Source organism: Podarcis vaucheri (genome assembly GCF_965113315.1).
Source record: "Podarcis vaucheri genome assembly, chromosome: 14".
Classification (NCBI taxonomy): domain Eukaryota; kingdom Metazoa; phylum Chordata; class Lepidosauria; order Squamata; family Lacertidae; genus Podarcis; species Podarcis vaucheri.
The window spans coordinates 31,378,918-31,830,445 of record NC_138752.1 but is presented as its reverse complement, the minus strand read 5'-3'; the positions used below and the strand labels follow the sequence as shown (position 1 = coordinate 31,830,445).

Genomic DNA, 451,528 nt, shown 5'->3' with positions numbered 1-451,528 from the left:
TATGGAAACTGATCTTGGGGACAAGTTGCATATTTTTGTAGAAGATGAGCAATTTTACATCAGAATTCTCTAATAACTCTTCAGGGGTTGCTATTCAGACCAGATTTGTGAGTAAGGCCTAGAATTCGACCCTGCTAGTCACCACTATTCGTTCCTCATCTGAAACTCAGGTGAAACTTTGTTCCAGCACTGGGGGACTGCTCTACGTCTTCCACCATTAAGACAAATGTGAAGAATTCGTTTAGCTTCTCTGCAGCCTTCCTTTCTTCTTTTAGCACACCTTCGACCCCCCCTTGTTGTTCAAAATCTACATGCCTCCTTTGCTGGTCTCCTGCTGCTAATGTATTTAAATAATTTTTTGTTGGTGGTCCTTGTGCTTTTGGCAACGTGCTCAATTTCTTTGTTTCTGTATCTCTTATTGTCTGTTTGCATTTCTTCTGCTGAAGTTTGTGTTCCTTTTGGTTCTTATTTGGACAAGACTTCCATTTACTGAAGGAAGTCTTTTCTTACCTCATCTAATAGCTTCTTTGACTTCGGTTGTTAATCACGTTGGTGTTCTCTTGGCCTTCAGGGTAACTTCCCTGGGCTGCGGTGTGCATTCTAGCCATGTTTCTAATATCTTGGTTTCATAACCCCCCAATAATTTTGGAGAGGCTTAACCCTTTTGACTTTATCTTGAAAGTTCCTTTTTACCAGTCCCCTCATTTTTTGCAAGTTTCCTCCTTTGAAGTAAAATGTGACCATGTTGTATTTTCTTGGCCATTGCCTATTTACATATACAGTGGTACCTCGGGTTAAGTACTTAATTAGTTCCAGAGGTCTGTTCTTAATCTGAAACTGTTCTTAACCTGAAGCACCACTTTAGCTAATGGGGCCTCCTGCTGCCGCCGCGCCGCCAGAGCACGATTTCTGTTCTCATCCTGAAGCAAAGTTCTTAACCTGAAGCACTATTTCTGGGTTAGCGGAGTCTGTAACCTGAAGTGTCTGTAACCTGAAGCGTATATAACCTGAGGTACCACTGTATGCTGAACTGGATAGTACTGTGTTCACTGTTCCCAGTGAGTTCAACAACACTTACACCTTGCACCTGGGCGCCACTGAAAAGCAAGTCCAGGGTTGCTGCCTTTCTGGTTCCATGAGCTGCTGTTTTGAAAGATTGCCTCCTTCCCTACAGACCTTCAGGTGTTATTAAGATCAGCAGAGGGAGTCCTCTTGGTCGTTCCACTGCACTCAGAAGCTTGTGCGTCATGGCCCAGCTGAAGACATCATCTGTGGCTGTCTAAAGTTTAGGAATCTCCTCCCTACAAAAGTAAGTGATGCAGCTTTTGGTGAAAGCTTTACCCTGGCCTTTGACATCTGAGATGTATGTGTTTTTAAGGCCCACCTAATTTATGTGATTCTAGGGCGTTTTAAATGGTTTTTAACATTGTGTTTTAGTTGTTGAAATCCTGGGACCTTAGTGTGAAGGGCAAATATGCTGGTGGTGATTCTAAGGCACACTCATTTAGGGTTTTTAGAAATGTTCCCTCTTAGTTGTGACTGGAACACAAATATGGCCACTGTATTTGTGGGTTAATGAAGTTGCCCAGTGTTGGTTGCCCATGGAAAGAGTCCCTTCTAATGGATAATTTCCCTCTTCCTTGGAGTGACACCCTCCTTTCTCGAGATCCACCTTTTCTGTGGTGGCGGTAGAGCTGTTACTCTAAAAGTGGAGTGCTACTGTTGTGTCCCTGAAGGCCTTGCCTACCTCCAACCTCTCATCTTCTCTGGGTCAGCCACCTTGGCCTCAAGGTGTCATAAACTGGTAGGACAATGGGGAGGAGGAAGAGGATCCCGGCGAGGGGTGCAGCTGCGACTGGGACCCACTGGGGCAAACCACGGATGGGAAAGGAGAGGTTGGGGTTGTGGAAAGTACACATGGAGTGGCAGAGGGTGGCGCGGGAATGGGGGTCAGTATGCAGGGACCAGAAGAGCAGGGCTCCTCATCAGAGCCAGAGGCCCGTCTCCCATTACCAAGGTGGGCTTTGAGGTGTATAGAGCAGTGGGAGGTGTGCTCAAGGAGGCTGAGGCAGGAAGGACCCACTGCCCAGGTGGGGCTCATTAGCTCGGGAAGGAGGTGTGTGAGTCCTTGACTGGAGCAGGTGAGGCTCACCTGCCTCATCCAGCCCAGATGCTGCAATCCACATGCAAGGTATAAAGGGGGAGCCAGAGCTGAGCTGCTTAGTCTGCTTAACTGCCTATGTTGACGGACCTCGGCTTGGATGGTCTAGGACTTCTATGGGACTGTGCCTTGGGTTTGACTCTAGACTGTGTTTCCCGATTGCTAGACTTTGGACTTGGCTTACTTAGATCGTTGGGACTTAGACCGTTCCTGACCGTTGGGACTTCGTTTACGTGGATTGACCGTCGGACCGTGTTTCCCGACGGTTGAATTGTAGACTTGACATACTGTATATGCCAGCGGGACTTGCTGCCAGGGGACACAAGGGGGCAGACGTGTCCTATGATGGCCAGGCACTCACTGCATCCAGTGCCTACCCATGACTTCTGTCCAGTAGGGCAGACAGTTGTACAAGTAACATTCTGTGGAGTGCACTCAGCACTCCACCCGGCTTTCTAATTGCATACCTCTTGTTGTTTTGAGTTTGCGAACTTGGGTGTGGGTTGCTATTTATTGGGTTTCAATTAAATTCACTTTAGCAAGACACTTCCATTTGCTTAATAAGGCACAGAAATCTTTATTGAGCTGTCCATTAACTTTTTAAAGTAGACTTTGTCATTTCTTTTTCACCGTTACAAAAAAACAACATATGTTTGCAAAACTTAACATTAATCACAATTGCTGCTGCTTCTGCCGTTGCTTCCAGAAGCCTTGATAAAAGCCACCTGCCTCTAAAGAGAGAGCTGGGTTGTGGTTTTTGTTTAGCTGGCAAGAGTTCTGTGCTAAGCAGCAAGTTACTGTAGGCATCAGTGTGGGGTTTCGGACAACAATAAATAAGAAACCATCTGCCTGTGAGTAAATACCAAAATATACATTCAAGAGTTTATCTGGCAGGTAGGGACGTGAGTTGGGTCCGCTGCTGATGAGAGAGGGGGGTGGTGGGCAGCGGGGGTGGTGGGCAGCGGGCATGGTCTGCGCTGAAGTAGATCTATCTACAGCAAAGCGCCAGGGACATTCTCCTTCCTCCCATACCAGCTCCTTCCTTGCGACCTTCACGTCTTCTGTGCTCCAGAATGCTCCTCCTCCCTGGGAGGAAAACACCCCCCACTCCCTCCTTAGCGTAAGAGCACAGCTCATGTGCTAAGGCGCTTGCTTCCCTGACTTGACTAGGATTTACCCTTGTAAGGACCTACATTAAAAACAACAACCCTAGAAAACTATGAGAACTTTTTAATTTAGCAGAGAAAGAAGTGCAAAATCCCTTCACTTGGTTCAAGCCATACCCATCTCTAGCTCACTTCAGTCACTTCCCACACACACAGGCTGCATTCTTTAAATAAGTCAACAGATCAATATCTTCTTTCCTCCAGTTGTGGCAACAGAGGCCTGCTCTGGTCAAAATTTGCAGCTTTTTGCATTGCATTCACAGGGAATGCAGGGAGCCCAATGGCTCACTCACGATAAAAGCTTCCAATGTGCGCTCAAGTCTAGTGGATGATGACTGGAAAACCTCCCTGCTGAATCTACTTATCAAGGACCCATTACAGAAAGTCTTTAGCCCTGCAGCAATTTATCTCCTGGCCAATGCAATGCAATGCCCTTTTCCCACCCACTGACCATCTCCTACCTCCTAGCGATCTTTCTTTGTTCCTTCACAGAATGAAGCAAGTGCATTTTCCACTTTGTACCTGATGAGTAAAGCAGCTTGGAATATTTTAGAAAAGAGTTTGTTAAAAAATAGCACCCTTTATAAATAATGAAATATTATAAAAAGATGTGCCTATAACCACATTTTTATCATTTTTAGGATGATGGTTACAGCCAAAAGAATTAGCAATTAAAAAAAAAATCCAGAAGAAAAAAATCTCTATTTACAACTCCTACCAATGATGTTGGCAATGGAATAAGCAAGTCAGCATTTAGAAACGGCACTTGTGGAAACCCAGTCAAAGACTAGGTGTAGGCCTTGATATCAGAGTTCTTTTTAGACTTAGCAATGTCTAGGAGTAATTATGGCTAGTGCATTGCAGAGAGTTCCTGCCCCCCTGCCCTGGATGTGGGGAACAGAAAGATCTCTCAAACTTCCTTTGGCACAAATCCCAAACACACGGGCGCTTTGCTTGCACACCACAAACATTTTAGCAAGAAGGCTTTTAACACACTTTTTTTTAAATAACTCCTATCTACATGTGTTGAGCACAGTACCAAATGCTATAAAAATATAGCAAACATACAAAAATATACATTATTTTTCTCCTTGTAAAAATCCCGTATAAATTACTTGCAATATACATAACATTAAACTGGCCTATGGAATATGATGACAGGAGCAGTGCTATTTTGGGAGAGGGCAGCAAAATGTTTTGAACAAAGGAAGCCAGGATTGACTCCCAAGAGCAGAGTTAAGGTTCTAGAGAAACTACAATCCAGCTGTAGCTTCCAATGGAAGGATGTAACTCATTCACGTCAAATGAATGGTGGTGGGGGGGGGGTGGACTTGATTTTTAAAACGCACTTGTTTTCTGGGACACTCTAAAAGCCACTCTGAATCAAAGCTCATTTCCTTGTGTAAAACAAGGAAACTGATTGAGGCTAGGATAATACCAGCACATGTACAGTGGCAGCCAGTTCTATGGGTTAACAGCACATTGCTTTAAAGCTGGGATGGGGGAGGCGGGTAGCAAAAACTGCAGCATCTATTGGCCCATGCCGTGATGCGGACTGCTGAGGTTTGGCCAGGGACACACCTGTGGGAGCTTACAGACCAGCTGGCAGTTGAGCAGCCATGCTAAAATACTTTTGCACAAAATTTGCACAGAGGTGATGCGATGTCACCTGCTTACTGGGCATTCATCCTGATACTTTTAACACAGAGCTTATGCAACACTGCCAGCTTGTGCTTGTTCTCCTGCATTTCCCACGGCAACTTTCCATTGCTTTTTTTTCTTCCTTGATTTTTGCATGGTAGAAAAGCAACGTGCTCCACTGCATTGGGAAGTCCAGGATAACAATCAAATTTTGCGTAAATAAAAACCGTCTGCCTAAAGGGAAAACCACCTGAAAGCGTAGCTTTGGCTGTGATGTTGACATGTGTCCTAGCCTCAAATCAATTTTTAAATTGAATCTTTGCTTCTGAGCTGCTTGGGAGCAACGCTTCTCTAAGCTTGGAGAAGCTTCTGGAAAGGAAAAGAGTACAAATATACAAACATTAGCTGTTTGTACTCTTCACAATATGTGGCGCTGCCGAAAATGTGGGCTGTCCACTGGCCCTTGGAGCCTTGGGAGAGTCACCCACAATTAGGGTAGCCAGGGGCACTCCCCTGTGCTCATATTCCAGTGGCCTGTTTCAAATTATGATCTACAAACAAACAAAATACTGCTTCCATGATATATTATCCTGCTCTTATTTTAAAAGTTGCATGTGTCACCATTAGCTAAGGAAAGCATTGATTAAAGTGCTGGGCAGTAAATAGAAATAGTAAACCATATATATATATAATATATATATATATATATAATAGACACACAAACACCAAATATAAACACACTCAGGCACCTCAACATATACAATGATGGATGCAACACACCAAGCTATTCAATTGGGGTTTTTTTTTGGGGGGGCGAAGGGAGACACTGTTGGAATAAGTACCCAGTGAAACCAGCTCACAGGGACAGGTCTCTGCAAACAGCATCACCCCCAGCCCCCCTTTTCAATAAACACTGTTGGCCCATCCAAATGTCTGTTTCTGTTGACAGCATTTTGGCTGAAGAACAGGGGTCCTTTCTCTTAAAGACTCTCAGGCTGACGGAAACTTTTGGGTTTCCATGCTGAAATTCTGGAGGAGGGCGTGGCTGTCTCAGGAGAGAACTTCCTGAGGGAAAATTGGTTGACTCGCTCCTGCGTAGTTTCTTCCTCCAAAGTGCACCTTCTTCGTGAAATGCCTAGAAGGGGAACCTGACCCCTTCCAGGTGCTGCTGTCTCCACTTCCCAGCCCAGGCTCAGCCTGCTGAACCCTGGAGAACTCTGGGCTTCTTTGCCTGGATGGTGCAGCTTTTGCCTTCAGCAAATCTCAATGAAGAACCATTTAAAAGTAGACCAGGTTGTATTTCTGTTTTTGATATTCTGGCTTTGCTTCCTTACGAGTTTATTTTCTTCTTCCTTTTTTTCCTGCTCTTGCCTGGATTCTGGTTTCTTTTCTGCCTTTCACTCCAAGGATGCTAATGCAAATATTGCACAGCTGGGCTCACCTTTTCTAGCTCCTGCTTGCCCTTTGAAAGATGGCATGAACTTGTCTGGCCTCTGAAAAAACCTTAATACTGATGCACTGCTAAGGCCACGGGAAAGCAGTAGGTGGGAACTCTGGTGGCTCTAGGCGACAGCCACCTTCTTGTCTGTTGGCAACAAACTCACAAAAAGGCTGTTGCTCTTGCTCACTGTCCACGTAAATGAGAGGCAAAGTTTTTGGCAACCAAGTTTGAGACTGCAAAAGCCTCTTCCCTTCTGCTTACGTAGGGGGGCCACCTGACTGCTGCAACCCTGTGGAATCTGGCTGCTATTTGCCACTGGGATGGACCCTGTTGTTTGCCCGCAACGGCTTCTTCTTTTTGACTACTGGCACGGCCGATGCGTGTGTCTTCTGCGGAGACAGCAGGGCGCCCTGGCTGATGCCCTGCGGGGGGGCTTGGATAACCTTGATGGGTGATGTGGAGCTGCTGCGGGGCCGAGAAGGCAGGAAGCGGCTGCTGTTATTAGGGGCGAAGTTAGAGGAAAGCACCCCAGGATCTGCACGGATTGGGTGGTGCCGGCTTGCTTGCTGTCCACCCCTCTTCCTGGCCTGTCCGCTCCGTGTGCCCTCTAGCTGGCATTCGATGTGGTACACATCAGCGGTCACCTCATTCACCTGGTCAAACCGGATGAGCAGTGTTTCGAAGAGGGAGAGGAGGCGCTGGATGTCGGCATCCACTTCGGAGCTGTCCCGGGCGCTGGGGGCCAGGCTGAGTCCATCTATTTGGCTGGAGGAGGTGGAGGCGCGGGAGCTGTCGGAGGTGGCGGTGGGCGTGGGGCCTTGCAAGGAGTGGGAGTCCTGGCTGGAGGAGCGGGAGGGCAGCGGCTCCATGCCTTCGAAACGCACCTTGTGGCGGAACTGCAAAGGACAGAAAGGGGTCGTTTCAATGGCTGGGACTGTTTTGCAGAGCAAAAGGCTGGCAGAGAAGCCAAAGCCATGAGTTTTGCTCCCGGCTGTCTCATTGCTGGTGTCTCAGAAACCCTCCCTTGCCTGACACCATCCCTTTCGGGACACAGGATAGCAGCAGGACCCCCAAAAGTCCCTGGCTTTGATGCACAACCAAGTTTAAAGCTGCACGTCTTCTGCAGTTCCGGAGAACGTGGTATTTGGGTGTAGAACCTCAGCTCCACCATCATCACAGCTTCCTTTTCACAAACAGCACCTTGGCTGCCCTGGAAGACTTGACAGTATATGCACAAGATGGGTGGGCAAAATAAGTTCCCTGTGTTTGGGGATGGGACGGCCGTCCTCCCCATGACTAGCAAAACAGAATAAATTATGCAGAATAGGAAACTGTGCATAATTTATGCAGGTTGCAGAATGTGTCTTTTCTGCCTTTGGCCAGACTTTTTAAAGTAGTAGTATCATCACAACAGACCTTGCGTAAGGGAGAGGGCTAGTCTGGAAGAGTTCTTCCCAAGAGTTTGGAGAGCAACTGCATAGCGCACATACCCCCACCCTCAAGCACAACCTTTTGGGGGAAGCGGGGTTTACCTCCTTGGCTTTGGTGAACCCCATCCACATTTTGAGCCTCCGGACAAAGAGCTCCACCATCTCATAGTCCTGGGACTCGAAGGCTGGCCGGTACATCTCGAAGCGGGTCTCGCGGTAGTGGTGCATAAGCACTGCGGCAAAGAGCCTCAGGACCACCCACAGCTCCAGCATGACGTAGCTGGCATAGAAGAGGTGGGAGAGCCCCACGGATTCGGGGAGGAAGAGGGGCAGGCTGCTGCTGCTGCGGAAGGCGGTGAAAAGGAGCTGGAGAGTGCTGGGGAAGGCCTCAGAGTGGGAGAAGAGCTGGGCAAAAAGGAGACACAGCAGAAATCTGAATATTAGCTCTATGTGGGTTGCCATTGTGGGCAACCATGTCCCATTTCACATGCTGCTGTTGCTTGTGTGTGTGGGGAGGCTTAGTAGGGCCTCTACCTAGAGCACCTTGTGGCTCTCCAGATGTGCTCTTGGATTTCAACTCCCATCAACCCTAGCAGGTGGTATGGTCAAGGCTTGGGGACGATGGGAGTTGCAGTCCAAAGGCATCTGGGGGCATGGGGGCAGAAGCCTCTAAGCTGGCTTTTGGAGAGAACCTGGCCAAACTAGTCAACCCGCCCTTCTCTCTGCCTGCATCTGGGAGTCCAGGCTTACCAGGAAGCCAAGCTGTGCATAAGCCAGAGTCAGGATTGTGAAGGCCAGCCCTGCAGCAAAAAGCTCCTTCGTAGACCTCTGCAAAGTCTTGCCAAAAGTGGACCATTGGCGGATGAAGCGCAGCTGTTGGGAAGCCTGTAGGGAAGGAAAATGAGAACAGAAGCCTGTTTAAAGCACTTGGCACCCCATGAACTGGCCCCTTTGCAGTCAGTCTGAAGGGCCATTTTGGGGGGTGGTGGGGGTGTCTGCTGACACCTGCTCTGACTGTTAAATCTCCAAAGGAATTCTTTTCTGTTGTTTTTAAAGGTTTCTTTTTAAAATCACACTGTAAGCTGGTCTGGAAATGTTTTGCCTTGAAGGCTGGAAATAAATAAATCCATGCTCCTCTCCAAAAGGGACCACAACTCCTTCTCCTGACAGGACAGCAAAACTCCTATACATGATTTGTTTCTTCCAACTCTTGCTAGAGAAGAAATGGGCTTAACACGTCCAAAGCGGTGGGGCCAATCTTGCTGCACTTAAGGGCTGAGGCTCTTCTCCCTCTGCTGGCCACAGTGTTTAAGCAGAAGTTGGTTCTGTCTTCTGCTGAGTCGCTCAATCCCATGAAGGCTCTTTCTCATCCCCTCACAAGCCCCAAAGCAGTTCTACATGGCAAATCTTTAGGAAAAAGGAAAAGTCAGCCAGCCCTCCTGAAGTATGAAAGAAGAGGTGAGACTGCTGAACTACAACTCCCATCACTGGCCATGCTGGCTGCTGGGACTTGAAGTCCAACAACATCCTGGAGGGCCACAGGTTCCCCACCTCTGCAATTTGCTGAGATGTCTTTGATTCACCAGTATGTCTGTCTAATTTGGCTGCATCTCTCCTCACTTTTAGGCCGCCTTCCCCAGACTGCTGCCTATCAGATGTTGGGGGGTTCCCAATGCTCCCACCAGCCAGCCAGAAGGGCCAATGGTGAGTGCCGGTGGGAGCTGTAGTCCAGAAACATCTGTTTGGGAAGGCTGCCTTGCCTCGCTATTGTCCCTGGCTTCTTTTCCTGAAATGCATCAAAAGGGAGGTCTGCATTATGCATGCCAGCAATCAAACTGTACCTTGACTGTCAGCACGAAGAGGAGGCAGGCTGCCAGGCAGCGGAAGGCGGTGTGAAGAGAAGCCACCTGGTAGAAGCTGGTGAAGCCCTGCTTGTCTCTCAGGTACTTGGCCCACTGCCGGTTGGCCAGGGTGACCTGGCTCAAGTGGACGACCACGGTGCCAGTGGTCAGGAGGATGAGCAGCCACTGCCAGTAGTTGCCCACGCTGACAAAATAGGCCCGGCCTGCCTTCTGGATGGAGAGAGACTCTGAGACCACAAAGTAGACGACCAGAATCATGAAGAAGACCTGGATCGGGGGGGGGGGGGGAGAGAGTCTGTTAGTGCCACAGAGATGGCGGCTTCTGGGGCAGCAGCCAATAATGGCCTACTCAAGAGGAGACTCATTGAACCGAACAGGACCAAGTGTGCCATGCTTATTATTGTCAATGGTTCCACTCTGTGTAGGACTTCCATTGGAAACAGCCCCAGGCTTGTATGCGTTTCTGCTTGTTACAGGATGTGAGCTCTCCAGTGTGGAATTTAACACAAATTTTAAACTTTATTGGACAGGAAGTAGAACTATGTACACTCCTTCCCTGCACTGATTCCCTTATTGGAGTTTATAAAAAGAGTACAATCTCCATTCTTAACAACTCTGTGTGCCCTAAGGCAGCCTTCTTCAACTTGATGTTCTCCATATATTTTAGGACTGCAGCCCCCACCCCAATCCTTAGCTAGCACAGCCATGTTTTGGACTACAGCTCCCATCAGCCCCGTATCATATGTTTGGGGCTTATGGGAACCATAGTCCAAAACATCCAGAGGGCACCATGTTGGGAAAGGAGGACAATACCTCAACAGGTGACACCTGTCCTCATCCCTTCCCATACTCAAATTCTTCATGTGGTTGGCACTACATAAAACAGTGTAAACAGGAGAAGCAACAGCATCTATGTGCTCCCCAGTTGGAAGAAAGATCCTCTGGGAAGAGGCGAGAGAAACCTTTCTTTGGGACTGACCATCATGAGGAGCTGCAGCGTGACTCCCTGGCTAAGCGGAAGGGGCGGGAGAGCAGCCACAGCCACGGCCGGCAGTGCATGCTTCACTACGGGGAACTCCAGCCTGAGTGTGATGACCGCATGGAGGCCCAAGCCAGGGTTGTACTGGGCCAGCTCCACAAAGACTGCTCGGCTCCTGCAGGAGGTAGAAAAGTGGGTCAGCAGCAGCAGAATAACATAGGAAGCTGCCTTATACAGAGTTGGTCCATCTAACTCAGTACTGTCGACACTGACAGGCAGCAGTACTCCAAGGTTCCAGCCTGGGAGTCTCTCCCACCCTTATCTACAGATGTTGGGGGCCAAACCTTGGAGCTTCTGCAGTCCAGCAAGATATAGCAGCATCCTGTGTTAAGAGAAGGACTGAACAGGTTGGTTCAGGTCTACTTGTTGGATGAGCGAGTCTGCCTAGCTCCTCAGATCGGTCTTATCCGAGGCACCAATTCCCCCAACATGCTTACACGTTGCTGATCCAGTTGTTCCGGTGGAGGATCTCCAAGCGAGCCCTGCTTTCTTCCAGAGTCGTTCCCAGATCCTGGACATAACCACCACTGTCATAGAAGGAGAGGTAGCCCCAGTACCAGGCCCTGAAAGAGAAGCAGGGCCAGGCCTATAGGTCAAGCCGAGGCCTGGATGGAATTTGTCTGGTCCCTTGTCTTCCGTGCATTGGCAGGGCCTGGTGCTCTGCTCTGCTCAGCCCATCTCCAGAGTTAAAATGTCTGAAATTTAACTGGAGGACTAGAATGGGCCCTGTCTGCTCTTCCCACAGTGCCCCACACACTTCTGTCCTTTGTTGTGAGCTTGTGTTCATACACCCAAATGCATTGAAGAAGAAGAGTTTGGATTTGATATCCCGCCTTTCACTCCCCTTCAGGAGTCTCAAAGCGGCTAACATTCTCCTTTCCCTTCCTCCCCCACAACAAACACTCTGTGAGGTGAGTGGGGCTGAGAGACTTCACAGAAGTGTGACTGGCCCAAGGTCACCCAGCAGCTGCATGTGGAGGAGTGGAGACACGAACCCAGTTTCCCAGATTACGTGACTACCGACCGCTCTTAACCACTACACCACACTGGCTCTCACACTAGGAGCGAGGGGAAGGGATGAGAACTGAAAAAGAGGGGACAATGCCCTCAGGTTTCACTATTCTGGTCTCAAGTTTATCAAGAAGTATCTAGTGTAATTAAATCACCTATTCGGGCTTCTCCACAACTGTCATTATTGAACACATGGACAAACAACGCAAAAGCTTGTTGCCCTAAAGAGCTTTTGACATGAATGTTAGCTGCAGCCAGGATTTCAATAGCTCAGCAATGGAAAATCTACATTTGCCTTTGTTGTATAGGAACTTACGGACTTCAGTTATTGTGGGGAAAATTACACACATGCTGTGTGTTTCCAGGGGGATGAAGGATCCAGAACACTCTTAGGTCATCTGGTGCGGTTTTATTTCCAATGCTTTGGACTTAGATGCTCAACATTCACCATCCCTGCCAGCTTGGGAAATCTGGATTTCTTGAGTTATATAGGTGTGGCACTATTTCTTTCTCTTATTATTAATTGCTTGTTTGCTTTGTATAAGGCATGATGGTATACCCTGCTATCGTACTTTTGGGTTGCTAGTAATGGTAATAAAGGGATTTTAAAAAATAAAAAATTGAAGAAGATACAGGGAGCTGGCAGGAAATGCCCTTCCTTTGATTTTTGCAAGGGATGTACCGGAGGAATCTAGTGCTTCTTACCCTGGCAAATCAGGTGGCGAGTAAGTCCATGATTGTGTGAGGTTGCCGGCAACACTCTTCCAGCCTACTGCGTAACTGGCCGTGTCAAAGCTGTCTGAGCCAAGGATGCATTTCCCCCCAGTTGCAGATGGATCGGTCCTACTAAGGATATGGCGGACGGAACTGGGACACTCCGCTGGGAAAAAAGCAGTCAGAAAAGGGTTCTCCATTGGTCACACTGCTGTGATGACATTGCTGCATTATTATTTTGATGACCTTGCTTAGTTCTGAGGTTTTAACTTAGGGTTCCAGTGTATATTGTTTTAAATGGCAATAAATTTTATGTAACATGCCCTGGGACCGTTTGGTGAAGGGAAGGCTGGAAGTACTGATTTGTTTGTTTAGTTTTTGGAAGGAAAGGTGGAATATAAAAGCAATTAATACATCTACAAACAAGTCCCATGCAGAAACGGACTAGGAAAGATATCTGCTTAAAAGGCTTGTTGTGTGTGCCTGAATCTATATATAAAATAAATGTGTATGTGTGTGAATTTATTATATATTTCTACTTCCATCTCTCAAACATTCCCAAAATTACAGCCTCTGGCTTTTGAGAAGAGCATCTAAAATGGCAGCATCCATCCTGTGTTACAATTTCCATGGCTGTAAGATGCTGGAACTTATGGGAGCTGGGGTGTAGCAATATCTGGTGGGTGTCAGGTTATTGAAGGCTGTTCTAGATGCTTCAAGCCTGCGCATGACAACAGAGGCTCACACACCACCACCATTGTTGTGAGTCCTGCAGAGACAGGAAACTGCTTCTTACAGAAATAATCTAGCTGCCAAACTCTACAGTAGCTGCAGATTCTGAACAATCTTCAAAGGCAGCCTCGTGTGCAGTACATTACAGTTGCCTAACCTAGAGGCTACTGGAACAGAGTTCAATGAAGCCATGACCTTCCCATCCAAATCAGGTCACAGCTAGGCCACCAGCCACAGCTGGTAGAAGAAGCTACAGAGGCCACTTGTGCCTCTGGTGATCCAGTAATGGACCCAGGAGTGCTCCCAAGTGGCACACATGAACCTCCAGGGGAGTTTGACCCCATCCAGGACCATCTTAATGAGGATCTCCCACCTACCTTCTTGGAGGCGGATCTGCCGCAGCCGTGGGGACCCCAGAGTGACACTGTAACTTCCCCGGCCTGACTGGTTGTTGTAGAGATAGGGCAACAGCCCTTGGGACATCCAGACCCAGAACTCGTCAGATCTGTGCAGGCACGGTAGGAAGAGAAAAAAGGAAGGAGGCGGTTGAGTGGAGACTTTGCAATTCTGCAGCCATTTTGGCATTAACCAACCAAAACTGAATGGTTCAGACTTCAGTAGTCACCAGTTTCTATGGCAAAGAGGAAAGAGGAATTTCTTGGGCCCGGCAAGGAGTTTCTGTCCCTACAATACGACATCACTTATGCAGGGAAGCTGTCTTACACTGAGTCAGATCCCTGGTCCATCAAATTATGTATTGTCTACCCCCCTCTTCCCCAACCTTATGAACACCAGACATTTTTTCCCCATCAGCCCCGGGCAGTACGGCTGTTTGGGACTGCAATTCCCAGCAGCAAAGCTGAGCTGAGTGCTGAAGAGGAACGTTTCCAAACATGGGGCTGGAGACCTGGGCAGCAGCTGAGCTATGCTGAAATACCTCTTGATGCTCAGGAACTGCTCACTGCCCAGCTGCTGCTTGATGGAGCTCTGCAAGAGGAACGCCCGGCTGTTGTGCGAAGCATCGCCATAGTTGGTCAGGAGGGTCGCCAGGAGGAACAGCATGTAGATGAAGAAGTTCTAGCAGGGATGACAGACGGAGGATCTGATTTGCTCTCTTGCTGGGAACCGCCTGTGGCTGCCTCAGCAGAAGAGCCACCCACAGGTTGCACAAACCAGCAGAATCTCACCCCCTGCCCGCCCTTGGAGTGGGACCACCATGCATAGGGATGCTCCTTAGATTGGGAGCTGTTGGATGAGCCCTCCTTGGAACATAGAAAGCTGTCTTATGCTGAGTTGGACCATTGGTCCATGTAGCTTAAGCACCGTTGACACACTGAGTGGCAGCAGAGGCTGTCCAGGACTGCATCCAGGGAGTCTCTCCAGTCCTACCAGGAGATGGCATAGGGGATTCAACTTGGGACCATCTGCCTGCAGAGCAACTGCTCTACCACTGAGCTCCAGCCTGTCTTCCGTGCTCCTCTCCCTATGGAAAGCTGCCTTATCTCAAGTCAGACCATGGGTCCATTTAAGCTCTTAAGGATTTTAGGCAAGGAGTCTTGTCCAGTCCTCCCTGGAAAAGCCATTGGGGATTGAATCTGCGACATTCTAAAGCAGTTGCTCTGCCACTGAGCTTGCAAAGTGCCCAGTGTTGTCTGGAAGGCACACAGGGCCTGCCCTCCTCCTCATCCCTTGCAAGTCTCCCTCCTAAAATGCATCAGACGCCACAAACTGGCAGCAGCTCCCCCTCTTCACCTTGAGCAGGCCGTGCAGAAGCTTCACTTTCTTGGCCTCTTCCTTGGCTTGAAAGAGAGCGAATCCCTGAGGGGGCCGGACCCGGCCAATCTTCTCCGACACGTGCTCCACGAACGGGTATTCCACCAGAGTGTCGTCCTCCTCGGGGTGCAGGCGCTTGGCCACCAGTGAGAAGTAGAGGGCCTCCAGCAGAACCTGAGCAGGGCAGAGGGAGAACGTTCAGGGAGGTGGCTTCTTGGACCGCTTGACCAGTGCACAAGTCATCAGTGGGTCCGAGACACATCCATGAATTGTAATTCTCATGTCCACTGCCGAGAAACTTTGGCGGTTGATTTTATTTCTATTTATATGCTCCTCAATCGGAAATGGGACATGGGTTGGAATGGCAACCTGGAATTGTCCGGAAGCAACCTCTCCCCTCTCCCGCTGAGCCTCCATCAGAGCCTACCTTGGATGGTTCCCACAGCAAGAAGGAGGAGAGGAAGCTAAAAATCCCTGAGATGAGCCACATGAGGGCCACGCTGGAGGTGAAACCCACTCCAATCCACACGGAGACTCCAAAGCAGATGAGCAGGCAGGCCAGGCTGATGGCATGGGCCAGGTAGGAGCACCAGAAGGGAAGCAGGCGCTTCCGGAGAGCATGATCTGTGACTGCAGAAGACACACACACACACACAAGACAGAAGTGGTGAGCAGGGGCTGGTTTGCTTTATTCAGTCTGCTTCTGTGGGGCAGGGAGAGCAGCTGCATGCTACACATGCAAGGCAGGGCCTGCACAATTCTTAAAAGTTTAGAACCCTTTATATAAATAGAGGGGGAAAGATGGCATTTGGAAGAGTGTACCCAATTACTTGTTATTTTTCTCAAGATCTGCACAACCTGTCCTGGTGCTGCAACAGAAGCTGGTAAGAAGCACCACAGGGGCTGGGCAGATGCCCTCATGAAAGGCTGCACATCCATAGAGTTACAGGAGTTAGTAATCTGGTTTCATTCCATAGAATGGAGTGTGCATGAGGGGAGGATGTAAGAACGTAAGAAGAGCCTGCTGGAGCAAGCCAAGAGCCTAGCTTCCTGTTTTCACAGTGGGCTACCGTAAGCCCATTATGGGACACCCACAAGGAGGATCCAAGCACAAGAGCACTCTCTCCTGCTGTAGTTTCCAGGAACCGGTATTCAGAAGCATTCCTGCCTCTGACCGTAGGGGCAGAACATACCCATCATGGCTAGTAGCCACGGATAGTCCAATCATCCTCCATGAATTTGTCTCCTCCTCTTTCAGAGCCATCCAAGTGGGTGGCCATAACTGCCTCTTGCGGGTGCGAGTTCCATAGTTTAACTACGCACTGTTCTGACTCTTCCAACGCAATAGAGGAGGTCTTCAGCTGAGGCAGAGTGGGCGTGTGATAAGCTGAAGGTGACGGAATTCATATCAGTGGTTCCCATAGTGGGTGGTACCACCCCCTGGGGGGAGATGGGATTACCTGGGGGCAGCACAGGGGCATTGAAGGTGTAAATGGCTACCATACTTTGAAAAGCTGACATCACTGGATCAAGTTCATTAACTCTGTGGAATTAATTAAACAGTTTTAACGTGATTTTGAATAACTCTGCAATTAATTGTTACTGTTTTGAATTTTATTGTGTTATTATCTTCCTTAGAGGGCTGTGAAAATTGCCATAATGAATAATGCTTTTCATAGGGTAGGGGACGCAGGGATGAATTTATGGAACTAAGGAGGCAGTGGCTGGAAAAAGCTTGGAAACCACTGGTTTAGAAGAAATCCTATCACAAGGGGATGGGAGGTGGCTCAGTCTCTGGGAGGAAGATGCTGGCCTAGGCATGACTGGAAAGTGAAGGTGACATGATGGGTCTAGAGGTCTGTGCATTCCCCACCCACTTCCACAATCCCACTTCCAAGCTGGTCACCAACTGCCATATCCCACCCTACCCGTTCGTGTTGATTTGGCTGAGCGGTTCAGTTCTCTGCCAGGGGCTGCTGCTGCTGCTGCTACATTCTGCCCTTTCTCGGTCAGCCGCTGCATCATGATAGTCTCTGTCTTCTCCCCAAGCATGCTGGATCTGCCAGAAAAAACCACAAGGGCGTTAAGCACTGCATCTCCTTTGGGATGGGGGTCAGTAAGCAACTGGCCTCATGCACAAGCACCAGCACCACTACCTCCTCTGTCATGGGAGACTTACAGCCCTGAGATGAGGTCAGTTTCAACCCTGGGGTATGGTCCCATTTCCTGAGGGTGGGAAAGGCTGCCAGCTCCATCGGTGAGAATCTGCCGGATCAGATCTTCATCTGCGACCAAGAAACACGTGTCACATCAAGATATGTTAGCAACATGAAGTGTGCTTGTAGCAGCTACTGTGTGGGGCATAAGTGTTACTTTGCAAATACATGCAGAACAGATTTGCTAAAGGCTGGTTCTCCCATACAGCAATCTCTGAGAGTCCTCCTTGGCCCTATGCTGCGTGCGGTGGACATGAATGCCCTACAAAGGGGGGGAGTGAACCCTCTGCCTCTCACACATTCTTACTCTGTCTTTCTTCAACTGCACAAGTATATCCTTCCTTTGTTCCTTCCACTCCCCCATATAAACAGTACTCAGGTTAACAGGGCTGGACCTACTATTGGGCGGAGTGTCACCTCCCTAAGACAACAGGTACCAGAGGGTAGCACCACCTCCCAACCCCCAATTCTGCTTAAATCCCCTAATCTATCCTGCTCTGCACTTCCTCAGGTAGCAGGCTACCCTCGGGAAGCCTGTAGATCAATATCCTAATGCCAGGGTTGAAATCAGATGCAATGGCCCCTCTAGATTCTCTGCTAGTCCTTCATCTCAGGCAGCAAATCTCTTGTTCCTGACTATTCAGGGCACCTGGCAAACCTCAGAAGGGAAGCTGCAGCCCTCTCAATGTTAAGACTCCAGCTCCCAGCAGCCCACACAGTCAGGGAAGATGAGAGTTGTAGTCCAGCAACACCTGGAGGGCCACAGGTTCCCCACCTCTGTGTTAGGTAAAGGTAAAGGTACCCCTGCCCGTACAGGCCAGTCTTGACAGACTCTAGGGTTGTGCGCTCATCTCACTCTAGAGGCCGGGAGCCAGCGCTGTCCGCAGACACTTCCGGGTCACGTGGCCAGCGTGACAAAGCTGCTCTGGCGAGCCAGCGCAGCACACATGGAAACGCCGTTTACCTTCCCGCTAGTAAGCGGTCCCTATTTATCTACTTGCACCCGGGGGTGCTTTCGAACTGCTAGGTTGGCAGGCGCTGGGACCGAGCAGCGGGAGCGCACCCCGCCGCAGGGATTCGAACCGCAGACCATGCAATTGGCAGGTCCTAGGCGCTGAGGTTTTACCCACAGCGCCACCAGCGACCTCTGTGTTAAAGAGAAGTAAATGTTTGCGGCAAAGAATCCTTTATGAAGCCATTCAGAATTGGACTGTTTTCCTGTCCACCCGCCTCATACCTGAAGCTGAGAAGTATCTGGCCTGAGCTTGCGGGAAGCCAAGCGACAAACTGTCCTCCTCAGCTGCCAAGGGAGCCTCCAGGCCAAGATGGCGACTGGTCCTGCCCCTCTTCAGCTTCTGGATTGTGTTGCCCATGATGGAAGGGTCGCTGAGCAGGTCAGGCCAGTTGAGCAGGGCCTCGTTGGAGTGCCACCGTATTAGGCTGAGGCAGAAACAAGAGCAGAGAGGAAGGATGAGCACGGGAACAAGGAACACCCTTAGGCAGAGCTCTTTAATAAATACAATCCTCCTCTTCAAGCTGACCTCACAGCCCAGACTGAAGCCAAATACATACATCTCAGAGAGACAGTGTGGTGTAGTGGTCAGAGTGCTGGACCTAGGACCTGCGAGACCCGGTTTCAAATCCCTGTTATGCCATGAAACTCACTGGGAGACCTTGGGCCCGCCACAGTCTCTCAGCCTAACCTCCCCTCACAGAGTTGTTGTGAGGATAAAATGGGAAGAGAACCACGTGCAGCACCTTGTAGGAAAGGGGGGATATAAATGCAACAAATAAATAAATCCCATTTACCTTTTCGAATCGTCCAGGAACAAATCTGTTTTGGTCTGCTCTGAAAAGGCCTGTAGGGAAGGAAAGAGTGTTCACTGCTCAGCCAGCCTTGGTTCTTTGGGATCAATGCAGCCCCTTAGGGAGGACCACTGTGAAGACTATTCATTGGACACTAGGCCACAGGCAGCTGACATGAGCCCCTCACTCAGATCTTGCTGGACTCCAACCCCATCCATCCATCAGCTCTAGTCAGCAAGGTCAATGGGTCAGGGATGATGGAAGTCCAGGACCTCAAGGACCTTATCTCTCCGCCTAACCCACCTCACGAGGTTGTTGTGAAGATGAAATGGAGAGGGGGGAGAACCAGGTACACCACTTTAATGCTCCTTGGAGCAAATGTGGAATATTAATGTAGTAATATTAATAATAAGGATGGGAGTTGAGAGACCAGCAACATCACGAGGGCCAGGGGCTCTCCACTGCTGAATGAGGTAAAAGGACACAGATCTGAGGGGGGGGGGGGAGGCAGGGCTGGAAGTGGGGCAGGGCCTAGGACGCCTTTAGAAACCACCCCACACTTCTGCCCTGCCACTTGCCACTCTCACCTCTGTCCGAAGCCCAGGGAAGGTGAGGAAGGCGCTCTCCATAAGAGACGAGTCCAGGTAGTTGTCGATCTCTAAGGACTGCTGGTCTGAATGGGCCAGGGACTGGCTGACAGACACCTAGGAGAGAAGAGGGCGCTTGAGGCAAGGAAGGACATTTTCCTTTCAGCTGGAAGGGCAAAGGGATGTCAGATTTCCCCCAACTTTTGAGGAGTCACTATGATCTTATTTTCAATGGAAAAAGCCAGCCAGCTGCTAACAGCTCTTACTTTCTCTCCCTTTCCCTATTTAAAAAATAGCTGTCAGGGATGGTGTGTGTGTGAGGGTGCCACTTCTCTAAGTCAGAAATTCACAAGAACCACTGACTTGCTAAACATCTTTGTTATTCAGAGGGGCCTGCTCAGTCACATTTAAGCTTCCAGAAATTGATCTCTGTGTGAAACTCCAGAGGACTGTTGCCAGTCTGAGCAGAAGAACGCAGCCATTTGGGTCAATGGCTACCGAACTTGGTGGTATAAGATGGCTTCATATGTGCCACCCAGCCAATCTTGAAGAGGAACCTCAAAAATTCTGATAAAGAACTGTGCATTCAGTGAATGATGCAAAACACAGATGTACACAAGCAAAATATTATAATACATGGATAAACATGACTATCTTCTGTAAAAATAGGGATTGCCATGTCCACGTTTGCATTCTATCCCATTAAGGAAATAACCAGTGAAATGTATTAAATGAAACATTCTGGTAACCATAGAACATAGGAAGCTGCCTTATACCAAGTCAGGTGATCCTTGGCTCAACTAGTTCCATGCTGTCTGCACTAACCAGCAGCTGTTCTGCAGTGGTTCAGGCAGGGAGTTTTTCCTGGCCCTCACCTGGAGATTGGTCCTGGGACCTTCTGCATGCAGAGCAGATGCCCTAACATTGAGCTATAGCCATTTCCCAACATCTAAAATCATATTTATTGCGACGGCCTGTGGCCAATTGAAGGCCTTGCCCAGAAACAGGCTACTGCCCCCTTCCCCAACGCACTGTTACCTTGCTCCGTGCCATACGGAAGAGGAAGAGGAGGGCCAGGTACAGGGGGTAGACAACCAAACTGGACACCAGACCAACCACAGCTGTCTCACCGTTGACCGGGATCAAGGTGGAGATGGCCACGTTGCTAGGAAAAGACAGGAGAGAGTAAGCAGGGAGGGCGCTAGCACAATTTCTAGTGCAAGACAATGCTGAGATGGACACCCCCCCCCCATATTTATGAGTGTAAGGTGTTTTAAATTGTTTTTAATATTGTTTCTAATGCTGTAACCAGCCCTGGTACCTTAGGGTGATGGGCAGGAAATAAACAAATAAATAAATAACAAAGGCAGCTACCTTTTGTGGCATGTTCTTAAGGCCACAGGACATGAGGGAAACACTGGCCATGCTATCCCACAGCCTCCCCACTGATCTTCTATCTTTGGAAGGAAGTGGCCCTCCTGGGCTAGAGAGGATCAGAAATTCCCAACGCACCTGAAGTTGACATCTCCCACAATGCCGTACCACACGGCATTGGCACACAGGAAGAGGAAGACAAGGAGGCAGCAGCAGGATGCCCTCTGGACGCGGGTGAAGCGGCTGCGAGGGGGACGGTCCCACAGGGACAGCCAGACATGCTTCTCAAAGAAACCCCTCTGCAGCTCCTCAATGAAAATCCGCAAGAAGCTCCTCAGGTCAGCCTCGCCTGCGGAGCCAGAAGCAGGGGAAGGGTCAGTCAAAATGCCCATCTTAACATTATTGTCCCTGCAGAGAACAAATCTCGCCTCAACCCACACCCCCAAGTGACTGTCCTCATTTCAGTCTTCAAAACTGGGGTTCAAGCAGAGCCCCATTTCAGCATGCCACATTTATTTATTATTTAAAAAATTAAACAAAGTAATAATACAAATAAAAATGCACACACACCCCTGGACCATTATTTACCATAATTACCCAACTTTCCAAAAATTGTAACACTTCTTGAGATTGTTTGACCCCTTTTTGTTTTAACAATACAAATTCCACAAATATTTTCCACATTTCCTCAAAGTCATTTATCTTCCATATTCCCCTTCTTACTTTGATAGCACACGTAAATTTATCATTAATCACTATCTCCCTCACTTCTTTATACCATTCTTCTATATGAAATCCACCTTGCTTTTTCCATTTCCTAGCTACGAGCACTCTCGCCACTGTCAGAAAGTTTGTGATTATTGCCACATTTATTTAACAAAAGGTATAAATTGCTAAATCGTCAACAACAAAAACCCTAATGGGAGCTATAATTGAAAATGGCCATGCCAGCTGGGGCAGATGGGAGTTGCAGTCCAAAAAATCTGGAGGGCAACAGCTTTGGGAAGGCTGTTGTAGGCGGATTTTGCGTCTTCAATGAGCTCTCTTCCCACTCACTGGCAGCAAAGACTTCCTTCTCCACCAGGCCATCATTCTCCTCGCTTTCGACAGAGAGCCAGTCGTTCACCAGGAAGTGGTAGCTCTTGCAGGTCTGCAAGTCTCTGACAATGACGTGCTGCAGGTACCATGATGGATTTAGCCCTAAGCAGCATGGAAAGGAGAAGGAAACACAGCTTTAAGACATCTTTTTATCTAATTTGATTCCAAGATACATCCACTAACATTCTCCATGAATTTAAACTGATTGGGGGGGCAGGCGGGGGGGGGAGGAATCCTGAGTACAGGGGTGGTGCAAGACATTTTGTGGCCTGAGGTGAAATACAAGATGGCACCCCACTTGTTGTACATACAAAAGTCAAATGAAAAGGTAGCTAAATTTGACTTCAACACTGGCAATGGGATTCATACCTAGTTTAGGAAATGCGTAACAGGCTGTTTGGCCCACATACATCTGTCCTCCAACAGAGAAGGATGATAATTGGGAGATTCACAAAGAATAGCCACTTCTCCTTAAGGCTGCTCACTTCTCCTTCTTAAGCCATATGCTGCCTGAGGCAGTTGCCTCATTCTGACTAATGATCAAACCAGCTCTGCCTGAAAATGGTCTGTGTAGTTTTTTAAGTGACCGTTTTACATTCATTATGTTTCTCATTCAGCTTTAACAATCCAGGCTCTGCTAAACTGTAATTATGATATTCTCTGCAAAATGCTAGCAATGAGTTTTGTTCTTTGTCTTGGCAGATGGGAGAAACGCAGCTTCAAAGCGGGGGGGGGGGGGGGGGCTCCAGAGGGGAAACTGCCGAGTTGCAATTCATCAAGAATTGCAGCTCTGTTCATTTGGGTTGCAGAGGCTGGATGGATCCCCATTTGTTTTCTAGGCGCACACTTTGCACACACAACTGAGCTGGTATGGGGTGGGACTGAGTGTTATCTCTACCCACCGACGCCACCTAATAACCGCTAATAACCCTGGGAGAGCCAGTGTGGTGTAGTGGTTAGAGGGCCGAGCTCATCCATCCATCCTTGGGCCAGTCCCTGTAGTCTCTCAGCCTAGCCTACCTCACAGGGCTGTTGTGTGGATTACATGAGGAGGGGGAGAGCCAGGCAACAACAAACACAAACAAACAGGCTTTGGGTCTCAAGGCCTCAGCTGCAGTCTGCTCTCACATACAGTGGTACCCCGCAAGACAAATGCCTTGCAAGACGGAAAACTCGCTAGACGAAAGAGTTTTCCGTTTTGGAGGTGCTTCGCAAAACGAATTTCCTATGGGCTTGCTTCGCAAGACGACAATGTCTTGCGAGTTCCTGCTGGTTTTCCCCCCTTCCCCCCCTTTTTCTAAGCCGCTAAGCCGCTTATCAGATCAGCAGATAAGCCGCTAAAAGCCGCTAAAAGCCGCTAATCCGCTAATCCTTCAATGGGCTTGCTTCGCAAGACGAAAAAACCGCTAGACGAAGAGAATCACAGAACGGATTCTTTTCGTCTTGCGAGGCACCACTGTACGCACCTTTATTGTCATGCCAGATGCGAATCTTCCACACACTCCCAAGGCTCCGTTCTGTGGCGATCTGGAAGATATTGAGGCTGTTGCGGTGGAAGGCGTTTTCCCCATCCAGGTGCCGGTGCCCAGATTTGCTCTCCATCCCATACAGAGTGATTCCCACATGAGCCGTTGTCCCTGGAAGGAAGGAGTGCAAATTCTTAAAGGAGGAAAGTAGCCTGGTTTATGTCTCATGTGGGGCAGGGGAGGGGAAGGTGAAATGGGACTCTTCAAGCATCCTTCATCCCCCAGCCTCCAGCCTGGGACAAATGGTCCCCCACCCTCTTTGCACCTCAGCTTTGCATCTGGAGAAAGGGCACCCCAGGGAGGAAAGGCGTCCAGATCATTTTAATTCGCAGTTCCTGATCCAATAACTGAAGTGAAGATTTGTGCTACTCTGAATTCCGTGGTGCGATTTTATTTCAGGATTTTTTAAAAAAAAAATATGTCAGGGAAATTTAACTGTGACCCACCTTACATTGCAAATTACATAAAAAATTCATTGTTTGGGGGGAAAGGGCAAACAAAAGAAACCCCAATTCTCTAACACACATCCACACAGTTGTTTAACATACAGCCTGAGGAAGTGTCCCGGTGATCTCAAAAGGTCACCCGTGACTTTGTGGCACTTTGGTTGGTTTTAAATTATTAACTATTATTCATTAAATTTGCTAGCAACTTGTTACACATAAAGGCCTAAAAAAAAAGCAACATTAGGAAGAACTTTATGGTGGCAAGATTCATTGGACGGTGGAGCAGGCTCCTTTGAAAGCTGGTGGACTCTCCTTCATTGGAGGTTTTTCAGCAGAGGTTGGGGTCAGGGATTATTGAGCTGTGATTCCTGCACTGCAAAGCGTTGGACTAGATGACCCCTGGGGGTACCTTCCAACCTTACACAATTCTATTATGACTTGTAACGTATTTAAAAAGTTAGTGTAAAATATGCATAAGTAATAATTTAAAGACTTCCATACAAAAACACATGCAGGTAATAAAAAAAAGACGCCCCTAAAGGGAGATTGCTGTCCAGCAGGGTTCAGATTATTCTCCATCCCCTCTCTTCGCAGCAAGGGGAAGTGCACCAGGCTTCACAAAGGCAAGTTTGGGAAGGGTTAGTCTGCATTCTGGTCAGCACAGGAACATGCTTCTCTGGTGTGCTATTCCACCACACCCAGGGATCACATTACAGCATCCTTGAGAGCAGCAGCTGAGGGGCTGGACAGATCCGTCCTCCATTTCCTCTCCAAACAGGAGTGGCTCTAATACTCATTCACTTGCCAGGGTTTTACTGGGAGGGGATGTTTGTCCTGGATATTCTCTCCACAGAGCGGCTAAAAAGGCTTAATCCAGGCTCCTCTTTGCTCTGTCAACGGCTGCCAAGGGCGCAACAGTTCCACCTAGCCCACCGTAGTGACCCTCTTGATCTGTGGTGCGCGGTTTAAGCAGGGTGGCCTTCATCAACCTGGTGCCTTTTCCAAAAACTTTTTTTTTTTTAGAGGAGAAGAACTAAGCTCTAGTCAGAACAGAGCTACTGAAATTAAGCCCATGGATTCCAATGAGTCTCCACTGAGTAGAATTCAGCTGGCTGCAGTCCTGAAAAGCTAAACCTAAACCTAAGCGAGCTTACTTCCTCCTCCCTCCCAAACCATTCCCCTTTTATGCCATGTCTGTTTGGATTGTAAACTTCCAGGTAGGGATGCTCTTTTCCCCCCTTAGTGGTTTACAAGCCACTCCTGGAGCCTTTTTTGGTTTGAAGAGCAGGAGAAAAAGGCATTATTTTGTAAAGGTCTATTTTTATTTTAAAAACTCATACCCAATACAAAGTACAGTGGTGCCTCGCAAGACGAAATTAATTCGTTCCGCAAGTTTTTTCTTCTTGCGAGTTTTTCGTCTTGCGAAGCACGGTTTCCCATAGGAATGCATTGAAAATCAATTAATGCGTTCCTAGGGAAACCGCCTTCAGACCAGGTCCGGGGACAGTCTGTCCCCAGACCTTTTCTGAAGGCTGGCGGGGGAAGAAGGAGTTCCCCGCAGGGCTCTCCAAGCTGCGGATAGCAGCCTGCTGCCCCGCACGAGGGGCGCTCTTTAGCAGAGCGCCCCTCGCGCGGGGCAGACATCTGCAGCTTGGGGAGCCCTGCAGGACTTCTCCGCAGGGCTCTGCAAGCTGCGCGGGGAAGTCCTGCAGGGCTCCCCAAGCTGCGAATGTCTGCCCCGCGCGAGGGGCGCTCTGCTAAAGAGCGCCCCTCGTGCGGGGCAGCAGGCTGCTATCCGCAGCTTGGAGAGCCCTGCGGGGAAGTCCTGCAGGGCTCCCCAAGCTGCAGGTGTCTGCCCCGCGCGAAGGGCGCTCTGTTCTGAATGTTGGCGGTGGGGAGGAAAAACCCTCCTCCCACCGCAAGCCCCGGGAAGGCTGCGCGCCTTCTCCTCCGTTCCCGGACCTCCCACCACAAGCCTTCAGGACAGGTCTGGGAACAGAGGAGAAGGTGCGCTGCGTTTCCCCGCTGTCCCAGGAGATTTCCCTATGGGCTTTCGTCTTGCGAAGCAAGCCCATAGGGAAATTCGTCTTGCGAAGCCTCTAAAAATCGGAAAACCCTTTCGTCTTGCGGGTTTTTCGTTTAGCGAGGCATTCGTCTTGCGGGGTACCACTGTATATTTTTATAATACACTAGAATAAAAGAAATGGTTTCAAAATCTAATCTAAAAAGGAACAGGAGAAAAGAGAAGGAAAAAGGAAAAAAGAAAGAAAAGAAGATGGGGAAAGATAAAAAGTCTTCTGGTTCTGTCTGTCATGAACATCCAACTATTTTGTTTTCTGTAAGTCAATATTGTTTTCAGTCTTCAAATCCAGCTATTACAAGTTCATTTCCCTTTTCATGCAAAGAGCCCACAATAAGTTTCCAATCCTTAATAAATGTCAATACTGATTCTTCTCTAATTAAACACATTAGCTTTGCCACCTCAACTAAGTCCATTAATTTTATGAACCATTCCTCCATAGTAGGTAGGGCTGTATCTTTAAATAATTAAGTGCTAACATGGCTGTGGGAGAAGACACAAACATTTCTTTGAGAGTGCCCAGAGCATCACAGCTACTCACCTGACCCCTTGCCCCAGCCCGTTTTCACCAGGACCTCATACTTGTACAGCCCATTCTTCCCACAAAAAGGGATCACCCCCGCGCGGTTGATGTCGATCAAGTCCAGTTTGTGCACAATCACAGCCGCCACCGAGTATGTCACAAAACAGATGGCGCAAGTCAGCAGCACAATGTAGTTCAAACCTGGGCCCGGAGGCTGAGCAAAATATAAAGCATATATATATATGTGTATGTATATGTGCTTTCCTTCCCTGTATAAATTTATAGGTTACTTTGAGGCGCAAGGCAGCTCACCCATACAATGACAGATTAAAAATACAATCACTATATAAAGTTATTTATTCCATGTAATGTATATACTGCTTGATTGTAAGAAAAAAAGGGGGGTGGGGAATCAAAACAACAGAAGTACCAATATAAGGATCAATATAAAAAGGTAAAGGGACCCCTGACCATTTGGTCCAGTCGTGGCCGACTCTGGGGTTGCGGTGCTCATCTCGCTTTATTGGCCAAGGGAGCCGGTGTACAGCTTCTGAGTCATGTGGCCAGCATGACTAAGCCACTTCTGGAGAACCAGAGCAGTGCACGGAAACGCCGTTTACCTTCCTGCTGGAAGCTGTTTACCTATTTATCTACTTGCACTTTGACGTGCTTTCGAAGTGCTAGGTTGGCAGTGTTGTGATTTTAGCTCCCACAAGCAGGGACCGAGCAACAGGAGCTCACCCTGTCGTGGGGATTCAAACCTCCGACCTTCTGATCGGCAAGTCCTAGGCTCTGTGGTTTAACCCACAGCGCCACCCGCGTCCCTAAGGATCAATATAGAAAAAGTTAAAAGCAGTTTGAAAGAGTTAATAACCCTTAGACTTGACTCACAGGCCGAATGAACTGCACAGAATGAAGGGGGACAAAAAGGCTTGCACCGAAAGCTGTCAGATGCTGGGTTAAGCACACAGCCTTGTCAGGGGTGGCCCCCTCCAAGGGAGCCATGCCTTCAGTCTTCCAGTGCCCCTCCTGCTCGTTGAAATATTGGCACAAGGAACTGTACAGGCCCAGGGTCACTTCCACAGCAGTCCAGGCAAAGTGGTTGGTGATGTTTAAGTAATATTCCCTCGCAGGGTTGCTGGTGCTAAGGGAGAGAAACAAACAAACAGTAAGAAAGGACTGGTTGTAGAGGCACACTTGACCTGCGGTTGTGGGCAGACTTTGGTTCGTGGTTCAGCCACACATCTTCAGTCCAGGCAGATGAATCAGAATAGTTGCATCTCTGCATTCAAGGCATGAATTTAAGTGAGGAGAGGCAACCATCCACCTCCTGCTATATCCACTAGCGTCAGCCACTAGGCTAGCTTCTTCCATACCCCACCCACAGCAAGTTCCTTCCCTGCCTGGGAGCTCATTGTGGGCTCTTCTGCGTAGCTGCAGAGGTGTCACTTACTCAGGGGAGACAAAGAAGGTGTAGCGCCGGTGGTCGCCCTGAGGCATTCTAGTCATATCCTCCAGGTGGATCTCCTTGGAGGCTGTGCAGTTGTGCTGGTGGGTCTCAGGTGAGTGGAAGAGACAGACAGCAATGAACGGCTCCTGCTCACTGGACACATAACGGTCTTGTTGTTGGGAGGAAGAAAGGAAAGACAGGGTCAGAAAACAACTAGATGGGGGAGCCACAAGCAGCAGAGATTGCGCAATAGAGCTCTTATTCATATAGGATTGAGATAGATTAGATAGATAGATAGATAGATAGATAGATAGATAGATAGATAGATAGATGATAGATAGATAGATAGATAGATATAGATGTAATTTAACTTGAGCAGTTAATGTGCGTAACAAGCAGCCATTGTGCACATTCATAAGGCCTTCTGAGGAATGTGCACATTATCTGTCCATGGAAAGGGAGCTGAGCACATTTCCTGGTCAGTATAGACAATCTCCTTCGGGAACATGCATGAATTCTGTAAATTCTCCAGCCAATATGCATAACCTCCCAACAGGCTATAAGGAATGTGCATATCCAGACAGTACTCTGGGCAATATGAACTTTCTCTGGTCAGTATCCATGGTCTCCCAGAAGCAGAAGGCCTGAGGAATATGTAAAATAACTGTCTACTATGCTGCACATTAACCCCTCAACTTACATAACCATATCCATATATATCTACAGTATATACACACACACTTCCAGACAGGTATTAAGGGATGGGTTCTCCCCAGGCATGCAAGTTTTTAGCACAATCTACTTTGCTTGCTTGCTTGCTTATTTATTTATTTCCGCTTGCCCTCAGAGCCCAGGGCAAGGTACATCAAACATGGAACAAAGTCCAATAAACAGTTCTAAAATGCACTGGCCTAATCTCACTGGAGGAAGGACAGGAGAAATGCATACACAACAGACATTGTTAAAATTCTGGGTCCATGTAGCAACTTTGCGGAAGCCAGAAAAACCCACACTTACCATTTACAACACTGAAGGTGACCTGGAAATACAACCCTGCTTCTGCATTGTCATCCTCCACCATGACTGCTGCAGTCCCCGAACTCCTTTCCTCAATCATGACCGTCGTCATGGTGATGTTCTTCTCTCCGGGGTCCAAGACCGTCACGGCAATAGCCTTCTCGGGACCCAGGCTCCCCACCGGTATCTCTGTCCCGTTGTTGTCCTGGAACTCCATGGACGCCACCTCGGAGGAGACGCTGTAGTTGGTGACGAAGCCGAAGGGGAAAGGGTTGTAGTCCACCCGGATCATGACTTGGACAATGTCTGTCAGGTCGGAGAACGTGGCGTTGAAAGCCAAGGGGATGGAGAACTGGCAGCTGGGGTGCTCCTTGTAGCAGAGGAGGCCCAGTGGGCCAGCCCGCTTGCCCTTGGCCGTGATGTTGCTTCCCGCCAGTTCCAGGGGCTCCTCGTTGAGGACTCGAGACTTCATCAGGATGCGCATCAGGTCAGTGGAGAGGGCGTACGCCTGGGAGGCCACCTGGACGGGGCTCTGGTTATTGCACGTTTCCCGAGGCTCAGTCTCCTGGGAGACGGTGTTGACAAGGTGGATCAAGTCCCCTGCAAAGGAGCCAGAAAAGGTTAGTGTGGTCCTTACTGAGGATGGAAGTTCAATTACCATATTTTTTGCTCTGTAAGACTCACTTTTTCCCTCCTAAAAAGTAAGGGGAAATGTGTGTGAGTCTTATGGAGTGAATGCAGGCTGTGCAGCTATCCCAGAAGCCAGAACAGCAAGAGGGATTGCTGCTTTCACTGTGCAGTGATCCCTCTTGCTGTTCTGGCTTCTGAGATTCAGAATATTTTTTTTTCTTGTTTCCCTCATCCAAAAACTAGGTGCGTCTTGTGGTCTGATGCGTCTTATAGGGCGAAAAATACAGTAATTAAATCAGGGGTGGGGAACCTCAGACCTGGGTCGCCAAATGTGGCCCTCCAAGCCTCTCTGCCTGTTCCCTGGAACTTTCTCCAGGCTACACCTGTCATTGGCCCCGCTCCACACTTTCTGCAGGTGCTTTTGACTAGCTGGAATGTTTTGCTGAACACTGATAATGCCTCTTGCTTGCATGGATGGAAGATGGAAAGGTAGCGCCCTCTGTTTGTGTGTGTGTGTTTTGCCTGAAACCTTTGACGGGGGTGAGGGAAGACTCACACCCCTTACATGAAATGGTACCCTTTCATGGACTTTGTTAAGAAAGTCAAACATGGTTTTCACCTTCCTTCGACCATTGGAACATTATGGAGAGACATGTTTGTTTGATTGCCCTTCTTGGAACATCTAAAACCACAACCATCAACTGCTGTTTTTCTTTATTTATGTACAACTACTAAGCTCTGTTTTCCTTGTATGTCTTGTTACTTGAAATTAAAAATCAATTTAAAAAAGAATCCTCTGATTCTTGCTAGAATTTAAGTCCCGCGTAGAAAAATAAGAGTCTGATCCACAGCTCCACTCACTTTTCTCCCTAGCCCCATCCAACACTGGCATGTGGCCCCCAGAAGAATTCCCATGAGGGAATGTGGCCTCCAAGCTGAAAAAGATCCCTCACCCTTGAATTAAACACTGTGTTGATCATCCAGCCACAAATTTAACCTCCTGCCCTCCAGTTATGTTTGAGGGCTGAGGATGACCATAAGCAAAGATGCTGGAACTCAACCCTGATGGAGGGGAAAGAAATGCAGAGAAGCCAAGAGTGCTCAGCAGAAATCTAGATGGACCCTTTTTTTTTTTACACCTGAACCTTGAATACTGACCCCACTGGGTTTCCCTTAGGATCTCATGAACTGCATACAGTGGTGCCTTGCAAGACGAAAATAATCCGTTCCGCGAGTCTCTTCGTCTAGCGGTTTTTTCGTCTTGCGAAGCAACCCTATTAGCGGCTTAGCGCTATTAGCGGTTTAGCGGCTATTAAAGGCTTAGCGGCTAAAAGGCTATTAGTGGCTTAGCGGCTTAGAAAAAGGGGGGAAAGCGAAAAAAATCGCAAGACTTGCAAGCCCATAGGGAAATTCGTCTTGCGAAGTGCATCGAAAAACGGAAAACCCTTTCGTCTAGCGGGTTTTTCATCTTGCGAGGCATTCGTCTTGCGGGGCACCACTGTAATGACACGGAATATCGCATTCCACCACTCTCAAATTCACCAAGAAAGTAATTATGAATAAAGGCGGCTATATTCCTAACAAATGAATGTGAGGGTTTTTGTTTGCTGAAGCAAAGTCTAAAGTGTTTCTTACTCCCTTACCTCTCACTTAAAGGGAAACTATGTGCTGTTCCCTCGGGTTCTCAAGAATGGCTTTCAAAATTGAAGATTTTGCTATGCATCAAACTCCATATTGTCTACACTGACTGGCAGCAGCTGTGCAGGGTTTCAGAAAGGGAGGTTTCCCCCCAGTTCTACCTGGAGATTGAATCTGGGACCTTCTGTATGCAAAGCAGATGCTTTGCCACTGAGCTAGCCCTTCCCAGGTACTAAAGCTCCCATCTTTTACAGCTGTGCTGGTTGAGGTTGGTGGGAGTTATAGTCCAAAACATATGGAGGATGCGGGATTGGGGAAGGCTGCTTCAAAAACGAACTTTCCTGCGCACTCACCCATGATGTTGAGGATGTTGTCTGCGATGGTTGTTGGGGTCATGGTCCCTTGCATGGTCTCTCCCTGCAGAATGGCCATCATGTCTCTCAGCTTCTTCAAGGTCTTTGTCAGGCAAGCTTGGCAAATAAACTCCTTGTTGGCTACCTGTGAATCCAAGATGCAAGTTAATTGACCTTATATGTCGACCCATAAAGTTGCCAGTCCTCATGTGAGCATAACAACTGACTTCTGCAAATGGCAAACTGCTACTTGATACACAACAGTTTTCAGGCATGCACTGCTATCTTTGACACCAAACACTAGCAAATGTACTCACAGGGGCTGAGAAACCCCAGCCCATGGGAGAACCATGGACACCACTGAGCGCCTTGGAGGAGAGGTGGGATATAAATCTAACAAATAAACTTGGTGTCCTTCAGATGTTTTGGACCACAACTCCCATCAGTCCCAGTATCCTATGGCCATGCTAGCCCTTCAGCCCCAGCCCCCTCCCACTTGCTCCCCATGCCTAAGAGGCAGAGTCTTAATAGCACAAGGATGGAAGAATGAAGAAACCCCGATGGAAGAACTGTGGCAAGAAAAACTGACGGATTATGCGGAATTGGCAAAACTGACACATAGACTATGTGACAAGGATAACTCTGATTTTAAAGATGAATGGGAACCTTTTATGAAATATTTGAAGAAGCAACAAAATGAATTGGACTCTTTGGCAGGTTTTGAATAAACATTCACAAACTCTTTATTGTAATATATAGACAGATAATTTGAGGATTTTACAATTTTATAACATGCAGACAGAAATATGTGTTGAGAAACCAGAGAAAGGAGCTGAGGGAAGTCTGGGGGTGTTCTATTGGGGGGGGGGTGGAGGGGGGAAAACAATGTGGATGATGTATTTTTGTTAAATTACTGTGTTGAAATCTTTAATAAATTTTTTTTTTTTAAGAGGCAGAGCAATGCGATACCACCTACCGTACACTGAGCCAGGGCAGCTGCGATTTGCTGGATGTCATCCACAGTGGTCACATTAAGAGAAATCAGAGTTTCTGTAATGTTCCTCCGTGTCCAGGCCCGGAGACGGTCATCATGTTTGGTTTCTGGTTTCAAACGCATGGAGCACTCATACTTATATCGGGGGTGAAAAGAAAAGTATGTGAACTAGATTCTTAAGACAGTTCTTATGAGAGCCTATGTAGTGTACTGGTTAGGGTAAGATTAGGACCTGGGAGAGACCAGGGTTCCCACTCAGCCATGAATGAAAGCTCACTGATTGACACTGGGCCAGTCACTGCCTCTCAGACTAACCTACCTCACAGGGTTGTTATGGGGATTAAATGAGGAGAGGGAGAATCATGGATGCTACCCTGAGCTCCTTGGAGAAAATGATGGTATAGAAATGAAGTAAATGAATGAATAAACAAGCCATGGGCTCTCTCTTTCAGTGATAAGCAAGGAGGGAAACCTTTCCATTTCCATGGGTTAAGTAGCCATCGGGAGGGGGAAACATGTGGAGTAAGGCATGTTAGTTTCTGTTTGCCACTGAGCAGCTGCTTAGAGTCACAAGGCTCTGTTTACATTCCAGAGAAAGTCCAGGCTATTGGAAGTCTCACAGGAGACTAGAGACGGATGTGACGTTACTGGTTTCCTGTTTCCTTTGTTCCTTTGTTCAGTTGCTCTCTGCTTTCATAGAGAGAGGGTGTCCTTTCTGTCTGCGTAGCTTAGAAATAAAACTCTTTACAATGTAGCCATAAATCTTATCACTTCCGCATGCTGCTGGAAATTCTGCTTAATGGGAACGTGCCTTGGAGCCTCATCAAAGGCTCAGGTCGTTAATTATTCATCGGAGGCGATTCTGAAGGCTCGGCCGGAGGAAAATGAGGCTTTATCAGCTTGGCCGAGCGGAGATGCCGACAAGGCAATCTCACAGATAAACTGGTCCCAAGCTGTTAAGGGCTTCCTGTACTAATAGTAACATCTTGAACTTGACCCAGTAGCAAACTGTCAACCAGCGTGCGTCTCTGAGCACAGGTGTCATATGCTGACAGGTTCTCACTGCTGTCAGAATCATGTTGAATCTACTAATAATGCCTACCTACCTACCTACCTACCTACCTACCTAACAAATGTCTTGCACTATCATTCCACCCAGCCACCAAAAAAGGTGTTGCTTCATACCTCATTTAAGATGGTGATGAGAGCCAAGGAATATTCAATGACCTGTTGGGGATCGCTCTGTTTTACCAGGCCCTGCAGCACCACCTCAGTCTGGTTGGAAAGCCACTGGGGAAGGCTGTGAAATCCTTCCGGAGGGCTAGGCAGCGTGATGGCCATGGAGCTGGGAAGGAAAACAACCTCTCAGTGTCATGCAAAAATTCCCCGTGCATAGAAAAATAGAAGGGCAAGAGGGGCTTTGTGTCTTATATGCTAGCTTTTTATCTGCAGTATTATATATTAAATGTGGAACAGTGGTTCCCACCCCCCAAAGGGGAACACTGGGAACTTTGTGTGAAGATTCCTTGTGGTTTAGGGAGATGGAGTACTTCATATGGTCCTTAGCATTCTTCAATCCCTAGTTGTTTTCTTGAGGTGCACAAAAGTTAAAGGGCAGGACACACACTCCCACTCAGGCTCCTCACATGTTTTCCTCTCTACATTAAAGCCTTGTTGTGATAGATCAGCTCAGCTTCCCCAGAATTTTTCTAAGAAAGGAGCAGGGGCGTGTGATGCCAGCATGAGAAGCAGGCATCTCGTTTAAGATGAATGTTGCATTGCTCTGTTTCCAATTTGTCCCCAGCAGAAGCCCATTCATCACCACGAAGCTGTTTGTTACTGATGAGAAAAGGGTGCTGAATCCTTTCTTGAGACAAACAAATTGGACAGCGCTTACAGACACAGCCTCTCCCCTTGATTTATAAACCAACAAACTTGCATTTCAGAGAGTATCGATCTCCCACCTGCCACCCATATTATCTCAAAAGAGCTGTAAACCTGGACAAACCCTTGTCATCAGCCTTTCCCCAACAGATGCCAGGAGTTATTGTCAACTCCAAAGCATCTGAAGGGAACTGCAAAGGAAATGTTTTGTTACACAAAAATGTAACTCTTGCTCCTAAGTTAGCTAGGGGACCATGAGGCTAACTTGTTAAGCCTGGCCAGAGGTCAGTCCGGAAGGTGGCACCCTGGCTGGGAATTAAGTGTCTGTAGCTGGAAAACCTAGAAGTTTAGTGCCAACCTAGCAGTTCGAAAGCACGTCAAAGTGCAAGTAGATAAATAGGTACTGCTCTGGCGGGAAGGTAAACGGTGTTTCCGTGCGCTGCTCTGGTTCGCCAGAAGCGGCTTAGTCATGCTGGCCACATGACCCGGAAGCTGTATGCCGGCTCCCTCAGCCAATAAAGTGAGATGAGTGCCGCAACCCCAGAGTCAGTCACGACTGGACCTAATGGTCAGGGGTCCCTTTACCTTTAGCTGGGAATTAAGACCCTAGTACTTCCCTGAGGTTTTATGGGTTGGTAGATTAGAGAACCAGGAGGAAAGATGACCAGATCAAAGCGTGATCCCAGGATACAAAGGAAACACACCTCTTGCTATAATAATAGATAACTGGCTTTAGCTTGAGGGTTTTTAACTAGAGAAAGCAGATTATGTCTGACTCTTTAGCTGAGGTGCTATGAACAGATGATAAATTGGGTAAGGCTGATGCCAACTCACCCTAACTTGGAAGTCTCCAGGCTCTTGGAAACCCCTCTACAGACCTACGGGAAATTCTTTCCCAGGGATGTGGTGAGTACTCAAATAAAAACTGCTGAACATTTTGTACTAACCCATGCAAGTTTGGACTGATCCTTGAAATAGGTTAAGACTATTTCCGAGCAAACAGGACTGGGTGGGGGCATCCCTTATTATGCAAGGGGGGGGACTGGGGGCAGCAGGCTCACCTGTTGATGGACCAGTCATCCAGCCTGCCCATCTGGCTGCAGACAAAGAAATGACAAGCATTTGGAGGGGACTGAGGAAACAGTAGGGTTTGTGGGTATTTATAAGTGCTCATATGGGTTTTTGAAGTCAGCAGAGCAGTATTAGTTCGTCTTCTGTAAAAAGAACACTGTTTTGGAAAGGAAAGGCCCTTCTATGTGGAGATTTTTGTCTTAGCCATCACCTGTATTGGATTTGACATTGCTTTAACTGTTTTTAATGTGTTCAACAGTTTTAAATTTGTTTCCATTGCATTGTGGAATTGCTTCAAGATGCGCCAGTGGAAGTGAGCCGCAAATTAAACAACAGAAACAATCATCACCTGTTGAAAGCCACAACGGTTGCTCCCAGCTGGTCCTGCACCAGCACCGAGACAGACACCAGGGAGCCTCCCTCCTGGAATCCAGGGGGCAAGAAGGCAGAATGTTCGGAATGGCTGCCTTTATATACCCAGAATTCCTCACAGTGGCCGGTTCGGCAGCGGGCAGCAAGCAGTGTGTAAACCAAGGGGGTGTCTTCGTCCTCCGTATCTCTCCAGCCTGCCAACCAAATGCACAAAGTAGACCAGGGGTGACTACAGAAGGTAGATCAGGATTTACTGGATAATTTGCAATGGGTTGCTTGCAGTATTAGAGTAGACCCATTGAAAATAGTGGCCACAACTAACGTAAGGCCACTAATTCCAATGGGTCTGCTCAGAGGAGAACTTAGCTGATACAACCCAACAGATTTATTTATTTATAATAAATATTCATAAACTGTCCACTCATATGCAACACCAACATGGTGTACAGCAGGTACAATATAAAAGTTTAAGATACCATAAAGACATAATGCAGAATAGTCATAAAAAATGGCAGGCTCATCTTAAGAAAATATGAACAACTGAATAAGACTGTTGGCATAAAATGTATTCAAGAGACACTTGAAAGTGAGCAGCAAGGATGCCTGCCAAATTTCTGTGATGTAGGTGACACTGAGAATGACCAACTCCTAGCTGACACATTTTGGGCTTCTGAAACATGAACTAATGGCGCTACTGTTGGTGACCAGCATGGCTTCCAGTTGTTCAACAGAATGACTTTTCCCACCTGAATTAAGCTGATGAAATGAAGAACCCTTACAGGGTTGTTGGATAGGAAAATGGGGAGGAGGAGTATGTAGCCTACCTTGAGCTCCCTGGAGGAAAGCTGGGATATAAAAGTCATAAATAATCCTTGGATAAAGGGCGGCATATAAATTTAATAAACAAACAAAAGAATAATAAAAATGGCTCAGGACACATTCAGAGGCACCTGTTCCATAGGCCCCATAGCCAAAAACTAGCTTTAAGACAAGTCTCCAATAAGTTCAATCATCTATCTAAGGTGTGGGCAACCTTTAGCCCTGCAGATGCTGCTGAGATACAATTCTTATCTCCCCTAGCCATTGGCTACCCTTGCTGGGGTTGATGGGAACTGTAGTTTAGCAACATCTGAAGGGCCAAAAGTTCCCCACACCTAGTCTATCTAATACACTACACCGTCCCTCCTATTTCTTTTAGGGATCTATCAAACCAAGCATAATTTGCTCTCAGGTACATATTTTGAAGCTGTGTTGGACATCATCTTGCACTCTGGTCTCACCTGTGCATTCAAAATGAATCTTGGCAGTCAATGCTTGGATAGGTCCCATTGGAGACAACCAGCAGGACCCCCCAAATGGTGGCTGGTTTGGAAACAGGTCGATGGAGGCAAAGCCTTCCTCCCCTGTGGCCAGATCTGTAATGTGCAGAGTGAAGGTATAGCCCTCGCCGTCCTTCAGAGCCCCCGGCCTCAGGACCAGGTTCATTCCTCTGCTGCCGGTGGAGGTGGTCGTTCTGTCCAAGGCCAGAGTCTTATTTTTGAAGCTGTGTGCCGACCATCTCTACACAGAAAAAAGAGGCGCAGAAAAAGACCAAGGAAAGCTTCAACTTTTGTCATGTAGAAATTTTAAAAGGAATTTCTAACGTTTTCAGACTGTGTGTGTGTGTAGAGAAAAGTTACTTTCAACGTCCGGCCAAAGTTTTGGATGATCACTCAGCTCCATTCCCAGACATTTGGGCCAAGGAGAACAGGCAGGAGCCCAAACTGTCTGCTGGGAATACTTCCACCGTGGGATCCAGCTTGAGTCTCCTGCATTACATCACCTTCCAACTATTTTTTTAGAGGCAACAGAAGAACACGGGTGGGGGAGAGACTGAAAAGTCCTAGGACCTCTGCAGGGCCCCATCACTTGGTTTAAAGCAGGCTTCCCTAACCTGGTACCCTCCAGATGCTGTGGACTACAACTCCCATCAGCCCCAGTCAGCAAAGCCAATGGTCAAGGATGACGGGAGTTGCAGTTCAACAGCAACTTGAGGCCTGAGAATCATGTTCTCTACTTGACAAGGAAGTAGGATCTCTTGGGAGCTTTTGTTTATAGACCACACTTCCATAAAAACACAGCAAAGTGGTATACAGAATACAAAATTGAAGTAAGATAAATTAAAACCTCAGTAAATACTGGCTGGTAAAAAGAAATTCACATGGCAAAGGCCTGTGTGAATAATACAGTTTATAGGAAGTGTCTGAAAGAAGGCAGGGATGATTCCTGATAAACATCAATCAGCAGTGAGTTCCACAGGGCAGGGCCCACCGCACTAAAGGCTCGATCCCTAGTGAAGGCTGTCTAAATCTCAGGGATTTCCCAGAGTGCTCCATCAGGTGTGGCATTAGGAATTCAGTGAGAACTTCCATCTCATGCTCAGACTGTATATAAGTGTAAATAAAATCTGATTATCACAGAAACTCCATAAAGTCTCCAGTGGCCATCAATCCAAGGAATCCAAACCCATGAAAAGTGTTTGGACCCTGGAAAACCTCTCACCGCCTAGAGATTGGGTTGTGCTTAACAATACAGGCCACATTCACAACAGAACATTTAAAGTGCCGTGATACCACTTTAAACAGCCATGGCTTCCCTCCAAAGATTTTGGGAGCTGTATGGTGGGAAAGTGGTTGGAGAAAAAAAATTTCTCCCTCTCTCATAACACTAGAAGTTGTGGGCATCCAATGAATGCTGGAAGGCACAGGATGGGTAAAAAAAAGGAATCCTTCATGCATTGCATAGTTAAAGTATGGAACTATCTCCCCCACCAACTAGGATGGCTTTAAAAGAGGACTAGGAAAATTCATGGTAGAGAGGGCTATTGATGGCCAGGATGACTATGCTCTGTCTCCATGGTCAGAGGTGGCAATGCTTTTGAATACCAGTTGCTAGAACACACATGATGGGAGAGTGCTCCTGTGCTCTAGACCTGCTTTGCGGGTTTCCCATCTGGTCAGGATGCGGGACTAGATAAGCCAATGGTATGATCTAGCAGGGCTCTTCTTATGTTCCTAGTTATAGTGGGCACATCCAGGCACCCAATTAGCTGGCAATTGACTATGCAAGGCTGACCCCAGAAACATCCAACGGCCACCTTACCCCCTGTTTGGAATTATTTTGGCAGTTCAAGCAGGTCCCCTCCAGGTACACATAGGAGCTGCGGCTCACTTCGTAGACAGACTGGGCCTTGCAAGAGACACACTCCAGGGAGACGATGGGGACCGTCCCCTTCTTCAGTAGCACCTGGGAGAGAAAGCACAGTGAGCCCACAGAAGCAGAGGTGTCAGTAGAATCCCCCAGAGGATAACTGGAGCAAGCAGAGTCTGTGTTAAGAAGAAAGAGCAGAATTCTGAACTATGAGAATCTGAATTCTGCACCATGAGGCCCTGAATCCCACAACCAATATATTTCTTTTCTTTTCTTTTTAGGTTAACTTGTTTGTAACATCTGATTTTATTGGTAATTTTAAGGTATATTTTATGTAAACTGCTTAGAGATTTTAATCATTGAGCAGTATATAATTTCTATTAAATAAACATAAATTCTGCAAAATTAATGGATTTACATAATTTCCCCATCATTTTGTGTGATTTGTTCTGTTACTTAAAATAATCATTTTGCACGATGTAGGCTGTAATCTATAGGATGACCAGGGGCAGGGGGAAAGAGGGGCAGTCCATGTGACGTACAGGCCTAGAAGGTATTGTCTCTTACAGGACTAGGATGATTCCACGTTCATCAAAAACAACTTTCCCTAGCCTGACACCCTACAGTATTTTGGACTACAGTTCTCATCAGCCCCAGCATCATAAAACGGCTATGCTGGTTGGGGCTAATGGGAGCTGTATTCCAAAACATCTGCTGGGTACCAGTTCAGGGAAGGCTGGCATGAACAGGCCCTTTTTCACACAGCTGGAATCTACAGACAAAGAGTGATGATTTCCCAACCGCACAAGAGGGCCCTTGCATTTTGAGGTTAACATCCCCTCCATTAGTTAATACTACACAACTTGGCTCCAGGGGATTTTTTCATCAAATTTATCCCAGGCTTCACTAAATTAAAGGCAGCCAAATTTATCTTTGCTTCTGCTTCCTGCCTACATCAGATATGTTGTGTTTAACTTTCTCTTAGATGCCTTAGTCTCAGAATCCTAAGTCTATAACCTGCTACCTACAACACTTGGGAGGGACTTGTTCAGCCCATATCTCCATCTTAGAATCAACTCTGCAAGCTGACCTCATGGCTGCCTCTTCAGACTACTTTGGGAGTCCTGTTGGTTTTTATGGTTTTTCTTCATTCCACCCACCCCTAGCTCCTGCTTTGTGTAACCACTTGATGATGAAGAGTTCTGGAGAACTCAAAAGCTTTCCACACTTGTGTAACACTTTGGTTGGTCCCACTGAAGCTATTGCCCAACTGTGGATGGTTGGAGAAAGGGGAATACTGTTCACCAAGGTTTTCCTCAATTAGGCAATTGAAAACAGGACTGCTGACTGATTAAGCAAACAACACACAATGAGTCAAAAGGGCAAGTATGAAAAAGGCTTGGAAATGAGAACTGAATGGCAAATGCTTGGAATTCCCAGCTGGGTTCCACAGGGAAATGCTTTGCTAAACCCTGGCACCCCAGGATGGCCTCCACTTCCACAAAACACTTGTCTCTCCAACAGCGTAGGGAACGGTCTCATAATGAGCCAGATCATTGGTCCAGCTACCTCAATACTGTCTGCACTAACTGGCAGCATCTCTCCAGGGAATAATATAACATGTGGTTAAACTATGGAACTCACTCCCACGGGAGGCAGTGGTGGCCACCAACCTGAATGGCTTCAAAAGAAGACTGGGCAAATTCATGGAGGAGAGGGCTATTGGTGCCAAGTAGCCATGATTGCTATGCTCTGCCATGTTCATGGGAAACAATCTTACTCGGCTATGAATGATGGCCAAAGAAGAAAGCTCTGCCTTCATGGTTGGAGGCAGCAATGCTTCTGAATACCAGTTGCTGGAAACCACAGGAGGGGAGAGTTGTTCTTGTGCTCAGGTGCTGCCTGCAGGTTTCCCTTTAGGGCATCTGGGTGGCCTCTGTGAGAGCAGGATGCTGGACTATGGTGGGCCTTTGATGAGCCAGTGTGGTGTAGTGGTTAAGAGCGGTAGACTCGTAATCTGGTGAACCGGGTTTGCTTCCCCGCTCCTCCACATGCAGCTGCTGGGTGACCTTGGGCCAGTCACACTTCTCTGAAGTCTCTCAGCCCCACTCACATCACAGAGTGTTTGTTGTGGGGGAGGAAGGGAAAGGAGAATGTTAGCCGCTTTGAGACTCCTTCAGGTAGTGATAAAGTGGGATATCAAATCCAAATCCAAAAACTCTCAATCCAGAAAGCCCTTCTTAGATTATTACAAATTCTTTCCCAACCCTACCTGGAGATGCTGGGGGTTATACCTGGGGCCTTCTGCAATACAAAGCAGATGCTCTATCACTGAGCTATGGCAACTGTGAGATATTCCTGCTATTGCGCCATTATCTCCATGCAACTCTAAATAACTCCAGAAGCCAAGGCTGTCTCTTGAGGCTTCTGGCGATAATAGGCATTTTTGACAGTAGCGATAGAGCTGCGGTTTAATGTGGCAGGCTGTTAAAAGAGCACCAAAGCCCTCTCTCCGCAGAGCAAGATTGAAGGGCCCCATCTGTTCCTCCCGTCCCTGCGACAGTCAAATCATTGTTTTGCATTCATGTATGCAAGCGAGATTGTACGGAATGTCCTTGAAAGACTATCAATTTGACTTTGGTTCTTTCTGCCCCCCCCCGCACCTTCCTCTTTCCTTCCAGTCTTCAGTTTCCAAAAGAACAACACACACACATACACAAAAGGAAAGAAGGAGAAGAGCAAGAGGGAGATCAAGGCAGTAAGAATTTCCACTTGCAGACAAACGGCATCTCGGGTTGCCAAGCCTCTCCTGGAGCTGGTGATAGAAACCATAAGGTTTTTTGGCCTGCAGATTCCTTTTGCTGCTCAGTTTTGTTTTGCAGCCTACCGATAGGTGCAGTTATTTAAAAAAGAAGGGGGAAAGTGTGCGTATGTTGCCCTCCCTCTCTCCCTCTGCTTTTCCCAAGGCACCATGGGAAGAAAAGCAAAAAAGAAAAGCCTCGGCTATCAGCAAAAGGGTTCTTTTTCTCTCCTAATGTTCATATTTGTAGATGGGCAACTCTGGGCATTCCACGCCTGCCTCTGCAACCCCACTCAACACACTGGGCTATCCTAACCTATCTGGCAGCTGTCTTCCTGCAGGAGCCATGTAGCTCAGTAGGAGAGCATCTGGTTTGCATGCAGAAGGTCCCAGGTTCAATCCGCAATGGCATCTCCAGGTAAAAAAGACTGAGGTATCAGGGTTGGGGACGAGCTCCCTCTCCCCTTGAGGCTTGGAGAGACCTTTGCAGAGACAACAGTGATAGGCCAGATGGGCCAATGATTTCACATATGGCAGGTCTGTGTAGGAAGAGGATGATCCTAATGTCAATCCCTGGTAGGGCTAAGAAACACACCCTGCCTGAAAACCTGGAGAGCTGCTGCCAGTCAGTGTAAACAATACTGACTCAGTATAAGGTGGCTTCCTATGTTCCTGTTTAAGTCAGCCATTTATTCAGAACCATGAGAACTGGAATCTTACATTTTAGTGGAAGGAATATAGATGGAATATAAAAGGAATATTGACACAGCACTTGCTTTGCATACAAAAAGCTCCAAGTTCAGTTCCTAATGGTATCTCCAGGAAGGGCTAGGAGAGACTCTCTGCCTGAAACCTTGGAGAGTCACTGTAGAGGCAACGCTCCGCTTTGCGAGGGCAAACCTCGCACCAGACGTGCAACAGTATGTCAAGGAGTGTTATGCCTGCTTTCCCAGACCTTTTGCCTTCTTGGCTAGAATACAGGGTTTCCCCCCTGACCTTTTGTCCTTTCACAATTGGTTTGCTAGACATATCGCTTGGCTGGAGCATGGCGGGGAACACAGACGTAATCAAGTATCGGGGGAACATTCGAGGGAAACACCTGCTGACACGTGTACTTGCTAATGCTGGAAATGTGCGTAGATAGAAATACGTTAAGTTCAGGGTGGTTTCACTACTGTTTCCAATTACTGACTTCTGCTAATAAAAAGAGCCTCAGCAGAGCTAGCCGGCAGCTTGCTTCTGCACAGCTCACCTGCATTACTAACTCCTGTCTCATGCCATCACTTCAAGTCACTGTCTGCCAGTGTAGCCAGTACTGAGCTAGAGGCACCAAAGGTAGGACTCCACATATAGCAACTTGTGGGGGGGGGACCTTTAGGACCTGCTGCTTATCAATGAAAGCAGCACTTTCAATTTCCTTTGCAATCTTTAACATGTTTCCCTTGCTGCCCTTCTCCTGTGGCCGATGGGGGAGCTGAAGCCACAGGAGACTGACTTCACCACAGTCACACTGTGAATCTGTGGTAGAGCCAGAATGCAAACCAAGGACTCCCAAATCAGAGTTCATCCTATCCCACTTGTGCACTTTTGGGAGGAGGGGCATTTTCAGTCCAAGGGCCACATTCCTTCGTGAGCAACTTTCCAGGGGCCACATACTAGTGGTGGTACAGCGAACAGCAGTGAAATATCTATGGGAGCAGAAATCCTGGGACTTCTCAGCTCAAACTTCAGAACCTCAGAACCTCAGCCTCAGCCATGAACATGCAACCCTAGTGTGGCATAATGGTTAGAGTGTCAGACTCAGACCTTGCAGGCGAGAGTTCAAATTCCCTCTCAGTCATGAAGCTCAATGGGTGACATTGGGCCAGTCACTGTCTCTCGCGCTAATCTACCCCACAGAGTTCTTGTAAGGATAAAATGGAGAGGAGGCAGAACCATGTAAACCACCGTGAGCTCCTTGGAGGAAACATGGGATAGAAATGTAAGAACAAAAACAATAACATTACTACAGTAACAATGGTAGTGTATAGCTTACGGGCATTGCAAGCATTACAGAGAATATGTGTGAGTTTTGTTCTGGATAGCACTGCCATGATGGCTGGGGCTGATGGAAGTTGTAGTTCAAAATATCTGGAGTTGCAGAGAAAGATTTATGGAGACAGAACAAATTCTCAGATTCATCGGGGAGGCAGGTGTGTGTGGCTCTAATTCCAGGGACCTAAATGCAGTCTCAACAGAGCACCACGATCATCAGTATGGACTAGGGCCCTCCGTGGCTGTTCACACAATTAAGTACCAGTGGAGGGGCATTCTCAAGGAGAGTATGAGTCTGCCTTTCCCTATTGCCCTGAAGAAACCCACAACGGCAGTACAGGAAGGTACTGTTTGAGGATGAAGAACAGAGAGGACTCCATGACACTAACCGTTTGATTTGTAGCTTCAGGACTCATCCCCGTTTTCCAGACGGCAAGGTCGAATGTGTACTCCACATCTGCTTCCAATATGGATCGGGAAACGGTAACGACTCCCCCTGTGGCAGTGAAGTTGAGTGCACACCCCGCAGATGAGCTCTGTTGCACACAAGGAAACAGGGAGGAGGAGGGCAGAGGAGACATTCAAAACCTGCCTTAAAACAGAAGGTCAGTCCTGTCCTGAGGGTCTGAGACCAGAACCTGGGTATATGTCAAACTTCTTCCTGTTCTAGTACCCTCATCTTGTTAAAACAGGCTGCGCCAACCATGGCAGGGCTGGCTGGAGCTGATGGGAGCTGTACTCCAAAATCTTAAGGGCACCAGGTTGGCATGCCAAAGGAAAGAGGGGAAGTGAGTAAGAATAAATGCAACTTCCACACCTACAAATGGCCTCCGATGGCCAAACTTTTGGGTTGCTTTTCTTGTAGGGCATACTTCAGGGCAAAATATGTGTGCCGCCAAAATACAATTTTGGAACAGTCATGAAAGATAGCAAAATAAAGATGGTGTGAACCAGGGCAGGTGAGTGTCCCTGCACTGTCCTGGGGCTCTGTTCCTAAAATTGGGGAAGGGAAGTCAAACATTTAAACCGAGGGTGTTTAATGGGAAAACACCACTGCAGTCTAAAGAAAAAAACTTCTTCTTTGTGGGGTGGGAATCCAATGCACAGGATAGGAAATACCTGGCTTGTCAGCAGAACAGGTGGATCTCACGATTGTAGCTGATCCCAAGCTGAACCTGAGACAGCAGTGTGATGTGACTGCCAAAAAGGCTAATCTGATTTGGGAGTTGGTTAATCAAATTATGGTTTCCAGTGCATAGGAATCAATCACCTAGGGATGAGGTGGGGGCTCTCCTTGATCTAGCTGGATTTTCTGCATTGAGCAGGGGGGTTTAGATGATCTAATAAACCCCCACCCACTTGCATCTCTAGAATTCAGTTTTACACCACATACATGCCATACATTTAAATTAAATTTTGTCCACACCTCCCTTCCCCCCCAAAGAACACTGGGAACTTTAGTTTACCCCTCAAAGAGCTACACCCCCAGCAACCTGAACCATCTACAACTCCTAATATTCTTTGGGGGGAGGGAATGTGCCTTAAATATATTGTGTCAATGCAGCCAGTCTTGAGCTCAGCAAGCCTTAAGCCAAATCCAGTTGCTGTGCCCCCCCTCCCAGTTGCCAATCCAAAAAGCAAAACACAACAAGGCAGAAAGAAGGGGAGAATGGGGACATGGGGTCTCAGCTCACAATGCCCCTCCCCCTTCTCAAAGTACAGATCTCCTGCAGCACTAGTTCCAGACCAGGCTTCTAAGTCTTTAAAAGGTAAAGTTACCAAGACCATTAGGGTTCTGGCGTTGCAGCGCTCATCTCGCTCTATAGGCCGAGGAGACGGAGTTTGTCTGCAGACAGCTTCCAGGTCATGTGGCCAGCATGACTCTGGAGAACCAGAGCAGCGTATGGAAATGCTGTTTACCTTCCCGCCAGAGCGGTACCTATTTATCTACTTGCACTTTGACGTGCTTTTGAACTGCTAGGTTGGCAGGAGCAGGGACCGAGCAACGGGAGCTCACCCCGTCGTGGGGATTTGAACCACTGACCTTCTGATTGGCAAGCCCTAGACTCTGTGGTTTAGACCACAGCGCTACCCGCGTCTAAGTATTTAGAATGATGGAAATTACCCAAAAGTGCGCCCCCACTCAGCTGCTCCTTCACTCAAAGCCCAGGGCTTGCTTACCTTGGAGGAAGACATACAAGACCACTGATAATGTAACGGCGTCTGTTCCCAGTCTTCTAGGTTAGGGTCATACGATTTCTCCCCATCCAAGATCAGGTCCCGGGTGCTGGACCACACACGGTACGATCCTCCATCAATGATGGGCACCAGCTTGTTAGGCGTGACAGTCACGTTTGCGAAAATGCTCTTGGACAGTGGTGTGTCTCCGAAAGAGACCAGGAACTTAAAGCAGTAGGTGCCCAGGTCGAGCGCCAGCTTGGGGATGACCAACTGCGGCCGGCTCACGTCTACGTTGGACAGGAGGACTTTGTCAGAGGCGCCCAGTTGCAGGCAGCTGGGGGCTTTGTAAATCTCCCACACGTACTTGGTCTGGTACCTAGTGCAGCCCCGCAAGTCAAGCTGGGCTTCCAAGTAATTCTTCTGCGACCGCTTCATGACCACTTGCCCAGGTAACGCCAACTCAGCTTCTGGCTCTTCGCATTCCAGCACCTGGACTGTGATGGTGAGCTGGGCAATGGAGAAGCTGATGAGGTTGGAGGCGTTCACTTCCACCAAGTAATCCCCATGCCTTAGGAAGGTATGGCTGGCGGATGGCACCCTTGTCCTTTGAGCTGGAGAACCATCTCCAAAGTGCCACCAAAAGGCAACTTGCCTTGCGCTGGGCAGCACAGACACCTCAAACGTTGTCGTCCGGTTAGCAAAGGAGCTGACAGGCAGGAGGGAAAGTTGTGTTATGATGTCTTGGACTTCTATCACAATGGTTATGTTCAAGCTGCCCAGACGGTTCCAAGCGGTGAGATGGAGCTCCAGCCGACCTGCAGCTTCCGGGGTATAAGAGATGCTTCGGCCTTCCACGCGGACCTGGGAGCGCCTGTGGTCTCCCTCCAAGGAGAGCTGCCACAAATATGACACCCGCGAGCCACTGTCAACCTCAGCTGTGAAGCGCCTCTCTACTCCAACAGGCATGCCTTGCTCACAGCAGTCTGCGACCTTCAAGCCATGGATGGCCTCCAGCACCACAATGAGGACTTCCGTGTAGTCCACACTGATGTGGTTCTCTGCAGTCACCCTTACTAAGTAATCTCCAACCTGGGTGAATGTATAGGTGAAGCTGGAAGAGTTGAGTGCCATGGAGTGGTTCCCGCTGACACTCATCTTATAGCTCACAGAGGAACCAGAAGCCATCCCAATGACAAAGTTGACCTCTTCCCCAGGCTCCAGCACCTCCTTGCCCACAGTGAGTTTTAGGCCCTGAATTGGGTCTTCCACGGTCACGCTGTGGCAGGCCACATCCCAGCTGACATCGTTGGAAGCATTTAAGCAGACGGAGAAGACTCCAGGTGAGGGGAATGTCAAGGCCACTCTTTGCCCACATATGGTGGTGTTCAGTAGCTTCCAGGTCCAAGCTACGTCCGAACCCCTTTCCAGCTCCCCAGAGAAGTTTACCTCTGAGCCTGACTCAACATAGCCAGTATAATTCAGCCTCACAGTCCTGATCCTCACCCCTATGATGGGCTCCTGAATGTACACCACAAGCGTTGCGTTGGCAGAGCCAAATTTGTTCTCTGCCACAACGGTAACAACTTTGGCACCAGGACTTGGGAAGGAATGTGTGATAGCAGAGGAGGCAGTTTGGAGAAAGAGACCATCTTCCAGGTACCAAACATACATCAATCCAGTCCCAGCAGTGACACTCGTACTTATGTTCACAGAAATGTTGACCGCAGCAGGGTTGGGGGAAGCGATGGGCTTCAAGACACCAACCTGCTCAATGAACTCCACTGTCTTGTTCACTGTTGAGCTCCCCAGCATATTTGTGGCTTTCAGGTGGATGACGTAGACCCCTGCTTCCAGGACAACCAGGGAGAAGGTCTTCCCTGCAGAAGTCTGCACAGGGTGGTTTTCCTTCAGGAGAGTCCAGTTGTAGGAGATGTTGGTGCCATCCCTCACTGCCGCCTGCATCTGGAGCGTCTTGTTGGTGGGGAAGTAGGTGTCATCCATGAGGTCGCCACCGGCAATGTGAAGCCCTTCGATCTGCTCCAAGACATAGATGAAGATGCTGTCCTGCAGGCACCCAATTTCATTCTCTGCAGTCACGATCACATTGAATGTCCCAATTGAACGGAAAGTGTAGGAGATGGTGGAGTAGCCGGGGATGGGGGTGCACCTGTCACACAAGATCCAGGAGTACCGGGTAGCAGTGCCAGCCAGGAGGGTGGCTGTGAAGCTCACAGAACCATTTAGAGGCACCACCGTCCTGCTGGCATTGATGGTCAGGCCTTGGAGGCGCCTCTTCACTGTCACATTAAGCCTTGCTTCACGGAAGCTCACATTGTTCCAGCCCGTCAGGGTGATGGCATAGGTGCCGCTCTTGTTGTAGGAGTGGGTGATGAATTTCCCCAGCTGGCTCATGCCATCCCCAAAGTACCACAGATAGCTCACGTTGGTCCCGCTAGCGTTGGCAGAGAACAGGTAGACTTGGTTCAGTTCCAAAACCTTTGAGCCGTTGGACTCAATCCTGATGACCCCAACCGGCTCTTGGACTTCCACAAACACTGAGTCGTTATTGAAAGATACGTTGTTGCAGACTGTCACTGTGACCAAGTAGACGCCGGGGGCTTTGTAGGTGTAACTAACTTCCGTCCCACCAAACCGAGTGGATTCGTTTGTCCCAAAGTCCCAGAGGTAGCGATAGGGGTAAGGGGGTAAAGCTGTGACTTGGAACTTGCTTTCGTTGCCCAGTCTCACGAACTGTGGCCTTATGAACAGCGAGACGTTGGTGACCTCTGGCTCCACACAGACCTCGGTGTAATAATGAGCTTTGTTGACCTTGCTTGAGAGGACCAAAGAAAGGTGAAAGGTGCCACTGCGGGTGAAGTTGTGCCTCACTGTTGGGTCCCCATTCACAGTGACGTTGGATGACCCATCTCCAAACGTCCAGTCAAAAAGGTAGTCCTCTGGGTTACCAGAAACATAGGCAGTGAGTTGTACGTCGGGATGCTCTGGGATACAAGCAGAAGGCTCGATCTTCAGAACCATCAGCACAAATATCCGGACAGGAACTGCTTGGGAAACGGAGTTGACTGGATTCGTTGCTGTGACGTTTACCGTGCAATTCATCTCCTTTAAATAGATGTGCATCACGGATGCCACGGAACTGTTCACCACGGTCCCGTCACCCATGTCGAATATCCACAGGATACTGTCCCCTGTTTCCACAGAAGCGGTGATCTCTACTGGCGTGCGGAGCTCCATTGCTTCCTCCAGAACCACCTGCAACCCGCTAATCTCTTCAAAGACACGGTAACTCTGGAATGTTTCTACAGCACTAATGGTGTTGTTGGCTCTCAGGCTGACGTTGTACATCCCCTTGTTGCTGTAGGTGTGGACTATCGCCGGCAGGCTTTGAACAGACGCCACAGAGCCATCCCCAAAATCCCAGGTGTAAGAGACCCCATAGCTAGAGGGCAGGGGGACAGCTTTGAAAGTGACAGGGCGACCAGCAACCAAGACATCTGCATCAACTTCCAGGGTCACTTCCATCAGGTAAGTATAGATGTGGACAGGAATCGTGTAGGTCAGGTTCTCAAATTCATTGGATACTAAAACACTCAGGATATATTCACCTGCATTTGTGACCAGGCCGGGGAGAAGGGGGCAGGGGGAGAGAGGTGGAGAGGGAGAGGGAGAGGGAGAGAAATGAGTAAGAACTTCCCACTCCTGTGGTTTCTCTCTTTGAACAATATGTGCATATTTGGTAGATGAAAGATAAGCAACTGTGAATTGCTTACTTTTCAGGATGTTTTGGTTTGCATCTTAATAATTTTTTTTAATTTAAAAAATCTGTACTGTTTTTACTGCTCTGTTGCATGATGCTCTGGGCACCTTTAGTTGGAAAGGCAGGGCAACAGCAACAATATTTCATTTCGTTTCATGGAGAAGGGGAAATCTGTCAATTTCGGTTTCTCTCAGTTTCCCATTTTTCCAATCTTATGTTATCCAGATCCGTTTGGAAACATTTCCACCTCATGAAAATCCATCAGCATTTCAGTGCTAATTTCTCCCACTATACAAATCTTTCTATAAAATCTTGCCTAATATGCACATTTTTATATAACCATTTCCCCTAATACAACCAACTTTTGTATGCTGTTTCCAGTAATTGTACTTCAAAATTCAGAGAGGTGAATTTCTGAGGATGGCCGAGTTTCAGTTCTAATATTATTTCAGAAAGGATAAATTAGGTAAGGTTGGTTGCCATGAAGGGAGAACTGAATTGATTTTCTTCCCCATCCCCCCATCTTTCATGTCAGAGGACAGGACCGAATGAGGAACACCCAGCACTACAGAGACTGTCTTTCAGAGTGGAATGAGAGAACAAATCAAGCAAAAGTACCTCATCTGCACCAATTGCTCTTAGAAACACAGAATCCGGAGCACATTGGTTTCACTTGCCACACAGAGCGTATGCAGATTTGAATGTTATCAGATAATTTCATTCTGCGTATTCATTTATTTATACCATTTTGTGCTTGATGTTCAAAACATCATGCATAGAAAACCTTATAAGAAGAACAAACAAGAAAAACTTAAAATAGCAGCAGGAGAAATCCTCAGAACATAAATAAGTTCCCAAGCGGTCCCCAGAAGAGGCAGGTCTTGCAACTCCCTTCTAGAGGCCTGAGATGTGCTCTAACATCCCTGGAAAGGCAATTATCACAAAAAAGCTCCTTAGCTGGTCAGTCAAATGACAAACACACTGGTTTTGTGTGACAATCCCTGTTGGTTTGGCGGGTTCTTCCTCATGCAGGAACCTTTCTTATAAAACCCCCACAGTGCCTGCTAATTAATGGCAAACTATATGACAGTCACGATAACTTGGGATCAGACACCACATTCATGATATATAATTCCTGAAATATAAAATGTTGCAATTGGCGCTGTATGGTGTCCTACATCTCCCACGCCATGAGAGAATTTGGGGGAGGACTCCTACCGAAAGAGGACAACTTGCCTTCCAAAGACCATCCATCAATGGGACTTTCATACAAGGCCATTATTCACCACACTTAATAGCAACCAGTTGGCTAACTACTTCTTGCTGAGGTCAACCTGACCTCCCACAGGGATGGAACACAGAGGAGAGTACCAGAAGTAGTTCAAAAATGCCAAGGGAGAACATTGGGGAGAGGCAATCTCAAAGGAACTTGCTTTGTAGAGCCACTGAGTGCTGTCTGCGCACACAAGAAGCAGCAACCGGAAAAGCGGAAGGGGCCACAAAATGAACTCTGGGAGTTGGGATAGCTCAGTCGGTAAAGCACGAGACTTCTAATCTCTGGGTCATGGGCTTGAGCCCCACGCTGGGCAAAAAGATTCCTGCATTGCAGGGAGTTGGTCCAGATGACCCGCGTGGTCCCTTCCAACTCTATGATTTTATGAATTCCCAGCTGCTTGTTGGGCCCATTTGTGTGCTAATAGTAGTCAGATACTTAGCTGTGATTCCTGCATTGCAGGAGGTCCATTGAAGGGACTTTGGGTCCCTCCAAAGTCTACAGTTCTATGGCTATGATTTGCATCTACACAGAAAGTAGAAACTGTCCTAAGGACACATCCCATTTGCTCAACTGGCCATGGGGTTGCAAACGAAAAACAAAACAGAGCCCTTTTCTCACCTGATTCTTGGTAGGTATGTGATACATTATGCCCAATTATGACCTGATGGATGTTGGGGTCTGGCACAAGGAAAGACTCATTATAGGGAGGCCTGAACTGGAAAGCAACACGGTCGTCGTCTCCAAAGTCCCACCTGCAGAGCAGAAAAGGCAGTAAGGCATGCAGTTGCAGGCAGGTAACAGATCTCCATGTGGAGATGGCAGTCCCGAATCGGTGGCACATGCCCTTCTGGCTTGCACTCTTTATAAAGACTTGAGGAAAAAGATTATCACCCCTCTTTTATTGTCCATTCTAGGTCACCCACCACTGCCACAGTATCCTTTTTCTTGACAGATCAAGATGAGCAGATGACAGCAAAGGTTGCAAGGTTTTTAGCTGGGGCAATCAGAATAAGATCTACCATTTGACTATTGATTCAAAACCCCAAAATGTATTTTATATAATTGGCTTTTTATTTCTGGGTTTTGTATATTGCATTGTTGTTTTATTCATTCAATTCAATTCAATTCAATTCAGTTGCAGGCAGGTAACGGAAAAGCTGGAAGGCCAACACAGCTGCCCAGTTCATGGAAAACCTGCTTCCCACCCCTGATGCATGGAGTGGAAACACTCCCCTGCACAGCCCTTCTTTTTCATTCTGTTTTGTTCCAATCATACACCGGGAGAACTCACAGGAATGTGGCGTCCACAGCAGAGTCCACTGTAACCGTGGCTGCCAGTTCCACAGTGCTGTTCTGAGGGACGAGGGGTGGGATCTCAGAGACCACCAGATCCTTCATCCTGTTCATCTTCTCCACAGTGATGTTGTAGTCCACAGTGACGTTGCTGACGTGGTTGGAGGCGGTGAGCTATAAGGGAAGGGGAAAGAAAGGAAAGGGGCATTTGCACCATGACATCCTTCAGCATTTGTTTCCCCCTCCTCTCCATCATCCGCTCCGGGAGAGAGAAACATCCTGGAAATCCTCACATGCTTTTACCCCTTCATTCCTCTCCTTGTTACCCAACACTAAGAACATAAATGCAAAAGAACATAAAATCATAGAATCATAGAGTTGGAATAGACCACAAGGGCCATCGAGTCCAACCCCCTGCCAAGCAGGAAACACCATCAGAGCACTCCTGACATATGGTTGTCAAGCTTCTGCTTAAAGACCTCCAAAGAAGGAGACTCCACCACACTCCTTGGCAGCAAATTCCACTGTCGAACAGCTCTTACTGTCAGGAAGTTCTTCCTAATGTTTAGGTGGAATCTTCTTTCTTGTAGTTTGGATCCATTGCTTGTGGTTTGGATCCATCATAAGAAGAACCTGCTGGATCAGGTCCAAAGGGGGCCATCTAGCCCAGCCTCCCTGTTCTCACAGTGGCCAACCAGATGCCCCAATGGGAAGCCCATAAGCAGGACCTGAGGAGAAGAAGACCACTCTCCACTCCTGTGGTTTCCAGCAACTGGCATTCAAAAGCACTGTTGCCTTCAACAGTGAAGGCAGAGCAAAGCCATCATGGCTAGTAGCCATTGATAGCAGCTGCCTGTGACTTACCGACAGCTTGTACACAGCCGGTGTCTGGTAAATAACATGGAAGACATCATTGTAGAATGTGAAAGAGCGCTTATCGTCCACGGTCCACCGGAAGGTAACGTCTGATCCGGCATCCATCATGGGGACGTAACTCTGCAATGGATGGGAACAGGCAGGCACATGTTTCAGAGAAAAGTTTACATGTGACTTTCCACTTCAAATCATGACCATTCTAAGAGCAGGGCCCCTGGCAAGGGGGCTCCATCATTCTCAAACCGCTTTTGTCAAAAAGCAGAGGAGAAGTAAACAGTATGACGAACTCAGAAAGGGACGGATCTGACAATGATTAGCGGGGAAATGGTGCAACAGCCTTCCCCAGCCTGGTGGGCTCCAGATGTTTTGGACTGTAATGGCCACAGATGTTCTGGCAGGGGCTGATGGGAGTTGTAGTACAAAATAGCAGTGTTGGCCAGGGATAATACGAGTTGTAGCACAAAACACGCAGGAAGGCTGAGTCAGAACACATAAGCATTTTAGTGCATCAATTCCTGAACATACACATTTTTGCAAACCACTTCCCTTCATATAATGCATTTTAAGTTATTTTCACTAATATATGCATTTTTTTACACCCACACCCACTTCTGTACACATATCTTGGCTGAAGCACTGCATTGCAAAATTCAGAAAAGTGCAAATTTCAAAGGATCAGTGCATTTCGGTTTGTGCATAGTTCCAGAAGGTGCAGATAAGGCAGGGTGGTGCTTAAAGGAGAACCAAAGCAAATGTATCTCCTTACCCTACTTACCACACGGTTATTCAGCAAGACTCTGGTCTCTGGGTCTGGGGTTGCGCGGAGGCCTCGGATGGCATCCTCTGCTTTCACAGTGATGGTGATGTTCTGGGAGCTGACGGCATTCTCTGCCCACAGCACTCGGGTGCTAGCATTTCCCCCGATGTTCTCCAGCACGACGACTGAGAACCAGGTATCATTGCTGTCCCTGGTGCACTCAGGCACAAGTGGGATGACAGAAGGTGGGCAGCTCCTTCCAAAGGGAAAGCTCTGGCTCCCCGCGAACCATCCAGCAGTTGCGTTCACCCCAGAAGAGATTTTCACCACCAGCCAAGTGTGATTGGTTTCCACATAGATTCGGCCACCTTGCTCTGGAGGGTAAATGACGTGGAGGCCCGACACCGGAGAGACAGCCACGAAATCACAGGATAGGTTGGCGCTGAAGACTCCATTCTCTACAGTGGCCCTCACGGCATACAGGCCAGGGCGGTCCACACCCAAATTCCCTTCCCTGATAATGGCTACTGTCTTTTCAGCAACAGAAAGGACCCTAAAATAGCAGGTGGAGTCGTTATGCCAGCCACCGGCCTCAGGGTGCATGAGAGAGCCTGGCTCCCAGTCTGAAGAGTTCAGGGTGAAGTAACTCATCTGGTAAGATGGCACCAGGCTTGGGTGGCAAAGGATGAAGGCCCCAGGCCCTGCGTCATGCTGGATGCTCACGGTGTCATTTGGCCTGATGAAAGTGTCTTTGCTCCTGAAGTGCAACTGTGAAAGAGAGGTCACGGTCACTTCGATACTCCAAACCCAGTCCATTCTGTATAGGTCACTGCAGGCCCCACCACCACCCCTGTACTGCAACTGTGAGTTAAGTGTTGGGTGCACGGGTTGGTTATGCTGGTCACACCCAACTGGGTACAGCAGGCTCAAAAGAACTCATTTATCTAAGATATTGTGCCCAAGTTTGCTTATTTCTTTCTTGCTCCCAATCCATTTTCCTTTTGTGATCCTAAGTCTGAGGTCTGGGCAGAGGCGGAGCTAGATGCTCTAGCATCTGGAGTGGTGCACATGCTGTGTACCCTGGGTTGGGGCTAGCCTCCCGTGGGGGTGTGGCGATGTCACCCCCCTCAGGGATGGCACCCAGGGCGGACCGCACCCACCAAACACCCCTTCCTCCACCAGTGGGTCTGGGACTATCGTTTTCCCCCCTTTTTTGTGATTTGTAAACCGCTCTGGCAGCCCTTCTTGGTTACTGCACAGCATATTATTTAATTCCATCTGTTACATCTTCTCGACCAGATTGGTCAATAATGCCGCTATCTGCCCATACAAGCCTTCTGCTAACCAACAACGCAGCCCAGGCTGCAACACATCAGAAGCAGACAACGGGGCAAAGCAAAACTAGTCAAGGTAGCACTAACTACTGAGCCCAAACAGACCCTCAGAGGAAAGGAGGGGGGCAGCGGCCAGGATTAGAAAAAGAGTCTAGCCAGAAGCAATTGAAACTCAGTACAGTGGTACCTTGGGTTAAGTACTTAATTTGTTCCGGAGGTCCGTTCTTAACCTGAAACTGTTCTTAACCTGAAGCACCACTTTAGCTGATGGGGCCTCTCGCTGCCGCCGCGCGATTTCTGTTCTCATCCTGAAGCAAAGTTCTTAACTCGAGGTACTATTTCTGGGTTAGAGGAGTCTGTAACCTGAAGTGTATGTAACCCAAGGTACCACTGTATATCGATTTCAGAAAATATTACTGAGTGATTTAATATGGCACAATGGTAGAAATATCCCGGATGCACTTTGGGTTCAAAACACTCACAAGGTACCGTGTGGAAGGGCCAGGTGGCAAGGTAAAAAGCGACTCTTTGAGTTCGCTCCTCCCTGACAGGTTTTCACAAGTGCGAGGAGAGGGGCTGGGCGAGCTGGTGGCAGAGTTGTTGGCACAAGTCTCTGGATCACAGCAGTTTTGTAGCGGAAGGCATGTATTGGTCAAAGGGCACCACAGGAGCCCAAGCGCACACTCCATTTCTGCCCATGTCCCATTCTCTTCCAAATTGGGTAACAGCTCCATGGTGTTCAGGACTTCCTTGCAGACTATGGGCAGGAAGGAGAAAACAGATAAACATTGCCTGAGCCTTGTCTGGGCTCCAGAGATATAGTAATAATTTTATTTATTTAATCAAGAACATAATACTCCATAACATGTAAGATATAAGAAACAGATGTAAAATATAGTTGAATGGAAGTTAAAATGAAACACATGAAACCAAAAATCAAGGTACAAATTTGAGTTGTTGCATTCATAATATCTGGGAAGAATAATATTGGGGGAGCAAAACAAATACTTTTATGTTATGTTTTGCTTGTAAATATGTTGTCTGGGGTGGGTGGGTTGTCTTATGACATTCTTGTGTGACGCTGAAGGGTTACTAAGAGTTCCAAACAGTGGTGTAACAAAAGCTGGACAAAACAACAATGCTGGAACATTTGTGATACGAAAAGTTACATGGTTTTAGCAGGAAGCTATGGGCATGCAATGATTGGAAAATAAGCAGCATCTCTGCCCCCAAACCTTTGCAGGTGCAAAGAGTATTGAAAGCTGGATTGTATATAACCATCCTGATACGTGAGCACAAATAATCTTGAATAATGCACAATAAAAAGGGTGTCTGCCAGCCCCAAGAAAGTCCTGGTGTTCTGCTACTCTGGAGGGTAGGACCTGAAACAGTGGATTCAAATTACAAGGAAGGCGATTCGGACTAAACATTAGAAAGAGCTGTTTGACAGTGGAACAGACTCCTTGGAAAGGTGGTGGACACTCCTTCATTGAAGGTTTTTAAAGAGAGGTCTGATTGCCATCAGTCAAAGAGTTTTTAGCTGAGATTCTTGCATTGCAGGGGACTTGGGGTACCTTCCAAGTCTACAATATTATGATTCCATAACGTTCCAATGCAATGCAGAAACTGGGGCAGGAGACCAACTTCCTTCTTTTTGCACAAATATTTCAGATTCACTTTAGCAAGAATTCCCAGCAAGCCACATAATGGCAGCTCACCTCCTGTGAGTGCTGGGCGGTGCACTCGAAACCGGACTTGGACATCCCTCTTCAGCTCCTGAGTCACAAGCTCCAAGGCTACCAAATAAGCCTCCTGCTGGAACTCCAACCTAGGAAACACCACCGTCTGGAAAACACAACACTCAAAAGGTTCACAGAGCTGCAGGGTGCCTTAGCAGGGGAGATCTGGGCTGGAAGGGAACCACTAGCATTCCTCACCTCCACCGTTCCTGACGGGGCTGACAGCTCCTCAGTTTCCGTAGAGTTGCTCGTGGCCACAGAAGTATCAAAGGTGGGAGTGCCCAGGTAAAAGTGCTCAGCATTTAAAAGGATCTCTGTTTAAAAGAAACAGGTAGGGAAGAAAGTTAGCCTCTATTCCTTTTTCTTATGGAGTGACATTAAGAGGAGCCTGTTGGATCAGCCCATCTAGTCGTGTTCTCACAGTGGCTGAACAGTTGCCTGTGGGAAACCTGCAAGCAGGACCCAAGACTAAGGACATAACATATATCAAGTTATGTTATATATTTGTTGCTATATTTTAAAAATCCCATTTTTATTTTTTTCAACTATCACAGCTATTGGGAAACAGAAGAATCAATTGGACGGAAGATGCACCTACTTTGGACACCATCTAGTTATTTGGATACTTTCAATGGGAAAATGTACCTGGATGCATCTTCCAAAGTTATTATTAAATTCCTCCCCACAAGCCTTTGACGGACAAGCAGTCTTCTGATTCTGTAAAAAGCAAGCTTGCCCCAGGCAGCCGATGGGCAGAGCCTACTCAATGCCTGGATATAATTTTCATGGACTGGGGGAAGAACTTCTGGCTCCTTTTCCTTCCCTCCCAGCCAGGAAAAAAAAAAATAGAGTAAGTCACACAGAGCAGAAAGACTGCAAAGGATGAGAGAAATGACGCACAATGTGTTGTCCGGGTTGCAGAATTCTTGGTGCAGAATTTTAATGTTAAGTACAGAGCTGCCTCCAAGAGAGACCCTTCATGAAGCCACCCACCTTGCGGCTTGTGCTCGCAGACATAGCTGTGCTTGGCTGTGCAGAGGTCTGTGTTGCACTGGCCGGCCGGGCCCATCCGGACACAGTGGTCAGCATTGGACGGGTGAGGCTCTCCAGGGAGCCAGTTCTGACAGCTCTGCAGATTGAAGCCTTCCTCTCGCTGCAGAGGGCTGGGGCTTGCGTTGAACCCGATCCAGACATCCAAGCTCCTTTTTGGGGAAGAGAAAGTCCAGAATAGTATCAGGGAATCACAAGGCATTAAGCACACCACCAGTGCATGCATGGAGGAGTTTGCAATCCGAATTCCAACACTGGAGGAAGCAAGAGCAGGGGTGCCAAAGGTAAGAAAGAGAATCTGCCTTATACAGAGTCTATCTAGCTCATTAATGTGTACACTAACTGGCAGCACTCTCCAGGGTTTCAGGTGGGGGTAATTTCCAGCCCTACCCGGAGATGCCATTGGGTACTGAACCTCAGACGCCCTGCATGCAAATCAGATGCTCTACCACCTAAAAATAAAGCAAGCTTCTAGTCTTCATCATTCTGAATCAAGGGCTGATTTAAAGAGGAATATAGGAAGCTGCCTTACAGTGAGTCAGACCCTTGATCCATTTAGCTCATTATTATCTACACTGATTGGCAGAGGCTCTCCAGGGTTTCAGGCAGGGAGGGGTCTTTTCCCAGCCCTACCTGGTGATGCTGGGGATTGAACCTGGGACCTTCTACATGCAAAGCAGATATTCTATCACTAAGCTATGGAGCTTCCCTAAAGAAGAACGGGAGGAAATGCTTAGGCTTCTGAGCAAGGTCAGTCAGTAGATTAAGCTGGAAGGGTTGTGCCAAAAGCTCCATGGAAACTGTGATTTACCACCCTTCCTAATAAATCTAACCAACATCTAATTTCTTGGTGCTGAAATGGGCTGTTGTTCTGAGCACTGGTAACTCTTGCATTGGACTAGCATAACAAATTGTACACAGGACTGTCAACAACAGACTCTCAGTAATTCCCATTAGTTCAAAATGGAACTGTGGGGCTACCGAAACTGGAACTGGCTAGGAGGATCACTTTTTCCAGTTTTCAAACAGCTGCAGTGGCTGCCCATCTGTTTTCAGGCACAATTCATAGTGCAGGCGGTCATGTTTAAGGCCTTACACTGCTATATCAGTTGCTGGACATGGCAGGAGAGGCGACTGCTCTTGTGCACAGGTCCTTCTTACAAGTGCATCTGGTTGACCACCATGAGAACAGCATGCTGGACTAGATGGGTCACTGGTCTGATTCAGCAGATTATTCTTATGCTTAGGAGCTGGGGACCTAAAGGACCATTTTCAACCTAATTGAACATCACCTAGGGCCCTCCTCCACGTTCCCCTTAAGTAGGGAGAGGGTGGTAACTGGAGAGAAGGCTTTCTCAGTTGTGACACCTCATACAGCAGCCTTCCCCAACCTGGTGCCCTCCAGATGTTTGGCACAACTCTCACCCAGCCTGAGCCTGCATGGCCATTTTGCCCTAGACAGCTTCAACTTTTACAGTGCTCTCTCTTCCAGTTAACGGAGGTTAAAAGATAGCAGGGTCCAAAAACACAGGAACAACCTCGGCTAGAAGGGGTGGAGGCACTGAAGTGGATGTCTGCATGATTTAGCAGCCGCAGAAGCAAAGAGCGTGGCTGGAAGAAGATGTCACATTTTCGAAGCCTGACATTTCATGAGCACTCTGGACACATCTGGTTGGAATAACAACCCTTCTCACCATTGGGGACATTTCTCTCCCACTTGAATCTGCTCTGAAATTGCAGTCTCTGTTGTAGGGAGGCTGCTGAGAAATGTGCATTGTCCAGATGTACCGAAATCAGCCTCTGAGTACAGCAGCCTGCTGCTCCTTGGGAAAGCTTGGGGCTTGTAGGAGCAGCACTCCTCTTTGGGTGCCTCTGATGATCCACTGCTATGTGGCTCAGTTTCCATCGGACTGTGGGAAATGGAGCGAACCAGGACCCTGGAGCCACCAACTTTTGGCTCTGCCTCTCTAAATCACTCTGTTCCAGCTGGTCATTGCAATATCTTTGTAACTAAGATCTAAGTAACTGAGCTTCCTTCTTTCCTCCTCCCTTCCAACTGCCTTTTCTTTTGTGTTGTGCCTTTTAAATTGTAGCTCCAAGATAAGGCATTGCCCTATCACTCATGCTGCTGAGCCACTCTGGACAGCACCAGTTATTAGATAATCAGAGTAAAAGTATGCTTTTAGCTTGTTTATGTATTTGTGTTACTGTACTTTTATTCTTGTTATGAATCACTTTGGGTGCTTTTTGTTGTTGTTGGAAGCAGTACATTTTCAATAAACCAGTACATTAATTCAACTGTGACCAAGCCTCTTCCCATCTCCACCCCTGCTGAAGTAGTGGGTGTCTTCCATAAGACAAGACGGCATGGCTTAGCTTGCAAGAAGATAATAAGTGGTTCTCCTACCACTGAGGCTCTTTGCTGGTCATAGTAATAAATGAGGTCATGTCAAAAAAGAGCTTTTGCAGCGAAAAAACGGTGACAAAAATAACTTGGCCTTCCAAGCCAGTAGGGCGTGCTTTTTCTTCTTTTTAAGCTACAAAAATATGTCTAAAGAACAAGAAACTGACTGTGTTTTGCTCCTGAGCAATTGGCTTCACTTAGAGACTAGGAAACATCCAAGCCGCTGCCATCGCTGAAGGCCCAGGGAGATTTTCCTGTCCTAATTCCAGCTATGATCTAACTCTTAACTCATTCCCGCCCCCCTCAGAAAAAACGACGAGATGGACTGCACCTCCAGTCTGCTGACCACTGGCTCAAGTGGGGGCTCTTTGGGCAAGTGTGTCAGTGGGCAGAAGGGATGGGCAAATCTATTCGCTTTGGCTGCTCTCCATTTCTCATTTCTCCGGTCTTAAATTTGGTTCTCCACATTTTCACGTCAGTTAGCTGATTATTATTTTTGAAAAGTCCTCATGACAAAATGCATCAGCATTTGGATGTGAATTTTTCCTAACACAAAAACCTTTGTATGCAACTTTCCCCTACTATGCATGTTTTTCCAAAGCATTTTCCCCTAGCAGAATGCATTTTTGCAGGAAAGTTTTATTAATTTCTGCATTTCCATGCACACTTTCCCTCCCCGCCCCCCGTAGATACATTTTTATACACGTCACTTGGCTGGAAAACAGCATTGCAAAATGTGGAGAAGTGTAGATTTTGTTCACCTACTCTTTCGTAAAGTGTGGATTAGGTAGATTCGCCTTTAAATGCAAAGCGAATCAAATTTCGCCCTCACCCCAAATGGGCACCTTCTCCACCAAGCATTTCCTTCCTTAAGCACTCAACACCTTGAGGAGAGGTGGGGGTGGGCTGAAGAAGAGGAACAGCAAGAAAAAGAGGAGAGAGACATCAGGCGTTGCCTTGTTCTTATGTCTTCTGGGTCAGTACTTGTCATTGTGCTCCACCTTGGATTTTGATATGAGTGGGTGGCATAAAAATATTTTTTATAAACATTTTTTTTTAAGCATCAACGGAGGGAGGGAGAGAGATAGATGGAGAGAGGGTTCTCTGGCTGCCACACAGGCTAATGGGAAACAGATTCCTTCGGCAGTTGCTTTCCCACAAGAAACTGAGTATGTGAAGGACCTTCCAAGAAAATGCTCAGTAGCTCCACCAATTCATCTTCTATCACTGAACTAGGAGCAGGGGGGCGGAGGGGGTGGTTGGACGGACGGGAGGAGGAAACTTCATCAGCTTGGAATCCTTTGCGCCCTGTTTATCTAATAGAACAGATCAAATAAATACAGCAATACCAGGACGTAGATGACACTGGGACGCGGGGCGGGGGTGAGAGGGAAAGCAAGGCGCACGGCAGCTGGGAAGGAGCTCACCCCACTGCGCCCCATCCCCCCCCCCGGGAGGTTTCATTCCGCCTTCAGCCCATCCAGCAAAATAAAATAAAATACATAGCAACACCCCAGCCTGCACATGAATCGAAGAAGCAGCATCCAGCTACGTTCTACTCAGAGAAGTCCCACACAAATCAGCGTTCAATCCCACCAATTTCAACGGATCTGCTCAGAGCAGGACTAGCACTGGACATAACCCAAAGGCCGAGAGGGCAACTGGCCAGTGACTCTTAGTGACTCTACAACCAAAGGTTGGACGTATCAATAATTTCAGACTCCAACCCTGAAAAAAGCCCAAATCTGGGATCCAGAAGAAGGGCCAGTTGGGAAAATGGACTCGGGGGCCAGGGCCTCCTTGAGCTGAGGAAAAAAGATTCATCAGGGTAGTGGCCTTTCCCCAACCTGGTGCCCTCCAGCTGTTTTGGACTGCAACTCCCATCAGCCCTAGCCAGCATGGCTCTTGAAGCAAACCAGATGGGGTGCTGGCTGGGGGATGAAGAGAGTTGTAGTCCAAAGCAGCTGGAGGGCACCAGGCTGGGGAAGGCTGTGTTAAGGACTTTGAAGGGAATAAAACACAGATGTTCTCAGTCTTGTCTGTGAGGTATTTGAGCAGATGCCGGCTAGAGCCCAGTGCCGGAGGAAACTGGCTGTTTTTCCTCCAGACGGATGAATCGTGAACTACGTAATGAGAAGCAGTCAACAAAAGAAAGGACAGCTCCTCCAGGTGTCCTGTTTACTGAGCGTTAGTGCTGATTTCCTTGCACAAAGCTTGCACAAAGCTTAGATTATATCTGGCCTTTACTGAACCCTTATTTCAGGGGGTTAAACTAGATGGAGATTCAGGTCCCTTCCAACTCTATGATTTGTTTGCAGGGTGTTTCAATTTCTTACAATATGTTATATGTTCACAAATTATTTGTTCACCTCACACTTTTCAATGCACTGGCCTGTCCCCCTCTTCCTTTTTTTTTTTAAGTGGCTCTGTGGCGCTAAATTCATTAGAATTACATAAACCTAACTTTCCTGGTATGCGCTTGAATCCTTCCTGCAAAACACTTTGACAGTCTTGAGACGCCCAAAGAAGGAAAGAAATAAAGAGGAATAAAGTAGAACGTCCTGTATCTTGGCAGTGTCTAGGAAGGCTCAACAGGAGCTGCCGATTCCACCCACTATGAGGTGGAGGCAGGATAGGTGCCAAATTGCAAAGGATTTGATTGAGCAGAGCCAACGCAAATTGCACAGTCTTGAGGAAACTTATGGTACAGCAATGTAGCCTTTAAAGTGACAGAGGGCTGGAGGTTGATGAAATCACGGAAAGGCAGGCCTGATACAGAGGCAATGTTTCTGACCTAAGATTGTGTCATGGGATCGTGTACTCTCTTCCCCTCCTCTAGGAGCAATTCGTTCAGTCTGCTTTTTTCAACAGACTGGCCCAACTTGATGGATCTGGGGCTTGCTCGATGACTGAAACTCCCAACACGCGATCAGATTTTGCATCCCTTCAGATTTTGCAGTGCGGTTTTCAGAGCACAAAAAGTATGGAACTCTCCTCCACACACACATTCTTACAGTTAAATGCATATAAAACACACATTTCCAAGAACAGAGAAAAGCATTGGAAAACACATATTTTTAAGGAAAGGGTTCAATAATACACGCGGTATCACATGTATCTATGTGTACAATTCAAATGTGAACTTTACATGCATTCTTTTCAAACATCGAGACAAAACCGGATTGATCTATGACTGAGTGCCAGCAAAAATGAAATGAGATGGGTGTAAGTTGATGCGTCCACCTCTACATTCCTCCCATAGTTTGCTTTAACCTTAGTAGGGTGGTACGCCTGTATCAGCCCTAACTGTGGTTAACCCTAGCACAGATGGCTCCCATTAACAGAGTCTGAACTCGGGATTCAAAGTGGATCTGCTACTTAAGACCAAATGCCCATCTAGTCCAGCACCCCATTCTCAGAGTGGCCAGTCGGATGCCCCAAGGGAAAGCCCCTAAGCAGGACCTGAGTGCAACATGACTCTCTGCACTTTTGATTCCTGGCAGTTGGCATTCAGTGGCATTTACTGCCTCTTGACACTAGAGATAGAACATACTTCTGGCAATGACAAGATAATGTGTTAGCCACCAATGCAGCACATAATGCCACACGGAAAGCCATGATTAATACAAGGTGAAGGGATTTGCGGTGGAGAGAGAGCATGGTGTAATTCCATTGATTATTAAATCTGACATGGCATCTTGAATCTTAATGTGTTCTTTCCCCTGTCACCACCACCCTGCACACAGATCTGCCAGACAGATTCAGCAGTGTCAGGACTCAAGCCTGCAATGCGTCCGTAATACTTTGGGAGTCTGGCAATCAGTCTGAAAAGGGGAAGATGAAATAGTGCAATAAATTAATCATTTAAGAGGCTAGGAACAGGAGGAGATGCTCTTTATCAGTGGAAACAAAATTTAATGGGTTTTGGATGATTGACTGAAGAACACTCCTGCCGCAGATCTAATTTGGTCCCTTGCTAAGAGCAGAATCTCATGTGCACAATCCTGCGCTTCCGGGTAGGTGTTTATCATGGGTGGATACTCCTCATGCAGCTATGTTTGTGTCTATGTAATCTGTTAAGAGGGACGCGGGTGGCGCTGTGGGTAAAAACCTCAGCGCCTAGGGCTTGCCGATCGAAAGGTCGGCAGTTCGAATCCCCGCGGCGGGGTGCGCTCCCGCTGCTCGGTCCCAGCGCCTGCCAACCTAGCAGTTCGAAAGCACCCCCGGGTGCAAGTAGATAAATAGGTACCGCTTACCAGCGGGAAGGTAAACGGCGTTCCGTGTGCTGCGCTGGCTCGCCAGATGCAGCTTTGTCACGCTGGCCACGTGACCTGGAAGTGTCTCCGGACAGCGCTGGCCCCCGGCCTATAGATGTGAGATGGGCGCACAAACCCCAGAGTCTGTCAAGACTGGCCCGTTCAGGCAGGGGTACCTTTACCTTTACCTTTAATCTGTTAAGGGTGTTGGAAGTTGTTAGGCGCCCTCTATTGCCCTCCCAGAGCTACAGTTCTCAGAGTTCCTGAGTTTAACAGAGGGCTTGACTCTGTATAGCAACTGTAGCCAGAGTAGTTGGAGGGGAAGCCATGACTGTTTAAAGTGGTATCATAGTACCTTAAATGTAGGATGTGAATGTGGCCCTTAACAAAGCGGCCACCAAGACCATATAACACCGGTCTTGAAAGACCTACACTGGCTCCCAGTATGTTTCCGAGCACAAGTGTTGGTGCTGACCTTTAAAGCCCTAAACCTGAAGGAGTGTCTCCACCCCCATCGTTCTGCCCGGACACTGAGGTCCAGCGCTGAGGGCCTTCTGGTGGTTCCCTCGTTGCGAGAAGCCAAGTTTCAGGGAACCAGGCAGAGGGCCTTCTCGGTAGTGGCACCCGCCCTGTGGAACGCCCTCCCACCAGATGTCAAAGAGAAAAACAACTACCAGACGTTTAGAAGACATCTGAAGGCAGCCCTGTTTAGGGAAGCTTTTAATGTTTAACAGGTTATTGTATTTTAGTTTTCTGTTGGAAGCCCAGCCAGATGGGCGGGGTATAAATTATTTATTTATTTATTTATTTATTTATTTATTTATTTATACCTCAACAATTATCACCTTATTGCAGGTAATTAAAGAACCATCTATCTTTTAATCACTTACCTGGTGACGCGGGACACTAAGAAACTCTGGATCTGGGGGCTGCTGACGAAGGCCAGAGTACCGTTGCCATATTCCCAGCAATGCTGCTGAGCCTCTGGCCATTCTGCTTTCTCCGCCACCAGCCAATAGCAGTGGCTGTTGCCAGGGAAGACCACGCTATCCAAGGGGCACACTGGCTGGACCGCTGTGGAGGAAGCATCAACATGTCATTGTTCAGGCTGCTTCCTGGAAGCTCAAGGGTCAGACTCTTGTCTTTCCTGGCCAAGCTATGGCAACAAAGTCATGGAAGAACCCCAGGGCAGCAAAGGCCAAAAGGAAGAGCATTACCTTGCAAAGCTTATTTTAGCAAAAGTCACCTAAATAACGTGGATGAGTATAGGGAGAAAAGAAATCATAGTAGCTCTCTACTGAGCAAAACTGGACAAAAACAATGTATAATTTGAGGAGAAAGTAATAGAGAGGTTTTGCCTTTGTTGCTCCAGGTCTTGTAGAGAGCAGGGAGACATTCAATGAAACACACAGAAGAGAAACCCCCTCAAAAGTGGACAGTCAATCAGGGCATGTGATATCTCAGGAAATAACAGGCCACTCTGCCTGGTTCCTAGGCCTGGCCTGGTTGATAGGCAACACCTCCACCCCCACCCTGCTCGTTGAATTTAACACTAACAGAAATAATTAACTAGGGGTTAATTACTTGATTCAATAAAATGTTGTTCTAAATTAAATGCACATAAAAATACCTGTAAGTTGCAGTCCTTAATCTTTTCTAATAAATTCATTTAACTATACTATAAAATGGTATGTACATCTGCAGATAAATATTCACATGAATCAAACACACACTTTCCTATTTCTGTTCAATAAAATCATTGGTCTTTATTGCATTTCCTCAAGAAACTTTATTTATGTCAAGATTGAAATTCCTGACATAATCACTCTCAAATCACAAGTTCTGTGCATCTCTTGTGTCTACCACATTTCACTGAAGTCTTATGGGAAACTAGAATTGGCAAAAACTGCCAGCTTAAATATAACGGTTTGCTGGGCTGCTCTGTAATATACAACAAATGTCTCCATAATATCCTGTCACCCCAAATATAAATTGACTTGGAATTTATCCAATCCACTTCTATATAATAAGCTTCTTTAGCACCGCAGGTGATCTAGTAGCTAGAATATGATTGGAAAGGGTGTAATTTCATGATATAGTCCATATTCTACAGGAGACAAATGTTATTGGGTTGTTGGGGGGGTTATTTTATTATTATTATGTATTTTGTGGTTGTATATTCTGATTTTATCCTAAGAACTGCAAGTACAGGACGGTATACAAATTTAATAAATAAGTTAAGTAAGTAAGTATTGTAGCTTGTATTTAACTCTAAGGCCACATTCACAGCCTACATTTAAAGTGGTATACCACTTTAAACCGTCATGGCTTCCCCCAAAAACTCTTTGGAGCTGTAGTTTGTTAAGGGTGCCAAGAGTTGTTAAGAGGCCCTATTTATTAATTACATTTATATCCCACCTTTCCTTCCAAGGAGCTCAAGGTGGTGTACATAGTTCCCCCTCACCCCATTTTATCCCCACAACAACCCGAGGTAGATGAGGTTGAGAGACAGTGACTGGTTCAAGGCATCCAGTGAACGACTGAGGGGGGATTTGAACCCCAGTCCAACATTCTAACCACTGCACAACACTGTTTCTCTGTTCCCTGCTCAGAGCTACAATTCCCAGAATGGTTTAACAATCAATCCCTCTTCACAGGGAACTCTGAAAATTGTAGCTCTGTGAAGGGAATCTGGACCTCCTTACAACCCTCAGCTCCCTTAATGAATGGCAGCTCCCAGAATTCTTTGGGAGAAGAAGCCATGACGGTTTAAAATGGCATCATAGCACTTTAAAAGTGAATGCAGCCTAAGTTCTACTACTGAAATTCATACACGTCAATTAGTTATGTCCATTAATTTCAGTGACCTGCTATACGTATGGCTTACGCAGATATATATACCCTGTATATTTGCATTTTTGTAACCTGTCCTGGGATCTTGTGATGAAGGGTGCGTAAGAAATTGAGAACAACAACAACAACAACGTGAAGTTGCCAGCTCTGTCTCTCCTCAACGGACAATATTCAACTCACTTTGTCTGGGCTCTTTCTCCTGCGCTGTGATGCTATACACAGCTGACAGGTCAGTTCCCCCTCGATTCCTTATCTGCAACCTCAAACTTTCATTTGTCTTCACCACATGAGGACACTGAAGCTCTATCTCCTCTGGGGCTGCCACCACCGTGACGTTGGTTTGTGCGGATGTCAACCGGCCACCGACAAAGATGGCAACCGTGACGCTGTACTGCCCAGGCGACGTGTACTGGTGAAGGGCAGTTGTCTTGGTGGTGTTCAGAAGGCCTGTGTGGTCCCCAAAGTCCCACCGAAAGGTGTCAATGGGAATTGGGGCCCAGACGCTGAAAGCTACCCCTTGGTAAGGGGCAAAAGGAGCGTCAGGCCCCACCAAGGAAATGGGCAGCTGTGCCGGGAAGACACTCGGAACGAGGGCAGGGCCGCCACACACAGGCCCGGTGGGAGGCACGTCACAAAATGGCAAGCAGTCCGAGGAAGAGTTTGGTTCGAGAGCGATGCCACACAGGCAGTGCGCCTCATGGCTGAAGCCCGCATAGTCCTGCCCTCCAGCAAAGCAAAAAGCACCGCATGTCTCTTCCGTCAGGTTCTGAGGGAGGGTGGAGGTGAATCGGACAATGGAATCGGCCACACCTGTGTTGTTGTCTGTCAGGCAGGCAATGTAGTCAGCTCCTGCAAAAATGGAGGAGGAGTGGAGAGAGAGGACAAAACAAATGAGGTCTCACATAAATACAGAATTCCAAATTATAGTTCTCAAGTCATTAGGCCAGAGGCAGGGAACCTCCAGCCTGGCTGCTCAATGCGGCCCTTCAGGATTCTCTATCAGGCCCTCAGAACTCTTGCATGCGACATGCCTTAAGATGCACCCCTCACCAGCCTCAATCTGTAGCCTCCTCAGCTGGTTTTGCCTGTTCTCTGAACTGTCAACGATGAGCTGCCCTGTCTCTGTGGCACCCGCTATCTTGCACATGGCTTGGATATATTTTTTAACATTTACTTTCTGAGCAAGCAGTTTATGGGTTGTAGCTAATGTCAGTCCTAGCCTAGGTAGACCCATTGAAAATAATGGGTGTGAATTAGGTCTACTAATTTCAGTGGGTTGACTCTGAATAAAAAGTTAGTTGAATACAACCCCATGGATTTTCTAAGTAAAACAAATACATAATCCTCACTTCCCTATATGGTAAATATTCCCACTTTTGCTGGTTCAAAAACAAAAAAAAAAACTGGAAGAGGCCTGATTAGCTGATTTTCTTATCTCAATGCAGCACAATGGAACTTCATAAAATGGGACTAAAAGGCATCTATTTTTGTAACGTCCTTCGGAGACAGGCCAGACTTGCATACCAGACTGGTACATTCCCTTTCTTGAACCAACATGCTTACGTCTCCTGTTATAAAAAGAAAACCTTGAATTGGTCTGACTTTATCAATCCACCATTATTTATTTATTTCCCAGCTTTCATCCTAAATTCCCAGTGTGGGTTATAGTATTAAAAACAACTTTCAACTATAATGCCCACCCTCCCATCCATAGCAAACAGAGGAGAGGCGCCTTTCCCCCCATTGATGGGGTGGCTGATATAAGTCACGCTTGCACGACATTGTGGGCCCTGTCTCTTTCTTTCCTTTCCCCAACCCCCGAAGCCATTTTGTCTTCTGCCACACCCTACAGCAGCCATTTTGTGTCTGGCAGCGCTCACTCAACATTCTGAATGTGTCCATCGGCCCAAATAAATGTCGGCATCTCCTGTCCTAGCCTCACCGCAAGTAACGTCGCTGAACGACACGTTGAAGAGCGGGACATTTGCCACCTCAGGAGGCTGAGCGCATCTCGTTTCCGACCGACGCGCAACCTTCACTCTTCTCTCTTCCACCCAGCGGGGGAGCCAGGCGAGGCGGCAGTCGCAAAGGAACGGGTTCAGGCTTAAGTTTCTGAAAGCAGGCAGAGGAGTGAGATGAAAGGCACATTCTCCTGAGAAGCAAAAGCCAGCCTTTTTAAAAAAATATTTTCCTACCAATAACCGCTGTTACTTATAAAGCAGAATGCAGGATTCCCGCCTCCTCCCCGCCCCCCCAATTTATAAGTGCCTTGCAATTTCACATTGGATGGGTTGCTGCAGGATTTCTCTGGCCTAAGGAAGAGAACACAATGTCTCCATTAGGTTTCCAAAGGATTATGACAAAGTCTGTCAAAAGCTATGGCACGTTAATGGCAAGCCCTCAGAAATGTCAGAGCTCAAGAAACAATGGGAAATTTCTTTGCTGCTGTGAACCTACTTTCTGCAGCGCTACACACCAAAGATTAGTGGGAAGGAAATGTGGGGGTGTAATTTAGAGATTAACTTTCATGGGTCCCTGCAGCTGCTGCCAACAAAGGTGGCACTAGAACAGCGTTGCCATATTTCAAAAAAACCAGGAAACCACCAAAAGTTGTTGACGTATGGCAGCCCTACACTAGAAGTGCTGTAGTGGTGTCAGACCCGGGAGATCAGGGTTCAAATCCCCTTTCAGTCATGAAGCTCACTAGGTGACCTTGGGCCAATCACTGCCTCTCAGCCTGACCTATCTCACAGGGCTGTTGTGGGGATTAAATTGTGAGGGAGAGAACTATGAGTTTCACCTTGACTTCCTTGAGGGGCGGGCATGAAATATGGACTATAAATGCAATAAACCCCCTGCACTATTACATCAGAAAAAGGAGAAAAAGAAACAATACTCTCTTGAAAAGATATGGAAGTTTAGAAGGCTCAGACTTACATTTCACTTAAATTAAATAAATTATCAAATATTCCATCTTGTAATGAAGAAATCTTGTTGTTGCTTATATCTCTGCAGTCAGGGAGAGACAAAGAACAATATTATCTTGAGTATTATCTTGAGAACAAAAAGGCTTCGTTTTCTTGCCCAGACCCCCACATCCTGCCCCATATCAGCTGGAATGAAACAAGAGAGAAAGGAACCAGAGTCCTTGCTAATTTAGCAACAGCCTAAATAGATTTAAACTACATGTTACGTCATATTTTAGAGATGCATGTTTAGCACTACCCTTCTTAATTTCCAGGGGGGGAAAGGATTAGGAATGTGATGCATGGAGAGAAGGGACTTTAATAACACTTTCCCGCACTCCCTGAAATGTCATTTTCCTGCCACAGATCACTCCACCATCTGGCAAGTTCCCTTTTTCCAGGTGGCTTGTGGCAGGAAAATGGCACAGGGAGGAAATGGTTAAAGCCTCTGGAGGTTTTTTGGTGGGCAAGGGGAGAAAGGAAAGTGGCAGGAGAGAGAAAATGGTGAGAACTAATTAGGCCTTTTAAAAAGCAAGTTTAATGTCGTATGTTGTTTGGACCTTAAATCCCACTTTTTCATATAAGCCCTTAGAGCTGGTCTCCATCTGAGCTGACACTGGCTTTCAGACCAAGGTACCCTGAGTATGAAACTGCAGCTAATTGTCATTGGCTACGTTGGCTTTCTCCTTAAACCACCTCTCCTTTCCTGCACCAGGAGCCAACAGGCCCCAAGATGCGCCAAAAATGTCCGTCCACCCAATCGACCACTTAGGGCTGACAGCCCATCCGACACTGTTCTCCTTTTTCCCTTTTCAAGAAGGATAATATTGTTCAATGAATAGAGGGCAAAGGCTTTGGCTCGCTAGGGTAACGATGTTCTGAGGAAACCAGGGAACCAGAGCGGCTCAAATCACAGCCCATTTTGCTTTTTAAAAACCTCATTCTGCGGTAGGGATGCAGGGCTGTGTGAGAGAGAAATTCATTTGCGCTTCCCAAATCAACATGCGAAACAGAACACAGATATCCTTCAAAGTTTGCTCTTCTTTGAATTTTGTGATGCGGTTATCTAACCGAAAACTGAGTTTTTAACAATGTATTTTTCCCCCTTTTGCCTCTGGTCCTGCTCATCACTGGCATCCGGCCCCTAAGACAGCTGCCCACGAGGAAATGTGGCCCTCAGGCTCTGCTCCATGCTAAAATAAGTCAATATTCTGCATTAATGAAATGCAAATTCTTCACTAAGAAAAGAATGAAATCTGTGCTTTGTACAGATCATGCAAAGGTGCCCAGCTCCTTCTCCAGCAGAATAGCCACTGAACAACATGAACCTCGTTCCCTGATCTTAGCTCAAAGTGTCCCTACACTTTTGACCTCAAAGTCACAGCATTTAGAGATTTCTTTTAAAATTTAAAGCAGGGATTCCGCACACAATGAATGCAGCACTCGCTCACTCCTAGGGATGGGCAAATCTGTCAGTTCTTGTTCCATCAGTTTCTCATTTCTCCAGTCTTAAATTCATGTCTTCACATTTCCAGATCAGTTGGTGATTTTTTTTTTCAACCCTCGTGAAAATTATCATCTTTCTGTGAATTTCTTCCTAATACACATATTTTTGCATGCAGCCTGATGTCACATTTTTGCAAAATGATTTCCCCTACTATAATTCCTTTTCGCAACTTATTTTCAATAACGTGTGGCTTTTTCTGCACACATTTTTGTGCACATCACTTGGCTGACATTGCAACGTTTGGAGAAGTCAAATTTTGAAGGGCGGCTGTGTTTCGGTTCACTTATTGTGTTGGAATGTGCCAATTAAACATGTTCGCCTTTAAATGTGAACTTAATCCCTGCTCAGTCCCACCTTTCCTACGTGCAGGGTGTCAACGGTGGGATCACAGAATACACACAGGCCTGGGTGACAGGAGGCTTGCCAAATACCAAAAAAGGGAAGGCAAATTTAAATGCTGCAAGATTTTAAAGGATGTAACAAGACACTCACAATTTTGTCAGGGAAGTCAGCTGTGCAAATGCCTCGACGTTTAAAACACTGATCTTGTTACTGGAAAGATTCCTAGAGAGAGAGAGAGAGAATGAGAATAGAGCTTGTTATCGTTCACATTTTATTTTGTCTTTGTTCCATCATCCTGGCTTCAAAAGTGCTTGTCTGTCTCCCCACTTCATTCCAGACTGAGACAAAAAGCTGTTTTTTGGCATGTGAAAACAGAGGGATCCGCTTAGCCAAAGACAACACCTTTCAGCTATAAGCCACTCACAATTCCTAAAGCTGGATTATCCATTGTAGGAAAATGAGGCCATATATGAACAAAAATAGCCCAAAATATTTCAACAGTAAAATACATTCAGGTGGAATTGGCAAAGGACCAATTGTTGCTGTTTTAAAAAATGTATTGCATTAAGAATGTAGTACATTTTATTTAAAAAATTGTAAACCTTAGTAAGTTTATTTTCATTATTCTTCATGTGCTAAAAACATTTATCACTAAAAGATATTAGATAGAAGCATTCATGCGCATAAAATCAAACGAACTCACCAATGATATTCATATAAATAGCCACTTATAAAACGTCAATAAATATTAAATATTTTATACTTCATAAGTCTGCTTATAAATTTTTCATTATTAAATTAAATATTAAATGTGATAACATGAATCTCCTCCATCTGCAGTTATTCCAACTCCTTTCTTAAATATATATTGCCCTACTAATCTCCACCCTTCCAATTCTCCTCTATAACCCCCTGATTCTTTAGTGTAATTTTGAATTTAAGAATTGACATTTGTTCCCAGATTTTCACCATTCGCTCATTTTAACCTGGCTTACTGTTTTCCTTCCCGTGTTTTAGCATGCATAATCATTGCGAAGGTTGAGATAAAAATAAAAATCAAGCTCAGATATTGTATGTGTATTCTTGGGTTGTTCAAACCATTTTGCAAATCAAAATCCATTTTAAAATCCATGTAACGTTATACCCAGGTGAATACAGTGGTACCTCGGGTTACATATGCTTCAGGTTACAAATGCTTTAGGTTACAGACTCCGCTAACCCAGAAATAGTACCTCGGGTTAAGAACTTTGCTTCAGGATGAGGACAGAAATTGTGCTCCGGCGGCGCAGCGTCAGCGGGAGGCCCCATTAGCTAAAGTGGTGCTTCAGGTTAAGAACAGTTTCAGGTTAAGAACGGACCTATGGAACGAATTAAGTACTTAACCCAAGGTACCACTGTAATGAATCTGGAGCAAGCACTTTTAAGATTTAACACAGATGTTACAGTTGACATGAAGGGGAACCTCTGGTCACACTCTTTTTCTAACCTTTTCTGTCACATCCAAATGGGAACTTTCATACCTGGAGGTGATGCAAAGTCCCATTCTGGATGCAAAAATGAGACTTTGCGCTTCCTGTTCCTCTCTTCCCTCCTCTGTAAAATCTGAGATATGTGTCATGTTCCAAAACGAGAAAAAACGCATATATATATAGAGAGAGAGAGCACTCCCCCCCCCTTGAGTAGTTCCCCTTGTGGATCTCTTGCCTTAGCTATCAATGGGAGAACTGAGGCATGTTCTGGCAACTTCTCAGCTGGTTTACTGCAATATATTGATTGTGAGGCTGCAACTGAGACCCAGGTGCAATTACATTGCATCAATTCTAAAACCGAAGTATTAGGCACTCGTTTGCTTTGGAACTCAATTCAAGGTGCTGGTGTGCTCAGCTTTAAAATTATGCGGTAGGATAGAAACTGCCTGTTTGGATCACACCATTTCCTCTTCATTCCATTTCCTCCAATGAAGCACACTGGCTCTTATGGGTGCTTAGAACAGGGATGAGCTCTTCCCAACTCCACTGACCTCTTAACTTTTCTCACACCACCAGTATCTGTCAATATTCTGCTTGTGTGACACATTCCTCACCCACCCAGACCAGACAGAATCTCAGGAACATTCTGTGACATCTGACCTACTCTGCCAGTGACTGTGGGAGAATTCGCTAGCAACAGGCTAGGAAGGGTTTGGAGGGCCTTTTCAAAAATCCCAGCTTTCATTTCAGACTTAATTTAAACCCAATCAAGTGGCTAAAACAAAACAGGATTTGTTTGAAAAGGGATTTTTTCAGCTGGCCAAACCACAGTTCCCAAACGCAATTCCCCCTCCTCCCCAAGCTAGAAGACGACGATAAAAAAATAAAACTGAAAGTATTATTATTATTATTATTATTCTCCTCCTCTGAAGTCAAGTTATAACTTTGGGATAAATGAAGTCTTTCAAAAGAGACTTTTTAGCTAAGATGCAGGCAGGATAGGTATGAAATATTCAATGGATTTGACGTCTTCTTTGAAAGGTTTGGGAAAGGGGTGTATTTCCTTTCCTTTGTTCCCTCTTCATTTTCTTTCATTTTTTTGCCTTTAGCTTAACAGCACATTAAAAAGAGAACTGCCAACACATACATTTTACAAAACTCTTTAATTTAATGCATGCAAATTAAAGCTCACAAAGATGCTTGCAGCCCCCCAACCTCCCCCCCGCCCTCATTTTCTGATGGCAGAGTGCTCAGCAGCAACCGTGCAAAATCCTTGGCGTCCGTAAAGGAGCTCTTCTCATTTGACACTGAGGATCATTTCTGCCTACTCCCACTCACAAGGCTGGAGACCAAGAACACCAGATTTGCTCTGAACGATCAATACCACAGCAGCTCCGCTCAAGACTGGCTGGCCCCTCTCCACTTGGTACGGACGTAGTTGTTTTTATAGCTCAAACACCATTTTCCTTGGCTCTTCGCTGCGTACATCTAGTCCCAAACTGCTTAGGAGGGTTTTCCACCTTCTGTCCCAAATACCCAAACGATGTGCAGTGAAAATTCAGATTCTGCAAAGGCTTCTTTTGCAAAACGTCATTCTGCCCGGCCATTTGTTTGTCAAAGAGTGCTCGGTTTTTAAAAATAAGAGGCGCTGAAGCTCAGAACCAATTGACAGCCCTTTTGTCTTGGTACAGATTTTTAAAGCATTCATTTAAATATAAAGGTGAGGTACCAATTTAACTTTTTACTAATCGAAGGCAGCAAACAACTAAAAGGAACAGTCAGAAAACAGTTGAAGAGCCATGCAGGAACAAAGGGATTCTGCACATGTTCAAAGGCACTCTCTTCTCTGTTATTATTTGACACAGGCTCCAGCCCAACTCCAGAAAGAAGCTCTGGAGCAAAGACCTCATAAATCCTCGCTTAAACTGCAGGTGTTGCCTCTCTGGATAAGGAACACAATTGCTTACCTATTCTTCAAACACACTCAATATTAAGTTAAATTAAAACGGAGGAGGGGAAATTGAAATTAGGCAACCTACTTCTATTTGAGAAATGCTGGAACTCTGGCCTGTTACAGGGTTGTTGAAAGCAACTATTGAGACAAAACGGACTTCCTGAACCTAGCACCCTCCATATGTCTTTGAACTACAGCTCCCATCAGTCCCAACCAGCGCAGCAGTTTTTATAGCTGGGGCTGATGGCAGCTGTAGTCCAAGACATCTGGAGGACACCAAGATGGGGAAGGCTGAGGACTCAGCTATCTTGGCAAAGAAAAATCGCTTTATATACATTGTTTATGCATTCTAACACTGTGACACCAGATGGTGCTGTGGAGTTCCGTTTTTGCTAACCCGATTTCTCATACAAAGTTTGAACGTGTTTAACTGAAACACTTCTTTGATGTGTCTAAATCCAGCCTGAGTTCATCCTTGTCAATGACCACACACCTGGCTGCATCAGGTCAGTAAGAGGTTTAGGGTGGGATATTTAGAAAATTGGCTGTTTCCCCTTACTCCTTTTCCTCTTAAGCCACAAATTACTAACTTAGATTTGTGGGGGCAAGCAGGCTGATAAGAATTTGTGTGGGCTGCTTGTGACCTGGTTTGCAGAGCAGACCTTCACACTGGTAAGCATCCTGTGGGGTCTCTCACCTGGGGCAGCACCATGTCTGCTCAAAAGGTCTCCCATATTTGGTTTTAAAAGCAAAACAAAACCTCCCTGCATGTGGAAGAGCAGCTCAGGGGAAAAGCTAGTCTCCCTGAGATGCTAGCTTTCAATGGGGAAGGAGGGCTTTCTTTTTAATGTGTGTGTGTGGGGGGAGCAACTGGTCCTGCCATTCTGCCCCCCCCCCCCCCGCATTTCAAAAGTGCTTTTTCTGACAGGCCCTCGTTTAAGCTGCGGCAGAATTGTTTTCCTTGTGACGGATGCCTTCTCATTCCTTTCTGCGCTGCTTCTCTGCTACCTCCCAGCCTCAAAGAGCTGTTATCATGAAGCTGTCACATTAGAATATACTGGAGGCCAAATGCCGCCCCCGCCCCCAGCCGCTCAGCAGCCCCCTAGAGTCATGTGAGTGCAATACTGGAGATTTGCCATTTCAGTTGCTACTCTTAACTAAACAGCAAAATTGTTCTCCGGTTTCAAATACCACCACATCACCACGAGCCCCCTGAGTGATGGGCAAAATCTGTCCATTTCAGTTTCTCATTTTTCCAGTCTTAAATTTGCTTCCGTTCCATTTCTGCACAAGATTGCTTTAAAAAAAAAAAAAGAACAGCGCACGGAAATGCCTTTTACTTTCCCGCTGGAGCGGTACCTATTTATCTACTTGCACTTTGACGTGTTTTTGAACTGCTAGCTTGGCAGGAGCAGGGACCAAGAAACGGGAGCTCACCCCATCGCGGGGATTCAAACCGCCGACCTTCTGACCAGCAAGCCCTAGGCTCTGTGGTTTAACCCACAGCACCACCCGCGGCCCTTATTGTAGCTATGGCCATTGGCTAATGCAAATAAAGTTTTATTTTATCTTATCTTATCTTATCTTATCTTATCTTATCTTATCTACAATTCTTTGATTTTATACCATTCTCTGACTGATAATGCCTTCAATGGAACGTGGAGAGGATAGGCTTTGCCACTGTATCGCTCCCCTCTGGATGGAGCAGAGGGATCCCAGTGCAGATGTAAACTCCAGGCATGACAACAGCAAAGTAGCAAGCCCCTGCGCCTGCTGCGCACTGAAGGTGCAATGCATGGCCTTGCCTTTGATGTAATCTGCATCATGCATGCACCTCCTCTGGGGTGGCACAAGGGGCTGCTGTTGAGACCCGTCCAAAGAACACATCATGTGAAACAGGCAACTGTTCCTTTGCCAAGTGTGATGTCATGTTCCCATTATGTCATCCGTAGGCCCGCTCTGCCTTTGTTTCTCCGGGAAAAGAAATAAAAAATGAGGGGGAAGGGGGAAAGAAGAAGAAAAAGAGACTGGCTTCAGATTCCTCCTCTCCTGGACCTCTGGCAAACGGCATCCAGCCAGAGCCGTAATGGGAAAAGCATCAAGGAAAGGCATCTGCCCAGATTCAGGCAGGAGGAAATAGGCAGCGATTCGCTGCAGCAGATGGTGCAAGTTTAGAAGAAGCACAATTTCAAACCAGGACAGGAGTAGAGAAACTGCAAACGGGGTACCAGTAGCGCAGTAGTCTGGGGTCATGGGGGGACAAAGACTCATTACTATTTCTGCAGCAGGGCCCTGCAGAGTCCCTGTCTCTAGTGTCCTAGAGCCTCCCAGTTAACATGAAAGGGAACTTTTTCAATCCATTACCCTGAGGATGTGGACAGGCTGCTTGGACGCGTGAAACCAACCACCTGTCTCCTTGATCCTTGCCCATCCTGGCTAATAAAAGCAAGCCGGGAAGGGCTGGGCAATAGGCTCTGCAGGGTGCTGAATGCTTCCCTCTGTGAGGGAGCATTCTCAGACCCACTGAAAGACTCAGTCATTAAAACGCTTCTTTAAAAAACATCTTCAGACCTGGCCAGTATAGCCAACTATCGTCCAGTCTTAAATCTTCCATTCTTGGACAAGGTGATTGAGCGGGTGGTTGCCGAACAACTCCAGGCACGCACAATTCAAAGTGTTGGTGCTGACCTTTAAAGCCCTAAATGGCCTCGGCCCAGTATACCTGATTGAGTGTCTCCACCCCCATCGTTCTGCCCGGACACTGAGGTCCAGTGCCAAGGACCTTCTGGCGGTTCCCTCACTGTGAGAAGCAAAGCTACAGGGAACCAGGCAGAGGGCCTTCTCGGTAGTGGCACCCACCCTTGGAACACCCTCCCATCAGATGTCAAAGAGAACAACAACTACCAGACTTTTAGAAGACATCTGAAGGCAGCCCTGTTTAGGGAAGTTTTTAATGTGTGACATTTTAATGTATTTTTAATCTTTGTTGGAAGCTGCCCAGAGTGGCTGGGGAAACCCAGCCAGATGGGAGGGGTACAAATAATAATTTAAGCCACTCTTATTTCAAGTCACTCTGAAATAAGATATCAGAGCACTCCAAATAATTTGCCCATGTACATGAGAAGTCAACACATGCAAAGTCAACACATGGGAGATCTGAATTGATCATTGCAATGCATCCCTGATTATACACTAATATTATAATTATACAATACTAATAATCTTTGAATAATCTCCAAATGCTGTGAGGAAGCATGGCTGGGACAATCATGAAGGGACCCCACACTTTTGAATTTGCCAGGACACTACAGTGGAAAATACTGATCTAGGGGTCATCTATCTTTTAGTGTGGCAGCAGCTTTGGAACTCCCTGCCTATGGACATCAGGCAAGGTGCCTTCACTGTACTCTTTTCAGTGCCTGCTAAAAACATTTTTGTTTAGGCCCATGTAGAATGTTTTAATATGTTTCTAATTTATTGCTGATTTTAAAAAAAAATGTTTTCAATAGTTGTTTTAACTGCTTTTACTGATAGATTTATTGTTGTATTCTCTTTGTAAACAGTTTTGCAAGGTTCCTTTTTTAAAAAACAAGCAAACAAATGTCTAATGTTATTTCAGGACCATCAGAAACCTCTGGATTTTCTCTCCGGAGACTAGAAGACTCCAAATTTGCAGCACACCTATGATGTGCTGTGTGGTTGTTGCATTCTCAGTTGTGGCAAACAAAGCCATTTGAAAAGGTATTGGTGACAGGAAGGATATAGGAAGCTCACTTACAATGAGTCAGGTCCTTGGTCCATCTTGCTCTGTAATGTTGACACTGGCTGGCAGTAGGTCTCCAGGGTTTTGGACAGGGAGCCTTTTCCTAGCCCTACCTGGAGATACCAGGGACTGAACCAGAGACATTCGGCATGCAAAACAGATGCTCTGCTACTGAGCACCTATAATAGTGGCTTGCTTGAGGCTATCGAGTGTCTTGGTGAAAATTAAACCCTGCAGCTTCCTGCCTCTCGAGCCACAAATCTAAACCCAGAGTGCCAATTTGCATGTGCTCCTTCTGCAGCAGTCTGAAAACATTGTGGAAGTCATCTTCCAAAGCCCACCATTGGAAAGGAAATCAGGGTGGGGGAAGCTTCTTTGACCATTTGGAATAAAGAAGGGAACAAAATCACCACAGGGAGACTCCCCTCTAGTCTCCATCCTGTGGTCCAGATTCTGCCTAACTCTTCCGCCTCTCAGCCAGGTTTATTATATTTAGTCATGATGCAAAGGAGGTTAATTTTAGAAGGATGATGGATTTTGGAAGCTGGAAGGGATCCCCTAGAGAAAACTATACACTGAAAGTTCGCTGTTTGCTTTCTCAGTATCAGCTGAACGTAGCGGACAAATGCTCCCATCAGCAACTTTCAGGCCTCAGAAAAGTTTCAGGTCAGCATCTAAGTACATGCTGGAAAATGGCCTTCCTTGGCCAAAACAGAAGGAGAAGAACCAACAGGATAAACTGCAGATCAGCCTCCTTGAAATCAAATGGGAGTTGTAGTTCAGCAACATCTGGCAGGTCAAAGGTTCCCCAGACATTGGAACATAAGAAGCTGTCTTAATATTGCCAGACCATTGGTCCATCTAGCTCAGTAGTGTCTACACTGACTGGTAGCTGCTCTCTAGAGTTTCAGACAGGGGTCCCTCCTAGCCTTACCTGGAAATGCCACTAAGGACTGAGCCTCAGACCTTCTGCACACAAAGTAGGTGCTTTACCAATGAGCTATGATCCTTCCCCTGCCCAGAGGAAATCTCCTTCTGTAGAGACCGGAAGGAAGAGTGTTTTAAGGTAATTTCCTCCTACATCTTTTTAATTAAAAGCCTTGGTGCAGTGTGGGGCTGGGACCCAGAAGCTAAGCCTTACAAAACAAGAACTGCTTTTAAAAAATGTATTGATCTCCCTCTTTAGCAGTTGCTGTTGTTTAGTCGTTTAGTCGTGTCCGACTCTTTGTGACCCCATGGACCAGAGCACGCCAGGCACTCCTGTCTTCCACTGCCTCCCGCAGTTTGGTCAAACTCATGCTGGTAGCTTCGAGAACACTGTCCCACCATCTTGTCCTCTGTCGTCCCCTTCTCCTTGTGCCCTCAATCTTTCCCAACATCAGGGTCTTTTCCTGGGAGTCTTCTCTTCTCATGAGGTGGCCAAAGTATTGGAGCCTCAGCTTCACTATCTGTCATTTCATTGAGTACTCAGGGCTAATTTCCTTTAGAATGGAGAGGTTTGATCTTCTTGCAGTCCATGGGACTCTCAAGAGTCTCCTCCAGCACCATAATTCAAAAGCATCAACTCTTCGGCGATCAGCCTTCTTTCTGGTCCAGCTCTCACTTCCATACATCACTACTGGGAAAACCATAGCTTTAACTATACGGACCTTTGTCAGCAAGGTGATGTCTCTGCTTTTTAAGATGCTGTTAGCAGTCATAGAACTGCTGAAATCATAGAGTTGGAAGCGACTCTGAGGATCATCGAGTTCAACCTCATATCCAGCTGTCCCATATGGGGATCAAACCTGTAACTGTGGTGCTATCAGGACCACACTCTAATCAACTGAGCTATCCAGATGCTGACCCCACCAGGACTGCTTTTCAACAGATCAATTTCAAAGAATGCTCTTCAGAAGCAAAACTGTGCGGCTTTATCAGGACTCCAGAGCAGACCAAAGCGGGAACGAAGTGCATAAGGCTCTACTTTGTGGCTCAGAATGCAATGGCAGGTCACTCACCTAAAGTTAAGAGACCTGTGTGAGACAATGAATACAGTGGTGCCTCGCAAGACGAAAAGAATCCGTTCTGTGATTCTCTTCGTCTAGCGGTTTTTTCGTCTTGCGAAGCAAGCCCATTGAAGGATTAGCGGATTAGCGCTATTAGCGGCTTATCTGCTGATCGGATCAGCTGATAAGCGGCTTAGAAAAAGGGGGGGGGGAGGAAAAAAACCCAACAGGAACTCACAAGACATTGTCGTCTTGTGAAGCAAGCCCATAGGAAATTCGTTTTGTGAAGCACCTCCAAAACGGAAAACTCTTTCGTCTAGCGAGTTTTCCGTCTTGCGAGGCATTCGTCTTGCGGGGCACCACTGTACTTTGCTCAGGATGAGCCACCTGGGAAGCGGAAGCTACGAGATCACTCTCTTCCTCTGGGGTGTCTGACTGCCTCCTCCACCACCAACCTGCACTGCCCAGCTGCAGCAAATAACAAAGGATGGTGGAGAAGGGAGCATCATTCATTTTGTCAGTTAGTCAGAAGGGAATAAATGGTGCATCTTCACAAATCCCACATGTGGCGATGTTCTAAAGGCCAGAACAATCCATCTGCCCTTTGGTCCAAAGAACTGGGAATCTGACCAGGGAAAAGGAATTAGTAAGTGACAGAATAGAAATTGGACGCCTCTTCTGTGCAAAAGAAAACCACCTGTCCTGGTACCTAAGCTACTCGCCTTAATACGTGGCAGAGTCTGGACCACTGTAATGCAGGAATCACAGCTAAAGAATCCCTATCAGATGGCCACCCAACCTCTCTTGGAATGCCTCCAAAGAAGCAGAGTCCAGCATCTTCCAAGGTAATCAATTCCAATGTTGAACAGCTCTTACCTTCAGAAAGCTATTCCTAATGTTTTGGTCAGAATATCCTTTCTTGTCATTTGAATCCATTGGTTTGGGTCGTATCCTCTGGAACAGCTGAAAACAAGCTTGAATATGGCCTAAGGCTGTGTACACAACATATATTTAAAGCGCCTATTTTATTGTTTTTATTATTGCTTGTGAGCCTGGCCTTGGCTGGGGAGGGCGGGGTATAAATAAAAATAATAATAATAATTATTATTATTATTATTATTATTATTACCCACCCAGAACCCTAGGAGCTACAATTCTCAGTAAACTACAGTTCCCAGGATTCCGGGTGGGCGGGCGCTTTAAGTATATGTTGTGTAGTGTACACAAGCTCTAGACAAAACCTTCCTCTGGTTGTCTTAACTCATTTTTGCAATGTCTACCTCCTCCTGATCCTGGCCAGCTGTTCTCCAGCACCTTCAAGAGAGGCGAATCTGTCCTTTTAATCTTTCCCCCTTAAAGGAATTATGTATCTCACTGCGTAAAAGTCTAACCGCATTACCAATCGTTAACAGCCGGCGAGCGGCTGGGAAGGGGGGGTGTCCTTCCCAGAGGCCGCCCCAATGCGCCTGCCTCTGTTACCCCAAGGGTGCAGGGAGATAAGAGACAAGGGAGAGGGTTGCAGATATCGAAAGAGCTTTTGCAGGCCATTTGCAGAGCAGGCCCTGGGCACGTGAGGTGGGCGTCCCCTCCCCTGTTTCCCCCTTCTCCCCCCTGGTTTGTTTGTGATCCTGTAAACCCAAGGCCGTCCAGTGCACGTGGTTGCGTCGTTCCCCACGCCATCCCAGCAGGGCTGCTGTGCTCGAGCGGATTGGCTCCCCCGCTCTCCAAAGGAAACATCTGCACATTCCAGACACATTTTGTAACGGGAGTGAAACCCATCCTTGAAGTGAAATTTTACAGCCGCCATAGCGCACAGTAACGAGGGCTGGCAGGAGGGAACGGAAAAGTCATGTTTAAAATATTATTCCAAGGGAGGCGGCTGCCAGGGCCTCAAATTAATCATTAGAATATGTCTTTGGATATGGGGGGGGGAGGAGAGAGGAGGTGGTGGGGAGAAGAAGAGGCGTTATGTAACGTTTCTGTCCCCCTCCAGATTACAGAATGGCCTCCTTTCGCCGACCCACCCACCGCCTCCAAGTGCAGAATTGCAAAGGAGGCCTTGTTGACAGGGCTGAGAGCCTCTCCTGCGAGACGGTGGGCACAGCAGAAAGGGAAAGAAAGAGGAGGCAGGCAGGCCGGCCCTCTGCGGTTAACCCGGGCATCATTTCACGCTTCAGAGAAGTGGGCTTCTGAGGGCCGAATGAGATGGAACCATGACACCATAGTTATGCTATGGCACTCACACAACAGCTGTGCTTCCAAGGAACTGGCAGTACAGTGGTACCTCGGGTTACATACGCTTCAGGTTACATACGCTTCAGGTTACAGACTTGCTAACCCAGAAATAGTACCTCGGGTTAAGAACTTTGCTTCAGGATGAGAACAGAAAGCGTGCTCCGGCGGCACAGCAGCAGCAGTGGGAGGCCCCATTAGCTGAAGTGGTGCTTCAGGTTAGGAACAGTTTCAGGTTAAGAACGGACCTCCGGAACGAATTAAGTACTTAACCCGAGGTACCACTGTACTGTCTCTGAATGGTTAGCAGTTCTGACAGCTAGGGATGATGGGAGCTGTAATAACAACAACAACAACAACTGATATATTTATACCCCAACGTCTTGAGATAGGCTGGACAAAGGCCTGGGAGAACAGGGTCCCCACTCAGCCACAAAGCTCAGTGGGTGACCTTGCGCCAGTTGCCATCTAACTGCCTAGCCTACCCCACAGGGCTGTTGTGAGGATTAAATGGGGAGGGCAGAGTATGCTGCCTTGAGCTCCGTGAAGGAAACCATATGAATAATTCTTAAACATTAAATAATTATGTACTGCGACACACTTATGTATTTAAACCAGTGGTCCCCCCCCTCAAGAAAATTGGGATTCATTGTTGCAGATTTGAATTTTATTGCCTTATTACCTTGCTTAGTGAGTGCTACAAACCGTTGTTTTGAATAATGCTTTTCATAGGGTAGGGGGCACAAAGTGCACATTGGAAAGGATGGCTGCATATCCCCCCCCCCCAGAAATGCAAATTACGTAGATTTGCAAACTCACTGGAATTATTCTCTCTCCCCCCCCCCCGCCGCCTAATGTGATTTCCTCTCTACCCCCACCTTCCAGAAAAAGAAAAATTCTACACTCAGTCAGTTCATTTTCTTTGTGAAGAAAAGCTGGTGGCTATGATCTTCAGAAGCTCTGCATATTTGCAGGTGTCGTTCAGAAGCCATTTGGCATAATTTATCCTGCTTCTCCTTATTACAAGGGGCCAGGTCAAGGTATTGAACCCCTTCCTCCAAGGGCTCTCACTGGCTCACTGTGTCTTTGCCCACAAAAGGATCTCTGTAGCCGTGTGTGCTAGAACCTGGCTTTGCCGTTTCAAACAAGGGCCAAGATTATTGTTCTATTGTTGCTCCACGCCCTCTTTGAAATGTGAATAATTAAGTAGTATATAAATATCATAAATGAATAAATAGGAGTGGGGAGCCTGTCAACATGCAACACTCCTGCTCAAAGATTGGCACTGGTTAAACTATTTCCATTCCTTTATAAGCAGTTTGTTATCTTGATTTCTTATTCTTCCAGTAAGTTGAATATTTACAGATAAATTGTAAACAGATAAAAACATTAGCAGGATTGTTGTAAGAGCCTGCAGTTTTATAAGAGTATATATTTACAGTAGATAATTAAATGAACAAGTCAAATGAATTTGGATATGCAGAAGACATTAAAAAATAAACTTAAGGAACAGCAGAAAGAGGGAGAAGGAAGTCAAATTTTGAAATGTCAAATTGATTGTAAAATTAATGAAATGTATACACTTGAAAAGTATAAACAAAAACTTAAAAAACAAAAACAAAGATCTGCACTGGTTGCCAATTTGATACTGAGCCAAGTCCAAGTTTGAGCCCTTAACAACTTGGGACCAGTTGCGGCATCACCTTACTCCAAATATACCCTCGCAGTCGCTTCAACCTGCTAAACTGTTACAGGTACCAGATAATACTAGCTCTGCATTTGTAAGAACTTGATTTTTCTGTGTGGCAGCTTCTACCCTTTGGAACTCCCTGTCTATTGACATCAGGCAGGCAACTTCACTGTACCCCTTTCAGAGCCTGAAGTTGATGGACTATGCAGAATTAGATAAACTAACAGGAAGGATTCGAAACCTGTGGGATCAGAGATTCTTAGAGGACTGGAGTAAAGATATGAACTATTTGAAAGGTAAATGTGATGAACAGATTACGCTAGTAGGACTGCAAGAAGTTCTGTGAGGTGGAGTATTCAAAATATTACAAGAAAGACTATGAACAGAATTATTAGTTAAGGACATTTAAATGCAATATAAAAATTAAAAAATACAAATATAAAAATTAAGAAATGCAGAATAAGTGATAAAGAATGGAAAATCATCAGAGGTGTTAACAGAAGTCTAAAACATTGTATAAGATGAGAAGATATGTTGTATGACTGTTGGAATTGATATATTAAAAAATCAATAAAAATGTATATATATATTTTTGAAAGAGTTTTGTTTAGGCAAGCCTGCCTAGATATGTAGAATGTTGACATGGGTTTTCACAGAATTGTAGAGCCGGGAGAGACCTCCAAGGGCCATCTAGTCCAACCCTCTTCAATGCAGGAATCTGTCCCCCCCCCCTTTTAATCCGGTTTATAGCTTATTGTTGATTTTAAAGAATTTTTGGAATGTTGTAAATTCTTGTTTCACGTTATGTTAAAGAGATAAACTCTGTTTATAACTATATATATATATATATATATATATATATATATATATATATACACACACACACACACACACACACCTCAATGGGGTTGATCTGGAGAGAGTGGCGTATTCTGCCGAAATAAACATCTGCTGCAGATCCCTTCAAGTTCCCTTTTTTTCGTGAGCTCAATCAGACTCCAGTGTGAGCCTCCCTAGTCTGCGAGGCAGAGCCGAGAGCCGCCTGCCTCTGGTATTAATAATCTGTGCGGTTAGGTGGCTCCTTCTGAGCAACAGAATGTCCTCGAGAAAAAAGCAGGCAGAACATTTCAGCCTCAAGAATAGGACAATATGCACTGGGGACCCTGAACGATGCATATGGCGGATGGGGTGGGGCGGGGGAAGACAAAGGCTTTGGGGTGAGTGACATTTTCAGCAAGATCACATGGTAAAAAGTCCTTCCCTTTCAGGTGGAAAATGCAGGGGAACCACTGATCTTCTGCTGCTCTCATGTGCTGAAGAAAATAAAGATTCTCTCTATATGTCGAAAGCCAGGGCTAGCACACATCTTAGGGGGCACATTTCCAGTGTCTGTTCCAGAAGAAAAGCCCCCCGCCCCAGCACAGCTCCTAACCCTAGAAGGGGAGGAAGGTATGCAAACGGGCAATTCAACAAGGACATTTGAAAAGTTCAAAAATCCAAGCCGTGCAAAAAGTTGCATTCTGTTAAAGGTAAAGGGACCCCTGACCATTAGGTCCAGTCGCGGACGACTCTGGGGTTGCGGCACTCATCTTGCAGCTTCCGGGTCATGTGGCCAGCATGACTAAGCCGCTTCTGGCGAACCAGGGCAGCGGACGGAAACGCCGTTTACCTTCCCACCTATTTATCTACTTGCACTTTGATGTGCTTTCAAACTGCTAGGTTGGCAGGAGCAGGGACTGAGCAACGGGAGCTCTCCCCGTCGCGGGGATTCGAACCGCAGACCTTCTGATTGGCAAGTCCTAGGCTCAGTGGTTTAACCCACAGAGCCACCCGCATCCCTCCACCCGCGTTAGGTGATGTTAAAAATTCAAAAAAGGGACTGGGAATAGTAAATTAAGTAGTCCAGGCTCCCCTAGAACACCGGACCCTGATCAAACCCACCTATTTCTCCTCCACTTCTGCATTAATATGGTCAAATACCCTCTTTAGAGGATTTCCTCCTGCTATAGGGAGGCTTCAAATGCCGTGAAATGCATTGATCGATGGAATTGCTGGACCTCTCAGGAGTGAACATGGACCACTGGTACCAAACCGTATGGGAAATAGCCCTACAAGAAAAGCTAACCAACAAACTGAAATTGACGTGGGGACAAACAAAAGAGGATGCCTTCACCCCAGTGTGGCTTCGCTTTTTTAAAGGTGGAAGAGGGCTGTACTCTCATGAGCAACCTTCTCCGCCCGTGGTGCCTTCCATATGCCTTGGACTACAACTCCCATCAGCCCCAGTCAGCACAACTATGTTTTAGATTAGAACATAACTCCCATCAGCCCCAGACAGCACTGCCATGCTGGCTGGGGGCTGATGGGAGTTGTAGTTTAAAACCTTTGGAGGGCACCAGGTTGAGGAAGGTTGCTCATGCGTAAGCAAGACAATGAAGACCAGAAGGCAATAATAATAATAATAATAATAATAATAATAATAATAATAATAATACTTTGACTACAGAGTTTAAGTAGGAGTTGAGCAATTTCTGCTTCTCTCTTTCGGCTCTCAGCCTGTTGCTCTGGACATCTTCAGATCTAGGCAGAAAAGAGCCAAGATTTCTGAACTTGATCTGCCTGGGAAAACTCCCCGTCCACAAACCCCGCCGACTCTGAGCTGCTGATAAGCACACGCTGACGAATGTTCACACAACTACCCAGGGACTGGGCGGGCTGCGGAACGCAGGTGTTTCCAAAAATCTTTGACAGGCCCTATGAAAACAGGATCTGTCTGTTGATCTACGCACAGAAAAGAGCCACAGCAACACCAGCTTCCACTTCACCTGCCAGGTGCTCTCCCCATTCCCCTACCTTTGGCCCGCCACCTGCCTCAATGGAGACCTAAGTCCGTCCTCTCCAGGGAAAACAAAACAAAACGGACAGCAGGAGACTCGTCTGGGCAGGCTACTGCTTGGCTTCTGTGCTGCTTTCAGGGAAGGTTGCGGGGCTGTCTCTTCCTACTTAACGCTGAATAAAAGGGCTTATGCTGAGCTCCCAGAGGTGGACAGGGCTGGGATGCAAGCCAAGAGCAGCCACCTGTGGAGGGAAGCATCGCGGAAGCGCCAAGAAGCACTAAATACTTTTCTTCTCTTCCTGAAGCTTAAGAACACAGGAAGTTGCAGGACACCGGGTTGGAATGCCCTTGCTCAGTGTTGTCAACACTGGCTGGCAGCCTCTCTCTGGTGTTTCAGGCAGGGATCCTTCCCCATCCCTACATGGAGATGTCTTCAGGGATTGAACCTGGGGCTTTCTGAGTGCAAAGCAGGGGCTGTGATCCAGAGCTACGGCCAGCCCCACAAGAGGTCAGGAACAGAGTTGGAGTATACTAGGCAGGCACCAAGGGATCAGCATACGATCGTCAGGCTATTGGTCCATCTAGCTCAGCATCGTCTACACCAGTAGTTCCCAAAGTAGGCAGTACTGCCCCTTGCAGTGGGTGGGATTACTTGCTGGTCGCTAAGAGGCAAGGGGGCAGGAAGTGCCAATGACTATCAGACTTTGAGAAGCTGGGATGGCTGGCTCAAATTCATCCGTACTGTTGAATTAATAAAACAAACGGGATTTGGAATAAATATGCAAAACTGTTACTGTTTGGAATTTTATTGTGTTGTTCTCTTCCTTAGTGGGTTGTACAAACCACACTCTTCTGAATAATGCTTTTTATAGGGTGGGGGGATGAGTTTATGGAACCAAGGGAGCGGGGACCCCAAAAAGTTTGGGGACCACTGATCTACACCGACTGAAAGCTGCTGTCAGGAGCTGGAGTCAAGCGTAGGTCAGCAATCAAAGAAAAGCATGGTGTCAGTGAAGTTGACTTTTTATTCAAGGAACCCAAACAGCGCAGGCCTAGTGACCCCAGCAACATTTCCCAATAGGTTTTGCTCCAACAAGGCAGCTGAGAGGACTGGAGGTCCCCCGTCATCCCACCACTTCCTAGGGCTCCTTCTCTCCAGGGTCTTTCCCAAGCAGTCACAAACTAAATCTTCATTCCTCTACGTGTTCTGGGAGACCAAAGGGGAAGGGAGCTAATCGGGGAGAGGGGGAGACACACTGGCTTCTTCAGCAGCCTGCCTCATCACTGTCTCTTGGACCCCCTCCTCTCCTACATCCGAGTCTGAACTGCCCTCTGTCACAGCCTCTTCCTGCTCCCTAAACCCTGTTGCATCATCAGCTTCCGACACCACCTCCTCCCAGTCTGCTTTGTCTTCTCCCCTTTGGCCACTCGTCGTCATCCCACCACTAATCCCCTGGCTCTGGCCCTTCTTCCGCTGAGGGGGGTTACCAAAGAACGACACAGGCAGGACCTGAGATGTATCATGCAAGAGTAGGTGCTGTTATGTACTGAAGTTCTCACCCTGGCCACCAGTGGTATTGTGTGTATATAGTTTTCCCTCAGGTCCACGTAAGTTAATTTAGGCAGGAAACCCTGTTTGCAGTTCAGTTTAGTTCCAGCTTATTATAAAGAACCACTTGGAGAAATCTCTGTGTCGACTGCTATGTCCACCCACAACTTAATAGATGCCACCACACTGAAGGCCTGTTTCCTGAATCTAGGCGAGGCAGACACCTCCAGCCTTTGTCAAAAGAAAGCGGCTCATTCTGTGGTCTTGCTTCGGCCTGCGGACTCCACCACAAGGCCATAGCTGTCAACCTTCCCTTTTTTTTGCAGGAAATTCCCTTATTCCAGTGCCGTTTCCTGCTGCTTCCCGCTGCTATCCCAGATTGTTAGATATCCCATAGACTGTCTCCGGGACAGGTGAGGCTGCTGATCCCTTAATTTCAAATCCGAAAGTTGACAGCTGTGCTGCTGATCTCTTATTTTCAAATCTGAAAGTTGACAGCTATGCACAAGGCCCAAACAGGACATGATGACAGGTTGTTCGTGGGCGGCAGAGGTGTGGAGGGGATCATTCGTCCAAACTTTCTCAAGGGTAGGGGATGAAATTTCCCAACATTTCAGGGAGAACCTGACTGTGAAAAATCATCACGTGAGAAATTTTTGCCGCGTTCTAGGAATCATGTTTTAATTCCAAATCAATCAATAAATCAGAAGAAGTCTTGAGATTCAAGGACTGGAACTTCCAGTCCTTCTGGTACGAGGAAAAAGCATCTCAGACTAAACGACTCAGGGGAGTGGATCTTAACAGCACTGCAAATCTTCGCAGTGATTTAACACCTTCATAAACTGCAGGGAGATGTCAAGGTTCTGGTAGGAGAAAGCCCCCGCCTTTGCTGCTGACACAGATTTACTGCTGCATGTCTCTTAAAAAAGAAACAGTTGGGTTCTACAGACTTTTTCCATCTCTTTTCCCCACCCCAAACTTCTTTTAAAGCACTCTCCGCAACAGCCTTCCTTCCACTACTGCCAGAGATCTCTGAATCGGTAGCCATGCTAAATTGGGTAATCCTAACCACAACTTTCTGCAAGGATCATTCACAACCTGCATCAATTCCTGCGTGGATAATTTGCAATCAGAAAGTTTGCAACCAACATCGATTCCTGCAAAGATAATTCACAACAAGCAAATTTACGACTAGTACTGATAATTTGCAACCTGTGTCAGTTCCTAGAACTATAATCCACAACCAACACTGATCACCCCACTTTTAGAATTTTGGTATCATTTTAATGGCTCTTCTATTGTATATAATATTTTTAGATCTTATTGTTTTGCAAATCCCTCCCAGCCAATGCTTCTCTCAATTCCTGCAGCCCCTGTTAACTCTGCTGGCCCAGCTCTCCCCTGTCTCATGCAAGGGGCAGAGAATCATAAGAGCAGGCGCCGGGAAAAATCACGATGTGAGGAAAACCGTGAAGCCAGCCAATGCCTTGACATAGCTCCATCTTTATCTCAGACATCATGATATATCAGTATGTTGCAGTGTTTAACTGGTGATATATTGAGATGCTGAAAACCAGATACAGTCAAACCTCAGTTGTCGAACGTAATCCATTCCAGAAGACTGTTCGACTTCCGAAACATTTGACAACCGAAAACTGAAAGGGGAAGCCTCAATACAATAGGGAAACACAAAACGGAAGCCGCATAGCATGTTCGGCTTCCAAAAATCGTTTGAAAACCGAAACAGTTACTCAGGTTTTTGGCATTTGGGAGCCGAAATGTTCCAAAATGGAAGCATTCAGGAACCAAGGTTTGACTGTATTGCCCAGCCCTAGAGATCAGAGCGAGAGAATCCAAGAAGAAGCCACAGGGGGCTCATCTAGTCTAGCCCCATCCTCACAGTGGCCAGCTAGATGCTCACAAGCTGGCCCTTAACACAACTGCAGCAATTCTCCCCAATAGCAATTCCCATCAACTGGTATTCAGGGGCTCAAAGGAAAAAAGTCAGAGCATTGCACCCAAGAGCTTTTTTTGCGGGGGTGGGGTGGGGGTTGGCTTTCAGGATTCAAGACTGACAACCCAAGGTCCAGCCAGAATAGTGCCACTGCCTTAAAGGACCTTACACGGAAAGCCAAATGGCCCAAGCAACTGCCTGCTGATGCAAAGGAGCAGCTCTTGGTGGGGTAGCCTCTAACAAGCACCCCCCCAAAAAAAATGTATCATGCAGGAGGCCCATCTCATCAGGGCACCTGGCAGACGAATTCACCACCTCCGATACTTTCCAACTGATTTTCAATGTTCTCTCGATTCTCCTGAACACCAGCAGTTACTGCTGGATGCGGTTTCCGGTTACTGCTGGAGACAAACCCAGCTGGGCACAGCTTTCGGCAAGGAAAGGGATGGGAGATTTCTTTTCCCCCCAGGCTGCATAACCACAGGGGACCTTGCCAAGAGTCCCTCCTAAGCTCAGCCGCTGCTGGGAACAGGGAGGCTATTCATCCCTACCTGGGGTTTTAAGAGCACGGCCAGCAAGCCGCAGAATTGCCGCGACTTTGCCAAAGCAGCGAGCCCAAGACGCAAGAGTCTGGGAGGCCTGTCTGCCCCAGTTTGCTTCCAGAGCAGGGGTAACCAAGGATCTGTGTCGACACTCCCATCGGCTGCACACTCACTGTGTTCCCAGTGCTGGGTTTTTACATCAGCGCTCACACGATTAGTTTAGAGAACATGCATTTTGGATAACTTCAGAAGAAAAGGCTGCTGAATCAGGCCACTCAAAGGCCTATCTAGTCCAGCATCCTGTCCTCACAGTGGCCAATCGGATGGCTGTGTGAAACTCACAAGCAAGGTTTAAGCACAAAAGCCCTCTCTCCCCTCCTGTGGTTTCCAGAAACTGGTACAGTGGTACCTCGGATTAAGAACTGAATTTGTTTTGGAGGTCTGTTCTTAACCTGAAACTGTTCTTAACCTGAAGCACCACTTTAGCTAATGGGGCCTCCTGCTGCTGCCGCGCCGCTGCTGCACGATTTCTGTTCTCATCCTGAAGCGAAGTTCTTAACCCGAGGTACTATTTCTGTATTCAAAAGCACTCCAACTGCAGAGGCAGGGCAGAGCCATCTTGACTAATAGCCATTAACAGTTCTCCACCCCTCCATGATTTCGTCCAGTCCCCTTTTAAAGCCATGTAAGTTGATAACCATCCTGTGCCTCCTGTGGAAGTGAGTTCCACAGCTGAACTATGCACTGTGTGAATTACGACTTTCTCCTATCTGTCCAGAATCTTCCAACATTCAGCTTCACTGGATGTCCATGAGTTTTAGTGTAATAACAGAGGCAGTGCATAATATTATGGACTTCTATCATGCTGCCTCTTACCCGCCTTTTATTCCGTTGGATGTGGTGTTTTTCAAACCAGCTTCACACCTATTAAGAGTCTGTAAGCCATTCCTAATCCATCTCTCGCCAAGGTGTGAACACCTTTGCCTGGGCTACAGACATCTGGCCTACATATGTTCAAGCATCCCTTTGCCACCATAAGGTCTAGACACTCGGGGGTAGTTTTGAAATAAGTAAATAAAACCTGGACCCTCCACCCACCAATTCCTTTTTCTGTGTTTGCGTGGAATTACAAACGCCTTTCTAGAAACTTCCCACCCATTTCTACAAACTTAAAAAAAGAACTGCTGCTATTAATTGTATTTATTACCTGCCTTTCTTCCAAGAATCCCATAGATTCATAGAGTTGGAAAGAACCCTCAAGGGTCATCTAGTCCAATGCAGGAATCTTAACTAAAGCAACCAAGGCAGATGGGCATCCAACCTTCGCTTTAAAACCTTCAATGAGCCCACAACCTCCTGAGAGAGACCGTTCCACTATGGAACAGCTCTTACTGTCACAAAGTTCTTCCTGAAGTTTAGTCAGAAACTGTGAGTTCGAATCCTATCCTCCAGAGCAGCAGAAAAACAAGCTTGCTCCCTCTTCTATGTGACAGCCCTTGAGATATTTAAAGATGGCCCCGTTTTATACTCCAACAGCCCTGTGAGGTAGGACTAGATTGAATTTGAATGTCTGAGTGGGGATCTGAACACAGTTCTCCACAGCTCAATGTACGAACCACCACACCCTCATGGTGTGCGTTTTGAAACAAGCGACTGGTGAAGGGAAGAGTGGAAAGTGAGGGGACGGTTGGCAGCGCATGCCTGCCCACGTATTACAAGGCTGTGTTGGGCCCTGTCGCTATGGAGCTTAACAAATGGCCACCGCTCATTTAGATATTAACCAATGCTCTCCACTCCCCGCCAGCTCGCCGGGTGATCTGGGAAACAGACCCACTGTGCCAAAATCTGATATTGCTTCCTCGATGCAAGAAGCCCGAGCGCAGCAAGGCGGGGTGACCCATCCCAGATCGAAGGCAGCCGCCCTGCCGCTCCACGAGGGCTAATGATTAACCTGCAAACTCCAGGCCAGCGTGTCTCAACTCACCTTCCTCCTTTCAGGAAACCTTTTCCTTTCCACATTCTCCTATGCTCTCTGTGGCTCACGTGGCCTGGACAATGCAGCCTAGCAGTTCCCAAAGTTTGGGGGGGGCACCCTCCCCTTTGGTTCCATGAACTCATCCCCGGTGCCCCCCTACCCTTTAAAAAGCATTATTCAGAAGAGCGGTTTGCACGACCCACTAATAACGCAACCAAATTCAAAACGGTAACATTTAATTGCACAAAATAAAAAAAATCCTTCCAGTAGCACCTTAAAGACCAACTAAGTTAGTTCTTGGTATGAGCTTTCGTGTGCATGCACACTTCTTCAGATACACTGAAACAGAAGTTGCCAGATCCTTCTATATAGTGAGAAGGTGGGGAGGGGTATTACTCAGAAGGGTGGTGGGAATGGGAGATTGGCAGATAGCTAAGATGAGCCTGTTGACGACTCTTAACGACTGCAATAGGTCTTACAGGAAAAGGCAAGGGGTGAGGTGGTGAAAAACGGCTTAGTCATGTATAATGAGATAAGAATCCAATGTCTTTGTTCAAACCAGGTCTCTCCATGGTTTTAAGTTTGCTGCGTTAATACCCCTCCCCACCTTCTCACTATATAGAAGGATCTGGCAACTTCTGTTTCAGTGTATCTGAAGAAGTGTGCATGCACACGAAAGCTCATACCATGAACTAACTTAGTTGGTCTTTAAGGTGCTACTGGAAGGAAATTTAATTGCAGAGTTATTCCAAATCCAATTAAAACATTTTAGTTTATTCAAGTCAAGAAAACTGATGAACTCGATCCAATGATATCAGCTTTTCAGTGTCTGATTTCACCTCCAGCTTCTCCCCCCTCCCAGCATGCTATTTTCCTCTCCATCTTTAGGCACATTTTCTCCTAATATATGCATTTTTGCAAACATTGGTCACTTGGTGCAATATTCAGAGAATAGAAAATTTTGAAGGCTGAGCTGCGTTTCAGTTCTCATATTATCTATTTCAAAAAATTTATATACTGCTTGACTGAAAAACAAAACAAAACTTCAAAGTGGTTTACAAAGAGATATAATGATGAAATCAGTAAAAAAAATTATAACCCTAATTTAAAACACATAAAAGTTAAAATACTTAAACAGATTAAAAATACCTCAGCTTTTTAAGCATCTGGGAAGGCTTGTCTAAGCAAGGATGCTTTTAGCAGGCACTGAAAACAGTACAGTGAAGGCACCTGCCTGATGTCAATAGGCAGGGAGTTCCAAAGTGTAGCTGCTGCCATATTAAATGATGGAGTTCTTACAAATGTGAAACATGTATTTTGTGTGGCAGTAGTGCCAATTCTGCTGATCATAGCAGTCATTGGGTACATGGGGGCAGGGGGGAGACAATTTGGCAGGTAAATTTGTCCCAACTTGTTAAGGGCTTTAGATATCAATAGTAACACCTTGATCCTTGACTGGTAGCAAGTCAGCAACTAGTGCAGATTTCGGAGCACAGGTGTGGTGTGCTGACAAGGCCTCACTCTTGTCAGCAATTATGCTGCAGCATTTGGCACTAGCTTCCCTCAAGTGTGAGGGAAGCCCTACATAGAATGCATTGCAGTAATCCAGTCTTGCAGTAGCCAACACATGAACTACTGCGGCAAGGCTTTCCTGGTCCAGAAATAGCTGCTGTTGTCAATCTAGTTGAAGTTGGTGAAAGGCACCTCTAGCCACTGAGGCTACCTGAGACTCTGGTGACAGAGCTGGATCCAGAAGCCACCCCCCAAAAAAACCCGTGACTGTTCAGAAAGTGCGAATTTGAGAAATTCAGCTTTAAATGTGAACCGGATCAATTTTGTTCCCCATCCACGTTCCGGAACCCAAACAACTCCTCTCTGACCCTTAGACCCTTAACTGCTCCAGAATCTGGACACCAGTCATGATTCGATGGACCCCAACGATTCAGGAGAGAAAACACTGCAAATATATGAATGAAAAAGAAGGCGATTCTCTTTCCATCTGTCACTGGAGCTCCATGCAGCTTTATTTTGTCCTCAGAGCTCCGCAGCAAATTGCAGGAAATGCTTATTCCAACTCCCCCCCCCTGCTTATGTAACCTTACCACTTTAAACACAAACACACACAGAGAGACGGAGTAGCAATGAGCCATCTTCTTAAAGAAACTCCCAGCAGAGGAACAGAAAAGCATCGAGATCTTTCCAAACCGAAACCAGTTGTCCCAGAGGACTGTTGCAGCACATTACATGCAACAATTTCGCTCCAACCAGCTTCCAGGCTGGATGACTGGGTACTGCCTGGGGCAGAAACGACTTTTGGGGGTGAAATACCAACCTGGTTACAGCAGGTTCTGGAAATAACCGAGGAGTCTCTGCCATGGGGTGTGGGCTTTGTGGTTGGTGGGTGAGAAGTGGGAATCCTAGGAACAATATCAGACGTCATAGCCATTTACGAAGATGCTTTATACTGAATCAGGCCCTTGTGGTCCATCTACCCTAGCTTTGTCCGCACCGACTGGCAGCTGCTCTCCAGCATTTCAGGCAGAGGATATTCCAAGCCCTACCTGGAGATGCTAAGACCATCTGCTTGCACAGCTGATGCTCGGCCACTGAGCTATGGCCCTTCCTAGTCCAGCATGGTGACAAGCTACACCATAGCTTCTCATGGGCCAAGGCTCAATATATGCAAAAGAAGAAGAAGAAGAAGAAGAAGAAGAAGAAGAAGAAGAAGAAGAAGAAGAAAGGTCTAGTGCATTGGTTTCCTAAGTGGACTGTACCACCCCCTTGGGGAGGCAGTAGGATTCCCTGGAAGCATGCTAGAGGGCAGGAGGTGAAAATGGCTATCAGACTTTGAAAAGCTACTACCATTGAATCAAGTTCCTGGTTTGTTTGTTTTTAAAAAATTAACGAAACTAAATAGTTTTACAGCGGTACCTCGGGTTACATACACTTCAGGTTACATACGCTTCAGGTTACAGACTCCGCTAACCCAGAAATAGTACCTCGGGTTAAGAACTTTGCTTCAGGATGAGAACAGAAATCATGCTCCAGCAGCAGGAGGCCCCATTAGATAAAGTGGTGCTTCAGGTTAAGAACAGTTTCAGGTTAAGAACAGTCCTCCGGAACGAATTAACTACTTAACCCGAGGTACCACTGTAGTCGGGTTTTGAATAAATGTGCCATGAATTGTAACTGCTTTGAATTTTATTGTGTTGTTCCCTTCCTAAGTGAGTTGTGCAAATTGCTATTCTGAAGAATTCTTTTTATAGAGCGGCAAAGTGGGGACTGGGGGTGAATTTATGGAACCCAGGTGGGGCAGTAGCCTGAAAAAAGAGTTTGGGAACCATTGCTCTAGGACATGACTGAGTTCTGGAAGAAAGGAATTTCATCCATGGGACCCTCTACCAAAACTCTGCAAAGCAGAATTCGGCAGTTTTGCCAATTTATTCGGTTCAAATAGGTGAGAATCAGCCTTCAGGCGCCAGATGCCCACAGGAAAGCCTCTCTCCCAAAAATCTTTCACGCTCAAGAGCTATAGGAGACTAATGTGCCCAGCATCCGCATGATCGGACCCCCTTTCTTATTATTCCCCAGCATTTGGTGCTGGTGGACCCAGTTCTTGGCTCTGACAGCTCCTTCTGCTCAGAAAGAAGAGAGAAACATTCCCATGCGAAAGCCATTAAGCCTTTACACAGAAGCAGCACATGAGGCAGAACCCGTGACTGTTCCTCTTCCGAGCGCCGGTGCCAGAGTTTTTTCTCCCGTCAGAAAACAGCCGCAAGGGCAAGAGAGCAGGGCCCCACCTGCTTCCTTGTCAGGGTAGGGCGTGTTGAATTTTTCAGCTTTCAGATTCCCAAAATGAGGGGTACTAAAATGCTGCAACATGACTTGGGAATTCAAATATTATTTTGGTTAAACGGATATAATTTAGTATTGCTGGAAAGTAAAATGCGTGTAAAATTGCACAGAAATCATTAACAATTATTGCCAAGTACTTGCAGTTGTATTCTGTTGCTGTTGTTGTTTAGCATTACCTGACATTTTCAGGACGTAATATTAAAACTCTTTGGTTTTCCGAAAGCAGTTAATTTGCTTCTTCATCCAACGTAGACTTACCAAGCTAAATGCTGTCGAATCACAAAAATAATAGAAGATTTGAATTCCTCACACCCAAAAACCTATTTTTAAGATCCCTCAATGAAGAAACTAGCAAAAACTCCAGAACTGTAGACAGGGTGACAAATCTGCTATTGACGGTGATGAATCTGAGCATTTATATGGTGCTTTAGAAACCTTAACGCCCACAAAAAATACCGTATTTTTTTCTATATAAGACTCACTTTTTCCTTCCTAAAAGTAAGGGGAAATGTGTGTGTGTCTTATGGAGCGCATGCAGGCTGCACAGCTATCCCAGAAGCCAGAACAGCAAGAGGGATTGCTGCTTTCACTGCGTAGCGATCCCTCTTGCTGTTCTGGCTTCTGAGATTCAGAATATTTTTTTTCTTGTTTTCCTCCTCCCAAAACTAGGTGTGTCTTGTGGTCTGGTGCGTCTTATAGAGCGAAAAATACGGTATGTTGCAGAACAAATTCATGTTCATGAGAGAATTGAAAGCCTGCCACAGGAATATAAACTAAATGAACAACCAGCAGCTCCCAGGACTTTAGCCACTCACAAAGAAGACTGCCCAATGCACCTCTGAATGAATCACTGCTCAGAACATCCCTTCTTCCAGCCAGTCTCCCCAAGTAATTCTGCCTCATCTCCTGATACAACAGAATGACAATCTTTAAAACTATATCAGATTACTCCCATGGGATAAGATGGGGGCAGAGAACCATTTTCCAGTTCAAGGGCCACAAAAGTTTATGTGCAACCCCCTGGGAGCTGCACACCAGTGGTACACCACTCTCTATCCTGCTTTGGAAAAAATCTTCTGCCCCACATCACCAGTTATGAATGGTGGGTGTCCCAAAATCAGCATACCCAAAACCATTCATGGGTAAGCATATTCAAGAAAGTCAAGAGGTCCCTAAGGAACTGAAGGGTTGGTAGGTCCAAAATCCTTCCAGCTCTGCCCAGAAAACTACAGGAAGTCATTCTATGGATGCAATAAATGCTCACATCCAACAGGTGCCCTTTTTATAGACTGATTACTTCGGAAGATGATACAGATTACTTCCTTAACTTATAGGAATTCCCCCTGACAACCCAAATCAGGCACCACCCTGTTGTCTTTTTTCTGCAGACAGCAACCTTCTGTGAGACTCTGTTTTCTCCAGATGTTATTTTTGGTACTTGAAAAAAAAACTATGCCGAGGGGCCAGGGTGTGCGCAGAGAAAGGATTTAAAGCTATAAATTATTTCAAAGGCTCAAGACTTGGAGGCATCATTGAGATTTTACCCAAAGAAGAAATAAGCAGCCTAATACTTTTCTGGATTGGTTTCTAACACAAATGAGAAATGTTGGCATCAGCATCAAAACCTTCTTAAAACCCCTTGAGAAATGTAGGATCATGGATCTGGTTTTGGTCAGGGGCATTAGTGACTGCTGTCCTCTGGATAAAGCATGCAGAAAGTCTGCTGATTAACCTGGCTTGCAGATAGCTATATGCCCAGCTGACTGGCTAACAAAAGTGATTTCCAGATGACCAGGCAGGAAGTTCTTAGAAAAAGAATAGTTCTCTACAACATTATTCGTTATTCATCATCATCATCATCATCATCAAGGGCTGCAGTGTTTAATTTGCTTGACTACAAAGCTGTCCCAAGTAACCAAATGCATGCACACATTATCTAAAACCCAAGAAAATTTGCTTTTTCGCTTCAGAACATCTAGTTCCACATAAGTGCAAACTGAACTGATTAATCAAAGCTTATATACATAAAATTAGTCAAGACTCCTTTTTTTCAGATGGCATCTGCCTAGCAGTTTATAAAAGGTGCACAACTGAATACAGCAGGTTTGTGTAAACTACTAAGATTTTTAAAAATAAAATAAAAATTCCAAACCTGCTCATTACCAGAATATATTTTTTACCACTCCTTGAAACACATTTTCTCTCTATCTGCTAGGCATACATAGCGCTTGAAATCTGCAGAGTCCTTTTAAGATCTGCATTTGGGTCCTTCCCAGCAGCCCTGTGGTGAGGTTAATAACATCACCATTTTACAGATGGGGAACTGAGAAATAAGAGACTTGTCATGCGAGACCACCAAAGTGGCGTTCTAAATATTTATGGGGCTGTAAACTCCAGTTCTCCACCATGCATGATTTGGGAAAGCAGGGATAGTCTTGCTTTAAAAACTCCAAAGGAGGCTCAGCAGAGCAAAACTTCAAGCAGGAATGATCAGCGATCCAGCAAAGTCACTTTGCAAGTTCTGAAACAAAAGTGTGCCACAAAGAAAGCAATGGTGATCAAAAAGTCTCTCTCGGCAAAATATCATGCCTTTAACAGAAGTTTCGATACCTGATCCACAAGACACTTCTTCAGAATCCTACTTCTGATTTACTAAATGCCCTTTGGATCAAAGAAGTCATACCTTTATAGCAGGGCACCAAGCAAACTTCAATCTGCTCATTTTCAATCAAATGAACTGCTCAGCTCCCTGAGATGCTACAAATTATACCTGTATGCAATTTATACACATTTTATCATACGAAAGGCATGGTACCCTGACCCTAAGAATGTCTTCCTTTAATACCGATGCTTCCTGTCCCTTTTTTTTAAAAAAACCCCATCATAATTCATTTTGAGGCACTACTGATCAGTTGGGCCGGCAGATTTGTCCTAGAGTGGTGGTAGCCCGATAAAGGGTCTTCTTTGTGGTGGCCCCTGAGTTGTGTATGGCACCTTCATTATACAGCTTCTGGAAGATGCTGAAGATGCACCGCTTTACCCTGGCCCTTTGATACTTGAGGTGGAAGTACCCACCTTGTTTTTGTGATTGTAAATTGTTTTAAACTTTTTAATATAGTGTTTTAATGCTGTAACATGTCCTGGGACCTCAGGGTGAAGGGCAGGTAATTAATTGTATACCTCTAAACAGTTTACAAGAAATATTAAAATTACCAATAAAAATATTGAAAACAAGTACCTATAAAGATTAAATTAACAGTACTGTAATAAAATAAAATAAATCATGTCAACATCTATGTACCTGGATAGGCTTGCCTATACAAAAATGTTTTAAGCAAGTGCTGTCAAAAGTACACTGAAGATGCCTGTCTGATGTCAAGAAGTAGGCAGTTCCAAAGTGTCGGTTCTGTCACACTAAAATATCAATTTCTTACAATTGCAGAACGAGAATTATGTGGCTCCTACAAGAGTGTCAGGTCAAAGCGGTCAAGTGGGCATATATGGGGTAAGGTGTTCCTGTTTTATATGCTAGCAGTACACAACACCTCACCAACTGGGAAAATAGTAATAAGGGACGTGCTTCTATGAGGGGAGCCAATACAGAAAAGCACCTGTCCACCACCAAAGAGAAAAGAAAAGGCAAATCTGGAGACTTATTGTGAAAGGTAGCAAAAGGAACCCACCTATACGACCATTTATCACAACTACAAATCCCATTTCATTGGTGAATCAGATGGGACCTGATAGTTCATTCCTCCCTGATAATCTCTAGACATTCTGAAAAATGCGAAGACCCCTCAAGCTTTCCAGAGTTCTGGGATTATAGTATTTGCAGCTATTGACACACTTTTCTATCAAAAGCCCTATCTATACATTTAAAGCAGTAACATGCCACTTTAAGCAGTCATAGCTTCCTGAGAGCTCGTTCAGGGAGCTGAGAGTTGTTAGGAGACCACCATTCCTCTCAGAGAGCTACAATTCCCAGAGCTTCCTGGGATTGATAGGTAAACCCCTCAGCACCCTTAAGAAACTACAGTTCCCAGGATTCTTTGGGGGAAAGTGATGACTGTTTAAAGTGCTATGATACTGCTTTAAATGTGAAGTGAAGTTGAGGCCAAGCTCTTATCCTTTCATATACCAGAGTTTTTCAAATAATTTGTTAAGATCACAAAGGCATGCGGTCTCAATGCATCTCTGTTATCTTATAAATATCACATCCCCACCCTTCCAAAAAAACTTTAGCAAAAGGACATTCCCCAACACATATGTGTAACATAAGCATCCACTCTACAGGTCCAGCACTAAAAAAAAAATAAATAATCATTTTATTAGTTCCATACATGCTATGGAGTCTGTCTGGTGTTAACATTCCATCTATACAATGACATCGTATCTTCCTCCAATTCAAAGATAAAGTACATGAACAAAGAGAAACATATCTGTGGGTGATATCGAATCTTACTCGTACCCAGAGCAGAGGGTCCCCAAACAGTTTTGGCCGGGGGGCACATTTGGACATCTGAGAAACTGTCATGAGACCCACAGAATACGCATATCACAGAAGAACTGGTGATGCTTAGAACCCTCCTGGAAATTAATAAACAACACACACACACACACACCCTCTGCAAAACCCAAATAAAACATGAATGGAAAAGCAAGCAACACACCCCTGCAAAAAAAAAAACCAACAGAAAACAATTCCTCTATTATTCTCACTCTGATTTTTTTTGCCCCGTTATATTTCCTTGGAGCATCTGTGCAAAGTAAACGCTAAATTTACAAACACTGATAAAATGGAGAGAGATTGTTCCCCAATACTTTCATGAACTAGACGTCTTGATTTGGGGGGATTTCAAAAAGAGCCCATGTTACACTAGGGAGGGGACACTCCACAAAGACATCTGGACATCCAAATCAAAGTGCAAAGGACCCACAACAGTGACCACGGTTAAATTAAAAAAAACCAAGCCAAGAGTCAACACAACGAGGTCCCTTCTGACAACACTAAAGGTACATCTAGTTTAGCATCCATCGTGGTCGCCAACCTGATGCTTGTGGGAAGCCCACAAGCAAAAAAATGAACACAGATATGGCCTTCGGCTACAATTTATTCCAGCCACTGGTATTCCAATTGGTTATCATGCTGTCATGGGGGCTGCCAGGAGCTCTGGTTGGACGGCACCTCTCAGGATCACAAAACAGCTTCATCAGAACACCTGAGCTTTCGCTTCTATGCTTGACCTCATTATCCGTTTCCCCTTGGTGGATCTCAACTTCCCCTTCCATGAGCCACAAATGATCTATCTCAGGTTATCCTCTCTCCGTTTTCTAAACCAAATCATATGGACACTTGGCCACACCATTTCCACAGCGATTCATGGTGGTGGTAGCATATCAACCGATTTATTGGTTCTGATTGCTAGGTGGCAGGTCTCCTTCACTCGAGACTTTTAAGCAGAGGTGGCCATCTGTCCCAGATTCTTTAGCTGTAATTCCTGCATGGCAAAAAGCTGTAGTAGATGACCTTTGGGTCATTTCCAAAGGCTTCTACAGTATATGCTCCCTGACAGTTCAAGAAGCACCATTCTTCTGAAAGTCAGTTTCTGAGGAACACAAGCATGGAGAGTTGTTGCTTGAGGACTCCCAACGGACATCTGGTTGTCCATGCTCAGAAACAGGATGGTGGACTCAATGGGGCCTTTGAGGTCTGATCCACCAGGGATTTTCTTATGGACAGAGCAAGCCTGACAACTGAATTCACCACAAAGGCAGTTGTATGTACAGTGGTACCTCAGGTTAAGTACTTAATTCGTTCTGGAGGTCCGTACTTAACCTGAAACTGTTCTTAACCTGAAGCACCACTTTAGCTAATGGGGCCTCCTGCTGCTGCCACGCCGCCGGAGCCCGATTTCTGTTCTCATTCTGAAGCAAAGTTCTTAACCTGAAACACTATTTCTGGGTTAGCGGAGTCTGTAACCTGAAGCATATGTAACCTGAAGAGTATGTAACCTGAGGTACCACTGTATATTCATTTGCACCAGGACTCAATTAAACCATGTCCCAAACCACTTTTTCCCTGCCAGACCTTATTTGTCTTGCTCTAAGCTTCGCAGCCACTGCATTGTGGGCCCTTTCAGACAACCCACTGAATGTGTACCCAACTACAGATGCCATCCAAGTCAGAATGGGAAAAAAGACATCAGAAGCTTCCGACAACTAAGGGTCCTTTCATCCACTGGTTGCAAGGTGAGTCGCTCAGCTTCGGTACCCAAATTCCTCCAAAGTATATTGCTGTCAGTCTCTGCACTGGGCTTGGTGGTATTTTATTGGACTGACCCTGGGGAAAGGCTGTAGCTCAGTGACAAAGCATCTACTTTGCATACAGAACGTCCCAGTTCCAATGCCCGACATCTGCAGGTAGGGCTGGGAATGTCCTCTTCTCTGAAACTGTGCAGAGCCACTGCCGGTCAGTGTAGGCAATACTGAGCCAGATGGACTGTTGGCCTGACTCAGTATTAAGTGGCTTCCAAAGTTGCCATGTAAGGCAATTTGCAAGCTACATATTTCAACAGATCTCTTCAACGTGCACCTCTCTTCACTAGGTGCCTAACTTCTCCTATATCAACTTCACATTTGTTTTATTTTACAAATGTATAGTGATATATGTGTGTATTAAATTCATAAATGTGCAACATATAAATAGCAGATTCAGTAACAATAGCTAATATACTACCTACACAAAATCAGGAAAAAAATTATACAATAACAACAAAGCCAACAGCTTTACAATAAATAAAAATAAAAGGTTCAATCTTACAATCTGTAAAGTTGTTGTCCTGGTAATTCACAAATCATCTTTCAATCGTCTATTGTCTTAGTTTCTAAATTAATGTTTTGTGTAATAAGTTTTGTTTTGTTTTTACCAACAGAACAATATCTCTTTAACTTTTCTGAAATTATTGGAACTTTTGAAGTTTTCCAGGTCCTAGCAATACAAATTTCTACAGCTAAGTATTTTTTCATCAGTTCTAGAACTATTAACCAATTTAAAATATCCCAAAATAATATCTTTTGGATGAAGAGGGATATTATATCCTATTTCTTGAATTACATTTCAAACTTTCCCCCAAAAGGGCTATATGTACATGAATACGCACCCAAAGCTATATACAGTTGTATCCTCCTCAGAACAGAACATGAACAATTTAGGATTATTATTTTAAAGAGATCTACTCGGAGAAAATATTAGTTGCATGCAACCAAAAAAGCTGCCAAAGCTGATTTTACTTTGCCAACATGATTTACTATTGCTAAATGGATATTTCTCATTTATATGGAGTAAGGAATCATTGAGAAGTTATTTTAAAGCAGTTTTCTTTTCAAATGGATGATAATATGAAGACCAACTATCAAAAAGAGTTTTCCCTATAAATGCAATATTGTTCTTTTACCTACCTAATAGTCAAAATAAATACAAATCTCAAAATTAAGGAAAACTGACGGAAGTGAAAGAAAATGGGAGGCGGGTGAGAATTTGCTAACTAAAAAACATTTCAACTCCAAGAAAGGAGTTGAAATTCCAAGAAAAGAGTTGAAATTAATTCAAGTTATTAAAGCAACATTTCCCCTTTCTGCCAAAACAGATATTTTAAATCCAGCTTTGACTATCTAGAATATCTTCAGATTCCCATACTTTCTGGCAATCTTTCTGCATGCCTGATTGAGAGATCTATGCAGCCCGGCACTTCCTCCATCACAAACTGTGGTCCAGCTCCTGAATCTATGCACAGCAGAAACTTGTGATTAATGCTTGACATCCCATGAAAAGGTGGTCAATCTTGCCTCTGTCTTTTCTACTTGAGTACATATGGACATAAGAAGATCCCCGCTGGATCAGGCCAATGGCCCATCTAGAGCAGCATCCTGTTCTCAGAGCAGGAAACCAACAGGATTTGAGCACAAGAGCAAATCTCCCCTCCTGTGGTTTCCAGCAACTGGTATTCAGAAGCACCATGGAGTATATTTAAATTCTCATATAGCACAGCCGCAAAATCTCACTCTCATCTTGAGATTGACACTGTTAGGCTCAATTAAGCCAACTGGGAATTAAGCTAAAACGTCTACTCAGTTCAGCATCTGCACCCTGTTGAAAACACTTGTGGGTGAGATGAGCAGAAATTTCAACAAATACCAACTTAAAAATTACATTGGAATTATATATATATATGGTTTCCCCAGCCACACTAGGCGGCTTCCAACAGAATATTAAAAACACGATAAAACATCAAACATTTAAAACTTCCCTAAACAGGGTTGCCTTCAGATGTCTTCTAAAAGTCTGATAGTTGTTTATTTCCTTGACATCTGGGCAAGCACCACTACCAAGAAGGCCCTTTCGAAGGCACATTTGAATTCTGGGAACTGTAGTTTATCCCTCACAGAGACACAATTCCCAGCAACCTTTAACAAACCACAGTTTCGAGAAATGATAGTGTGTACACAGGAACTGGGGACCTTCTGCATGCCAGGCATGTGTTCTACCACTGAGCTTCAGCCCTTCCGATGCAGATTTAGTTCTGTAAAAGCCACTTGTTAATTAAATGAATTTAATCTAAAAACGAAACATCCAGAATGCAAAGTTATCAGTACAGTGGTGCCTCGCAAGACGAAAAGAATCCGTTCTGTGATTCTCTTCGTCTAGCGGTTTTTTCGTCTTGCGAAGCAAGCCCATTGACGGATTAGCGGATTAGCGGCTTTTAGCGGCTTATCGGATCAGATGATAAGCGGCTTAGTGGCTTAGGAAAAGGGGGGGGAACCCGCAGGAACTCGCAAGACATTTTTGTCTTGCGAAGCAAGCCCATAGGAGATTCGTTTTGCGAAGCACCTCCAAAACGGAAAACTCTTTCGTCTAGCGAGTTTTCTGTCTTGCGAGGCATTCGTCTTGCGGGGCACCACTGTACTTTGTTTAAAATGGTGAGTTTGTTTCGAACCAACAAGATTCTTCACATTCACCAAGAAGACAGCACAGAACAACATCGTATCTGAGCAACGAAATCATTATGCAAAGAAGGGGGTTTAAGCACAAAGCAAACTCAAATAATTAATAAGTTTTGCTTCACCGCACGGCAAGATCTGCGGCTTTCCCAACAGAGAAAGGCCAGACCCCCTTGGGGTTTTCCAAGTGAAAGAAAAATCGGCCTCCTCCTTTACAAATTGCAACTTTTCTTTTCTTGAAATAGTAAGTGACCCTTTTCCGTTACAGAGAACTTCTCATCAGGCAAGCAGACAGGCAACGTTAGCTCTTATCAGAGATGCAAGCTGCAACTTCAATGCACACCTGAGATTTAGCACAATGATTTTCAGAATGTTTGAGAGACCTAACACGTAAGACGATAACACTGTTTTCATTTCATTTCCATGGAGCGGTCTACCTACGTGGGGAATCTGCCTGGCTAACTCCTTTGAGTCCCAGACGCCAATGCTACAAAGGACAATGTTTTGGCTGTTTGTTATTTCTTATTCCTTGGTGTCAAGGATGCCACAGTTATCTGTTCTGGACATCCTCCTTCCATTGAATCAGGAGAGATCAGTGGTACACTATGCTCCTCAAGCAACAAAGCAACCAGAGATGGGAGATGGTTAGCTTAGCAAAACAAAACAAGGACACAAGAGAGAGTTTATAAAATGATGCACGTTGTGGACAGAGAAGAACAGAGAAGTTTGTATTCCAAGTACTAGAATGTAAGACCCTCCAATGTTGCCTTCCCCAACCCCGTGCCCTCCAGATGTCTTAGTTCTGGAGGGCACCAATTTGGAAAAGGCTGATTCAATGAAACCTGAATCAGAGCAGGTGAAAGGAAGGACATCTCTACCACCAATATTGTCACAGACCTAAAACATGTGATGGACATCAGCTTAAAGGCAGAGTAGAGATCCATCAATGAACACAAAATAAATGTCTTTCTTTGCACTTTGATATTGATTTTGCTTGATTTATGTATTGTTGGTTTTCATTGTCTTAAAAAAAATGTAGGTCTTGTGGTGGTGTAGTAGTTATGAGTGTGGTGTAGTGGTTATGAGTGGTAGTCACGTAATCTGGGGAACCGGGTTCGTGTCTCCGCTCCTCCACATGCAGCTGCTGGGTGACCTTGGGCTAGTCACACTTCTTTGAAGTCTCTCAGCCCCACTCACCTCACAGAGTGTTTGTTGTGGGGGGGGGGGAGGGAAAAGAGAATGTTAGCCGCTTTGAGACTCCTTAAAGGGAGTGAAAGGCGGGATATCAAATCCAAACTCTTCTTGTTGTAAATGCCTTATGGAAGCTGCTTTGAGGTCACCCGTGATGGAAAGCAGCATGCAAGACCTTTAAATGAATGTAAATAATGTAACAACAATTAGGTGGAAGCCCAATGCTCAGAGAAAGTATACCTCTGAGTGCTGCTTGGATGAGGCAGTGAAGAGTCCCTTTTCCCTTCAGGCTGGGCTCAGGACTTCCTCGCAGGGGAGGTCTGGTCAGCCGTTGTGGGAGAGCAGCTGCTGGACCAGGCAGGCAGACCCTCGGACAGATTCAACAGGACTCCTCTTAGGTTCTTCAGCAGGGGTCGGGAACCTACGGCCCTCCAGATGTTGCTGGGCGGCTGGGAGTTGGCGTCCAACAAGATCTGGAGGGCTACAGGTTCCCCTTCCTTGTTCTTATGAGATGGAAACTCTTGGAGACCGAGATCAGGGTGGGTGTGGAGTGAGACTGCCATCCCCTTGGGATGCAGGATGCCATCCTTAGGGCACAAATTCTTTACAGAAGGAGGCACTAGGTTTGCCAGATGGCTTTGCAACTTCAGAAACTATCCTATCGGGACTGGGCTCAGGAGGAAGGGTGCAAGGGAGATTGTCCTCCCGACAGAACATGGCTAAGAGATTCATGGATGTCCCTTGAATTGTGTGCTGCATCTTTGGCTGGGGCACTGCATCTCCCCAACCAAAACCCACACATTCTTGTGCATCCTGTTGGTGTATCAGATTAATGGCAGAACCAACACAAAGGTTGCTCTAAGACTTCATGTTCTTCAAACCGTGGGTCTCTTAATTGTTTTTGTACTGCGACTCTTATCATCCCCAGTCAGTTTAGCAGATTGTTAGGGACGATGGGTGTTGAAATCCCAAAAGAATCTGGGAACCTAAAGCTGGAAAACACCCATCTAAGATGTATGAGAAACTCCAAGATAGGCATCCTCTGAACATGGAGGTTCCATTATGCCAAAAGCCACTGAAAAGGGGACACACGCACACACCCCTCTCTTCCACCACCTTCCTAACCTGTTCTACATGTCCTCTGGCCCCATAAGGCGCTTACAAGAGCCCCATCAAACACCATAGGGTTCGCTTCTGAGTCATAAAATCACATAACTGTAGCGTTGGAAGGGATAAAAGGGTCGTCTAGTCCAACGCCTTGCCAGGCACGACACACCCAAGCTCAGGGGCTGGAAGCTTAGCAACCCACCCCTCCCCGAGAAACATCTGGTGGCCGCGAGTTCCAAAGACGCTCCTGCCCAGTCTTTCTTCCTTCCGCCTGTCCTGAGAGACGTCAACCTCGACGGCTGCCTCTCTCAGAACAATGAGTTCTCTCTCACTTTTTTTTTGGGGGGGGGTAGGGGAGGGAACCCTCTCCTCCGACAGAGAAACAGACAAGACCAGCCCCCTCCCGCCCCGCCAGTACTCACAGCGCGACGGTGGCAGCCGGGAAGGCCGGGCCGGGCAGGCGCTGGAGCCCTCGGGCGGCGCAATCCACGGCGCAGGCGGCGGCCGAGAAGCTCCTGCAGGCGCAGTCGGGGCCGCAGGGCTGGCAGCCGCGGGCGCTGGCCGGCGCCAGCCCGCCGCCCAGCAGGCAGCAGAAGAGGCACCAGCGGGGCCAGCCCGCCGCGGCTCCGTCGGTGGCGGCGTCGAGGCTGCTCCGATGGCTGCGTCGCGGCCGGCTCCCCGCTCTCCGTGGCCGGAGGCAGCGCCGAGGAGGCATCGCTTCAGCGCGGGCATGGCATGGCCGCTCCGGCCGGGCCGCCCCCTCGCCTAGCAGCAGCAGCGGCGGCGGCCCATGGCCGGGCCTCCTCGCTGCCTCTTCCGCCGCCCGTGCGCTCCGCCGCTCCGCGCCCCTCCGCCGCGCTCCTCCAGCCGCCGCCTCCTCCTTGCCCGCGGCGCCGCAGCCAGCCAGCCGAGCGGGCCTCGCCTCGTCGTCGTCCAGCACTCCCGCCGTGGCCGTGCAGCGGCAGCCTCCGCCTCCTGGTTCCCCTCCGCCTCCGCCTCCTTCCCAGCCCCGTCGGGGCGCCTCGCCAGCATTCCACAAGCCCCGCTCCAGGAAGGAAATCCAGGCCTGCCCCGGCCAAGGCGGCTCCAGGGCCAGGCGGCGGAGGAGGGAGGCAACTCTGCCAGGCCCCTTCTCGGGGCAGCTCCGGACTCCCCGGCCAGTCCGACGGCAGCGGCCAGAAGAAGCCCATGCGGCCGCGCTTCTCCCGGGGTGCCCGCGAGAAAGGGCCCCGGCTCAGTGGAAGAGCATCGTCTGCCCTGCAGGATCAGTCCCCGGAATCTCGCTGCCCGGAGAGCCGCTGCCTGTCAGTGTAGGCAATACTGAGCTAGATGGAGAGATGAGTGCAGCTTACTGGCAGAGCATCTGCCTTGCGCGCAGAAGGTCCTGGGTTCAATGGCATATCCAGGGGCTTAAAAGACTCCCTGCCTGAAACCTTGGAGAACCACTGCCAGTCCGTGTAAGCAATACTGAGCTAGATGGACCAAAGAACTGTCTCCAGATAAATCAGCTTCCTCTGATTCTAAAGCAGGCATGTCCAAAGTCCGTTTTGGGGGACCTAATCTGGCCCACCGGTAGTTTTAATCCGGCCCCTGTGGCAGTTTATTTCCTGGGGTAAAATCCCCCCAAAAGCTCTACCAATTCAAATCTTTAAAAAAGCTCAACAACTTTGGTCGCCGGCCCTCACACATGTTCACTTCAGTAAATCTGGCCCTCTTTGAAAAATGCTTAGGCACCCAAAGGAGCGCAGCAGAATTAGAGCCCCTCTTTCAATCCTCGGCACCTCCAGGTAGGGCAGGAAAGCCTCCATCTGCAGAGGCACTGCCAGACAGTGTAGGAAATATTGAGCTAAATGGACTAAATGTCTGGCTCAGTGTAATGCAGGGCTGGCTGTGATTTGTGGGAGATCATCAACTTTGTGCAGAAAGTCCCAGGTTCAATCTCTCATGACATTTCCAGGTAACATTCTCTGCCTGGATAGTTGCTGCCCATCAGTGTAGACAATATGGAGCTAAGTAGACCAATTATCTGAGTCAATATAAAAAGGTTTCCCATTTTCCAGCCTCTGGTTCTGTTGCCTCAGTGGTAGGGCATCTGCTTTGCATGCATAAATGTCCCAGGTTCATCTGCAGGTAGGGCTAGAAATGCCCCCTGCCTGAAAACCCTGGAGAGCAGCTGCCAGTCAGCGCAGACAATAATGAGCTATAGTGAGTGGCCCATTGATCTGACTCATTGTAAGCTTCCTATGTTCTTTATGTTCAGATAAGACAACAGCCTTCCCCTCCTGTTCCTGCACTCAGTATCCGGTGCTCAGAAATAGACTGCTGCGGAATGTGGAGGTTCAGCGTCCTGTGACCAGCAAGCACGCCCAGGGGGATTTCAAGCTGTTGGTCTTTTCGAGTGGGATTGCATTTTTCATTTCATTTCATTTATTTTGTATAGTAGGCAGTTTATATACCACAAAGATCACGCATCCTGTAACAATCCCATCCAATGCAAGTTTCATAATAAAAATATATGACTATAAAATAAACCTATACCAAATAAAGTAACATTCAATAATCCATTCAGAATATAACTTTGCACCATAAAATTAACCCTCAAAATATCAATAAATAATAATTAAACAAAAATTCACTCCCAGCAGTCACAATAAATCATTACTAGACTATAATCAATTTTAAAAAACACACCCTCAAAATAACAGCAAAACATAAAATACCACAGTACATAAAAGACTGTAAAAAGATCAAACTGAGTAGCAACGGCACATAGCTTATTAAATTACAAAATGCACATATGGGTGAATTTGGGTTGTGCAATTAGCTACCCAGCTAAGTTCAAGGTGCTGTTACTGGCCGCATACCTAAAGCATCCTCTCATCCCTTGTATCCCCAAGCAATCACTGTGCTGGGCAGGTGAGGGCCTTGTTAACGGAAAAATCTGAGGGCTCCCTTGGACAAAAAGTAAAGACACCAACCAGGATAACTTGGAGCAAAACAGCAGCCTGTAGGCTTGGCCTTTATTGAACTGTTGCAACAGGGTATTCCCTTCCCTTGCAAGAGAGAGGAAAGACCCAGAACAATGGGCTGCAAGACCTTATAAAAACTTTTGAAATTCCCCTCCTCTAGGTCAAGCCCACCCCCAGAAACATCATGCATACATTACAGAAAGGAGGGGTTGACATCATGCATACATTACAGAAAGGAGGGGTTGAGGGAGGAGTTGTGGTGGTAACCTGAGTGTCCAGTCACCTGGCTTTCCCCCTGCCCATGAGTCACTTCCAGGAGACAAAGGAGAGTTTGCAGTTTCCTGCCCCCAGAGGGGAGATCTGATCATTGTCCTTTGTTTCAGTCTGTTCTGAATCCACTACCATATGCAAGTTCTTTGTCATTTTGATTGTCTTCTGTCTGGGGTTATCAAGGCTGACATAGCAACTGGGCAGGGCTCCTGTGGATGTGCTGGTATGCTGAAGAGATTATGGCTGACCAGAAACCAAGCCACCCTCCTTTGATAGTAAAATAAAAATGGAACAGTGCAAATCCGATGTATGGTTGATTTTCTATGAATTCATAAGATAAATGTGGCGTATGTAGTGTGTGAGTGTGAGTGTGTGTGAAGTTTGTACAAACAGAATGATTGGGGTGGGGGGGTTCCTGCTACAGCCTCCAGGTGCCATCTCATCAGGAGGTCGGTTCTGCACAATATGGTAACCAGGCCTCTAGTGTCCTGGCACTGACCCTTTGGCATTCCCTCCCGTTAAATATTAGACAGGCACCATCTCTGGTGCCAGCTGAAGACCTTCATCTTCCAACAAACCTTTTAACTGGATATATTTATCCCAGTCTGTATTGGAACCAAGTTTTAACTTTTTCTATATGGAATTGTTTTTAAATGTTTGCATTGTTTTTTTAAAAATATATTTTTAAATTACATATTTTTAAATATTTTTAAAAATATTTCAAAAATATATTTTTAAAAAGTGCTTTTTATCTGGAACTGTTCTAAATTGTTTTTACACTTTCCTAGTCTGACCAAACTGCAGGAGGCAGTGGAAGGCAGGAGTGCCTGGCGTGCTCTGGTCCATGGGGTCACGAAGAGTTGGACATGACTAAACAACAAAAGTCTTAATGGATGTAGCTGTTTTATTGGTTTTATAATTGTATGTTATTGTTGTTACCCATCCTGGGTCCTTACGGTAAAGGGCAGATAAGAAATAAAATAAAGAAAGGATGGCACATGGAGACTGGATATTAGCATGTGCAAGTGAAACCCTGCAGCAAAATGTTGCAGTGTGGGCAGCTTTATCTTCCAGGTTTCAGCCGCTTTACTTCATTCCTATTCCACAGTTTTCTGACTCCACCAGAACCAGATTCTCCATCCTGAATCTTCCAAAATTCAGCTTTGCTGGATGTCTCCAGGTTCTAGTGTTATGTGAGAAGGAGAAGAATGCTTCTCTACTTTCTCCATGCCAAGCTTAATTTTATATGCTTCTAGCATGCTTTCTCCTACTTGCCTTTTCTCTAAACTGAAAAGCTTCAAATGTGCCTTCAGGCCTTGCCCTGGAACCACTCTTGTCCAGATTCGCCACAAAAAACAAATTAGCAAAAGGAAGGCAGTTCCAGACCATACAGGAGAAACAGGAGAACATAATTCACATCCAAGATGCACCTTTCTTTTAAAAAGCAAGCTTAAAATCTTTGCATTTATTTTGGAGAGAATGCAACATCAGGGCCACACACCAATTTCCTGCTGGAAAATTGTACCTTCCCTGGCTGGTCTAAATGGTACCTTTGCAGGCCAATAATAGCCGGGGTGGGGGCAGGGGCAGAGAGGGAGAGAGACTTTTGGAAGGAAACACATGGAGGGGGTCCCCAAAACCAGACTGGGAGCATGTTGTGGCTTGAGGGCCCTGATAATAATATATAAATATAAATATAAATAATTTATTTATACCCCGCCCATCTGGCTGGGTTTCCCCAGCCACTCTGGGCAGCTCCCAACAGAATATTATAAAACATGATCAAACATTAAAAACTTCCCTAAACAGGGCTGCCTTCAGATGTCTTCTAAAAGTCAGATAGTTGTTTATTTCCTTGACATCTGGTGGGAGGGCATTCCACAGGGCAAGCACCACTACTGAGAAGGCCCTCTGCCTGGTTCCCTGTAACCTCACTACTTGCAGTGAGAGAACCGCCAGAAGGCCCTCAGAGCTGGACCTCAGTGTCCAGGCTGAACGATGCCCTACCACTGAGGCAACAGAACCATAGGCTGGAACATGGGAAAGTGTTTTTACACTGACTCAGATAATTGGTCCACTTAGCTCAATATTGTCTACATTAATGGGCAGCAACTGTATTTCTTTATATACCTGAGACCAGACTAGTGAAACCCAAGGACATGAATTTTTTTGTTTCACCACGTGGTGGCAGATGACCATCAACGTTGAACGAAGTAAAATCAACCGTCTGCCTAGAGAGAAAGCTGCCTCAGGCATAGCAGGGGATGCAAATCGGCTACTGCCAATCCAGATAGTTTGGACTATAACTCCCATCAACCCCAGGGAGCAGGGGCACGTGGAGCCAGGGGTTGATGGTAGCATGGCTGTGGTTGGCCAGAGCTGATGGGAGTCGAAAACATGGGAGGCACCAGGTTGACGAAGACTGACATGAGTCAGCCAACAGTGGATTCATGGAGAAATAACATGCCGCCTTTGGACATCTTGGGAAAAACCCCAAGACAACAGACTCATTCTCAGCAACATGGGCGCCTTTATTTCTTTTGTTAATCAGGAAGGTGGTGGGACACAAGTCCTTGCCAGATATACACATTCATGGGACTCATTAAAGGTTCATCAAAATTTGTAATAGCAGCATCCAGAGGTGAAGGATGCTCCATTTAAGGTGAGTCCCCAATATGTCTTAAACAAGAGAAACAAAAATATCATATAGAAATCCTTCTCCTCACCTTTACCTGAGATTCGATGCTGCCTTGACTTACTACATATGGCTATGCTGTTCAGGTGTGTTTATGCTGTATATGTTATTTTGGAACATTATCCGTTTCTTATAATTAACGTTTTTCAAAAAACAAAATATATGTCTGCTTTCGCCACATAGTAAAACATGAAAGAATTGCAGTGGCAAAACTATCCCCTGCTGGCTCTTTCCTTCATACGGTATTGGTAATTTCCAACCTGGCTGGCTGCCATTTTGCACCCAATTCCAGGTTTGTTCCAGGGAATTGCTATGCAGGGGCAAGCAGGGAGACAGCCACTATACACAAAAATTGGGGGAGACTATTCAGAGTATTTTCTTCCAAGGGGTCTCTTTTTCTGCAAATGGCCAAGAGGGGGAAAGAGTCCCAAAGTTGGCTTGAGAGGTCCCATAATGTTGCCTCCTGTTCATGAAGGTCACTGGATAGAACTCGGTCATTTCCAAGAGCAATTTCCTCAAGCCACTCTGTAATATTGTTTACACCCAATGGCTCTGTCAAACCCTGTCTTTACTCCAGCTGTTGTGTAAAACAGATCTGTACTCCATTGGTGGCTGCTATTGTGATTGCTATTATGGTTAACGTACAGAAGCCGAGTTGTCTCCAACTTAAATTGTTGCATGCACGGAACAACTTCCACAAGCGCAAGCAAACTACCCCCCACCATGTGCCTTCCACACCACCCCCAAATCTGCTCAGAGGACTGGGGAGAAACACAGAGCACATTTGGGGGATGAGACGGGAGATCCATTGGCACTTGTAGAATTCATTCTGCAGGGGCAATGATTTTACTGGATGCAACCTATTGAGGTTTATTGGAAAATCTCTTATGTTGCTTTCAAAACAAGAGGGTGCAGACAAAAGGCTGGTATTGGGCAACGGCGTGAGTTCCCATTGCTCTGTCCCAGCTCCTGCCAACCTAGCAGTTCGAAAGCATGCCAGTGCAAGTAGATAAATAGGTACAGCTGTGGCAAGAAGGTAAACGGTGTTTTCGTGCGCTCTGGTTTCTGTCATGGTATTCCGTTGTGCCAGAAGCAGTTTAGTCCTGCTGGCCACATGATCCGGAAAGCTGTCTGTGGCCAAACGCTGGCTTCCTTGGCCTGAAAGCGAGATGAACGCCACAACCCCATAGTCACCTTTGACTGGACTTAACCGTCCAGGGGTCCCTTTACCTTTAACCTTTGGTATTGGGCACTCTGCGAAGCTCTGTGCATTCTGCTCATATGGCAGAGATATCAAAAGGCTCATTGACACCCCCTCCACCTATATGAGGAAATTGACAAGACTTGATAGGGACCAAAAGATCATGGTTAGGGCAGCAAATGTGTCATTGAACTCAATGCCTCTTGCTTGTCTGATGGAAGCAGAGAAGGTGTGAGTGCAGAAATTAGCCCACTGTGCAAAGGCATAATTCACCTTCATTGCTCCATCCATTGGCAAGTGGCCCCAAGTAGCTTGTTCAGAAGAGAATAATAATAATAATAATAATAATAATAATAATAATAATAATAATAAATTTACTATTTATACCCTGCCCATCTGGGCTCTTGGCCTGACACAAGTTCCTCATTCATGCATTACAAAAAGAACACGTGGCACAAACAGGACAGGCACCTAGATTTTCAGTTGATTATCTATACATTAGGTGCGCAATCATAATTATCTTGCATAATACATTATGTTTGCACACAACGGCAAGAAATTTGCATGGTTATTTTTAGTATTCAGGATGATTTCCAGAGGCAGGTACTTACATTATTCAACAACATTTTACTCTAGTGGTATGGCTGCTCGTCTGGTTTAAAGTGAGGCGAGACGATTTCATATATTGTAATAAGGTTGTGATGTGCTGATGTGCAGACTTCTTGTTTAAAGAACAAGAAAATAAGAAGAGCCTAACTGCTGGATCAGATCATAGGTCTCTCTAAAGCAGCATCCTGTTCTTACATTAGCCAACCAGTTAGGAACTCCAGCAACCTAGAAATGCAATAATTTCATTTCATTTTTTCATTTCACTTCTAATTTGTATACCGCCTTTCTATATTACTATGCACAAGGCAGTTTACAGCAACAAACTATACAACAAAGAACACACACCTTATAAAAATCTGATCCAATACAGAAAGTCATAATGAAACATAACTTTAAAATCAAACAACTTATATCAAATAAAGTAATATTAAAAATCTATTAGAATATAATAGCACACAATAAAATTCAGTCAGAACATCAGCAAATAATAATTAAACATAAATTCACTCTTAAGAACTACAATAAATAAATACTTAACTATTATCAATAAAAACAACTGCAAGTCACTATGTGTGTGATACCACAATACAAACAAATCCATGTAAAAGGATCAAACCAAGAAACAAAGACGCACAACTTATAAAATTATTCTTTTAAAATTCAGGACCAATACTGAAGGTAGGGCATCGCCATCATAGCTAGTAGCCATTGATAGCCTTGTCCTCCATTAAATTGCCTAACACCATTTTAAGCGGTTCAAGGCCATCACAATGGGCTTCTCCACACTTCCCTTTCCTCCACTCTTTCCAGGCAGGGCCTGCACTTTAAAGCTCTGCGTCTGAGTGCCCCCACCCTTTTTTTTTTTTTGTTCCAGAGCTTTCCCCTCAAAAACTTGCTCCATCTAAACAAACGCCAATCTGTGGGAAATCTGAATGTATGTTTCCTCTAACTGAGCGGGTTTTCTCAGGGAAAGCTCCAGGCCAAAAAGACACACAAAATGACGCCCAAATCTGTGCCTGGAGGTAGTGGGGCAAAAGGTAAGCTTGAATAAGCCCTCTATTATGAGAGAAAAATTTCATATATATATATATATATCTCAACCAACACCTGTGGAAGAGTTTTCCTTTTGTCTGTCCTGAAACTTCCATCATTTAGCTTCATGGAATGACCCCACTGGGCTCTAGCATTGTGAGAGGCGCCTAGCCACTTTCTCGACACCACACACAGTTTCACATGTCTCTGTCACTGCCCCCCATTTTATTTTTATTGTCTACATACAACCATTTCATATTTGTCAACCAGCCCTCTATGAAATCATTTATTTACAAGCAAGTGGAATGTTGAAGCTGGGTTCAGAGATGTTTTACATTATTACTGCCCCATTGTCATCTCCGCCACCAGCAATATTTTTGGAAATATCATGACAGAGAAGAAACAACTTCTTCCCACATCACAGAGTTAAACTACGGAACTCACTTCCACAGGAGGCAGTGATGGCCACTCACTTGGATAGCTTTAAGAGAGGATTGGAAAAAATAAACAGGAGAAGGCTATCAATGGCTACTAGCTACAACGGCTATGCTCTGCCTCCACGAATGCTTCTAAATACCAGTTTCTGGAGGACACAGGATGGGAGATGGCTCTTGTCCTGCCTACAGGGGCATCTACCTGGCCATGGCCACTACGAGAACAGGATGCTTGGCCTGGCCCAGCAGGTTCTTCTTGTGTTCTTCTTGATAATTACTGTTATAATATTAGATTTACCACCCACCCTTCACCATAAGGTCTCAGGGAAAGTTACGACGATATTAAAACATGATTAAAATTAAAATGCATGTTGAGGGCAAGCTTGATGACCCAAAGTTCATTATTTCGTTCAGGACAAGAATAATAACCCCGTCTTAATTGCACTGCTTCTGTTGATGACTTCCCTGTCCACCTTGCCATGGGTCAGGGGGAAGGAATCCTCTGGAGTGACCACCAGCAATTGCAAGTTGGCTTTGCAAGTGCTCTATTTTTACTAATCACACTGCTGCTGAAAACTACTTCTCTCTACATAACATTCCCCTGTCTTGCTCTCTACCTGAGGCAGCCCACATTATTGAAAAGCGATCAGCGATGGGAGACTTGCTTAAGCAACCCAGCAGGTGTCTGCTTTGCTACCCAACAAGTCCCTATGCCTCCATTAAGTCTTTCTGAATGTTTTCCAAAACCAGTTCAAATTGTCCCCTGTGACACCAGACTAATAATAAGTTTGTTACTAATTGACCTCAGCCCTTTTTATATCTGCATATGTGCCAGCAGTCATTAATGAATGAGCCCGAGCATGTTTACAGAGAGGCTCTTAACCTAGCATAGCAGTCATGATCATCTCAGATGATTGGGATTTTTTTTTTAAAGACAATGTAAATTAGATACTAAATCATGAAGCCGGCACCTTGGGGATTAATTGGCATCTGTTGTGGCCAGGGGAAGCAGCTTCCACTGCCTCCCTACTGTGGCCAGCTTAGTGTTACGTGAATGAGCTTGAGGGCACCCACCTCCTGGTTTAAACTAACCACAGTTTCTTGTTACACAGAGAAGGGCCAGTGAGGGATGCTGCCTGGGAAGATTCCCAAAGGCCAGAGTTTTCTCACTCATTTTAAGAGAGACATTTTCACATAAGCAATTTCTGTGAAAAGGACAAAACATATCTTACTATACACACACACATGCACACACACACAAACAAACTTATGTGGGCATGCCAGTATACTCACAGGGAGTGTCAGCTTGCATAAGGAGAGACCTATCCTTCCTAGTGGCGTCCAACATGATTTGTTCACTACCTGGCTTCATCCTTTATTACCGCATGGTGTACAAACATAGGAGCCTGGCTGCTGAATCCAGCATCCTGTTCTGCATCCTGTTCTGTATGCAGTGGCCAGCCAGATGCCCCAATGGGAAGCCCACAAGCAGGACCAGGAACTGAGTGCAACAGCTTTCTGCCCACCTGTGATGCCCAGGAACTGGCAGGCAGAGGCACAATGTCTCTGAGGGTGGAGGTAGAGCCAAGTCATGTTTTTTTAATGCTTCTATTCATAAGGCCTGCTGCCTGGGGGAATCGGGAGGAGTAAAAATGTGTCTAGTTGGAAGATGCAAACGTGATGTAAATGGGTTTAATTGTAATAAGGGTCTTGCTGGATCAGTTCTAAGGGGGCTCATGTATTTCAGTACCCTGCTGCCACAGTGGCCAAACAGTTACCTCAATGGAACAAAATGATAAAAATCAAACGTATAAAAGTAAATAAGGTTGCAGTTCCAGACTTAGTAAGGAAAACAGTTCACCTAGGCTAGTAAACAAAGTGCCAGAAATGAGAGCAGATGTAGTGGCTGTGCTCTGCCTCCAGTGTTGGAGGTGGATATGCTTCTGAATAACAGAAGCTGGACAACACAGGGGGGTAGAGAGAAGGCTCTTTTGCTCCAGTCCTGATCCAGTGACCCATTTAACATGAGGCAACAGTGTGATGCAGCAGCAAAAAAAGCTAATGTTACTCTAGGCTGTATCAAGAGAAGTCCAGTGTCCAGATCAAGGGAAGTGATAGTACTGCTCTATTCTGCCTTGCTCAGACACCACCTGGAGTCGTGTGTCCAGTTCTGGGCACCATAGCTAAAGGAGGATATTGACAAGCTAAAATGTGCGCAGAGGAGCGTAACCAAAATGATAAGAATGTCTGGAAACCAAACCTTATGAGGGAGTTGGGGATGTTTAGTCTGGAGAAGAGAATACAGCTTTCCATCTATGTGAGCAGTCTGACAAGAAAGATGAGCTGCCTCTTTCCTAATTTTCACCTTCCCGGGAATTCCCAGCTGAGAACCTTTCCCCTCAGACATCACCTGATTACCATCTTGAGTAATATATGTGGAGTTAGAAAGGTGTGAAAATCACAATCTCCTGCCTACAGTGTGGAGGGGCATGAATATAAATAGTTCTTTTGTACTGGGGGGGGGGACACACACAACCGCTTTCCTGGAAACCACAAGATTAAAAATGGCATGTCCCGGTTTCATATCTTTGCATTCCTCGAGGTGATTAATAAAATGGTACCTTAGACTGTACAGCTCAAGTGTAGCTCAAAAGCGTTTGTTTATTCCACCTTCTCCACTGCCTCTCTCTTATTTTGCCTTGATAATTCTTGTGAATAAGTATTGCACAATTGGATTGCTGCACAGTACTAGGTTCCTGGATCCCCTCCCTCCATGTATTTATTTATTTGCTGCATTTATATCCTACCTTCTTCTCCAAGGAGCTCAGGGTGGTGTCCATGGTGGTCCTCTCCTCATTTCATTCCAGCAAGAGCCCTGTGCAGTAGGTAGGTTAGTCTGAGAGACTACATCACACTGGCTGTCAAAAGGGTTGACCGACCTTGTAAATTTATTCATTCTTATTTACTTCTAACTTTTACACCCTACCATTCCTGCAAGGAGCTGAAGGTGATGTTATACATAGTTCTCCTCCTCCCCCATTTTATCCTCACAACAAGTTGCTGGAAGCCACAGCAGATGGAGAATTGGCTTTGTGTTCCTGTCCTGCCTGCAGGCTTTACACAGGCCATAGGAGCCAACTCCAGGGGGGCTTTGGTGCTTGGGCAGCCACAATAATATAATTGTGGGAGCTGGGCACCCACAAAGTCAACGAGAGAAGGCGGCAGTGGCGCTGCCACTGAGGAGGGGTGGGCAGGCAAGGACATAGAGACAGAGTCTCTCCCCTCCCCACAAAAAAGAGTGCCTTGCTGGCTATGGAGCAGCCGCCGCCGGCCACCACAATGTGGGTGTGTGATATCACACACACATACACACCTGCATGTAGTAAAAAGGTAAAGGACCCCTGGATGGTTAAGTCTAGTCAAAGGCAACTATGGGGTTACAGCGCTCATGTTGCTTTAGGCCGAGGGAGCCAGCGTTTGTCTACAGACAGCTTTCCAAGTCATGTGGCCAGCATGACTAAACCGCTTCTGGCGCAACAGGACACCATGAACACCATCTACCTTCCTGCTGGAGTGGTACCTATTTATCTACTTGCACTGCCGTGCTTTCAAACTGCTAGGTTGGCAAGTGCTGGGACAGAGCAATAGGAGCTCACCCCATCACGGGGATTCGAATCGCCGACCTTCTGATTGGCAAGCCCAAGAGGCTCAGTGGTTTAGACCACAGCGCCACCTGCGTCCCATGCAGGTGTACGCAGGTGTCCATGTGCAGGTGTGTGCATGTGACATCGCATGTCTGCGTGGTGGTGGCGGCGAGCACCCACAATCCTGAGGGCGAGATGGCACCTCTGCCACAGACCTTTGGCTGTCCACTGTGGGAGCAGGATGCTGGACTAGACGGGCCACTGGCCTGATCCAGCAGGCTCTTCCTATATTCTTAAAACCAAGACACAAATATATTAAATAAAGAACTCCCCCCCCCCAGCTCACCTTCACCCAGGTGTATCTCCTGGGGCAGCAGAAAAGCCTGGCCGTGGCCTGGCTCTCCCCCCCCCCCGACTTCACGGCGTGAGTGAACTCGGGCGCCCCTAGCGGCAGAGACGCGCCGGGAGCGGCAGGCGGGGCCGGACGCGCGGATCGACGGACCGAGCGGCAGCGGCTGCGAGGGAGCGAGCGAGGCAGGCGGGGATGTTGCTGCCGCTGCTGCCGCTGGAGAGGTTGCTGAGCGCGCGGGAGCTGCCCGGCGGGAGCCGGCGGTGAGGCGGGCGCCCTGCCTGAGCCAGCAGCATGTCCCGAAAGAAGAGCCCCAAGACCAAGGGCGGCGGCGCCGGCACCGCCTCGGCGCCCTCCTCCGCCCTGCCCGGCCAGGGATCCCGGGGCGCGGCGCCGACGGCAGCCCCCAAGGGCGCTGCTGGAGCCGGAGCCCGGAGCGCCCCAGCCGCCGCCGCCGGCTCCTCCACAGCCAACGGGGCGGCGCTGCCCAGCCGACCCTCGCTGAGCTCCAGCGGCGAGTTCTACGACGTCGCCTTCAAGGTGAGCTCCGGAGCCCGGCGCCGTCGGGGAGGGTGGACCAGACCCGGGGCGGCGGGTGGAGAGGGCGAGCGAGGCGCCCCAGGCCGTCCCGCGGGTGCGTAAAGGCGCTTGGAGACTTGAGCCAAGAGGGCTCCCAGAGCCATGGAGGGTGGCGGCGTCTTTTTTGGGGTGGGGTGGGGTGGGGTGGTTCAGGACATCAGAAAGCCAGGCTGTATCTCGCCACCTCATTCAAATTAGATTTATTTTGGCGCGCGGGGGGGAATTCTGAGAAAGTAAAAACTTACACACACCTGTTGCCAATGACCCGTTTGCCAATTAAGCCCCTTTCCATATGCACCTTTTGCTTTGGGGTGTGGGGTGGCTTGTGGCGCTGCGTTCTGCAAAGCTGGCCCCCTCCTGCAGAAGGGGGGTTCAAACCAAGCTTGTTTTGAGTCTCAGATAAGCCCCAGGAGAAGAGTCCGGCTGGTTGGAGTGGGAGGTGTTTAGTCACCCGTCAGCTGCATATTTATGGGACTCCTATGGAGAACACCTGTTGCTTTGCCTCCGGGATGTGGGTGTTTGCTGGTAGACTGCCTCTCTATTTGGAGGTTCCTGGTAGGGAAGATGGCAGCTGTTAGACATTACCAGGATTTCATCTGATTCTCTATCTGCCTGTCTTTTTCTTTTTTTTTTTTAAAGCTGCCTAAAGCTGCAGCCCTAGCCCCACTTGCCCAAAGAATTCAGTAGGATAGGCATGGTTAGGATTGTGCATGGTCGTCATAATGTCTTGTGACAAAGAAGAAGAGAAGAAGAGTTTGGATTTGATGTCCCACTTTATCACTACCCGAAGGAGTCCCAAAGCGGCTAACAATCTCCTTTCCCTTCCTCCCCCACAACAAACACTCTGTGAGGTGAGTGGGGCTGAGAGACTTCAAAGAAGTGTGACTGGCCCAAGGTCACCCAGCAGCTGCATGTGGAGGAGTGGAGACGCGAACCCGGTTCACCAGATTACGAGACCACCGCTCTTAACCACTATACCACACTGCCTCTCCATCACCCTTTTTTGCTTCCCAATCTTCCTGTGATCCTGAGGTCTAGCTGCTTAACAGGAGAGGGCTGCTCTCCAGAGCACAGAGAGGTTATATAGGAAAGCTGCCAGATAGAAAGCCTCTTCCCCTATTCCAGGTGTGCAGGAATGGAAATTGCTCTGCACATGCTCAGAATGACTGTTGTCTCAGGTGTGAGTCCTGGAGTCAGGGTTTCAGGGGCTAAGCCCTAGATCAGGGGAGGGGGGCTGTGGCCCTACAGAGGTTTCTGGGCTCCCGCTCCCTGGAGAGAATTGGGGGAAATGTTGTGGGCATAGCAATACTCAGCTGTGAGGGGTGTTCTCTGCCAATTAGTCCTTCTCTTTCCTTTCCTTTTTCAGTTTAGAAAGTTGTTAAAAAGCAACAATAGTGAAAGTGAATGGGTGTGTGCTGAGTGTTCCTCCTTAGCCCTTTTCACAGCAGGCCTGCCTATACTGCTGAGATGCCGTTGAGATATTCAGTCAGGCATGATTGACAGAAATGTTCTGGGTTGCAGCACACCTTCAGCTGTGGGTTGACTCCCTGTTTTCTGAAATATTTGAAGAGCTCTGGTGGGGCACTCAGGTATCCCATTTACTGCACTTTTGCATGCCAGTAAGCAGAGCACATGGGACGCGGGTGGCGCTGTGGGTTAAACCACAGAGCCTAGGACTTGCCGATCAGAAGGTTGGTGGTTCGAATCCCCACGATGGGGTGAGCTCCCGTTGCTTGGTCCCTGATCCTGCCAACCTAGCAGTTCAAAAGCATGTCAAAGTGCAAGTAGATAAATAGGTACCGCTTCAACGGGAAGGTAAACTGTGTTTCCATGTGCCGCTCTGGTTTGCCAGAAGCGGCTTAGTCATGCTGGCCACATGACCCAGAAGCTGTAAGCTGGCTCCCTCGGCCAATAAAGCAAGATGAGTGCTGCAACCCCAGAGTCGGCCACGACTGGACCTAATGGTCAGGGGTTCCTTTACCTTTACCTTTAAGCAGAGCACATAAAACTCAATAAAATGCGTTTACAATTAAATGTAGAGTAAAAATAATTTGAAATATTAGAAAGCAAACAAATATTTGAAAACATGCCTGTTTGGCACATTTACTACATGCTTGACAGCTGTTTGCATGTTTACTATACGTTTCACAAATGTAGTAAATGTGCAAACATGTAGCAAATGTGCAAAACAGGCATTCAGATGTAGTAAATGTGCCGGCATCTGCATGGTTTGCCTGTTTGCACATTTACTACACATTTGCACATACGTAAATGTCTGTGGAAGGTTGCACAAAAGATGGAATTAGCCTTTGAAATGAATACCACCATACTTTTTCTGCAATGTGTAATAGCCCACCTGCAAGCAAAAGTGATTGCCAAGTTAAATCATGGAGCGAGTGAGGCTGGTGATCAGTTTCCTAGGACTGCAGTTTAGAGAATCTTCTTGTGCCTGTGAGAAGGATTTCATAACTTACTTTCTGTGCCTTAGAGAAGAGTCTTGGAACCATAGAATTGTTGAGTTGGAAGGGATCCCAAGGGTCATCTAGTCCAACCACCATAGCTCAGTGGTAGAGCACCTCCACATGCAGTAGGTCCTAGGTTCAGTCCCGGCATGTCCAGGTAATGTGAGGAATCACTGCCTTCTGAAGTTCTGGAGAGATGCTGCCAGTCTGTGCAGAAAATACTGAGCCAGATTGACCAATGGTCAGACTTGGTATAAAACTGCTTCTTATGTAACAGAAACTACAGAGTTCAGAAAATTAGGATCAGACAAATTAATGGAGGATAAGGGTATCAATGGCTACTAGCCACAATGGCTAGGCTCTCCCTCCAGTGTTGGAGACCATATGCCTCTGAAAGCCAGTTGCTGGAAACACGATTGAGGAGAAGGCTGTTGTGCTTGGGTCCTGCTTGCAGGTTTCCCACTGGTTGGCCACTGGGAGAACAGGATGCTGGACTAGATAGGCTCCTTTGGCCTGACCCAGCAGGACTCAGTTTTTACATTTCTTAAATAACATGAGAGTGACCCACAAGCTATACAGATTTACCTGGGAGTAGGGCTCATTGAGTTCTCACCTTGACTCAGTACACCTTGGCTCAGTGGTAGAGCATCTGCTTCACATGCAGAAGGTCCCGGGTTCAATCCCTGACATCTCCAAGTAGGACTGGGAATGTCCATGAAACCCTGGAGAGCCTCTGCCAGTCAGTAGACAGTACCGAGCTAGACGGACCAGTCGTCTGACTCAGTATAAGCATCCTACATCCTTACAAAGTTCTAGGTAGCCAGAGACAGTCCTGGATGTGAACCCTGGAAGATCTGCTTCCTACCGTGCTGGATTTCCTCCACCAGGTCTGGGAGTAAGGGACTCTGACTGACTCCAGCTACAAAAGCTGCTGAACAGACTCTTATTGGTGTTGGTGTTGTGTTATTATTAATATTAATTTTTGCATCTTTAATTTTAAATCTTAATTATGATTTAATTATGTGGGCGTTGTTTCTATTTGCTTGTGTGCTTTTTGATGTTATATTGTTTACTATTATGTAAACTAATTATGTTTCTAATTATGTATTCTTTTCCTAATTATGTATTTTTTTCATGCCGTAAGCTGCCTTGGGCATGATTTTAACATATGGAAAGGTGGCATACCAATAAAATTATGTATGTATGTAGAAGCCCCTGCTTGAAATAATGCCTTGAGTTCAGGATGTGGGCTGCTGTGCAGTGCTGCTCTAAACTAGCCTTCCCTGAACTGGCACCCTCCAACAGTGGTACTACAACTCTCCACAATCTCCCTGTTGGCTGAGACTGGTGGTAGGTAGAGCACCAAACAACTGAGGTGCTAGGTTGGGGGTGGCTGCTATAAATGTTGTCTCACAGGCCACTGAAATAACTGGGGCCAGAGCAATGAATTCTATCAAAGTCCGTCAGGTCACAATTCTGATTCCAGCCCAGAGCCGCCGTGTGCCCGGCAGAAAACTTGCAGCCTGTCTGGCACGTAGATAGGTTTAAACTGCCAGGAGAGAGAGTTGATTATGAGGCACTGATAGATGAGTTCTCTCTATAAGGAGCTGGAATTGTGTTAAGAGGGCCAGCGCTAACTAGGCAAGCCAGAGGTTGAGGGTGGGGAGGGCAGATATCAATGCAGTAATAGTCGTAGTATAGAATGTGGTTTGAGGATTGTATTGGACCCCTGGATTTGAGGTTCCCCAACCCTGCCGCACTGTTATCCATTCACAGTCTGGTGCGCTAGAAGCAGAGCCTAGGTGATCTTGCGCCCCTGGTAGAACCATCGAGATTGCACCCCCTAGCCACAGACAAATTAGCTCTTCTTTCTGCCTCTCCTCCAACCCCCCCATTCAATTCACCCTCTATTTAAAACTATTTCTTATGAGGCAATAATCAATATTTATATTTATGGACTTTTTTTAGCCGATTTTGCGTCCCCAGTCACCTGTGCCCCTGGCGGGGGCCCACCTCACCACCCCCTAGCTACAGCCCTGGCTAGAAGCAGAGAGCCCAGAAGGTAGAGCTTTGTGGCTCCAGGTCACTAGTAGTAAAAGGGGCTTATCCAGCTCTAATCCCCACCCCTCCGTGCCTGTTCTTTTCTCTTTAGGTGATGCTGGTTGGCGACTCCGGGGTTGGCAAGACCTGCCTGCTGGTGCGGTTCAAGGATGGTGCTTTCCTGGCTGGCAGCTTCATCTCTACAGTGGGCATTGATTTCCGGGTAAGGAGATTTTTGGGCGGCTTTGTTCCTTTGCTTTCAGCTGCACAGGCCTGACTTCATAACATTTTGGGGGTCGGAGAGTCAAGAATCCACATGAACAGGGAGCCTAAGCCACCTGGATGTCCATTTGCTGCTCCAGCCTTATAGGAACTGTGTTCACATGCAAAGGCTTTTGTTTTATTTCAGCACAACTGGGGGACAGGAGGCTGTCTTGGTGGCTGGCACCCTGTAGACCCAATCTGTCTATCCCTTGCCTTTTACCAAGAGCCGCCAGCCCTCGGTGATTGCATGAGATGGTCACGGACCAATGTCAGGGAGCTCTCCTGCCACTCTTTGGGTGGTTTGGCCATGTTGATAGTCACCGTGGTGCTGTAAGGATGGCAAACGACACCTGCCTAGTTTGCAAAAGAAACTCTTTCCGTTCAATGCTGGTGCCCTGAAGGGTTGTGTGTTTGGAGGACATCTGAGGGCACTCAATTGTTGCCAGATCAGAGAGCGTGTTGTTCCTTTGCTCTGTAAATGACCTCCCATTTTCCTGGGTTTTACAATTAGGGGAAGCAAATGTTCTCATTGTACATTTTGCAATGAGTTTGTGAATGTCGGTACTGCAGGTGGGGCTGGGTTTTGGAGCAGAAGTCCAGGGCCACGTAACCAAGGGGGAACTCAAAGGACCAAGCAAACCAGAACAGCATCAGCACCTTGAGCCATTGATGGCCTGCCAAGGCCCACTGGGACTGATGCTGGTTGCTGCAATATCTTCTGTTTAATCTTTCTTACTTTTGTAGTTTGGCGCAAGCCTGCCATGAACATGGTTATGGATGCTCACTTTATTGTTTTTTACTTTAAAAATGCATTATTAGTAAATGCATTCTCTGGGCAGCTAGCAATAAATAAGTCTTTATTTAGTGCTATTTGTTGTTCTCCTTGCCGTTCTTTTCTCCATCACTTATTGCCAGGGAAGCAAGACCTGTTTTATTCCTGTAGTCCTGAAGGTGCTTTGGCTTAAGTGGATTTTTGAAACTGCTCATGTTCAGAGTATTTCCTTGTTATCGGAATTGCCTTTTTCACTGCAGTGTCAGGGGTATGGAAGCTGTTGTAAAGCACGGAATGGTGGTGTCGGTTGTGAAGCTGAGAGGAAAGTGAATCATGGGCTTCACAGCTGAAGTAATAATACTTGTGGCTTGTAATACCTTAAAAGCCCAGGGTCTGAAAGTACCTGCCGGCAATGCTAGTTAGTGTTCTCAGTTGCAAATGTCATAACTGAAGTTGTGATATGGTTAGGAAGATGCTGAAACCCTTCTCTCTTGGAAGAAAACCATTTGTTCAAACATGGGTTTGCTTCAAGCAGGTCCATCTGGGTGGATGACTCTGAATTGAACATTTGCCTTTTTAAAACAAAAACAAAAAAACCCCTCTTATTCTATCTATAGTGATGAGACTATCTATTATGTGGGCGTTCTGAGGTGGTGTAGTGTAGTATCATAAAATAAATAACAAAAAATATACAAATGCAGTTTGTGTACCAGTACCGCTTTACATACCGTTCTCAACCATCTCAGACCCATGAGGCCTTGGTGATGGTGTTTCCCTCTCGCATCCCTGTATATAAATACTGTACTATATAGTAAATGGAATGGAATGGAATGGAACTGGCTGGTTAAGTCTGCCTGTTGTGATTCTTTGCCTGGCCTCCCTTTAAGTCGTCCACATAGGAATAGGAACATAAGAAGAGCTGGCTGGATCAGGCCCATCTAGTCCAGCATCCTGTCCTCACAGTGGCCAAACAGATGCCCCAAAGGGAAGCCTACAAGGCAGACCAGAGCACAAGAGCCCTCTCCCCTCCTGTGGTTTCCAGTACTCATTTGTCTCTCAGGACAGACAGATGCGAATGATTTTTTTGACTCTTAACTTGCAGCAGCTCTCCAGGTTTTCAGTTGAGGGTGGGGTGGGGGGTTGAATATTTGCAACCTGACCTAAAGATGCCAGGAATTGAACCTGGCACCTTCTGCATGAAAAGCAAGTGCTTCTACCACGTTTTAGACTTTTCTTTTTTTATTTTTTTAACTGCGCTCTTTTCCTATTGCCTTTTGTGTTTTTAAATGGTTTGTGTTTTAGCTAGAGAAGCAACATGCACATTTTATAAATAGCTAAGTGGCTGGAACACACACAGTGTGCATGGCCCTACCTACCATCAATGGTGTGACCTTGTCAGTTTCTTACGAACTGCATCACGGAGCGTTCTGGAGTCGCGGAGCTACAGAACACGAGCTTTTTCCCTTTTAGTAGCGTCTGCTTTTTATTCTTGCTCTCTTTCCCGTTTCCCCCTGCAGTATCTCTTCAGATCTCTCCTTCCTGTTTAAGAGGATTTTGGTGTGATGAGAGTCTCTTTCAAGTTGCAAGGAAGCTGGCCAGCCAGCACCAGATTTTCTCTCTCTCCCTGCCCCCCCCGCAATGGTTGCCCATGGAAGGCTTTGCTATGAAATCTCCCCTGCGGTGATTAGGACCTGCAAATGCAGCTAGATCTGGAAATATGTGTGGAGCGTATTGGTTTCATTTATGAATCACCCTCCGTGGGGCAGCCCAAAGTGATTTACAATCTAATAAAAACATAAAACAGCTTACCTGTGTGAGACCACCTTCCCGCATATATGCCTGCTCAACTGCTTCGATCTGCAGAACTGGCACTGTTTCAATTGCCATATAGCACTCACTTTGCATTTGTAAGAAATCTTTTAGCACGGCAGCACCTACCCTCTGGGACTCCTTGCCACTTGACATCAGACAGGCACCTTCACTGTTCTCAAGCCTACTTAGGCAGTGCAGAATGTTGGTGTTTGTTTTAATCTGATTTTGGTTTATTGCTGATTTTATCTTTTGAATGCCTTAAAGGGTTGTCTTCAGGGATAATTTTATTGTTTTGTTCTCTTTGTAAACTGCTTTGAGTTTTTACAATCAAAGGATGCATAGATTTTATGAGATAAAATAAATAAATAAATACAGAACTGTTAAATATATTAAAACAACTGGAAAACATTTTTTTTTAAACATGGCCATATAAGGATATATGTGCTGGCTTCCTGTGCTTTTCTAAAAAAGAATTCCCAGTGAAATGGCAGTTTTTTATAGTAGCTGACCCCTTGACAGAGTGGGACTCAGTTGATTTTGTTGAGCTCCCCAAAGCCCTGTTTTCCTTTCACTGGAGAGGTCTTGCAGCCAGTTTCCTTGTTCCCCACAGGAGATTTTGGCTGATTTGTGGAGGGTGGGACAGCTATGTTCCTGGGCATCCTCCAGTGATAAATTTCCAGTACCTGAAGTGTATGTGATCTTTGTGATAAATGCCTTTCGTATTTCTAGACTCTTTGGGTGTGTTGACACAAGCATTGTCCCCAGTTATTTATTTAGTTGTGCACATATAGAGATTTGTCAAAGACTTTGTCAACTTCAAGTGAAGTTTAGATGGATTTTCTCTCCCTCCCCTGTGTATATGTGCCACATATTTTGACTCATTTTATGTTAGTAGTTGTATGATTTTGGTGTTTTATTTTCTGTGGGCTTGTGGCAGGCGAATAAAATTGGATGGATGACTTGCCAAAGTTCTCAAACCATAAACAAGTCTTGTGGCACCTTAAATCCATTGCAATACAAACTTTTGTGAAGTACAATCCACTTTATCAGATGTGTGAAATATTCTGAGTTACAGGAATCTCTTTGTATGTTTTTTTGGGAGGAGGTGGGGGTTTAAAGCATTACGATCAGAGGGACATGAAATGCAGAAAAGTGCGGACACTTGCAATTATGTAATTAACTGTGGCCATTCACAGAACAAGTTTGTAAGTCTTTAAGGTGAAAGAAGAATGTCAGGGAACTGACATCAGAGGAAAGGGAGGTGGTAGGGCTCCCAGAGGCTGGGAGAGAGTCAGCAGCTAAAGCAGGGACCAGCAGGGGGAGCGAGGGGTCTCTGGAGGAGGATCTCAGTAATGCTGCGAGAGACGCAGCAGCCAAGGCAGGAACTAGCAGGGGAGAGAAAGGGGTGAGAGACACGTCCAGCGAAAACAGCGGGGAGGTGTCAGAAGCAACCGTAGGGAGACCCATACTTCGCCGGAAGCTGCCACGTCGTGAGTCCAGGAGACGCGTTTCCGTTAAGGAGCTTCTTTGCTGGAAACGCTTCCGCAGGCAGCCACTGTCAGACTCTACTAGTGACTAGAGCAGACATGTCTGAGGAGCTCTGTCACACACAGAGGTTTGTGGAGCCGCACAAACTCTGAGGGGGCACAATTTTAAGCACAAGCAGCTAATCATCCCCTCACAGCAGTCTGACAGTCTTTGTACGCTGCCTGTGCAGGAGAAAGCATCATGAGCAACCCAGCCGGAACCGGAGAGGCAGGGGTTGGAGCTGGTCCAAGCTTGGAAGAAAGGTATCAAGCTTTGGAGGTCCAACTTGCGCTGCAGACGGCGAGGCTCGAGGAGAGAAGGGCTCAGGATGCAGACAAAAAGTTCCCCAGAAAGGTACCAGGATTGGTGCAGAAGTTTGGGGGGGACCCCAAGGATTACCATGCCTTTAGGACAGAGATGCAATATGCCCTTAATGTGCAGTTTGATGAGTTCCCTGATGAGGAATCGCGAGTTGCTTTCGTAATTGGGCATCTTGAGAAGGGGGCGCGAGACTGGGTTCGACCCCTGATGGCAACGCACAATGATATCCTAAAGGACACTATGAAGTTCTTTCGTGCAATGGATATCATGTTTTCCAGCGATATTGAGGAAGGGGTGGTGCGCAGACAGCTAATGGCTTGCAAGCAGGGAAGCCGATCTGTCCGTGAGTACTGGACTGAATTTACCATGCTGATTCACAGATTGGGGTGGGATTTATCGGCGGCACCCATTCAGATGCTATTTGAAGAAGGTCTTTCTTCGGCTGTGAAAGACGAGCTGTCCCGGAGCCCCAGGGCGGTGTCTATGGATCAGCTGACCAAATCTGCGCTGACCATTGGAGCGCGCCAGGAGGCAAGAGCCTTGGAGAGGCGGGAAGGGAGAGGGGAACGTTGGAAGGAGTTCCGCATTCCAGACATTCCTGAGCCAGCTTTCCCGCCGGCAGAGCCGATGGAAGTCGGAACAGCGCGCGCGCGCGCAGTTTCAAAGCCCAGTGAGGGGGCTAAGAAGGAGGGAAAAGGAGCCCGGAAATGCTATCTCTGCCAACAGCCAGGCCACTTTGCCAGAGTCTGCCCCCAGAGGAAGGAATGGCAAGGGATGGTGGGAGCTGTTGAGGGGGGAGAGCAGGGAGAAACGGAGCAGGTAAAAGCCAACGCCTGGTTGCCACCGTCAGGGCACTGCAGCCAGGCCAAAGAGCAGTGAAAGTGCCCGTGCCAGAAGCTCCTCGACCTGCTCTAGTGATTGAAGTGTCGCTAGAGCTGCAAAATGGACACCCCCTAAAAATAAAGGCGCTGTTGGACTCAGGCAGCTCCTGCAATTTTATGAGCAAGGAGTTTGCTGCTGAACACCAGATACAGACGATCCCTTTAAGCAACCCCCTGCAGGTGACTACGATCGATGGCAGGGAGTTGTTGGGAGGAGGAGTCAGCTTGCAGACCGTCCCAATGATAATGAGGGTGGCAAGGCACACAGAACTGATAGCGTTTAATGTGGCCACCTTGGGAGGCGCTCCCATTATTTTGGGAATGAGCTGGCTAGCCCTACATGATCCGCTGGTGGGCTGGCATCAAAGAGTGGTTTCCTTCGGTTCAGCACATTGCTTAGAACACTGCAGGGGGGAAAAGGGTTCAGCAGGGGCCCAAGCCACCCTGGCAGGGACTGAAGTAATGGAGAAGGGGAAGGTGCCACCACAGTATGCTGATCTCAGCGACGTGTTCAGCGAGAAGGAAGCTGACCAACTACCCCCGCATAGGCCCTTTGATTGCCAGATCAATTTACTCCCTGGAGCACAGCTTCCTGTAGGCAAGTTGTATGCCATGTCAGACAGGGAAATGCAGGAGTTGCGAGAGTTCATTGACAAGAACCTGAAGAGAGGCTTCATCAGAGAGTCCAAGGCAGCGGGGGGTAGCCCAGTGTTTTTTGTGGATAAAAAGCACACGGACAAGCCGAGACTTGTATGTGATTTCAGGCGGTTAAATGCAGTGACAGAGCTGGCGGCTTTTCCTATGCCCAGGATTGATGATATTTTGACCAGGGTGCGGAAGGGAAAGATTTTTACAAAGCTGGACCTAAGGGGGGCGTACAACCTGATACGTATAAGGAAAGGGGATGAATGGAAAACCACCATGTTCACCCCTTTGGGGGCATTTGAATACCTCGTGATGCCTTTTGGATTACAAACAGGCTCCGCGTGTTTTCAATCATTCATGAACCACGTACTGGGGCCTTTGCTCTACAAGAATTGCGTGGCCTTCCTAGATGATGTGTTGGTGTATTCGGAGAATGAGGAGCAACATGTGAGAGACGTCAGAGAAGTGTTGAGCAGGCTGCAAGCCAACAGGCTGTGGGTGAAACTGGAGAAGTGTCAGTTTCATACCAAGGAGGTGGAATTCCTGGGGTACCGCTTGTCAGACAAGGGGTTGGCCATGGACCCCGGCAAGGTTCAAGCAGTGCTGGAATGGAAAACACCCAAAACCAAGAAGGATGTGCAGAGGTTCCTAGGGTTTGGAAACTTTTATCGTAAGTTCATCCGAAACTTCGCCCACCTGACGGCGCCCATCACGGACTGTCTCAGCAGTAGAAAGAAGTTTGTTTGGACGGCGGAGGCGGAGCGAGCGTTTGAGGAACTGAAAAGGGCCTTCGCCTCTGATGAACAACTTCTGCATGTGGATTTACAAAAAAAGCTGAGGGTCGAAACAGATGCATCTGACAGAGCCATAGGGGCGGTGCTTCTTCTGCAGCCGGGGAAGGAGGAGTCAGAGTGGCGACCGTGTGCATTCTTTTCGCGAAAGCTGAACAAATCCGAGAGGAACTACACGGTGTACGACCGGGAACTTCTTGCGATTCATGAGGCTTTCCGGAGATGGAGGCACCTGCTAATTGGTGCACAACATAAGGTGCAAGTGTGCACGGACCATAAGAATCTAGAGTATTGGAGAACTGCGCGAGTGCTCAACCAACGGCAGTTGAGATGGGCCCAGGAGTTCTCCAAATTTAACTTTGAGATTTGTTACGTGCCAGGCCCAGAGAACGTTAGGGCGGACGCTCTCTCACGCAAACCTGAATATTTGGAGGGGGAGGGAGCACCCGAAGAGACCCATGTCATTCCAGAGGACCGCTGGGTGTGTGGGGCGGCATTGGTGGGGCAAAGGGAACTGGTAGAGGGAACGGTGCAGGATGAATACGCCCAGGACAAACTCAGGGGTCTCAGGAGGGAGGGAGACAAACCCGGGGGTTTTGAGGAGAGAAACGGGGCGTTGTACTACAAGGGAGCGTTATATATACCTGAAGGGGAATTGAGGGAAAAGGTACTCAAGCAACTGCACGATAGCCCCACAGCAGGGCATTTTGGGCAACACAAAACCATGTGGCTGGTTACCAGGGAATTCTGGTGGCCCAAGGTCAGGGAAGATGTGCGGGAGTATGTGAGAGGGTGTGATCAATGCCAACGAGCCAAGGGGGAGAGGCGGGCACCGGCAGGTTTATTAGAACCACTACCCACGCCGGAAAGACCATGGGAGGCAGTGGCAATAGATTTCATGACTGATCTGCCAAGGTCCAGAGGGAAAACAGCCATCATGGTTGTGGTAGACCTGTTAACCAAGATGGCCCACTTTATAGCCTGCTCACATGCGGTCACAGCGGAAGAAACCGCTAAATTGTTTGTGGAAAATGTGTTTAGGCTGCATGGCGCCCCCTTGAGGGTGGTTTCTGACCGAGGGAAACAATTTACTTCCAGGTTCTGGAGGAAGCTCATGAGCTTATTGCATGTAGAGGTGAATTTCTCAACTGCCCGTCATCCAGAAACCAACGGGCAGGCGGAAAGAGCTAATGGTGTCCTCCAGCAATATTTGAGGTGTTATGTGAATGACAGAGAGAATGATTGGGTGGAGAAGCTGGCGTTGGCAGAATTTGCCTACAACAATGCAGAGAACGTGTCCACGGGGATGAGCCCCTTTTTGGCTAATCACGGGTGTCATCCCCGAGCCTTCCCAGGGGGGGAAGGGGAGATCTGGAGCGTTCCAGCTGCAGAACAGTTCGTTGAAGAAATGGAAGCGATCCATCGCCAGCTCCAACTTAACTTAAACAGGGCTAAGGAGGAATATAAGAGGCAGGCAGACAAAACCAGAAGGGAAGGGGAAAGCATTAGGGTGGGGGACCAGGTGTGGCTGTCCACTCAAGGGTTACCATTCAAAGGGGGTTGTAAGAAGTTAAGACCCAAAAGGCTGGGCCCATTTGAAGTCACGCAGCAGGTCAACCCAGTGGCTTTCAGACTCCGGTTACCGAACCACATGAAGCTGAACCCAGTGTTCCACAGGTCGTTGCTGTCACCGTATAAAGGGGACAGAGAAGGGAGGGTCAATAGGGGACCAGCTATGGAGGAAAAAGAACACAGCTACCATGTAGTGGAGATTCTCGATTCCAGGTGGAAGGGAGATCAAGTAGAGTATTTGGTAGTGTGGGAAGGGGAGCCGGAGTCGGAAAACACCTGGGTCATGGCAGAGGATGTAGATGACGAGGTTTTGATAGAAACTTTTCATCAGAGATTCCCTCGTAAACCTCAGCCAGTGGCGAGGTTCCGGAGGGAATACTTCGCCACCACCGACGAAGAAGAAGAGTTGGAGGGGTTCTCTGATTCCGAGGCGGAGGAGGATTCAGCGAGCCGGAACGAAGACCGATGGAGGGAAATGTTCGAGACGTCTGAAGATGAAGAGGATTCTTTTCGGGGTTTTAGCTCCTCACCGCCCAGAGGAGAGAGTAGGGGCGGGGGGGAAGGGGGCCCTGGAGGGGAGGTGGATGTCAGGGAACTGACATCAGAGGAAAGGGAGGTGGTAGGGCTCCCAGAGGCTGGGAGAGAGTCAGCAGCTAAAGCAGGGACCAGCAGGGGGAGCGAGGGGTCTCTGGAGGAGGATCTCAGTAATGCTGCGAGAGACGCAGCAGCCAAGGCAGGAACTAGCAGGGGAGAGAAAGGGGTGAGAGACACGTCCAGCGAAAACAGCGGGGAGGTGTCAGAAGCAACCGTAGGGAGACCCATACTTCGCCGGAAGCTGCCACGTCGTGAGTCCAGGAGACGCGTTTCCGTTAAGGAGCTTCTTTGCTGGAAACGCTTCCGCAGGCAGCCACTGTCAGACTCTACTAGTGACTAGAGCAGACATGTCTGAGGAGCTCTGTCACACACAGAGGTTTGTGGAGCCGCACAAACTCTGAGGGGGCACAATTTTAAGCACAAGCAGCTAATCATCCCCTCACAAAGAGGCTTTCTTGTTTTTCCTGCAACGAACTTAACACAGTTTCCCCTCTGGATGTCTTTCAACCATGTTTCCTAAAAGCTGGAAAAAGTAAACTGACTATGATGATAAATTAGAAACAAGGGGGGAAAAAACAATGGTATAGCTTCTTCTTCTTCTTCTTCTTCTTCCTCCTCCTCCTCTTCTTCCTCTTCTTCCTCTTCTTCTTCTTTGGCGATCATTTGTAGCCGAGTAAGATTGTCTTCCATAAACACTGTATTAACAATGAGTCCATAAGTGACTGTGAGGCCAATTATGGATCCACATGTCCTTCCACAGTGGGGACATTGGTTTCTGGGCGGGAGCTGATCACGGTGTGGATTTGCCAAGCATGCCTTCCTCCTAGCACGTTTCTCCCTTGCGTCCTGAGTTTGAGTCTTCAAAGCCCATGACACCTTTGGTAAAGGCTGTTCTCCAACTGGAGCACTCGCAGGCCAGTGCTTCCCAGTTGTCAGTGTTTATACTACATTTTTAAAGATTTGTCTTGAGACAGTCTATAAACCTCTTTTGTTGACCACCAGCATTGCGCTTTCCATTTTTAAGTTCAGGATAGAGTAGTTGCTTTGGAAGACGATCATCAGGTATCCACACAACATGACCAGTCCAACGAAGTCCCACTCGCTGGATCATCACTTTGTCGTGATGAGTGGGCTTGCATGTTCTTATGACCCTTGTGAGTGAAGCTTTCAGGAATCTCATACTCCCAGCAGGGTCACCCAAGGCGGTAAGGTCAAAGGGAAGGAGCCAGACAAAGAATGATCCAAGAAGTCCTCAACGGCAGAACAGGCGGATGATAACAAGTGGTATGTTACAACGGCTGTGAAGACAGATGAAGGCTGCAGCAGATAGGAATCTACTGGTTTGTCGTGACTACTTCATGCCTTTGGAACAGAGCCCTGCTGCGAAGACTGTGCGTTGATCAGCATGCACTGATCTACACACATAAAACAAATTCATGCACAGGCGTCTTCCAAAAACCCAACCCAAAACCCAAAAGTCCCATGGTGATCGGCAATGGTATAGCAACACCTGGATAGCTCAGTTGGTTAGAGCATGGTGCTGATAATGCCAAGTTGCAGGTTCAATCCCTGTTTGGTACAGCTGCATATACCTGCATTGCAGGAGGTTGGACTAGTATCAGCAGAGGGCTGGTCCACTGTCCCTCAGACTTTGTGGGGGGCCAGACTATATTCCTTTGCCCCACAAATAGCCCAGAGATGCATTTTAAATAAAAGGACACATTTTACTCATGTAAAAACATGCCGATTCCTGGACGTTCCGCGGGCCTGATTTAGAAGGTGATTGGGCTGGATCCCTAGGACTAGATGATCCCTATGGTCTCTTCCAACTCTACGATTCTGTGATCTCAATCTCTGTCCTTGAGTCATCTTACTTCCTTGTTACAGAATGATTGTGTGGGACACAATGGGAATCATCAGGCCCTCTGGACCTTTCTGTGTGGACCTCAATAACTCTCCCCAAGCTGGACCCCTCTCTCCAGGCCCAGACCCTTCACTGGTCCTGCAATCTTGCCCAGAAGGGAGCCTGCAAAATGTTCCCCGCCTCTGGTGTAGCAGATATTTAGCTCGGTGGGATTGTTGCTTTTAAGCCCTCGTTTCATTAAAGGCAGTTGCCAATGTTGTGTACCATGCAATTATCTGGGACAGATTTCTTCGCTGTTGCAACAAGCCAATCCCAAACAAAAATTTGTCTTCATATTCTATGAATTATTGATTGGGATACCGTTTGGCGGCCTACTTCTGCCAGTGGCAGGCAATAGGATAGCTTGCAATTCTTTCCTCATCATTTCCAGGATTGTCTGAAGCAGAGGGGGTGGGGCTGGTGGCAGTGAGAGACAGGGGAAGGGCCCCTGTGTTTGCACCCTGCAATGTGTTGAGTGGTGATTTGGGTGCAGGCACTAAACAGTATCCAGAAGCTCTTCCCGAGACTGAAAACGCTGGAGAGCTGCTGCCAGTCAGTGGGTTAACTGTCTGACTTGGTCTCAGGCTTTGCTTTGCTGGGGCTGATGGGAGTGGTAGTCCATGCCTCTGGAGGGCACGAGCTTGGGGAAGGCTACTCTGCCATTCTGCTTGTCCTTTCTGCAGCAGCCCAGTGCCTGATGCTCATTTCTGGGATATGCACATTCGCTTACGAACCGGAGAGTTTCGCTTGTTTATGTTGGACAGCTGCAATTGCCCATTGTTCCCATCCCGATATGAGTTGCAGAACAGGTGAGGCTTGCTCCAGTGGCACAAGGGGGACCTTCTGTCTGCCTGTGTTTTGTGCCTTTAATTTGTTTTTCCACCATCGCAAAAGTGGTGCCTCTATCAGGGAAGATTGAGCTTCTCTGGCTCTGCCTAGGCCTTAATTAACGCATCAATAGGCTGACTGACAAGGTTTGAACTGTGTTTGATTCCTTGCATAATGGAAAGTGAAATAAATTAACACTTTCTCCATAAATGGGAGATAGCAGAGTGACAAAAGTATCAGCACCACCCTCATCTTTGACTTTTTGAAGGCTTTGAAGAGGCACCAAGCTGAGATTGTGAATTGATGCTCCTCCTGCCATAAGAATCAAGCTTCCAGATTAACAGAGTACCATTGGGGGGGGATGGGTTTTTTTTTGGGGGGTGCCCTTTTAATCTGGAGATGAGCTCCAAATGACTTACACTGATGTAAGTGAGCTAGTAGAAACTTATCGTGGCTATTAATTTTCCTAGACTTGTGTTGATTTCTGTTACATCAGACTTTTCTGTACCACTCACCATGTTATTTTGGGCTTGCCAATCAAAAGGTTGGCGGTTCAAATCTGCACAATGGGGTGAGCTCCCATTACTCTGTCCCAGTTCCTGCCAACCTAGCAGTTTGAAAGCACGCCAGTGCAAACAGATAAATAGGTACCCCTGTGGCGGGAAGGTAAATGGCGTTTCCGTGCACTCTGGTTTCCGTCATGGTGTTCCATTGCACCAGAAGCGGTTTAGTCCTGCTGGCCAAATGACCCAGAAAGCTGTCTGCAGACAAATGCCGGCTCCCTCGGCCTGAAAGTGAGACGAGCGCCACAACCCCATAATCACCTTTGACTAGACTTAACTGTCCAGGGGTCCTTTACCATTTTTTACCTTTTAGGGTTGTGCAAAGCTCCCATCATCCCTGACCATGGTCCATACTGTGTGGGATGTGATGGGAATTGTAGTCCATAACATCTGATTGGTGAAGGCTGAGGTGGACATGACATTGTTGGCGATATTGTGCTGTGCTTACAAATGCGTGGAGGAGAGGCTTACCGATGACTACTAGCCATAATGGCTATGCTTTCTCTCGGCAGTTGGAGGCAGCAATGCTTCTGAATACCATTTGCTAGAAACCACAGGAAGGGAGAGTTGCTCTTGTGCCCGGGTCCTGCTCACAGACTTTCAACTGGGGCTTCTGGCTGGACACTGTGAGAACAGGATGCTGGACTGGATGGGCCACAGGCCTGATCCAGCAGTTGCTTTTTATGCTCTTGCATTGCTATGCATGGAGGATGTAGAGTCCGTTAACAAATCTCAACTAGAGAAGTTATCACATTTTTTAAAAAGGAAGTATTTCCCCCTCCATCTTTCCAAAGTCAGTATTTGTGACATAATATGGGCGGTGCTTGACTGAGCTCTCTTGTGTTTTTCAATCTCTTGCCTAGTATGTTGAGGGATTGGGATGGGAATATATTTATTTTATTTTCACCCTGTCTTTCTAATGGACTGGAGAATGGCTTGCTTTTTGTGGGGTGGGATCCCAGGCAGTTTCCTTTCCAGGCACTTGGCCAGATCTAGGCCTGCTTGGGTTGAGGTGCAAGGCATCCTCTTCTTCTGCCCATGCCTCAGGAACTATAAGACATTTCTTTGGTGTAAAGTTTTCTCAATGCAAAAACGGTCCAGCCATTATAAACAGTCTGATGATGAAGGGGTAAGGTGAGGGTGGGGTCAGGGGAGAGAATCAGAAGGATGAAATTAGCAAATATTCGGCAAGCGGGATTGCATAAGATTGCCACCCAGGCGTTCTGTAACCCTCCCCGCACGAATCTGAATTATTCAGCGCGGAGAGTGCCATGGAGGAATCAAATTGTGTTCTTGCCTGATTTAATAGGAGAGATACCGAAACACCAAAATGCACACTTGGAATGACTAATTTGCAAAGACACAGACAAGTGTCTGGATAACGAAGAAACATCCCTAGAATGAATTATTAGATTTGAAGCCTGTAGCTAACTCTTTCTTGTCTCACTGCTGGAACGAGGAGAAGAGATGTGTTTGAAGTAATGGGTTCAGAATTTGCAGGATTTAGAATCTGTGTGCAAGTGTACTTGCATAGCAAGCAAAGGGTGACATCTGGTTATTGGGGGCTTAACTTTCACTCTCACATACTGAGCATGCTTCTAGCCATCATGACTGCAAAGCAGGAATGGCTAACCTGGTGCCCTCCCAGGTGTTGCTGAACTGAAACTCCCATCACCCCAGACCATTGGCCATGCAGGCTGGGACTGATGGGAGTTGTAGTCCAAAACATCTTGAGGACACCAGGTTGACAAAGGTGGGCTTTTTAAATCGAGTCTTCCCTTGCCTGAGACCTGTCCATGGTTCTGAAGGATGTATATCTGAGTGTTCATGCTTTCTAATTTTTGACAGAGTGGCAAAGATCTGCCTGTCAGTTCTCCACCCTGCCTGTCTCCTCCCGCTGACTCCCTATCCTAATTTCTCTAGGCTCTTGTGTCCCAGAGGCAAAGTGAGGCAGGCCAGTGAATCATGCAGAAGCACTGCAAGTGGAGAGCTTTGGGGCTCACTGGAGCATTTGATTAAATTTAATTTCTCATGACCTGCTAGCAATCTTCCTGCAGCACAGTAACAAGCCCCAGTTTAGGACTTAAGTGCCTAGTTTGTTTATCATCTGCTAGGAACATAGGAAGCTGTACTGAGTCAGACCAATGATCCAGCTCAGTATTGTCTACACTGACTCCAGGGTCTAAGGCAAGGGGTAATTTCTAGTCCTACCTGGAGATGCCAGAGGTTTAACCTGGGTGTCAGAAGTGAGCCAGCAATAAACCACATGGAGTAAGTGAAAGTTAACTCTATTAGAAGCAACAGATCCACTCAGGAGTGCCAGGATAAAGAGCACAACAACTCTTCTTCGTAGCTCTTGCCCCTATGAGGGTGGAGGGGAGCTTTTTGCAGCAGAAGGGGGAGACACCCGTGCTTCTTCACCAGCCTGATTCATCTCTGCCTCTTGGCCTCCCTCCTCTCCTGCTTCAGCTGCTGCCTCTGATTCTGGGCTTCTCTCTACCACAGACTCTCCCAGCTCACTAAGCCAGGCGTAGGCAAACTCAGCCCTCCAGATGTTTTGGGACTACAACTCCCATCATCCCTAGCTAACAGGACCAGTGGTCAAGGATGATGGGAATTGTAGTCTCAAAAACCTGTGGAGGGCTGAGTTTGCCTATGCCTGCACTAAGCCCCTTTTCCTCTTCAGCTTCTGACACCTCTTCCTCCCAGTCTTCTCCCTCTGACCACTCGTCATCATCCCACCACCAGTCCCCAGGCTCTTTGTCTTCTTCCCTTGGGGGTTCCCCAGCTGGTGTCTCCCACCATTCCTCTGCATCCAACGAGTCCATGACATTGAGCCTTTATTGACTGCAAATAAGATATTCTACTCGCTGAGCTACGGTTCTTCACTATACAGTGTCAGAACATTGACCTATCTGGCTCAGTATTGTCTGCATTGACTGGCAGCAGGATTTCAGGCAAGGGGTCCTTCTCAGCTCTGCCTGGAGATGCCCAAGATTGAACCTGGGCCTTTTTACATATGAAGTGTGCAGTCTGTAGTCTTTCCTCTAAACTGAAAGTAAGGTTCTAGTCCTCTTGGTTCTGAATAAAGGACTGGTTTAAATAGGAAGCTGTCGTAGTGCTGTGCTGCTTAGTCATGGCAAATCTCAGTGGCGGGAAGGCCAGCCAAGTCTGAGGGGGGTACTTGCCTTGAGACAGAGTCTGTATGCAAGGTTCAGTCCAGTCCTAAGCTCAGGAGTATCCCAGCTTATGTAGTCAGATGGTCCGGGGGTCAAGAAAGCTGAGAGTCTAAGGTCACGAGAAGCAGCAAGGTCTGGCCAGGAATGACAAATGTTGTTTCCAGAAACTGAATAAATAATAATAATAATAATTTTTATTTATACCCTGCCCTCCCCTGCCAGAGCCAGGCTCAGGGCGGCTAATACCAGTAAAATTACAGTAAAAACATAATAGGGGAAAAAACCCAATTAAAAATACAGGTTGAAATGCAATTTAAAATGCAGCCTCATTTTAAAAGTAACCCATAGATCAAAACCATAAGGGGAGGGAAACATAAGGGTCAGATTGAGTCCAAACCAAAGGCCAGGTGGAACAGCTCTGTCTTGCAGGCCCTGTGGGACTTGACATCTTTCCACAGGGCCCTAGTCTCTTGTGACAGAGCGTTCCACCAAGTCGGGGCCAGTACTGAAAAGGTCCTGGCCCTAGTTGAATACTGAAAAGGCCCTGGCCCTAATGAGGCTTGAATCCCTGCTTAAGAAAGCTGGAGCCAGCTGGTTCACATCAGGAGCAAGAAGGCTGATCAGCAGTGGGTGAAGTCACTGTGCCTTCTGCTACTTCAGGCTGCTGCTCAGCAGGTGAAGCCAATTCCTGGCCCAGGTCAGAAGCCACTTTACACTGACTCAAGACTCATGGCCCACCTAGCTTAGTATTGTTGACACTGATTGGCAGCATCTTTCCAGGGTTTCAGATGAGGAGTCATTCCTAGCCCTGCCTGGAGATGATGGAGAATTGAGCCCGTGACGCTCTGCATGGTAAACAGGTGCTTTGCCACTGAGCTGTGGCCCTTCTTAGAACTACTTGCAAGAGTGTTCATTACAATGGTATTAAGATTGTTTAGTAGTCCTGATAAGCGCTGGAGCTGAATTGGAAAAACAAACTCTTCCCCTGTGAGTTTGAAAACAAGAATGGAATGGGGGGGGGGGACAACGACAATGCAGAGCCTTCTCCGCCAAGAATAACAAAAGTCTTAATTTGTAGCTTCCGACACTAATTAGCTATCTTAATTACTGCCAGCGACTTCCTCTCCTTCAGGTTATCGCAAGAACCTTCCTTTCTGAAATGCCTGGGGAGAGATCAGCCCTTTCCAGATGACAAAATTCTCCCCTGGAGATGGTGCACAGGTGTTCGCAGCAAACAATCGGCTACTTTCTGTGATGGGGAGGGGGGAAAATGGAATCCTGCATTCCGTGACTTGTATAAATTATGAAACTATTCCCTTTGCTTTGCATAAGTGAGTTGTTGCAGCAGAGGTGATTCCTAGGAATCTTAGTTGCCCACCTTTCTGAAATTTCAGTGCATATACCTTCAGGGCCAGAAAGGAATAAAGCTTGCTGTTTCTTTGCTTAGAACACAACCACCACAACCACGAGCTCAGAGTTTCTCAGGAAGGTGAAATCTGTGCCTCATGCCATTCTCTGCATTCCCCTGGATTTGCAGCAGAAACCTATATGCATTATCTGTTGATCAGCTGGTAATTTGCACGACAGTTGGGGGCATGGGGACAAACTGCAAGAAGGCAAGCTCCTTTCATGTGTGGGGCAGGTGTAGAAACCCATGCACAAATATATTTGCTAATATGCTAATCTGCATACTAGACCCCTGGCTAGTAGCTCAGGTCCTATCTCTACGCATCAGTCCACCTTCCTGCTCTTCATCTCAGGAGAAATTTAGCACTTTTCCCTTGCTGTAACTATTTGTGCTTGGGAGGTGACTCACTGCTAAGTCAGAAATGTCAAATGCAGCGCACACACACACATTTCTTCAAGTCAGTTTATTCGTGCCTTGGAGGTAAGCGAACCTTCATTTGGAAGTCTAATGCTTGTATAAGGTGCTTTTTTAAAAAAACCAGTGGATGGAACGGGTGCTTTCTTTAATAACTGCAGTCCTGATAAAATGCACCTGTTTCTTACCAGCCACCCTTCTGAAAACTTATGGGCACATTTCTTACCCCACAGCCAAATTAGTTTCTTTTCAAAAGCCCCGAAGCCAGGGACATACTATAACAAAAGGGTTTGATTTAGGTGAAAGCATACAGTGTGTCTTATTTATAGGATTGAATGATAAGATCCCGGCTGCGTCGGTTCTGACTGGCAACGGGAAAACCACTTAAATTATCTTTGTTGGGTTCCAAGCCTGGTTAAAATTAATATTATTATAACAGCTGCTTTCCTGGTCACCCATGGAGAGGAAGGATTGCCTGTAGGCGAACAAGCAGTGAAACCTTTGTAAACAGGAGGAAGGGGGGTTATTTTTTTATTTGCTTTCCAGGCTGTCAGTGTGTTAACAAGGGTGCGTGTGAACGATGAAAAATGTGGGCTAATAATGACGTTTGTGGCCCTATTTGCCTGGTTGAGTTTAAACGTAGTGTTTTCCTAGCAAAGCTCTTTCTTGCCCTAGGAAATGTGTGTGTTCAAAATGGGTGTTGCAAGGAAATAACATAGGAAGCTGACTTATACTGATCATCCCCCTCAGTGCTGTTGACACTGACTTTCAGCAGTGCTCCAGGTTTTTAAATACCCAACCCAGAGATGCCAAGGATCAAAACTTGGGACCTTCTGCAAGCAAAGCAGTGCTGTATCCACTGTACAATGTCCCTTTATCCGCTTTCCAGTTTGCTTTTGGTGACAACTGTTAAGCATCAGCTTTGCAGAAGCTTTGCAAGCGATGCTCTGCTGAGCAGCAAATCCCACGGCGTGCAGAGAGTTCCTTTTCAGCTTTGCTGTAAAGAGTTCCCCCCGTTTCAGGAGAAATCTGAGCAAACCGTGAGCCCTGCTGCTGGTCTGGGCCAGAAGCTTCTCTAGTCCAGCATCTTCATTTCATTTCACTTTTAATTTGTATTCCGCCTTTCTATATTACTATACGCAAGGGGGGGGGGTTACAGCAACAAAATATACAACAGGGAACACACCCCATATAATAATCTGATCTAATGCAAAAAGCCATAAGAAAACATAACTTTAAAATGGAACGGCAACTTATATCAAATAAAGTAATATTCAGTCATCTGTTAGAAAATAATAGTGCACAATAAAATTAACTCTGAAAACATCAGCAAATAATAATTCGACAGAAGTTCGCTCTTGACAATTAAAATAAATAAAATAAAAGCCAGACGTCCCCAAGGGAAGCCCACAAGCAGGACCTGAGATTCCCTGCATGCGGCATTCAGAGGCATGCTGCCTTTACTAATGGAGCCAGTATGTAGCCTTTTCGGGTAGTAGCCATTGATGGCCTCCTTCTCCTTCCTGCTCACCAGATAGGATGGAAGAGGCGTGGGTGAAATGTAGGACTTCTGATCAGCAGTGGAGCCTAGGAAGCTGCTTGATGACTGGTCCATCTGACTCAGTATTGTCTGCACTGACTGGCAGGGGCTCTCCAGAGTTTCAGGCAAGGGACATTCCCAGCCCTACTTGGCGATGCTGTGGCTTGAACCTAGGACTTTCTGTAGGCAAAGGAAGTGCTCTGCCCCTGAGCCACAGCCTTTCTGGACCCTTCTGAGTGACAACCTGTATTCAGAGCATCCCCACCTAATGCCTGGACCTGTGCCTTATAACACTTTATGGCAGAAACGGTGCTGAGAGTTCACGTTCTTCACCCTCCCATGAGGGCCAGGACACGACGTCTCGGGCAATGGGTTCCCTGTCCCTGGCCTTAAGGCGGCACAATGGCTGGATGTTGTGAGCCTGCTCTGAAGGATTTTTGCTTGTTTGCTTTGCTTTCTAGATTAGGGCCCCCTTTGGACAAAGCCCCCAATTGCCCCTGTGGAGGTGGCACTCCCAAGTGCCTGAATCCCACTACCAGCCTTGGATTTGGTTGTCTTTATTTTGAGCCCCCCAGAGGGTGTCAGCCCTTTCTCCTTCCTTTCAGACTTCCCCTCTAGCAGAGTTTCAGCACAATAAATGGACTTCCTTTTCGCTTTTGAGCAATGCCTGGTCAATGTCTGTGAGCCTGGAAGAATTGTGTGCATTCTCAGATGGAAGCTCCGAATTGTGTAACACAGAACCGCACACTTCATGCTGCCAAGTTTTAACTATTTTTCTCTCTTTTATTTTTATATTTCTACCTCACCTTTCCTTCCAAGGAGCTCAGTGTGGCAAAAAAAATGGTTCTGCTTTGCCTCTCCTCACAATAACCCAGCAGTGTAGTGTATTCACAGGAACTCATCATTAACTGTTTGTGGATATCCATTTTCTGCCTATCTCGTTTCTTGTCGAGATCAGCAGAGAGAGGATATCCACAAACAGCTAATAGTGAGTTTTCGTGAACACCCTACCCTGCTGACTGTTTTTCATCAGAAAACACGACAAGGTAGTTTACAACCTCCACAAAATACAATATATGAAACAATAAAAAGTAAATTAATTTGTTAAACTATGGCACTCCTTTCCACTGGAGGCAGTGATGGCCATCAGCTTGGATGGCTCTAAAAGACGACTGAGCAAATTCATGGTGGAAACAGCTATCAGTGGCTACTTGTCATGATGGATGTGCTCTGCCTACGTGGTTGGAGAAAGCGAATACATTAATTCTGAATGCCAGTTGCTGGAAACCTCAGGAATGGGAGAGGGTTCTTTGGGCTTGAATCTTGCTTGCATCTAGTTGGCCACTGTGAGAACAGGTTGCTGGACTAGATGGGTCATTGGGCCAGATCCTGCAGGCTCGTCTTATGTTCTTAAATACAACACGAAGCATCAAAATCTATAAGAGAGGATCTGATTCACTCGGTACCCACACAGATTCCACATATGCTAAACACACCTGTACCTCTGCACACATTCAGCCTCAGTTCCTTTCACTCTCAACCATTGGTGACCCCCAACAACCCACTAGGTCAGGGGTGGGCCCTCAGAGTTTGGTCTGCCAAGCTCTTTGGGCAAGCCTTACCCACCTTTCCATCCCCTGATGAGATGTAATATCTGGCACTGAACAAGCACAGTTGCAGAGGAACGCTTGGGAGCATGCTGGAAGGCAAAAGCAAGCACAGTGATAGATGATAACTCTCTTTACCTTTTTAAAAGGCAGTTCAGAAACCATTTCATAAAAGAGAGTATATCTACCATCGGATCTGAACTTTATTGTGACTTTTATGGGGTGATTCTTTTTGTACTTGCTACCTCTAGGATTCACACCAAAATGCTTTCAGAGACAACTATACATTAGCATTTTTATTGTCCCCCCTTTTTTTAATCCTTGCTTTTTTCCTCCTTTTTATACTGTCTTTTTATATATCTATCATTGTCATAAGAGCTTGGCTGCTGGATCAGGCGAGTGGCTCATCTTGTTCAGCATTTTTGTTGAGATTCCTGCATTGCAGAGGGTTGGGCTAGATGACATTCAGGGTCCCTTCCAGCTCTACAGTTCCATGATTCCATGATCCTGTTCTCACATTGGCCAAACAGATGCCCAAAAGGAAAACACGCAAGCCAGGATCTGACCACAAGAGCCCTTCTGTGGCTTCCAGCAACTGGTATCCAGAAACAGTACTGGCTTTAACTGTGAAGACCAGGCATGGCCATTGTGTCTAGGAGCTGTTGAATAGCCTTCTCCTCGCTGAATTTGCCCAATCCACTTTGAAAGCCATCCAGATTGGTGGCCATCATTGCCTTCTATGGGAGCAAGTTCCATAGTTTAACTACATGCAAAGATTATTTTCAGTACAGTGGTACCTCGGGTTACAGATGCTTCAGGTTACATACGCTTCAGGTTACAGACTCCGCTAACCCTGAAATAGTACCTCGGGTTAAGAACTTTGCTTCAGGATGAGAACAGAAATCGTGCTCCGGCGGCACGGTGGCAGCAGTGGGAGGCCCCATTAGCTAAAGTGGTGCTTCAGGTTAAGAACAGTTTCAGGTTAAGAACGGACCTCTGGAACAAATTAAGTACTTAACCTGAGGTACCACTGTATTTGCAGATGTGGTTTGTTGTATATCGTTCAACCTGCTCGATTTTTTTTTTTAAAAAGAAAATATCTTTGGCCATAAGCAATAAAGCAATTAAAATTTGATGTAACCTAAAAAGATGTCTGTTAATTGCATTCATGTAATAAATGGGACCAGTTTACCTGTGAGATTGCCTTACCCTATATGCAACCACTTGACTGCTTTGATTGACAGAACAGGCACTGTTACAGGTGCCAAATAATCCCCATTTGTAAGAAATGGATATTTTAGCGTGGCACTTTGGAACTCCCTGCTTATGGACATCAGGAGCGTGCCTTCACTGTACTCTTCTTGGCAGCTGCTAGAAACATTTTTGTCTAGCCAAACCTATCCAGAAACATAGAATGCCAACGTGTGTTTTGATCTGGTTTGTAGCTTATTTTTTATTTTAATTTCCTTGAATGTTCCTTGAGCGTTTTAAAAGATTTTACCAATAATTTAACTGGGGGTTTTTCCCTCTTTGTAAAAAGAACTTCAGTCAAGTGGAGTATACATTTTCTGAAACTAACAACGTTGATCCTTAGATTCTCATCCCCTGCTGAAACTAATAACACTTCACCTATTTCTCTCCCTCTGCCCCCTTCCCTTTCCTTCAAGAGCCTCATGGATCTTCCAAGCCAAGCAGGAACAGTCAAAGTTTAAAGTGTTAGCTTCTTTTTGTCCACATGATTCCAGTCTACCCCAACTTGGGGCTGGTGGGAGCTGTAGTCCAGTGTGTCTGGAGGATGCTAGTTGGGGAAAGGCTTCCTTGTTCCATAAATCCCCATGTATGCTAATGGAAGCCCTGCAGGCTATTGCAAGCAATGGGGAGGGAGGCCTCTCCAGGTGCTTGCGAAGGGGATGAAAGGTCCTCCTCTCTCCGGGAATGTTTTTCCACATTAGCCTCCATCAGCGCATCAGCTGTGCGCCAATCAAAACAGATTTGCTTGCCAAACAGAAAGCGATCGTAAATCAGTGGCAGCGATTACGATGTTCCCTCTGCAGAGTAATATGCAATAACACAATCTCCTTAAAAGCTGCCCCCGGCAATTAGAAAGGAAAAAAGGTATTTACCACCAAATGCAGTTCTGGAGGGCTCCCCTTTTGGCTGGCTCCTAAAAGCTTTAGCTGGTTCATTGCAGCTGCGCCAACAGGATTGGGAGGGAGGGAGGGCGGGCAGGCAGAGGAGGCAGCGTGGAAACTGTCAAAAGGCAGCCAGGGGCATGACCCTGGAACCACTGGGATGCTCACTTGGCCGAAGTGTTGGAGCCAAAGTGTGGCCTGTCACCACAATTGCACATGTCCTGTGGTTACCCCATCATCCAAATCCTACTCCAAGAAAGCGTGCCTTTTCTGTGTAGTTGCAACTTCTCTGACCTTGCATTGTTCTGGGTTTTCCTGGTCATGTGGAAGGGGCTGTGCAGGGGTCCGTGTCTTGGTGGCAGAACATCTGCCTTGCATGCTGAAGGCCCTCTGGTCGATCCCCTGCAAGTGCAGGAAGGGCTGTGAAAGACACCCTGCCTGAAACCCTGAAGGGCCACTGCCAGTCAGTGTAGACAATACTGAGCAAGATGGACCAATTGGTCTGATTCGGTAGAAGGCAGCTGGTTCACCTGGCTTCTGAAATCAAGGACTGCTGAAACCTTTGGGTACATTACACATCCGGTCTTCCCGCTTTATGCTTTTCCACACTGACATGGAATGTGGAGCTGTGACGCAGTCCAGTCTGTGGTGGCTGGAGCCAAGGGTCCCTCTTGTCTCACATTACATTCCAAAAGAATAGCCTGACATGGGAACTCCTATGGGAAGCTCATGGGAAGAGCAAGATGGAGCTGGCCAACTCCTGTTGCTTGCCCCTTGCAGTCGGGTACCAAGTTGGAGGATGCACTTGGTGAGCCCAGCCTTCCTGAATCCAGTTGTCATCCAGATCCAGGCGTGTCAACTCTAGAGGGTGGGGGAGGTGTCATCAACCCCCTCAATATTCCTTAGCAGAGGGCTCACCTCCCCCTATGATGGAGGGGGTGGAGGAGGCCAAACCACCAAGCCAAGTTCGGCACAGCATCAAAGGCAAGCTCCTCTTGTGTGTGAGAGAGGAGGAGCCATGACCATTGAAGCTGTGCCGCACTGGGCAAGGCCACCTCCCAACAATGCACTTCCAGTGATGTGTCTTTGGTCCAAGGTGGCACCTCTGTCCAAATCTGTTGGACCACAACGTTCATCAGCCTTGGCCAGCACAGCCATATTGGACTACAACTCAGGGCATTGATGGGAGTTGTAGTCCAAAGCCTTTGGTGGGCACCAGCTTGGAGCAGCCTGGGCTAGCATCGTGGCTCATAATTGCTGAAATACTGACAGACCAACCATCCCTGAATTTGTCTGATTCTTGCTTAAAAGCCCTCTTGAACATTTGATTCTGTCAGCTATGAATTTGAGACTCCCCCCCCAACCCTGTTTTCTCCCTTTCCAATGGTTAGAGGGAGGGAGGGAGGGAGGGGGGGGAGAACCGTCTCTTTTGTGGGTGATGCCTAAAAGCATTTGATTAGAATAGCTAAAGACTGGAATCAGATGTCGTTAGGGTAATGCTCTGCGTTCATCATCATCATCGCCATAGAAACAGCCTATGATGTCAATCAGTAGAAAAGATTGGTGAGTACTTTGTCTGCTGACTGGGTAGGAAACAGCCTCCTGAATGCTGCTCTGCTTACCCATTAGGAAGGCTGAAGGAAGAAAATGAGAGGTGGGATGTAATTGCCCAGAGACAAAGCTATCAGTTGGCTGCCTTCTTCCTGCTGTCTGCCTGAGCCTCCCATCCCGCAATAGCTATTGGCTGAATGCTAGGATATCATGGAATGTTTGTTGCTGTCTCGAGGCAATTTGCTCATAAGATAATTTGAAACAGTTAAAAGCAGCAAATGTAAACAAGACTAAGTCCCTAACAAGTGGACACTTGTGGGTCTTCCCCGTTGGACCAAAAATGTCTTCAGTTGCTTCCAGAATGTGCAGGCGATACCATATTTCGACAGGAATGCTATTCCACAGAATGGGGCAGCAACCCTGAAGGCCGTGCCATGTGGGCTTCTGATATCTTTGGATCTTGGAGGAGAAACTGGAATGTAACCATCTACTCTGGGTGTAAAAAGGATGAGGTAGTTTCTCAAGTGGCCTGGTCTTGAGCTGTATATAGGGACTTCTATGTTAGACCAACACTTTGTTCACAATGCTTTTTATATGAATAATAATAATAAAACTGCTTTGATATGTAGAGGGTTTCATACAGAAAAAGAGAATAGTTTAAACTCTACAAATGTCAGTATCTTTTGTCCTTCAGAAAGGTGCAAACTGTGTTCCAGTGTAGACAAAGGCTGGTTCCTGTTGCTCTAAAAGTATGATATGTCTGCTTCCCCAGAATCTCTTATGGTATACTACTTTGTCCATGGCCAAGCAAAGCCCCCCTTAGCCAGCCTGCCTGTATTTGCATAATGTGTTTGTTCTGATGTTGTGCTATCATTTCTTGTGCTGCAGTGGACAGATTGTTCACCAGACTCCATTGCTGACTCCATTATTTACCTAGGCTAATTGGCCGCTTAATAGCATTGTTCTCATTTCACAGGCAGTTCATCCCTGTCTGCAGGGTCTTTAATTGCCAAAATAACAGCAAGTTTGTAGTTGATTGTTACAGATTGCCAGATGTGTTAAAAATCTGCATCCAGATGATTGCAGTGCCAATATCTTGTGTGAATCGCAAATGTTTTGCAAGAATGTAGGCAAGCTCTGTGGGTGGCGAGATGTCAGTTTTGTCTAGGCTTAAACCTGGTGCCCTCCAGCTCTCACCAGCACCAACAGGGGTAGGGGGTGGTAACTGGGAATTTGGACTCAGACACCCTTGCTGATCTAACCTCAAATCTCTCAGTAGTCCACCTTCTGCCCCCTCCTGCTTGGAAACCCACTATACCTTTGGTGTGAAGATGCAGGAGATTTCAGCTGGGAATGGACCCAGGTTTGGAGGAGTTGAAAGTGGCTTGAGAGAAGCTTTGCTACCCATGAGAGGCGTCCATGCACTTTTGTTCCACTGTCCCTGCTGGTCAAATAAGTGTTGCAGGTTTTTGAAGCAATGCAAGAACCTTTGAAGCTTGTTTTACCAGATACACAAATAGGCTGAATGTACATTCCTTGTGCCATAGAATTATAGAGTTGGAAGGGATCCTGAGGGTCATTCAGTCCAACCCCCTGCATCAACTGCACTCTCACTCAGAGCTTTCTCTCAAGGCATCATTTGTCTACAGCTTTCCTTGTTCTGAAACTTGCAGTTGGCCTCCCCCCCCCTTTCATTTCCAGCAGCTCTTACCCAGGCAACATTTGTGACTGCGTTCTGGATTTTACCAGCTCGCATAATGTCTGCTTTTCCAAGCTCACAAATGCACTTTTCCTGCGTGCCCCTCCCGACCTCTTACAGTCAGCAATTAATATACTTTTTATTCCTCTTAACAAAGAGATGAAACAATTCAGTGCAGCCCCATAAAGATAATTGCTGCAGAGTTTGAAACTGGCAAACTATTTTTTTTAAAGGGCATGACAATTAGTAGCAATTAAATGTGGTTCAATCACAAATGGGGCTGCTTTTTTTAAAAAAATGGCGAGAAATGAATTAAACCCCCAGCTTAAAGTAACCAACATGAATCAATTTATTCCACTTTGAGGCTCTTAAGCTAGACACACACACAAAAAGGTTTCCTGCTCTTGCAAGTGTGTGTGTGTGTGTGTACACAGAAATGAAAGTCCTTACCTCCCCAAACTACTGTCCTCCCCCACTGCCCCACTGACTTAGTTTTTCAAAGTTAGAACGTTTCCCTGCATCGTAGCCCCATTTTTTTCCTGATGGGAAAAAATAGCCACTGAGATAACTAATGTCCCAATCATAAAAGGATTTGTCTTGCCCTAGATCATCTTTGTTCAATATTAGCAGAGGAAAAATGGAAGTGGCAGGAAACTGGCATGAGGCCCCAGCTGATAATTTATTACACTCTGAATGTCAGCAGTTTGGGTGCTGAGGAAATTTGTTCATTTCTGAGACAGGTAGGTGAAAGTGAACACCCTTGAAGCTTGACATGAAGGAGGCAGGGGGGAGACTTCCTCATCTCTAAATCAGCTAGTGCCTCAACCTGGTGCCCTCTGGGTCTTTTGGACTACAACTCCCAGCCAGCATGGGAGTTGTAGTTCAAAAAGGTGTGAGGAGCAGCAAGTTGGTGAAGGCTGCTCTGAGGAGCTGAAATGGGCTTACTGAAGTGCCAGTTGTTTCTATGGTAATTGCCTGTGTGGAGATTGAATGGCTGTTTACCTACTGAAATTTCGTAACCCAGAACATATGATTATTGAAGTCGTGTGTGTGTGTGTGTTCAATTGTAGAAAATGGAGCGGAGGAGAGGCTTGCCATTTTGAAGAGGCATTTTAGTGGGCTGGATCCTTGCCAAAGAACTACTTTTTAAATTCAATTTTGTCAGAAATTATATATACAGCATGTCACAGCGCTTGGAGAAGGGGCACAATCATGAATAATAGGCTTCTCTGGTCTTGAAAGCTCTCAGTGCAAATCCAAATACCTCCTGCCAAGGGGGATGGATTGAACCTGCAAAGCTGCCAGCTACAAATCCAGAATTTTGCACCCAGTTGCCTATTCCATCACATACCTGGCTCAGCCCTTTCTTGGTGGCCCTTGCTTGTCCAAAAGATTGTAGAAAAATCCCCAGCTATTCACCTCAGGTTTATGGCTGTGACACCTGTGAAACTGACACACCTACAAGAAACTGACTTTTTGGTGTGGCAGCATCTACGGTACTCTCTGGAACTCCCTGCTTGTTGATATCAAGCAGGCCCCTTTGCTGTACAGTGGTACCTCGGGTTACATACGCTTCAGGTTACATACACTTCAGGTTACAGACTGCTAACCCAGAAATATTGCTTCAGGTTAAGAACTTTGCTTCAGGATGAGAACAGAAATTGTGCTCCGACGGCACGGCAGCAGCAGGAGGCCCCATTAGCTAAAGTGGTGCTTCAGGTTAAGAACAGTTTCAGGTTAAGTACGGACCTCCGGAACAAATTAAGTACTTAACCTGAGGTACCACTGTACTGTTTCTGACACCTTTTTTTGTTTAGGCAAGCTTTCCTGACCTTGTGGTTTTACGATGTATTTACATATTTTTAACAACTGTTGGTTTTATCTTTTATTTTGATAATGTTCTTGTGCCTGCTTGTTTTTAAAGCGTTAATGCTGCTTTCTTATGAATATTTTACACTATATTTTATGTAAACTGCTTCAGGAGGAAAGCTGCTGTTGGCCCCAGTGGGAGGCTTGCTCCCGATGCAAAACAACAACAACAAAACAGGCCTGGGAACATCTCTGGGGGTCCAAGCAGACTGAGAGCTCCATGTGTACCAAAGGGTTAAATCCTGCAAACTCCCCCTTACCCCCCCAGTAGGCTTCCATTCTGGGCCACTGCACATGCTGTTGACTCTATATAAAAAAAGAAACAACTACATGTAATTTCTACTTCATGCAGTTGCTAAGGGGAAAGTGTTGTAGGCAAAAGGTGCAAGGTTCAATCCCCAATGGTCTCTCCCGGTAAGCCTGGGAATGTGCCCCTTGCCTGAAACCCTGGAAAGTCCTTGCTGCCAGTGGCATGCAGTGAAATTGTTTGTAGGGGAACAGTTAGGGCCAGAGGTGCCGTCTTGCAAGGGTGACTGGGGGCTGACATTGAGTGTGTGAGCATCACAGCAGAAGCTTCTTGGGCTTTGGGAAGGAGGTGTCAGGTATCTGACAGGAATGCTGGAGCCCTGCTGCCTCCTCCTAAAGGGCAGGCTTTGGGAGAGTGGTGGGAGGGCTCTTGGACCTGCTTCCTACCTGTACAGTGGTACCTCGGGTTACGGACGCTTCAGGTTACAGACTCCGCTAACCCAGAAATAGTACCTCGGGTTAAGAACTTTGCTTCAGGATGAGAACAGAAATCGTGCTCCAGCGGTGCGGCGGCAGCAGGAGGCCTCATTAGCTAAAGTGGTGCTTGAGGTTAAGAACAGTTTCAGGTTAAGAATGGACCTCCGGAACGAATTAAGTTCTTAACCTGAGGTACCACTGTACTGTATAATACAGGATTGTCCTATACGTATTTCAATGTAAACTGCTATGTCCTGTACTGATATAGTTTTGTCCTGTATTTCAGGTCTTCTCTCTCTCTCTCTCTCTCTCTCTCTCTCTCTCTCACACACACACACACACACACACACACTCTACCAAGTTAGGAATCCTCTCCCAATCCATGTGTTTAAAAGGGTGTGTGAAAGGGTCGTTTAAATTTTTCTAAATTACATGCTTTTGATTTGTTTTATTTTGGCCAGCTGCTCATACAGGCTGACCCTGTCAGCTGTGGCATGATAATGTTAGTAATTTTGTTTTTGTTTTTTTTAATTTAACGACCATTTTGTTTGTAAGCCACCTCGGGACAGGGGGGGAATTTGACTGAGCTGGAATCTACAAACATATAAAAAACGCTGTGAAAATTCTTTTAATTTTTTTTTTTGAAAACTACATTGAGTTTGCCATAGCTCACTGCCGCTATCTAGTGTCACATTTGTAGATTGCACTTTACAACACACTTAAAACGTTTTATTTGCAGCTATATAGCTGAGTCCAGGGTTTGCATTTGATGTGTAAGATGCTGATGAATTTTTATGAGGACTTAAAAAAGAATGCAAACTTATGTGGAAATGTGAATTTAAGATTGGAAAAAGAAGGAACTTGAAGTTGACTGTTTTGCTGTTCCTTAGAGCCGCCCTGGGAACTTGTCGAGGGCCACCAAATATATGATTCATGTCCCTCAATCAGCATAGTGGGGTTAGCAGGTAGGCACTTTACAGGGTAGCATGTGCAAAAAAGAAGGGGAGGTCCCTGCCCCCAAAGAACTTGCAGTGAAAAGAACGAGAGAGAGAGAGAGAGAGAGAGAGAGAGAGAGAGAGAAAGCATCAGTGAAGCTGCACACACTTCAGCTCCATTTCAAGTAGTGATGGAGGTGAAGGGGGATTAGAGAATTGCAGGGGTAAAAGAGCAGGCAAGGAAGAATGGATGGACCTGTGGGAGGTCTGTGTTTACTAGGACAGACCGTCTGCAGCATTCATGCCTCTTATTTCTCCCGCTTCTCGGCTACCCACGTTCTCCTGCGTTGAGTAATCCATCGCCAGGAGAGGAGCATAATTCATCCGACCTTTTATCTGTCTAAAAGAGAAATGAAGTATTTTTAGCCTCGCCTGAAAAAGAAAAAAAAAAAGTGGCAAAACTCTGAGAAATCTGCCTGTCCTGGAGACAGTGGAGCCAACCAGCGTTCGAAACTCCCATTGTTCTAGGCGCATTTTGCAACAGGGAATTTCATTAGCGTGAGCAGTTTCTGAGCTCTGGGTGCAGTACTGCACCTAAGATTTTAGATTAAAACTGCAGAGTGGAAGGAAAGGAGGACCCTTTTCTGCCTCCCTACTTCCAGCCACTCTCTGAAGACTGGAGAAGAGACCCTCTTAAGAATATTAGGGGGGCGGGCAGGGGGAGCATGGCTTTGTTTTTTGCAGTATTCAGATGAGGACTAGACTATGTGAAAAATGAACATAAGATTTTAGCTGCAGTTCATTCATTTTCAGCTTTGTATTCTTGTTATAAAAAAGTGTGCCTAGACATTCCGTTGTTGTGCCCATAACTTAGGTTTAAGGTTCCTTTTAGCTGCTAGCTTCTATATAGGTAACGGTAAAGGACCCCTGGACGGTTGAGTCCAGTCAAAGGCGACTAAGGGGTTGTGGTGCTCATCTCGCTTTCAGGCCAAGGGAGCCAGCATTTGTCCACAGACAGTTTTCCGGGTCATGTCGCCAGCATGACTAAACCACTATTGGCACACGGAGGGCTGTGGTGAGTGCCAGAGCGCACAGAAATGCTGTTTACCTTCCCGCCGCAGTGCTACCTATTTATCTACTTGCACTGGAATGCTTTTGAACTGCTAGGTTGGCAGGAGCTGGGACAGAGCAATGGGAGCTCACCCCGTCATGGGGAGTCGAATCTCCGACCTTGATCAGCAAGCCCAACATGCCACTTTTTCTCTTGAGCACACAGCCTAAAGAAGAGTCCTATGTGACGCAAAGTCTTGCTTCCCACATTTTAGATGCCGGCTAGTCTCAGTGATGCTCTTCCTTGCTTAATTTCTTTCTCCATGCTCACAAAGTTATTTGGGGAAAGTGGTGATGAAGCTGTATTGTGGTATAAACAAATCTCTTTCTGTTATTAGGTCCCTTGATCTTTCTTTCTTTTTAAAAGAAAAGGTCGGGATATACACATTCTGAATAAATTAAAAGAATGATAAATATCATGGCAAACTTGCATGCATGTCAGTAAAATGGATTGCCTTCAAGCATAGAAATAGGACTTCAAGCATGGCATTGAGATTCCTGGTATTTTTAGAGGGCATTAGAATATCACTGGAGGTCAGTGGGAACTTCGGTTTGGAGAAATGCAAGATAGCAAACTGTGCTTGAAGGTAGCATTGGGTGGGCAAATCTATCATGGTTTTTTTAAAGTCCTCATGGAATTTTTTTTCAGCATTTTACTTTGAATTTCTCCTAATATAGTGCATTTTGGGGGCTATTTTCAGTGGCACATGCATTTTTGTACACATGACCTGGCTGGAAAGCTGTGCTGCATAGTTTGTAAAAGTGCAGATTTTGAAGAAGTTTGCAGATTGGTGTGGAAAGTGCTGCAAGTTCTCCTTTGGATGCAAATGGATTTGAATTCCTCCCCCATCTCTCTGCTTGAGGAGCTGCATTTGGGAGTCATTTGGGTGAGGGAGTAGCTATCTCCCCCTTCCTGGACTGGCCATAGTTCATCAGTAGGCTACCTTCTTTGCAGAAGGTCTCGTGTTCAGTCTTTGGCATCTCCAGGTAAGGCTGTACCTGTTTGAAACCTTGGAAAGCCACTGTCAGGCAGTGGCAACAAGGCTGAGTTAGATGGACTCTGTATAAGGCAGATTGCAAGGTCCTTTTTTAAAAAATCAGACCTTACGGTAATTCTGAACCATGAGGACTGGAATCTTGCTTTATTTTTAAGGGAGTAGCTCTGTGGTCCCCTTCATGAATCACTGCCTTGCCGTGGTGAAGGGGCTTGAATAACTCAGAGAAGCTATGAGCTATGCCGTGTAGGGCCACCCAAGATGGACAGGTCTTAGTGGAGAGTTTTGGCGAAACGTGATCCACCTGGAGCAGGAAACAGCTGGACCATAAAGAAGGCTGATCGCCGAAGAATTGATGCTTTTGAATTATGGTGCTGGAGGAGACTCTTGAGAGTCCCATGGACTGCAAGAAGATCAAACCTATCCATTCTTAAGGAAATCAACCCTGAGTGCTCACTGGAAGGACAGATCATGAAGCTGAGGCTCCAATACTTTGGCCACCTCATGAGAAGAGAAGACTCCCTGGAAAAGACCCTGATGTTGGGAAAGATGGAGGGCACAAGGAGAAGGGGACGACAGAGGATGAAATGGTTGGACAGTGTTTTCGAAGCTACCAGCATGAGTCTGACCAAACTGTGGGAGGCAGTGGAAGACAGGAGTGCCTGGCGTGCTCTGGTCCATGGGGTCACGAAGAGTCAGACACGACTAAACGACTAAACAACAACAACAAAGCTCTGTGGTAGAGCATCTGCTGTGCATGCAGAAGGTTCTGGGTTCAATCCCTGCCATCTCCAGGTAGGAATGGGAATGTTCCCCGTTTGAACCCTTGGACAGCCACTGCCAGTCAGTGCAGTAGTAGACAATACTGAGCTAAACAGGATGGTGGTCTGGATTTGGTATATGACAACTTCCTCTGTTCCTATCCATTCGTGGCAGCTGAGTTTCCAGCGCTTCTGAACATTTGCTTTGTTCTAATAAAAGCCCTTATTTAACTGTCCCCACGAATGAGTAACGTTCCTGTTTTCAGTCTTCGTTCCGCACCCCTCTTCTTTCAAAAACACACACAAATGTTCAGGTTTCACAGAGCGCAGGCTGCCTTATCTCTCACTCCCCATCCCTCATTCCCAGCCGTGATGTTTCTAAGTCCAAATGCCATGCTGGGGAGACAGGAGGCCTTTTCCATTTCCAGCTTTGCTTACACTGCCGTCTCCACGGCAACTGCTCAGCCTCACTTCCGCCACAGCAACAGGCCCTTGGACAGATTCATCGCTCTGAGTGACAGCCTTGCACGGTGACTCCTGTTGGGACAGGGCAGAAAAAGCCTTTGTTATGTCTGCACCATTCGTGTTGTGGCTTGGGTCTGGCAAAAAAAGATAACAAATAGATGAATAGATTTTCATTTTCTCTCCATCGCATCTGGTCTTATTTTGGGGGTTTTCAGGGCAAAATATTAATCATTCACATTTAATTAATATCGTTTTTTAAAATGCACCACATTCACATCATGGCTGTGCACAGTGGAACTACCTGCCACTAGAAGTTGAGCAGGAGTCACCCTTACTTGCTTCCAGAGCTCTTTTTCTGAAAATTTAATATTCAGACATGCTTTCTGAACCTGATATTCTTTTACTGAAGTATTTGATGTTTTAAACATTTTTATTTTAGTATTATGCTTCTACATTGCATACCAATGCAATATTTTATATGGAAGAGAGGTCTATACATATTTAAACAAAACAAACAAACAAACAAATAAATATTTTACCAAATTATTAAACAGAATAAATAATAAATGATGTATTAAATTTATATTCCGGTTTTTCAAACTCTGAAGGTTCCTAGGGTGAAACAGAAATTATATAATATAAAGGCTATTAAATAGTGATATAAACCATTTACCATATCTTTATCTACCCTCCTACCAATCTTAGCTATATAACATTGGATTGTAGCAAACTGAGTTTTTCTCGGGAGTAGACCCATTGAAAAGAATGAACCCCAATGAGACATTACGAACAGTGTCCCAAGCAATGTCATTGCCTAACAAAAATAGGTATTTTCTTAGCTGCTTTGTAAAAGTAAATAATGTAGGAGGCAACTGGTTTGTTTTTTGTGGCGGCGTGGGGGGGGGGAGGAAATTCTATGTATTGCTGTATGGATATATTGATGGAATTCCTTTTCTGCAGTGAGCTCAGCTCCATTTTATACTCACAACAACACAAGGAGGAAGGTCGAACTGGAGATGGCTTCCAAGAAGATCTGGTTGGCTGCTAAATTCTGCCAGAAGTTTTTTCCACCTCAGTTAGCCCCTGACTGCTGAGGCTTTTCGATGTTATATTGTTGGAATGTCAAAGGATGGTGGAATCTGGGGCTCTGAGACCTTTTGGCCTGGGCTTTTAAAATATTTTAAAATAATTATGCTCCATCAGCCAGCCGCCTTTGAAAACACATTAGAATACTGATTAGGGTGGAAAGCATTTTGAGAGTGCAAGAGAATCAAATGCATTAAGAGACCGGTGAGATCAAGGAGATTTCTGTGGGCACCAGGGCAAGAGTGATGGAAATGTCAAATGGGAGGGGTGAGTGTTTTTTGGGGAGGAGAGGGAACTGACAAAAGGTGACATTAGAAATAACAGAGGGTCTGTGTCCTATAGGCAATCTGCCATGTACATTGTTGGCATCCGTCTATCTCAAAAGACAATGGAGTGCGCCTCTGGGGACGAAGTCAAACAGTGGGAGAATCACAGCACCTGCTGTGGCTGCAGAGACCAGTAACTCGTAACTGCTGTCTCCTATGTTCTTTTTGCTGCATTAGCCGCACCAAAATGACCTCTCTGGGATGCAGGCCTGGGCAGTGTGTATGTAGGTTCTGGGCTGCTGTGGTCCAAAGTAAATGAGAGCAATACATTTGGCACCAGCTTGACTGCAGGACTAGCTGGAAGGAGGCGTACAAAATTCCATCCAACCACCTTAGGGACTCCACTCCAGTTTTGTGTAGGGTTTACTCCTTACCCTTTTATTCTTCCAAAGATGTCCTGCAAGACAGTGGGTATTGATTGTTCCTCAGGGTTTACTGCTGAAGTTTTTACAATTAAACCTCGAAACTCAAACGTAATCCGTTCTGGAAGACCGTTCGACTTCCAAAACGTTTGAGTTCTGAGGTGCGGCTTTTGATTGGTTGCAAGAGCTTCTTGCACTCAAGCGGAAGCCGTGTTGGACGTTCGAGTTCCGAGGAATGTTCAAAAACCAGAACACTTACTTCCTGGTTTTGGGCATTTAGGAACCGAAACATTCGGCAATGGAGCCGTTCGAGTTCCAAGGTTTGACTGTATGTCAGATGAGTATAGCTGCAAGGCAGCACAGGTTTAGCATCAGAGTTTTCATTCTCCAAGATGGGCTACCTTCCCTGGCTGATGAGCTCCATCTGCCCCTCACTTCCGTCTCTACAGCATGTGCAGAAACCACCTTATCGACGGTTGGACCCACAATTCGTCTCGTCTGCTCAATCCGCCAGAATCTGTGTTCACATGTAGAGGAAGTTCATGTGTATTATTTGAAGTAATTTTTAATGTACAATTTCCATCCTAGCAGAATCCCCCTTTTGTAGAATGCCCTCTCTGGTGGTGAGGTATGCCTGTCTCTCTCATTATTAACTTCCAGGAGGAATTAAAAAACATTCCCTTCCCTTCAACATTCAGCATTTGATGGTTGAAAGATAGCTGTTCCTGGAAACCGTGGAAATTATTAGCCTTGAGAGTTTTACCTGTTTTGGTTTTTTTAGCTATGTTAATTTTTAAAAAATATATATTTATTTTATTTTAAATACAGTGGTACCTTGGGTTACAAATGTAATTCGTTCCGGAGGTCCGTTCTTAACCCGAAACTGTTCTTAACCTGAGGCACATTTTCGCTAATGGGGCCTCCCACTGTCGCTGCTCTGCCAGCACGTGATTTCTGTTTTCATTCTTGGGCAAAGTTCTCAACCCGAGGTACTACTTCCAGGTTAGCAGAGTTTGCAACCTGAAGTGTTTGTAACCCGAGGTACCACTGTATGTTTTTTTTATTTTAAATTCTGTTGCTTTACCACATTTGTGTTTGCTAACTTGGACTGTTTTTGAGAGGAAGGGCTTGAACCCAAGTTGTTAAGTGCCTTGCAAATTAATACCAGAACCTTGAACCTGGTCCTGGAGTGTATGGGCACCCAGCACAAGCTTTTGAGCAGAGGTGTGATGTGCTGCCAATAGTCTGTCCCTATCAATAATCTAGCCACAGCGTTTTGCACCAGGGGGATCCTCTGGACCAGGCCCCCAAGGGCAGTGCATTACGGTAATCAAGTCTTGAGGCTGCTGGTTATTACCCACACCTTTTCAATAAGGACACTGCAACCTGAAAGATGAGAGAGTATCTTTTTGTTTTAAGGTGACAGTGGAATCTTTAAGAAAACTGACCCTTGTGCCTTTTTCCTGCACTGATGCAGAATTTCAAGAGTGTGCACAGCCCTGTTCTTAATTTACAATTCAGAACAGTTCCCCAGAGGACCTTTAAGGAGAAAGAAAGACTCACTTGGGATGCAGCTGGGAATGAGCAGCAGCTCCTCTACATCCTCCCTTCATCTTCAGAGGCCTGGCGCAGTTCATCTCTTGCCAAGGAATGGACCTTCAGCACATAACTGATGCTTCAAAGCTTGCACCAGTTGCCCTTACATTACTGGGCCAGATTCAGTATTCTTGTATTCATCTGCAAGGCCCTTAATGACTTGTGTTCAGGATAACTTAAAGACCTCTTATTCCTTAAATCCCTGCCCAGTGGCTGAGATCTTTGGAGAAATATCTGCTAGTGGGTTCAGGAGCACAGCAGCTGAGCGTTCAGCATTGTGGGGCTAATTCTATGGAAACTCCTGGCTTGAGACAGACCCCCTTTTCCTGTTGTACTTCTGGCACTTGACAAAGACCTTTCATAAGAACCTATGAAGAGCCTGCTGGATCAGGCCAGTGACCCATCTAGTCCAGCATCTTGTTCTCACAACAGCCAACCAAATACCCCCAAGGGAAACCCACAAGCACAAGAGAGTCCTCTCTCCTCCTGCGGTTTCCAATAATTGGTATTCAAAAGCATCACTACCTCTAACTGCATAGTGACCATGGCTAATAGGCTAATTTCCTATTTCAGCGGGCGCTTTAAGGAAGTGCTTCAGTTTTTAGGATTAGTTTTAATGGAGCATGCCCATCGTATTCATCCTTATGCACACAGCGCTTAGAAACTTTGCTAATCAGGTATATAAACTTTGGTTTATAAATAGCTTGCTTAAACGAATAAATGAACTTTGTAAATGAACGATTCCTCCATCTGATCCTGCCCTCTGCCCTCCTCTTGCTTTCCTGGATTCAGATTAAGTATCTCTCTCGGTATGTGTCTTAATACCTACCTTCCGAGAGTATTAAAGTGTCAAGGAGATTTAGGATGGGGTCTGCACGCTCGCTGCTTGCTTCCCATATCACGTTCACCTGTTGTCGCCCCTTCCTTCTGCATTTGTCAGACTTGCTCTTCAAGTTCCCTTAGCAACGATGTTGTTTCTTGGTTTCGTAGGGAGGCTCCTCCCCCTCCCCTTTTCCATTAGTTTTTTTTAGCCTCTAAGAGGTAAAGGCTGGAAAGTAAGGAAACCAGATATTTTATTTTCAGTGTTAATGACCACAGTCATCACATTGCTATTTCAAGTAGCTTTGGGTGCATTTCGTGAAGCAGAGCCCAATGAAAATGATGTCCAGGGTAGGGAATTGGAGCTTCCGAGCTTTTTCAACCCATGAGAATATGTGGAAATCAACTGAGAAGGGCGTCACAAAGTACCCATTTTACAGAAGGAAAACTGACAATGTTCTGCAGGTTGCTTTCCCCAAATGGACATCTACACCCCAACATATAAAAATAGACAAAACAGGCAATCCTCATTAAACAACCTCCCTTAAGTTATATAAAAAAATGGAGGTTTGAGAGACCTCAGTGAAACAACATCCGTAAGAATAACCTGACCCTCCTGTGGTTTCAGAGCATTTCTGCCTCTAATATTGGTGGCAGAGCATAGACATCATGGCCTTTGTTAGCGCTCTCCTCCATGAATTTCTCTGATCTTATCTTGAAACCATCCAAGCTGGTGGCCATCATTGCCTCCTGTGGGAGCAAGATCCATAGCTGAACCGTGTTCTTCCATAATTGAACTATGCAATGTATTTTTTTTGGGGGGGGTTGAGCATCCTGTACACCTCCCTTTCCCCACCTGGTGGTCTCCATATGTTTTTGACTGCAACTCCCCTCAGCCACAGCCACAACTCCAGTGCTGGCAGAGGCTGATGGGAGTTGTAGTCCAAGACATCTGGAAGGCACCAGATTGGTGACAGTAACTGTACCCCTTGCCCTGCACAGTTAATGCCAAAGCTGGCTCCGGGCATTTGACAGAGGCTTTTGAAAAATGATGGGCTTATTTTTGTACGCCTGTTGCTCCATTCTTTAGCAAGAAAGGATTTCAGGCTGATTTGAGGTTGTTTTGACAACACCACTCGCCACCTTTTGGAGGGTTTCTTTTTGCACTTTAGTAAAAGCATGTTTGGAGCTGGCATTGCGTGGATGATTGACAGCTTTGGAGGCTGGGTGGTCTTTTATGTGCCACTCATTCCTTCATTCGTTGGCAGAAAAAATAGGGGTTGCTTCTCTTTTTCCCTGCTAGGAAGCCATTCTTTTGGCAACAGAGCTTTGAATGTCCTGCCATTCAACCCAAGCTCTGGATTTGATATTGGACACCCTGAAATTCTTCTTTGCAATGAGTTTCTTATCCTCGTGACTGGGAAGGTGAGGCTTTGAAATACAGTGGTACTTCGGGTTAAGAATTTAATTCGTTCTGGAGGTCCGTTCTTGAGGCCCGTTCTTGACCTGAAACTGTTCTTAACCTGAGGTACCACTTTAGCTAATGGGGCCTCCCACTGCTGCCAAGCCGCCGCCATGCGATTTCTGTTCTCATCCTGAAGCAAAGTTCTTAACCCGAGGTACTATTTCTGGGTTAGCAGAGTCTGTAACCTGAAGCATCTGTAACCTGAGGTACCACTGTTAATCTTCAGAATCAAACAGAATCTAAACGGGACGTGAGTAGGATACCCAGTCATGGGGAGATGGTGCTTTCGTTATGTCCTTGTCCTTCCATGTGGCTTAAGAGAAACAGCATCAAACCTATAAAACAGCTATACAGTAGGTAAGGGCATCATCCTGGCTCCCTCCAAAAACCAAGAACAGCTGCACTTATCTGCAAGCAAATAAGTGAACTTGTACTATAGCTATCAAATGATGCAAACTTGGGTGCTAGGAAGGAGCAGAATCTAGTCCAAGTGCTTCTTTCAATGCAAAGGAGTAGCAATAATAAATCTGGTCCAAGAACAAAAGCCCCAGAGTTCAGGAATGCAAGAGACTGGACAGGAGCTGCAAAGTTGTTCCAACGAGTTTCTCCACCTACATGCCAAGCTTTTAAGCAGAGGTGGAAAATGTCCTGCTAATTGAATCATAGAATCATAAAATTGTAGAGTTTGAAGGGACCCTGAGGATCAGCTAGTCCAACCCCCTGAAATGCAGGAATGTGCAGCTGTCTCATATGGGGATCAATCCTGCAACCTTGGTGTTATCAGCACCACTCTCTAACCAACTGAGCTAATGGTGAGAATCCCTGTTCCTGTGGGAATTCCTGGCCTGCAGGTGGGTGCTCCGCCTTGGGGGATTGAGCCTCCTCTTTGCTCTGCTCCTCTTGGGAGACAGTGCCAGACCCCCTCCCCCTCATGAATCCCCCACTCTGTCAAAAAAAGTCACATCCCTGAGTCTTCGTTGTCATCCACCAGCAGAGAAGCAGCAGCCCCTTGGTCTGTCACCTTGTTTGTAACTCTGGAGAGGGGACTTCATCAGGAGGTCTCTGCTGTGTAGTTTTATCCCCCCTTCTTCTCTTTCATCACCCTCAAATGCCCCACCAGAGTGGTCAGAAGGAACTGTGACACTTCTTGATACTCCAGTTTTTGTAGTTTTGAGCAGGCAGCAAAAAATGTTCTGTGGCGTGGGACTCTCAAGTGCTTGGTGGGACACCTTCCTATGCTATTGAGCTGCCTTTGGCCATATGCAGACTTGAGAAGGGCTGTAGCTCAGTGGTGGAGCACCTGCTTCATCTGCAGAAGGTCCCAGGTAAGTCTGGGAGAGACTCTTGCTTGAAATGCTGGAGAGCTGCTGCCAGTCAATGTGGGCAGTATTGAGCTAGATGGATCAATGGTCTGACTCAGTATTAGGCAGCTCCATATGGAGGGGCTAGCCCATCTCTCCTTCCCAGCTAGGCAGAGGGCATGGGGGGAGCCTGTTCATTCACGTGATACTTTTGTTGGTGTGTGTGTTCAGAGGCAGGAGGCTTTGGAGTGGAAGATCCTCTTGCTTTGATGTCAGTGGGTCGTTCTGTCATGCTTCCTTTGGACTTCCTAAGCTGCTTAATTGGGAACTCGTTTCCCAGGCAGAAAAACCAGCCTCTTGCACTGGTTGCTGCCGTGGAGCCTGGTGATGGTGCCAGCTGTGGGATGATAAAAGCTATTATGGGATGTGCCACTCCCGCTTACGAGTTGAATGAGAGGGGTACTTGAACAGAAGAATGAACACAATTTTTCTTAATGCCGCTCCACTGCCAAGAAAAAATTATAAATTGACAACATGTGAAATTCATGCAGCATTGGATACAAAGCTTTAAAAACCTCACGTTGAGTTAAATTGCAAAACCTCGTTTAGCGGGAAGGAAGGAATTAGCAGATGTCCTACTCTGTGCCAGGAAATGCGCTTGGCAACTAATTCCAAGAGCCTGGAATGGCGCCTTATCTTTTCACGCAGATGCTCAGCTGACCTTTCATCATATTTCACGTGCGCCCTTCCCAAAAGCTTCCATGGATCTGATACTCGGTCACCTGCCATCATTGGCTGCCCAGAACTTAGTGTGCCAGGAGGAGATGGATGGGTGTTTTGCAAAGTCCACCTACTGTTTCTTAAAGCTGCTGCGTCAGGTTGCGAGGTGGAGGCTGCCGTTTTCCTGGAATCTTGGCAGCTTATGGACTCCTAACCCCCGTAAACCTGTAAGCTAATAACTAGCTTGGCCCCACCACCATCCTATAAAAGCTGTACCTGGCTCTGTTTACTCAGAGGGGAGCTTCAAACGGATCAAAGCCAGGAACTTTAATTAAAATGTATCTTGACATTTTGATAGCTTGCGGTCCGGGCATTAGCATTCATGAAAATTCATACTCCCAGAGTTGTTTTTTCTTCTTCCCTAGTATGAATCTGAGCACTGCAGCCTCAGAGAAGCAAAGCAAAAATAATGGTTTCCGAGAAACGTTTTTATTCTAGTTAACATTTTTATTATCACACCATGCCTCGCTTTTCTTCTCTCTGTCCTCTCCGCCATCCATCTTGCATGGAGCTGGCTAATGATTCTTTTCTTGCCGTGGTTCACAGTGAGCAGGAGGAGAGTTGGGTGATTCCAGGACATTCCCCAGCATCTTTGCATGGGACTTTTAGGTTGGGGGGGGGAGTGAAAAGAATTTGCCGAACCTTTTCTGAATGCAATGCAACTAGGGCCAGCCCTGATGTGAAGCTGAATTGGTGAGCGCCCAATACAGTGGTACCTCAGGTTAAGTACTTAGTTTGTTCCTGAGGTCTGTTCTTAACCTGAAACTGTTCTTAACCTGAAGCACCACTTTAGCTAATGGGGCCTCCTGCTGCCACCGCGCCGCTGGAGCCCGATTTCTGTTCTTATCCTGAAGCAAAGTTCTTAACCTGAAGCACTATTTCTGGGTTAGCGGAGTCTGTAACCTGAAGCGTATGTAACCCGAGGTACCACTGTATACCTCTACACAGGACAGGTTGATTTGGGTGGTTGAATCCAACCTTAAGTTTGGTTCTCCCCACTTCCACATCTATTGGCGATATTTTTTAAAGCCTCATGAAAATTCATCAGCATTTTAGGCCAGATTTCTCCCCAAAAATACATTGGACTTTTTTTTTTTGTATGCGATGTTGTCTAGTGCGCAAAGCCATATTTTCTTCCCAACTGGATGTTGTTTTCACTAACCTGCTCGGGTTTTGTGCATACCTCAGCACAGGGACTGCATTTTTATACCCATTACCTGGCACTGAGCAGCACCGCAAGATTCAGAGTGCTGCAAATTCCGATGGGTGACTATGTTTCAGATTGTTTTGGAATGCGCCAGTTAAACAGGTTTGCCTTTAAATGCAGACTTGATTGAATTTCCCCACCATCCCTACTTAAGAGACCTTTCGGTTGCCCGAAAACGTGCACCAGAGAGCTGGCGCTTAGGCTTAAAAAGGTGGCAGCCGGAGCAGCTTTTAAACTGTTCCCTGAGGGGACGGCTGAGAGGATCTGGAAGCATCTGGTCTGTCATGAATAATTCCTATAATGATGAAGGTGAACATGGTTTGGTTGCCTAAATGGGGATGAGAATAGAAATGGGCTATGGGAGTCCATATGGAAGATAGGACCATAGGGCTTCTTCAGGAGGGGCAACACCAGGAACCAGCCCCTCCTGCAGCGCAGCATTGAGCAACGCCAGGACCCATCAAGACCATCCTCCTCTTCCCACTGTAACCTGGCTAAAGTGTTCAAAATTTCCTAGGCGCCAGGCAGTTTTACAGCTTGGCATGGTCTAATTGCGACCAATTTGAGATGCATGGCAACTGGGACGCAAGAATAAAACTGCTGCCCTTTGCACCACAACGTGAGCCACCTGGGTGGCACTGCAGGCGGCACTAGAGTAAGGTTACCAAACGTCCCTATTTCCTGGGGACAGTCCCCAGATTTACAAATCAGTCCCCATACAAAATCCATTGAAGTTGATTCATTAAAAAAAATCTGGTAACCTTACACTAGAGTGCAAATGGTGCCTGATGCGACTCACGAGTAAAATTGCTAACAATTCTTGCTGCCACCCCCCCCAATTGCGACTAGACATTCTGCTGTGGCGACTGCAGCTTTTGTTTAAGTTGCCTTTTGGTGAAATCTGAGTTTCTAACACTGCGTGGCAGGGGTGCCAACTTGAATAAAATATTGGGGGACCCAGGTACGCCCTGCCCCGCGTAATCAATCACAAGGCATGGCAAACAGACACAATTTGAGAGGCAGTGCCCATCAACTTTGGGGGGAACGTTTGCATGGTAGGTTTAAGCGCCTAGTCCACAACAACTGACAATTATCCCAAAGAACCTGACTTGGCAGTGACCTCAGCTCTTTTTTCTGGAACTGCACTCAGGGGAGTCGAGTTAAGCATGAATATGGACAACTTTACTCTCAAAGTTGTCCCAGTAAAGTCGTCCCAAGAGGCCTCCTGAGGGCTCCAAAATTGCTACCCTTTGGACGGACACACACACACAGAATTCCACCCAGCTTGTTTACAGGGTGCTGGTCATGCCCCGCACTATTCACAGAGAGTTTTACGCAGCAAAATAAATCGCTCCTGGCCTGGTTTCCTCCTCCGTTATGTAATGCCTCCAACCCATCGCCTCTGCATGTTGACCCTTTGGGAAATCATGCTTGGAAATAAACGAGGCCAGGAGGAGCACCTCTTTTTCCTTGGCCAAAAAAGGAGCCACGTGGCCTTATGAATTATTTATCCCTCCCTCCCTCCTTCCTTCCTTCCCTCCCTCCCCCCCCAAGAGTTTTTTTCCACCCTCCTGTCAATTTCCAGCAATGCCTCGTTTAAGAGGAAGTGCACAAACATTTGTGTGTTTTTATTATGGAAGGAACTTCTGTATGGTTGACTAGGTAGGGAACAAAAAAGTTCATCTTGCTGAGGGAAGGGGCACCCAAGGGATCTGCATGGCTAGGAAATGAGCTTTCAGAGCATCTCAAGGCAGTTCCTGGTGCCCCAAACCAACAGAGACACCCCCCCCCAGCTGTCTTCTAGGGTGAGCTGCTGTTCTCCCTCAGTGTGGAGAAGCTGGGAAGGTTAGACCATATAAGATATCTCTCTCCCTCTGGCACACCTTACCTATTTGGGGTTGTGAGGATGCTTTGCCAGCCCCTCCTCCAAGTCTTGGTTTTGTGGTGCAAAGATCAGAGAGCGGAGGTGGCTTCTTCTCCCTTTGGGTCTTTAGAAGCCCCACTGGAGAGACAGTGTGGTCTAGTGGTTAGAATGTCCGACTAACTGCCAGGAGACCAGGGTTCAAATCCCCACTCTACTCTCTGGGTGACCTTGGGCCAGTCACAGCTGCTCTACCTAACCTACCATGCAGGGTTGTTGTGGAGATGAAATCATAGAATTGTAGAGTTGGTAGGGACCACAAGGATCTTCTAGTCCAATACCCTGCAAAGGAGGAATCTTTTGCCCAACGTTGGGCTCGAACCCATGACCCTGATATTAAGATGAATGAGGAGGGGGAGGACCATGTAGTTCACCCTAACTTCCTTTGGGGGGAAAGATGGGGTGTCAATGCGATGCAATGCAATGCAATGCAATGCAATGCAATGCAATGCAATGCAATGCAATGCAATGCATAGGTATTCAGGTAGGGATGCTGCCTGGGGTTAGTGGCCAACCAAGAATGATCCTTCCAGTATTTGTTTCAATGAATTTGAGGCTCTTTGAGCCAATGGTGACATTCAGGCAGCCCTTGGATGGCTGCCATGCTCTAGGAACACAGGAAGCTGCCTTATAGCAAGTCAGAACAATGGTCCATCTAGCTCTTCAGGGATTGAGGCAGGGGTTTCTCCCCAGCCCTACCTGGAGAAGTCGGGGAGTGGATCTGGAGTCTTTGGCATGCAAGGTACATGCTCTGTCCCAGAGCTACATCCCTTCTCTTTAGTAACTGTACCAAATCAGACGAATGGTCCATCCATCAGCATCATCTGCACTGACAGGTAAAAGCTCTGCAGGGTTTCAGGGAGAAATATTCCCAGCCCTACTTGGGGATGAGACCTGCAGATGCCCTAACACTGAGCTCCACCCCCTTTTCTCTTGTTATTTCACCATAATGTCCAGACCAGCCTTCATCCCACTCTTGGGCTCTTATTAGATTTATTGCCCAGTCCTTCACCAGAAGGTGCTAGGGCAAGTTCCAGCAAAATAAAATGCAGTATTCAAAACAAGATCCTGGTGAATTGTAGCTCTTTGAGTAGGAAACTACAGTTCCCATTATTCTTTGGGGGGGGGTCTTGCACTTTCCATGTGCATTAGATGTGCCATAAATGTGGGGTGTGGATCTGCCCCTTGACAGTTTAAAACTAACCACAGTTTAAAACGAACCCATCAGCCTCAGCCAGCACAGCCAGACTCCCATCACCCCGGCATCATGAAGCTGGCTGATGGGAGTTGTAGTCTAAAACATCTGGAGTGCACCAGGTTTGTGGAGGCTGGTTGAACTAACCAGAACACAATGCATTATGGTAAATCAATGTGCTGCATGTTAAGAATATAAGAAGAGCCCAAAGGGGGGGCCAATCTAGTCTAGCATCCTATCCTCACAGTGACCAAACAGATGCCCCAATGGGAAACCCACAAGCCAGACCAGAGCACTAGAGCCCTCTCCCCTCCTGTGATTTCCAGCAACTGGTATTCAGAAGCATTGCTGCCTCTGACTGTGGATTCAGAGCATCGCCACCCTGACTAGCAGCCACCGATAGCCTTCTCCTGCATTGTGTTCTCTTCTACCTCAGATCAATGGCTGGCAATGCCTGGCACACATGATGTTCTGTCATCCGTTGTGTTCAAGCAAGCAGGTTGGCGAGTGAGCGAGCAGCGGCCATCAAGTGACTCCATGTTTTGCCGAAATGCCTGGTTAAGCTTGTGCTAGAAAGCCTTTGCGATCCACCCAATTTCCTCTTGATTTCTTCAGCCTCCAATTTAAGCCTGCCTGGGATGGGATGCTTGCCAGTTCCAAGAAAAAAAATTGCTGTTTCTTCTCTCCCCTCCCCCAACTTTCTACTTGCTTGGATTCTTTGTGCAAAACCCCAGGCTTTTGGGGAAGCTAAGGAGGTGAAGAAAGGAGACCAGGGACCATAACACTCTGGGTGCTCAAGCCCCCGCTTTTCATACAGCTCCAGTAAAACTGTCAGGTTTGTACCCTTCCTGTGGCTTCATGTGTATCAATTCTCACCCTAGCAAAGAATTATGAGGGTCTGGGGTCTATTCCAGTCTCTGGCTTTGTACACACCATGCATTTAAAGCACTTTCCCCCTAACTTTCCCCCACTCCAAGAATCCTGGGACCTGTAATTCACCCTACACAGAGCTATAATTCCAGGCACCCTTAACAAACAATAATTATATGGGGACGGGGGGACGGGACTACAGTGGTACCTTGGTTTATAACCATAATCCGTTCCAGAGGTCTGTTTGTAAACTAAAACAGGTTGTAAACCAAGGCACATTTTCGCCAATGGGGCCTCCCAAAAAAAGTTGTTCATAATAAAAAAGGGTTGTAATCCAAAAAAAGGTTGCAAACTGGGACACGCACATCCGGGTTTGACGTGTTTGTAATCCAAAACATATGCAAATCAAGGTACCACTGTATGTGCTTTAAATGTATGATTTGGCTATGACTTGCCTTTGTAGAATCATAGAATTGTAGAGTTGGAAGGGATCCCAAGGGTCATCTAGTCCAACCCCAGCAATGCAGGAATCACAGCTAAAGAACCCCTGAGCTGGAAGGACCAAGAATCTTGACTCAGAATCAGGCAACTTCATTTAATTCTCTTTTCCTGCTGTTGTTTCCCTGGCAACACATTTTAGATTGTAAACTCTTTGGGGCAGGGACCCGCCACCTTGTAATCCACAAAACACGGAGTGCCCAGATGGTGCTGTATAATGTTTGCAACTCTTCCCCTTTCACTCTTGAATTTGGGAGCCATGACTCTTACTATATCTGCTTCTAAAAGGGGTATCCAAGCATGGGACCCTGTGGATTCTGCTGGGCTCCCACTGACTCCCAGCCCTTGTTCCTGAGCAGCTGCCAGCAGTGCTGGGAGTGATCGCCCCACCACATCCAGAGTGGCAGTGCACTGGGTACCCCCGGCTGGGTTGCCGCTTTCAAGGCTGGCCAGGCTGCGCTGAATTTTTTTGCCTACCGCTGGCAGGATTTGGGAGACTTGGTTGCGTTGTGTGTAATAAATATTTTGCATATGTATTTATAGCTGCTGAGTGCTAATGTGGAATTCGCCAAGGGAATAAATAAACCAGGAGTTTGCTGAATGATAAATGACAGCTCTGCCTGCTCCCCGCCCTACCTCGCGGAAGCTGCTACAGCAAATGAGCTTCTGTAGCAGATTAGACTCGGTGGAAAGCAGATGCAGCAAGGACTGCTCTCCCCTGGGTGGGACTCCATCAGCCTGGCTAGTGCCTGGGAGAGGAGCCTTATCCCGAGTCAGATCCTCAGGGCATCTAACTCAGTATTGTCTACACTGGCTGGCAGCAGCTCTCTGGGGTTCCAGGCAGTTGTCTTTCCCAGAGGTTGAAAACAGGAGCTTGTGCACCCTAAGCAGGTGCACTGAGTTATGGTCTTTCCATTTAGGAACTTAGGAAGCTATCTTATGCTGAATCAGACCATTGGTCCATCTAACTTGGCATGGATGATGCAGGCTGGCAGCAGGTCTCCAGGCTTGCAGGCAGGGCTCTTTGCTGGCTGTACCTGGAGTTGGCAGCGATTGAACGTGGAATCTTCTGCATGCAAGTCAGGTGCCCCACTGCTCAGTATGGCCCTTCCCTAAGGTAGGAGTCATAGTATTGTAGAAGTGAGGGCAAAGGCGAGAGTGCCTCTGAGGCAAGTGCAGAGAATTTTTCTCTCTCCACTAGACAACCATGATGAACTTCCCAGTCCAAAGAGTACGTTCTTGTCTACGTCTTGCGAGTTTCTCTGAGCTGGAAAACCTGTCTCTCACCAAGCACGAAGGAATTGCAGGCCCAGGTTCTGGAGTACTCTGGGGACCTGCTTTGAAACATCTTTTGTGTTCCTAGACAAGGCACCCCATTTATTTTGTTTCTTATGACATTCATGTCCCACGTTTCCTGCCAAGAATGCTAGTGGCTGTGCTACCCATTTTCTAGATCGGGTGCTGAGGCTGTCAGACCATAGCTGTCAACCTTCCCTTTTTTGCGGGACAGGTGAGGCTGCTGATCCCTTTTTTCGAGGCTGCTGATCCCTTATTTTCAAATCTGAAAGTTGACAGCTGTGTGTAAGACAGATCTGCACGGGACTATGAGTTTTCTATTGAAATTTAACAAATAATACTAATAAGTTGGAGCACAATCGCTTGCCCACTAGGCAGCACTACGGCGCCTTCTCCCACAGGCTGCTTTCCTCCACACACTGGATAGAACAGCTAATTAAATGGATTCTGCAAGCAAGATTTATGCACACATCACAAGCCGTATCTTCTGCTCTGCTTTCTTGGCCAGAAATGCTTCCTCCTTCTCCCTCCTCTCTTCAGTTCTGGGGGCTGGCACTTCCACATCCAGCACCTGGTCTTCACCTAAAGGTGCACCCTTCTCCTTTTCTCTGTAGCCAGGATGGCCGTGTCTTCCGATTGTGGGTCACTGGGTGCCCCTAGCTGCAAATGGGGGGGGAGGAGCCTCGCTGTGATGAGAAATAAGCTCGCGGGAGACCATATGCTTGTGAGGAGTTGTTGTCACACTGTCTGTGCCGTAGCAACATGCCAGGTTTCTACACAGACTCTATAAATAATGCAGCATCAGACAACTGGACTAAAAAGAGTCCCCCCTCCCCTCCCCTCCCGGACCAAATCTCTTAATCAGATGCCCTCTTTAATAATACATATTTGGTGTATTTTTGGATCCAGCTTTGTTTCCATGCTTTTCTGCTTTGCTTTTTAAATGTGCATGTGTGTCTGTAACATAGATACAACTATAGAGAAAGGCTTTAGTTTAGTGGCAGAACACCTGCTGGGCATGCAGAAGGCTCCCAAGTTCAATCTATGCAGGCACTTATGGCTACATCCTTCCACAATGTTTAATTGATGTCTGTTTTCAACTTTTTGTGGCTTTTGTGGTTTATTTGTATGGTTTTCGACGCGGGTGGAGCTGTGGTCTAAACCACTGAGCCTCTTGGGCTTGCCGATCAGAAGGTCGGCAGTTCGAATCCCTGCGACGGGGTGAGCTCCCGTTGCTCAGTCCCAGCTCCTGCCAACCCAGCAGTTCGAAAGCACATCAAAGTGCAAGTAGATAAATCTGTACCACTCCGGCGGGAGGTAAACAGTGTTTCCGTTCGCTGCTCTGGTTTCGGTGTTCCATTGCACCAGAAGTGGCTGAGTCATGCTGGCCACATGACCTGTAGAAACTGCCTGCGGACAAATGCCGGCTCCCTTGGCCTGTAAAGCGAGATGAGCGCCACAACCCCAGAGTCGTCTGCGACTGGACTTGACTGTCAGGGGTCCTTTACCTTTTGTATGGTTTTATTGCTCTAAATTGTTTTGATTTTTAAAAAAGGTACAACAGTATACAAATATTTTTATAAGTAAATAAAATAAACAAATGCCCAGTGGCATCTCCAGGTAGTGCTGTGTTAGAGAAGCGTGCCTGAAATTCTGGGAAGCTGCTCCACGCCTCTCTGTCCATAAGCCAAAAAAAAAAAAAACCAAAAAACCCTGTGCAACCATATTGTGTCAAAAACGCCAGATTAGGAATATCATACCTTGCAATAGGCTCCTCAAAGTCAAGGGTGGTGCTGGATGGGGCTGGTGGTACTGCAAAATGCCTTCAGGACACCAGATTGGGAAAGGCTGGATTAGGGGCTGACAGCAGTATATAGACAACGCATCAAGCAAAACAGGGGAGGAAGAAGAGGAGGAAGGGAAACTAGTAGCAGCTGCTGGTCTGCTCCTGGAATCACTAACAAAGCTTTCAAAGAGATAACCTTTGCAGATCACAATCTTTTGCCCCAGATGACCCAAAACATGCAGTAATCACTTTAACCACATTAGGGATTGACTATTTTTCTTGAGGTAGGACTATCCCCTACTGCACCTTTCTCTTCTTCTTGTGCCAACAGTTCCATTGCCAGCCTTTGCTGTTCCAGAGGGGTTCTCCCATGCTACCTGCTTATTGTCTTTCTAAGTCTCTGCCTTGTTTTTTCAAAAAAATCATGTGCCTGTGTTTCTGTTGTAAGCCTGTATCTTTCGCCTTTATATATAAATGAGAGTCCTTCGGGAAACTCCCATCTATATCGTATGTCTGCATTTTTTAAGGCCTCTGTCAAAAATTTCTCCTAATTCTTAATTTAAAAGGGATTTCCCTAAAAATCTCGACCCTTTTATTCCCAACCCTTAGTCCCATTTCACATCTCTTGTGGAGAATTGTTTCTTTGATTCCAAACAATCTCCAGGCTGTCTAGGAGGGCATCTCAATTGACACAGAAAGCAATTATTAATCCTAGGGCTTTGGGCGATGAGCAACATGATCAAAATGTATGCTTATCCACACCTAATTTGTGTAACCACAGGCCTCCCAGTAATAATTCCAATTATTTGCTTTTTAAAGGTCAACAATTAATACTGCATTTTCTTTGGAGTTCAGCCATACTGTGTTGTTGTTTTTGATTAAATAGATGCATGGTGCCTACCTAGCAAGGCAGATATAACCTGCCAGATCTAATTACTCAGCACGGGGTAGGGATGAGGGCAGGACTAGTCAAGGCTAACAAAATGGTGAGTACTTCTTAATGGCTTCCCTTCAGGCAACTCAGTTTTGGAGTCCAGCACTGTGTATCCCATTCGCTGCTGCTGTTTTAGTATATTTACTAATTGCTTGTTATGCACAGGTCTCTAAGTGACTTACAACATGCAGCTCATAAAAAGTACCGTATTTTTTGCTCTATAAGACTCACCAGACCACAAGACGCACCTAGTTTTTGGAGGAGGAAAATAAGAAAAAAAATATTCTGAATCTCAGAAGCCAGAACAGCAAGAGGGATCACTGCGCAGTGAAAGCAGCAATCCCTCTTGCTGTTTTGACTTCTGGGATAGCTGCACAGCCTGCATTCGCTCCATAAGATGCACACACATTTCCCCTTACTTTTTAGGAGGGAAAAAGTGAGTCTTACAGAGCAAAAAATGCGGTATTTATTGAATGCATTTGTATTCCACCTTTCCTCCAGGGAGCTCAGGGTGGCTTGCATCGTTCTCCTTCTCCCTCTTCCCCCTCTCCTCCTTTCTTTCCCTGGGTTCGTTTCTCCTTACTTCAGCTGTGCTACTAATAAAACTTTTAAAAGTAAATGAACTGTTCAGTTCAAATAGCAATAACCCACCTTTTGTTTTCCTAACGCTGAGGCTGAATGCAGTTGGAACTGCTTGGAAAAGAATGATGGATTGTTATGCTGCCATCCTGATGGGCTTGGCAGCTTTGATTAAACCATTTGTCTCTGTACAAGTTTTGACACCGTATAATTCAGCTCCCAAGAAAGCTGGAGGTGGTCCTTTTGCCTGTCTCTCAGCAGTAGATGCAGCTGGTGCAACATGCAATGGCTGAGGTGCCTAGTGGGACTTCTGCAGTATTACACACACCACCCTAGTGTTGAATTATCTGCACTGGCTACCTGTTAGTGACTGAGAGCTTATCCAAACTTCCTCATGTCCTGCTGCTTCCCTCAACCCCTGGAAAAAGCAGATTTTCCCTGGGAAAGAAGGGGAGCAAAGAGACAACGGCTTGGACCTATGCCTAGAAAATATGGATCAAGTGGAAAACTATGCATGGAACAAGCAGGTGTATTGCTGACAAAGGAAGAATGGCAATTGAAGCTAATGGAGTATGCGGAACTGGCCAAAATGACGGGAAGAATCCAAGAACAGTAGGACCAAAAGTTCATCAAGGACTGGGCCAAATTTGTAAATTATTTGAAAGACAATTGCATTCAATCAAATACGTTGGTAGGATTGCAAGAAGCTTTGTAAGGAAAGGTACAAAAACCACTGCAGATAAGAATGTATGGTGTTTTAATGTTTTTGATTTTAAAGCAATGGTTAAATAGTGAAAATGCAGAAATTTGAAATGAAAGATAGAAAATCATAAGGAAGGTTTGAAGGAAGTCAGGGCCCTAAAAAGCCAAAATGTATAATATGAGAGGAGATATTGCAATGGAAAGTATTATTGTAAAACTAATAAAAATGATATGGGGGGGGGGAGGAACAAGCAGGAATATGGACTTAGTCAGACTTAAAGTTTTCACTGATGACACTGATGATAGTACCCACCCTCCTGAATTCCCTACCCTGGGTAATTCATAAGACGGAGACAGTAATGACCTTGAAATGCCTCTTAAAGATGACCATGTGTAGCCAAGCTCTCTTGGTCTCGTGATCCATACGTTTTTGTTTTTATTTTCTTCCCAGCTCAGTTCTATTTGTGATAATATATCGGAGTTTTGCTGCTCATGTAGGTCTTAGCAAAATTAGCTGAATGGTACTGTTGTATTTTTATGTAAACCGCTTAGAGATTTTAATTATATTAAGTGATACAAACTTTTTATTTAAAAAATGAATAAATGGAAGGGAAACTTTCTGGATTTCTCCCAAGGGATTTTATTGTATTGTATTGTGTTGTATTGTATTTCTCCTCCCACCTTGTGTACAAAACCTCAAGGTGGCACATGTTGTTCTCCCCTTACCAGTTTCATCTTCACAACAGCCTTGTGAGGTAGGTTAAACTTAGAGACAGTGACTGGCCAAGGTCACCCAGTGAGCTTTGTGGCTGAGTGGGGATTTGAACCCAGGTCTCTTAAGTCCTAGTCAGACACTATAACCACTACACCACACTGTCTTTCACTAGTTTTGTATCTGGGTGAGGCCTTTCCTCCTTCATCTGCTTTTGCTTTTGGTAACCAACTTTGTCTGCTTTTCTCTCTGTGTGTGCTTAAAAAATGAATAAATTCCTGCAGCCTCTGGGTCCTAATTTGTGGATGCTCTAGTGATAATGAGGTTTGCAAAACTGATATGTATTCGCCCCTTGACAGTACCTCTGGAAGTCAGAGCCAAATCATTGCTGGTAATTAGCTTGACAGTGGCCTCACCTTCCCTCACTTGCACCCTGAATACATCATATCTTCCTCTTTAAGTTACAACAATGCACCTCTAGAGGCAAGCAGGAACTCTCTTTATTTTTTGTTGGACTCTGTGTGTTTCTCCCTCACAAACCTGATACCTGTGTCGCATCTACAGGGCTTCATTTGAATATCTGCAGCCTTCCCCCCCCCCATTCCATCTTAAGACTCTTAGAAGATGCAGATTTGTGGCAGACAACCATTTTTCTCTTCCTGCCCCCAATTCCCATGTCTATAATTTAGCACAGAGTTGTTGCCCTCTCTAAGCTCCTTTTGTCTGGCCCCTGGGACTTTTCTGCACACCACATCTCTGCCACAACCATGACTAGTCCTGCTTTGCCCTGTCCTTGAATGATTTTGCCTGGCTGGAACATGGCCTTGATCTCTGATGATGCCTCTCTTACTTGCTTGGATGGGGAATAGAGAGGGCTGTGCAAGTGCATGGATAGAAACTACTCTACTGCAGAAAGGTAAAATGCACATTTTTTGTGTGCTTTGCCAACTCCCCACTAGCCTCTGGAGGTTCATCAGAAGGGGGAAAAGGAAGGGAAAAAGTCCTGATCCAGTGGCTAGCTGGATGAAGCATTCTGGAGAACTCTATTAAGTTTGCATTCTGGTTTTTTGCATTCCCCCCCCCCTTTTACTTTTGGGTTGGCCTGATAAAGCCATTGTCATAATAATGGATTTTAGAAAGTGTGTGTGTGTGTGTGTGTGTGTGTGTGTGTGTGTTGGAGGGTCACTGGATGAGGATAATGTGATAGGACCATATCCTGAGTGGTGCTTGGCTGCTTTCTAGGCAAGTCAGGAGTTGCTTGAATGAGGCCTGTGAAATTATAAGAAAGAAGACACCAATTCTCGCTACTTCCTTCTCTATTCCTCCATTTTACAGAAAGGTAATGCAGAGAGGGACTTGGCTTGCCTACTGTAGCTGTGGCAGAGGCAGAATCTGAACCCAGATCATGGTCCAACACTCTCTCCTCCAGGTTAGCTAAGGTCATAAGAACCTTAGCAGAGCCTTCTGGATCAAGCTAGTGGCCAACCTAGTCCATCATCTGGTTCTCACAGGGGCCAAAGGAAGCCCCAAAGGGAAACCTACAAGCAGGACCCCAAGCACAAGAGCAACTCTTCTGTCCTGTGGTTTCCAGCAACTGGTATTCAGAAGCGTTTCTGCCCCCAGCTGTGGAGGCAGAGCATAGCCATTGCGGCTTGTAGCTAGTGATAGCCATTGAGAGTATTCATCTGTGTAGTTGTGTTTCCTGAAAGTTGTGTCTCTGTTAGATTTTGTTACCCACCCTTCTCCAGCCAGTTCCCAACAACAATTTAAAAATCAGTGGCGAAAAGTTAAAACAGATTGCGGTCCCAGGAATAGGAGGGGCCCTGAAAACGCACCTCTCAAGCGTCAAAGGCAGGGTAAAAGAGATGCGTCTTCAGCAGACAATGAAAACCGTATAGCATACCATCCAACTTTTTCAGACACAAAACCTGTGCTGAGATCTCGCCTCGAAAAAGCACTTTTTCTGGGCAAGAACACAGTACGAAATCAAAACACCTAAAGTGGCTGCTGCAATCTCACGCGAAAAAAGGGGGTGTCTTGTTCTTACCGGGGCAACTGGCAGGTATGGTATAGTGTAGGTGCCAGATGAGAGGGAGTTCAGGAACTTGGGGGCTGCCACAGAGAATGTCCTCTTTGTCCTGTGGCACCTCCATCCTGAACTTCTGAGGGTAATGGAACAACCAAGAGGGTCCCCTCTGCTGACCCGAGCCAGCCTCTTAGTTATTTGGAGCCTAAATCGTTTAGAGATTTAAATACTAAGCGCCTTTCAATGAGCACAGAAATGAACTGGCAGCAAGGCACTTTCTGCTTTTAAACTGTATATCAGGCTAACTTGCCCTAAATCAAGGTATGAAGCTATAATAGGAAGTGTGGCAGGTTAGCCTGACACAGAATCAAGCAATGTATTGGAATAGACTTGGTTTCTATGTTCTATGTTTCTATGTGTATTTCATCACTTTCCAAGTGATGGCTGTGAAATAAGATTTCAGTCTCAGCCCACTGTGCCTTGACTTTTTAAGAAGGCCGGGATATCCATGTATGTTCCTCATCATCTCCTTCAGGGCGTCAAGGGCTCTCAGGCATGGAAATGAAACGAGGAGCAAGGGGTATCAGAGATCATTCTTGGGCAGAACCATACTATCCATTTAAAGCACATGGCTTTCCCCAAAGAACCCTGGGAGCTGTAGTTTATGAGTGCTGAGGAACTCTGTGAGGAGTGAACTACAGTTCCCAGGATTCTGTCAGGGAAGTTATGCGCTTTAAATGGATTGTTTGGATCTACGTCTTGTGTTCTTCTTCCCAGCAGCTGATTATTCTGATCTCATCTAGTCAGGGCTCAAAGCAGCTTCTTGCAAACGGATGCCCTCTGGATGTTTTGGACTACAACTCCTAAAGTTCCCTGTGTAGAGGAATTGACTGTGGAAATCACTCTGGGAGTTATAGCTTGAGCAAGGGGAATAGGGGTCTCCTAACTACTTTCAGCACATTTAACAAACTGCAGCTCCTAGAATTCTTTGGGGGAAGACATGACTGTTTAAAGTGGTCTCATAGTGCTTTAAAGCTATTGAGTAAAGGTGACCTGAGTCTAGTCTTCCAAGGAGCTAGTGGTTTGATCACAAATCCTTTGCTACTTTGAATTGTTTTTTGAACCAAAAAAAAATCCTCCTGCTTAGTTAAGACATGTTTGTTTAATCTAACTTTTCATTAGCCTTATATAGCTCCCCCTCTCCAAACTCTGATTATTTTAATTATCCGTTGTGCTATCTAATTAATTTCTCCCCTCATCTTGTGTTTTTGTTTTGTTGATGAATTTGTTTTTGTCGCAAGGGCTGAATCTTTTAGCAGAAAAGGAGGATATAAACAAACAAAAATGGTTCTTTTTTTCTAAAGATGCCGCCGATATCCAAACGTCTTCTCCCAAAACACTATTTGAAAAGGCCCAACCTGCTCCCTCCCTCCCTTCCCCCTTCCAGTTGGTTGTGACTCCCAGATCCATTATAGGCAATTTGGGATGAAGAATATCTCATGGCAGCGAAGTGCTCATTAATCAGCCTCCGTGTTCTTTCTGACAGCTCGACAAAGAAGGAAATTAAATTCTTGAACTTCGTTCGGCAGAATCTGGTGGTCACAACACTTTTCCTGAGTTTCATTTCCAAGGAAGTGAGTCTGGGTATCTTTGCCCTGCCCTGTCTCAGTTGAGGCTCCCAGGGAAGGCTGAACTGAAGTAGCCAGGGCAGGCTATGCAAGAGTGCAACAGGTGAGGCAAAGCCTGAACTGTCAGGACCTTGGACAGATCACTGTGGCTGGAGCTGGCTGGAACTTGCTGAAGGAGAGCTGTTGTCTCAGTGCTGCGCAGAGGCCTCCTGAGGCCATCTGAAGGCCATCTGGCCTGGGCCTGTGGTTAACCCTTGGAGGAAATGATGGTGCTTCACAAAGAAGAAGAGTTTGGATTTGATATCCCTCTTTATCACTACCCGAAGGAGTCTCAAAGTGGCTAACATTCTCCTTTCCCTTCCTCCCCCACAACAAACACTCTGTGAGGTGAGTGGGGCTGAGAGAATCCAAAGAAGTGTGACTAGCCCAAGGTCACCCAGCAGCTGCATGTGGAGGAGAGGAGATGCGAACCCGGTTCACCAGATTACGAGTCTACCGCTCTTAACCACTACACCACACTGGCTCTGCATGACTCTCCAGCTGCTGGCTCCTGCCAGGTGGAAGTGGAGAGGACCGCATCAGGGGTGCTTGTGTGTGGCTCCCTCTGAGGGGTCAGGTAAAGCCACATTCTCTGGCTGAGAAGATCCTGGAGTGGAGAACATGGCAGTGTGTTGCTGAACAGGAGTAATATTCAATCTTATTTCCAAATTTTGAGCTCAAAGATGGTTAGAAAAGGTTGCTTGGGCTAAAAGGTTGTTCTGTGTGTAAACAAGGTGGAGCAAGCTTGTTTTCTGTTGCTCCAGGGGGTAGGACCCAAACAAGTGAAATAAAATTATGAAAAATGAGATTCTGAGTAAACATTAGGAAGAATTTTCTGACAGTAAGGGCTGCTTGACAGTGAAACAGACTACCTTGCAAGGTAGTGGAGTCTCCTTCATTGGAGGTTTTTAAACAGAGGTTGGGGAGGACATGTGCCAGGGGTTCTATAGCTGTGATTCCTGCATTGTAGGGAATTGGATTAGATGACCATTGGGTCGTTTCCATTGCTATGATTCTGTGATTCTATGGTTCCACGATTCTATGAAATCACCTCCCAGGGTTTGTCCTCTGGTCATTCCTGCATGCCTGTTGCATTCCTTATCTTTTCTCCATCTCCCCCTGCCACTCCCACCTCACAATTTAATGCCGCTGTTGATACTATCCCAAAGTCATTTCACGGTTTGAGATTTTAGTTCAGTTTTTCTTCTTCACAGTTTTCATACGAGGTGATTTTTCAGCCTCCTCCAATCCGTCGGGATAGTTTTCAGTTTCAATGCTGAGACACAGACAGTCTGCGAGGAAGCTGAGCTTTTTTGAGAGTCATTAAAGGCAACTCTCAAAATTGAAAACATAAAGTTCTGCCTGTTTTTAAAATTACATTTTAAAATAGCTTCACGTGTAACAAAAAAAAAAAGGAAACACGGTGTGTTCGTGGGTATTGCATAAAAACCCTACAAACTTTTGAACTCATTTCTAGAAGTCTGTAAGATGATTCAGTGAATCATATAACTGCAGAGTTGGAAGGGACCTCAAAGGATCACTTTGTCCAGCCCCCTCAGTGCAGCAATCACAGCTAAAGAATCTCTGACCCATTGCCTCTGTTTAAAAACCTGCAATGAAGGAGAGCCCACCACTGTTGGAACAGCACTTACTATCAGATTCACCTTCCTTGAGTCAAAATCACCTTCCTTATAATTGGAGTCCATTGGTTCGGGTCCTAGCCTCCGGAGCAGCAGAAAACAAGATTGCTCCATCTTCCATGTGATGACAGCCCTTCAGGTATTTGAAGATGGCTGTCATATCACCTCTAAGTCTCTCTTCTCCAGGCTAAACTTTCCCAATTCCCTCAACCGTTCTTCATAAGGTTTGGTTTCCAGACCCTTGATCCTCTTGGTCATTTTCCTCTGCACACCTTCCAGCCCTGATCAAAAGTCCAGCTTCTCTAGTACCTTCTTTCCATCAGTGGCCAATCAGATGCCTTCAAGAAGCCCATAAGCAGGGCACAAAAGTAAGAGCTCTCCCCTGCTGTTATTCCTCAGGCTGCCTTTAGAGCTGGGACTTCCACACTGCCTTCCTTACCCATAGCTGTTGATAGATGTTCTGCCTTCTTCTCCTTCCATGAGTTTGTATAGATTTTCCCCTTGAAGGCACCCAGGTTAGTGCTCACCACCATATTTTGTGGCAGTGAATTCCATAAGATAAATCCTATGTTGTGCATGATGGAGTTGCAATTAAAAGGGATCCCACGTTCAGTACTATGGGCCCCTGCAAACGTTTTAGTGGGGATAACCTGCTTCTTTTCCAATTGGTGAATGTCCTTTAAAAGGTAAAGTGATCCATGACCATTAGGTCCAGTCGTGGCCGACTCTGGGGTTGCGCGCTCATCTCGCTTTATTGGCCGAGGGAGCCGGCGTACAGCTTCCGGGTCATGTGACCAGCATGACTAAGCCGCTTCTGGTGAACCAGAGCAGCACATGGAAACGCCATTTACCTTTCCACTGGAGCGGTACCTGTTTATCTACTTGCACTTTGTGCTTTTGAACTGCTAGGTTGGCAGGAGCAGGGACCGAGCAATGGGAGCTCACCCCGTCAGGGGGATTCGAACCACCGACCTTCTGATCAGCAGGTCCTAGGCTCTGTGGTTTAACCCACAGTGCTGTCCTATAGCCTGTTGCTGAAATCCTGCAACTTTTCACTATGCATATGTTCCAGGACTTCTGTGTGTGTGTGTCCTGCTTTTGTTGCACTACAGTGCAATGCTGCAATATTGGAGAAGCATTGCAGCACAACTTACAAAGCAGAATGTTGTGTGGATGGAATGTTGAGTGGACAGTTCAGCACAAATGCACCCCAGTACACAGTAACATATTGTACAAGACACCTGCCTTACTCCCCTCCCCCCCAAAAAAAAAGCCAGCCTGGAGGAGTCCCTGGTGAGATGGAGGATTTGGTCTCTACAATCTCTACAGGCAGACACTGGTTTGCTTTCTTGCCTGCCTTCTCCTTACTCAGCAAATATGCCCGCAGAGAGCACTCTTAAAACTAATGGAGCCTGCAAACATCAGCTTTGCAACTCCTGCTCGCATCGTGGTCCAGCGGGGCTTTGCTCTGGGCTTGCTCGTTCTGTTCCTTTTGCCTTTAAACATTTAATTCTAATTGGCACAAAGTGTTTAAATATGTATGTATTGGCTTGCCAAATGTAGGGTGGTACTAATTAGGTATAATCCAATTGCTGTCAGCTCCACTGTTAATTAAGCTTTTCTGGGCATGATGCACTCACCACCTCCATTTCATAGCAGCCGTTGCTATATATGTATATATATCTGCCTACACTTTTGTTGCTGGTTGAGTAGTTTTTGCCGTTGTTTTGGTGCTGCTGAGAATCAGCCAGGTGGGGGGGAGATATATAAGTATCTCTTCTCCCTTGGAATAATAGGAGTACAGGGATGGGTGTATCTGTCAGTGTTGATTTCTCTCCGTTTCTTGTTTTTCCAGTCTTAAGTTCCGTTCCCAGCTTTTCTGCAGAAGCTTGCCTTTAAAAAAGTAAGATCTCATGAAAATTCATTTTTTGCTTCTCATTTCTCCAAATATACACATTTGGGTGTGCAATTTTGCCTAATATACTCATTCTTTCAAGCAGTTCTCCTACTGAGCTGAACCCAAGGGTACGAAAGGCGCTTGTGGGTGTAATATCAGAGCCTTTGTCTATAATCTTTGTGAATGCCTGGAGAACAGGTGAAGTTTCTGTGGACTGGAGGCAGGAAAATGTCTCCATCTTCATAAAGGGGGGGGGGAGAGAGAGACAGTGGCGTAGCAAGCTGCTTGAGTGCCTGGGTGGTCACACATGCCTTGCATGGGCACACCGCTCACGGGGGTGGGGTATCACTCCCTGTTGCCCTCCCGGAGCCGCACCCTGCGCTGCTTTTTCCGGCAGCACTGGGCCTGCTGGAGGGTGGCCACAGCAGCTGGGGTGCCCTGCAGGCCACAGGCCATGGGCCACCCTCTGGAAGCTGCTGCCCAATATGGACCACCCCCCCAACTACACTACCCAGGTAACTACTGGTGAGCTAGACATCAGTGCCAGGAAAGGTCCTAGAGATAAACAGTCAGTCTGTGAGCACTTTGAAAAGCATGAATTTTTCAAAACCAAGTCATGCAAGGCAAATCACCCATGATATTCTTGTGGAGAAGCTGGTAAAATGTGGGCTGGATAACGTGACTGTCAGGTGAATTTGTAGCTGACCAAACCCAAAGAGTGCTCATTCTTCCTCGTCATCCTGGGGGAAAGTGACAAGCTGGTTGCTGCAGCGTTCTCTTCTGAGACCGTTGTTGTTCAACATCATTATAAACAACTTGAACGAAGGTATTTGCAGGTGACACCAAACTGAGAGTGGTAGAGACAGAATCAGGATTCAAGATTGCTTTAACAGATTGGAGAAGTGGGTTCAAACTAACAAAATGTATTTCCATAGGGACAAATGTCAGGCTTGACACGTAGGCAGGAAGAACCAGCTGCACAAATATATGAAGGGGGACATCTGGCTCGCCAGTGCAGTGGAACCTCTACTTACCACCATAATCCGTTCTGGCGGCCTGTCCTTTAGGCAAAATGTGTCGCTGGTAGAAGTGCCGTTGTGTGCATGTGCAGACGGCAGCAGCCGCTTCTGCGCATGTGCGAATCTCAGCAAACCCGGTATTTACTTCCAGGTTTGCCATGGTCATGACTAGGATCGGGCCCAAGTAGAGGTGGTTGTAAGTAGAGGTTCTACTGTAGTACATGTGAAAAGGATCTTGGGGTCTTAGTAGACCACAAGGTTAACATGAGTCAACAGTGTGATGTAGCAGCAAAAAAATACAATTATTTTCTAGACTGCATCAACAGAAGAAAGTGCAAATGACAGCCCTTTTATCATCTCCCAGGTGTCACTGACTAGATTCCAGGTGGAGCGCTCCATCACCCAATCAGCGGTTTGCTCCTGCAGTTGGATCACTTGGTCGCAGAGTGTGGTGGAGATTTACATTTTTAATGCCCATTCCTATTCTCCTTAATACCCCCCCTTGCAACTACCACCACCGCCTTGAGATTCTGTTGGAAGTGGAGTTTCTTCTTCCTGTTGGTTTGGGTCCATGGGGGTCCAAATGTGTGTGTGTGTGTGTGTTTCAGAGAGTTTCAAGGCCAATGCGATTAAACAGGCTTTGATGTTGAAGAGCCCTTATGTTTACTGCTAGAGATAAATGTGTTCACGAGTTCCATAAAGCTGTGATGTCTACAGGGAAAGGATGGAAACTCACAGAGCCCAGGGTTGTGTGTGTGTGTTGCCTAGGAAGCTGCTACTCCTGTTGTGTGGTTGTGTCCTGTGTGCAAAATGGGAGCCACTTGGGATTTCAAGGCTTCAGTGTGCCCACCAGCTTATCTTTCTATACCCAGGTATGGCTTAATTCCCATTGCTTCCCCTTGACCCCAGACTACCTTGTAAGTATTTCTGGCCTAGGCAGTTTTGGGCTTCATGAACAGAAGTATAGTGTCCAGGTCATGGGAAGGGATAGTACCACTCTAGTCTGCCCACCTGGAATACTGTGTCCAGTTCTGGACACCACAGTTTAAGAAGGCTATTGACAAGCTCTAAGGTATGCAGTAGGAGGGTGCCTGAGATGATCAAAGGTCTGGAAACCAAGCCTGATGAGGAACGGCTGAAGGAGTTGGGAATGTTTAACCTGGAGAAGAAAAGACCGAGAGGTGATAGGATAGCCATTTTCAAATATGTAAAGGTGGAAGGTGGAACAAGCTTGTTTTCTGCTACTCTGGAGGGTGGAACCCAAACCAATGGATTCAAATTACAATAAAGGAGATTCTGCCAGTTTGAAGAATTCTAAGTGTAGTTTGACAGTGGAATGGACTCCCTCAGAAGGTGGTGGTCTCTCCTTCCTTGGAGGTTTTAAAGCAGAATTTGGATGGACATCTATCAGTGATTCTTTAGCTGTGATTCATGCATTGCAGGGAGTTAGACGAGATTAACCTTTGGGGTACCTTCCTGTTCTATCATTCTGTGATTTCCAGGCCAGGTTTTGGTAGCTTCATTAACTGTGAACAACAAAATTTGGGATCCCCTCCAAACCGGTTTTGCACTATTTTGCAGTGAAAACCCTGTGCCCCATAGTGAGTATATGATACTCAAAACTGTGGGTCATAGGTACCCCACCCCCAAACCCAAGGTTGTCTATTTTGTTTTGAGCATTTTTAGGGTGGAGGAAGCACGATGTGAGGTTTTCAGTGCAAAGGGGTGCATAACTAGTGCAGAAGTTTGCCGGACAATGAATCGGACAGTGTTGGGTTTTTGAGTGACAACCATGAAGCCCGGTTTGATGCAAAACGCAGGGTTTGTGGTGCAAAGTGAATGCAAAATGAGTGCAAAACATTGGCACCAGTTTTTTTTTTTTTTGGAGTGGGGGATCCCAAAATTCAAGGTTTGCAGATAATGAAGATGGTTTTGGTGTCTGCAGAGCTGGCAACTGGACTTATTGTGTGTGTGTCTCGGATCTGCTCGGGAGGTGTGCTGTCTCCCCGGGGCTAAGATCCAAGATGTAACTGAATGACTGCAAGGAATCATAAAACCCACTGACAAATACCTCTTCCTCTTGGTTCATGTGGGAACCAATGACACTGCAAGCAATAGCCTCCAGAAGATCAAAAGAGACTACGAGGCTCTGGGCAGGAAATTGAAGCAATTAAATGCACAAATTGTCATCTCATCTGTCCTCCCAGTTGAACGACATGGCCAGGGAGAGAGGGAAAAACAGTGGAAGTGAACAGCTGGCTTCGCAAATGGTGTAAACAGGAACGGTTTGGATTCTTAGATCACGGACTGCAGTTTCTTGAAGATGGACTTCTGGCAAGCGATGGGCTGCACCTCACAACGGTTGGGAGGAATGTTTTTGCCAAAAATCTCAGAAACCTCATCAGGAGGGCTTTAAACTGACTAATGTGGGGGAGGGAGACAGTGCTCCTGAAGGTAGGAGTCTATCGATTGATGAAGATGATCATCCAAATGTCATAGACTAAATGGAGCAAACAGCACGCAGACCTAGTGGTGGGAGGAAAAAATCCTTAAATAAGAGACACGGGGGAATGATTAATGGACTTCAATGTCTGTACACTAATGCGCAAAGCATGGGAAATAAACAAGATGAGCTTGAGCTCTTGGTACAGCAAACTAAATATGACATAATAGGCATCACTGAAACCTGGTGGGATAAGTCCCACGATTGGAATGTAATAATGGAGGGATACAATCTATTTCAGAGAAACAGACCTGACAAGAAAGGAGGAGGAGTGGCATTATATGTCAGGGATGTGTATACCTGTGAAGAGATCCAAGATTTAGAACCTCAAAGCCAAAGTGAGAGCATTTGGGTCAAAATTAAGGGAGAGAAGAATAACAGAGACCTCATTGAGGGAGTTTACTATAGATCCCCAAGCCAAACGGAGGACATAGATGATGCCTTCCTGGAACAGATGGCCAAGCATGCAAAAGGAAGGGAGATAGTAGTAATGGGGGACTTCAATTACCCGGATATTTATTGGATGTCAAACTCAGCCAAGAGCATAAGGTCAAACAGATTCCTCACTGGCCTTGCAGACAACTTCATTGTCCAGAAAGTGGGAGAAGCAACAAAAGGAACAGCCATTTTAGATCTGGTCCTAACCAATGTTGATGACCTGGTTAGTGGGGTAGAAGTGGAAGGATCATTAGGCGCGAGTGATCATGCTCTTCTGAAGTTTACTATACAGCGGAAAGGAGCAGCCAAGCATACTAGGACTCAATTTCTTGACTTTAAGAAAGCCGACTTCATAAAACTTAGGGAAGTGCTGGGTGAGATCCCATGGACAGTAATACTAAAAGGAAAGGGAGTTCATGATGGCTGGGAGTTTGTTAAGAGGGAGATAGTAAAAGCACAACTTCAGGCAATACCAATGAGCCGGAAACATGGAAGGTGCCTAAAGAAGCCAGGGTGACTATCTAAAGAACTTTTAACTGAGTTAAGATTTTAAAAGGATGTGTACAAAAAATGGAAAAGGGGGGAAACCACCAAAGAGGAATTCAAACAAATAGCCAGCACATGTAGACACAAAGTCAGAAAAGCTAAAGCACATAATGAACTCAGGCTTGCTAGAGAGGTTAAAAGCAACAAAAAAGGCTTTTATGGGTATGTCCGTAGCAAAAGGAAGAACAAAGAAACAGTGGGGTCACTCAGAGGAGAAGATGGTGAAATTCAAACAGGTGACACAGAAAGGGCTGAACTCCTCAATGCCTTCTTTGCTTCAGTCTTCTACGATAAAGAAAACAATGCCCGACCTGAAGAATTTGGAGCAAATGAAACACAGCCCAGAATAACTAAGGAGGTAGTACAAGAATACTTGGCTAGTTTAGATGTATTCAAGTCTCCAGGGCCAGATGAACTGCATCCAAGAGTATTAAAAGAACTGGCAGATGTGATCTCAGAACCACTGGCAGTCATCTTTGAGAATTCCTGGAGAACAGGCGAAGTCCTGGCAGACTGGAGGAGGGCAAATGTTGTCCCTATTTTCAAAAAGGGGGAAAGAGAGGACCCAAATAATTACCGCCCAGTCAGTCTGACATCAATACCAGGGAAGATTCTGGAGCAGATCATTAAGCAAACAGTCTGTGAGCACCTAGAAAGGAATGCTGTGATCACCAATAGTCAGCATGGATTTCTGAAAAATAAGTCATGTCAGACTAACCTGATCTCGTTTTTTGACAGAATTGCAAGCCTGGTAGATGAAGGGAACGCAGTGGATGTAGCCTACCTTGATTTCAGCAAGGCATTTGACAAGGTGCCCCATGATATTCTTGTAAAGAAACTGGTAAAATGCGGTCTTGACTATGCTACCACTCAGTGGATTTGTAACTGGCTGACTGACCAAACCCAAAGGGTGCTCATCAATGGTTCCTCTTCATCCTGGAGAAGAGTGACTAGTGGGGTGCCACAGGGTTCTGTCTTGGGCCCGGTCTTATTCAACATCTTTATCAACAACTTGGATGATGGACTCAAGGGCATCCTGATCAAATTTGCAGATGACACCAAACTGGGAGGGGTGGCTAACACCCCAGAGGACAGGATCACACTTCAAAACGACCTTGACAGATTAGAGAACTGGGCAAAAACAAACAAGATGAACTTTAACAGGGAGAAATGTAAAGTATTGCACTTGGGCAAAAAAAATGAGAGGCACAAATACAAGATGGGTGACACCTGGCTTGAGAGCAGTACATGTGAAAAGGATCTAGGAGTCTTGGTTGACCACAAACTTGACATGAGCCAACAGTGTGACGCGGCAGCTAAAAAAGCCAATGCAATTCTGGGCTGCATCAATAGCATCTAGATCAAGGGAAGTAATAGTGAAACTGTATTCTGCTCTGGTCAGACCTCACCTGGAGTACTGTGTCCAGTTCTGGGCACCACAGTTCAAGAAGGACACTGACAAACTGGAACGTGTCCAGAGGAGGGCAACCAAAATGGTCAAAGGCTTGGAAACGATGCCTTATGAGGAACGGCTAAGGGAGCTGGGCATGTTTAGCCTGGAGAAGAGGAGGTTAAGGGGTGATATGATAGCCATGTTCAAATATATAAAAGGATGTCACATAGAGGAGGGAGAAAGGTTGTTTTCTGCTGCTCCAGAGAAGCGGACACGGAGCAATGGATCCAAACTACAAGAAAGAAGATTCCACCTAAACATTAGGAAGAACTTCCTGACAGTAAGAGCTGTTCAACAGTGGAATTTGCTGCCAAGGAGTGTGGTGGCGTCTCCTCCTTTGGAGGTCTTTAAGCAGAGGCTTGACAACCATATGTCAGGAGTGCTCTGATGGTGTTTCCTGCTTGGCAGGGGGTTGGACTCGATGGCCCTTGTGGTCTCTTCCAACTCTATGATTCTATGATTCTATGATTCTATGCTCCTGATGCCTCTGCCTGCCAGCCAGCCTGTTCACTGCCCCCCTCCTCCTGTCTCTCTTACTGCCAAATCCTCATTCCAATTCCCCTTCAGGCAAACGTCTCAGCTGAGCTCCCAGCTCACAAATTGCTTCTAGATGGACTACCAGCTGTACCAATCCTCCCAATTTCTCAACATTTTTCTTCCTGGGGGGAAATGGACTTCCATTTTTCTGCCTTGTTCTCAGGATGCTTGAGGATTTCTTTATAATTTTGAGGGGGGAGGGCCTGTGGTTTGAGGATGCACCTTATTGTTGTGGGGTGGGTGACAGTGAGGTGTGTGTTTGGCTTCCTGGTAAACTCTGCAATGTCCCTGCCTACTCACCCTTCCTGATCTGGAAAAGCCCCATGGGAAAGAGAGATGTTTTCTGCCTGTGGCCTGTGCTTTAGCTGAGCAGCCAGGAAATCTGCACTCCAGACCCCTGGTGAGATGATTTGTTTGTGCATTGTAAGAAAAACCCCTTACAAACACCTCAAAAGGAAAGTCAGCATGTTGCAAAAGCCAGCATGTTCTGAGTGCAGATAATTATATCTGGATGCTATCCCTTGATTGTGCTGCTTGTGGTTCATTCCAGAGGAGCGATGGATGAATTTGTCAATTTCAGCTTATCATTTTTTCCCAACCTTAAATTCAGCTCCCCACATTTTCATGCTGGTGAAAGCGTTTCTCCTAACAAAGTTCGGACCAACGTGCATAGTTTTGCAAGCAGTTTTCCCTAAAATAATTCATTTTTGCATGTTATTTTCACCATCATACATATTTTTAATACACCCATTGCCCTAATATTGCATGTTTGCACACAGTGGTTAGTTCATTCATTGGGGGACTGTGTTGCAAAATGTGAAGTGTGGGTTATCAAGGAGAGCTGAGTTTCGGCTGCTTTGGGAAGTGTGGATGAGGTAGCTTCTCATTAAAATGCAAACGAACTCAATCCTCTCCGTCCTCCCTCCTCCCAGTGGCTTCTGTCACAGCCAGCTGTGGGCTGCTGTGGTGCACAAAGGAGCTGTATTTATGATGCTCTTGCTGGAGGGAGCAGGTGTGCAAAGCGCCCCCGCCCCCTTGCTTCTCTCCTGCGCTATCTCTCCAGCACCTGAGGGGCCGCCTTTTCTATTCTTGGCCAAATTGCTTCAGAGATAGTTAGTATGTGACTTTTTCCTCATGCACTTTCATTCAAAGCAACAATGGGAGAGATTATCTGAAATGGAATGGGAGAGAGGAGGGTTTGGGCTCCATCAGAGTTAAAGCATAAAGAGTGCTCTCTGCCACTTTGGAGGAGGGTGCCGGGTACCAAGCTGATTGCAGACGGCAGAGATGCTTCTTCCTGCCTCCTACTCAGCCACCTTTAATGATGCCCCAAGTGCACCACTTCTCCTTCCTTGCTTTTGTGCAGCCTCAGATTGCCGGTCCTTCGGTAACTTTCTCTGCTCTTAAGAAAGTTCAGCGTGTGACTCAGGAATTAATAGCAGGCCTTCCATGAATTGCAGGGAGGGGAGCAGCTTCGTTAATTAAACCAACATAGTTTGAAAGGGCAGAGATGTCATAATTAGTGTTAACCAGCCTGAACGATAGCATCAGACAGATCTGCTTGATATGTAAAAGTCTGTAATTTCAAATCTCTCTCTCTCTCTCTCTCTCTCTCTCTCTCTCTCTCTCTCCTTACTCTTAATGTGTTCTATCTCAAAGTTATGGTGCTTGACTTTGTCCTTGAACACCTTCAAGTCAGGATGAACTTACTGTCTCCTTCTTTGGAGGCTTTTAAGCAGAGTTTGGAGGGCCATCTATCATGTATGATCTAGTTGAGATTCCTGCATTGTAGGGGGTTGGAATAAATGGCCCTTGGTTTCCCTTCCAATTCTACAGTTCTATGATGCAGAGTAAGTTCTCCAAGTGAACAGACCCTCTTCGTTCTACATCTGACTCTCTTTTAATGGATTTCACCCTGAAGGTGCAACAGTGGCACTGAAGGCTCAAAGACAGGCAGTGATCAAAAGCCTTCCCAAAGCAGGGAAGCTAACTGAACAGGAGTTTCCAATGCAGTTGGAATCTAGGGGATTTGGGTAAATGATACTGCAGGAAAGGTTGGCTGCCTTTTGTACATCCGCTGCATAAATTGGTACAGAATTTAGCAATCAAACAGTGCAATCTTAACCATGTCTATACTCGAAATTATGTCCAGGTGAATTCAATGGGTTTTACTCTAGGAAAAGTAAGGTTAGGATTGTAGCCTAACTGTATCATTATTATTTTTTAACTGCTCAAGTTTCTAGCGTTTAGGACATACAGACTTTAAAACACATGAACAGTGCATTGTGAAATTTGGGGCATCATAATGTGGCTGAGCAGCATCCCCAGTGCTCCAGGTGGGACAGAGCAATGTAGCTGCCTCCCACCCCCCAATGACTACTGGAAACAGAAGGTACATATTTGCATAATCCCAATCTTGGAATCTTACTTTTCTAGGCTCAGAGTCCAAGTCACTTTGATTTGATTGAAGCATCATAGTGTGATTTCAAGCATCTGATTTGAACAGCTCTGATCTGAAGCATCACAGTGTGAGACGCTCTGCACAAAATCATAGAATTGTAGGGTTGGATGGAGCCCCTCAGGGGGTCATCTAGCATAACCCCCTGCAATGCAAGAATCACAGCTAAAGATTCTCTGACAGGTGGCCATCCAAGCTCTGTTTAAAAACCTCCAAAGGAGGAGCATCCACCACCTTCTGAGGGAGTCCATCCTGCAGTCAAACAGCTCTTACCATCAGAAAGTTCTTCCTCATATTTTGCACAACACCGTGATTTTGTTGAAGCCGGGAGTCTGTTCTGTCCATGTCTGCAGGGTGGGGAATTGAACTTGTATCCCTTGCTGTCGAAATCCAGACATTGTTGCATTTATCCTGCATTTAAACCCAGGCACTGTTGCATTTATCCTGCATTTAAACCCAGACACTGTTGCATTTATCCTGCATTTAACCACCATCTGGTTATTACCTCCTCCCACATGCAGTTTGTTCTCTGCCGCCTTTGCTTGCACTCTCTGCCCTGTGAAATCTTATCTGCCTTTCACTCTTCCAGCTCTCCCTAAAATGTTCCTAATGCGGCAGCTGCGTTCTCCGTGTCTCCAATGGAGCTGCACCTTAAGGCAGCCATTTCCACACAACACGGATGAGGGCCCTTCGGAGCCCTCTGCGCGTGCACACACACACACACACACACACACACTGCAAGACTGTGTAGAACTGCGATCTGTGCCTCTTCTGAGGAACGAAGAAACCGCCAGGGGTTGGGGTTGGGTTTGACTTGACGGTTCCGCTCTTCCCAGGCTGGCTCCTGCAAGAAGCGTTTGCAAGTCAGAGCTGTCTGCACGGGGATCTGTATTGGCAGATGTGTGAGGAGACGAGCAAAAGCAGCAACACACAGGGAGTGCTAAGGAACAGGCAGTGTGCCAAGATAAATTCTCTCCATTGCAGAACAGAGCAGCTAATCAGCACCTGCCGCCAACACCGGGTCCTTCTCTTTCCTCACCTACCAAAGAAGTGGTTGTGTGGGAAAGGGAGGGGCTTTGGGCCTGCCAAACAGCCACAGGAATCATAGAATAGAATCATAGAATCATAGAGTTGGAAGAGACCACAAGAGCCATCGAGTCCAACCCCCTGCCAAGCAGGAAACACCATCAGAGCACTCCTGACATATGGTTGTCAAGCCTCTGCTTAAAGACCTCCAAAGGAGGAGACTCCACCACACTCCTTGGCAGCAAATTCCACTGTCGAACAGCTCTTACTGTCAGGAAGTTCTTCCTAATGTTTAGGTGGAATCTTCTTTCTTGTAGTTTGGATCCATTGCTCCGTGTCCGCTTCTCCGGAGCAGCAGAAAACAACCTTTCTCCCTCCTCTATGTGACATCCTTTTATATATTTGAACATGGCTATCATATCACCCCTTAACCTCCTCTTCTCCAGGCTAAACATGCCCAGCTCCCTTAGCCGTTCCTCATAAGGCATCGTTTCCAGGCCTTTGACCATTTTGGTTGCCCTCCTCTGGACACGTTCCAGTTTGTCAGTGTCCTTCAGAAGAAGAGCTATAGTTTCAAATTGGGTGGGGGAACCATGCATTGCAGCGGGGTTGGACTAGATGACCCTTGGGGATCCCTTCTAACTCTATGATTCTGTGATCCTATGACAAGCTGCCTTGGGCAGAGTTTAGTCCATTATTCCATCTAGGGTGGCACTGTCTGCACTGGCTTGGCAGTGCAGCTCTCCAGTGTTGCAGGCAGCAAGCTTGATAAGGTTCTAGTCCTCACGGTTCTGAATGAAGGGCTGGTTTACAAAGGAAGCTGCTTTGTACAGTGGTGCCTCGCAAGACGAAATTAATTCATTCCGCGAGTTTTGTCGTCTTGCGATTTTTTTCGTCTTGCGAAGCATGGTGTCGGAAAAGTCAAAAATCACCAAAGTCTTCAAAAACCTCAAAAAAGGCTACCACACCATGTGCTATGAGTTGCTCCTCGAAGTCAAGTCGCAACTGTATTAACGGTGTTAAGAAAAAGGAAACAAACTTGCAAGACGTTTCCGTCTTGCGAAGCAAGCCCATAGGGAAAATCGTCTTGCGAAGCAGCTCAAAAAACAAAAAACCCTTTCGTCTTGCGAGTTTTCCGTCTTGCGAGGCATTCGTCTTGCGAGGTACCACTGTACCAACTCAGACTCTTGGTCCGTCTTGCACAGTGAAGGCAACACTGACCGGCAGCGGCTCTCTAGGGTAGGGTTACCAGATTTTTTTCAATGAATCTAGGGACACTTCTCAACTTCAATGGATTTTGTATGGGGACTTATTTGTAAATCCGGGGACCGTCCCAAGGAAACGGGGACGTCTGGTAACCTTACTCTAGGGCAGGGGGCATTTGAAGGCTTGCGTGGACATGACAGGGGTCTAACCTGGTGGGCAAGAGGGGTTAGCACAGAATAACTGCCCCATGCGTCAGAGTCATGGGCTACCGCATGGATTCTTCCAGTGAGGAAGCAAAGCAAAGGTTGGACTCTCAGCAGTTCTCAACCTGTGGGTCCCCAGATGTTGGACTGCAACTCCCATCACCCCTGAGCTCTGGCCTTGCTAGCTAGGGGTGATGGGAGTTGTAGTTCAACAACGTCTGGGGACCCACAGGTTGAGAGTGTTGGACTTAGACTGGGAGACCAGGGTTCAAATCCCTGCTGTCATGAAGCTCAGTGAGTTACCTTGGGCCAGCCATTTACTCCCTGCCTAACCTATCTCACAGGATTGTTGTGGGGATTAAATGAGATCGGGGGAGAACCATGTCCCACCATCTTGAGCTCCTTGGAGGAAAGGTAGGATATAAATAAAGCAAACAAACAAGTAAAAGATACAACTGTCAATAGGGGAGCAGGCTCATTTACCTCCCTCCCAAATGAGAAAATGTGTGCCTGTCCATCTTGCCTTATATCTCAGGTTCTGCAAGTGCTAGAGATGTGCTCTTTAAAAAAAAATGAAAGCTGGGGATCTGGCAATTCATCTGGGCTGCGGCTGGGATTGTTGCCTCCCCCCCAACTCCTATGGATGCCCATGTTCAGAGCCGTCCATCTCACCCTCAGACATCCTTCATGATAACCAAAAGTCTGCTGCTAGAAGGGACTACCAGATTTGGCCTCCAGGCTGGGCTGTTTTCTGCTACAACAGGTCTCATCCAGCCGCAGCCTCTGCACTGACCTTCAACGCTCTCCTGGCAGAGCATCTCTCCAAGGTTCTCTCTTGCATTCTCGCTCCCCCAGATTTTGCTTTCTTTCTTACTTTCTTCCACCACCACCTTTCCCAATACTGTGATTCATTCTCTTTCTCCCTGTTCAGACAGTTGGGTTTTTTGTAAAGGTATTTTTAAACATCATCATTTCCCCTCCAGCAGACGGTGTAAATTTAGCCTGTTGCCTCACTGCTGCTGCTTCTCCTCCTCATCTTCTCTCCTTTGTGAAGGCTTGGGGTTTTTTTTCATGGGGGGGGGGATAAGGAGAAGGGTCCTGGCCAGATCCTTTGGGAAGGAATGGAATCTGAATTCCTGACCTATCAATCAAGAAAAATCAATCTATTAGCAGGGCGGCTATCTGCTGCTTGCACACAAAACCGATCTTCTAAAAGAACTTTCTGTTTTTTAAAAGCCGGTTTGGGGATAGGGCCATTGGTAGAGCATCTGTCTTGCAAGCTGAACATCCCAGGTTTGGTCTGCAAAAACATCTCCAGGTAAGGCTGGAGTCTGAGACCCTGGAGAACTACTGCCAGGCAGCATAGACAACACTGCTAATGTTCTGGAGTTGTGGGCTTTTATGTCCTGTTTTTGTAGCTCTGTGATGCAAAAGTGCCTCTCCAGATGGCAATGTTTCGGTGACATTGGGGAAGCATTGCAGGACAACTGATAAAATGGAATGAAGTGTTGACAATCCAGGTATAAATCCAGGACTGATGTGCTAATATTGTGTTGACGACACGTTGTAGAAGACACCCCCAACCCACCACACAGCCAGGGCCCTGTGTAACAACATTTTGTGATTTGTTTTCATGTTGCACCAAAAAGATCCCAATCTGTTTGTGCATGCTGAGCTTGCTTGATCCTTGGACGGCGTATAATCGAAAAGAGGGACGAGCCAGCACTGGATTTCTTTGAAATAAATTGGCAAGGGTTGATTTTTGTCTCCTGTTTGTTCTGGCTTTGAATCCAAAATGTCACCATGTTCTTGACTTCATTGGCACTCAACAGCTCCTGGAGACATTTCCTGGCTCAAAGAATGACACTTTCACAATTTTTTGGGGCTGCCTTCATTTGTCCATTCCAGTAATGCACTACCTTCCCTCTCCTTGCCTCCCACTTCGCTGGTATTTTCCCATTAGCTCTTTCTACCCTGCACTGTTCTTTTAATAGAATCATAGAGTTGGAGGGGACCATAAGGGTCATCTAGTCCAGCCCCCTGCAGTGCTGGAATCTCAGCTAAAGAATCCCTGCTAGTTGGCCTTCCAACCTCTGTTTAAAAACATCCAGTGAAGGAGAGTCTACCATCTTCCAAGGCGGTCCATTCCACTGTTGAACAGCTCTTACCGTCAGGAAGTTCTTCCTGATGTTTAGCCAGAATCTCATTGTTTTGGGTCCTCCAATCTGAAGCAGCAGAAAACAGGCTTGCTCCATCTTACACTTGACAGCCCTTCAGCTATTTGAAGATGGCTCTCATGTCACTTATTAAACTTCTCTTCTCCAGGCTAAGCACCTCCAACTCCCTCAACTGTTCCTCATAAGGCTTGGTTTCTAGACCCTTGATCATTCTGGTCGCCCTTCTCTGCACACATTCCAGCTTGTGAATATCCTTCTTAAACTCTGGTGCCCAGAACTGGACACAGAACTCCAGGTGGGGTCTGACCAAGGCAGAATAGAGTGGGACTGTTGCTTCCCCTGATCAAGATGCTAGACTTCTGTACCAATACTTCTTTTGCTGGGCATTCACATGACTGCAAATGAGGAAAGTATCTATAGCAATTCAGTGGAGCAGAGAATGTGAGGGTATTTGTGCATGGCAAAATTGAAGAGATTTAGCACACACTTCCTCTTCCCAGGGTTCCTTGGGAACTATAGTTCTGAGAGACTGGAGGGCAATATTTATAACTCAGCTTCCAGTTCCCAGGATGCTTTGGATGGTATGTAATCAGTCTTCCCCAACCTGGTGTCCTTTAGAAGGTTTGGACAACAACTCCCATCAGTTCCAACAATATTTAGCACATTATTGATATCCGGCCCTACCATTAGCCAGAAAGAGTCAACTGCTTCAGTTGATGGGGGCCTTTGGCAGCAACCCTATGGCCATTTCTCCTGAGTAGTGCCTCCTGTTCCCCTCTGTTGGAGGACAAGTGTGTGTGCCCAACAGCCTCTACTGCTGTCCCACTGACAGTGTTGAAGTAAGATTCAGCTGGCTTTTGTATTCAGAATGGGGTGGGGTGGGGCACCATCTTGGTTTTGCTCCAGGCAGAGAAACATATTGGGCCAGCCCTGACAGCATATGTGTTAATTGGCTCACCTGTGCACCAGGAGCAGGGCTGTTGTGAATTACTGCTGTTAATTGTGTCATTATTATCACCAACTTTCCTTCTTTGCATTTGATTTCCTTCTGACCTCACTGTTCACAATCCTGCTCCCACCCCAGCAAAAAAAGCAAAAAGCAACATGCCATGTGAATATATACTTTCCTTGCCTCTGATGAAGTGAGCCATCATTTGCAAAATCTTTATGCCCACAATAAATTTGCCAGCTTTGAGGTTGCCTCAAGACCCTCTGTTGTTGATGTTTTGCTGTCGACAGTAGGGGACTCAGATGGCTGAAACAACCACCCCTCTGGAAATAATGCCGGAGGCCGCTCTCAGCTATTTAGACTCAGGTTGCTGAAGGCTCTGTTTGTTTGATCAATTGTATAGGCAAGACCAGAAGGCAGCAGAGATACTGAAGTGTTGGTGTAACCTGCCGCTGAGTGCCTCTTCCAATCAGGATAAGAGCCACTGTAGCTCAGTGCTAGAGCACCTGCTTTGTATGCAAAAAACCGAGTTCAATCCTCAACAGCATCTCCAGGTATAGTCAGGAAGAAGTCTGGCCTAGAATCCTGGAAAACTGCTGCCTGTCATTGTTGACAATACTGAGATAGATGGACTCTGTTATAAGGCAGCTTATAAGGTAAAGGTGACCCCTGACCATTAGGTCCAGTCGTGACCGACTTTGGGGTTGCGGCGCTCATCTCACTTTATTGGCCGAGGGAGCCGGCGTACAGCTTCCGGGTCATGTGGCCAGCATGACTGAGCTGCTTCTGGCGAACCAGAGCAGTGCACGGAAATGCCGTTAACCTTCCCGCCAGAGTGGTACCTATTTATCTACTTGCACTTTGACGTGCTTTTGAACTGCTAGGTTGGCAGGAGCTGGGACCAAGCAACAGGAGCTCACCCCGTCGCAGAGATTCGAACTGCCGACCTTCTGATCGGCAAGTCCTAGGCTCTGCGGTTTAACCCACAGTGCCACCTGCATCCCAAGGCAGCTTATATTCCTATTCAAATCAGCTTTTAACTCAAAATCATGAAGGCTGGAAGCTTCATTTGCGAAGAAGGGGATGTAGTTCAGTGGTAGATCATGCAGAAGGTCTCAGGTTCAATCCACAGCATCTCCAAGTAGAACTGAGAATGTGCTCTGTCTGATATGCTAGAGAGCTGCTGCCAGTCAATGAAGGCAGTACGGAACTAGGAGAACCAAGGGCAAGGCAGGCACCTGTGTTCTCCCGCACCTGAAGCCTCTCAACAGCTGTTGGTTTATTTCAGAGAGTGAGGGGTCTTTTCTCCCCTCCCCTCCTCCCAAGGTCATTTATATTCTGCAAGCAACTTCACTGCCTCCAAGAGCATCAGCACGATTCATTTCGAGGTTGGGTGCTCTGATTGAAAGGTGCTGCTGCCACATGCTTGTTATCAGAGACAAGCTCCCTGAGAGGGAGCAGCGAGATGAGGGAAAGAGGGCTGCGCAAGGTTCTGTGTGAGTGGAGATGGGTTGATGCTCAGCAGAAGCATGTCATGTAGGAGTCCAACAACTCTGTTCAGTCTCAAATGCCCATCTGCCTCTTCCCCCTGACCCCCACTTCTCCCCCAAAATAAAATAAAAATGCTCTTAGTTTGAGAGCAGTTGGAAACACTAGTTTGCGGTAAGAGATGAAGGCATCTGCAGGCAGAGTTGCTTGTTGAGAACAGAAGAAGTAGCCAGGTTGGGTTGAATTGCTCTCCCAGGACAAGGATAAGTACCCAAGAAGAGCCTGCTGGATCAGGCCAGTGGCCCATCTAGTTCAGCATCCTGTTCCCGGATGCCTCAGTGGGAAAGCCACAAGCAGAATTCGAGCACAAGTGCATTTTCCCAGTGTGGTGCAGTGGTTAAGAGCGGTAGACTCGTAATCTGGTGAACCGGGTTCGCGTCTCCGCTCCTCCACATGCAGCTGCTGGGTGACCTTGGGCCAGTCACACTTCTCTGAAGTCTCTCAGCCCCACTCACCTCACAGAGTGTTTTTTGTGGGGGAGGAGGGGAAAGGAGAATGTTAGCTGCTTTGAGACTCCTTCGGGTAGTGATAAAGCGGGATATCAAATCCAAACTCTTCTTCTTCTTCTTCTTCTTCTCCTGTGGTTTCAACAACTGGCATTGTAAAGCATCACTGCCATGGTGGCTCATAGCCCTCAGGAGCCTCCATCTCCATGAGGAGGCTGTAAAAAACTTGTGCCTTTCCAGTGGGCAGAGAAACCGGTCTTCTGAAGTGAGAATGGGGGCAAAACGCCTATCTGGTTCCACCAGTTGGGTTCTGTGCTTTTCACTCCACCAGTCGCCAAATGCATCCCTTTTCGCTAGTCTAAGAGCAACAGAAGCCACTCAGTTGCCTGGAGAAAGGACCGCTTGTAGCAGTTGGGCAGGTTAATTGGTTTGATGGGCCTTCACCTAGGTCCAGCTGCATGGCACCTCCAAGACAAGCGACTGGGGGAGGGGGATGTCTTCTCTGCTCCCATGCTCACCAGAGTGTGGCTTTTCAATCATAATTTGTGAATGGTGGTTCTTTCCGTTAACTAAAGCAGGAGAAGGTTCCCTGGTGATAATGAAATCCCTTGGAAATCCTTCTCTCCCCACGCCCAAAACCCATTGTCTTGTACTTTGCTAGAGACAGCCTGTCACTGAGCTTAGAGGTGTTGAAGGAGGTGCAAATTACCCACTGCAAGCAGAACAGGGCAGAACTTCCTGTAACTGTTGAAGGTTTTTGCAAAGGACAAAATACAGCCTAATTGTTACTCAAAGAAAGGGGGAGGTTCGTTCTTGTTTCCTAGAGAGGTAGATTAGGGCATGTGTAAAGGTGTGACAGTTGAAGGCAGGCCTGATTGAGGCACTGGTACGCCTGGCCATCTGTTGAGACTGTGGCACACTGTCATAGAATTGTAGAGTTGGAAGGGATGCCAAGGGTCATCTAGTCCAACCCCCTGTAATGCAGGAATCACAGCTATAGACTCCTTGACCAGTGGCCATCCAAACTCTGCTTAGAAACCTCCAAAGGAGCTCAAGGCAGCATACGTGGTTCTCCTGCACCTCCCCATTTTATCCTCACAACAACCCTGCGAGGTACATCAGACTGGGAGATTGTGACTGGCTGAAGGTCACATCAGTGACCAATGGTCTCCCTGGCCCTAGTGCAGGGGTAGGCAACCTAAGGCCCATGGGCCAGATGCAGCCCAATCACCTTTTCAATCAGGCCCGCGGATGGTCCGGGAATCAGCGTGTTTTTACATGAGTAGAATGTGTGCTTTTATTTAAAATGCATCTCTGAGGTATTTGTGGGGCATAGGAATTCGTTCACCCCCCCAAAAAAAAAATAGCCCAGCCCACCACATGGTTTGAGGGACAGTGGACTGTCCCATGGCTGAAAAAGGTTGCTGACCCCTGCTCTAGTCTGGCACTGACTGCTAAACCAGACTGGCTTCCTTGTGGTGTCTTGAAGAGCAGGGAACAGCTAAGGGGAATCCACAGACGGGTGGAGAAACCACTGATCAGGACCCTGGACAGTTCATTGGCTCAGACTCTCCAGGGAGAGAGAGAGAGCTGTTGCCTCAGCAGTGCGCTGTGGGCTTATCCACACTTTCCCTCTGCTTTTTCCAGACACAGTCTGTGATTTAAAGCTCTGTGTTGGCACCCTCTTTTTGTTTTGCTCCAGAGCTTTCACCACAAAACACCACTTTTTAAAGCCATATCGGAGCAAACATCCACCCACAGAAAACCCAAATGGATGTTTTCTCCAATTCAGCTTTAAAGAGCAGGTTTTCATGGGGAAAACTTGGGATAAAGCAAAACAAAAACAGCCATTTGGACATGGAGCATTAAAGCCCCGACCTGTGCCTGGAAAGAGTGGAGCAAAAGGTAAGTGTGGATAAGCCCCTTATGGGGCTGACTGTCGTGGTTGAGCTACAGTCCTCTTTTGCCTCAGGGCTTACATAAACCTGGAGCTCTCATCTTGCAGTTCTCTCAGAAAACCATTGTTTGTTTTCAGAAGTGGGAGCCCTTCTCTCCGGCTGGCATTGTTAGGACATGAATCTCACTTGATCCCTAATGAAAGCAAATCCGTGGAGGGGATAAGCCGTGCTGTCGACACGGGTAATGAACTTGAGGCCTTGCTTTTCTCTGCAAAGCAAACTCATTTATTCCTTGCATTGAGTGAGGCGCCAGCTTGGATTGCAGGTCGTAATTGATGGACGGTCAGAGGCAGGCTGGAAAGGATTGTCTGAGATGCCAATATCCATTCCAGTGCAGATTCTGATAAAGCCTGATGCATAAAGATGGGTATGCTTAATAAAGAAAAAAAAGAGCATTTGATCTTGCTGCCAGTTGCTAAGCTGCTAATGGAGGCAAGAGCTGGTTGAATGTATTTTTGATAAAGGGCCCAGCCCTGTCATTGGAGCAAAATGGATATGGGGTTGGAAAACAGACTGGTGACCAGGGCTCTGGGGGGTGATGTGTAGTGGTTAGAGCATCAGACTAGATCCTAGGAAACCAGGGTTCGAATCCCCACTCAGCCATGAAGCTCAGTGGGCGACCTTGGGCCAATTAGCCTAACCTACCTCACAGGGTTGTTGTGAGCACAAAATGGAGGAAGAGATTTATCTTGGGATCTTTGAGGAAAGGTGGGATATAATTGTAATACAGTGGTACCTCTGGATAGGTACGGGATCCATTCTGGAGCCCTGTTCACATCCTGAAGTAAATGTAAGACGCAAACGCGTGTCTGCGCATGTGCGGATCGCGTTTCGGCACTTCAGCGCATGCGCGTGACTTCATTTTGAGCGTCTGCGCATACACGAGCGGCAAAACCCGGAAGTAACACACTCTGTGGAGCGCAACTCGAAAATACTTAACTTGAAGCTACTTTAACCCCAAGTATGACAGTAAATGGCAGGGACGCGGGTGGCGCTGTGGGCTAAAGCCTCAGCGCCTAGGGCTTGCCGATCGAAAGGTCGGCGGTTCGAATCCCCGCGGCGGGGTGCGCTCCCGCTGCTCGGTCCCAGCGCCTGCCAACCTAGCAGTTCGAAAGCACCCCCGGGGCAAGTAGATAAATAGGTACCGCTTACCAGCGGGAAGGTAAACGGCGTTCCGTGTGCGGCTCTGGCTCGCCAGAGCAGCGTTGTCACGCTGGCCACGTGACCCGGAAGTGTCCCCGGACAGCGCTGGCCCCCGGCCAATAGATGTGAGATGGGCGCACAAACCCCAGAGTCTGTCAAGACTGGCCCGCTCGGGCAGGGGTACCTTTACCTTTACCTTTTTATGACAGTAAATAAATAACAAAGTGAGGTTATTTACACTATATCATCTTAGCTGTTCTGACATTTCTTTAAAAGTTTTTCTTGATCCAGATTATTGATCCCTCCATGGGATTCTTGTGGCATATATGTGCTAAATGTTTAATCCAGTTATCAACCCTCTTTCAACCAAGAGTCCTTGGCAGGAATGTAAGAAAGCACTGTTTTGCTCATCTGTTCTGTATTTGGTAAACACTGCAACGTTTCTGTTCCATTGCAGTCCACCTTCCGCTCAAACATCGTAACTTACATAACTAAGTAAGTTGCTATGTAAGCTACATTGTCGTTACCTAATTCCATCCCATTCATTTCACTGCAGAGAAAGTCTATGCAGATGAGGGGGAAATGTAATCAATTACATTTGCAGACTGAAACTGACAATAACAGTGAAAACATACTTGCTGGATTGCTTGATTTCCATACTAGATGTGAGACGAATAAGTGAACGTGGGCAAATTTTGCTTTCATTTCCCGTTTCATTGGATGTCACTTACATCCCTAATTCTTAGGCACTCTGGTGCTGTGACAGGACTAAGGGCCTCTAATGAAGAGGTCCTGGCATCCTCAGAAAACTCCGATTCCTGTAGTAGCTTGAGGAACCTACGGCATTGAAACCTGTTTTGCAACCGGTTTAAGATACATTGTGCTGCCATTGTCATTTGAGCAAAGGACTACAGCTCCCATCAGTCGCGGCCTGCACATCTGTTGAGTTTCATGGTGGCAGCGGCAGTGGGGGAGGTAGGTGTTTGGCAGAGGGAGTGGCATTTTGAAGGAAGACACAGGCATTCAGGGAGTTAGTTCCAGGCATACAGGGTAGGAAGGTTGAAACAGGGGTGCCTTTTGAGGAAATGGGAGAGTTTGGGACGGTGGATCCTGCTGGAACCAGGAAAGCAAAGTTTGCAGGCATGGATGTGTCATGATAAAACAAGGCTGTGTGTGTGTTGGATTTGAAGGGCAGGGCAATGAGGCTGTGCTGACTGGCAAGCTTGTTCAGGGTTTAAGGAGGGCACCATGAAACCAGCTCAAAATCCTGGGCTAAAGTAACCAATACAGTGGTATCTCGGGTTAAGTTCTTAATTCGTTCCAGAGGTCCATTCTTAACCTGAAACTGTTCTTAACCTGAAGCACCACTTTAGCTAATGGGGCCTCCTGCTGCCGCCGCACCACTAGAGCATGATTTCTGTTCTCATCCTGAAGCAAAGTTCTTAACCCGAGGTACTATTTCTGGGTTAGCAGAGTCTGTAACCTGAAGCGTATGTAACCTGAAGCGTCTGTAACCAGAGGTACCACTGTACTGTATCAAGAGAAGCTGAATTCTGCAGCTCTGTGAATTAGGAAAACAACACAGAATCCTTGACCTGGTTCCAATAAATCCTTCATAGCCTCCCCACACGCAGGCAGACTTCTGAGAGTTTATCAAGCTGCTAGGGAAACATTAGCACCAGAAACTTGATTTTCTGAGTGGGGTAGGGGGAGCAGAGATACTTGCGCAGCTGAGCTCTTTGATGGCTTTTTGGAGTTTGCGCATGGGACGTTACGGCTTCTATCTCGCGCCTGATGTGCTTGCTGCTGGTGTGTGCCTCTCCCCTTCTTCCTCCCCCTGTTAGATCTCTTCAGCGTGCACAGCCCCTGCATGGGGAAGGTTAGCACTTTGCTTTTGTGAAGCTGGCTGCCTCTTGGCTCCACGCTCTCTGGGATGGCGGCTTTGGAGCCCGAGATGAGAGCTTTGTAGCTCTCGTTCTGGAAGTTCCTTCCTCGCGGAGTCTCAGTCAAAGCCAATGCAAAGATTTAATCTTCCTAAAGGAATGATGCTCACAGATTCACAGAAGGGCTGGAAGCTGACGTGATGGAGATGGCAGGCAGCCCAGTTTTGCTACCAAAAATCTGTACTGAGTCTGAGGTTCAGTTCTTGGCATTTCCAGGTAGGGCTAGGAAAGACCCCTATTTAAAACCCAGCAGCAGAGCCGCCTCTGGTCAGTGCAGAGAAAGCTGAGCTAGATGGACCAGTGGCCTGACTCAGTACAAACCAGCTTCCTATGATCCTGTTTCAGGCAGCTGAATAACAAAACCATGAGGACTAGAATCTTACCTGAGTGGTAGAGCGTCTGCTTTGCAAGCAAAACATCCCAAGTTCAATCCCCAGAATCTCCAAATAAGACTGGGAATATCGCTTGTCTGAATGTATGAGAGTAACCACTGCCAGTGGTGTTTTTGCCTGACCTGTTTCCTGTAATTGTGTGCTAATCTTCTGGCAAGAACAGCTGATATCCCTTTTTAATGCCTATTGTTCCAAGCTTTTAATCTTGCTTCACGGTCGATTTTATTGCCTAGTAAACTCTGTAAATGCTGGAGGGAATCTGGGAACATACATAATGTTTCTCTGATGATAAATGACCGGATTTGCAATGTTTAGAAAATGCATAATGCAGCCAGGGGACCCCAAAATGGGGAAACCTTGTCTTCCATGAGATGTGGGACTCAATCCCTCAGGAGGCAGTGATGGCTCCCAACCTAGAAGGCTTTAAAAGAGGATTGGGCCTTGCAGGGGGCTGGGCTCCATAACCCTTGGGGTCCCTTCCAACTCTGTGATTCTGTGATTTCTATCTTTCTATGTTCCCTTTGCGGATATGCGCACCCTTTAACATCGGCCTTTGTTCTCTTGAGACTTTGACATGGCTTTGAATTGACTTCTAAGGCTGGCCTATCCCAGGAGGGAGACTTTGATGTCTGTAGTCTCTTCTCTCGCCTAGCAGGGACGGATTGTCTGCAAAGAGTTTGCTGTGTCAGCTTCTGCATTTGATGGCAAAGTGTTGCAAGGAGCATGGTGAATGAGATGCTTGAGTGTGCAAGAACTGGGGAGGTGGGCAGGTTGGGGGGGGGTCCCAGCTGGGTTTAAAGTTCAGCATCTGCCAACAACCAGCATCTGTTTGCTGGTGCCCAATACTTCAGGACTGGATTACTACAAGGCACCATTTGTGGAGCTTCCCTTGCACTTGATCCAGAAACTATAATTGGTGAAGAGAGATCTTTGCTCAGAGATCTGCACTGAAAGCCGATTTGCTATTGGGCCAAGTTTAAGGTGTTACTATTAGTATGTAAAGCCCTTAACAACTTGGGACCAGTTTACTTGCGAGATCGCCTTACCCCATAAATGCTCACTCTACTCCTTTGAATTGTAGAACTGGCATTGCTACAGGTGCTGCTTAACGCCCATTCTGGATTTGTAAGAAATAGCTATTTTAGTGCGGGAGCACCTCCACTTTGGAACTCCCTGCCTATTGATAATAGGAAGGTGTCTTCACTGCACTCTTTTCAGCACCTGCTAAAACTATTTTTGTTTAGACAAGCCTACCTAGATGTTTAATGGGACACGGGTGGCGCTGTGGGTTAAACCACAGAGCCTAGGACTTGCCGAACAGAAGGTCGGCAGTTCGAATCCCCGTGACGGGGTGAGCTGTTGTTCGGTCCCTGCTCCTGCCAACCTAGCAGTTCAAAAGCACATCAAAGTGCAAGTAGATAAATAGGTACCACTCGGGTGGGAAGGTAAACGGCATTTCCGTGTGCTGCTCTGGTTCCCCAGAAGCGGTTTAGTCATGCTGGCCACATGACCCGGAAGCTGTACGCCGGCTCCCTTGGCCAATAAAGCGAAATGAGCACCATCAGTGGCGTAGCGTGAGTTGTCAGTACCCGGGGCAAGGCAAGTAATTTGCGCCCCTAACCTGTGGATTTTAGCACTGATTTTAGCACTGCGAGTGCGAGCGCCCCCCCCAGATGTTGCGCCCGGTGCGGCCGGCCACCCCTGCACCCCCCACACTACGCCACTGAGCACCATAACCCCAGAGTCGGCCACAACTGGACCTAATGGTCAGGTGTCCCTTTACCTAGATGTTTAGAAAGTTAATGTGAGTTTTAATCTTTTCTTTTTTTCTTTTTTAGCTTTGAGGGCTTTTTAAAAAACAACTGTCAAGCAGTGTATAAATTGTATGAGATTTAAAAATAAATAAATTGGGACCAGCAGCAGGCAGGGAGCCAACAGAAAGTGGTACCAGGGCTTATGACAATCAGAATCAGAGCTCATTAATTTTTGTCTCCCTCCACCTTCCTTTTGAGTTCTACAAGGGCAACACTGAGATGGAGGGAGAGGAGGAAGGTGGCAAGCTGCCCCCACCCCTAGGCAAGGAAGGCAAGCAGGTGTGGGTTGGCTGTAGACAGACTGAAATTGGTGGGACAGTGCTCTGTTCACCCTAGGTGACTAGCCTCCACTGGGCTTCAGAAGTATTTGTAATCCAGCTTCGTAGGTTATTTGGCTGGCCAAAACCCGATGTCGATGGTGGCTCACGTCACACATGGATTAATTCATTTCTTTCCCCTCCTGTCTTCCAGAATAAAGTCTTGAATGTGGATGGCGTAAAAGTGAAGTTGCAGGTAAGGCAAACTGTGTCTGTTCTGAGCTCAGGGTGCTTCTGATATGTTTAGGGTGTGTGTGCCAGGATAACTCTTTCCATGAGCAAAGCCCTTGTCATGTGTTGGGCTCCCAGTACCCTGCTACACAACTGTTAAATAGTGGAATTTAATGGAATAATGCTCTAGCAGCTGAGTGTGAAGAGAGGTGTCATATTTAAAGAGAAGCCCTACCCAGGCACATTTTTCACCCACAGGGTGATTCCAGTCTCACACCTTGCATGGTTTTCACATCCTGCTTGCAGCGTTTCCAGAAGAGGCATCTGGGTGGCCATTGCTGGGCAAGATGGGTCATTGGCCTGATCCAGCTTCCAGGCTCTTCTGAAGAACATAAGGAACTCCCTGCCTGTTGATATCAAGCAGGTGCCTTCACTGTATTTTTTTTTGGCAACTGCTAGAACATTCTTGTTTAGACAAGCCTGCCCAGATGGTCAGAAAGTTGTTGTGAATTTTAACCTGATTTAGTATTTTAACTTTGTGTACATTTTAAAGTATTGTAGTGATTTTTTAAAAATTGTTTTATCTTTTCGTAAACTGCTTTGAGGATTCCCCACCCCACCCCAGTAAAGCAGTTTATAAATTTTATGAAATACAAAATAAAAAGAACATCCTGCTGGCTCCGACCAACAGCCCATCTAGTCCAGCCTCCTGTTCTCAAAGCGGCCACCCAGATGCCCCAATGGGGAATGCACAAACGGGACCACCCCCCAGCAGAAGAGCGCTTTCCCTTCCTGCTGTTTCCAGCAACTGGTTTTTAGAAATAGCAGACGGTGGATGTAAAACATAGCTATCACTGCTAGTAGAAATGGTCCTCAGCTGTTACATGCTCTTTATTATGACTGGCTGCAAACAAACATATTTCCATTATTTGCTGATGCTCATGCTACAATGCAGCCCCCTGAGGCATCAGGGTGCTGTGCTGTTAGAAGTCTTCCGCTACCTCCTTTCTCCTTCTGCTCACACTTACTTGGGTCCCTTCTAGTGAGGCTGAAAACCCACCAAGTCCTGCCACGTAGTCATGATCAGTTGGGGGTATACCGTAATACAGCACCAACAGTTCCACAGGTAGCAGTTTGTCACCACCTGTCTCCATCTTCAGAAGGGGCTTAGGGAATGTGCAAAATGGTGGTGTTTTTTTAGTACCGATGGGACTGGTGGCATTGGCAATCCTCTCCCCACACAACAGAGGAAGATGGTTCACCCTGTGAAAATGCCTTTAGTCCATTAAAGGCAGATAAATCTAATTATGAGGGTGCCCTTCTGGCTGGTTGTCGGATGGATTTTCTCATTTAAGGATGCACCGTAAGCTCTTCGTCAAGTAAATGGGAACGGCTTCAGAATGCTGCCAGGCTGAGGAATGGCACGGCCCGTTTTGAAGAGGCATTACTCATGTCACCTTTTGCCTATAATTATCTTTATCAACATCTCTCTGCGGGCTGAGAAAATTAATCATGTTTCAGATTGATGGGGCCCCTTCAGTTCCTTGTTAGGAAGGACACCTTCCACCAAGGGCGGGGGCGGGGGAGCTGCCTTGGTGACCGTGGAGAGAGGAGCTCGATTTCCTGCTTCTTTTCAGAAAGGACAACTTTAGATTTCTGCTCAACAATTTCCAAAACAGTGTGTCAAGGGCAGCCTATAGTTTGAAGCCTGCGGAGACATCCTGGGGAGACGGAGGCTCTGTGGGCAGGTGGTTCCCGTAAAGATCCATTAAAGGCAAGTCCATTAAAGGTCTGGACTCAACCCTCAGAATTTTAGAAACCCCAACAAACAAGCTGAAAAAAGGGAAATGTCACTTCCTAACAACCAGGTGTTTTCAGCAAGAGAAGAATGAATCTACCCTCTCTCCCTGCCTCCCTGACTGACTTGGGGCATTGACTTATGGGATGGAAGGAAGGAGATGATGTGTGTTACAAGTTGGCCTCTTGTGACTTCATTGCTTGTTGATGTTTTCAGATCTGGGACACGGCCGGCCAAGAGAGGTTCCGCAGTGTCACACATGCCTATTACCGAGACGCCCATGGTAGGAACCTCTAAGCGTTTCTTGCTTTCTGATTGAAACTCAGTTTGAGTGGGACAAGTTAGAAGAGAGAAAATGTTGTCAGCCTGGGGCTCCATCCATTGGTCTTCTGCTTTGATTTTCAGGTTGGAAGCAGGGCAGGAAGATGGTACAGAAAGTTTGCCAAAATGCTTCTCCATCCTGGCAGAGCAAGTGGAAAGCAAGGGGAAAGTTGCTGTTGTTGTTCTTATTATTGTAATCATTATTAGTTGCATTTGTATCCCACCTTTTTTCTCCAAGGAGCTCAAGGTGACGAACATGGTTTCCCCTCTCCTCATTTAATTCCCAAAACAACCTTCAAGGTAGCTTACGCTGAGAGGCAATGAGTGGCCCAAGGTCAACCAGTTAACTTCATTTGTGGTTGAGTGGGGATTTGAACCCTGGTCTCACGAGTCCAATTCTAACACTAACCACTACACCACACTGTCCCTTACCTGGCATTTGGTCACAGTCTTCAAAGGGGATGGAATTTGCCACATTGGCTCAGAGTTTCCAACATCAAAGAGCCATTACCTCTCCTCCCCGGCCTCACTTGTGACTTTGCAGAGAGTAGCATTTTGCAAAAGGCAAGAGAAAAAGGAATGCCACTCACTTCTTGCAGAGGAAGATCAAGGAGTTAAATGGTGGGATATTTGGCGGGCATGGGATAGAATTGGATTGATCCGACCCAATTTTTCAAGCTAGGCTCTTCCTTTCCTTGCATGCTTTGAACTTGCACAGAATTCCAAACAGGGAAAGCGACAGCATGAAAAGCCCCCTTTGCCTTGTCAAGGGCTGCCAGCAGATGCTGGCAAGCGCTGCTCCCTCTTCAGATTGCTGCTCTCCCAGCCCTCTAAAGTCAGGCAGGCAGCCCCATGAAGTGCCTTGAAGTCTCTGCCTAGCTCATTAGCAAGGAGGAAACTTTCACACTGGAAGCCTTCAAAGGAAGCCTTCAAAGGTCTGCAGGAAACAGAGGTTTTTTAAAATGGGGGTGGGTGGGGGAAGGTGCACAGAACAAGGGAGGTGGGGCAAATTAGTGTCCTACTCCAGATTAAGTGGGTTGTCTCCCACTTCCCTCTGCTGAACAGGCAATGTCACGACCCCAGCAGCAACCAGGATACTGAGTTGGAGGCAACAGTGTCCTCGGCTAAGGAAGTGACCAGCTTCCTGGGTCTGAGCCTGATGTGGCATGGTTTTTAGAGTGTTGGAGTAGGACCTAGGAGGCCAGGGTTCAAATCAGCCATGAAACCCATTGGGTGACCTTGGACTAGTCACAGTCTCGCAGCTTAACCCACCTCACAGGGTTGTTGTGAGGAAGAGAACCATGTGTGCCACCTTGAGCTCCTTGGAGGAATGTGATAAATCATCATCATCAGATGACTACTGAACTTGAGGCTGGCAGCAGGAGGCCACTGAACCAGCTGCCATGGCAACCAGGCCCATAGAACTATGGCCAAGATCCTTTCCCCTGGCACAGTGTGCCTCTGGCAAGACCTCACCAGTCCAAGCAGCGCAGGCTTGTGCACCACCAGTAGGGAGGCCAGGAGGAGGTCCTGCCTTCAGGCCAGAGAGTTGACCCTTTAAGAGACTCCAGAAGGGGTGGGATAGAGGCAAAGGCTCAAAAGTGCTCCATTCACCTAGTCAGAGCTCTCAAGGATATCTCCCCAGGCCTACAACAAACAACTGTCTGCCTGCTTTCTGATCTCATCTGTGGAACCAGGGCAGGGCAGATGAGGGTCCCATTGCAACTGCTTCTCCCTCCTGCTGCCCACACACTCTCCACCCAGTAGAAAGAGCACCATGAGAGGAAAGCTGGCCTGGAGGTTGTTTTGCAATCCCAAACAGCTGGAGTCAGGTGTAGATCAGCAATAAAACCATAAAGCACCCAATGTCAGTGAACTCGTTATTCAAAGAAGCAAAACAACTCATGCCTAGTGGTCACAGCAACCCTCCCCAGTCTTGATCAAAAGAGGCAGTTGCGAGGACTGAAGGTCCCTGCCTTACCATCACTCTCTAAGGTTCTTCCTCAGCAGCCTAAGGCTCCGTCGTCTTGTCTCTCTTTGCTCTTCCCTCTTCGTTCCTCTGCAGGTTCTAGGAGACTAGCGGGGAGCTGGTTGCAGCAGGAGGGGGAGACTCCCTGGGTTCTTCAGCAGCCTGCCTCATCTCTGTCTCATGGCCCACTTCCTCTCTTGCCATAGCATCTCCCTGCTCACTAAACCCTGTTGCCTCTTCTCCTTCCGACACCTCCTCCTCCTCCCAGTCTGCCCTCTCTTCTCCCTCTGACCACTTGTCATTGTCCCACCGCTAATCCCCTGGCTCTGAGCCTTCTTCCCCTGGGGGTTCCCCTGCTGGTGCCTCCCACCACTCCTTTGCAATTCAGCCAGTCCATGACACCAGCTCTGCCAAAATGGGACACCCAAGAAGGCATTGAGACAGTCCCACCTGGGCGTGTCCAGGGCCCCTTCTGATTGCAGCTGCTTTGCTGATACTGCTGGACATGGGAGCGCCCCCCCCCCGACACCCCATCTACTAGTCTTGCAAAGCTGAGGGGTCAGAGGGCAAGGGGTGTGTATGTGTGGAAGCCTCTTCCAGGCCAGTTTCCACTCGCCAACTAAAGCGTTGCCCGTGAATTAAAGACCACAGGAAGGAGGCCTGCCGGGACTCAGCTGTTTCCCAAACGCTTGTTGTTAAAACTTCAGTAGTAAAAAATTTAGAGCTCTCTCAGAGAATCAGTTAGTGGTTTCTCAAGTGGAAAGGGAGCTCGTTAAGTGAAAGTGATTAAAATGCTGATGAGAAGGAAAAAATGCAGAAGCAGGAAGAGAGAATTTCTCACCACGGGGACCCTGGAGGTATGAGGAGTTGGGGTGGCTCTGGGTTGCACTCGCTCAAACCCTAGAAGCACAAACCCTAGAATCGTAGAATTGGAAAGGACCTCCAAAGGTCAAGTAGTCCAACCCCCTGCAATCACAGCTCAAAAAGCCCTGATGGATGGCCAGCCAACCTCTGTTTAAATATCTCCAGTGAAGCTGAGACCACAAAATCCACAGGCTAGATTTTGCATTTGTTGTGTGGCAGAGAGGTGTGTGTCTGTGTGCTTTGTACCTGCCCCACAGGGGTCCATAAACCACCATTATTTGAACAGAATCAAATTTTCCCACTCCTCAAAAGCACCTTCCTTTTCAGTGGCATCCTATATTTTTCATGACATTTCCTACACTGTAAGGACAAATTCCAGTTAGACTAGGAGGTGGGTTTGGAATGTGACTGGTTAGAGGAGTGGGCTGGAGAGCAGGCGGGTGTCTGGGCTTAAAAGTCCTGAGGGGCTTCAAAAAGAGGCCTAATTCAGCCCTGGCCAAAAGGTCCCCCACCCCAAAGGTACTGTCCTATGTAAAATACAAGGCATGTATTGCAGGGACATGGATGTCACTAGACAGCCCTTTGATCCCTTTCCAGCTCTACAATTTTATGGTTCTAATCTGTGGTGTTTGACTAGCGGGCTGACCTGTGCCTTGCCTTCTCTCCCTGTCCCTTGGTCTTCCTCTTCAGCTTTGCTGCTGCTCTATGACGTCACTAACAGAGCCTCCTTCGACAACATCCAGGTAAGTCCTGACAATGGTTGCTGATGTCCAGGGCTGCAAGAATTCTGGTGCCTTTTCCGGTTGTTCCATGATGCCGAAAGGTTTGGTCCTGACAAAGTGGGCTGCTGAACAAGGAAGGGAGCAGCTTGTTAATCCTCCCAGCCACTGTGACACTGAACCTCCCCTTCCCCCGCAACTCCCTTCTTCCTACCCTAAAAACCCAAACGGCAGCTGCTCACTGAAGGAAGACTTCTCCAGAAGACAGCACAACTCCTGCACCTCTCCGTTAAACACTGCCTGGAGCAGCATTTCCCAAACTTTATTGGGTCACCGTCCACTTGGTCCCATAAACTCACCCCCTGTGCCCCCTACCCTATAAAAAGCATTATTCCGAACATTATTCCCACTAAGGAAGATAGTAACACGATAAAATTCAAAGCTGTAACAATTAATTACTCATTGATTCCAAATCCAATTAAAACTAATCAGTTCAACAAAACTGAGGAACTTGATCTCCCATGAGGCATTGCAGGGATTTGGATAAGATGATCCTTGAGGTTCCTTCCAGCTCTACAATTCTATAGTTCTATGCCAGTTTTTCAAAGTCCAGTAATTATTTACACCTCCAGCACCAGGTTGGATAAAGGCTGCTGCAGTTTAAATTGGTCTCTGGTAGGCCTCGCTTTGTCTGAGCGCTTGGAGGGCTACAAAGGAGATGGCCCTGGTCTTCCAATGGTTCAAACCAATCGTCTCAGGCAACTTCTGATATTTTCACTATTAGGAGAAAAATGGCCATGTGCAGAATTAGTTAGCTTGCAGGACTAAGGAGCTTGGGAGAATACCAATTATAATAGCAGTAGTAAGTTTAAAAGGCCACAGTATTGAATTTGGATGAGGAAATTACATCTCTGGGAGGTTGGCTTTCCCCTCTGGGGCCTTTTCCCTCAGATACAGCAGGTTTAAATTGAAACGGTGTCCTTTGTCTTTTGCGTGTGACTGCGGGGGGCGGGGGCAAGCTCTGGTGTGGTCAGGATCTCATCATTTAGTTGATGGCAAAATATTTTGCTCCTGAGGTTTTATTCCTTCTCATCTTTTCCTGCCCTCTTTTTTTTGGGGGGGTCCTCCTATTTAATTGAGAGGAAGGGATGCGGGTGGCGCTGTGGGTTAAACCACAGAGCCTAGGACTTGCCAGTCAGAAGGTTGGTGGTTCAAATCCCCGCAACGGGGTGAGCTTCTGTTACTCGGTCCCTGCTCCTGCCAACCTAGCAGTTCGAAAGCATATCAAAGTGCAAATAGATAAATAGGTACCGCTCCAGCGGGAAGGTAAACGGCGTTTCCGTGCGCTGCTCTGGTTCACTAGAAGCGGCTTAGTCGTGCTGGCCACATGACCCACATGTTGAAAAAAAGCACTGCTGGTGGCAATCGCTGCCTCCTATGGGAGCAAGATCCATAGTTTAACTATGAACAAATGCAACACTAAATGAGAAAAGGGGAGCACCTGCCTCTGCACAGATGCAACGCTGATAACTGAACCAGCAAACGTTGGATGGTATGTTTTGCTGCTTGTCCAAGCTGGGCTCAGCCTATTGGCAAAGGACTCCGCCATGATTTCTTTTTATGTGCTCCATCTAGCTTTGCCTTAGAAGAAGGGGGGCTTCCCCTCCCTGCTTTTAAATGAGAGCCAGTGTGGTGTAGTGGTTAAGAGCGATAGACTCGTAATCTGGTGAACCGGGTTCGCGTCTCCGCTCCTCCACATGCAGCTGTTGGGTGTCCTTGGGCCAGTCATACTTCTTTGAAGTCTCTCAGCCCCACTCACCTCACAGAGTGTTTGTTGTGGGGGAGGAAGGGAAAGGAGAATGTTAGCCGCTTTGAGACTCCTTCAGGTAGTGATAGAGCGGGATATCAAATCCAAACTCTTCTTAAATCAAGGAATCCTTTCAAAAAGTCATGCCAGATTTGGACTTGGAGTCCAGCCGAAGAAGCAATTCCAGTTTGGCAACTGTCTGTTTCAAGAGACCATTGAGTGTGCTTCCGGGGATGCAGTGATACTGGTCTGAAGTGGCCTCCCCGGGGCACAAGCCCAGGTAGTGTGTTTGGAGGTCCTGGGCTGCCCAGATGACAAGACCCCCCTTTTGGGCTTGCTGATGTGGTCCAAAGAAAGCAGAGCAATACGTTTGACACCAGCTTTGGTGCAGGAGTTGCCAGAAGCAGGCGTACAAAGCTTCATCCCAGCTGGCTTAGGGACTCCACTCCAGATTTGTGTAGGGCTTACTCCTTAAGCCTTTTCTTCTCCCAAATCTCTCTGAATGCCAGCCGGTGAGAATCCCAAGTAGGGAGAGTGCTGTGGTACTCAAGTCCTCCTTGTGGGCTTCCCAGCGGCGTCCAATTGGGCAGTGGGGTGCCAGACTAGATGGGCCATTGGCCTGATCCAGAAGGCTCTTCTTAAAATCGGTTCTCAACCTGTGGGTCCCCAGATGTTGTTGGACTACAACTCCCATCATCCCTGAGTTCTGGCCTTGCTAGCTGGAGGTGATGGGAGTTGTAGTTCAACAACATCTGGGGACCCACAGGTTGAGAAAGGCTGCTTTACCAGGATTCTGGCAACGGATTGTGGTTAAGTGTCACATCTCCACTGGAATTATATCTGTACTGCTATCAGTATCTGCAAATACTGATAGCAGTATTATTTTTTTTAATGCCTTCATGTTATTCCGATAAACCTGGAAAGCTAACAGAGGAGGTTTTGAGACTACTGCTTTCTGGAGAAGGAAGGTGAGCTGCCTTTTATTAATCTGCTACAAGGATATCTCTGACAGTACCGATATCATGAAGATTAAGTGCCTGGATATACAGCTTCGAAAGAGTTTCCGGGATAAATTGGCTGAAACGTGGATCCCCCCCTTTTTTATCTAGCAACCTCAGAGCTGTTCTGACACTTCAGGCAGTCGGTGTTGAGAGTCAGGATGCTGCTAAGTCTGCCTTTTAGCCTACATTGCGCTGCTTCTACATGCCGGTAACGTGATGGAGAAAACAAAAAAGGAGAGCCCAGTTTCCACCAAATGTACATTGCACAGTCTAGGGCATGGGTAGGCAAACTAAGGCCCGGGAGCCAGATCCAGCCCAATCGCCTTCTAAATCCAACTCACGCATGGTCCGGGAATCAGCATGTTTTTACATGAGTAGAATTTGTCCTTTTATTTAAAATGCATCCCTGGGTTATTTGTGGGGCATAGGAATTCGTTCATCCCCCCAAAAAAAATATAATCCGGCCCCCCACAAGGTCTGAGGGACAGTGGACCGGCCCCCTGCTGAAAATGTTTGCTGGTCCCTGGTCTAGGGGCACTTCTGGGCTCAACTCTGCTTCTTGGAGGCCCAGGTAGCCTCAGGGGCTAAAAGTACCTTTTGCCCACTGTGCCTGATATGACAGTCTCAGCTATTCCTGGATCAGGGGAGCTTGAGCACTGTAGTCCAGGTGCCGGTTACTTCCGGGCTGGATTACTGCAGTGTGGGGCTTCCCTTCTGCTTGATCCAGAAACTGCAGTTAGTGCAGAATGCTGCAGTACAACTGCTGACAGGAGTGAGACCCTACCCTGCCAGCATGAGACCACTGCTCAGAGATCTGCACTGGTTGCCCATATATTACGCAGCCAAATTCAAGGTCTAACCATGGGTATATAAAGCCCACAATAGCTTGGGACCAGTTTACTTGCAGGATCACCTTACCCCATATGTGCCCGCTCGGCCGCTTTCATCTGTGGAATGGCATTGTGACAGGTGCCAGTTAATATACTAAAAAAAATAAGTATTTTTGTTTGGCAGCAAACACCCTTTGGAACTCTCTGCCTGTTGATACCAGGAATGTATATTTATTCTTTAAAGCACCTCCTAAAAGCATTTTTGTTCAATCAAGCTAATGCAGACGTGTAGAAATTAATCTGTTTTTAGCTTAAATGTTTATTTTAATTATATTTTGATTATAAAATCACTTGATCTTAACTTTGCATTTTATTAAAAATTGCAATGTTTTTAACTTTTTTTTTTGGTAAACTGCTTAGAGGTTCTGTTAACAATCAAGCAGTGTATACATTTTATATTAAGTTAGATGTTGCTTTTTTTAAAGAATCCTTTTTTTTTACCCAAGATGGGAATGTAAATAAAGCAGTTACCAGTGTTCTGTTTAACTCAGTCCTTAATTGAGAACCACAGGGACTGGAATCTTGCTTTATTTTTATGGGCAGAAACCATAGGTGATTAGTAGAGCCATTGTTTTGCATGTAGATGGTGCCAGGTTCAGTCCCCAGTGGCATCTCCAGGTAGGAATGGGAATGATCCTTGCCTGCAACCTTAGAGTGCTGCTGCCAGTCAGTGCAGGTAATACTAAGCTAGATGGACTCATGGTCTCCCTCAGTATAAGGCAGCTTCCAGTATTCTAACTCACAGCAACAGGCACTGATCAGACCCAGACCACCTTCAGCAAGGTAGTAGCTTCATGGGTCTTCAGACCATCTCCTGGAACCACTTTTGCTGTGTTGAAAAGTTCATTTGCCCCTCCTTGCCCCGCATCATTTCAGGGGGTTGGACTAGATGACCCTTGGGACCCCTTCCAACTCGACAGTTCCCTGATTCTATGATATTGCCCCATCCACAGGAAAAGCTCTGCTGGAAGTACCATGATACTTGGCTCCTCCATCTCCCACCTCCCCACCCCAAATACATCCAATTAACAAGAGCGCTTTGCCAGGCTGAGTAATAAATTTGGGATGACTGATACTGGAGGCAAGCTTCATGGACATCCCTTGATCTCTGAGCCCAGGCACCACTCCTCTGCTGTCAACCCCACCTGGAAGCCATTTAAATTGAGCGACATGGGTTCTTCTGCCCAAGGCAAATTCCATATTGGGGATCATTAGGAAAGGGATCGAAAAACAAAAGTGCTGATATCGTAGTGCTGTCTTACCAAACGATGGTGATGCCACATTTGGGATTCTGTGTTCAGTTCTAGTTGCTTCATCTCAAAAAATAAAAAAAATGGGGGGGGGGAGATATTGTAGAGCTCGAAAGAGGGCAGTAAAGGGCACGCCAAATGATCAAGACTCCCCTGTGATGACAGGCTGCAACTTTGGGGGGGGGTTATCTTAGAAGAAAATTGAGTAAGGGCGAGACATGATAAAGACATCCAAGATGATGCTTGGGGTATGGAGGAAGTGGATGGAGAAGTTTTATTTCTCTCATAATTCTTGATCAAAGAGGATAGGAGATTTAGGACAGACAAAAGGAAATACCGTATTTTTTGCACCATAACACTCACTTTTTTCCTCCTAAAAAGTAAGGGGAAATGTCTGTGCGTGTTATGGAGGGAATGCCTACGGGTGGCATGCCTACGGATTTTCCTCCTCTAAAAACTACGTGCGTGTTATGGTCGGGTGCGTGTTATAGAGCGAAAAATACGGTATGGCTTCACACAAATGCATAGTTGAACTATGGAACTCGCTCCCCAAAGAGTTGGGGATGGCCACCAACTTGGATGGCTATAAAAGAGGATGGGGCAAATCCAGGGAGGAAGAGGCCCCCCCCTTTTCTTTCACACAGCTGGTGCGATGGGCATAAGAACATAAGAACATTGCTGCCTCTGACCATGAAGGCAGAACATAGCCATGGGCATAGCCTTCCCCTCCTCCATGAATTTGTCCAGTTCTCTTTTAAAGCCATCTAGGTTGGTGGTCATCGCTGTCTCCTGCAGGAGAGAGTTCCATGGTTTAACTATGCACTGCATGAAGAAATCTCTTCTTCTGTCTACCCTGAATCTTCATTCAGCTTCATCGGATGCTCTTGAGTTCTGCCTTTGATCTATTCCACTGTCCCGCCCTGGCCTCCTTACTTTCCTTCCTGATCTTCTGTTGCAGCGCATCTTGTGTCCCGCCAACATCAGAGATGTGTGTGTGTGTGTTGCATTAGAGGCGTTTTCCATGGTTGCCCCCAGGCTTTGCAACACCCTCTTTTGGGGGAGGGCCCATCTATCTACTTAATGACCTTGCACCACTAAGCAAAAACTATTTCTCTATGATGATTATTTAGAGAGGCTTTCAGGCTGTTGCATTGATTGTGTCTTTCTGCTTTGCTTGATGGCACTGCTTTGACTCCAGAGGCTCCTTCTTTGCTGTGTTGGGGTTGTATATTTTGCAGCTTTCACTGAGCTTCTGGGCACGGTGCAGAAGGCAAGGTATAAATCTGGATTAAATAAGTAAACAAAGAAGCCCCGTTCCCTCTGGAAAGTGGAATCCGAGCATATTTTGGCACGTGCCGTGTAGCAGACGGGCAGCAGAAGGTTGCTTCTGATGTATCAACTGTGTACCTCAGGGCCAAGCAATTAGGAAACTTTATTAAACCTTTTTTTTTCTCCCACGCAAAAAACCAGCAGGCAAAGCATGATGACTTTACACAGCGAGGAGCAGAGGCTGCCAGGCGTTGCCTCCTCATTTCCTCTGTGTAATAATGACTTTAATTAGGGGCATTAGTAGCATTTGCAATTTAATTCCAATGGAAAATCCTACAAGATGGGGAGCAATTATTGGCTCAACTGTTGCTTGTTCTCACTTTATTCCCCCCCCCTTTCCTCAAAGATGGAACATATTTTAACAGGAGAAAGAGGAACATGTGTTGTTGGAACGTCTCCAGGGCACAGAAGACAAAAGCGTCATCCAGGCCAGCGAGAGTGGAGTCTGAAGAGCAAAACGACCTTGCCAGGCCATCCCACAGTCTGCCAAGTGACAGGGAGAAAACCCTGGAGCTACATGCACCCAAACATTCCCAGAGCTATGCTATGTTGACTACAGTCCTTTTACAGAGCCAGTGTTAAGTTGTGGGTGAACATATCAGACGACACAGCGATTCTTCAAACAGTTCTTGTTTATTCACAGGCAAGGACAGAACTGAACTGAAGGGTTCAGCCAGCCTGCTTATATAAAGCTCCAGTCCATCGTAACTGTAACAACTTTCTAAAACTATCCAATCACTGAACGTCACTTTCAATCCCTTATTTGCATAACTATCTACAGTATCCCCCTGCTGGCCCAGGATGAGAACTTCAGTACATAACAGCCAGTGTGTTGTAGTGGTTAGAGTGTTGGACTAGGATCTGGGAAAGTAAAAGGTAAAGGGACCCCTGACCATTTGGTCCAGTCATGACCGACTCTGGGGTTGCGGCGCTCATCTCGCTTTCTTGGGTCATGTGGCCAGCATGACTAAGCCGCTTCTGGCAAACCACAGCAGCGCACGGAAACACCGTTTACCTTCCCACCAGAGCAGTACCTATTTATCTACTTTCACTTTGACTTGCTTTCAAACTGCTAGGTTGGCAGTAGCTGGGAACAAGCAATGGGAGCTCACCCCGTCCCGGGGATTCGATCGGCAAGCCCTAGGCTCTGTGGTTTAACCCACAGCGCCCTAGGATCTGGGAAACCAGGGTTCAAATCCCCACTGGGCCATGAACGAGGCTCCCTGGGTGACCTTGGGCCAGTCACCACCTCTCAGCCTAACCTACCTCCCAAGGTTGTTTGGGGGTGAAATGAGGAAGGGGGAAACGAAGCTCCTTGGAGAAAAGGGGGCAGGGTTATAAATTCAGTAAATAAATAGCTAGTAGGAACTCTGAGTCACAGGGCGCTATCAAGCTCTCCCTGGTTTTCAGGAAGCTTCTCTCCATAGTTTGCCTGTCAAGAAACACTTGTATTTTGTAGAGCTGAGATAGAGGCAGCCTTTCCAGCCCGAGGGCCACATCCCCTTCAGGGCAGGCTTCTGAGGGCCAAATGCCCGTGGTGGGCATGGTCAGAGGAAAAAGTTGTCAGAGCAACACATGTGAATCTTACCTTTGCAGAGGAGACTAGTTTCTACACACTCAGTCTCTAGCAAATAGCTCTCTTTATGCAAGGAAACAAAACATATTCCAGCCAGGCAAAAACACTTGGGTGTGGAGCCTGGGGAGAGATTTTAGAGGTCTGGAATAATGATGATGATGATGATGATGATGGGCCCTGAAGTTCTCCACCCCTGTTGTAGAGACTTCTGAGGGCATATTGTAAGCCAAGATGGGCTGCCCCATGGCCCATGGGACACATCTCCACCAATCTCCTAATGGTCAGGGGTCCCCTTACCTTTACCTAATGATGATATTTGATCTCCCTCCCTGTTGGAGGAAGGAAGTTTCTGAATGCCAGTTGCTGGAAACTGCTGGAGCAGAGGGCTCTTGTCTCAGGTCCTGCACAGGGGCATCTGGTTGGCCATCGTGAGGACAGGATGTTGGACTAGAAGGGCCACTGGCCTGATCCTGCAGGCTCCTATTGGGTTTGCATGCTCATATGCTCTGCTCCTGCTTGTGGACTTTTCAGAGGCATCTGGTTGGCTGCTTCTGAAAGCAGGAAGTAGGACTCAGCGGGCGGCTGGCCTGATCCAGCAGGCTTTTCTTATCCTTGTTCTGGAGGAGCAGTTCATCTGGCTGTTTAATAAACACAGCAGCAGGAGGGTCCATTGCATCCTGATGAGAGCAGGAGAATCACAAACCCTGCATGCAACTCTGCGAGGCCCTTTGCAGTTCCACTTGGAGCAGATGAGAAAACTGAAATAGACCCATCGGGAGCAACACAATGACACACTCCCGAGGAGAGCACATTAACTCGTTTTAAGAGCTCTGCCACCTGAAGTCTGTAGGCCTCTTCCATTTAAGCTAGGAGATTAATTAACAATGACTGGGCTGCAGGCAGGGAAACTTCCATCTTCAAGTAATTGCTGCACTGCAGGAATGGTGCGCTTACAAAACGGTTGCAGCATCTTTCTCCAAGCCAGTGCCTTCTAGATGTTTTGGACTATATGTCTGTTATCAGCCCCAGCTTCCACCAGGTTCAGCATCATAGGGTTGTGCTGGGCACGCAGGATGGAAAACATTCTTCCTCTCCGATCCCTGCTCAGGCCTCAAAATCATCAAATGGAACCAGGTTAGTTTTGCCATGGCCTGATGATGATCAGCTTATGGTAACATAGAAGCAGGGTTTTTCACTGGTGGCAGCAGCGTTGTGGAATTCCACCCACGCCGAAATATGAGAGGGCCCATCAGCATTGGCATTCCGCCGGCTCTTGAAGAAATACCGGTTTATGCACCTGCTTCCCTGAGCTTGAACCTCCTGATCTGATTGCTTTAATTGCTCTTTTAACTGTTATTTTACAGCCGCGTTTCAATGAAAAAGATAATTGTGGGTGGTTTAATGTTTTGATGGAATTGGTTTTTATTGTGTACTTTGATGGTGAGAGGGTTTTATACTTGTAAATGGTTTAGAAGCCATTTTGGCCTGTAAGAAGAAGAAGAAGAGAAGAGTTTGGATTTGATAGCCCGCCTTTCACTCCCCTTCAGGAGTCTCAAAGCGGCTAACATTCTCCTTTCCCTTCCTCCCCCACAACAAACACTCTTTGAGGTGAGTGGGGCTGAGAGACTTCAAAGAAGTGTGACTGGCCCAAGGTCACCCAGCAGCTGCATGTGGAGGAGCGGAGACGCGAACCCGGTTCCCCAGATTACAAGACTACCGCTCTTAACCACTACACCACACTGGCTCTCGTACTGTAAGCAGTACGTAAATTAATACATGATGAATGGTGAGCATGTCTAGGAGGGAAATGGGTGGAGCAATGAAGTAGGCTGTTTCTTACACACACTGACATCCCACGCTCTATCCACCATTCATTCACCCAACAGCACAACATTCTAACAGAGCGATTCATTCGCTCATGTCAAATCACTTGCTGGCTGCAGTTTCCAGTGGTGAGATCTGTGTGAATGAGCTATCAGTGGCTACTAAGCCCAATGGCAATGTTCCACTTCCATACCCTCCAACATTTCTCTGATGAAAATAGGAACATCCTATTCCATAATAAGAATACTAATTTTATTTTTTACACCCCACCCATCTGACTGGGTTGCACCAGCCAGTCTGGACAACTTCCAACATATATAAACCATAACAAAACATTAAACATTCAAAAACTTCCCCAAACAGGGCTTCTTAGCTTCTTGGCTCAGGGGTTGCATAGCTCCATACCCTCCAACATTTCTCCCATGAAAATAGGGACGTTCTAGGGGAAAGTGGGATATTCCGGGATCAAATCAAAAACCGGGACATTGTAATAACCTGCAGTTTCATAAGCATATATATTTAAAGTAGATAATTAAATGAGCAAATTAAATGAATTTGGATATGCAGAAGATATTAAAAAATAAATTTAAGGAACCACAGACAGAGGGGGGAAGTCAAACCTTGAAATTTTAAAATGATTGTAAAATTAATGAAATGTATAAATTAGAAAAAGTATGAATAAAAATTAAAAAATAATAATCAGAAACCAGGACTGCTTCTGCAAATCTGGGACTGTCCCTGGAAAATAGGGGTGCTTGGAGGGTCTGCATTTCCACTGCCATAGGAATTATGCCCCTGGAGACTAGTCGCTGGGAATCACAGGGAAGGAGAGTGCTGATGTGCTGCTTGTGAGATCCCCCCTGGGGCAACTGGTTGGCCACTGTGAAAACAGGATGCTCAACTAGATGGGCCATTGGCCTGATCCAGCTGCAGAGCAATTCTTATGCTCTTACTGATGGAGCTTGCTTATGGGCACCATCCTGGCATTTCCGAAGCAGCTGTGAATCTCTGCATCGAGCAATATTTACACATGCCTCCAGCCTACACAGACAGAGAGAGAAAGAGAGAGAGAGAGAGGAGTAAATGTGAGCCAGCTGCTTGGTATGGACTCTTGCACCTGAACTCTTTGCTCTTGGGAATGCTACTGAAGTAAAGCGCCCTTCCCAGAGTGGGTGTTTTAAAAATAAAAGTAGAGAATGGTGACATATCAACAACATCTCTCAGCTGCAGCAACCGTGACTGCTTGTTAGGAGACATGTTGCAAATACAAATTATTTGTTTGCAAGCACGGATGTGTCTCTCTGGCACCATCGTGTGCCGAAATGCAGCCATTGCATGCTGGTCAGAAAACACACTGTACTGATACGTTCCCCCCCCCCCCCAATCCAGCTTTGAAAGTACAGTATTAAAACTTCTTCTATCCTCTTAAAATACTCCAGCCTCCTTCCTGAGCAGCCTCTCTCAACCAGGCGCCCTCTCAATGTTTTCGCCTGCAACTCTCATCAGAGAGAGAGAGAGAGGGGTTTAGTTTCATCTTTGATGTGAATAGACATCAATTGAGAGCCAGTGTGGCCTAGTGGTTAGTGTGTTGGACCTAGGATGTAGGAGCAGGGTTCAAATACCCCCTTGGGCATGAAGCTCACCAGGTGACCTTGGACCAGGCACTGCAGCTCAGCTTAAACAACCTCACGGTTGTTTTGGATATTTGTCCAAAATATTTCTATTATTTGTTTTATAAGAAGTGTCTGTATATGTACCATAAAAAGGAAACTAAAGTGGTTTACAATAATAAAAACATTAAAAAGTAAAGAAACAGACATCAATTAACCACTGTAGAGGGATGTGTTCTTGATTGCTGGCATAGGCTTGGCAGAATGGAAACATTTTCAGCAGCCACCTCTGAATTGTTCACAGTGTTGTTTTAAATGATGAAACGCCTTTCAGAGAAGTCGTAGAAATCTCAAGGCAATTTGAAATCATACAGTTAAAAATAACAAACAAACAAGCAAAAGGTTTGAAAGCAATGCAATTACTATTTTTGAAAGATGGGTTTTTAAAAAATACCAATAAACACCCAATGCCTTTTTTTTTTAAAATGAGGGTTTGTGTGAGAGCCATTTCATAAAATCATAGAATTGTAGAGTTGGAAGGGACCCCGAGGAATATGCAACTGCCCCATATGGGGATCAAACCTGCAACTTTGGCATTATCAGCACCCAGCTCCAACCGAGCTATCAAAATGTCTTTAAAAAATAAGGGTGTGTGAGAGAACCATTTATATCACCTTGAGTTCCTTGAAGGAAAGGTGAGAGGTAAATGCAATAATGAATAAAAATGAACGATAGTTTGCATGGAGAGGAAGGGGGTCCTTGGGCCAGATGATGCTTGGGGGGGGGCTGAGTTTGGCCGTAGACTTCTGCCCTGTTGCTTGTCTCTATGCTAGACGGATTTAATGTGGAATAAAACCGGTGTAGGGGGGATTTGAGTGATGAAGCAGCAGCTCCGTGAGGTGAGCAGGTGTGGTCCTCTCAGCTTCCAACAGCCCCCTGCCGCTCCATCAGACACCCTGTCAAGAATTCGGCCGGACTCCCCCTGATTAAATCTGTTCCGAATTTTTAAAAAGGGCTGGTGGGAAATGCCAAAACGAGTTCTTGCCCTGCTGGAACGGCTGTCTGGATGAAGCATCAAGCTTGCCGCTGGCCGTCCATACTAATAAGTTTGCGGGTTTTCTTTTACTACTGTGTTGTGGCACGGTATCAGGCTAGAGGCTGGCAAGGCAGGTGGCAGGATAAGTCCCCCCCACGCTTGATCTTGGGGTGTGTGCGCATGTGTGTCGGGAGCTGAGAGGTGGTAGGGAAACAACCTCACATCGAAGCACTGAGACCAAAGACCAAGGGCACCACAGCTGATTTCTAGGAAGCCTAGTCTCCTTCTCTCTTTTGTTCCAGAAGTTTAAGTAGTTTTTTAGATCCTGTTTGTTTGTAGTGCGATGTGAGAGCCGTGATTTGTTCTATTTTGCTAACTTTTGAGGTGGTTTGTTTTTTAAGGGATGTTTTCTCTTTTATGCAAGCTCCTCTGGTGACTGCTTTCGTTGCGCCCCATAGAAGGGGGTTTGCTATATTGTCTACATCATTTTCCTTGACGTAGTTCTGGAGAGTTTTTGTGAGACTCTCTCTAATTTGTTTATTTGTGCTTAGGATGGGACTGAAGGACCATGATGGGGTGGTTTGTGTTCCCTCTCCTATTCTAAGGGTAACTTCTACTGGGGCGTGGTCTGTGATTCTTATGTTACCTATGTCCGTTGATTCCACTGAGGGGATCAGACCTTGTGTGAGCAGAATGCTGTCCAGTCTGGACATTGCAAGGGCACCACAGTTGAAGGAGGATATTGACAAGCTGGGTGGCATCTCTGCCATGGATGCTTTAGCTGAGATTCCTGCACCACAGGGGGGTTGGGCTAGCTAGATAACCCTTGGGACCCTCTTCCAACTCGACAATTCTATGATTCTGAGGTGTGCAGAGAAGGGTGTCAAGAGAGGATAAAGGGACCAAGCCTTATGAGGAACGGTTGAAGGAGCTGGGGATGTTTAGCCTAGTTAAAAGAAAACTGAGAGGTGATATAAGAGCCGTCTTCAAATATCTCTGGGGCTGTCACATGGAAGATGGAGCAAGCTTGTTTTCTCCTGCCCTGGAGGGTAGGACCCGAACCAATGGATTCAAGTTACAAGGAAGGAGGTTCCGACTAAACCTTAGGAAGATGGTTTTCTGATGGTAAAAGTAGTTCAACAGTGGAATAGAATTCCTCAAAGGAATTCCTCTCCTTCATTGGAGGTTTTTCAATAGAGGTTGGGTGGACACCTGTCAGGGGTTCTTTAGCTGTGATTCCTGCATTGCAGGGGTTGGACGAGATAATCCTTGGGATCCCTTTCAACTCTACAATCTGTGACATTTGCAGAGCTCTTTTCCTAGGTGTTCAAAGCACTCAGCAGATCCCCATGATTACCCTGTATGGTAGGCCTCTTGTTATAGCTTAGAAATTGGAGGCTGAGGGTTGTATCCAACAAAGTTCTATGTGGAGGAGACTGAAATTAATGGAACCAAGTTAGCCACCCCATTGATTTCAATGGTTCTACTCTGAGTAGGGCTAATATTGGTTGCTTGCCTTGGGCTCCTCTCTGTGCTTGTGGCTCACCAGCAGTTTGAAGTGTGGGATCCTTAAGTATGCGGCTCATGTTCAGCTCCCAACGCTCCTTACAAACAAGAAAGAAAGAAAGAAAGAAAGAAAGAGAGAGAGAGAGAGAGAGAGAGAGAAAGACAGGTTCAAGCAGATCTGTGCCAGGCTTGAAGAAAGAGGAGCATGAAATGTTTTTCTTAAAGGGCCAGGCTTGGCAGTCTCATTTCAACATGCCATGCTGCTTCTGCCCTGAGAGGAGGCTGGCATGCTGGACACGAAGGAGGAGGAGGCCTGGATGTAAAGCAAGTGAACCCAGAAGAGTGCTGGAGGAGAGACATTAACTGTTCTTTTCTCTTTTCTGTCATTTGCTTCCTCCCTCCCTCTGCCCCTGCCAAGTTGCATGGGAGCAAAACATTAATTCCAGCCTCTGAAGCCAGGGGCTGGAGAAATGGTTTGGCTAATGGCTCATGACATTGTAATACATGTGCAGCCCACACAGCTCCCTCCCCAGAAAGGGTCCATTTAAATTCTGAGTCTCACTATGGGGCCGCAAGTTTTACTTAGATTGGAATGGCTTCCTCAGGTGTTGAATGTTGTTATGATGTTTTTGTGGCATCATATCGGAAGCGGTCTAGCTTCACTGGCTGAAATTCAGGTAGCGGCATTTAAAAGTCTCATTTTGCTGGCACCAGACCCCTCTAAAGTTACATCGTAATCCTTAATGGCATTTCACCCCTTTGCTGGAGGGGCTGTGGTAGAGCTGGGACCTTCCTCCACCTGTGGTGGGGCTGTGACCTTATGAAGATTTAGGAAATGGCATCTGGGGAAGTATCTAGTTCCTAGAATCATAGAATTGTAGCATTGGAAGAGACCTCAAGGGTTATCTAGTCCAACCCCATGCATTGCAGGAATCACAGCTAAAGTTTCACTGGCATATAGCCATCCAACCTCTATTGAAAAAGCTCAACAAAGGAGAGTCCACAACCTTGTGAGATGGTCCATTCCTATGTCCACAACTCTTACTGCCAGAGAGTTCTTCCTGATGTTTAGGTAGAATTTCTTTTCTTATCAGTGCTGGATTTACGTATAAGCTAAACAAGCTATAGCTTATCTTGGGAGCCCCAAAAAATTAAAACAAAAAACTGGATGTACATTTCCAAAATATAAGATAAAAAACAATTACTTAGATAAAATATATATTTTATTATGTGCAAATGGCTTTAGATACCTATTAGGTCCATAAATTACCATATAGCATATATTCAACACCAAAAACAGTGACAATTTGTTGTTGACAAAGGACAGCTGGACATATAAAGGGCCCCATTACCTTCAGTTGCTTAGGGCTTCATCAAACCTAAATCCGGCCCTGTTTCTTATAACTGGAATCTATCAATTCGGGTTCTAATATTTTTGATTTTCAATAAGCACATGACAACCGTGTTTAACCCAAACCCAAACTGAATAAAAAGTACTGTCTGTCATTTATGTGAGGCAATTACAAATGTACATTGTGTTATAATACTCTTAAAACAATTAAATCTCTCCACAGTGTACGTGTGTCACTGGAAGTTTTATAGAGGAAGTTGACTTGTTGGCATAAAAGTAATAAATATAAACCAAGTTGTCTCCAACTTGTCTTTTTTAACTCGACCCCTAACCACTCTACTATGTTGAATTAGCCTCTCTGAGAGCAGCATTTCAGCCTGGCTGTTATGAACTACTTCTCTCCATCAGCCCCAGCCAGCTGCTTCCAGAGGATGCTTGAGGTCTCCACAGCAGCTGGCTATTCTCCTTGGTTTCTAGCTTTCAGCTCCTCTGACCTTGTTGTTTTTCCTTTGCTTTGCCAGGCTTGGCTGACAGAAATCCATGAATACGCAAAGCAAGACGTGGTCCTGATGTTGCTGGGAAACAAGGTAAGCCAAGCTAGTTCCTGGCAGAACAATACAGAGCCAGGCGCTCCACGGCAATGGAAGCCATTTGCTGGGAAGAAGAGGCTGTTGATGCAGAGGCAGGTGCCTCAGGGCTGACCCTGCCCATGCACATGGGAAGGGGCAGCAGCGGCAAACCAGCTAGGCAGTGGAGCCCAACCTCAGCCTGCCCTTTTACCTGTCCGCCATCTTTCTTACAACCAGACAGCAGGTGACTGTACCTGTCACTGGCTGTGGCTCCAGCCACTGTTGGGATTCCTTGCTTTCTGCCCCACCAGTCCCAATGAACACTAGGCATCACTGCAGATACGTAATAAAAGAACACAATTCTGCTGCAAAGAGTGACAGCCACCAATGTGGATGGCATTGGAAGATTGGGCCATTTCATGGAGGGCCATTGATGGCCACTAACCACAATGGCTATGATATCCCTCCACAGTGGAAGGCAGCAATGCTTGGATCCTGCTTCTGGGTTTCTCTTTGGGGCATCTAGGAGGCCACTGTGAGAGCAGGATGGAAGACTAGAAGAAGAAGAAGAAGAAGAGTTTGGATTTGATATCCCGCCTTTCACTCCCCTTCAGGAGTCTCAAAGCGGCTAACATTCTCCTTTCCCTTCCTCCCCCACAACAAACACTCTGTGAGGTGAGTGGGGCTGAGAGACTTCACAGAAGTGTGACTGGCCCAAGGTCACCCAGCAGCTGCATGTGGAGGAGCGGAGACGCGAACCCGGTTACCCAGATTACGTGACTACCGCTCTTAACCACTACACCACACTGGCTCTCTAGGTGGGCCCCTGGCCTGATCCAGCCAGGCTCTTCTTATTCTCTTATGCTGGTTTGTTTTGTGTGTTTTTTTGCCACCCCTAGGTGGACTCGACCCAGGAGCGAGTGGTGAAACGAGAAGATGGGGAGAAATTAGCCAAGGTACAGGAACCACCTGCCCTCACTAAAACGAGCTGAAAGTCTGCTTCAAGACAGCCTAATTTTTGCAACCTTGTTAATTATTATTTTCACATCAACTTTGCAGACATCTAGGTAGGCTTATCTAAACCAGAATGTTTGCAAAGTTGTTGTGAAAATGATTCCCTGCCTGTTGATATCAGGCGCCAAAAGGAGTTCAGCGAAGGCCTGGTATCAACAGGCAGGGAATTCCAAAGTGTAGGTGCTGACATGCTAAAATATCAAGTCCTTACAAAATCGGTGCCCTCAAGCTGTTTTGGACTAAAATTACTGGCTGACAGGAGTCGTAGTCCAAAACATGCAGAGAGCACCTTGTTGGGGAATTCTGAGCTAGATTTCCTTCTAAAAGAAATGGAATGTAGGCTTTTTTTATGGAAAAAATGGTGGGAGAACTCACCACAAAGGTTGTTTGTTTGTTTGCTGTTGACCCAGTCTCTCCCCCCCCCCCGGCAGAGGCTAAATGTAAGATGCGATTTAAAAATTCACGCAGATAATGATCTGGATTAGAAATGGCCACATTATTCATTGCAGGTATGGGTGTATTTTTGGCTCAGGCATTGGGTGTCTATCCGTTCCAGCCCTCCCAACAATAAAATATATATATTTTTGATAAAGGTAAGGGAGCTCAATTCTCCTGAGTTCCCATCCCTCCCCCCTGCCAAAACCCCCCCACAAATCCTGAATTTTAGGGAACAGGCAGACACTGAATACCATCTTTGTTTTTGCAGGAATACGGAGTGCCCTTCATGGAGACCAGTGCCAAGAGTGGTTTGAATGTCGACTTAGCATTCACAGCTATCGCCAAGTAAGTTGCTTCTTTTTGACTTTCCATCTTTAACTTGCTCAGGGCACGTGGCACTGGGGGTGAGTTTATGGGACCAAGGGGGCCGTGTCTCAAAAAGAACCATTTGTGATGGTGCTATGCTGGCGGCAAACTGGTCCTTACCTGAGACAGGTAAGCAGGAGAAACGCCTCGTTGCAGGGCTGTGATAAGAGACATGGGAACCAGATTGATCAAACCGCTTGCATTTTGTTTCCAGGGAGCTGAAGCACAGATCTATGAAGCTGCCCAATGAGCCTCGCTTTAAACTCCACGACTACGTCAAGAAGGAGGTGAAAGGCGCCGGCTGCTGCAGGTCCTAGATCCCGCCTGGCCCATTTGAGGTTCCGCCCTTTGTACAAAGACTCGCAACCAGCGTCCCACGTCCCCTGCTGCATCTGTCTATGCCACTACATGATTCCTTCTTCGTGTCTGTGTGTTTGTCCAGGTGAAATTGGACATGTGGGAGCGCGGGAGGCGGAGGAGGGCCTGGGTGGCTTCTTTCCAGGAAGCCAGACACAACTAAGAGGCTAAAAATAATAGATCTGTCGGGGAAGAAGGTAGTTGATAATTAACGGGAATTGTGGCAGCGAGTGAAGGATCTTTGGCAGCCTTCAAGCACAGGTGCCAGTAAAACGAACGGGGGGTGTGGTTTGTGTGAATGGACATGCAACTCCTGTGCATTTTGGAGGTGCGCACGTAGGGCGTTTTCCTAGGGGATGGCATTCCGTACCCCCTTTGATGTTAAGCTTTCCCCTGTTGGCAGCAACCTTTTTGGAATTGTGCTCCATGTTATTGTTGCAGCTTCCGCAAGTACCCAGGCCTGGTACTTCCAACCCTTATAAGTTCTTTATTATTATTTTTCAAACTCCGCTGACGCTGCGATATGTGCCCTGCATATGTAATATAGCACGCAGATCAAGGGCAGAATTTGGCATCCCTTAACTCGGAGTAGGTACCCTTATAAATAGGTTTTTTTATCATTATTATTTTGCGCTCCCTTGGCTCTGCACACCCCGTGTGGGGGAAACTGCTCACACCTCCCTAAATCTTGCACAGTTCTTTACATCCGAGTAAGGGAGGGGAAATTGCTGCTGTCTGCAACATATGGATCGCCTGTAGGAAGGAAAAAAAATCTCATGTTTTCTTCTTGGGTCACTTGACTGCTGGAAGTCCGACTGGCTCATTCCTGAGCGCAAACACTTTGGCTTCTTTTTGTGGAGGTAGGTTATAACACAAAGCTAACTGGTTTTGTATCTTTGAAGTAACTATTTTTAAAGTGCAATTTGTCTCCCACCACTCGGTACTGGTTAACTCCCTTCCTGTGTCTCTCACGGTTGCTCTTGGATACAAGAGGGTCTTTTTCAAACAGCTGTAACGTCGTGTACAAAAAAACGCTTGCCCTCTCAGCTACTTTGATGGTGGTGCTGCCTGGCTTTCTTTTTATGGCAGGGGTTTGAAAATGCAGCGCTTTGCTTCCCCCCCCCCAATAGAAGCAGGCAAGTGCAATGCCCGTGGGGGTTTGTGGGGTCTCCAGGAAGGGGGCTTTGCTGTTCTTTGTTGCAAGGGAAGCTGCTGAGAAACCACCTTGCCCGCTTCTGCCTGCAGCCCTCCCTGGCTTCCACCTCCCGTTGGTGTCAAGAAAAGGGAGGTAGCGTAGCTTCGTGGCCGAGAGCACAAGGTGAAAAGTCCCTGACTCAATAGCCATAAGCAAAATCTCACAAACTAGCCCCAGATCTTTGGCACAACACCAGCCCTTGACAGTACAGGAATAACCCAACACCTTACATTACCGTTGTAAGGATAATTGAGAATGTATATGAAGTGCTTTGTACACTCAAAGTGCTATATATATGTATATTTATTTATAAATACTAAGTTAACATGCTTTCTTTGGTACTGTGGGAGTTTTGTGTGTGTGTATGCTGCTCATTTTCTTTTACGTAAAAGGTTTATTCAGAAACAAAGGCCCTAGGCTGGATTCCTTTCCCTTCCTTATTGTTTCCGAGCTACTACAAGTTTCCTGAGGAAGACCACCTTGCCTCAGAGCCGGTTTGCATGCTCACAGCTCTAAATGCTTCAAGGGTCACCTCATCGCAGAGGAAACCAGCCACATAGTATGTGAATTGGGCCAGTTTCATTTTTCCCCAATCCTGTACCATAGTAAAGCAACTGGGCTGCCTGCTGCTGGCTCTCGATCCAAACACTCCTTTGCAGAATTCTGCAGCTTGGCTTCCGCGGCCTCCACTTTGCAAGAGAAGCATGGACTCAAAAACGCTGCCTCTTTGCAGGGACTTGGGTCTGCCTCCTACATAGACTGGCTGTTACTGCCACCTAGCAAGAGAGGCCTGTCCAGTTCCCAAACAGTGTTATTAATGTAGTAAGAAAATGCTGCCTCTTGTTTATAGCTTTCTCTCTCTCTATCTCCCCCCACCTCAATATTCCTAATAAAAGACTTTTTTAAAACGTCGTTTTCCAGTCTCAAAAGCCTTAGGAAAGTAAAGCCAAAACTCCCCCTACAAGAACTTGCATTTTCCGCTTTGCTGATCTGAAAGAATCTAAAAGACCTTTGCGTGTAAGTCCTGGTAGTTCCACCACCCAAAGAAACTAATGTGTGGCATGTGCAGGGGCAGCTTCCAGGTGACAAAGTTTTGGAATTCCCTCTTCACAAAGATGCACCTGGCACCTACACTCGAGTAATGCTTTCATCGTGTGAAGATGCACCTCTTTACCATGGCGTTTTGACACTTGAGATTTATATTCTTAGGATCCAGCCTATTCTCATCATTGTAATTTGTATTTTTGTGACCCCCCCCCCCCGGGACTTTGGGGGAATGGCAGGTATTTCATTAAACCAGTAATAATGTCACCAACCAATTTAAGAGTGCTGCACTCCATCACCACACATGGCCGTTTATTTAAAACCTGCCCAGTGTGAGAATTTCTGAGATTCCGTCCCCACCTAAACTACAACCCGAGAGATCTGTTGGCTGCACCCTGATTTTCAGCTGGCGATCTGCAAAGAATCTTGTGCCAAACACCATTCTCGCCATCCATCATTCAAACTGGGGTGAGGGGGAGTGGAAGAGAAGAATCAGTACAAGCCTCAGACATTTAACTGCCACTTAGCACAAATCTGAGTGTTATTTTTCCTGTTGGCAAATAGGCATATTGTATAATGGAAACAACAGCCAAGGAAACAAATTTCACCCCCCCCCCCGAAACAGCTCTCCAGGAGTTCCAATGGGGAGACTCAGCCCAACCTGGAATCATGACTGTGGGGCCTTTCGCATTCAAGCAAATATTATACCATTGGGGTACCTGCCCCCCCATCAAATGAAAGTGTGAGAAGTTCAGCTAAGTTGGTGTCTGTGGTGTGAGATGAAGGATTTGATAATCCCCAAACACCCAGAGCCAGAAACCCTATTCAGAGGCAGATGTTTTCTGTGCAGAATACCTTTGCCCCTGCACATTGCGCAAACACAATCTGTTTCTTTAATAAGCTATTGTTGTAGTTGGAAAAAAGTATATTGTTGCAAACTCCTTCACCAAAGGCTCTTAAATATATATTTTTGCATGAGAGAAATTCAAATCTGCTCTTATTTTTGTGACTGGAGAACAGTTAGCTTGCTAAACATATGTTTGATTAAAAAGCTCCTGGAAAACCAAAGGATTTTAAGTTGCAAGCTGCTTTCTTCTCACCTTCTGCCCACTTCTGCTTTTTAATCAAGACAGGTGTCAAACGTCAGTCTCACAATGGTTATTCAAAGGTTTCAACAGAAGACTTCTCAAAAGTCTAAAAAGTAAAGTTTTCTCAATAGTTTTTCAAAAGTTTCAACGGAAGACGTCCCAAAAACTGATACTACTGTTTAATAGTCTTCATCAGCCAGTATAGTGAGCACTGATCCATAGCATGAATCTTACTTACACATTCTTGTGAAAAATATTGGCTGATGAAGACTATTACGAAACAGTAGTATCATTCTGGAAACACCCCTTGAGACTTTTGAGACATCTTCCATCGAAACTTTTGAAAAACTATTGTGAAAACTTTACTTTTTAGACGTCTTCTGTTGAAACTTTTGAATAACCATTGTGACTGACCTTTGGTGCCTATCTTGAACACATGGCTAAATGTTCTGTGCCACTAGTCTGTTACATTGTATATATGAACTAATACGATTTATTTCTACTTTCTGAATGATCTCATTATTCTATTACATATGCTCTAACAGTTATTAGCCTACGTGTTGGGTCTATATTTCTGTGACTGGTTCTCATTGCAACACAGGGGTTTGTTTTTGGCACTTCTGCTTTTTGATTTGTCTGTTATGCTCAGGCAGATCTGGCAAGCCCACGTGATGCATTCCAATAGAACCAGTCTCTGAACACTAATGAAAGCAAGTTCCTTCAAGCAGATCTTCATTTCCTTAGGGTGCTTCCTATTTGCAACCAGCATCTGCAGGGCAGCTGAATCCAGAGCAAAGAATTTTTTTTTACACTTGCAATTAGATGTCAAAAATTTATTTTACAGAACATTTTATTAAACAAAATTTACAAAATCTTGCCAGAAAAACTTGCATTTCTTTTATAAGCCAGGCAACACTAGAAAGAACAGATAAAAATTTACAGAAGGAAAATGTATTAAACAAAATTTACATTTTTGGCCAGGAAAATCTGCATTTCAGCATTCTCTGGCAATAGAGATGCCCTTTGTCTTTGAAGAGCACTGCCAGCTGTGCTGAAAACACTTTCACACGGCACACTTGTTCCTGGGATAGCCAGAAACCTCTTTACAAGCACCTTCAACATTGGGAAGGATGCCTCATGTGCCTTCCACCACATCAGAGGGCATTCATCAAAGTCCACTCTTGGCATAGCCATATAGCTTCTTAGCTCTTTTTCTGCTTTCAATTCAGACAACGGTGCTAATCCATCTTCTGCCAGGTCCTCCTCTTCCTCCTCTAAATCAAAAATTTTCGCCAACCCTTTTTTTGGCTGAGGAGGCGGAGTACTGGGCTCCGTAGAAGCAGCACACAGACTGCCATGCAAGTCTGCCATCTTCTTTATGGCCTCCTGCCTGACAGCCTCAGGAGCCTCCAAGAACCGCAGGCGAAACCTTGGGTCACACAGCGAAGCTAGACCTAAAGTGGTTGTCATAGGTGCACTTTCATACTTTTCTGACAGTGCACCCAAAATTTCATGTTTAATATCCTGCAGCAGCATACTGTCTCCCTCATCAGGCTGGAGACTTTTCTTAATTTGTCTATAAAGCGGCAGAACAGATGAAGCAGTGATATCATTGCTTCCGCTCAGAGTCGTGGTGATGTCCTCTAACACAGTAGTTGCAGACACAAAGTCTTGTATAGCAGAGATATCACACTCTTCCAACATCAAATGGTTTTTGGAGGGGTAACCCAGAAACATCTCACTCAATGCACTTTTGTTTTCAAGAAACGTTTGGCAGAGCTTAAATGTGCTCCACCATATTGTGGGACAAGCACTTGGCAAACTAACTTTCTCCATCTGAAGTATCTCTTGAGATCTGGCAAAGTCTCTTCTCATTTTCCAACTATGGCTAATGCTATTCTGCAGGTTTTTCAATCTTGTAACTGCCTTTTTCAGCTGTGTCAAGTTTAAAGCTCGGTTAACCCCAACAGTTATATTGTGGGCAAAGCAGGAAACGTGCTCTAAACCAAGCTGCCTAACTACTTTTACAATATTTGCACCGTTATCAGTAGTACTGCAAAATATATTCTTTACATCTATGCCCCATTCCGATAATGTGTCTGTGAGCATTTCACAAAGATTATCTGAGTTGTGGTCCTTCAAAATATGTTTACAGCCCAAGAAAGCATTAGTCAACTTCCACTCATCTGATATGAAATGTACAGTCACTGCCAAAAATTGAGTGCCTGCTACTGATGTCCAGCAATCAGTAGTGATGACCAGCTCAGTATCCTTTATCCGGCTTACTTCCCTCTTCATTTTCTCCACGGTGTCATTGTACAGTTTTGGAACTCCTTTGGTTGCAAAGTATTTTCTGCTGGGCAACTTATATCTTGGGTTTAGAGTGTTAACCATCTGGATAAATTTTGGGTGGTCCACTGTGTCGTAAGACTGCATGCATGTAGCCACATACTCTATGATTGCCTGAGTACAAGATTTTGGTGCCTTCGAATTGAGCGGCTGAACATCCAATGTGGTTTTCAGCCGTTTTTTAGGATTTTCTGCAACCGTTACTGCAGGCTCAGCAGCACTAACCGTTGTTGCGACTGGAGGGTCATCAGCTTCATTACACGAATCGACGGAAATGTCTCTTGATGGAGAAGCCAACTCCCTAAATTTCAGTGGGTGGTGAAACTTGAGGTGGCTACTTAGATTTGAGGTGTTTCCGCCTTTCGCAGATACCGAATTCAAACATATCTTACAAATGGCGACATTATCAACTACCACACGGTCACTTTCATCAGCAGGCAAGCCAAAATGCACCCAAACGGCACTTTTGGTTTTGGGCTTAGCTACCAAATGGTGGTATTCAGGACATTTCAAAGAACGGCGATGATGAGTTACATATAATCTGGGAAAACATTAAAGAAAAAGAAAAATCTAATTTTGATGTATATGATATATGAAAAGCAACTCAGTGATAGCATTCTTCAACTAAACAATTAAAGATTTCTGGAGAAGATATTAACGTCCTATATAGTCTTGGGGGCAACTTTAAAATTTTAGAAAGTAGTAGATGGCAGTGGAGAGCTGAGCCTGCACTGCGCAGGAATCAAAAGAAGCACTGGCTTCACGGTTTTTCCAAAATCATGATTTTTGCATAGCACACACACATCATGATTTATTGCCACATCACATACTATGAAAATGCTATAATAACCGGTTTTGAATGATATACAGTGGTACCTTGGTTTACAAACTTAATCCGTTCCGGAAGTCCATTCTTAAACCAAAGTGCTTAAACCAAGGCATGCCTTCCCATAGCAGCGGGGGAACAACTTGGATTAAGAACGTTGCAAACCTGGAAGTAGGTGTTTTGGTTTGGGAACTTTGCTTTGGAATAAGAGCATGCTTCACTTCCTGTTGAGTGTGTTCCATTTGTAAATTGAGTCCCCTGCTGCTATGTGAAAGCACACCTTGGTTTAAGAATAGACTTCCAGAACAGAGTAAGATCGTAAACCAAGGCACCACTGTACTGATACATCGCCCAGCCCCCCCTCACCAATTTGTTCTCTTAGCTGCAGCCCGTACCTCATAACGTCTCGCAGAGTTGGGAGTTCAGAGGGCAACAATTCTCTGTCAGTTCCAATTAGATCGCTCACGTGAGTGGATGTCCCAAGACTTGTTCTCTGGTTAGAATCCATTGAAGGTCAATTCCCACTGGTTAAGACGGTGGTAGTAGTAGCAGCAGCAGCACTGACAAGAAGTTTTTAACACAATGATGAAGATTCTTCAATCTGTGAAACAAGCAAATACAGCTACAGCACATTAGTGAATTATATACGTGTTTAACTGTAATATACAATTCAATATAAAAATATGTATAGTATATAAATAAAAAATAAAATCAATATATAACTGCAAGTACTTGACAATTATTTAAATGTTTATGCAATTTTACACATTTTTTAAAAATACAAATTTAAAATTAAGTTGAATTCCACACAAATGTTAAAAATGTTTGTATGTACAGTGATACCTCGATGTGAACGGGATCTGTCATTTTGAGCGTCTGTGCATGCGGCAAAACCCGGAAGTAATGCTTTCCGTTACTTCCGGGTCGCCGCAGAGCGTAACCTGAAAACGCTCAACCTGAAGCACATTTAACCAGAGGTATGACTGTACTTATTTAGCAAGCAAAACTAAATTATATTAATTCAACCAAAATATTTTTTTTAATTCCCAAGTCATGTTGCAACTTTTAGCACCCCTCATTTTTTGAATTTGAAAGTTGAAAAATTCAACACACCTGAATTAGGTTTGTGCCAACCTATTGGCACTCCACATATTCTGTTTCCTGGCCATTTTCCTATGAGAAAAACAATGGAATAATACAGTTATCTCAATCCACTAACATTGGCTGGGGTAGTAAATGCATCCCAATGGCAAAACTCAATGTATTTCTGGGACATTTTATGTCGCAGGTTTTTTTTTCTTTCCAAAAGGAAAACTGTAACTAGTAACAGGCTAAAATTTGGGACTATTCATCCAAGGAGCACCCTCTAGGTCTACTTATGCGTAAAGTGTGTCTGGTAAATTTTCTTGGATGAAGGTTAAAAACTCACCACAAAGGCCTGGCACAACCCAGTGTCCTGCTAGATCACTTCTGATACCAACATAGTCTCTTCTCTTCTCCCGTGTACTTCCTGAAGAAAATTAAAATAAGAATAAGAATGAATAAAGTGCCAATAATACATTTTGTTTTCAAAACAGACAGGAACAAGGTTCTAGTTTGAAAGGAAGGTGCCTCTCTGAAATCAGCTTTTAAGCCTCAGCTCGTGCTCGTAATCAGTAAACTGCAACCAGTTTTCATACGAGGTGTCAGAAAATTAAGAGCTCATCATCGGCTGCTGTCTGATGGGCCTAACAGATTACCCACACAGATTTTCCAAAATCAGTTTAGGCTCCTCCCTACCTACTGGGTTCATATCATTCAGTTGCAGCAAACACACCTGGAAAGGTAAAGGAGGAGGCCTTAACAAGGACTCCAGGGGCTGGACCTGGTCAAAGGGGGTCCAGCATCCCGTTCTGAGAGTGGCCAACCAGATGCCTTGAATAATTCTGTAATCATCCTAGCCACACTCAGAAACAAATGCTTCTCACAGGTAGGAAAAAAGACCAAGGGAAGGAGGCCTCAACAAAGCCTTAAACCAGACTGGGGACCTACACATAAAATGAACTGGCCCAACACTCAACATTGATATGACTGTCCTGCTATGCTGCCGGAGAAGGATTTGCATCAGCAAGAGGTTGCAAGATCGTCCCTTTCTGAAACGTAAAGGGTCCTTTGCAGGATCTAAAGCAGATCACCCATTCCATGAGAACTATGAGGCATGAACGAGAGGTTTTACCACCTCCTTCAAAGTTCTAACTTTCATTAACTCATACAAACAGGTAAACGCATTGTCTCCTTTCTAGCCCTGCTACCAGAAAATCAATTCACCCTATCACCAATTGTGAGAGATCTAGCAGTGGTCTTTTAACTTTTTCAGAATATAAACCTGGATTTGGGGGCCAATTTCATAATTTTGGGCCATGTAATTTATCTAGTGGCCTGGTAAGATCTCAACTAAGTAATGTTGCAGACCGGGTGCAAACCCTGCTCAGCCATGAAATTCACTAGGTGACCCTGGACCAGGGTATAAATATACAAACTGACACGTGGGGATTAAAAAAACTATGGGTGTCATCCAGTGTCAATCCCACTCAGAGCATAGCTTGAGAAATTACTAGACCGAAGACTGCCCTGTCCATTAATTACCATGGGTCTACTCTTAGTAGAGTCCTGCCAACCTAGGAGTTCGAAAGCACGTCCAAGTGCAAGTAGGTAAATAAGTACCGCTCCGACGGGAAGGTAAATGGCATTTCCGTGCGCTGCTCTGGTTCGCCAGACGCGGCTTAGTCATACTGGCCACGTGACCCGGAAAAACTCTGCAGACAAACTTCGGCTCCCTCGGCCAGTAAAGCGAGAGGAGCACTGCAACCCCCGAGTCGTTCATGACTGAACTTAACGATCAGGGGTCCCTTTACCTTTTACTCTGGGTAGAACTAACAGTGACTGCAATTCTACACCAGAACGAGGTTTTCCATTCCTTACAGCATTTTCGTAATATTCCAAAGCTTTCAACAGGTCTTAAATAAATATAAAACATTTTAAATAAAAAACACAACGGCGCCTGTTCACACGTGATTTGTGCCCCTTTTGGAATGTTCTGCTATTGGGTCAAGCGAGACTAACCACTATAGACCTAGAAACAGGCCTTTCCGCCCGCGTAAAGCAAACCTTACCGTCAACAGTTCGAGCGCAAGCGGGAAAAGAACGCGCAAGCTCGTGGAATCGGCTTTTATAAACTCGCCCCACTTCCCAATTGGCTGGTACTTGCTCAGGGACGCTAGCCAATTGCGTTGCCCTGTCGCACGACCTTCTGCAGCCAATCGTCTTCCTCCACCTACAGACTCTCTTTCCACTGGCCGGCGCAGTCTACAACTTCACGCCATTGCTCCCTCCCCCCGCCGCTATCATTCTCTCTCGGGACATTTGATTGGATAAGCCTAACGTGACTCAAAGTCGGCACAGCCATAGAAGCAAAAGAAATCAAGGTGGGGAGTAGACGGAGGCCTTCTCAGCGAGACCGGAAGGGTCGCGCGACACGCCGCTGGAGCAGGCGCTCATGGGAACTGTAGGCCGCAGGCCGCAAAAGAGGAATTTCAGTGAAGCGCTGCACTGGGAGGAAAAAACCACGAATCCCGGCAGCCTGAGCGGCGAGCGACGCGTGGTCGTCATTTCCGGCCCGGCTTGCTGGGAGGCCCAGAGGTGGGGAGCAGACAACCAGGCGCTTGGCGGTGCAGGAGCTCTGGCTGGGAGAAGGCGGGGGAGCCACCATGTGCCGGGGGGCCGCGCTTGGGCCGGCCGCCTCCTCCCCCCGCCACTCCCCCGCGTCAGGTGAGAGCGCGAGGGGCAGGGCCTGTGGGTGGCGAGGGGGAGGGGCCTGCTGAGGCGGGCGCCCCTCCCTCCAGGTACTGAGGGGAGGAAAATATTATTATTATTATCATCATCATCATCATATTCTATATCACTTCAAGGAGCTCAAGACGGTATACGTGGCTTTTTCATACCCCCAAATGCATTTTATCCTCACCACAGCCCTGTGAGGTAGGTTAGGCTAAGGTAGCATTATTCATTTACTACGTCCTTTTTAGCATAATAAGGATATTGAGATTATATATATACAGTATACACACACACATATACATACTGCAATATATATGGCAGAATATATATATATATATTTGACTGCCCCTTCATTTTTATCCTCACAACAAACCTGTGAAGTTGGCTATGTTGAATATTAGTTACTGGCCCCAAGGTCTGTGATTCTGTTGTTGTTGTTGTATCGTATTCTTTGTCATTGTTGTCCACCCTCCCCGCTCCTCCCTTTTTCTCTACCCAACAACCCTGTAAGGTAGGTTAGGCTGAAAGATAGTTACTGGCTCCAAGGTCACATTGCAGTGTACATGGTTAAGTAGGAGTAGGGCTTTGAATCCCTGATCTTTGACCAATGTATCAACCCCGTCTAGCATGTCTGTATAATGCTGTCTTCAAGAATTGGTGCCCAAGTTTGCTTGTTTATTCTCTTCTTGTGCCCTTTCCTTGTGTGTCCTGGCTTGGATTGTAAGCCTGTGGATGTGAATTGTCTTATTTTAACTTATTGTATATAAGTTGTTCTAGAGGGGTTTTGTTGTTTTTTTGTTGAAGAGCACTACAAAAATGCTTTAAATCAGTGGGCAGAAAGCATATTGAAATTTCTGGTAGGTCTCTGAGCAATTTCTTGTAGATTGGCAGGTATGTAATATATAATATGTTAGAATAAAATAAACTCCTTTTCCCTATAACATAATATAATAACTATAAACTATAATAACTGTAGCAAAATGCAACCCCACATTATAATAATGAAATGAAGAAAGCTTTGTTGGGGGAGGGTAATCAGAATGAGGACTGGCGGTCCCCCCCCCCACCTTTGGTATTCTAATTAAATTTGGAGGCTCAGATTTCTTTAATTCTGGTCCTTCACACCAGGTTACACTTAGCAGATCTCAGGGATCTAGATGTTAAAAAACAGAATAGATTCCACAGACTTGAATCCTGACCATAAAGGTAAAGGTACCCCTGCCCGTACGGGCCAGTCTTGACAGACTCTAGGGTTGTGCGCTCATCTCACTCTATAGGCCGGGAGCCAGCGCTGTCCGCAGACACTTCCAGGTCACGTGGCCAGCGTGACAAAGCTGTTCTGGCGAGCCAGTGCAGCACACGGAACGCCGTTTACCTTCCCGCTAGTAAGCGGTCCCTATTTATCTACTTGCACCCGGGGGTGCTTTCAAACTGCTAGGTTGGCAGGCGCTGGGACCGAGCGACGGGAGCGCACCCCGCTGCGGGGATTCGAACCGCCGACCTTTCAATCGGCAAGTCCTAGGCACTGAGGCTTTTACCCACAGCGCCACCCGCGTCCCTGAATCCTGACCATACTTGCTTTAAATATATATATATTTAATGTTGGTGCTGATTGGGATGGCAGTCCATTTGGGCACCCAACTGACTGCTCTAACTACTTCAGGGCAACCAAGGCAGTGTCTGATCCATACAAGGGCCTGCAGCTGGATTGCCACTGCCTTCTCAGGCACCCTGTCCAAGAAGTGAGTACAGTGGTACCTCGAGTTACAAACACCTCAGGTTACAAACTCGGCTAACCTGGAAGAGTTACCTCGAGTTGAGAACTTTGCCCCAGGATGAGAACGGAAATCGTGTGCAGTGGCAGCAAGAGGCCCCATTAGCAAAAGCACGCCTCTAGTTAAGAACAGTTTCAGGTTAAGAACAGACCTGCAGAATGAATTAAGTTTGTAACTACAGTGGTACCTCGGGTTACATACGCTTCAGATTACATATGCTTCAGGTTATAGACTCCGCTAACCCAGAAATAGTGCTTCAGGTTAAGAACTTTGCATCAGGATGAGAACAGAAATCATGCTCCGGTGGTGCGGCAGCAGCAGCAGGAGGCCCCATTAGCTAAAGTGGTGCTTCAGGTTAAGAACAGTTTCAGGTTAAGTACGGACCTCCGGAACGAATTAAATACTTAACCCGAGGTACCACTGTATTTGTGACTGGACAGTAGTTATTTAACACTTATGAGTGCTAAGGCGGGGCTCACCAGAATCTCTTTCAAGGCAGATGGCACACAAAGCACTCCTGCAGCAAACACCCCCCCCCCCCGATTTGGAGGGCCTTTGCAGTGTACTTCAGAGTTGGAGAACCTGTGACCCACCAGATATTGTTTCACTACAATTATCATCATTCCTTGCTGACTGAGGCTGATGGGTTTTGGAGTCCAATACTATCTGAAGGGTCATAAGTTACCCACTCCTGCTCTAAGTCTGCCTTCACACCATACATTTAATCCACTCCCCTGAATCCTGGGCACTGTTGCACTCACAGGGCTACAATTCTCAGCACCCATAACAAACTATAGCTCCCTTGATTTTTTTTTCTATCAGGTGTGGGACCAGTGATGTGCTTTAAATGTACAGTGGGTACACAGCCTTAGTCTTTTTATGAGATTCTGATTTTATAATTTTTATGGTGGACTTCCTTGAGTTTAGGACAAGTGTTACAGCAACTTACTGTTTCAGCCTTAAGTTTGCAGGCTGCAAGACTGTATTTCATGGGTTGCTTTTAAAAAAAACCTTGATATGTTCAAATGGATGGGTGTTGTTGTTTTTTTATTAAAAAAAAGAAACACTTGCCCTTCTATGAGTAAGGAGGGCTTCCCTTTCTTGGCTGAAGCCTGTTGGGAATGAGGAAGTGCTAGATGATTGGCTGAGGTTGGTAGGGGATTTTCCTGATGAATTTACATATCGCCTATTGCTCTGCATGCCTTCCTATTTACATCACTGAGAGAGCAGACTACAGCAGAGGCCAGCAGGCATGCAAGAGACATTTTGAAAGAGGGAAATCTTTGCCTGAGATCTTCTCTGTGGAGTGTTCTGCATGATTCAGCTCTCGGTCTGCATGTGAGGTAAAATACTTCCTCTGTGGACTCTCTCGCTCTCACTGGGAAAATACTATGGCTCTGTGTGAGCCCATCAGCAGATCACTAAACTGCTGCCTAGATCAGAGAGAATTGGAATCAGTTGTGTCAGTTGAATAACTTGAGCTCAAATCAGTTTATGGACTTGAAAAACCTTCATGTTTTATTTTTCCAACTTAGATGCCACTATTCATCCTCACAGGCTCCCAAGGTGGTTAACTGTTTAGGTTCCTGTTTTGTGTTAGCTCTTAATGGAGCTGTAGAAGGTTTTGAACTCTTAGGTTCCTGAGCAAAAGGATGGTTTGAGGTGTCCTGGTTCTGACTGGTGTTAAACTGTTTGCTGCTCTTTATTCCTACTCATTCTGGATAGCTGCTGACTGTTGCCTCCTTCCTTGGAGGAAGGTGCAGTGTTCTGCCTATGGGCGGTTGTGCTTCATAGTGGCTTTGTTTAACTTCCCTTTCATGCTTAGGAGGTTTTGTGTACAAGGAGGGCGTAAATGTCAGTGATTCCAGAGTTTTCATTTCTCAGGGCAGCTCTTTAAGCCAGCTGGTCTTTCACCCATTGGATGAAGTGCTACAGCTGTTTTCTGGGCTCTTGGGCCAGCTGAAGCAAAGGTTAGCCTTGTGCACTTCTGTTTAATTTGGTTTAAGAACAAAGTTAAAGCAGACAGTTGAAAATCGCCTATCATTTTCTTGCTTCTCTGATTTTGTTACCTTTTGAGATGCAAGGAGGCTAGGTTCTGGTGGATTGTGAAATGGTGCTGGGGGATGGAATGCAGTGTGCTGTGATTTGTCAAGCAATAACTAGCAAGGGTCCAGACCTTCCTAATGTGCAGGTGCAGTGTTAGAAACTCAGCATTATGGTCCCAGAAATTCGTTCCTAATTGTACAGATAAAGTATAACTGATAGCATTCTACAGAATGGGGTATTAGCATGTGAGAACAGTCCAGATCCAAATCCAATGATTCCCAAGATGCACCTCCAGATGGTGGAGACGTCAGGTGCCATCCTGGCTGCTAGGCATCTTCACTTGGTCACAAGTGGTTGATAGCCAGATACAACCTGCACCTGCCGCCTGACTAATTTTGAACACTGCCCAGGTGCATCCAGTATGAATGTGGGGTGTTTCTGGCTTTCTGCTAAGTTGGCGCATCATAGATGAGCTCTATGCATTAGTTTCCCTGGGTATATGTGACCAGTATTTCATGCTGCAAGCATGTGAAGTGTGAGTGACATGTCCTTAAGTACCTAGAGCAGCAGATTAGTCCAAAGCCCCTGATAGAGGCCTCGTGTAAGGTTTTGCATGCACCATTCACAAGTAAATGTGTATTTACAGCAGCAGCAGCAGCATAGCAAATGTACCCTGAGTAGTGATGATTGCGGCATGGCAGAGCAGCTCTAACTGCACAGGGATGGAAGATACCTAGTGGTGCTGGCATAATCAATAATATAACTAGAGTCCTGTTGGAACTGATCAAGGGTCTCTCTAGCTCAGCATCCTTTTTCCAGTGGTGACCTTGCCAATGTGTCCAGGAAACCCAAAAGATAAAAATGCTGAGAGCCAGCTTTCACTCTTTAAGGATTACTTCTATGATGAATTATGAAAATGTTCATCTGTTTCTTTGGCAGCATTGTAAAATGCCCAGGTGACTCAGCCTGACAACCACATGTGAAATACCTCTAAGGAAGTAATTGTGAACTGATTTCAGTGCAGAGTGTCTTGGCTTGGATTTGTTTTTTAGAGAGTTAGACATGAATTAGTTTCCATCCTTGCGCAATCTATGTAAGCTTATATTTTTAAAAATTCTGTCTTTTCGTTGTTGTAAATAATACATTAGGTTCTCTCTTAAGCTTATTTAACACTGATTATAGTGGTACCTCAGGTTAAGAACTTAATTTGTTCTGGAGGTCTGTTCTTAACCTGAAAAAGTTCTTAACCTGAGGTACCACTTTAGCTAAAGGGGCCTCTCGCTGCCGCTGCACTTCTGCTGCACGATTTCTGTTCTTATCCTGAAGCAAAGTTCTTAACCCAAGGTACTATTTCTGAGTTAGCAGAGTCTGTAACCTGAAACGTCTGTAACCCGAGGTACCACTGTATATGCTTCCTAGTGTGGTTTGGGGGAAATCCTTGGTACCCTGTCTGCTGTGGCAGCTTGGAATTTGAGATATTTATTCACTTACTTTAGTATCGGGCTGGCAGTCTTGCTTTTGATTCTAGTGTCTGTAATTTTATTTTATTTTCTGTGATAGTAACAGCTTACTTAACCAGTTCTTAAATGCTTGGAATATTTCCCTTCCTCCGTATTCCATAATTGGGCTAAACTAATCTTTGCTGCCAGCAGCATAAGCTGGACCAAGCTTGAGCAACATTTTCTGGAACAGATCCAGTAGTAGTCCTTCAGGTTCATCTATTAACATGCATGTATTCATAAAACTGGTAATGATCTGGGGAACCTGTGACCCTTCAGTTGTTAGATGCCAGTGGCCAGGGATAATCAGAACTGCAGTTCATTGACATCTAGAGGACACAATATTGCCCATTCTTCCTCTATTCCCAGACCATAGGAGAGGTGAGACTTGGACAAAATAGCCAGCTCCCAGAGAGAAACATAGGTGAGCCCTCAGTTGCCTTCCTCATACCTTGTTTAATCTTGCCTAAGAGGTGATACCTCTGAGTGGTTTTGAGACATCAAGATGGCTGCAGGCTGCACTTTTGACTGAAGAGCTTTTGTGGTACCCTTCCAGTATTTTCTCAGCAAAGGACAACCCCACTGATAACTAGCATGTCTACTTAAATAATCTCTGTGTTATTAATTTGCAACTTTTGTCAAACCAACCTGCCTTGTCAGTTGAAGGTGATTCTGTTGTGTTAGAGTTTGTTGAGCTTGAGTCTGAAGGTGCAGGAGACAGATCTATTTTCTCTGATGCAGCTTTGGTGAGTGCCTATGAGCTGCAGCCGAAGTTGGCTAAGGAAGCAGTTTCGTGGGCTATGGTCAGTGTTCCCAGGACAGTGCCTGGATCTGTGGCCTCTAAGTACAGATCAACAAATGCAGGAAACGGAGAGCCCTGTGGGTTTTTTCTTTCTTTCACCATGAGTAACTCCGCTTCATTCTAGAGTCCTGCAATTGTTTGTTTTCTTCTGAGTAAACAGACTTGCAGCAAAGGAAACAGGAGGACACAAATACTACTGGAGTACATCAGATTTTATAAGGGGGCAGGGAGAAGGAAGTCTAAATGTAAATAAATCCATATAAATAATTCTATGACCAAAAAAATGGCATAGGTTTCTTATGTACCAGCACATCACTGGCCATATCCATCTGGCTGGCCAGAACTGAGAACAAATTGATGGAGTATTAAGCTGTCAATAGCTACTAGTCACAGTGGCTTTGCTCAGCCACCTCTGAATACCAGTTGCTGGGAATCACAAGTGGGAAGATGGCTGCTGTTGCACTCATACCCTGCTTGTGGGATTCTCATTGGTGCATCTGGTTGGCCACTGTGAGAACAGGATGTGGGACTAAATGGGGCCTTTGCTCTGATCAACCAGAGCTGCTTTTATGTTCTTAACAGAATGATGGCCCCAGTGGACCCTGATTGGGGTCTGACCCAGCAGGGCTCTTATGTTCTTATCCCTGTTCCTAATCATATACTGAGGTGGATGTCTTCCACCTCATCTCTGGCATCTGATTGCCATCAGCAATGTGACTGACCGAAAGCTCGTTCTTTTAGCTTACTCTTTCAAGTTTATTTTTTATTTTTGGCAAAAACAGAGAAGTAAATTAAACAAACAAACAAACAAAAAAGTACAACCCTGAGTTGCACAGCTGTCTTTTCCAAACAGAGACAGGCCGTGGGACCTGGATCCAGTCTTTCCACCACCACCTCTTCAAGGTAGGGCTGCATGTTCTTCTTTGCCAGCTGTGGCAAGAGGCTACTCAAACTGCTTGTGTTCCTAGTGCAAAGTGAGAGGTTTGGTTTGCTGATGGAACAGACAGGCTAGAACGTGGCTTAGCACATACAGTCTTGGGAGTAGAGAACACCAGAAGAGACTAGCTGCTGGATCAGATGGGGGGGGAGGGGGCGATTCAGTCCAGCATCTTGTTCTCACAGTGGCCAACCAGATGCCCTAGTGGGAAGCCCACAAGCAGGACCTGAGAGCAACAGCACTCTTCCCCGCTTGTCATTCCCAGCAACTGGTATTCAGAGGCATGCTGTCTCCAACAGAAGAGAGTAGGACTTATCCATCCATCTTGGTGGCCATCACTCCTTCTTGGAGCTAGGGCACTGTTGCTGGATAGGTGCTTCTGAAGAAAGAGAGCTTGTCTTCTTCCAAAGGTAAGATCAGAATATTATTTTTGTTTTTTAAACTCTCTCATACCAAATGTAAAGTATATTTTTTAAAAAAGGGGACATGGGTGGCGCTGTGGGTTAAACCATAGAGCCTAGGACTTGCTGATCAGAAGGTCGGTGGTTCAAATCCCCACAATGGGGTGAGCTCCCGTTGCTCGGTCCCTGCTCCTGCCAACCTAGCAGTTCGAAAGCACGTCAAAGTGCAAGTAGATAAATAGGTACCGCTCCGGCGGGAAGGTAAACGGCGTTTCCATGTGCTGTTCTGGTTCACCAGAAGCGCCTTAGTTATGCTGGCCACATGACCCAGAAGCTGTACGCCGGCTCCCTCGGCCAATAAAGCGAGATGAGCGCCGCAACCCCAGAGTCAGCCACAACTGGACCTAATGGTCAGGGGTCCCTTTATATTTACCTATATTTTTAAAAAATCACTTTAATTAGGAAAACAAAAAAATAAAAACACTTCCATAAGATATAAACAAGGCACACATCATTACAGTCAAGCCACCATTATAAAATGAGTCAGGAAAAATTAATTAGATCTTGCCTATGACCAATTCTCCAGGAGGGTCATCAGTTGGTCAAAGCAAAGCAAAACATTCCTAAGAGCAATGTAGCATTAAATAGCAGGATGTGCATTTAAAAAATAGGGCCATGTTTCTCAAGCTGCGCAAATCACTTAATTAAGGCATTCCTTAAATTACTGAGGTTTGTCACATTCTTCCTGACTTTGGAACTTCATTTGGTGGCCTCGCCAAGCTTCTACATACCCCCTCGCCACAGTTGGTGTACATACATTTGCTCCAGATGACACCACTTTATCTTTGGCGAGAGGTAATTAGATTCACAGCAGTCAGAAATTCACAGCCCCAACTTTTTTGGGGCAGGAAATCAATCCAAGCCTTTCCTGCTTATATTCCTGTTGGGCTTGCAAAATCATTTGCTCACCCCGTTTTTCTGCTGTCATATCTTGTTTAATCACCATATTTTTCGCTCTATAAGACGCACCAGACCACAAGACACACCTAGTTTTTGGAGGAGGAAAACAAGAAAAAAAATATTCTGAATCTCAGAAGCCAGAACAGCAAGAGGGATCGCTGCGCAGTGAAAGCAGCAATACCTCTTGCTGTTCTGGCTTCTGTGATAGCTGTGCAGCCTGCATTCGCTCCATAAGACGCACACACATTTCCCCTTACTTTTTAGGAGAGAAAAAGTGAGTCTTATAGAGCAAAAAATATGGTACTTACTGTGTCTGTGGAATGCTTTCCCTGGGGAGTTTCGCCTGGCACCTTCATTATACACCTTTAGGTGCCAGGCAGAAACGTTCCTTTTTAACTAGGCCTTTGGTTGATTTGATTGACATCCTATGCCCTTTTAAAATGTGGGGTTTTGGAGGGGGGTTATTGGGTTGTTTTTATTTTGATTATATATTTTGTTGTCTTATATTTTGATTTTGTTCTGTGATCCGCTTTGAGGCCTCTGGGTATAGGACAGTATATAAATCATCATCATCTGCTTTTTCTGTGTTTGAAAGCCCACATGGCTGAGCATACAACTAGATGCTCAAGGGCCTATTCCTGGGGTCCTTCCACTTTTGTTCCTTCATCATGTTTATTTTGTGGAGCTCCTGTTTCATTTTACATGCCCTTTTAATCTATGAAAGTTCATCCCTTCTTTGGCTGCTGGTCTTAAACCCATTTCCAGGCTGCTATGAATAATCCAAGGATATTGGTAATCCCTAGTAAATCTCCCCCGCTAGAGATTCTTTCTTCATGGCATTGAAGGAAGTGCCTTTTTTGGAAGCATCAGAAACTCCATCCCTTGTACTCCTCTCAGGATAAGTTGCAGGCTTCTTTCATCACGCACCTCATTTAATTTAAAAATTAGAGCCTACGGTAAACATGGCTGCTTAGCCACATTTTGTTTGACTTTTAAGTGATGTGTGTGAACCAGCTCAGAATGTTTCCTTAATAGCTGCAGCAAAAAAATTTGTAGAAAAATGGTTAGTATCTACTGCTCTTTAATGCAACGAAAGTGATTGGTTTCTGCTGCTTCTCACAGCAGCAAAACCCAAAGTTAATTTCCTGTTGAGTGAGGTACTACCTCTTTTTGCCCATCAACTTCAAAAAAATGTAATTGTCTCATCTGGTTGAAGTACACGTTCATTCTGTGTTTAGCTTGGAAGTAGCGGAACCATTTCATATGCCACATTTTTTTAAATAGCATTCAACTTAAACCCAGGCTATACAGGGTGGGGGACATTCCTTTGTTTCCCTCTCCCCCCATGCCCTTTACGATTTTGGTTTCATTACTGGTTGCTTTGAGAATTTGAACCTAGTAAAAGGTGTTTAAAGAGCTGGAAAAAAGAGAAAGCACCTGGAAGCTGAGCTCTCTTGTAAGAATGAGTTGTTAGTTTCTCTGTTACGGTGTTGACGGCTCCACAGTTTGCATTGTCATTTTCTGAGCTGAACAGGGCAAGTAGAGTCCAGGAATTGCAGCTCCCTTAATTGATTCAAGGTTTTGCTCTTGGCCTCTTCCCACATATGGCTCAGGTCACATGGAAGAGAAATGTTTTTGCAACAGAAGATCCAAGTGTGTTAGCCATGCCTCCTCCAAGAAGCCAGCCCACACAAGGAGAGGTCCAAGCACCTAGGTACCTGGCTTTGTAGCACATCACAGAACAGCCTAATAAGAGGCCAGCTAGGTACTGCTTCCTTTCCTATGCCTGACACCTGACATGTGGGGATTGAACCCTGAGCTGTGTGTATAGGCAAAGGCTGAGTCTCCAGCTCCTCCCAAGCTCTGCCAAAGCACAACACCTGAGAGAAGTTTGTATCAAGGAGAAGCACATCCAGCACCTGCCCTCTGGAGGGGCCGGATCTGGCTTCCTTTGGCATTTGTTTTACATGGTAACCTTTTGTCTTTTTGACCCAGTCAGACTCTTGGAGAAATGTTGGGAGTATTTCAGGTGGACCCACCATCTTCCATCTTTACTTGGATAGAAGTTGGACTGAGAGCAAATCTGCCATACAGTTCACCAGTTCAGACAATTATCTAGCTGTCGTTTAGATCATGGAATCATAGAAGGGAAGGGATGCCGAGGGTCATCTAGTCCAACCACCTGCAACGCAGGAATCTTTTGCTCAACATGGGGCTCTAACCCACGACCTTGAGATAACAAGTCTCTTGTTTTACTGACTGAGCCATCCAGCTGTTTCCAAACCTGGTGCCCTCCGAACATTTTGGAGTACAGTGCCCATCAGCCCAAACCAGCAGTGCCAGGTGAGGGCATTCTCTGTGGCAGCCCCTAAGCTGTGCACTCACTGTCTGGTGGTACCTTCAGTATACAGCTTCTGGTGAATACTGAAGACACACCTCTTTATCCTGGCCTTTGACACCTGAGATGTATATTTTTAGGACCCACCCTATTTCTGTGCTTGTCAGTTATTTTAAACTGCTTTAATATTGTATTTAAATGCTGCAACCCACCCTGGGACCTTACCGTGAAAGGCAGATAATTATGAATAATAATAGCAATAATCGTGCTTTTTAAAAAAACATTATGTTATTTTTAAAAAATATTCTTAAGCCAGCTGTGCACAGGCTGGGTGCAGCACCTTTTGCATGTCTGAGATAGATTATAAATAAAGTATATTGTCCTTTAACACTGTTCTTTATTTTTATGTTACCAGAGGCAGCGTTTAGAACATTCATATGTGGGGTTAGATTATGAGCACCAGTAAGAACACCCGCTACAATCGTTTCCCCAGTGGTACAACAAACTGTGCTACTTCAGAAAACACTAACGGGGTAAGAGAATGCAACATGAATTTGAGGGTGGGCCTTTATAGTCCTGGCTTTTGTTAGCTTACTTTCTGAATTTCTCAGAAAAATGGGCTGTGCCTCTCTTGACAGTCTGTGGTCGTATCCAGTCACCCCTCCGTTTACTAACCCTGGTTAACTGGTGCTTTCAGTCTACAGAAGACAGATTATGTGATGATGTGTTTCCCCTCTTTTTCCAGACCAGAATGGAGACAACTTTTGGGCCTGCTTTTTCTGCAGTGACTACCATCACCAAAGGTCAGTGTTGAGCAATCTCTAGTTATTATCACACTGCATTGAAGGGTTATAATTTTGCTTCTGTGCATTGAACAATGAAACCCCGCAGCATCTTATGTCACATCCACAACATGTATTTATACACATGACTTTCCCCAAAGGTGCTGGGAATTGTAGTTCTGGGAGGGGTGAACTTCAGTTCCCAGGATTCTTTGTAGGGGAGCCATGTGTTTGAAATGTATGATGTGAAAGTGTTTCACTGGATCACAGTGGTCAAAGTCCTCTCCCACATATCCACATAATGTTCAGCCCCCACAGGTGAAATGTGGAGGAGAGGTGCTCCCCGTCCGATGGGAGAATATACTGGGAGAGGCACCAACACCAAGAGCCATTTAGGGCTTTAAACATTAGCACTGACACCTTGAAATCAGACCAGTGCAGTTCCTTTAGGGCTGGTGTTGTATGATCCACTGTACAATGTTCCTGACAGCAGTCTAGCCTCTGCATTCTGCAGTAGCCGTGGTTTCCATGCTGTTTTCAATGGTAATCCTATGTAGAACACACTGCAATAGTCTGTCGTATCTTGTGGAGTTGATGGAAGCAGCCAGATTTATATATCGCCAATGAATTGCAGTAAGCAAACACCACAACATTGTGTGCCTGGTGGTGTAGGAAGGTGGGTGCGGACCGCCCCTGGTGTCATAACTGAGGGGGGTGACCGTGGGGCCTGGCCTGCAGTGTGCCCGAGCCACACATCTCTCCTTGGGAGTGACACAGTAGCTCGGGCACCTGCAGGCTCCATTCTGCCTGAAACAGCAACGTGGGGGTTGCAGACTCCATGGAGGTTCCATGCAGCATGCTCTGCCCTGGCTTGCCCCGCCCCCGGGTGCAGAGCATTTGTGCTGCCCCGGGCGCCCAAGCAGCTAGCTACATCGCTGTGTGTGCCGATCGCAGTTGCAGCAAGCTAAAGAAACCTTTCATAGGCGGAGCCAATTGAGAGCACCAGTTGGGAGTGCTTAATAAATACACATACCATGTGTGGCTGTAATGCCAACAGCCGCTAAGAGTAGGAGCATTCATATTCAACTGTTTTTGAGTTTGCAGAGTTAAAAGCCTATGGAGGGGAATTGGAAGCTCTTGATCCTTTTTGTTCTCTTTTTCTTTTATGTGTGTGGTTGGGGGAGTGCTATTTTCCCCCAAGAGCTGCTTCATTGGGAAATTGATCTATGGGTAGATTATAGAGCAGCCTTTGCCAATCCAGCTGGGGTGGAAGGCAGCAGATTGGTGAAGGCTCTTCTAGAGACATCTGATCTGGTGTATAGAAGTTGCAGAATGTCTCAGATACCTGTCCTGGTTTTTCTTTTAGCGGACGGGAGTAGTACATTCAAACAGCATCGCCGGACACCCTCCTCTTCCAGCACGCTCACCTATTCCCCTCGCGATGAAGACGATGGCATGGTACGTTCTTTGGCATGAAGGGTCACTTGCAGCTGGGAGAGGAATGGGGTTAGTGCTGTGGGAGGTGGCTTTGCCAAGCTGCTATCATGGACTCTGCAGTTCCCATACTTATGTTTTCATTTTTCATTTTTTTTTAAAAAAAGATATTTATTCAAGTTTCAGCATATTACAAAAATAAGAGAAAAAAAATATAAAAAAAATAAAAATGAAAGTACAAAGTAAAAGTAGTTAAAAACAAATCAATTTGCTTGTTTCCCCGACCTCCTCACACCTCCCTTTTTGGTATTCCAGTTCAAATTAGTTAATTCAGCAAATCCTTTCGCTCTTTGGTTTTATCTTAGTCTTTTATCTTAATATATTATAACTTTAGATTATCACCTGTTAACAATCCATTTTTACATATTCCTTTATAACATTGCTGCTAAAAACCACTTAACTTCAATCCAACATCATTCTAACATTCATTAATTTTATAGTATTTCTGTAGATAGTCTTTAAATTTCTTCCAATCTTCTTCCACCGACTCTTCTCCCTGGTCTCGGATTCTGCCAGTCATTTCCGCCAGTTCTATATAGTCCATCACCTTCATCTGCCATTCTTCCAGAGTGGGTAAATCTTGTGTCTTCCAATACTTTGCAATAAGTATTCTTGCTGCTGTTGTGGCATACATAAAGAAAGTTCTATCCTTCTTTAACACCAATTGGCCAACCATGCCCAGGAGAAAGGCCTCTGGTTTCTTCAGAAAGATATATTTAAATACCCTTTTCATTTCATTATAAATCATCTCCCAGAAAGCCTTAATCCTTGGGCACATCCACCAAAGGTGAAAGAATGTACCTTCAGTTTCTTTACATTTCCAACATTTATTATCGGGCAAATGATAGATTTTTGCAAGCTTGACTGGTGTCATGTACCACCTGTAAATCATTTTCATAATATTCTCTCTTAAGGCATTACATGCCGTAGACTTCATACCTGTGGTCCATAACTGTTCCGAGTCAGCCATCATTATGTTATGTCCAACATCTTGTGCCCATTTAATCATAGCAGATTTCACCGTTTCATCCTGAGTATTCCATTTCAACAGCAAGTTATACATCTTTGACAAAATCTTGGTTTTGGAATCTAACAGTTCTGTTTCCAATTTTGATTTTTCCACCTGGAAGCCAATTTTCTTATCCAAATTATATGCCTCCATTATCTGATAGTAATGAAGCCAATCTCGCACTTTATTTTTTAGTTTTTCAAAACTCTGCAGTTTCAATTTGTCTCCCTCTTGTTCCAAAATTTCCCAATATTTTGGCCATTTGGCCTCCATATTGAGCTTTTTCTGAGCCTTCGCTTCCATCGGTGACAACCACCTTGGGGTTTTATTTTCAAGTAGGTCCTTATATCTTATCCAGACATTAAACAATGCTTTCCTGACAATATGATTTTTAAATGCTTTATGTGCTTTGACCTTATCATACCACAAATATTCATGCCATCCAAATACATTATTAAAACCTTCTAAATCCAAAATGTCTGTGTTTTCAAGAAGCAGCCATTCTTTTAGCCAGTAAAAAGCTGCTGATTCATAATAAAGTTTAAGGTCTGGCAGGGCAAATCCACCCCTTTCCTTTGTGTCCGTTAGTATTTTAAATTTTATTCTAGGCTTCTTGCCCTGCCAAACAAATCTAGAGATATCTCTCTGCCACTTCTTGAAACAATCCATTTTATCCAAAATTTGCAATGTTTGAAACAAAAACAACATTCTAGGCAGTACATTCATTTTTATCACAGCAATGCAGCCTAGCAGTGAAAGCTTCAAATTTGACCAAATTTCTAAATCTTTTTTCACTTCAGTCCAGCATTTTTCATAATTGTCTTTAAATAATTCCCATTTTTAGCTGTCATGTTAATCCCCAGGTATTTCACTTTCTTAACCACTGTTAAACCTGTCTCATTCTGAAACCTCTCTTTCTCAATCGCTGTTAAATTTTTCTCTAAAACCTTTGTTTTTAACTTATTCAGTTTAAATCCTGCAACCTGACCAAATTCTTGAATCAGTTCCAAAACTCTTTTAGTACTAGATTCTGGCTCCTGTAATGTCAATACTAAGTCGTTTGCAAATGCTCTCAATTTGTACTGTTTAGCTCCGACTTGTATACCTTTAACCAATTGGTCCCTTCTAATCATATTCAACAGGACCTCCAGGACCGAAATAAAAAGCAATGGGGAGATTGGGCAACCTTGTCGTGTCCCTTTTTCTATCTTAAATTCCTCTGTCACCACGTTATTAACAATTAATTTAGCCTTTTGTTCTGAGTAAATTGCACTTATACCATTTCCAAAACTTTGACCTACCCCCATCCCCTGTAGGTTCTTCTTCATAAAACTCCAAGAAATGTTGTCAAAAGCTTTCTCCGCATCCACAAATATCAAAACTGCCTTGGTGTTAATATTCACTTGTAATTTTTCTAAAATATTGATTATGTTTCTCATATTATCAGACAAGTGTCTACCCGGGAGCATACTTATGTTTTCAAGTCCCAGTTTCTGGTTGCCTGCTTTTGTTCCCTTCACTTCAACACCACTAGAAGGTGCTCCTCTGCACATCAATTCTGTGCTGTGTGAAATGGAATGTAGGTACATAAGCCCGACACTGTGATCCATTGGACTGTGCCACCCACAGACCTCCCAACTGTGTTCATGTCTGTCTGCTTCCATGGACCTTGAGCAGGAGGCTTCCATCGTAGGTAATGTATTTGCAGCTGTCAGGGTGCAGACCTCGCCTGTGCTGTTATGGTTTCTTACCTGCAGTTTTCCAACAAATACATGTCTGCTGACAGGCTTCGGACTATGGTCTCAGCCTAGCCTACTTCACAGGGCTGCTGGAAGAATAAATGAGAGTAGATGGCTTCAGCCAGACATTGGTTGTGTAGTGCAGAGCAATGTGTTAAGTATTCTCATGTGTGTACACACATAGAGTGCGCACTTAGGCTTGCCCGGTCACAATGCTGCAGTAACAGTAGAAGCCACAAGCCCCGCACCCCCCAAAAAATCAAGCTGTAGGCCTAGCATCCCTCCAGATTGGATTGCTGAAACATGAAGCTGCCCTTTGTCTGGAAATGTCAATTGGTGTGAAAAGCTGCTGTTATCTGGGGTGTGGTGGTTTGAATACTTTACCTTAGTGTTCCATCAGCACTGGTTATCTCTTCATTTCTGGGCCAAGTTTAAGGTGTTGCTTCTTACCATTGTGCTGACAGCTGGCTTTTCTTCTGTTGTGCCCTTTCCTGCTGCTTCCACCCCAACCTCTCATTTATATGGATATTTGCTTTGCAGATTTGTGTAGCCGTTTCTATTTTTATTTTGATGTAGACAGGACCTAATCTGATTTTGGGCATCGTATGTCATTCTGGTTTCTGTTGAAGAAGCATGGGGTTTGAAATCCTTTACATTAAACAATAATTCCCATCAGTGCTCTACATATTGAACCACTGTATCATAGAGGCACTGTGGGCCGAGCATCCCTGCTTCAAATTTTTCATCAGCCCAGCAAGATCGCTTGGTAATCATCAGCCAAGTGCTGTGGCTGTGACTGTCTCATTTTCCATCTGCAATAACTATTGTGATGGCTACTGGCTTGCTATACTTATTTTAAGGCATTTATATTCCACCCTTCATAATATTTGTCCCAAGGCTATTTATGCTGCACTTAAAAACACACACCAAACGCAACAATATACTATGCACTGGCTGAATTAAAATCAATAAACAAGTAGCACACTTAAATAGCCCTTAAAACCATAGAGAGAGAAGCAGAGCTTAAAATACAGCTTCTTTCCAGTGTTAAAAGTACAAACCATTGAAAACATCTTCCCCAACAGCCTGAAAGTTAACATGGTGGATCTTAGGTGGGTCCCCGTGAGTAAGTGAGTTCCATAATCAGGGTGCCCTGTATGAGAAAGCCCACCCACTTGACCTTGTGAGAAGGCTCTCATGGAAAGATCTCGAGGTTTGGGCAGGGTTAGTATGGGAAGAGGTAGCCCTTTTATGCTACCTGGTAGTATGAATTTCAGTGTATAAATCCGTTTCATTTTGTTTAAATTACAGTGTATTCCACATCCATCAATCAGGGTGGTTTTATGGTCAAATATTAACATATATAATAACTAATAAAAATAAACTAACAGCAATTTTCTTAAAGCAGCATAAAAGTAATAGATGGATCAACAAAAGCTAAATGCCCAGGAAAATGACAAAGTCTTGGCTGCATGATGTAAAAGAAACTGGAGAGGGTGTCTGGGGAGAGCGTTACAAAGCCGAGGCATCACCCCTGAAAAGACCCTTTCTCTTGCAGCCACCCACCATACTTCAGATCAGCCTTCCCTGGCCAGCTGCCCTCCATATGTTTTAGATTTTAACTCCCATCAGCCCCAGCCAGTGGTCAGGAATGATGGAAGCAGTACCCAAAACATCTGGGGGTGCCAGGCTGGGAAAGGCTTCAGACAGCAGGCAAACCAGAGACTGGCCTCTGGAGATGGTCTCCTAAATACAGGCAGGCACATAACCGGAGACAGGCAAGTCTTTTGGTACCCTGGTCTCAAGCCATGGAGGGATTTAAAGATCAAGGCTATCACTTTGAATTGGGCCTAACAATGGAACAGGAGCCCGGAGCAGTTTCCAAAGCGTGGGCAGCATTTCCTCCAAAGGCCTCCTGAAAAATATTTGTTTCACCAGGCGCTTTGGGAGAATCTAAATCAATTCAGTGTTGGTCAAGTGTTCTGTATTTTATGGTTGTTGTTTTTTTATGTGATGGTGACTTATACGTATGCCTGTAAATAAAAATAGAGTAATGGAAAAAATTGTATTATTGTAATAACCTGTAGCTTTATAAGAGTATATATTTAAAGTAGATGAATAAGTGAGCAAATTAAGTTAATTTGGATATGCAGAAGATATTAAAAAATAAATTTAAGGAACTGCAGAAAGAGGGGGAAGGAAGTCAGGTTTTGAAATGTTAAAATGATTGTAAATTTAGTGAAATGTATAAACCTGAAAAGCATAAACATTTTTTTAAAAAGAGTAATGACTGGTTCCAGTTAGCAGAGTTCAGGCATTTTTCTGAACTGCATATTCCCAATCCTCAGTAGACTAACCTGAAGGTTACCAGAGCATTACTGCTAAGTAATAAGTGTTTGTTGATGAAACAGTCATAAGGGCTGTGCCCTGACTTGTGATATCCATCTTACTCATGGGCTGGATTTCCTTTTGAGGCTTGTATAATACAACCTGCTGGTTGCCTAGTCTGAGAAGTATTAGGGAAGGTTTCTAACTTGGTGACAGAATGTCTGCTTGCATGCAGAAGGTCCCAGGTTCAATTTCCATCATTTCTAGGTAGGGCTGGGAATTTTCCCCCTGCCTGAAACGCTGGAGAACTGCTGCCAGTCTGTGTAAACAACACTAGGTCAGCAAGACCACAATGGTTTGATTTCTGGGGAAGACCCATGGCTCAGCAGTAGAACACCTGCTTTGCATGCAGAAGGTGGTAGGATCAATCCCCGATGGCATCTCTAGATAGGGCTAGGAAAGACTGCCAATCAGTGTAGGCAACACTGACTAGATGGACCAGTTGATTCAACTCGCTATAAAGCAGCTACCTGTGTTTATTCTATTTGGATTTTCTGTAGTCACACTTGGCTCCTTGGCTTTTAACCATTGCCATTTAACTGCCAAATCAGTTCAAATGAAAGTGTATTCTGAAACCCCCAAAGCAACCCACCCAGCCCTCCTACTCAAGAGATCCTTTCTGGTGCTGCTTTGAGGAATGCTGTGTTAGAAATCTGAGGGGCGTGTGGTTCCACTGGCAGAACATCCCTTCCTGAGCCAGTCCCAGAAAGCTTGCAGCCAGGACGAGCCTGGCGATTGGTGGGCTTTCTGCCCAGCTGGCTCTCCCGCCAAACAGGAAAGCCACAAAGCAGAACCCGGACTGAATTGAATAGGAGGAAGTCTCCAACCATCTACGCAAAGAAATTTGGCAGAAGTGAAAGAGGCAGCCTAACAAGTGCTCTTAGGAACAGCAGCATCCATGAGAGAAGCATGTTACCCTTTGGGTAAAGGATCCTAGCCGGGAACTGGCGCTTCTGGAAGGAAGCCCAGCCAAGCACCCAGAAGTTCCATGCCAGGAAGGTGAGCCGATACGCAGAAACATCAAATATTGAGACAGAAGTAGGCACTTTCCAGGAGCTGTTTCACACTTGTCTGAGGTTTGTCTAGCTTGAGTTTGCAGCTTAACATTTCTTTTGAAAGAAGCAGGTTTTCTGCAAGTCATTTAGCTTGCATAAAATGAAAATGAGATGATTTACAGAGGGCAGGAGTGTGTATATGTATTTTCAGGTGAGGTATTTAAAAGAAACAGCTCTGCAGACTAAATAAAATCTGTTCTGTCTCCTGCCTTTGCCTCATTGCTGAGGCCCAAATTCACCCAGATATCACTAAATTTTAAGTAGCTGCAGGGTTTTTATTGTTGCTCCTAAAATGTGAACAACTTGTAGTTGTTACAAAAATGGTGTTGTAGGGTTCCTTCTGTTCGCTGGCATTCTGCAGACCATCTTTTACTACCAGAATCAGAGGAACCACCCTTTGAAATGGAAGCTCAGTTTCAGTTCAGCACAAGATATGTGGATTTTGCAGAAAAGCCACAAAAATTCAGCTTCCTGCAAATCTTGGTTTTGGAGTAGAGATGAGACCTTTGAAAAAGGCAATTGCTGAGCCCTTTATGATTGCTTGAAAATCTTCTGCAATACCTGGTGAAATATGAGGAGGCAGAAAATATTTGCAGTGTCTAGAAGATGCTGACCTTCCCTGTGAACAATGGAAGCAGAATAAATTTGCTGCATAGTAAAAAATGCAGAATAGAATGCAAAAACAAGAGAGATGCAGGCTTGCTTAATTTCCATAACTTAGAAAGGTTGCAGAATCCAGCTTTGATTGGCATAGAATGTTGATATGAATTTAGTCCAAAGAACACACAGCCCTCGCTTATGTGTGTAAGCAAGAGTTTTCTGGGATCTCCCACAGTGCCCAAACCCCAGACCAACTGCTAAGCATGGCAGAGCCCTGCTCTGTGTTTTGTCACATGTGACTCTAAATTGCTGTCCCTTTTTTCTCTCTCTCTGCAGCCACCAATCAGCACTCCACGCCGGTCTGACTCTGCCATCTCCATCCGCTCGTTGCATTCAGAGTCCAACATGTCCCTGCGCTCAACTTTCTCTCTCCATGAGGAAGAGGAAGAGCCAGTAGGTATTTGGGGGTTGTTGGTGGTGGTGAGAGTTTTCCATAAAAAGATGCAGAGGAAAGAGCCCACGGGCTTTTATAAACTGCCAAATAGAGGAAAGGCGTGTAATGTGGCAGCCATGACCCAAGTAATTGGTGGCCAAGGAAGATAAATAGCGGTGCTGTGTACATTTATCAGGTGATTGGTAACTGAAGCAAGGTTGGTTAGCCTGCTTCCAGCTCAACCTACGAAATGCAAATCTCTACCACAGCCTTGATGCAGGAAGAGTATTCCTAAGATCCGGACTTTGGACCTGTATAGAGTTCAGAACTGTGACCATGCTGTAAAAATTATTCACACACAAATATGCACAAACCAGATCCGGGACCTTTGTAATATCTTAATTGCATTTTAACCCGTTTATCTCTTGTTGGCTGTAGTCACAAGCAGCAAAAGGTTTGTTTAGATGTGCAAATGTAAACCTTTAGTCCTGTTTTCAGGTTGATTTAAACTAGTGGTTCCCAAAGGCGGTGATACCACCCCTTTGGTGGTGGGAGTGCTAATGGGATTAACTAGGGGGCACTAAGGGCTGCAGGGGGCGGTTCTAGAGGTATAAATGCTGGTATTGGAAAGCTGGTATTACTGGAGCAAGTTAATTTTGTTGAATTATATAAGCTAAATAGTCCTGATGGGATTTTGAATAAATGTGCAATTAATTGTTACAGTTTTGAATTTTATTGTGTTTCTGTCTTTAATGGGCTGTGCAAACCGCTGTTCTGAAAAATGCTTTTAATGGGGTAGAGTAGGGGGCACTGTGGATGAGTTTATGCAATCAAGGGGCTCGTGGCTTGAAAAGGTTTGGGAAGCACTGATTTAAACCCCTTGCAAAGCCTGACCTTGGATTTAGTTTTCTGCTTGCTAATTGTTCTTGGTTCTTGCACTCTGCAACCTCACCACTTGTACTACGGAAGGTTGCTGAATCTGAACAAAAAGGGTGAAAGCTTCCCTTGTTTACCTTTGTTTTCTTGTTGTTCTCCCTGCTCAGGAGCCGCTGGTGTTTGCTGAGCAGCCCTCAGTGAAGCTCTGCTGCCAGCTGTGTTGCAGTGTGTTTAAAGATCCAGTAATCACGACCTGTGGGGTAAGGACAGGAACCAGGCTGCAGTTTCAGCTGCACAGAAGAAGAATACATTTTTTAAAAAAGCTACAAATGCTAGGAATCCTTTTCTTCCTCCCCCCACCCCCGACCGATAAATAATGACTTCTCTTAAGAGAACAGATTTATAGCGATGGAGAGGAAGAGGAAAATTGTCACCTTTTCCAGCCTGGAATGTTATTGTCTCACGAGTGATGAAAATCATTTTAAAAACACTAGCATGTTGTAGCTTTGTTGCTTTACACATATTTCACGTTGTACAATTATGTTGAGTTTTTGCATATTTAGTCTCGCCAGCTTTTTTCTTTCCAATTTATTTGTTTATAAAAAAAATATTTGTATACTGCTGCATCATTAAAAAATATGAAAGTGGTTTCCACTTTGAAAAGTGGTTTGCACAATGAAAATAGAAAAAACCATAATATAAAACCATTTTAAAAGTTAAAAACTGGCATCAGCCGTTGTGGAAGGATATATTCTTAATTGCCTGCATAGCCTTTGCAGAAGTAGAAAAGGTTTCAGCTGGCACAGAAGGTGCCTTCTGGATCTTTATTGGTAGAAAGTTCCACAGGACTGGGCCACTAAATGACACTATTAAGGCTCAGTTTCTTGGTTGAACCTTTTTAAAACAACAACAACCCTGTGTTGTGTTACAGGCAGATAGCAAGTATATAGCTTTTTAAAAAAAGAAGAAAGGTGGGCTGATAGCTGGCAATTGTGGGATTGGGGATCAAGTGTCCGTCAGCAGAACCTTGTTACCTCAAGGAAGATGACTCAAGCATTACCCGCCTTTCTAAGCTTTGTGGAATATCCATATTTTGAAAATCCTGCCTGCAATCCTGGAGCGCCACTGCCAGTATGTATAGACAATTTTGAGCTAGGCGGACCCAAAGGTCTGACTCAGATCTTAAGGCAACTTCCTGTGCTCTTGGGACTAGATAGAGATTTTGGCTGATCTGGAAAAGTGATTCTTAATGGTCATGCACTCTCTTTCTTCACAGCACACATTTTGCAGAAGATGTGCCTTAACCTCTGGTAAGTGCTCAAAGACATTATTTTGCAACATTCTCAACTGTCTTTTCAGCAGGGGCGGGGCGGATGTGTGTTTCTTCCTCTTTTGCTTTCTTCTGAGAAATGCAACCTGTGCTTGTATGTCTGCAGCTCTCTTCACCCCTCTGAGAATTCTGTGCCTCCCCTAAAACGCAAATGGTCTGGTCCTGCTTTGCTGATAGATTGTCCTGTTAGCTCTCATTGAAAAGTAGCTTCTTGATTTCATCAGAACCCCGGAGCTGGTGCTGGGCCACTAGGCTCCTGTCAGGGAACTGACATCGGAGCTAGAGGCGGAGGGAAGGCTCTCAAATGATGCTGGAGAAGGGCCCAGCAGGGAGAGAGGCAGCTCCGCAGATGGGGAAGCTAATCAGTGCAACACCAAGGATATAGAGGGGCTGATGGAGGAATCGGCGATAGGGCTCCAGGACTCTTCACCGGACACCAGCGGGGAGAGCACGGGTCCTCCGCTACCCATGCCCACCCTGCGCAGAAGACTTCCGCGCAGAGAGAGTAGGAGGAAACTGGGTGTCAAACAACTTTTATGTTGGAAAAGATTTAAGAAACGCCCACTGACGGATTCTGCTAGCGACTGAGGCAGCCACGAAGTGAAGGGCTGCCCAGACTGAAAGGTTTAGCAAGGCAACAAAGCCTGGAGAGGCGGCAACTTACGCACGAGCAACTCATACACATTACAGCTCCAGTCACTCTTATGCTTTTTTTGCCTTTTTTTTAAGGGTTTACGGAAGAAGAAAACCCCTGTCAAAGATGCATAACCAACCATTATTTGCTGATGCTCTATTGATGTTGTCAATTATATTTTAATGAATATTTATGGGTTGATTTTATTGCATTTTGTTTGTTACTTGATATCCTTAATGAAAGTGTTGGTTATAAATATTTCTGTAAATAAGCAGAATCAACCAGCTCTTATACAGTCAAACCTCGGAACTTGAACGTAATCCATTCCGGAAGACTGTTTGACTTCCAAAACGTTCGACTTCCGAGGCGTGGCTTCCGATTGGTTGCAAGAGCTTCTTGCACTCAAGCGGAAGCCACGTCGGACGTTTGAGTTCTGAGGAACGTTCGAAAACTGGAACACTTACTTCCAGATTTTTTGGCATTCAGGAACTGAAACGTTCAGCAATGGAGCCGTTCGAATTCCGAGGTTTGACTGCATACTGAAAAATTGCAAGGCACAAGCAGTCTGCCTGTGTGGTTGCAGTTCTGCATCTCTGATCAACTCTCCTCTCTCTTGCCTAGCTGAGAGCTTTGTAGTGGCTGTTTGTGAATATACTTAAAGAACACAGATCACTGGTCTCTGCAACTGCTTGTGATTTGTATTTTGGTTTTTTTTAATGAGCTGCAGAAATCCCCAATGCAAAACAGCTCGGCCTCCTTCCCGCTGAACAACTCAAAATCCAGCAAGTAATCAGGGCTGCTCTGAACAACACTGAAATGTGTAACTAATCCACTGAAAGGAGATGAACTCTGCTGTCATTGTTATAACAATTATTATTGTCATCGCATTCTCCATTACCAAAATGCCCATCTTCATGGTGGGTGTGCATGCGCCTTACTGCTGCCGGGCTGGGCAGGTTTCTCCTGCTTAGCAACCATTTCCCCATGTGCAGTGTTGTACCCTTCCTCAATAGGAGCAAATGGCAGACACTCACTCTTGTTTTAAGATGGTTTTGTTTAGCTCCATCAGTGAACATGGCACTTGTTGCAGATTAGGGAAAAAGCAGGTCCCTACCCCAAGGAGCTTACAGCCACAGTTTTGACAAAAGAGGAAAGGGAGAGACCAGAGTCACGTGATAGATATGCACAGATGCAACTGCACAGGCTCAGGGTTTGCTTTGCTTAATGCTTGACCTGTGTCAGTTACAGTGGTCCCTGGGGTTACATACGCTTCAGGTTACATGCGCTTCAGGTTACAGACACCGCTTACCCAGAAATAGTGCTTCAGGTTAAGAACTTTGCTTCAGAATGAGAACAGAAATTGTGCTCCGGCGGCACAGCAGCAGCAGGAGGCCCCATTAGCTAAAGTGGTGCTTCAGGTTAAGAACAGTTTCAGGTTAAGTACGGACCTCCGGAACGAATTAAGTACTTAACCCGAGGTACCACTGTACTTTAATTAAGCATATCTTCATAACTACTTCTTGTCCAATAATGTGACATCTGGTGAATCCCAGCTTGCTTGTGCAACAGGGTTTCATGTTCTCCATCCTGTCCTGCCCCCCAAGAAAGGTTGGTGACACTCAGTGTGGTGTCTGAAGTGACCAATCCTTACATGACGTTGTTGGGGCGTCTGTGTGTTTTCCTGCAGAGAAGTGCCCGGTGGACAATGCCAAACTGACTGTGGTGGTCAACAACATTGCTGTTGCTGAGCAAATTGGGGAGCTCTTCATTCACTGCAAGTACGGCTGCCGGCCCGCTGCAAGTGGCAAGCCTCCTGCCTTCGAGGTGGACCCTCACGGGTGCCCCTTCACCATTAAACTGAGTGCCAGAAAGTAAGTCCATGTGGAAACTTTTTCCCCAAGGAAAACCTCTGCTTTCTAACTTGTTCCCCATATGTTAAGGGGGTTGTAGGGGTTATGCCTTCATTTTTATGGTGGGTGACCAAGTGAACACCATCAGTTCTTCTACTGTGAAGTGGGTATTTTGTGGTGTCTACACCACAGCTTCTTAGATCTCCAGCTGTAAACCTGAGCCCAAAAGGCTGGGGAAGGCTGCTTCATAGCCTGTTATACTAGAGCAGGGGTAGCCAATGCAGTGCCCTGGAGAAGTTGTATGACAACTCCCGTCATCCCTGACCATTAGCCATAGTGGCTGAAACTGGTGGGAGTTGTGGTCCAAAACATCTGCAGGATGCTGCATCAGTTGCCTCTGAACTAGAGGATGAACAGTGTCATGGGAGAGCTTGAAAGGGCCCATTACCTTGCTGCACTGCTAGGGGGTGCTGTTTTGCAGGCATCTCAGTTGGTAAGGAACAGAGCAACCTTCGTCAGCCTGGTGCCTTCCAGATGTTTTGGATTCGGAATGGCCATAGCTCAGTGGTAGAGTGTCTGCCTTGCAAGCAGAAGGTCCCAAGTTCAATCCCCGGCATCTCCAGGTAGGGTTGGGAGAGCCTACTGCCTGAAATCCTGGAGAGCTGCTGCCAGTCAGTGTAGACAATACTGAGCTAGATGAACCCAATGTTTTGACTCTGTATAAGGCAGCTTCCTGTTACAACTCCCATCACCCCCAGCATTATTTTGCTACACTATCTGGGACAGCTAAGACAGAGTCAGCTTTTGGGGGGGTTAGGCTTAGTTTACCCATATGCTCTCTTTCAGATAAACGAAAAGTTACTAAATTTCAGAACCTTCCCTGATCTTTCCAAGTGACAAGATCCACACACACTGCCATGTTCTAGCCTATCTTAAAAAAGGGCTACATGAGGAAGTTGCCCCTGGTGCAGTGGCTGGAACGTGTCCCATATTCCAGCCCCCTTTCACTCATGAGAGTAGCTCAGGGACAGATGATTGTTTTCCTCCCGCTTGTTTGCTAATACTGCGCCATCTTCTTCATCCAGGGACCATGAAAGCAGCTGTGATTACAGGCCGGTTCGCTGCCCCAACAACCCCAGCTGCCCGCCACTTCTCAAGATGAACCTGGAAGCGCACCTCAAGGAGTGTGAGCACATCAAGTGCCCCCATTCCAAATATGGGTAAGCAGAGGGGCAGAATCCTGAAGATTTAAACAGGGACCTGCTTGGAACACCATTTATTCTCTTCTTGTTGTTGTTATTGTGATGATGATCTTTTGGGTAAGTGGGAAGGTTGTTTTGTTAAGTATGCTATTTGGACAATCACTTTCCAAGTTTTGAAAGTGGTGGTTTTGATTTTGATTCTTACAAAATGTAATTATATAAGCCGCTTTGGGGCTGTTCCTTTGTAAAATGACTCATGAATGATGACGACAACAACAATGCTAATGCCGAAGATCAATCCTCAAGCTCTTCCCCATAATGCATTGCTGAGCCCCCATAATGCTCAACTCCATCCTTCCCCAGCCTGGTGCCCTGCAGATGTTTTGGCCCTCAACTCTCATTGGTCCCATCCGGGATGCAGTCCAAAACATCTAGAGGACCACTAGGGTGGTGAAGGCCACTATAACTACTCCTTTCCTTTAGATCGGAGGTCAGGAACCTCGGGCCTAGCAGCTGAATGCAACCCTGGGGGCCTTTCTCTAGCTGGTAATTGGTACCCCCCCCCACCAGGCAGTGCCCATCAATGCTCTCTCTTCACCCTCCTCAAGTGCCTTTGCCTGCCAGGAATGTGTCTTTGAATTGTGTTAATGCCTCTTGCTTGTTTGGATGGAGAGGTGTGTGTGAGTCATTGAAGAAACCTCTGACTTTTGCATGGTTGGAATGGAGCCTACATATAAAGGTAGTAAATAGCCCATTCACTTTTGTTCTGCTCACTTGTTGCTTTTGGCTCTGCTCACCACCAGCATGTGACCTGCCACCTCCCAATGGTTGCTTTCGGCAGGGGAAATGCAGCCCTCAGGCTGAAAGAAGTCCCTCCATCCCTGCTCCTAGGTGTACATTCATAGGAAACCAAGACACATACGAGACCCACTTGGAAATGTGCAAGTTTGAGGGCCTGAAGGAGTTCCTCCAGCAGACAGACGATCGCTTCCACGAGATGCAGGTGGCCATGGCACAGAAGGATCAGGAGATTGCTTTTCTGCGCTCCATGCTGGGCAAGCTCTCGGAGAAGATCGACCAGCTGGAGAAAAACCTGGAGCTGAAGTTTGGTAGGTTCCCCGTCTGATGTGGTGGAGGGAGTTGAGAGAAGCTTTGGGAGGGCATGAGCCAAATCTTCAAATGACCAAGAATGCCACTAGGCAGCCCTGAAGATTAGGGCTCTCTTTTTAAGAGGATTGTCACCTCAAAAAGGTGTTTGGGACTTTTCAGTTTAGAGAAAAGACAAGTAAGACATGACGGAAGTTTGTAAAATTATGCACGGCATGGAGAAAGTAGATAGAGGAAAGTTTTTCTTTCTCATAACACTAGAATTTGTTGGCATCCAATTAACCCAAATGTTGGATGCTTCAGGATAGAAAAAAAAGTTCTTCACGCAGCACATAGTTAAAACTATGGAACTCGCTCCTATTGGAGGCAGTGGTGGCTTTAAATAGGATTATGTAAATTCATGGAGGAGAAGACTACCAATGGCTACTAGCCACAATGCCTGTGATCCGGCTCCATGACCAGAGGCATTATGCTTCTGAATGCTAGTTGCTGGAAGCTGCAGGAGGGCTGAGTCCCCTTGCGCTCAGGTCCTGCTTGAGGGCTTCCCATAGGCACCTGGTTCAGTATAATATTTATGACCAGTAGGACTTAAAGGGACTGGGATTATGGGGTTGGGGTGGCCTATACAGTTGGAAATATCAAGCAAAAATTTAATACATTTACACCTGAATTTGCTTTTAGAAATTATAAGCTCTTTTCTCCCAATTTTGTCACTCTTTAGATGTCCTGGACGAGAACCAGAGCAAGCTGAGTGAGGACCTGATGGAGTTCCGGAGAGACGCTTCCATGCTGAACGTGAGCATTGCTGCTTGTAATGCAGGGTCTCCAAGCTCAGAGTACCCCTTGGGCACAGAGGCAGAGCAACCCCATGCATTTCTGCCTCCCGTCTGGGTCTGAAGAGGGAGGTGGGGAGCTCTATGGGCTTGCCTCTGCCCCCCTGGGGTTCTCAGACTGGCTGTTGAAGGCAGAGCAAAGTGACATTCCTCAGCTGATGCAGCTTGTGTCTGCATCTTGGGCTTTGAGCTTTGAGCATCTCTGATGCACTGAGACAAAACAAGATCCTGTTCCCTTCCCTTCAGGTTGATTGTTAGTTGCACGGGTTTATTTTCTGGCTCCCTCCCCAACTCCAACAACACCCTCCCCTGCTCTGTTTGAGACATAGGATGAAGTTTGGAAGAACCCTGTACCCCTTGGGGGAATGTGAGTCCTAGCAATGACAAATTTTTGATGGTCCGTAAGGCCAGCTCAAGTTTGTCAACCTCAAATGTATCATCTTGCTATCTTACCATTGGATGGCCTCACCCCTTGAGAGAGATGGCTTCCCATACATTTCCTCTCTCATGTGATTATGGCTGCTCTGGCCCTAACCTGCCTTAACTTGCTGTTTTAGGATGAGCTGTCCCACATCAATGCCCGGCTGAACATGGGAATCTTGGGCTGTGAGTACCCTGTTATTTCTCTCCCCAAGCACTGGCAGAATTTCTTTGTTTCTGGATTTTGAGGTTTTTCGTTGGTTGGTTGGTTTGCTCGCTTGATTCCAAACTGTGCAGATGCCCTGAGAACCGCCTGCCATTGAATGAGGGCAAAGGTAGGTTGCAAATGCAAGGACATATTAGTAGGTCTAATTGGACCATCTTAGATTATGGTTGGGACGCGGGTGGTGCTGTGGGTAAAAGCCTCAGCGCCTAGGGCTTGCTGATCGAAAGGTCGGCGGTTCGAATCCCCGCGGCGGGGTGCGCTCCCGTTGTTCGGTCCCAGCGCCTGCCAACCTAGCAGTTCGAAAGCACCCTCGGGTGCAAGTAGATAAATAGGTACCGCTTACTAGCGGGAAGGTAAACGGCGTTTCCGTGTGCAGCTCTGGCTCGCCAGAGCAGCGATGTCACGCTGGCCACGTGACCCGGAAGTGTCTCCGGACAGCGCTGGCCCCCGGCCTCTTGAGTGAGATGGGCGCACAACCCTAGAGTCTGTCAAGACTGGCCCGTACGGGCAGGGGTACCTTTACCTTTACCTAGATTATGGTAAGTAATCTAGTAAGATTATGCCAGGCTTCCAATTTTACAAAAGTTTTCCAGGGAGGCTTAAGAAATGGAGCAAAACCTCAGGCTTACGGTGGAGCAGTTTGAACAAACACTGGTTGTCCATATGCAACCATACACTAGCTTTAAAGAAGACCAAAGGAGACACAGTATTTGGTTTCCACTGAAGCAATAGTTGTATGTTGATAGTGCAACAGTCATTGTTACAAGAGGGCTGCTGGGCGGGATAGACCCACCATGGTCTGATCCTGCAGCCCTGTTCTTATGTAGGAATAGCTTCTCAGCACCCTCCCCAAAAAGCAGTTCAGGGGGTTCTGCCTATAGAAAGCAGTGGCAGTGTAACTAGCTTCAGGTGTGTAAGTCAGTGCTTCCTAAGAGGACATTGATCCTTGGCAGGGGTCCTGCTCTCATGCTGTTGGTATTGCCTTCTTCCTCTCCCTCTGCAGCATACGACCCCCAGCAGATCTTCAAGTGCAAAGGCACTTTTGTTGGTCACCAGGGCCCTGTCTGGTGCCTGTGCGTCTACTCCATAGGGGACTTGCTCTTCAGCGGCTCTTCAGACAAGACGATTAAGGTAAGAGCTGCTTGTTTCTGAGCCTGCACTGAAGCCACAAGGAACCTCCAGTCTGCAAGGTTGAGGCAGTCTCAGTGGGTTGTTTTTTTGAAAACAAAGTTTTCATGTTGCTATTCCTCAAGTAGTCATTTGCAACAAGCTATAGAACTAAGGAACTGAGCACCCCCTTTGTTTATGAGGAGCAGGCAAAAGACTGAAAACTGAAGTAACCATTAATATTACAGTGGTACCTCAGTTTAAGAACAGCCCTGTTTACGAACTATTCGGTTTACAAACTCCGCAAAACCGGAAGTAGTGTCCCGGTTTGCAAACTTTACCTCGGTCTAAGAATGGAATCTGGAATGGAAGGGCACCGGCAGCTGGAGGCCTCATTAGGGAAAGCGTGCCTCGGTTTAAGAACAGTTTCAGTTTAAGAATGGACTTCCGGAACAGATTAAGTTCATAAACCGAGGTATCTCTGTAAAGTAAACAGATGAAAATTATTATGTATTCTGAAAATTGTTACTCCTCCTCCAGTCCTCCACAGTGCCAAGCAGACATAAAACACTTGTTTCTATTAAAAGAGCTGAGAAAAAGAGGGGTTGGGGTGGGGAACTAATATTCATTGAATACTACATGACTTTAATCAGCCTCATTTTCTCAGTTTCCGCTTCATATTTGTCATAAACTACTAAAAATGGAAAGTTTGCCTGACTTTGAAACAAGCTTCCAAGTGTGGAGTCCTGGCTCTAAGGAGGGGAAAGGATACTGCAGGTCTCTAGTCACCCATGTCATTTTAACAGGGTACACCAGGGGTCAATAAACATTTTCAGCAGGGGGCCGGTCCACTGCCCCTCAGACCTTGTGGGGGGTCGGACTATATTTTGAAAAAAGAAGAAAAGAACAAATTCCTATGCCCCACAAATAACCCAGAGATGCATTTTAAATAAAAGGACACATTCTACTCATGTAAAAACACACTGATTCCCAGACCACCTGTGGGCCGGATTTAGAAGGCAATTGGACCAGATCTGGCCCCCGGGCCTTAGTTTGCCTACCCACGGGGTACATGTTTAGATCCAAGCAAGGACTTGGAAGGGAGGGTTGAGCACTTCTCAGAGCAGCTATGTGCTATAATCCTCTCCTTCTGGAATTACTTCTCAGTGGAAGTGCACTTGCACAGCCTTCTGAGTGTGAACCAAGGAAGGGCATGACAACAAAACCACCCATTTCTTCTGCCCTGCCCTTGGGCTCCCTGCTCCCTGCCAAATATCTGTCACAGTGAGAACTGCTAGGGATTGCATTTCTCTGTTTCTGGCTCCCTAGGAAAACCTGCCTATTCACTGACTTTCCTGGACTGGCTTATCTTGGCCTGAAAGTCGGGAAAGCAGGTGCTCAGATGACAGGCAACCTGCTTCCTGCCTTCCCAGCTGTGGCATATCGGCTGACTTCCTGCCCTGGTTCCTGGTTGCTCTGGAGCCCAGTCACATGACTCCCCCCTTCTGTTTCCTGTTAGGTGTGGGATACCTGTACCACATACAAGTGCCAAAAAACCTTGGAAGGCCACGATGGGATAGTCCTGGCTCTCTGCATCCAGGGGTGAGTCAGAGCGGCCACCCTTTCTTTTCTGTGGCTGCTTGTGTGCTGAATCCAAATAGGAGTCGTTCTCAAACCCAATATTTTCCTGATTGCAATGAGGTTTTACAAGTGCTCTCGTAACATGGCATTTGCTGCTGCTCCAGTTATTTGGTTGGGCAAACTGAGCTTCTAGTGGTAACCCTGGAGATTTGCTTCAGGCAAATCCATCTCCCTTTATTCAGGGCTGCGTAGTTTAAAATTCTCCAAGAAAGATTGAATTCTGTATTAATTGTGCCAATAGAGCCGCATTGCACATTTTTTGTTACTTTCCATAATTCTGGTTTTCCTATTGGGGGGGGGGCATGTTCATAAGCTATGCAGGGCAGCTCCAAACCCTAATCTCTGGAAATCCTCATCATTCCCTCCCTCACTTCTGAGGCTTCAGCAACCACTTACTTGCATCTTTTCACAGCCATGAGTGCTAGAAAGGTGCTTATTTTTTAGTATGAAAGTTAAGCTTCTCTGGACGATAAAATTTCCAGCTGATCATTTGCATTGGGCATTTTATTCTGTGCTTGAGGGGAATCCCATGCCTCTTAGCATAGGCTTGCCAATAACATCATCAAAGTTAGCAGACCACAAGATTTTACAGACTTACCTACCCACACTTGCCTACATCAGTCACATCACTAGCAGCCTGAAGATAACAAACAGCTCTCTGTCTCTCTTGAGCAAACCTCCTCTGCCTGATTGCTTGGAAGTGCTCATCACAAGCACCCAAGCCAAACCAGCTGTGCTTTCTCTTCTTCGGACGGTTGTCTTAGCACGCCCTGAAGGTCTTTGTTTCTCTTTTGCCCAGGAATAAGCTGTACAGTGGCTCTGCTGACTGCACCATCATTGTAAGTATCCAAGTCTGGGAAGGGCCTGGCTCTTGCTTTATGGAGAGTGGAGGGGGAGCCTGTGGGAAAAGCTCTTCCTCTCTGAGCTGTGGAGGGCATGGCCAGGAACAATTTTACATGCCCTGCCTTTTTGTAATCTTTGCAGGTCTGGGATATTCAAACCTTGCAGAAAGTTAACACTATCCGGGCCCATGACAACCCTGTCTGCACGCTGGTCTCGTCACACAACATGCTTTTCAGTGGCTCCCTAAAAGCCATCAAGGTACCATTTAGGATTGGGTCCTCCAGCCAAAGAAGGCAACCAGACCATCCCTTCTTCTCTCCCCCCTCCTGGCTTCCAGGCCACCTTTCCTTAACCCTCATCCTCCACTTCTCAATTCTGACTTTTTATTTAAAAAAATCTCTCTTCACTGTTGCTGATTCCTCCTCCAGTTACCCCATTCCCTCATCTAGCAGGCTGTACTAATTTCCCTCGCCCCATTCGACTTTACCACTCACAAAACCTGTGGTTGAGCAACAGAGAGATTCCCACTTCTTAGGTATTATAATACATTTACAGTCGTACCTTGGATCTCAAACGGCTTAGTTGCCGAATATTTCAGCTCCCGAATGATCGAAAACCAGAAGTGAGTATTCCAGTTTTCAAACTTCTTTTGGAACCCTAATGTCCGACAAGGCTTCTGCAGCTTCCAATTGGCTGTAGGAGCTTCCTGCAGCCAATCAGAAGCCGCGCTTTGGTTTCCGAATGTTTTGGAAGTCGGAAGGACTTCCGGAATGGATTCCGTTCAACTTCCAAGGTACGATTGTGTATCCCACACTTCTGCTAAGGAGCTAAGAGAGATGTACATGGTTCTCTCCAACCACCCTTTATCCCCACAGAAACCCTGTGAAGTAGGTTAGACTGAGGGATGGTGACCCAAGGCCATTCTGTGAACTCTCAGTCCCTCTCTTCTTGCTTTCTCTCTCTCTCTCTCTCTCTCTCTCTCTCTCTCTCTCTCTCTCTCTCTCTCACACACACACACACACACACACACACACACGAGAGAGCACTATTTGCAGTGTAACTAGAGCTACTTGCGGGACGCGGGTGGCGCTGTGGGTAAAACCTAAGTGCCTAGGACTTGCCGATTGCATGGTCGGTGGTTCGAATCCCCGCGGCGGGGTGAGCTCCCGTCTTTCGGTCCCAGCTTCTGCCCACCTAATAGTTCGAAAGCACCCTTAAGTGCAAGTAGATAAATAGGTACCGCTTTATAGTGGGAAGGTAAACGGCGTTTCTGTGTGCTGCGCTGGTGCTGGCTCGTCAGAGCAGCTTTGTCACGCTGGCCATGTGACCCGGAAGTGTCTCCGGACAGCGCTGGCCCCCGGCCTCTTAAGTGAGCTGGGCGCACAACCCTAGAGTCGGACACGACTGGCCCGTACGGGCAGGGGTACCTTTACCTTTTTTAGAGCTATTTGCAGTGTGGTTGGCTTGTGAGATGCTATGCTGTAGCCTGTCCATAGACTGATCTATGGAGATGTGCTGGGAGGGTGGGCAGATGAGCAGAGACTAAAAACCAACCTTCTGCTCAACGGTACGATTCTGCCTGTCCTTCTGGTCTCCAGGTCTGGGACATCGTGGGCACTGAGCTGAAGCTGAAGAAGGAGCTGACGGGCCTTAACCACTGGGTCCGTGCGCTGGTGGCATCCCAGAATCACCTCTACAGTGGCTCCTACCAAACGATCAAGGTATGTGCACTCCCAGATTCCACACCCACCCATCCCATCCTCCCCAATATGCGCATCATTGTCTGCTGCCATTTTTCTTTTCAGCCCAGGCACATCAATCTTCCCTCCCATCTTTTTCTGCCCTAGATCTGGGACATTCGGAACTTGGAGTGTGTACATGTCCTGCAGACGTCGGGTGGGAGCGTCTACTCTATTGCTGTCACCAACCACCACATTGTCTGCGGCACCTATGAGAATCTCATTCACGTAAGGGTGGCGGAGGCTTGGAGTCAGGGGTGCAAAGGTGCTGGGGTTTTGCATTCCACACAGGTGGGTGGTGGGACCCCCCCACACACACTATGGCCTCATCCATCCCTTTGTGGTGCTTGGCAAGCCAACACTGGCAGAACGAAAGCTCTGGCACCAGGAGAGCTTTGCTGTGTCCATGCAGGTTTGGAAGGTAATCCTAGGTCCTTGCTTCCTCCCGATTCCAGGTGTGGGACATTGAGTCCAAAGAGCAGGTCCGTACCCTGACGGGACACGTGGGCACCGTGTATGCCCTGGCGGTCATCTCCACGCCAGACCAAACCAAAGTCTTCAGCGCTTCCTATGACCGGTCATTGCGGGTATGTGAGGTGCTGCTAGCTGGGGCAGAGGGTTGTGCTTTGGGGAGGAAACGGAGGCTGGCTATTGTTATTATTATTATTGTGAACATTTGAATAGTGAGGGGAGTGGGTTAAACCAGCATTTTTCAAAACTGCCGTTCAGGGGTGGAAGAGTGGGAGAGGCAGTATGGCTATTGGTGTCCAAGCACCATGTCTCCATGGTATGATTGGCAATAGGGAAATCCCAGCCCTTTCACCAGGGTCACAACAGAGAGATAACTCCTTCTCACAGCACATAGGTAAACTATGGCACTTGTTCCCAGAGGAGGCAGTGATGGCCACAAACCTAGATGGCTTGAAAAGAGCGGTAGACAAATTCATGGCGTATAAGGCTCTTAGCCAGGATGGCTATGCTCTGCCTCCACAATTGGAGGCAGCAATGCTTCTGAATAGGGGAGAGGGCTCTTGTGCTTGAATCCTGCTTGTGGGTTTACCACAGGTATCTGGTTGGCCACTGCAAGACTAGATGGGCCACAGGCCTGATCCAGCAGGCTCTTCTTATGTCCGTACCCTGCAAATGTGCTTGCAGAGTACAGTAGTCTGTTTTGATTCTCATGGCCTGAATTTAAGTGTGCTTCAAAAATCCTTGATACTGATAGGAGGGAGCGGGTTGGGACAGAGCCTGATGGTGCTAGCCCGGGGCATTTTTGAAGCACTTCATTCTTGATAATAGCTTGTGTTCTTTGCCCAGGTATGGAGCATGGATAACATGATCTGCACTCAGACTCTGCTACGCCACCAGGGCAGCGTCACAGCACTGGCTGTCTCTCGGGGTCGCCTGTTTTCTGGTGCTGTTGACAGCACTGTTAAGGTAGGTCGCCGATGTGTTCAGGGGTGTGCGCAGCGTTGAGCAGGAGGGAACAGCATCACGCCCCAGTAGGCAGGCAGGTTGTTGAGCAGGTTTAGCTGTTGGAGCACTGCTACTCCGTGAACCCACCAGCGCCTTCACACCAGAGTTCCTTATACTGCAGATATGCATGTGGCAGAAAAGGTGGTGTGGGTCCATGAATGTGAGCCAGTGGTCTGTTGCAGAGCACCTTCCTTCTAGCATAGGCAAATGTAGAAAGTTATTGGCCAGAGTGAGAGGGCTTTTTCTGTTTCTTATCTGATTGAGCAGGGGGGAAACTTGGATCAAGCTATTCTGGGTGCCTATCTGTTTGCTGTGGTTTGCAGGGTAAAGAGCTTGCTGCAGCAACAGTGTACTGCTGAATCCTGTCTCCTTGGAGTTCTGATAGTCTAGCACAGCCTGTCTGTGCTGGCCTGTGGCTGAGAGGAGTTCTGCCCTAAAACATCTGGAAGAGACTAGATTAGAAGAGGCTGGTCTAGCATGCCTCTTCCCCATGCCCCATGAGTTGGGGTAGACTGCCTGGACTACCCAATCCCCAAGCAGTTTTTGCTCTTTTGCTCATTTCTCAGTACTAGCCCAACCGGATCATCTGATTTGTTATTTGCTTAGTTAGGTTGTATCTCTGATTATTAAGGGTGTGTGTGTGAATTTTGCTAAGGGCCCAAGTCCTGGCTGTCCCTCTCCCTCTGTAACCTCGTAGGGCCCTCGCTCCAAGCAGTTATCCATATGATGTGTACCTTTAAGGCAGCCTTTGTCAACCTGGTGCCCCCCAGATGCTTGGGACTACAACTCCCATCACCGCTGTGCTGACTGGGGCTCACGAGAGTTGTAGCCAAAACATCTGGAGGCCCCGGGTTGGGGGAAAACTATTTAAGGGCAAGATTTCTGAAGATTTCTCTTGAGTTGGCAACTTTGTGGAATCGGCACGTTCCCAGACAGCAGCCTTCCATGAGTTGTTGCAGAGTCCCGGAATGGTTTATTCTCATAAGCTAGTGATTGGTCAACCTTCTGCCTACTTGGCAGTGCAAAAACTCTTGCAGTTGTCATGCATACATCAGGGGCAGATGTGGCTGATGTGCAGACATGAGGTGGATGGGTCACAAGTTGTGTGGACCTCACTGGTAGATCTGCTGGTTTGAATCCCTGTGGGGTCTCTCACCTTGTGGGGCAAGTATTGTCTGAACCTCACCTTGCAGCAGATTGGCCCTCTCTTGCGCAGGCCCTACTGACTTTCCTTCCTGCCGCAGGTTTGGACATGCTAGTGGGTGCCACTGCCTGCTTGTGGACAGCAGACTACCAAATAATCCTCCGGCTCACATGTCGTCCTGCTTCCTTGCACTCCAACGCCCCTCCCACTGTGCGCGCCAGCCGTGAGCGAGCTTCACAACCCACGTACCTCAGCACTGCCACCCCTGACGCAGCAGGCCCTGTCCCAAGCAGGGCTGTTTGGAGATAAAGCTTGCAAGACCACATCACAGCGGCACCGTTTCTGATGGAACAAGTAGGGCACTGCAGCCTCAAGACAGCAGCGTTTGGGTGAAGTGGGATTAGATCGATGATCCAGGTGTGAGCACCCACAATGCACCTTTGCCAACAGCTGTGCCAGAGCCAAGGATTGGGGGTGACGGGCGGAAGACCCCTCTCTTCTGGCATTTAAATGTATCTGCTAAGCTCTTTCATTTGTGCCCACCGCCAATGATAAAGACCAGTTTTCCCCTCATGTAACCAGGTACGATTTTTATGTCTCAAAGATTCCCATCCCTCGCATCAGGTACCGCAAGGCCATCCATTCACAGCATCATGTCATAACGGCACCAAGCCCCCAATGGTTTAAAACAAAAACAGGGAGAGCCCACTGTTGTGTTTTTACTGACATTTTCTACTGTTTTTAAGATTGTGATATAGATTTGGATTATTTCTTCCTTGACAATAAAAATGGACCATTGTTTTAGGCCAGCATGAGTTATTGACCAGCTTGAAGCATCTTAGCAAAAGGAGTGTAACGTCTCTTTGATAGTTAACCTACCTTGCAGCCCCAGCTCGTGATCAGAGACAAGCGATTTCAAAGTTTACTAGCCCACCTACTGCAGGTACTTCTGTTCCTACTAGCTAGTCAATTTGACAATTTTGTTTCCCCACGCTATTACACAAGTATTGCAGAGAAATGGCAGAAGGCTTGGATTTGCTTCTTTGAAGGTGCACATCATGCCACCAGCTGTGAAAGGTGGAATGCTTTAATAGCAGCCAAGGGAATGTGCGCTTTCGCCCTTGTCAAGAAACACTTGTGTTGATGCAAGAGCCGAAATGAAACCTCTTCTCTCCGTATTTTGCTGGCTATGTGCTGCACCAGGGAGGATAGCTTTGGTCTTTATGCGCTGTTTGTGAGCTTCCCAGAAGATCTAGTTTTTTTTGGAAATCAGAAGTGGCCGTTGTTAAAGCTGGTGCTTTAATACGTTTGTATGTGGGTGTTGGCTGTGGAAATGAAGTGAAAACAGGTGCCCATCCGCTCCTTTCCTCCCAAGCACCAGTTTGTTGAACTTTGTGGGTGCATAGAAGCAGGGAAAATCTGGCCTCAGCAAGGTGAGAGAAGCAGAGAGGCTGGAATGCTCAGTAGGTAGACAGATGCTCACTGTCTCCTCCCTCCCTCCCTCCCCCCTTTTCACCATCAAATGTTTGAATCACAGAACTGTGAAGTTGGAAGGGATCTGAAACCCCTGCAATGACGGCACAATGTGAAAGAGGCTAGCTCTGCAGACTGCTAAACATTTTCGTGCATTGTTCCACTAGATAGGGCTACCAAGTATCTAAATCACCAAGACCCACCTGTGTGACTAACACTCAGCATCTATTCCCAGTTAAGTACAGTTCTGACTCCCCCCCCCCCTCTCCTTAGGCTGCAGCCAAAACAAGAGTTTCACAGGACCAGACAATTTGGACATTTATTAAGCACTGATGACCATCAGTGCATCCACAGTGCCGCCTACCTGTCTATTGTAAAATTGCAGCATGAGCCGATCGCTCAGCACCATAGCGTCCTTGCATGCACCCAGCGGTTTAGCACCTCATGGAAAACTGCCTTTGGAGGTCGTTTCCCAATAAAAAATATTATTAGTGTTAACGTTATGTTATGTATAGTCATGGCAAGCGAGGAGGGCATCTTTCCCATGTTCTTAAGTATTTGTACCCAGACAACTTCTATTTTTTTTCCTTTTTTCCTTTTTTTTTTTTAAATAGGAGCAAATATTTTTTACAGCACCACAAAAGCCATCAAATATTATAATAATACAGGTGGGGATGCAAGAAGCAAGGAAAGGAGGCTGGCAGCAAGATGCATAGCTTTGACAGAAATGGGAAAAATACAATACAGTTTCCATAACTTAATAATAAAAATATATATAATATATATATAATATATATAATATGTATATATCCAGCATTAGAATCTTGGAATATTCTTTCTTTTCTTTTTTAAGATACATTTTCTTTCTTTTTATTTTTTATTTTTTTTACAACAGGTATCTTCATGTTGTCGTTTTATTTATTTTTTTATTTATTTTAATGTAAGAAATTTCAAAGTTGTGCCAGACACATTTTGGAGATCAGCAAAGACAGAGCTATCTGTGCTTGAGAAAAGAAACGAGTGTCACCACTCAGACATAGACACCTGGATTTCAAATAGAAACAAACAAACAAAAAATACCCACAGCGCCAGGGAACCATAGGTTATGATGTTCAGACCAAAAAAAAAAAAAAAAAAAAAGCCAGTTCTTAAAAAACCAAAACTGGATTGACTCCCATTTGTACAATGATATACAGCTGTGCATACATTACCTACTTCCACACACATGCATTTAAACACGCACACGCATATACACACATGTGGCTGCTCACACACACACCCCAACTTAAAAACAGGAAACGGCCGTACAGAAAATAACACGCTGAGAGATGAGATTTAACAAAAATTCTGAAAACAAGGCACATCCTTTGATTTTTGTTTAAAACTGTAAAAATAAACATGGCAACCAAAAAAATCCCATATAACAGAAACGTAATATTTTTGCACACTTTGAAACAAGATAAACTGTACCTTTTTAAAAAACATTGTGCTACTCTTAAATGATGTCACCACAAGACACACAGCTTATTATAAGTCTAATAGTCAAGCTAAACTCCAGTTCTTTCAATTTTATCTCTTAAAACTGTTTAATATACAGTTGATAATATTTTAAAATCTTTTTAATATATATTAAAGTCCTTTCTGATATTTTTTTGTTAATTATCTCTGGGGGTGGGTGGGAAATCCATTCTTAAATAATTTCTTTCCAATAAATTAATACTTCTTTTATATAGCTTATTTTTCTCATCCCTTTATCACACGCCAAAGGGGACAGAAAATTCTTTTGCTTTTGTTTTCACATGTAAGAACATTCATAAACATGGCTGTTGCGAGAGGAGGAGAGACCCTCTACCAAAGCAATAATAAACTCAACAACAGAACCCAACTCTCCTTTTTTTTCAGCCTGTCACTACACTGGCCCTATGTAGCAAAAGCACAGGCATCAAAATCAAGTGGGTTTAAGAGGCTCGGTGGTCTTGCTTGGAAAAGTAGTCATGGTGCAGGACGGCTGGAAGGGGGTTCTCCTGAGTTGTTGATCTGACCTGATTGGTTGAGATTCGCGAGTGGACCATCCCTCAAGCCAAGGCGGGGCGCTGCCCCCCTTTTTTTGTCTTACAGATTTTTTAAAAAATGAAATGAGCTGCAAGTAAAGAGGGAGAACAAAGAGGAAAGAGAGAGAGAGACTGACACAGACAGTTACTAAACATTAGAAATGGGTGAATGGTGAGGTGATATAAAAAAAAGGATGACTTTGGACCTAAGAAGAGCCTCAGAGGCTCACAAAGTTTCATGCCCAAGGCATATAATGTCATCATTTGGCCTCAAAACTGCAGGGAGAACAATTCCCTGAGTAATTACTTGCTTAGGAAGAAGGGTTCCAGTGCTTTTGGTGGGAACAGAAGGGGGCTCCTTATCTCAAGAGGAAGCCTGAAGGCCCACAGCAACCAAAATCTCTGATCCAATGATAACTTTTCTCTCTCCATCACTGCCAAATAATTTCTGGTGCTTATACAGCTATGGATCCAAAGGCAAGATGGAACACAAGGGAGCAACATTTAGAGAAAGCTATGGCAATGGTGCAAGTGTTAGCAGCAATGAGGGAGAGGACAGAACAGAATTAGGTGTTTGAACCACCGAAAGAGTCCAAAAACTTATAGGGGCAACATGAACTAAATGTAAACCTCGCTGCACGTTAAACAAAACCCCCAGAGATTGCAGCACCAAGACTGAAGCTGCAGCCTTCTGCTGCAAGTGGCAATGAAGATACAGATTTTTGAGATGCCTTTTTGGACTTGTCTTGGTGAAAAATGGCTGTAGTCCTTGTGGTGGTTTTAAAAGGAAGAGTGCCCACAAGGGAAGGATGAAATGCAGCAGGCCAAAGACACTTAAAAGGCAGCCAGGGCTCAGCAGTAGGAAATGCATTTCAACTAGTAAAAACAATTGGGTCTGGGCAGAATGTCATTCCAAGGATCTCCAAAATCTCCTTCGATGGAAGACACTACAGGTCAGTCATCACAGCCAAACCAGTAATCTTGAAATAGTTGCCAAAAGGTTTAGTTAAGTCATAACAATGCCCACTGCCAAGATAGCTTCCAGTCCAACAGGACAGAATAAAACTCGGGTTCATGCTTGCCCAGTGCCATAAAGAATGCATGACAAGCTAGTCAACTTTGGTCCTGCGACACTCTCTGAAATGACCTCCACTTCCTGCCAGGCTACCACCACCACCACTTGGTTTCCTCTACTGGTAAATGATTCAAGTATCCAACCATCAAGATTAACATAAGACTGGATTCTCACAGGGGACAGTTTTAGCTTACCAAGAAATACCCCAGGAAGGAAGAAGAGGAGTATTCCATTGCTGCTTTAAGAAGAGAAGACTGCAGCGAGAGAGTGGATAATCCATTACCGTGGTGCCTCGCAAGACGAAAAACTCGCTAGACGAAAGGGTTTTCTGTTTTTGCGTTGCTTCGCTAGACGAAAACGTCTTGCGCTTTTTTTTAAAAGCCGCTTGAAGAGGCACAGTTGCGACGGACCGTGCTTCGCAAGACGAAAAACATCGCAAGACGAAAAGACTCGCGGAACGAATTCTTTTCGTCTTGCGAGTCACCACTGTATTGGAGATTCCAAGATTGTGCTTCTTTTTGAGAATGACACAGGCCCGTGATGTGGCAGCCGGGAAGATTAGAAGAACCTTGTGTGCCAGGTGTTAACAGCTGTGGACCAATCCAAAGGGAGCTGCTCTGCTCCTCCCATGATGCTTTGAGCATTCAGAGACTGGCTCTCATTCCTTAACTCCCTGCAATGTACAAAGATCCCCACTGCAACCAACGGCAGAACGAGGGGACTTGCAGGGCGGTCACGACCAATTCAGTCTACATGCTACAAAACTTCCGGATAACCTTGCAGCCTTTGAGGCACCTAGAACCCAACCTTCTGTTGAGAAATCCTTCCCCATAAACTCCTACAATGCTAAGAGCCTCAACCTTGCAAGGGCCATAAGCCAGAAAAGAACCAAGCAAGACACAATGTTGGGCACTGGCGGAACAGCTTCACCTCGCTGCTGCTGGTCCCTCTCTCCCAACACCCAACAGCTCTCAGGTTGCTTAGGATATTGCAAGGGTTGACACTAGACAGATGGTTCAGACACTGATGCATTTTTCATAGCTGTACACACCAAAAGTTGCTGTGCCTTGGGTGGACCTCCCTGGGAGACTGCCCTTGTCAGCACTTGCTCAGACCACACAGCACTGCAAGCCCAACAGAGCTGCCTCTGCAGGGGTCATCATCTCCATGTCAGGCCTCTCTCAGCTAGCAAGCCACCATCCTCAGCACTACAAGCTGTTGTGTGTCCACAATCTGCTGAGAATTGCAACCGAGATACAAGTTGAGAGTCAGAGGCTGACATCACATCCCAGCTAACTATTGCAATTCACTCGCCTTGGCAGAACCAATTTGGATAGTTGGGGTGCAACCGTTATTGCATTTGGAACGACAGAAATGGAAGCTGCAGGGGAGTCCTCTTTTACCAAACTCCTGCTAGACTACAAAACTACCACTGGCCCCTGCTCAGTGCTGCTGCTTCTCCACCAAAAGCTCTGCAAGATCAATACATTACATTGCCCATGTCTGTTTACTGCCTCCTTAACTCTGCCCCACTTCCTGTTCCTCCCGGGAATAACCACTGTAGACAGTACTTAAGGAGGGCTGCATTGTCTAAATCAACAACAAACTCTTTGGAAACAAGTGCCTTGAAGTGTGAGAGAACGCAACCAAAGTCTCTCATGCTCATAACCCCAGCTGCCCTAAGGATAGAGAGATATATGTATATCTTTAAAAGAAAAAACCGAGAATAAATATTCATTTATGGCAGCTCCTGAAGCCACCAGGGATATATTTACAGGGATTTTTTGGCCAGGATTTTTTTTCCTTTTTCCCCATTTCCCCTTTTTATGTTTCAACACTGTATCAGTCATGCAAATGTACCAAAGCTTTTGCGCGGCCCTTGCCAGGAACAATACTTTTTTTTTCAAGGCAAACAAACAGGAGAAGAAGAAGAAGGAGCTTATTTCTCAAATGGGACTCGTTTAACGGAACAGAACTTCTTACAGTCACAGCTTCATTATCACCAGGAGAAGACAAACACCTTTCGGGACAAAGAAACGAAGCATGCAGCTAGCCGAAAGCCTCCTCGACTCAACGGCTTCCCTTGGGCATTCTCCTGCCCCGCTTTTTCCAGCGCTTCCCAATAAGGGCAGATGGGCACAGGAACCGAGACAGCAGCACAGGAGAGAGAGGACAGCGGTGCTCAGTCAAGGAACAATACCAACACGGAAGGCAAGAAGAGTTTCACTAAGACGAGATTCCACCCCAAACAGAAAACATGAAGAACCAGAGAAGACTCCATAGTTATTTGTGCCACATTTTGATAACACACTGGGGGACTGTAGCGACTGGGGATTGGTTGGTTGGGAGAAGGGGGTGAGGGCAGGAAATACTTTCCAAATTAAACGAGGAGACTCAAATATAACCGAGTGGAGTAGATTTGCCCGAAGATCGTCTTGCAGGTAACAGAAGCTCCTGCGCCAGGCATACGGCTTTTTGCTTCATTCTTAGGAGGAGAATTGAAGTCACCTTGTATCCCCCAAAGTAAACAGGTGTTAAGGAAGGAAGGGGGAAAATAACAGCATAAGAGCGGCGGCTCTTTCCTTTTCTTTGCCGCTTCCACAAAACTGGTCTCCAAGCCCCAAGAAAGCCTTCCCCAAGCATCTGGGTTTGTTTCAGCACAATCCTGAGGTAACCTTATCTTTGTGCAAACCTCAAAAGATGGAAGCGGAGGAAGGGAAGATCTTCATGGAGATGATTGTGCCCTTGTGCCCATGGCAGATCCTGAGGTTGGCTGCGATTGCTTCCCAGCTCTCATTCCAACATGGCATCCAGTTGGTCCGCAAGGTCGTCGAACATGCTGCCGATGTCATCGAGAATGCTGACTGTGCTCTTGGATTCTGCGGTGGAACTGAGGGCAAAGGACACCGGCGTGAGTTAGGAGAGGACAAGGAAGACCCAACTTTCTACATTCTCCCATGCCTACTAGCTTTCAATGCCCCTCTCCTCCATGAATTTGTCCAGTCCTCTTAAACTTGGCGGCCATCACTGCTCCCTGTGGGAGTGAATTCTAAAGTTACAACTGCACTTTGTGACGAAGGACTTCCTTTTGTCTCTCCTGAATCTTCCAACATTCATCTTCATTGGATGTCTAGAACTCACAGATATCCAGTGAAGCTGAATGTTGGGAGATTCAGGAGAGACAAAAGAAAGTGCTGTGAGAGAGACAGAAAAACTGTCCTCTATCAATTTTTTCGATGCCATACATCATTTTATAAACTTATGTCATGTAACATGGACTGACCAATTAACATACAGTACCTGGCCCTCCATCCACTTAAAATAAAATTATTATTATTCATTCATTCATATGCCACCCATCTCACTGGATTGCCCCAATCACTCTGGGCAGCTTCCAACAAATTAAAACACAGTAAGACATCAAACATTAAAAACTTCCCTATACAGTGGTACCTAGGGTTACATACGCTTCAGGTTACAGACTCCGCTAACCCAGAAATAGTACCTCGGGTTAAGAACTTTGCTTCAGGATAAGAAGAGAAATCGCATGCTGGTGGCGTGGCAGCAGCAGGATGCCCCATTAGCTAAAGTGGTGCTTCAAGTTAAGAACAGTTTCAGGTTAAGAACTGACATCCGGAATGAATTAAGTACTTAACCCGAGGTACCACTGTACAGGGAAGTATACCAAAGAAAAACCAAAGAAAGAAAACCAAAGCTGCTTTTTCTGAGTCTCTTTAATGGAAGCAGATTACTCAGGAGGGCTAGCTAGCCACCCTTCCCTGACTCCCACCTAGTACCTCTATTCCAGCAGGCTTTTTCTCTTACATGCCCTGGCTCTTCACTTTTGTTTTGCTCCCATCCCTCCATCACCACCACCATTCCCCACTCGCCCAGCCCAGTAAAGGCTCTTACTCTGCTGCTTGCCCATCCTCTTGCTTGATCTTTTCCTCCACGGCTTGCAGAGCGGCAGCCAGGGAGGCGCTGGTCTCCTCCAGCTTCTGGTGCACGCTCTCTGTGCTGACGCTCTCCACCGACGGCCCAGCCATGGAAGAGCGGGGAGGCTTGACTGGCACTGTCTGAGGGGGGCCCCCGCCAGGAGACAAGGGCTTAGCCGGGCTGGAGCACAGTGAGGGAGGTGTGCTCGAAGGCTTGATGGTGGGCGCCAGCTGCTTGGCAGGCGACGGCGCAGGCGTGGAACTGGCACTCGCCGACTGCAGGGCAGCGTGGACCTTAGGCTTGGGCGCTGTCGGGGGTGGTGTGGGCTTAGGAGAGATGGGCGGCGGTGGGGTGCCGTGGACACGCTTCACCTCTGTGAGAGAAGAGAAAAAGAGTCGCTTCTTTGCCACTTCCTTACATGCAATTTGCCCTTTTCACAGCTGCCACACACTTGGGTCAACGTCCATTAATTTCAGTGAGTTTAATCTGAGTAAGCACTAACATTGGATACAACTCCCTGACTCCCTAAGGCAGGGTCCTGAGGACACTGATCTCTTTCTAGGCTTAAGAACATAATCAGAGCCAAAGGCCAATTCAGGTCAGCATCCTCTTCTCACTGTGGCTGGCCGATGATATGAGAAGCCCAAAAGTGGGACCTGAGTGCAACAGTTCCTACTCCTGCAAGTTTCCGGCAACTGGCATTCAGAAGCATACAGTTGTACCTTGGAAGTCGAACAGAATCTGTTCCGGAAGTCCATTCAACTTCCAAAACGTTCAGAAACCAAAGCGCGACTTCTGATTGGCTTCAGGGAGCTCCTGCAGCCAATCAGAAGCTGTGGAAGCCGCGCCAGATGTTCAGCTTCCGAAAATCGTTTGAAAACCGGAACACTCACTTCCAGTTTCCGATCGTTTGGGAGCTGAAATGTATGAGTTCCAAGGCGTTCAGCAACCAAGGTACAACTGTACTGACTTCAACCACGGATGTATCACCATAGTGATCAGGATTAGTAGACTTCGATAGCATTATATCTCAATCAATTTGTCTATTCTTCTTTTAAAGCCAACTAAGGGACGCAGGTGGCGCTGTGGGTTAAACCACAGAGCCTAGGAATTCCCGATCAGAAGGTCAGCGGTTTGAATCCCCACGACGGGGTGAGCTCCCGTTGCTAGGTCCCTGCTCCTGCCAACCTAGCAGGTCGAAAGCACGTCAAAATGCAAGTAGATAAATAGGTACTGCTCCAGCAGGAAGGTAAATGGCGTTTCCGAGCGCTGCTCTAGTTCGCCAGAAGCGGCTTAGTTATGCTGGCCACATGACCTGGAAGCTGTACGCCGGCTCCCTCGGCCAGTAAAGCGAGATGAGCGCCGCAACCCCAGAGTCGGTCACAACTGGACCTAATGGTCAGGGGTCCTTTACCTTTAAGTTGCTAGTCCTCCATACATCTTATGGCAGTGATCTCTGGAAGGCAGTTAACTCGTAGGAATGTAAGAAGAGCTGTAGAGCTGGATCAGGCCAAAGGGGTCCCATCTAGCCCAGTAACCTGTTCTCACAGTGGCCAACCAGGTGCCCCAAAGGGGAGCCCATAAGCAGGACCTGAGTACCACAGCATTCTGCCTGCTTGTGATTCTCCAAGGTTAGATGGCCATCTCTTCTGCAGTTCCGATTTCTGCACTGTAGGGAGTTGGGGAAGGTGGCCCTTGGGGTCATTTCCAACTCTACAATTCTGTGATTTCCATAAACTGGTATTCATAAGATTGCCCACTCTGACAGCTGGAAGCAGAGTATAGCCACTATGGCTAGTAGTAACTTATTCCATCATTAATATTCTGTCTTTACCACATCAGCAAAGTATTTGCCGTCTGAGACAACAAAACTGTGCGTCCTCTCCTGCAATCAGTCACCAGAGACGATAGCCTCAAACCAGGCTCCCTCCATCCCAGCCTGCTGACCCCAGACACCTGCAACTTCCCTGCCTCGGCGCAGACATCCATGAGAATATGGTTACACCAACCGCAACCATAGCCACTGAAAGCAGCTTGGCGGGAGTGAAAAGGGGAATGGGAAGAAGCAGAGAAGTGGTGAGCGGGTCAGGAAGGCTCCCTGTTGAGGGAAAAGACAGGTTATGGTTCCCCCCCCCCCATGGCAGGGCACACCTACCTGGACTGCCGGGGCCAGGAATCGGGACCTTTTTGGAAGTGGGTGTGGGAGGCCCAGAGACTTTCTGGGGAAGGACCGGCTTGGGCGAAACCGGCGGCTTGACGGGCCTCTTGGGTTCGCCTTCCGGAGGGAGCTGGGCTGAGGTATTGTCACATTTCTCCTGCTGATCAGTGAGGGCTGTGGCCTCGGCGCCGCTCATCTCGGAGGCCGGCCGGCGCTTGATGGTGGCAGTGCCGTTCTGGTAGATAGACAGCGGCGCCAGTTCATGCTCCTTGTCTTTAGACTTTGGCCGCCTCTTGACCGTGTCCGACTCAGTCAGGATAAACTTGACGCTGTCTTGTTGGCTCTGCTTTGCACGGATCCTCCTCTTGAGAGTGGCACTGGCCTCCACCTTGGACAGGTCCCCGTGCCGGTGGGCCAGCGACAAGCCCTCTCCACCTTCAGCCTTGGCGACCCCCATCTGCCGGGGCCGCTGCTTGATCGTCAGGTTGCCCTCCTCGGCAAAGGGAATGTTCTCACCAGAGCTGTTCTGCGGGGAGCCTCCGCCATGCTCCACCCGCAGCCGCTCCACGGGGCTGCCATCTTTACCCGTCTCCGACTTGATGCTGTCGGAACGCTCACGGCGAGCTGCAGCAACCAGCCCCGTCACGGGGCCGCTGATGGTGCGCCGGCGGTTCACCACTTCGCCATCCGGCCCAATGGCATCCTTGTGCTTGACAGTGGCCAGGACGGTGGCAACACGGGAGTGTTCTGGGCTGGCTGGGTGCACCGCGACGCCGGGTTGCAAGTAGTAGCCGTCGGGGCCCTTCCCAGCTCCGGGCGGCTTCTGCAGAACAAGACCTCTCCCGCCGCCAATGGATGACATTTCCAACATGGCAGCGATGCTCTTCACACTCCCAGCACTGCCAGTGTCCACTGTGCCACCAAAGTCGCTTGCCCGCCTCTGCTGGTGCTCCTGGGGCAGTTCCAGGCCCTCCTCCCCTTCCTTGGTGAAGTCATCGGTCATGTTGGTGCTGGAGATGGCCGAACTGGAGCGTTTGGGCGGCGGAGGTGGAGGGCCCTTCTTCTTGGGCCGCACCGCAAAGGACTGGCTGCGGTTGACGTTCTTATCGCCGCCCGACTGTGCCCGCACTGAGTGGCTGCGCCCGACTCGCCGTTGCACGGTGGCATAAGGCACAGCGTCCGGCACCAGGAGCTCGTCCCGTTCCTGCTCGCTGTCCGACATGGCGTAGCGGTTCAGGCTGTGAGCCCTCTTCTTCGGCCGGCCTCCCTCTTCTTCCCCCTCCGCAGCTTGAGGCGGCAGGCACAGCACGGGCACCGAGACAGGCAGCACGGGCACTGCCTGCGCCAAGGGGCCTGCCGTGTGGATGTCTCCCTCCACGGGCTGCGGCATGACGTAAGCAAAGCCCCTGTGCGTGGGGGACTGCGGCAGCGAGCGAGGAGACATGGGGCGGTCTGACTGTGGCAGCAGCTGCGGCGTGGGTTTGACCTTGGCCGTGGCGTGTGGCACGGAAAGCGCCTGTGGCGAGGATGGGCGGGGCTTGGTGGGTGTCTGCGGCGGAGTGTAATGGCCCGCAGAAGGGGGGAACGATTGCCGGGGCTTTCCGGGAACTGGCGGCACGCTGGCTCTCTTGATGCTGTGTCCGTGCCGGAGACTCCGCACCTCCTTGGGCAGGGTGGCCGGGCCTTCCTTCCCGTCCTCGGCCAGGAACTCCTGGCTTTTGGACATGCTGGTGCTGGTGGCTTTGGGTCCGTCTCCCAGCAGCTCCTGGGAGCTGCTAATCTGCTTCGCTCTCCCACTCAGGCTGTTCTCGTGGACGAGGCGGGAGGAATGCCGGAAGGGCGGCGCCCCTTCGCGAAAGTGCCCCACGTGGTTGACCTGCTTTTCCGTCCCCCCCTCCTCACTGGTGCCCGTCATGGCCACCTGCAGCTCGTTGCTCAGCTCGCTGTCCTGGAAGGTCTTCATCTTGGGAGACTGGCACTCGGCTGCCTCCTGCTGAGGGGGCTCTATGGCCACTGAGTCCTGAGACTGTGGTGCCCCTTTCTTCTTCAGCGTCCCCGACACGTACTCGGCCTTCTGCAGCTCCGCCAGCTTCTTCACTGCTAGCATCAGCTTCTTCTGATGGCCTGAAAGAACATGGGGGAGAGAGGAGTCTGTCTCTGCACAAAAAGCCCAGCCCGCTGTTCAAAATCCCAAGACTCTGCAGACCACAACAGTGGGAAATGACACATTGCAGAGGGTTGGACCAGATAACCCTTCAAGATACAACTCTACAATTCTATGATCTTGCAATTCTATATTTTATTTCATTTCATCAGCTAGGAAAGCACTCAGCTCAGTCCTTATAACATTACTTATAATTTACTCCAGGGGACAGATTTGCTTTTTTCCAGCCTTGTACCACCAGTCATGAACTGGATTGAGCCAAGCCTTCTCCAGTTAAGGAATCAGCTTGTTTTTGCCTGCTGGAGGGCAATCTCTCTTACTCCTTGCTACAAAATGCACCATGGATGGATAGGGGCCTTTTCCTGGGCTTGGGGTTGTCCATCAGCAGCAGCAGCAACTTTATGTGGCCACTTAACTCTTCCCTGGCATTTAAGGTGAACTCCCCCTCTGCCATAAAAAACCCCCATATCCTGTGTCCATGGGTCTAGCTGCAGTCTTTTTTCTTTTTCTTTTACCCTCCACACACAATTGCTTCTTTTGCATGTAATTCTAAGCCATGGTTTGTTTCGCCTGATTAAGGTCAGTTTGAGCAGCCAAACCTCACACAGCAGGCTTAAGCATGGTTTTCTTTCTGGCAACACAGCCACAATATGAAGGCATGCTTTGTATTTGGGCTTGTGAACTGCAGGGCTTGCTTGAACAATGGTTTGGTGTCACGTCTAAATCCAGTAGCGTTGCTTAACTGTTGTTTGGTCACCCCACCCCAAATGCCTACAGAGGCAAGACCAGCTGAGGAAAAAACCCCAAACATTGGGGGGGGGGGGAGAACAAGCCAGGGTAGCTGGTTTGCTTATCTGTGAAGAAACCATGGTTAAAACAAACCATGACTTAGAATAATGTGTGAATGCAGCCACTGTAACATCCTTATTGTGTCATTTTCTCCATTTGTCCTTCTTTTTAATGACATCATCTAAATAAGGCAAAAAAGAAGACTTTTTTAAAGGGTAGGTAAGAGAGTTTGTAGATTTGGCATGCCACACATTCAACTGGACATCCCTGCTATGCTCAGACTAAATTCTCATTCCAAAAGCAATGTCCCAGGCAATCTGAGCCGCCCTCCCTGCCAAGCCCACACCTTCCCACAAACAAAGCATGTGGGTAGGTGGCCAGGATGCACAAATTCAAAATCACAAGACATGCTGCACTCCCCTGCCCAGCGCCTTCACCCCCCAAATGCCCAGAGAGAAAGACGGCAGAACCACGTTGGGAATCTGCCTTTTCTCACCCAGCTTTGTGATGCCAATCTCCTGCAGGTCCTCCCAAGTGATGTCAGTGATGAAGTCAATGTTCTCATAACCATTTTCCACCAGGACCTTGTAATACTGTGCCAGCCCAATCATGGAGAGCCAGAGAGCCAAGTTAGCCTGGGGGGGACAGAGGACAAAGTATGTAAACAGCACTCCCTGAATCACATCGTAACTGAAACCACCAGAGCTCTGAAATCAAACCTTGGTGCAGTTTGTTTCCTCCCTAAATCCACGAGTTGTTTCCACAGTAACAGTTCAGTCTTTGGGCTGCCATGCTTTGGAATCTGTTTTATCGAGTATCCAAGGTACCTTGTTACCAGATCATTGCCAGCCTGTCTATTGAAGCTCTATTGTGCCATTTTGAGGATTATGCACCTTTAATTAAACACTTTCTGATTGCAGCTTCCACCCTTTTTATTGCTTTCTGAAGAACAGGACGGCAGGTTTAATAATTCACAATAAAGTCCCTCTTAAATAGCAGTATTAATTGCCCCTTATTGTCAGTTTCTATTTCTGCAAATGGAGGCTTTAGTAGTGGCTTCTTCCAGTGATTAAAGTTTGAATGAATGAATTTTATTATTACGGTCACAGACCAGTTCTGGCTGTGATTAAAGATTCTATCCCCAGTGCTTCCTCACCATGGGAACAATAACATGTATAACATTCAGGGTAACCCAGAAGGTAATTTATTAGTAATATTGCATTACACTGAACTAGGGAAAAAGGCAGAAACTATAAACGGGAAGCTTTTAATTAATGTTTCAAGGTTCTTTCCTGATTTCTGATTCAAATTGTAGCTGGATCCTAACTATGAGGAAAGAAACTGTTGGATACAGTGCTATATTAAGTGATGTATGGAACCAGAATTTTAATTTTGGTTCCAGCCGATTGCAGAAAAAGCAGTGCCTTAGCAGCACTTAAGAGAGGTCGAGTGCAGAAGCAAACATGGGGACCCAAAAGTGACAGGAGACACCCTGGAATTTCTCTTGGTTGGTGTAGGCTGGAACTTGCCACCTCAGGGTAATGAGCCTGAGATGGTGACCACTCTGTGTGCAAGAAAGAAAAGACTTACTGGCTTGTACTCTGGAAGCCACTCAGGGATATTTAGGCTGTTGATCTCTGAAGCGATCTTCTTCCTATGTCCTGGTTTCGTGACCCCAATGGCAGTCAGGTCCTAGAGCAAACAGAAGAGCCACTTCTTACTAGGTGCTGCAAAAGCAGCAAGCAGAACCCCCCAAAAGGGATCAGTTGGAACCGTGAAGAATCACATGTCAAGGCAGGAGGGTCACTGGCAAAGCCTTGAGGGTTCCTTTGAACCCGACCAAGTTGTCCACTCACCCAGCTAGGTAAACGTGGCTCGTGGACTGAAGGCAAAGACCAAAAGCAAAGTTAACATCATAATTGCCTACAGAATGTGGCAGCGTCTCCTCCCTCCTAAGACAAGTGTTCCGGGTGCCAGCCATGTCCTACAACGGGAGGCTCGTTTTGGCTGCCCCCACCCACAGTCTCCACCCAGTTTTCCATTTAACATAAAAGAGAGAGTGTTGCTGGAAAGGAACTAAAACTTGATAGAAGAGATTCTGTAGGCCTAGTGTGTAAGGCACATTTGCAAGAACAAGTAACTAGGGAAGAAATCCAAGATCGTTTCACTGTGCAACTGATACTTCTTATATTTTAAAATATATTATCATCTAAACCAGCCTTCCCCCAATCTGGTGCACTCCAGATGTTTTGGGCATGCTAGTTGGGGCTGTTGTTGTGCAGAAAAAGCTGGAGGACACCAGGTTGAGGGAAGGTTGATTGAATTCACAGCATATGTTACATTGCTTAATATCCATTGCCAGGCAACATATAGGAGACAAAATTACTTGGCAGGGATGCATTGCACACCTGTAAAATTAGCCAGCTCCTAACACCAGAGCTTTGTGTGAAAGAGAGCCTGCCATTGCACCGTGTGGCAAACTCAGCTCCCTCCCACCTCCCTCTTTGCCAGCCCTCACCTCTGGCGTCATCCGGCTGATGGTAGGGATGTCATACCCAGCATTGATGAAGTTGGAGGCATAAAGCTGCAGCTGGAACTTGTATAGCCACTGGTAGACAGCCTCTGAGCTCTGGCAGCAGGGAGATGAGCAATTATTCACGGCTATTTTTAATCCACTTGCAAATTTCCTACCCTGAACCCTTGAAAAAAGGAGGGCTAGATGCTTAAATGAACCAATGCAGCACTGGTGGGTGCTGGTGTGTCCACCAGTTAACCAATGGTGCTTGCAAAGGTCTCAATAAATTTCCCCTCAAAAATCCGCAGTACACAGAAGAATATTTGCTCTTCCTGCTTGCTTCCTGTTTCGCGCTGGCGCAGCCCCACAGCAGCCATTTTGTGGCGTGTCCCGCCCCTGTGGCAGCCATCTTGCAACTGGTGCCTATGGCTCTTTATCAAAATTCCACTGGCCCAGAAAGTCTGGCGACCCCTGAAATAAACAGGGCTGTTCTCTTTCTTTATATCACACAAGAAGTCGCGCCACCAGCTCCCTATGTGTAGCGCATTGCAATTTCTGTGATTCAGAGTTTACAATCACAGGTGTGCGTGTTTGCGAGCTGTGGGCCCTTGTGCTGGTAAAACCCAAACCAGTGAATTCAAATTACTGGACAAGAGTCCCTAGAAAGCCTGGACTGCTCTTTCCCCCAAAACTATTGCTAGGAAGTATCCCTTCCCACATGCCTGCGCTATTCCATCAATACCACAACTCCAGCCCCCAGCAGTGAGTTTCTCAGACTTGCCTTCCCTTCTGACATGGGCTCCATTTTCTTCGGCTGCTCACTGTAGGGCTGCCCTGGATATGATGAGGTGCCCAAACTATGCGTCCGAGAAGAACCTGGAACAAAAGCAGGCAGGGAGGCGGTGGATTAGCATTACGGAGAGGCCTGCTGGGACCCTTCACACAAAGGCCAACAGCAAAGTGCAAGGCTGCCAGGTTGCCCACCACATTTCAGATCTTGGGAGAGTGGGCCTCATCAAAAGCCCCTGGTTTGTCAACCTCTGAGCAACATTTGAAAGTGGCTCCCAGCCACGCTCTCTCTCTCTCTCTCTCTCTCTCTCTCTGCCATAAGAACGCCAGACAGGACATTTATTGCCCTTGAGCTCCCATTAAAGCAAACGGCAAGGTTGGTGTCCAGCTGTCCATGCATCAAGTATCATGGACGGGGGCATCTTTCAGCCTCAGGGCCCCGTGGGAGAGGCAAAAGTGGGTGCAGCAACAAATGTGTGTCTTCATTTTGTGCAGTAGACTACATTCCTGCCATGCAAAAGTCAAGAGGCTTCTATCTATATCTACGCAAACACAGAAAGGATGACATCAGAAGAGCCTGTTGGATCAGGCCAATGGGGGTTCAGCATGCTGTTCTCACCTTTGCCAACCAGGTGCCTGTGGGAAACCTGGAAGCATAATGGCACAAAGGGCTTAGCGGAAGGGAGTCTGATTTGCACGTAGAAAACCCCCTGCCTTAAAGCACAGTGAGCTACTGCCAGCCAGTGTTGTCAACGCGGAGCTGGATGCACCAATGGCCTGAGGCAGTAAAAGACGGCTTCCTGCATTCCTTAAAGGACCACAGCTCAGTGCCAGAGTGCCTGCTTTGAGTGCAGAAGGTCCAGGTTAAATCCCCGGCTTCTCCAGGTAGGACTGGGGAAAGCCTCCCTGCCTGAAATGCTGGAGGAACCCCTGCCAGTCAGTGCAGGCAATACTAAGCTAGATGGGCCAAAGGTCTGACTCTATAGAGGCAGCTTCCTACGATCCTATGACATGTCCCACCCAGGCAAACGGAGCAGGGAGAGGGAAGGGTTTGGCCTGGGGAGTGGGGACAGGGATGATCCTGTGGAGAATTCGGAGGGCCAGGCAGGGAGTCCAGGGGGTGGGGGCAGTGCGGCCGCATTGAGGTTTCTCACCTTTGACCTAAAGAGAAAGAGGGAGCCCCAGAAATTCTGAGCTGGAAACAAAAGGCTAAGTCACTGTCCCAGAAGCAGAGGCCTGGCAGCTGCGTCCCCACAGCGGGGCAGGGGTGGAACCAGTCCAAGATGGCAGCCAAGGTGACCTTGAAGCTCTCCAGCGAGGAATCGGTGCTCTCTCTCAGCCAGCAGGCATGCAGCCCATCCATCTGGATCAAGGGGGCGAAAGGCACCCCAAGCCTCCAAGAGACTAGGCTAGACGGGGAGGGGGCCTGGGTCTCTTGGCGGGTGCTAGCCCTGTCAACCCCCACCCAAAAAATAAAAAGACAGACTCTACTCCCGAAGCTGCATCTTCCCTTTCAGAGTGCACAGAAACTCCTGGCCAATAATAAGCAACCCTTTCTCACGCTGGAGAAGCTCCCTGGAGCCACACCTTGAGCTCTGCGGACTGCTGAATCTCCACGCTTGAGTGGCAGAGCAAGGCTGGGGAGAAACTTATTCCACTTTGGAAAAATCAACCTGAAAATGCGACACACACACAGAGACACGCACACTCCCGGGACACAACCGTCTCGGCATTCCCACCTGAGTCCTGCCTGAAAAGGAACATGTGCAACATCACCCTTGAGAAGCAGGCAGTGCTAAAAGGGGGGGAAAGCGCCATCTGCCCATCTCCGCGTTCCCCGACCGGGAACATCGTCACACTTCTGAAGGCGCACTGCCACCAAGCCCGATTCACCGTGCCAACAAGGGAACAGGAACCATCGTTCTCAAGGGTGGGGTGGGAGTCCGCCGAGACCCACCTCCTGGTGACCTGTGCCTGGGGGACCTAGCAGAGACCTCTAGGAAGCGGGGTCCTCATCAGTATTTCAGAAAGGGATGTCTGGAGCTCAGAGCCCCCTCAAAATAGAATACATATACATGGGTTGTTGTTTTTTTCCGAAGGGGGGTGCAGGCAAAGGCAGACTAGCCAGCGATAAACAGCAATCAGGGACCAGATTGCTCCTTCACTGGAGGTTGGAGGCCAGCCAGGAAGCCAGATTGTGGGGTGGGGGGCTCTTTCTGGGACACAGACACCACCAACCCCCCCCCCCAGCCTCACCCTGGCAGCAGCACCCCACCCCACCCCAATTTCCCCCTACTAACCAAAGCAAGCGAAGGCATGGCAGCAGCAGAGAGGAAGGGTCATGTTTAGCTTGGAAGGTTCCCCTCAGCTCTTCAAGGAAATAAGTGGGGGGGGGGGAGACCCAAAAAGGCTCCGGCGGATGAGCTGTGAGCATCCACGCACCTGCAGGCGTCTCCAGTGCTTTGGCAGGCCCATCACCCACGCCGGATTCTTGCACAGACGCCTTCTGGGAAAGGACGGTTGCCAGAAGCTGAGGAATGGCAGGCGGATGGGGGGGGGGGTGAGAAAAACACACACACTGTTAAAAAGAAAGAGACTGCAAATAGGGTCCTGGAAGGCAGGGGGGAACTGGCAGGGCCCCCCACCCCAAAAGATCTAAGACTCTGTTGGCAAAGCTACTCATTTGGGTACAAGAAGGAAAACAGGTGGCACAATGGCACGGCTGCTTGGCATGCGAGCCTTGCAGCACAAATTTTAAAAGAGGCTTCCGGTATCTAGAAAAAAGAACGGCTTGGGGGGCAGGGGGAGCAGTGCAAGGAAGTCTCTCTCTCTCTCCCTCCCTCCCTCCTCCTCCTGGCCCACTTTCTGCCAGGGAATGGAATGAGCCCCTGGTCAGCTTGCCAAGTAGTCAGAAGAGGTGCACCAACGCAGGCTGCGGGCACCAGGGGGCAGCAGAGGACGTGCAAAACTGCCAATGGTATCTAAAGCTATTTTCACCAACCTGGTGCCCACCCCCCTCCCAAATGTTTTGAACTACAGCTCCCATCAACCGCAGCCAGCAAGGCTGTAGTCCAAATCCCCTGGAAGGCTGCCCAACTCAACTTGCAATGGCGAAAGCTTTCTTGGGCCGTAGCGGAGCTTGTTTTTGGAAGCCAGGGTGGTGTAGTGGTTCAGAGTGAAGGACTAGGACCTGGGAGACCTGGGTTCGAATCTCAGCTTAGCCGTGAAGCTTACTGCGCATGACTTTGGACCAGTCACTGTCCGTCAGCTTACCCTACACCACAGGGTTGTTGTGAGGATTAAATGAGGAAGGGGAGAACCTCTTGAACTTCTTGGAGAGGAAAAAAAGTGGGATATAAATGCGAATAATAATAATAATTTTAAGTGCTGGGATTCAAAGAAGCCAGGATGTGGGGGCTTTTTGTTTTGTTTTGGGGAGGGGAGAGAATTCTTGCATCTCAGACTCTCTTGATTAAGATAACATCACTCCGAACATGCTTTGAAGCACATTATCCTTTTAGAGAACCGTGGAATCAAAAGAGCTGGAAGGGACCCTGTGGATCATTTAGCCCAACCCCCTGCAATGCAGAGACAATGTAGGCAAGCTCACCTTGACACCTTCCGAGCCCGGGTGGAGGGGGGCGTGGCCTCCGCTGCCGGTGCTTTGGCCACTCCCCGAACTCCGCCCACTGGCCACGCTTCCTGTGCTGCCCACACTGCTGCGGTCGCCACCTAGCCAACAGGGAGGGGAGAGGCGGTTAAAGGCCCAGAGGGGCAGCAAGAAAAAAGACTTGACTCTGCAGCATGTTAAGCACTCGCCTAGTAGCCAGGGGTGACCACCGGGACCATCGCATACAAGGGAACTGTGAGCCAGCTAGAGGAAGGAGCCCCAAGCAGAGAAGCCAAGCAGGCTCCTCGAGGAGAAAAGGTGTGGTATAGATACAACAAATAAATAAAACTTGGGGTGGAGGGACCAGGTATCATGGCTGACACACAGCTGTTGCCAGTGATATCTCATTCTCCCCCCACAGGAACATAGGAAGCTGCTTCACTCCAAGTCAATCCGTTGGCCCGTTAGTTCAATACTGTCCACACTGGCTGGCAGCAGCTGTCCGGGGTTTCAGACTGGGGACGTTCCCAGCCCTTCCTGGGGATGCCACTGGGAATTGAACTGGGGTCCTTCTGCAAGCAAAGCAGGCGCTCTGCTGCTGAGCTTAGAAAGCTGCTGCCTCATGATTATGACCACTGGGTCATCTAGCACAGTACTGTCTACACTGGCTGGCAGCAGCTCTCCAGGATTTCAGCCAGGATTTATCTGGAGATGCTGGGGATCGAACCTGAGACCTTCTGCATTGCAGTGCAGGTGTTCTGCCACTGAACCCCAGCTCCAGAGTGCTAGACCAGATGGGTTTCTGGCCTGATCCGCCAGCGCCCTTCTGATGCTCTTACCTGCGTAGGGTTTGCGAAGCACCCAGATCTCTTCTGGTGGGGCTGGTGTCCCGGCGGACCCACCTGGCGATGGGGACAAGTGGGACGGGCTGGCGTCAGACCCTCGGGAACCTTCTGGGCCAAAGACCACAGGAAAGAGAGCGAGAACATGAAGCAAGTCAGCAGAATCCCATGAAGTTGTGTGTGAGCCAGAGAGGAGGGGGCACAAACGGCGGCGGCCGCCCCCACAACCAACCTCCACATCTACAGGGTATGGGAGGTGGTCAGCCTGCCAGAGGTTGCCCCTCCCTCCGAGGGGCTACCAATTGTTGCCCAGGGCTCAAGAGATTTATTCTTCAACAGTTAACTCTTCTCAGCCACTGCAATCCTCCCAGAGCATTCCGACCCACCCTGCCCACCCCCAGCACAGACTAAGGTCCAGAAGAAGAGCTTGCAGGATCAGGTCAGCGGCCTATCTAGCCCAGCGTCCTGTTCTCACAGTGGCCAAGCAGGTCCTTGTGGGAAACAGGATTCGGATGCCAGAGCCCTCTCCTTTCCTGTGGATCCCAGCAACTGGCAATCAGAAGCATTGGTGCCTCCCAAGTGTCAAGACAGAGCACAGCCATCCTGGCTAGCAGCCCTCAACAGCCTTACCCCTCCATGAATTTGCCCAAACCTCTTTTAAAGCCATCTGAGTTGGGGGCCATGCCTGCCTCCAGTGGGAGCGAGTTCCACAGTCGCTTTGTGAGCTTCAAGGGCATGGAGGTGGCAGTGGCTGCCTGTCCCTTATATTTTGCCCTTAGCATCTCATACTCAATAAAAATAATAATAAATTTTTATTTATACCTTGCCCTTCCTGGTTCAAAAACCGGGCTCAGGGCGGCTAACAACAAATTTAAAACACTTAATTATAAAAGCAGCATAAAATACAGTATAAAAACATGAATAACAATAAAATTCAAAAATCAATACTCAAGAGACACAGGGATCTATTGTAGGTTCAAGGGGGTAAGGAGAGTGATTTATTGATATCTATCTATCTATCTGGGACGCGGGTGGCGCTGTGGGTTAAACCACAGAGCCTAGGACTTGCCAATCAGAAGGTCGGCAGTTCGAATCCCCACAACGGGGTGAGCTCCCGTTGCTCAGTCCCTGCTCCTACCCACCTAGCAGTTCGAAAGCACGTCAAAGTGCAAGTAGATAAATAGGTACTACTCCAGCGGGAAGGTAAACGGCGTTTCCGTGAGCTGCTCTGGTTCGCCAGAAGCAGCTTAGTCACGCTGGCAACATGACATGGAAGCTGTATGCCGGCTCCCTCGGCCAGTAGAGCGAGATGAGCGCCGCAATCCCAGAGTCGGTTATGACTGTACAACTGTCAGGGGTCCCTTTACCTTTACATCTATCTATCTATCTATCTATCTATCTATCTATCTATCTATCTATCTCCCAAAGCAGCTTACAAACTGCAGTCAGAGGCAGCACTGTTTCCAAACACCAGTTGCTGAAAATCAGAAATGCATGAGGGTGGGGTGGGAGAGTTCCTGCTGCTCTCAGGTCCTGCTTGCAGGCTTTCATTGGGGTCACCTGGCCGGCCGCTGTGAAAACAGGAGCCTGGGCTAGATGGGCCACTGGCCTGATCCAGCACTGCAGGGCTCCTCTGCTGGCCCAAATAAACCACCATGCAGGCGAATAGTGTGCATCTCCATTTTTGTTCTCTGGCCACATGGATTTGGCTCGAAAGTGCTAAAGCCCCCAACCCGCTAACAAGTGGAGCAAGCCAGCGCTGCCCTGAAGAGTCCCTAGCTTGGCTCAGCAACCAAGAACAAAACTTTTCTGGTCCACCCGTTTATACTGACAGGGATGTTTGTCCCCCTTGTGCAAAGAGCCACACGCTGGGGGGGGGCTGTTGGGAGGGGGAGAGGAGGAGGGAGGAGATGGGATGCAGCGGTGCTAAAACAAACACTAAAATGGTTCTCAACAGGGGAAAGGGAAGTATTGGCACTCCAGGGCTCACACCTCACTCAAGTCATGCTACACCTCACATTGCAACCCTCTTCTGCCTGTAACACAAGCCACACCTTTGCAGATCTTCATTGCACCCCCAAGCACCCTGCTTTTCTGAGTCTAGGGTTCCCACCTTTGTTCTTGCAAAATACAGGGTGCAGCAGTTGGGGGACATTTGTTTTTGTTTTTTTAATCTGGTGCTGAAGTGACTTCAAAGCAATCCATTGCAATTTATTGCAGCCAAACAGGATAGCCCTTCTGCAATTCGTTACACACACACACACACGAATTTGTAAATCTGTCTGTGCTTGGCTACCCAGAGCTTAAACACATGCCATTTCATACATCCATTCAAACACATGCATTTGGAGAGGATCCCTAACTTGGCACACAGAGAGGATGTCAGAGAGGAAAGACCTGAAATGCAGGACAGAACTGCATCAATAGAGGACTCAGCACTTGACACTGAATTACAGGGCAATCATGTATTATAATGGGCCTAGATGGCAACCCTACAGTTTCTACCCCAGCCTGGGGCTCTCAAGATGCTTTGAACTACAACTCCCATCAGTCCCAGCCATCATGGCCCTGGGATGCTGGAGCTGATGGGAGTTGCGGACCAGAACATCTGAAGGACTCCCAAGTTGGCAAAAGCTGCTCCAGCCGTTCTGCTTTTGCCGCTTCTTACTCTCCTCTGAAACGACTTCCCTCCTTCTCCCTTCTTCTGTACCTTAGACCTGATACTGCTCACTCCCTGGAGATGGGTCTCTCCCTCTGCCCTCCACACCTTGAATTCTTCTTCAACACACACACACACACACACACACACACCACACCTTGGACTTCCATCTGCTTTGATAAGTGGCAACATAACAGGGTGTTGGGACTAGATAGATGAGTCTTTGGGTCCCTTCCAGCTCTCCAGTTCTATGATTCTATGAACAAGGAAGTTTCTTAAAGGCAGATTTTGCCAAGGGGTATAATAAAGAAGCCTCCTTTGGAAAAGGAACATTCCCCTCCCCCCAAAAAAAAATGAATTCAGGAGTGCCAGATTTTCATTCTTTCGTCTTGTCCTTGGCTTTCATCATTCACAAAATACTGCCCCTGCACCCAAAATTGTGCAATCTCATTTGCAGAAGTGTGTGTGTGTGTGTGTGTGTGTGTGTGTGTGTGTGTGTGTGTGTGTAAAATATTGAATATTTATAGGGATTGGGGGCAATGAGGGCCTTCATCATCATCAGTGCTCCTCTGGGTAGTTACTGGCTGCCAGCTCTCCTCTCCCAGAATCCCCCTGGGAAAAACACTGCAATGATGATGATGATGATAGGCCAAGGATCTGGTTGTGGGTGTGTGGGTGAGGGTTTCATAGCCCCCCAAACCACCCAAAATTTCAAGCCAAGAATTCTCTTTGGAGAGCTTTCAGCTTGGCCAAAAAAATAAGACTGTAAGTTGCTTGGAGCAGAGACCTCTCTTTTTCATTTACTTTGCTTGGCATGCCCCTCTTTGCACCGTGATATTACCAGGCGTTGCATAAATTAATATGGAGATCATATAATCAGAACCGTAAAGTTGGAAGCTCTCCCAAGAATCATCTAATCCAAACCCCTGCAATGAAGGAACCAAATATTGAGAATCCCTGACAGATGGGCCATCCAACCTCTGCTTAGAAACCTCTGATGAAGGAGTCTCCACCACCTTCAGAGAGAGTCCATTCCATGCCAAGCAGCTCCTACCCTCAGAAAGTTCTTCCTACTGTATAGCCTTGTAATTTTTTTGTGATTTTCAACCTCTCTTGCAAGCCTGAGCTTGTTCCAAACTTCCAACCTCCTCTTTGCAAGCGTTGGCTACTCGTGTATACTCTTCCTTCGTGATTTCCTCTTTCTTATATGTGCCCCTTTCTTTTTTATATTTTTAACATATCATTTTCAATAATCATAAAACATAATTTTATGTCTTACACAATTTTTTGACTTCTGCCAATCACATCTGAAAATTTTCCAATCTTTTCCACTTAATTTAGATTTCATACTTCCACTATTACATTTAAATATCATAACTAATGTCTCTCTTCTTTGAATATTTCATATATTTCTCCTTACAAAACTTCTTGTAGTCCTACTAGCGTAATTTGTTTATATGTGCCCCTTTCAAACCTCAGCTCTTCAGTAAGCTCCTTATGTAGCCGCACTAGTTTCTTTCGATGCCTGACCCACATCCTTGGACGCATTCACACACAGAGAGCAGAACCTGGATGAGGACAGGGAATGAGAGGAATGCAGGAACCCCCCTGGGAGCAACAAAAAAACATGACAAAAGCACAAATCAGAGGCAAACGAAGCGATGCAGGACAGACTACCTGGGACGGCGCCAGGCCCTTCCACAGCGCCGTGGGGGAGCCTGCGGTAGCCAAAGGAACTGAAAAGAGGCTGGTGAGGGTTTGGTGGAGGTGGAGGCAGGAAATGGACCTGATGATGGGAGGAGGAGGTGATGGAGGAGGAGGAGGAGGAGAAGCAGGAATGGCCGTTAGGCACCGAGGCCCCTCCAGCCGGGAGGGAGATGGCTTGAAACTGCCCCCGGTAAGGCCCAGCGTCCCACGGACCTGGCAATAGAAACAACAAGAGGCAAACCGTGAAATGGGTCCTGCAGACCTGGAGAAGGAGGAAGGGGATTTTTAAGCTGCCTATCAAAGTTGGAAGATAGGGAGTCAGACCCAACTGGCTTCATACTGTCAGCACTGACTGGCAGTAGTTCTCTGGGGTTTGGGGCAGGACCCAAACTTTTCCTGTGTGGCTGCTTTCCACTGAGTCAGACTACCGATCCACCTAGCTCAGTGTTGCCTACACGGGCCGGCAGTGGCTCTCCGGGGGTTCAGATGGGGCTCTCTCCCAGTCTTACCTAGAGACGCCAGGGATGGAACCCAAGACCTTATACATGCTACTGCCCTTCCCGTTAGGAATGTAGGAAGCTGCCTAGCTTGGTATATCGAGCTCAGTAGTGTCGACACTGACTGGCAGCAGCTCTCCAGGGCTTCAGGCAGAGGACATTCCCATCCCAACCATTCTGTATGCAATGCAGATATTCATCTACTGAGCCAGCCTGTGATCCTATGGAAGCCACACCTGCACTTCCTGCCCCCACCTGTGCCAGCTGCAAAAAATCATAATTGTTAAGATTGGAAGGGACCCGAAGTCAGCTAGTCTACAACCCATTGCAATGCAGGAATCATAGCTGAAGAGAGCCATGGAAATTGGGTGGGCCTCAGCAGGAGGAGCTCGAGAGTCCTGCCTATGCTACAACCTCCCTGGCATTCCCAAAGAACAGCCATTCAGGGTGAAGAATCGGAATTGCCTCAGCTCCGAACTTCCCCTTACTGATTTACTTTATGGCAATGAACAGAAAACTCCAGGGTCTCCACCTGCAAAGGGCCTCACACCTCAAGAATGAGGCAGGTCAGGTAGGAAGTGATAGGAGAAAAATAGCCCACACAGGGAGGAAGTCTTGCCTGTTCGTTTGCTGATCGCTTCGACGAGGGTGGAAGGGAAGTAGCCCACACGGTCATTGCCAGTCCGGTTGTCGTGGATGCAGCCTTTCCACCGGCCGTCGGCGTGCTGCTCCAGGACCTGGGAAATTGGGAGGGTAGTGGGGGGTTAGCAGAGAAGGGGGGGACCAAGTAATGGGCCAAAATCACCTTCAAAGTGGGTTGCTCCAGGGCCTTGACAACAGGTTGGCCATGGGAGCTGGAAGATGCCACCCAGCCTGGGATGCTTCAAGGCCTCAAGATGGCCTCCAAGCCCCAGCCCCCTAACTCAAAAAGTCTTCCCTCCTAGTCCTAACTGCAGTTCCTCATTAGTGTGCCAGGGGGAGCTGGTCCACGTAGAAACTGGCCTATGGTAAGATTTGCATTCCTTGCTCCGCCCCTTTTGTCTCTGGTCACGCCCACCCATCATGTGCCCTCCTCCCCCAAGACAGCCCGGATTGCAATGTGGCCCCCAGGCTGCCAAAATGCTTTTTCACCCCTGACATAAATCCTCTGAATGAGGGAGAAACCAGGGTAGGACCCTCCATGTGTTTCATAATAGGACTTGGGGAGAGATCTGGGTTCTAATTCACACCCTGGGCTGGTTAACCTTGAGCCAATCACTATGGAAAGAGAGTTGGAAGGGACCACAAGGGTCACCTAGTCCAACTCGCTGCAATGCAGGAATCTTCTGCCCCAATGTGGGGCTCGAATCCATGACGCTGAGATTAGGCGTCTCATGCATTACCAGCTAAGCTATTTCAGGTCCCATCAGCACCGGCCAAAGATCAGGGATGAGAGGAGTTGGGATCCAGCAACATCCAGAGGGTGCCACATCTCACTCGTCTTTGGCCCAGAACAGACCCCCTTTGCACGGTGCACTGCCAAGGCTGAAGAGCTTTTTCCAAAAACTCTAATGCTTAGATTACTGCAGTCCACAAGCAGATGGCTGGCTTGAGGCACTTCAGGCAATGCAGGTGGCTAATCCTAAATACAGCTACAATAGCAGCAGGTGCTCTAACTGGCAAAGCTATGGATGTTGATCCGACACTTTCACACTCTTTGGCTATCCTATATATAGGAATGGGGCCGGTTCCTCAAGCTGAAAGCATTTCTGCAATCTCTCACTTTGCCTGGTGGGTGGAACCCTCTGCTACCTTGTCTTTGGGCTCCTCCTGCACCTAAGTGATGGGGGAGGCATCTCCCGAGATGTGTCTAGGACCAGTAAAACATCCCCCTCTGGGCAGACAGGGACGCTCCCAGTATCCAAGGGCACCTGGGGAAGGCATGTCAGAGAGAGGCTCTGCCCAACGTGGAGAGGGAAGTCAGACTCCCAGGATATCCTATGTATGGTACAATTGCATCTTGAGTAGGGGCTACGTACGTTCCAGTGATGGTGCGCATACACAAAATGCCTATATTTGAACTTGCATGAACATCCTTACCTTCCACAGCCGATTCACCAACCTGGCTTTACCCTCTCATTCCCCAGCAACCAGCAAGGTAGAGAGCGTCAAAACTCTCCACCTGGATTACTGGGCAAGCCTTGCTCAGGGTGCAGGCTCTGGGGGCAGTCTTGTAGGGCTGCCCAAATTCCCACAAGATCTTGCGAGAGCACCCCTGAGCAGGGCTTGCCTGGGAAACAAGGTGGAGCGCTTAAAAGCTCTTTTTGCTTGCATTTAATTGGCCAGCTTTCAACCACACAAGGTGTGGGGTTTTTTTAAGCCAAGCAGTGCCGGCAGGTTTCAAATCGCTGTAGGCAACTGGAAGATCCAAGAAATGTGTTGGTCGATGGAACCACCGGGCTAAGCTGGCCCCAAGGTTGGACTTGCACAAGTTAATTGTGCATACGACGCAGCCGTACCATGTAGGAACAGAGTCTTCCGCAGGCCGAAAGCGTTCCTGCAATTGCTTGCTACACCTAGTGAGCAGAGTCCTCTGTTCCCTTCCTTTTGGCTCCTTCTGGACACAGGTGACAAGGGAGGCGTCTCTGCCTCCTGAGATGTGGCCATGTCTGTTGCAACATCCCCCTTTGGGCAGGCAAGGACACTCCCAGTATCCTATGGTGCTGGGGTGAGCATGTCAGAGGTGACAAAAAGGGAGACAGAACTCCTGGCTCCCCTTGCAGAGATGAAGGAGACCAGGGAAGCCCCTGCCCCCTCTCGGATCCTCGCTAGCTGCTTCCCGCATTCCCGGCAGAGGCCCCCACATCTGGCTGGAGTCCTCCTCGGGGTCCTCAGCTTATCTTCCATTCCTGACTTGGTCAGCCCAGTGTTAGAATATTCCGTTCCACCTTAAGAGGGACAGGCATGACTGTTGTGTGTCACATGCCTGTTTACACTCCAGCACAGCTTGCTGGGAACTTCCGTTTGCATATAGCTTTTGCTTATGCTGCTTGCTTGGACACGAAGGGGAGAAGACATGTTTTTCCTCTTGTCCTGATGTACGCTGAATAAACTGCTTGTAAATATGCTTTACACAGCCTCTCTCTGCCACTTCTGTTGTGCATTTACTTTACTGAGTTGCGTGCCCAGCTTCTGAAGCTTCTGAAGCTCTGGGTCGCAGATTCATGCTGCATCAAGGACTGGAGTTCGACTGGCACATCGGCTGGTGGGCTGGAGCCAGCTGGGGGCTTGCCAATTGCCCCTGATTCCTTAGCAGCATCCCAACACCCAGGACAACAGGCAAACTCACTGTGATGATGTCCCCGGCTTTGACGTTGAGGCTGGTCAGGTCGTAGTTGTTGCAGTAATCTTTCACGGCCCTGACCTGCAGGGCGGCGGAAGCATCTAGGCAGAGACAAAGGTAAAGGAAGAGGAGGAGGCGGTTGCATGCATCCTAGCGAAAGAGGCGCCGGGGCTCAAGACTACAGGGAAGCAGGGCTTTTCCACCCAGGGACCCTTCCTCCGAACCCTTGGCGGGGCCAGCAGAGGTTGTGTGTTGGTGGCAGATGGGTACTCTGCACTGCTTTAGCTGACCAAGGAGTGGGGCAGATCAGTAAAAGGCAGTGTTGTGTAGTGGTAAGAGTTGTACTTTAAGACCTGGGGGACCGGAGTTCACCCTCAGCCATGGAACTTGCTGAGTGACCACAGGACAGTCTCCCAGCCAGACCTACTTCGAATAAGAACGTAGAGGCATGGATGCCTCTTGGAGCTCCTCGGAGGAAAGGTGGCATATAAATGTAATAACGAACAATAAATAAATGGAAGAGGAAGGATTTGCAGCTTCCCATTGTTTAGCAACAGGAAAACCAAGCTATTTATTCCACCTAAGTAAATTGGCAACCCAGGAGAGGTTCTTTGTGTGAAAGGATTGTGGGCTCTGGTTCTGAAAGCAAAGCCCTGCACTCAGAACATGCTCAGAGGCACCTCACTCTTTAATGCTATAGCTGTAAATCTTTTGCACCTGGCTCCAGGTGGTAGATGTTTCTGTTCCAGCAAAAAAAACCGAAGCAGACCTTGCAAGACTGACATCTGCCTGGCCGAAGACATTTGGGGAAACCGAGGCAGAGAAATCCAACTGGCAACCTTCTCTAACTAGGGAGGGAAGAAGGCTCCAATTCCCATTCTGCCCGGCACCTGTCATGCACAACACTGTTTCATTCTCCTACAGTTCACCTTTTGCCCCAAACTACATTGTTCATCCTGTTGTTTCAAAATTACATAACTTGTGTAATTACGTAAGTTCCATTCCACCCTGTTCATTTCAATGCCAAGGAATGCAAATTGGTGGTGGTGGTGGTGTGTGTGTGTGTGTATAATCTGAGGACTAAAATCAACAACAGCAGATGCCAACTATATTTGCTGGGTTAGTTTCTGTTCCAGACATGGGGCAAGTAAGTAAACATGGCCAATCTGGGCTCCTGTTTCTGTTTCCGTCGGAATTCTTCAGCATCCCTTCTCCTGCCCTGTGTTAATTAAGATGGGAGTGTGTAATTGGCTAAGAATTCTTCCAGAGAAGCCTCCCTAAAATGAGGCGTTGCACAGGTATCGCCCTCCAGCTCCCAGCATTTAGGAATATTCAAAGAAGAGACTCACCTGGGAACGGCCAAATTTGGGGTGAGTTTCTCTCCCTGCTCTACAGATTAAACCCACTTGGAAAACGAACGGTTCACCCATTGCAAACCGCTTCCTGAAACCTACGTTTATAAACTGTGAGATTCCCAATTCTGAGGTACCTACAGAGCTAGTGAAGGGGCTGGAAATGAGGCCCCACAAACCCGCTAGGTGGCGTCTGGCAACCTGGATTTCCTTCGTTCTCTTTGAAGCGAAATGGGTATAAACAATCAACACAGGTGGCTGTTGTGATGATGACTGGGAGAGAATGCCTACAACGTGATTTTAGGACTTTAGAGAAAGCACCTACATTAGCTTAAAAACACGCTAGAGGGAGACAGAGCGCTGTGGCATCGCCATTCCTCTTATATTTGGCGTTTATCATTTTCTGACTGTTGAAAGGGCCTCACATTCACAACCCCAAAGCTGCATGCTCCAAAGTGAAGGAAAGAGAAGGCCTTAAGGTCTGTCAGAGAGACCCTCCTTGTGATAGGAAAGACAGTGACATAAGACAAGGCCTTCTCAGTGCCTGCCCCCCTCCCCTTATGGAACTCCCCACGCCCCACCAGAATGAGATATGACAAACCTCCACATGAGCTTTATTTATTTGTTGAGGCCTTTGTAGCCTGATTATCCTGATGCTGATTAGGGTTTAAGGTTCCATGTCGTGTTTTTATATAAAGGATGTATGATTTCATTCCAGTTTTTTATTTTAAATTTAATATTACAGTTTAATTTAATACTACACCTGTAGACAGCCCTGTATAGGGACGTTTATTGCTTGATGTTTTACTATGATTTTAATATTTTGTTGGAAGCCACCCAGAGTGGCAGGGAAAACCCAGTCAGAAGGGCAGCATATAAATTATATAATAATAATAATAATAATAATAATAATAATAATAATAATAAGCAGCAGCTGTGTTGTAAGCAGCCTGGTGCTCTGATCCAGAGGAAATGCTGGGTCTAAGAGATACAAAATTAATCACTTAAGTGGGTTGGATCCCACATAGGCCTGCTGAAATTAACATGAAACACGGCTAATGGAGGCCCATTAACCTCAATGGGCCTAATGGCCTGGCATAAAATGAGTTGGGTACAATCCAGTTCAATAAAAGAGCTGTGCAACAACAGCCCTGCCAGGGAGGCCAGCTGTGTCATCTCCCGTTCTGCAGGCTACATTTGTGTGAGGGGAGAAGGCAGAACACCTCCACTCACGTGCGGCCAACTTTAGACTGACCGTAGAGTTGGACGGGGCTCCGAGGGTCATCTAATCCAACCCCCTTTAATGCAGGCATCGCAGCCGAAATCCCTTATCCTCACCTCGGAGCATCTGCTTGATCTCCCTGCTGGCCTGGGTGGCCGTGAACTGGTTGACAATGTCCAGCGCCGTCTGGCTGTAGGTGTTTCGGATGTGAGCGTTGATTCCGCTCTGCGAAAACAGACAGGGGTGGGGTGGGGAATAGGGTGGGCTGCCTGAGACAAGGAAAATGGAGATCTGGGATCGTGGCGAGGCTAGTGAGTGCAAGGAAGAGCCTGAAGATGCCATCCAGGGAGGGCACCGGCTCTCTGGAGCTCAGGGAACCTTCACCAAGCTCTGCACCTTGGCACAAGAGAGGGGCTGCCCCCCAAGTTCTGTGCCCTCCCTCTCCCCGCCATTCCTGTAAGCGGACCAGGGCAGGGTGCTTACATCCAGGAGGAGGCGCACGACCTCCGTCTTGCCACATAAGGCCGCCTCATGCAACGCAGTGCCTGCCTTCGTCTGCCGGTTGATGTCGATCCCAGACTGGAGCAGGAGTCTGCAGGAGGAAAGAGGGCAAAACAACAACAACTAAGCCCCCAAACCCCTGGCACATGCTCCCGGGTTCAAGGGCGCCTGCCAAATGGGCAGAAATCCAACAGGTGCCACTGCAGAGGCCTGGAAATGGAGCTACAGAGACAAGGAGCCCCCAGACAGAGAGAAGACAAAAAAAAAAAAAAAGGTCTGTAAACTTTCAACCGCTGCAAATCCCACACAAATAATGTATTTCATTCTGCTTTCTGGGGTTTCGAAGGAGCCATGGCTACTTGAGTCTTCAAACCCATTTCCCAGAAGCAGCACTGAAGACCTTTTTTTAATTTCAGGGGGAAAGAAATAAGCGGCGCACTTGCTCATTAAACCCATGGGCATTTGCTTTGGCCAAACGTTTGCCCCAGCTTGGCTTTCCTATGCACAAAGTATCAGTGCCTTACATCAGGAGGAGGAAGAAGAGGCACCCTTGACTCACAAGGGTTTCCATGCACACTTTGGATGTGTGAGCCTAACACACTAAAAATGGGGAGAAGGGGTGGGGTGGTCCTGCTAGATAAGGTGAGGTGGCCTAGCAAGACCATCTGATGCCAGGGTAGATGGGAGCAGATGGCTGGGGCTGAAGGGAGCTGTAGTCCCAAAAAGCTAGAGGGCATCAGGTTGAGGATAGCTGAGCTAGGCGATCTCACTTAGCCCCTCCTGGATTCAAAACCACTCCATCAATCAAGACTCTAGCCCTGATGAAACCTCAGTTGAGGCTCAATTCTCTGCTCCTCCCCAGGCAAGGTCTCTGAATACTGCTTGCCCCTGGAGGAAGACCCTCACATTTGCTGAGCTATTAAGTGGCTGTTTCCTGTCCACTAAACTCTTGGGCCCCGCAAGACTACCCCATTAATAACTCCCAGGACAGGAAATGACTTGGTGGGGGGGGGGGAGAGATGCTTACAATTAATGCTTTGCCTGCAGCTCCTGCCGCCCTCTGGCTTTGACTTCTCCTTTCTGAAGCCTTCCAGGCCCTTCTCTACCTTACAAGGCTGATGCGAGGACAAGCGAGATAGCAGATGCAGAACATTTTGACAGTTGCCCATAATAGGCCAGGGATGAACCTTTCTGGCTCTCATGGGTAATAAATACTCTGAGAAGCTCAAAATCCAGGCATCCCACACAGAGGAAGAACCCAGGGGGCAAAAGCAAAGGAGGCTGTAATATGGAACATGCTGGGGTTCAACCCACCCCAATGGGGTCCCTTCAACATGCCAGGGAAGACAAGAAGCCCTATATAACGTATTGCACAGTGGGGGCCTGCACTACCCCAATAGGGACATCCCACCCCATCCATCATTCCATCAGGCTATAGGAGAGGGGAGAAACTGGTCTGAGACTTCTCCATCCGCTGAAAGGCCACCACTCTTTGGCTCATCCTCTCCCAACCCAGCTGGTCATTGCAAGGACTTCAGGACAATGACCAGTTTGAGCAGCTTCCTCCCTCCCAATTCCATACACATTGTGGGTTTTTTTAAGACCCTGGGCTTGCTGGCAGGAAGAGTCCTATCATGGATATAAACAATGGTGGAAGTTGAATAAGAACCTAAGAAGAGCCTTCTGGATCAGACCAATGGCCCATCTAGTCCAGCATCTCATGCTGGAGTCACAGATGCCCCATGGGAATCTGAACCCGAGAGCCCTCTCCCCTCCTGCAGTTTCCAGCAACTGGTTTTCAGAAGCATCTCTCCCTCTGACTGCAGAGGCAGAACAGAGCCAAGCTGGCTAGCAGCCATAGAGACCCCTCTCTTCCATGAATTTGTCCAATCCTCTTTTGAAGCCACCCAAGTTGGTGGCCATCACTGCCCCTTGTGGCAGCAAGTTCCATAGTTTAACTATGTGCTATGTTCTTTTATCTGTCCTGAATCATCATCTTTTTTTTTCCAGCTTAAGAGCAGGATTACAGATGCTTTAAAAAAATTTAATGCAGTAATCCCTCATCTTACACAGGGGTTTGGTTCCAAGGGTTATGCATATATACGAAAATTGTGTCTGCCTAGGACTCTTGGAGCCATGCCACTGCTAGCAAGTGGGGAGGGGGGGAGAGCACCCCCAGAGCAAATGGGCCTTGCCCAGCAAACAAGGCAGAGAACTTAAAAGCAGTTTCCATGCCATGTAACCCAAGCAGACCTGGTGCAATGCTCCCTGCCTTGCTTGAGGGGCGAGGTCAACTCAGCCTGTCAGCTCTCGAAGGCCAGGGATGCTCGCGTGAGAACTCATGGGAACTCAAATTATCATGAGCGAGATCTCACAAGAACATCCCAGAGCCAGTGCATGGAAAGGGCCTTGCTAAGCAAGCAAGACTTAAAAGCCCTTTTCGCATTGGTTAACCCCAAGCGGAACTGGCACAATAATAGCTTTTGCTTGGAACTTGACTTGTGCAATTTCTCCCCCCCCCCCAAAAAAAAATTTTTTTATTGATTTTCCACATTTATCACAAAGAAAGCATAACAAAACACACAACAAAGAAAAACACAATACACTACAATAAACTAAACTAAACACGAAAGAAAATTATTACTTCAACTACCTAAATCTCTTTACATTGGTGACTGACTTCCTCGAATCCCCTCTAACTGAATTTCATTATGTCACCTGTGTAACAGTTCTCCAAATTCATATTTCTCATAATATTAACTCCTTTCATTTACTAACCTCTTCACCTTTATTAATATTCATTGACTTGTGCAATTTCAACCAGCCCACCTCCAACTTGATGTGCTTGAAATCATGCAAGTCAAACGCATCTAAGATGAGGTGTTGCTGAGAAATACAGAGAAATAAATAAAAGTGGGGCAATTTGTCTGTGAACAGAGCGCTAACCCTCCTAACTATTGTGGGAGGAGGAGGAGGAAGAGCAAAAATTTGGTTCCCCACCCCCCCCAAAAGCATTTTAAGAACAATGATCTCTAGAAACACAGTCCTGCTCTTCCTCAACCTTGCACCCTCCAGATGGTTTGGACTACAAATCCCCACCCAGCTGGTCCACTTTGGACTACAAGTCCCATCAGCATGCTGGTTGGGGGCTGATGGGAGTTGTAGTCCCAAACATCGGAAAGGCAGCAAGTTGAGGAAGGCTGCACCACCCCTTCAGGAGCCTCATCCCGGGCTCATTCAAGTGGAAACACAGCACGGAAATCTCACAAATGATCCTAAGCGCTGCGGGAGAGGCCTCCAGAGGCCAAGATTAGCAGCTGCTATCCTGCTGAGATACAAGCCCCAGATTAGCGCAGCAGAGGCTGCAGACAATTTGCTAAGTGAGTTGCGTGCCAGCGGGGTGCGCAGGGCGGCTCCCTTCCTAACACACTGGAGCACACCAGAGATGAAAGGTGAACCCGGCAGTCTTGGGATTTGCAATTTCAGCCACTAATGCATCAGGAGCGGAGGGGGGGTAGGGATAATCCTATGCCACAGGAAAGCCGGCCGGCCAGTCAGATCGCCAGTGCTGATGCCAAGACAGAGATGCAGGCACCTAGACCTTGAAAAGCCTGGAGAGCAGATCCTGGCTGGACGCCCAGGAGATCTGTCAAATATCTGAAAGCTGACTGGCACCTTGGCGGTTCTGCAGGCACTTCGAAACGGAGGCTGAAATCTCCCCACGACAAACACTTAATGTTTTATAGCCATATTTTGTGCGCTGTGCCAATGCCATTCTTCTTCTACCCTTCCCCAGACGCCAGGCAGAAGGGGGCATACCTGATGATGTCAATGTGGCCGTTCTTGGCCGCCAGGTGCAGGGGGCTGGTCCCATTGGGGTCGGTGATGTCTCCTGGCTTGGGCTCCAGGAGGGCGGCACACATGTTGCTGCTCAACAGCAGCTGCACTACCTGGAAGGGCAAAAGAGATGATGATGATGATGATGATGATGATGATGATTTTTTATACCCCGCCCATCTGGCCGGGTTTCCCCAGCCACTCTGGGCAGCTTCCAACAGAACACTAAAGTACAATAACCTATTAAACATTAAAAGCTTCCCTACACAGGGCTGCCTTCAGATGTCTTCTAAAAGTTTGGTAGTTATTTTTCTCTTTAACATCTGGTGGGAGGGCATTCCACAGGGCGGGAGCGACTACCAAGAAGGCCCTCTGCCTGGTTCCCTGTAACTTGGCTTCTCACAGCGAGGGAACCGCCAGAAGGCCCTCAGCACTGGACCTCAGTTAACGGGCAGAACGATGGGGGTGGAGACGCTCCTTCAGGTATACTAGGCTGAGGCCGTTTAGGGCTTTAAAGGTCAGCACCAACACTTTGAATTGTGCTCGGAAACATACTGGGAGCCAGTGTAGGTCTTTCAAGACCAGTGTTATATGGTCTTGGTGGCCGCTCCCAGTCACCAGTCTAGCTGCTGCATTCTGGATTAGTTGTAGTTTCCAGGTCATCTTCAAAGGTAGCCCCACATAGAGCACATTGCAGTAGTCCAAGGGAGAGATAACTAGGTGGCTGGAGGAGAAGCAGCATGAGGGACAACGGAAGCCACCTGATTCCAAGCCAGATTCCAAGCCAGAGCTCAAGATTGACTGCAAAGGACCAGCAGCAATGGCTTGCCAGGATTTCAGGCAAGGAGTCTCACTCAATTCTCTCCAGAGATGCCAGAACTGAACCCGGGACCTTCTGCACACACAAAGCAGGTGCTCTATTACTATGGCCCTTTTCATAAAAAAAAGCAAGGTTCTAGTCCTCAGCGTTCTGAATGAGGGCTGCACTACATGGTGACAAAGGAAGGTGCCTCATACCAAGTCAGACCACTAGCCCATCTAGATCAGTATTCTTGACACCAGGGTTTCCCAACCTTGGGTCTCCAGCTGTTTCTGGACTACAACTCCCATCATCCCTAGCTTGCAGGACTAGTGGTCAGGGATGATGGGAATTGTAGTCCAAAATCAGCTGGAGACCTAAAGTTGGCAAAGCCTGGTCTACACTGACTGGCAGCGGTTCTCCAAGGTTTTCGGCAGTGGTCTTCCCCAGCCCCACCTGGAGAAGCCACTGGGGGTTGAAGCTGGGACTTCCTGGTGTGTTCTCTCCCACTGAGCCTACAGGAAGAGGGCAGGAAGTCAACCTCCTGCTTCTCCCAGGGAAGCATTTGGTTACACACCCCACCTCACCTCAAGTGCTCACCCCCAATTCCTGCCGCCGCAGCCGGTTGACTTACCCCAACCCTTCCGAACTCGCAGGCCAGGTCGAGCGGGGTCTTGCCCGAAATGTCCAGGATGCAGGGGTTGGACTGGTGCTGGAGGAGCATCTCTGACTGCGGGATGGAGAGAGCGAAAAAGAGGCAGGCACAACAAAATGCAGACGCTGAGTGGAGTCATGGGCCAAAATCCACCAGATAGAGGATTCGATCTCTCAGCCCACTGTCTGCATTGCTGGAGTGTCCTGGGTAGGGGGTGGGGAGCTGCTTCCCAGGGGTTTCTTCCCACACCACTCCAGCAGGAGGGAGAGTCCAAATAGGAGAGGCAAATAACATTTGGTGTGTTCAGGCCTTCACCTGAACACTTATGCGCCAAGCCCAATAAGGGAGCAGAGGGGCAGGCATAAGGGAACAGGGGTTTGGATTTGGATTTGATATCCCGCTTTATCCCGCAAAGGAGTCTCAAAGCGACTCCCGCAAAGGAGTCTCAAAGCGGCTAACATTCTCCTTTTCCCTTCCTCCCCCACAACAAACACTCTGTGAGGTGAGTGGGGCTGAGAGACTTCAGAGAAGTGTGACTGGCCCAAGGTCACCCAGCAGCTGCATGTGGAGGAGCAGGGAAGCGAACCCAGTTCACCAGATTACGAGTCCACCGCTCTTAACCACTATACCACACTGGCTGTGGTGTAGGGCACATGTGGTGTAGGGGTAGGGCACATGTAAGCCCCACCTCCATCAATGCCATGCACTCCCCACCAGACCCCAATGTTGCCCAGGATCTGCAGGGACGGTTTGCTTACGGATTTTATGGGCCCTTTGCAAGTCAAAGACAAGTCAAATTCTCTATGCCATTGGGCAAGTAAAATTCTCTTCCCACCCCCAGAGAGCTGGAACAAGATGCATCTCTCATGGCATGGCGGAGATGAGAGAGAAAATTGGTTTTGTTTGCACCTCAATGAAAAACAACCTCATTTGCGCTTCTCGAACCAATATACCAACTGAAACAGGGTCAGCCTTCGAAATTGGCTCTCCTCTGAATTTCTCCAGACAAACAAAGCGTGCAGAAATGCATATATTGGGGGGAAACGAGCAAAAAAAAAAGTCATCTTACTTAAAATAATATACAGAACTGCACTGCAGTCAATGGAAAATTTGCTTGCAAAAGATATCTATCAGCCAAAAATGCATGCAAAAATGTGTTTATCGGGAGGATTTCACATTGAAGCGCTGAGAATTTGAGACTGACAGATTCATCTATCGGCAGGACCCCCTTCCCCACCCCTTTTGCCCCTTACCACATCATAGTGGCCGTGCTGGGCTGCCAGGTGCAAAGGGATCTGCCCTTCATCCGACTGAACATTCACAGAAGAGCCAGCCTTCAGCACCAGCTTCATGGGGTCCTTCTTACCCTGCCAGGCAGCATAGTGCAAGGGGCGCATCCCTGTACCACATCCAGGAGGGGGTGGGGCGAGAGAGAGAGATTATCAATGCTAGCATTGAAACCATCTTTCATTTCTGGGGGCATAACTCAATCCAAAAGAACTGGGAAAACTTCTCAAGGCACAGGGAGAACATTGGAAGTGTCCAACAGCCACCTCAAACAAACCACAGTATCGGAATATGGGAAACTGTGGTTTGCCCAAACCACATGTAGTTAATATACTAGGACATGGTGGGATCCACTTGCAACTTGATGACACACTGGTTGAATTATATTTGCTGGGCTTGTTCCAGCTGCCTCCAAAGAAGGGTTCTTAATAATAAAAACGCATTAAGGTCATAGTGTAGATGGGCACAAATCTGACCTCAAAGCTGGCAACAGCCACAAGCCCATGGGGGTACTCCAAAGCTGACCTTAAGGTGGCCATAAAGGAATAGAGGAACAGAGTGGGGGCACCAGTGAAAAACAGCTGAATTGCAATTCATCAAGAGGCTGATTGCATTTGTTAACTAGTTTACCGATGCCAGGGTGCCTGTGGTATCATTACCTGGTTTGTGTGGAGGTGTAACATAACCATTATCACTATCTCTACTTTTCTGCTTTGTCTTTCCTCCTGCCCTCACTGTTTACAATCCCTCGCACACCTCAAATCATGATCTATGCAATATTGCATGCTTCTGATGGAGTGGAATGCAGCCCAAAAAGTCTTAGGCCATAGTACATACACATGTCCCGCCCCACCGGCCGTCATTAAGGTTGTTTTCTTTGCAAGAGACTAACAGCTTCTCCTCTAGAAATTGGACACATGGCATGAAAAAAGACCATAGGACCTCCTTCAGCACCTTGTGAGACCTGCCTCTTTCTCTCTCTCTCTCTTTGTTCTCTGCTGTAGTACAGCTCAGTTCCTCAATTCCAGAACCCACCATGACCAAAGCAAAGCCCCGCCCACTCAATCAAAGCCCCGCCCACCTTTCCCCAAATCCCACCCCCAGGTGCTCTCTGCATTCCTTCTAGGAGTCTCTCTCCTGTGCTTGCCTTTGTTATCCTTGATATCCACAGCAGCCTGAGCCTCCAGCAGCAGGGAGATGAGTTCTGTGTTGCCATTGAGGGCCGCATGGTGCAGGGCAGAGAATCTGCAAGGAAAGGGGGCAAAGCAGAGATGTCAAGTGCCAGAGAGACTTCCCACCACGACCACCACCTCCTCTTGCCCTGCCCAACTCCCCAGCTCTCAGTTCACACCAATGCAGAAAGCAGCAGCCCCACAAAAAGGTAACCCTTGCTAAATTTGGCCCTGCTTCAGATTTTCAGGCCAGCTCAGAGCTCCCAGAGCTCTCTCCCCTTTCCTTAGATCAGCAGGAGATGCACTGCCCAGGTACAGCTGGCACAAAAGCAGGTCAAGGCTTTCTCTGCCGCAAACCCCAACTCTAACGGAAGGACCTCCCCAGGATCCTTTCTAGCTCTCACACTCTATGCGACAGGGTGAGCTCCTGTTGCTCGGTCCCTGCTCCTGCCAACCTAGCAGTTGAAAGCACGTCAAAGTGCAAGTAGATAAATAGGTACCACTCCGTCGGGAAGGTAAACGGCATTTCCGTGCGCTGCTCTGGTTCGCCAGAAATGGCTTAGTCATGCCAGCCACATGACCCGGAAGCTGTACGCCGGCTCCCTCAGCCAATAAAGCGAGATGAGCGCTGCAACCCCAGAGTCGTCCGTGACTGGACCTAACGGTCAGGGGTCCCTTTACCTTTACCCAGGTAGAATGATAGAACGGTAGACTTGAAAGGCACCACAAGAGTCATCTAGTCCAGCCCCTGCAATGCAGGAATCTTTTGCCCAATGTGGGGCTGAAACCCAGGACCCTGAGATTAAGTCTCACAATCTACCAATTTAGCTATCCCAGGACATACAGCTGTCCTGTTCTCCCTGGGCTCCTGAAGAAGCAGGCAACTGGCCAGGAGTAACCTCAAGGGAGCAGCAACCAAAACAGTATCCCGGGCTGGTCCAGGCTCAGAGTCCAAGCAAGAGAAGTCTGATTCAGTAGAAGCCAGTTTCTGATGTTTCTGTGTCATGGTGTCCCAAGCATCTGCACAGATTTTAAGGTCATCATTTTTTAACTGGCTTTAGTGTTCGTTGGTTGCATCCTACCCTGGCCTCTGCTGGTGAAGAGCAGGTAATAAATTTAATTATCATCATCACCACCAGTCCTTCCTTGCTATCCCAGCCTCTGGAGGCAGATGCTGACCTTCCAAGAGAGGCCTGCCAAGACCCGGGTGTCTATCTTGGCGCCAGTGAAATACTTTCCCCGCTGACCGGCACACACTTAAAAATTATCTATGTGTTTTTAGCTTAATTTTTCAGATCCTGGATTAAACCAGATTTGGTACTGCTCTACAACTTTGCCTCTCGCTGCTACTTCCAGATTATTATCGTTTTACTGCTTTTAAACAATGGGTAGCTGCTCCAAGAACCTTTTGGGGCTAAAGAGGAAGACAGAAAACCTTAAAAAATAAATTAAAGAATTAAATGACCGATGGGTTTTTTGGACAGAGAGGCAGAGATGAGGATTACGGGCTGGATGTGTGCACGTAAGTCATATCTCGATCCCAGGATATTTGGGGAAGACGCATGCAGCTTTCCAAACATTTCCATAAAAGCACAGACCCAAACTCTGCAGATGTAAACCAGAGCAGAGTTGTTATAGCTGCTAAGGAATGCCCCAATTTAGCACAGGGTTCGTGGGGTCTGCTTGGCATTGTAGTGATTCCACACATACACACAAAGAGAGAGAGCAATGGGACTCAGCAAATCTGTCTCTCCCGCTCTTTCCAGGAAAGCTGCCCAGAAGCCTGGATTTCAGCGTTCCCTGGGATTTGTGCATCTGGGGGCCATGGGGAGGACGTGAGAAACGCACTTGGGCGCTTCCGAAATGCTTCCAGCAGAGAGGCTGTTCCTGTTATTTTTCTTCCTTAGATCACTCCACAAGTAAAGCAAAAATATCCCTCTCCACTGAGCCATTTCGGTTTGTTTTTCTGCGTTTTTATGTTGTGAACCGCCCTGAGACCTACGGGTACAGGTGGTTATACAAATTTGTTAAATAACCAAATAAAATAAAAGTGGGGAGAGAGGAAAAGCAACAACCGTATACTTTGCCTTGAGCTCTTTGGAGGAAAAGGTGGGGTATGAAATGCAACCGTTAACGAATATTCTGCAACGCCACAGTGGTGGCACCAGTTCAGCTGGCACATTGAGATACAACGCAACGAGGTATTCTCTCTCTCCCTTCCTCTCTCAGACACACACGTGGCTCCTTGCTTGGGCGGCCTCTGGTCTCTGTGAGACCGCTCAGGATACTGACCAAAGAGACCTATTCTCTCCCCTGCCTGCACAGGGCCAGAAAAGGCTGTGTGCTGAGCACCCATCCCTTGCCTGAAGCCAGAAGAGCCCAGCTTTGCGTGGGAGTCTGCGCCTCTCTCCAGCTAATGGAAGCAGTGTCTCCCCCCCTTTCCGCCCCCTCGTCTTTCAGCAAAGACTCATTTACTTCTCCGTCTCCTCCGCCTGCCGCCTGCCAAGCCGTCTGCAAGGGCTGCTTGGAAAGGGAGGTGGCACCTGCCCAGGAGAGGACAGAGCCATTCTCTTCCGCCAAAGCAGGCTTCCCCAACCTGGAGCCCTCCAGAAGTTGATCTTTTTATTTACGACTATTTATTAAATTTATATCTCACCCTTCCTCTCAAAGGGCCAAGTTCAAAGACCTTAACAACTGACAGGCGCCTTCACTGTACTCTCTTCAGTCCCTGCTAAAAGCATTTTTTTGCTTAGGCAAGCCCATCCACATATGTAGAAGGTTGGCACAAATTTTAATTTGTTTTTAGTCCATTGTTATTTTGACTTTTCGAAAGTTTCAAATTATCGTTGGCAATTTAATTGTTTTATTTTTTTTCTAAACCGCTTTGAGGGTTGTTTTTGTAAAACTATGAAGTGGCATATAATTTTGTTGAACTAAATAAAATAAATAAAGGAGCCCAGGATGGAAAGAAACAAGCGATTATTAAACAATATAAGCGGCTTAAGACCAATTCCACCAAAAAGAAGTCAGAGGTGGCACCTGTCTAATATTTAAGGGGACAAGATTCCAAAGGGCTGGTGCCACAACACTAAAAGCCCAATGCCTACATTGCAGGGAACAGATGTCCCTGGGAAGATGGTGCCTTCAAGACAGCCTGCAAACAGCCATGATTGACTGGGTATATAAGAGGTGCCATGATCTTTTGGGTATCCTGGTCCCGAGTTGTATTTATACCTAACAGTGCACCTTCCCCAAATCTAACCATCTTGGACCCTACGAGGTTTTATATCCCACCCTTCCTCTGGAGCATGTGACTTTCCCCAAAGAATCATGGGAACTGTAGTTTAAGGGTACTGGGAACTGTAGCTCTGCTAGGGGTCACTACGATTTCCAGGATTCTTGGGGGGAAATTTTGTACTTTAAATGTATGGTTTGCTACAGGTGTAGAACAAAAGCCTGTCTAGTCGAGCATCCTGGTTTCTGCAGAGACCAGTCAGGTGCCCTGAAGCATAAAGCCAATAGTCATCCCCTGGTATTTGCCCCAAAACCTGGACAAAGAGCTTGTGTTTGCTGCTGTTTTGATGCCATTTGGTGGTTGGCTCCTGTGAGAACAGGATGCCAGACTAGACGGGTCACTGGCCCGATCTGGAAGCCAGGCTCTCCATATGTTCTTTGGTTTTCCGGAAGGACACACTAACCTGAATTCACAGAGATCTCACCTGGGGAATGCAGAGAAGGGGGGGAGGGGAGTTTGCTCCATTGTACTATTTTCCATCTCAGCAAAAATTGCCTCCTCTCATCTCCTGCAAGTCATCACAACAGTGAAATTACCTGGGCCCCGGCAGCTGCAAGCAGCTTTCTTATATCAAGAAAGGAATGGAAAAGGAATACACTTCAATGGGAAGCAAACGAGGTCACCTCATAAGGCAGCAGAATTGCTTCTCCCCCCCCCCCCCACTTTCAGGCACAGGCAGCGAACAGAATTAAGAATTCTGCCTTTGGAATTCTGTGCCTGGCATAAATTACGCAACTCAGACAGGGTTGTACAATGGTTCTCTCAAATTTTGCGTCATTTCCTTCTTTTGTTGAAGAGTGGTGTCAGGAAACTGACATCGGAGCTAGAGGTGGAGGGAAGGCTCTCAAATGATGCTGGAGAAGGGCCCAGCAGGGAGAGTGGCAGCTCCGCAGATGGGGAAGCAAATCAGCGCAACACCAGGGATATAGAGGGGCTGATGGGGGAATCGGCGAGAGGGCTCCAGGACTCTTCACCAGACACCAGCGGGGAGAGCATGGGTCCTCCGCTACCCACGCCCACCCCGCGCAGAAAACTTCCGTGCAGAGAGAGTAGGAGAAGACTGGGTGTCAAACAACTTTTATGTTGGAAAAGATTTAAGAAACGCCACTGACGGATTCTGCTAGCGACTGAGGCAGCCACGAAGTGAAGGGCTGCCCAGACTGAAAGGTTTAGAAAGGCAACAAAGCCCGGAGAGGCGGCAACTTACGCACGAGCAACCCATACACATTACAAGTGGGATGGAGTGCAACGCATCACTCAAGATCCAAGTCTCAAAGGAGGCAGTGAAGGCCAGCGACCTGGATGGCTTTGAAAGCGGATGGGACAAAACCATGGAGGAGAGGAGAGGGCTATCAATGGCTACTGCTCTGCTTCTCTGAATGCCCAGTTGCTGGAAAATGCAGGAGGGGAGAGGGCTCTCGTGCTTGAATCCTTGAATTGCAGGTTCCCCAATGGTCGGCCACTGTGAGAACAGGATGGGCCACTGGCCTGATCCAGCAGGCTTTTTTTAACGATCTTAAGTCATGGGGAGGCCAGGCACAGTGCTTGTGATGTACAGAGGAGGCCACCGCGAGAGCTTCATGAGGTCCTCTGCAAAACTGGATGCAGGCAACACAAGGGGGTCTTAAGAACAAAGAGAAATTTCTTCATGCTCCCCTCTTGCAAGCCTTTCCATCCACTTATTTATTTCTTTTATTATTCCTTCTTTATCCCGCCTTTCCTCCAAGGAGCTCAAGGTGGCGTGCACAATTCTCTTCCTCTCCCTGTTTTAGCCTCACAACAACCCTGTGAGGTTGGCTGAGCCCATGCACAGCTGGAGCAAGCCCCCTAGGCAGAAACTTTCCCCAGCCTGCTACCCTCCCGATTTTGAGGACTACAACAGTTCCCATCAGTCTCGGGCAGCGGAGCAGTATTGATGTTGGGGGGGCTGATGGGAGATGTAGTTCCAAATGTCTGGGGAAAGCCACTATCTAGCCCTCCCCCACACAAAAAAAGGATCTCTTAACCATTAACTATTTCCATCTGTGAGAGACAGAAAGATTCTTAATGGCTACTGTCTTGCTGTGTCCAGGATCTGACAGGATTGGAGGAAGCCTTGACCAATGGACAAAGCTCTGGGCTTCCCAAGGAATCCCCTTTCCTATCGCTTGAATCCATTGGTTAGGATCCTTCCGTCTGGAGCTACAGAAAAGAAGAAGAAGAAGAAGAAGAAGAAGAAGAAGAAGAAGAAGAGGAGGAGGAGGGGGAGTTTGGATTTGATATCCCGCCTTTCACTCCCCTTCAGGAGTCTCAAAGCGGCTAACATTCTCCTTTCCCTTCCTCCCCCACAACAAACACTCTGTGAGGTGAGTGGGGCTGAGAGACTTCAAAGAAGTGTGACTGGCCCAAGGTCACCCAGCAGCTGCATGTGGAGGAGCGGAGACGTGAACCCGGGTTCCCCAGATTACGAGACTACTGCTCTTAACCACTACACCACACTGGCTCTCTGGAAAACAAGTTTGCTTCATGTTTGTGTGGCAGCCCTTCAGATATCTGAAGATGCCTAACACAGGCTTCCTCAATCTCGGCCCTCCAGATGTTTTGAGACTACAATTCCCATCATCTCTGACCACTGGTCCTGCTAGCTAGGGATCATGGGAGTTGTAGGTCAAAAACATCTGGAGGGCCGAGGTTGAGGAAGCCTGGCCTAACATAACCCCTCTTCTCAGTATAAACATCCCCATCTCTTTCAACCGTTCCTCATAAGACTTGCTTTCCTTGCCTTTTCCAAGTTCCTAGATCCTTGAATCATATGGTAGCTAAAAATCTCCCCTTTCCTTTCCTGCTCACTGGGCACCTGTTGGATGCTGGAGACAAGGACCCTGCTGCAGAGATAGCAACAGCCCTTCAAACCCCCTACCCCCATGACACTGGACCGCTACCCCACTGGTGCTAATGGATAAACAGATTTCAACCTACTTACCCATCAGTGTCTTGGAAATTCACATTCACCCTCTTGGTTGATCCCAGGAGCTCTGGGGGAGAAAAAACAATGAGAAAAAGAAGGTAAGGATTAGAGGTGCGGAAGAAACAGAATAAGGAGCAATGTTGCACTAGATGTGGCGTTGCTCCGACTTGGTCTAAACTGCTTCTGGCTCAGGTGGAAGGTTGCCTTCCTCATCGGCCCTGCAGCAATATGCCTTAACAAATCCCAGCAGAGGATTGGGGACACACCCAGGGAATAGAGCGACTCGCCTGTTAGGAAAAGTTGCAAGGTTTGAGACTTCTAAGTTTATAAACAGGGGTCAGCAAATTTTTTTTCAGCGGGGAGCCAATCCACTGTGCCTCAGACCTTGTGGGGGGGCAGATTATATTTTGAAAAAAATAAATGAATTCCTATGCCCCATAAATAAATAAATAAATAAATAAATGGAATTTCAGCATAACAATTTATCAAAAATACATCATCCTCATTTCCCCCCCCCAAAAAAGAACCCCCCCCTCACCCACCCCAGATTTCCCTCAGTTCCTCTCTCTGGTTTCTCAGCACATATTGTTCTCTGCATGTTATAAAATTGCAGAGATCCTCAGTTTATCTGTCTGTATATTATCAATAAGGGAGTTTGTGAATGTTTATTCGAAACCTTCCAAGGAGTCCAGTTCATTTTGTTTCTTTAAGTACTTCATAAAAGGTTCCCATTCTTCTTTAAAGTCACAGTTATCCATGTCACATAGTTTATGTGTCAATTTCGCACATTCCGCATAGTCCACCAGTTTCTGTTGCCACAGTCCTATGCCCCACAAATAACCCAGAGATGCATTTTAAATAAAAGGACACATTCTACTCATGTAAAAACACACTGATTCACGGACCATCCGTGGGCTGGATTGAGAAGGCGATTGGGCCACATCCAGCCCCCGGGCCTTAGATTGCCTACCCATGGTTTAGAGGAAAGGTGAGTTGGAGGCAACACGATGAGTTTATGAAATTAGGCATTGCACAGAAAATGTGGATTGAGAAACGTTCTTTCTCACAGCACTAGAACTCATTGACATCCTGCGAAGCGGATGGTTGGGAGATTCAGGATGAGTAAAAGGACTTCTTTTTTGTTTGTTTTAAATTTTCATAATTGATCCTTATTCGAAGATATACAGAAATACATACCCACTGCAAAGCATCTTTTTTATAATATACTGAGATAAAACAGCTGCTTAGTCTAAAAGAGAACAAAGTCAGAAGGAAGAAAATACAAGAAAAGGAGAAATCTAGAGGAGGAGAAAGTAAGAGGGAAAAAAGAAAGAAAAAACTAGAGTAAAATAAAAGGACTCCTGGCTCTCTGCAGCTACAAACGATATTCATTCTTTAAGATCCGACCGTTCTATCTTCTATAATCTTCAAACCCAGATGTTACAAGTTCATTTTCTCTTTCACGCAAAAAGTCCGCAAGAAACGTTCAATCCTTAACAAACGTTAGTAGGGATTTTTTTCTAATTAAACACATTAGCCTTGCCATCTCAGCCAAGTCCCATCATTTTATCAGCCATCCTTCTAGCTGTAAAAGAAAGAACTTCTTGGCACAGCACATTGTTCAACTATGGAACTCACTGCCACAAGAGGCAGTGGGGGCCATCCACTTGCATGGCTTTAAGAGCGGATTAGACAGATTCATGGAAGAAAGGGCTATCAGTGGTTACCAGCCATGATGGCTATGCTCTGCCTTCACTAGGGGAGGAGGCAATGCTTCTGAATACCAGTTGCTGTGCTCTTGCGCTCAAATCCCACTTCCCCACTGGGGCATCTGGTTGGCCACTGTGAGAACCGGATGCTGGGCCTGATCCAGCAGGCTCCTCTGATGTTATGGTCTTATGTTCAACTGGAGAGAGGATGATGGGGTCTGCACGCCCACAAAGCCACTTGCTGTGGCTGAGTCAGAAGATGGGTGGAGGCTGATGGGGAGAGAGAGGTCTGCTTCAAAAACTGGTCTTTGGCCCATGTGAAAGCAACCACACATGGCCATTTCTGCCAACAGAGGAAGGATAAGACAAACGAGCTGCAGGTTCCCGGGATCAGAAATTCCACAAATATAATTGCAAGGGGAAAGAAGTTGCTATGGCAACCCCAGATTTGTCTTGGGAGGGTTTCTGTGTGTTTGGGGTGTGCGTGGAGACAGATGAAAATCTGCTTCAATCTTGGAGAAGACACTGGGAGCCTTGAGATCTCCGCGTGAAACCAAAGTCCCCTTGGCAGCAGCCTTCCCCAATCTGGTGCCCACACCCCATATGTTTTGGACTAAATTCCCATCTGCCCCTTGAGCCAGCACAGATGATATGATAACAAGTTCACCCAATCGACGTTTCACATGTTTTGATCATTTAGTGTTGATTTTAGTTTCTTGTGCTTTTACCGATACTTCTAATGTTCTGCTTTGAGGCTTTATTAAAATCAGGTAGTATTAATTCTGGAGGGGGTTAAAGAAATAAATGGTGGTGCTGGGAGGGGGCTGATGGGAACTGTACTCCAAAACATCTGGAAGGTGCCATGTTGAGGAAGGCTGCTTTAGAGCGCATAATGCAGCCGAATCCCCACAAGCATTGCTATGGATTTCCTAATGCTCACTGTTAAATATCTGGATTGTGTGTTCATGCAGAAAGGAATACAGTGGTACCTCGGTTTACGAACAGCCCTGTTTACGAACTATTCGGTTTATAAACTCCGCAAACCTGGAAGTAGTGTCCCGGTTTGTGAACTTTACCTTGGTCTAAAAATGGAATCCGAATTATGGAAGGGCACTGGCGGCGGGAACGGGTGCCTCGGTTTAAGAACGGATTTGGCTTAAGAACGGAATCAGGAACGGATTAAGTTTGTAAAACGAGGTACCATACATAGAGATGTATCTAGTGTCAGGGAACTGCCATTGGCTCAGAGGCGAGGAATAGAAGGGCAGTTGTGTTACAGGGAGCCTCCGAAAATCTTGCGAAGCAGTTCCTCTTCCGGGGAGGAGGAAAGCCCCACCTCCAGTGGGGAAGAGGTGCAAAGACCAGAGGATGCTGGTGGGAGCCTTAACACCGCTCCTGGGCAAGCCGGACAGGAGGGAAACATGCCCTTGCCACTGCCCATCCTGCACAGTAGCCTAAGGCGCAAAGAGGGAAGGAGAAGGTTGGGGGTAACAAAACTCTTACGTTGGGGGAGGTCCAAAAAGAGACCACTCCTGGATTCTGCTAGCGATTGAGCCAGACATGAGCTTTGGAGCTCTTCACTGTAAATAGTTTGCGCCAAAATAAAACCTGTAAAACACAGATTTGGAGTCCTGCCTGGTTACTCTCGAGCAACCTCAACAGCCATCTGACATCTAGCAAAAGGCCACAGAGGCAGAGAAGATGTCCCAGTGGCATCTCTGAGTAAGGCCAAGAAGGACTCCAATCCCTGGAGAGCCGCTGCCAGTCAGTGTAGGCAGTATTGAGCTAGATGGACCAAAGGTCTGATACAATATAAGGCTGCTATTATTTCATCCTTTTGTTCAGAATCATAAGGACTAGACTCTTACTTTATTTTATTTTTTAGGGGAAGGTCAGGAAGGATTCCTGCCTGAATTTCTGGAGAGCTGCTGCCAGTTGGTGTAGACAGTAATGAACTAGATGGATCAAAGATCTGACACCGTTTAAGGCAACTTCCTATGTGCTTCGACATAGCAGTCCAAAAAGGAGAAAGTGGGGGGGGGGAATCAGGACCTCCACCCCAGTCTATATCGCAAGACCCATGAAGACAATGGGATGTGCACGTGCGAAGGAAAGGATCGGGCCTTCCCCACCACCCCTCCTCCCACCCCAGGCTTGGAGGAAGCACCCACACAATCCAATTTCCCATTTGCTACTTCCCTGAGACCAGGAGAAGGAGCAGTGTGCTGATAATGGGGTTAAGAGCAGAGAACAGCCATCGGTCTTCTTGACAGGGAAAGCACAATCAGGGAGAGAGGCTGGCTTGTTAAGGAGCAGCGCAGAAGGAAAGGCGGGGGGACGGAGAAGAGGACTCGAAGGGTGGCGATGGATGGGGAGGGTGCAAGGAAGGACGTGCGCTCCGCAATTTGCTTTTATTTAGCAATGAATGAATCATTTGCAATTTAAGCCATGTAAGTATATGGGGTGTTGATGGCATTAAGAAGCACAGAAGCAGATCACTGGTCCACTCAGCTCAGTGTCACCTGCACTGGCTGGCAGCAGCTCTCCAAGGTTTCAGGCAGCAGTGCCTCATAAGAAGAGCTTGCTGGACCAGGCGAATGGCCCATCAAGTCAAGCATCCTGTTTTCACAGGGGCCAACCAGATGCCCATGGGAAATGAGTAAGTAGGATTTGAGCACAAGAGCAAATCTCCCTTCCTGCAGTTTCCAGCAACTGGTATTCAGAAGCATTGCTGCCTCCAACTGTGGAGGCAACTAATGACCATCATATAACAATTGACAATAACACTGCTAAAAATGCACACTGATGCAACTTGTAAAACCCAGAATAATAATGCCAAACACAGCATGTGCATATATATCAGGCAATTATAACTGGTCAAATACGGATGGCCATATTCAAAAACTTCGCCACTTGCTCTGAAACAGAGTAGTCATAAGAGATTTATCACCTCTTCGTCTCCTCCTCCATCAAGCTAAACAGACTCAAGTCCCTCAACCGTTCTTCATAAGGCTTGGTTTCCAGACCCTTGATCATCTGGGCTGCCCTCCTCTGCACACATCCCAGCTTGTCAGTATCCTTCTTAAATTACAACACCCAGAACTGGACACACGACTCCAGGTGGGGTCTGACCAAGCCAGAATAGACTGGTACTCGGGAGAAAAGCAATGACAAACCTAAAAAGCAGAGACATCACCTTGCCGACAAAGGTCCGTATAGTTAAAGCTATGGTTTTCCCAGTACAGTGGTACCTTGGGTTAAGTACTTCATTCATTCCGGAGATCCGTTCTTAACCTGAAACTGCTCTTAACCTGGAGACCACTTTGGCTAATGGGGCCTCCTGCTGCTGCTGCTGCGTCACCGGAGCACGATTTCTGTTCTCATCCTGAAGCAAAGTTCTTAACCCGAGATACTATTTCTGGGTTAGCAGAGTCTATAACCTGAAGCGTATGTAAGCTGAAGCATATGTAACCCGAGGTACCACTGTAGTGATATATGGAAGTGAGAGCTGGACCATAAAGAAGGCAGATCGCCGAAGAATTGATGCTTTTGAATTATGGTGCTGGAGGAGACTCTTGAGAGTCCCATGAACTGCAAGAAGATCAAACCTATCCATTCTGAAGGAAATCAGCCCTGAGTGCTCACTGGAAGGACAGACCCTGAAGCTGAGGCTCCAATACTTTGGGCACCTCATGAGAAGAGAAGACTCCCTGGAAAAGACCCTGATGTTGGGAAAGATGGAGGGCACAAGGAGAAGGGAACGACAGAGGATGAGATGGTTGGATAGTGTTCTCGAAGCTACCAACATGAGTTTGACCAAATTGTGGGAGGCAGTGGAAGACAGGAGTGCCTGGAGTGCTCTGGTCCATGGGGCCATTAAGAGTCAGACATGACTAAACAACAACATTACTTAACTCCCATAGTGTGTGCAGAACCACTTCTTATATCAGCAAGCATCTCTGCCACCATGACAGGTAGGAAGGAACATCAGAATGTAGGAAGAGCCTTGCACTGCTGGATCAGACAAAAGGGGGGGGGCTGTTCTCACAGTGGCCAACTAGATGCCCCTCTGGGAAGCCCAGAAGCAGGACCTGAGCCCAGTAGCAGCCTCCCAACTTGTAATTCTCCGCAACTGGTATTCAGAGGCATTATTCCTCTAGCTGGAGAGGTAGAATACAGCCTTCATGACTAGTAGCCACTGATAGTTTTGCTGTCCACCAATTTACCTAAACCCCTTTCGAAGCCATTGAGGTTGGCGGCTATAGAGTACCAGATTTCACTTATATGCTAAAGAGAATGTGACCAGCTCCCCTGCAAGCCTCACCCTGGATAATGTTCCTTCTCATTTGGCAGGATAATGGGAGACAGCATCAAGCAGTTTGCTGCATGGCACACTAGGGTGAATGATTTCCAGACACTATCCATACCCCAAACTCAACACCAGGTTAAGTGAGGTTGTGGTCAGCGAGGGAGGGAGGAAAATGTTGAAAGATTAGAGGAGGGTCGTTGCCTGTACCCCTCACCCAGCAAGGTAGCAAAGAGGTATGGGGGGGTTAAATTCCACCTATGGGCTTGGAAGATCACTGGAAACTGACAGGCAAAGACTGATTTAAAGCAACCACATCGACCTGTGAATTCAGCGCCTGACAAGACCCTTCAAAAAACTGAAGCACATTTTTCATCTTGAAGAAAGCCACAGGCAGAAGGCCACACAGGTAGAAGACTCCTAGCTCTGTGCATCATCACTTGTGCTGATGGAGGAAGTATGCCTCTGGGTACCATTTGCAGGGATGCAGGCAGTGGGAGAGGACCTTGAACTCATGTCCTGTTTCTGGCTTCCCAAAAGCATCTGACTGGCCTCTGAGAGAACAGGATGCTGGACTAGGTGGGCCACGGAGGCAAAATGTTCAGTCCTAGCGCCGGCCTCAATACCTGGCATCCAATTCCTTTTTTCATTTTGAAAGGCACCCTTCTAGTCCTTGTGGCTATGAGAATTATTTAGAAAACATGTGGAGCTTTGCAGAAAGACAAAAAGAACTCAGTGGGGTTGCTGAGCAGGGTTGCCAGGAGGCGAGACTCCTCAAGACAAACAGCGAGTGTTATGCAAATTAGAGATGTGCATGCAAATGTATTCAAACTTGCGTGCAGCCTTCAGAATCCAGATCTCCACCCACCCACTCTTTAGAATGCCCCAGTTTTAAGGGCCTGCCCTGCCAGCAGAGCAGAGCTGATGCAGGGGCTGCCTCTGCTTCCAAGGTCAGCTGAGGTCCCAAGAAGGCTGAGGTTGGAGGCGCTCGCTCAAGCCTCTGGAGCATCATCTCCCAAGATGCACCACTGCGCCTCTCAGCAGCGGAGAAGCCTTATTTGATCTTATCGCTTAGCTTGTCAACACGATGGCATTAAGAAGCAGCAAAACAGGTTGGCTGGGCTGCGGAAGAAGAGGGGGAGGTGGATGAGTGGGTGGGCGGGGGCACAAGATGAGGCAAGGGACCCCCTTGGCATCCATCTGGCCTCCGCCTGTGGGTAGAAACTGCTGGCGCAAGTAGATGCTAATGACTTCCACCGATGGGGATCGATTTGCTGCTACACCAGAGAATCGAATTCCTGTCAATGGGGAAAATTGAAACTGAATATAAGCCAGCTTATTTTTTTATTTTATAGATGATTTGTATATTAAAGAAACCAGCTCTTCCTGGATTTCATTACTTTGGACAGCTCCCATCTTTTCATTGGAATCATGGAGGAGGGAGGGTCTGCGAAGAAAGGCAGGTGCCAGCTTTTAACGCATCACTGCCTGGGGGAAGCAAATCACAGTGGACTCAGAGGTGGAGATCTTGGGTTCGGATCTCAGCCAATTTGTGATCTTGCACAGATCTTCAATAGCACTCAGGGAAGCCCATTCAGACTTATGGGTTTGATGTGGGTCAAGCATAAATAAAGAGGAGGCTACCCATGAGGATGTGCAGAGTTTAATACCCTCGCACTACAGAATGCTGGGATCGGGGTTGGGGGGGGTCAAGGTTTCCACAAGAGCTGAGCTCATGCCAGAAACTCTCCCTTGAAGAAGTAGCCACAGGACTTCAGCTCCTCACCTTCCTCAGGTGTCACACCCCAGAAAAATGAACAAATTACATCATTTGGTGGTTCTGAAGATGAAGAAAAGTAAAGGCCTTTCAAGTGGACAGCCAACTCCTCAAAAGCAATTTCATTCTTGGTTATAATTTGGGATGGATGGGCAAATTTTTGCTATTTTTTAAAAAACCCTCACCAAAAAATTGCTGCATTTTATCGAGGATTTTTCTCAATTTCCCCCTTCTTTGTGTGCATTTTTGCCTAATACTGTATACACATTTTATGGAAACAAATGCATTTTTTGCATTTTCATGCCCGCTTCCCCCTAAGAGACCCATCTTTTGTAGAGATATTTTGGTCAGAGAAGTTTGAATTTCAAAGGACAGCTGCATCCCCCAATTGCTGATTCTTTCAGGCAGCTGAATTAGACTGGTTCACATTAAAATGCAAACTGAGTCAAATGTCTCTTCCATGCCTTGAATATTACTAACTCTAAACCAACAGCCCGGCTGGCTGCATTTGCCACTTAAAAAAATTCTGGCCAACATACGTTTGCTAGGAGTTGCTGGGAACTGTAACTGTGCTGAGTGGTGTGAATGACAAACAAGGGCGCTTTTAGGGCAGCGCGACTGGTTTGCCTGCACTGGTGCCAAGCTGAGAGGGCACCACAGGGGGCACTGCAACAATGACTTAGAATGGAAGGTGAGAGGGTAGAGGGCACCAAATTTTGGCGCAGCTGAAATTTGAAAGCCCAAAGTCCGCCACTGCCCAGAAACCTCTGAGGGAAAGAATGTGCATTGAATGTGCTTTAAATGTATAGTATGAACGCAGCCAAGGAAGAGTAGATCTGCACTCCAGCACAGACCACAGTTTAAGTAGGGTATTGACAAGCTGGAAGGGTGCAGAGGGGGGCAACCAAGGGGGGGGGGGTCTGGAAACTAAGCATTATGAGGAATGGGGAGGGAGTTGGGGATGTTTAGCCTGTGGAAGAGAATAACTGGGAGGTGCAGCACAGCCTTCTTCAAATATCTGAAGGGCTGTCACATGAAGGGATTTCAACTCTGGTTTCCCAAGTCCACACACAGACAACATGCTATAGACACACGACATATATGGCTTTAAAAGTGGGGCCTGGAGGAAAAATAGGTCTATGAGCCATAGTAGTGATGGGGACCCTCTGAACACACCACCTCCTGGACCCAAGCGAGAAACAGGCAGCCCACGCTCCCGCCATTGAATGCAATTGTATCGGGTAGCTAAAGGTGGCCAAGGGGTGACCACTCCAGGCCGAAAATAACCAAGATTGCCATGGTTACCACTGTGCCTGGCAGGGCCGGATTTATGTATAGACTAAGTAGGCTGAAGCCTAGGGCCTCTAGCTTTAGGGGACCTCGCCTGCCCGCCCGCTCCCCAGCACAGCAGACAGTCTTCCCTCTCCCAAAACTGCAAACCAAAGACTTCATGCGAGGGCAGGGCAACTCGGGCCTCTAAATTGAGGGGGTGTCGCCAGCCTGCCCACTGCCCAGCACTGCAGTCTCCCCTCTCCCAAAATTGCAAACCCAAGACTTCATGCGAGGGCATTTCCCCCCCATATCAATGACATTTTGCTTCAAAAGGAAAGGTGGACTTGGACATTGTCTTCCTCCATAATACTCTAAGAGAGAGGTCACGTACTCAACTTGGATACCACCCTCCCTCATAATCCTTGGGATATAAAGTCAAGTACAGTGGTACCTTGGGTTACAGACGCTTCAGGTTACAGGTTACAGACTCCGCTAACCCAGAAATAGTACCTCAGGTTAAGAACTTTGCTTCAGGATGAGAACAGAAATCGTGCTCCGGCGGTGCAACAGCAGCGGGAGGCCCCATTAGCTAAAGTGGTGCTTCAGGTTAAGAACAGTTTCAGGTTAAGAACGGACCTCCGGAACGAATTAAGTTCTTAACCCGAGGTACCACTGTACCCAGCACCCCTCCCTTGAGGCGAACAATGAACATCCATTGATGGGTTTCCTGAGGCCAGGTGTTCCCAAAGCCCATCCTCTGGAAGGCCAGAAGACAAGGATATGCACTGATAGTTTTATTGTTCTTTAGGTGGCCCGGGAAAACTGCCCAACAGTTGGCAGTGAAGAACAAACGGCAAACAAAACCCCCAGCTCGGCTGATCTTCAGCCTGAACCTGAGCACGTGTCCCTGGTCTTCAGTACAATCGTTTGCCTCGAAGCAGGCGGAGCCTTTTCTTCCAGAGATGTGCCAAAGCTCAAATCTCTGCAAGCTCTTCCGAGACTGGATGGGGCTTAATTAGAGATTCTAGGTGCCCATTAAATGCTGATTGAATGTTACGATTCTGAGCTGGGGAGGGAGGCAGGGAAGGAGGAGCCCTTGGCAGAAAGAGCCCCAAGGACTGCCGCCCCCTTCATACCAATAAGAAGGGGTAGGGAAGGAAGGAGGAGGACCAGCTGGGCAATAGGAACCGGTTCTTTGACAGCCTTCTCTGGGGAAAGGAATATTATTTTTCCTGCTCCAATGCACCACCCTCCTCGCTCCGACCATCAATTCTGCCACCTTAGTCCGCCAAAGTGCCCACTATCTATTTATTTATTACATTTTTGTCCCACCTTTCCTCCAAGACATTCCAGGTGGCATGCATACTTCTCCCCCCCCCCCACTTCATTCTCACAACAACAACAACCCTGTGACGTAGATTTGGCTGAGAGGCAGTGACTGGCTTGAGGTCACCCAGTGAGTCGGGATTTGAACCCTGGTCTCTCCAAGGACGCAGACGCTCTCTAAAGGGACGCAGGTGGTACTGTGGGTTAAACCACAGAGCCTAGGACTTGCAGATCAGAAGGTCGGCGGTTCGAATCCCCGCGACAGGGTGAGCTCCCGTTGCTCGGTCCCTGCTCCTGCCAACCTAGCATTTCGAAAGCATGTGAAAGTGCAAGTAGATAAATAGGTACCACTCCAGTGGGAAGGTAAACAGCATTTCCATGCGCTGCTCTGGTTCACCAGAAGTGGCTTAGTCATGCTGGCAACATGACCCAGAAGCTGTACGCCGGCTCCCTTGGCCAAGAAAGCGAGATGAGTGCCGCAGCCCCAGAGTCGGTCACGGCTGGACCTAATGGTTAGGGGCCCCTTTACCTTTCCAAGGAGGGCGCTCTTGTGTTCTAATCCTGCTTGCAGGCTTCCCTTGGGGGCATCTGGGTGGCCGCTGTGAGAAGAGGATGCTGGACTTGTTGGACTATGGGACTGATCCAGTGGACTCTTGTTATGCTCTGACTCACTTGGCTGCCTCTACTTCCAGGCCAGCTGACATTCAGCCATAATGTTTTAATGATTTCATTGCACAATATCTTTTTTTCTTGCATTGGCAGTATATAAATATCCTTGCAAATAGATAAATGAATGTAAACCACTCAGAACAGGAGTATTACAAGCCCCCTTATTTTTGGATACTCTCCCCTTTACCACCCCACTCGGATAAATTGTGCCTTCTCGGAACTGGGCACAAGTTGCTACTGATGAGCACTAAAAATAGGGGCTTCCCCCCTCCCTTTGCCTCCCTGTGCAATCAGAAGCCCTGGAAATTATTCACCGTCAGCCTTGGCGATTTGACAAAAACAGGCCCACTGCCGAAACATTTTAACAAGCCAGGAGCATCGCCCGATCTCCTTCCTCTGCACTTCAAAACCTGCCACATCCCAACGGTGCTCATATAATCTGCTCATAATCTGAACACGGGGATGCCTAATAAACATTAACGCAAAGGAGCGACGGGGTGGGAGGGAGGGGGAGGGAGGGAGGAAAAAAGGAGCGCAGACAAGGAGCAGAGCAACCAATTACTATGCAGTGGGTTTAATTCTCAACAAGCAGCTACTAATTATCTGGCATTTCAAGCCCAAAGTGGCTTTAAAATAAAAAATAAATGAAACCCCAGAGCAGGAGTGTCAACTCCCCGGAGAGTTCCCATCCTGCATCATTTGACGTGGTACAGTCATCAGCAAGGACAGGGCTGACGAGTGGATGGGGCGGGGGGGTCACCCAGCTGCTTTCATAGGCCAGGGGGGTGGGTTAGAGAGGGGTCCCTTCACATCACCTGCAAAATTTCAGAGGTTTTTAAAAAAGAGATTGGATGACAGCCTGTCAGGGATTGTTTAGCTGTGGTTCCTGCTTTGCAGGGGGTTGGACTGGATGACCCTTGGGTGCCCCTTCCAACTCTACAATTCCATGATTCTGTGATTTTGAAATCTGAAACGCATATTTTTAAGACCCATCTTATTTCTGTAAATTGTTTTAAACTGTTTTAATATTGTGTTTTAATGTTGGAACCCACCCTGCGACCATAGGGGAATTTTTTTAAAAAAATTATTATTATTTACTTATTTCATAAACTTTATTTACCTCTTGATACTTTAACTCCAATAATTTATCAGTAATAAAAATTAACAACAATAATTTAAGACTTTCAAGAAGTTAATACAGTACCTATCAGCAATCAACTAAAACTCGCATCTACTTTCTAAACATCTGGGCAGGCTTGTCCAAACACAAATGTTTCTAGCAGGCACTGAAAAGTGTACAGTGAAGGAACCTGCCTGATATTAATAGGCAGGGAGTTCCAAAGTGTAGGTGCTGCCACACTAAAAGATGGCGTTCTTACAAAATTGAGTGTTATGTGGAACCTGTGGAAGTGCAAGTTCCTCTGACTGAGGGTGTCAAGTGGGCAACTTTTTATAGTAATGGTGGTGGTGGCGATAATAATGATGATAGAGTGCCGTGAGGAAAGACTTCCCTCTTGTCATCTGACAAGCAGGACAGTCCTCATACAGATTCTTGACAGCTATGTTTAAGTCTCAGGCAACCATGCAGAGGGCCTTCTCGGTAGTGGCACCCTCCCTGTTAAATGCCCTCCCATCAGACGTCAAGGAGATAAAGAACTACACAGCTTTTAGAAGCTGTGTATTGGGAAGTTTTAAATGTTCAATGTTTTTAAATGTACTGGAAGCAACCCAAAGTGGCTGGGGAAACCCAGGCAGATGGGCGGAGTATAAATAATAAAATTATTATTATTATTTGCATCTGGCCAACGAGAAGTGGGTATGCCAGCGGATGACAAAATTTCATTCAGCACATGTGCAATACAGCTTAGGCTGCCCTCTTTTTTTTTTTGCTTTCCTCTTAGGGTGGCCAACTGGACCCAGGGTCCTGGCCTTGTTATTCATTTATTTGCATCCCATGAAAAAGAAATCAACAACAAGAAAATAAAAATAATTCCAGACCCAATATTAAAAGGCTTGTGGAAAAGTGAAGGTCTTCAACAGCTGCCTAAAAGACAATAGCTATGGCACCTATTTGATACATAGCTTGCTATGGATGATGGGAGTTGTAGTCCAACAACATCTGGGAACCTAAGCTTGAGAAAGGCTGCTTAGACAATACTGAGCTAGGTGGAATAACGGCCGTGCTTGCTGGGGCTAATGGGAGTTGTAAATTAAAACTTCTGGAGGGTGTCAGTTTGGGAGAGGCTGGCCTGTTCTCCTAGTAATATCCTGGAATAATTGGCCACACATGAGGTTGAGAGGCCTCACTGCTGGGTTCTAGTTTTAGCTAAAAGCACGCAGAGTTTTCGAGCGGTTAACAAAACCGCCTATTAACCAGGCTGGCTGCCTTCTTCAAAGGCTTCAGTTGCACCGTGTGAGAGGCACCATGTGCACAGACCAGACCAAGACCACGCCTGGCGCACGGATGCAAAACAGTATAATAATAATGCAAAAACTACAACACTTATATAATAACATAGAGGCTAAGGAGAAATAAATCACGAACAAATCAACAAACGATGCGAAATGCCGTTGTCGGCTGGCTGGGGATTTGCTTGTAATCTTTGTAATGGCTAGCATTTTAATATTGCGAGATGGTTTTATATTGCATCTGCATGTGCTTGTAAGCCGCTTTGAAGAGGGCATCCTCAAAAAGCAGATCATCAATCCAGCAGTCGGCTGGCTCAGTATAAAAGGCAGCTTACTAGGTTCCAATATTCCAGGTCATACCGTTTGTCCCTATGGCGTGGTCTAGTCTGTGCTCTGCCTAAGAGGCATCTTCCCCATTGCTTTCTGAGACCCTTCTAACTGGAGATTCCAAGGGCTGAACCTGGGACCCTCTCCAAGCAGGGGCTCTGTCACGAAGGATGCAAGGCAGCCTCCTTTTCCATTCTGCCCTGTAGGCATAAAACTGTAGGGCTGAAAGGGCAATCTAGTCCAACCTGCTGCAATGCAGAAATAACAGCACGCAGCGGCGTTTCTGTTCTGCAGTTCATCTTCCGCCAAAAAAACCAAAACACCTTACTGATTGTCTTACTGCCACCATGGTGAAATCACATAACTTAACACAGCGGTTGCAATTAATTACATAAAATACGTTGTTGTGACATTGTGTTGCATTTCCTTTGCAGTAAAATGACAAACGGGGAGGAAAATGCAGTCAGTTATGTACCATTTATGTACTGTACTGAAAGCAACCACAGTGATTGCATTAGCTGGACTGATTTCTGTTCCAGACACAGGACAAATAAGTGAGGGTGGTGTTGCTGTGTTGGGACTAGGACCTGGGAGACCAGGGTTCAAATCCCCATTGAACTCATTGGGTAACCCTGAGCCTGTCACAGTCTCTCAGCCTCCCGGAACTGGTCTGTGACCGTAATAATAAAATTCTCATTCTAATTCTAGTCTCTCAGCCTACCCTACCTCACAGGGTTGTTGTGGGGGAGAAAATAGGGAGGGAGAGACCCATGTGTACTACCTTGAGCTCCTGGGGAGGGGGTATAAATGCAATAATTTTTTTTAAAAAAACAACACCTGCAATTCCTGCTTCTGTTTTCACTGGAATTCGCCAACATCCCTCTCTGTTCTGAAGCTGTAGCAACCAGTAGTGACTTCAAATGAGGCAGATTCTGCAGCCACTGACATCTTGCTGCCCTGTTGCAGAAGATGCATTAACACACACACACACACACACACACACAGCCGCATTCTCTGCTCTCTGACCAAATGTATTGCTCAGCCACCCCAAGCTGGTGCCTTCCACTTAAAGGCAAACAAGCTGGGAAATGGTAGAAACAAACTGTCAGAGGCTGCCTCAGGTCTCAGCTCACAAAAGACCAACGCCAAGCTCTTCTTATATACAAGGATGTTTATTGCAGTTCTTTATTGGTTCCACAATTGAGGCGTGCAGCCCCGCGTCTGTTAGCCTTAGACGTTTGAAGTCCCCTCTGAATCGGTCCCGCCCCTACACCAGCTTAAGAGGCTTGTGCTAGTCCACCTCTTCCTGTCTTTCCTTTTCCGCAGGGTCTTTCTGCCCCCCTGGGTTCCTTCCCTCCTGCTCTCTCCTGAAGCAGATTCCTCAGATGCCTGCTCCCCCCTCCTTCGTGCTTTGGGGCCAGGCTCCTCCTCCGGGCTCTCTCCATTTCCGCGCGCCTCCACATTTGAACTTGGCGCGCGTTCGCTACCCCTGACCTTCCTCTTGACACTTACACTACTCCCTGTACTACTCTCCGCCCCTTCCGGCAGGACGTCCTGCCCCGATCTCCTTCCCCTGTCTCCTTCCTGCTCTGCTCCATGTGTCACACTGGGAACTCCACTCTCTTCACTCCGTTCCTGCTGGGAAGCCGGCCCCGATCTCCCACTCCCACTCGGGGTTTCCCTGCTGCTTCCCTGCTCCTGGCAGGTCCCCCCTGTGACCCCCCTTGGCCTGACTAGGGGCGCCCCCTTCTGGGAATCCTCCGATTCACTTGAGAGACTCATAGAAGACCTCAAGTCATTGTCATCCTCTTCCTCACTGTCCTGGGATTCTTCCCCATCGCTCTCCGTCTCCCCCCTCACCTGTGCCTCTGTCCCTGAACCCCTGACACAAACTGTAAAAGAAAAGGGAAACCCAGAACTTGGGGTGGGGGCGGGGTGAAGGTGGTGGGAGGTGTTTCTCTAACCCAGCAGGTTTCCTTTGCAAGCTTCCTACACAGCCATCACCCCCCAGAGCAGTACACACAAAACACACACACAGACCCATGCGTGGGGAGGGAGGAAGGAAGGAGAAAGCCAGCCATCTGCCACCGACAAGAGACGGCAAACAAGCTGCATCTGTGGGCAAACACACTCCCAGATCGGAGCCCAGTGGCTGTCAAGGAAAGGGGGCTTTCCTCTCCCTCGCCCCCGGAGGTGGAGAGGAAGGAGCAACATGCCTCTCCCAGGATGCAGCAACGGGTGGCTCCTTTCAAGGGTGCTTGTGCAGGAGAACTTCTCAGGGGTTTGTGCTTCCCGCCTCTCATAGCGTCCATCTCTCAACATGTCGCCTTTAACGGCACCCAAAATCAGTGCCAACGCTTTCCCTCGCAGCCAAGTCAGAAATTAAGGAGAGGGTTTTGCAGTTGCTTTTGCAGCTGCAGACATCTTCTCTGATGTGTCTTGGGCTGATAGTTAAGATGCCCGGCCAAGCTACAAAGCAACTCTCCTGCCTCACTCTCTGCGGGAAAGTCTAACAGTCACACACACACACACGGCCACCTTGTTCTGTGGGAACCTGAAAGGCAACTGATTTGATCCATCTCCCAGCAGGTGATGCAGGCTCTGTGCTTCGCTGCGCCAGGGGTGGCAGCGAGAGTGTCCGGCAGGCGGGCGCGAACCCCCACAAAGCCTTGCGACAGCAGGCTGTCCAAGGACCAAAGCGGGGAGATTTCTCTGACCCACTTGGCAGCCTCGCAGGCAGCTGTGCCAACCTGGATTCTGCCCTTCCTAATCCCTTCCCCCAGAAGCAACCCCCTCTTCTGGGTCAGTGATGCCAATTCCCAGCCTCCTAAAAGCACAACAGTGGGGAAGATGTGGTGCGGGTTTCTCTGGTCAAGTTTTAAGATTTTATTTTATAGTGTATGTAAAGCAGAACAATTATAACCACAGATGAAAATCAAAACTACAAAATAGGCAGTTGTACAGGGGTTAAATTAACAAAGTCAAAGTAAAGAAAATGAGCATTTATCTGATTATCAAGTACAGTTCCAGATTAACCTGGCTTGTGATGTGGGTTATCTTGAAAATGACCGCTCTGCTGGACAGTCCATAAAAGAATTCCAAATTATATTAAAAGTGTCTGGAGGTCCTAATCCTTGTTAAAATCTCAAATTATAGCTATATTCCAGAAAAGAGTGGTACCAACATGAGGAAAATGCATTGGTTGATTATTAACAGAGTTCTTTTTTTAAAAAAAAGTGCACAACCAATCTTTCTCAGCACTCCAGCAACTAATTTAAAAATCCAATGGGAGACAGAGGGTGTTCTATGTACCCTAGGCGCATTTGCTCACACTCTCTTAGGGTGTCTCTGAGCACAAGCAGAGTATACTCTCATCACAAGCGAGTATATAAGAACAAGCCTCTTCCATGCACAGAAAGGATGCCGCTAGGGCTGGTTGACCTGATTATTGGCCATTGCATCCTGATTTTCTTGCACAAAACTTACAAAAACTTAGACTATGTCCAGTCTTTAGGATCATTTGTTTGCAGGGAGGTTATATAAGAAGGGAGCTTTGTACAAAAAAAGGTACACAGACATGAAGACAGCCTTTGGACCAACAGTCTGGAAAACTGCACCACTGAAGACCTTGTCTGGAGAGATCATCACAGACTGCAGCAAGCAGATCAAGTGGTAGAAAGAGCACTATCAAGAACTGTGCTCACAGGAAAACACTGCATCCAGCAGCAATCGACAGCATCTCTGCCTGTCTTGGAAGAGCTGGGTGTCCCTCCCTCCCCTGACAACTTGAAGAATGCCATCAACTCCCAGGAATTCCAAGTGCTGAAAGCCGGCCTCAATTCCTCCCTCATAATGCAACTCCACCACTTGCAGCATTGGGGGAAAGGATCCATGCCACAAAACATGCACAACCCCAGCACTGTGGCCCTCTGCAAGAACAAAGGTGACCGCCATGATTGTAAGAACTACCGTGGAATGTCCCTGCTGAGTACTGCGGGAACGCCTTTTATCCCATGTAAGTTCTCAACAGATTACAGTTACTCGCTGACAGGGTCTATCCTGAATCACAATGCAGCTTTAGGGCTCAGAGGTCAACAGCTGACACGGTTTTCTCACTGCGCCAGCTGCGGGAGAAAAGCCGAGAGCAAAGACGCCCCTTGTACATCGCCTTCATAGACCTGACAAAGTTATTTGACCTTGTCAGCCAAAAAGGACTCTCCACACTGCTCAACAAGATAGGATGTCCACCTAAGCTTCACGAGATAATGGTGTCCTTTCACAAGAACATGAACAGTACCGACCAGTATGACGCTCATCCTCAGACACCTTCGCTGCAGGGTGAAACAGGGCTGTGTTCTCATCCTGACTGTCTTTGGCATACAGTGGTACCTTGGGTTAAGAACCTAATTCATTCCAGAGGTCCGTTCTTAACCGGAAATGGTTCTTAACCTGAAGCGTGCTTTTGCTAATGGGGCGCACAATTTCCGTTCTTATCCTGGGGCAAAGTTCTTAAGCTGGAGCAACCACTTCCTGGTTAGCAGAGTTTGTAATCTGAAGCGTCTGTAACCCAAAGCATCTGTAACCCGAGCTACCACTGTATTCTGTCTCCCGTTGATCTCCTATGCCTGCAGCTTGACTGAAGATGGTGCGTACTTTCATTCAAGGAGCGACAGGGGTCTTTCAACTTGAAACTTGAAACATCTCCATGCCAAGACGAAAGTGTGGCAGGTTCATATCCAAGAGGTATTATTTGCAGATGACACAGCCTTGACAGCTCACTCTAAGGAAGCTCTATGGAGACTCATCAACCATTTTGCCCAAGTCTGCTTGGAGTTAGGCCTCACCATCAGCCTGACAAAGACCAACATCCTGGGGTCAGGACATGGCCATCACTCCACGCATCAGCAATGGTGACCCCACACTTGAGGTGGCAGACAATTTTGTCTACCTGGGTTCCACCATAACCAACAACCTTCCTATCGATGTTGAGCTGGACAAGGCAGCCACAGCAATGGCTCACCTCTCTAAAAAAATATGGGAGAATGTGATGCAAATAACCAATACCACGATGAAGGTCTACCAGGCTTGTGTGTTGAGCACATTGCTTTACAGAAGAGAGTCATGGGCAACTTACAGCTGTCAGGAGTGATGCCTCAATGCCTTCCATATGCACTGTATCAGGAAGATTTTGGGCACCACGTGACCAGACAGAGTCTCAAACAAAGATGTGCTCTCCCAAGCCCACATTCCCAGAATGTCTGTACTTCTCTCTCAGTAATGTCTATGCTAGATTGGTCATGACCACAAAATGGAAGATGGCAGGACCCACAAGGATGTGTTCTACAGGGAGCTAGCTTCAGTCACTAGGCCTGTTGGCTGACCAACTCTGCATCACAAAGATGTCTGTAAACATGACATGAAAGCTGGCAACATCAACCCCACCATATGGGAATCCCTTACTGATGACTGCATTGCCTGTAGACAGACAGTCGGGTCATGCATCCACAGCAGTGACCAAGGGAAGAGTGGCTGCTGGGAGGAGCACAGAGAGAAGAAATGCCATGGTGCATCTGCAGCAGCCCAACTGGATGCCTTCGTCTGGCCCAGCTACGACAAAACATGTTTCTCCTGTATTGGTCTCTACAGCCACAGCAGGTGCTGTGACGCTCCAACAGTTTGATGCCCCCCCCCAAGCTGCACTCTTCCATTGTCTCCCGAGGCAGATGGATGCCAACAACCATACAAGAAGAGCATTCACCCTGATGTGCTTACAAGGTGTTCATACACCTTTCTGTTAACAACTGGTTCATCACACAGTTCTCAGTGAATTTACTCCATCACTTTCCTAACTGCAAACAGCCTGTAGTTTGTTTTTAAGAGATTTGTTGCCCTAGGCAGCTTTTGTCCAGTTTAATTGCTAGCTTGCGCTTGAATCCCTCCAGAAAAATAGTGACAGTCTAGAGAGACTTCCAGGCCATATTATTATTATTATTATTATTATTATTACCCTGCCCATCTGGCTGTGTCACTGTTATCTATGCAGATTTGAGCAGATGATTATTATTATTATTATTATTATTATTATTATTATTATTATTATTATTATTATTATTATTACTTCATCATCAAACCACTAGTTGCCAATATGAAGATGATAAGACTGGCCTACCTTTTCAGGTTGTTGTAAGGACTATTGAAAAAATACCAAGCCAAGCGTTTGAATGTTATTTGTATTATTTCCCGCAACTCTGCCCATAACCTGCTCCTGTTTTGGTGCCAGACTTTCACCATGTGTCTTTGTTTTCAACAGAGCGCTTTCACGATGGAGACTCAGGGAGGGGTGGTTTGGGTGACAGAAAACACTGTGAATTGGCAAGGAAACCGAGGAAACAGAAATAGCTGCCTTCCCCTTCTGTTCGGGCTGCCGTGAAATGGGGCCAGGAGCTCCTGGGGCCTTAATCGGCTACTATGGAGAGAACAATCAGACCTTCCGCTCACAAATAAAAGCAGGTTAAGAGGAGAGGTTGTGCCAGCCAGCCAGAAAACGGCACTGGGGAACAGGGGTTGCTGTTGCCCAGGGAAGGATTCCAAAGGGAATCCCTGGGCAATCCTTCGGCAATGCAAGTGAGAGGCAGAGAGGGTCTCTCTGTGGCAAAAACACAGCTCAAAACCAAAACACCCTTGCAAGTATGAGCAGCACCCATCCCATAATGAGCACCCATTTGAAGGTACCTCTAAAGCGAAAGCTCAGGGGGGCCGAAGGAGCATTTTGTCCAACCCTCCATCCCAGGTAATGATGTCAGAGAATTCCAACAAAAACAGGAACGGAAATTGCCAAAGTTTGCTGATTCATTTTCAAGTCATTCATTTATTGCTTTTATATGCCATCTTTTTATCCAAGGAGCTCAAGGTGGTGCCCATGGTTCTCCCCATCTCATTTAATCCTTGCATCAACCCTGTGTGGTAATAGGTGAGGCTAGGAGGCCATCTGGGAGCTTCATGGCTGAGTAGGAATTTGAACCCTGGTCGCCCAGGTCCTCAGTCCAATACACTAACCACTACACTACACTGGGCTTGTGCACAGAACAGAAATCAACCCAGTGAATCAGATTAGCCGCCAAGGCTTTTGTTCTGCAAACGAGACATAACTGGTCAAGTTTCCTTATTTGCACTGCATTTCCTTTGAACTTAAATGAATAACACCATGACAACGTAACTTACATAATCTATGCAATTTACACAACTAATTATGCAGCTTGTGTAATTTCACCACACAGGACAGCTAGACGGATAATGTAGGTTTTGGTGGAAGATGAAGCGCAGCAGAACAGAAACAGGGCTGCATGCAGCAAGCAGAGGGGAGAACAGAAAGTGATGCCTCCTTACCTCCCTAGTCCAAAGCCTACCTGTCTCCTCCTTCAGAGATCTCTGCCATCATCAAGATGCAAAAAGGAGCGAGCAGGAAATTTATTGTTTGTGAAGCCAAAAGGGACTCTCCTGCACACAACCTCTTCCCTGGTGGTGGTGGTGGGTAACTCCAAACTCCACAGCTGGACAAAACCCAATAAAGGCAGTGTTGTAGCATGGGTCGCCAGAGCCCAGGGCAAGGCAAGTATCCTTGGCACCATCCGCCAATAGGCTAGAACCAACAGCTCAGCGACCTACCCACGTAGAAGCCACAGCACCCCATGAGCATTGAGCACGGTTCAGAGCAGGACAGGGGATTGGTCAGGAGCGGGTATCTTTCTAAAGCGTGCGCAGAGAGTGCCCCCGCATCCAGCTGTCACTCAAATCCACTCCTCAGTCCATCCATGTGAACACTGGGAGATTTTAAGGGGTGGCAGGAGAGCACACTATTTTAAATTTATTACTTTCTCTCTCTCCTTCTCTCTCTTGAAATTTTGCACCCCTAAGAATTTGCATCCAGGGTAACCACCCCTGTTTTCATCCGAGGGCAACCACCCATGCTACACCACTGAATAAAAGTATTGCCAATTATGGATGCTGGAGTCATCCCCCCACCCCACCCCATGGTCCAATACTTTTGCTGTTCCTTGGAAAATAACATCCCGTGACCCAGGTGACGGGAACACCTTGGGTTCCTCAGCACCTTCTGCTTTCCATGTGTCTTGATGGAGCTGCTCTTCTGCAATAAGTTGCCTTTTCCATTTAAAAGCTCCTTCACACTAACGTGGACCTGCACCCAGGGGAAGGGCCAAGGCTCACTGGTGGAACATATGCTTTGCATGCAGAAGGTGCCAGGTTCAACCCCCAATGAAATCTCCAAGTAGGGCTGGGGAAAGACTCCTGCCTGGAAGAACCACAGCCCGTCAATGTAGATCATGAGCTTGGTGGACTGATGGTCTGACTCAGGATAAGGCAGGTCCCTCCATTCCTATGTCTGCAAAATAATCCATCAAAATGCGCTTTGTATCTCCACATCTAATCCTCTGTTTCCTCACGTGCCTCGTGGGGCAGTCAGGCCTGCCTCCCATGGAACAGATTGGTATGAAGGAAGCGAAGGGAGCGGACGTTTGTCCCTGGAGCAGCCAAGAATCTTTAATGGGCCTTTAGAAAAGCTGAGGCAATGGTTTCATTCTCCTTTTCCTTTTCATCCCTTTACAAATGGGAGTGGGGGGGGGAGCGCTTCTGCCTCAGAGGCTTAGCTAAAGCATTTGCAATGGACAGAAACCATGCCTGTCTAATATCTCAACACTTCCCTCCATCCCCTGGCCCAGGGGGAGATGCTCCCACAAGGGAACAGACCCTGAATATTCTCATCCACAGGAGCCAACTCCTGGGGGCCAAGGTCCCTTCGGAGCCCCCAATAAAATATTTGAGGGGGCCAGGGCCTGCCAAAGCTGATGGGCATTGCCATTCAAATGGCGTGCATGCACCGTGTCATGTGATCAATATACGAGGCAGGGCTTACCTGCCCTCCCCATATTTTATTCAAGTTAGCCAGTAATTGACTAAGAGTAAATAACTGTAAAACAATTAAACTTCTCTCATGGAATGTAACAGGGTGACTGAACAAGATCCACAACAGTGATTTCTGTTTCTATCTACAGACACATGATACCATCTTTCTTCAAGAAACTTGGGCAAAAGAGGGCACTATGGTTGAATTACAGGGTTTTACAAGTTACACTTAACCAGCTCTTAAAACGGTAAAGTATGGAAGGCCTAGCGGGGGCTGGCGGTGCTGGTGTCAGCCTCTCTTAATGTATCAATTCAACAGTGTCCCTCGTTGACCACCCCTAATTTTTTAGTGTTGTCCCTTTCTGATAGTCTCCTGAGAAATGCTTACTGTATTTGTGTGTACATACCTCCAGAAAAGTCTTGTGGGGAACCGAGATCATATTGGGAAAGACTTGACCAACTACTCGAAAGTATAGACTGTCACCCAACCCTCGGTTTGTCTTGGGAGGTGACTTCAATGCCCGGATCGGCCTTGTTTCCCCACAAAATACAATATTACCTGGACTAAACTTGGAGGACGAACCTGAAATCTGTCAGAGGGCAGCAATGGACACCACCTCTATTCAAGTTAGCACCCCTGTTCTCATGATGAAACAAGCCTCATCGCCACGCATAGCCACTGCCAGACAGATAGAATCATAGAGTTGTAGAGCTGGAAATGCAGGAAACTTGCCCAATGTGGTGTTTGAACCCATAATCCTGAAATTAAGTCTCATGCTCTAACGACTGAGCTACCTGGAGAGATAAAGCCTGATGATCTGACTCAGTAGAAAACAGCTTCCCAAGTTCCTATGTTTGCTCCATCCTTCAATGCCAAGCAGGGCCCTCGATGCTGCCCACCTTTTTGGGTAAACAAAGTGCAGAAAGGTCCCACTGCTGGGAGATCTACAACAGGGTTTTCCCTCTGTGTGAACTGTAAGGTCTCTGGGGCAGGAACCCATCTTCTGCCTAAGTTGTTCCACCTTGCACTGTGCACGGAAGAGGCATGATGGTGCCAAAACCAAGGACACAGGACAGCAGCTTTTAACAACTGCTTTCGAAGCTGCATTTGCAGCTATTTGGTCCCATGGTGATGCTGAGAGGAAGGACATCAAGTCCCTCCCTGTGTGGTTCGTGCCACACAGACAATTCCTCGCCCCATGAAATGAGCATCTGCTTAGGCATGGAGGAAATTGGTCCACTTTGGGTTCTCCCAGTTTCTCATTTTTTTCAATCTTAAGTTCGGTGCTCCACATTTCTACAGCAGTTTGCAATTGGAAAAAGAAGCCTTATGAAAATCCATCATTTTAGTACCTAAAATATGTGTGTGTGTACAATTTTGCCTAATATACTTTTTTTCTTTTGCAAAGCAATTTTTCCTTTTATAATGCGTTTTTGGTGTGTTATGTTCACTAATATATGCATTTTAATGTGTACATTTCCCCCCCCCCAGCATTTGTACGCATGACTTGGTTCAAGAACCGCCTCGGAAAAATCAGAGAATTATGAATTCCAACGGATGGCTATGTTTTGGTTCTTGTACAAGCTCCATAGAGTGCAAATTAGGAAGGCCTGCCTTTAAATGCAAACTGAATCCAATTCTGTGCCCACCCGCCCCCATCCCAACCTGTGATCGGTCCCATTATTAGCATTCCACTGCCTCCTTCTGCTCCAGGAGAGACGCAGATGCACAGTCAAGATGCCTGTGTCACCCAAGCCAAGATATCGATTGGCACATCGTGAAATCTGGGAAAGGCCATGGTGGAGAGAGGTCGGATGAGGACGGAGGACGTGGAGGAGGGAGGGAGAAGGGGGGGGGAGGGAAGAGATTGTGGGCCAGTCTGGCTGCAGCTCCTCAAAGAGGATATTGCAGAGCCGGACAAAAAAGTTCAGAAATGGGCAGCTAAAATGATCAAGGGGATGGAGCGAGGAAAGGCAAGCAGCATTGGAGGCTCTTTAGCTGGCGGGGGGGGGGGGAGTGAGGTGACATGATAACTAGAATTATGCCTATTGTGGAGAAAGAAGACAGAGGGTGTTTCTACTTCTGTTACCTGGCATTTTTATTTTATTTTATTATTTTTTATCTCACCTTTAACCCAAAGGTCCTGGAGCAGAATTACTTTGTGCTGTTATATTGTGCCGTTAATTACAGAATTAACAGCACAATATTTATAACTGATTTAAATAACTGACGATCACAGAAAGAAGGTGAGCCCTTCATTGGCATAACCAGGACTTTTGTTAGTAGGGGGCCAAAACCAACAAGATTGGTCAGTTACTATTTCTATTGTTTTACTTGGGGGGGGCAGCTACCACCCCTTGGCTATGCCCATGGGGTCCTTACTAGAAATCAGTGCAGTCATACAATGAAGCCAAACATTGGAAGATTCAGGACAGACAAAATGAAGGACCTTTTTCACACATCCTCCAGCAAAACTAGGGTTTATGTTGTGAACCGCCCTGAGATCTACGGATGAAGGGCAGTATACAAATTATTATTATTAATTAAATTATTATTATTATTATTATTATTATTACTGCTACTGCTACTTGCAGGCACAAGATGCAATGATAAGCCACCAACCCAGACAGCTGAAAAAGGGAGCTGGAGAAATTTATTTCACATTATCTATGTGCTAAAATTTAATATACTGTTTCCTAGAATGAAAGTCCCTTGAATGGTTACAAAGTGCATGGAGAATAAGTCCATCAACGGCTGCCAGCCTTCAGGGTTGGAGGCAGGATGCCTTTGAGTACCATGTTCTGGGAATCACAGGTGAGCATAGGTACTGCTGTTGTGCTCAGGACCCTTCCCAGAAGAAGCACTGGGCCCCCTTTGCACTGATCCCACTACAGGGCTCTTCTGACATGCTCATCACATCAGCCCACAGGTCCATCCGGCTCTTAGTATTCCATCTACACTGGCTGGCTGCCCAGAGTTTCAGGCAGGAGTCTTTTCCCAGCCCTACCGGCAGATCCTATTGGGGAATTGATCCTGGGTTCTTCTACAGGCAAACGGGGGCTCTATAGTCCTTCCCAAAATTGTGTTGGCTCCTTGTGAGAAATTTGGAAGTTAAATTACACAGATCTGAAGCTACTACGGAGCAGATCTGCTGTACACCTGCAACTTTTTCATACCATGAAGGGGGTGGGGGGGTTGTCCTACTTTTGTTGCACTATAACACAAGAGTGTCTCTCCAGATGGCGATGGGGGGGGCCAGTCTAAAGCCACCAATCGTGCCATATGATACGAATGTAAGAACCAGCGTTAGAAACTCAGATATATAATCTAATTGCCAAATGGCACCTTAAACCTAGGTTACGGTCACACAATAGAATGTCTAGAGGCTGTTTATTTCCCCCAATGGAATTCATTTATTCATTTATTATTGACTTCATTTCATTTCTATACCACTTTCTATTTTAAAGAGTGAATCTCAAAGTGGTATAAAGCACATTAAAACATCAAATAAAACAATTCAGAATAAAACAAATTAAGGTTTCAAGGAAAAGTATTTCAGATCCTCCTTCAAGTGACATACAGCGATACCTCGGGTTAAGAACTTAATTCATTCCGGAGGTCCGTTCTTAACCTGAAACTGTTCTTAACCTGAAGCACCACTTTAGCTAATGGGGCCTCCTGCTGCTGCCACGCCACCGGAGCACGATTTCTGTTCTCATCCTGAAGCAAAGTTCTTAACCCAAGGTACTATTTCTGGGTTAGCAGAGTCTGTGACCTGAAGAGTCTGTAACCTGAAGTGTCTGTAACCCGAGGTACCACTGTACCGGTTTTCCCTGTTGCCAACCTGGTTGCAATTGGACCTGTACCAGTTGCAAAACATGCCTGGTGAAATCTTAACACTGGTAGCAACGTAAGAAAAGCCCACTGGATCAGGTCAGTAGCTCATCTAGTCCAGCTTCCTGTTCTCACAGTGGCCAACCAGATGCCCCAATGGGAAATCTGAAAGCACTCTCCCCTCCTGTGGTTCTTCAGAATCACTGCTGCCTCCGAACCGTGACTAATAGCCATCAATAGCCAATTCTTCCATGAATTTGTCCCATCCTCATTAATAAATAGGTACCGCTCTGGCGGGAAGGTAAACAGAATTTTTGTGCGCTGCTCTGGTTCGCCAGAAGTGGCTTAGTCATGCTGGCCACATGACCCGGTAGCTGTACGCTGGCTCCCTCGGCCAATAAAGCGAGATGAGCGCCGCAACCCCAGAGTCGGTCACGACTGGACCTAATGGTCAGGGGTCCTATTACCTTTTAGGTTGGCAGCTATCACTGCCTCCTGTGGGAGGGAGTTCCAGAGTTTAACTTTGCGCTGTGGGAAGAAGGACTTCCTTTTCTCTCTCCTAAATCTTCCAACCTCCAGGTTCATTGGATGTCGAATTCTAGTGCCACAAGAGAGGGAGAATTATAGCGCCAATGGCTCGCTGCAGAAGGTACCAGCCTAAAAAATCCCACCCCCACCCCCCCAGTCTGGAAAGGCCAGCAACACCCAGCTGGAGAAAGGGCAAAGCTTGTCTCTGGAGCATCCTTCAGTTTGCTCAGAAGCAGAAGGAGGGGGAGGTCTAAGCTGTCACAGCAAATGGAGAAGTTAATCGGAGAGGCTTTATGGCTGCAGAGCGCCAGAATGAACAGCCCAGGGAGGAGAAATAAAAACACCCTCAAGATGTACGGCCGCAGAGGTTACAGCTCTGCCAGCACTAGCCTTGGAACGAAAGGCCAAGCCATGGCTCATTCGAGGCTGCTTCTGCCTGCCACAGCAGCTGCGAAGCCTTCCCCCTCCCTGTGCACCTGAAAGGACAGGATAGGTCCATGGGGGTTCAGGGCCTCTCAGAGGATGGGGAGAGATGAAGGGCCACTTCCAGGAGCTGACCAAGGCTCAAAGCAAAGCTGTAGGTCACAGGAGAGGAGAGTTTGTGCTTCCTCTGACAGGCAGTAGTGATTTACTGCCTTGGTAAAAGAACAGCCCTTAGAAGGCCATGTACCGCTCTGCTCACTGGACCTCAACAAGGATATTGTAGGGCTGGGAAAGAGAAAGCAAAGGGCAGCCAAAACAAACCAGGGGCCAGAGCTGTGATCCCTGTATTCCGGGGGGGGGGGGGCTAGACTAGATGATCCTTGTAAAGGTAAAGGGACCCCTGACCATTAGGTCCAGTCATGACCGTCTCTGGGGTTGCGGCGCTCATCTCGCTTTACTGGCCGAGGGAGCCTGTGTACAGCTTCCAGGTCATGTGGCCGGCATGACTAAGGCGCTTCTGGCGAACCAGAGCAGCGCACGGAAACGCCGTTTATCTTCCCACCGGAGCGGTACCTATTTATCTACTTGCACTTTGACGTGCTTTCGAACTGCTAGGTTGGCAAAAGCAGGGACCAAGCAACAGGTGCTCACCCCGTTGCGGGGATTCGAACCGCCGACCTTCTGATTGGCAAGCCCTAGGCTCCGTGGTTTAACCCACAGTGGGTCCCCTTAAACTCTACAATTCTGTGATTCCATAACCTCAGAAAGTGGTGAACTTCACTGCAGGTTTGAGGTTGGATGGCCATCAGTCAGGAAATCTTTAGCTGTGATCCCTGCATGGCAAGTGCTCTACCACTCACTCACATTCCTTCCTCTCTAAAATATAAGATTCTAGTCCTCATGGTTGTGAATAAAAGCCTGAGTTCAGTTGGAACATAGGAAGCTGCATCACACCAAATCAGACCATTGGTTGGCAGTGGCCCTCCGAGCTTTTCCAGCAGGGAGTTTATTCCCCACTTGGAGATTGAATCTGGGACTTTCTGCATGCAAAGCAGATGCTCTGAAGATTCTTTCTCCAACCCCCCCCCCCCCCGATGCAAAACTGTGGCTCACTCACATTGCATTATCCACAGGAAATGGACATCTGCAGAGCAACAAGAGGCTTTTAGCCGCTCAGCTCTCCAGTGACCCTTGAATAACGCAAAAGGTCACGCTCCCTCCCTGCCCCTCTTTTTTGGTGTGACTCATCTTTGCATCCGACATCATCGCGACGCTGCAGCAAAAAATGTGATGTAAAGGCAGGAAGAAACAAGAGCAGGATTGGGGTGGGGAAGAGACAAGGTGATTTCATTCAGGGCCTGATGTGTACTGCATGGGAGGGATGTGTGCGCAGGGAGGTGAGGCACATTAGCAAGGACGATGCTCTCCTGGCACATCCATGAACAGTGAACTCAGGCCACAACAGGTGCAGGTCTGCCAGCGGCATATTGGTATGGCCACTGCAGAATGCAGGAGCCGGTGCAGTTTTGCAGTCTCTGCCCCAAACCACATGCAAAAAGGACACCTGCCCAGAACCAGGGTGTGTGATGTGCCATCAGCCCCTGCTAGCATAGCCAGCCAATGGTCACGGCTGATGGGATTCATGGTCCAAAACACCTGGAAGGCTACAAGTTAGCGAAGACCATTCTAAAGCACAACAGGAAATGCACATGCAGACCTGTGAACCAGGTAAATATTTTAATTAACTCCCCATGTGCGCACTTGACTGCTTTGAAATGCCACATAAAATTTGTCCTGCACTTGCAAGGAACTGATTGTTCAGTGTGGCAGAATGAACACTTTGGAACTCCCTGCCCATTGACATCAGGTAGGCACCTTCACTTATTGCTTTCAGCACCTGCTGAAACCTTTTCTGCTCCAGCAAGCCTCCCCAAACATGTGATTTCAGCACACAATCTTCACACATGGTTTCAGGAAGTTCAGCTGTTTCCGATTTTAATTTATATCCCCCCCCCCATGTAACTTCTTAATTATAATTTTATTGGCACCTCACTGTCTATCTTGGACCAACTACTGTAAACGGCTTAGAGGCCTTTCGTTTTTGTAAGCGATATATAATTTTTGTTGTTGTTTAGTCGTTTAGTCGTGTCCGACTCTTCGTGACCCCATGGACCAGAGCACGCCAGGCACTTCTGTCCTCCACTGCCTCCCGCAGTTTGATCAAACTCATGCTAGTAGCTTCAAGAACACCATCCAACCATCTCATTCTCTGTCGTCCCCTTCTCCTTGTGCCCTCCATCTTTCCCAACATCAGGGTCTTTTCCAGGGAGTCCTCTCTTCTCATGAGGTGGCCAAAGTATTGGAGCCTCAGCTTCACGATCTGTCCTTCCAGTGAGCACTCAGGGCTGATTTCCTTCAGAATGGAGAGGTTTGATCTTCTTGCAGTCCATGGGACTCTCAAGAGTCTCCTCCAGCACCATAATTCAAAAGCATCAATTCTTCAGCGATCAGCCTTCTTTATGGTCCAGCTCTCACTTCCATACATCACTACTGGGAAAACCATGGCTTTTACTATACGGACCTTTGTTGGCAAGGTGATGTCTCTGCTTTTTAAGATGTTGTCTAGGTTTGCCATCGCCTTTCTCCCAAGGAGCAGGCGTCTTTTAATTTCGTAACTGCTGTCACCATCTGCAGTGATCATGGAGCCCAAGAAAGTAAAATCTCTCACTGCCTCCATTTCTTCCCCATCTATTTGCCAGGAGGTGATGGGCCCAGTGGCCATGATCTTCGTTTTTTTGATGTTGAGCTTCAGACCATATTTTGCGCTCTCCTCTTTCACCCTCATTAAAAGGTTCTTTAATTCCTCTTCACTTTCTGCCATCAAGGTTGTGTCATCTGCATATCTGAGGTTGTTGATATTTCTTCTGGCAATCTTAATTCCGGCTTGGGATTCATCCAGCCCAGCCTTTCGCATGATGAATTCTGCATATAAGTTAAATAAGCAGGGAGACAATATACAGCCTTGCCGTACTCCTTTCCCAATTTGGAACCAATCAGTTGTTCCATATCCAGTTCTAACTGTAGCTTCTTGTCCCACATAGAGATTTCGCAGGAGACAGATGAGGTGATCAGGCACTCCCATTTCTTTAAGAACTTGCCATAGTTTGCTGTGGTCAACACAGTCAAAGGCTTTTGCATAGTCAATGAAGCAGAAGTAGATGTCTTTCTGGAACTCTCTGGTTTTCTCCATAATCCAGCGCATGTTTGCAATTTGGTCTCTGGATCCTCTGCCTCTTCTAAATCCAGCTTGCACTTCTGGGAGTTCTCGGTCCACATACTGCTTGAGCCTTCCTTGTAGAATTTTAAGCATAACCTTGCTAGCATGTGAAATGAGTGAAATTGTGCGGTAGTTGGAGCATTCTTTGGCACTGCCTTTCTTTGGGATTGGAATGTAGACTGATCTTCTCCAATCCTCTGGCCACTGCTGAGTTTTCCAAACTTGCTGGCATATTGAGTGTAGCACCTTAACAGCATCATCTTTTAAAATTTTAAACAGTTCAGCTGGAATACCATCACTTCCACTGGCCTTGTTATTTGCAGTGCTTTCTAAGGCCCATTTGACTTCACTCTCCAGGATGTCTGGCTCAAGGTCAGCAACCACACTACCTGGGGTGTACGAGACATCCATATCTTTCTGGTATAATTCCTCTGTGTATTCTTGCCACCTCTTCTTGATGTCTTCTGCTTCAGTTAGATCTTTACCACTTTTGTCCTTTATTATGGTAATCTTTGTACGAAATGTTCCTTTCATATTTCCGATTTTCTTGAACAGATCTCTGGTTCTTCCCATTCTGTTGCTTTCCTCTATTTCTTTGCATTGCTCGTTTAAGAAGGCCTTCTTGTCTCTCCTTGCTGTTCTTTGGAAATCTGCATTCAATTTCCTGTATCTTTCACTATCTCCCTCGCATTTTGCTTGCCTTCTCTCCTCCGCTATTTGTAAGGCCTCGTTGGACAGGCACTTTGCTTTCTTGCATTTCTTTTTCATTGGGATGGTTTTAGTTGCTGCCTCCTGTATAATGTTGCGAGCCTCCATCCATAGTTCTTCAGGCACTCTGTCCAGCAAATCTAAATCCTTAAACCTGTTCCTCACTTCCACTGATATAATTTTTATGAAATTGCAAAAATAAACAGAACGAATAACACCTTCATGCAGTCCAGTCACACCAGTAAATCTTTTCAACACGTTACTCTGATCCGTCTGCCCAATTTCTGCTTTGGAAGTCCATTGCAAGGACTTCCCATACTACAGGGTGGGGAGGGGAGGCACTCCACAAATGCTCAGAGGTTCTCTCTCCTGCCCCCAGGTCCTTTTGACAAAGGGGTCAGACTGACCCTGAAGCCTAATTCTGCAGCAACATCCCAGGTAAACCACAGCTCAGTCCAAGCTGGAGGATGCAGCTTTCAATAACTACAAGCCATGATGACTATGAATCTACCTGCACTATCAGAGGCAGCAAATGTATCTGAATACCAGTCGCTAGGAATTGCAAGACGGAGAGTCAACGTTGCGCTCTGGTCCTGGCTTGTGGACTCCCTTTGCGGGGCCATCTGGTTAGCCACCGTGAGAACAGGATGCTGGAATAGATGTTGTAAGGTAGATAGCCATCTGCCATAGATGCTTTAGCAGAGATTCCTGCATTGCAGGGGGTTGGACCAGGTGAATCTTGGGGTACCTTCCAATGCTACGATTCTGGCAGCCAGGCTTCCCTGATGCTTTTAGGTAGGGCCTAAGCTCCCCTAAGCCGATCCTTTGACCGATGCGTGTGTGTGTGCATTTGTGTCAGCCGCAGTGATTCATTTGCCATCCAATCAAGCTCTCCAAACGCAGGGGACGCTCATAATTCAGGGGGCCTCCTGACTGGCGGAGCCTGATTGATAGTTTTGGCACATCTGGAAGCGTTTGGCTGCTGTCCCACCTAACTGTTCTGGCAGGAGACAGCTGAGCAATTGGATTTGAGGTGGGGAGGGGGGAGAGAAACGGGGGGGGGGGGAGAGAGAGAGAGAGCGCTGGAAGGAACAGGAGGCTGCTTGGCCAGCCAGAGAAAATTACAGGCTCTGTGGCTGACAAGATGAGCCTTTGCAGGACTGGCGGGACCAGGAGACCAAGAAGGAAAAAGCAAAACACATAGCCCCCCCTCCAATCACACACACTCGTCTTCTGGCTGAAGATGGCCCCATAAGGCAGTGCAAGCGGGGGGGGAGGATGCCTGGCTCCAAGTCCATCCCCCAGTAGCAAAAAGAATTATATAACACAGTCAGGATCAGCGTCGCTCCATGCCAGCCCCTGGACTGAGGCTGGCTTTGTGTCCAGGAAGCCTCTGACGTGGGTCTGTGAGGAGTTGGCCTCACGGGGGGGGGGGGGGAGCAGGGCTGTGAATATGCCATTGAAGAACAAAAGGAGAGCCTGCTGGATCAGGCCAATGGCCTGTCTAGTCAGGCATCCTGATGCAACGGCAGCCAGCCAGATGCCTCTGTGGGAAACCAGCGAGCAGGACCCCAGCACAACAGGAACTCTCCCCTCCTGTGGTTTCCAGAAACACTGCTGCCTCCAACTGTGCCAGGAGAGCGGGGCCATTTTGGCTAGCAGGCATGTTGCTGGCCATCCCTGCCTCCTGAGGAAGTGAGTTCCCTAGTTTAACACTGCACAAAGGATGGCTTTCTTTTCTCTGGCCTGAATCGTCCAACTTTTGGGAGGCATGCCTGAGTTCCCATAGGCATGAAACTGGCCGTGGTAAGAAAAGAATGTTGGACTTAAAGGCCCCTCCAAACAGAGTTTTCTGCAGCTGTCCATATACAGTGGTACCTCGGGTTACAAACACCTCGGGTTACAAACACTTCGGGTTACAAACTCCCCTAACCCAGAAGTAGTACCTTGGGTTGCGAACTTTCCCCCAGGATAAGAACGGAAATCGCGTGCCAGAGGCACAGCAGCAGCAGGAGGCCCCATTAGAGAAAGTGTGCCTCTTGTTAAGAACGGTTTCGGGTTAAGAACGGACCTCCGGAACGAATTAAGTTCATAACCCGAGGCACCACTGTATAGTCATCGAATCAAAGAACTGGAAGGGAGCACAAGGGTCATCTAGTCCAACCCCCCGGATCCTTTCCAACTCTGATTCTTTGAATATTTATTAGACACCTGTAGAAAACTATCTGTCCAGAGGGGTCCCCAAGTCCAATATCCTTTTCTCACCATAGCCAAGTGTTTTCTACGAAATGCCATTGAGGCAATAGTTATGCATCCGTGGTGGTTTTCTTCTGGACTGAAAAGTTTTTCTCCCTCTCTCATATCACTAGAACTCATGGGTATCCAATGAAGCTGAAGCCTGGAAAACTCTGCAGAGAGAAACGAAGCCCTTCTTCAAACAGAACACTGTTAAACTCTGGAACTCACTTCCACAGGAAGCAGCGATGGGTACCATCCTAGATGGCTTTAAAAGACGATTCAACAGATGCATGGAGGAAAGGTCTTTCAGTGGCTACTGGGCATGATGACTATGCTCTGCCTCCATCCTGCGAGGCAGGGATGCTTCTGAAGGCCAGTTGCTGGAAACCACAGGAGGGGAGAGCTGCTCTTGTGCTGCGGCCCAGCTTGTGGCTTTTCCATTGGGGCATCTGGTTGGCCCCTGTGAGAACAGGATCCTGGACCATTAGCCTGACCCATCAGGTTCTTCTTATGTTAAAGCAAAGCATCCCAACTGAAGGCAAAACTCACAGTTTTGAGAAACTTTGCCAGTGGAGAAACCGCATCAAGGGCCCCACCAAGCCTGGCATCTGGGATGCTGCATGCATGAGTGATGCATCATCAGTGGACCTGCGGCAATGTAGGCCTGAGAGCCCACAGCACACAGCTCCGGCAGCAGAGGACGGCATCTGGTGACTCACAGGAGGCCTAAGGAAAGCAAGCAGATAGCAGCAGCCGGGAGAGGAGGAATGGGGCAGGGAGGAAGCCGGTGGGGTCTTTTTCACCAGGATGCAGTCCCCAGATTCCTGTCCTCACCATCCAGGCACAAGAGTGAAGCCTGGGGGCCTCTGCAAGCTCCTGAAAACCTTGGAAGATTCAGGACAAACCAAACAAAGCAATCCTTTAATAGAGCCTGACTGATGGATCAGAACCAGCACCCATCAAGTTGTTGTTGTTGTTGTTGTTGTTGTTGTTGTTGTTGTTGTTGTTGTTGTTGTTGTTGTTTAGTCATAGAATCATAGAATCATAGAGTTGGAAGAGACCACAAGGGCCATCGAGTCCAACCCCCTGCCAAGCAGGAAAAGTCGTTTAGTCATGTCCGACTCTTCGTGACCCCATGGACCAGAGCACGCCAGGCACTCCTGTCTTCCACTGCCTCCCACAGTTTGGTCAAACTCATGCTGGTAGCTTCGAGAACACTGTCCAACCACCTCATCCTCTGTCGTCCCCAACATCAGGGTCTTTTCCAGGGAGTCTTCTCTTCTCATGAGGTGGCCAAAGTATTGGAGCCTCAGCTTCACAATCTGTCCCTCCAGTGAGCACTCAGGGCTGATTTCCTTCAGAATGGATAGGTTTGATCTTCTTGCAGTCCATGGGACTCTCAAGAGTCTCCTCCAGCACCATAATTCAAAAGCATCAATTCTTCGGAGATCAGCCTTCTTTATGGTCCAGCTCTCACTTCAATACATCACTACTGGGAAAACCATAGCTTTAACTATAAGGACCTTTGTCGGCAAGGTGATATCTCTGCTTTTTAAGATGCTGTCTAGGTTTGCCATTGTTCATAGAATCACAGAATTGTAGAGCTGGAAGGGTAATCAAGTCCAGGAATCACAGCCAAGAACCCCTGACAGACCTCTGCTTAAAGACTTCCAATGCAGGAGAATCCACCACCTTGCAAGTGAATTGTCCCCTTCAGAAAGTTCTTCCTAATGCTGAGATGGAATCTCATTTGAACCCGTTTCAGCCCAGGATCCTGTTCTCGCAGTGGCCAAGCAGATGCCTGTGGGAAACCTGAAAGCAGGACCCGAGCCCAAGAGCCCTCTCCCCTCCTGTGGTTCCCAGATATTGGTATTTGAAAGCATTGCTGCCTCTGGCTGTGGAGGCAGAGCATAAATGCCACCATGGCCAGCTGACAATGGCAGCCCTGTCCTGCCTGAATTTGGCCAACCCGCAAAGAGGAATGTGGTACACACAGAGGTTTTTTTGCCGTGTGGTTCCTTCTTTACAGCTCCATGTCAGAGGAGGGAGGTGTCTGCTCATCGCTTATCAGTCCCACAAAGCTGCCCCTTCTTGCCAAGGCAGCGTCTTGACCAGGAAGAACCTTTGCCAAGCCAGAATTGGAACCCGCCTCCCAGTGTCCGAGGCTTTACTCAGCAGCTTCATCTCCAGCATCCCCCCTCCCTCCCTCCCCACCACCGTATCTCATGTAGAAAGAAACATCTGTTCCCTTCATTATTTTGTTCCATTTGGAAGCGTGAAAATGAGAGACAGACGTCAGAAGAACGGCTCCACTCAACGAAGAATCTGGCAGAAGGGTTTGGGAGGGAAAATCCAGCCTTGCAAAAAGCTGAGAGGGCAGCTGAGAAGTTGTGTCCAACATGAACAGGACCAATTCCCCACCCCCCACAACAAAAATCTACTTTGAGGCCAGGAAGGTGGCTTTTCGCTGGGTGGCTCACAGCCTCATCTGGAAACCATCAGGAGCTCTCCTGTTACTCCACGAGACAATCAAAGGCAGCAAACTGCCCCTACCACCAGACCAGCACCGTCAGTGCCGGACAAGAGGCAGATCACATTACTGAAACAGAAGAGGATGAACTGAGGTTAGAGCCAATCTTGGACAAGAGAAGGCCAAGTGAGGCTGGGTAGCCCTCAGGCACTCAGAAAACAGCATTGGCTTGTGTCAAACCTTTGGTCCACTGTGCTCAGCATATCGCCTACAGAAGATGGTAGATCTTGTAATTTTCTGCTCCCCTCTGAAGCAACAGAAAACGAGCTTGCTCCATCTTCCATGTGAGGGCCCATCAGATATTTGAAGATGGTTCTCAGAACCCATCTCAGTCTCTTCTTTTCCAGGCTAAACATATCCAACTCCCTGAACCGTTCCCCACAAGGCTTGGTTTCAAGACCTTTTATAATCTCAGTCGTCTAGGCACTAGGCAAAAACATTCCTCTTTGACCAGACTTCTGGCTAATTGACATCTGATGCCCTTTTAAAATGTGTTGTGGAAGGGAAGTTTATTGGGTTGTGTGTGTGTGTGTGTGTGTGTGTGTTTATGTTGTGAAGCGCCCTGAGATCTAAAGGTCTAGGGTGGTATACAAATTTAATATATATATTATTTTTATTATTTTTATTTATTATTATTATTATTATTCCAGCTTGTCAATATCCTCCTTAAACTGTGGCTCCCAGAACAGGACACTGGACTCCAGGTCCAGGTCTCATTGGACCTGCAGCAGGTCAGGGATGATGTGAGTTGGAGTCCAATAACATTGGGAGGGTAACAGCTGCTCCCCAGTCCTGGTCCTCCCCAGTCCTGGTCTACGGTGACTGATGGCCACTCTCTGGGGTGTGAGATAGGGGTCACTTCCCAGACCCTACCTGGTGATGCCACTGAGGACTGAACCTGGGAGCTTCTGCATGCGAGGCAAATTCTCTACTGCATCTACAGCTTCCTTAAAAACAAGGGAAGATTCCAGTCCAGTGGTTCAGAATTTAGACTGTAGCTCAGCATTGCTCACACTGACTGGCAGCAGCTCTCTAAGGTTTCAGGCAGGGCTCTCCCCTAGGCCAGCCTAGAGAAGCCATTGGCGATTGAAACCTAGGACCTTTTGCCTGCAAGGCAGGTGTTCTCTCACAGCCCTTTTGCAAAGAGAAGCAATTTCCAAACAGATGGTTGTTCAGCCTTGAACTACAATGGTCCTGAGTTCCAGCCCTCTGCTCAGCTGGTGACTTGGGGCAAGTTCCTCAGTTTCCCCCTCCTCACCTCTCACGATGACAAGTGCAACAAGCACTGGACCCGACAAGCAGGACTGCAGAGCTCTCTGCAAATTAGAGGTGCCCGATAAATTGTTTGCTGGTGACCGCTGGGAGCACACTAATGCTTCAGCACTGCAGCACCGCTCATCTGGAGACAGAAATCCAGTCCAGACCCAGGCAATCGGCTGCTTAATCATGCCAGATATTAATGGAGCGAAAATCTATTTCGGAACTATCTGAAGAAACACAGGAAGATGGCGGCTCCATGGAAATCCTCGTCTGGGAGGCAGCAGGGGGAGGGGGGCTTCTGTGGGTGTTTTTTTCTGTGCTGCTCAATTGCATTCAAGTCCCGCACCCCAGCAACAACACATAGAATTTAAATTGTCAGATTTCTAGTCCCCATGATGGAAGTTCTTTAAGCTTCCAGACCAGAAAATGGAAACCGGGGTGGATAAAAATCAATGGTTTTTTAAAAATAAATAAATCATTTTTTAAAAATTAAATCAGATTTTTTTGGTTTAAATTGGATTTTTTAAAAAAAAATTAAATCAGATTTTTAAAATAAAATGCTTTTGGAGGAAAGATCTTGCTAAAGATAGTTTTCTATTTAAGTTACATTACACTCCAAAGGCTACTCATCAGGAAATAAGGATTTGTTTTAAGTTTTTCATGTGTGCTAAAACTCAGTCTAAGGTGTGTTTTTTAAACAAACAAACAAAAAAACAAAAAAAAACTTTAACCACATCAGTAAACAAACATGGATACTGATACATGGATACTGCTGTTATTGATTTAGTTAAATAAATTGTTTAAATTGTTATTAAGGAAATGATTATTTTTCTCCTTCCAATAAAGTACAGAAGAAAAGTTGTCCAAATATAAACAGTTAACTTATTAAACCTCACAATAATTTCATAATTATCTGTCTATGTATTTCTAACAGTACAACCAAATCAGTAATTTTTGATATAACTGTAAAAACTACTCTGAAAATTCATTATTCCAAAAATGAAACCTTCCTCTGGTTGTAAATATTAAGATTATACCAGCAAGAATGAGTTTTTCTGTAAAAAAGAAATGATTTAAATCAAGTTTTACTGACTAGTGATTTAGATCGTGATTTACATCTATTTGATTTAAATCAAACCCACCCACCCTGATGGGAACAGCAATCATCTACCGTGTAGGCTTGCTCTGAAGGCATGATGAGTTTCAAGAACATTAGCTAGGATTCCTGTATTGCAGGGGGTTGGACTAGATGACCCTTTGTGTCCCTTCCAGCGCTTCTACAGTGATCCTAATGTTACAAACAAACGTGCTGTTTAAAATGTTGGCCGGCCAATTGGTGTTAAAGAAGGATAGAACTTTCTTTATGTATGCTACAACAGCAGCAAGAATACTCATTGCAAAGTATTGGAAGACACAAGATCTACCCACCTTGGAAGAATGGCAGATGAAAGTGATAGACTACATGGAACTGGCGGAAATGTCTGGCAGAATCCGAGACCAGGGAGAAGAGTTGGTGGAAGAAGATTGAAAGAAATTTAAAAACTATTTGCAGAAATATTGTAAAATTAATGAATGTTAAAATGATGTTGGATTGAAATGAAACGGCTTTAGCAATAAGGTTAAAAAGAATATGTAAAAATGGATTGATAACTAGATGAAAATACGAAGTTATAATATGTTAAGATATAGAATTAAGATAAAAACAAAGAGGGAAGGGATTTGCTGAATTAACCATGTGAACTGGAATACAAAAAAGGGAGGTGTGAGGAGGTCAGGAAACAAGTAAATGAAATATAAGACATGAAAATATTGATTTGTTTTTAATTGTTTTTTACTTTTCATGTATTTTGTCTTTGTATTTTTGTATCTTTTTTTCTTTTATTATTGTTTTTTTTCCCTTTATTTTTTCTTTTTAATTCTGTAACTTTTTATTGTCTGTAAAATTTCAATAAATACCATTTAAAATAAATAAATAAATAAAGTCAGTGGAATTTATGTTGTGTTTCAGTTTCGAACGTTCCAGCGTGGAAAACTAGTGTCTTTTTGAGAATTTTCCAGCCCCCCCCCCAAAAAAAAATTTACAATACAAGGAAGGAGGTGCAACTTTAAAAAAAGTATTATCTGTTCTCTCTCTCCATTTCCCACAAGCAGGTCTGCATATCCCATAACTACACTCAGCAGAAACCTATGGGCTCATCCATACTTCTACTTGTGCCCTGCCTAGAAAGCACATTCCCCTGCTCCTTTCCAAGGGAAACCCAGTCTTTAGTGATAGACTGAGTGCTAAAGAGTGGCTCTTTTCCTGGGGAAAGCTGGGCGACAAGAGAAAATGTGGCTAAGCTCTGAGCGAACCCAAGTTCCATGACCAGAAAAGCTGGATTTTGCAACCTGTATGAGTTTATGCGAATTTGTTTGCAGGGCTTTGTATAATTTATTCTGTTTCCTAGACGTAAAGCAGGTCAGCGAGTTTTGCTATTTCAAGCCTCTCTTTTCAAAGCATGTACGCACTGCTTTCAAAAATAGTTTACAAAGCAAATTACAATATGAACAAAAGGCCAAAAAAGTAGCAGAGAATAAGGTACAACTTCGTAAATGCATACATTGAAAGCAAGATCTTTAGGGGTAAAACACATACAAAGAGAGAGAACATAACCAGCAAAGCTGTCCTTGGGAAGTTTCTCTTTACAATCACCAGGACTAGAAACTTAGTACTATTTCTTAAAAGGAAGAGATTTGGGAAAATGCCGATTTCTGTGTTCGGCATAGAAGTCAACACCAACATGGAAGGCACAGCTGTGTCCACAAGCTTAGAAAAATCAGAAGACTATCGTAAGCTGCCTTACACTGAGTTGGAGCATTGGTCCACCCAGCTCAGTATTGTCCACACTGATTGGCAGTGGCTCTTCCGGGTTTCCTTGCCTGTTCCCACTCTAGCTTGGAGATGCCATTGTGGACTGAACTTGGGGCCTTCTGTCTACAAAGCAGGTGCTCTGCCACAGAGTTATGGCTTCTCCCTTAAAAGTAAAACAAGATTCCAGTCCTCATGGTTCAGAATTAAGGGCTGATTTAACTAGAGACACCAGAATCTGCCTTCTACAGACCTTTCAGTCCACCCAGCTCAATACTGTTTACACTGACTGGCAGCGGCTCTTCTGGATTTCAGGCAGGGGACGTTCTCAGCCCTACCTGGAGTTGCCAGTCAACTGGAACCATCTGCATTCAAAGCAAGGGCTCTGCCACTGACCTTTGATGCTTCCTCTTCTTCCCCACCTCTTGGTCACCTCCAAGCATCAGTTTCCATCACCACCTGAAGCAGAAGCAGCTGGCCAAATGGCACAAGACTGGCTTAAAGGTAAAGGACCCCTGACCATTAGGTCCAGTCGTGGCTGACTCTGGGGTTGCAGCGCTCATCTCGCTTTATTGGCCGAGGGAGCTGGTGTACATGTGGCCAGCATGACTAAGCCGCTTCTGGCGAACCAGGGCAGCGCACGGAAACACCGTTTACCTTCCCACCGGAGCCATACCTATTTATCTACTTGCACTTTGACGTGCTTTCGAACTGCTAGGTTGGCAGGAGCAGGGACCGAGCAACGGGAGCTCACCCCGTCGCGGGGATTCGAACCGCCAACCTTCTGATTGGCAAACCCTAGGCTCTGTGGTTTAACCCACAGTGCCACCTGCATCCCTAAGACTGGCTTAGGCAGTCCAATTAGGCTGCCACAGAGATCGACCCATTAAGTCCTAGCCAATTATCTCCCTCAGGCTTTCCTGGGACTTCCGCCATGTGGGAATCCCTTGCAGACGGCTACAGCGCCTGGAGAGAAGCAGGTCATGCATCCCACAGCAGTGACCAGAGAGGGAGAAGAAACACCATTGTACATTTGCATCAGCACAACCGGACGCCTTTATCTGCCCCAGCTGCAACAAAATCATCGTCTCTCCCTTATTGGTCTCTACATCCAAAGCAGGTGCTGTAACTTTGCAGAGGTTTGACTTCACCACACCCTTCCACTGTCTCCCGACACAGACAGATGCCACCCAACACTGGGTGCTGAGGCACCTTCACAAATTCCTGGTGTGCTGCAGCGAGGAGATTTGCGCTTAGCAAGAAATCAGCAAACCGGCAGACTGTTCACAGCTTGGGTGACTGAGAGGGAGCGTTAAAACACTTTTGGTTGGGAGCTGTGAAAACCCAAAAGCGCTGGTTGTTTTCTTCTGTTCAGACCTTCCCACCCCCAGACTGTTCTTCAATTAAGAATTTTAAGAACAAGTAAAAAAACAACAACAACACCAAAAAAAACCCTATGAATATTATTACTAGTACGACTACTATTTTGGAACGAAATGTCTTTTTAAGACGAGGCTTTACTCATTCAAATAGCACAGCATGAGAACTTTCATGTAAGGCATCCTGCAGCACTGGACAATCATCATTTGTGTGTGGACAGAAGATATAAACAAAAGTTAATTGGGAGTTGAACTAGGTAGCCCCTTGGCCATCAGTTCTATGATTACAGTGGTACCTCGGGTTACATACGCTTCAGGTTACAGACTCCGCTAACCCAGAAATATTGCTTCAGGTTAAGAACTTTGCTTCAGGATGAGAACAGAAATCGTGCTCCGGCGGAATGGCGGCAGCAGGAGGCCCCATTAGCTAAAGTGGTGCTTCAGGTTAAGAACAGTTTCAGATTAAGAACGGACCTCCGGAACGAATTAAGTGCTTAACCTGAGGTACCACTGTATATGATTCAGAACAGGGACAGGGAACCTCTGGTCTGTGGACCAGTCTTGGCCAAACAGGAGGTCCAATCTGACCTGCGAAGTCATTCCCCCACCCAAAAAACACTTACAGCCACTTTTGACTTACCCAAAGCCAATGGGTAGGATTCAATCCTGCTAGGTGATAGGGATCGGCATACTGAAGCAGATCCCCACCCCCACCCATGAGGGTCAACTTTGACAGGTAGGAAGGACCACCTATTCAGTCACCTGATGTCATCATGACACCAGGTGATTGGCAAACAGTGGCCTCAGCCATCTATCCAAATTGTCCCATGGGGCGGGGGAAACACAAAGGTCAGGACTGTGAGGCCAAAAAGGTTCCCTGCCCCTGATCTTGTCTGCACCAGACACAGGTGAGCAAACTACCAGATTGCAATGGTGCAGAGAGGGAGTACGATTTGGGGGGGTGGATCTTGTCAGGGGGGACCTGCTAGGTTCCTCAGCACAGGCCCAACCATGTCAACATTGAGCGCTGACCCCAGCACCCAGGTTGATCCACACACAACAAATGCAATGGGGGCATTGGGACCACCTCTTAAGAATGTGACAAGAGCCCTGCCAATGGCCCATCTAGTCCAGCACCCTCTTCTCATTGAGACCAAATGGCCCTAAAAATCTAGGAGTTAAGATAGACTGTGTCTGGACCTGGAGGCTCCATAAGTACGTAAGAAAAGCATGGCTGATCGATCAGGCCAAATTGGGCCCATCTATTCCAGCATCCTGTTCTCACAGTGGCCAAGCTGGACCATAAAGAAGTCTGATCGCCGAAGAATTGATGCTTTTGAATTATGGTGCTGGAGGAGACTCTTGAGAGTCCCATGGACTGCAAGAAGATCAAACCTCTCCATTCTTAAGGAAATCAGCCCTGAGTGCTCACTGGAAGGACAGATCCTGAAGCTGAGGCTCCAATACTTTGGCCACCTCATGAGAAGAGAAGACTCCCTGGAAAAGACCCTGATGTTGGGAAAGATGGAGGGCACAAGGAGAAGGGGACGACAGAGGATGAGATGGTGGGACAGTGTTCTCGAAGCTACCAACATGAGTTTGACCAAACTGTGGGAGGAAGTGGAAGACAGGAGTGCCTGGCGTGCTCTGGTCCATGGGGTCACGAAAAGTCAGACACGACTAAACAACAACAACAACAGTCCAGCATCCTGTTCTCACAGTGGCCAACCAGCTGCCCCAAAGGGAAGCCCCTAAGCAGGACTCAGGGGCAACAGCCTCTCCTCTTTTCCTGGGCTTCTGCTTTCCAGGACAGAGTGCTATCTTTCTTGCGCACGCTCTCCATTCCTCTTTCTCTCATCTACGCATGACCTACATTCAGAGATCGTCAATGGGCGCTGCTCAGACAAAGGCAGCATGCACAAAAGAGCCCCCCCCCCACTGGACGTCCCACATCATTTCTGGGTCCTGGCCTATTATCTACCACCCTTGTGGGAGGAAAGGGGAGGGAAGAGAGTGTGCCCAGAGCAATTACACGGTTTCTTTCATCCATATAACAAGCAGGAAGAGGGACACATTTTCACATCTGCAGAGGGGGGAGCATCTCAGGCCCAGGAGCAGAGCCCTCAGTTGCCATTGAGAACGATCCAGGTATGGTTTCTAGAAGCATCTCCAGGTGCCTTGTAAGGGGAAAGCCCACTGGAAGAGGAGAGAGCTATATCGACAGCTACTAGCCAGCACAGCTCTGCTCTGCCTCCATGCATGGCCAGAGGCACCAATGCTTCTGAATACCAGTTGCTGGAAACCACAGGAGGGGAGAGGACTCTTGTGCTCAGGTGCTGCTGGAAAATTTCCCACCTGGCTGTGATAAGAGGATGCTGAACTAGATGGGCCACTGGCCTGATCCTGCAGGCTCTTTTTAGGTTCTTAGACCCTTTTGCTGGTGAAATCTCAGTCAGAAGAGGCAATACCTCAGCCTTCCACACCTTAGTCCTCCTCCAGATGCTTAGTCATGCTGGTTGGTGCTGGTCCGTATTGTCATACAAAATGGCCATGTCGGCTTGGACTGATGTAGGCCTAGTTTATCATATTAAAACACAACTAAGTCATTCTTTGTCACAATTTTGAATGAAGCTGTGTTGTTGTTGTTGTTTTGAGGGGGGAAGCAACAAAATGCAGTATTTGATTAAAATAAACCCTGCAGGATAAAGACAAGGGCCTCAACTGCACCATACATTTAAAGCACTATGATGATGCTCTAAGTTTAAACAGTCATGGCTTCCCCCAAAGAATTCTGGGAGTTGTCATTTGTTAAGGTTGCTGAGAGCTGTTAGGAGACCCCTACACCCCACCCACAGTGACAATTCCCAGAGTTCTCTCAGAAGACGGACTGATGGTTAATCCACTCTGATAATTGTAACTCTGAGGAGAATAGCAGTCTCCTAATGACTTTTAGCACCGTTAACCAACTGCAGCTCCCAGAATTCTTTGGGAGAACTTGTGACTTCCAAGGTGACGTCCTGCCCAATTGCTCCTTAAGAAGGTGCCCTTGTTTCTGCCTTCCAACCTTCTGGCCAAAGCAAAGCCACTGGGATTCCTAGCACACACTTTGCACTTGATTTTATAGATATTAAAACATAAATTATTAAAGCCTCTCCAATTAAAAATTAAGTATCTTTAAGCTTATTAGACAGCTGTGTTTAGGATCTCGGGGCTTTACGTTCAAGCAAAGCTCCACAAAAAGGTGTGGGTGAGAGAAGAATTAAACAAGGGCTATTCCTCTGCCCTGTAAACGATGCCCCAAACTGCCCAGCTGAAAGCGACCAGCCCCACTTCCATTCGCTGCTTGCCACCTAGAAGCACCAGCAACATCAGGGCAGAGGGGTTAGCCAAGCCCATCGGCTGAAGTGTCAAGCTGGTTTTCATTGTAAACTGCTGTATTTTTATAGTTTTCATGTACAGAAGTTTGGAAGCCATCCCAGCCATCTAGGTGATGAAGGGCGGGTACAGAAAATAAAATAAGAAAATATAGACAACAACAGAAAAGGCTTTGCACTAGAGCTCTAGCTCAGCAGGAGGCTGCGGAAAACCCCCAGAGAGCCACTGTAGTCAGTACTGGGCTTGATGGGCCAAGACGTCTGACATGGAATAAGGCAGCTGCTACGTTCTATAGCTCAGTGGTCCAGCATCTGCTTTGCATGCCGGTTCAACTCCTGGCATCTCCAGGAAGGGCTGAGAAAGAGCCTGCTCTGAAACCCTGGAGAACCACTGCGTTTCCCAAACTTAGGTCTCTAGCTGTTTTTGGACTACAACTCCCATCATCTCTAGCAAGACCAGAGGTCAGGGATGAAGGGAATTATAGTCTGAATACAGCTGGAAACTCAAGTCTGGGAAACATGGTGTAGACAATACTGAGCCCAATGGGACCAGTGGCCTGGTTCAACATAAAAGGCAACTTCCTACGTTCCACTATTTTGGGTCATATAATCTGCATTGCAAAATGCTGGACTAGATGACCTCCTACAATTCTATGATACTATAGATATAGTCCATGCTTTGCCTAAGAGGCATCTTCCCCACTACTTGCTAACAGATCGTTTTCATGAGACTTTCTATGTTGCACATTCCTATGTCCTCATATGCAAGCCTGTCCTGTTGCAGAAAATGCAGTTCAGCCACACACAATGGGCTGCTCTCTCTGTTCGATGGGCTTGCTCTCCAATAAAATGAATATAATAATAATAATAGTGAAGACAGGAGTGCCTGGCGTGCTCTGGTCCATGGGGTCACAAAGAGTCGGACACGACTAAACAACAACCATAATAGTAGTAGTAGTAGTAGTAGTAGTAGTAGTAGTAATAATAATAATAATAATAATATTTATATCCCGCCCAGCTGGCAGGGTTTCCCCAGCCACTCTGGGCGGCTCCCAACAGAATATTAAAAACACAATAAAAGATTAAAAACTTCCCTAAACAGGGCTGCTTTCAAATGTCTTCTAAAAGTCAGATAGTTGTTTATTTCCTTACTATCTGGTGGGAGGGCATTTCACAGGGCAGGTGCCACTACCAAGAAGGCCCACTGCCTGGTTCCCTGTGATCTCACTTCTTACAGTGAGGGAACCGCCAGAAGGTCCTTGGAGCTGGACCTCGGTGTCCGGGCTGAACGATGGGAGTGGAGACACTCCTTCGAGTATACTGGGTGGAGGCCGTTTAGGGCTTTAAAGGTCAGCACCAACACTTTGAATTGTATAGCTTGGCTGTCCCAAAAGCTGGTACACTCCAGAGGTTTGGACTACAACTCCCATCTAGCCCAGCCAGCATGACAGGGCAAACAAAGAAGTGACTTATTCATGAAGCACATAGCTATACGATGGAACTCACTCCTGCATAAGGCAATGATGGTCACCACCAGCTTGGATGACTTAAAAAGAGGATTAGAAATATTCATTGAGGAGGATAAGGCTATCAGTGGCTATGAGCCATGATAGAGACTATGCTCTGCCTCTACATTTGGAAGCATCATTGCTCCTGAACACAAGATACTGGAAGCCACAGCAGGGCAGAGAGCTCTGATGCTCGGTTCCTGCTTGCAGATTTCCCACTGGAATTTGGTTGGCCACTGTGAGATCAGGATGCTGTACCAGATGGGCTATTGCCCTGATTGAGCAGCCAGGCTCTTCTTATGTTCTTATGGAACCTCCAGATCCAGGTGCAGTCTATCTAGATTCCTAGGTTCTTTGGGGTATTTGGTCACTCTGAGAAGTTGCTGGACTAGATGGACCATTTCCCTGATTTAGGAGGCTCTTATTAAATTATTGTGTTGTTATGACTTGCAGTGCAAAACCTCTGGAGGGGCACCGGGTTGATGAAGGCTGATCCAGACACCGTAAAGGGCAAAGAAAAGGGAGGGGAATTGCACCCACTACAGCTTGCGATCAGCTAGGATTCCCTTTGGAGAGCTACAACCCCAGAAGATCTCCCCCTGGCAGGGTTTCCGAACTCCCCGGCTGCCTAACAACGCTGCTGACGATTTGCTCACCCAGCTCTCCCAGAGTCTCCTTAGTAACCCAAGCTCAAAGGCCTTTCTGTTGACTGAGTGGGACGGAGTTGGCGGCATCCTTTGAAAAACACCGAATCTGACAGACGCGCCTCGGGTCTCCAGAGCATCCCATGACAACAGTGCAAGGCTGAGTCATGCAACCTGAACCACGCAGAATGCAACCTTCACTGTTTACGCAGAATGGACACACAAACGAAACAAGGCTTCTTTCTCCCCAAATTCTCTTGCTTTCTAAACCCTTTTTAAAATGTACTTATATATCTCTTCTTCCCCTTCCTCTGAACTCACTCCAGCCTGCCTCCTTCCATTCAAGAGGCCCCCAATACGTGCAGAGACACAGCCACAGAGAGTAGCTCAAAAATCCCTGTCTCCTTTCAAACCTCTTGAAAACCACCAAGAAAATGCATTCGAAAATAGAAAAAACAAAGACCAAAAACCCAACCAGGCTCATCCTGTTTTTAAAGCCACTTATATGGGATATTTTTGGAGCCTGACTCACAACTTTTCAAGCTGCCCAAACAGGATTGTGATTCGGGATGCAGCAGCCTAAAGAATGCCACTAACTTGGTGTCCCCTTTCACCTTGCACAGCACCCCAAGAAAATCAGCCTCTAGAACAGGGAAGAAAAACAAGCTTTGGGAGCTCCGGAAGCTATGCATTCAGGCTCTACTGACCAGTGGCTCCCTGAGGCCACTGGCCCTGCAGGCATCCCTGCAAGATCTGTCTCTTGCCTTCATAGGGCATCAGCAGCATCAAGAATTGTCATAAGGCAGGGAGTCCCATGCTTCATGTGGCAAAATCATCAATATTCTGGTCTCTGCCCACATGGGGCTTCCAAAAATCAAAGGTGAACAGAAGAACAAAACTGTAGCCTAGACTATGGGTGCTCTTAAAAAAGGCAAAAGTATTTAGCAAACACAATCTCCCCTTCCAGAGTGTCCTTTTCATGCCAATAATTCACCCAAGCATGGTCCTATGCAGATTCTAGAGTGTCTGTTATTTCCCTGCCTGAGCAAGGAGTGCCACTCCAAACGGCCTTCTAAATCCTTCTCCCTTGATCAAAGTACTGCAGATTTCTCAACCTGGTGCCCTCCAGATGTTTCAAATGAGATTGCCTTATCCCTATATGCCTACTCAACCATTTTGATCTGTGGAAGTGGCACTGCTACAGGTGCCACACGATACCCGTTCTGCATTTGTAAGAAATCATTATTTCACTGTGGTAACACTTACACCTTGGAACTCCCTGCCTATTGAAATCGGGCAGGCACATTCGCTGTAGTCTTTTCAATGCCCGCTAAAAGCAATTTTGTTTAGACAAGCCCACCCAGATGTTTAGAAAGTTGATACAAGTTTTAATCCACTTTTAGTCTATTGCTATTTTAACTTTTTGAAAGTCTTAAATTATGGCTGTCGATTTTTCCTATCGATCATTTCATTGTATGAATTTCACAAAATAAAATAAAAACAGTTCCCATCGGCCCCAGTCAACATTCTGAATAAAAACAATGCATTAAAAATGATGCATACAGCAACACTCACCATAAAGCCAGAATAACTGCCGGAAGTGTGGTATTAACAGTCAACAAATGCTCTGGCAAACTGGTTGCGTCTTTAACAAGCACCAGTCAAAGTTGATACTTGTCTTTGCACAGAAATCTATACACTGCCCACACAGCTACACCCACAGCCAGAACCTAAACAGGTGAGGCCTAATTTATATGCTCAGCAGATAAAAAAGGCCAGAGCTCAGTGGCAGATCATGAGGATTAAAATCTTTATTTTTAGGGAGAAGAACAAAAGGAAGGGAGCAGCAGAGCACCTGCTTGGCATGCAGAACTTCAAGTCCCCAGTGGCATCTCTGGGTAGGGCTGGGAAAGACCTGGAGAGCCACCTGGCAGCAATTCGGTATGTCAAGTCCCCTGTCCTGGGGTCAATCCGCATGTCCAAAGTCCAAACCAAAGCACAGTCCCACAGAGACTGCAGCATCCAAGCTGAGATCCATCAACAGGGGCGGTTGAGCAGACACAGCACCTCAGATCTGCTGCCCTTTTATAACTTGCCTGCTGATTGTAGCATCTGGGCTTGATGAGGCCTATGACCCTCACCTGTCCAAGCCAACTCCAGCTGAGGAATCACACCCCTCCTCCCAGAGCTAGCAAGCCCCACCTAGGCAGCTAGGGAGCTGGGCTGTGGGCCCTTGCCTACCTCAGCCTTCTAGAATGTCCCTCCCACTGCTTCCTTTGCCTCAGATCCTGCCATGTTCATGGAGAACAGGGGTCCCTCTGACTCTTGGGATGGGTCCTGCTCCTCTGGTTCCTGTGCACTGACCCCCACCCCACCCCCTCATCATCCTCTGTCACCCCGTGAATACTTCCTACACCAATGTCTCTAGAAGAAAGTGCTAAATCATCACCATCATCATCATTTTATTGTATGCCGCCTTTCCACAATTAAAAACAATGCTCAAGGCTGCTTACAACATGACAAGGTTTACATATTTACAAAAGTCATAAACAATAAATAAACCACATAAAAAATGTGCAACCAAACGGAAAACAATTTCCACATAAAAACTAAAACTAAGAATACAGCATTAATATCACAGTTTAAAATAATAAAGGTAAAAAATAACAGCAATTAAAAAAACAAAAAAAGGAGTCCTTTCTGTCCAGCAGCAACAGCAGCAGTCCTTTAAGGAGCCTGTCAGGCCCCATCCTAGGCCAGGTGGTGAGTGGCAGGACTGGGGCCCTCAGGTGCTCAGCAGGGGAGTCCTCCTGGGTAAACCGGAATTTGACAGCCTGGTGCCCTCCAGATGTTTTGGACTACAACTCCCATCAGCCCCAGCCAACACCAATGGGAAACATCTGGATTGCAGGGGAGTTGGGTGAGAGGACCCTTTGAGTCCCTTCCAACTCTATGATTCTGTGGAGGGCACCAGATTGGCTAATGCTGTGGGGAACCTTTCCCAGGACTGTGCCACTTCAGACTGCCGGGGGTAGTGGTGTGTGTGCTTCATTTTTGAATGCCTCCCCAATGAAGAAAACAAAACCCAACATCTCCCTGCATGAAGAAAAACAGGGAGGGGGGGAAACCAACCCTGTCTCCCTCCTGACAGGATGGTTTTCTGTTTGCAAGGAGGTGTTTCCATAAGGGAGGGTCCGAAAACGCAACACACACCCTCCCCTACAGGCCTAAAGTGGTACCCTCCAAGGACAGCTGTATCCCTGGGTGTTTCCATTGGCCGTTCCCTATTTGTCGGGCCCATCAATGCCATGGCCTGGATGTTTGCACCTTGCCACAGCAAGAAGTTCCCTGCTTCCAGAGCAGCAGAGAAAGAGACAATGACTCCCCTGTTTTCACTGGGCTGACTAATTCCACCTCCCAGCCAGCCAGCCAGCCTGGAACTTGGAGCAGGGCAGAGCACACCAGGCGTCCCAACTTAGGGAGAGAGACACCCAAAACTGTCTGGCCTGGACTCCCCCTCCCTCTAACATGTGCCTGGGAAGGAAAGGATGAGGCAAGCAAGGGTGGCCTGCCAACTCTGTAGGGAGGGCAGGTCTCCAGTGCCGAAGACTCTGCTAGGAACACACCATGCAGAAAACTGCCAAGAGTCACCAGTCACGGCTTGGCTACTATCATGCTCCCATGATCCACCGCGGTTGTTTTCTAACCAAAAGAGGTGGCGAGGCCCATCCTCTTCTAGAAACTGCTCTCTCTGACTTGGAAGCTATACTCTCTATGCGGCGAAATATGGCCCTCAAGACCACTCTATCAGGCCCTTGGAATACTCCACAGGCCACACACACCCCGGACTGGCCTTACATCACACACCATGTGTTTTTCCTTGCCTGGGAGCTCATGGGTCATCCAGACCAACTCTTTGCAATGTGTGCTTGAACTCTGATGACAGAGGGAGGACAGACAAGGGTGTGTCGAAGCTAGGGTACTGCACTTGATTTGGCATTGTATTAATGTGGCCTCCATTGGATTGTTATTAATGAAAAATTAATTAAAAAATTAATTCAGAAAAAAGGTAAAGATTGGCAGCCGCTGTTCCATCCTCTCTTGTTTCAGCCAAACCCACAACTGGCCCTCCGAATTCTGCCCAGAATGAAACTCGGAAATAAGTTTTGCCAACCCTACTCTATGTGCACGGAGGCTGTAACTACTTTGCACATGTTCAGAGTTGCTCTTCTGCATACAACACACACTAATCCACAAAGGTCTGGGATCTACTGATAACAGTAAACTTCATTGCCTATTGAAAGGAAGAGTAAATATAAACAATTCTATGACGCCTGAAGACAGGCAAGAGAGGATTATCCCACTGTGCTAATAATACTGATTATTTCTTTATTTTTTAATCTAGTCTAAGGATGCTGCTGCTGCTGCTGCTGCTGTATAACTGATTTAATGAATAAACAGGTAATGGTACCAGTGACCCAATACGATTACAAAATGGAGGCAAGGTACCAAACAAGATGTTTGGAAGCCATTTTACTGTCTCCACCTACATGATAAATAGATCTATTTGTGTACTTGAAAATTAAAAATTAATAGAAAATCATCACCCTCATTATTATTCATATATATATATATATATATATATGCAGGTTTTGGTGTCTTCGGGTGTCTTCCCGTGTAAGAGTCGGGGTGTCTGGGCGACGTTTCGACGAGGTCTCACTCGTCATCTTCAGGCTGGTGCTTTCGGCTTCTTGTTACTGGAACAGAGCAGAATCTGGTGTTTGAGTTCCTATAAATACTGTTGAGGGGTGTGGTGTATAGCCTCCAACGTTCTGGGCAGAGAGGAAGTTCCTAGATTAGTGTGCCTTTTCTTCTTTTGTTCCTTAATTACTTGAGGGATATCTTGGGTGATTTCATGAGTGATATTCTGAATACCACTGGGTGGGTCATTAAGTGTAGATTAGTTGCTAAAGCTTTCGTGTCTTGACCTCTTGAGCTTGTGAAGAGTTTTTCTGAGAAGATGGCTGTGCTGCATTTAGTTGTGCTCTGGCTTGGCTTCGTGTATAGGGGCGAGCTGTGGTTTTGTGCCTTGTGCCAGCCAGATCTGTGTAGGGATTGCAGGGGGGTGCAGCATTCGGAGGTGCCACTATAGTTTGGCTACTGGATGGAGTCTGTAATATGTCTGTGGAGAGGGTCTGGGTTTGGGTCTGGTGTGGTTGATTGGTGACGGCGTTCTGTGTGCCTCTGGTTCTGGTGTCGGTTTTTGTGGGGAGGGCTAATTTCCAGATGTCTGGCAGGCGGGACGTGTCGTCACGCTTGTTCATGTTGTGAGGGTGTTTCTCTATCTCGATGGCTTCCATGATTATTCTCTTGTGGTGATGTTCCATGTTAAAGAGCAATTTGGAATCTGCAAAATTAATTTCGTGTCCTGTTTCTTTCATGTGTTGGAAAAGAGAGGAAGTTTTTTCTTCTTTTTTGACGGCATTCTTGTGTTCTGCGATACGTGCATTTATTCGTCTGTTTGTTTGTCCAATGTACGTGGCTGGGCAGACTTTGCAGGGTATTTCATAGACCCCTTGGTTTTCCAGCTGGATTTTGTCTTTTGGGTTTCTGAGGATATTGGCTATTTTTTGGTTGGTGCAGAAGGCTGTTTTGATATTGTGTTTATGGAGGATTTTGCTGATTTTGTCTGTAGTGCCCTTGATATAAGGAAGGAGGGCCATGCCATTGTTTTCTTCTGTGTCTTGGTTTTTGGGGGGTGTTTCTTTTTGGATTAGCTTCGTAACCCTGTTTTTCTGGTATCCATTGGCGATTAACACATTTGAGAGATTCTGTAACTCAGTTGTCAAGTGGTCTTTGTCAGCCAGGCGTTTGGTTCTGGAGATGAGAGTCTTGGCTACGGAGTTTATTTGTGCAGGGTGGTGGTGTGATTGTGCATGTAAGTAGCGGTTGGTGTGTGTTTTTTTCCGGTAGATAGTGTGTCCTAGGGAGCCATCAGGTTTTTTGTAGATTAGGACGTCAAGAAAGGGGAGTTGGTTGTTGTCTTCTATTTCCATAGTGAATTGTGTTTTGGGGTGTAGGCTGTTGAGATGTGTGAGGAAGCTATCTAGTTTTTCTTTCCCGTGTGGCCAAATTACAAAGGTGTCGTCAACATATCTGAGCCAAAGTTTGGGTTTGTGTTCTGACTTGTCTAAAGCATTGGTTTCAAAGTGTTCCATGTACAAATTTGCGATGACCGGTGAGAGGGGTGATCCCATAGGTGCTCCTTCTATCTGTTTGTATCTTTGTCCATTGTGGATGAAGTACGTGTTGGTTAGGCAGTGGTTGGTCAGGTCCAGGATGTATTTGGGGGGGTTGTATTTGTTTTGAATGGCTGTCAAGGCTTCATTAATGGGCACTTGAGTGAAGAGAGATACAACATCGAAGCTCACAAGTAGGTCATCGGGATGTAGGTATTGCTTCTTTATTGTTTCTATGAACTGGAAGGAGTTAGTAACGTAAGAAAAGATAAGAAAAGATACCTACTAAACCAAACCAACAAAGATCTGCTCACTCTTCACCTCAAACTATGTAACAAAATCCACCCTGCACTCTGGGACAAATGCAAACAACTAGCCGTCTGGAGAGCTGAAACTGAGACCTCACATAAGACAGACAGACACACCAACAAACTCTACAAACTAGAGAAACGCCAGAAGCCCAGCCACCCTCCACAACAACCCATGAAACAAACAGTACATAACATATCAGACAGGATCCTCACCCCAACTGAAACCAAAGTACTCTCCAAAGGTTTCAACTTTGCAGTCGCCCCGAGACGCATCCCCACGGAAAACATCATATGCGGAGTCGAAGCTAGCCTGACCAAAATCGACCCAGATGAAGCCAATAAAATCAGACTTGAAGTCACCAACATCCTCTGCTCCAGCAAACCACCCAGAAGCAATTTACACAAAGAAGAACAGAAAGCACTCACCAACCTGAGGAAAGACAACAACATAATCATTCTCCCAGCAGACAAAGGCAACGCCACTGTTGTGATGAACACATCGGACTACCAAGCAAAACTATCAAATCTACTCCAAGACCCTACCTACCAACCTATAAAAACAGATCCCACCACCTATCTGGAAAAAACCACCAAATCCAAAATAAAAGCCTCTCCTATCAGTGAAGAAATCCAGCTAAGAATCATCCCCAGAGAAAAATCATCCAGATGCCCCAAACTCTACGGTCTCCCCAAGATACACAAAGAAGGAACACCACTCAGACCAATAGTCAGCTCCATAGGCTCACCTCTACAAAATCTCGCTAAATTTCTCGCTAAGCAACTTCAGCCCTATGCAGAATCCATCGCTTCACACGTTACTAACTCCTTCCAGTTCATAGAAACAATAAAGAAGCAATACCTACATCCCGATGACCTACTTGTGAGCTTCGATGTTGTATCTCTCTTCACTCAAGTGCCCATTAATGAAGCCTTGACAGCCATTCAAAACAAATACAACCCCCCCAAATACATCCTGGACCTGACCAACCACTGCCTAACCAACACGTACTTCATCCACAATGGACAAAGATACAAACAGATAGAAGGAGCACCTATGGGATCACCCCTCTCACCGGTCATCGCAAATTTGTACATGGAACACTTTGAAACCAATACTTTAGACAAGTCAGAACACAAACCCAAACTTTGGCTCAGATATGTTGACGACACCTTTGTAATTTGGCCACACGGGAAAGAAAAACTAGATAGCTTCCTCACACATCTCAACAGCCTACACCCCAAAATACAATTCACTATGGAAATAGAAGACAACAACCAACTCCCCTTTCTTGACGTCCTAATCTACAAAAAACCTGATGGCTCCCTAGGACACACTATCTACCGGAAAAAAACACACACCAACCGCTACTTACATGCACAATCACACCACCACCCTGCACAAATAAACTCCGTAGCCAAGACTCTCATCTCCAGAACCAAACGCCTGGCTGACAAAGACCACTTGACAACTGAGTTACAGAATCTCTCAAATGTGTTAATCGCCAATGGATACCAGAAAAACAGGGTTACGAAGCTAATCCAAAAAGAAACACCCCCCAAAAACCAAGACACAGAAGAAAACAATGGCATGGCCCTCCTTCCTTATATCAAGGGCACTACAGACAAAATCAGCAAAATCCTCCATAAACACAATATCAAAACAGCCTTCTGCACCAACCAAAAAATAGCCAATATCCTCAGAAACCCAAAAGACAAAATCCAGCTGGAAAACCAAGGGGTCTATGAAATACCCTGCAAAGTCTGCCCAGCCACGTACATTGGACAAACAAACAGACGAATAAATGCACGTATCGCAGAACACAAGAATGCCGTCAAAAAAGAAGAAAAAACTTCCTCTCTTTTCCAACACATGAAAGAAACAGGACACGAAATTAATTTTGCAGATTCCAAATTGCTCTTTAACATGGAACATCACCACAAGAGAATAATCATGGAAGCCATCGAGATAGAGAAACACCCTCACAACATGAACAAGCGTGACGACACGTCCCGCCTGCCAGACATCTGGAAATTAGCCCTCCCCACAAAAACCGACACCAGAACCAGAGGCACACAGAACGCCGTCACCAATCAACCACACCAGACCCAAACCCAGACCCTCTCCACAGACATATTACAGACTCCATCCAGTAGCCAAACTATAGTGGCACCTCCGAATGCTGCACCCCCCTGCAATCCCTACACAGATCTGGCTGGCACAAGGCACAAAACCACAGCTCGCCCCTATACACGAAGCCAAGCCAGAGCACAACTAAATGCAGCACAGCCATCTTCTCAGAAAAACTCTTCACAAGCTCAAGAGGTCAAGACACGAAAGCTTTAGCAACTAATCTACACTTAATGACCCACCCAGTGGTATTCAGAATATCACTCATGAAATCACCCAAGATATCCCTCAAGTAATTAAGGAACAAAAGAAGAAAAGGCACACTAATCTAGGAACTTCCTCTCTGCCCAGAACGTTGGAGGCTATACACCACACCCCTCAACAGTATTTATAGGAACTCAAACACCAGATTCTGCTCTGTTCCAGTAACAAGAAGCCGAAAGCACCAGCCTGAAGATGACGAGTGAGACCTCGTCGAAACGTCGCCCAGACACCCCGACTCTTACACGGGAAGACACCCGAAGACACCAAAACCTGCATTCCTGTACCCGTGAAAATCTACGAAAGCATATATATATATATATATATATATATATATATATATATATATATATATATGCAGGTTTTGGTGTCTTCGGGTGTCTTCCCGTGTAAGAGTCGGGGTGTCTGTGCGACGTTTCGACGAGGTCTCACTCGTCATCTTCAGGCTGGTGCTTTCGGCTTCTTGTTACTGGAACAGGAAAGCAATATATATATATATATATATATATATATATATATATATATGTGTGTGTAGCTGTGATTCCGGCATTACCAGGGGTTGGAATAGATGACCCTTTAGGTCCCTTCCAACTCTGAAGTTCTATGATTCTATGTGCCAATAAACTGTCCGTCATTCTCAGACAGATCAAACTGCCAAGGGGGTGAAGGCAAGACGGGGCCCAACTCCTCTCTCACCCCCTGGTGACAGAACCCTGAATCTTCAGAAATGAGAGCATCTGCATCCCGACAGAAGACCCACAGGAACATGCACCAAGGGTGTGTTAAACCAGGTCAGTGAGAGGTTCTGGAGGGCCAGACAGCGAGGTCTGGAGGGCAGGATTTGGCCAGCGCTCCAGAGGTTCTCAGGAGTTTGGTTTTGACTGGCGCCCCCCCCCCCCCAATATTTGAACAACACATCTCTCCAGATCGCCTGCGGTGCTTGTTAGTGTACTGTCCAATTATTTCAGCAGCAGGATAAATCATGTAGCATCATTATTTTTACAAAAGGAGGCAATTCAGCAAGGGGAGAGAGGAACAGCACCAGGAGAGGAGTCTTGACAATCTGGAATTCCACCTTCTCTGAAGGAAGGAGCAGCCCCGCGGTCAAGGGCAAAGGCACAGCTGGCATCCCTTGCTTTCTCCTTAATAACCAAAAGTTAGAACTTCAGCCCATAAAGCTCCTAACCCACCCGCCCCCTCTACTTCCATTACAGAATCATGCTTGGTTTATCATTCACAGAATCACAGGATTGTAAAGTTGTAAGGGTCCTAGTCCAAGCCCCTGCAACACAGCTAAAGAATCCCTGACCATCCAACCTCTGTTTAAAAACCTCCATGGAAGGAAGGTGTGCTGCTCCAGAGGAATCCAAACCAATGGATTCAAATGACAAGGAAGGAGATTCTGACTCAACATTAGGAAGAGCTTTCTGATGGCAGGAAGTGTTTGACCGCAGAATGGACTCCCTTGGAAGGTGGTTGTCTGTTGGAGGTTTTTAAGCACGAGTTGGATAGCCACCTCTCATGGATTCTTTAGCTGTGATTCCTACATTCCAGAGGGTTGCACTGCATGACCTTTAAGGGTCCCTCTCCAACTCTAGAATTCTATGATTCTTAGGACACGGGTGGCATTGTGGTCTAAACCACTGAGCCTCTGGGCTTGCCAATCGGAAGGTTGGCGGTTCAAATCCCCATGACGGAGTGAGCTCCCGTTGCTCTGTCCCAGCTCCTGCCAACCTAGCAGTTCAAAAGCACACCAGTGCAAGTAGATAAATACCGTATTTTTCGCTCTATAACACGCACCCAACCATAACACGCACGTAGTTTTTAGAGGAGGAAAATCCGTAGGCATGCCACCCGTAGGCATTTCCTCCATAACACGCACAGACATTTCCCCTTACTTTCTAGGAGGAAAAAAGTGAGTGTTATGGTGCAAAAAATACGGTAGGTACTGCTGGGGCGGGAAGGTAAACACTGGTTTCCCTCACAGTGTTCTGTTGCACCAGATTTAGTCATGCTGGCCACATGACCCTGAAAAGCTGTCTGTGGACAAATGCCAGCTCCCTCGCTGCGACCCCAGAGTCGCCTTTGATTGGACTTAACTGTCCAAGAGGTCCTTTACCTTTTTTTACCTGTACGGTTCTATACCATGAGTGGCTCAACCCTCGCATGGCAGCTGTGAAAAGAGCAACAAATTTGGCCTCTCATTTGAAAATGAAAACTTACACCAATAACACCCTCCTTTACACACACAACCAGTGACCCCCAGTTCCCTCCTATCAGAATCTGTACCACCCCATCACGGCCAGCTCCCATCATTGCTGCCTACAAGATACACTTCTGCCACAACGTCGCAAGGAGAACATTCAGAGCTCTGCAAAGCCTTTTCTGGGTTTCATTAAACACGGCTGCCGGAGGAGGAAGTTATTAAAGTGATCAAATGGAACGAGGAAACCCAGAATTAACTGACAGCCGCAAGAGAATGGAGGGTTCCCTCAACCAGCAGAGACAGAACATGACAGGTTTGGAAACAGAGGCTGGCTGGGAGGGAAGCGCAGACTCCCCTGAAGACTGCCAGCAAGGAAGGCTTGGATTTACGTTCACACTCAATACTCCGCATGCAAACGGGCATTTGGAACTGCCCTACACCAAAGTCAGGACAGTGGCTCAGCAAGCTCACGACTGTCTACACTAACTGACAGCAGCTCTCCAGGTTTAAGAGCAGGCATCGCAGAATAGGTTAAACAGGGTTTTGAACAAATGTGCAATTAATGGTTACTGTTTTGAATGGTATTTGATTGTTATATTCCTTATTGGGTCATGCAAATCACTATTCTGAATCATGATTTTTATAGGCTATGGAACTGGGGATGAGTTTGTGGAACCAAGCAGGGCAGCTCCAAAAATTTTGGGAACCACTGATTTAAAGCAGTGTCAGATTTATAAGCTATTCACCAAACGGCTCCTGAAACCTAGGTTATAGGCACCATAATGGAACATCTAGGGGCTGGGTCCCCCCCCCCCGGTAAAATTTTATTATTGTCATTGTTGCTGTTGCTGTTGTTAATTTCATTTCTATACTGCTTCATATTATAAGGAAGAAATCTCAGAGTGGTTTACAATACGTTGAAACATCAAATAAAACAAAATGTGCCTGGCACTTGTCTAATTTCTAACAACGCTCTCAAACCCTTTCACCAAGCTATCCAACTTGACCTCAATATCTCCTTCCTGTTCATCACCACTAGTCCAGATGTCAATAGTGAAGTTAGGGTTTTTTGCGTTTGCCATTTTCCTCCCCATTCTTGGAGAGATCCTTTCACAGCACCTTGCAATCCCTTTCTGCTTTAACCTCCCTGAACAATCTGGGGCAATCTACAAACTTGGCCACCTCACCACTCACCCCTAACTCCAGATCATTTGAGAACAGCTTAATTGGGAAGTAAAAGAAAACTTTGGCACATTCCTCCCAGTCAACATTGGGCCAACAATAACTTTCTCAAAGGGAGGTTGATTTGGGCAGAGGAGCCATTGTTCTAGTTCGGAAGAACAGTTTCCACTTGGCAAAGGCCTAAGAAGGATGTCAGATGCTAATCTATAGTCTTGCTGCAGTAAACTGGCTTTTCCCATCACCTTTTGCTGATCTGGGAACATAAGAATACAATAGCTGCAACAAATCAGATAACTGTTTGTCTGGGTGCTTTTTCGGGGTGAGGTTTCTTATTCTTATTTTTATTCATTTAATTTCTATATCGTTTTACGTTTTAAAGAAAAATCTCAAAGCAGTTTACAACACCTTAAAACAACAAATAAAACAATCCAGAATAAAACAAATTCAAGCTTCAATGAAATATTTCAGATCATTCTCTAAGCCACATTTTGCTTTCCTCAGTTGCCAACATCCAGAGATCTCCACGTGGTCGCAATTGGACCCACACTGGTCACAAAATGTGCCTGGCACCTGGCTAATTTCTAACACTGCTGTTGACCTGTGTTTTAATCTGGTTTTTATCTTATTGTTAATGTTAATTATTTTTTGAAGGTTTTCAATGGTCGTCTTTTTGCCAATAATTCTGTTGTTCAATTCTTTTTGGCAAACCACTTTGAAGTCTGTTTGTTTTGACAATTAGGCAGTATACCAATTTTATGAAATAAATATTAAGGGAAATAAACTGAGCTGTTCCTTCGCCACTCCTTTGCTTGCACATTCCTTCACCTCCACTAAGAAGGAGAGCACATTCCAATCCTGTGGATGTGCTGTATCGCAGCATCTGTGTCGCGCTTTTATGAACAACCTGGATCCCAAAGGAACAGAGTTTGGCATCTGCATATTTATAAGCCTCTGCATTATTCAGCTAGGCAAATGAAATGGCTTTGAAGAGTGAAAGTGGGCGGTGGGATGCAACATGTCTCCATCATTGGAAACAGCCCTTCTTGACCCCTTGGCTGCATCCATCCATCCCACATTCACACACAAACACCCCTCAAAAGCTGGAAGAAGTCAAGCTGCACAAGAAATCGAGAGATCATAATTCAAGGGAGCCGTTCAGTCAGCAGCAACAGGTGTCCAGTGCAATCGATGGAAACCTCAAATGCAAAAAGGTCACAAAGACATCAAAACCCATCATGCAGTGCTCCTCAGCTGTCCACTCAAATCTATTTCAACCGTTTCCATAGCCTGAAACTCAAAGGCAGGTTTCATGGGATTTCCAGACAGACTCTGTCCTTCCGTTCAGACCCAGACCTGCTTGTCTTCCCTTGGGTTTCTGCATCACCAGCCCTCCAGCCATGCCCAGGGAAGTTTTTTTTTAAGCTACCTTGAGCATCTTCCCACTCCAAACAGCAGCCACTTATGCCTAGGAGAGCTTCAGCAGTTAACCCTCGCCTGCCCTATTTCCAATGCCCCTTCAGAAGCGGTTAAGGCATTGCCGTTCATAGCTCCATCCTCATGCTGTGAAGGGATGACTCTCATCTTCACCTATGGCATGGAAGGCAACACAGAGACAGTGCGCAACATTTTCATGGAATCATAGAATTGTAGAGTTGAAGGAGATCCCACTAAGGCAAAGCTCTTCCTCAAAATTTGACCGATTGATTCAACTCCAGCCTGAGCCTTTGCTGCACTGTGAATGCTGTTTGGTCCTGAGAGATGCATTGTTTTTACTGAGCATGTGAATTTGGCACCCTGTTATTAGGAATGTGCCCCCTGCCTTATAATGAGCCACACCATTGGCCCATCAAGCTCAGTGTTGTCCAACAGTTCTCCAGAATGTCCTAGTCTTACCTGGAGATCCATGCCAGGAATTGAACCTGTGACCTTCTGTATAAAAGGCAGATACCCTACCACTGAGCTAGGGGCCCGCAGACTGCCCACAAGTGATGCATCTTTTGAAAAGGCCCCAGCCATTTCTCTCTGGGTAGCAGAGCCCATTGAGTTTTCAAGGGGCGACAAGCAATGATGTCCAAACATTGTAAGATACAGAAACCAACATCACCCTGGTGATGAAGATGCCCCACCTTCCTCTCTCAAACAAACTCTCTCCATAAGTGCTGAGTGTATTCGCTACTGGATCTGAACATTCATCTTGCATGGAGAAAACGAGTGAACTCTGCACATGCTCTGCACATGGCCCACCTAGTCCAGCATCCTGTTCTCACAGAGGTCAACCAGATGCCCCAATGGGATAGGAAACCCGCAAGCAGGATCCAAGCACTAGAGCCCTCTCTGCTCCTGCAGTTTCCAACAACTGGTATTCGGAAGCATCACTGCCTCTGACCATGGACGCATTGTATAACCATCATGGCTAGTAGCCACTGATAGCCCTGCCCCTCCATGAAACCGTCCAAAGGTTGGTGACCACCACTGCCTCTTATGGCAGTGAGTTCCATAGTTTAACAATGCGCTGCGTGAAGAACGACTTCCATTTCTCCGTCCTGATGGGAACAACCTGGCTGTACGTATAAATGGCAGGTTTGGCTAGGCACAGATAAGTGGGGCGGTGGGGAGCAAACCTGCACCAGGAAGCATTGCTGCAAACTGGCAAAGCCTTCTGTAAATGGCGGCACCTGTGCTCTCACCTTCTAACAAGATCGCACCGTCCTACAGTCCTCCAGGAAATCTGAGCACGCCAGCTCTTGCAAGTGAGGCTGGCAGATTAACGCAAACACTTCCAACTCGATTAAGGGGTCTTTCCGCCTGAGCGTCTGAGCTTGACAGGAGCAGACTTTGTGGGGTCTGTGCCTGCAGGGTCCTGGGCCCACGCTTTCCTCCCCGCTAGGAACCCGACACACCTTTGCAATGTGTGCGCACACAAACGCCTCTCTTTCAACCTCTCTTTTCCGGTAGGAACAAGAAACATTGTTCGAGAGAGCTTTAACATTCAAACACAATAACAAGAAATAATCGCCCCGATGTAAGGACGGGCTCCTGCTGCAGCTATCATGGCTAAGCTGCTTTGGGGAGCTTTAAAGAGATTGTTGGGAGCTTTAAGACAATTAAAGGGGAAGAATCAAGCAGCACGACTAACAAGGAGAGCACTTCATGGCAAAGCAGTGGCGCGGGGGGGTGGCGGCAGCACCTGTCTGCCCACCCCATAAAAACATACAAAGAATTCTGCCAGGTCATTCCAAAGGCATGCCCTGGAGTTTGGAACTTTTTTCCAACTGGAGGGCCACATTCCCGCTTAGGAAACCTTCTAGGAGCCACTACCAACTCCCCATCCTCCATCCAGGTAAACTACAGCCATCATCACAGACCAGGGACACATTCCAGGCAGTCACAGATACAAGAATATGCTGGTTTCATTTCCTCTCTGTTTCTCGTTCTTCCAATCTTTACTTCAGTCTGCATTTTTTTTGTTTTAGGGAAAAAAGGTGTCGGTGCCCAACATGAAGTTCTTATACAATAAATGCCACATTTTAACCGGGGGCGGGGGGAGAGAAGGTGCTGATACTACGTACCCTTGATTCGCCCCAGAATAAAGGCACTAACACCGTGCAGTTTCATAAGTTACTTTCACTAATATACGCATTTACATGCACATTTTACCCTAGTACAGTACGTCCCAATTTTCCCCTCCCATGGACCACTTGAAAATTGCTGAGGGTCTCAACAGACCACCTAACGACTTTTCTGCCCGTTGCAGCAATTGTACTGCGCTGTGCTAGACAATGGATAGTTTTTAATTGCATTTTTATTGCTTCTTTCATTTTCTTCTAGATTGTATTTTCTTGTACTGCAATTTGCATTCCATGGAATTCAAACTGTATTAATACAGGAGAATGCAACATAAGAAAGCAAAGAAGCAATAAAAATGCAATTAAAAATCAACATGAATATCTATTGTGGATCACCTGAATGAAGCTCATGGGCTGCTGGGGGGGCCACAGTCCAAAATTTTGGAACAGCTGCCCTAGAGTAGGCCTTTTTTGTACACCTTCCTTGGCTAGAGAGCTGCACTGCAAAATTCAGAGAAGTGCGAATTTCAAAGGATGGTTGTGTTCAGCTGGTAGAGCATTAGAATCTTAATCTCAGGGACAGGGTCAAGTGTTCTAGCCCTACATTCTGCAAAAATATTCCTGCATTGCAGGAGATTGAACTAGATTACCCTTGTGGTCCCTTCCAGCTCTATGAATCTGGGTTCTGGTTCTCATACTCTTTTAAAGGAGTGTGAATTAGGTCGGTTTGCCTTTAAATGCAATATGAATCTTCCCGCTGCCACCATGCCACCGTGGCGCAATTTTTGTTCTCATCCTGAAGCAAAGTTCTGATCCCGAGGTACAATTTCTGAGTTAGCGGAGTCTGTAACCTGAAGCGTCTGTAACCCAAGGTACCAATGTATGGGTTACAGACATTTCAGGTTACAGACGCTTCAGGTTACAGACTCTGCTAACCCAGAAATAGTACCTTGGGTTAAGAACTTTGCTTCAGGATGAGAACAGAAATTATGCGGCGGCAGCAGGAGGCCCCATTAGCTAAAGTGGTACCTCAGGTTAAGAACAGTTTCAGGTTAAGAACGGACCTCCGTAACGAATTAAGTTCTTAACCCGAGGTACCACTGTACTTCTAAGAAGCAGCGAGTGATTCTTCCGGCCTTTCCCAGGTCCTACCAGTGACAGTGAAAGAACAAAGCTCCCACAGCAGACTGGAAGAGACAGAGGCCATCCCCAGAGAACACTCTCTGACCATGAATAGATCATCCATTCACACATGCAGCCATGTCAAGCGCAGCGTTAGCTGGGCACGTAAACACAGATGACCACAGACCACAGGGGGAGGGCTGTAGCTCAGCGACAAAGCATCTGCTTTGCATGCAGAAAGTCCTGAGTTCAAATCCTGGCATCTCCAGGTAGGGCTGGGAGGGACTCTTGCCTGAAACCCTAGAGAGCTACTGCCAGTCAGTGCACTCTCAGCAGTGTACAGTGAATTAAAAGCACAATTAAAACCCCCACCCTGCTACCAAAGTATCGTGGGAACTGTAGTTTACCCCACACTACCCTTGACAGCTCCCAGGATTCTTGAGGTGTGTGTGCTTTAAATATATGGTGTATAGGCAGACAGTAATGTGGAAATTCATAAATCCCCAAATTTGTGATACTGGGGTGGGGTGGGGGCAGTGGCATAGCGTGGGCTGTCAGCACCCGGGGCAAGGCAAGTAATTTGCGCCCCCTAACCCATGGATTTGCGCCCCTAACCCATGGATTTGCACCCCCTAACCCCCAGATGTTGCGCCCGGTGTGGTCGGCCCCCCCTGCACCCCCCACGCTACGCCACTGGGTGGGGGAACCTGTGTACTTCTCATCCCCCCCAACCCTGAGTGCATTTTGTTATCAACCTTCATAAGATTTTGGATGGCTACCTTACATGTCACAATCTCTTCCTAATGCGGAGATTATCAGGAATGTGGTGGGTGGAGTGGGAACCATTGTATTATTACCCAGTTATATGAATTAGCAAGGTTTGCAATCTGAAGATGAAAAAATCTGCTGAGTATCTAGCTTAAGGGGGGGGGGCTTTCCCAAAAGAAAAATTGTCAATACCTGCAAGGTATGTGTACGATAATGAGGCCCTTTATTGTAAATAAGAATAATCATTTCCACACATTTCCAATCCCCAAACAGATCATTACTGAACAGTGTCTGCGCCTCATGGGAAGCCGTAGTTAAAGGTTTCTTGTGCATGAACAGAGTGCCCTGCTTTGCTCCACCCTGATAGAGTGGGAGAAACAAACCATGGCCCTTGGCTTTGCACTGCGTCCAAACTGGGGACTGTGGGTTTTTTTTATCTGAAGCCAGAGTTTGTTCTTGGCTTTTCTGCAGGAAGCAACCCACAACCCCAGTGTTATGTCAGGGATCTTTGTCCATCATTCCCACTTGCTAGCAGCAGAGGGATCACCTCTTCACAGGAAACTTTTAACTATGACTTAGCACAAGGATGGGAAATCTGTAGCCCTCCTGAGGCTGTTGGACTCCAAAGTTCACCATTCTGGACCATTGGCCAGGGTGGCGGGAGCTGATGGGTGCCAGGACTCCAACAGAACCAGTGCAGCATAGTGGTTAGCGTATCAGACTAGGGCCTGGGAGGCTAGGGTTCGACTCCCCACTCAGCCATACAGCATACTGGGTGACCTTGGGGCATTCCCTGCCTCTCAGCTTAACCTACCTCACAGGGTTGTTGTGGGGATTAAATAAGGAGGGGGGAACCCTGAATGCCACCTTGAACTCCTTGGAGGGGGAGTATAAATGCAATCAATAATATACAAACAAACAAACAAACAGCATCTTTAGGGTCACAGGCTCCCCACCCTTGAAGTTACCATGATGTACAACTGTAGCTAACTAGGTCCTGAATCTCACCCCCGTGTCCTGGCACAGAGACCCTGCAGCTGTGGCTTCGGAGCAGTCAATCAGTTGGTTGCCAGTGGCTAAATCGTGATCACTTCCAGGCAGGGGAAATTTACCAAGCCTGGTTCTTATTTATATTTCCTGCAGGCTGCAAATGACTAACACAGGGTTACACCAGCCAGAAGCTGAGTAAGAGAACCTGGAGGCCAGCGCTTCTGGTCAACTTATTTGCAAGGCTGAACTTCCCAACACAGGAGCAGCCAACATGGTGATGCCCCTCCTCAGATGTTGCTGACTTTGGCCCCCTCCAGTGCGGTGGTGGGGTTTTTGCAGGTGTTTTCTGCAACATGCCATTGGTGCAACAATAGTGCAGTAGGGGTGGATTTCTGCTGGGTTGTCCTCATATCATTCTGCTATGTCAGTTGTTCTGAGAAGCTTCCCTCGCATTATAGCTTTCCAGAGGGGTCCACTTTCAGAAGAACAACTCAAAGCCTCGCCATGTTTGTGAGCTGAAAAGTTACAGGGTGTCAGCGGGACATGTGCAGATCGTACATGAAGCGGTGTGGCCTCTGTGAACCTTTGCAGGTACAAGGGGTGTTAAAAACGGGGTCACAGAATCATAGAATACAACTCTACGCAGAGCTGTAGCTCCAAAAAAAAAATTGTAGAGTTGGAAGGGACCCAAAGGGTCATCCAATCCACCCTCTAAGCAGCTTAATGCCATCATGAGCTCAAATGAGCATGAATGCACAATAAGGACATCTAGTGGGGCCCTTTGAACTCTTCAACCCAAGCCAGTATGACTGATAATCAGAGATTACTGGAGCAGCGTTAGAAACTCAAATAGGCACCAAATGGCTCATTAAACAAAGGTTACAGTCTCCAGAATGGAATGTCTAGTTGTCATTTTTGGGTAAGCCCGCTCTAAAGTCTTATTTTTCAATAATAATAATAATTTTATTATTTATACCCCCACACCCATCTGGCTGGGTTGCCTGGCTGTGATTGATTCTCAGTTAAACATCTGGCTAGTTCTGATGTCTATCTTGAGCTAGTTTAAGTTTTGAGAACTTAAGGAAGAAAAGTCACTTGATTCAGGGAGAGCCCACACATACATATTGGCCTATTCCAATGTCTTTTTATTAATGGTGACTGCTCTTGCTCAGGCTGCACAGAAAAAAAACATTTTGATTCCAGAAATTAATTCCAACTGTGCAGATAGAATATAACTGATAGATTCTGCAGGATGTGTTGCTAGTGTGTGGTTCTCCCAGGATGCACCTCCAGATGGTAGAGATGTCAGGTGCCATCCTGATGCCCAGGTATCTTCATTTGGAAGCAAGTGCTCAATAGCCAGGTGCAAAATGCACCTGGCGAATTTCAAATGCTGTACTGGAGTTGGAGTCCAACACAATTTGGAGGACACCGTGCTAGTTACTACTGTACAGAAGGGTGACATGGCTGGATCAGGCCAATGAGAGCAAACCTATTCCTGCATTCTGTTTTGAGAGTGACCAACCCCTGACAGACAATGTGGTGTAGTGGTTAGAGTGTTGGACTAGGGCTCAGGAGAGCAGGGTTCAAATCCCCACTAGGCCACAAAGCTCACCTAGTGACCTTGGGCCAATTGCTGCCTTCTCTCAGCCTAACCTACCTCACAGGGGTGTTGTGGGGATTAAGTTAGGAAGCAGAGAACCACGTGCGCTACCTTGAGCTCCCAGGAGAAAAGGCAAAAAAATGAAATAAACCAATGGGAAGCCTCAATGCAGGACCTGAGCTCGACCACAGTGTTCTCCATTGATTCTCAGCAACTGGTGCTCAGAGGCGCACTGCTTCCAACATTGGAGGGAGAATGTAAGCAACATGGCTGGTAGCCACTGACAGTCTCATTCGCCTCCATGAATTTCTCCAGACCTCTCTTAAAGTCATCCCAGTCACCTTGAGCAGACTCGCATATTTCTTCTCACCACAACTGCTGCCTTCCGACAAGTGCGATTAGCCCCAAGCACCATCTCAAACTTGGAGCCGCAGAGGTGGACAGAGGTCATCTTGGTAGCTGCATGGCTGATCTCTCCACCCGGCCCAGATAAACTTTGGCTGGAAAGGGGGAAGCAGGGAGCTGTTTGGCCACAGGGTGTGGCAGAGCCAGCAGGGGTGCCTCAGCCACACAGCGGCCCAACCGGGACATCTAACTCATAGGAACGCAAGAAGCTGCTTGATATACAGAGTCAGATTCTTGGTGCATCTAGCTCAGTATTGCCTACAATGGCAGGCAGCAACTCTCTGGGTTTGAGGCAGGAGTCTTTTCCCAGCCCTCCCTGGAAGTGATAGAGACTGAACCTGAGATCTTCTGCATGTAGAGTGGATGCTCTGCCACTCAGCTATGACCCTTCCCCAAATCTGGAAGGGAAGCAGAGAGTGCTCGAAACTAACCAGGCACCAACTGCATTCTGCAACAGGCAACCAGCCTTTGGCGAGGAAACGGACATGTCTGGTTGTCAGGTTTGGCAACTAACATCTCCATCCGGCTGACTGGCACCGATGCCGTGCCAAACCAGTCAGCTGGCTTGCGGGACAGCACGGCATTGAAACAATCGCCACTTCTGGTGCCGTGCTGCTGCACGAATCAGTGGGTCTGCAGGGCAGAACGGCACCAAAAGACACACATATTTTGGCGCTTTGTGAGCCAACCAATTCATGCAGCAGAACAACCCCAGCTCCTCTTTCGGTGCTGTCCCTAGGCATTCCGTTATGGCGACTGAAACCTAGGGGTAAGGTGCCATCTGGCTCCTAGCTTTTATATCTCAGTTTCTACCACTAGGAGCAGACTATAGTCCCTGACCTTAAAAGTAGGCAAAAAAGCAAAGTCAGCCATCGGCGGGAGAAGGATCCCACTGGCCACAAAGCTTGGTTTGACTACCAAGTCTAGACAAAAACAGTGGCACTTAAGGCTGACTCCATATCACAGGCTCAGAATTGCTCTCAACAACAGCAATAATAATAATAATAATGGTACAAGCTTATTTTGCCTTCAGGATTATGATAAGACCCAGCTAGAACAACGTTAATGAAACTTGGGGGGGGGGGGCATCGTAAAACAGAACCAGCTTCGCCTTTTCTGCAGTGTGGGGTCACTGACCCACAGCAGCCCTGACCATATCCAGCTAAGAGTCTGGGGTGGAGATGGCTCCCATTGAATAGCCCAGGACTGTAGTGCCTAGATAAAATATTTAATGGGTAGGGGGCAGAAGAGAGACCTCTTCATCCCCACGAGGCCTGAGTATCTGGGCATCTACCCAACTCCCATCTCCTGCTTATTCCCCACACAAATGAGAGGATAGGCCTCCCCATTTCAGAGCAACCACCAAGAGCCCTTTCACCTGATTTTGTAACTGACCTCATGTTCTGAGGTTAGTGGATGAGTGTGCAGTGACAGGATCCAAGAGAAGGGCTTTTTCAGTAGTGGCTCCACATCTGAAAAATGCTCTTCCTACTACAGTCTATCTAACCACTTTTTTTTTAAAGGAAATAGTTGACTCCTTCTAGCAGGCTTTTGGATGAGGGTATCTGTGACCAAAATAGCATACGGATAACTTAACACTACTGCTTATTATGAATTGTATTTATATCTTCTTTCTTTTGAGTGTGTATTTTATTGATATTATGTTACACACAGACATTGTGTTCTTTAATATGTTGCAAACTGCCCTGCAGCTTTTTGACAAAGTGTGGTATATATATTTCTTATATGAATAGAATAAGGGGCTTTGGGCAATCCCAGTCCCTCAAAGCATAGACCCCAGTATGATGGACCAGAAATCTCACATGCATTTTGTCCCTAAAAGCATTCCCCCAGCTGCTACAGGATCCCTTCATTCAAAATAAATACATAGGTTTCAAGTGGGGAAGAGCGGCTGTTATTAGGTAGCGCCAGAGACGAGAAGCCCTCTTGGACAGGGGTCGCAGTCAAAGGATTTCCAATTTGGAGGCAGCACTTCCAGGAAGCGCAAGTCGGTGCATTCCTGTGTGCGAGCGTGAAGAAGCCCAACTCAAGGCTGCATCACCTGCAATCACGCCCAGGTCTCAGAGGCGAGAAGTGTTTGTCCAAAGGCCAAGAAAGCTGCAGGAGCTCAGCATTTCTGCAAAGTCCTGGCATTGGGCAATTGACGCTGCAACACGCACACACCCATTAGCTGGGAAGCACAGCAGGCTGCACAAAGCAGATTTCCCCCATCTCTCATACAAACACAGTGGGCTCAGCCCCAAATAGATGGTGGGGTGAACAAACCCCCTTTGAGAGTCACACATGCAAGAAAAGCAATATACAAATAAAAGGACAGGCTTCTGAACTGCTGTCGACCAAGGCAAGAATCAGGTAATGTAAGGAAGGAAATCCCTTGTAAGGGGAACAAGATCCTGAATCCCATGGTGATCTGCCTGGAAAGCAAACCCCAGACCCATTTGCGGCAGAGACCTTTTCAGGGGCACCAACCCAGGCAGAGCATTCCAAGATCCCTTGCACTGCTGCATGTCACACACCCCACCACCCTCCATGGCATTGTAAGGGACTCTTGGGGCAAACCGTTTAGATTACATGGTATGGAAAATATATTGTGCTGGCCTGGGTGGTCAGCAATGAGGGACATCAAACCAGCTTGGGAAGGTGGGCTAAAGGTAGCAAGCCCCTCTCAACAGCCCCTGTTTCTGCCCAAGTCCAGAAAACTGCTTTCCACCAAGTCCATCTAGCTCAGTATTGTCTACACTGACTGGCAGCAGCTCTCCAAGGTTTCAGAACATTCCCAGCTTTAAATGGAGATGCCGGTGATTGAACCTGGGACCTTCTGCATGCAAAGCAGATGCCCTACCACTGAGCTGCAGCGCTTCCAAGACCAACATCCCTGCTAGGGCAACTTTAACTCAGCACCAAGACCTGCTTTAATTGCAGCGCTTTTCTGGACCAGGAAGCTACAGCTCCCCCAAGCACTAAAACCCGCCATTTAACCTTAGTTTCTCCCAACAGTTTGCTTGGGGTTGGACAAAACACAGAATTAAATGAGTTGCCCCTGTCTAGAGGAGCACAAGGGAGCATCAGAGTACGAGAGAGACAGAGAGACCTAGTTAGCCATTTTCTGCTCGGGACTAACTCATACCTAAACCCAACAACTCCCTCAATAACCAGGACTACTCAGCTGCCCCCCACAAAATGCCTAAGGACCCCTCCCAGGCTGGAGTTTTCTGTGACATCTCATCGATGGAAATAACATATGAGTAGCAGATTCATACCAGACCATCCACATGTCACTCTGCTTTTATCCGTTGTTCTGCGATTGTCCCCCATGTTACTGCATTATTGCTATCCAGAGGGGCACTCTTGCGCTATAGCGCAACCAAAGTAGAATGACACACCACTCAGAAACACTTGTGGCATGAAAACTTACAAGATTTCAGCAGGAAAGCGCAGGACATGCACCGCTGGGCAATGGAAGCCGTCTGACCGCTGTGAAACTTCTGCCATTGCAAACTGTTCTAAAAAGAGGACAACGTCTAACCACTCTGAGCGCAAAACATGACAAATGCACAACCAACAGGATGTCTGGAGGGGCAACAAGTCTCCAGATTCCCAGGCCTCAGCCTTCCCAGCCTATTTTCAATGCAAGGCTCAAATGCTCCATACATCACAGAGTATTGACCGGGAATCCGCACACACATCCGAGGACCAGCCAGATGGAGTTCCTCCCACAGCGAGCCACGGATGCTTTCAAATGGAGTGGAAATCTGATACCTCTTCTAGAAATTGAGCACCAATCTGATCCCAGTTCCCCCTAGCTAAGATGTCACAGGCAGCTCAAAAATCAGTTCCTTCTCCACAAAAATAAAATAAAATCCAGCCATCCTTGCACGCGGCTACAGGAAAGCAGTTCAGAAAGGACTGGCCAAGCCAGCTATACAGGTGAAAAATTACGGCCACACAGCTCCCCTTAGAGCCAGACCTAGCCCAGAAAGGGCCGCTCGTTCCAGGCCAAGAAGGGAAGGATGCCCACATCCCCTTGCCAGTCTAACACTTATCAAAGTGCAGAAGGGAAGCCACAGCGGGCACCTCTTATCTGGAGAGCGGGCAGAAAGCATCGTACTACAACCCAGGGATGGGGATGGTGCCAGAGGCACTGCACACGGCCTTGGCACTCAGGCACCAGCTCCCTCCAGGCACTCGGAACCACTTTGCCCTCGCAGAGCTCTTCAGCCTCCCTTAATCCACTCGGTGCCAGCGCCAAGGCAATTCTCTGCTATGTCGCTGATATCAAATAGAAAACGCAACCTGGGGCAACAGCCACTGGCTAACAGGAGAGGAGCTCGTCTCTCACTCAGTTGCACTCGAGAGTTCAAAGCCAGCAGGAGAGACACCCCAGTGGCTAAGCATGGCACCTTCCTTGCCACCCCCCCATGCCAGTTTGCCATGTGAGTGGGCAGGTGGGTGTGGAGCAGCAATGTGTGGCGAGGCGAGTAACGCTGAATTTCATCTCGCCTCCCTCTCCCCCAAAAAAACACACACACATCACCAGCGTAAAGCCTGTTTACATGGGCCAGCAGTGCTGAGAGTCACTCCAGGGTGGCACTGTGGAATGCCACAACATCCAGCCTTGTTTAGGCAAATGCCCCTTCCCCCAGCAGCCCTGGACACCCCCTCTCCGGAGGGGGGGGAGGCGATGGACTCAGAGCCAACTAAAACCCCAGTGCCAGCCTGGAATAAGGGAATGAGCAGGAACCACCCTGGCTGGGTGTGGGTGAATATCTGGGGGGGGGGTCACGGCGGGGGGAGGGGCAGCATAATGCAGAAGAGCAGCAGCAGCCCCCTCCGCCCCACCCTCTGCAAAGCGGTTCCTGATGCCATCTGGGGAAGGGATCCTTCCCCTAGACTCCCTCCCACCACCCACCCCAGGAGCTGGGCATCCATCCAGGCAGAAGGCGCGCTCTGGGTTGCATCCCATTCCTATTTTTATTCTTTCAAAGGCCAGGCAGGTGGGGGAAGAGGAATTAAATCGAGGAATTAATTGGGGGGGGAGGATAGCGCTGGTCACTCACTGGCTTTGCCCGGCTTGGGCCTCTGCAGCAGCTTCTGCACCGCCCCGATGTCCTCCGCCTTCACCGCCTGCATCAGCTCCTGGTCTTTGCCCATGGCGAGCGCGGGGAGACCGGCCCCCGGGGGCGCGGAGGGCCGGAGGGCGAGGGGCGCTCAGAGCCCGCGCATCCCCGCCGGCTCGGATCGGGTCCCGGGCGGGCGCGGAGGTGGGGTGTCGCCTTCTCCTCCTCCTGCGGCGGCTGCAGATGCTGCGCGCAATGGAGACGCGCGGCGGTGGCAGCGGCGGCCGGAGCGCAGCGCCTGGCGGGCGGGCGGGGACCGGGCTCGGCTGATTTGCGGCGGCGCCGCGGCGGCTAGCGCTGCCCGGCTGCGCTGGGGCTCCTCCCGGCTCCGGCTCGGGCTGTTGCCGCCGCCTCCTCCTCCCCTGGTGGCGGCAGCGGCGAGCCCTCCATGGTCCGGGCGCGCTGGAGCTGCAAACGCGACGCGACGCCTCGCCGCGCTCTGCTCCTGCTGCTGCAGCCGCCGCCGCTCCGGAAGGAAGGCGGATCCCGCCGCAGCCTCGCCTGGGCGGGGGGCCGAGGGCGGGGGGCATCCGGGCGGAGCCCCCACCTCTGCTTCCCGGCTTTCCTCCCGCCTCTTCTCCGCCGAGGAAGCTCGAAGGGGTTGCCGCCGCCGGGGTGGTGGAGGGGAAGGGGAAGAGCAGCGGCGCAGGGCGAGAGGGCCTCTGAGCGCGTGCAGAATGCCCGGCCTGGAAGGACGGAAAAGAGGGCAGGATTCGACGTGCCCTCAAAGGCCTTTTCGGGGACGTTTTGAGAAAGACCAGAGGGCAGCCAAGCATGTGCAGAGAGTCTCGAAGGGCTGGGGTCCGCTCTCTCTCGTTCGCCCCAAAGCACCTGGGCTAAAGTGGGCTATCGACGCAGGGCTTGAAAGGTCTTGCCCTGTGCCAGGGATGGTAGTTTCTGAGCATAAGCAGAGGACGTTCTTGAACCGGCAGCAAAATTAAAGGGCACCTGTAGGAGGCGGTATTCGGTCTTGCAGCAGGAGTTTGCAGCAGGTTACTTAGCGAAAAGGAAAGGCTTCTGCTGTCGTTTTGTTTGTTATTTTAATGCTGGTCATTTATCTATTGGCTAAATTTATATACTAGCTTTCTTCCAAGTTGCTCAAGGAAAGGGAGCTGGTTCCTTCCCTCTGACCTCCCCCTGATCTTCGCCACAACCCTGTGAGGCAGATCAGACCGAGAGAGATAGCAATTGACCCAACCAGTGGGGAACCTGAGCCATTAATCAACACTCCACCACACTGGCTCTCATTGCCTGCACTGAAGGAGATTCAGGGGCTTAAGCTCTCAATCATGGACCGCTCCTCAGTTTTGTGAGGCTCCCACAAGGTGTGGACAGAGGCCGTTCCTTTCTTTCACAGGGGACAAAACGGCTCAGTTAGTATCCCCATTTCACAGATGGATTACCGCGGCCAAGAGTGCATGGAAGACTTGGCGAAGGCTTCTCCATCGAGCTCTGGGCCTGAGACGTTGGTGGAAAGAACAAGGCCTCCCTTTTCTCCTCTGGCATGGGAAGGAGGCTTCTAGAAGAGGTATCCGGCCAAGCCACCCACCCGCTCTCAGATCTTGACAGCTGCTTTGGCTTGGCACCAGCTCTGGCATTTGAACCCACTACTGTGTAGGTAGCCAGCAGAGGGCCTGGAAGGAAGGCTTTGATCAGGATATCCTTCCGGGGGCTGGCAGTGGCTGAAGCTTATCTATAAATAAAAAATGCAGGTTTTGCACAAAGCCAGCCCTGCTCAGTCAATACTTCAAAATCTGACTCTGGGGAAGCCATTGACAACCCGGTGCCCACCAGATGTTTTGCACCCAGTAGGATGCCAGGGCTGATGAGAGGGCAGTTGTGCTGGCTGGGGCTGATGGGATTTGTATGATATCAGAATCAGGGCTTCTGTGCCCAGCCCTGCGGAACTTCCTCCCACTGCAATTCAGACAAGTGCTTGTCTCTGTTGTCTTCCCTGCTAAATATTTTCCCTCTTTCAACAAAGAAGGGGATTAGCAAGTTTTGTCTTGGTTTAGTCTATTGTTATTACAACTTTTTAAAGTTTTAAATTATGTATTGTTAGTTTTTCCTAATACTTTTATTGTTTTGCCTTTTTTTGTAGACAGCTTTGAGGTGGGGTTTTTTGTTTGTTTGTTTTTACAATCAAGTAGAGTATAAATTATATATCTCCGCAGTTGCTATCTACATTGGATTTGAAATAGCATTTATCTATTTCAAAGCCATTCTAAACTGCTTAATATTTCAAAAAATAAAATAAAAAATCCCTTGTCGGTTTATTACGTCCAATATAAAAAACAGTATCCATGACAAAGAAAACATCAGGCTAACATCAATAATGAAACAGTATAAAAGCAAATCAAAAAAAGAATCAGGAGAATTCATATACATAAATGGGGGGGCAGACTGACGAGTCAAGGAAAAGTCAGGGCATAAAATATGCGTTCTGTTCCAATTGTGTATTCATAGTCTCATACAGTTGTAGAGTTGGAAGGGATCCCATGGGTCATCTAGTCCAACCCGCTGCAATGTAGGAATCACAGTTTAATTCCTCCCTTTTTCTGGCTTCTCTTGTGCAACATAAATCTGACTATGTGCAATTGTTTTAACTAATTCCTAATTCCTTAACTAATTCCTATGTGCAATTGTCTTAACTGTTTCTATGCAATTGTCTTGTGTAGTTTGCTATTGCATTGTGAAGTGGCCTGGAGGTGCATCATAGGAAGCAATACATTAATGAAATAAAAACAGCAATAGTCCGAAACATCTGGAGGGCAACGGGCTCAGGGAGGCTGTTCTAAGGACCCCCCCCCCAAACCCCTGGAGACCAGGCCTCAAAGAAAGCAGCAGCATCCGCTGCAGCAAGATTAAAGGGCAGATTAAACGGCTTCACCCACCCCCAATCGTGGAATCCCAAATGCCCTGGATTGGAAAGTGGGGGAAGGGAGCTCTGCCATGCTGGGTGGCCGGATAGGATGCCATTTGTGCTGGGGGCACAGCCTAGGAAAGGGAGGGGCGGCAGTTGGGCCAGGTTAGAGATGGCTCAGCCCAGTTAGCGGCTCAGGAATCCACCTGGCAAGCAGAGTTCCTAGGGCTTGGCAGCTACGGTATATTTTATTCCTTTTCTTCTGGGTTTCTGATGTGATGAAGCCTCTCTCTCTTCTGGCAGAAAACGGGGGTGGGGGTGTAAATAAATGACTTCCTTTACTTACTGCAGGCTAATGCATATAAGTGCATGCTTCCATTTGAGTGAACAGATTGAAAATCCCTTCACTCCATTTGCTTGTGCCAAACAGGGAAAGGGGGCTGCAAATGGGGGGGGGGCTTGAAGATGAAGCCTGACATTTTCTCCCCAAGAAAATGAGATGGGCAGAACAAAATTGAGTTTTATTTACTCAAGCCTTTGGATCCAATTGTGTGTTGCCAGTGCTGTTTTAGTACTCTGATGGTGACGGTGTACGGAAGTTAGATTGGATTTTATATTTTTAAATTATGAGTATTTTATTGCTATCTTGCTTTTATCTTTTTTTATATGGTTTGGTTGCTCTGTACTCCTGGCAGACCGAAGGTGGGGCACAGAAATGATGTACAGATAACTCAGGCAGCAGGAGAGCAAAATTGCTTTAGCTAGTTTTGGGACAACCTTTTCCATTTGTTCCACTCCTGCACCCCTTTTTGCCTAACTGAAGTATATTTATTTTGTAGTTTTATTCATTTGTTTCTTAAAATGTATATACTGCTTAATTGCTATTTTAAAAACCCCTCAAAAGTACAGTGGTGAAAGTTTCCAGGTCCAACCTTGGCTGAATTTTTGCCACCTGCAGGGACGGCACCACCCTGTTTTGGCTCAGTTTAATTGCTAAAAACATTGGATCGCCGCAACCTGAGTCCGCATTCCGGCAGTTTCTGCTCCATGACTGATAGATCATGGGACACAGTTCTTGGCCCCAGTTTCATTAGTGCCTTGTGCCCCTGGACAGGGTCTGCTGTCGCAGAGCTAACAGAACTGACTGAAGACATTTCAAGCACCTGTTCTCTCCCCCATAATGCTGGGAACCAATGGGGCCATCCAAGGAAGCCGAGTGTTGGAAGGTGCAGGACAAATGAAAGGAAGTCCTTTTTCACACAGCGCATTTGGAACTCGCTCCCCACAAGTGGCAGGGATAGCTACTAGCTTGGATGGCTTTGAAAGAGGATTGGACAAATTCAGGCAATGTATTTTAAATATGCATTTCATAAAATGCATACACTGCTTGATAGTTAACAAAAAACAACAACTCCAAGACAAAAAGAATAAAACAAGAACATTAGTGAAAACATTCAGAAATTAAAACCAGTGATATGCTAAAAGCACATGAGCATTCAAGATATCTGGGCAGCCTTGTCCAAGCAAAAATGTTTTTAGAAGCTGCTGAAAAGAGTACAGTGAAATGGCCTGCCAGAAATCAACAGGCAGGGAGTTCCAGAGTGTGCAGTTGGTGCCAACCTGCTATAAGACTGATTCCTTACAAATGCCCCAAATTGCTAAGGATGCTGTAAACTAACGTCCTGAACGTTGCCCAGTAGCAAATGGGCAACCTGTGCGGATCTCTGAGCACTGGGGTTGTATGCTGAAAAGTGCTCACTCTGGTCAGCAATTGTGCTGCAGCATTCTGCACTCACTGCAGCTTCCGGATCAAGCGCAACAAAAGGCCCACATAGAGCGCATTGCAGTATTCCAGTCTTGGAAGTAACCAGTGCATGAACTATTGTGGCCAAGCTTTCCCAGTCCAGGAATGGCAGACAGGGCTTCAACTGGTAGAGGTATTCGATGCACTGGAGCATCAGCAGCACTTCCTGGTCTATTAACCAGCCGCATTGCTCTGGGCGAGGTCCTTTGCCGTCTCATTACCTCCCAGGCCGCCGTAATGGTGATGTTTCTGCACCCTGATAATGTTTCGCTCATGGAAGTCACAGCCGGGCCTAAAGGTCAACCGGCAGACACTCCATCCCAAACAGCGATTACAGTCTTATTTAGAAGAAAAGGCTATCTTCCAATATTAAGAGCTTCCAGCAGGGAGAAGCTGTGAAGCCTTTGCAAAGGACAAGCAGCCTTGAAGCTGGGAGGTAGGAAGAAGGTAGATTGGGATCTGCTAGGAGATTTCTGAATGATTTCGAGGAGATCATTAGGGATTATATGTGCCCCCCCCATATGTACTTTTTATAGTGCATTTATGATTATTTGCACTCGTGGTTGTATATGGTCAGTTAGAAGTGATCCCACATCTGCACCTGCCAAGGTTTTGGGGCGGACCTACTGTTACATTATGCCTTTAAGTGGCAACTGCTAGGAGTCACAAGTGGGCAAAGTCCTATTGAGGGTTTCCCACTGGGACATCTGGTCAGCCGCAAGATGCTGAGCTACATGGACCACTGGCCTCATCTAGCAGACTTGTCTTACCTTCTTATTTCCACCTAGCAGGGAGTGCCTGGCACTGCCCAGGAATCTGTACAAGCAAACAAACAAACAAAAATGTGGTTTTTAAATGGATGTCATTTGTGAGTTTGGACACATCACACCAAGAATCAGCTGAAGTCGTGCCAAGGTCACGTTTTGGTCCACCATCTTGATTCAAAATGGTGCCTGGCATCCGAAGACTGCCGCCCCCTGTGCATAGTTTAGTGACAAGATCTCAAGAGGCGTCCAAACCCCTAAAGAACAGACCAGACAGGCAAACCGCTTTCCAAAATACATAGCAGATCAGCGCATGTTCCCTAGCTTCCTGCTTAAATCCTATAACTTTTCATACAACCATGTATACGGCATGGATGAAATTCTTGGATATCAGTTTGGTCCCAAGGGTCACATTCACACCATGCTTTTAAAACCCTTTGGAGGTTCCCCCCCTCCAAAAAAATTCTGGGAGTTGTAGTTTGTTAAGGGCACTGATAGTTTTTAGGAGGCCCTTATTCTACTCCCAGAACTATAAATCCCCTGTGAGGTGTGTTTGATTGTTAAACTAATCCAGCACAACTCTCAGCAGCCTTAAAAATTACCGTTCCCAGTACTTGGGGGAAGCCGTGACTGTTTTTAAATTGCTTCAAATGTATGGTGCAGATTTGGACCTCCTCACTATGCCACCCTCATTCAGGAAAATCATTCTGGGTCTCGTCCTGGGATGACTCAAGTTGCTCTCTTTTCCCCTCTGTTCATCTGGCTGCATCCTGCTAGAATAACCTCTTTGCCTCTACCTCTGTGATCTGCCAGCCATGCCAGGCTAGGCATTCATGCATGGTGGCATCTGTCCGCCCAGCCCTTAATCCAAAGACCTCCCAGTTTATTAGAGAACAAGAGACGGGCTTAAGCAGCAGCAGATGCTCTAGGCAGCGGAAGGGCAGGAGACCTGTTTAATCAGCTTGCTGCAAACTGGTTCCATCCTTCAAATTGACTGGGCGATGGGTTGAGGGATTGCTGGTGCCAGTGCAGCATGGCAACCAGGGTGAGCCCAGGACTGGCAGCACCAACTCCAAACAGCTAACATACACACACTATGGAAGGGACCACAAAGGTCATTAGTCCAACCCCCTGCAGTGCAGGAATCGTTCACCCAAAGTGGGGCTTTAACCCACAACCCCGAGATTAAGAGCCTCATGTTCTACCGGCTGAGCTATCCCAGTCATCCTGGGGAAAAGTGACAACTGGGGTGCTGCAGGGCTCAGTCCTGGGTCCAGTGTAATTCGGTATCTTTATAAATGTCTTAGATGCAGGAATAGTGGGGATGTTCATCAGATTTGCAGGTGATGGCAAATTAGGAGAAGATAGATTCAAGATGACCTTAACAGATTGGAGAACTGGGCTGAAACTAACACAGTGAATTTCAATAGGGACAAATGTAAGGTTTTACAGATGCACAAATATAGAATGGGGGGGGGGCACCTGCCTTGACAGTAGTACATGAGATAAGGATCTAGCAGTCTAGTAGATCACAAGCTTAACGTGAGTCAACAGTGTGATGCGGCATTAAAAAAAGAAGCTAATGCAATTCTAGGCTGCATCAGCAGAAGTATAGTGTCCAGATCAAGGGAAGTAATAGTCCAACTCTATTCTGCCTTGGTCAGAGCCCACCTCGAGTGGTGTGCCCAATTCTGGGCACCACAGTTTAAGAAGGATATTGACGAGCTAGAAGGTAACCAAGATGATAAAGTGTCTGGAAGCCAAGCCTTATGAAGAACAGTTGAGGGAACTGGGTATGTTTATCCTGGTAAAGAGAAGACTGAGAGGAGATATGATAGCCATCTTCAAATCTCTCAAGGGCTGTCACATGGAAGATGGAGCAAGCTTGTTTTCTCCTGTTCCAGAGGGGAGGACTCAAACCAGTGGATTCAAATTATAAGGACAGACTTCCTTGAAAGGTCATGGACACTCCTTCAGAGAAGGTTCATAAGCAGAGGTTGGATGGCTCTCTTGCAGGGAATCTTTAGCTGTGATTCCTACAGTGTTAGACTAGATGCCCCTTGGTTCTATTATCATGATTTGCTGAGAGGCTCTCTTACACAATTCCCTTCCAGAGGAATGCAGATGGTGCAAAAGCGTCACTTCATGCCAATGTTGGACTTGTGCAAGAGAATCTCCCTTTGGGCTTGGATCCCTCAGTCTCTCACACAACTGCATGCCTGATGCCCCCCGCCAGCAGCCACCTGTGGGAAGGCTGCCTCCAAGATCAACTTCTATGGTTGCTAGACACAGACTTGCTTGGGGATTTCCGCATGACAGGTCAGACAATACCCTGCTGCAACAAAATGTCGCAGCCTATCCCCACCCGCTTAGAAATGTTCTCATTCATGGCTCAAGCAGCCTTGTACAGGAACAGGAGCCTTGTATAGGAAGCTGCCTTACATTGAGTCAGACCATTGGTCCATCTAGCTCAGTATTATCTACACTGACTGGCAGCAGCACTACAGGATTTGGACAGAAGATCTTCCCAGCCGTACCTGGAGATGCTGGAGACTGAACCAGGTACCTTGTGTATGGAAAGCAGGTACTCTACCCCTGAGCTACAGCCCTTCCCATGGCTTGCAAGCCTCTCAAAGGGGTGGAGGGTGGAGGACAGAGGAAGGGGGAGGCATGAATTATTTCCCTTTCCCCTCCCAAGGCTATTTGCTGCTGTGGCACCACCAGAGTATCCTTGCACTCCAATAACATCTATTTTTTAAAAAATAATAATAATATTTATTAAGCATTTTAAAATTACAGAAAAAACAAAGAGACAAAAAAGGGGAAAAAACAAGGGAAAACAAACAGCAATCAAACAATACAAATCGATAAAAATCAAAATCAAAAAACAAAAACAAAACACGTAACACATCAGCACTCCAATAACATCTAGAGGGCACCAGGTTGGGGAAGCCTGCTTTGGGGCAAGGACAGCTAAGGTCAGCAACATAATTTTGAGCATTTTGAAGCACGGGTGTTCAAGATAGCAGCTGACACCCCTCTCCCCGAGAGTCCAAAAATGCAGGCAGCTGGGCTAACAAAACAGAGATATTAAAGTCTTAGCAGAAAAAAGCGTTCCAGCTTCCGCCTTCTTCAGCTGCTCTGATTTGAATCAAAGAGGACTGCTGGAGCCAAGGTGGTAGTTATCTTACACTGAGAGGGTGGCACATTCAGAAGTGTGGCATTTTCTGTAGGCTGCAGCTGAGGGGTGTTGGGTCTTATCCTTTGGCCACATGGCTAAGGTGTTCCAAATACAGTGGTACCTCAGGTTAAGAACTTAATTCGTTCCGGAGGTCCATTCTTAACCTGAAACTGTTCTTAACCTGAAACTGTTCTTAACCTGAAGCACCACTTTAGCTAATGGGGCCTCCTGCTGCTGCCACTGTCCTTATCCTGAAGCAAAGTTCTTAACCCGAGGTACTATTTCTGGGTTAGCAGAGTCTGTAACCTGAAGCGTATGTAACGCAAGGTACCACTGTACATTGATCCAGGAGTTTTTCCTGGATCAGAGGCTTCTCTATTTCAATTACTCTGCTCTCCTTTTGCAATAAATGAGCGAGTCTGTAATTATCTAACTCTGAAGAGCTTCAAGACTGGTTCCAATCTGACACATCCTAACCGATGCAGCTCCCCTCTGTTCTTGAATCTGCCTTCATTCAAGCAGGACACCCCCTTTTAACAGCCTTCCTTTTGTACCACCGTTTTACAAGCAAAGATTGAAGTGTCAACTTGCTATATAGCACTTTGTAGTCAAGTTTTCGATATTGTCTCTCAAGGCCTTGGGATTTATGCACCTTTGTTCTAAATGTTCACCACTGGAATGTTGTAAGATTCTGGACAGGGAAATGAAAGTCTTTCATGTGGCGCATAGTTAAATTGTGGAACTCAAACCCACAGGAGGCAGTGAGGGCCTTTAAACAGAGGCGGAGCAAGCCAATCGGGCCCCTGGGGCAGCGTATGTGCCCTGAGCCTGGAGGCGGGGCCAACCACCCATGGGGCGGGGCCAGCTGGGGCAGGGCGCTCCGTGGGGCCTCCAAGGAGTCTGCCTGCCTCCTCCCACTCAGCCGCCCTACAGCTGAGGGGGAGGCAGTGGGCAGACCGTTTGGGGCAGTGGAGAGCCTGCGGGCACCCAAGCCCCAAGAGAGACGCGTGGCTCGGGCGCACTGCAGGCCCCACGGTGAGTGCCGCCCAGCATTTTGTCATGCCCCCCCCTCAGTGGTGACACCAAGGGCGGCCCGTCTCCACCACACACCCCTTCCTCTGCCCCCACACTCCCCCCCCCCCCGGGATGAAACCCAGGGCGGCCGCACCCACTGTTCCCCTCTTCCTCCACTAGTGGCTTTATTTTATTTTTAATGTTTTTATTAAGCAATTTCAACATAACAAATTATCAAACCGTATAATCACATATATTATTTTCCCCCTTTTCCCCCACCCCCCTTCCATTCCCCCCTCCCCCCAAGGACTTCCCTCAGCTCCTCTCTCTGATTTCTCTGCACATATTATTCGCTGCATGTTACAAAAATATACATATCTCCTTACCTTATCTATCTATCATGTTATCAACCAATAAATTTGTGTATGCCAAGGAGTCCAGTTCATAAATTTGTCTTTTTAGATAATTTGTAAAAAGCTCCCCTTCTTTCTTAAAGTCACAGCTGTCCTTGTCCCGCAGTTTGTATGTCAGTTTAGCCACCTCTGCATAGCTCATCAATTTTTCTTGCCACTGTTCTTTCGTTGGGATTTCCTCATTCTTCCATCCTTGCCGCTGTTGTAGCATACATAAATACCGTAAGTTCTTTGTTTTTCTTGGTAGGTCTTGTCCTACAATCCCTAACAAAAATGCTTCTGGTTTGTTTGTTTTTTTACAAATGTCATTTTAAACATTTTTTTTCCAATTCATTGTATATCATCCTCCGCCAGTGGCTTTAAATGAGGACTGGACCAATTCATGGAGAATAAGGCTATCAGTGACTATGAATGCTGTGCCTCTGCAGTTACAAGCAGCCATGCTTCTGAATACAAGTTGCTGAAAACCACAGGAGGGGAGAGGGCTCTTGTTCTCACGTGCTGCCTGCAGATTTCTCTTTGGAGCATCTTGTTGGCCTCTGTGAAACGAGGATGCTGGACTAGACGGGGTATTGGCCTCATCCAGCAAGGCTCTTCTGTGTTCATATGAACTTATGTCAATTGCATTTTAGGGCCGGCAGGTGATGTTTTTGCTTGATATTGTGAGTTTTGCTTGATATTGTGACTGGCTCCATGAGATAAACACAGGTCACCCAGCGTTTCGATTCAGAAGGATGTGATTGAGAATTGTTGACGGATGGTTTGAGCACAACTCGTACCGATACTCTGTGTAGATTTGGAGGCTGGCAGGATGCTATAAAAGCAAGAGGCTTGCCAATTGCTTTAGAAAGACTTTTCCCCCCCCCAAAATGAATTCGGAGGAGTTTGGAGGAGTTTGGATTTGATATCCCGCTTTATCACTACCCGAAGGAGTCTCAAAGCGGCTAACATTCTCCTTTCCCTTCCTCCCCACAACAAACACTCTGTGAGGTGAGTGGGGCTGAGAGACTTCAAAGAAGTGTGACTGGCCCAAGGTCACCCAGCAGCTGCAGGTGGAGGAGCGGAGACGCAAACCCGGTTCACCAGATTACGAGTCTACCGCTCTTAACCACTACACCACACTGGCTCTCCTCAGGGTTGGAATAGCTCGCCAATGAGGAAAAAATACAAGGTTTGGGGCTCTTCGTAATTTAGAAAAAAAGGGCAAGGAAGCAGGGACATGATAAAGGTGCATAAGATGATAGATGGTGCAGAGAAAGTAGTTTTATAAATCATTTAATGTGTCAATACGATTGGAAGTTGTTAATATTGCAGTTGTTGTATGAGGATTGTTATTTTTACCAGAGTGTAATTGAAATTAATAAGATTTTGGAATGCAGAGAAAAAGTAAACCATCAAACCATCAATTCTAGCATGTGGGGCACACCTAAATTATATAATTTGGTATCTGAATTATTGGTATTAGTAATTGTATTATAATTTGGCATTGTTATAATGAGACTATTATTGGATTGTAATTGAAAACTAATAAAAATTATTATCAGAGAGAGAGTAATTTGCATTTTTGCTCCCTCTCTGGTAATACTAGATCCCAACAGGGTCATCCAATGAAGCCAGCTGTTTAGAGATTAAAGGAAAGACTACTTCACACAGCACTTAGTCAAACTGGGAGATTTGCTCCCATAGGTTGCAGTGATGGACACCAATCTGGATGGCTTTAAAAGGAATATAGCCTCGGCATTTGCTAGGGCAGGGCCATAGCACAGTGGAATAGCAGTTGCCTTGCATGCAGTAGGTTCCTGGTTCAATCCCCAGGGGCAGCATCTTCAGCTTGAGCTGGGAATGTGCCCTGCTGGAAAGCAAGGATGCTCTCGAGCAACTGGATGGACCAAAGACCCGGCTCGGTATAAGGCAGCTTCTTCTGTTTGTAACACAGGGGCTGGTGGCCTTGGTGAGAACTTGGCCTCTGTCTGCCAGAGCTACCTTGCCCTGCAGGCGGCAGTGCCGGCTGCCTTCCGAAGGAGAGACCAACCAGCTGCCAGGGAGGGACGCGGTTCCCTCTCAGGAGGACTCGTTGTCACCCAGGCAGGAGTGACCCAGATTCCTGTCTGTGGCAGGAGCCTGTAGCAGTGCTGTGCCTACATTTCCCCCGCTGCGGAAGTGCTGGGCTCAGCGGGGAGCGAGGCAGGCAAAGAAGCAAGATGGATGGATCCTGCTCTCCCAGCAGGGCAGCAAGAGGCTGCGGGCTCTCGTCTCTTACGGCTCGGCTCCCTTGATTAAACAGCATCTTGCTCTCCAAAGGCTGAGAAATCGCCAACCTTCCAACGCAACACCTGGCTCAGCGCTGCACCAAGGATCCGCTCTGCTTCCAGCTACTTGGCCAAAAGGAAAGAGCGCTTTGCCCATGCTCAGGAACACCAACAGCTTTGGGTCCAGCCGGGTGCCAGACTGGGCTCAAGCATTCCAGTCAGGCTCTGGGGCCAAACGCCAGGCAAGATCTTGGCAGGCGAGATCCAGAGAAACCTTGGAGCGGTGGATGGGGCCCAGCTCATCGGTGAATGTGCTGGTCCTGGGGGCTAACCAAGAGGCGGGGTCCGAGTCCAGTCTGAGGTCGATGGTGTGGTATGGAGGCTGTCCGTCAAAGCTGTAGCTGGGTCCAAGGCCAGGAGACGGGTGGGGTCAGGAATTCTGGCAGAAAAGCAGGACAGGGTGCTGGCAGGAACAGGCTACCAACAACGTTGCTCCTGCAACCTGGGACTGGGGCTGACTGGCTTTTAGGGCGGCCCTGGTCCACAGGTGACTCGCCTCTCCTGGCCTGGAGGCGAGCACTCCTCCTGCAGGAACTTAGTTCACTCCGCCTCTCTGCCCTGAGCCTCTGTAGCTCAGGAGAGGCTGGAGGGTTACCGGACTCAGAGGCAACCTCCTCTTCCCCTAACTGGGCTGAGAGTGGAGCACCTGCAGGCAATGGGTCCTCCATCCCCTCAGGAGCCAGAGCAGACTCAGCTGGTGCCTGCACCTGAGGATCCAGCACAGGAGAGGACCCTTCAGGCTGAGGCCCCAGCCCCGGCTCAGCTGGTTCTGGAGGCGGGGACTCCTGTGCAGGCTGGGATTCCTCAGGTTCAACCTCTGAGTCCAAATCCCAGGCCATCACAGTGAATCTGCAAAACCGCAGGGACTGGCCATGCTTATGGTACATGTTCCTCCAACCTGTGTATGGCAGTAAAAGTTTGTGTGGCATTAGTTTGCTTTAAGAACATCAGAAGAAAAAGAAGAACATCAGCTGGATCGGGTCAAAGGCCCACCTGGTCCAGCATCTTCTCCTCCCAGTGGCCCCAGTGGGAAGTATGAAAGCAGGACCTGAGCACACCAGCAACTCTTCCTACCCACCACGACCTCCAGCAACTGGCAATCAGAAGTGCATTTCCTTTAACAGTGAAGGTAGAACATAACCATTGCTTTATTGGTGGCTGCCACTGTATCTTGTGGGAGTGAGTTCCATAGTTTAACACCTGCTGCGTGAAGAAGAGGATAAAGCCAGTGTGGTGAAGTGGTTAGGGCCTGGGAGACCAGGGTTCAAATTGCTGCTCAGCCACGAAGCTCACTGGGTGACTCTTGGGCCAGTCAGTCACTCTCAACCTATCCTACCTTGCCAGGTTCTTGTGGTGATTAAATGAGGAGAGGGAGAACTATGCACACTGTATTGAGCTGCTTGGAGGAAAAGGTGGGATATAAACGCAAATGACAATCAGCCCTATCTTTTTGTCTGTCCCAAATCTTCCAATATTCTTCTGTGCTTTATTGTTCTTGGGGTATTGCCCCCTCCCCAGGCATCCTATTAGTGTGAGCTGCCTTGAGCTTCTGAAATTGAAAGGGGGGGGGACGACGACAGGTGGCACAAATCTCCCTAATAAAATCAGCAAAATGGCTTTCTGGGTGGATGCAAGAGAACCTCTCACAGCCATGGATGGAACTGCTGGTACTCGGGAGAAAGAAATACGGTCGCACCTGCCTCCCTGCAAGAGGTCTGAGAGAACGGCTCCACCTCTTGGCTGAAAGAGTTCTGCCTCCAAATCGAGCGCAAAAACCACAAGGGACAGATGTGAAACTGTATCAGCAAAGAGGCTGTGGTGGTGATGCTTGGCTGAAACACTCTGGGGGCTCTTCCAGCTCTCCCTGTTATTGAGCATGCAGACTGGTTTGCTTGCATGGAGATTAGACTGTCTAGCCTTTACTGAGCATTTATTGTGATTTGTTTATGGGACGGCTACAGAAAAACAAGCATACATCCTGCATGGCAAACATAAGAGCCCTGCAGTACCGGATCAGGCCAGCGATCAGTCCATCTAGTCCAACATCCTGTTTTCACAGAGACTATGTAGATGCCCCAATGGGAAGCAAGCAGGCCCAGAGCACAACAGCAGCAAGCCCCCGCTCCCTTGCATTCTGCAGCAACTGGTGTTTAGAAGCATTCTGCCTCCAACAGTGGTTGGAGAATGCGACCCAATTTGCTTGCAGGGTGTTTACCTATCTTCCCATTCCTCATTTGTTCATCCTGCACTTTGCAATGTGTTTCCCTAACACCTCCCAAACTGCAAAAAGTCTTTGTTTTTTTCAGTGTGGATTTGTCAACCAGGCTGTCAAATTAACTTAAATAGCACAAACCTACATCTCTCCCCAGAATGTGCTTGAATCTCTCCTGAAAAATAGTGAGTCTGGAGACCACCTTTCTCTCTCATTTGCTGTTTCTTGTCCCAGAGTAAGAGCCCAAATGAATCCATAATGGGACATTGACTCTATTTTTATAACAGCATCTAGCTTGGGTGGCTACCAGTTTGGGAATAGAGCAAAATGGGGCAACCCCCCCAAAAAACAGGGTTGCAGTTTTTGAATATTTGGGTGGGTGATCTCCACAAGTTATCTATCATTAGATTAGTTTGAAAACTAAAATAAAACGAAAAAGCCCAAACCAAAAGCAACATAGCTAGACAAGGACCTATCTCCTCAGTGACTTAAATATTCCATAGTGAACCAGAAGCCTTTCTCTTGGGCATTGTCGGCCAATTGGTGCCAAAGAAAGACAGGACTTTTTATGTATGCTACTACAGCAGCAAGAATTCTCATCGCAAAGTATTGGAAGACACAGGATCTACCCACTCTGGAAGAATGGCAGATGAAGGTGATAGACTATATGGGACTGGCTGAAATGACTGGCAGAATCCAAGACCAGGGAAAAGAGACGGCGGAAGAAGATTGGAAGAAATTCAAAATTTATCTTAAGAAATATTGTAAAATTAATGAGTGCTAAAATGTTGAGGTTATAGAAAAAAGGGGACTACAGCTGTAAAAGATTAAGTAAAAGAAAAGAACAAGGGAAAATTAGATAAACCCAAGGGGGAGGATTTGCTGAAACAAATTTGGAAATTGGGATGCAGAAAGGGGAGGTATGGGGAAGTTGGTGAAGTAAGGTTTAAGAAAAAAGGATTTGAAATTATACATGTTTGTTTATGTGTTTGTTTGTTTGTATTGTGTATTGTTTGTGTTTATATAAATTGTGAAAAACCAATAAAAATTTTATTAAAAAAATAAAAATAAATATTCCATAGTGTAGCCACCAACAAGCTGATGCCCTCCAGAAGTTTTGGATCACAACTCCCATTAGCTCCAGCACCCGGACCACAGTGTGAAAATCTCTGAATTTTCATTCAGTTTGTTCCTTTAAGTTCATTTTCAAACAAAATGTTTTCTTTTTACCTCTCTCTATATGTACTGTATGTCACTAATTAGAAACAAAAAGATTAATAATAGCAAAAAAGATAGCTCATACTACTAATGGACTCATTAGACATTTAGACCAGTCGTATTTTTTGGACATGGTCATGTTTAAATAAATAGGTGAACAAACAAGATCCCCGCAAAAGCAGTATATAAATAATCTTATATAAAATAAAAACTTTTTCTTTAATGTCCTTTTTTCTAGCCAACATCAGAATACGAACCTTGAAAAGATATCCCAATATCGGCCCCCATGTCTATTTAGCACAAACACTGGCATACAGAGGACCACTTCTTTAAAAAAATACTTTATTATTACCATCGTCTTTGTCATCCACATTACAGAAGCAATCTGTTCTGTACAAAAAAAAAACCAAAAACCCAAACAGCAATGCAACTTGGAGATCCCCAACCAAACCAGATCCACCAATGACCGAGATCACGCCTTCTGGGAGGGGCAACAGCTGTCAGTCACCGGAGCAATACCAGAGCAGCAGAATCCACAGAAGGGGGAGAGAAATGGGGACCTTTTATCCAGAAGGCAGCCTGAATTTAGGAGAAATGAGTGACGTGAGCAGCCCAAACAGGGTGAGTGATCAAGCAGGTGGAACTGATAGAGAGGCAGAAGAAGCACCAGGCAGAAAGCACAAAAGGAGAGGGGTTGATTTTCAGATATTGTAGGAACAAGGAAGTTTCACCAGCTGATTCTCTGCCTCTGAATGGAAGGAGGAAGGAGGAAGGGGGGGGGGAATAGAACTTTTCAGAAATCTTCCAATCAAAACAAACTCAACCCCAGGGAGGCTCCAGAGCAGCAGCAGGGGGCGTTCAAGATACATCCATCACAACTGGTCCAAGACGAGCAGGTGCCAAAGACCCACCAGCATTTCAGATTTAAAAAAAACAGGCAGCTTTTGGCTGTTTGTTCTACTGCGCTGAGAACCTGGAACCAGGCCAAGAGCCGGACATTTTTTAAAAGCCACATTCATATGAAACCCAAGCCAGCTTGCTTTGTTCCAAAGCGGCCTGTTCGGAAGCTCTGCTGCCTGGCCATGACTAGCAAAGGATGCAGGGATGCAATGGCATGGAGGCTCACTTTTTGGGGGCCCCAGAAGGAAAGGTTTCCTGCCTGCAACAGGTCAGCTGCTTTCAGAGAGCCTCCAATGTTTCTTTTTGGCTGCGAAAGAAGGCAAGACTCCTCCCCACCCCACTAGCACATCCTCCTTCCAATCTGGGGAGCTCCAAATGTTTTGAACTACGAATCCCACCAGCCCCAGCCAGAGGGTTAGGGAGGTTGTGGTCCAACAACATCAGGTTGGGAGAGTCTGCCTTAGAGGTCGTGAAGGCGAGGGGATGAGTTTCTGCAGGGACTCTTTGCAAAAGGTTGGGCCGTGGCATAGCCATACTTAGAGCTGGCCCACTGAAATCATTTAAGCCCATTGATCTCAACGGCTCTATTCTATATGGGGCTAAGGATCCAGCCCAATAACAGCTGTTGTGGTAAACAGAGGGATTTCCTCTCATGCAGAAAGAGAGATATAAGGAGGAAGGGAGGAAGGAAGGGAGGGAGGGAGTTCACAGCTAATGATGATGTTCCTAACTTTTGCTGACTTGGGATTGTGCTTTTTAGGCTAGATGTTGGCAACTGACACCTCCAAGCCTAACCTGCCTACTCTCACTGCTGCACCATGCTACCAGTGTGACGTCAACCAAGAGGCTAAAGGGATCAATGGAGGAAGAAGCAGCCACATCAGCAGACTTGGAGGAGGGGGCATATGAAGGATGACTGATGCTTCAGCTCACCCACCCCCTTCAGGACTGCCTCTTCAAACAGGCGTTTTGGTAAAGTTTGCCCCCCAATGTCACCCACTCCCCCAGGAGAAAAAACTCCACTATCCTGGTTGGAGCTGCTCCAAACGCTTCCTTTTGATTCCACGCCCCCCCCCCCCAGGTGGAAATGGGAGATTTGCAAGGTGGATGAAGAATCCCTGATGCAAATATGGCAGCCAATACAGAGGCCTCAGGATGTCGTTAAAGACTCCAAATCCCTCCATCCTCAACTCCTGGGACTTATGGAGAGAGTCCAGCCACATCTGAAGGGCACCACTACGTTGGCTATCCCAGATCTGGTCATTTCCATGGGGCAGCATTGCAGGGGGTTAAGAGTCATTCCAGGAGGGAGGAGAGCTGAAGGTGGAGGGATGGCTAACCGAGCATTTAAAAGAAAGGAAAAGAAAGTGAGGCAGGGGCTGTTGAGAAAGCGGCCACCAGCCTATTGCCAACCCCCAGCACGTACCCCATGAGAGTGAGATGTCATGCCATGGCATAGTGACATTCCCAGGGGAAGGGGGGCAATGTGGTGCAAAACGGCAGCCACTGGGCCTCTGGCAGAACTTAAAGCAGCAGGAATTAAAAGGAAGAAGGAAAGTGTCATTTTGCAGAGGGAGGGGAGACCACATCACTGTCCACCACTTACAGCAGTGAAAAGTAAAAGGAAGAGGGGGGAAATGGGGAAGCCGCTGCTCCCACTGCTTTTCCCAGTGGGTGGGGGACTGGGGCGTTTTGGCTCAGCCCTAATTCCATCTTCCAAGGGGGTGAGAGAAGGAAGCCTGGTGGAGACTGGCTGTAAAGAGCCTCCAAACTCTGCCCACTGAGCCTCTGCTTTGATGGCCGAAGGGCAAGGCACAAGACCCCTCTCCTCTGGCCTGCACACTCCTTCCAAGTTAAAAGACAACACAACAGTGGAGCAACTGAATCGGACACCCACTTCTGGGCTGGCGATGGGGTGGGGGCACTCCGCTACAGGGCCTTGGGCCGGGCGTTGAGGCGGATGACTTCCCTAAAGTCCCGGACAAACTCGCGCAACCGGTCCAGGTAGGGGTTGACGTTCTCCTCCATCCATTCCTCCACCGTGTCTGGGAAGTAGATGCTCTCCATGCGGGAGCGGAAGCTCTGGACGAAGTTCTCCCAGTCCTCGTGGACTCTGGGGTGGGGGGAAAGAGCCCAAGAGAGTCAGTAAGGAAGGATGGTGGCGTGGAATGCCCCCCCCCCGGGGAACGTGTGGCACAATGCGCAAAGGCTTGGCAAGGGAAGGGCACCGGGTTCAACTCCCAGCTGACCTCTTCAGTTAAAGATTTCCAATACAGTGGTACCTCTGGTTAAGAACTTAATTCGTTCTGGAGATCCGTTCTTAACCTGAAACTGTTCTTAACCTGAACCACCACTTTAGCTAATGGGGCCTCCTGCTGCTGCCGGAGCACGATTTCTGTTCTCATCCTGAAGCAAAGTTCTTAACCTGAGGTACTATTTCTGGGTTAGCGGAGTCTGTAACCTGAAGTGTCTGTAACCCGAGGTACCACTGAACCAGGAAGCATGTGGATGGGGCGGTACCCCCTCCCCAGATGCCATGGATAGATGCTGCTGCCCCCCAGACAAAGGAGAGGGCTGAGCTAGATGGGCAAATGGGTCATCTTCACATGTTCAGTCCACTCAGCATCTAAATGGCAGGCAGAGTTTTTCTGTGTATGAGAGAGCTTCTTTGACTGATACGTTAACTCTCCATTCCTTGAGACTTTCTAGGCTATATCCCTGTATTAATACAGATCATCAAAAAGCAATTCAGAATTGATTGCTTTGGCTCTGGGTAGTATTGCTTTTACAGAGTTAAGGCTTAGTGCTCTTCCTTCTGCCTTTCTGGATAGCCACTAGGGCTGGGTGAGATATATATATATATCCTGGCAATATATAGTGAATCATGATGTATGTGTGTGCTGTACAAAAATCACAATGTGGGAATGACAGTGAAGCCAGCCAATGCTTCTTCATAGCTCCATCCTTATTTCAGACATCGTGATATATCAATATATTGTGATATTTAGCTGGTGATATATTACGAAGTTGAAAACTTCCAGCCCTAATGGCCATGGTAAGAAACTACCTTTGGAGCAGCATTTATGTGTGTTTTATGTAAAACAGCTACAGAAGACAATGCTCAGTGCATTACCTAGCATCCTCTATATAAAGATTATTGTGAAAAATGTCCAAGTTCAGCTGCAAAAAAACAACCTTTTGCCAAACATCTGCCCTCTCGAAGATTTGGACCAGCATCCATACCATCTGCACCAGTTGGGGCTGATGGGAGTTGTAGTCAAAGACATTTGGAGGGCACCAGGTTGGCAAAGGCTGACCTAGAATGCAATGTCCCTTCCTGTCCGTTTGCAATGGCAAATAACCATGTACTCATAAAACACACACAACTTCCCAGCTGGTACTCAATAGTTAGGAATGGCGAAGGAATTTGACTCAGTTCACATAGAAAGGTGACTCTTCCTAATTCTCACTTCCTGTAACTACATGCGGACAGAAGCATGACCATCCTTTGCAATGTTTGCTTTTCTGAATTTAGCAATGTAGTTCTCCAGTCAAGTAACATGTACAAAAATGTGCATGTACTAACTAGGGTAAAGTGTGCATAAAAAGGCATATAATTACTGAAAATAACATACAGAAATGTATTAAGTGTATTTTAGATGAAATTTGCACCGAAACACTGGTGGATTTTCATGGGGACATTAAAAGAAAAAGAATTCGTGAACTGATGTGGAAACTGGACCCAGATAAATGAGAAACTGAGAGAAACTGTGATTGACAGATTTGCCTGTTCCTAATCAAGAGGTCTCAGTTTATATAGTGTGGTGGCTAGTGTTGGACTAGGACCTGGAAGAGACCAGGGTTCAAATCTACACTCAGCCATGAGGCTTACTAAGTGACCTTGGGACTGTCACTCACTCTCAGCCTAACCTACATCACAGGTTTGTTGTGAGGACTAAAATGGGGAGGCAGGGAAAGCACATATGCCACCTTGCGCTCCTTGGAGGAAAAGGGAGGATATAAATGCAGTAAGTAAATAAATAATAAATAAATAAATAGAGGACTGAGCCCCAACCCCCTTGCCTTCCCACCCCACCCCTCAATCACTTGCAGGGTGTGTGTGCTCACTCACTTGAGAACTTTGCTACCAAAGCTCTCCAGGTTACGAGGGTTTCCAAACTGGTGCTTCCGATGGTAAGGACTGAACCATCCCTTGACAGAGCTGTCGTGCACAGGGAGAGAAGAAAGAAAGAGAAACCCCATTAAGCAGCCAAACGAAGACCGACCAGGCAATTGCATCAAAACACTCAAAGCTACGATAGCTCAGTTGGCTAGAGAGTGGTGCCAATAATGCCAAGGCTGTAGTTTTGATCCCCATAAGGAACAGCTGCATATTCCAACGTTGCAGGGGGTTGGACTAGATTATCCTCAAGTTAGTCCCTTCTAACTGTATGATTCTATGACTCAGGCAATGAAACTTCCATGATTCCTAACTCAGCAGCATCAGGGACACAAAAAATGCATCCTTTAAACAGCAGCCAAAATTCCCTTTATTACTGGTCCAATTTAGTTTCTCCCCGTATGAGGAGGGGAGTGTTTTCAAGATGGCGGATGTCTTTACCTAACACTATTTCTTCTGGGGGTGAGAAATGTGGGTTGCTGATACATTAAGGCTAAAAGCAAAACAAGGAAAGTGCCACAGCTTAGCGGCAGAGCAACTGCCAACAGTACTGTGCTAGACTGACCAATTGGTCAGACTAAGGCAGTTTCCTTGTCTAATTTTCTGCAGTCCCTGGAAGCAGAATTAAAACAGCGGGTCCACATGGCTGTTGAGGTGCTTCCAGACAAAGGGCTCAGCAAAGGGGGGGAGGGACCAAGGCCAAAATTTGACACACACACACAGTCTTTGTACTGCCTTCCCAAAGGTATGCAAGATGCTGGGCTTTGGGAAGGAGGCATAAAGCTCTGGCAACATCCTAAAGTTCTCCCCACCTCCTTCCCAAATCTGGGAAAGCACTAACTAGGCTTTGGGAATGTGCCTCACCTACCAGCTTTGGGAAGGCACCGTGAGGGTTGGGGTGGTCGTCAAATGTTGCTGAGGGCCACCCAAAAGGCTTCAAGGGCCACACGTTGGACCACCCTAGTCTGCACTTAAGGGTATGCACCACTTTTTGGGGGGGCTGTACATCCCTCTAGGGATGCAGATGGCGCTATGGGTTAAACCACAGCCTAGGATTTGCTGATCTGAAGGTTGGTGGTTCAAATCCCCACAACGGGGTGAGCTCCTGTTGCTCGGTCCCTGCTCCTGCCAACCTAGCAGTTCGAAAGCACGTCAAAGTGCAAGTAGATAAATAGGTACCGCTCCGGCGGGAAGGTAAACGGTGTTTCCATGCGCTGCTCTGGTTTGCCAGAAGCAGCTTAGTCATGCTGGCCACATGACCCGGAAGCTGTACGCCGGCTCCCTCGGCCAATAAAGCGAGATGAGTGCCACAACCCCAGAGTCAGCCACAACTGGACCTAATGGTCAGGGGTCCCTTTACCTTTACATCTCTCTATGTTCTGCTCACAAAGAGGGTGAGACAGTGTTGCAACACCCCCCTTTTGACACACACACCCCTCTCTTGAGAGGTGCTTCTCACCACCATTTTAGCACCCTCCTTGTGTGTGTGTGGCTACTGACTTGGAGTCTGAACACATGCGGTAGTTGTGCTATTCCACCGAAGTGCAATTGCACAGCTCCCAAAGCAATGTCTATCCATTTATCTTAGCCAGTTGCATTATCTGGTTTGTTTTGCTGACCTATATTCTAAAAGAGGTTGAGTTTGAAGCTTTGCATCTTTGAACCTGAATGCTGCACTGCTACCCTCTTCTCACCTTTGGGGATGCTTGATTTACAACTCTTCCCTGAACTTCTATCCTGATCTTTGTTGCCCAGCTTTTCCTGCAGCTTAGTGGCTCAACTTAAAATTTCCTGTTCTTCTCTGGCTGGAAGGCTAGCAAAACAGTTTCAGATCATCTTCTGTTGACTCTGGCCAATGTCTAAAGAAGGCCTGCAATCCAGGGCAAGAAGGGTCTCAGCCTGCCTTCCATATAAACATTCCCGGGGATCGGACTGCCAGTACGGACTTTTAATTGTCAGTTTCAGAACTAGAATGTTATTACATTGTAATTGTACTATCGATATGTATAAATAGGTACAACTTAAGAAGCAAAGCAAACAGCAGTGTGTGAAGGCTGAGACAGCTTGTTCCAGGAAAGGAAGCTAACTGATTGTTTTAAAGGTTTGTTTGCTTCCTTTTATATTTAGAACAGGAGCTCTGGGTAACACAGGCTCTGCTTCCTCTCTTCCCTCAACCCAGCAGGATATTCCACAGCTCCTGCTGTGTCCTACACACCCTAAAATCGCATCCAGAGGATTAAGAAGAACTGCATAGTTGGAAGGGACCTCAAGGGGCATCTAGTCCAACTCCTTGCAATGCAGGACTCCTAGCTCCAGAATCCCTGACAGATGAACATCCAACCACTGTCAAAACAGCTCTTACAGTCAAAAAGCTCTTCCTATTGTTTAGTCGGCATCTTCTTTCTTGCCATTTAAATCCACTGGTTCAGGTCCTACCCTCCAGAGCAGCAGAAAGCAAGATTATAATAATAATAATTTATTATTTATACCCCGCCCATCTGGCTGGGTTTCCCCAGCCACTCTGGGAGGCTTCCAACAAAGTATTAAAATACAGTAATGTGTTAAACATTAAAATCTTCCCTAAAGAAGGCTGCCTTCAGATGTCTTCTAAAAGTCCGGTAGTTGTTCTTCTCTTTGACATCTGATGGGAGGACGTTCCACAGGGCGGGTGCCACCACCGAGAAGGCCCTCTGCCCGGTTCCCTGTAACTTGGCTTCTTGCAGTGAGGGAACCGCCAGAAGGCCCTCAGCACTGGACCTCCATGTCCGGGCAGAACGACGGGGGTGGAGACGCTCCTTCAGATATACTGGACTGAGGCCGTTTAGGGCTTTAAAGGTCAGCACCAACACTTTGAATTGTGCTCGGAAACGTACTGGAAGCCAATTCTCCATCTTCCATGGGACCACCCTTTAGATATCTGAAGATGGCTGTGATATTACCTCTCGGTCTTCTCTCCTCCAGACAAAACATCCCCAATTCCCTCAACTGTTCCACATAAACAAGGCTTGGCTTCCAGACCCTTGAGCATCTCGGTCACCCTCCTCTGCAGACGGTTCCTGCTTGTCAATATTCTTCTTAAACTGTGGTGCCCAGAACTGGACACAGCACTCCAGGTGGGGTCTCACCAAGGCAGAATAGAGTAGGACTATTACTTTCCTTATCTGCAGCTCTTTTTATTTAAGGGGCCGTGCAGGTATGCAGCAGCCGTAAGGGAAAGTAATTAATTAGGGCGAACCTTAAAATTAAGGCTAAAAACAGTTACGAACGTAAGACGCCTGTTCAATGTTCCCATATTTCTTCTAATACATCATGGAACTGTTGGAGAGGTTGTGGGGACAAAGGGACTCCCCCCAACAATCTATGATGTGAATACCCTTGCTTCATTCCACAATGAAACTTATCAGGAGATATCAAAGGTTATTTAAACACACTTTCAAAATTATCTCCATTTATCCCTAATGAAATATGTGAACTACAAAGACATTTTGCCAAAAGGATCTTTTGACATGGATGCTGGCAGCTGCCAGGAACTCTACAGCACAACAGTGGAAATCATTTTTAAAACCTATCTCATTAAGAGTACAAAAATATATTGAATTTAGTTATTGCAGAAGAAATGCCACATAAGTTCTGGGTCTCTAAGGGACAGGAAGATCCTGATCACTTCTATTCCATACGGTGGGATTTTATTTCATATAGTTAAGTTTCAGGGTTACGGGTTTCTCTCCCCACGCTGTCTAAAGAAATACGACTGCCGTTATTTTAGACTGGGTGTTATTATTTAACATGTTTAGGTTTCGAATGCCCTGCTGTTAGCTGGAGTTACTATGGATTTTTTTGTTCTTGTTTACTTGTCTCTGTGTTTCCATAGTAATTTGAAAACTAATAAAAATTACTTTTTAAAAAATAATAATGTTAAGAATAGTCCTGCTGGATGAAGTGCCAGCTCATTTAGCCCCAGAGGCCAATGAGATGCCTCTTTGCGGAAACCCACAAGCAAGTCCTGAGCACAGCAGCCCTCTGCCCTCCTGCAATTCCTGGTACCTGGTATTGTGAAGCATCCTGTCTCCACTAGTGGAGGTAGAACACAGCCGTCGTGGCTAGTAGCCACGGATAGCTGCTTTATCCCCCATGAGCACACACTGTTGTGATTTTGAGCAAATGTTGTGTTCTTCCGTTCTCCCCATTTTCCAACCGCCTTCTCCTGCTGTCAGCTCCCTCCGCATCCTGCTTCAGTAAACAAGAATCCTGGACAGCAGACAGATTTCCTAGTTTTTGTTGTCAACTTGGGAGCGCCAATGAACATCCACCTCATTTGTAAGGCGGGATAGAACACAGGTTGGCTATGGGACAATTCTGAAAAGGTCGTTTGTGAAGGTAAGGAATGCTATATCATGCCATCCCAAAAGGTTTTCTGTCCCCAAACTACTTGCAACACAGGCGCTGTAACCCCCCCCACACACACACTTTCCATTTAGACCAGCACTGTTGGGGGGGGGGCAAATTTAAGGAGAAAGATGCCTTGCATCACAGCCTCCCTGTACATTTAAAGTGCATGGTTTCTTCCAAGGAATCTTGGGAACTGTAGTTTGATAAGGGTGCTGTGAGGGGTAATGTACAGTTCCCAGGATTCTTTGGGGGAAAGTCCTATGCTTTACATGTGCTTTCCACTACCTACTTAAACATTATTTTCTTTGTTTAAGCAAAGCGATCCTGGCAAAAGTCACATGTGTCTTAATCCATTTTTAGATTATTGTTGCTTGTTGTTGGTTTCAATGCTTTTTAAATACCTGCTTTTTAGACTGTCGTTCATTGATTATTTTTCTTTTACGTAAGCTATTTTGAAGTTTTATTATAATCAAGGGACATGTAGATTTTGTTAAATAGATACGTTTAGATTTATTTATTATTTTAAGGCAGTGGAAGGAACTTTGGTTTCATCCTGACATGCACACACACACACATGTCTGCAGAGCCTCCCTGCCACCATTCCAGATCTCCTTACCTCTCTTCTTCCAGGACTTTTATAACGGAGTCTCTTAGCTGCCCCGTGACCTGTTCCACCATACGGTAGATATCAGAACCTGGAAATGCCCCATTGCCATCACTAATGAAAAACACAGGAAGGGCGGGGGGGGGGGAGAGAAATGTTGAAGCACCACAGATGCTGAGTTAGATGTGTACAAATGGCTGCCAGCTCACCCCCAGCTAAATCTCTACGCACTTGCTCACATAAGAACATTAGAAGAGCCTGCTGGAGCAAACCAGTGGCCCATCCAGTCCAACATCCTGTTCTCATTGTGGCCAACCAGATGCTTCAGTGGGAAACCAGCAAGCAGGATTCAAGCACAGGAGTATTCTCCCCTCTGGTTTCCAGCAAATGGTACTCATAAGCATTGCTGTCTTCAAATGTGGAGGCAGAGTATAGCAATCTTGGCTGCTAGCCGTTAATAGTCTCTGCCTGCATGAATTTGTCCAATCCTCTTTTAAAGCTGTGCCAGATTTAAGAAATGATGATGATGATGATTAATAGTAAGACCTATATTTACTGTATATGGGTACCTCCCAAAAACATCCATTTTAAAAGCAACTGTACTAAAATAAATTATTGTGAAAATAAGAAATATTGGGGGGGGGGATTTGGTCTCTGCTCAAAGCGCCATATTACCAAAGTCCACCCCTGTTTAAAGCCATCTAGGTCAGGGGTCTGCAACCTTTAAGACAAAAAGAGCCACTTGGACCCGTTTCCAAAGAAAAAAAAACTGGGAGCCGCAAAACTCATCATTATAAAATAACTTTTTTGTCACTTTTTTATTATTTCTTTGTTTGACCCCTCAGAATTACTCCTCCTCATAGAAATAAACGTTAAATTAACAAGTTACCTTTTTGTGTGTGTGTGTGTTCTTCACTCCCCTTCAAAACAGTGACCAGCGTACATGCCCCCTTTCAATGCAGTGACCAGCGTTCATGCCCCTTACAATGTAGCGCGCCGGCGGGCGGGCAGGTGACGTAGGGACGGTGCGTGACTAACGCACGCACCGCCCCCATGCGACGTCACAGCCAGTACAGCGCCAGCCACAGTGGGGAGTGTCGGGGTGCACAATGCGCCTCCTCCCCTCGCTAGTATCCGCCCCGGAACCGCGGCAAAGGTGTAAAAGAGTCACATGCGGCTCCGGAGCCGTGGGTTGCCGACCCCTGATCTAGGTTAACAGCTATCACTGCCTCCTGTGGGAGTGAGTTCCACAGTTTAACTACATGCTGTGTGGAGAAGTCCTTCCTTTTACCTGGCCTGAATCGTCCAACGTTCAGCTTCACTGGCTATCCACAAGTATCCCAGCAACTGCTTGGTACAAGAATGACCACTCAACCACTCGAAAAATGCCCCCCCCATCACCAGGTGACATCCCTGCCCCATTCAACCCCCTACACACCATATGCTCTTCTCCAACTGCATGTTCTCGAAGCCAAGCATGGACAGAACCTTCTTCTTGGTAGCTTCTGTAAATCCCCCTGTGGCAAGAGAATTTGGGGTGCGGGAGAGGGGATGTGTTAGTGGATATTTTGCCCAGCTGAGTTTCCATTGAAGCAAGTGCTTCCATGCAGAGCAACTTGGGGTTCTAAACTGGGTGATGTGAATGGGAACTTTAAGCTGCTGTTCCTCTGTGACTTATGGGCAAGAAAAGAAGACTATGCTGCTCCACTGCTGGTCCAAGACTAGCTGGTTGGCAATGAGATTAAAGGCAAAGGAAGGAGCGAGAGACACTTAATACATTGCAATCAAATCTTACACAGGGGTTTGGTGCCAAGGGTTCTGCATATACACAAAAATAGTGAAAACCCCAAATGTTGGAGCTGCCCACACAGCTAATAAGTGAGGGGAAAGAGAGAGAATCCCCCATACTTCCAGAGCTTTGCCTAGCAAGCAAGGCAGAGAGCTTAAAAGCTCTTTTGTGCCAGGTACGTGGGTGGCGATGTGGGTTAAACCACAGAGCCTAGGACTTGCCGATCAGAAGGTCAGCAGTTTGAATCCCTGCGACGGGCAGAGCTCCCGTTGCTCAGTCCCTGCTCCTGCCAACCTAGCAGTTCGAAAGCACCTCAAAGTGCAAGTAGATAAATAGGTACCACTCCGGCGGGAAGGTAAACGGCGTTTCCGTGCGCTGCTCTGGTTCGCCAGAAGCGGCTTAGTCATGCTGGCCACTTGACCCGGAAGCTGTACGCCGGCTCCCTCAGCCAATAAAGCGAGATGAGCGCCGCAACCCCAGTCGGCCACGACTGGACCTAATGGTTAGGGGTCCCTTTACCTTTAACCCCAAGCAGACCTCATGCAAAAAAAGCTGTTAAGTTCTCTGCCTTGCTTGGGGGGCAAGGCCCGCTCAGTGCACTGGCTCTGGAACGCTAGAGATGCTTGTGGAAGATCTCGCAGGAACTCAGATGACCCTGTGAGATCTAGCAAGAGCAGGCATGCTGACTGGGACTTACCCCCGCCCCCCCCCCAAGCAAGGGAGAGAGCTGAAAAGCTATTTCTGAGCCAAATAAACCCAACCCGTTGCTTAGATTTAATCTGCGCAGTTTCGGCCAGTCTGCCTTCAACCACACACGCGCGGTTGAAATCACACAAGTTAAATGCGCGTGAGATGTGACTGCAACACTTATACTCCACCCATCGTCCTGCCTTTCCTACAGACACCCCCTCCCGCTGCACAGCTCCCCAGCCAGGTCCCCTCACCATTCACCAAAGTCTGCAGACACACAGCCAGCGAAGGGATCCCCACAGGCAGGAGCTCACACAGAGCTGAATAGTGATCATACCTGCAAAGGGAGAGGAGAGAGGCCAGTCGATACCTTTTGGGTGGGAGCCCCCCATTATTTATCACCACAACCCTCCTGGTGCCACATTTCATTGGGAGTCCACAGAAAGCTCACAGAAACAACAGCCTCTATTCCTTTGGTAGCTCAGGATTCTCTGAGAAAGCTCACAGAAACAACAGCCTCTATTCCTTTGGTAGCTCAGGATTCTCTGAGACGGGTTGTAGTTCAGTGGTAGAGTACCTGCCTTGCATGCGGAAGGCCCCAGATGGAGTCCCTGACATCTCCAGGTAGGGCTGGGAAAGACCCCCACCTGGAAACCTGCTGCCAGTCAGTGTAGGCAATACCAAGCTAGAGGGACCAAGGGTCTGACTTGATATAAGGCAACTTCCTGTGTTATTATTTAAGCCAGTCCTATATTCAGAACAATGTAGACTGGAATCCTACTGTATTTTAAAGGGAAGGACTATAGGGAAGTGGTAGAGCAACTGCTTTGAAAGCAGAAGTGGTGCTGACAATGGCGAAGTTGCAAGTTTGATCCCCTAAGGGCCCCTAAGGACTAGATTTGCAGGGGGTTGGACTAGATTATAATCATAGAGTCCCTTCCAGCTCTATGATTCTCTGAGAAAGCCATTCTATAAGAAGGTGCCAGATTCAATACCTGGAAACTCCCAGTAGGGCTGGAAGAGAAACCCTGAAGGTCTGGCTCAGTATGAAGCAGCTCCCTGTTGGAATAAACAACTTGCCTCTGAACATGAACAGAGTGCCTCCCCTTCCCCACTAAATAGTAATACATAGGCCCTGGATGTGGGGAATTAGAGTTATTAGTGAGGGGGGGGGTTGATTGTTAAATCACTTGGAATTGTAGTTCTGCGAGGGGAATTAGAGGGGTCTCCCATCAACTTTCAGCACCCTTAACAAACTACAGCTCCCAGAATCCTTTGGGGGGGGGAGCCATGACTTGAACTTACAGTCACACCTTGGGTTGAAGTAGCTTCGGGTTGCGCTCCGCGGCGACCCAGAAATAATGGAGTGTGTCATTTTGAGTGTCTGCACCACTCGTGCATGCGCAGACACTCAAAATGACGTCACACGCATGTGCGGAAGTGGCAAATTGCGACCTGCGCAGACACGCGGACGCCAGTTGCGTTCGCTTCAGGATGCGAATGGGGCTCAGGAACGGATCCCGTTCGCATCCAGAGGTACCACTGTAGATCATAAAATCATAGAATCGCAGAACTGAAGAACTGGAAGGGACCACGAGGGTCATCTAGTCCAACCCCCTGCAATGCAGGAATATTTTGCCCAATGTGGGGCTCGAACCCACAACCCTGAGATTAAGAGTCTCATGCTCTACCAACAGAGCTTTAAATGTGTGCTGCGAATGTTGACCTATCAGGGTTCAAGGATGTATTCCAGCAAAGCAAAAGCACTCAAGGAGGGCCAGTGGAGGAAGACAGGTGAGAGAGCGGCTGTGTCCTACAGACAAGGTGTGGCCCAGGGAGAGTCAACAGGGCCAGACACAGATGCCTGGAGGGCCTGAGGTCCCTCCCACCCCATGGCAGAGCTCCCTCCCTGGACTTGCCTTTGCCACCCAGTGAGGACGATGCCCTGGAACCGGATGGAGGGCGTCTTCGACATGGACTGGATGACCTTCAGCCACCTCAGGTGATTCTGCAGGTGGTTGTTTAAGGGTGTCCAAGCCTGAGCAGGGCCCGTTGTGCCCTTGAAGGCACTGGCAAACCAGATGGTCTTGAAGCCACACTCTGCATACTTGGCAATGTATTTTCCTAGGAGGCAGGGGAGAAGACAGATGAGGAAGGATCGCCCTGGATGCACAGAAGACATTGACGGGTTAGGTCTGCTGTGCCATCTTTCAGTGCCAGGGATAGACTTACCTCCCTCCACCCCAGCCTTGATCACAAAATCATGGAATTGTAGGGTTAGAAGCGATCATGAGGGTCATCTATTCCAAACGCTTGCAATGCAGGAATTCTTTGCCCAATGTGGGGCTTGAATAAGAGCCTGAGAATAAGAGTCTCATGCTCTACCAGCTGGGCTATTGATTGAGGGAGCTGATTTTGTTCTATTCCTAGCATGCTGCCATGGCTTTTATTTTTTTTTGGGGGGGGGAGGGTGTTTGTATGTTTATTCATTACATTTATATTCCACTTTTCCTCCTGGGAGCTCATGGTGGCATACAGACTTCCCCATTTTACAATCGTGTGAGGCAAGTTAGTGACTGGCCCAAGGTCACCCAGGGAGCCTCATTCATAGCAATGTGGGGATTTGAACCCTGGTCTCCCAGGTCCTTGTCCAACACTCTAACCACTACACCACGCTGACTCTCACATGTGATATATATGTATAAGAATTGTCCATGTTCTACAAAAACATCCTGGTGTCCCCACTCCTTTATTCCCTGCCAGTCTTTCCATACCTGAAGGGATCGCCTCCTCCAAGACCAGCCCCCAACTATCTGAAGTGAGATAGGTTATAGCAGGGAGAGGGCCTTTTGATGGTGGCTCCCTGGCTATGAAATTCTCTTCCTGGGAAGGTTCATCTAACACCTGGTTTCTTTAGCCCGCCTTTTAATTCTAAATTTATCTGCCAATTTCGCCAGTTTCCTTTTGTTGCTTTCCCTCTTGTATTTTAATGTTCCATTTGTAAGCTGCCATGAAAACGTGTTGTTTTTTTTAATAGAAAGGCAAGATATACATTATTTAATAAAAATGAACAAATAACCCCCACAAACCTATTTGCTGCGTATCAAAGTCCGGGGCGTAAAACCACAATACAGGAGAAGCAAGTTTGGCAATGCCAGAGTCTGAAAAAATTTAAATCGACAAACAAAATAAGAAGGTGGAGAGGAGGTGCTGCTGCTCCCACCCTAGATTCAACAACCTCAGCCACAAGACATTAAGGACTAGAGCCTTGCAGCCAAAGATTTGGCTGGCTCTTTCACACCAGCTTATGAACTTTCTTCTTCCACGACTTTGTGGCCCCAGGACACATGTACATCTCCTCTCTGCCCACTCTCTCTTCCCGTCTCCCTTCTCTCCCCTCTATCCTGCTGCTCTTCACTGCTGTCCTCAGACCCATAGCCCTAATTTCCTAAGCCTAGTCCCTTGTGCCCAGACATCTACTGCAGGAATGTTGAAGGACTCAAAACTCCCATATTCCTTGACCAGCAGTCATGCTGGCTGGGGCTGATGGGAGCTGTAGTCCAGAAAGGCCTAGATGGTTCACACATAATGCCAAACCACAGTTTAAACAAACCAAGGTTTGTGTCCATCAAGAAACTAAGGTTTATTGGCAGTAAACAAACCATAGTTATGCTGCTGGGTAGGATTCATATGTGGTGTTAAGCCACGGTTTTATTAACAACTTAGAACTGGGATAATAAACAAATGAAATAAAGGCAGCTCAGCTGATCGCTGCTAGAGACACAACCGCCATCACAAAAAAACAATTTTGTGTATCCAGTTGTAGGTTTTAAATAGAAGATTTTTCTGTTCCAAGGTAATATCTAAGCATCCATTATGGGTCTATAATAGCAAGTCACCACTTGGTTCTTTGCTGGCTGTTACGCAATAAAGTCTTTAGAACTAAAATAAAATCCTGCTCCTGTTCCTGTTCCTGTTCCCTAAGAAACCCAGGGTGGCAAAGTCTGGAGTAACCAGACAAGCATCACGGACCTTGAATGGCTGCCATGTCAACTTTCCGCAGCATATCATCCCAGAGGAGGGTATGCAGACCCCACTGGCCAGTGATGAAGCTGACCACCTCCCGGATGTGGTTCAGGTACATCTTGCCCATGTTGCCGGCGTTGCGACTCATCCAGTTCTTAGAGTCCATCCCTTCCCCTAGATGGAAGACCTGGAGGGACAGAAGGAGAAAGGAGGGCAGGTGGTAATGGAAGGTGCAGGAGGAGCCAGGTACGAACGTCAGGGCCAAGGCTGGTACCAGGAGGAACATGGCAGACTCACAAGTCAAGAACCTGCCTGGCATGCTGGCAAGGAAGGGGGCCATTTGCTGGGAGCAATCCTAGAATCATAAGAGTCGGAAGGGATCCCAGGGGTCATCTAATCCAACCCCCTGCTGTTCTGGAATTGCTGCTAAAGAATCCCTGACAGATGTCCATCCAAGCTCTGTTTAAAAACCTCCAATGAAGGAGAGACCTCCACCTGCCCAGGCAGTCCGTTCCAGCCTGGTGCCACCAGGGAAAACACCAACATTCTCTGCTCCTAAAGCAGTGGTCGGGGGGCCATATTTGAACCCACGTGGAGTCTTTTCTGGATAGCCATCTGAGGGCCACATGCCAGTGGAGGGCAGGGCCAGAGTCAAAACAGGCGAAGCAACAGATATGAATTCTACCTTTTGTTCAAAGGCAAGAGAGAGGCTTGAGCAGAGCTCAAGGACTCTGGTGCCAATGCCAGGATGACTGTGCTATCAACAACTGTTTTGTGAATGACTTCAGTTAGCTAAGTACTTATCATGCAGGATGGGGTTCTACCATTGAGGAACAGACCTTGTCCGCCTTATCTAACCTCCCCCCCCCCAACTTCATCCAGCTCCTTTACCTCATCTGCCCCAATATGCACCCAGTTGGCCTGTGGGTGCTTGCTCAGGACTTGGGTCAGCACAGACTTCACGACGGTCATTGTTTCCTGGACGTGGGGGTTGAAGCTGTTGGGGAAGCGCTCCACCTCCCGGAGGTGCCGGTATTTGTCATGCTTCAGGATGAACTGCAGGAGAAAGGAGGAGAGGAAGCTGGGGCATGAATGGGGAAAGGGGAAGGCCTAGGGGGACAGCACAGATCGGGGTGCCCAAATTTTTTTGGGCCACAGCCCCCATGGTTCTGTAAACTCATCCTCAGTGCCCCCTACCCTATAAAAAGCATTATTCTGACTAATGGATTGCATGACCCACTAAGGAAAATGGCTCATTCATTCATTCATTCATTCATTGTTGTTGTTAAATTACCGTAATTATGGTACCCACCCTTTACCCTAATGTCCCAGGGCAGGGTACAGCATCAAAAGCAATAATAAAATCTAATAAGATAAAATTCAAAACAGTAGCAATTAATTGTACATTGGTTCAAAATCCAATTAAAACTACTTTCTTTAATTCAACAAAATTGATCAACTCGATCCAGTGATACCAGACATTGCACACAAAAATTTTTTATGTCTTCTTCCTAACGAAAACATAAGGAAATACATAGCATAAAATGTTAATATATAACTACTTATTAAACACGCACAAACGTTCACCTACCACAGATATATATGGTAACTAATTCATAAGAAAATCAATAGCTATTCCCAATACTTGGCTGTCCTGTGACTTGTGACAACTCAGAATAGTAAACACTTTGAAAGTGATAAGAGCAATAAAACTTTAAATACCAAGCAGGGAAGTTGTTTTGCTCTAGGTTCTAGCCTGGGCAATGGTAAATAATGCACTTGGAGAGGCCCACAAAAAACCCCACCCTGCTGCCCCATGCCTCTTAGTGCCCTCCCTAAGTAATCCAACCACCCCTTTTCAGAACCACTGGCACAGACCATCTATTGCATCTTCGCAAGTGACTAGTCCACACTGAACCATTTAACTCGCCTGCTCCCAAAAATATACTAACAGGAAGTCCTTCATGGCAGTCCAGCAAATACAGTGGTACCTCAGGTTAAGTACGTAATTCGTTCCAGAGGTCCGTTCTTAACCTAAAACTGTTATTAACCTGAAGCACCACTTTAGCTAATGGGGCCTCCTGCTGCTGCTGCGCCGCCAGAGCACGATTTCTGTTCTCATCCTGAAGCAAAGTTCTTAACCTGAGGTAATATTTTTGGGTTAGCGGAGTCTGTAACCTGAAGCATATGTAACCTGAAGCATATGTAACCCAAGGTACCACTGTAGAAAATACTAACTGCAGTTTCTGTGTTAAGAAAACGTCTTGCAGCTCCTCTCCTGGGGGCAACTGTAACACAGGTTGGCAAGCAGTACAAGTCTTATCTAGGTCCTTCGAACTCAGAATTGCCTACACCATCTGGCAGTGACCCTCCAGAGTTTCAGGCAGAGGACATTCCCAGCCCCACACAGACTTGCTGGGGTTTGAACCTGGGACCTTCTGCATGCTGGGCAGCTGTTCTCCCACTTTCCTATGGCCCTTCCTGCAGCCAATTTAGCTGTGATTCTTCCATTGCAGAGGGTTGGACTAGATGACACTTGGGATCCCTTCCTTCTTTGCAATTCTGTGCATCCCTGCAAAAACAACCTGATACTCACGAGATTCAGCAGTCCTAGCTGCCTCCATAATTTTCTCTCCATGCAAAAAGAAACACTCCTTCACATCTTTAATTTGTCTATCCGACTGCTATTAAAGATTCTGCTCTGTGCAGAATCCACCCCACCCTGCTGGCTCGCCCAGGTCAAGAGAACCAGTTTCTCCAACTTTAACAAATCAGAACAAGTAGCCATTGTTTGCTCAGCGGCACAACTGGAGTCCAGCTCCCTGGGCAAGAACTGGCCTAACCAGATATGAAGGCTGCATCACTCTGAACAGTTACACCCTTCTTCCTTGAAGGCAATCCAAGGAAAGACTAGCCCTCCCTGAGCAAGATTGGTCAAGATTCTATTGGAGGGGACGGGAGGCAGCAGCAGCAGCAGAAGAAAATATGGGGTGGGGGGAGTACAATTTTAAAACGACACAGCCATTAAGGTTACAAAACACACAGGCGAAAAGCAGCTGTCAATAGTCTGCCTTCCCCTAGCTCAGGGTTTCCCAAACTGTTGTTGGACTACAACTCCCATCATCCCTAGTGGTCAGGGATGATGGGAATTGTAGTCCGAAAACTGCTAGAGACCCAAGTTTGGGAAACCCTGGACTACAGCTTCCATCAGCCCTAGCTAGGATAGGCATGCTTTCGACTACAACTCCCATGATTCCCAGCTAGTACAGCCCTGTTTTTGGACTACAGCTTCCATTAGCCTCGGTCAGCATGGTATGCATGGACACCAAAGGCAGGGTGGGGGAAGGGGAGAGACCAGGTCATAGATCTACCAGAAAGGCAACCAAAGACAAGCAATGCTGGAATGAAGAAGGGGGTTCTCCTACCTCTACGTGGCCAAAGGTCTGCACTAAAGGGATCAGCTCCAGTTTGTTGAGCGCTGCCAACTCCTGGATTTTCTCAATGTCTTCTTCGCTGTCAGGAGACAAGAGCACCAGTCAGCCACAAGCTGCCAGCATCCCAGAGACCTTGTTGAGCTGGCGGGTAGGAGCAGAAAGGGAGGCCGCTTCCAATAAGTCAAACCACACAGAGCTGGTCCTGCCATGAGGCAATGAAATGGGATAGAGACCCCAATCCAAGGAGCGCCACCTCTCTGGTGCACAGGGTCAGGTCTTGGCCTGGATGCCCTCAAAACTGTATGGCACCAACCAAACACACACAGCAGGCCAGTAGCGACTGAGGCAGACCTCTTACCTGTAAGCGTACGGAGACTTGAGGATCTCGAGGTCTCCCTTGAAAGGAAACATGTCTTCGTATTCGATCAGGATGCCGTTGGCACCCAGCTTGGAGAAAAGCGGGAAGATCTGAAGGGAAGAACATGTGAGATGTACCATCCAGTTGCCATATGGGTGCAATTGCAATGTGGCAAAGCACACTAACTGGCAGAACTGGCACTGAGGGCCACCACCTCAAATGGCATTAAAAGGAACCTGCACAAATTTGTGGAGAAAACGATCATTGGCTACTAACCCTGATGGATATATTCTCTCCTCCACTGTTGGAGGCATTGTGCCTTGGAATGAGAGAGCTGTTTGACTCATCTGGGCTTCTTCCCTTTGGGGCATCTGGCCAGGCACTGCGAGAACAGAATTAGATGCCCCCCCCCCCTTTGGGACTGATGCAGACTCAGGGCTTTTCTTAGTTTCTTATGATTCCTAATGGAACCCTAAAGTGGTGAACAAGAATGGGGGAACACTATTACTCTCAGATCCTGCTTTGTGGGCTTCCCTTGAGGGCATCTGGTTGACCCCTGTGAGAACAGGATGTGGGGTTAGATAGGTCCCCTTTGGTCTGATCCAGTTCCAAGGCTCTTCTTCTGCTCTTAGATTTGGCTCCAGAGAGGAGGCAGAAGGAGAGAAACAAAGGATGTCCCATCTGGGCTTCAATCCACTAATAGGTCTCTCTTAAATCAGAAGCAGGGAAACTGTGGACCTCCAGATCTTATTGGGCTGCCACTCCCATCAACCAGCAAGGCTAGTGCTCAGGGATTATGGGAGTTGTAGTCAAACTGCCCAATCCTGGTTCGTGGGAACCATTGCTAAGCTCAGTAGTGCAAGCATCCAAGGCAGTTTTCCCCAACTTGGTGCCCTCCAAATGTTTTGAGCTAAAAGTTCCATCAGCCACAGCCAGCATGACTTTCAGCAGCTCCAGCCAGCATGGCTGTCACTCACTGGTTTATTTGTTTGATTAGAAGATTTGTAAGTGCCTGGTTAAAAATCTTTCCATGTGAGATAATGCAGCTAAAGTGCACAGTTCTGTTAAGGACAATGTATACAAAATAAGATAATGGTGAAACACACACACACACACCCCTCCAATGAGGTAGTTTAGGTTGAGAGGCAGTGACTGGCCCAAGGTCATCCAGTGAACTTCATGACTGAGTGGGGATTTGAACTCTGGTCTCCCAGGTTCTAGTTTTGACAGGTGCTAACTGGATCAGGCCATGGGCCAGTTCCTAATCTCCCTGCAGACCACATTTGACAGGTGGGAGGGACCACTCCCGTGTCAATCACCAGAGATGATAATGATGTCAGATGACTGACACCTGTCTAAGTTCAAACACAGTTGGTATAACTTCTGGCCAGTAAATTACAGCAACCTCCTGTGAAGACGTCTTTTCAGTACCAAGCATGTGGTTCATAGTGGGACCACACCTTCAGCATTCTCCCCTCTGCAGAGAAAGTGGTTTGTATTTAATTTGCTTTCTCTGGAAAGAAGGGGGGGGGGAGGAGTTCACTTAAAAAGCCTTCCAGAGGAAGCAGTTTGTGTTCAAGCACTGGAGGAAACCTCATCACCCGTTAATGTCTGCTGCTCAAGATGTGGCATCAAGCAACTTTATCCCCGTCTCTCCCTTCCCCTCCCCTCTTCCAGTGTTGGGGAAATATTGGAGTACAATACCCTCTAGGTTCCACCTGGATGGCCAGTCAAGAAGTCAGCAAAACAGGACATTTATTTAGGTGTTGCAAAGCTGGTACAACACAAACAGCAAATAGTGCAGAGTGGTGCACTAGATATGAAAACAACACAAGCACTTAGAAGGAAAGGGAAACAAAAGGGCAATTGTGTCCCTATATCACAATACTTCCTTCTACTAGTTAGATCAATACTTCCTGCATACCTGTCATCCTGCCCTTCTCTCTTGCAAACACAACCTTCACATTCCAACCATCACTTGCTCAGACCTCTTTACACACATTTCAGTTTTCACTCTCTATAATAATTTCTCCAGCACCAGGATTCACCTGGTGTACAAGCCCTGCTCAAGGTGGGCCTCCTCACCTGCTCCAGGTAGGATACTTTTGGAGCCGCTCCCTTGAGGTCCAGATGGACCAGTCGCAACTGCATCAAGCTGAAATCCTGGAGGGCCTTTTTCTTGGCGTCCTGCCTCGCAGGGGCAGCGGCTGCCACAACCTTGACATCTGGGATACCCAAGGACTGGCCCTGAGACTCTGCGGAGTGCTTGAGGTCGCCGGCCTTGCCCCAAAAGCTGCTCTCCTGGCTGGATCCCTTGTATTGATTCAGGGAGAAGCTGTGTGCGTGGAAGAGAGTAGAAGACCGGCAACACGGTTAAGGTGCAGCTGCTGGCAAATGTGGAACTGAGTTCCCTCCTCCCCATAATGTCAAGAGCAGGCCCTTCCCCAACCTCGGGACCTCCACATGTTTTGGACTACAACTCCCATCAGCCCCAACCAGCACGGTGTCATGGACTGGCTAGGTGCAGAGAAGTGGTGGGAGGCACCATCTGGGGGAACCCCCAGGGGAAGAAGGTTCAGAGCTAGGGGATTGGTAGTGGGATGGCGATGATAAGTGGTTCAAGGGAGAAGAAGAGGCAGACTGGGAGGAGGAGGTGCTGGAAGCTGAAGAGGCAACAGGGTTTAGGGAGCAGGGAGAGGCTGGGGAAGAGGGTAGTCCAGACTCAGCGGCAGGAGAGGAAGCTGGAGCCAGAGATGAGCTAGGCTGCTGAAGAAGCCATGGGGTCTCCCCCTCCTGCTGTGGCCAGGTCCCCTCCACCAGGTTGCTTGGAAAGGACTCAGGGAAGGAGTCTTAGAGAGCAGTGGGAAGGCAGGGACCTTCAGTCCTTGCAACAGCCTCACTAGGGCAAGACCTACTGGGCAGTGGCATAGCGTGGGTTGTCAGCACCCGGGGCAAGGCAAGTAATTTGCGCCCCCTAACCCGTGGATTTGTGCCCCCCTAACCCGTGGATTTGCGCCCCCTAACCCGTGAATTTGCGCCCCCTAACCCTACCCCCCAGATGTTGCGCCCGGTGCGGCCGGCCCCCCCTGCACCCCCCACACTACGCCACTGCTACTGGGAAGAGTTGCTGGGATCACTAGGCCTGAGCTGTTTTGGTTTCTTCAAACAAAGAGTTAACTTTTCTGGCACTGGGTGTTTTACTGCTGACCTGCTCCTGACAAACAGCCATTTTGGACTACAACTCCCATGGGTTCCAGCCAGCACGGCCATTTTGAACTACATCTTTTATGGGAGTTTTTAACTATGCTCTTTCTGATGCTTTAACTCTTGTCTTAATCAAAGTTACTATAATCTCATATGTTATATACCACCTCTCTGTATTCTTAGGAAAAGTGCAGCCTATAAATATTTTAAAATAAACAAAGCCCCGGCACCATATAAGTATTTAAACAAGTAAAGAAATCCTGCAACTGTGCTGGCTGATGGGAATTATAGTCCAGAACATTTGGAGGGGACTGGGTTGGGGAAGGCAGCTGTACCCCACAATCTTGAAACAGCCCCAGAGCAATAGGCAAACATTGATTTCCACCCATGGCTGCAAAAGAGCTTTGAGCCAGCCCCATTTATGGGACCTTGGAAGACTAACAGGGATGGGGGACCCTGTGGCCATCCCTGGTATGTTGGCCAACTCCAGCTCCCAGTAGCCAGCAGGCCCAATGGTCAGAGATGATGGAAGTTTGGGGTCCGGCAACATCTAGGGAGGGCCGCAGGCTCACCACTCCCACCTTGCAAGACAGCAATGCCTGTCCAAAAGATACTCACCTGTCCCTGAAGAAATACTTGATGGCTGCCAGCACCACAGTGAGAAGCACCAACAGCCGCAAGAGGTTCAGCTTCTGGGTCCGGTGGAGCGCCATCCCTGCTAGGGAGGAACAGGAGCCACGAAGGGGCATGTCACAGCTCTGTTCAACACAACCCAGACGGGCCAGCAGCAATCTGGATTTTAAGCCTCCACTACCCCCACTTTCATGAGATGCCACAGTGCGGGCAGATATGCCCACAGCCCCTCTGCACCCCCAAACCTGCCGTAATCCTAGGCCAAACTGAAATTCTAGAACGTTCTACACACTGAGCGTGCTCCTCGGGAATTATCTGCAAGGAGAAATTGCCACACCCTTTACCAACTAATTAATTGCAAGCGTATCGGTTATATCTTCCTGAGAGCCAACAACGCACTGTTTCTGTTTCGGTTTGGCACAGATAATTCACCACGGCAACAAATGATAGGGTGATTAATTAAGTTTGGGGAGGGGAGTTCCCTCAAATGGTTGCATGTGGCTGCCATGGTTAGTAGCATGGTTAGCCAGTGTGGTATAACAGTTACAGCACCTGGACCTAGGAGACAAGGCTTCGTAATCCTCACTCTCAGATGCATAACCTTGGGCCAGTCGCTGCCTCTGATTAGCCTACTTCACAAGGTTGTGGTGTAGATCAAATGGGGAGAGGGGAGAACCATGTATATACTACCTTGAGTTCCTTCGGGGGAAAGATAGTGTATAAATGGAATAAATAAATAAAACATCTTTTACCTGATCTAACCAGAGAAGGAGAGATTGGGCTGGCATTAGTGCCCTGCCGGCCCAGGCTGTAAAAGAAACTTGCCCTCTCTGGGAGTGTGAGATTCCCTCTATTGTATTTTTGGTTTATTGTATTTTTGGTTTTTATGGAAGCCGCCCAGAGTGGCTGGGGAGGCCCAGCCAGATGGGCGGGGTATAAATAAATTATTATTATTATTATTATTATTATTATTATTATTATTATTATTATTACAGCCCCTTGGGAAAATAATAAGAAACGTAGGTCACATCAAGACCATATATTTAAAGCACTTTGATACCGCTTCAAACAGTCATGGCTTCCCCCAAACAATTCTAGGAGCTATAGTTTGTCAAGGATGCTTAGAGGGGCGAAGAGACCCCGTTCCCCTCCCAGGGCTACAATTCCCAGTGGAATCCTCTTCACAGGAAACTCTGGGAACTGTAGTTCTGTGAGGGGACAAGGGGCCTCCTAACAACTCTTAGCACCCATAACAAGCTACAGCTCCCAGAATTATTTGGGGGAAGAAGCCATAACTGTTTAAAGTGGTATCATAGTGCTTTAAATGTATCATGTGAACATGGCCTTAGTTTGGCCTATATAGCAAGTCCTAGCTGCTATGAGTTTTTGTTTCTTCTGTTGTTCATAAATAAACACTACCACTATTTAAATTCTTCTGGCTTCCTAGGATTAGGGCAGGCCTATTCTGAGCTTTCTTCATACAGGGATTGCCCTTTTTGGGGTCAGCAGAAACGGCCTGACAGATCTTGATTCAGAGCAGACTTTTGAAATGGCTCTCAGGTCAAAGGATATCACCCAGAGGTAGGCAGCATCTGCTTTGCATACAGAAGGTCATGGGTTCAATCCCCAGTGGCATCTCCGGGTGTCCCCTGCCTGAATCCCTGGACAACCATTGCTGCCAGTCAGTATAAACAATACTGACCTAGATAGACCAATGGTCAGACTCAGTAAAAGGTAGCTTTCTATTTTCCAACTAGTCATTTCCTTGAAATTTGGCTAGATTTATATCCCTCCCAATGTAGCTTCTTGGCCTTGAGTTACAATACTGATAGGACACGTTGCTTTTAATTTACAATTAATAGAAATTTCCAGACAAAATATTGGCGATGGCTCACACCTTCACTATATTACTTAACTATAGCTTTAAATTGCTTTTGTGTGTTGTACTTTTATTTCGTTGAGCATCTTTGAGACTCTGTATTGTATAAAAGGAACCTCTAAATCAATCTTATAAACAAATAATAAAGTAACTATGAGGCCATCTAATGCAGTATAACCTAACTGGCAGCCACTCTCTGGGAACCTCAGTCAAAGAGAGCCTTGTTAATGGGAGATGCCCCTGGGGTGTTGAAATTGGGACTTCCTTTTTACAAATCACGCAGTCCTCAAGGGACTGTCTCACCTGAAGGCACCCCAGGCTTTGTGTGTGTCATAATACCGAAGCAAAACAGTACAACTGTAGTTTCAGTAGCTGGGCTTACCTGCTCAATTCCAGCTGGTCCAACGGGAATAACTAGAGGGACAGCAGTGCTAGCCTAGAGACAGGCGTTCTCAACCAGCAGAGACAGTTGGGTCTCATTGAAGCAGCCCTGCCCTACCAGAGAGCCAAAGGGGGTCAGAAGCACCTAAGGAATAGGCATGGGGATAGAAGATCTTAGGATCATAATACATACCAAACTGTCTATCTATCTGGAGTCTCAAAGCAAAGTATGTTGATTTAGCTGTGATTCCTGCATTGCAGGAGGTTTTACTAGGACGACTCTTTGGTTGCCTTCCAGAACTATGATTGCCAATTCTGAGAGCCAAGGGTGATTCTTCCAAGCCCCATTCCTGGCCAAATCGCCAAAGGATTTGTAGTTAAGTGCCCAATAGCGGACCTAGAAAAAGCCAGGCACCTCTCAAGTGCTGAAACTACCCAGCATGCAACAGGATATGCCAAGGTGACTTTGGGCATGTGCCAAAGCTTACTAGGAGCTTAGTGAACTGGGCTCTGGGACCAAGACCACCTTGGCTGCCCTGGTTATATATTTATTTATACCATTTCTACATTGTTTGGAATGCTCTCCCCAGAGAGACTTGCCTGCCGCCATCATTGCATGACTTTAGGTGCCAAGCAAACACATTCCTCTTTACCCAATACACAATCTATAGTCTGTTAAAGGTGTGGGGGAGGGGCTGATTGTGATTATTTTATTATTATGCTGTGTATTATTATGTTTTGTATTATGTTTTATTATTATGCTTCTTAAAATATTTTTAATGTACACTGCCTGGGATCTTCGATCAAGGGTGGCATATAAGTCAAATTATTATTATTATTATTATTATTATTATTATTATTATTATTATTATTATTATTATTAAAGCCTAGTTGACACCAGGCAGTGAGGGCTGTTGCCTATGCGAGTCCTACTCAGAGGAGACTCATTGAAAATAATGGGCATGACTGGGGTCCATTTATTTCAATGGGTCTACTCTTAGAGTATAACTTAATTAGATACAACCCAACTTCTGAGCAATAGAGGAAAGCCTTCCCCAACCTGCAGCCCTCCAGAGTTTAGCCATGGTAGAGAGACATTGCCTCCAATTCAGAGGTATAGTGGTCTGGGGACATGGGGTAGGTCAAAGATCTGTTACTATTTCTGCAGCAGCATCTCTGTCTCCAGCATCCTAAAGCTGCCCAATCACGACAAAAGGGGAGCTTCTTAGCCAATGAGATGACGTCTTCTCACCCTTTCTGGCCATTGGAGCCAGTCAGAGTGAAAGGAGGTGTGTCAGCCACTGAGGATGGGCTCCTAGGGTCTCTCTGGAGAAGGCACAGGAAGACGTCCAAGGAGTTGTTCCATAGACAGTACTCCAAAGCTGAGTACAATATTTAGGAGCCCTGACAACACAATGTGCTTCAGCTTCAAGAAAAAGGTGTGTCAGTTTTGTTACATAAAATGCAACGTCAAGGAGAACACAACTTAAGTCTCTCCGAAAGAAGATATTGGAACACTCCAAACCATGTGCCCACATATGTGCATGGAAAATAGTAGATCTAGCTAAAAGGCAACACCAAGAGACCTGCATTGATACTTGCAGTACATCCCTCTTTATGATTATTGTATAATCCTGGAAAGTTGTATAACCTAAGAAGGGATGTGGCTGTGACTATCGTAAAGGGATCCCACGCTCCTGAAGTTGCCACTACACTGCTGCTCCAATTCCCAGCTTCTCTGCTTGGCATCCTCATCTCCGAGCAAAATGCCCTTTGCTGCCATTCAGCTAGGGTGAACTGGGGACTGCTGTCTTGACAGATCACGCTGGGAATCGCAGCCCCATGTAATATCGCTAATGGGCTCCTCTGCCTGCCCTGCTGCCATTCGACAAGGTCCTGCAGCTGCTCAGGAAGGTTCAATCATCAGAAAAGGGCTGCAGACAAAATGCCAAAGACAGCATTTTCTCCCGCAATGGATGGATTATAGGGCAAGCGGGATTATGGGTGGGGTGCTGCAGGGGATCTTTACTTCTAAGGTCAGATGACATTGGGACTCACATCAAATGACGCGGAGAGGGGTGTGTGGCGATGGTGGAATCAGCCCCAGGGACGCTGCTGAACATCTGAACATCTCAAAAGACATTTTTGGAAAAGAATCAACAAATGCTTTTTTTATTGTTGTGTCTGCTGCCTTAAGCTCCTTCGGGAGGGAGGGCAGGATATAAATCCAAATCAATAAATATTTCAGTGCTGGTGATCAGTTACAGTGGTACCTTGGTACTCAAACGGCTTGGCTCCTGAACAAATCAGCTCCTGAATGCCGCAAACCCAGAAGTGAGTGTTCCGGTTTGCAAACGTTTTTCAGAAGCCGAACGTCCGACATGGCTTCCGATTGAGGGCAGGAAGCTCCTGCAGCTAATCGGAAGCCGTGCCTTGGTTTTTGAACCATTTTGGGTGTCAAACAGACTCCCAAGATGGATTAAGTTTGAGAACCAAGGTACCACTGTAGTATCCTCTACTGCCCCTGAGTACAGCTGGCTGGCTGAGGGGGGGGGGGCCTAGAGCAGGCTGTGTGACATAAGCAGCATTTCTGCTACCTGAGGCAGCTTCTTCAATCTACCTCCTGGTAGGGTTGGCCTCTGTTGTCCCCCATGTAAGTACATGGAAAAAATAGAGCTTGCTGGGTCAGGCCAAGGACCCATGTATTCCAGCATCCTGTCCTTACAGTGACCAACCAGATGCCCCAAAAGGAAGCCTGCAAGGCAGGAGCTGAGCACAAGAACTCTCTTTTCTCTGAGTTGGTGCTTGCTGCCTGCAACTATGGAGGCAGAGAATAGCCATTGTTAGCCTTGTTCTCCATGAATCTGTGCAATCCACATGTAAAGCCAGCCAAGTTTGTGGGAGCAAGTTCCTTCGTTTAACTATGCCCTGCATGAAGAAGTTTTCTCTGCACTGCATCTTCCAACAGGCAGCCTCATTGGAAGCCCATTATTTATAGTGTTATGAGAGAGGGAGAAAAACTTCTCTCTATCCACTTCCTCCATGACAGGCATAAATCCACAATCTTCTATCTTGTCGCCTCTTACTTGCCTTTTCCTGAAAACTGAAAAATCTCAAATGCTGCGAACTTTCCTCATAGGGGAGTCACTCCTTCCCAGTGCTTTTTTTTTTTCTCTCTTAAAAAAATGTTTAGGGGTACTCTCGTTTTTCTACTCATATTGAAATACTGCCCCTCAATGAGGCCAAAATTAGATTTGCAAAATATTTAGGGGTATGTGTATCCCTGTGTCCCCCCAGGAAAAAAGCGCTGCTCCTTCCCCTATATCATTTTGGTTGCCCTTTTCCAGCTCTAAAATTCTGACTCTGTACCCACCCAAAAACTTTCACACATGAAAGGTTTTGTAGGGATTAGCGATAAAATGGTTACAAAAATAACAAGGAAGTGTTGGCAATGCCGATCCTAGAAGATTTTTTAAAAAACCGAAACGGGTATGAAAGGAAAGTTCTTTCTCCCTCCCTCTTTTTTCAGTCGATAATGTGCACATTCTCCCTCCCTCCAGTAGTGAACTCAATGTTCCCATGCTGACAACAGAAAAGGAACCAAGAACGAGGCCACTGACAAACAAGGTAGAGATAGGTAAGATTATGAACAAGTGCAGAAAGTGGAAAGAAACAGGTGTGTCCCCCACCTCGCATAATACTAGAAGCCAATACAGTCCAACAATGAAGCTGAATGCTGGAATATTCAGGACAAACTAAAGGAAGGCCTTGGAATCATAAAACTGTAGGGCTGAAAGGGACCCAACACCCTGCAGTGCAAAAGGACTAATCGAAAGAACAAATATTATTACATTTATTACCCTCCCTTTATTCTGTCATGGACTACAAGTCAGAGTAAAAGTGGTTCTTCAGTAGCCTCCCATCCAGGCACTGATGAGACCCAGGCCTGCTTAGTTGCAACAGGTAGTAGCCTCAAAGGCCCTAATTTGCACCCAATTTATGCCCTGTCAATTTCTATGGGACTCAAGTACAGTATTACAGTGGTGCCTCGCAAGACGAAAAGAATCCGTTCTGTGATTCTCTTCATCTAGCGGTTTTTTCGTCTTGCGAAGCAAGCCCATTGACGGATTAGCGGATTAGCGCTATTAGCGGCTTTTAGCGGCTTATCTGCTGATCGGATCAGCTGATAAGCGGCTTAGCGGCTTAGAAAAAGGGGGGGAAGGGGAAAAAACCAGCAGGAACTTGTCGTCTTGCAAAGCAAGCCCATAGGAAATTCGTTTTGCGAAGCACCTCCAAAACGGAAAACTCTTTCGGCTAGCGAGTTTTCCGTCTTGCGAGGCATTCGTCTTGCGGGGCACCACTGTACTTACTTTCTTTGATTGGGCCATTGTATCATAACAACCAGCAGATAAATCCTAAAACTGCTGATCATTTCTATATAAGTCTTCGCATGCCTATTTTCATCTGTATCAATGATAGCAACTTTTTGATGGATGGATGGATTTAATATGCCAGTCTTCATCAAGAGATCCCAGGGCAGTTCACAAATAAAAAAGAGGTAAATTTTACCAAGTCCCCCTGCTGCAGAGGGCAAAAAAAACCTTTAAAAATTATGAACTATGAAATTCACTACCAGAAGTTGCAGTGATCGCTACTTACTTGGGTGGCTTTAAAAGGCAAATTCATGGAGGTTATTCTTAATGGCTGCTTGCTTTGATGGCTATGTACTGCCTCTAATATCCAACATCCAACATAGGATGGATGTCTCTCAGAGACTGGGATTTGGAATCACAAGAAGTGAGGGTGCTGCCGTTTGCACTCATTGCTAAATGCGGGCTTCTTCCCATTCGGACATTTGGCTAACATGAAGAAAGGATGTTGGTCTGATCCAGCAACGCTCTTTTGACATTCTCCTGAAACAACACCCCTTTACATGGGGAAAGGGCAGGTGACCAGACTATGGAAAATCTAGGGGCCTAACACCACTGGGACCTCAAGCCAGGGTATACATTTTCTTGGAATGTGCAAAGTATTCTGAGCTTTTACATTTCTATGTCTACAAACAAATGACACCTTGGCTGAAAGGGGGAGTGCCGATCTACTTGTCAGCAGTTCCCCTTACATAAGAAGAGCCTGCTGGATGAGGCCAATGGTTCATCTAGTCCAGCATCCTGTTCTCACAGTGACCAACCACATGCTTGTTTTCCTGCAAGCAGAATCCGAGCACAAGAGCAACTCTCCCCTCCTGCAGTTTACACACAAAAAATACACCACTCTTTCTTGCACAGAAGTCAATAATGCATTGTGAAAAACACTTCCTTTTGTCAGTCCTGAATGCAATGCAAGCCACAACTATCACATAATTTAAAATCATCTCATTCCATTGTTTAGATACTGTCTATAATTTAAAAGGGATGCGGGTGGTGCTGTGGGTTAAACCACAGAGCCTAGGACTTGCTGATCAGAAGGTCGGTGGTTCAAATCCCTGCGAGGGGTGAGCTCCCGTTGCTCGGTCCCTGCTCCTGCCAACCTAGCAGTTCGAAAGCACGTCAAAGTGCAAGTAGATAAATAGGTACCGCTCCGGCGGGAAGGCAAACGGCGTTTCTGTGTGCTGCTCTGGTTTGCCAGAAGCAGCTTAGTCATGCTGGCCACATGACCCGGAAGCTGTACGCCGGCTCCCTCGGCCAATAAAGCGAGATGAGCGCCGCAACCCCAGAGTCGGCCACGACTGGACCTAATGGTCAGGGGTCCCTTTACCTTTAAAATTTAAAAAGTAAGAAGAGTCTGCTGGATCAGACCAAAGGAGGCCCATCTAGTTCAGCATCCTGGTCTCACAGTGACCAACCAGATGCTTGTATTCCTGCAAGCAGAATTCAAACACAAGAGCAACTCTCCCCTCCTGCAGTTTCCAACAACTGGTATTCAGAAGCATTTCTGCCAACTATGGAGGCAAAGCACAGCCTTCATGACTAGTAGCCTTCAATAGCCCTCTCCTCCACTAATCCTCTTTTACAGTGTTTCCCAAACGTTTTTGGGCAACGGCACACCTGTTTACCGGAAAAAAATCTCGCGGCACACCACCATTAAAGCCCCGCCCCGTGACGTCAGCGCGCAGCGTCACGCCGGGAGGGACGCACAAAAGTGAACGTTTTTTCCCTTCCCCTTGCCGGGGTGGGAGGAGGCAGCAGAGCGAGGGACTGAGGGACGGCGGCAGCTGAGGCGGCGGCGGCTGTTGTGGTGGTGGCGGCGATAGCGGGCGGAGGAGGAGCCGTCGCCGGGAGTTGCTGCTGCTGCTGTTGCTGCTGCTGCCCGGACATGCCGGCCTCCTCCTCCTCCGCTGTCGCGCGCGCTGCCCCGCCGCTCGGCACCACCACCGCGGAGCCGCCCCCGGCTCGACGCGGATCCTCGCCGCCGCCGCCTCTCGCCGCCCGACTCCCTCCCACGGCACACCAGCCGGTGTCTCACGGCACACTAGTGTGCCGCGGAACACCGGTTGGGAAACACTGCTCTTTTAAAGCCATCCAAGTTGGTGGCCTTCACTGCTTCCTGTGGGAGGGAGTTCCATAGTTTAACAGAGCACTGTGTGAAGGACTTTCTTGATGCTGGGTAACTGATCTGTTGCCGTCTGCAGCCATTTGAAGCCCTTCTCGCCTCTGTCGCTGCTTTGCATGCCATCTGGCCAAGTCCCTACTCCGTTTAAAAACTATGATTTCTATTTAAGGGAGCAGGAATTCCCTGGGCATTGTCATCACCGCATGCTACTCCTCCTGCACCTCTCAAAACAGAAAACGTTCAGTAACACACACACTTCCTGCAAGAAAGAGTGGAGAGGACAGGGTGACAGAGTTTCTGCCCTCTGGGAATAACTCACTGTGGCATCTCCATGGTGCTGCGTTAGCTAATTACTAGTGTGGGGAGCAAGGAAACTCTGTTCCAGTTTTTTTTTTGCACATGTCAGAGCACAGAGGAGTGTCTCCTGGGAAAGATGCACAATTTGTGGGCTGTGATTCGCT

General features: G+C 47.0%; 5 protein-coding genes and 1 long non-coding RNA gene across 17 annotated transcripts; 2 read left to right on the top strand and 4 right to left on the bottom strand.

The window, feature by feature from the left end:
* Positions 1 to 2,713: 2,713 nt before the first annotated feature.
* PKD1 (polycystin 1, transient receptor potential channel interacting) lies at positions 2,714 to 113,654 on the bottom strand. The gene is given in 48 exon segments (XM_082199312.1): positions 2,714 to 7,305; positions 7,942 to 8,244; positions 8,590 to 8,724; positions 9,681 to 9,968; positions 10,681 to 10,855; positions 11,178 to 11,303; positions 12,457 to 12,631; positions 13,575 to 13,702; positions 14,135 to 14,274; positions 14,950 to 15,144; positions 15,398 to 15,600; positions 16,899 to 17,029; positions 17,150 to 17,255; positions 18,424 to 18,626; positions 18,996 to 19,045; positions 19,580 to 19,696; positions 20,618 to 20,744; positions 21,092 to 21,302; positions 22,010 to 22,153; positions 23,518 to 23,688; positions 26,645 to 26,840; positions 27,518 to 27,770; positions 28,080 to 28,245; positions 29,094 to 29,693; positions 31,715 to 31,859; positions 32,691 to 32,843; positions 33,894 to 34,053; positions 36,013 to 36,229; positions 37,316 to 37,595; positions 39,177 to 39,320; positions 44,448 to 44,594; positions 46,240 to 49,865; positions 51,912 to 52,045; positions 52,585 to 52,760; positions 53,451 to 53,582; positions 54,229 to 54,987; positions 56,036 to 56,310; positions 57,272 to 57,398; positions 57,491 to 57,606; positions 58,286 to 58,494; positions 65,893 to 66,076; positions 68,036 to 68,704; positions 69,798 to 69,967; positions 70,793 to 70,864; positions 72,821 to 72,892; positions 110,195 to 110,624; positions 110,627 to 112,696; positions 113,434 to 113,654. Coding segments are annotated over 47 exon segments (13,509 nt in total). The 5' UTR covers positions 110,805 to 112,696; positions 113,434 to 113,654; the 3' UTR covers positions 2,714 to 6,714.
* Positions 113,655 to 123,102: 9,448 nt separating this feature from the next.
* On the top strand, positions 123,103 to 237,531 carry RAB26 (RAB26, member RAS oncogene family). Its single transcript, XM_082199403.1, has 9 exons — positions 123,103 to 123,515; positions 128,169 to 128,279; positions 211,813 to 211,854; positions 213,844 to 213,910; positions 217,472 to 217,524; positions 233,202 to 233,267; positions 234,149 to 234,205; positions 234,970 to 235,046; positions 235,282 to 237,531. The coding sequence occupies exons 1-9, from the start codon at positions 123,270 to 123,272 to the stop codon at positions 235,382 to 235,384; spliced, it is 822 nt and encodes a 273-aa protein (XP_082055529.1). The 5' UTR covers positions 123,103 to 123,269; the 3' UTR covers positions 235,385 to 237,531.
* A 1,935-nt stretch (positions 237,532 to 239,466) lies between these two features.
* On the bottom strand, positions 239,467 to 245,219 carry LOC309518863. Of its 3 annotated transcripts, XR_014213622.1 has the most exons (6): positions 245,079 to 245,217; positions 243,356 to 243,436; positions 243,040 to 243,099; positions 242,322 to 242,527; positions 239,515 to 241,641; positions 239,467 to 239,481 (listed from the first exon to the last, which is right to left on the bottom strand). It is a non-coding gene; the product is annotated as an uncharacterized lncRNA (long non-coding RNA). The 3 variants fall into 3 exon arrangements; XR_014213621.1 differs by lacking the exon at positions 239,467 to 239,481 and having other exon boundaries at positions 239,570 to 241,641; positions 245,079 to 245,219; XR_014213623.1 differs by lacking the exons at positions 239,467 to 239,481; positions 245,079 to 245,217 and adding an exon at positions 244,821 to 244,841 and having other exon boundaries at positions 239,570 to 241,641.
* A 359-nt stretch (positions 245,220 to 245,578) lies between these two features.
* Positions 245,579 to 283,232, top strand: TRAF7 (TNF receptor associated factor 7). Of its 6 annotated transcripts, none has more exons than XM_082199360.1 (22): positions 245,593 to 245,733; positions 245,874 to 245,943; positions 256,916 to 257,033; positions 257,246 to 257,303; positions 258,649 to 258,740; positions 265,904 to 266,020; positions 267,044 to 267,136; positions 268,153 to 268,186; positions 270,528 to 270,711; positions 271,776 to 271,910; positions 272,784 to 273,001; positions 273,721 to 273,794; positions 274,390 to 274,438; positions 275,482 to 275,609; positions 277,105 to 277,187; positions 278,026 to 278,065; positions 278,211 to 278,327; positions 279,668 to 279,790; positions 279,917 to 280,036; positions 280,264 to 280,395; positions 281,126 to 281,245; positions 282,529 to 283,232. In XM_082199360.1, the coding sequence occupies exons 3-22, from the start codon at positions 256,953 to 256,955 to the stop codon at positions 282,541 to 282,543; spliced, it is 2,013 nt and encodes a 670-aa protein (XP_082055486.1). In that variant the 5' UTR covers positions 245,593 to 245,733; positions 245,874 to 245,943; positions 256,916 to 256,952; the 3' UTR covers positions 282,544 to 283,232. The 6 variants fall into 6 exon arrangements, with proteins under 6 accessions (XP_082055485.1, XP_082055490.1, XP_082055486.1 ...); XM_082199361.1 differs by lacking the exon at positions 245,874 to 245,943 and adding an exon at positions 253,067 to 253,211 and having other exon boundaries at positions 245,600 to 245,733; XM_082199359.1 differs by lacking the exon at positions 245,874 to 245,943 and having other exon boundaries at positions 245,579 to 245,733.
* Positions 283,233 to 287,519: 4,287 nt separating this feature from the next.
* CASKIN1 (CASK interacting protein 1) lies at positions 287,520 to 402,435 on the bottom strand. Of its 5 annotated transcripts, none has more exons than XM_082199321.1 (21): positions 402,211 to 402,435; positions 329,098 to 329,149; positions 322,816 to 322,913; positions 321,635 to 321,780; positions 320,361 to 320,456; positions 318,910 to 319,040; positions 315,073 to 315,181; positions 314,706 to 314,814; positions 312,022 to 312,116; positions 309,313 to 309,430; positions 308,167 to 308,409; positions 303,828 to 303,941; positions 302,989 to 303,110; positions 301,821 to 301,908; positions 299,371 to 299,465; positions 298,593 to 298,703; positions 297,665 to 297,766; positions 296,571 to 296,709; positions 293,119 to 295,245; positions 290,940 to 291,336; positions 287,520 to 289,917 (listed from the first exon to the last, which is right to left on the bottom strand). In XM_082199321.1, exons 1-21 carry the CDS (start codon positions 402,302 to 402,304, stop codon positions 289,821 to 289,823), a joined length of 4,683 nt encoding a protein of 1,560 aa, XP_082055447.1. In that variant the 5' UTR covers positions 402,305 to 402,435; the 3' UTR covers positions 287,520 to 289,820. The 5 variants fall into 5 exon arrangements, with proteins under 5 accessions (XP_082055447.1, XP_082055448.1, XP_082055449.1 ...); XM_082199322.1 differs by having other exon boundaries at positions 303,828 to 303,938; XM_082199323.1 differs by lacking the exon at positions 308,167 to 308,409 and having other exon boundaries at positions 402,211 to 402,433.
* Positions 402,436 to 418,373: 15,938 nt separating this feature from the next.
* LOC309518862 (hexosaminidase D-like) lies at positions 418,374 to 442,933 on the bottom strand. Its single transcript, XM_082199416.1, has 13 exons — positions 442,241 to 442,933; positions 440,504 to 440,753; positions 438,419 to 438,528; positions 438,052 to 438,139; positions 435,518 to 435,682; positions 434,633 to 434,813; positions 433,690 to 433,761; positions 432,520 to 432,724; positions 430,855 to 430,937; positions 429,560 to 429,638; positions 428,134 to 428,235; positions 423,081 to 423,170; positions 418,374 to 421,061 (listed from the first exon to the last, which is right to left on the bottom strand). The coding sequence occupies exons 1-13, from the start codon at positions 442,369 to 442,371 to the stop codon at positions 420,878 to 420,880; spliced, it is 1,740 nt and encodes a 579-aa protein (XP_082055542.1). The 5' UTR covers positions 442,372 to 442,933; the 3' UTR covers positions 418,374 to 420,877.
* Between the last annotated feature and the right edge of the window lie 8,595 nt (positions 442,934 to 451,528).

Coding starts and splice junctions, on each gene's coding strand:
- RAB26 (XM_082199403.1), top strand. CDS start 123,270: ATGTCCCGAAAGAAGAGCCCCAAGACCAAGGGCGGCGGCGCCGGCACC. Junction 123,516..128,168: donor TCTACGACGTCGCCTTCAAG/GTGAGCTCCGGA, acceptor TTTTCTCTTTAG/GTGATGCTGGTTGGCGACTC. Junction 128,280..211,812: donor CAGTGGGCATTGATTTCCGG/GTAAGGAGATTT, acceptor CCTGTCTTCCAG/AATAAAGTCTTGAATGTGGA.
- TRAF7 (XM_082199359.1), top strand. CDS start 256,953: ATGAGCACCAGTAAGAACACCCGCTACAATCGTTTCCCCAGTGGTACA. Junction 270,712..271,775: donor ATTAAACTGAGTGCCAGAAA/GTAAGTCCATGT, acceptor TTCTTCATCCAG/GGACCATGAAAGCAGCTGTG. Junction 274,439..275,481: donor GAACATGGGAATCTTGGGCT/GTGAGTACCCTG, acceptor CTCCCTCTGCAG/CATACGACCCCCAGCAGATC.
- LOC309518862 (XM_082199416.1), bottom strand. CDS start 442,371: ATGCCCCTTCGTGGCTCCTGTTCCTCCCTAGCAGGGATGGCGCTCCAC. Junction 435,683..438,051: donor AGACCTTTGGCCACGTAGAG/GTAGGAGAACCC, acceptor TTTCTCCTGCAG/TTCATCCTGAAGCATGACAA. Junction 423,171..428,133: donor AAAGTCCTGGAAGAAGAGAG/GTAAGGAGATCT, acceptor TGTGCACGACAG/CTCTGTCAAGGGATGGTTCA.
- CASKIN1 (XM_082199321.1), bottom strand. CDS start 402,304: ATGGGCAAAGACCAGGAGCTGATGCAGGCGGTGAAGGCGGAGGACATC. Junction 321,781..322,815: donor GGATATCAAGGATAACAAAG/GCAAGCACAGGA, acceptor GATGTGGTACAG/GGATGCGCCCCTTGCACTAT. Junction 309,431..312,021: donor AAGCCGGGGACATCATCACA/GTGAGTTTGCCT, acceptor CCAATTTCCCAG/GTCCTGGAGCAGCACGCCGA.